Genomic DNA, 576,716 nt, shown 5'->3' with positions numbered 1-576,716 from the left:
CTAGATCTCTGTTGAATCTCCATTTTTGGGTTTTATCTAATTTTTCCTTGTGTGGATTGGGGGATAATTGGATGGATCTGGCCTTCGAGGTATGAGGGGTAGTGGCCAAGTTACTTTACTGGTTCTAGGGCCGCCCTTCTGGCAGTTGCATCCACCTTGTTGTTTCCCTTTATTACCTCTGCACCCATCTTTTGGTGACTCCCCCAGTGAATCACTGCCACCTTTTCTGGAAGCTGTACTGCTTCTAAGAGCTTCAGTATACTTAAGCCATGTTTCATTTGTTTATTCTCCACAGTAAGCATACCATACCTCTTTTCTTCCAAATGTGCTTGTTGGATGGCATATGCGTACTGGGAGTGTGTGTAAACATTTACGACCTTCCCTGTCCTGAGCATTAAGGCTCCTGTGAGGGCTACCAGCTTGGCCTTTGGGACAGAAGTCCCTGGGGGTAGGCTTCTTATTTCTATGACTTGGGTCTATGAGGTTGAGACTCTTGGGACTGTGTATCCTGCCAGTCTTTTTCCCTCTCTGATAAAACCGCAGCTGTCTGTGAACCATCCCTCTTTGGTGTTTGGGAGAAGCTCACTTTCCAGGTCAGGACGACTGGAATAAATCGTGTCTATATGGTTTCTGTACACTCATGCACCAGGGTCTGCATTTCTGTGGGTAACAGGGTGGCAGGATTTAGTGTGTGACAGGTTTTTATGGTAGCCACTGGTTTGTCTAAAAGCATAGCCTGAACTTGAATCAACCTTTGGGGGATAGCCATTCTGTTCCCCTAGAAATTACTAAAGCCTGAACCTGGTGTGAAATCCATAGAGTGACTGGCTGACCACACATTAACTTTTCAGCTTCCTTTAGGGTTGTAGTAGCTGCTACTTCCTGTAGGCAACGAGGCCATCCCTTAGTGGTTTGATCTAATTGTTTAGAGAAATAAGCAACCACCAGAGTAAGGGATCCCAGTTTTTGAGCTAATACCCCAGAGGTGATTCCCCTTCTCTCATGAATGTAAAAGTCAAAGGGTTTAGCAGAATCTGGGAGCGCCAGGGCAAGTCACATTTCTTGTGACTCTGGGGCTAATGGAATACAGAAGAAGGCATCTTTTAAATCTAATACAGAATACCAGGTCCTGGTGGTGGTAGAGTGACCAGCAAGGTATAGGGATTAGGAACTACTGGATGTATATCAATATTCATTGACTGCCCTGAGGTCCTGTACCATCCAGTATTCCCCACTGGGTTTCTTTATGGGAAGAATGGGGGATATCACAGGCTGATTGGCAAGGCCTAATAAGGCCGTGGTCAGTTAGGCTCTGTGTAACAGGAGCAATGCCCAGCAAGGTGTTCCGATGGAGAGGATACTGCTTTCTATTGGGCCATGTATGTTGGGTTTTAGATGGACTATCAGGGAACTGCCTCCTACAGCTCATCCTACCCATCCTTGGGCCCAGACCTTGGGATTCACTCCAGCGAGGTTGACTTGCTCTGTCTGCGGAGGTCTGTTCTCAGCCATTAACATTATCATCTTGTGCCCTTAGTCTGGGGGGACACCAGTCTCCAGTTTGTCTCCTATCAGGTGGATAGTAGCCCCCAATTTATGTAAGATATCTCTTCCTATCAGGGGTATAGGACATTCGGGAACATATAAGAAGGAATGGGTAAGCATGTGTTCATCCAATTTACATTCTAATAGTTCTATGAATGCCCGTTCTTGGGCCTTGCCTGATACCCCCAGAAGAATTTTACAACTCTTATGACCGAGTTTGCCTGATCTGGTATTCAGAACCGAGCAAGTGACACCAATGTCGAGTAAGAATTCAATAAGCTTTCCCCTTATGTCCAATGTCATTCAGGGTTCCTTGGGGGTCAACTGGAGTGCCAGCTTAGGAGGCCCCGGCCCCATCATTCTTCATCTATTTGGACCATCTGCCTTTGAGGGTAGTTGTTGCTGGGATCTGCCATTTCTGTCCCCTTTGGGAGTGGTGAGGGCATTCCCTCTTCCAGCGTCCCTCTTGTTTACATATGGTACACTGATTGGGTCCTGGTTTCCTTGGCTTGCTATCCTTTGGTGGGGGCCAGGGTTCACTCAACAGAATTGAGAGTCTCTGTGGGCAGTTAGTCCAGATTCCCTGCACTGACCAGTTGACAGTGGAGGGCAACAGCCAGTAGGTGGGTTTGCCTCTGGGCCCTTTTATCCTCTGACTTTTCCTCCTCTATGTCTCGGTTATTAAACACCTGGTAGCTAACCTCGACCAGGCAAGAGGTAGGGCTATCTGGTTCTATTTCCAGTTTCTGAAGTTTACACCTAATGTTGGGGGCACTTTGGGAAATGAAATATGACCTCAGGATTGCATTCCCTTCCAATGACTAAGGGTCAGTGGTAGCATAGATTTGGAGGTAGTTCCTGAGGTGCTCTAGGAATGCTGAAGGGTTTTCTGTTGATTCCTGATTGATTTCCTTTATCTTATTCCAATTGATAGATTTCTTTCCTGCTGCCTGGATTCCCTTTAGGATCATATTTTTATAATGGGTCAGCCTTTGTCTTCTACCCACTTTTCCATTGTCTTGGTGGTCCCAGTTGGGTTTGTTATCTGGGACCACTTGATTCCTTGGTCTGAAAATAGCATGACCTGCGTTGTTTCTGTTCTTTGTCTGCTTCCTCCAGGGCTTTTGAAAAGACTGTGGCTTTTTCTTCCCCTGTTAGGAGTACATTGAGGGGCCTCTGGATGTCAGCCCAGGTGGGGTCATGCGTCTGAAAGATTCCCCTAATCAGATTCAGGAACCCCTCTGGATTTTCCCTCAACCCCTTACTATGACTTTTCTAGTTATATAGATCAGAAGTAGTAAATGGGATGTGTACCTGGATAATCCTTCCTTCTCCATCAGGCACCTGTCTCAAAGGGAATGCTTTTCCTGGTGGACTGTTGGACCATGGTTGGTAATTAGTTCTGCTTTGTGTAGTTGCTGGACTGGGTTCTGGGAGTGGGGGCTGGTATTGAGGGGGCCTCCTGGGCCTATGGCCCAAATTGGGACATATGAAGGAACGGAGTAGGGAGGCAGCAAAGAGGGTTATGAGTGACTTTAGTGGAAGCAATGTTAGAAGAATGAAGGGGGTAGAGACTAGCACATCCTAGGTTGAAAAGTGAATGGGAACTAGACATAATGGAGAGAACCAAGGTATATGTTGATCAAAGTGGAAAAGAGGTCATTAACTAGAGAGGAAGAAGTTTAGTCAAGGGAGAAAAATATCAATCTGCCTGTCTGTCTGTCTGTCTATATATGTATCTATCTGTCTACCTAGTCTAGTCACCAAGGTGATATGGATCCACAGGCTCTGGATCAGCAGGTGGGTTACTTCTGAGACCTGCTATATATTAGTTTCCAGAAGAATCAGAGTGCCATCTTCTGATGCATCAGACAGAAATGAGGAGTTCTTCTGCTTTAACTGCTTTCAACCTGCCAACGTAAAGCTGCCATGCTTGAGGGGGTGGGTAGTGCCTAGAAAGCTATGGGAAACCCCAGAATTTGCTCAGAGAGTTATTCCTTCCTTTTATTACTGAAGATCCACCTCACTTCAGTTCCTGCCTTGGTTCCCTCTTCACTTGGTTCTGCTTTCTCATTTTGCTCCATTCAGACAGTTTACTCTGGAAACAACTTGGAAACTCTGTAGGATACACTATTTCTGGCTGTAGCCCCTTGGTACTACCTGCCTTGCAGAAGGTCCCCATGGTACTGCTGGTGAGGTTCATGGCTCTTCTCACAAAGAAAGTGATGAGTCACTGAAGTCATTTCTAGGCATGCTCAGAGACTGATGGGAAAAACCCAGTGGGAGGGAGATGCTTTGTCTTCTTGATTATTGAATTCATTTCCAGGGCCTTCTCAAATCCTTATATTTTTCCTCTTTAAAAAATTATATTGTTGACCCATATCAGTGGAAAAATAAAGCATACACAGAAAATTTATGCCTTTCCTCAAACTCTCTATTCAATCTCTCTCTCTCTCTCATTTATCTATCTTGTATAATGTTATTGAAAAATAGGAGCTTTTTTTCCCCATGAGTAGTAGCTGATTTTTTGTTCTTAGGAAAAAGTTTTTTGTTCCACAAATTTTAACTGTTGATGCCGGAAGAATAGAGATTTATAAAATTAGAGCTTGTGATTCTGTTAGTCTAGAAAGATCCGCTTTAAAGTTTTAAAAATTATCTCAGTAGTCTTTTACAGTGACGATCAAAAACAAAGAGGTTCCTATTGTGGCTATTAAAGTGTTCAGTTATTAAGTATCAATATTAGATATTTGTAAAATGTGTCTTTGAAGAGGAATTAGCAAAACTCCCTGAAGTCAGGAGCTGTTTTTCTTCTCATCTATTTATTTATTCATTCTATTTTGCACCATTCCCCCGCCCACCCTCTATCCCCCCAAACCGAGGGCTTAGTATAAATGCTTGTATATATAGTGGTTCTCAATGAAAATTATTGTTGTTTCAGGTATTAGTTCTATTGATTTTCTGTTTTAACTCATTCATTTCTGCTTTCACCTTTGTTAATTCCTTCATATTACTTTCCTCTGGTTTATTTTCTTATTTATTTAAATTTTTTGAGCTCCATGCTTTATTTATTTTCATGTTTTAATGATGTAAATATTTTAAAGCTATGAATTTTCTTCTGATCATTACTTTAGTTGTAGCCTATAGGTTCTGATATGTACTTTCTTCATTACTATTGTTTTCCAGAAATTCTATAATTTCTCTTTTCATTTCCCATTTGGCTTAAGAGATCAGGATTTTCTTTTTCTAGGTAGAAGAATATTTTCTGAATTTTTAATTAAATCCTACTTATGTTTCATTATTATTAGTGAATATTTTCTATATTATTATTACTATTATTAATTTATTTTTTAAATTGCACTTCAATTTATTGTGCTTTGCAGATATTGTGTTTTTTACAAAGAAAAGGTTTGTGGAAACCCAGTGTTTAGCGAGTCTTTCAGCGCCATTTTTCCAATAGCATTTGCTCACATCATGTCTCTGTGTCACTTTTTAATAATTCAATATTTCAAACTTTTTCATTATTATTATATTTGTTATGGTGATCTGTGATCAGTGATCTTTTTTTTTTTAAAACATCTTTATTGGAGTTTAATTGCTTTACAATGTTGTGTTAGTTTCTGTTGTATAACAAAGTGAATCAGCTATATGTATACATATATCCCTACATCCCCTCCCTCTTGTGTCTCCCTCACTCCCTCCCTATCCCACCTCTCTAGGTGGTCTATATTATTTTAATCTTTGGGGATTTATTAAGATTTTCCTTGTGGACCAATAGGTAATCAATTTTAAAGATAAGATGCATTTCTGTTTTAAAATATAAAATGAGGGGGGGCAGAGTCAAGATGGTATACTAGGAGGAGGCGGAATTCATGTCTCCTTACAACTAGGGAACCTACCAGGCACTGTTGGGGGACCACAAACACCTAAGGGGATAGGAGGAACCCCCAGTGACCCGGTAGGACATGGGGCATGGGGGGAGTGAAGGGGGAAGAGAAGTGGCGGTGGGATGGGACTAGTGCCCCTGAGGGGCGGCTAGGGGAGGGGAAGGGATCCCATGCCCGAAGGGGGAGGTTGGGGGACCACTGGGAGGGCAGAGGATCAAAAGGGAGCATGGCTAGGTTTCCCCTGCCCACTTGGGTCCCCAGGAACCTGCTGAGATCCTGGGCCTGATCCTCTACCCACCGAGGCCCCCTCCAGCTGCACGGGTTCTGATGGAGTGGGAGGGAGGGAAGGGGTAGCAAAAGTAAAGGCTGGACCTCCGGGACTGGCATCCCTGAGGGGTAGCTTGGGGAGGGGAGGAGTTCCTACACCCAGCATGACCCACCCACATTTAGGGGTCCAGCGGTGCTGGGGGAGACGGTGGGGGAGGGGCACAGAGGAACGGAAGGGAACGGGGCCAGCGCTTTCCCTGTCCACTTAGGCACCAGGGGGCCTCTTGGGCTCCTGTGCCTAAACCTCTGCCCTCGGAGCCTCCCTCCTGTGGCGCAGAACCCAAGCCCTGCCCCTATACCCCCAGCCAGGGCTCTATCTCTACGCTTGGAGATCCCCTCTGACACCCCTTCCAATGCGCTGGGCCTAAACCCCACCCACACACCCTCACTCAGGGCCCTATCTCCAAACTCCGGAACTCCACATTCCAGATGCCCTCCTTTCAACGTGCTGCCTCTCCCCTTCTGCGCAGGTCCTAAGAAGAGGCCCCGCCCCACACTTCAAAGTCACCCCGCCTAGGCCCCGCTCCCAGGACCTTTTCCAGCTACGTGGGTCCTGAGCCTAGGCCCTGCCTCACGCTCAAACATCACCCTCCCACCCGCCTAGGTCCTGCCCCACACTAAACCCTGCCCTTGCCTAAGTTCCACCCCTGCCTAAACTCTGCCCCCATAGCCAAGGCTTTTTTTTTCTTTTTCCCTCTTTTAGATTGGGGTTCTGTTTGACCTTGTTGATTTATTATTGTTGATTCTTTTATATTTTTATTTTTCCTAATAAATCTTTTATTTTTCTAATTTTATTTTATTCTTTATACTTTGTTACTGTTCTCTCCTTTTGGCTTGTTCCCCCCCCCCCCCTTTTTTTTTCTTTTTTCTGTTGTGGTTTTATTTTACCTTGTTGCAGTTGTTTCAATTATAGTTTTATTTTTCCTAATATATTTTTTATCTTTCTAATTTTATTTTGTTTTTTATTCTTTGATATTGTACTGCTCCTTTCTTTCTTTCTTTCTTTTTCTTTTTCTTTTCTTTTTTTCTTTTTTTACTGTGCCACGAAAGTTGTGGGATCTTGGTTCCCAGGCAAGAGGTTGGGCCCGAGCTCCTATGGTGGGAGTTCCGAGTCCAAACCACTGGACTAACAGAGAACCTCAGACCCCAAGGAATATTAATTGGAGTGAGGCCTCCTGGAGGTCCTCATTTCAGCACCAAGACCTGGCTCTATCCAACTGCCTGCAAACTCCAGTGCTGGATGTCTCAGACCAAACAACCAGTAAGACAGGAATACAGCCGCACCCTTTAAAAAAAGAAAAAATGAAATGACAAAAAAATATGTTACAGACAAAGGAGCAAGGTGAAAACCTACAAGACCAAATAAATGAAGACAAAATAGGCAACCTACCTGAAAAAGAATTCAGAGTAATGATAGTAAAGATGATCCAAAATCTCGGAAACAGAATGGAGAAAATACGAGGAACACTTAACAAGGATCTAGAAGAACTAAGCAGCAAACAGTGATGAACAACACAATTACCGAAATTAAAAATACTCTAGAAGGAATCAATAGCAGAATAACTGAGGCAGAAGAATGGAAAAGTGAGCTGGAAGATAATATGGTGGAAATAACTGACAAGGAGCAGAATAAAGAAAAAAGAATGAAAAGAATTGAGAACAGTCTCAGAGACCTCTGGGACAACATTAAATGCAAAAACATTCAAATTAGAGGGGTCCCAGAAGAAGAAGAGAAAAAGAAAGGGTCTGAGAAAATATTTGAAGAGATTATAGTCAAAAATTTCCCTAACACGAGAAAGGAAATAGTCAGTCAAGTCCAGGAAGCACAGACAGTATCATACAGGATAAACTCAAAGAGAAACATGCTGAGACACATTAATCAAACTATCAAAAATTAAATACAAAGAAAAATATTAAAATCAGCAAGGGAAAAGCAACGAATAACATACAAGGGAATCCCCATAAGATTAAGAGCTGATTTTTCAGCAGAAAACCTGCAAGCCAGAAGGGAGTGGCAGGACATATTTAAAGTGATGAAAGGGAAAAACCTACAACCAAGATTACTCTACCCAGCAACGATCTCATTCAGATTTGATGGAGAAATTAGAACTTTTATAGATAAGCAAAAGCTAAGAGAATTCAGCACCACCAAACCAGCTTTACAACAAATGCTAAAGGAACTTCTCTAGGCAGGAAACACAAGAGAAGGAGAAGACCTACAAAAACAAACAGAAGACAATTAAGAAAATGGTAACAGGAATATACATATCGATAATTACCTTAAATGTAAATGGATTAAGTGCTCTGACCAAAAGACATAGACTGGCTGAATGGGTACAAAAACAAGACCCATACATATGTTGTCTACAAGAGACCCACTTCAGACCTAGGGACACATACAGACTGAAAGTGAGGGGATGGATAAAGATATTCCATGCAAATGGAAATCAAAAGAAAGCTGGAGTAGCAATTCTCATACCAGACAAAATAGACTTTAAAATAAAGACTATTATAAGAGACAAAGAAGGACACTACATAATGATCAAGGGATCAATCCAAGAAGAAGATATAACAATAGTAAATATTTATGCACCCAACATAGGAGCACCTCAATACATAAGGTAAATGTTAATAGCCACAAAAGGGGAAATCAACAGTGACACAGTAATAGTAGGGGATGTTAACACCCCACTTTCACCAATGGACAGATCATCCAAAATGAAAATTAATAAGGAAACACAAGCTTTAAATGACACATTAAACAAGATGGACATAATTGATCTTTATAGGACATTCCATCCAAAAACAACAGAATACACTTTCTTCTCAAGTGCTCTTGGGACATTAGCATACCTTGCTAATTTTGGGTCACAAATCAAGCCTTGGTAAATTTAAGAAAATTGAAATCATATCAAGTATCTTTTCCGACCACAACTCTATGAGACTAGATATCAATTACAGGAAAAAAACTGTAAAAAATACAAGCACATGGAAGCTAAACAATATGCTACTAAATAACCAAGAGATCACCAAAGAAATCAAAGAGGAAATCAAAAAATACTAGAAACAAATGACAATGAAAACACGACGACCTAAAACTTATGGGATGCAGCAAAGCAGTTCTAAGAGGGAAGTTTATAGCAACACAATCCTACCTCAGAAACAAAATCATCTCCAATAAACAACCTAACCTTACACCTAAAGCAATTAGTGAAAGAAGAACAAAAAAACCCCAGAGTTAGTTAGCAGAAGGAAAGAAATCATAAAGATCAGATCAGAAATAAATGAAAAAGAAATGAAGGAAACAATAGCAAAGATCAATAAAACTAAAAGCTGATTCTTTGAGAAGATAAAAAAATTGATAAACCATTAGCCAGACTCACCAAGAAAACAAGGGAGAAGACTCAAATCAATAGAATTAGAAATGAAAAAGGAGAAGTAACAACTGACACTGCAGAAATAAAAAGGATCATGAGAGAGTACTACAAGCAACTATACGTCAATAAAATGGACAACCTGGAAGAAATGGACACTGTCTTAGAAAAGCACAACCTTCCGAGACTGAACCAGGAAGAACTAGAAAATATAAACAGACCAATCACAAGCACTGAAATTGAGACTGTGATTAAAAATCTCCCAACAAACAAAAGCCCAGGACCAGATGGCTTCACAGGTGAATTCTATCAAACATTTAGAGATGAGCTAACACCTATCCTTCTCAAACTCTTCCAAAATATAGCAGAGGGAGGAACACTCCCAAACTCATTCTACGAGACCACCATCACCCTGATACCAAAACCAGGCAAAGATGTCAGAAAAAAAGAAAACTACAGGCCAGTATCTCTGATGAACATAGATGCAAAAATCCTCAACAAAATACTAGGAAATAAAATTCAACAGCACATTAAAAGGATCATACACCATGATCAAGTGGGGTTTATCCCATCAATGCAAGGATTCTTCAATATATGCAAATCAATCAATGTGATACACCATATTAACAAATTGAAGGAGAAAAACCATATGATCATCTCAATAGATGCAGAAAAAGCTTTTGACAAAATTCAACACCAATTTATGATAAAAACTCTCCTGAAAGTAGGCATAGAGGGAACCTGCCTCAACATAATAAAGGCCACATATGACAAACCCATAGCCAACATCGTTCTCAATGGTGAAAAACTGAAACCATTTCCTCTAAGATCAGGAACAAGACAAGGTTGCCCACTCTCACCACTATTATTCAACATAGTTTTGGAAGTTTTAACCACAGCAATCAGAGAAGAAAAAGATATAAAAGGAATCCAAATTGGAAAAGAAGAAGTAAAACTGTCACTGTTTGCCGATGACATGATATCATACATAGAAAATCCTAAAGATGCTACCAGAAAACTACTAGAGCTAATCAATGAATTTGGTAGAGTAGCAGGGTACAAAATTAATGCACAGAAATCTTGCATTCCTATACACTAGTGATGAAAAATCTGAAAGAGAAATTAAGGAAACACTCCCATTTACCATCGCAACAAAAGAATAAAATACCTAGGAATAAACCTACCTAAGGAGACAAAAGACCTGTATGCAGAAAACTATAAGACACTGATGAAAGAAATTAAAGATGATACAAACAGATGGAGAGATATACCATGTACTTGAATTGGAAGAATCAACATTGTGAAAATGACTATACTACGCAAAGCAATCTAGAGATTCAATGCAATCCCTGTCAAACTACCAATGGCATTTTTCACAGAACTAGAACAAAAAATTTCACAATTTGTATGGAAACACAAAAGACCCCAAATAGCCAAAGCAATCTTGAGAAAGGAAAACAGAGTTGGAGGAATTAGGCTCCCTGACTTCAGACTATAGTACAAAGCTACATTAATCAAGACAGTTTGGTACTGGCACAAAAACAGAAATATAGATCAATGGAACAGGATAGAAAGCCCAGAGATAAACCCACACACATATGGTCACCTTATCTTTGATAAAGGAGGCAAGAGTATACAGTGGAGAAAAGACAGCCTCTTCAATATGTAGTGCTGGGAAAACTGGACAGCTACATGTAAAAGAATGAAATTAGAACACTTCCTAACACCATACATAAAAATAAACTCAAATGGATTAAAGTCCTAAATGTAAGGCCAGACACTATAAAACTCTTAGAGGAAAACATAGGCAGAACACTCTATGACATAAGTCACAGCAAGATCCTTTTTGACCCACCTCCTAAAGAAATGGAAATAAAAACAAAGATAAACAAATGGGACCTAATGAAACTTAAAAGCTTTTGCACAGCAAAGTTAACCATAAACAAAATGAAAAGACAACTCTCAGAATGGGAGAAAATATTTGCAAAGAAATTGACAAGAATTAATCTCCAAAACATACAAGCAGCTCATGCAGCTCAATATCAAAAAAACTAACAACCCAATCCAAAAATGGGCAGAAAATCTAAATAGACATTTCTCTATAGAAGATATACAGATTGCCAACAAACACATGAAAGGATGCTCAATATCACTAATCATTACAGAAATGCAAATCAAAACTACAATGAGGTATCACCTCACAGCGGTCAGAATGTCCATCATCAAAAAATCTACAAACAATAAATGCTGGAGAGGATGTGGAGAAAAGGGAACCTTGTTGCACTGTTGGTGGGAATGTAAATTGATACAGCCACTATGGAGAACAGTATGGAGGTTCTTTGAAAAACTAAAAATAGAACCACCATATGACCCAGCAATCCCACTACTGGGCATATACCCTGAGAAAACCATAATTCAAAAAGAGTCATGTACCACAATGTTCATTGCAGCACTATTTACAACAGCCAGGACATGGAAGCAACCTTAGTGTCCATCAACAGATGAATGGTTAAAGAAGATGTGGTACATATATACAATGGAGTATTACTGAGCCATAAAAAGAAGTGAAATTGAGTTATTTGTAGTGAGGTGGATGGACTTAGGGTCTGTTGTACAGAGTGAAGTAAGTCAGAAAGAGAAAAACAAATACTGTATGATAACACATGTATATGGAATCTTAAAAAAAAAAGGTTCTGATGAATGTAGGGACAGGACAGGAATAAAGACACTGTTGTAAAGAATGGACTTGAGGACATGGGGAAGGGGAAGGGTAAGTTGGGACAAAGTGAGAGAGTAACATTGACATATATACACTACCAAATGTAAAATAGATAGCTAGTGGGAAGGAGCTGCATAGCACAGGCAGACCTGCTCCGTGCTTTGTGACCACCTAGAGGGGTGGGATAAGGAGGGTGGAAGGTGATGCAAGAGGGAGGGGATATGGGGGTATACATATGCATATAGCTGATTCACTTTGTTATACAGCAGAAACTAACAGAACATTGTAAAGCAATTATACTCCAATAAAGATGTTAAAAATTTTTTAAAAATAAAAAAATAAAGTACAGCAAAGAACCAAGGGAAAAAAAATATATAAGATGATATATATCAATCAGATCTGTATTATAGATTATGTTGTGTCAGTATCTGTGTCCTAATTTTCGTTCAAATTGATCTTAGACAAAGAGAGGTAAGTTTAGATCTCCTATTGTTAGTATTTCAATATCTCCTTCTGTAATTTCTGTTTTTCAAAATATTTATTTATTTGTTTGTTTGCACTGGGTCTTAGTTGTGGCAGGTGGACTCCTTAGTTGTGGCTCGTGGGCTCCTTAGTTGTGACATGTGAACTCTTAGTTGCGACATGCATGTGGGATCTAGTTCCCTGACCAGGGATTGAACCTGGATCCCTTCATTGTGAGCATGGAGTCTTAACCACTGCGCCACCAGGGAAGTCTGTGTAATTTCTGTTTTATGAAAGTTGCTACTTGGATTTTTTTTGTGTTTAGACATTGAGGGAAAAAAAGAAGCAGATATTAAGGAAAAAAAAAAAAGCAACCCCTGATAGCAGACAATTGGTGCCTGGCCTGGCTCTTACAGGTAGGCCATGATATTCCACTGTTGAACTCACACATCACAGAATACCAACATCAGACAAGGTCACAAGATAATGTGAGACAAAAAGACCACTCCATAATCATGTGTGAGCAAAGGTAAAATGAAGAACACTGTGCAAGTCAGAAAAATGACCACACATCCCCTTCTCCCAGCTAACATGAGCGACTGCTGCTTCACTATATTAGTCAGGCTTCTCCAGAGAAACAATAGGATACATATGGAGGTATAGAAAGAGATTTAGCATGAAGGGTGGCTCACATGATTATGGAAGCTGAGAAGTCCCACAGTAAGCTGTTTGCAATTACCAATCACAACCTTAACCCTACTCTGTTCTTTTTTTTTTTTTTTAACATCTTAATTGGAGTATAATTGCTTTACAATGGTATGTTAGTTCCTACTCTGTTCTTAATAAACATTATTAAGATAACCAGTCATAGAATTAATCATTCCCACTTTCGGATACCACCTGATCCAGAGCTAAATCACATTTCCTTGAACCCTCCTCCTAATCACCTAACAGACCCAAATCTTCTAACAAGTTCTCCTTAGGTTACTGAGACACCCCAAGTTTCCCCCTGAGCTGTGGTCTCGCTTCTTGCAGCAGTGTCAGTAAACCCAACTTGGTTGGTGAGCATAAAACATAACTGGAATGTCTTTATTGTGAATTGTGACCTTGAGCAATGTAGTACCATTCTTTGTCTCTTTTGATGCTTGATCTGAATTCTACCTTGTGTAATATTATAGTCACAACCTCTGTTTTTTTTCTTTCTGTTTTTCCTTTATTTTATTTCTTGTGTTTAAAATTAGTTTTAGGCATGTCTTTTGTATAGAGTACAGAGGTGGATTCTGTTTTGTGATCCTATCTGAAGATCTTTTCCTTTCAATAGATTACTTAAGCTTATATACATGTATTGATAGAAAAATGTATGTTTGGTCTTAGTTCTGTCATTTTTTGTTATGTTGTGACCAGAGACTCCCAGGAACCTAACCCTGTGTTTATCTTAGGAGCAATGGTTCAGGGTTTGCTAATTCAGTGACTACAGTGACCTTATAGAACATAATTACCACGAACAATGAGAGTCATCTGTATTTGTCTGCAGACTTTATACTTCAGGAAGAGTTGAGCTGTATAAAATCCTTGAGCTACATACATCTTAGCATGAGTATCTTGTAGGTGCTGCTCTGCTGTCTTCTGTGGTCTTTAATAAATCTGATCAAGCTTGTTTTTTCTGCCCTATAAGTGACTTGTTCTTTTTACTGTTTACACAAAAGCTCCTTTTTTCTTATTTTAAAATTCAAATAATTTTCTAGAATATGCCTCAGTGTTGACCATTCTGGGTCATCTTTCCCTGGTGCTCTGTGTGCCCTTTCTATATGTAGATTCAGCTCAGTCTGTCTTCCTTCCTCTCTACTCCCCACCTCTCCCCCTCCCTCCTTTCCTTTCTTTGTTTCATTTCAGGCAAGGTTTTTTTGTTGTTTAAAATGTGTGTTATGTTCCATCATTTTGGTTTTGTTTCTTCATTGACATCTATATCTATCTATCTATATATATTATATATATATATATATATAGATCTATCTATCTATAAATAATATTTTAGTCGTGACTTTTTTAATGTAGTCCTTTTTGCCTCTTTCTATTTTATTTTGCATTTTGTTCGATTTTCTTTTTCTGTCCTCTGTATCCTTACTGTGCTTTTTATGGTATCTGCTCTTCCTTGTATTCCTTGTAGTTTAGTCTTCATTTCTGAAGTGACTTTGTCATTTTTTTCTATTTCTTTTCTGAGTGCTGTCAGTTCCTCTTGCCTATCCTCCTGTTATTAACTGTCACCTCCTCTTGTCTGACATCTCTTCTCTGAGTTTTGGTATTTCTCCTTTATAGTTTCAGTTGCTGCATAAAGGTTTAAGATTCTCAGCTGGAATGTTAGGTTGTGCTTTTTAACCTGTTTTGTATCAATATTTTTCTGGGGTTTTACTGTCTGTAAGAAAGCTATCTTGCTCTTTTTCATCTTTTCATCAATATATTTCCTTGTAGTATCTTTGTGTGAATATAGAGCATCTTTTTTGTTGTTACTCATATTTTAATGAGATAGATTTTTTTTTTTGTGGTTAGCAGGAAGTTCCCGTGGAGGTATGAGGCCAGGGTAGATTTCTAGGCTTCACAGCTCTCAAGGGTGTCCTCTCCCGTTGCCCTAGCAAAAGACTTAACGGATGGCCTCTTGTGAAGTCCCATCTTTATTCATTTCACTCATCAGCCTTGGGCTCACCTAGACTGTTCAGCAGGAAGTAGAGCCTTCCAGGCCAACTCACCCTTTTATAGTTTTTGTATTTGCTGGTTCTTTCTGAGATCATTCTCCCTCAGGCTCCTCTGCACATCTTTCCTTCCTTCTGGTTCTGCTCCATCTTTGGGCAGCAATTATTTGCAGTTTGAAGTTTTATGATTTTTCTCTTTCCTGGTTTCATTGAAAATACAATTTATAAGTTTATTTTTCATTTTCCTTGCTCTTCTTTGTGGTGAGAAAGTTTAGAACTAAGACGTTTCTGTGTTTCTACCAAAATCAGAACTCTTCTGGGTTGATGGTTCACCAGAGTCAGAATCAATATAATGTAGTGCTTGTTAGTCCTCAAGCTCATTTGGGCCCCAGACTTGATTCCCCATTTCCCAGACCTGCAAGCTTATCCCCAAGCCACATTTGAGGTGATGAATAACAGTTACTTTGAAGAAATATAGGGATAAAGACTCAGACTGAAGCCGATAATTTTTAAAAATTTAAAAAATTTTTGTTGAAGTATAGTTGATTTACAACATTGTGTTAGTTTTTGGTGTACAGCAAAGTGATTCAGTTATATATTTATATAATTATAATATAATTATATAATAATATATATATTCTTTTCCATTATGGTTTATTACAGGATATTGAATATAGTTCCTTGTGCTATGCAGTAGGACATTGTTATTGATTTGTTTTATATATAGTTGTTTCTATATGATAATCCCAAACTTCTAATTTATCCCTCTCTCACCCCCTTTCCCCTTTGGTAACCATAAATTTGTTTTCTATTCTGTGAGTCTGTTTCTGTTTTGTAAATAAGTTCATTTGTGTCATATTTTAGATTCTAATTGTAAGTGATATCATATGATATTTGTACTCTTTCTGACTTACTTCACTTAGTATGATAATCTCTAGGTCCATCCATGTTGCTGCAAATGACATTATTTCATTTTTTTTAATGGTTGAGTAGTATATATATATATACACTACATCTTCTTTATCCAGTCATCTGTCATTGGACATTTAGGTTGCTTCCATGTCTTGACTATTATAAATAGTGCTGCTATGAACATTGGGGTGTATGTGTCTGTTTGAGTTTGAGTGTTCTCTAGATATATGCCCAGGAATGGGATTGCTGGATCATACGGCAACTCTATTTTTTGTTTTTTAAGGAACCTTCATACTGTTTTCCATAGTGGCTGCACCAATTTACATTCCTACTAACAGTGTAGGAGAGTTCCCTTTTCTCTACACCTTCTCCAGCATTAAAAAAATTTTTTTTAATTTTATATTGGAACATAGTTGATTAACAATGTTGTATTAGTTTTAGGTGTACAGCGAAGTGATTCGGTTTTACATTTACATGTATCTATTCTTTTTCAAATTCTTTTCCCATTTAGGTTATTACAGAATATTGAGCAGCATTCCCTGTGCTATACAGTAGGTCCTTGTTGGTTATCTATTTTGAATATAACAGAGTGTACATGTCAACCCCAAACTCCCAATCTATCCCTCTCCCCCACCCTTCCCCCATGGTAACCATAAGTTCATTCTCTAAGTCTCTGAGTCTGTTTCTGTTTTGTCAATAAGTTCATTTGTATCTTTTTTTGTTGTTGTTTAGATTCTATATATAAATGATATCATATGATATTTGTCTTTCTCTGTCTGACTTACTTCACTTAGTGTGATAATCTCCAGGTCCATCTATGTTGCTGTAAATGGCATTATTTCATTCTTTTTAACTGGCTGAGTAATATTCCATTGTATGTATGTACCACATCTTCTTTACCCATTCATCTGCTGATGGACATTTAGGTTGCTTCCATGTCTTGGCTATTGTAAACAGCGCTGCAGTGAACAGTTGGGTGTGTGTATCCTTTTGAACCACGTTTTTCTCCAGATATATGCCTAGGAGTGGGCTTGCTCTCCAGCATTTATTATTTGCAGACTTTTTAGTGATGGTCATTTATGGCCAGAGTGAGATGATACCTCACTGTAGTTTTGATTTGCATTTCTCTAATAATTAGCAATGTTGAATATCTTTTCATGTGCCTGTTGGCTATCTGTATGTCTTCTTTGGAGAAATATCTATTTAGGTCTTCTTGGACTAAAACAGATAATTTTTGACTTATATTTGCATCTCTTTTATTTTATGCTGAAAATATTTCCTGATGACATTTCTTATTTACTGTATTTAAAAAGTAACGGTGGCAATATTTGTACTAAAAAGAATACAGCTGAATACAGTTTGTGATTTCTTGACAGTTCCTTTCTTTTGTATATGTTCCCAGAGGGAGATACACTCAAATATGTTTTAGAGTCACTTGAAATAATTCTTCTGTATATATTCATACTATCAATTTGATATACTATTAGGTACATTTGTTCCAGTGATTTTTACAGAGCACTCTTTTTTTATCTATTTAAAAAAATTATGTAAGAGCATTTACATGGTTCCAAAATCAAAATAATAAAGTACATTCAAAGACGTAGCTTTCATCCTTGTTGCCTGCACCCTATTCTCTTCCTCCCCTATATATAGCAGTTTATTCATTTTTGGTTTATTCATCAACTGTTACTTTTTCATAAATATACATATTGGTATCTCCCTGTCTCCATTCTTAGATAAAAAGTGTCATGTAATAAATATTTTCCTGAGTTTCAATTTTTTACTCGACAATATATCCTGGAGATCATATCATCACACAGTAGCAATATATAAAGTTCTCCTTCCTTCCCTCCCTCTCTCTCCTTCTCTTCCTTTCTCCCTCCCTCTACTTTTTTCTTTTCTTCCTTACTTTTAAAAATGAGGTATAACAACATAAATACAGTAAAGTGCACAAATCCTAAGTGTTCATTTCATTGAATTTTTTCATATGTATGTGCCTGTGTAACTACTATCAGATCAAGATAAAGAAATTTATTGCCATCCAAAAGGCTCCCTTTTGTCTCTTCACAGTCAGTATTCCAGAAATGAAATGATTATTTTGATGCCTGTTTTCATGGGATAGTTTTGCCTATTCTAGACATTCATATAAGTGGAATCACATGGATGTATAGTCTTTTACATCTGGCTTCTAACATAATGTCTGTGAAATTTATCCATATTCTTGAGTATTTAGGAATTTGTTCTTTTCCAACACTGTGTAATATTCAGTTAAATGAATATACCACAATTTATTTATCCATTCCTCTGCTGATGGACATTTGGTTATTTCTAGTTTTATTTTTAAATTTTTAAATTAAATTTAATTTTTTTTTATACAGCAGGTTCTTATTAGTCATCAATTTTATACACATCAGTGTATACATGTCAATCCCAATTGCCCAAGTTTATTTCTAGTTTTTTGAGAATATTTTATTTTCATACACATATCCAATTGGTTAAATGACTATGTCTTCGCCACTGAATTCCCTTTGTCAAAAGTCTGTTGACTGTGTCTGTGAGCCTATTTCTGGAACGTTTACTCTGCTATGTTGGTCTGTATCTGTCCTTTCATTAGTACTTTACTGTCTGGGACACTAGAGCTTCATATTTTCTTGAAATCAGGTAACAGGAGTTCTCCAGCTTTGCTCTTCTTTAAAAGAATTGTTTTGACTGCTTTAGTTTCTTTGCCTTTGACATAAATGTTAGAAATAGCTTGTTGTTATCTACTAAAAATGCTAGGATTTTCACTGAGATTATGTGGAGTCTAAAGACCAATTTGGGAAAAATTCACAACAGTATTGAGTCTTCTGATCCATGAACAGTGTGTATGTCTCCATTCATTTAGATGTTCTTTATCCCAATTCTGATTTCTTTGATAAGTGTTGTATAATTTTCAATACAAAATACCTGCACATATTTTGTTAGATTTGTATCTGAGGTGCTATTATAAATAGTACTCTTTCTTTAATTCTAGTTTCTAATTGTTAATTGTGAGTATGTTCAAATACAATTGATTTTTGTTATCTTGTGATCTTGCTAAACCCACTTATTAGCTCCAGGGGCTTTTTTTAGATTCAGTGGAATTTTCTAATAGACAATCATGTTGTCTGAGACTAGATGACAAATTCCATGGCTTTTATTTCTTTCTTGCCTTATCAAATTTGCTAGAAATTACCTCTTTTATGTTCAAACTCATCATGTGTAAAGTTCAGGTGTTAGTCAATAACTTGAGGGGAATTTATATACAGCTCATGGGACTTGCTCTCCTGAGGCTCCCTACCTTCTGTGATTTTAATTTTCAGGTTCTAGCTGCTTTGGCCACCTGAACTCCAAACTCTTTCTCCATAGCCCATTTAGACCACTGTATTTCTGCCAGGGGTCTATTCCTCTGTTTACAGGAAATGGGAAAGCAACCTCAGGGAAAGAGCCAGATGAATATGCTAAATCTCACCACCTGTTCCTTTCTTCCCTCATGTACCAAAGCTCCATTCCCTCCAATGCCCACAGTTATTTTAAAATATTGTAATTTTTCAGTGGGATGATTAGTTTGATACCAGCTATCCAATTATGGCTGCTATTGGAAGCTTTTAAATGTACCTTTAAGTGAAAGAAACAAGAAAAATAAAAGAAGCTAATATCAAGGATTTGGCTGTACAAGTAATTTTCAGACTTTCCCTTTTCTATATGACTCAGGCTCATGCATAAGTATTTAAAAGTGCTATGGAACACCAACCAGATTGAGGAGGAGCTGCTTTAGGATTAATCACAGAAGATCTGCAACATTGACATTGTTTGCTACCATTGTACAATGGTTAGAATTTCTAAAGTGGAACCCCAAAGTATGAATATGCACACATGATACTCCAAGAACCTTAAGTTTTTCTGGAATCTCTTGATAACACGAGTCCTTAATGTCACTACCCTTATCTTTACTCTTAGAGTCCAGTCCAGGTACTTGGAGTATCCCTACACTTTTCTTGCTCCAAGCAATGACTCAAGAAGTATTAATCAGAAAGCTTCTACCAAAATGTTGCTGATTCCTATCTCCATCTGAAATTTCTATTGCCCTTTGCAATTTTTATCTCCAAACTTGAGGCCATTTCTATTATGCCATAAAATGCTGCCATTTGTTACATCTTCCTTCTAAACAAGCTCTTCTGAGTATGTAGCTATACATATTTAATCCTTTTTGGTTTGTTTCACACCTTCCTTTCATAAACTCTTAGCATTTACATTCTCAATTTGATTTCAGATGAGTTTATACCTTTCCTTACCAAAATACATGTTACTTCCCATTCTCTGGACCCTATGTAGAGTGTACATTTTTTCAAGAAAAAGACTTTGTCATCTCTATATTTTGTGCCTACCTCAAATTGTAACAAAATCCTTGTTTCACAGCTGTTCTGTAAATGTGCTTACCAGCTAAATTACAGCATCATATAACATTGCCTTTTAGTTGCTATTTGTATAGTTTTTCAAGGTTATTTTTTTTTCAGATGTTATTGGTGTTCAACCTAAAATTAGCTCCTTCAGTAAACAATTTGAAGCACAAAAGCTGATCCAAGACACCATAAATATTGTTGATATCAATTGCCCATTTAGTGCTATAGGACAGATTTTACCAACATTTTTCCATAAACCTTAACTTCAGGGATTTATAATTGCAAAAGTGAAAAAGAATGTAAATTAAATTTCAGGAACTCATAATGCTAAGCTGTTTTGGAAATAGAGTTAGTGCCACTGTATTTGTGTTGCAATTTGTTGTAGAACTATTGGACACTTGGGTCATGTGGTGTCATGTCTGAGGTGATGGTGGTGGTCATTCTGCCATGCACAGCAGCCCTCATTTTTGATCCATTAATCTTCTGCAGTTGGCCTTCTTGTCACCAGATTAATTGCAGTAGAAAAGTGTAGACATTTTATAATAAGGCTCAATTTATTCTGGAAATGAAGACTGTAAATGAATGTTTTTCTTTTTGTATTTCCTGATAGGACTTCAAATTGAGAGACAAAACTAAATGTTCAGAATAGCTAGAAGTTGGTCCTAGAAATTGAAAATGATCATGAGTTCTTTGAATTACATTTCTGTTAACATGGTGGTCTATTCCTTATTCTCCCCACGCTGAGCCTTCCTTTTTTTGTCAGATTAATGTTCCTTCCTTATTCACACAAAAGATTAAAGAGGACATACGAATATGAAACATATTCTTTTCATTAATCAGTTTTAATTCATCTTCTTGATAGACATCAAAAGACATACATTTCTGTGTTAGAATTAGAATTATATAATACAACTAATATGAAGTGGGTAGCTTTATTTTAAACATGTAAAAGTATTTAATATATTTCTTTATTCTCATTTTAGATGAGGAGTTGTGTGATGGGTGATACTTTCCCAACAGGAATCACCCTGTTTTTTTTTTTTTTTTTTTCCTATAGCAGACTAACCTTTCCTTCTCTTTGTGGGAATGACAAGGGTATTTGATTGGAAGCAGTAGCTCTGTAGAGGGGGAGAAACTGTATCCAGGTGAAGGAAAATGGAGCTAATTTATTGTGATAATACAATTAGAATTGTAGTGCTGTAAAAGACATTAGAGATGATCTATTCATGATTCTTATAGATGATGAAAACTGATATTCAGAATAGAAGTGGACTTGCATGAGATCACATCACCATTTGGCTAAGCAGGAATATAGCCAGGAAGAATGCTCTTTACCACTCCATAATGGTCGCAACCCACAGTCGGTACTCACACTGCTCTTCAGTAGTCGGGAGCACCCTCAACCCCACAGGGTATACAGCAAGGGTTCATGAGAGGAATTCCTGCTTAGGGAATTTCATGACCAGGGAAAATAGGGCATTCATGCTTCATTTTTAAAGATCTTTGTGACAAGGTACAGTAAGGTCAAATGGGCACCTATGAAGGAGCCTCATTCTCATGCAGGTTATCTGCCAGCTCCCCTCCAGCTACTTGTTCTCACACCTGGTGAGCCAGACCCCATCTGCTAAACCAGGAGCACAGCTCAGGTGAGATTTTCCCAGAGGGAAAGGTAGAGGTAAATGCTACACCAACTCTAACATTGCTGAATTTTCTTATTAGTGCCAGGTGGTTTCGGCATTGTAGATAAAGGCAAAGTGGTTAAATGTTGGAATGTCTGGTATTTTAAAAATCTGGAAAAAATACAAAAATGATACCAAACCAAGCCAAAAATGATTGAAAAATACTTAAATAATACCAGAGAAATTTCTTATTACACCCTCCCTTCTTTGCTCCATGATACCCACTGGCATCAGATAAATGAGATTCCACCTCTTTTTCTATAGTTACACAAACAAAAAAAATTAGGATTTTATTTTGTTTTTATGAAAATGAAGCTATATTCTGCATACTTGATTTTTATCCCCAACAATCATTCTTGGATTGCATTCCATATCAGTACCCAGCTACATAGTATTCCAAATTATGTATTATAACATCTCTGTGCTGAAGGATATATGTCACCTCTGATTTTTTACTTACAAGTAATACTGGAATGAATATCCTACACCTATCTATGTAATCATGTGTGAGCATTTCCTTTGGCTAAATCTATGGAGGTTGAATTTCTTGGTCAATGCATTTAGGCATTGAAAATATTTCTAGATATAGACAATTCATCTTGAGGATTTTATATATAGGTGAAAACCAAGGAAAAGGGATAGATCTATATAAAAGTCCTAAATGTTCTCAGTACCAAAAATCTACAGGGATAAAGAAATTAAAATAATTGGCTTTCCTTACTCATTTTGGTATTCACTCAAAGTGGCTCTGAACCAGGGCTCCTCAAGATCATACGCAGACTTGATGATTTGCTAGAAGGACTTACAGGATTCAAAAAAGCTGTTATATTCATAGTTATAGTTTATTACAGTGAAAGGTTACAGATTAAAATTAGCAAAGGTAAAAGGTGAATGGGTGAAGTCCAGGAGGAACCAGATGTAAGCTTGCAGGTCTCTTCTCCCAGTGGAGTCACATGAACATGCTTAATTCTCCCAGCAATGATGTGTGACAGCATGTACCAAGTGTTGCCAACAAGGGGAGCTTACCTGAGCCTTGGTATTCAGGGTTTGTAGCTTTAAAAGGTTTCAGGTTGTTCTTGTAAGCATGCAGCATCCACATGATTAACCTTAGCTACCCACTATTCAACCCCCCAGAGATCAACCTGGTAGAACATGGCCCAGGACCTCATGCATACAAAAACAGGCATTCACCATGGGTCGCATTATTAGCATAAATCATCTGGTCAAACTGATACAATCTGGCCCCAAGCCCTCAGGAATATAAAACCCTTATCAAGCAGGATATTCCAAGGGCTCAGAGGTTGTCTCCTAGGAGTTGGCCAAGGGCCAGTCCTCTTGAGCTCAGGCCTTTCTTTAGAATGTGCAGGGGTTTGAGCAACCAGGCCTGAGTTAACCCTTTTCTGTACAGGCTCCTTGAACTTTATTGGACTGATTCTGTCATCATAGGTCTAGATCTATTTGAAGAGAAGGAGATATTAGGGCTAATTGGAGGATGTTTGATCATTTCTTTATTTTAGGACTGAGCAATTTCTACTTATAATATGGAGCCATAATGCATGTGGTGGGGTCAGTGTCTGACCAGGGCTGACATAACTTGATTTGAATCCTAGTCTGAGCAAGTCTTGAATTTGAGTCTGTAGAGACTCATTTACTCCCATAAAGATCAGGGATTTGTACATGGGAGCAAAGCAAGACTTTTCAAGGCTGGAAAGACAGTCATGTGAGTTTGAAAGAAGTTGTACTTTTGGGGTATTGGTCCTTGGTCTGGTAAGGAAGAAGTGACATTAACAAATGTTAAATATCCAACATTAATTAATATCTATTCAAAAAACACAAACATTTGATGTATACTTACTGTATGCATGTACCATGATATCCAGGTGGAGACAGGACCAACAATTTTTCAAGGGAATAGGCGTTAACATTATAAAACTTTGACAACCCAATCAGTGACCTGACTCTAAGGAGAGTAAAATCCAGGACAAGAATACAAATTCTTGGTCATACTGAGATAGCAGGCAGAGAATTCAGAAATTGCAAATCCTACTCTTAAAGGGGAAAACAAGAATCTAGCCATGAGATGCTGGTCCAGAAATTAGGAACTTAGATAAGGAATAATAAGAAGAAAGGGTAAGGATTCAGTCACTGGGAGCCTGGGTCACAAGTCAGGAAATCAATTACTGACAAACTGAAGTTTTCTATTAGCATGGAACCAGAAGTATAGCTCAAAGCCAGACTCTTATATTCACTGTGTATTACCAAGATTGGGTTCAGAGCCTGAGAGGGAATCATTGGGTCCATTTGTAGATTAGAGCTATTTGGGGACCAGGTGTGAAGGGCTTTATACCACTCTTGTGCCTGTGTATGGTAACTTTTGTTTTATTAAGAAGAAATGTGTTTTATTTATTAAGTGACAAAAAATTCAGTAGGAGATAGGAAAGTATAGATCCAGTTGACTTATGGGAAGAGGGGAGGTGGATGATATGAATTAAGGGGTGATAAGGCAAAAAACATGGAGGAAAGAGTTTCCTAAAGTGTGGTGATTTTAGGTGGCTTATTAAAGAGATATAAACTTCACTCACTGGACAGCAGGTGGTGCCAATTCTATTCTGGTCCATTCTCAGAAAGACTCATCCCTCCTGTTATGGGTTCAATTGTGTCTCTCCCCACACTCTGAAAAATGAAAAAAGATATACTGGAATCCTAGTGTCACAGAATGTGAACTTTTCGGAAATACAGTCTTGAAAGAGGTAATCAAGTTAAAATGAGGTCACTAGGGTGGGCCCTAATCCAATATGACTGGTATCCTTATAAAAAGGGGAAATTTGGACACAGAGACAGTAATGCACAGTAGGAAGATGATGTGAAAACACATGGGGAGAAGACAGCCATCCACAAGCCAAGGAGAGAGGTCTGTAACAGATCCTTGCCTCATGGCCCTCAGAAGGAACCAACCCTGCCGACGCCTTGATCTCAGACTTCTGGCTTCCACAACTGTGAGACAATACATTTCTGTTGTTTAAGCTACCCAGTCTGTGGTACTTCATTGCGGCAGCTGTATCAAACTAGAGTACCTCCTATATCTGCCTCTTATGGCATTTCTCATCCTGTGCTCTAACTCCAAGGACATGGTCCTTTCTACCTTTGATCCTTATCTTATATTTTCATTTTTTTAAATAGATTTTTCTTTTTGATGTGGACCATTTTTAAAGTCTTTATTGAATTTGTTACAATATTGCTTCTGTTTTATGTTTTGGGTTCTTTGGCAGCGAGGCATGTGGGTTCTTAGCTCCCCAACTAGGGATTGAACCTGCACCCCCTGCATTGGAAGGCAAAGTCTTAACCACTGGACCACCAGAGAAGTCCCTATATTTTCTTATCTATCAGTTCCCCTTAAAAAATATATTTGAGTAAACACAATAGGTCAATAAGATGTCATATTAAGTAAGTAATTGGATAGGTGGCAGGTAGAATATAGACTAGAGGGCAGTGGTGAAGAAAAATAAAGAATACAGTAAGTAGAACAAACACCCTTGTGAAAACACAGAACCATTCAAGGCTATTCAGTTTCAAGTAAGTTGCTGATTAGGATAATAAAAGGAAGGTGAGAGAGAACTAATTTTAAAATCTTTGTCCTGGAGTAGTTTGTTCCTTCGCTGAATAAATAACTAAAACAATTCTCTAATATATTTATACTACATTACTGATAAATTTTGACATGTAGTGATTTTATTTGTGTTATTGTCAATCTGAAATTATATTTTGATCAATTTTTCTTTTTATTTGTAATAGTTTTTGCTTTACTTAGTTGATATAAAAATTTATGGTGGTTTGTTCCTTCTGTCAATGTAAATTCCTCTCTTTGCTACTTAAGTCTTTGTCTGTAGTTGGTATGTGTCCCTGGCTTACTTTTTTGTTCTTTACACTTGATAAATATATCTCCATCTTCTTGTTTTTGACCAAAGTGTTCCCAGTTCACTTCCTAGTGTCTGGAAGGCGTTCATGTGGTGTGGCAACTGCCTGGTTGAGGCAGGATCTTATTGTATTTCCACTGCTTCTGACTCCATGAGTCATTGTGGCACATGAAAAATCATAATCCCCAGCATCGACTTCATCCAGTGCTCTTCCGTTCGCTTCCTCCCTCCAAGGTTCTACACTGAGGACTGTACCTCATGTTCCTTTCCCCCACCTTCCTAGTTAGTTGGTCCCTTGAAGTTGCAGCCTCCTGGTGTGTGTAAAAACAGATGTTGTACTGTTTGAGCAATCTGGGGAGTGGTATTTCAGAATGAATTGCCACCACAGGAGAGGGACTTGCTCAGTTTTCCATTAGTGCAAACATGGAATTTCTAACCTGAGGGCAACAGTAAGCATAATAGGTATTGTTTTTGCCCTCTTTTATGCATTCTCCCATCTTGTGGTATCAAATTCAATTTTTCTTTGAGAGGATACTCTTTCTCTCTTCCCCAGAGCTGATATGGGGTGGGAATAGGGAAGCAAGTGTTCCCCTAGAGCACATTTTCCCAAAGTGATGCTGTCTCAGATAAGTAAATCCTTTCAGAAAGTGTGTAGCTTTGTGTGTCCTCACCCACCCTGCAGGTAGAAAGTGACAATAAGTGATGTGGTTCCATTCAGTCCCTGTGTTTTTAAAAGGTGTCCTTCTCTGCATCTAAGGAGGAGACAGGTGGCTCTGGCACCGCAAATCAGAGAGCACTGCATATTTCCATAGTCACAGTGATTCATTCAAAGGTGGGGTGTGACCTGGGCAGAGCCAGTGAGACATAGTTTTCCCAGGCTGAGGAAGATATAGATGCTCTTTCTTTTTGCATCTGAGCCCAGGAGAATATGATCTTGGAGCTGGTAGGGCCGCCCCATGGAGCCTGAAATCCATTCAATTCAGCCTTTGTGAGAAAAGTCAGAGTCAAAAGATAAAGAGGAGCTGAGTCTTACTAACTGCCTGAATTTTTATGCTAATCTGAGTTGAATTTTTGTCATTTGGAAACAAAGAAGCACTGGCTGATATAGTGGCAAAGGGATGGATTGTCTCTCTACTTTCTTTTTGGTCATCTTGTTACCTACGTTCTGGTAGCAAAGGATGACCCATAGGTCACCAATTATTTTTCATTCCTACTTTAATGGCCTCACAGTTAGTTGAAATTCCTTCCAAATTCTTAGGATACATTAACAGTCAGCCCTAGTTTTCTCTTTCTGGTCCTTGTACATGTCTAGTGGGAGGTTGAGTGAGAATTAATGAAGGACTCTTTCAGATGCATTTTAAACTGGAATGGTGATGCTGATGACTGAGCTTTATTGTGTTCTCATTTGACAATTTTTCCCAGTCCTCTCATGTTGATCCCTTATTAATTAGACTTTTTAAGTTTGGCTGCATGTAGCAGAAAAGCCAAGTGAGAGTAGCTTAATCTAGTTATGTTTTCTGTTTTCCTCATGTAATGAAAAGTTGGAGGTAGGCAGGGTAGGGATGGCAGGGTGGTCTAGGTTGTCATCAGGGACCTGACCTCTATCTTTCTGCCCAAATATCTCAAGCATGGGTTCTCAGCCTTCAGGTCTCAGGGCCTTGATACAGAATTCCAGATGGAGAAGAAAAAGACTGAGGAACAAACACCATGTGCCAGCTGAGTGAATTGTTTAAGAAAGCCTTCTTGGAAGCCCTGCTGAGTGACTTCCATTTACTTCTCATTGGCTCAAACTGTCACATGGCCACCGCTAGCTGCAAAGGAGGCTGGATAGTATAATTTCTTAATTGGGCACATGGGTGCTCCAAAGAATAACAGTGTTCTTTTAGTAAGAAGGGAGAGGATAGGGCTTCCCTGGTGGCACAGTGGTTAAGAATCCGCCTGCCAATGCAGGGGACACAGGTTCAAGCCCTGGTCTGGGAAGATCCCACATGCCGCGGAGCAACTAAACCTGTGTGCCACAACTATTGAGGCTGTGCTCTAGAGCCCGCGAGCCACAACTACTGAAGTCTGTGTGTCTAGAGCCCGTGCTCTGCAACAAGAGAAGCCACCACAGTGAGAAGCTCACTCACAGCAACGATGAGTAGCCCCTGCTCGCCGCAACTAGAGAAAGCCTGCACACAGCAACGAAGACCCAATGCAGCCTAAAATAAATAAATAAATTAAAAAAAAGAAGGGAGAGGAGAATGGGTAATTGATAGGTGGCTGGCAGGCTAATCTATAAGGAGAATAGGTACTGGATGGGTAACTAAAAGTCTCATCTGTGAAGTCCTTAATGCGACAACCCTTTCTAACATACTCAGTTCTTTGTATCTATTCCTGTATTTTTTCGTTTTTATAAATATTCTCTGTATTTTTTTTTTTTTGGCCTTGTGTCTCTTTGCTACAGTACTCTGTTTTCTGAAGTCTCTGAAGCTCACATATACTCACATATTGAAGGATACTAGTAGATTGCATGTTACTCATGTTCAGAATTGTATTTTACATATTTAGGCCATGGAGGGACCAGTGGTATGCTGGAGGCTGCTCTACTGTCTCCTGAGAGTTGGTTGTTAAATTTTCAGGAATTTTGCAAGATGGCTGTTAAGCACAGTCATCATTAAAAAGTAAATTATGTAAACTTACAATGAAATAAGTTATATTAAAAACAAAGGAAAAAACTTACTTCTTAATTTTTTTACTCTGTAATTATCCCTATGCTCTTGAGGTTACTTGTATTTATTTTATCTGTGTGATGAAAATTAGATAATAGCATGCTACTGTGTATCTCTTCCCAATTCTGAATTCAATGACATCATGTTGGTAGCTGGAAGGGGCCATGGTGGGAATATTTACACCATGGAAATCAGCAAACACTACAAATTAAGGCTTGAGTTATTATTTTGTTGATTGTCTATCTAGACCTAAGAAAGTGATGGAGGAGAGGCTAATAATGCAGATTAAACTTAAGTTTGTGATGTTTTTAGCTGTTTCATTGTGAATAGCACAAAAGAAGAAAAACTATTCTTTCAGTATTAGGAAATTATTATCTGGTTCAGCAGAGTTTGTTCACATAACTGGAGAACTGGTGAAGTTTCAACATACATCTTAATTGTTTCATATTCATCTTTCTCACTAACAGTAACCAAAACATCAACCAAAATTCAAGTCAGAACTACACTTAGAGAGCCAGTTGTTAAGCAGTTACTAGTAAACCATGGCTGGAGCCTAAAGGGGAAGGAAGTTATATTCTTGACTTCTAGACTAGAGTTAGTTTATGTTGGAAAGAAACATCAGAGAACTTGCTTTACTTTTCTTCTAGACTAGAGTTAGTTTATACTGGAAAGAAACAGAGGACTTGTTTTACTTGACTTCTAGACTAGAGTTAGTTTATGTCGGAAAGAAACATCAGAGAACTTGCTTTACTTGTAAGAGTCAACACAGCATCACTAGACCCCGATTCTAGCTTCTGCCTGCCTCTTATGCTCAAATGGAATCTGCCTTGTACCAGGTTCACTGACAAACTTTGATAATATTCTTTACTTTGTGTGTGGTTTTCTTAAGTTATGCTTATTTGAACAAAGGGCTGGTTTGGAGTTTACCTACCTGTTTACCATTCATGAAGAACAGAGATTACTAAATGAATAGTCAAACAGGAAGGTGGAAGCAAGAATTTTGAAGTACTTTACCTGAACATTTGTAAATGGTTTTGTTTGCTGATGTTGCTAATTAGCTAACCGTTAATGCAGATCCTGTGGGCCTCCACTTGGCTGAGTTGTGTCAGTCACTAGGTGTGTTCAACTTACTAAAAAGTAATGTCATTGTATATCCTTACAAATCACCTATAATTAAGACTTTTCACTAATTCAGGTTTTTCTTCAAGTAGACTCAAACAGGTATTATGGTATAGAGTTAGGCACAGTTCTTAACTATTATACAGTAAGTTGCATATAAGCTCACTGGAATGTATTTCTCACTGTTGTCAAAATTTTCGCATTTTTCATCCCTTGAGAGTCATCACCCTCTAGTATCTTTGTGTAGTTGTGTGTGCATGTATGTGTGTGTGTGTGTGTGTGTGTGTGTGTACAAGCTAGAGGAGGGCAGGGTCTTGGGTCTTCTCCTCCTCCTTCATTCACTGGATCACTGCTCTTCTGAGTCTTGTCTTCCCACCCACCACTCTTCATTCTACCACTAGATATGGCTGTCATTGCTAGAGTTAAATCCAACAACAAAAAGTCCATAGTACCTTTAAGACAGTGTTGTTCCTGTCTCAAGGGCCACTGTGGAGAGGGTTGTGGAGAAGGTAGAGGTAGTAAACACTTGGCAGGGCTCACTTCTCTTCGTGCTCCTCCTCATTTTCTTTAAGAACTTCACTGTGCTAAGTTGTATGAACAACAAGGATTATATAAAAGGAAGACATTTAAAAGTTTATTCAAAGTGTTACCTTTCCCATGGTTCAATAGAAATGTATCCAAGAGGTTAAACCATTGTCAGCCGTTTTGTGGGCCATTGTCACTCCCCTGTAACATTTCCTAACTTTATTTTTGTGTCCTCAGGTTTACCTTCTCTTCTAACTTCCTCAGGGTGAATCTCTGCTCATCTTTTGGAAACCTTTTCCACAGGGCCAAGTGTGGCTTCAGGATCTATCTCTTTTACCCAGTAGTACATTTCTCAAAGTTTGAGTAATGTAGTGTAGAGATATGCCTTAGGGGCTCTAGGGAGACAGTGTAGGATGGCTTTTGAAAGGACTTCAGTCAGGAGTCTAGTCCTTTCCCTTTCAAATCTCTCTATTAAGATGAGTGCAGATGTGCTCGTTATATTCTTTTTTGAGTAATATTGATAAAAGTTCCTCTCTCTCAAATACACACACAACACTAAAACACACATGTACCCTCTATAGACACATATAAATTCTCAGAAATTAGTTTAGTATAATACAAACTCACAGATGGAAGAATATTCTCAACTACATTTTAATTTGTAAAGTCACTTATCTCAAAATATAAGATTTCACACTTTTATGCAGAGCATAATTCACTCATCTTCATTCATTCCTCTCCATGGCCTCTAAATTGTGCCCCTTCAGTTTCACTGAAGATTAAAAACCAACCAAATGGTATATACATGTTAAAGAAAGCATTTAATGAAAAAAAGCCCCAGCTTGTGAGGGCTTCATTAAGCCTTCAGATGACTTGTCAGCTATTTCTTTAATTTCTATCTGGATTGGAGAACGTTTGTTTTTCCATTCGCACTACTCTTACCCATCAAGCAATCTTCTACTCATTCTTTGTGACCAAATATTGGAAGCTTTTCTCAACTCCATAGACAATTGGTCACTCACTTCTCTTTGCTCCTATGTTACTTTATATGTATCTCTTCAACAGTCTTGGTCACCTGGTAATTATTTCTTTATATAATGGTCTAGATTGTATCATCCAATATGGTAGTCACTAGTCACATGTGGCTGTTTAAATTAATTAGAACTAAGTAAAATTAAATATTCATTTCATCAGTTGCATGAGTCATATTCCATGTGCTCCATAGTTGCATCTGGCTAATTGTTACCATATTGGTAAAAGAAATTATACAACATTTACATAATCACAGAAATTTCCATTGACCAAGCTGGTCTCTATGTCAGACTGTGAACTCTTGTATTACTAATCTTTGTGATCCTGGCCCTTAGTGTAGTGCCTGTAATAGATGCTCAATAAATACTTGTTGAATAAATGAATGATGAAGAATTCCTTTATGTCACTTCTGAAGTCTAAGTTTTCTACGAATTTTCAATCTCTTTTTTATTGGAATGAAGAATATAGAGTTTGTTTCTGAAGTTTTAAGAGTACACTAGAAGTCACAAAGAATGAGTAGGAGATTGCTTGATGGGGAAGACAGGTACAAATAGAAAAACTAAACTTCCTCTAGCCCAGAGAAAATCTGAAGAAGTAGTTGATAACGAATCTGAAAGCTTAATGTAGTCCTCACAAGCTAGGGCTCTTGAGTGGCTTTTGAACAGTGAGGACTTTGCCTGGCAAATAAAATAAGAAAAGTGATTTGAGGAAGATGCACAGAGACAGGAACAAAAACATCAGGTTCAAAGAAATTTGGGGTAGCTTGTCCATGAGATGGTAGTGTTGGGCCAGGTACGGTTCCATATACTTTACATATATTACCTCACTTAATTTTTAGGGAATAGTATTGTCTCCATTTTGCAGATGGGAAGACAGAGGCACATAGAAGTTAAATTCCTTGTTCAAGTAACTCAGGAAGTGACCGAGCCAAGATTCAAACTCAGGCAGTCTGATTTCAAAGCCTGGGCTCTACATCTATAAGTAAGACTGCCTCTCCCCATGAGTGGGAAAGGCTTAGAAATTAGGCTGGAGAGGAAATGAGAGGCAAATCATGGTGGGGCTTTCAGGGCCCCCTGAGGTGTTGAACTTTCCATAGCAGTGGAAAAAAACTGTTTGGAGCTTTGTTTTAGAAATATCATTGTGGCTGTAGGAGAGAGGATTGACTATTGGGGGACGATGTACTACAATGGGATTTATTACAAAAAACCTGGCCAAGAAATGATATGGGTAGTGTACAGGGGGTAGGGTGGAAAGGAGTTGGTTTGAGAGAGATTTAGGTGTTTTTCTCATTAATAAAAAGAGCTGAATGGAGGAAAACACTCCAATTGTTAGCTGGATGTTGTCATCTACCTGCGATATCCAAAATGCTCTAGCTATATTGTGACCATCAGGGGATGGTCCTGCTCCTGCATGCTAAGCACACAGAGCAGAGAGAAGAAAAGAACCCAGAGGCTTTAGGATGTTATTCTGAAGCTGAAATAATTGATCCAAAACTGACTCAAAGCTGCCTTTTCCTTGGTTTTCTAGTTGTGTGACATAATAAAATTTTTAATATTTAGACCTCTGTTAGTTGGATCCTCCATTACTTGTAGCTAAAAGGATCATAATAGGTTCAACCACTCTTCTGGCATAAAGGTGATGATCCTCAGAACCCATTCATTATTTTATTTTATTTTATTTTTTTAACATCTTTATTGGAGTATAATTGCTTTACAATGGTGTGTTAGTTTCCACTTTATAACAAAGTGAATCAGCTATACATATACATATGTCCCCATATCTCTTCCCTCTTGCATCTCCCTCCCTCCCACCCTCCCTATCCCACCCCTCTAGGTGATCACAAAGCACGGAGCTGATCTCCCTGTGCTATGTGGCTGCTTCCCACTAGCTATCTATTTTACATTTAGTAGTGTATATATGTCCATGCCACTCCCTCACTTCGTCCCAGCTTACCCTTCCCCCTCCCCGTGTCCTCAAGTCCATTCTCTAGTAGGTCTGCATCTTTATTCCTGTCCTGCCCCTAGGTTCTTCATAACCATTTTTTTTTTTTTTAGATTCCATATATATGTGTTAGCATACGGTGTTTGTTTTTCGCTTCATTCATTATCTTATACATTTAATAAATGTTAATTGAACATGTATGTGCCAAGCATGGCCCAGGTGCTTAGGCTACAGTAGAGAAGAGCACAGGTATGGAGCTGATGTCATGGAGTGTTGTAAAAACAGAGAGGAGCTGAGTGAGTAGGGGGGAAGAGTATTGTGGGACGCAGTTAGAAAGATAGGCAGGAACCAAATTATGCAGGTAGAAAACATTGAAGAATATAAAATGAAGGAGACATGATCAGATTTGAAGTTTTAAAATGACATGCTAGCTTCTGCAGAAGCACTGAAGTAAGTTTAGAGTAGAGGCAGAAAGGGCAACTATTTACACTAGTCCGGGTAGAGATGAAATTGGTTTGAACTAGGGTGGTCGCCATAGAAATGGAGAAAAATATGTAACTTCAAGTTATAATTTAGTGGTAGAATCATTAGGACTTGATGATCATTTGGATCTGGGCACTAAGGGAGAGATCATTGTCAAAGTTGACTCCCAAGTTTCTGGCACTAGGTGGAGAACAGTCCAACTTTCTAGATAAGGAACACTAGAGAAAGAGCAGATTGAGGTATAAGATTGAGGAATAAGATACAAGAAATCAGTTTTGGACATGTTAAATATGAGATAACTGTGAGACATTTAAGTGGAAATTTTAAGAAATAAGTTAGAGATGTAAGTCTGGATCTCCAAAAAGGAGTCTGACAACTAAACACATGGGATTGCAAGATGTCTGCTTATAAGTCTTTCACCAGGAGATCTTTAACAATAAAGAGGAGCAAAGTTAACAGGAAAGTGAACTTATGCTCTCAGCCTCATCCTGGTAGACTTCCAACAATGCGAAGTAACCCGCATCTCTACGTCATAGACATTCCTATTGACACAACTCTTAAAATATATCCCAAACTACTTTTTTAAAAAAAATTAATTAATTAATTAATTTTTGGCTGTGTTGGGTCTTCGTTTCTGTGCGAGGGCTTTCTCTAGTTGCGGCAAGTGGGGGCCACTCTTCATCGCAGTGCGCGGGCCTTTCACTGTCGCGGCCTCTCGTGTTGCGGGGCACAGGCTCCAGACGCGCAGGCTCAGTAGTTGTGGCTCACGGGCCCAGTTGCTCTGCGGCATGTGGGATCTTCCCAGACCAGTGCTCGAACCCGTGTCCCCTGCATTGGCAGGCAGATTCTCAACCACTGCACCACCAGGGAAGCCCCCCCAAACGACTTCTTTTGCCCATCTTCACTGCTACCAATATAGTATTTCAACTGGACCAATGCCATAGACTCCTCATATCTCTTGATGGAGATGAACAAGGCAATTAGATGTGTGGTTTTGGGAGTCAGGAGAGAATCTGGGAGTAGAGATGTAAATTTAGAGTCATTGGAATAGGTAGGAGTTAGTAGACAAGGGATCAGGGTAGGGAGTATTCTAAGAAGGAGGATAATGTATGAAAGCACAGAAATATAAGGTAATATTGGTTTGGGGAACTAAAAATTAAAAAAGGAAACTAACATTGAGTACAATTAGTCACTGGTGGGGAGGGGGAAGCTGGGGCGAAGTGAGAGTAACATCGACATATATACACTACCGAATGTAAAATAGATAGCTAGTGAGAAGCAGATGCATAGCACAGGGAGATCAGCTCGGTGCTTTGTGACCACCTAGAGGGGTGGGGCAGGGAGGGTTGGAGGGAGGCTCAAGAGGGAAGGGCTATGGGGATATGTGTATACATATGGCTGATTCACTTTGTTATACAACAGAAACTAACACAGCATTGTGAAGCAATTATACTCCAATAAAGATGTATTAAAAAAATAATATGGTACATTGTTATTTAATCAATATAACTTAAAATATATATGGGTTGGCACATAGTTCTGGGTGAATGGGAGAGATAAGGCTGATAAAGGGGCAAGTATATGGCCAGTCTTGCATGCTACACAATGTATTTAGATTTTGTGCTATAACTCGATTTGCTTGGACGGTGTCAGAGGAGGCTTAGATGAAGACGAAAGAAAAATGTTCTTTCAAATTCAACAAATAATTATTGAGAACCTATTATGTAAGCTCTGGGTGATAAAAAACGAGGCCAGACTTGGTTCTGACTTTTGAGATGATCATCTGGTCAGGAAATGAGACGTGCAAACTAATAACTACATTATGAGGTGGAATGTGAGGCCTGAGAGCTTTAAAGTCAGGAAATGTGGGAAATAAAGATGTTCCAGGGAAGGTGGGTGAAGAATGATGGGCATAGACAAAGCTTTTGTGCATATGCAAGTGCATTTGTTGTCTGTGCAGAAGAAGAAAGGACTGAGATTTTCATAGAGCATGTGGTGCAATCAGGAAGGGATGAAGACAGAATTTGTGAGCAAATGAAAGTCATTCCATGAAATCCAACAAATAAAGATCCAGATTTAAAACAGATAAACTATGTTACCAAGTGATATTTGGTTTTATGAAAGAAGTCACTGTAGAATAAAAGCAGTGCTCTCCCCAAAGATTAGAGAGAATTTTATTCAAAAAATTTTCTTTATATAACTTTCTAGTTCTAACTCAATGCAAGGTCTGTCTGTCAACTCCACACACATGCCTCTAGCACTTCTCTTTCGGTACACTTGACTATACTGCTACATCCCATTGCCTGAACCTGTAAACTGTATCAACCCCAAAACAACTAGGGGCACACACAAAGTAGAATTAAAATGTAGGTAATGAAAATAGATTAATAGCCTGAGCAGGTAGTTTGGGTGGCTGCTTTGGGGGAGGCTGATTACTTTGCTTTACAAGATAAGGTTATTGTGTAATGTTGGTCAAAATCTGCCCAGGAGAAGCAAACTGCTTTTATCTGTACTGCTGCTGGTTGGCAAACCATTAGACTGATTTTTGTGTTTGTTTGTTTATTAATTCTCCATGAAACCTGGATAATACTATAAGCATAAAGCAGCAAGCTTAAAATTAGAAAAAAATTTGAATTTACTCTGAAATCATGGTAATACTTTGTAAAGGAGAAGGAAAAGCAAAACTGTTTGTCAAAGCTAGTTATCGTGCTAGAAAAAATTGGGAGGTTCATAAGGTAAAACAAAAAAGTTTTATTTTCATAGTCTGAGATTCAGAGCAAATAGGAGGAAAAAAAGAAAGTCTAAAGATCTTACTACTCATTTAATAACTAGTCCAGTGTCTATTTTAAAAAATTGCAGAATTAAGACTTGCATTCTGAAGTGGTATGTTTTTTCAGAATACAGGCCTATGTTTCCCCTTGACGTCCGTTAACTGTGAGTTTCCCAGATTGGAGGTACACTGTATCTTGCAGTTGCACGTGTGTGCGTGTGTTTAAAGCTTTTGCTAAACTGGATTTTTTTTCGTACCAATCTTACAGGAGGATTTGTGGAATCCTTTCCAGATATAATATTGCATTATTGTAAAAGCTTTACTCCTCTTATCTTTGTGGGCAGAGCGTCAGAATGGACTGCATATGAGGATTAACATCAGCCTGTCCTGGAGTCAAATAAACCGGGATGGATTACACAAAACATTTTAACAAATGCTGGAGGTCCTGGCTTGCCTTTATCTTTTACCTCTGAGATTTCAGAAAATGTTCCAAGAATATCATTTGGAGGAAAACAGAAATCAGATAAAAATTTAAGCAGCCATGAAGGCTGAACTTATGTAAAACATTGATCTTAGTTTCAGGAACCACATAAATGCTTTTAAAAAAATAGTAGAAATATTCTTAGCTCTTCCTGCATTGGTGAGATGGGGCACCCCAAGGCCTTGCCCTATGCTCTGCTCTCCCCAGTCTCTGTCAGAGGAGCTCATTGCCATTCCCTGGTTTCCTTTGTAACCTACCAGTGTGGGTCTGGGCACTTTTCAGCTGCACTTCTGAGCTCACCTCACATCCGGGGCCATCCCGCTGCCTGCGATGCTCTAATTGGAAGTTCTGGAACGTCTCTCATTCCATATGGCTAAAACATAGACCAGTCTCTTTGTTACTTATTTGTTATTGCTAAAGATTTTGTGGGAAAATATTAACTTAAGAGTATATTAATAGTGTGGTCTATGATTAATATAATACTTTTTCTCTAAAATGTTATAACCTAAGAACAGTTTTGGCCTGCCAGTGCCCCTAGAGAATTAGTAACAACGTCTCTTGCTACCTCCATTCGAAGACAGGTGTTTTCTGTGTAATTAAATTATTAGTAGGTTATAAGTAATTCCTTAATTAATGTTAGTAAGAGTCAGTTAAAAAAAATCCTAACTACAATGAACAGCATCTGACTTTTGAAGTAAGTAGAATAATTTACACAGGTGAGAGAAATAAACCCCTATCTTGGAGCTGATAGGGGAGAGGGAAAGAAAAGAGAGGAAAATGGGCTGTTGTCCTGTTCTTCTGGACACGCAAATCAGGGAACTCAGAGAAGCTGGTCCATTATTGAGCACATGAATAAATCTTAGAAAAGCAGCAATGCCCAAGCCAAGCCACAGGGAGAAGAGAGCTGAAGCGTTCTGCAGATTAAAGAGGGGAATTGAGTTTCAGAGGATTCCTGAGGGAGGAGAGCTTGGGAAGCAGAGAAGCATGAAGTCTTTAGGGAATATCTAGTGTTCAAATTTTGTTTGCCACGCAGTACATGGTACTCAAACTTCATGCCTTGCGTTTTGGGTAGAGATCAAAGAAAAGGGGTCGTGTTCTTTCTCTGACACAGAACTTGGAGGACAGAGAAAGTATGTCTAGAAAAAACAAAAGCAACCTCTTTTACTTTCTTTCTATCCTGCCTCACTTAGGGAGAATCCCTGGTGAGGATAGGCAAGGTAGCCCGTTTCCACTGCCTGGGCGTTGAGAAGCGCCTTCCTAATCTCTAAGGGCATCTGAATTACACCTGGCTGTAGATGCCAGCTTGTTTGGCATTTTCAAAGGGAATTTTAGAAATTAGAAAATTATCTTTGGAGCCATCCTGTCCTGGATTTGAATCTTGGATCTGAAAATACATAAAACCTATATGACTATGGATAAATTTTAAGACTTGTAAAAATTGTTTGACTCCTCACCTATGAATAAGGGGCAATGATCCTTGCCCCAAAATGTTGTACTGAATTATATAATATTTGTCAAGCAAGTGGCACTGAGCCTGATATGTGATAGGTATGCAATACACAGTACCTTATATTAATGTCAGCAGATTGGGTTTTGATAATGAAACTTCAGGATGCACTAAAGCTGAGGCAGGAGGAAGCATGGAGGTGGCTCACGCATTTCTCCTCTTGCCTCTTTCCTCCTTTTTTTTTTTTAAGAATGTAAATTTTTAAATTTTTTTTTGGGTGCGTTGGGTCTTCATTCCTGCACGCGGGCTTTCTCTAGTTGTGGCGAGTGGGGACTTCTCTTCGTTGCGGGGCTCAGGCTTCTCATTGCGGTGGCTTCTATTGTTGTGGAGCACGGGCTCTAGGCATGCGGGCTTCAGTAGTTGTGGCTTGCGGGCTCTAGAGCGCAGCCTCAGTAGTTGTGGCGCGTGGGCTTAGTTGCTCTGCGACATGTGGGATCTTTCCGGACCAGGGATCGAACCTGTGTCCCCTGCATTGGCAGGCAGATTCTTAACCACTGAGCCACCAGGGAAGTCCCTCTTCCCTCCTTTTTAACCTTCATTATCATCTGTTCTTCTCTCGCTCAACTGGCATTGGAATGATGTAAGAATTGAAGCCAGGTGGTAGTTCCAGGTGGGTAAGGATTGCTAGCAGAGAGCAAAGAGGAAAGGAAATGCAAAGATGGGCGCTTAGCAGCAAAGAGAAATTTCCTTGGTCTTCTTGGTCAAGGCAGCATTTCCCGTGCTCACTTGGCTGACAGAGGAGGGATGCTCCTCTCTACCTGACCCTATCTCAATCCATCCTGTCCCTCGGGGCACCTCCTTGTTACTTTGTCTTGGGCACTTTTCTAACAGGTGCTTCCCACAGTTGTCACTACCAGGCATTAGGGGTGGATGGAGGTGGGAAGAGGGACTGGACTGTCCTGTGGTTATTGGATCCCCACTGCAGCTGGCTAATTACAGGTTGGCCCTACTAATTTATCATACAGAGCATGTCAGGAGGTAAAACAGCTTCCCACAGCCTGTTTTCTGTCCGTGGTGCCTGGCCCTCTTCTGCTCTGGACAGCCATTTCCTGCACCTCTGGGTCATAAATTCTATCTTCACAGAGGTTTCTTATGATTTTTGGTCTTCTGAGTTCTGTTAACTTCTTCTGGGCATTTCCAAGTCTCAGTTCAAGGATGAGAAGGCTCAGTTCTACATGTGTCATCTTTTCCCACAACTCCCTTTGGAAATGTTCTTTTTTGCATCTCTGATTCTGCTCTGATACACTCAGCCTATTAGAAAGTTTAATTTTTTAACAGGTCTTTTGAATCTGAATGAGTCTACTCAGTATTGTGGAACCTTGGTTACACAGATTAGGTAGGAAGGGAGGGTGACATTGATTTCAGATAAGGAGAAACTCCATTAGGTGCTCATTCTGTGTATTGGAGAGGTATTTTATAACTTGTTAAATGCATATTTTAAAAAGTACTTGCAAAGTGACCCAAAGTATAATTTGAGAAAATGGCAAAGTGTCAAGCTTATCACTAAACTCTACAGGCTGGGCATCATCAGAATCATCAAGGTAGAGATGTCTTTTTATTTTAAGATCACAGTTAAGTATTCTAGATACAAGATGGAATGACAGATATTAAGAGCCTTCATCACAACTTGCAAATAAGCTGTCTCAAGAGGTGAAGAATGCTGGCAATTTAGCTGATTTTGTTTCCTTTCTTGAGGAGGATTTGATCATCTGAAGGCACTGTGTGAAGGAAAACATTATAACTGCAAATCACGCCTTTATGAGAAACAGTGAAAAACCTATTCAAATCGGCTTACTTGCTACATCAGCTTCCTTGTACTACGGAACTTCAAAATGTAATTACTGGGCCAAACAAAGACAATCAATTAAAAAAAAAATGTCATACAACCAAGAAAAATCACACTCCCCAGTGTTTCCTTGGTGGTGTGTAATCCACACTGCTTCCACGCAATAAACAATCCTTTGGGTTTTCTAAAGCTTTATTAAGATTACAGTAAATTAAGTATCCTCAGAGAGTGATTATTTTCCCTTAATGAGTAATAATAATTGTTCTGTGATGGCTTAACATGGCCGCTTTTCTCCAAAGAACTGATAATCTCTGTACTTTTGTTGCACTTTTTTGTTTATATCTGTGATTTTATTTTTATCCTAGGATATTTCAAAATGAGATTATTACATATGCTATATCTGTGTCATTCAAGTGAATTTGTGAGACTAGAGAAAACATTAAGTGTTAGCTGGGCCGTTTACTCTCTGTTGTCTTGGTCAGGTTAATTAATATCTTGTACTTTCATTTCTTCACCTTTGTATACAATGTGACACAACACATGGCGTTTTTTGAAGACAAAAGAGACTATGAATGTGAAAGTTGTTAAAGCATGATACAAAATACAGTTATTAGTTGTTTCAATTATTTATAAGATAATAATTACCATCATGTGAGAAACAGGTTTGTATCATTTACTGAGTATTATGATTTTGGAGCATTTCTGCCTCAACTCAGAGGAATCTTTGAATCAAAATACACAGTGGTAAAAGTCCTTATTTCTAGTTTGAGCTTCTACAGTTACCTTCCTTTTTATTTCTCAGGAGTATATCCCACCAATGAATGGTCTGAGGGAAGAGAAACTTCAGCGCTACTCCACATACCCTACGACCTGTCTCTGGTGTACCCATCCTTTAGTGTGTACTTTACCTGTGAAAACATCTTTCTTCATAAGTGACCTTCATGCTAACAATCTGTTGCCTTTTAAGAAATGTATTCAGTTTATTTGACTTGATCTATCATCAAGACTCCTGCTTGGGCTTAAGCCATTATGTCCACTGATAGATTTGCAAACTGACATTTTACCGTATCTTTGGGTTCTGCATTCATGATTTGTGTGGTTCAAGTGGTTCCCCATGTAGCACATTTGCCCTTTTCTGTGATCACTGCATAAAGCAAGCACACCAAAGACTTAAGTCACTCATCTGCACAGAAGGTTAAATTTGGTTCACTCCTTGAATTTGTTTCTAGGACAAATGACCTTTAAAAGATGTCTATATCAGTATTAGTTGCTTTGTTTTATTCAATTGACCTCACCCATTTAGATGGTTTTCAAAAACTTGTTCTATGAATTTTGTTGCTATGATTTAAGTTTGTAGACCTCTAGAACTTATAACAATGCTCTTTTGAAATGATGGAGGCCCATCTCTCTGACCAGGTTTAAGCACTCCAGGCCTGTGTGCAGCAAGATTCACAGTAGCCTGGAGACACTGCCTGGCCTAATAGTTATATGATCCCCCAAAATGTCGTACTTAACTGGAAAATGAAACATGTCATACTCTTACATATTTATCTTTTATCTTCAATATTGTGACTTTGTAGAACATCTTTATTTGATCTATCTGTAAAATTTTTTTACAGAAATTTCCAAGTGTTCCCATTTGGATTTAAGAGGTCCTTATGCTACCACTTTCAAGTTGATGAAATATGAACTCTTTAAATCCATGCCTTAAAGCGAAATGTCTCAAAGAGATAAATTCCTAAGAAAGATACACTGCAAATTGAAAGTTATAATTCATTTTCATAGGAAGACAGCCAGGGGTTATTTTGATTTTAGATCATTTTATTCTGAATTTCTAAATATTCTATATCATTTTCCAGGCACTTGCAGTATGTTTTTGCCTGCATATAGTCTTCAGTAATTTTTGAAATGAGTTGTTGGCCTACCTTTGTGACCTTAATGGTGCCTTCTGTTCTTCTTAGACGAAGGGGACTTACATTCACTGAACACTAGGTCCTGGGTGCGGTGCTAGGTATATTACCTGCATTATCTTATTTAATCCGTAGAGTATTATTATGAGGAAATATATTATTGTCCTTATACAAATGAAAAAAATGAGGAAAAGAGAGCAACATATTCCGGCAAAATAGTAAACAAACTAGTATATGACAGAACTTGGATTAGATGTCAGACTCTGAAGTTTATGATCTTTCTACTATACGAGGTGGAGGTAAGAATGTTTTAAAGAAATCATCCAATTATAGTGAATTATCACAGTGTGCATGAATTTAATGTGTAGGTGTGTGTGTGTATTTAATGATAGTCTGCCAACTTGTAAGTAAAGATTTGAAGTATCTTGGAATCCCGGTGTATCTAGAGACCACAGTTACAGAACCTAAATATGGCACGGTCTAGCATTTGCCTTCACTGCTGAGTCAGCATGGACATAACCCACCCCTCCCACCCCACCCCCTCCACCCCACCCCCTCCTCACATAACTTTGGATGCAGAGATCTTGCCTTTGGGTGTTTCCCTCTGCTGACATCTAGTGCAAGGGTATCATTGGTAATGAACGCAAAGAATTTAGAAAACTCTAAGTTACCATGAAATTCAGTGCCAGTGCTGTCCTGCTGGTGGGACTTTGAATCACTATGGGACCTAAAAGACGTAAAGTTAATTTAATCAGCCTGAGATGAAGCCAGTGGTCTGGTTACAGACAGTTTTAGAAATCAGCACTCAGGACCCAGTACTGATAGTGATTCACACTTCCATCCCTCTTGGAAGGAATAGGAATCATGAGTGCTGAACAATGGGAGGATTAGGCCTTTTCATGATGACTCATATTTTTAAAAAATACATTTATTTATTTTTGGCTACATTGGGTCTTCATTGCTGCGCGCGGGCTTTCTCTAGTTGTGACGAGAGGGGACTACTCTTCATTGTGGTGCACGGGCTTCTCATTGCGGTGGCTTCTCTTGTTGCAGAGCACAGGCTCTAGGCACGCAGGCTTCAGTAGTTGTGGTACACGGGCTCAGTAGTTGTAGCTCACGGCTCTAGAGCACAGACTCAGTAGTTGTGGCGCACGGGCTTTGTTGCTCCACAGCATGTGGGATCTTCCAGGACCAGGGCTCGAACCCATGTCCCCTGCATTGGCAGGCGGATTCCTAACCACTGCGCAACAAGGGAAGTCCCGATGACTCAGATTTGATACAGAAGAAGATTTTAATTCCCCAATTGAATGGAGACTTGGAAAATGCAGGCTTTTCTTATGGCTCTAAATTAGTAATGTGGCATATAGGTAAAATAACCTGGGCAATATGTGGCTTTAAAAATTATTAAAAATCTACCTTTGCTTGAATGTGGAGAAACTGATCATATAAAGTATAATAACTTCCTATGCAGGGGAAATGGTATATGCATATATATAGACAGAGGGGTAGATCCATTGATCCATCGATCCATCCATTGATTTATCCATCCATCCAACCATCCATCCAACCATCTATCCATCCACCATCCATCCATGTGCAACATAAGAAGAATTAACAGTAGATTATGAGATTTAAGTTGGCTTTCTTCTATGGTCAATGGAACAACTGCAGTAGTAAAATTGAATCAGCAATGCTAATATCTGGATAAAAAATTAAAAAACCCCTCAATACTTGCAGTGACTCCAATAAGGAATTATCCTGGCTCTGTGCTTGTACTTTTTCATTAGCAGAACAATGGTGTCCATGTCTTCTCAACTCTCAGAGTCAGGAATCAGAAGTTCTACTTTAACTCCTTTAAGTTTCCCCACATGTAAAACAAAAGGGTGAATTGAGTGATCTCTAAGACCCCTGTGAGCAGCTCAGGACATATGGAAAGAGCTTTTTTTTTTTTGAAGTGACCTTATTTTATTTATTTATTTATTTATTTATTTGTGCAATCTATACACACATACATCTATACATACATTGATATGAAATACATACATACATTGATATGAAATCAGGTTTCTATACCCTATACATTTTTTTTTCCTTTCATGTAATTTTTTTTTAACATCTTTATTGGAGTATAATTGCTTTACAATGGTGTGTTAGTTTCCGCTTTATAACAAAGTGAATCAGTTATACATATACATATGTCCCCATATCTCTTCCCTCTTGCATCTCCCTCCCTCCCACGCTCCCTATCCCACCCTTCTAGGTGGCCACAAAGCACAGAGCTAATCTCCCTGTGCTATGCGGCTGCTTCCCACTACCTATCTATTTTATGTTTGGTAGTGTATATATGTCCATGCCACTGTCTCACTTTGTCCCAGCTTACCCTTCCCCCTCCCTGTATCCTCAAGTCCATTCTCTAGTAGGTCTGCATCTTTATTCCCATCTTGCCCCTAGGTTCTTCTGACCATTTTTTTTTCTTTTTCTTTTTCTTTTTTTTTAGATTCCATATATATGTGTTAGCATACAGTATTTGTTATTCTCTTTCTGACTTACTTCACTCTGTATGAGTGAAGTAAGTCAGAAAGAGACTTACTTCACTCAGTCTCTAGGTCCATCCACCTCACTACAAATAACTCAGTTTCGTTCCTTTTTATGGCTGAGTAATATTCCATTGTATATATGTGCCACATCTTCTTCATCCATTCATCTATTGATGGACATTTAGGTTGCTCCCATGTCCTGGCTATTGTAAATAGAGCTGCAATGAACATTTTGGTACATGATTCTTTTTGAATTATGGTTTTCTCAGGGTATATGCCCAGTAGTGGGATTGCTTGGTCGTATGGTAGTTCTATTTTTAGTTTTTTAAGGAACCTCCATACTGTTCTCCATAGTGGCTGTATCAATTTACATTCCCACCAACAATGCAAGAGGGTTCCCTTTTCTCCACACCCTCTCCAGCATTTGTTGTTTCTAGATTTTTTGATGATGGCCATTCTGACCGGTGTGAGATGATATCTCATTGTAGTTTTGATTTGCATTTCTCTAATGATTAATGATGTTGAGCATTCTTTCATGTGTTTGTTGGCAATCTGCATATCTTCTTTGGAGAAATGTCTATTTAGGTCTTCTGCCCATTTTTGGATTGGGTTGTTTTTTTTTTGATATTGAGCTGCATGAGTTGCTTGTATGTTTTGGAGAGTAATCCTTTGTCAGTTGCTTCATTTGCAAATATTTTCTCCCATTCTGAGGGTTGTCTTTTCGTCTTGTTTATGGTTTCCTTTGCTGTGCAAAAGCTTTTAAGTTTCATTAGGTCCCATTTGTTTATTTTTGTTTTTATTTCCATTTCTCTAGGAGGTGGGTCAAAAAGGATCTTGCTGTGATTTATGTCAAAGAGTGTTCTCCCTATGTTTTCCTCGAAGAGTTTGATGGTGTCTGGCCTTACATTTAGGTCTTTAATCCATTTTGAGTTTATTTTTGTGTATGGTGTTAAGGAGTGTTCTAATTTCATCCTTCTACACGTAGCTGTCCAGTTTTCCCAGAACCACTTATTGAAGAGGCTGTCTTTTCTCCACTGTATATTCTTGCCTCCTTTATCAAAGATAAGGTGACCATATGTGTGTGGGTTTATCTCTGGGCTTTCTATCCTGTTCCATTGATCTATATTTCTGTTTTTTGTGCCAGTACTGTACTGTCTTGATTACTGTAGCTTTGTAGTATAGTCTGAAGTCAGGGAGCCTGCCTGATTCCTCCAGCTCCGTTTTTCTTTCTCAAGAATGCTTTGGCTATTCGGGGTCTTTTGTGTTTCCATACAAATTGTGAAATTTTTTGTTCTAGTTCTGTGAAAAATGCCAGTGGTAGTTTGATAGGGATTGCATTGAGTCTGTAGATTGCTTTGGGTAGTAGAGTCATTTTCACAATGTTGATTCTTCCAATCCAAGAACATGGTATATCTCTCCATCTATTTGTATCCTCTTTAATTTCTTTCATTAGTGTCTTAAAATTTTCTGAATACAGGTCTTTTGTCTCCTTAGGTAGGTTTATTCCTAGATATTTTATTCTTTTTGTTGCAGTGGTAAATGGGAGTGTTTTCTTAATTTCACTTTCAGATTTTTCATCATTAGTGTATAGGAATGCAAGAGAATTCTGTGCATTAATTTTGTATCCTGCTACTTTACCAAATTCATTGATTAGCTCTAGTAGTTTTATGGTAGCATCTTTAGGATTCGCTATGTATAGTATCATGTCATCTGCAAACAGTGACAGCTTTACTTCTTCCTTTCCGATTTGGATTCCTTTTATTTCTTTTTCTTCTCTGATTGCTGTGGCTAAAACTTCCAAAACTATGTTGAATAATAGTGGTAAGAGTGGGCAACCTTGTGTTGTTCCTGATCTTAGTGGAAATGCTTTCAGTTTTTCACCATTGCGGATGATGTTGGCTGTGGGTTTGTCATATATGGCCTTTATTATGTTGAGGAAAGTTCCCTCTATGCCTACTTTGTGCAGGGTTTTTATCATAAATGGGTGTTGAATTTTGTTGAAAGCTTTCTCTGCATCTATTGAGATGATCATATGGTTTTTCTCCTTCAATTTGTTAATATGGCGTATCACGTTGATTGATTTGCGTATACTGAAGAATCCTTGTATTCCTGGGATAAACCCCACTTGATCATGGTGTATGATCCTTTTAATGTGCTGTTGGATTCTGTTTGCTAGTATTTTGTTGAGGATTTTTGCATCTATGTTCATCAGTGATATTGGCCTGTAGTTTTCTTTCTTTGTGACATCTTTGTCTGGTTTTGGTATCAGAGTGATGGTGGTCTCGTAGAATGAGTTTGGGAGTGTTCCTCCCTCTGCAATATTTTGGAAGAGTTTGAGAAGGATAGGTGTTAGCTCTTCTCTAAATGTTTGATAGAATTTGCCTGTGAAGCCATCTGGTCCTGGCCTTTTGTTTGTTGGAAGATTTTTAATCACAGTTTCAATTTCAGTGCTTGTGATTGGTCTGTTCATATTTTCTATTTCTCCCTGGTTCAGTCTCAGAAGGTTGTGCATTTCTAGAATTTGTCCATTTCTTCCAGGTTGTCCATTTTATTGGCATATAGTTGCTTGTAGTAATCTCTCATGATCCTTTGTATTTCTGCAGTGTCAGTTGTTACTTCTCCTTTCTCATTTCTAATTCTATTGATTTGAGTCTTCTCCCTTTTTTTCTTGATAACTCTGGCTAATGGTTTATCAATTTTTTTTATCTTCTCAAAGAACCAGCTTTTAGTTTTATTGACCTTTGCTATCGTTTCCTTCATTTCTTTTTCATTTATTTCTGATCTGATCTTTATGATTTCTTTCCTTCTGCTAACTTTGGGGATTTTTTGTTCTTCTTTCTCTAATTGCTTTAGGTGTAAGATTAGGTTGTTTATTTGAGATGTTTCTTGTTTCTTGAGGTAGGATTGTATTGCTATAAACTTCCTTCTTAGAACTGCTTTTACTGCATCCCATAGGTTTTGGGTCATCGTGTTTTCATTGTCATTTGTTTCTAGGTATTTTTTGATTTCCTCTTTGATTTCTTCAGTGATCTCTTGGTTATTTAGCAGTGTATTGTTTAGCCTCCATGTGTTTGTATTTTTTATTGTTTAGCTTGCTGGTCGTTGAGTGGAGCTGGGTCTTGACATCGAGATGGAGATCTCTGGGAGATTTTCACTGTTTGATATTATGTGGAGCTGGGAGGTCTTCTGTGGACCAGTGTCCTGAACTTGGCTCTCCCACCTCAATGGCACAGCCCTGATGCCTGGCTGGAGCACGAGGAGCCTGTCCTCCGCACGGCTCAGAATAAAAGGGAGGAAAAGAAAGAAAGAAGTAATAAGATAAAATAAAATAAAATAAAATAAAGTAAAATAAAATAAAGTAAAATTAAATAAAATAAAGTTATTAAAATAAAAAATATTAAGAAAAAATTTTTTAAGTAATAAAAAAACCCCACAAAAACGGACAGACAGATCCCTAGGACAAATGGTAAAAGCAAAGCTATACAGACAAAATCACACACAGAAGCATACAAACACACACTAAGAAAAACAGAAAAAGGGAAAAAAATATATATATCGTTGCTCCCAAAGTCCACCTTCTCAATTTGGGATGATTTGTTGTCTATTCAGGTATTCCACAGATGCAGGGCACATCAAGTTGATTGTGGAGATTTAATCAGCTGCTCCTGAGGCCGCTGGGAGAAACTTCCATTTCTCTTCTTTGTTCGCACAGCTCCTGGGCTTCAGCTTTGGACTTGGCCCCGCCTCTGCGTGTAGGTCACCTGAGGGCGTCTGTTCCCGCCCAGACAGGACGGGGTTAAAGGAGCAGCTGCTTCGGGGGCTCTGGCTCACTCAGGCCGGGGGGAGGGAGGGGTACGGAGTGCTCGGGGAGGTTGCGGCGGCAGAGGCCGCCGTGACGTTGCAGCAGCCTGCGGCCCGCGGTGAGTTCTCCTGGGGAAGTTGTCCCTGGATCACGGGACCCTGGCAGTGGCGGGCTGCAGAGGCTCCCGGGAGGGGAGGTGTGGAGAGTGACCTGTGCTTTCACACAGGCTTCTTGGTGGCGGCAGCAGCAGCCTTAGTGTCTCATGCCCGTCTCTGGGGTCCGCGCTGATAGCCGCGGCTCGCGCCCATCTCTGGAGCTTGTTTAGGCGGCGCTCTGAATCCCCTCTCCTCACGCACCAGGAAACAAAGAGGCAAGAAAAAGTCTCTTGCCTTTTTGGCAGCTCCAGACCTTTTCCCAGACTCCCTCCCGGCTAGCTGTGGTGCGCTAACCCCTTCAGGCTGTGTTCACGCCGCCAACCCCAGTCCTCTCCCTGCGATCCAACGGAAGCCCGAGCCTCAGCTCCCAGCCCCCGCCCGCCCCGGCGGGTGAGCAGACAAGCCTCTCGGGCTGGTGAGTGCTGCCCGGCGCCGAGCCTCTGTGCGGGAATCTCTCCGCTTTGCCCTCCGCACCCCTGTGGCTGCGCTCTCCTCCGTGGCTCCGAAGCTTCCCCCCTCCGCCACCCGCAGTCTCCGCCCGCGAAGGGGCTTCCTAGTGTGTGGAAACCTTTCCTCCTTCACAGCTCCCTCCCAGAGGTGCAGGTCCCATCCCTGTTCTTTGTCTTTTTTTTTCTTTTGCCCTACCCAGGTACGTGGGGAGTTTCTTGCCTTTTGGGAGGTCTGACGTCTTCTGCCAGCGTTCAGTAGGTGTTCTGTAGGAGTTGTTCCACAGGTAGATGTATTTCTGATGTATTCGTGGGGAGGAAGGTGATCTCCGCGTCTCTTCCGCCATCTTGAAGCTCCTCCAAGAGCTGATTTTTAAGTCTGACCTATGTTTGAATCCTGGCTTCATTCCTTTCTAGTAATATAATTCCTCTGTGTCTTGAATTTTGTCTGTAAAATGAGGGTGTAATATTATTTCATATGGTTGATGGAAATATTAAATTAGAATAACAAAAATGGTTTAGTGCACTGTAGGTAAGCAAGGGATTTTTTTGCTCTCTTTCTATAACTATAGGGACTAATTGAAATACTAAAACTTAGCTATTATTCTGGCTCTTTATTTTAACAGTTCAGATGAAACTGGTAAAAAGTATAGTATTACGTGGGCCAATAGACAACAACTGCATTGAAATAAGCTGTGGTTAGGAGAGAAATATCTCACAGGGCTGCTGTGGAAATTAAGCAAATAGAACATTTTTAAGTGACTTGTGGTTTCCTCCATTCAAAATATATTTACTGGAAGGGTGTGTGTGCTGGCACCATGCTGGGTGTACATGGGTGTGTCAAACCAGACGAGGTTCCTGCTCTCAGGAAGCTTAGAGTCTAGAGTGGGGAGACTATCATTATTCAAAGAAGCACACTGAAGAACCACTCTGTAGCCTCTTCTCTTGGGAGAATAAATCCACATTTGTTCCGAAGGGATACTGATTATGGTAGGCTTCTGGTTACTCGGTGGCGAGTCAGGAGTAGTGCATGTGAAGTGATTTTGATATAAGGAACTCAAGATCCTGCTCACCCCAATTTATCATGAGGGTGTCTGTGAGCTGACAAAGGAAAGTAGCCAAGAACTGGGACCATTTTAGAGACCTGGGGAGACTCTGCCTCCTCATGGTCTGCCATGGTCTCTGTGCTCATGGTGTCTTTTTCTCTCTGTGGTTTTTTTTTTGCCTCTTAACATTGGTTTTCCATGACCTACCATGGTCCTGACAAGATTTCATGGCTTTGTTCCTGCTTCTGCTCACTAGCAGCCTCATTATCTTAATAATGTCTACTTAAAATTTCCAAGAGAGACGCCTTGGATCTCCTCACCTTTTTGCTCCAAGTCACACCAGAGTCCCTGACCAGCAATGGAATGCTGCTCCTGATCTACACTCCTTCAGATCTACACTCCTTATCCTATCAGTTGTGGCCAGGGCTGCTGGACTGACTCTAAGCAGGAGGGGTGAGTAGGGAGGCCCTGGGTTGTTTACGTGGGTCATCAGACATCTACATAAAACCTGGATGAAATATTTACTCAGGCCATTGGCTTCATATACTCACCAAAACACTTTCTGTTAGCTCACATGTCTTCTCACGTACCTGACCTTGGGAACATGGGGCTGTGAATAAGTTATGAATGCAATGGTGGCTGGAATGTAATGGTCATGCCACTGAAAATTAGTACACAGATATTTGGTCTGTAGATTCATCTCCTTTTGGGCAGTGAACACCAATCTGACCAGCCTTAGGTGTAATGACAAAACTGAATGTGCAAAGTGGAGAAACACACACTAGAATGGTAACCTTTCCAAGAACCAGGTTTGGTTTTGGAGTCTTTAATCTCATAGCATTTGAACTTGACCACACTCTTTGAGTTCAAATTTGAGAATTAATTTGTTGGGGTACAATATTTGAAATTACTTTATATACAAAAGTAATACAGAATAAACAGATAAATAAAATACAGATAATAAAAATAGCTTTAATCCTGCTACTGAGCAATAACTGCTAATCAAATTTTTGTGTAATCCTTCCCAAAAGGGTGAAAGAACGTGTACAAAATATATATACTGCTACATTTATAAAAATGGGATTATACTGTTTATACTTTTGTAGTCTGTTCACCTCACAATATTTCTGGAATTTATTTCCATTTCTCTAAATGTTCTTTTAGTATATCTTTATTTAGTTATTTTAACATCTTTATTGGAGTATAATTTTTAGTATACCTTTAATGGCTAATGGCATCCTGTTGTATGAACAAAACATATACCTCCTAATTTGTCAGGAAATTAAATGTAGTTCTTGTTATTACAAACAATATTGGAACGAATTATTTTCCCTAAATATTTGCCAACCTCCATGAAGACTCCTTTGGGGTACCTAGTAGATTTGGTTGATGCTGTGCCCAGATCCCCTTTACTAGACCAGTGCATCCATCCCCTAGCTGCAGTGTTTTGGTTGCTAATGACTCACAGCTACTCGCTTTCATCAGATAGATAACAGCTCTCAGCTAATGGGAACCAGCTTGCGATAAGGTTACAACTTCAACTGCTGGTGGCAGCTGCAAGCCAAAGACTGACTAATATGAGGATATATAAGACCAACCCTCTTGATTCAGGGTGGGGCCACTCGACAGGGGCAGTTAAGGCTCCAGAGCTAAACTTTATCCTTGCTTGACCCTTTCCTCTCCCAGAACTGCAGTCCTCACTCTCTTAAAAGTTTTCCCAAAAAGCAGTCCCTCAATACATTATATGCACTAGAATCCAAGACTCCGGCTCTGTTTCTAGGGAATATGACCTAAGATAATATGAATACCTAGACGATATATTAAGAAAGAGAGCATGCATAAAGGGCCATTGAATTTTTAAATTACATCTTTACTGAGAATTAAATTCATGTACTATACAATTAACCCTTTTAAAGAAATCAAATCAAGGGTTGTAGAATATTCACAGATATGTGTGATCATCACCACAATTTTAGAACATTTCATCACCTCAAAAAGAAATAATTTAACTATCACCCCTTTACCCAACCATCCTTCCCAGCCCTAAGAAAGCAGTAATCTACTTTCAGTTTCTGCAGATTTGCCTAATTTGGATATATCATACAAATGGAATAATATGATTTGTGGCTTTTTGTGGCTGGCTTCTTTCACACAGCATAATGTTTTCAAGATTCATCTATGTTCATATTAAAATTTCATCAATTGCCTTGTCTTGTTCTTGGAGAGAAAGCATTCAATATTTCACTATTATGTATGATGTTAGGGGTCTTAGATGCCCGTCCCCTATTAGGTAAAAAAAGTTTCCTTTTGTTTCTAACTTGCTAAGATTTATTATAAACAACTGTTGAATTTTGTTAAATGCATTTTTTGCATTTATTTAAATGATCGTGTGGTTTTCCTCCTTTGTTTTTTTAACATGATGAATTACACCAATTGGGTTTTGAATGTTAAACTAAACTTACATTTCTAGGGTAAACTCCACTTGGTCATGCAGTATTTTCCTTTTTATTTTGCTGGATTTCATTTCCTAGAATTTTCTTAAGGAGTTTTGTAACTATGTTCCTGAAGGATGTCAGTCCTGATAAAACTAAAAGAGATGAATTTGAGGCCATAAGTTTATAATGCACACAACTATTGATTTGAAAAGCAGTGTTGAAAGTTTTGACAATTTGTATGAATTTATATATAAAAAAGACTTACAAATCCTCTATTGTAATTTGTCACATAAATTAAATTCACAAAGAATAAAACTAGAATTTGAGGGCTTTTAGCTTTCTTTTATGTAGCAAAGGTATTCTGTGTCCAGATAACAGAGATTTCTTTTATTAATAAATTGTTCTAACTCTGTGTTTTTTGAATACTTTTAAATAACTTTGCAAAGGTATTATTTATTTTCTTAAAGTTAAAAATATTAATAGTTATGGTTACATATTTTAAAATGTTGCATGTAACTATTTCTTATCTTTGGACATTTATGACTTATCTTCTGTATTTTTCTGACAAGTCATCTGGATTTTGCCTTTCCCAAACTCAAACCCCAAATTCATAATAATAAAATTATTAAGATGGGCCTTATGTCTAAACTATGTTTGAGTTTCCTGGAATGGCCATCAGGAAGCTCAAAGGTTTCCTTCTCCTTCATCCTTAGAAAAGAAAGTGTATAGGAATAATTATGCTTGCTGGGCATTCTCTACATTTTAATTAATTCACAGCTATTGTGAGAGCTCTTTTGTTTACCAGACACAGGATAAAGGAACAATATATGAAATCAACAACTCAAAAGAGAATTTCGGCCTTCCTAGGGTATTTATGTATAAATAAAATATGGTAATATGAATAGATCTCAGTGATTGTGTATCTTTCATATTAAAATAAACATTATCATGTTCATGTACAAAGGCTGACAATATCTCCAGAAAGGTTTTGTTTCTAGGTTTTAACACTCTTGTCAATCAGGGACAATTATAATACAGTTTATGGGATAAATTAAAGGCCTAGAAGTATGTCAGTTTTCTCGCTTTTCATAATATAATCTTTCTCCCATCATAATCAGTGACTAAATTTTTATAAAATTGATTATGTGTTATAGCTCAGTAGAAGGTTCCATTCTCCTTCATTCTGATATTGTTAGCTGTTATAATAAATTAACCGGAGCATTTAGTTTTATTGTCCACAGGGGTTTTTGCTGCTTCTTTTCATTCCCCTAAAGGCCTCTGATTGTAAGATTATTATCTGGAATGTGTCTTTTGAAAGGAACACCAGAAGAATCTGAGTAAGGGACTGCAACAGTTTCTTTCTCTCTCTCTCTCTCTTTCCCTTCCTCCCCTCCTCTTGGGATGCACTCTTGGAAAACTGTCACCCTATTGTCAGGAAGGCAGGCCATATAAAAGTGTTCTGGCCAGCATCTCCAACTAAGGTCTCAACCCACGGCCAGCATTAACCATCAGTCAAGTGAATGAGCAAGCTCTCAGATGATTCCAATCCCATCCTTCAAGTCATCCCAGCTGGTGCCCAGTAAAGCAGGGATGAACTGTCTTCACCAAGCTCTGCTCAGATTACAGATCCATACGCAAATTAAATGTTGTTTTGAGCCACTAAATTTTGTAATAATTTGCTATGCAGATATAGTAACTGGAACTGGTTTTTGGTCTGGAACGCAGTAACTGGAACTGATAGTATAAGGGATACATTTATAAGTATCACTGACCTCACCACCACCAACAGGTGACTGAGTCAGTATTCCCACAATGATTTGGGTTCAGAAGCAGAAAACAATATAAAGCAAGTTGCTTCTTTCCCAGATCATTGGCACAAGACTCCCAGTTTCCAAGAGCCAACTGATTGCCATGAGCTTCTTGGCACTTTTTGTTTGTTTGTTTGGTTTTATCCTCTTTGTTATTGTTACACTTTTATTTAAAAAGTATTAGTAGGCAACCCTGTTCTTTACTCACAGTAGTCCCAAATGTTTTATCCTTGACAATTATGAGATATGTGATTAATTCTTCAAATACTGCAAAGTTGAGTAACTCATACCCAAAGTAAAGGAAAGGCCAACTGGTTATCTAAGGAGGATCGAAATAGATTATGGGATATATAAGTATGCTTCAAACTTTAATAATAATCTTTGTCACTGGAAGTAGAAGTCTACAAAAATGATTTTGATGTATTGGAAAATTATTACTCAGGGTAACCACCACCAGAAACAGGTGGCGGATCATTTCTGCATACTGGAATAAACACTTTTTTTTTTTATAAGTTAGAAATGTCTTAGTCAATCTGATAAATAAAAACAGGTATAAATATTTTAAAAATTAAGTATAGCCGACTTACAATATTATATTTGTTTCAGATGTACAACATAGTGATTCAATATTTTTATAGATTATACACCATACAAAATTATTATAGTATTATTGACTATATTTCTTGTGCTGTACATCCTTGTGAATTATTTATTTTGTAACTGTAGTTTGTACCTCTTAATCCCCTTCATCTATTTTGCCTTTCCTTCCACCCTTCTCCCTTGTGGCAACCACTAGTTTGTTCTCTGTATCTGTGACTCTGTTTCTGTTTTGTTATATTTGCTCATTTGTTTTGTTTTTTAGATTCCACATATAAGTGAAAACATATGGTATTTGTCTTTCTCTGTATGACATATTTCACTTAGCATAATATCCTGTAGTTTCATCTATGTTGTTGCAAATGGCAAGATTTCATTCTTTTTAAAGGTTGTTTAATATTCCCTTGTATGTGTGTGTGTGTGTGTGTGTATATATATATATATATATATATATATATATACACACACACACACCACATCTTCTTTATCCATTTATCTGTTGATGAACACTTAGGTCACTTCCATAACTTGACTATTGTAAATAGCGGTGCAATGAACATAGCTTAGGGGTCCACATATCTTCTGTAATTAGTGTTTTCCTTTTCTTTGGCTAAATACCACCCAGAAGTGGAATTGCTGGATAATATGCTAGTTCTATTTCTAGTTTTTTGAGGAACCTACATACTGTTTTCCATAATGGCTGTATCAGTTTACATTCCCACCAACAGTCTACTAGGGTTCCCATTTCTCCATATCCTCATCAACACTTGTTATTTCTTATCTTTTTGATGGTAGTCATTCTGACAGGTATGAGTTGATATCTCTTGTGGTTTTGATTTGCATTTCCCTGATGATTAGTAATGCTGAGCATCTTTCCATGTACCTGTTGGCCATCTGTATGTTTTTGGAAAAAATGCCTGTTTGGGTACTCTGCCCATTTATTAATCAGATCTTTTTTTTTTGATATTCGGTTGTATGAATTCTTTATATATTTTGGATATTAACCCTTTATCAGACATATCATTTGCAAATACTTTCTCCCATTTAGTAGGCTGCCTTTCTGTTTTGTTGGTGGCTTCCTTCACTGTGCAAAAGCTTTTTAGTTTAATGTGGTCCAATTTGTTTATTTTTGCTTTCGTTGCTCTTGCATAAGGAGACGGATCCAAAAAAATATTGCTAAGATTGATTTCAAAGAGCATACTGGCTTTGTTTTTTTCTAGGAGTTTTATGGTTTCAGGTCTTAATTCATTTTGAGTTTATTTTTGTATATAGTTTGAGAAAATAGTTTCATTCTTCTATTCAATATTGTTTAATTTGAATTTAGTTGTTACTAGTACAGTTAAACTTTCTTATGTATATTAGATTTAAAAAATTTCCTCTGTTGTGAATTGAATGGTCACATTGAATATCTTTCTCATTAATGGGGTGTTCATACCTTTCTATTGATTTGTAAGAACATCTTATGTATACTAAGGATATTAATCGCTTATCTATCATATATTTTCACACAATATTTAGCTTGTAAATTTAAAAAATTTTATAGTGTTCCAACATATAGAAGCTTGTAATTTTTTTTTGGTCACTCGATCTACTAAACTTTTCCTTTATGATCTGCCTTTGGTGTTAGACTCAGAAAATCTTTTTAAACTCAAGATTACAAATAATCACATTCTTGTATGCATTTGTTATTTCAATTTTTAAAATTAAATATGTATATCAGATGTGACTTTTTTCTATGATTAGGATATAAACAGATCATTTTTATATTTATTATCATAAAGCACAGCAATTAAGATAATTTATCCTCCAATTATTTGTTTTATTTTGTTGCAATATAAACTTTATGATGACTATGAAAACACATTTTCCATTATATATTTTAGTATTTTTAGAATCATCTTTTTGAGTTCCTACAATAATTTCACAATCTTTCCAAAGTGTGTTCTTAATTTTTCCCTTCTTTTCATTCATTGCATACTTATTTATTCACTCACCAAAAAATTGTTGAGCCCACTAAATACAAAATGCTGTGCTAAACCTTTCTACAACGCATTATCATATTACTATTAGTAATGTACTAGTTGCAACCAAAGCAAGAATCATACATGTTATAGACAAGGCTGTAATTTAGTTACATATGGGAAGTGTTGCCCAGCTTATTCTTATTGAGTTGCAATGTAGATGACCTGATTTGGGCAAAAAGTATTTTAATACATATTATAAAAATATTTATTGCATATCTGTCTATTTTGAAATTACTGAATAAAAATGTATCAAAGTTTGAAAAAAAGCTATCCTGGTGATTTAAAATAAAGATCTAATCCTATACATAATGGAGAAAATTATAAGCTCTAAAATGAGAGTTGTAGAAAAATATGCTATCGTTTATATTTAATGGTAAAAAGAATTAATGTCTGAGGCCTATAAAGCACAAATAAAAATATCAGGGAGAATCATAAATAATGACAAAATTATGAATTCCTCATGTGCACATTATGTATACAACATATTTGTTCCTGCTAGAAATTGATTTGTTCTTTGGTAATAATGGTACTTGTAGCTCTATATGTCTCAGATGCTTAAAAATAATTTCCAATCTTGAGACTGTATTGACATGGAAATATTTACAGTTTCTTTCTGAGTGCAATTCTCAAGTCTCCTAAATTGTCTTTTGCCCTCTATTTGAAATGCTGAAATCCTGTCCATCCTTTAAGGTCCTGGTTATTTTGCACCCTGTGTCAGGGATCTCCAAGACCACACTACAGTTCCATGATTCACTAGAAGGACTCACAGAATTCAGAAAAGTTATTATATTCATGGTTGCAGTTTACTATAGTGAGAGGATACAGATTGAAATCAAGAAGGTAACTAGGTGCATAGGGTAGAATACAGGTGAGACCAGGTACAAATGTCCAGTTGTCCTCTTCCAGTGGAGTTGTATGAACAGTGCTTATTTCTCCCAGCAATGATGTGTGACAGCATGTACAGAGTATTGTCAACCAGGAAAGCTCACTTGAGCCTAGATCTGCAGAGATCTAATTGTAGGTGAGCTAGGTAGGTGTGGACCACACATGTGGCTGACCTTAGTTGCTCAGTCTCCAGCTCATCAGAGATTAAACTGATACAGTGTGGTCCAAGGCACCCCCCCCCCCCCCCGCCCCCGCCAATAATTCACATTGTTGGCATAAACTATCTGGCATTGGCCCAAGGTCCGGGTATACAAAGACAATCTTATCAAGCAAGATATTCCAAGGGCTTAGAGGTTATCTCCCAGGAGCTGGTCAAGGATCAGCCTTTTCTTTGTAATGTGCAGGGTTTGAACAACCCAGGCCTGCTGAGTTAACCCTTTACTGCACATGTCCCATATTTGACATGCTGAAATCCTGCTCATTCTCTGAGGTCCAGATTATTTTGTACCTGTCCATGAAGCTCTTCCTGATCCTGTCTCCTCCACTGACTGGCAACAACTTCTACCAGCATTATATGTTTCAAAAGCACTTTTTATTGAACTGGTCTTACTATAATACATAACAATGTGAAAGGGAGTTATAAATTAAGCTAGTGCACAGTGTTTCTTCCCAGCACCTGGGACAAAAGCTTTCATGTAATAGGTGTTAAACGTTTACTGAAAAGAATTACTGTTATCTCTGCTCATGTTTTGGTGTTCCTACTAACTGGTGAACTCCTGATGATCAAGAACCATCTCGTGTTCAGTTATTTGCTTTCCACAGAGTTTAAGGCCTTCTGTGGAATGCGATGGTTAATTTTACCTGTCAACTTAACTAGCCTAAGGAATGCCCAGAAAGCATTATTTCTGGATGTGTCTAAGAGAGTGTTTCCAGAAGAGATTAGCATTTGATTCAGTAGACTGAGTGAAGAGTACCCCCTCACCAATGAGGGGTAGGCATCATCCAGTCTGTGGAGGACATGCCTAGAATAGAAAAAAAAAAAGAAAGGCCAAATTCTCTCTCTCTCTTCTTGAGCTGGGATATCCATCTTTTCTTGCCATTGGACATCAGAGGTGCTGGTTCTCAGGCCTTTGGATTCCAAGACTTACATCAGTGGAGCCTGGTTCTCAGGCCTCAGACTTAGACTGGATTATACCACCAGTTTCCTGGTTCTCCAGTTTGCAGATGGCAGATTGTAGGAATTTTTGCCCTGCCGTAATCACAGCCAATTCCTATAATAAATCTCTTTAAAGATATAGATATAGATATAGATGTAGATATAGATATAGATAATCTCTTATCGGTCCTGGTTTCTTTGAAGAACGCTGACTAATACATGGAGTTAGGGATCAATATATATGTTTTTAATGGTATATTCATGAAGCATTGGTTACATAGAAAATGTTATTTAATCCTCACAAAACCCTATGTAGTAAGTACTATTATTATTTTCACTTTACAGATAAAGGCTAAATCCATGGCCACTTAGCCAGCAAGCAGAGGAACTTGGACTCAGCTGCACAGTATGGCTTCAGGGCCCTCACTCTTAACTGCCTCAGAGCCTCCCTGTTCTGACCACCATGCTACATTACTGCTGGTGACTTTTATTTTATTTTTTTATTTTTTAAAATTTTAAAAAAATGATATTGTGTTGGCTCTTTATTTTTATGTTTGATATTTACATACATCATGCATTCTTCTAAGTACCTTAAATTCTTTGTTTATTTATTTTCTTTATGGCTGTGTTGGGTCTTCGTTTCTGTGCGATGGCTTTCTCTAGTTGCGGCAAGCGGGGGCCACTCTTCATCGCGGCGCGCGGGCCTCTCACCATCGCGGCCTCTCCTGTTGCGGAGCACAGGCTCCAGATGCGCAGGCTCAGCAATTGTGGCTCACGGGCCCAGCCGCTCCGCGGCGTGTGGCATCCTCCCAGACCAGGGCCCGAACCCGTGTCCCCTGCATTGGCAGGCAGATTCTCAACCACTGCACCACCAGGGAAGCCCTACTTTTATTTTATTTTATTTTATTTATTTTTTAACATCTTTATTGGAGTATAATTGCTTTACAATGGTGTGTTAGTTTCTGCTTTATAACAAAGTGAATCAGCTATACATATACATATATCCCCATATCTCCTCCCTCTTGCTTCTCCCTCCCACCCTCCCTATCCCACCCCTCTAGGTGGTCACAAAGCACGGAGCTGATCTCCCTGTGCTATGTGGCTGCTTCCCACTAGCTATTTTACATTTGGTAGTGTATATATGTCCATGCCACTCTCTCACTTCGTCCCAGCTTACCCTTCCCCCTCTCCGTGTCCTCAAGTCCGTTCTCTAGTAGGTCTGCATCTTGATTCCTGTCTCGCCCCTAGGTTCTTCATGACCATTTTTTTTTTTTTTTTTTTTTTTAGATTCCATATATATTGTTAGCATACGGTATTTGTTTTTCTCTTTCTGACTTACTTCACTCTGTATGACAGACTCTAGGTCCATCCATCTCACTACAAATAACTCAATTTCATTTCTTTTTATGGCTGAGTAATATTCCATTGTATATATGTGCCACATCTTCTTTATCCAGTCATCTGTTGATGGACACTTAGGTTGCTTCCATGTCCTGGCTATTGTCAATAGAGCTGCAGTGAACATTGTGGTACATGACTCTTTTTGAATTATGGTTTTCTCAGGGTATATGCCCAGTAGTGGGATTGCTGGGTCGTATGGTAGTTCTATTTTTAGTTTTTTAAGGAACCTCCATACCGCTGGTGACTTTTAAAAGCCTGCCTCACCTTCCAAAAATATTGAACATTAGTTTTGACTTATTTCTTAAGCTATAGTTTCTTATATAACTACTGTTCAAGACAACATTGTCTTAGTTTAAAAATATTCATCAGTGACATTTATTAGTCAAGTAACTTAATTTCACTATCTCTGAGATTTATCATCCTACTGAGGTATACACTGTTAAATGTTGGTGACTGAAATTACCATGTTATCTTTCAACAGTGGAAGCAGCAGGCAGAGCAGAATAATAATTTTATTTTCTGTAAATCCAGCATTGTCACTAGCTATATTAGCATTCTAAAGAAAAGGGAATTTAATATATAAGATAGTGCAGAACACAAGAAAGTTCTTTCTATTTGGCAACTGTTACACTGTTATAATTTTTTAAAGCTTTGCCTACATGGGTGGATTAACACTTGACTGTTTCTACTTCAATTCAGTTAAATTAATCATTATTTTTCTACCTCATGCATCAGAAGGTAGACACTTTTATGATTGACAGAAATCCTTGCATTTGAAAATTTCCAGTAATTGTTGAATACTCTTTGAAACTTCCAACTTCAACAATATTTCATAAAACTATGCAGTTGGCTTTCCAGGTTTTAAAGCAGATAACATATATAATGTGATTGTTTACCCTCTCTTCTCCTTTGCAAACAGAAGTACATTCTCTCCTCATTGGCAATATGCCACTCTAGCATAGACCATAGGGCAGAGAGCCTAGTGTTTTCTGTTGTACCACGGTTTCTACTTAAAACATGACTTCTTGCTCCTATCTCACTGTCAGGCTGATTCCTCTTGAACAACAGTAGCAAAAATGATAACACTGTTAAGTCTCTCAAGTTTAGGCCCACCCCAGGCCACAGACCTATTTAAAAAGAGGCACGATGTATATTAATATCAATATTTTCCCCATTCCTCTCCATTATGTAGTGGGCCTCTCCGGTTTCATTTCTATTCCTCTATCTCTCTGACCACACCCTGCCTCTGAGTCTTTCTCTGCCACAGCCAGTGTTTGGTGTCTATAACACTCCAGGCTGTATTTTCTCCCTTCCCTTCCTCCCCTCCCCTCCCCTCCTCTTTCCCCCCTCCCTCCCTCCCTCCCTTTTTCCACCCTCCCTCCCTCCTTCCTTCCTTCCTTCCTTCCTTCCTTCCTTCCTTCCTTCCTTCCTTTCTTTCTTTCTTTCTTTCTTTCTCTCTCTCTCTTCCTCCCTCCCTCCCTCCCTCCCTCCCTCTCTCCCTCTCTCCCTCTCTCTTTCTTTCTCTCTCTCTCTCTCTTTCTTTCTTTCTTTCTTTCTTTCTTTCTTTCTTTCTTTCTTTCTTTCTTTCTTTCTTTCTTTCTTTCTTTCTTTCTTTCTTTCTTTCTTTCCTTCCTTCCTTCCTTCCTTCCTTCCTTCCTTCTTTCTTCTCACCTCAGCACTACAGCTTTTGCTCTGATATTTCTTTTCTCTCTTCTTTGCTTATTCATCATTTGAGTCCCAGGATCAACCTACTTTATGAAAATTTTCTTTTACTCACAGACTCTATCTCCTATGTTCCCATCCTACTTTCTCCATTGCTCTGTAAAAGCAATTTTTGTGTATTGAGGTAATTCAACTGCATACATGTATTTTTCCTTAGTGAGAGTGTAAAGTTCTTGAAGGGAGAACCTTATAATAGTTCTCTTTTGCATTCTCATTGCTTATCACAGTGATGTGCAAAAATTTTTTGTTGAATGATTTAATGTATAATTCAAAAAACACAGATTTAATAATGAGACCTGGGCTGGAATCTCAACTCTACAACTTCCTTGCTGTGTAAACTTGGGCGAGCTCCATATCCTCTCTGAACCTCCTTTTTATTAATTAAAATGAGGACATTATAATCTTCCCCACAGGGTGATTGTGCAGTTTAATGAGATTATGTATATAAAGTTCCTAACAGAGTTTAGCATGTATTTTTCTTCTAATAGATAGATAAAGGTAGTTTCATCCCCAACATTTGCAAAATATATGCTTAATTATGTCAAAAGGATCAAATATAGCAACTGATGATTGAATGTGAGAAAAGAAAGTTATGTTAGAATTGGATATTTGTTACTGGGAATTTATAAACTGAATCATCTACATGTTGATTGAAAATTGACCATCCAAGGGTAGAGGTGGGAATTAGGACTATCGGGTAGATTTATCTTAATTTTATCTTGTAGAGGAAACTGGAAGCAATTTTTCCCTTTGTCTTTATGTGACAAATTACAATGTTGTCCACAGTGTATGTATGTAGACTGTACCTACGGCAATAGGTATATTTCCCTGTATACCTGCTGGGGTTGGATACCTAGTTTATCACTTCTTTCATTCATTCTTTTCCTACTTAAATTGGTTAGAAATCTTTTGGTTGCAAGTGACAGAAAACATAATTCAAACTAGCTTGATCAATCAAGGGAATGATATGTCACCCTGACATATCATTAGATATGTCAGATTTAGATGCCAAGGATGCACATGTGGGTATCAATTGGAAACTCCAATTGCTGACCATTGTAGCTCTAAATTCCTCCTTTTAAGTACAAAAAGCACTGCTTTAATTCTAGGCTTCATACTCCACTGACTAGGGGAAAGAGAGAAAGCTTCTTCTTCCCAGGAGTGTTTAGTAAAGTCTTTTCACATCTCTTTGGTTCTGACTAAGTAACGTGCTCATCTTTAAACCAATCATTGTAGACAAAGTAGATAGGAAATGCTGACTGACTTAAGTGAAATAGACTCCTCTCCCAGAGCTGGTAGTGTAATGGGGTCAAGGCCATCTACACCATGTGACTGAGTTTGGGAGATGGATGCTACCAAAGGTACTTTGGGTACAGTGGAGAAAGGAGAGGGGGCGACAGGGGAATACATTTCAGAGAAGGAGCAAATAAATACCCCCTCCACATCTACTGATTATCTACTCTATACCTGGCACTGTTGTGGTAAATGCTGCTATTTTTTTGGCAGTCCTGCTCTCTTCCTGTTTCACAGGCAGAATCTTGGACAAAAGAGAATGCAGAGGAGGTAGGAATGGAATATTCTTTTTTAAAGTGTGCTAAGTAGCACATGTTAATAGCATTATCCTGAATGTTGTTGAGAAGTTGTGAGCTTGCTTGTAATTTAGAATAGAGTCATTTTCTTTCGTTTGATTTTTGTTACCATGGGCAGATATATTATGTTGGGTGTTTGCTCAGTTAAGTCCCTTGGGAAACTCCCTTTTCTCCAACAAAGAGGTGCTTTCTGTTCCCTTTCATATGGAATATAGTTTAAAGCAGAATGGATTTTGAGCATTCCTGACAAAGTGAGTGGATCTTTTGAACATGACATATGGAAAAATATTTTTTAAATCTTAGAGATGGTTCTAGCTTTTTACTTCCTGATTTTATTTCAGCCTGATTCACCTTGTCGCACATAAGACAAAGTGAACTGAAAAGTTATTAACAAATTATAAAAATCTATTGTGTTAATAAACATAATCTCACTCGCTGGAAATTTTATTCCAAATACTCCTATTCTAGGTTTCATAGGTACCAGAATGAAAATTTCTTTGTTTCTTCACTACATTTTGGTCAATTTTTCTACATTTTAAATGTGAAACATAAAGGTGAATGTGTCATATAGTATCTAATCATTTTACCAGAAGAGAATAATTTTCTTTATATGATTATTATTATTTTGTAAGATATTAATGAATATCTGGTTCAGATTTTACAAAGAAAATTTAAAAGACATCAGTAGTGAGTCACAAAATAAATAGGAATCGTACAAGTGAAGGTTTAATTTTGTGGATCCTTGTTATGGGCTGAATTGTGTCTCCCTAAACTCATATGTTGAAGTCCTAACATCCAGTACCTCAGAATATGATGGTATTTAGAGATAGGGCCTTTAAAAAAAGGTGATATAGTTAAAATGAGGTCCTAAAGGCAGACCCTAATACAATCTGACTTATAAGAAGAGGAAATTTGGGCACAGAGAGACACTAGGGATGCACCAGCATGGAGGAAAGATTATGTGAGGAGACAAAGAGAAGGTGGCCGTCTGCAAGCCAGGGAGAGAAGCCTCAGAAGAAACCAAACCTGCTGACTGACACCTTGATCTTGAACTCCCAGTCTCCAGAACTATGAGCAAATAAATTTCTGTTGTTTATGCCAGTCTGTCTGTGGTATTTTGTTACCCTAGCAAAATAATGTAATCATCTATAAATGTGTATCTAAAGCCAGGTTATTTCCTTGTGAATTTATTGAGGTCAGGAAATATGGTGGATTTGTCTATGCTTCCTCAACATCTGACCAGAGTCTGGCCCAGAGTAGGTACATGGGAAGTGTTTGTTGAATTGAACTGAATAAATAGAAACCATGTTTTGATCACGGCAGTGGCAGAGCAGCTGACTGCCAGCCTGGCTCTTTCTGGTTTCCACCTGAAGTTTCCAGACTGTTGTCTGTTTGGTTTTCCCTAAATAAAAATGGCTGTTTTTGTTCTTTCTGATTATAAAGATGTAAAAGCACACACATATAGAAATGTGTGTTCATTGTAAAAAATAACCTGGTAATGCATCAAAGTATGAAGAAGAAAGTAGAACTCATCCAGAATTTCACCACCCAAAGTAACTGCTATTCAAATTTCAGAACATATATATTTCTCAAGTCTTTGAGGGAGTTTATATCAATATGGTTATTAATTTTTCTCTTACAAATACATGACATGATTATATGCACTTGTTGTTGTAATATGCCTTTTCCATGTAATGTAATTTGTATATCTTCCATATTAGAAAATAAATATAAATTTATGGTAGCAATTTCAAGTGGCTGAATTATATTACATTTAAGGTATGTGCAATAACTTATTTAGCCTAGCCCCTACTGATAGTAATTAGGTCGTTTCCAGTATTTTCCTAATATGAATAGTGCTGTGAGGATTTAGTCTTTTTGTTGTGGTTCTTATTATCCCTCTTTCTACTTCCAATCTCTTTATTTATGAAAAGAGGAAAGTATAAAACAACACATTCTGTAACATGTGTGCAATTGTGGAACTGGTAATATAGACACAGAGGTAGTATATTGATAGATGCCTTAAGAGGAAATCCTTGCAGAATTCCCTTGGCTGGGATAGTTTCATCTGCTCCCAGGACCCAAAACCTTTCCTGGGAGCTCCACACTCAACTCTCAAGTTCCTTCCTTGCTGTCTCCATTTTGGATATATCAAATTCAAAATGTCCAAAATGCATCTTCTGATTTTGCTTCTGAAACATGTCTTTCACTAATGGATCTTTCGCATCTCGGCCAATAGTGCCATTGTTCACCCAGTTGCTGATGTCTGGAACAGAGAAGTTATCCCTGACTCTTCGCTTGTCCTTACTTTCCACCCCCATTTCATCAATGAGTCCTTGTTGATTTTACCTCCGAAATTTATCTCCAACCTGCCCTCTTCTTCCTGTCTCCACTGTTCATTTTGTGGCAGGACACTTTTACCTCTTGCCCAGAGTATGGTAACAGCCTTCTCGTTGGTCCCACACTCTCCTCTCCTGTTTCTTCCTGCTGCAAATTGATCATGTTACACCCCACTGATAAAAGCCTCAATGGGTCCCCTTTGTACTTTGCAAGGAAAAGTTCTAACTCCTTGCCTTGGTCTACACACTGAATGATACTGCATTTGTTTATGTCCAACATCACTTTGCATTGCTCTCCCCTGCATTACGCCACTGCAGCCCCACTTTCTTACAGTTTCTTTAATGTCCCAAACTTTTCTGCACCTGCAGCTTATTACATGGGCTTTTCCCTCTGCCTGGTCTGCTCTTCCTTTTACTCCTTTTGGGCTTAGCTTCTTTCCTCCCTCTTAGTGTGCAGCTTAAAGGTGACTCCACAGAGAGACTTTCTATAAACTTTTAATCTAAAGTATGTCCCCTTTCCCTTTACTTTTCTCTTTGATCTCCATCTTTTGTTTTTTCCTTTCTTAGAACATTTTTTGGTATTTGCAAATATTTCACATCTTTATTGGTTTTCTTACCCATTGTCTCTCTCCTCTACTAGGAGCCATGCTTGGATACCAGTGCCAAAGACCTTCAACCTGCAGGCTTAACTCCACTCAGAGGCTGAGGCGGTCTTAGGACTTAAGGAGGTATGTCCCCACCAGATGTGATTTTGCTGCCTAAGCCTGAGGTGTGGTGACTGGGATGAGTGCTAGGGCCTTGAAGCATATTGAGCTGCAACTTTCGTCCCATCCCTTTCTCCTGAGCACCAATTCCATATGATGGGACTTCTGCCTCCAGTTTGGGTTTAAATTTCAGTTGCCATCTAGGACTGATGGTTCCTTGACTACAAGCATACCTTGGTGATACTGCAGGTTCAGTTCCAGACCACTGCAATAAAGCGAATATCACAGTAGAGTGAGTGACAGGAATTTTAAAAATTTTCAGTGCATATAAAAGTTATGTTTACACTATACTGTACCCTATTAAGTGTGAAATAGAATTATGTCTAAAAATTTATATACCTTAAATAAAAAATACTTTATTGCTAAAAATGCTAATCATCATCTGAGACTTCAGCAAGTTGTAATCTTTTTGCTGGTAGAGGATCTAGCCTCAATGCTGACGGCTGCTGGCTGATCAGTGTGTTGGTTGCTGTGGCCATTTCTTGAAATATGACAACAATAACGGTTGCTGCTTTGATTGACTCTTCCTTTCACGATTTTTCTTGTAGCATGCAATACTGTTTGGTAGCATTTTATCCACAGTAGACCTTGTTTCAAAGTTGGAGTCAGTCCTCTCAAACCCTGACAGTACTTTATTGACTGAGTTTATGTAATATTCTAAATCCTTTGTTGTCATTTCAACAATCTTCACAGCATCTTCACCAGGAGTAGATTCCATCTCAAGAAACCACTTTCTTTGCTCACCCATAAGAAGTGACTCCTCATCTGTTAAAGTTTTATAATGAGATTGCAGCAATTCAGGCACATCTTTAGACTCCACTTCTAATTCTAGTTCTCTTGATATTTCCACCACATCTGCAGTTTTCTATCATTGAAGTCTTAACCCTTGAACGTCACACATGAGGGCTGGAGTCAACTTCTTCCAGACTCCTGTTAATGTTGATATTTTGACCTCTTCCCATGAATCACAAATTTTCTTGATTGCATCTAGAATGGCGAATTCTTTTCCAGAAGGTTTTCCATGTACTTTGCCCAGATCCATTAGAGAAATCACTATATATGGCAACTATAGCCTTATGAAACGTATTTCTTAAATAATAAGACTTGAAAGTCAAAATTACTCCTTGATCCATGGGCCGCAGAATGGATTTGTGTTAGCAGGCATGAAAACAGCATTAGTCTTGTTTGCACATCTCCATCAGAGCTCTTGGGTGACCAGGTGTATTGTCAATATTTTGCAGGAATATATATTTTTTCTGAGCAGTAGGTCTCAACATTGGGCTTCATATATTCAGTAAACCATGTTGTAAACTGTGGATGTGCCGTTATCTAGGCTTTGTTGTTCCATTTATAGAGTAAAAGCAGAGTTGATTTCACATAATTCGTAGGGGTTCTAGGATTTTCAGAATGGCAAATGAGCATTGGCTTCAACTTCAAGTCCCCAGCTGCATTAACCCCTAACAAGAGAGTCAGCCTGTCCTTTGAAGCTTTGAAGCTTTGAAACCAGGCATTGACTTCTTCTCTCTAGCTATGAAAGTCTTAGATGGCATCTTCTTCCAATAGAATGCTGTTTCATCTACACTGAAAATCTATTGTTTAGTGTAGTGACCTTCATTAATTATTTTAGCAAGATCTTCTGGATAACTTGCAGCTTCTACATCAGCTGCTTCACCTTGCACTTCTATGTTATGGAGATGGCTTCTTTCCTTAAACCTCATGAACCAAGCTCTGCTAGCTTCAAACTTCTCTTCTGCAGCTTCCTCACCTCTCTCCCTTCATAGAATTGAAGAGAGTTTGGGCCTTGTGCTGGATTAGGCTTTGGCTTAAGGGAATGTTGTGGCTGGTTTGATCTCTATCCAGATCATAAGAACTTTCTCCATATCAGCAGTAAGGCTATTGCACTCTCTTATCATTCATGTTCAATTGGAGCAGCACTTCTCATTTCCTTCAAGAACTTTTCCTTTGTATTCACAATTTGGCTAACTGTTTGGTGCAAGAGGCCTAGTTTTTGGCCTATCTTAGCTTATGGCAGGCCTTCCTCAGTAAACTGAATCATTTCTAGCTTTTGATTTAAAGTGAGAGATGTGTAACTCTTCCTTTTACTTGAACACTTAGAGGCCATTGTAGGGTTATTAATTGGTCTAATTTAAATATTGTTGTTTTAATAGGGGGGCTCAAGGGGAGGGAGAGAGATGGGGAATGGTCGGTCAGTGGAGCAATCAGAACACACAAAACATTTATCAATTAAGTTCACTGTCTTATGTGGGCACAGTTCATGCCCACAAACAATTACAATAGTAACATCAAAGATCATTGATCACAGATAATCACAACAAATACAGTAATAATGAAAAAGTCTGAAATATTGCAAGAATCACCAAAATGTAACACACAGACATGAAATGAACAAATGTTGTTAGAAAAATCATGCTGATAGACTTGCTCGATGCAGGGTTGCCACAAACCTTCAATTTGTAAAAAAAAATGCAGTGTCTGCAAAGCACAATAAAGTAAGCCTGTATAGCCATACCAGGCTCTCTCGCTGAAACTGGACTTGTTCCCAATTCCAACCCTAGCCATTGGCTAAGATGCTGCCTCTAATCAGACAGAGTATTCTCTTCTACTTGTCCTTCTACTCCTCCCTGCCTGTTTCGCCACCCGACAGAAAATTCTGCTACTGTTTAGAGCTTCCTGTCATGCTTCACTCCCAGGTATAAATGATAACCTACACTGGAATCAAGCTCACCACTATCCCTTTGGCTATTAGGATTTGGATTGCTTGCTGTCCAGTTTCATTGGAGCCAAACTGTAGGAAGAGGGGTTTTGAACCAAATAGTTCTGAATTTGAACTCTGGTTCTGACACTTATTAGCTGTGTGATCTTAGACAAGTTATTGACTTCTCTGAGTCTCAGTTTCACCATCTGTAATATGGGGGTAAATAATATCTACCTTGAAAAGTTGTGCAGATTCGTGATTACCTATGACAAGTAGCTAATGCAGAGCCTAGCATATAGCTGGCACTCAAGCCTCCCCACCCTGCCCACTCTATCCTCTGTCCCTAGCTTCCTTCTCCCATTCTACTAGCCCATGGCACAGATTCCGTCCTTTGACTACGGAATTGCATGGGCTGTTTCAGGCTGTTCTTTCTCTCTTGATTTGAGCTGAGCTGACTGCTTTAACTTCCTGAGTTTATGTTTTCTTTTTGGCCCATATCCTTTAAACAAAAACTCCTTTTTAACTGCCTCTAGTTTACACATCTCAGCCACTTTGATCTATTTCTTTCTAGCATAAAAGCCATTTGTTCTATTTGGAGGTAAGATGTATGCCATAGTTTTTTCAAAGAACGCTATAGTCATCTCCAGGGAAGATGTTGGCCTGGTCTCCCCAAAGATGATATATAGGGTGGATGGCATTCATTACATTCACATGCAAAAGATGTTCTTTTGAACAAGAGTATTTTTTGCTATGAATTTTTAAGTGCACAATTTATTTATTTTTTTTCAAGGTTACAATTAGCATTACATGACCATATGACTTTTCTGGAAGGCATAAAGCTGCTCTCTGGAGCCCAGCACCCTCAGACACCTTGGCAGGAATGGCTGGGATCCCATATGTTTCTTCATTCCTCCTAGACAGCGCTGACATTTGGGGATTTATTCTTAGAGTTTGCTTCTTTGAACATGTTTGGTTCAATTAGTCTACTGAAGCTGAGGTGGAATAAACTGTTTTTTAAAGAAATGGTACCATATTCAGAACAGGATGTTTGAGACACAACAGATGGGCTTGTGATCAGGCTAAATTGCCATTTATCAAATTTAGAGTAAACTTAACTAGATCCACAGCACTTAACCCAGTTCCTTAAAAAGTAGAAGATCAAGAAATGCTGGTTAGATGAAAGAATGAATCATAAACAACTAAAGGCTGGAAATCTATTGACACCTTAGGGAAAGGAGAATATTTAAATAAGTTGCAGATCATTTAATCTTAGAATGTCAGATGTACTACAGTGTGAATAAATTGTCACTAATTTTCTTTTCGGAGATTAAAAGGTCAGAGCTGCTTTACGTGGTAGTGGGTTACCATTTGTTGAGGACCTACTGTAATGGGCATCTACTCTTTTTGTTTACCCAGCATCTCTGTTCCTTTTGGGGAACTGTGCCTGTCGTCGTAGTCAGTGAGATGATCGAATGTGGTATTGCCTAGCACATGTTCCACGCTGAGCCAGGTCCTGTACTGTGTACCCTACACAACCATTCTTGGCGCAGGCATAGACATGCAGATGTGTGACACAGGTAGTTCTCATCAGGGTCTTCCTCTGGACTGAAACATAGATATTGAAAAGAGAGGTTTCTATCTGAACTGGGATTACTAAACTCAGAATTGGTGAGTCTGGGCATTAGATGCAGGTAAATGTTTAATGGCAATCTCTGGCTGACTTCCAAAAAATGCATATAATATATATATATATATATATATATATATAAATTTATTATAAAGTCCACTGATGTAAAAGGCATGTAGCACATAATTTTCAAGCAATATTAAAATATTCAGTACTCTTTCTTGTGAATTCCATATAGCCCATTGATTCTCACAGGATACTTTCACTGATTTTGGCTTAACTCTTGAGTTTGTGGTCAACCTATGGTTGTCATTGAGGATCATGTAGTTCCAACATAAACACTGGTTGATATTTTCATTTATCTTAATGATAGAAATCAAACAATGAAGCTGTATGCTAGAATTTACAGTCATGCTAGTGATATGAGTGACTTCTTTGTTGAATTGTGTAACAGTTTTTGAATACTGGAAGAATATTTCCTTAAATGTTTTGTTGCTATTTACAGTGTGACAGCTATAGACATGAACATTTTAAACTTTAACCCTCATTATTTATAATCTGCATTTTCTCCATCATTTAGATAATCAGCAAAACAGTAAATCATTTAGATTATCATTTAGATAATCAACAAAACAGTAAATCAAGCCCTGATTTGTAGCATTAGCCGATATCCATGGCTGACGTCAAGGTTCCAGTGTGACATCACTGAACATGGGGTTGAAAATTGATGTGCAGTAGCACACCAGTATAGTGGATTTCCACTATACAGATATAATAGGAATCAATAGCCTTAAGAGCACGGATAATACTAAAATGTAGTAACATAATTAGGAAGTGAATTTTGAATATTGATTGCCTTCATTTTTAATATAATTCATTTAATTGCAAATTACTGTAATTTAATTTTTATTAATGATTATGTTTGACCACTCACTCACTAGATCCCTGAAAATTTAAAAGTTGGCTTTCACAAGCCAGTAGAAGCTAGTTCCAGCACATCACTGAACAAGGGCTGTTGCGGTGTGGATAATTCCTTCACCTGATAGAGAGGATCTGTCTGCAGAAAACCAGGCTCTTCCTCAAGGGAAGCGCTGTGGAGAAAGGGACCAGCAGACGGGATTCTGCCCAGGGATTATCTCCATTTCTTTCTGTTTTCTAGCTAGATGGACCCAGACTTTTGTTGCTACCAAATAGTCCTGAAATGTGGAGAGTTCCGTACTTTATATTTATTACTTCCATTTAAAATGGCCTTCATTTTACAGGTGAAGTATTTTGGTTATTAAACACTGTCTCATTTAATCTTGAGAACAATCTATAAGATGTCTGAATGCATGTTTTCCTTTGTTCTCATTTTTCCGATAAGCCATGAGAAGTTAAGTGACTTGGGCTTGGGTGAATTCAAGCCCAGTTCTGTCTGACCGCAAAACAACTTCCTCAGCCTGCCTTCTCAGCAAATGTAGGTTTACTAAATAGCAAATATAACAGCATCTGTAAGATTACTAAGCTTCTGCCCTAAAGAAAAGAAAACATCTGTTCACTGGCTTCTTCCACCTCTTAGCTCCCTCCCCAGTCTGCCATGATTCCTTAAAGCTCCCTTTTTGGCATTTCTTAGATATTACATCATTTAATCCTCTTGTTCTCTCAAACCTAGAGATGTTAACAGCTTAGGGAAATAAGCTTAGGGAAATAATATTATCCTGAAAGAAGGCAGACAAAAAAGAGTACATGTTGTATCATTTATATACTATTCTAGAAAATGCAAACTATAGTGAAAGAAAGCAGATCAGTGGTTGCCTGTGGACCAAGAAGGAGGGATGGATTGTAAAGGGGTAAAAGGAAACTTTTGGAGAGTGAAAGATATGTTCACTACTTGATTGCAGTGATGATTTTAACATCATGTATGTCAAAAGTCAATAAATCCAACACTTTAAATATGTGTAGTTTATCGTATGTCAATTATACCTCAATATAGCTGTTTGTTTTTGAAAACAAGTTGCTTTATACTTATTCCCTAGACATATTATGTGTGTGTGTCTATCTTTCAGGCAGATTTTGCTTTGGTTTTTAATGATCTATTTAAACAACTGACAGTGAACATTAACTAGAAACATTAAAGTCAGTAGTAACATGAAATATTAATATATGGAAAGGAAAAACAAAACCCCAATCTTATAAATCACGATTGAGTCATAAAATCTATAGCCTTTTACCATGTTCCTGCTTACAAGTCAAAATGTATATTGTAGAAATCAATGAATACGTAATGTTTCACATTACATATGTTTTTTCCATTAGCCTGTATTTTTAAAGATCTTTTCCATATTTCTACATAGTCCGTGAATTTGGCAATTCTAATGGAATTTTGCTTAAAATTAAATTAACATATCATGATTTGCTTGTTGATTTATTCATATCTAAATATTTGGGTCATTTAAGTTTACTAGTAAGAATGCATAGTTTAGTTTTAGCAATTTTTATAAATTTATTTTTCATTTGAATCATCCCCTTGCCATATATTATTGATATTCCAACGTGACATAGGGGAAAGGACATTGAACATGGTGTCTGAAGAACTGGGTTGAGCTTTGACCTGCCACATACTGGCTGAGGATCTTCTAAAAGTCACTGAATATATCTGGGATATTTAAAAAATGTGAGCAATAAAAATAATTATACTTGTTCTATTAATCTCACAAGGTGTGGTTGTGAGAATCATGGAAAAATTTACAATTATAATTATTATCCATTAATTCATTGGGCTATTTTTTCATTGGAACCTCTTCTGTATAGATTTGTATTCATTCCAAGCAGATTTTGAAGAAAAAATTGTTTCCCAATCATATTAATTATGAATAATTTTTCTCATTCCTTCAAATTCTTCTTCATCTCCATTATGCTTTCTGTGTGTGTGCAGGTGATATAGTTTGATGTAATCAAACCTGCTAACCTTGTTATTTATAATTTCCTATGCTTCAGAAATAATTTAGAAACCTATTTTAAACAGTTTTAAAATATTTAACTCAGTAGTATATTTGGAATTTATTGTGGTGTATGGTGTGAATTGTGGCTAGAAATTATAATCTTTAATTCTACACTAAAATTTTCTCAACAGCATTGAATAATTAACAAATCAATTTACTTTGTGGCCTGCATGTTCTAGGTAGGCACTGAATAAGAGCTAAAGAAACATATATATGGAAGACTCGATCTCTGACCTTAAAGAGTTCATAGTGTAGTGAGGGAGACAAGTAGGTAAAACCAATAACATATATGATATAATTTCAGTGGGTTTCACTTTCTCTCCTTCCTGGGTGACCTTTAGGGCATGTGAGAATCATTCTATAACATGTCCATGTGCCCATCAAGGTGTGGGGAATTTCTCTGCTAATTAAGGTCCTATCTCTCCAACCATTTCTCCTCTATGGCCTTCTTGGCTTCCTAGAATTCTACCCAGGAGATGAGGCAGATCTTCTCTGTCTTGACTCCCATAAACCTATTGGGGTTTTTGTGATTTTCCTTGGAAATCTAGGGCTCTGCCCACTTTGCAGCAGAGATAGGATGTTCTTACTCTTTGCTTCCTCTCCTGCTTGTCTCCCTTCCCTGAACACAGGGAAATTTTTTCTCATCTAGGCTGGAAGTGAGAGCATTAGGGATAGCTGGTTCTCTTTTGTTATTTACCAAATATCAGTGGTTAACAGAACAGTTAAGCATTTGGACTCTGAAGACAGAATACCTGGGTACATAATCCTGGCTACATCCCATACCAGTTTTGTGACCTTGTGTAAGTTACTTAAATTCTCTGTGCCTCAGTTTCATTTTTTGGTTCAATGGGAATAATTTAAACACTTACTATAGTGCCTGGCACATAAATGTTCAATAAATATTTGTTTAATTGAATGAAATTCAGTTTTCCTCTACTAAAATTAAATGAGATTAAATGAGAAAGTGCCTGTTAAGTACTTAGAACAGTGTCTAGCACCCAGTAAGAGTACATATAGCCTTTATTATAATACTTTTCTTGTTGCTTTTCTGCTTTTCCAATGCCTAGGACTTTGAAATTCAAAAGTCAAGAAGGGGTGAGTTATGGTGAGGTGCAATGATGCAATGATAGCAAGAGAGTAACAGTAAATATAGGGGTTGAAGGGGAACATTTATTAATGTTTCAAAAATATAATCTCTTCATATGCAGGGATCTCCTGTTTCCCCAATCATGATCTTTTCTTTCCCCAAAGCATTAAAAAAATTGAGATATAATTGACATACAACATTATATTAGTTTCAGGTATACAACATAATGATTAGATATTTGCATATACTGTGAAATGATCAACACAATAAGCTAGTTAACATCCGTCGCAATGCATAGTTATAAAAAATTTTTTTGTGATGAGTTCCCAAAGATCTTGTACGCCAATCATATACAGATTCCTTCTCCTAAAAGAAGTTACTTTTTTACTCAAAACACATCTTTCATTGCCTACAGAATAAACCCAAACTCCTTAATGACGTGTCCCTAACTGTGTCTCCAATTCTATCTCCCATTTGTCTTTTTCATTTTTTTTAGTTTTTATTGCAGTATAGTTGCTTTACAATGTTGTGTTAGTTTCTGCTGTACAGAAAAGTGAATCAGCTATACATATACATATATCCCTTCGCTTTTGGATTTCCTTCACACTTAGGTCACCATGGAGCACTGAGTAGAGTTTCCTGTGTTATACAGTAGGTTCTCATTAATTATCTATTTTATACATAGTATCAATAGTGTATATATGTCAATCCCAATCTCTTAATTCATGCCACCCCCACCCTTTCCCCCTTGGTGTCCATACGTTTGTTCTCTACGTCTGTGTCTCTATTTCTGCTTTGCAAATAAGATCATCTATACCATTATTCTAGGTTCCACATATATGCATTAATATATGATATTTGTTTTTCTCTTTCTGATTTACTTCACTCTGTGTGACAGTCTCTAGGTCGATCCACGTCTCTGCAAATGACCCAGTTTCATTCCTCTTTATGGCTGAGTAATATTCCATTGCATATATGTACCACATCTTCTTTATCCATTCCTCTGTTGATGGACATTTATGTTGTTTCCATGTCCTGGCTGTTGTAAATAGTGCTGCAAGGAACATTGGGGTGCATGTGTGTTTTTGAATTATGGTTTTCTCTGGGTATATGCCCAGTAGTAGGATTGCTGTATCATATGGTAGTTCTATTTTTAGTTTTTTAAGGAACCTCCATACTGTTCTCCATAGTGGCTGTATCAATTTACATTCCCACCAAGAGTGTAAGAGAGTTTCCTTTTCTCCACACCCTCTCCAGAATTTTGTTTGTAGAATTGTTGATGATGGCCATTCTAACTGCTGTGAGATGATACCTCATTGTAGTTTTGATTTGCATTTCTTTGATAATTAGTGATGTTGAGCATCTTTTCCTGTGTTTGTTGGCCACCTGTATGTCTTCTTTGGAGAAATTTCTATTTAGACCTTCTGCCCATTTTTTGATTGGGTTGTTTGTTTTTTTGATATAGAGCTGCATGAGCTGTTTGTATATTTTGGAGATTAATCCTTTGTCAGTTTCTTCATTTGCAAATATTTTCTCCCATTCCGAGGGTTGTCTTTTCGTCTTGTTTATGGTTTCCTTTGCTGTGCAAAAGCTTTTAAGTTTCATTAGGTCCTATTTGTTTATTTTTGCTTTTATTTTCATTACTCTAGGAGGTGGGTCAAAAAGGATCTTGCTGTGGTTTATGTCAAAGAGTGTTCTTCCTACGTTTTCCTCTAAGAGCTTTACAGTGTCTGGTCTTACATTTAGGTCTTTAATCCATTTTGACTTTATTTTTGTGTATGGTGTTAGGGAGTGTTCTAATTTCATTCTTTTACATGTAGCTGTCCAGTTTTCCCAGCACCACTTACTGAAGAGACTATCTTTTCTCCATTGTATATTCTTGCCTCCTTTGTCAAAGATTAGGTGACCATAGGTGTGTGAGTTTATCTCTGGGCTTTCTATCCTGTTGCATTGATCTATATTTCTGTTTCTGTGCCAGGACCATACTATCTTGATTACTGTAACTTTGTAGTATCATCTGAAGTCAGGGAGCCTGATTCCTCCAGCTCCGTTTTTCTTTCAAAAGATTTCTTTGGCTATTTGGTGTATTTTGTGTGTCCATACAAATGATAACATTTTTTCTTCTAAATCTGTGAAAAATGCCATTGGTACTTTGGTAGGGATTGCATTGAATCTGTAGATTGCTTTGGGTAGTATAGACATTTTCACAATATTGATTCTTCTAATTCAAGGACATGGTATATCTCTCCATCTGTTTGTGTCATCTTTGATTTCTTTCACCAGTATCTTATAGTATTCTGCGTACAGGTCTTTTGCCTCCTTAGGTAGGTTTATTCCTAGGTATTTTATTCTTTTTGTTGCAGTGGTAAATGGGATTGTTTCCTTAATTTCTCTTTCTGATCTTTCATTGTTAGTGTATAGGAATGCAAGAGATTTCTGTGTATTAATTTTGTATCCTGCAACTTAATAAATTTATTGATTAGCTCTAGTAGTTTTCTGGTGGCCTCTTTAGGATTTTCTATGTATAGTATCATGTCATCTGCAAACAATGACAGTTTTACTTCTTCTTTTCCAATGTGGATTCATTTATTTCTTTTTCTTCTCTGATTGCCTTGTCTAGGACTTCCAAAACTATGTTGAATAATAGTGGTGAGAGTGGACACCCTTGTCTTATTCCTGACTTTAGAGGAAATGCTCTCAGTTTTTCACCATTGAGAATGATATTTGCTGTGGATTTGTCATATATGGTCTTTATTATGTTGAAGTAAGTTCCCTCTATGTCCATTTCTGGAGACTTTGCATCATAAATGGGTGTTGAATTTTGTCAAAACCTTTTTCTGCATCTATTAAGGTGACCATATGGTTTTTATTCTTCAATTTGTTAATATGGTGATTCACATTGATTGATTTGCATATATTGAAGAATCCTTGCATCCCTGGGATAAATCCCACTTGATCGTGGTGTATGATCCTTTAAATGTGTTGTTGGATTCTGTTTGCTAGTATTTTGTTGAGGATTTTTGCATTATGTTCATCAGTGATATTGGCCTGTAATTTTCTTTTTTTTGTGATATATTTGTCTGGTTTTGGTGTCAGGGTGATGGTGGCCCCATAGAATTAGCTTGGGAGTGTTCCTCCCTCTGCAATTTTTTGGAAGAGTTGGAGAAGGATAGGTGTTAATTCTTCTCTAAATGTTTGAAAGAATTTGCCTGTGAAACCATCTGGTCCTGGACTTTTGTTTGTTGGAAGATTTTTAATCACAGTTTCAATTTCATTACTTGTGATCAGTGTGTTCATACTTTCTATTTCTTCCTGGTGCAGTCTAAGAAAGTTGTACTTATCTAAGAATTTGTCCATTTCTTCCAGGTTGTCCATTTTATTGACATATAGTTGCTTGTAGTAATCTCTTATGATCCTTTGTATTTCTGCAATGTTAGTTGTAACTTCTTTTTCATTTCTAATTTTATTGATTTGAGTCCTCTCCCTTTTTTTCTTGATAAGTCTGGCTAAAAATTTATCAGTTTTGTTTATCTTCTCAAAGAACCAGCTTTTAGTTTCATTGATCTTTGCTATTGTTTTCTTTGTTTCTATTTCACTTATTTCTGCTCTGATCTTTATGATTTCTTTCCTTCTACTAATTTTGGGGTGTTGTTTTGTTCTTTTTTCTCTAGTTGCTTTAAGTGTAAGTTTAGGTTGTTTATTTGAGATCTTTCTTTTTTCTTGAGGTAGGATTGTATTGCTATAAAAGTCCCTCTTAGAACTGCTTTTGCTGCATCCCATAGGTTTTGGGTTGTCGTGTTTTCATTGTCATTTGTTTCTAGGTATTGTTTGATTTCCTCTTTGATTTCTTCAGTACTTTCTTGGTTATTTAGCAGTGTATTGTTTAGCCTCCATGTGTTTGTGTTTTTTACAGTTTTTTTTTCCTGTAATTGATTTCTAATCTCATAGCATTGTGGTTGGAAATGATGCTTGATACGGTTTCAGTTTTCTTAAATTTACCGAGGCTTGATTTGTGAAGCAAGATGTGATCTATCCTGGAGAGTGTTTTGTGTGCACTTGAGAAGAAAGTGTATTTTGCTGTTTTCAGGTAGAATGTTCTATAAATATCAATTAAGTCTATCTGTTCTAATGTGTCATTTAAGGCTTGTGTTTCCTTATTAATTTTCTGTCTGGATGACCTATACATTGGTGTAAGTGGAGTGTTAAAATCCCCTACTATTATTGTATTACTGTCGATTTCCCCTTTTTTTTTCTTTTTTTTAATTAGGAGATCAGTATCAAAGCACCTCACACTTAAAAACATGTCATATTTCCCCATGCTTAGCCATTCTTTTAATCTCACACAAATCTTAATGTAATTTGAAATAATGATATATCCTCCAACCTGGGTTCAAAGATGGTTGACAAGAAGTCTAGGAAACACACACTTTGTCTTTCCAATTTTACCTTGACCCGGCTATGCTAGCATTTTTTTTTTTTTTTTAAACATCTTTATTGAAGTATAATTGCTTTACAATGGTGTGTTAGCTTCCGCTTTATAACAAAGTGAGTCAGTCATACATATACATATGTTCCCATATCTCATCCCTCTTGCATCTCCCTCCCTCCCTCCCTCCCTATCCCACCCCTCTAGGTGGTCACAAAGCACCGAGCTGATCTCCCTGTCCTATGCGGCTGCTTCCCACTAGCTATCTATTTCACATTTGGTAGTGTACATATGTCCATGACACTCTCTCACCCTGTCACATCTCATCCCTCCCCCTCCCCATATCCTCAAGTCCATTCTCTAGTAGGTCTGTGTCTTTATTCCCATCTTGCCACTAGGTTCTTCATGACCTTTTTTTATAATTTTTTTTTTCCTTAGATTCCATATATATGTGTTAGCATACTGTATTTCTTTTTCTCTTTCTGACTTACTTCACTCTGTATGACAGACTCTAACTCCATCCACCTCATTACAAATACCTCCATTTCATTTCTTTTTATGGCTGAGTAATATTCCATTGTATATATGTGCCACATCTTCTTTATCCATTCATCTGTTGATGGACACTTAGGTTGCTTCCATGTCCTGGCTATTGTAAACAGAGCTGCAATGAATATTTTGGTACATGACTCTTTCTGAATTATGCTTTTCTCAGGGTATATGCCCAGTAGTGGGATTGCTGGGTCGTATGGTAGTTCTATTTTTAGTTTTTTAAGGAACCTCCATACTGTTCTCCATAGTGGCTGTATCAATTTACATTCCCACCAACAGTGCAAGAGTGTTCCCTTTTCTCCACACCCTCTCCAGCATTTATTGTTTCTAGATTTTTTGATGATGGCCATTCTGACCGGTGTGAGATGATACCTCATTGTAGTTTTGATTTGCATTTCTCTAATGATTAATGATGTTGAGCATTCTTTCATGTGTCTGTTGGCAATCTGTATATCTTCTTTGGAGAAATGTCTATTTAGGTCTTCTGCCCATTTTTGGATTGGGTTGTTTGTTTTTTTGTTATTGAGCTGCATGAGCTGCTTGTAAATCTTGGAGATTAATCCTTTGTCCATTGCTTCATTTGCAAATATTTTCTCCCATTCTGAGGGTTGTCTTTTGGTCTTGTTTATGGTTTCCTTTGCTGTGCAAAAGCTTTTAAGTTTCATTAGGTCCCATTTGTTTATTTGTGTTTTTATTTCCATTTCTCTAGGACCTGGGTCAAAAAGGATCTTGCTGTGATTTATGTCATAGAGTGTTCTGCCTATGTTTTCCTCTAAGAGTTTGATAGTGTCTGGCCTTACACTTAGGTCTTTAATCCATTTTGAGTTTATTTTTGTGTATGGTGTCAGGGAGTGTTCTAATTTCATACTTTTACATGTACCTGTCCAATTTTCCCAGCACCACTTATTGAAGAGGCTGTCTTTTCTCCACTGTATATGCTTGCCTCCTTTATCAAAGATAAGGTGACCATATGTGCGTGGGCTTATCTCTGGGCTTTCTATCCTGTTCCATTGATCTATATTTCTGTTTTTGTGCCAGTACCAAACTGTCTTGATTACTGTAGCTTTGTAATATAGTCTGATGTCAGGGAGCCTGATTCCTCCGGCTCCATTTTTCGTTCTCAAGATTGCTTTGGCTATTCGGGGTCTTTTGTGTTTCCATACAAATTGTGAAATTTTTTGTTCTAGTTCTGTGAAAAATGCCAGTGGTAGTTTGATAGGGATTGCATTGAATCTGTAGATTGCTTTGGGTAGCAGAGTCATTTTCACAATGTTGATTCTTCCAATCCAAGAACATGGTATATCTCTCCATCTATTTGTATCATCTTTAATTTCTTTCATCAGTGTCCTATAATTTTCTGCATACAGGTCTTTTGTCTCCTTAGGTAGGTTTATTCCTAGATATTTTATTCTTTTTGTTGCAATGGTAAACGGGAGTGTTTTCTTAATTTCACTTTCAGATTTTTCATCATTAGTATACAGGAATGCAAGAGATTTCTGTGCATTAATTTTGTATCCTGCTACTTTACCAAATTCATTGATTAGCTCTAGTAGTTTTCTGGTAGCATCTTTTGGATTCTCTATGTATAGTATCATGTCATCTGCAAACAGTGACAGCTTTACTTCTTCTTTTCCGATTTGGATTCCTTTTATTTCTTTTTCTTCTCTGATTGCTGTGGCTAACACTTCCAAAACTATGTTGAATAATAGTGGTGAGAGTGGGCAACCTTGTCTTGTTCCTGATCTTAGTGGAAATGGTTTCAGTTTTTCACCATTGAGGACAATGTTGGCTGTGGGTTTGTCATATACGGCCTTTATTACGTTGAGGAAAGTTCCCTCTATGCCTACTTTCTGCAGGACTTTTATCATAAATGGGTGTTGAATTTTGTCGAAAGCTTTCTCTGCATCTATTGAGATGATCATATGGTTTTTCTCCTTCAATTTGTTAATATGATGTATCACGTTGATTGATTTGCGTATATTGAAGAATCCTTGCATTCCTGGAATAAACCCCACTTGATCATGGTGTATAATCCTTTTAATGTGCTGTTGGATTCTGTTTGCTAGTATTTTGTTGAGGATTTTTGCATCTATGTTCATCAGTGATATTGGCCTGTAGTTTTCTTTCTTTGTGACATCTCTGTCTGGTTTTGGTATCAGGGTGATGGTGTCCTCGTAGAATGAGTTGGGGAGTGTTCCTCCCTCTGCAATATTTTGGAAGAGTTTGAGAAGGATAGGTGTTAGCTCTTCTCTAAATGTTTGATAGAATTCGCCTGTGAAGCCATCTGGTCCTGGGCTTTTGTTTGTTGGAAGATTTTTAATCACAGTTTCAATTTCAGTGCTTGTGATTGGTCTGTTCATATTTTCTATTTCTTCCTGGTTCAGTCTTGGCAGGTTGTGCATTTCTAAGAATCTGTCCATTTCTTCCAGGTTGTCCATTTTATTGGCATAGAGTTGCTTGTAGTAATCTCTCATGATCGTTTGTATTTCTGCAGTGTCAGTGGTTACTTCTCCTTTTTCATTTCTAATTCTATTAATTTGAGTCTTCTCCCTTTTTCTCTTGATGAGTCTGGCTAATGGTTTATCAATTTTGTTTATCTTCTCAAAGAACCAGCTTTTAGTTTCATTGATTTTTGCTATTGTTTCCTTCATTTCTTTTTCATTTATTTCTGATCTGATCTTTATGATTTCTTTCCTTCTGCTAGCTTTGGGGTTTTTTTGTTCTTCTTTCTCTAATTGCTTTAGGTGCAAGGTTAGGTTGTTTATTCGAGATGTTTCCTGTTTCTTGATGTAGGCTTGTATTGCTATAAACTTCCCTCTTAGAACTGCTTTTGCTGCATCCCATAGGTTTTGGATCGTCGTGTCTCCACTGTCATTTGTTTCTAGGTATTTTTTGATTTCCCCTTTGACTTCTTCAGTGATCACTTCGTTATTAAGTAGTGTATTGTGTAGCCTCCATGTGTTTGTATTTTTTACAGATCTTTTCCTGTAATTGATATCTAGTCTCATAGCGTTGTGGTCGGAAAAGATACTTGATACGATTTCAATTTTCTTAAATTTACCAAGGCTTGATTTGTGACCCAAGATATGATCTATCCTGGAGAATGTTCCATGAGCACTTGAGAAAAATGTGTATTCTGTTGTTTTTGGGTGGAATGTCCTATAAATATCAATTAAGTCCATCTTGTTTAATGTATCATTTAAAGCTTGTGTTTCCTTATTTATTTTCATTTTGGATGATCTGTCCATTGGTGAAAGTGGGGTGTTAAAGTCCCCTACTATGATTGTGTTACTGTCGATTTCCCCTTTTATGGCTGTTAGTATTTGCCTTATGTATTGAGGTGCTCCTATGTTGGGTGCATAAATATTTACAATTGTTATACCTTCCTCTTGGATCGATCCCTTGATCATTATATAGTGTCCATCTTTGTCTCTTGTAATTGTCTTTATTTTAAAGTCTATTTTGTCTGATATGAGAATTGCTACTCCAGCTTTCTTTTGATTTCCATTTGCATGGAATATCTTTTTCCATCCCCTCACTTTCAGTCTGTATGTGTCTCTAGGTCTGAAGTGGGTCTCTTGTAGACAGCATATATATGGGTCTTGTTTTTGTATCCATTCAGCCAGTCTGTGTCTTTTGGTGGGAGCATTTAATCCATTTACATTTAAGGTAATTACCGATATGTATGTTCCTATTCCCATTTTCTTAAATGTTTTGGGTTTGTTATTGTAGGTGTTTTCCTTCTCTTGTGTTTCTTGCCTAGAGAAGTTCCTTTAGCATTTGTTGTAAAGCTGGTTTGGTGGTGCTGAACTCTCTCAGCTTTTGCTTGTCTGTAAAGGTTTTAATTTCTCCATCAAATCTGAATGAGATCCTTGCTGGGTAGAGTAATCTTGGTTGTAGGTTTTTCTCCTTCATCACTTTAAGTATATCCTGCCACTCCCTTCTGGCTTGCAGAGTTTCTGCTGAAAGATCAGCTGTTAACCTTATGGGGATGCCCTTGTGTGTTATTTGTTGTTTTTCCCTTGCTGCTTTTAATATGTTTTCTTTATATTTAATTTTTGATAGTTTGATTAATATGTGTCTTGGTGTGTTTCTCCTTGGATTTATCCTGTATGGGACTCTCTGTGCTTCCAGGACTTGATTAACTATTTCCTTTCCCATATTAGGGAAGTTTTCAACTATAATCTCTTCAAATATTTTCTCAGTCCCTTTCTTTTTCTCTTCTTCTTCTGGGACCCCTATAATTCGAACGTTGGTGCGTTTAATGTTGTCCCAGAGGTCTCTGAGACTGTCCTCAGTTCTTTTCATTCTTTTTTCTTTATTCTGCTCTGCAGTAGTTATTTCCACCATTTTATCTTCCAGGTCACTTATCCGTTCTTCTGCCTCAGTTATTCTGCTATTGATCCCATCTAGAGTATTTTTAATTTCATTTATTGTGCTTTTCATCGTTGCTTGGTTCCTCTTTAGTTCTTCTACGTCTTTGTTCAATGTTTCTTGCATTTTGTCTATTCTATTTCCAAGATTTTGGATCATCCTTACTATCATTATTCTGAATTCTTTTTCAGGTAGACTACCTATTTCCTCTTCATTTGTTAGGTCTGGTGTGTTTTGACCCTGCTCCTTCATCTGCTGTGTGTTTTTCTGTCTTCTCATTTTGCTTATCTTACTGTGTTTGGGGTCTCCTTTTCACAGGCTGCAGGTTCGTAGTTCCCGTTGTTTTTGGTATCTGTCCCCAGTGGCTAAGGTTGGTTCAGTGGGTTGTGTAGGTTTCCTGGTGGAGGGAACTAGTGCCTGTGTTCTGGTGGATGACGCTGGATGTTGTCTTTCTGGTGGGCTCGTCCACGTCTGGTGGTGTGTTTTGGGGTGTCTGTGGCCTTATTATGATTTTAGGCAGTCTCTCTGTTAATGGATGGGGCTGTGTTCCTGTCTTGCTAGTTGTTTGGCCTAGGGTGTCCCGCACTGTAGCTTGCTGGTCGTTGAGTGAAGCTGGGTCTTGATGTTGAGATGGAGATCTCTGAGAGATTTTTGCCGTTTGGTATTACGTGGAGCTGGGAGGTCTCTTGTGGACCAGTGTCCTGAAGTTGGCTCTCCCACCTCAGAGGCACAGCCCTGATGCCTGGCTGGAGCACCAAGAGCCTTTCATCCACACGGTTCAGAATAAAAGGGAGAAAAAATGTAAAGAAAGAAAGAAAAAGGATAAAAGAAAATAAAATAAAGCAATTATAATAAAAAAATAAAAAAAAATTATTAAGAATAAATTTATGAAGAAAAAAATTTTTTTTTAATTTTTAAAAATAGATTTATTAATTTTTTATACTAAAAATAAGAAAAAATTTATTAAGAAAAAATTTATTAAGAAAAAAATTTAATTTTTTTAAAATAAAAAATATGAAAAAACTTATTTAAAATTTTTTTTAACTTTTTAAAAATAGAAAATAAGGAAAAAATTAGTAAGAAAACATTTATTTGGGAAAAAAAATTTTTTTAAGTAAAAAAAAAAAAAAAAAAAAAAAACGGACAGACCTAACCCTAGGACTAACGGTGAGAGCAAAGCTATACAGACAAAATCTCACCCAGAAGCATACACTTATACACTCACAAAAAAAGGAAAAGGGGAAAAGTTAATATATCCTGCTCCCAAAGTCCACCTCCTAAATTTGGGATGATTCGTTGTCTATTCAGGTATTCAACAGATGCAGGCACATCAAGTTGTTTGTGGAGCTTTAATCCGCTGCTTCTGAGGCTGCTGGGAGAGATTTCCCTTTCTCTTCTTTGTTCGTACAGCTCCCGGGGTTCAGCTTTGGATTTGGACCCGCCTCTGCATGTAGGTCCCCTGAGGGCGTCTGTTCCCCGCCCAGACAGAACGGGGTTAAAGGAGCAGCTGCTTCGGGGGCTCTGGCTCAGTCAGGCTGGGGAGAGGGAGCGGTACGGAGGAGGCGGGGCGAGCCTGCGGCGGCAGAAGCCGGCGTGACGTTGCAGCAGCCTGAGGCGCGCCGTGCGCTCTCCTGGGGAAGTTGTCCCTAGATTACGGGACCCTGGCCGTGGCGGGCTGCACAGGCTCCCGGGAGGGGCGGTGTGGAGAATGACCTGTGCTCGCCCACAGGCTTTTTGGTGGCGGCAGCAGCAGCCTCAGCGTCTCATGCCCGTCTCTGGGGTCCGCGCTGATAGCCGCGGCTCGCGCCCATCTGGAGTTCGTTTAAGCGGCGCTCTGAATCCCCTCTCCTTGCACGCCGCGAAACAAAGAGGCAAGAAAAAGTCTCTTGCCCCTTCGGCAGCTGCAGACTTTTTCTCGGGCACCCTCCCGGCTAGCTGTGGTGCGCTAGCCCCTTCAGGCTGTGTTCACGCTGCCAACCCCAGTCCTCTCCCTGGGATCCGACTGAAGCCCGAGCCTCAGCTCCCAGCCGCCGCCCGCCCCAGCGGCTGAGCAGACAAGCCTCTCGGGCTGGCGAGTGCTGCCCGGCGCCGAGCCTCTGTGCGGGAATCTCTCCGCTTTTCCCTCTGCGTCCCTGTTGCTGTGGGATCCGCGCTGATAGCCGCGGCTCGCGCCCGTCTCTGGAGCTCGTTTAGGCGGCGCTCTGAATCCCCTCTCCTTGCGTGCCGCGAAACAAAGAGGCAAGAAAAAGTCTCTTGCCCCTTCGGCAGCTGCAGACTTTTTCTCGGGCACCCTCCCGGCTAGCTGTGGTGCGCTAGCCCCTTCAGGCTGTGTTCACGCTGCCAACCCCAGTCCTCTCCCTGGGATCCGACCGAAGCCCAAGCCTCAGCTCCCAGCCCCCGCCCGCCCCAGCGGCTGAGCAGACAAGCCTCTCGGGCTGGTGAGTGCTGGTCGGCACCGCTCCTCTGTGCGGGAATCTCTCCGCTTTGCCCTCCGCACCACTGTGGCTGCGCTCTCCTCCGTGGCTCTGAAGCTTCCCCCCTCTGCTACCCGCAGTCTCTGCCCATGAAGGGGCTTCCTAGTGTGTGGAAACCTTTCCTCCTTCACAGCTCCCTCCCACTGGTGCAGGTCTCATCCCTATTTTTTGTCTCTGTTATTTCTTTTTTCTTTTGCCCTACCCAAGTACGTGGGGATTTTCTTGCCTTTTGGGAGGTCTGACGTCTTCTGCCAGCGTTCATTGGGTGTTCTGTAGGAGCAGTTCCACGTGTAGATGTATTTCTAATGTATCTGTGGGAAGGAAGGTGATCTCCGCGTCTTACTCTTCCGCCATCTTGCCCCTCCTTCGATTTCCCCTTTTATGGCTGTTAGTATTTGCCTTATGTATTGAGGTGCTCCTATGTTGGGTGCATAAATATTTACAATTGTTATACCTTCCTCTTGGATCGATCCCTTGATCATTATATAGTGTCCTTCTTTGTCTCTTGTAATAGTCTTTATTTTAAAGTCTATTTTGTCTGATATGAGAATTGCTACTCCAGCTTTCTTTTGATTTCCATTTGCATGGAATATCTTTCTCCATCCCCTCACTTTCAGTCTGTATGTGTCCCTAGGTCTGAAGTGGGTCTCTTGTAGACAGCATATATATGGGTCTTGTTTTTGTATCCATTCAGCCAGTCTGTGTCTTTTGGTTGAAGCATTTAATCCATTTACATTTAAGGTAATTATCAATATGTATGTTCCTATTACCATTTTCTTTATTGTTTTCAATTGCTTTTGTAGGTCTTTTTCTTCTCTTGTGTTTCCCAGCTAGAGAAGTTCCTTTAGCATTTGTTGTAATGCTAGTTTGGTGGTGCTGAATTCTCTTAGATTTTTCTTGTCTGTAAAGCTTTTGACTTCTGTGTTGAATCTGAATGAGATCCTTTCTGGGTACGGTAATCTTGGTTGTAGGTTTTTCCCTTTCATCACTTTAAATATGTCCTGCTACTCCCTTCTGGCCTGCAATGTTTGTGCTGAAAAATCTGCTGATAACCTTATGGGGATTCCCTTGTAGATTATTTGTTGCTTTTCCCTTGCTGCTTTTAATATTTTTTCTTTATATTTAATTTTTTTTAGTTTAATTAATATGTGTCTCGGTGTGTTTCTCCTTGGGTTTATCCTGTATGGGACTCTTTGTGCTTCCTGAACTTGATTGACTGTTTCCTTTCCCATGTCAGGGAAGTTTTTGACTATAATCTCTTCAAATATTTTCTCAGACTCTTTCTCTTTCTCTTCTTCTTCTGGGACCCCTATAATTCAAATGTTGGTGTGTTTAATGTTATCCCAGAGGTCTCTGAGACGGCCATCATTTCTTTTCATTCTTTTTTCTTTATTTTGCTCTTACAGCAGTTATTTCCACCATTCTATCTTCCAGCTCACTTACCCATTCTTTTGCCTCAGTTATTCTGCTATTGATTCCTTCTAGTGTATTTTGCATTTCAGTAATGGTGTTGTTCATTACTGTGTGTTTGTTCTTTAGTTCTTCTAGGTCCTTGTTAACTATTTCTTGTATCTTAATCCATGCCTCCATTCTATTTCTGAGATCTTGGATCATCTTTACTATCATTACTCTGAATTCTTTTTCAGGTAGATTGCCCATTTCCTCCTCATTGATTTGGTCTTGTGGGTTTCTACCTTGCTCCTTTGTCTGCAACATATTTCTCTGTCATCTCATTTTGCCTAACTTACTGTGTTTATGGTCTCCTTTCTGCAAGCTGCAGGGGTATAGTACCTCTTGCTTCTGTTGTCGGCCCCCTGGTGGGTGAGGTTGGTCCAGGGGCTTGTGTAGGCTTCTGGGTAGGAGGGACTGGTGCCTGTGCTGTGGTTGGTGGAGCTGAGTCTTTTCCCTCTGATGGGCAGGGCCACATCAGGTGGTGTGCTTTGGCATGTCTGTGAGCTTAGTATGACTTTAGGCAGCCTATCTGCTGATGGGTGGGTCTGTGTTCCTGTCTTGCTGGTTGTTTGGCATGAGGTGTCCAGCACAGGAGCCTGCAGGCAGTTGGGTGGAGCTGGGTCTTGTTGTTGCAATAGATACTCCCTCAGGCTGGGGAGGGTAGGCAGCCACAACTGGGGTGTGAACAAATTGCCTGCGGCAGCATAGACCAGCAGGCAGTTGCAACAGACTGGGGCATGCTGGCTCTCACTCCAGGCTTATTTTGTACTAGTTCATAATCTCAGAAGAAAAAGTTTCTCTTTCCAGTAGTTTCAATAAAATTTCTGTGGTTGATGCTCACTGGAAAGTGCTGAGTTGCTTTCAATCTTTGTGTTACAGCCTCCTTTGCTGCTGTGATGACCCTGGCCAGAGCCACCTCCTCAGCATGTCTTGCTGCCTCCATGGCCCCAGCACGGGCAGCCAGAAACCCCATTTGTCTTTGTTAAGTCTGAATTATACATTTTTAGTCACATATTATAAGGTTTCCTATTATTATGAATTTCCCTTTTTCTAGCTCTCTTACCTAGAAAGCTTTCCTCCTTCTTCTCACTGAGGGTACCCGTCAAAGGGGACAAATAGAGGCTGATGTCCAGTTCACAATAATCTCACCAATTGATGTCCTTGCCTTGGACCTGTGACTGTCCAAAGAAGACTTCTTTTCTTAATTCTCACAAAGATGCCAGAGTGGCTAGGGGCAGCTCTGGTGAGAAGATAATTAGGATTTCAACCGTATTTGTGATCTTTTCTTTACAACAGTAAGGCAAATGCTACAATAGAAAAAGCATATGGTGGCACTAGAAGAAGACACAGGAAGGGCTCTTTACTAAGTCTTGGAGAATCAAAGAAGGCCTTTTGGAGGAAATGATATCTAATCTAGGATCTGAAAGAATATGCCTGGTGATATAGGATGTGGGTAAAGGAAGAAAGAGAGAGCATGGTAAGCACAAGGAACAAAAAGGAGTGTAGGGAGCAAGGAAGTATGAGGATGTGGGGTTGCAATGGGGAATGGTGAGCGTCGAGACTGGATAAGTAAGCAAGAGTCTGATAGGGAAGGCTAAAGAAAGCCTAGCTAAGGGCTTTGGACTTTTACCTGAGGACAAAGAGGAACTTAGAAGGTTGACATAAATAGATTGATGCTTTAAGAGCTTTAGCTACAGTGCAGGGTGAAGAATGAATTGGGTGGAGCTTGGAGATGGAGATGGAGAGGAGTATGGCAGGAAAACAGTGTAAGCAGCAAGACAAGTTTAAATGACTGTTGCAGTAATCCAAGTGGAAGATGAGACCCTGCAGTGTTTATTACTGTACCATAACCTAGTCTATCCTGACTGATACAAATTACGAATATGCTTTAGGTACATGAAATTGGGGTAACAATAATTCTCAACCCTGATCTGACCTTGAGCAGTGCCAAAGGTGATAGTAAGAAGTGGGCTCTTTAAGAGATCTCTAGATGGTAGAATGAAGAGGATTGCCTGCCAGGGGTAGGGATAAAGAAGCATTGAAGTTATTGACTTGACAACTAGGTGGATGGAGGTGGTACACACTAGATGCAGAGAATGCTTGGGCAGGCTGCAAGATGATACACTTGTTTTGGATATGTTGAATTTGGGATCCCTGTGAAATTGCCACATAAAGAGAGTCAGTCAGCACATAGGTAGGCGTGTCTAGAGTTACAGGAAAGAGAGCTATATTTTGCAATTCAGAAATTTGTGGATTTCTATATATTCATATCTCTCCTATAAGGATTGGGGACAGCAATTCCTGTTATCAAACACATTAATGTCTATGCAGCAAAATATATCAATATTCACAGCAAGTGGGATAAAGAAAAAGTACAAATAGCTTCATGACAATTCAGGTCAGCCTTTTCTGACAAATGAGTTTGTGACAAATTTATGAAAAAAAGAAGTTTAGGATTTCAGAGTTTTCAATTTTAGAAATGTTGATACAAGACTGCCTACCTGTACTATCTCATTTAATTCTTAAATCAACCATATGAGGTAAGGACTATTACTGTTCTCTTTTTACTAATAAAGGAACTCAGGCACACATAGGTTAACTAAAATGCTGAGGTCACGCAATCATCATTCAAAACCAGGCAGTCTAAGGCAGGAGAATGTTTCAAGTAGACGGGGGTTGGAACAGAGTCAACCATCATAGGCAGGTAAAGTGAAATTAAGAATGAAATTGTGTCACTTGATTTGGCAATTAACAAAAGGTCTTTGGGAAGGCAGTTTAAAGGAAGTAGTGGGGTGGAGGCCAGTCCGTGGTGGGTTAAAGAGTAGATAGGAGACAAGGAAGTGGAGACACCTACTACAGACTACTCTTCTGAGAAACTGACATGAAGGGATGGGAGAGATGGAACAAAAGCTGGACTGAAAGGTGAGTTAAGAAAGCATTCTTAAAGCTTATTAGATGTTGAAGAGAGAGGAATGAGGCGACAGTCAGTAAAGTGAAGTCCCTCCAGAGGCATGAGTTAATAGGATCCAGAGTGCTAGTGGAGGGATGGTGAGGGGAATTGCTTCCTATTCACCTAGAAGAAAGAAGAAAAGGAAGAGAGAGCCAAGGCAGGAAGTCTAAGAATTGATAACATCACCTATTCTCTGTAAGTCTTCTTCTGAGACTGAGAGGTGAGAGGGTTACATCTGAGGTGTGAAAAGACAGAAAAAGCTTTGAGAAAGCTACTGTAGAGAATGGAATGGATAGTTGACTAGGGATGTGGATAAGGATTGGACTGCATAGAGAGGCAACTTGATTATGGAGGCCTTGAGTTTATGGTGCATCAGTCTTGGAGGTTTTGTGATTCTTTCCTGAGAAGCTCAGCAGCTACAAGTATGAAGAAACTCACAGGTGGATATATTAGGGTTGAGTCTTTGCTGGATGGGTGTAACCATAGGTCTGATCCTTGAGAGTTGGGGATCTTGGCACAATATCTAAATCCCAGAGATTCTCATAAAGTGCAGCATTGCTCTAGGACAATGGTTCTTAACTTTAATGCACATTGAAATGACCTGGGGAACTTTAAAAACTACTGATGTCTGAGTCTCATGCTCAGAAATTCTGATGTACTTGGTCTGGGGGCTGTGGCCTGGACATTGGGATTTTTATAAGCTCCCCAGGCGATTCTAGTGTATAGTCAGGGAATTATTGTTCCCCTAATTTCCTGTACCTAAAGTAAGTTCATAATCTGTACCAGTCAGGATAGATTAAGGTACAGTAGAGTAAGAAACAGTGCCAAAATCTCAGTGTCTTAGCACAACAGAAGTTTATTTCCTGCTTATATAATGTCTACCGCAGGTCTAGGTAACTCTTCCTGCAGTTGTTATCCCTGTGTTGCTCGGCATTCCATAGTCACTGAGGTAGCGGAAGAGGAGCATCAAGAACTGAGTCCTGGCTCTTACCTGCTTTTACTAGGAAGTAATACACGTCACCTCCATTCACATTTCACTGACCAGAATTAGTTTATGGCCATAACTAATTTCAAGGAAGTGGAGAAGGCACCTGGTTATTGGTGAGCATTAGTAATGACCACCACCTAGAGTTACTACTGTACATGAAAGTAGAAGGGGATGAAAAGGGTTATTTACTTAACAAACACTTACATGGTCCTTGTTACATGCCAGATACTATTTAATAGCTATCAAATAGGATCTCATTTAGTCCTCGTAACAGCCCTACTAAATAGGTCATTTTTAATCCCCATTTTACAGCAAGGGAAATTGAGGCTAAATAACTTGCCCTAGGTTATATAAGTGGCAGGGGCAAGATTAAATTCCAGGCCGTCTGGGTCCAGAGTCGAAGCACTGAACCTCTATACACTACAACCTCTATTCTGCTTTCTCTCAACTTAGATTCTGGGGTGGGAAGGAGAAGGAGGAAGGTTATAAGTTTAAGTGTGGGACTGTGCAAGCAAAGGAATCAAACAATCATTTGGATATTTCATTGCTAGAGCAGGGGTAGGGCTCTGGGGGAGGCAGAGAGTGAGATTCGGAAAATAGACGGGGAAGGAGGAAATGTTTGGACTGACACTGCTGCTGATGACACCACTCCTGGAGGCCAGGATGGAGAGCAACTTCTGGCTTTCTGTCTTCTTCCTTCCGCCATTTCTCCTTCAGAGCCACCCATTTAGCATCTGCAGATTGCACCTTAGACCTCTGCTGAGGTTAGCTCAGAAACAGAGAGCAGGGTGAGAGAGAAAAATCATCCCCCTAGAGAGCAGTGGGTGGGCCATTTTCACATAAGGGATCAAACATTGTCAGACTGGACCTATTTTTAATGCATTTTTGAGAGTTTACACATAATTACAGCTACTGTCAAATAAACTATATTTTAAATCCTCAAAGGAGGATGTGCTTGATAAAAGAATCCTTCAGCAAACCTATAGTAATTACAAACCATCATTTCCTAATATATCAGTTTTCTAACTCTTCACTCTTGTCTTGGTTACTGTTAAACTGGAACACACCTGCAGCCTCAGCCAGCTTTCCTTCATTTCATAGCAGTGACTTAGGAGGTCGCGAACACCTCTGGGTATTGGAACTCTTCGTTCTCACAGACAACACCACTCTAATTACAATACCCCAAGACAGAAGAAAAGGACAAATGCTTCTGCTTTAAAATGGAATCTCTGCAAGGAGACAAACAAAAAGAAGCCCTTTGTGTGACATTGAAGTTTTTTGATTCCTGTCTCTCTCACCTGTATATGCTGTGGCTTGGTTACAACAACTCTGTCTGCAAAACACTTATAAAATGCTGTACTGGAACCTGCTGCAATCTGCCAGCACATTCCTTAGGGCCAGTCAGTCCATACGGTGCCCGTGCTGCTCTGTTTTCCTTAACTCTCTGTTGATTAAGAGCTATTGCAAGTGATTACCAGCTGTTGCAAGTGATTCTCTCTGGTGCTGCAAAACCAGTGATGGCAATAGAGATAATTGGATGTTGCTGGTTGTTACCACACTATGCCAACATCAGATTATTTTCTGTTATTTACAAGGAGCTCTCACCACAGGATTAGAAGACCCAGTTCTAGTCATAATGTACCTCTAAAGCACCGTGTCATCTTGGATTAGGCACTTCATCTCTCTGGGTCTTGTTTTTTTCTTCTGTAAAATGAAAATTTAAAGTAGAGGATTAAGAAAAGTGTGTAAACCAAGGATTTGACACTTTATAATGACCATTTTTTTTTACAATAATTAAAATAATTTCAAAGTTATAATGCTATGCAGTTATTAAGGACAAAGAAGAAAGGATAAATGTCATTTTAATTAAATCTGCAGATGGAAATAAATGGGGAAGTTCTACGAGTAATTGTGTGACTGTGTCTTAACAGAGTCCAAAAGAGTTTCCTCTTTGGGAAACGTGAGCTAATACACCCAGAGAGGAGTGATTAGGAACAGGGATATTTATACTAGATGGGAAATGCTGGGAAGCTGAGATTTTATGTCAAAACCCAGAGGCGAGATGTGGGCAGCTGATGATGTGCAAAAGAACATAGAGATTTGAGATATCTCCTGTTAATGGTGATGATGGATTCATCATATGTTAGAAGTCTAGGATAGCAGTCTATGAAATATATATATTTATTTTTATACATATTTATATATATTTTATTTTAATTTTATATACATATAAAATCAGCCTGCTTGTTCACCACTTCATTCTGGGAATGGCTGATTAGTCATAGTCTGTACCGTAGCCTAGTCGACATAAACACAGGTCACACAAGACCCACCAGAGGAGAGGCAAAATCCAATTGTGTGTCTAAGCTCCGGTTTCGAGTTCTCCTTCCCCTTGAGGCAGGAGATAGGTGGGCTCCAGGCTAGAAATTTACAACTGGCCTCCTGTTCACACTTCCTGGAGTGAGAAGAAGATGGGCTCCAGGCCGGACGTTCATTACCAGCCCCATGTTTACATTTCCTGAAGCAAGAGACAAACGGGCTCCAGGACTACATATTTATGACTGGACTCCTGTCTATATTTCGAGATCTGCACCTCGATATAGAAACCAGCAACAGAAATAGGGTAAATAACCGGACATTGGACATTTTTATGGCAGGGACAGAGTGGGACTAAACCCTGTTAAAAGGTCAAAGGTCATACATTTCCCATCCTTGGGGCAAGGGAAACATTGCACATATGCAGAAAGGCTCCTTGGGGGTCAAAAAGGGCCCATAATATGTGATGCTAAGGCCATCCCATAGGCCTCTGGGCTGTAATCCATCTTGGAAAAAAGTTGCTCACGCATGTTGGGGAGGGTCCTAGGGCAGGGCAGGTGTGGAAAAAGAAACCAGATAATTGGCCAAAGGTAAACAAAGACCCGGAAGAACTGTGGTATATAGATGACTTAACCACCTCTTTAGTGCACTCCTCCTCATTAGGGAGGATGCCCACCCCCTTTCTCTCCAGGTGTGCATCTCTGCCTTGCTTTTGTCTTAACAAACTGTTTCTCTGTGTGCTCTCCCACTTGCTGTTGTGTTGTGTCTTTAATAATAAACTTTGTACCTGTTTTTTTTTAACATCTTTATTGAAGTATAATTGCTTTACAATGGTGTGTTAGTTTCTGCTTTATAACAAAGTGAATCAGTTATACATATACATATATCCCCATATCTCCTCTCTCTTGCGTCTCGCTCCCTCCGACCCTCCCTATCCCACACCTCTAGGTGGTCACAAAGCACCAAGCTGATCTCCCTGTGCTATGCGGCTGCTTCCCACTAGCTATCTATTTTACATTTGGTAGTGTATGTATGTCCATGCCACTCTCTCACTTTGTCCCAGCTTACTCTTCCCCCTCCCCATATCCTCAAGTCCATTCTCTAGTAGGTCTGAGTCTTTATTGCCGTCTTGCCCCTAGGTTCTTCATGACCTTTTTTTTTTAATAGATTCTATATATATATGTTAGCATACGGTATTTGTTTTTCTCTTTCTGACTGACTTCACTCTGTATGACAGACTCTAGGTCCATCCACCTCACTACAAATAACTCAATTTCGTTTCTTTTTATGGCTGAGTAATATTCCATTGTATATATGTGCCACATCTTCTTTATCCATTCATCTGTCGATGGACACTTAGGTTGCTTCCATGTCCTGGCTATTGTAAATAGAACTGCAATGAACATTTTGGTACATGACTCTTTTTGAATTATGGCTTTCTCAGGACATATGCCCAGTAGTGGGATTGCTGGGTCGAATGCTAGTTCTATTTTTAGTTTTTTAAGGAACCTCCATACTGTTCTCCATAGTGGCTGTATCAATTTACAGTCCCACCAAGAGTGCAAGAGTGTTCCCTTTTCTCCACACCCTCTCCAGCATTTATTGTTTCTAGATTTTTTGATGATGGCCATTCTGACCGGTGTGAGATGATATCTCATTGTAGTTTTGATTTGCATTTCTCTAACGATTAATGATGTTGAGCATTCTTTCATGTGTTTGTTGGCAATCTGTATATCTTCTTTGAAGAAATGTCTATTTAGGTCTTCTGCCCATTTTTGGATTGGGTTGTTTGTTTTTTTGATATCGAGCTGCATGTACCTGTTTTTACAGTTTTTGCCTCTGTGAGAAATGCATTTTTCACTGGGGGCAAGAGCCAGGGGGTGTGGTGGCTAGGATTCCTGGTTTTCATCCAGGCTACCCAGGTTCAGTTCCTGGGCACCACCACTCACTGCTGCCTGTCCGAGATCACCCTTGTACACACCCGGTCAACTGCAGGAAGGGAGCTGTAACCTCAGCCACATCTCTGACTCCTGTCATGGCAGGCCAACCACAAGGATCCAATCTGTGCCTGAGTCCCTTGTTATTTAACTAAAGACACCCCAACGCATTTAGAAGGCAGTCTATCTGTAGGGAAATAAACTTGCACCACCAGCCGTGCTTGGGGTAGAAAGCAAGGCTAGACTAGTGTTATTCTACCGAGTCTCTTGATTTTGTCCGGAAAGAATCCTAGCAGAGCAAACTGCTCTTTACCTCGCATCAACCTTCTGGGTTTACTCAGCCGCCCAAGCACTGCAGGAACGGGTGGAAATTTCAGAGGAGAGGGAGAAAAGGATCCTAAGATAAAGCCTGGATTCTGGCTGTATATTTATGTCTGTCAGCTACAGGTAACTGCCCTTACACCGACAGCTCTGGAGAGGCAGTGATGGTAACCTGAGGCCAGTGATTGGTAATCTAGGGGTTTAGGCGAGACACCGCCCCCACTCCCCCATCCCCCTTCCTCCCTGCCCAGGGTAGGAGCCGAGCAGGAGTTGTTTCCTCTGACCCCTGCCGGGGAGATTCCCGCTGTCTCCGGGTAACCTAGCCTTGACCTTTCCTAACAGGGGTTATCTAGCATATTCTTAGCTAGCAAAAGGGGACGCCCCCATCCAACTCTCCTTTCGCCTTCCTACTTAACACTTTGCCTCGCCACCAACCTCTGACCTGGCCGCAGCGCACTTTGTCCTCACTCCTTGACCCTGTTTATGCAGTCGTCCTTTCTAGACAGGCCCGGGCCAAGCCTCTGGAGGGGAAGCCGTAGATCAGTTCTTCTCAAACTTGAGCGGGCATATTTATCTGGAGGGCTTGTTAAAACATTGTTGGCCCTCGCTCCCAGAGTTCCCGGTTTCCTACCTCTTGGATAGAGCCTGATAATTTGCATTTTTAACAAGTTCTTAGGAGATGCCGCCAGTCCGGGACCACTTTGAGAACCACCGCCTTAGATAAAAGAAGGTGCCGGTGCCGCGGCGTGAGCTCCTCCATTTCTTTCCATCTCTTTCCCCGGTCCCTTCGCACTTATGCTATTTTCCCTTCTCCGTCATAGACTCTGGCTTTTGGACTCTGTTTCTAGCGGTTCCCCTCTTGTCGCCGGTTCTGAGCGTTGTTAGAGAAAATTCCTGCCCACACTCCCCAGTCCTGTGCAGCGTCGCCCCCCCCCCCCTCACACCCCGCCTTTACTGTTTTTCCACAGCAAACGCTGCCCGCTGCACTCTCCCTCTCTCGGGTGTGAATTATTCACTCTCTTCCCTTACTCCTTGCATTAAGTGCAACCTTTCCCGCAACTTAGCAGTGGCTGTGCTCGCTGCTCGCCTGTGCGCTCCGCAGCCCTGGGAAGCGTCCCTGTACTGCCGCCACGCTCCTCCGCGCGCCAGACCCAGCCTGGGGCGCCGGGGCCATTCCCGCTCCTGCTCTGCGCTCCGACCCTATCTGGCTCGGGCTCCAAGGTGTGGGCCGGGGCGGGTGTTGAAATCTCCTCTGTTGAGCTTCGGGCGCCGAAGCCCAGAGGGGGGCGGTAGCAGCGTCAGGTGGCTGCTCTGCGTCTCCGCGCGCCGTTCAGTCAGTCCCTACTGCGCGCTCAGCCCGGACTGGAGCGGGAGATGATCAACACCTCCGCCCCGGCAGCTGCGTCCCCGGGAGCAGCCGGGACTCGGGACCTTGGCAGGAGAAACTGAGATGTGACCCCTCCGACTGCCCATTGCCCTCTTTGGCATCCTGCCTGCTTCTCCCACTTCCTCTCCCACTCCACGGCCCCACTGGACAGCGAGCGTTTGCCTCGATCTCCGGGGAGAGAGGTGCGGCCACCAGGCGCACAGCCGGGCAGAAGTTGGGCTCAGCTGGGCAGCGCCGATCCGGCTGCGCCAGAGGGGTAGGCTAGGAAGTGGGAGAGGAAGGCGCAGTAGAGGGTCTGGGAGATAGGGCTTTGAGTGGGCTTTTCCTGCTCCCCCGGCCCCGGGGTCGGGGCAGGGGGAGAAATGCTGAGCCCGCGCCTAGGTGATCGCCGCCGCGACAGCAGCCTCAGCAGCAGCTTCAGCATCAGCACCGGCGGGACAGCGACAGCGGGGGCGGCGCAGGCGCACTGTGCCCCGCGGAGCCTGCAGTTCCCGAGCCCCGTGTGCGGCACCGCCACAGTCTGGGCAGCGGCGGCCGGGGGAGCGCTACTACCATGAACTGCCTGGTCCTCCTCCCCAGAGCTGCTCATCCGGGTCGGGCTGGAGACACAGTCAGGGGACCCCGTCGCCGCCGCCGCGCCCCCTCTTCTTTCGGCTCGATCTTCTCTTCCACCTTTTCCTCTTCTTCCTCCACCTTCTCTTCCTGCATTCCCCCCTCCCCCGCCGCGGATCCTGGCCGCTGCTCTCCAGACCCAGGATGCCGGGGGGCAAGAGAGGGCTGGTGGCACCGCAGAACACATTTTTGGAGAACATCGTCAGGCGCTCCAGCGGTAAGAAGAGTTGCAGTCAGAACACCCCTCCACCTCCATCCTGCCCACCCACGCCCCCCATCCTCCCCGTCCCATCCCTCTCCCAAGGCGGGAGGGGGACGCAGACCGCCCTACCTGGCGGCTGCAGTTACAAGATGGACCTGATTTTAGGTGGGAGTGGGAATGAGGTGGCCGAGGAAAGTTAGTTGCATCCCCTCCCCAAGACGTACTCTCCCCCCTCCCACCTGTCCAGAGCCCAGAACCGCAGGAAGCCAAGGGGGAGCAGCGGCTAGGGTGTAGGTACATCTGGAGAACAGAGTTGAGTTTCGCTTTGTTGAGAGATATCTTTTTTGTTCATCATTTCCCCACATTTTTAAACAAGTAGGCTGAAGAGACTGATCAAATTCTTAGAGTTAATCTCAGTGGAAGGGTCCCCTCAAGTTGGGGATGGCTGTGAAAGTGGCTACTTAAGATTTAGTCTCTGGAACGGCTTTCAGGCCCAACGGGCACCGCTGAAAGGAGCCTTGTGTATGAGAGGGTAGCTGGAGTTGAACCTAAGAAAGAGAGTCAGTTCTGGAAAAATGGGAAGGCAATTATTATGGTCAAATTTGTGTTTAAAGTTTTTTTTTTTATTTTGCATTGGTCTATATTGATCTATATGATATATTTGATTTGATTTAAACAGGAGAAATGTAGAAGAGAAGCAATAGCTACTGTGCTTTTAAAGTAACTGGAGAAGGAATTTAAAAAATGCCATTCTACCTTGCTACTGATGTTAGGGTTTTCTTGCCTTAAAGTGTCTTTGAATTGCCATCCATTTATGCATTCATTTCCTCTAAGATATCGGAATGGGGATGGTTATATATTTCACATTTTAGGACCTTATAAACTTTGCATTTTACTGAAATACACATTTTCTACTTGCTTTCAAATCTTTTATATAATTTTCAATTTTACAAGCAAGATATGTAAAATATCCTTTAAAGTTTTTTGTTTTTTGTTTTTTTCCTTCAGAGGCCTGTTATTATATTTTGAGATCCTTTGCTTGGAGAATTATGAGAAAGACATTTCTGCATATGGATTACAGTAGATTTTGGACCAAAGCAATGGAAATACTCTATGCAATTCCATAATCATTGTTTATTCATTCATTCATTCATTCAATGAAACAATATTTATTTGGGTGCCTTATACAAGAGACACTGTGGGGTCCTTTGGATAAAAAAATGATTAAGACACTTCTGCTCTCAAAAAGCTCCCTCCTTAGTGGCAAGACAGAGGCACACTCAAATGATAATAAATAATTAAATACAATTATGCTCTTCCTGAATTGGTAATTAGGTTATATTAATTCTTAGGATATGACCTCTTCTAAAACTAGGCTTGCAAATATTTCCCCTGATTTGGGGACTATATGTAAGTGTCCCAAGGTATTTTTCATCAATCTCTGACATGGTATTTGGTTTTCATTTGAGGATTTTGACTTTATTTCTTCGCATTTGGTCAATGCCTGATACTATACAAGTCTTGAACAGACTTTTTTGGGTTCCAAAAAAAAAAATAGCTAATAGGCCTGGTTTAGTGTAAAAAAAAAAAAAACTATAATACTTTTAGCCATTCCAGTGTGATTTCAAATGTGTGTTTGATTTTTTATGATAATATAAAATATAAATTCCTCATGGTAGCCAATGTCTATGTTTATACATTACTTTCTTATATTAATATTGTACAGAAACCTAGAGTACAAGGAGATATTACTGTTAAAACAACCAGTTTGGGAAATTTAAAGGTTATTGGAATTAGCTATTTAAGGTATATCAGTCTGTTTTTCAGCTTTCTCGTCCTCTTGGGTTATTTCAACTCCATGCAATTTGGTCTGTGAGAGGACTTTTCAGAGAAGGCCTTAAAGAATAAAATCTGGAGGCTCTCTATTGCTCTGTGTGGTAACCAGAAAGTAGATGAGAATTCCTTGGCTGAAGTTTACTCATATAGCATCTTTGTGTGAAACTTCTCATACAGACTGGAACTATGAGCCAGTTTTTAGAATATCTTTTATTTCTGATATACCATGAAATTAAGACTTACCTTATGTGGCTTAGAAAGAGCTGCTTCCATTGCCTCCATTTTAAATCTACCATCCAAGTCAATGAATGTTTTATCTTTTTTACACTTCATGTTATAATTGCTTCACTGGTTTAATGTTTCTTTCCATGGATAGCACCAAGTACAAATGAAAATTTATCTGTTTTTGCATTTTAAATATCACCTCTAATTGCTTATGGCTAACTTTTAATACCACTACTCAAAACCTCTGAGCTTTGTTTGAAATGTGTTAGATATTTGAGGAAAGTATATGAGCATGTGTATGTAATCAATAAAAGAAAGTCTCAGTGCCACTTGTACAGGAAGAACCTCAGAAATTGAGAATTACAGTATTAAATTTCTCTACACATTTATGTGCGAGTATCCCACACTTGTTGCCATTTCTATATGATTTGGCAGAGAAATAGAAAAATTCATTCTGAGAAATTGTTTGAGATTAACAGAAAATTCCCTTCAGGGTTCTCACAGATGGATTGAGTTTGTCACCGTGAAGATTTCATTATTCATTAACTTAACAACATTGAAAGTGAAGTATTGGCAGAGCTTTAGTGGAAAAGAAAAGAGGCAACACTCCTAATCTAGCTAAGAATTGAAGAAAGATGGGTTACTTTTACCCCATGAAGTGCTTCTTTTTCTGATACAACATCATTTTCTTCTTATGAAAATATCAGATCTTTTAGTGAGAGTCGGAGTAGAAGCATATCTAGAGTTACACACAGATAAACATACAGACAGGTATCTATCCAGACACAAAGGTAGATGCAGAGGAAGTAAACTCTCTCTCTGTCTCACCACATAGAAAGAGCAAAAGAGAGATGTAAAAAGTAGCAGGAATACAGGGAGAGAGGGAGGGAGAGAGAGGGAGGGAAGGAGCGTGGGAGGGAGAGGGAGGGGGAGAGAGAGAGAGAGGGAGAAAAGGAGGGATACTAGATATGAAAGGGCAATGGACACCAAGAGAAAAGGTCAAGTTTTATTTGTCCACGGTGATCATTAATGAGCTGAAATCTCAGCCAATTAGAAATCTATCAGAAAACTTCTTGATGGAGAAAAAAAGAGCAAGAAGTGTGGTATATTTGGGTATAGCTTTTAAACATGAGGATATTCTAATAAAGTTCCAGACTCCTCAGTTGCAATTTCCCAGAATAACAGTGCTGTATTCTTTGCCTTAGAGTAGCACTGTAGCCTATCTGCTGTTATTTTACACCTCTTGAGATTGGCTTTTTATTTTCCTTGTTTAGTTGACAGAGTCTGTTATGGGAAAGCATTTCAAATTGTCACTGGTGATTCAAAGTCTATAAAATAAAATAATGAGGGCCATTGAGTAGGATGGATACAAACATATTTTATAGCCAAATCCCAAAATAGTAGAAGTAGGGAATTCCTCTCTTTAGTTTTAAGATAAAAGATAAGATCATTTTTAGACAAAAAAAAGGAATTTCAATCATTCTTAACATGTGATTCTAGTAGGTATAGGGTACACATTATTACTCCAAGAAATTGTAAAGGTCAAAAGCATAAATGCAATAGCAAGGTTTAGATACATTTTTGGCCAGTAGAATCAAAATATGTTGCTAGGAAGGGAAAGTTTGGGAACCATGTGGTGAGTTCATTACCTGCGTGCAGTGTCTCGTAGAAGGCCCCCGTCCAAAATGCCTACTGACCGAATCTGTGTCTGGAACATTATCAGGCCATCTTCCCTTATTTAAACCTTGCATAGTATTTATGCAAGCTATTCACCAATATATTTTGGGCCGTAGGGAGCAGTACACTTATGGGTAGAAGGTAGGTACCTGAAAGAAAGCAACAGTTTTTTAAGACTTTTAGGTGGAATTTTAGATTAAAACAAAACAAAACAAAACAAAACATTTCCAAGGCCTTCAATCTGATTATTGCTTTGGGCAGTACATTTTATATATATGTTGTCTTTGATTCCTTAACAAATAGGCAGAAATGATTAGTTTGGGTGACAGTAAACCTGGTTGCCATCTCGAAAATTTTTAACTATAAAAATAATGTCTTTTAAATTAGAATTTACTGTTCTTTAATATTTTAAACATTATGAAAAACTAGAAATGTTTTTCTCTTTAGAGAAAAAAGGGGCCCAGGAAAGAAGAAAACAGAAAAGGCAGTATTTTATGAACCACTTAACCTTCAAGAGAAGAAGTTGAGTATACTCAGTTTTCCATTTTGCCTGAAATACCTGGTTGCACAAGCACTTTCTTTACTCAGTGCTCTTACCTGCAGGAAAATCCAAAATCATTTTTGTGCTATAATTAATATTTGTAAAAACTAAGATCTTAAATGAGAACCTATGGGAGGGGAAATAAGAGAACTCGTGATTTAAAAACAAAACAGAAAAGAAATAATAACTCATAATTCTCATCCAATTAAAAAAATTGTGGAAAACAAATGGATTATTGTGGGGTTTTTTTGGTATAGAGTACTTGATATTTTTTCTTGAAAGATCTAAAATACTATTCAGGAAATGTTGATAAAACCACTTAGAGTTTTTGAAGTTTTGGTTTACCCAGGTCTTATAATGTATCACTTTTACCTTTAAAATATCATAGAGATTGAAATTATACTGACCACTTCCTAAATTATATTTATAAGTAAGCCAGAGGATTGTCCCTTGCTTTAGAGTACACACTGCCTTGCATAACAAATGCAGTACTTTGTTGACTAGAGAGTTGCTTGTTCCAGGACATTCTTGTGTTCATTAGAAATTGCTCTGTTTGTTTATCTTTTGCTTGATTCCAGAAGTAGAGTATATAAGAAATCCACGTGCCTGGCCATCTGTCAACTGCCCTACTAAAAGAAACATAAAGCAGTATTTTTGTTAATAGAAGGGAGTGGCTATGATTGTTTTAACTGATGGTGACTGAGTACATTTCTATAAAGGAGTCTTTTAGTTTAGTCAATATTTATCTTTTACTTTCATTGTTAATAACAGCTGCTTGGTAGCATGGAGGAACAACGCTTCCACCTTCTCTCCAGTGTCTGGTCTAGGAAAAGTTGTACTGTTCTCCAGAGCGCTGTAGTTAAGATTCACCACAAGAGGGCACTATAGGTTCTGCCACAGGTGAACTAAGTCGTTAATATCTTTTTGTTTCTCTTTTCTGTCCTTTTCCTCAAGTTTGATTGGGGGTTAAAATCAACGCAGTTAGTTCTTACTCTTGGCAGAAAATATCTAAAACACAAGACATATAGGAAAGTGAAATGAATTGCAATCTTATATTAGTTAATGGTGACATACGTTTTGTGACTGAATGTGATATTAGTAAAAGCAGTTTATGGAAACAAATTCAAATAAATTTTAGACTAGTAGAGTATTTACTTTAGCAGATGAACAAAATTTTATTGTGATAAATCACCTCAGTGTGGTGATAATATGTATGAAATATAAAGTTTTGCAGAATAATAATGTATAAATAATGTTCATACTAGAAGGATGAATATATATTTTCTATTTCAACAAAAATTTTCCTCATCAGATGTCTTGATATAATTTTGATTAAGTTGGTGAAGTAGAATCAGTTCATGACAGTGCTTTGATCTTATTAAAAGATAGTTTACAGATTTACAGTTACTTACCTAGGGTATTATATGATTCTAGTATTTTGATGTTATCCAAACTTTAAAAATAAAATACAGAGCTAAAGTAAATATTCTTCAAAGTTCTTCAAATTTATTAAACTCTCAAAAAAATATGATTAGAGACATATTACTTTAAGAGGTTCTATTTCCTGTCAGTCATCAAGTGTGAATCTTGGTTTTAGGGATTTTTTTTCTTTTTGATAGGGTTAGAAACCATATTTTGAGAGATGCTCTGAAATGTCCCAAACAAAATCATTTTTAATGGGAAAAATTAAAGTATGCCATACAGCACTTTTATGAATAACAGAGATACATAGTGAAATCAAATGAACATGAATAACAAGTCACAAAACCAGTGGTAATTATTGTTGTGGAAATTGAGGTCAAAGAAAGTAGTCTTGATGTGCTGTAAGAAATGGACATTTGTAAAACATTTTTCTTTACTCATAGAATTTTTAAAACTCCAGTCATATGTTCTCACCACACACACAATAAAAGAAAACACTAGCTATGTGAGATGATGGACGTGTTAATTAGCTTGATTGTATACGTATATCAAACCATCAAGTTGTACACTTTAAATATATACAATTTTTATCTGTCAATTATACCTCAACAAGGCTGAAAAAAAAATCCTTAGTGTGTTCCACTAAATACCCTAGCTTAATAATGTATGATATAACTCCTCTTCATTATTGAAGAATGACTAAAAAGAGTAATTTAAATATTCTCATTTTATATAATATAGAAGTTTTAATATTGGAAAGGCTTGGTCTTGAAAGATACCTGATCAAATGAGGGCTGTGACAATATTGTCACATATATCAGTGTGTTAGATATTTTAGTGTTTGGTTGTTTATGGATACTGTTACTAATACAGAGAAATATTTGTGTACATTCTAGATAGTAGTTTTGTGATATGTTGAGTTTTCACATGGGAAAAGATAGGAAAAGTAAATAAAAAGTGAAATAGTTTATAAAGGAAGAGTGGTTGCAAAGCTGCTTGAAATTTTACTGAAATGGATTTCTTTCTTTCTTGGGTATGGTCCCATCAGAGAAACATAAGTACAAAGTCCTATTGATTTCACAAGTTATATGATTTGAGATCTGAGCTTAGGTGCACAATCAGTTTCTAGAGGTAATGACATGTAACTGGGAAGTTGTGGAAGTGTTGGTATATGGACTAAGCTTCTTGAGGATATGGGTTATACCTTACACATGCACATAGCACTAAGTACTAGTTGAATAAATGTTTTTTTGCTATTGCCTCCTAAATTAACCAAGTCTAGAATTGATTTTTTTCTAAAACACTGCTGATTAAATCTATTAAGTAAGCTTGTATCAGTAATTGTATAGTTTAAAATATTTAGGTAACTAATGTGTATATCTGAAAGTGGAAATCATATTGTACAGGGAAAATCAGATGGGACTCATGAGAGCATGAGAGATGAATGTGTATGTGATCTCACACTCATCTCTTATTCCAACTTGATGTACAGCTGAAATATTTCCTATCATTTTTGTTCTAATCTCCAAGGGCTTAAAAGATAGACTTTTATACAGGAAATAACTGTTTAGAAATTTGTTGATCCTAATTATTGTTTTAAAAACGATTTTGCAGTTAGGAGTTATTGATGGTTAAGTTTTATCCTTGGGAATTGATCCGTACCAGTTTATGTATCTTCTGAGTGAGTTCTGCCTTGAGAAGCAGCTTGCAGTCCTGTGCACTATCCAGAGGAAAAGGCAGAATAGATTTTGGCTTTTTAAAGACTGCATGGCCAGTCTCAGATCACCAAGTTTAACTGAAAATCAAGCAACTCACTTAGATTGAGGGCAAATTTCATCTTTATTCTGATCTTTTCTGTAAGCCTTTTCTGTCTGCTGGCATATTTTTGACTTGGGACAAATTATAGCACAATGAGTTTATTTTCATATATTTATGGCATTGAGAGAATAGAGGAATTTTTCAATGAGGGCTAAATAATCCCAGAATAAACTCCCCTAAAAATAACTCCCATCCTTTTGCTTGATGTTCATACTCTTTCTAGTTAATCATTCACTAATTCAACATATATTGTTGAGCGCCCACTATGTGCTAGGCTCTGATCTAAGCACTGGGGATGCACATTGAACACAACGATAAAAATAACATTTCTCCTTTTTTTTTTTCTTTCTGTGAGGGGCAGTGTGCACACTGGTTAGGCACCATAGGTTCTGGAGGCTCGCATTAAAGTCCTGGCTCTGATGCTTATTAGCTCTGTGACTTATCTATACCTAGTTTTCTCCTTTGCAAAATGCAAGTAATAAAAGTGCCTAGCTTACGGTGTTGGAGTGAGGATTAAATGAGGAAATACAAGCAAAGTGCTGAGAACAGTGTCTGGCACATAACAAGCACCGTATCAGTATCAGTGTGGTTAGTTATTGTTATTAGTTAGATGTTTAAAACTTTGAATGCACCATCTGTAGTTGATGCCTTTAATTCTTGGTCACCATTTCCTTTTGCACCTCTTTTCAATGGATTTCTGTGTAAACCGTAATGTTGAAACTTCTAGAAGTTTACAGGTGAGCATTCTTCTTGTGAATCCAAAAACCTTTTATTTGTCCATATTTTTCTGGCTCTGTAGGATTTAAGACTCTGCTCCCCTACCCTCTCCACACGAGTTCATCTTTTGGCTTTCATGACTTTTCACTTTCTCCTGCTCTTTTCCCTTTCTTTTTCTATACCCTTTCTATTCCTTTTCTATCCCCTTTCCCCTCCCCTCTCCTCCTCTTCCCTCTCCTGAAGGATGGTTGTCATTCAGGTTCAACCTTCAGCTGTCTTTCTAACATCTTTACTCTCCTTTTCAGAGCAAGTTTGTCCTCGGTCATAATTTAAGATGTATCCTTTCTGTTCTCCAGTCCTGTATTTCCAGTGGCCTATAGAATTTCTCTTGTACACCTCACAAGTTATCTAAAACTCATTGTGGCCAGAGAATTGAATTTATCATTGGTTTTGGCTTCAAATAGACTTACTTTTTTGGTATTTCCCCGTTTCTGTCAAAGGTGGCGTTAATATTTTAACCTTTTAGTCTAGAAATCTTAGGGTCATTTTTGGCTTCCCACTCAGTGTAATATTAGTCTTACTTGCTAACCAGATTACTGATCCCTAGGGGTAAGAATTTTGCCAAGTAGTTTTTTCTTACCCTTTATAAGCGCTGTGTGCCGAGTGAGTGAATTCCTGCCCATTCACTCTACTGACTCAGGGCATGAAACATGTCCATTACCGATATCATATACAGCCAATGCGTATAAGTATGATGGACCAAAGGAGGAGTTACAGGTTGAAAGAAGAGTTGCCTCATTACTGGGCGCAGAAACAAAAGATGTCCTCTGAGAGTGAGGAATGAAAGGTGTGATACATTCTCCTTGTTCATTCCCAAGCAGCCTCTTTTTCCACTAGAGCAACCATCGTCAAGGTAACTGGTCATCTTTCTGGAACTCTGTGGGGCAGAGAACAGTGCTCTGAACAGAGCAAAGGCATTTCCATCTTGTCTTGACACAGACTTCCATCCTGACTCTAGCCATTACTCTTGGTGACATCCTAGGGCTCTACAGGATTATAGTAACTACCTTGTGGGTTTGCTGGGAAGATTCAGCAAACCCACAAATGTGGCGGATCTTGCACTGTGCCTCATCATAGCAAGGGCTTAATAAATGTTCACCTGTTCCTATTTTCTCTGAGGTAGGGGAGATTTCTTTTTTTTAACCTGAAGAAAGCAAAGTATTAAATAGTTAAGGATTTCCTAAGTCTTAAACTGGTGGATCTGAGATTAAAGGCATTTGGATTCACTTTACCAAGGGCTTACTTATTTGGAGAAAAAAACCAAAACCAAAACAAACAAACACCACTCTTTCCCCCAACAAAAAAACTACTACTTACAGTCAAAGAAACATCAGTTCTTTTTACCTCAGTAATTGGCAGTGCTTGGAGAAGCTGAAGAAGAAGGCAGAAATTAAGCCTCTTTTTGTAACTGGCTCAGTGAAATCCGGCCAAAGGAGAGAAATGAATTGAATTTGTGATCTGTATCTTTCCCTTGAACAATTAGCTCCTAATGCATAGATAGTAGAAATTAAAAAAAAAAAATAAGACAAAGCTTTAGAAAATTAATCGGATTGTAAATGCATTCAGAAAAGCCTCACTTCTACTTTTTCTACCAGGTGTGGAGCTTAGACTAGTCTTTTAATTGAAATTCTCCATTAGTTATCTTGCTATTAGTGTTTGATTGCCTTAAAAGGTTAACTTCAAAGAAAATAGAATCCCTTTAGAACAGCTGTAGTTCATTTGGAAAAACAAGGTTTGCTTATTTGCAGGATTGAAAAATGATGCTTAAACATTAAAAATGTAAAACTTTATTCCCCCTGAGAAACATATCTTGACTGATTTAGCTTTTATCCAAGATTATATAACTAGTGAATGTTTTAAGTCCTTAGGTATTTTAAGAAATATCATTGTAATGAAATTCAGTAAAAATTTGTTCTTATCAACAGCAGGGTGAAGGTTTTCTGTTGTACTATGAGACTACGAATCTCATAGGCCATTATTGCAGTTATCTTTTACTTTTAATGATTCTGACGAGTATACTTTTTAGAAACACATCTTTCATGAACAAAACACCAGTGATTAAAAGTAGAAACTTTGAATTGTTGAACATTTTTGTGTGTGTAGAAATATTTTCTATAACAATTGCTATTATTCCTACCATTAGAATTTCAGGAATATAAGTTAAAGTATCTCATGAATTCTGAACCACTTTGGCTAGATGGAAAAATGATGAATTTAATGCCATCAGAGAAACACAGAAACTTAAAAATGTACCTTTGATCTTGAAGGAGATGAAAAGTGAAGGCATATTTTTATCTTTGATGACAGCTGAACAAGTTTGAATAAATTAACAGATATTTTTTGCATATTTCCAACTCCCACAGTGATAGTCTGCTTAATGTTGCCAATTATTACTATATAATAATTAGTTTCATTGTGGAATGAGACAGGTACAAAGTGTATGTGTCTACACACACACACACACACACACACACACACACACATTTCCTTGATATAGAGCTGTAGGTTAAAGGTGTATTTGTAAGGACATGAAACATACCAGTTTTATATTCTGTTATTGACATAGTAGAAGTGGGTAATGAACCTACCAGAAATCAACATTGTGGATGTGGGCATGACATATAAATTATTTATGCTTTTGTTTAGCCATCTGTGCCAGGATTTTATTTAACCCAAATAAAAATGTGCTATATGTGCTTCAGGGATTGTTCTGCTGTTACTGTTCTCTGAAACTTAAATATATCTATAGATATCACTCACCCACTTAAGACAAGTTTAAAAAGTAATATATGCTCCATGACTTAAATTCACAAGTTTCCAGAGTTCAGGGAAATCTGTGTCGGAACACCTAATTTTAATTTTTTTACAGAATTGTCAGTTCTTTGAAGAAAAATACCTAGCATAATTCTTATCTATATTCTTGACAATGTCTACCATTGCTCTAGTAATTATTTATTGGCCGTATGACTTTAAATAGGAATAAGAATTTTTATATTTGATCATTCAGCAAACTTTTGTAGGTATACAGTGATGAACCAACAGACATCGTCCCTGCCCTCATGGAACTTGGAGTCTGGTGGGAAGATAGGTGTTCAACAAACCCAAACAAAATATAAATTACAGACTGTGGTAAGCACTTTGAAGGAAAAAGGGAGGGTGCTGTGATCAAGTGTAACAGAAACTAATTTTGATTGGGAGATGGTGTCAGGGAAGACATTTCTAAGGAAGTAGTGTTAAATTGAGGCCTAAAGTAAGAGGTAACTAGATGATGAGTGGGCAGAAGAATATTTCACGCAAAGAGAAAACATGTGAACCGTCCTAAGGAGGAAAGAGAAAATGAGTGGCTAAGTTTGTGAAGCTTAAAAGCCAGTGTAGTTGGATTGCAGTGGGCAAAAAAAGAGGAAGGCGGGAAACAAGGGTGGAGAGACAGTTAGAGGCTTGACTATTCCGGGTAAGGCTTTTGCATTGTATTCCAAGTGCAGTGGACAGATCTCCTGGCCACAGGGGTCACTTGCTGTGTAACAGCAAGTTGGGTTGGAGGGAGGAACAGTGACAGTAGGGGACCAGCCAGGAGACTGTTGCAATTGTCCAGGCAAGAGATGATGGTGGGTTGGCCTGGGAAGTAACAGTAGAGAAGGAGAGAAGTGTGGATGCCTCTGCTGGTAGAATTATTAGGGTTTAGTGTTGAATTGGATGGCATGAATGAAGAGGTGTGAAGGATGACTTTCAGGGTTTTGGCTCAAGCATCGGACATAGAGAGAGGTAAGGATGGAGATGGAGAAAACTGGGAGATTGCCAGGTTTGTAGTGAAGCTCTAGAGATTACCTGCATTATCACTTTGTTATCTAGCTCCCTTTTCATTCCCTTGAAGTAAATAAGAATACAGCCAAAGAGAGCTTAGTTCAGTGAGACTGTGTACAGAGGTGATTTCTGTATTCTCCTTACAGAGGTTCAGAAGAGTATGACAGGCCAGATAATTAGCCTGGTCTGTCTGGTTGTTCTTGTGGATTAGAAATATGTAACTTCAGATTTTAACAGGAGGCTGGTTCAGATGAGAAACAAAGTAAATTTTTTTTTTTGTATGTATGTATGTATATATGTTTCCGAAGTAGGTTTTTTTTTTTTTATTTTTTTTTTATTTTTTTTTTATTTTTTTTTTTATGGGTTTTTTAAAAGTAATTTATTTATTTATTTATTTTCCACACACACTGTATTTTATTTTTACAAGAGATAAATAGACTGACACCAAGCATTGTACATAGATGACCACAACAAAAGCAACAATGATTGCAATTACCAAACATGAAACACACTCATACTATGTCATAATATTGACATTCAGTCCAGTAATCCTCCACTGTAACAGCTCCTTTACTTTGCAGTGAAAATTGATTTGTATATTCTTTGCCTCTGAGTCCTTGTGGGATTTTTTCTTTTTTTAAATTCAACCAGAAAGTCACAAAAATTATACTCATCCTCATCAGTTCACTCAGTCCCATGTAATTAATTTTTTTTTTCATATTGATCTTTTGTTAGCACTTTTATGAGCTCATCAGTTTTTCATTAGAGTTCTGAAAATGCTTATTCATTCAGTTCAGCAGTACAGTCAGGTACCAGAAACCTGTACTTGTCAGAGTCTTTTCCATGAATTTCCTGAAGATGAAACCCTTTTATAGGAACATATTTACAAAAGCATCAGAGTACACCCAGAACTGTCTGTAAATGACAAGACTTAAAAATGACCACGGTTAAAGATTTGATGAAAGTTCATAATAATGCAGTTGACAAGAAAATTAGTTATTTCTGAGATATACATTTTAAAGTAATAACTAGGATTATGACTTATAACATTATACCAGAACATATAAGATTTTTAGAAATTTCATGTAATATCTGAAACATTTATATTAACATATTTCCATACAAATAACCCAATGAAAGTTTAGTATTAGTTGTTTTGTTTGTTTGTTTATACTGCAGGTTCTTATTAGTCATCAATTTTATACACATCAGTGTATACATGTCAATCCCAATCGCCCAATTCAGCACACCACTATCCCCACCCCACCGCTGTTTTCCCCCCTCGGTGTCCATATGTCTGTTCTCTACATCTGTGTCTCAACTTCTGCCCTGCAAACCGGCTCATCTGTACCATTTTTCTAGGTTCCACATACATGCGTTAATATACGATATTTGTTTTTCTCTTTCTGACTTACTTCACTCTGTATGACAGTCTCTAGATCCATCCACGTCTCAACAAATGACTCAATTTCGTTCCTTTTTATGGCTGAGTAATATTCCATTGTATATATGTACCACAACTTCTTTATCCATTCGTCTGTTGATGGGCATTTAGGTTGCTTCCATGACCTGGCTATTGTAAATAGTGCTGCAATGAACATTCGGGTGCATGTGTCTTTTTGAATTACGGTTTTCTCTGGGTATATGCCCAGTAGTGGGATTGCTGGGTCATATGGTAATTCTATTTTTAGTTTTTTAAGGAACCTCCATATTGTTCTCCATAGTGGCTGTATCAATTTACATTCCCACCAACAGTGCAAGAGGGTTCCCTTTTCTCCACACCCTCTCCAGCATTTGTTGTTTGTAGATTTTCTGATGATGCCCATTCTAACTGGTGTGAGGTGATACCTCATTGTAGTTTTGATTTGCATTTCTCTAATAATTAGTGATGTTGAGCATCTTTTCATGTGCTTCGTGGCCGTCTGTATGTCTTCTTTGGAGAAATGTCTATTTAGGTCTTCTGCCCATTTTTGGATTGGGGTGTTTGTTTCTTTAATATTGAGCTGAATGAGCTGTTTATATATTTTGGAGATTAATCCTTTGTCCGTTGATTCGTTTGCAAATATTTTCTCCCATTCTGAGGGTTGTCTTTTCGTCTTGTTTATGGTTTCCTTTGCGGTGCAAAAGCTTTGAAGTTTCATTAGGTCCCATTTGTTTATTTTTGTTTTTATTTCCATTACTCTAGGAGGTGGATCAAAAAAGATCTTGCTGTGATTTATGTCAAAGAGTGTTCTTCCTATGTTTTCCTCTAAGAGTTTTATAGTGTCCAGTCTTACATTTAGGTCTGTAATCCATTTTGAGTTTATTTTTGTGTATGGTGTTAGGGAGTATTCTAATTTCATTCTTTTACATGTAGCTGTCCAGTTTTCCCAGCACCACTTATTGAAGAGACTGTCTTTTCTCCATCGTATATCTTTGCCTCCTTTGTCATAGATTAGTTGCCCATAGGTGCGTGGGTTTATCTCTGGGCTTTCTATCTTGTTCCATTGATCTATGTTTCTGTTTTTGTGCCAGTACCATATTGTCTTGATTACTGTAGCTTTGTAGTATAGTCTGAAGTCAGGGAGTCTGATTCCTCCAGCTCCGTTTTTTTCCCTCAAGACTGCTTTGGCTATTCGGGGTCTTTTGTGTCTCCATACAAATTTTAAGATGATTTTTTCTAGCTCCGTAAAAAATGCCATTGGTAATTTGATAGGGATTGCATTGAATCTGTAGATTGCTTTGGGTAGTATAGTCATTTTCACGATGTTGATTCTTCCAATCCAAGAACATGGTATATCTCTCCATCTGTTGGTATCATCTTTAATTTCTTTCATCAGTGTCTTATAGTTTTCTGCATACAGGTCTTTTGTCTCCCTAGGTAGGTTTATTCCTAGGTATTTTATTCTTTTTGTTGCAATGGTAAATGGGAGTGTTTCCATAATTTCTCTTTCAGATTTTTCATCATTAGTGTATAGGAATGCAAGAGATTTCTGTGCATTAATTTTGTATCCTGCAACTTTACCATATTCATTAATTAGCTCTAGCAGTTTTCTGGTGGCAGTTTTAGGATTCTCTATGTATAGTATCATGTCATCTGCAACCAGTGACAGTTTTACTTCTTCTTTTCCAATTTGTATTCCTTTTATTTCTTTTTCTTCTCTGATTGCCGTGGCTAGGACTTCCAGAACTATGTTGAATAATAGTGGTGAGAGTGGACATCCTTGTCTCGTTCCTGATCTTAGAGGAAATGCTTTCAGTTTTTCACCATTGAGAATGATGTTTGCTGTGGGTTTGTCATATATGGCCTTTATTATGTTGAGGTAGGTTCCCTCTATGCCCACTTTCTGGAGAGTTTTTATCATAAATGGGTGTTGAATCTTGTCAAAAGCTTTTTCTGCATCTATTGAGATGATCATATGGTTTTTCTTCTTCAATTTGTTAATATGGTGTATCACATTGATTGATTTGCGTATATTGAAGAATCCTTGCATCCCTGGGATAAATCCCACTTGATCGTGGTGTATGATCCTTTTAATGTGTTGTTGGATTCTGTTTGCTAGTATTTTGTTGAGGATTTTTGCATCTATATTCATCAGTGATATTGGTCTGTAATTTTCTTTTTTTGTAGTGTCTTTGTCTGGTTTTGGTATCAGGGTGATGGTGGCCTCATAGAATGAGTTTGGGAGTGTTCCTTCCTCTGCAATTTTTTGGAAGAGTTTGAGAAGGATAGGTGTTAGCTCTTCTCTAAATGTTTGATAGAATTCACCTGTGAAGCCATCTGGTCCTGGACTTTTGTTTGTTGGAAGACTTTTAATCACGGTTTCAAGTTCATTACTTGTGATTGGTCTGTTCATATTTTCTGCTTCTTCCTGGTTCAGTCTTGGAAGGTTATACCTTTCTAAGAATTTGTCCATTTCTGCCAGGTTGTCCATTTTATTGGCATAAAGTTGCTTGTAGTAGTCTCTTAGGATGCTTTGTATTTCTGCAGTGTCTGTTGTAACTTCTCCTTTTTCATTTCTGATTTTATTGATTTGAGTCCTCTCCCTCTTTTTCTTGATGAGTCTGGCTAATGGCTTATCAATTTTGTTTATCTTCTCAAAGAACCAGCTTTTAGTTTTATTGATCTTTGCTATTGTTTTCTTTGTTTCTATTTCATTTATTTCCGCTCTGATCTTTATGATTTCTTTCCTTCTGCTAACTTTGGGTTTTGTTTGTTCTTCTTTCTCTAGTTTCTTTAGGTGTAAGGTTAGATTGTTTACTTGAGATTTTTCTTGTTTCTTTAGGTAGGCTTGTATAGCTATAAACTTCCCTCTTAGAACTGCTTTTGCAGCATCCCATAGGTTTTGGGTTGTCGTGTTTTCATTGTCATTTGTCTCTAGGTATTTTTTGATTTCCTCTTTGATTTCTTCAGTAATCTCTTGGTTATTTAGTAACGTATTGTTTAGCCTCCATGTGTTTGTGTTTTTTACGTTTTTTCCCCTGTAATTCATTTCTAATCTCATAGCTTTGTGGTCAGAAAAGATGCTTGATATGATTTCAATTTTCTTACATTTACTGAGGCTTGATTTGTGACCCAAGATGTGATCTATCCTGGAGAATGTTCCGTGCGCACTTGAGAAGAACGTGTAATCTGCTGTTTTTGGATGGAATGTCCTATAAATATCAATTAAATCTATCTGGTCTATTGTGTCATTTAAAGCTTCTGTTTCCTTATTTATTTTCATTTTGGATGATCTGTCCATTGGTGTAAGTGAGGTGTTAAAGTCCCCCACTATTATTGTGTTACTATCAATTTCCTCTTTTATAGCTGTTAGCAATTGCCTTATGTAATGAGGTGCTCCTATGTTGGGTGCATATATATTTATAATTGTTATATCTTCTTCTTGGATTGATCCCTTGATCATTATGTAGTGTCCTTCCTTGTCTCTTGTAACATTCTTTATTTTAAAGTCTATTTTATCTGATATGAGTATAGCTACTCCAGCTTTCTTTTGATTTCCATTTGCATGGAATATCTTTTTCCATCCCCTCACTTTCAGTCTGTATGTGTCCCTAGGTCTAAAGTGGGTCTCTTGTAGACAGCATATATATGGGTCTTGTTTTTGTATCCATTCAGCAAGCCTGTGTCTTTTGGCTGGAGCATTTAATCCATTCACGTTTAAGGTAATTATCGATATGTATGTTCCTATGACCATTTTCTTAATTGTTTTGGGTTTGTTTTTGTAGGTCCTTTTCTTCTCTTGTGTTTCCCACTTAGAGAAGTTCCTTTAACATTTGTTGTAGAGCTGGTTTGGTGGTGCTGAATTCTCTTAGCTTTTGCTTGTCTGTAAAGCTTTTGATTTCTCCATCAAATCTAAATGAGATCCTTGCCGGGTAGAGTAATCTTGGTTGTAGGTTCTTCCCTTTCATCACTTGAAGTATATCATGCCACTCCCTTCTGGCTTGTAGAGTTTCTGCTGAGTTTCAGCTGTTAACCTTATGGGAGTTCCCTTGTATGTTATTTGTCGTTTTTCCCTTGCTGCTTTCAATAATTTTTCTTTGTCTTTAATTTTTGCCACTTTGATTACTATGTGTCTTGGCGTGCTTCTCCTTGGGTTTATCCTGTATGGGACTCTCTGCGCTTCCTGGACTTGGGTGGCTATTTCCGTTCCCATGTTAGGGAAGTTTTCGACTATAATCTCTTCAAATATTTTCTCTGGTCCTTTCTCTCTCTCTTCTCCTTCTGGGACCCCTATAATGCGAATGTTGTTGCGTTTAATGTTGTCCCAGAGGTCTCTTAGGCTGTCTTCATTTCTTTTCATTCTTTTTTCTTTAGTCTGTTCCGCAGCAGTGAATTCCACCCTTCTGTCTTCCAGGTCACTTATCCGTTCTTCTGCCTCAGTTATTCTACTATTGATTCCTTCTAGTGTAGTTTTCATTTCAGTTATTGTATTGGTCATCTCTGTTTGTTTGTTCTTTAATTCTTCTAGGTCTTTGTTAATCATTTCTTGCATCTTCTCAATCTTTGCCTCCATTCTTATTCCAAGGTCCTGGATCATCTTCACTATCATTATTCTGAATTCTTTTTCTGGAAGGTTGCCTATCTCCACTTCATTTAGTTGTTTTTCTGGGGTTTTTTCTTGTTCTTTCATCTGGTATATAGCCCTCTGCCTTTTCATCTTGTCTATCTTTCTGTAAATGTGGTTTCTGTTCCACAGGCTGCAGGACTGTAGTTTTTCTTGCTTCTGCTGTCTGCCCTCTGGTGGCTGAGGCTATCTAAGAGGCTTGATGGGAGGCTCTGGAGGTGGGTAGAGCTGACTGTTGCTGTGGCGGTCAGAGCTCTGTAAAACTTTAATCCACTTGACTGTTGCTGGGTGGGGCTGGGTTCCCTCCCTGTTGGTTGTTTTGCCTGAGGCAACCCAACAGTGGAGCCTACCCGGGCTCTTTGGTGGGGCTAATGGCAGACTCTGGGAGGGCTTACGCCAAGGAGTACTTCCCAGAACCTCCGCTGCCAGTGTCCTTGTCCCCACAGTGAAACAGAGCCAGCCCCCGCCTCTGCAGGAGACCCCCCAACACCAGCAGTTATGTCTGGTTCAGTCTCCCCCAGGGTCACTGCTCCTTCCCCTGGGTCCCGATGCACACACTATTTTGTGTACGCCCTCCAAGAGTGGGGTCTCTGTTTCCCCAAGTCCTGTCAAAGTCCTGCAATCAATTCCCACTAGCCTTCAAAGTCTGATTCTCTATGAATTCCTCCTCCCGTTGCCGGACCCCCAGGTTGGGAAGCCTGACGTGGGGCTCAGAACGTTGACTCCAGTGGGTGGACTTCTGTGGTATAAGTGCTCGCCAGTCTGTGAGTCACCCACCCAGCAGTTATGGGATTTGATTTTACTCTGATTGCGCCCCTCCTACCGTCTCACTGTGGCTTCTCCTCTGTCCTTGGATGTGGGGTATCCTCCTTGGTGAAGTCCAGTGTCTTCCTGTCGATGATTGTCCAGCAGCCAGTTGTGATTCTGGTGCTCTCGCAAGAGGGAGTGAGAGCACGTCCTTCTACTCCGCCATCTTGGTTAATCTCTCCGAAGTGGGTTTTTTAAATTGAGGTATAGTCGATTTACAATATTATATTAGTTTCAGGTGTACAACATAGTGATTCAAAATTTTTATAGATTATACTCCACTTACAGTTATTATAAAATATTGGCAATATTCCCTGTGCTATACAATATATCCTTGTAGCTTAGTTATTTTATACACAGTACTTTGTAGCTCTTAATCTCCTACCCCTCTCCCCACTGGTAACCACTTAGTTTGTTCTCTCTATCCAATTTAAAATTTTGAATAAAACCAAGATTCCCAAACCAAATCTAACTTTATAATGAATATTTGACAATCAGCATTGTTGAAATACCCTCTTCAATACTTTTTAAAAACATTAGTGATTGTTGCATGAGCTTCATTGTGTTGCTTTTAAGCTTCAAGTTTCCATTCTTGGCCACTGATTTTTGGAATGTGAATTCTTTAGCTCTTTGAATCAGAGAATTGCGGAAGGTGGGGTAATACTTGGAACTGTGAGCACCTGGCACTCAAGTCCTTCCCTCATGGAGGCCCCGGGGTTCTGCGAGAGTGGCTGCAAATAGCCCTTAGCTCAATTTACTGGTTTCTGCCTGTACTTCACCTCTGCTGGAGGAGGTCTATGCTAGGGTTTTAGGGCTTTCAGAATAAGGGTGATGATTTCTGGGTGGTGTGCTTCTCCAAGGTTAGGGCTAAATGAATATAATGTGAGGGAAAATCCTGTTGACTTTTCTCAGAATCAGCACTAGACCTTGGAAAAAGTATAAATTAGTGAATGTGTTTTATTCAGTGTGTTTGGTTTCTTTTTGTGAAGTCTTTTCCTTTCTCACCTCCGTGTCTTGGTTCTTCCTCAGTACTCTAGAATTCTTTTGTGCCTTAGCAGTTCTTAAAATATCTGAAAACTTCTCTCTGCTTGTGCTTTGAAATACTTCTCTCTAGGGTAACTTGCATAAAAAAGATGAGAGGAAGAGAGGTTTAATCCCCAAAAATGTGTTCCACGCTTGTTAATGTCCATGGAATTTCTGGATCAGAGAATGGGGTAGTTTTCATAAAAACAAATGAAACGAAAACCTAAATAACCATCTAGTCATGCCAGATACAGGTAGTGTTGGAGCAGCTCAGAGGAAAAGATTCTTTTCCTGGAATTGCTATAGAAAGGAAGAATACATGCTTTTATATTGTTTTCATTGACTGACTATAACCTTTCTTCTTCCAGAAACTTCTGCCAGCGGAATTATTGACCTCATGGTTTCTATGTGATCTCCTTTAGGAATGGGATTAATATGTAGTGGTATTAAATTGTAGTTACTTTCCATGATGTCTGAAGAAATAGCACTGTAAAGAGGAAGTGCTTCCTTTATATTAAATGAAAACAAAAGTTTAAACAGCAGTTCAGAAATATAGTGATGAAATAGAAAGTCTTAGATGGCGAGGCCTAATTCTGTCTTTCTCCCCCACTAGATGCCCTTTTCCTATGTTTGCCGAGTCCTCTAACTTCCCTGGCCTGCTTTCCCATCCTTAAAAGGAAGAAAAGGATGCACAAGATGAGTGTAGTCATGAGCTTGGGGAATCACCTGATGATCTCACTAAAATGCAGATTCTGATTCATCAGGTCTGGGGTGGGTCCCAGGTTCTGCATTGTTAATAAATTCCCAGGTGATACCCGTCTACACTTTGAGTAGCAAGATATGAGAGCAAAGTTTCCCAAACCTGGCTGAGAATGAGACTGACCTCTGAGGCTGTATTTTTGTGTTCCAATCCTAGGGAGTCAATTCAGTGTGTCTGCAATTAGAATTTAGCAATCTGTAGATTCTATTGCAGCTGCCAGCATTTAGGCATTATTGCAGTAGATCAGGGCTTCTCCACCCTGGCTGCATATTAGACCACATGAGATTTAAATAACTTATGCCTGGCTTTCACTCCAGACCAATTAAAACCAACTCTTTGGGGCCTAGAATGAGTAACTCCTGTGGCCCCCTCCAATTCTCCTCAACCTCCATCCCAATCAAATGAATAGTCAAAATTGAGAAACACTCATAAGGATCCTAGTGGGCATTTTGAATTAGGGACGTGCTATTTAGTTTTTGACCTTCTAACACTTGAAGAAAAAGTGCTTGTTTTATTTCATGTCCATCTCTGAGGGGATACTCGATGGTCTTGAAAGAATATAATAAGGTGTTTTCAAGTCTCAGGCTCTTGCAGAGATCCGTTTGAGAATTTGTCCATGTGTAGGATTATTGCTTCTGAGATGTTTTACTGGACTAGACCACCTGGTAGGGATAATTACCCAATTCTTAGAGCCCTCATACAGGAACGTCTGTGTATTTAAAACATTTGGACATGATTGTTTCAGTCCTTGATGATGTTTCTAAACAGTCTGAATTCCAAGGAAGGTTTACTTTTTCAGAATTCATGACTGTTGGTGTGCTAAGAGCTGTGAGGACAAATCAGAACTGGTTTCCCTAAGCTTGGTTGATGAATGTCAGTGTATTTGTGCTGCTATTACAAAATGCCATAAATTGGGTGGCTTATAACCAACAGAAATTTATTTCTTACAGTTCTGGAGCCTGCAAGTTCAAGATCAGGGTGCCAGCATGGTCCGGTTCTGGTGAGAACCTTCTTCCTGATTGCAGACTGCTGGCTTCTCATTGTATTCTCCTCATATGATGGGAAGCCCAGCAGAGGAAGCACGTGCTCTCATCATTATTATAAGGGCCCTAATCGCAATCATGTGGATCTCCATCCATACGACCTCATTGAATCCTAATCAAATCTCAAAGGTCCCACCTCCTAATACCATCACACGAGGTGTAGAGTTTCAACATATCAATTTTGGGAGGACACATGCATTCAGTTCATAACAATGAGGATGATGATGGTTACTAAGAATTCTGGGCAATTTCTTTAATGACTTTATGTTTCCAAAACTTCTGAGCTGATCTTGCTTTCTAGATTTGCAACTATTTCCTTTGTAAAGAAGTTATCCTTCAGTAAGCAGTTTGCTTTTCCCTGCCATGTTTTAAAGCCAAAGGGAATTAAAATTTTCTGGGAAGCAATTTTAATTACTCTGCTATCTTGTTCTTAATATTTGTTAATAATACCAGGTTTTACATTCACCAAAACAATAATTTTCATGACTATAGGGAAATGGAACAGTTGTGTGAATATATCATATACACATATTGCATTTCAACTAACAGACAAGTGTCCGAAAGAAGCTCCTGGACAATTTAATACTGAGCAACTTCCCTCTAATTTAGCTCTTAACATTAAAAAAATCTGTCTCCCCTTCTTCTTTCTTTCCCCCTTCCTCCTAATATTTTATTTTGTAGTTTAGCTCTCAGTATAATTTTATAGGTTTTTGTTTGCAGGGTCAACATTTAACAATTTATTTTTTCTAGGTTCTTTGTTTATACACACACACACAGAGCTCACACACAGAAAGCTCTCTCTGGGTATATAATACAGTTGTAAAAGAATCTTATATGTAATAAACAATAACAGTTTATAGTTTATAAAGAATTTTTACTCCAATGGGTAGTTTATAAAGATTTTGCCTACATTATTCTAATCTCCATAAACTACCCAGAGTGGTAGGTATCATTATGAGGAAGCCAATAACCTAATTAAAACTCCCCAGGTTTTTCACAGTAGCTCCCTTGGTAGTATTGAGAAAGGATCCAAATGCTGGCAGAAAATTTGGGGAAAGGATTTTAATGATAATTTGATTGTTATGACTATTTACCAGTTGATGACTAGTTATATGAAGGACCTAGCACTATGGTTGATTTTCTCAATTATGGTTTTATAAAACATTCAGAAATGATAGAAGCAGTTCTTATGGTTGTCTTCCTAAACTGAGAGCACATATTGCTAATGCATAATTATTAAGACCTTGAGGTAAGGGCTAGTGAGCACACAGTCCAGTTACTTTACTCTCTGTTGGTCTAAATTAATGGAATCAAACTTGAAGAATAAAGATAAATGGAGAGCATATTTCCTCGACTATTTTTTAAAACTTTAAAAAAACTTTGAGTTGCTAGGTTGAATTGAATATGCAAGCAAATACTCTAGAGCATACCTAGCAATTATCTGAATTGTCCATATTCTATGTTATTGGTTAAAATCAAACATATATTTAAAAAAATAAGATTGAAGATAGGCAACATGTCAACAACTCACTTTTTTTAAATTTAATTTTTATTTTATACAGCAGGTTCTTATTAGTTATCTATTTTATACAAATTAGTGTATATATGTCCATCCCAATCTCCCAGTTCATCCCACCCCCCCACCCCTACTTTCCCTCCTTGGTGTCCATATGTTTTCAACAACTCACTTTTGATTCCAACTTCTAAGTTCTTTTTCCTAAACCACTCCGCCTTCATGCTAATATGAGAGTTATTCCTCTCTGCCGTGAATTGTTTTAGGACTTACCTTTCATTACTAGTCTTCTACTTTTCTGTCTAAAGCAAAAAATGAGGCACAGTTTCCCCTAGAAAAGGTTTGAAGTTGCAAATGTCTCAGTCAAGAATTAGAATTTAAGGAACCTGGGTGCTAGTTCCTGCTTCTGACCTCCTGGGGCACTTGGGGCTTGGTGAGTCTCCAACTCACTGTGGGATGGAGTTGCATGTAGACATCTGGCCCAATGCCTGGCAGAGAGTAAGTGCTCTGCTCCTGGTTGCTTTTGTTATTAATTTTGTTATTACACAGAATTACTAGGATGTAAGTGAAATAATATATCAACAGCAAATGGATAGTGAGAGCAGGGCCCTGCCGAGCTGGAGTCTTAATTTTCCCATTGTAGAGCTATTGAAAATGGTACGTTGGGGTAGGGTTACATTTTTGATAGCAGAGTTAACTAGGAACAGTTAGAGCTTCTGATCTAAATTCTAAAAAATGTCTAGAAAACAAGTCTGTTTATGAGAGAGGGTGGTCTGCAAGGCCTTTGGTGATAGTTTGAAGAAAGTTTTTAAAACCATGAGATACAACCCTCCATAGGGTGTAGATCCATTTAATGAGTCTTGACTGGCGCACTAAAAAATTGAAATAGAACAGAAATAGAGTACATCTCATGTAGTAAGAGTGTTATCTGAGAAATTTTTTCAGTTGTGTGTACATGTGTGCATGTGTGTAAACACACATTGAGTCACTATGTAAAATTTGTTTCTTACTATGAACTTCAATTAAAGAAAGTTTGAAAAACACCGATTTGGATAGTTTCTGGGGAAAGAAGGCGTCCTGCAGTAGACCCTTTAATGTTTATGGTCCTTCTGTTTTAGAACTGTGGGATTCTCTTTCCTGGGATACAGTTTCTTTAATCAATAAGTAATTACTGTATTGTGACTATTTTATGCATAGTAGGCATAAACTTTATAGTTCTGAGGACCGTATCATCTATTTGAGAAGACAAAAAAATAGCATATATGAAAGCATATATGAGGTATTTAGAGAGGCACTTCATACTAAATTTCATGATATCAATTATATAAAGAGAGATCCCTGCAAGAATCTATGAATGCATTTGTTTATTGATATAGTCAGACAATTAGCAAGCATACATTAGATGCCAGGCACTGTGTTAGGTATTGGAGGATCAAATAGAACTTACAGCTCAACAGGCAGATATGCATTAATCATTTCATGACACAAATAGATATAAAATTGCAACTTTGATAAGGGCTGTGAGTGAGAGGTACATCATGTCTAAAATTATTAGGGATGACCTGGTCAGAAGGTCAGGGAAAGATTCACTAGAGTCATGACGATTGAGTTAAGATCTAAATAAATGTAGGTGTCAACCAAATGCGGAAGGAAAGCAATGATGTTCAGGCAGAGAGAATGTCAAGTTAAAAGGTCCTCCTATGGTGGGAGAGGACTTGAAACTTACAAGAAAAAAGAAAACATCAGTGTGGCTGTCATACTCAGGGCAAGGTGCAGCATGGTGGGAGTTGAGGTTTGACAGACTCTGAGGTCATTATAGGCCATGCAAAGTTGGGAGAGTTCTGAGAGCCCCAACAAGCTATTGACAGATGTTAAAGCAGGGAGGGGATATGATCCAGATTGAATTTTGAAAAGACCTGCCTGGCTTCAGTGTGGATAATCTATTGAAGGAGTCACTCAATGATTCCTTCATTGAGAGGGTCTGAGTAAACCGATTAAGTAGCTCTTGGCATGGTCTAGGGGAGAGATGATGGAAGCTTGGAGTTGGGAGATGATGATGAGGATCTAGAGAAATGGAGAGATTTGAAAGGGTTCTAGGAGATAAAATTAATAAGATTTGGTAATAAATTAGCTATAGGGGTAATCAGAAGGATGTTGAAAGATGGCTCCCAGATTTCTGCATGGATGGTGATCTCATTTTCTAAGATAGGAAACACTGGGAAAACATCTGATTTGGGGAAATGACAGGTCATGGACATGTTCTACTGAGGTAAATTTAAGCTATCTATGAGGAGAGGTGAACCTGGATATAAAGATCTAGAGTTTATAGAAGAGGTCTGGTTTGGAGATAGAGTTACTGAATCTATGGAGATAGGTGAAAGCAGAAGAGGAATGGACATAGAGGAACTTTAATATACTCACTGGATAAAGAGTGTTGAGTCTGCAAAGGAAATGGAGGAGCATCCAGAGAATCAGGGAAATGTTGTTCTATGTAAGCTAAGGATTGAGACATTTTTAAGGAGGGAGTGGTTACCAATGCTTCTGAATTATTAAGTGGAAAGGGTAAAAAGTGTCCTTTGGATTTGGTGACATGGAGAGATTACTGGTTACCTAGGTTGTCTTGGAGCAGTGAGGACATAAGCCAGATAGGAGTGAGTTGAGTGAATAGGGGCTGAGAAGACAGAGCCAATGAGAATAGACAAGTTTTATGAAAAGTTTGTCCTGTGAAGGGTTGGACACAGACAGATATGATGGTAGCCAGAGGATGTGGATTCAGTGGTAACCACTGAATGTGTCATAGAGAAGGGAGAGTTGAACTGGTTCTTAAAAGTTTTGATAGGCAAAGGGATGAAGAAAAAGTATTTCAAGTGGATAGTAGACATCATGAGTGAGCATCTTTTGGGGATATAATGAGAAAACTGACCTAACTGTGATAGTATGGACTTTAGGAGTAGTGAGAACTATGTTGCACAGGCAGAGAGGATGAGGCTGGATTTCAGAGGACTTTGTGAGTCTGGGAGAGGATTCAGTGATGTAAGCAGTTGGGAGACTTGATCTGGATGAAGGGTGGTCGGATGGAGGCAGGGCTTGAGGGGGACAAATGAATGTTAGTCTGAAAATCAGGGAGACCATGTAGCAAGCTATATGCACTGCCACAGCTACCTAGTCATGAAGTGAGGAACATATGGATTAGAGAGGTTAAACTGACTAGGACCTGGCCTGGGCTAAGAAGGGAAAGAAGTTAATTTTTGATGATCATATTACAAATATTTATAATTGATGCTATATATAAATGAAAATATATATTTATAGAAGAATTTATATTTTATGAAGCATTTTTGCAGGAATAAGCTCATTTTAATCTCTACTCTAATCACTGTACGTACCAAGGAAACGTAGTATTACCATTCTTATAGCTATGGTTCAGCTCAAATGCCACTGGTTTCCTAAAACTTGTGATTCGCTAGCCCTTTGTCCTTCTTGTATTTTCTTTTAAGTTTGAGGTATACTTTATATGAAGTAAAACATACAGATCTTGTATACAGTTCAATTAGTTTTAGCAAATGTATATACCTCTGTAGTTTATATCTCTATAAAGATAGAAAACAATGACCTTCTCCAGAAAGTTCATCAGTCCCTCTACCATCAGTCCCTCTACCGTCCCATCCCCCTGAGAAATCATTGTTCTGATCTCTGTCACCATAGATTGACCTTGCCTATATTTAAATTTCATATGAATGAAATTATAGTTTCTGACTTCTTTAAATCATCAGTGTTTTTCAGATTAATTTGTGTTGCTGCAATCTATCAGTAGTTTGTTCCATTTTAGAGCTGAGTGGTATGTCTTGTATGAATATGCCACAATTTTTAATCCATTCTCTTGTTGATGGACATTTGCATTGTTTTCAATTTTTGGCTACTGTGAATAAATCTGATGTGAACATTTTTCTACAAGTCTTTTTTTTTTTTTTCTACAAGTCTTTTTGTTAACATATCTTTTCATTTCACTTGAGTAAATGCCTAGAAGTGAAATTTCTGGGTCATAGTTGAATATTTAACTTTTCATGAAACTGTTTTCCAAAGTGATCGTACCATTTTATATTCTCATTAGCATTTTATAAAGAATTTCAGTTGTTCCATATTTTCATCAACATTTTTGTATTATTAGCCTTTATAACCACTCTAGTGGTTAAGCAGTGATAGATCATTGTCCTTTTAGTTTGTATTTCCCTAATGCATGATGATGGTGAGCGTCTTATTCTTGTGCTTATTGGCTATTGTACATCTTCTTTTGTGAAATGTCTGTTCAAGTCATTTGCCCATTTTGTTAATTGGGTCATTTGCCCTTTGGTAGGATTTTTTGGGCCTATTTTGGATAGGAGTTCTTTCTCAGGTATCTGCACTGTGAATATTTTCTCTCAGTCTGTGGATTCCCTTTTCATTTTCTTGACAGTGTCCTTGAATGAGCAGTTGATTTTAATTTTGGTAATGTCTAATTTATTTATCAATACTTTCTTTTATGGTGATTACTGTATGAGTCTTAAAATTTTTTGTCTTCCTCAAAGTTGCAAAGATTTCCTTCTATGTTTTCTTTTTAGTTTTCGCTTTTGTGTTTAAGTCTATGACATGTTTTAAATTATTTTCCTGTGTGTGGTGTGAAGTAAGGGTCATAGTTCAATTTTTGCTTGTATGGATAGCCAGTCGTTTTAGCACAGTTCATTGAAGTTGTCTTTATTAATGAAACTGCCTTGGCATCTTTGCAAAAAATCAGTTGACCATTTTATGTAAGGGTCTATTTCTGAACTCTTTAAACTGTTTCATTGATCTATTTGTCCTCACTCCAATTTCATACTATATTAATTACTATAATTGTATGTTTCTCCAACTTGGTTTTCTTTTTCAGATTTTATTTTGGGTTATTTTAGGTAATTTGTATTTTCACAAACATTTTATAATTATTTTGTCAATTACTTCAAAAAAGCCTGTTGGTATTTTCATTGGGATTGTATTAAATCTATAGACTGATTTGTAGAGAATTGAAGTCTTAAAATATCCAGTCTTTCAATTCATTCACATGGCATAGCTCTCCATTTGTTTAGAAACCATTTGTAAGCAGCTTTTTTTAGTTTTCACTCTAGAGGTCCTACATGTATTTTGTTAAATTTATTTCTAAGTATTTCATACTTTTTGGTATCATTCTAAGTGAAATTGCTTTTCATTTTCCAATTCTTTAACGCTAGTTAATAGAAACAAAATAGATTTTATATTGACTTTATGTCTTGTAACCTTACTTAATTCACTCAAAAATTTTAGATATCCTTTTGCATATTCCTTAGGATTTTCTACATAAACAGTCATGTCATCTGCAAATAGAAAAAAAGTTACATTTACCTTTTAAAAATTTATATCTTCTGTATTTTTTTGGTTTGTTTCTTTTTCTTTTTTTTCCCTTTATTTTCTTAGATGGACCTCCAATGAAATGTTGAGTGTAAGGGTTGAGAGTATATATCATTGACTTTTTCCTAATCTTAGTGGGAAAATATTTAGTATTCTAGCTTTAAAAATGATGTTATCTATGGATTTTGTAGCAGGTATCCTCTATCAGTTTGAGGAAGTTTTCTTTTATTCTTAGTTTGCTCAGACATTTTAACCATGAGTGAGTATGAATTTTGTCAAATGCTTTTTTCTGCATCTATTGAGATATAATCATATGGCTTTTTCTTTTATTCTGTTGATGGATTGCATTGATTGATTTCATAATGATAAATCAACCTTATGTTCATGAGAGAAACCCTACTTGGTTATGATCTATTTTCTTTTTTATATATTGCCGGATTCTATTTGCCAATATTTTCTTCTGGATTTTTGCAACTACATTCATAAGATCTATTGGTCAGTAATTCTTTCTTTAACAGCCCTTGTCAGATTTTGGTATCATAATAATGCTAACCTCATAAAACAAGTTAAGAAATGTTTCCTCACCTATTTTCCGAGAGTTTGTGTAATATTTGTACTATGTCTTATTTAAATATTTGAAAGAATTCCCTGAGCCCATAGCCATCCAGATGGCTTTAGTTTTCATTAAAATATATTAAGCTATTCAAATTTTCTATTTCTTTTTGTGCCTGTTTTTGTAAGTTTTTTTTCAGAAATTTAATTCATTTCATCACAGTTTTATAATTCATTGGCAAAATATTGTTTGCACTGTACCTTTATTACCATTTGCTATGTGTACTATATCCAGTGATGTCTCCTCTTTCATTCTTGATGATGGTAACTTGTGTTTTTTTGAAGTTCACTCTTCTTTGAATGTTTTCTATTTCACTGATCTACATTCTGACCTTTATTTACTTCCTTCTATTTAATTTGGATTTAATAGCTATTATTTTTCTAGTTTCTTCATAAAAGAGTTTAGATTATTGATTTTAAACTTTTCATTAAAAATAAACCTTTAAAATGAGAAATTTCTCTCTAAGCACTGCTTTAAATGTATACAACAAACTTATTATCATCCAGTTTAAAATATCTTCTATATTTCTGTTGATTTCTTCTTTGACCCAGTGGTTTAGAAATGAATTGAGTAACATCCAAATACTGTAGATTTTTCTAGATAATTTAAAAAAATGATTTCTGATTTAATTACTTTGAAGTCAGAAAATATACTTTATGTAATTTCAATATTTTGGAATTTATTGACAATTTTTGTGGCTCAGAGTCAGTTACACCTTGGTGGAATTTCCACACGCACTGAAAAAGAATGTGTATTCTGTAGTGTAGTGTGGGGTGTTCTATAAATGTCAGTTAGTTTGAGTTAGTTGATAGTGTTGGTGTTGTTCAAATATTCTGTATCCTCAATCAGTTCTTCATCTGGTTGTTCTGCTAGTTAAGGCAGAAGGTTAAAATCTCCCATTATTATTGTGAAATTGTCTATCCTAGTTATGTCATTTTTTTTCTTCATGCATTTTGAAGCTCTTTCATTACTTTCATATGCATTTGAGAGTGCTGTGTCTTCTTAATGAATTGGCTCCTTTATTATTATTAAATGCCCCTCTTTATTTCTATTACCCCTTGTCTTCAGCTACTTTATTTTGTATTATCATGGGCAGACTTACTTTCTTATGCTTAGTGTTTGAGTAGTGTATTTTCCCCCACACTTTCACTTTCAATTTTCAAATTAAAAAATTTTTAAAGTCTTTATTGAACTTGTTACAATATTGCTTCTGTTTTATGTTTTGGTTTTTTTGGCCCCGAGGCATGTGGGATTTTAGCTCCCTGACCAGGGATTGAACCCACACCCCCTGCATTGGAAGGTGAAGTCTTAACCACTGGACCACCAGGGGAGTCCCGTTCTATCTCTTTATACTTTAAATGGCTCTCTTAAAATACTAGACTATCAGTTTCTATTCTTTTTTTAAAAATCCAGTCTGAAAATTTCTGTCTTAAAATTAGTGTGTTTATTCCATTTACATTTAATGTAATGTTTGATATAGTTGGATTTAGGGCTACCATCCTGTGGTTTATTTTCTATTTGTCCTATCTGTTGTTTGTTTTTCCCTTCTTGACGTTTTTTGTGGAGGTTATTGTTATTATTATTGTTACTATTATTATTTTCTCAGCTAAAATACCTGTTACATTTGTTTTATTGTGATTCTGCTGGCAATGGTTTCTCCCAGCTTTTGTTTCTGAGTATGTCTTTATTTGACCTTCAATTTTGAAGGATATCTTTGCTCTCTATAAAAATCTAGGTTGATAAATATTTTTCTCTCAGTATTTTAAAGATGTCATTCCATTGATTTCTGGCCTCCTTTGTTTTTCATACTTTGTATGCTATAGTTATTACACCTCCCCAACATATAACACATATAAATAATGTATCTTTTTTTTTTGACGTTTAAAATTTTTTTTCCCTTATTTTTTATTAGCAATTTTACTGTCATCTTCCTACTGTTGCTTTATTTGGTTTATCTTGCTTGAGGTTTACTGAGCTAAGATCTCTGTGTTGCTATTTGAAAAATTTTAGTCATTCTTTATCTAAGTAACATCTGTGTCCTATTCTGTATTTTTCCCCAGACTCAGCTACATATATTTTAGATTGCTCGATATTGTCCCAGAACATCTTTTCAGTTATTTTCTCTTTTTGCTTCAGTTTGCAATAATTTGCATTGATATGTTTTTAAACTGTCCTTTCTTTTTTAGCATCCAATATATTGTTAAATCTATTCAGTTTTTTATTTCAGAGATTGTATTGTTTATTTCTATGTTCCCATCTCAACCTATTGCCTATTTTTTCTCTTGATTATTGTTACAGTTTCCTGTTTCTTTGCATGCCTAATAATTTTTAATTGCATATGGACATTGTATTGATACAATGTAGAGATTTTGAACTTCATTATTTTCCTCTGAAGAGGATTTCATTTTATTTTAGCAGGTGGTTAAATTACTGGTGTGTCACCTTAATTATGATTTTAGCTTTTTTTTTTTTTTAGTATGAGTCTATTTTCTACATTTTTGATCTTAGTCTCAGGTCATAACCCTTTATCCTGAGACTTGATTTTTATTCCTGAAGTAAGGCCTTCTGTGGAATTAATGGAAAGCTCAAGGTATTTACCAAGCTTCTCTAACTTGATAGGACTCGAACTCCAAAATTTGTCCTATAGCTTTGGGAAGCTGATGAAGTTTCTGCCTACCTCGTTAGCCTTCTAGTCATTGCAAGACAAGATGGGTTCCTTGTAGTCTCATCCTGTGTATGCAGTTTAGGTCACAGAGAAGGATTTGAGGTGGATTTATATACAGGTTTATGGCTCCATATGTTAAAGGAACTCCACCTTAACTTCAAGCTGCTTTGGCGGTCCCAAATTATGACCTTTGACTTTTTAGCTCCATAAGACTTTTCTGTTTGAGCTCTATCACCCACGAACTGTACAAACTGAGAAGTGCTCTCAAGGGAATGGACAGTTAAATGAATATCTCACCTAATGTGTCTTCCTTTTTTCAAGGGTTTGTCTTTTCCAGTTTCTATCCACTTTTGATTGTATTTTAGTGCCTTGAAACAGATTTTTTCCCCATATGTTGGCCCATGCTTCTTGATTTGGCATCTGTTCTGGTGAATTGTAATTGGTTACATATTTGTTTTTCTTAATATGTAAGTTGTTTGAGAGTAAAGGGCATGGTTTATTGATCTTTATTTTATCCCATTGTCTGATCCAGAGTAGTGCCTTGTACTTAGCAGCTACTTAGTCAGTGAATTGCATTGTTATTTATATGAAGACCAACTGTGAGTCAGAATTTAAACTTCAAGTCATCTACTCATAAGTTAATTTCTCTTCAGTAAACCACTCAATATGAGTTTAAAGAAGATTTTTTAGGTAGATATTTTGAAGTATAGTATTCCCTTAAAAATCTACTTGTAAAATATTGATATTTATTTTAAAAATAATTTTTTGTTTTATATTTTAATATTGTTTTAATTTTGATGTTAACATATTTATCATTTGACCTACAAAACTGCTAAAGTTACTGCCTAAAACTGTTGGATTTTCAATCAAGGTATATGCCAAAAGATATTATTCTTTGTATTAATTTTTATACCTAAAGCAAAACCACTTCTCCATGCAAAACAGACCAGAGATGTTTCTTTTATTTAGAATAATGGTAGTTTCCAAGTTCTGTGTAGCATGTGGTTGAAAATAATGTCTTTGAATAATTTTATTTTAAAAAGGGACTTTATTTAAAAATTTGATTTTAAATTAGACTTCTCTAGATCAAACTGATGGACAAAGAATTTGTCCCATCATGTCAAAATTACATTAATACAATTTTTGGAGGAGTCATCCAAATTTGTCTCTGTTATTAAGTTTAATATTCTCAGTTTGTAGATAAGTGACTGTAGCCTTTAGTCTTAATAAATTAAACTGTTTTTAGCTGCGATTATTGTAGTCATTAACATTTATTTAATATTAACCATGCTTTGTTTTCATAGTGTAGTATTTACTTGAATGCCAAGAGTATTGTAAACTGGCTTCTTTTCAATGGAGTTTTTAGTTTATATGCAAATCTTGTACTCATTGCGGATCTCACTTGCTGATCATGCTAAACTAATAATGCCAATTTCAAGGATACATTTTATTATTTGTACCGTAACAAACCATAGTTATATTTGTTTATTTTTATGAATTTGTCTTTTTAATTACTTGAAAGAAGTACATTGTTAAATGAAGCTAAAAAACTTCCCTTTTCTTCTTTCTCCTTTAGAATCGAGTTTCTTACTGGGAAATGCCCAGATTGTGGATTGGCCTGTAGTTTATAGTAATGACGGTTTTTGCAAACTCTCTGGGTATCATCGAGCTGACGTCATGCAGAAAAGTAGCACTTGCAGGTAGGTAACAGAACAGCTCAGGAATGTTTTCTAAAGTTTAGCTAAATGTTGAATGTGGTTAAAAGGCTTAAACTTACTTAGACTCACTGTGATTTGGTCTTGCACCCAGTTCTTGGTACAGAGCTCCCAAAACTCTTGGAATTTCTTGTTATATGTTAATGAGGTGACTTTTGGAAAGCACTTAGATAACCTAAAGACGGGGTTGGCTGCCAGAGGAACCAACCATGTGATTAGTACCATGCCCTCTCCCCAGTCTCCTGGAGAGGGGCTGGAGGTTGAATCAATACCAATGGCAATGATTTAATCAATTATGACTGTGTTATGAAGCCTCCATAAAAACTCAGAGGACAGTTTCTGAGGCCTTCCAGTTTGGGCAACATGTGGAAGTGCCGAGAGTGGCATGTCTGGTGAGGGCATGGAAGCCCCATACCTTGTCCTGTGCATCTCTTCCATCTGCCTGTTTCTGAGTTATATCCTTTTATAATAAACCAGTAATCTGGTAAGCAAAATGTTTCTCTGAGCTCTGTGAGTCTCTCTAGCAAATTATTCAAACCAAAGGAAGAGGTCATGGGAACCTCTGATATATAGCTGTTTGTCAAAAGTACACATAACAACCTCTGCTTGTACCTGGTGCTGAAGTTTAAGAAGGGTGTCATGGGAACCTCCAATCTGTATTAGGTGGGTCAGAAGCACAGGCAATGACCTAGGCTTGTGACTGATGCCTGAAGTCCGGTGGAGGGTAGTCTTGTAGGACTGAACCCTAATGTTTAACCTGTGGAATCTGATGCTATCTGCAGGTAAGTAGTGTCAGAATTGAGTTGAATCATAGGACACCCAGCTGGTGTCCCTAAAATTGCTTGTTGTTGGTATAGGGAAACTCTCCACCACACCCCCACCCCCAGATTGGAATTGGTACCAGAACCTATTGATTCACATGAAAACTATAGGGTAAAAATTATATTAGAATGTTAAGGAGACTAAACTGTCAATAGAAATACATAGTTTAAGAGCCACTGGTGAGAACTTTTGCAAAGAGAAATATTTTTGCATAGCTGTGAATTTATTAATTCATTCAATAAATATTTTTTGATCACCCTCTATGGGCCACAACTATTCTAGGTGCCAAGTGATCAAAGGAACATCCTATATCAGAGAACCATTGATGTCGTCAGCACTTCTTGAGTTGCTAAAACTGTATTGAACAAAGTAGAGGCAACAACCCCCAACCAAGTAGGACATGGTTTTTGAACATTTAAAAAAATCAAAATAAAGTTCTTTCATCCTGTGTAAATCACACGTACTTTGTTATGTTGGTACATTGTACCACTGCTATTTTGTTTGACTTATGTAAAACAGAATCTGGCATTTATATTATTTATAACAATTCTTTTAAAATATTCCATATCTGTGAGCTTAAAGAGAGTATTACCAAAAAAGATCATAAAAAAGAAAAGGAAACTCTATATAAAGAACCAATTTAGAACCGAAAACTTTTCACAATATTTCAGTAAGGCCAGATGGGATGTTTTTTCCTTGAGTTAATTTTTCTTTAAAGCTCACACTTAACTAAGTACCAAAATCATGTTATTTTAGAACTGCAAGGGGTCTGAATTATTTTCTACTTCATATTCATTATTTTTCAGAGGAAAAACTGAGTTAGAGTTAGGTTAAGGGATTTGCCCAGGGAAACAGTGATTTATTTATCTTTGTTTCTACCCATTTATGCTGCGAAACATTATATGCATATACAAATATATATATTCTACATCTTCATGGAGGGTAGGGATTTCACATGGAGTCTAAACCTCACTATACATGGGAATCACTTAGAGAGGTTTTGCAAAACACAGATTCTCAGACCTCACCTTAAACCTATTGAATCAGAATCACCCCAGGTGGGTCGGTGGGGGCAGGAATCAGTGCTTTTAACCAGCAGCTCTGATGATCCCGATGCTTAGCCAGCGTTGAGAAATTATCTGTTCAAACATCCTCTTTCTTCCCTTATCCTCTCCCAGCAATCCTCATTTTCTCTCTACTAAAGTCATTCTCATATTCAGCCTTCACGTCCAGGCCTGAAATTGGTAGGTGGGAATGATGAAAAACTGTGGCCCCTCGTTAAGAAACTCTCTTTGGTAGCCCTGATGTCTCTTGTGCCTTTTTATCTGCTGGGGGGATATTAGCTCTTGGCCTAGCACTGTCACTGAGGTGTGTGTTCTAAATTCTGGGAGGCCAAGGTTTGTATTGAGCATTTCTGCTCCCTTATGTCTCAGCAGGGTTTAGGTTAGGAAAAGGTTAGTTTTATGGTAGACCTAACCTGTGGAACAGGTTCTATAGAGAATTCCAGGAAATGTAGATGCTCCCATACTATTTCCTGACATCCCATCATCATCATGCCGGGCTTGTTTCAAGTTGCCATCTTCTACCTGAAGGTGCTCATGACTTTTCCTCCTTTGACTCCCTATAGTTCATCATTTGGCACCATCATTTGGCCTTAAACTACTTTTTCTTATCCCTGGGGTTTTCATCGCTATTGCTTTTGTTGTCATTTTTGAGATGTATTGCTCTTCATATCTGGATATATTGTAAAGTCACGCTCACATCTCTTCTTGCTTCCCATGTATCTGCTCCTATACCCCAGCCTGTTTTCTTTGGCATGTGCAATTTTTCCTATAAAAAGTTCATTAAAAAATGCTGGCATGTTGTAACTGTATACTCTCTCCCCTTAAAGCATTGCTTTCCCTCCTACCACCAGTGCCAGATTATACATGCCTTGAAGGTAAGGATTCCATCTTGTTCACTTTTGTATGCACTACAGGACACAGCTCAGTGTTTTGTGTCAGTATTGTTGAATTGGTTGGCTTGTTTTGCAATAAACCCTAACCTAGGTCTCACAGGCTTCTGTATAACATGCTTTTATTTATTGTATTTCATCCCAAGTGTTATGGTATTTGAGGTGGGTAAGAAAGCAGAGAGCTTTGGATTATGTTACACTTTTTCACTGTGGGAAGAAGTATGCAAATCTCCCCCCAATTCTTCTTCACTTTTGTTAGAGATAGTATTTTCAAAATACCAGTATTTTATTTTTTTTAAACATGTTTAGTGGAGTATAATTGCTTTACAATGTTGTGTTAGTTTTTGCTCTATAACAAAATGAATCAGCTATATGTATACATATATCCCCATATCCCCTCTCTCTTGAGTCTCCCTCCCACCCTCCCTATCCCACCCCTCTAGATGGTCACAAAGCACGGAGCTGATCTCTCTGTGCTATGCAGCTGCTTCCCACTAGCTACCTATTTTACATTTGGTAGTGTATATATGTCAATGCTACTCTCTCACTTCGTCGCAGCTTACCCTTCCCCCTCCCTGTGTCAAGTCCATTCTCTACTAATACCAATATTCTTTAAAAATTTTTTTATTCAGGCATAGTTAATTTACAAGATTATATTAATTTCAGGTGTATAACAGTGATTCAAAATTTTTATAAGTTATACTCCATTTAAAGTTATTTTAAACTATTGGCTATATTTCTTGTGCTGTACAATATATCCTTGTAGCTTATTTATAAATCATAGTTTGTACCTCTTAATCCCCTACCCTTATCTTACTCCTCCCCTCTTCCCTCTCCTCACTGGTAATCACTGGTTAAACATAACAGTATTCTTAACACAAACGATTATTACTTGATTGCACAAAATGCCCATTGTGTTCTGCTAATCTAAAACTTGCAAGCAATTGAATGCTCTCGCAGAGCAATGAAGAATAGCATCTGATATATGAGCAAGTGTTTGAATCCTATCAGGTTTTCTTAAGGCATAGTTTATTTTAATGCACGCCCCTTTCAAACTTCTACATTCCGTTTTAAAATTAAACTACACCCATTTTACTTTCATTGAAGCACTTTTTAGAAGAATGAAGACCTGGAAATAATAAAAATGTCTGGTAGTATATTTATTAAAAAATGTTATGGCAAAGCCCTAACTTCCTACATCATATGTTGGAAGAATAATGACGCTGAAAGAAGCTAACAATGTGTTACTAAGCAAAAAAATCAACCAACCAGCCAAATAAACAAACAAAAAAGATTTCAAAACAATATCTGCATCATGATTCCAATTTTTTTTTTACATATAGTTGTTTTCCATTTCCTGTATAAATCTATAAAAGCCTTTGAATATGATGCACAAGGAAACAGAGGGAGGAAAGAAAATTTTATACACATTTAGAAATACAGTGTTAAAGCTAATGTTATACAGTTTTGTAATCACTGAATTCCAGTTGAATATGGAGATAAATAATTTGATACTGAGGGTAGCCTTGTAAACAAATCAAAGAATTTTACTGATTTTAATAATGACAAGTTTTAGACAAACATGACAGAATAAGAAACTACAAATCAGTGAGTATCACTTTGTGAGGAAAAAATATGAATACTTTATGTGCTGAAAAAGAGTCATCTTTGTATACAGCTTGCACTAGATGGATTAAAATTGATAGGATTAAAGTGGTAACTGCATAAAGATTACATGTCCTATTTTTAAAATATTCAAATGTGAGTTGTTTTATGGAAAATGACAAATATTAATTTGTAATTTTACAATATCAAGAGGCTAAGATTATTTATACATTATATATTATTATACTTTATTTATACATTTGTATATTTATTCTGTTTTCTTATCTTTTTCCTTCTTTGTCTTTCCCAATCCTTCTCCCATTAGACCAGGTGCATAGAATCAAATTAAACACTCCTCAGTTTGTCCCAATATTATCATTTGGATCTCTCTGGGCATAGTCTATTTATTTTATTTTAATTTCATTTTATTTGTTTTATTTTGTTTCATCTTCTTTTCTTTTATTCTTTTCCCCTTTATTCCATTCCCCTTCATCTTCCATAGTTATTCATTTTAGTGTGTTCGTTGTATGTCTTTCTAATCCATCTTCCATGTGTTTAATAAATACGTGTATTCTTGAAATGATGTTGCTTTGTGTGTGTTTGTTTTTAAGGCCTACATAATTCATACCGTGCAGTAAGATATACAGTTTCTTACTCTTTTCACTCACCATTATGTTTTTGATTTTTTTTAATGTTACTATATCATAATCTATTTCATCATGTCTGACTGTTTTATAGTGTTCCAGTGTCCTCACAGCCTTCATTTTCTTTATCCACTTTACTAGTCTTGAACTCCAACTTCTGACACTTTGCTACTCCAACAAGTTGGAGGTAAACATCCTCATACACATCTTCTTGTGTTCCTATGGGAGAAGTTGTCTGTCTCTATGCCCAGAAATAGGATTGCTGGATAGTAGAATATATGCAGAAATTGTAAATTAACTGCTGTCAGATTGCTGTCCAGAATGGCCCTCTGTTTCTACTCTCAGCAGCCATGAGGGAGGGTTTTCCTATATCCTTGCACTTTATAATAGCAGCTAAATTTCTATTAAAAAAAAAATCTGATGTGTGCCATGTACTGTCTCATTTTTATTTTAGTTAAAATTTCAAAAAATATTTTAATGAAATTTCTGGATTCCTAGGAAGTTCAAATGTTCATTTTATTGTCCAATAATTTCATTTCCAAGCTTTTGGACTGTTGCTCTTTACTGGGGGACACAAAATGTATTGCGTGTTTGAAGGAGATTGTATGTAAGTTTTGGGGGAATGGCATTTAAAAACATCTGATCTTATCTCAGGACCCTTAGAAAGCCCTGACATTCGAGACATACTGTCATAGGTCAGGTAGAAACCACTTTAGCATTTTGCCTTTGATTAACCTGAACCTTTTAAAAACCTGTTCTGCTTCTTTTTAAATTTATTTTTCATTTATTTATTTTTGTTTTTTAAGATAAAGGGGTGAGAAGAGCAATCAGATAGGTAGGGAAGATTGGAGTAGATAGATGCTTTCAAATACATTTTTTTTTTTTTTGGAAGGCCCATTAATAATTCTTAACCAAGCTATCAAATTAGACGATGAAGCAGAGATATTTAGAGACACTTTATTGGATGTATTTTCACAGGTAGTTTTATTAACACAGGGGTACCTCAGTCAACAAGAGAACATTACATATGATGGATGTCAGTCAGTCTGGTTCCATTTGGCTGAGGGCTCTGCTTCACAATGAGCGAAAGTGTTGAAAGGCAGAGGTGCCTCAGTGATGTCACACTGCAAAGGTTAGAAATGTCCAGTTCTATTCCTAGTTTCCTTTAATTACATGTCATGGAGCTACCATTTATGACTCTATCTAAATCCTTTTAAGCTCATATAAATTAATGGGTTGTGAAACCCTTTGATTATGATCCATTGTATAAAGTATGTAATGCTTTGATTTATTATAAAATTACTTCTTTCAGATTTTGAAAGCTGTTCTTGTTTGTTTCTAAATCCTTCTCCTCACTCTCTCTTAGGCTTCTTATTTTCTGACCCTTTGACTATAGATTTCAGCCCATCCTCCCATTAACTTTTGTGATGATTTTACTTTTGTGGCTGAATCTCAGCTGGAGACAACATATTATTAAGTCAATCTGTGTGGTTTCTGTGAGGAAGCACTTGCTAGGCTGTGAACTACAGCCTATACATAATATTATCCTTTACTCATGGTGACTGAATGTTTGTATGCTTATTAGTCCAGGAACATTGTTGACCATTAGCAGATTAAGATAGATTGGTAGCACTCACGATTAGATTATATATTTTTTCACTTTGTAAGATTCCTTTCTCCTTTGGAAGTCTGTCAACATTATAGCCATACTTACTGTCAGGTATTATAATGAGGCTGGTTTGTGAGATTTTGATGGCAAAACAAGGGATCCAAAAATAAGTAAATCTTGCTATAAACCAAAGCCAACTGGTCCTAGAAGTTTCCTAGGGTAGGATATACAGGAAAGATATACTGCCAAATGCTCAGGCAAGCTGGATATGGCCCAAGCCAGGCCTCAGGAAATCTCCCTTACTCCCAAGATCAAATCTTCCCACAAGTTAGTTGTGTGGCAAGGTAAGTGGCCAGATTATCCAGCAGCAGGCCCTGGGTGAATTTATGCCTCAATGTCATGGGTTCAAAAAGAAAGAAGACACACAAAATGATGTGTGTATCCCTTTAAGACACAGGGACCCCTGCCCATTAGCAGGCATGGCCCAACCCTTGCCCTAGAATTGTAGAGGAGCAAAGGAGTAGGGTTGGGCTGGAGGGGCTTCTAACCCCACCCATAAGAAGCATTCCAGTAATAATTCAGTCATTGTACAGCACATTATAATTTGCAACTTCATGTGCATTATCCTTTTAATCCTCACCCTCTGAGTTATATTAACATTACCATCATTTTACTGATGAGGGAACTAAGAGTCAGAGAAGAGAACTTGGCCATGAACCTTACAGAATGTAAGTGGTCCTCTAAGTGCAGTGGTCCTCTGTTATATTGTGGCTGCTCCATATTATAGCAGGGATAGATTGCTTCTGTGCATCTAATTTTATTTTCCTTCCAATAAGATAACAGTGCAGTTGTAGAAGTCATTTATTATTACTGAAGGGGAGCTTGGCTATCTAAGAGAGTAATTTGAAGTTCTGTAATTTTTTAGTATTCCCATTATATACTCCTGGAGGATATTCAATAAGAGACATAAAAAGTGTATAAGATTATTATATAGATATATAGTTTCTAAAGTCTGATGATTATCATTTCTAAATCTTGGTTTCCTTCAAATTCCATTAACCATTCAAAGACTGCATTGAGCTTCAGCCATCTGCAATCAGGCTGCAGGAAACCTCGGTAAAGAAATTCAACATTTACACATAAAAAAATGCTGAGCAAGTAAGCAAATGTGCCATACACATAAAATATGCAGAAGCATTGATTTAGTCATTTTGGTTTGGACAACTTTGGGTGGAAACACTTTCAAAGTTTGAATTAATCTCCAGAACACTTGCTTTGGAAGGTTGGATAATACATTTCAGACATTCTTTCAGGTCATTTTGAAATATCTTTTGTTATGTAACTGCTGCATTTTACCACTTCAAATATGTGTTCTGTCTCTGGAAATACATAGTTTTAAAACTTAAAATAAAAATATGAGTGAAACTGCGTAAGAAATAAAAGCCTATTTTTGAAAAATTATTCAGGGTATAATAAGCTGGGATTTTTTTCTTAAAATGATCCTATTTTCTTAGGACAGTCTATTTTAGCATTGGGAGGGCTAAAGAATTGGTTATAGAATTTTCAGAGTTTATTTGAGAAATTGCTTGTTTTCACCTTCTCTTCAACATTTTAGCTGAATCAGACTTGTGTTGTATTTCTTCTTAAGTGGTATTATTACATCAATTTCTAAGACAGTTTCTTTTTTTAAAATTTGAGTTATAACATTTTAAATCCTATTAGAGTTAATTTTTCACCATTTTTATCCTAGTTGCTTGTTATATTATAGATGATTTCTTTTTTATGTTTTTCTGTTGGCCAATTATGAATATTGTGTTTTGGTTTACTGAACTATAGACTCTGACATTTAGTAATAGGAGTAAATACTTTATCTTTTCTTTAAGACCACAAACATTTATTTAGTTTAATTACCCTTATTATTATTATTTTTTGTATTTTTAATGTTTTCTCTTTATTAGTGTCTTTAGGTTAAAAATAACAGTCAATAAAAAAAGTTTACTTGTCTGTAAAAAATATTAACAGTATTAAATAGTGTTTTATTTGTGGGGAGGAAAGGATGGTGACTTTGTGCACTTTAACTGAGGAATTCTAATTTAATTATAATGCCCTCAGGAGATTTTTATAAAACTCGCATGAGCTGAAACTCAGGCTTTGACAGGAACAGTGGCTTTTCAATGCCTTCTGAAGCTTCATGTGTTAGTCTGGCTATAGGATTATGGAGTTAGAGTCTGTCATCCTATTCTGATATATTCTGATATATTTCTCTTTTTTATAAAAGAGAAAAGTATTGTATTGAAAATGCAGCCCACAGATTGGGCAACCTTTGGTTGGCCTCATCTACTTTCTTAGTTTTTAGAATTCTAGTTGCTTAGGTTAGTGTTACCATAAGATGGGTCATTACTCTGTAATTTTTTCTTTTTTGAATTTTATTTTATTTATTTATTTATTTATTTTTTCCCCCATATTTTAAATTTACTTATTTATTTATTTATTTATTTATTTATTTTTGGCTGTGTTGGGTCTTCGTTTCTGTGAGGGCTTTCTCTAGTTGCGGCAAGCGGGGGCCACTCTTCATCGCGGTGCGCGGACCTCTCACTATCGCGGCCTCTCTTGTTGCGGAGCACAGGCTCCAGATGTGCAGGCTTAGTAGTTTTGGCTCACGGGCCTAGTTGCTCCGTGGCATGTGGGATCTTCCCAGACCAGGGCTCGAACCCGTGTCCCCTGCATTAGCAGGCAGATTCTCAACCACTGCGCCACCAGGGAAGCCCTATTTATTTTTTAATACAGCAGGTTACTCTGTAATTTTTAGTTGTGATATGGTTTCATGGTTGAATCCTGCTAGTTTTGCTGGCTCTTGCTAACAAACTGTGTTTTTCATGTTGTAAACTTTCTAGATTGAGACATTCAGAAACAGATTTCCCACGAGGATAAAGAATCTTAACCTTCAGGGACCTTTACTTGAGTGCATGTCTTTCAAGCCTCTGTACCTAATTTTGTATTCCTTTCCTTAAAGAGGGCCCCTAAAATTGTATGAGCTTCAGGCCCCACCACACTTGGATTTACCTCTGGCTAATAAGCTAATTTATTGAAAACTCAAAGAAAAGCAATAACAAAGATATACTTGAGCCTTCAAAACCTTAGTCAAGTGCCACATATTTTTTCCTGGTGGAAGAAATGGTCTGGACAATTATAGCAACTAGTAGAACTAGGTATCTGAAACCAGATGCACAACTGATGATTGGGAAAGCATCAGGAATAGGGTTTTATAGGCTTGTAGTGCTTGACTGAGTTCTGTTTTGTAAATTCTCAGACTATTGGTGAGTTTCTCTTAGAAAAAATAGATAATTTAAAATGTTAGGAAATGTTTGTGGTATGTGGAAATTCACTCTTTAATCTATGTTTTGTATGTGCCATAGTAATAGCATATGTCTCCTTCAATTTCTCTTCTTTATTTTCCCTCCATTGGCTCTACTTGTACATATTTCAGAAAAATCCTCATAAATAGTGAGAATGCCAATGCAGTATATGTGTAATACGGAGTCTTCACATTTCATTGTAGTATGGGAGTGTAAAAAAGACCACGCAAGCTGAAACCATGTAATAGGATATTAATACTCAATTGAAAAATTATGATTGTTCTGTGACCTTTAACAGGGTTTGTCAAAGCATTAAAAAATCTCTTACTGTTGGTTATAAGTGCAGGGAAATGAAAATAATAGTCAAACTAATATTTATTTTGTACATTAGAGTATTTAGTGATCTATAACATTAGAAACGTTGAGATGAAAGTGTTTCATTTCTTTGTAAAAAGCTATCACAAGTCATTTGAACAATTACATTCTCGTAATGTATTTTATGATATGAAGAGAGCATTTTTTTTAATCTCTTAGCAAACAGTCATACTCCTTTTAAGTTTGAATCCACTTCAACTCTTTTATCCTTCCACTTTCAGTATTGTGAATTACCTCCTAGGGCTCCTTTAATGCGAAGATTTTTTTACTGGCATGACTTCCTCTGGGAAACCTTGGTCTTTCTTATAACAGTCCCTTTCCTGATTTATGTTGATAAGTTTGTCCTCACTAGGTTCCTCTGCCTGCATATCTAGAGCCTCTCAAATGACAGCAGTGTCAACATTCCCACTATTCTTAGAGAAGAAATAACTTCATTTATGTTTAATTTGAATTTCACTTCCAGCATTATCACTTTACATTTCTTTGATAGACTTTAATCCTTGATGGCGAATTCCTGCTTTTGTTTATCCATTTTTGTAAAATGTCACATTAGTTTACTACTGAGAGACAAGGAGACAACACAACTACACACTTTCCTGTCTGTGCATGAACTGAGTAGTAGTAGATGCACAGTAATATTGACAGGCTTTAAAAGAAGTGGTGTGATTTGTCACTGATTGTAATGTGTACTTGCTATTTACTAGTGACTTGTAGACTGATGAGCTAGCAGCAAAGTTTATACTTTATGCTATCATTCATAGTTAATATACTATGAAAACCAAAATGTGAAATGTGTTGTTGGGAAACTGGTATTACTTAACTAAAGATAGTAACTAAAATTGCTGCATATTGGACTTGTGTAAAGTAAAGACTGCTTCTCTCTCTCTTTATGTTCAAAACAACTTCTAAAGCTAGATTTTAGCAGGAAGTTTAGCAGTCATGGTTAAAACATGGTTTAAATATTTTAGTTCATTTTGTGGGAGCAACATTATATTTTGTAACTAAATCCAAATACTTAATTAAAAAAAGACAAATATATGATTTTATGTAGCATTTGAAAAGGAACACAAAACTGAAATGGATTTTTGGTGTTTTTTCCAGTTTTATGTATGGAGAATTGACTGACAAGAAAACCATTGAGAAAGTCAGGCAGACTTTTGACAACTACGAGTCAAACTGCTTTGAAGTTCTTTTGTACAAGAAAAACAGTAGGTATCTATATTACCAATAAGGTGTGTCAACTCTTTATTAATATTATGTCTTGGTAGTTAAGCTATAGTGTAGAGAGAATATAAAACTTATTGCTTCTCTTGGCCGGAGGTACTTGTAAAAATTAGATAGCAAAATTAATAAATAATACTTATGAAAAGCAACCTTTTGAGGACTGAAAGAAAAATATAATGCATTTCGAATGTTATTTTTTTTGTTAGGTGGCAAAATGTTCTGTGATTAATACTCACGGTAAAGATCCTATAGTTGTGACAGCAACTAAAAATGACAGAGAAATTCATCATTTCTTCTTACAGTTAAAGGGAAAGTTGATTGGTGTCAAGGGGTATGTGTGATTACCTTTCTACACATATGTAGATGACGTGAGTATATGGTATCTACCTGAGGTGAATCTTTACCAGTATGGCCGTTTGCTAGACTCAGACTGTTTTGTGTGGAAGGTGAGTGGAAGTAGTCATTACTTTCAGGATGGACCATTCACATCTGGTAACTTTGTGTTGATTGTTGTTTGCTGTTCTCCATGATGGGATTTGTGAGTGGTCAATTGTCTGTTGTATAATCACATAAGACCTCATGATATGGGTCTTAGGTAATTATGGGAGAGTCTGATGAGACTCTTCATTGGAGTTTGAAGGAAAAAAACAACCAAACAAAAAACCAACTAGTACACTCATCAACCAAGTCTCCGTTCTAATTTGTTTTCTTTGAATAGTCACTTACTTTTTTTCTTTTTTGCTGCATTTCCAGAGTTTTTTTTTTAAAAGAACAGTCACTGCATAAGATGAGTCAACTTATTTAATGTTAATGTTAAATGATAGCAAAGCCAATTATTATCTTTAGTGGAAATTGATGGTTACTAAATTCTTCCCCAGTTCAGGAAGCATTCTAGCTTCAACAGGAAGCGCTTGTACTGTGTTTAGTGCTGGTTGGGTTATGTGGAGCATAATTTATCCTCTCCATTGTACCTTAAACATTTGTTCTCTATGGAATATTTAGAATTGAATTTAGGTTTCTCTTTTTATTAATAGACCATCATAGGGATAGCAACAACCATAGGCATTGCTTCACAGTAGTAGTGAAGTTCCCATTACCAGTAGCACCTGGTTATGGGAGCACCGGTCTTCAGTGGTTTTATTTAAGGAACGTCCTATCATCTTATCTTTCATTTGAGAATCAAGGCTGAAAATGTATTTCTCTTTGACATCATAGCCAAATGTCCGTTGGCTTACCAACTAGAAAACAATCCATTCTGAATGATCAGCTCTGCCTTCTACAAGAGAAAAACCAGTCTCTAGGTGCTTTCTGTTTTTTTTTCACTAGGTCCAAATACATACTGATAAGCTGTAGTAGACCCATATGCCAAAACTCCCTTTCATTTTTTTTTTTTTTTTTTTTGCTGTGCCATGAGTTTTGTGGGATCTTAGTTCTCCAACCAGGGATCAAACCTGTGCCCCCTGCCTTGGAAGTGCAGAGTCCTAACCACTGGACCACCAGGGAATGCCCCCTGTCATTTTCATATAGGGTTGTTATCCCTTGAATGACTTCAGTATGTACCTTGAGTTTAGCAAATAATTTAAGAATATTCCATATTACTAGGGTCATTTCACCCTGGGATTTAAACAGAATAAACAAATCTTTTTCTGATTTTAAAGCTTCAAAGCCAAGTCCATAGTTTCTGATTTTCTCAAAAATACCTTTGTGGAAATTTTGTTTTGTTTAGATCCTTTAAATCATGTTAACAATAGCTTTAATATTTCATTTCCAAAAGTTTCCTTCCAAGGTGGTTTGGATAGTTTGCTTTATTTTAATAGCTTGTAATAGTTGTCTGGCCTTTGTTCAGGGCTGTCTGGTTCTTTTCAGATCTATACACTATCTATACACATGTAGCTGTCTGCTTAGAGCCAGTAGGAGTTATGGCCCATAGCACTATAGATTAAAACTCCTGTCTCTTCTGGAAAGTATCTGCATTGAGTTTTTTTTCTTTCATATGAAGAATAGATATTATCCATGCATTATAAGGCAGTTCTACTATACTTAAAAGCAGCTTTAAAAAATCTTGTAAATAGCTAAAGGCTTTTGAACAACTGAAAAAAGTGTGTTCTTATGACGTTTTTTAATGTTAGAAAAATTCACATGCCTGTAGAGAACTGTTTTGGGAATGCCTGAATGCCAAGTCCTCCCAACACTTCCATTAAATAATTAGCTAAAGACCATTTGCAGACAGGGAGATTGAGGTATCTGATTTAATATGTGTCACGACTGACATTTCAGTTTGCAGCCTCTATTCTTTAGGTCCATTGCTCTGATTAACAGTGGGCTGCTTCTACTGTTGAGAAAGAAGCAGTGGCTCTGGGATGGTGACTGAAAATGGATCTTTCTGTTTACACAAAGGCAGAACTGTGATAGCTAGGGCAACTCCAAATAATCAATGCCCGGGCACTACCTCGAGTTTCCAGCAGCTACAGACCTCTCTACCTAACCCTCCCAGACTTCCCGTCTCCTTGAACCCCAAATCCAGAATATGGATTTTTCACCAGCCACTCAGCAAAAACTCAGCCTACTTGGAGAAGTCTGAGCCTGTGACTAAACCTGAAAATAGTATACCGTGATATCTGAAAACAATTTTAAAAACAGCTCTGACTCAATGCCAAAATTTGAAAAGTTGCTGTTTTCATAGGAAGGTATGAACTGTAACATCAACTCTTTCTGTTCAGATTTTTAGCAGACCTTGGAGAATGACTTATTTTTAATGCCCCTTTCTCTCTGTTTATAACCCTGCTGCCTCAAGCTCACTGTGTTGGAACAGCCATAGGCCATGTATCTGCTAGCGTCTGGGCCTGGTGATTTGTCAAACTGTGTACATCACTCACAGTTCCTGGACACACTGTGTAAAATAAGAAGCAGAAAACAAAGAACAAGCCTTTCTGGGAGATGGCGTGATTGGTTCTGAGGTCCCTGTCCCATCCTGTAATCATTTTGGAAAAGGCCATGTCCTTCTGTAGGCCCCCTGGGGTTGCAAAGGACCTGGTTGTCAGAACTGAATATTTATAGAAGTCTCCTCTCTCGAATTCCCTGACTTCTAGCACCCAGTAGTTAAGTCACCCATTCTTGGGTAAATGGCAAATTCCCCTTTGTGGTGATATCGTTACCTGACAATTTTTGGCCACAGGTGTGGAGGTGCTTCTTATTGGTTTTCATTGGAAGTCACTAACAGGCTATCAGCTCTCACCTAGAGATTATTAACAGCTGCACATTTCACTCCCCAAATCCCAAACTGACAGAAGACTTTATGTCTTTAAGAATGAATATTTGGAGAGGCTTTACTGCCTGTGGCTTGGAAAGACTATAATGGAAAATGTGTCTTTTTGATTCTGATGGAACATTCCCTCAGTGTTTTATCATTTAATGGGTAATTACTCCTTTGAAGGCATTTCTTGTGTCTTCAGATATTTATTATTTGACCCATTGCCAGTTTCTAATTTGTCCAAATCCTAAGCCTTGAATGCTTTGAAACTCTGTGTCCTCCGGAGTCTGTAGGAGCCACTGTTTGAAGAACATGGTGACAGAGACCAGCCTCATGCTTTGAGCGAGGGAGGTTGGAAGCAGTGTCTCATGAAGATGCCTGAGACTTTCAAGCCCTGGGGACATTTTTTTTTTCTTTAACACTGCCTTAAAGGCTTCAGGTGTAGCTCTGTGTACATCAGGCTTCTAGTGTTGCTGACATCGTATCTCTCTGATGTGGGGATGTGGTCAGAGCCACAGAGTTATAAGTCTATCTGACTGATGAGAGAGTCTTGAGATAGAAGCAACATTTCAAAAGTTTCTCAAAGAGGAATACTTATCAGAGCATCAGGTATTGATGTTGAAGTCGACTGGAAACACTTCTCAAAGTGACAAGGAGGAATGCTCACACTTGGTGAGACTATGGAACGGAGGTGGTGAGAGCAGTAGTGGTGCAGGGACCCAGATCTAAAGGTGATGCTGGCATTGCTTAAATAGCAAGACTGCCTTTATTCCACTGCATTGTGAAATGACACGCCATGCTTTACTTTCAAATTTTGATACTTTGGGTTGAAAAATATGTTCATTAATTTCTGAGCAACTGGTAGTTGATATAAAATGAAAGGTGTTTTGATTCTTTTCAGCAATTAAAATACTATTGTTTGTTTTGGTGCTGATTCCTGGCATAGCAGTTGGCAGCTGAAGGAGAAAGGAAAGCAGGAGATGATATCATCGTGGTGGCTATGTCACACTCTGTTGTCCTTTCTCTCTTTTACAGGAACCCCTGTTTGGTTTTATATGCAAATTGCACCAATAAGAAATGAACATGAAAAGGTGGTTTTGTTCCTATGCACTTTCAAGGACATTACGTTGTTCAAACAGCCAATAGAGGATGATTCAACAAAAGGTAAGTTTCAAAGGAATTACCATACTTAAGGATTAGCCTGTCATTTAAATATATTATTATTATTATTTTAACAGCATCCATTGGTTGAACTTGAAAACAAAATTTTACTATGTGGCCATTCTTTTGCTTTATTCATTCTAGTAATTGTCCAGAATCAGTTTTATTCAATCATATTGTTTGAATGGAAGTAGAACATTGAAATATTCATTGGTTAACTTAAATTATAAGTTAAATTATAAGAGGAATTGAGATGAGAAATAAGGAAGAGATTTCATAGAGCATTATTAATTTTGAATCAATATAATGGGAGTTTCAACACCTTCTATCATACTGAGCTTTAGAAACAAAGCTTGTGGGATTGTTTGGGTGATGTCCTATTAGAACACAGTTGATTAGTTGATTGAATTTTGTTACATTGATTAGAGCTTGATTAGTTGACTTTTCCAGGTTACTTTTCTCCCTTTATTTATTTGGTTGTTGTAGATTCTCTTGGGTAGATGTTGTTTAATTACGTAAAGAACAATTTTGTCATCCAGAAAGTGGCTGGCAAAATGCAAACATTCTGATTGGAGTCTTATTGACTATAATATTCAGAGAGACTGCTATAGAAAACATTAGTCAGTGGCATGTGCTTTTACCCCCTTTTATATGTAATTTACTCTCATTTTATTCTCTCCAATTATGTTTAAATTAGAAACTGGTGTCATATAAATGCAGAATTTCAAATACCCTCAGAAGATTTTATGAAACGTTATTTTTAATAATATCTTAGGAGACTAAAAATGGAATGTTTTCTTTACATTTAGCAAACATTGCCTTTTCTTACCTCTTTAAAAAAACTGGCACAGAAGTTTTAATCTTTTCAACTGCAATCATAATCATAGAAAAATTGCATTAGGTTTATTCCCTGCATATGAATTCATATGTATATTATATAAGTGTGTGTGTGTATATACATATGCTTAGTTTCTGGTTAGCAACAAATTGCAAGAGGAAAATCTTATGACGTGCAGAGCATTTAAAGTATGAGAAAAATTCATTTGTGACTATTTCTGAAAATGTGTGTGTTAAATCATCTCCTGGAAGATTGAATATTCATTTTTTGACATGTACTACCTGTTTCTCTGCCTTTACTCATAGAGCCACTGTCTAGGAAGTTTAGGATAAATTTAAATACTATTTTTAAATAGAATAGTCTTTTAATAGTGTTTAGGTTTCATGCTCCTTTGTTTTAAAATTCAAGGTGCTCCATCCAATAGCAGTAGAATACATATTCTTCTCAAACTTACATGGAACATTCACTAGATAGATCATATTCTGGCCATAAAACATACTTTGACAAATTTAAAAGGATAGAAATCTTGCAAGGTATGTTCTTAGATCACAGTGGAGTTAAACTAGAAATCAATGAGAGAAAGACAACTAGAAAACCCCCAAATATTTGGAAATTAACACATTTCTAAATAGCCCATGGGTTAAAGAAGAAGCCTTAAGATAAATTAGAAAAATATTTTGAGCTAAATGAAAATTAAAATACAACATATCAAATTTCTGAGATGCAGCAAAAGCAGTGCTTAGAGGAAAATGTATGTCATTAAATGCATATATTTGAATGAAGAAAGTTATAAAATTAATAACCTAAGCTTCCACCTTAGGAAACTAGACAAAGAAGAGCAATTTAAGCCAAAGCAAGCTGAAGACAAGAAGTAATAAACTTTAGAGTAGAAATCAGTGAAATAGAAAACAGAAAAAACATTGGAGAGAATCACTGTAACTCAAAGCTGACTCTTAGAAAAGAATATTAAAGTTAACAAACCTCTAGCCAGGCTAACCAAGAAAAATGGAGAAGACACAAATTACCAATACAAAGAATTAAAGAAGGGCCATTACAACATATTTCGTGGGCATAAAAGCATGTAAAGAAATACTTTGAACTACTTGATAGCCACTGAATTGATAACTTAGTTAAAGTGGGCCAATTCCTTGAAAGACACAAACTACCAGAACACACACTAGGAGAAATAGGTAACCTGAATTGTCCTATATCTATTAAATAAGTTAATAATTAATACACTTCCAAAATAAGAAGTGCAGATGGTTTCACTGGTGAATTCACAGTCTCTTCCAGAAAATAGTAGTACAGAGAACTCTCCTAACTCATTCTATGAGGCCAACTGTACCATCATACCAAAACCAGGAAGACATTACAAACCAACATTTCTCATGAATGTAGGTGTAAAAATCCTCAACAAAAGTAGATTGCAATGACATATTAAAAGAATTACACATAATGACCAAGTGGGATTTCTTCCACATATGCAAAGCTGGTTCAAAATTCAAAAAACAATCACTCTAATTCATTGTACCAAAAGCAGGGTAAAGAAGAAAATTCATTTGATCATATCAGTTGGCATAGAAAAAGCATTTCACAATACCCAACACCTGTTCATGATAAAACTCTCAGCAAAGTAGGAATAGAGGGGAACTTCCTCAACTTGATAAGAAACATCTATGGAAAACCTGCAGCTAATAGCTGACTGTATCTTAAAGTGCTATATATATTTTTTAAAATTTTTATTTTATATTGGAGTAGAGTTGATTAACAATGTTGTGTTAGTTTCAGGTGTACAGCAAAGTGACTCAGTTATACACATATTCATGTATCTATTCTTTTTAAAATTATTTTCCTATTTAGGTTATTACAGAGTATTGAGCAGAGTTTCCTGTGCTATACAGTAGGTCCTTGCTGGTTATCTATTTTAAATATATCAGTGTGTACATGTCAATCCCAAATTCCCAATCTGTCCCTCCTCCCCACCCTTCCCCCCTGGTAACCATAAGTTCATTCTCTAAGTCTGTGAGTCTGTTTCTGTTTTGTAAATAAGTTCATTTGTATCATTTTTTTTTTTTAGATTCTGCACATAAGCAATATCATATAATATTTGTCTTTCTCTCTCTGACTTACTTCACTTAGTATGGTAATCTCCAGGTCCATCCATGTTGCTGCAAATGGCATTATTTCATTCTTTTTAATGGCTGAGTAATATTCCATTGTATATATGTATCACATCTTCTATATCCATTCATCTGTTGATGGACATTTAGGTTGCTTCCATGTCTTGGCTATTGTAAACAGTACTGCAATGAACACCGAGGTGCACGTAACCTTTCAAATCACGTTTTTCTCTGGATGTATGCCCAGGAGTGGGATTGCTCTCCAGCATTTATTATTTGTAGTTTATATATATGTCAATCCCAATCTCCCAGTTCGTCCCACCCCTCTTCCCCCCTTGGTAACCATAAGTTTGTTCTTTACATCTGTGACTCTATTTCTGCTTTGCTGATAAGTTCATCTGTACCATTTTACTAGAATCCACATATAAGTGATATTATTTGATATTTGTTTTTCTTTCTGACTTACTTCACTCTGTATGACAATCTCTAGGTCCACCCACGTCTCTGCAAATGGCACTATTTCATTCTTTTTTATGGCTGAGTAATATTCTATTGTATATATGTACCAGATCTTCTTTATCCATTCCTCTGTCTATGGACACTTACATTGTTTCCATGTCCTGGCTATTGTAAACAGTGCTGTAATGAACATTGGGGTGCATGGATCTTTTTGAATTATGGTTTTCTCTGGATATATGCCTAGGAGTGGGATTGCTGGGTCATAGTGTAGCTCTATTTTTAGTTTTTAAGGAACCTCCATACTGTTCTCCACAGTGGCTGTACCAATTTACATTCCCACCAACAGTGTAGGAGGGTTCCCTTGTAGACTTTTTGATGATGGCCATTCTGAGTGGTGTGAGGTGATACCTCATTGTAGTTTTGATTTGCATTTCTCTAATAATTAGTGATGTTGAGCATCTTTTCATGTGCCTCTTGACCATCTGTATGTCTTTGGAGAAATGTTTATTTAGGTCTTCTGCCTATTGTTTGATCGGGTTGTTTCATTTTTTGATATTGAGCTACATGAGTTGTTTGTAAATTTTGCTAAATGGCTATATTTTAAAATAAAATATAAATGATTGGCATATGACTTGTGACCTAACATATTCTTCAAATGAATTTCTCTTGCCATCACACATGAATGATAGACTGAGTGAAAAGCTTTTATGTCATAGACTTTTCCCTCAAAAATATTTACACTTTTATCTGCATTTATATTTGATGATTATTGTTTTTTCTCATTTACTTTAAGTGATTTCATGGCACAGCTAAAGTTGGCCAAGAAAAGTATGGTACTTTCTCACAGTTCTGACCTGCTGAACGTTAATGATGGTGTCTATTTATGGAAACTGGAAGTTGGCAGCATTTTACAGTGAGGCTGGGGAAAGGGTGCTAATACTGAAGGGCTGACCTTTATTTCTCAAGTTAGTACCACTCCATTTATCTGCCTCTACCTCCATCTCTCTGCCTCCTCACATCCACTCATTGAGCTCCTTTTCTCCTATTCTTACAAAAATGAACTCCATTCAAATAAACTCCAGACAACTCAGACCACTTGATTTTTGAGCTATGTGTTCAATAGACATGTAAATTAGAATTTATAGGGAAAATCAAACCCCATTGTGAAAAGCATTAGAGTAAAATATCTCTTTCCAGTGCCAGAATTTGTAGTGGAACAGCTTATTTTAAATAGACTTTTATTTTGAGACTCCTCCACACCTTTCAAATACATAACAGATTTCTGAAAAAGTATTACACAATGTAACTATGAATGGTGTATATGAGATCCTTTCTATTATTCATGCGAGTTGTAAATATATGAAAAATTCAAGAGAAATAAAATATTTATGACCTTAAGCAATCATCCTACTATCCCTATGAAGCTAGCAGTATCAGAAGGTATGTTTTGAAAACTTGGCACAAAAATGTATCTTTCAACTTTTTAAATTGAGCCAAGGGGACCATGGAACTTTTGGGAAAGAGCAGATGAGATTTCATGATAATACCATAATATCAAAATGATTTGAGTCTAGAGCATTGAACTTGGACACAGTTATCTTACTTTTGATTCAGCCTTGGGCAACAGAGTTACTTAACATGAGCCTTCTCATGACTCTTCTAGGAGTATTTATTCTTTTTGTTTATTTTATCTTTTTTTTTTTTCCCCAACCAAAAATGCTGATTGAGCAAACATTATGGTGTAGGGACTGTTCTAGGTCCTGGAGATACAAAGTTCCTTCCGTCACATACTAATGGGGGGAGGGGGAGGCATGACAACAAGTAAATCTATAGTGGAAGCTTTGTTCTGATTGCTCTTATTTTCTCAGTAAAAGAGGAAACACAGTTATCAACTGAGAGTAAGGATGGTGAGGAGGTGAGGAGGAGGCATGAAACGGTTGTGTAGAGAGTGGAGCAGTGAGTGGCCAAGGTTAAATTCAGCAGGTTTGCTGTGCAGCACTAAGGTCCATGTGAGGCTAGTGGTCATACATTTCATTAGTATCTATGAGCATGATTATGTGTTTACTCCACCCGAGTTTAGTCACAGGTATATAGATGCTGAAGTAGGTGAGCTGGATTTAACCAGAGTTGGGATTTGGTCAGATGAGCAAGATGAAAAGAATCAGGGAGCTCAAGGATCAATGAGAAGGGATCAGGGAGCCAAGGATGCTTGCAAGGGAGTAGGTTGAGGGTGTTTGCAAAATTTTGAAGCAATACTTAGGTAATAAAGGCTTGGCCTAGGACATAGGAAATAGTGTTTTAGGATGCAGAGCAAGCAAGGGAATTCACGCATTGGAAAGCCAGGATATAACATTTTTCATCCCAGAACAAGGGCATTTTACCTTCTTAATGTGAAAAGGGGCCAGTGATTGGAGCAAAGGCCCACATCCTTTGAAGATTCGACAAAATCTCCTTCTACTTATATTGGTATTTTTACCAAGAAACTCAGACATATGGGTGAAAGACTTGACTAAACTGGCCAACTGTGAATTTTATTTCTGAATTGTATCTCGGATAGTAACTATAGCATGATGGCAGACAACTAATTTGAGCGCAGCTCTTATAATGAATCCTATGATCACCAAAACTTCATTCTAGATTAATTTTTCCCTTTAAAGTGAATGGTGCTGAGTGATGTCAACAATATCTTTGACTTATACCATGATGGATGGTAGCAGAAGCTATTGAAGGGGAAGAAAACCAGCTTTGATGGGGTAGTTAATATGTGTCAGGAGCTTTGTATTCTTTTTTGCTCATTCCTATAATTCTGAAAATTAGTATTATTATCTCCATTTTACTGTTGAAGATCCTGACGCTCACAGTCTGACTGATTTCCAATCTGATGTTCTCTCTATTACATGATGCTGCCACATCCTTTCCAGCGGAAACATATTGCTGGGGTTTGGCCACCCTAATCCCCTGCTCTCCTTTTTCCCTACAAAGATGAAGCACAAGTTGAGAACACTCTCAACTTGTGCTTTTGTACTGTTTTGAATCAATGGAATTTACTGATAATAATTCAGAGGCAAAAGTGTTTTTGTTATCTTTTGTTCCTGGTATTGAGGTCTTAGAACTGTTGTTCAGATTATCAGTCAGTGGTACCTGATACATCATTTATAATAATACAAAGGGGAAAAATTACAGCCAAGAAATCCATTCTGTTGATTATCCCTATGTGTTCTAAAAGAGATGGTCCTAATCTCTGCCCATTTATACTGTACAGTATTTTCAAACAGATTCTAAAACTGCCAAGACACTTACAGTGTGAAATATCCTGTGCCAAATAGTTAGGGCATCTTTGTGCCAATAATTGAGACAAAAAAACTTCCTGTAGAATGAAAATAACAGCAAAAATAGCAACCTTCCCCTTGTAGGAAGCCAATGGTTTTCTTTAGAGAGGAAACAACAGATGAAATATGAGTAATTATACCATGTGGTCTCTATGGCCAAGAGTATAATTGTTTACCTAAGCTTTTTTTCTTATAGATTAGAGTCTTGTGTTGCAGTCTGGTAGATTGATTGAACTGCCTCTGTGACTTCCTTTTATTTTTAAGATTAGGCAGTCCATGACAAAGAGGTTGATTGCAACCCAGTAGAGCTAAACTAATGTTTTATTAAGAAGGAGTTGGCATCCTGAGCTTTTAGGATAACAAATGTTCTCATAATGCCATGAACAACTTATAGAGCAACAATTAGGCTCTTCATATTCAGCAGTCTGTTCACATTACCCTGTATCGACTACATCGATAACATCAGCGAACTGTGCTGAATAATCAGTCACACCAGTTAGATCTCAGTAAAGGTGAGATCAGTAAATGTATTGCTGGGAAAAGTTAGAACTGCTGATGTGTCTTTTTTTCCTGACCTAGACAGTGTGGCTGCTCAACTTTTTCAAAGTTTGACTGTACAGAGGGGGTTGCTGACAGATCAAATGAACTAATCTATCTAATAACGTGGGCAATTCCAGATGTGCCCAAGAGCACAAAGGGATCAGCATAAGGAAATTCACTGGGGCATTGTTAGTGATAGTGAAAAATCTAGAAACCACTTAAATGTTCATGAATAGAATATATACATGATCAGGAAAGAGCAATGCCTAATTCTCTGAGATAATAAAGGTACAGGCAAGAATCAGGTGCCATTGTTGGTGGGTCTTGAGGTGGAGGGGACAGAAGGGAGGTTGAAGGCTGTTGTGTTTCTTGTGTCTTCAGTTCTTTGATTTTTCTTTTCTTAACTTTTTTTAAATTGGGATATAGTTGCTTTACAATGTTGTGTTAGTTTCTGCTGTACAACAAAATGAATCAGCTATATGTATACATATATCCTCTCCCTCTTGGGCCTCCCTTCCACCTCCCTCCCTCCCATCCCACCCATCTAGGTCACCACAGAGCACCGAGCTGTGCTCCCTGCACTATACAGCAGGTTCCAAGTAGCTATCTGTTTTACACATGGTAGTGTATATATGTCAATCCCAGTCTCCCAATTCATCCCACACCCACCCCGTGTTCACGCATCTGTTCTCTACATCTGCGTCCCTATTCCTGCCCTGCAAATAAGTTCATCTGTACCATTTTTCTAGATTCCACGTATAGGCATTAATATACGATATTTGTTTTTCTCTTTCTAACTTCACTCCGTATGACAGACTCTAGGTTCATCCATGACTCTACAAATGACCCAATTTTGTTTCTTTTTATAGCTGAGTAATATTCCATTCTATACATGTACCACATCTTCTTTATCCATTCATCTGTCGATGGACATTTAGATTGCTTACATGTCCTGGTTATTATAAATAGTGTTGCAATGAACATTGGGGTGCATGTGTCTTTTTGAATTATGTTTTTCTCTGAGTACATACCCAGTTGTGGGGTTGCTGGGTCATATGGTAGTTCTATTTTTAGTTTTTTAAGGAACCTCCATACTGTTCCCCATAGTGACTGTACCAATTTACATTCCCACCAACAGTGCAAGAGGGTTCTCTTTTCTCCACACTCTCTCCAGCATTTATTGTTTATAGATTTTTTGATGATGGCCATTCTGACTGGTGTGAGGTCATACCTCATTGTAGTATTGATCTGCATTTCTCTAATAATTAGTGATGTTGAGCATCTTTTCATGTGCCTCTTGACCATCTGTATGTCTTCTTTCGAGAAATGTCTATTTAGGTCTTCTGCCCATTTTTTGATTGGGTTGTTTGTTTTCTTGATGTTGAGTTGCATGAGCTGTTTGTATATTTTGGAGATTAATCCCTTGTCAGTTGCTTCATTTGCAAATATTTTCTCCCATTCTGAGGGTTGTCTTTTCATCATGTTTATGGTTTTCTCTGCTGTGCAAAAGCTTTAAAGTTTCATTAGGTCCCATTTGTTTATTTTTGCTTTTATTTTCGTTACTCTAGTAGGTGGGTCAAAAAAGATCTTGCTGTGATTTATGTCAAAGAGTGTTCTTCCTATGTTTTCCCCCAAGAATTTTATAGTGTCTTATCTTACATTTAGGCATTTAATCCATTTTGAGTTTATTTTTGTGTATGGTGTTAGGGAGTGTTCTAAGTTCATTCTTTTACATGTAGCTGTCCAGTTTTCCCAGCACCACTTATTGAAGAGACTGTCTTTTCTCCAATCTCCTGTATATTGTATATCCTTGACTCCTTTGTTATACATTAGGTGACCATAGGTGTGTGGGTTTATCTCTGGGCTTTCTATCCTGTTGCATTGATCTATATTTCTGTTTTTGTGCCAGGACAATACTGTCTTGATTACTGTAGCTTTGTAGTATAGTCTGAGGTCAGGGAGCCTGATTCCTCCAGCTCCATTTTTCTTTCTCAAGATTGTTTTGGCTATTCAGGGTCTTTTGTGTGTCCATACAAACGGTAAAGTTTTTTGTTCTAATTCTGTGAAAAATGCCATTGGTAATTTGGTAGGGATTGCATTGAATCTGTAGATTGCTTTGGGTGGTATAGTCATTTTCACAGTATTGATTCTTCCAATTCAAGAACATGGTATATCTCTCCATCTGTTTGTGTCCTCTTTGATTTCTTTCATCAGTGTCTTATAGTTTTCTGAGTATAGGTCCTTTACCTCCTTAGGTGGGTTTATTCCTATGTATTTTTTTTAATTAATTAATTTATTTATTTATTTTTGGCTGTGTTGGGTCTTTGTTTCTGTGCGAGGGCTTTCTCCAGTTGCAGTGAGTGGGGGCCACTCTTCATCGCGGTGCGCGGGCCTCTCACTGTCGCGGCCTCTCCTGTTGCAGAGCACAGGCTCCAGACGTGCAGGCTCAGTAGTTGTGGCTCATGGGCCTAGCCGCTCTGCGGCATGTGGGATCTTCCCGGACCGGGGCACAAACCCGTGTCCCCTGCATTGGCAGGCGGATTCCCAACCACTGCGCCACCAGGGAAGCCCTCCTGTGTGTTTTATTCTTTTTGTTGCAATGGTAAATGGGATTGTTTCCGTAATTTCTCTTTTTGATCTTTTGTTGTTAGTGTATAGGAATGCAAGAGATTTCTGTGCATTAATTTTGTATCCTGCAACTTTACCAAATTCATTGATTAACTCTAGTATTTTTCTGGTGGCATCTTTAGGATTTTCTATGTATAGTATCATGTCATCTGCAAACAGTGACAATTTTACTTCTTCTTTTCTGATTTGGATTCCTTTTATTTCTTTTTCTTCTCTGATTACTATAGCTAGGACTTCCAAAACTATGTTGAATTATAGTGGTGAGAGTGGACATTCTTGTCTTGTTCCTGATCTTAGAGGAAATACTTTCAGTTTTTCACCTTTGAGAATGATGTTTGCTGTGGAATATCTTTTTCCATCCCCTCACTTTCAGTCTGTGTGTGTCTCTAGGTCTGAAGTGGGTCTCTTGTAGACAGCATATATATGGGTCTTGTTTTTGTATCCATTCAGCCAGTCTGTGTCTTTTGGTTGAAGCATTTAATCCATTTACATTTAAGGTAATTATCAATATGTATGTTCCTACTACCATTTTCTTTATTGTTTTGGGTTTGTTTTTGTAGGTCTTTTTCTTCTCTTGTGTTTCCCGCCTAGAGAAGTTCCTTTGGCATTTGTTGTAAAGCTGGTTTGGTGGTGCTGAATTCTCTTAGCTTCTGCTTGTCTGTAAAGCTTTTGATTTCTCTACCAAATCTGAGTGAGATCCTTGCTGGATAGAGTAACCTTGGGTGTAGGTTTTTCCCTTTCATCACTTTAAATATGTCCTGCCACTCCCTTCTGGCCTGCCGTGTTTCTGCTGAAAAATCAGCTGATAACCTTATGGGGATTCCTTGTATGTTATTTTTTTGCTTTTCCCTTGTTGCTTTTAATATTTTTTCTTTGAATTTAATTTTTGTTAGTTTGATTAATATGTGTCTTGGTGTGTTTCTCCTTGGGTTTCTCCTGTATGGGACTCCCTGTGCTTCCTGGACTTGGGTGGCTATTTCTTTTCCCGTGTTAGGGAAGTTTTTGACTATAATCTCTTCAAATATTTCCTCAGACCCTTTCTCTTTCTTTTCTTCTTCTGGGACCCCTATAATTCGAATGTTGGTGCATTTAGTGTTGTCCCAGAGGTCTCTGAGACTGTCCTCATTTCTTTTCAATTCTTTTTTCTTTAATCTGCTCTGCGGCAGCTATTTCCACCATTCTGTCTTTCAGCTCACTTATTCGTTCTTCTGTCTCAGTTATTCTACTATTGATTCCTTCTAGTGTATTTTTCATTTCATTTATCGTGTTGCTCATCCCTGTTTGTTTGCTCTTTAGTTCTTCTAGGTCCTTGTTAAACTTTTCTTGTATTTTCTCAATCCGTGCTTCCATTCTATTTCTGAGATTCTGGATCATCTTTACTATCATTACTGTGAATTCTTTTTCAGGTAGGTTCTCCATTTCCTCTTCATTTATTTGGTCTTGTACGTTTTTACCTTGCTCCTTCATCTGTAGCATATTTTTTTGTTGTCTCATATTTTTGGATGGTTGGGGCTGTGTTCCTGTCTTGCTGGTTGTTTGGCCCTAAGCGTTCAGCACTGGAGTTTGCAGGCAGTTGGGTGGAGCTGGGTCTTGGTGCTGAGATGAGGACCTCCGGGAGACCTCACACTGATTAATATTCCCTGGGACCTGAAGTTCTCTGTTAGTCCTGCTGTTTGGACTTGGTGCTCTCACCACAGGAGCTCAGGTCCTACCTCTGGCCTGGGAATCAAGACTATGCAAGCCATGCAGTGTGGCAGGAAAAAAAAAAAGCAACAAACAGAAAAGAGCAGAACAATAACAAAGAGTAAATAATAAAATAAAACTAGAAAAATAAAAAATATATTAGAAAAAATAACAATAAAAATGAAACAACAGCAAAACAAAACAGAACCACAACAGCAAAAATAAAATAAAAGAAAATAAAAAAGAAAATAAAAAAATGAATAAAAATTAAAAAATCCCTGGTACCTCCTTTACCAGTGTCCTTGCCCCCATGGTGAGCTACAGCCTACCCTTGCCTCCCTAGTAGTCCTCCAAGACCTCTAGGTAGGTCTCTGGACCCATTTTTTCAGCCCCACCTCTGCATGTGTTCTTCTTATCAGTGTTTCTTCCTGGAGCTGGCCTGGAGCACATGTGCCTGTGAAGGCCAGCTGGGGTGCAGGCCTCCATAGGCGCGCCCACAGGGGCCAGCGCAGCTAGAGGAAGCCTTGGAGGGGGGTGGCATTTGGCCCACCTGGACCCACGTCACCAGCGGAGGCCCTGTCAGGGGCGGCACTCGGGCTGTCAGGACCCGTGTGGCCCTTGGAGGCTTTGGTGAGGGTGGGGCTCAGGCCCAGGACCCGCTTGGCCAGAAGAGGCTTTGTTGAGGCAGTGCACGGGCTGTCGGGACCTGTGTGGCCCATGGTGGCTTTCAGGGAAACCAGTGCTTGGGCCTGCTGGGAACTGCGCAGCCCATGGAGGCTTTGTGGAGGGACATTACTCAGGTCTGCTGGGACCCATGAGGCTGGAGGAGACCCCAACTGGAGGAGGCCTCAGCTGAGGCAGGGCTCAGTTCTGGGACCCACGTGGGCAGAGGGGGCCCTGGGGGGGACAGGGCTCAGGCCTGGGACCCATGCAGCTGGAAGAAGCCTTGGTGGGGCAGAGGGGGTTGTGCAGCTCAGGCCCGGGACCCCAGCAGGCTTCTAGTGTCCAAGCGGGCGGAGGAGACGTCGGCTGCATTCCCTTCTGATTCCCCGATCCCCCCAAGGTCCCTCTTCTTCCCTGTTGATCCCCTTGCTGTGAGTGGGCCCCTCCAAGTGTGGGAACCTCTCCCCTCCCCCATCCCCCCCTTAGGTGTGCTGGTCCCATCCTGCCTTCACTTTTCCTCCCCCCGCTCCCTCCCACGTCCTACCTCATTACGTGGGGATTCCTCCCATCCCCTTAGGTGTCCGAGGTCCACCACCAGCGACTAGTAGGTGCCCTAGTTGTGAGGAGATGCTAACTCCATGTCCTCCTACTCTGCTATCTTGACTCTGCCCCATCTTATGTTTTTTCAGTAATATATTTGATAAGCTAATCTGCTGAGAGTGAGGACAGAGGGGTGGCATAGGGGTCTTGAGAAAAATGCTAACTGTTTAGAACTGAGGACTGCAAGAAAGCCCTAACCAGAGACAAAAAGATCACTGAGCAGTTCAGGGAGTGTATCTTTTTTGGGCTCCCTTTGATTTAAACGTGAAACAAAACACTCCTCGGTTTTGCATTTGTTTTCCAACTCCAAGGGCATTTTGATATCAAAGCTCATAAATGGTTACTTGATTAGACCACTGCCTTTGCTTTCTCTAGGAAGAATCCTTCCCATGTATTTCCTCCTAAACTTCTCTCTTTGAGTAAGTCTGGGTCAGTTTGACAACTGTCACCACCTTTTTCTTTTTCTTTTTTTTTCTGTTAGCAGCTCCCCACTTCTCTTTTTGAGGGAAAAATTATAATCCTCCACACACTTCCTCCTCAACCCTCTACCACACCATTTCTACCTTCTCCAACCCAAAGCCCTTCTTTCACAGTACCGATGAGTTATATTAGTATCTGCTAAGAGCTGAGCATATTTCCTTCTTTATATTCTAATTTTAACTACATATAATGTGGGATGCTGTGTTAATTTCTATTTAACTTTTCTACTAATGTGCTCATTCATTCATTCAAAAATTTTTCTAGTGCCCAGTATGTGCCAGTCATGGAACTAGACAACCAGGGATAGAAAGAATAAGATCTGGCACCTAAAAGTCATATCATGCTGTAAACTCTCTTTTCATCTATGTTTAAGGGTGGTCTCACTCAGAATACACTGTGTGAAAATTTTTAGAATGAAGAATTAACATTTTTCTTTCAGTTTCTTTCTGCTGTTTAATCAATGATAGTCCTATTTTTACCATGGAGAAAAATGTTGGTGTTTTATTTTCACAGTTTTAAAATTTTTTCTTCCTTTAGGAAATTGAAATAAGGTAAAGGGATGAAGTATTTCTTGATTTTATTGACTTCATGTGTAAAATGAGATACACCTACACAGGCACATTTGTTTCATATTTAAATGAGGAACTGCTGCTTCCTCATTAAAAAACAGTAGTGTGTGCTCATGATGCTTGAAATAGAAAATCAGAGGATGATGATAAGCTTTCATCATCATGTTTCTCCTTCCTCACAAGTTTACTTCTTTTTATGATCCTAGGAAAGGAGAGAACACATGGCATTTGATGATTTGTGTTCTTCCATGTGTTATTGAATTCATTCCTTCAATATCTCCTTTTATGTTTTGAAAATATTTTCTGAATAAACCTTATCACATACAGGGAATGAAAATGGGCTTCTCTTTTAATCCAATAATCAGATGTACTAAGAGGTGCAACATTATCTATTTTAGAAATATGAATCTTCAGTAAGAATAAGATTGACTTGTGGGAATTCCCTGGTGGCCCAATGGTTAGGTCTCTGCACTTTCACTGCTGAGGGCCTGGGTTCGATCACTGGTCAGGGAACTAAGATCTTGCAAGCCTTACAACACAGCCAAAAAAAAAAAAAAGAAAGAAACTGAAATCAAGATTGACTTGGAAGTTTCTAGAAATATTCAATGCAATTTTAATATTCATTTGATGCAGAAGAGAAATGATCAACAGGAAATATTTTAATATACCTGTTGCCAACATAGTTACTCATCTGAAGACATCCTCACCATTTTAACCCAATAAAGCAAAAACCAAACCAAAACCCAACGATAATAAAACATAATATTTCATGTTTATGTTCATGATAATACAAATGGAGCTTATTTTTAAATCTTATTTTTAAAGTTACAAATAACTTTTAATTAATTAGTCAATTAATCAGTTAAAGGCCTATTTTACGGCAGGCCTCTACCAAGTGCTGAGAATGGAGAGATGACGGTAGTTTAGTGGGAGTGACTGACATGCTTATCAACAACTGCATTAGTATTGTTAGTGCCATGTGAGGTATGTATTCTGTGGTGTGAATGCACAGAGGAGAGCGCATCTCTCTCATGAGTGGATCCAAGAAGCTACCAATGGATCTCAGAATGCTTTAACTGAGTTTGGAGGTACCAGTAAGCATTAGCCAGACAGATGGGGAGGGAAAAAGCATTTCAGGTAGACAGAGTGATTATAACATGTGAAAGCATGAAAGCATTGAATGTCATAGGGTGTACAAAGAATTCCTGGTGGATTTAATTTTACTTTTGAATTTGTTCTTTTAATTTGTTATTGATTTTAGTAAGGCCGGAATACAGAGCGTGTATGAAGTGGAAGGAGATGGAAGCAGAGCAAATCTTTAGGGTCAGAAACTAAATGACATGTATACCAAAGATATTCAATGTTATCCTGAAGACTTCCAGGGATCTCTTAAATAATTTAAAATGGGAAAAGTGCATGGTAAGATTTGTGCTGTAGAAAGGACTCTGGCAGCAATGTGCAGAGTTGTTTGGGGAGTACGTGGTCAGAGAGCAGTAGAGACAGTGGTTTTTAGGAGCTACTGTCTAACTCAGGTGAAAGATGATATACTGTCTAACATATGAGGGATGGAGAGAGGAGATTAAATTTGAGGGTATTTATTGATAAGTTATAGTCTGTAAGTCTTGGAAGGGATTGGATATGTGTGTGGGGGTGGAGGTAATAGTGAAGGAGGATGGTGAATCTCAAGTTTCTGATTTGGACAGCTGGAAATATCATGGGGCCATTCACTAAGACCAAGAATACATTAAATATGCAGAGTTGGAGATGGGGGGGAGAAGGTGATGATAAGATTGATTTTTAACATGTTAAGAGTCAGATGCCTGTAGAATATCTGAGTAAGAGGTGGCCAATGGCCAATTAGATACATAGGTCTAGTGCTTAGAAGAAAAGTCTAAGTTGGTGATATAGATTGCATGATGGTCTTTTGCATTGATGTTGAATTCTTAGAGAGTTGGTGGCATATCTGGTGCTTCTTTGTTTCTCCAGCACATTGCACAGGGCAAGCTTTAGGGTTGCATACAATTCCCAAAGCCTAACATTTTCTGTTCTAGTCACTAGGATGAGGCCCATTAATGAAAAAGAATAAAAGATCTTCTATTAACCAATGCCAATTTACTTTTTTTCCCAATCCAATTGTTGATACCATAGAAAGAGCTAAATTGGTGGGGCAGTACAAAGCCTAATTGAAGTCAAAGTTAGATTGAAGAATAGCAGTAAAGTATCATGTCAGCTACCTGGTATGATTTGAAAGACATTTGGTTGGTGCCTGCCCAGGATTTCTTCTTTCATTTTCTGTCACATTGTCTGAAAGTTCATCATTACCATTAGAGTCATTGCTTTGGACCATCAGGGGTTTTCATTTTTAAGGAGTTGTTTGGTAAATACCCTAGTTAAAGGTAATACCATGGAAATTATCAAATGGTCTTAATGGAGTCCATAATAGATTAGAGCTTTTTGGGATACCTAGAGAAAGGATAATTGAGATAGAAGCAGAGTATGGCTCGTTTTGTTCTACTTGTTCACATCTTATTGACATTTCCTTGAAGTTAATTAGCTTAATAATGAAAAATTAATGATTTTAATCTTGGAAATAATGGAAGAAATTTCTTTCCTATTAAATTCACATTCCTTCCCCTCAGAAGTTAAGGTTACTACTCTTTTGGAAAACATTATTAAGGATTCTAGATATTCCAAAAATAATCTGTAAATATCAATGAAATTGTTAATAAGAGAGAACCTTTGCTACGTTACAAAGAAGATGGAGGTGTGTGATAAGAACCATAGTATGTGAGATTTGTTGAAATTAGTCTTTATTCTCTTATGTGTATATATCTTCACATAAGTATACGATAGGACTGTTTTTATTAGGGTTATACTACCTGCTATAGTAAATAACCCCCCAACTTTAAGTGATTTAACACAATAGAAGCATATTTCTTGCTCATATAACAATCCAAGGAAGTTGATCTTTGGCATATGGCATTCTTCTATGCACTGATTCAGTGGCTTTGCTGTCCCCTGGGATCTTGTCACTTGCATCCAACTGGTAGAAGGATGGAGAAAGTATGGAGAAGTTTCACTTGCTTCTTAAGTTGTTGCATGCATGGAAGTGACACACATCAGTTCTGTCTCAATCCATTGGTGAGGACTAGGGTCAGGCCCACACCTAGATGCAACGAATGCTGGGAAATGTATTCCTGGCTGGCAGCTGTTTCCCAGTAACAAACCTATACAATGCAAGGGGGAGGACAGAATTTTGTAGACAACTAGCTACCTGGCTATAGGGACTATATGATAGATATAAGCGAAACACAAAGATCACACATAAAAATTACTTACTATTTTATAACCACACTTGAAATATATGATGACGTCTGTGTAGAAATTAAATGCTTTAGATTGATACTTTTGATTAGTTCTGCATGTTATGCTATTTCTGAGATCCCTTGAATATTAGCAAGAATGTAGGCTTCCATATTCATTACGTGTGAAAAACTGAGACTTTCTTTCCTTATTTTTAAGGTTGGACAAAATTTGCCCGATTGACACGGGCTTTGACAAATAGCCGAAGTGTTTTGCAACAGCTCACGCCAATGAATAAAACAGAGGTGGTCCACAAACATTCAAGACTAGCTGAAGTAAGTGCGAGATTAACTTTACTTCCCAACATGGTGGTGGTCATACATTTTTTCCCCCACAAATGTTTCAATTATTTGAAACATTTATTATTATAAATGGCTATTATTTTACAAACACTTATATGCTAATTGATTTTTCCTTGTAGAATTATAGAAATTTCCTATATTTCTTTTTATGCTCTCCTACTTTGGAAATGGGAAGGTAAATTATGACATCCCAGGGGATGTCTGTACAGAATGAAGTTTTCTTTGAGCAAATGAGATAGGGAGTTCACTAATTCGTTAATTTATGTGTGCAGCACACACTTATTGAGGGTTTGCTCCATGCTTGGTACTCTGCAAAGGATGTAAAGATGAATAGGCCATTGGCCCTATCATCAAGGAGTTAAAGATCCAGCAGAGGAGGGAGGGGTTACCTGAATGAGATGATACCAGGGCTGAGTGAATCTTTTTTTTTTTTTTTAATTGAAGTATAGTTGATTTACAATGTTGTGTTAGTTTCCGGTGTACAGCGAAGTGATTTAGTTATATATATATATATATATATATATATTATATAGATATGTACTCTTTTTCCTATTCTTTCAATTATAGGTTATTATAAGATATTGAATATACAGTAGGACCTGTTGTTTATCTATTTCATATATAGTGGTGTCTGCTAATCCCAAATTCCTAATTTATCACTTCCCCACCTTTCCCCTTTGGTAACTATAAGTTTGTTTTCTATATCTGTGAGTCTGTTTCTGTTTTGTAAATAAGTTCATTTGTGTCATATTTTAGATTCTACATATAAGTGATATCATATGATATTTGTCTTTGTCTGATGCTTCGCTTAATATGACAATCTCTAGGTCCATCCATGTTGCTGCAAATGACATTATTTCATTCTTTTTTATGGCTAATATTCTGTTGTATATGTATACCACATCTTCTTTATCCATTCATCTGTCAATGGACATTTAGGTTGTTTCCATGTCTTGGCTATTGTAAATAGTGCTGTTATGAACATTGGGGTGCGTGTATCTTTTTTTTTAAATAAATATATTTTATTTATTTATTTTTGGCTGCATTGGGTCTTCATTGCTGCACGTGGGCTTTCTCTAGTTGCGGCGAGCAGGGGCTACTCTTCATTGCGCTGCACGGGCTTCTCATTGCGGTAGCTTCTCTTGTTGAGGAGCATGGGCTCTAAGCATGTGGGCTTTAGTAGTTGTGGCATGTGGGCTCAGTAGTTGTGGCTCGTGGGATCTAGAGCATAGGCTCAGTAGTTGTGGTGCATGGGCTTAGTTGCTCTGCGGCATGTGGGATCATCCGGACCAGGGCTTGAACCCATGTCCCCTGCATTGGCAGGTGGATTCTTAACCACTGCGCCACCAGGGAAGTCCCTGCATGTATCTTTTCGAATGAGAGTTTTCTCTGGATATATTAGGCTGAGTGAATCTTGAAGGAAAAATATGTTGAAGAAGAGATGAAGGTCATTTATACCAGGGAAGCCAGCATGTGCAAACACTCAGAGATGAGATAGTATGGTGCCTTTCAGTGTGAATTCAATGTGGGTGAAGTCAGGTAGGGGAGGAAAGGTGAAGGTGGTATACAGTGAACAGTGGTGTTTGGTGTCCCATGTGCCAGGGAAATGACATGATCACATTTGTGCTTCACAAAACCTCTCACAGGAAGATTGGTCCCAATGGTCTTTGTAATTCCATGTTTTAATTGTATTAATTTGAAAACATCAGTCTAAGAATGGGTCCATAGATGTCACCAGATTGCCTAAAGAGATCCATGGCACAAAAATGTTCAAGAACCTTTGTTTGACCTAGTGGCTCTGTGTTGAAATGGTAGATAGAGAAGCAAGTTAAGAGGTTCTAGTAGTAATTCAGCTAGGATGACCATGGCCTTAAGCAAGGGAGCCAGTAGCAGAAGTGGGCAGATTGCAGATGTACCAAGATTAGAGTCAAGGGGATGAGTCAAGGACAACTCTATGTTTTTGGCTTGAACAGCTGGGTAGATAATGCTACTGTTAATAAAATGTCAAATAGAAGAGGAAGAAGAGAAAGTTTGGGGGCAATGAAAATAAGTTTAGTTTTGGACATACTAAGTTTGAAGTGCCTGACAGGAAGTTCAAGTGGAGATCCCTAAAAGGGAGAGGGATTTATGGGTCTGGCTCTGGAGAGATCTCTGGGTTTGAGTTGCAGGCCTTGGTATCATCCTCATAAAGCCATAGGACTAGGTAATGTTACCCGTAAAAAGTGTATTGAAACCAAAGAGAAAAGGAATGAGGACAGAACTCCAAGGCAGCTAGAAGCTTTGCTGTTCACATGTCTTCTGTCATCATCATGTGTCTTACTGGTATAAAAGATGACAAAAAGCTAATCAAGTTACCAAAATTATGCCGAGCATTGAATAGGCACTCACAAAGCATTCTGAGGTAACTTACCAAAGAAAAGAAAGATTAAATGTATATCTTCATCAGTTTGCTTTGCTGGAGAAAAGTGAGTTGAAGTTCTCAAGAGTAGCTTTCTTAACTAGTTGCAGACATTAAATTTAGTTTGGAGAGGGTTAGGAAGTAAAGTATGTTCTCTGATTTGGAAGGGCTCTGGAGTTTTTCTTGACCATAGCTAAAAGAGAGACTCGTGTGGCTTCCTGCTCTAAATAGCACTGTTAGCTGGGGGAGAGAGACATGTTTTTAAAAGCCCAAATAAGACATTAACATATCTAAATGTTAACTAATAATAGTAATCACAATATTTTAAAAGATGATATGCAATTAGTACAAGATTTAAAGCAGACAATTAGATACAACTTCCTTTTTTCAATCGTGCTTGTTAATAAGTACTACTTGATTTTTTTTTTTTTTAATTTATTTTAGGCTGTGTTGGGTCTTCTTTGCTGCTCACGGGCTTTCTCTAGTTGCAGCGAGCGGTGGCTTCTCTTGTTGCGGAGCACATACTCCAGGTGCGCGGGCTTCATTAGTTGTGGCTCATGGGTTTAGTTGCTCCGCAGCATGTGGGATCTTCCTGGACCAGGGCTTGAACCCGTGTCCCCTGCATTGGCAGGCAGATTCTTAACCACTGCTCCACCAGGGAAGCCCTGTACTACTTGATTTTGAAGTTACTTTCTTTTCTGCCTTTGGTTGTCCGTTTCTTTCTACAAATCAAGCTAAAGTGTAGGAGCTTGTTTCTGTGACTGCTGACTTTTGCAGTTATGATTCTTACTGGGTCTTAACTTATTCAGTTTTTCTTTCTTTGTTAACACAATTGGGCAAGAACAAGAGGAAAGAGAGGAAAATTTTCTACCTTAGCAGCCTGAATCACTCAGGATAGTTTTTTTCTTCTATATCGAATGGAAAGTTCCTTTCCGATTGACAGCTTATCATTTTTACTTCTACTTTTGAGGAACTTTCATTCCTGTTTCTTCCCACCTGATTTTTTTCTTTTTTTTTGCTTTGCCTTTTGATTATTGTTAGTTTCTTTATCAGTCATCCCTAATTCACAAACCTGATTCAAATACAAAACTGCTTTCTGTCAGGTCTTAGGCTTGATTTCAGAGAACATGTGGAAATAAGAAGGTTTTCAACAGAGATTTAGTCTGTATGTGCTCTTAGATCTTCAAAGACTGACCTAAAAGAAGCACCAAGTTAGCAGAAAGATATAGTTTTTCCAGTTGTACTCAGAGTCATATAATTTGCTCAGCTTGAGTATTTGGATTTGCTGTTAAATTTCAGGCTCTTTCACTTTTTCAAACACATATAAATTTTATCTTAATTCCACCAGGCCCCCTAAATTTGGAGCTGATCCCCACTTTCAAAGATCCTGGTCTCCATGTAGGCAGTTCATCTGTTTTCCACAGGTTCTGACATCCTGCTGATTGGCTTCAGCTTCTCACTTGTATCTGTGGTACTGAGTCCTTTAGAATCAGTGTGCTCAGATATTCAGAGAGAAAGAATATGTCTGTCTCAGTACAAAAATACATCAGTAAATGTGATTTCATCCCCCCTCTACCTAAGGCTTATTGCTCCTGAAAGTACAAATGAAATAACAAAGCGAAGAATTGTTACTCACTGCTTTATAAAGGAGTCCTAGTGATGGGGCTGAGATTAAAGTAGTGCTCTGTATATGAGAAGGATCAAAGCTGAAGCACATAGCTAGTCCCTTTCTTTGTTGCTGCCATTCTTCTCCTCCTCTTCCTGCCCATCCTCCTTCTTCTCTTGTAGCAGTTTTGGACTGCTTTACAAATGCAAGTCCCCTTCCGAAGAACTGGGTTATGAATGTCTAAAGAAATATAAGACAAGGGTTTTTATTTTGAACTGTACATTATAATCACCTGGAAAGATTTTGAAAATATAGATTCTCTGGGAACCCACACAAGATGAATTTAATTATTTTCTGGCGTGGGGTCTGAGTATGAGTATACTTTATTTTTAAAAACTTCTCCAGAAGATTCTAGTTTGTAGCCAGATTTAAGAAATACTGAACTCAAGAGTGATTCCATTCCATCTCTAGAGGAGACATCTTACATTTTTCCAGGGTGTTGAGTGGGGCCGACTTGTCTATTAACACAGTGTGTAGGGCCCACATGATGTTTGAATTTCTACTAATAGTAGAAGGAAAAAATGAACTTTTAGGTAAAAGAATTTTGAATATATAATATTAATTTATTCATCTTTGTAAAAATACAGTTGTAAAATATAATTTTTATTTTATTATTTTTAAGGAGGAAAGGGTCTAAGAAGGCAAAAATACCCAGGACCCATGAAGGTCCTAATGTACCCTGGCACTGAGTTTATTTTCTAACTATGATTTCCTTGTGCTCAAACTATAGACTGTAGCAAAATATTAACATTGAATATGAAGGAAATTTTCATGTTTAACACAGTGAAATTAGAATGAATAGATCAGTGGTTGAAAAGTGAAAGAGAGGCCATGGTTCTGTATGATTCTGTGTATGTAATGCTTTGTCTCAACATAAGCTTACCTGCCTGTAGGATAATTTGTTGCTAAGTAATTTAAGACCTTATGGGAAAAGTATGACTGGGGCACTGATAATGAGGATAAATATGTAAAAATCTTTATAAATAGTTCTTATAACTCCCAAACTTAAAACAATAATTATAATATACATCTAAAGAGAATATCAGTGATGTTTTTCACATTTCAGAATAGCAATGATTATATTATATTATATGCTTAGTTTTCAGTTATGTAAGTTCTATGTATGAGAGACTTTTCAGGATAAATCTCTCTCAAGTTTCAAAAAATGCTAGTATACTTATTTTGCTTTGTGGCATAAGAATTACATGCTAACCGGTATTTTTGTTTACATCTATTTGTACATTCACAAATTTAGTGCATTTATGATTTTATAATTTGAACTTGTTGACTCCTACTTTCTGGGTCCCGTTAGTCCTAGGGACACTAAATACTTGGATGCATAAGATGGTAAAGCTGCTGAAAACATTGTTTATCAAAGTCCCACTTACAAACTCCTTAATACACAGGTTTACTCAGCTTTAGCTTCACTGATGGCATGGAGCAGAGGTCTCTGACCTGCTGCTTCAACTCCTTTTCACAATTTCCAGGTTCCAGGTTCTGGAAGGAAGTGCTAAGTCCTGTGTTTGTTACCTTTGCCCAGGGTTGCCCAGACCTCTGCTCTTGCTCTGTCATCTGCTTTTTCTCATTGTCTCTTTAATGAGACCTAATCAGAGTAAGTCAAGGTTCATATAACATTACATTGAATTTTTTCCATTTGTCGAAAAGGTATGGAGAAGCAAACCTGAATATTTAGATTTTTTTTTTCCTAAAGGGAATTTGCATCTGAGCAGGAAATCCAATATTCTTTAAGTCCTGATTGAAAGGAAAAAAGGGAAAAGCAGGTTATAACATTTATACCCCTGATATTGCTGTGACAGTCATTAGGGCCCTGGCTGAGTCCCGCACAACAGCAAGATCACCAGCAGTGGGGCCTGGGGGTTCAGCAAGGCCATCAGAATCAAAGTTATGCTCCTTGAGGTGCCAAATATGTGAAGAATGGATAACGGTGAGTCATGCAAATAGCAGTTGGGCAGTCAGTGAGAGATGTGTGATTCTAGGCAAGCCTGCCAAGTGAGGGTACAGAACTTGCAGAAGTGGGTGTCCAGCAGTGCTGTGGATCAGTGCCGGTGCTGGGGGAGGTCATCGAGAGCATGGGACTGCGGGTTGACCCTTGAGCTGGACCAGGCAGTTGGAGGCTCCTTACCCCCACCCTTGTCCTTGGAATGTATACTCTGCTCACCATTCCCACAATGGGGGCCATTTTCAAGGATGCAGGCTTGAGAGAGTAAGGTGTTGTTGAGACCTTCAGGTGTTGTTGTGACCTCCAGTCACACCTGTATATGTGACTGAACCCAGTTAAGGCTTCTGTATAAACTTTTAATATTTGGTGGGTGGGTTCAGAGATCTACTGGTCTTGTGGCTGCCCAATAAAAGCCTTGTAAGTTCCCTTGCATATTAAAACTGCCACCTACCAATCTGGAGTGGTCTGCCTCTTTCTTTGGTCTCTCCCTGCCCTCCATGTATGGGGGCCAGTTTTTGAACCAACAGTTGGCCACTGGAGAGAAAACCAGGGGGAATGGCGGACAGATCAACTTTGGTAGAGTGATTGCACATGGAGTGACTTTGAACAAACCTTGATACAACTTAAGAGAAGAGGGAGATGAAACTACAGAGCCTGACTGGCCTTGATTAATAGGCTGTGGTTTGGCTGCCAGTAAATTTGAATTCATTACTAACTGTGCAGAGATGTCCGGGTCATTATATATACATTTTCTCTCTTTTAGGTTCTTCAGCTGGGATCAGATATCCTTCCTCAGTACAAGCAAGAAGCGCCAAAGACGCCACCACACATTATTTTACACTATTGTGCTTTTAAAACAACTTGGGATTGGGTGATTTTAATTCTTACCTTCTACACCGCCATTATGGTTCCTTATAACGTGTCCTTCAAAACGAAGCAGAACAACATAGCCTGGCTGGTGCTGGACAGTGTGGTGGATGTTATTTTTCTGGTTGACATTGTTTTAAATTTTCACACGACCTTTGTGGGACCTGGTGGAGAGGTCATTTCTGACCCCAAGTTGATCAGGATGAACTATCTGAAAACTTGGTTTGTGATCGATCTGTTGTCTTGTTTACCTTATGACATCATCAATGCCTTTGAAAATGTTGATGAGGTAAGTTTCTTTTTCTTTTTAGTACTTGAATCACATGTTTTGAGAAAATTAGGATAAAAGGAGTTTACAGATAATCCAAACTTCTTTTTAGCCACCACTTTCAATCTTCATCCTACTAAACACTTGCTGTAAATTATCATATTTGATTACCTTATAATTTTCATCTGCTTTTTTTTTCTTGATTTCTGGTTGAAAATACTGATTACTAGAAAAATGGCTATGGTTGGAGGTTGTGGTTGAAAGAGGTGGAGCAGAAGAAAAGCCACAGCATTTGGAGTCAAATATGGTTTATGAATTAGATAATTGATTGAAAGGTGATGAAATAGATGTGTGGTTTTTTTTTTTTTTTTTTTTTTTTTTGGGAAAACTGTGGCATTTTAAAACTCTGCACCCATAGGTCTTTTGACTCCTTCTCCTCCAGATAGCAGTGCTTGAGTTAACAAAAAGATACAGAAAATTTTATGGAAGAGAAATTCTTGAATTTTTGCCTTTTTGGTTTCTTTTTTATAATTTTTGCTTTAAATTTTGTCTAAGTACATTTGTGGTTAGAGACTATATTGGATGACTTCTGATGTCTGGTCACATTCAAGATTCTGCTTATTCAATGTTATCTGCACAACGAGAAATACTTAAAACGTGTAATATCTTGAAAGACCATTTTATTCAGAGCTTCTTAGCTTCTAACCTAGTAGTGGATGATTTTCAACTTGCTACACAAAGGATGTATATAAATGAGTCAATATAGAATGTATCTATTATTAAAATATGTTCATAATAATAATTACAAACTTAATTTCCCTGAAGATTTTACTCTGTCCTCGTAGACTGTTCAGATGGAAAATTCTGCACTACATTGTTGTCATTGTTTGTGTATTTGGGAGGTAGATTGCAACTGCAACTTTTCTTCAGTAACTTTTTCCATAACATTTCTGCATTCAATCAACTTTAATCATATTAAAAATATTTCCCTGAAAGTTAAGTATAGACATTGTATTTTGATGCTGTACACGTAATTGTTACTTGAAAAATTGGGGGAAAAAAAGGAATCATAGTAATTTGTTTTCTAATTTTAGATTTTACCTACATCAAGCTTTTAAAGGTATATTTCTTTCCTATTTACCTTCTGGAAGGGTTGAGAGGGGTTAATTTTGAAAATGCTAATCATATGATAAGAAGATAATAAGTAGTATTTATATGTTCACTTACTAAATGGATTACTATATTAAGATCAATGCATTAAGATTTTCATTATTTAGAACATAGGCATAAAGCTTTTAATAAAAATAATTAAAAGATTGGTTTAATTCATAGAAAAGTGAATACATTAAACAGATCACATAATAATAAATGCATTTAATATACAATACAAATACATGAAGAGATCCTCAGACTTACTAATATTAAGGAAAATGCAAAGTAAACCTACAAACTACACTGACATACCATCAGTTACCACACACACTAGATTGGTGAGAAGGTGGCTAAGGATGTGCACTGCTCAGATCTCCTTTCATGAAAACCTGCTGCATGGAGCACAGTTAGGGGATTCCTGGAAGTGGCTCCTGGTTTGGGAAAGCCAATCATTAGCATCTCTTTCAAACTCAGCATTCAGTGATATCACACTGTCACACTGGTAGCTTGAAACTGGCCACAATGGGAGTATTTACACCCAGAAAGTCGCAAATGCTATGAATAAAAACTTTTCTTTAACTTTCTGTGGAATTAGTTGTTAATCATTTACCAACACACCACTGAACACAGTTGACTGACACCTGCTATGGTTTTCTGATCTGCTGCAGGTCACACATTGAAGCCATATTTCCCCAACGTTGTGCCCAGCCAGTGACTAAGAATGGTAGTAACATTATGATTAGTTTACCCCTGCTCAATAAAGAGCTCCTCTATTGAGCAACTTTTGCTCTGGGACTCCCCATTTACCTGTGCTGTGGTTGAGGCTCTTTCTACACAATTCTTACTCCCCTCTTCACAGGTTTCAGACCTGCATTGTGGTCTGAAGGCTCCTCCCTCCTCCGTTTCTCCTTCATAGACATTTATCTCAGTAAAAGTCTTGCATATCTAACCCTGACTTGGCATTACTCTGTAGGGGACCTGAACTGGTGAAGCGATGGGGTGAGGCCTCTCATACATTGCTCAAGGGAATGTTGGTAAAACTTCCATGAAGAATAATTGGCAATATTTCATTTTAAAAAAGAAAAGACACTAGGGGCAACCACTAGGGGCAATCCCCTTGTTTAAGGGATTCTTTATTATTTGCTTCCGTCACCAAACAGCCAGATTATGTACCTACCTCTTGGTTTTTCAGTTTTACGACTTGTCTTTGACTTCTCACTATGGAATTTGAAGTTTTAGCCTCTTTCTCCCTGCCCTAACTGTATATATGCACTATTTCCATCACCTCATTCTCACAGTATAGGTATACCATTCTTTTGGTTCCATAAATAGTAGGTATTTATATCATTACTACTACAAATATGCTATTTATAGCTGAACCTTCAACATGCTGTGATTACTTTTCCTTTTCTGCACTTTCCATTTTCCTGAGAGTTGGTTTTATCATTTGCTTAGTTTTATGTACTAATCACTAACTCAATCGTTAAGCTCTATGCCAGTTGTCTAAATCTCCCTCCAATACATTGATACAAGTAATATTCTATCAACATCATTTGCTTAAACAGATCTCTCTACACTCTACCCTCCCACCTGATGGACAGTTTGGCTAGCTGTAATATCCTAGGCCAGAGATAATTTCTCCTCAGATTTTGAAAGACACAGTGCCATTACAGTCTACCTTCTAATAATTCTAAGAAACTTTAAGCCATTGTGACCTGTTTTCTCTTTCTGGAAATTTGATGTATCTTCTCTGTCCAGGGTTCTGAATCTTTCCAGTAATATGCTTTAGTGTAAGTCCCATTTTCATCAGTTTTGCTGGGCACTGACTGGGTAGCCTTTTTCAATCGAGAAAAGCATGTTTTCTGTTTTGATTTTTTTCTTATGATGATTTTCTCCATCCCTTTCCCCCCTCTTTTCCATTCTCTCTCTTGCTGGAACTCCTTTTGTTCTTATACCTACTAGACTTCTCTGATTCCTTTTTTTTTCTTCCCTTATTTTCCAATCCTTTATATTTTTGCTATACTTTCTGGAAGATTTTCTCAACATTATTTTCCAACTTTTCTTGTAACTAATAATGCTTTTATTTTGCTTAAAGTCTTTTTGGCTTGATACTAATTGAGCTAAACTAGCATTTGTATAGTATTTGATATATGTATTTCTATTATTTAACTTTTTATCATTCTAGATTATTATACTCTAGTTGTGTCTTTGATAAATAGTCTATACATTCTAAGAGTCTTTCTAACTGGGAAGTTTAGTCTATTTACACTTATTGTGATTAATTACCTTTTGATTTTCTTACAGCATCTTATTTTCCATTGTAAAATGCTTTTTCTTCACTTTTCTCTGTTTTTATTTTTGCTTCTTTTCTGACATCTTTTGGATTGATTGAATTTTTTAAATCTCCTGGATTTCCTCTACTGGATTAGAAGTTTTTCTGTTAATTGATTACTCTTAATATTTTTAGCATCAGTATTTGACTTATGAGTATCTTTGCCCTTCTAAATAAATCAAGGGCTTCTCTTTACCTTCTCATCTTTCAAACTAGTATTGTCTTATATTTTGGTTCCACATTATTTTTAACTTTCTCTTTCAATTATTAGAGACCTTCTTTAGGACATGTTTGTTGTGAGTCTTTGGGATGGTGACTCTGGGTCTCAGTTTCCATATCTGTAAAAAAAGGGAAGGAATGCTTGACTTCACACAATGGTTTTAAGGAATAGATGGGAAAACAGATATGAATGATTTTTGTTTGTAGAATTGTGCATGTCTGAGGGGATGTTATTATTTCATTTGTATATGTCTGTTTCCTCAGGTTGGTGATAAGCCCTGTGATATTGAGGGATGTGTTCCATCCCCTTGGTAGTCCTTCGTTGCTCTTAGTACATATTGGTGACTCACCGACCTGAAGCAATAAAGTGTTAGCAAAGTTTTAGTAGATTGTACAATGACATAAAACAAAATAGAACTTAAAAATGAGAAATTGAGCTAGTGGTGGCTTGGGAATAGGAGAGTATGAGTCTGAAGATCACAATTTAATCCTTTGACATGCTACGAGTGCAGAATGACTTAGAGGACTTAATAACACTTTTTGTATTCAAGATTGTCTCAGTCAACATGCTCTCTTAAGGCAACTTGATTTACTAGGAATTCACGAACTGGGTATGACATTCTTTAAGAGAACTGTGGGGCTGGGAAGACAGAATCCATTAAAGGAAATAATTCTGTTTGAAAAGAAGTATGTAATGTAAATTTCCTAGAAACCATAACAGGGGGTAAAAGATGTTATCACTAGGAATCCAAGGAATAGAAACAAGCTCTTCTGTAGCATGCATTTGAATACAGCTCTGGGAGGTTAGGGGGAAGTGAATTATAAGACATCAGAGAAAAATGGGGCAGCTGCAGGTAACACACAGTTTGGTAGCCTGAGTGGACTTAGGAAACGTGATACATGGGGAATTCAGGGGACAATGAGTGGTATTAGTAAGTGGTAAACATGATAAACTAGTTTAGAACAAATTGAAATTGGAAAAATGATCACTTATGTATTGTTTCAGGAGACAAAATGATTGGGCCAGTGACTGCTAAGTGGAAGTATTATAAATATTTTTAATTTCCAGGAAGTTTACAGAAAATAATTTTCTAAATTATTATTTTCTTGAATTATGCTTGTCAAGTGGCCACATGCGTTGTTCCACTTTAGCATATCTGTTTATATAGCAAATTTTTATCTCTTGTCTAGTCATCAAAACAAGAATTGGAAATCAAAGAAGCTAATTATACTCACAGATTTTAGAGGCTTTTTGTCCCCTTTTGTGGAATTTCAGACGCTCTACCAAGAATAACATTTTAGAAATTGCTATTTAATACAATTTGATCACCATTACTTTTTTATTAAAGCCTGTAAGTAATTGAAATAATGTTTGAGTGGTATAGATAAGGATTACATAGTATTTTTTTTTTTTAGTTTTACTAGTTTTAATCTTATTAAACCCATAGAAACATTGCCAAGTCTACCTTAGAACTGATTGATTTTTCTTATCAGTGTGTTTGCTCAGCTGATAATAGACTTTTTTTAAAGAGCTGTTTTAGGTTCACAGCAAAATTGAGAGGAAGGTACGAAGATTTCCCATAGAGCCCCTGGCCCCACACATGCATAACCTCCCCCATTACCAACACCCCCACCAGAGTGAAACTATATTGACATATCATATTGCTAAAAGTCCATAGTTTACAGTAGGTTTACTCTTGGTATTGTACATTTTATGGGTTTTGACAAATGCATAATGGCATATTGTAGTATCATACAGAGTAGTTTCACTGTCCTGAAACTCTGTGCTCTGCCTATTCATCCTTTCTTCCCTGCTAACCCCTAGCAACCACTAATCCTTTTATTATCTCCACAGTTTTGCCTTTTCCAGAAAGTCATATAGTCGGAATCATACAACAGGTAGCTTTTTCAGATTGACTTCTTTCACTTCGTAATATGCATTTAAGGTTCTTCCATGTCTTTTCATGGCTGATAGCTCATTTCTTTTTAGTACTGAATAATATTCCACTGTCTGGATGTCTCACAGTTTGTTTATCCATTCACCTACTGAAGGCTATCTTGATTGCTCCTAAGTTTTGGCAATTATGAATAAAGCTGCTATAAACTTTTGTATGCAGGTTTTTGTGTAGGCATAAGTTATCAACTCATTTGGGTAAATATTAAGAAGCATGGTTGCTGGATCATATGGTAAGAATATGTCAGTTTTATAAGAAACTACCAAACTATCTTTCAAAGTGGTTTTACCATTTTATGTTTCCACCAGCAATAAATGAGAGTTCTGGTTGGCACACATTCTCACCAGCATTTGGTATCATCAGTGTTTGGGATTTTAGCCATTATAGTAGATATGTAGTGGTATCTTGTTGTTTTAATATGCAATTTTCTAATGATATATGAACATCTTTTCATATGCTTATTTGCCATCTGAATATCTACTTTTGTCAGGTGTCTGTTCAGATCTTTTGCTCATTTTTAATGGGGTTCTTAATTTTCTTATTGTTGAATTTTAAGAGTTTTTAAATATATTTTAGATAATAGTCCTTTATTATTTGTAAATGTCTTTTGCAAATATTTTCTCCCAGTCTGTAGATTGTCTTCTCATTCTGTTGACAGTATCTTTCACAGAGCAGTTTTTAATTTTAATGAATTCCAGTTTATTAATTATTTGTTTCATGAATTATGCCTTTGGTGTTGTATCTGAAAAATTATCACCATGCCCAAGGTAACCTAGATTTTCTCCCACATTATCTTCTCAAAATTTTATAGTTTATGTTTTACGTTTAGGTCTATGATCCATTTTGAGTAAATTTTTGTGAAGGGTATAAGGTCTGTGACTAGATTCATATTTTTTGCATTGGATGTCCATGTGTTCTATCACCATTTGTTGAAAAAAACTATCTTTTCTTTATTGTATTGCCCTTGCTCCTTTGTCAAAGATAAGTTGACTATATTTATGGGGGGTCTATCTGGGCTCTCTATTCTGTTCCATTGATCTATTTGTTTATTTTTTTCCACCAATACCACACTGTCTTGATTACTATAACTTTACTATAGTTGAGTGTCTGTCCTCTGATTTTGTTCTTCTCCTTCAATATTGTGTTGGCTATTTTGCACAGTTTTTATCCCTCCACATAATCTTTACAGTCAGTTTATTGATATACACAAAATAACTTAATGGGATTTTGACTGAGATTACGTTGTAGCTTTAGATCAAGTAGAGAAAAATTGACATCTTGACAATATTGAGTATTTCTGTCCATAAACATGGAATATTGCTCCATTTATTTAGTTCTTTTTTGATTTCTTTCATCAGAGTTTCATAGTTTTCCTCACATACATCTTGTACATTTTTTTGTTAGATTTATATCTAAGTTTTTCATTTTTGTTGTGCTAATGTAAATGGTATTGTGTTTTTAAATTCCACTTGTTCATTGTTGGTATATAAGAAAGTGATTGGCTTTTGTATGTTGACCATATATCCTGCAAACTTGCTTTAATTACTAATTAGTTCCAGGATTTTTTTTTTTTTTCTGGGTCAAGTTTGGATTTTCTGCATAGACAATTATGTCATCTGCAAACAAAGACAGTTTCCTATTTCCCCTTCCCAGTCTGTATACCTTTTATTTCCTTTTCTTTTCTTATTGCATTTGCCAGGACTTCCAGTATGAAGTTGAATAGGAGGGATGAGAATAGACATTCTTTCCTTCTTCCTGATCTTAGTGGGAAAGCTTCTAGTTTCTCACCATTAAATATGATGTAATATGATATAAGCCGTAGGGTTTTTGTAGATGTTCTTTTTCAAGATGAGGAAGTTCCTCTCTGTTCCTAGTTTTCTGAGAGTTTTTATCATGAATAGATTTTGCATTTTGTCAAATGCCTTTTTTTGCATCTATTGATATGAACATATGATTTTTCTTCATTAGTCTGTGATGTAATGGATTCTATTAATTGATTTTTGAGTGTCGAACCAGCCATGCATACCTAGGATAAATCTTACTTGGCCATACTATATAATTATTTTTATATATTGTTGGATTTGATTTGCTCATATCTTGTTGAGGATTTTTGCATCTATGTACATGAGAGATATTCTTTTGTAGTTTTCTTTTCTCAAATTGTCTTTGCTTTTGGTATTAGGGTAATGCTAGCCTCATAAATCTGGGTTAGGAAGTATTGTTTCTGCTTCTACCTTTTGGAAGAGATTGTAGGCAATTGGTATAATTTCTTCCTTAAATATCTGGTAGAATTCACTCATGAGCCCATCTGGGCCTGGTGCTGTTTTGGAAGGTTATTAATTTATTGAATCAATTTGTTTAATAGATGTAGTTCTCTTCAAATAATCTATTTTTGTATGTGTGTGAGTTTTGGCAGATTGTGTCTTTCATGGAGTTAGTCCATATCATCTAGGTTCTCAAATTTACGGGAAAAGAGTTGTTCATATGATTCCACTTTGTTGTTATTATTATTATTATCCTTTTAATGTCTATGGCATCTGTAGTGACATCCTCTCTTTCATTTGCCATGTTAGTAATTGTGTCCTCTCTTTTTTATTTTTCTTAGTGTGGCTAGAGGCGTATCAATTTTATTGATATTATCAAAGAAAAAGCTTTTAAGATTTTGTTGATTTTCTCTACCGATTTCCTGTTTTCAATTTCATTGGTTTTTGCTATATTTTTAATATGTCTTTTTTTTCTTGTTACTTTGGATTTAATTTGCTTTTCTTTTTCTAGTTTGCTAAAGTGGAAATTTAGGTTATTGATTATAGTTTTTATTGCTTTCTAATACATGCATTCTAAGTTATATATTGCCTCTAAGTACTGCTTTGCTGCATCCCATAAACTTTGTTAAGTTGTATTTTCAGTTTCAGTTAATTAAAAAAGCATTAAATTTTACTTGAAATTTTCTCTTTAATCCATGTCTTACTTATAAGTGTGTTATTTAATTTCCACATATTTTTGGATTTTCCAAGTATATTTCAGTTATTGATTTCTAGTTTAATTTCATTGTGGTCCGAAAGCAGGTATTGTATGATTTCTATTGTTTTAAATTTGTTAAGGTGTGTTTTATAGCACAGGATGTGGTCTAACTTGGTGAATATTTTACATGACCTTGAGAAGAATGTGGGGTTTTGTTGTTGTTGTTTTGCTGTTGTTGTATAAAGTAGTCAAAGATGTCAATAATAGCCAGCTAATCGATGGTGCTGTTGAGTTCTGCTCTGTCCTTACTGATTTCTGCCTGCTAGACCTGACCATCTCTGACAGAGGGATATTGAAGTATATGATAGTGGATTCATTTTATTTCTCCTTGCATTTCTATTAGTTTTTGCTTCACATATTTTGATGGTCTTGTTAGGTGCATACAATGTAAGGATTGTTATGTCTTCTTGGAGAATTTACCCCTTTATCATTATGTAATGCTCCTGTTTATCCCTGATAAACTTAGTTACTCTGAAGAGTATGAGACTTCTAATGCAATGAAATGTATTATCTCTGGGATGATTTTACCTTCTATATGAGACTTTCTTAGTTTCTTATTAGCCTGCTTTAAAAACTTTTGCTGCAATTTTAAGTCCTATATACCTCCCAGTTCTTCTCTGCTTAAGAAAGCACATTAATAACACCAGTGCTTCTAATAATAATAAAAACCCATTTATATTTGTATCGATGATTGGATTAGTGGTTTATCAACACTTGTGTTTCATTTGTGTGCTCAGGGGAAGGTTTATGGGTGACCCTATTTTGCATCCTTCAATTCTACTTCAAGTTAAGAAGTCAAATCCAACCAAGATCTTTAGAAAACTAAGGGTTAGACCCTGTGCTCATTTCTGGAGGAATCAAAATTAGACCTTATGCTTCCTCAATGCAAAGACTCTGTCTTTCTAATAGCCTGGATTTGCCGTGCCTGACACATAATTGCCATACTATATATATTTCTATTAAAGTGAATGAGGGATTGAAGCTTACAGTGTTTCCTAAATATACCTGTTTCTTGTTAGTAATGGAACAGTTAGGGCCAAAGGACAGTCTTTGTGGCATAACCTTATCTGTGCCCCAAACTTCTTCATTCAGACAGTAGGGTGTTATCCTTTGGCCGCTATGCTCACCTCTCTGTTCATAAGTTCCTTTCCATGAATATTCTCACTTAAATAATCTTCCAGTCATATGACCTACACTGCTAGCTTTCCATACATGTTTAGAGGTTACCTTAGGGTTTAGGTTCCTAAGCTCTGATCTCCCACTAGGAGTGCAAAACATTGTAGACTAATGAATACAAAGATGTACAAGGCAAAGTCACTGAACTCAAATGTACCTACCTTCTAGCTTGAGAGAAAAACTTTCTCAAAAATTATTCAAGAGTGTGAATAAAGGAGGAGTCAGTGTGAAGGAGGAGATGAGGTAAGGATTTGGAGAATGGGTAAGAGTCAGCCACAGGTTCCAAATTGGAGAATAGTGGCAGTAGGCTGAACTTTTAAATTCTATTCCAAGTGGAGATTGGTGATACAGAATGGTAATAAACAGATTTAAAGATCGATATCTTTTTTATATTTGAAAAATTTGATGATGCTCCAGGATATATTCTTTGCATTACTTTTCTACAGAGACAAAGCAGTCTGCCTAACTGAGGGAATTAGCTTTGGGAGGATAGGAAGTTGCAAGCAATCAGGATAGCAATAGGATTCCTTTATTTGATTTTGTTGCTTACAGGAATAGAAATTTTTATCTGAACTGATTTTCATTCATGATGAAGGCTTCCTATTGTTAAACATTAGGAAATAATTCTGACATGGAGGCAAAGAAGGTTGAAATATATTGCAATATGTATACTATAATCCTTAAAATTTTTTTGCCTTAACTAACTATGGATACTTGCATAGAAATTGCTCTTATCTTTCTGCTTAGTAATTATCACTATGCTTGAGAATACATCATTTCCTCACTCTTCTTTGAAGGAAGTTCTAAACCTCCATCCCTACTCCCTTTGGTCTTTCTATTACTTCATTTTATTCCATGATTTTATCTCTGCTTTCACATAACACATGCTAACTCACAAGGAACATGTTTATCTTTATATTGGAAGTTTTCATCTTTAGGAAGTTTGTTTATTAGACATTGTGGATAAAGGATTAACAAAACTATTCCTCCTTCTGCATTGACAGATTTTACCTTTGGTCAACTGTCTTCCTTTGTTCTCCCAGGGACTGATGAAGGAAATATGCTATCTATGTTTCTAGGCTGTATTACTTGTATTTAAAAAAGATCTCTGATTGGTAAATTACATCTGGACTATGAAGAACTTTTAATGAGCTGTAAATAACCTGATGAGGATACCACAGCTTAAGGGTTGCCTGACTGATACAACTCCAAGCATATCCCTTGTGGAATTCTGAAAGCTATACCTGTGTTGTTATTATAGGTGCTGGGTTAGGTGACATTTAAGCCTAGACCTGAAAGATGAGTAGGATTAACTAGGCAAAAGGAGTAGTTAGTGGGTTAGGGAGAGTGTTTTTAAAATTCACTTTTGGAGACCCCACAAGGTGAGAGAGAATATAAAATTTTTGAAGAAAGGAAAGACATTTTCTATAACTGGAGTACAGAGAGAAGAAGACAGAGATGCACAAGGGAGACTGGAAAAGTAGGCAGGGGCAGGTTGTGTTAAGGAGTTTGGATTATTGTAAAGGTGGCAACAAGTTACTGAAGGATTTAAAACATCTCCCAACCTGGTTTGCTTGTGCATATATCATGATATTTGAAAAAAAAATCGAGACTTAGGCAATATACCTCTTTTTTGGTGCATATTTTGATCATGCTTTATATTCACTCTAGACCAATGGATATTAATGAGAACATTTTTTTCCATAATAAGAAGCATTTAAAATTAGTATATCATGGATATTGCTTAAAACAGATGTCTATCTGTCTATCTATCTATCTATCTACTATCTATCTATCTACTATCTATCTATCTATCTACTTATGCCACTGTGTATTGATAAGAATATAAATAGACTAAAACAGGTGGTATGTACAAGTTATTTAAATTGAGATTCTCTACTGAAGCATATTAACTAATGCAGGGAGTAATTAGGATTATTTCTCCATGAATTTCTTGGTAACATGAGTTGGAGAAGTGAGTTCTGAATAGGAAGGAGGCAATAGAACTTGTTATATGGGTTAGAGATGCAGATAACAATTGTAGTTTGCTACATTTTCTAGTTAGTTTTCTTTCAGTCTTTAAATTGCACTCTACAAAAGGAAATGGAAATGGACTATTTAGTCATTCATGTATAAAATCTACTTAGAATAAGACCCCAATGCTTATAAGACAGAGTGGTTTCTATATAATTGCCTGATATTTTGCTACCCATGAAGATTAAATAACTATTAATTATTAATTACAATATCAGTGCTAGAGGAGTCAGAAATTATGAGAGATTTCTCCATTGGTTAGTTTATTCTTTAATTAGTGTATTCATTTTCTTAATAAATATTTGGTGCTTACACTGTGGCAGGGAGTTCTAGAGTGTGTGCTAGGGATAAAAGAATGAACAAAACATATGAATACACAATCAGAAAGAGACAAATGGCATGAAGGGAACATACCTGGTCCTTTGAGATTATATAATGAAATGACCTGCTCTAGACTAAACCAAAACAGATTTTAGAACAATGGAAGCTATCACATGATTTTAAGCTATGAATGACTTCAAAAGATAACTCTTATATAGTGTTCAGAATAGAGTGGACGGAGTCAAATGAACACCTTAAGATTTATTAGAACACTTACATGGGTCTAGGAGAGAGATGCTAATAGCATGGTTTAAGGTGGTGTCAGTGGCGATGAAGAAAAGTGAATAAATTGGAAAGATATTTAGGAGTTAAAGTTAATAGGGTTTTAAGATAAATTGGGTATGGGGGATATCAAAGAAAGGGGCAACATGAATACTTCTTGGTTTCTGGTTTGTGTAATCAAATGGCTAGTGCTTATATTTGCTTATATATTAGAAAAGAACCAGGGGCAATGTCTGGAATGGGAAGGTGGAGGGGAGAGTAGTAACTTTTTTTTTTTTTTAATGGGAGAGACATGAGATATTTAAATGTCTATGGGAAAGATGTAGTTGAAGGGGGAGTGGCTGGATTTTTGAGCAGAGGAGAGAAAGTTTAAAATATAGTGGATAGATGAATTCATAAGAAAAGTAGTAAAATTGCTAGGTAGTTAGGAGATGTTTTGAGATTGATGATAATGAATTTCTAGTGGAATCAATCTGCCCTATTGTATTACTTTCTTAAGCAGTTCTTAAACACAGCCCTGAAGAAAGCTGATAATTGAGTTAGAATTAGGGTTTTGATACAGGTTATAATGAAGAGACAGATATGCTAAGGAATTCAGGATGTATGGTGTTGTTGAAATTATGGGGCCACATAAAGAAGAAAATGGAGAATGGAGGGGTTAATAGATTGGGAAAAAGCAGATCTGTCAGTAGACTGGAGATTCATTAAGGTTGAATGTTGATGTAATTGGACGGTTTAGCTCAACATAGAAGAAGATATGGTCAGAAAACAAGATGGTTCAATTCAAGATTTCAGAGCCGGAAAACGTTTTAGATACGACAAATTTCAGATTATGACCTCGGGAGTGGGCGTTTAAGGAAAAGTGAAAAGATTGTTAGAGATGAATTGGTGGAGAAACTGCAAGGCCAGATTTTCAGCAGGGTCATCCACATGGAAACTGAAGTTACGTAGGGTGAGGGCAAGCTTTAGGTGAGGTTGGATTTAAGAACTATTTAGGAGATATATGAAGTAATAACTTGGAGTTCTTTGTTCTCATGGAATATTTACTGGCATAAATTCTTGCAAAGCAAAATAATGACACGTTTCCCAATACAAAAGGTAAATAATATCTAACAATTGCATATTAAAATTTATTTTATATATTCATATCTTACCTATTTGGGAGAATGTCTTGTTAAAATGAGACTTCTATATCACATACATATCTATATTGCCCCCATTTTAAGTCAAACAAGTATGAAATACTGTGCACATAAATACATGTGCTTTCCTCACATTTGTATCAGTTAGCTTTTTTTCCCACATAACAAACTACTCCAAAACTTTATGGATAATAACAATCACCATTTATTTAACTCATTTGCCTGTGACCTAACTGAGTGATTCTGCTGACTTTGGCTAGATTTGGCTTATCTCAACTAAGTTCACCCATACATCTGTGGTAGGCTGCTGAGATGGCTGGTGGCTAACTGATCTGGGATGGCTCAGATGGATGTCATAGGGCTGCTCCTATGGTCTCTCATCCTCCAAAAGCCTAGTTGCCATTCTTCATATGGCAACTTAGAATAGCCATGGGTTCTAAGACCATGACTGGAGGCTATGCTTCTTGAGGTCTAGGCTTGGAACTGGCACAGTGTCACTTACACCACATTCTGTTGGCCAAAGTAAGTCATAAGGCCAGTCTAGACTCAAGTCAAGATGGGGAAATAGACCCTATCTTTTGATGGGAGAGGTTGCAAAGTCACATTGCCAAAGGGTATGGATACAGGGAAGGAAATGACTCGAGCTATTTTTTTCCAAACAATCTACTACACATCCTGTGTGCGAGAATGCTAGATGTAGGTGAAAAACCAAGCAACTGGATGTTATAAGTCTGTACTCCTGCTCTCTCACCCCCACTTAATTGTCATGTGTCCTTGGACAAGAAAGTTCTTTGATCATTCCTCTTTTGTTTATAAAGCAAGGGGGGAAGAAGGTAGGAAAGAATACTAGCTGAGTTATCTGCCTACTATCCTTAGTGATAATCAAATGAGAGAATTGATTTGTAGTTTAAATGGCTTTATCATTGTAAGCCATTATTTTTATGCTGATTACATCCCACATCTCTTTAATGTGGGAATCCACAAAAATATCCTGAAGAGTTAATAACACTGAGATATCTCCTGGATATTTTTCTTTATGCTCCTATGGCCTGAGGGGCTTTTCAAGTAAGGAAACTAGCTAGAAAGGAAGGCTGATGACTGAAAGCTCTCCATTAACCCTGCTGTGTTCTATTATGCATTTGATGTGTTTGATATTCTCTTCCACCAATGGAACCCCAGGGATTTGTGAACTAAGAGCTCAGAGGTTGGGATAGAGGCAGAATGCCACTGGAGTGCAGAGAAAGGCACAGGAAGATTGGAAAGCATGGAGTGAAATTAAGCACAAAATGAATGAGCAGACAAAACTGGTGGAAAGCACAGAATCAAGAGGTTGTTATAAAAAGGTGTTAGTACAGAAGGGAGTCATTTTATTTTGGCCTGTCAAAGTATCCAGTATTACCGTATGGGTTAAATTAAAATTCCCAACAAGGGATTAAATATAATTTGAGGGAACTTCCCTGGCAGCCCAGTGGTTAAGACTTCACCTTCAATGCAGGGGGTGTGGGTTCGACCCCTGGTTGGGGAGCTAAGATCCCACATGTCTCGTGGCCAAAAAACCAAAACATAAAACAGAAGCAATATTGTAACAAGTTCAATAAAGACTTTAAAAAATGGTCCACATCAAAAAAAATGTTAAAAAAAAATTATGCATATTAAAAAAAGTATAATTTGAGGACCAATCTAAAGGTTATGAGGGTGAGTTATAAAATAAGTAAAATCTCTTATTTTTGATAGAGTTGAATATGACACCTCTTCCCCCCTCCCCAAATCACATGATGCAGAAGAAATCATTAATCTGAATTATGTACCGTGGTGAAATGTTAACCTTAACAACACAACAGTGACTAATGGATTTTCCTTAACATTGTCTTGATATTTAAATAAAACATTCTTTAAAAATTACATCAATATTACATGTAGAGCTCAAGGAATTTCGCAAAGCAAACACACCTAGTAATTCCTAGTAATGCTGCTGTATTAGGAAACAGAATATTACCAGAGCCCTCTCATGTCTTGCATAGTCACTACCCTCCCTAAACAAAAGAAACCACTTTGATTTCTAATGACGTCTGATCTAAGAGTAGTTCCATTTGTATTTAAACTTTTATAAATGGAATCAGGCAATATATACTCTTTTGTGTTTAGTCTCTTTTGCTCAGTATGATACTTTTTAGATGCATTCTTGTTATTTCATATAGTTCTACTCTGTTCATGTTTATTTCTGGATAGTATTGCATTGCGTGAAGGTGCAATGATTTATTTATCCATTCTACTGGAGATGGACATTTGGATTGTTTCAAGTTTTAAGTATTTCATCAAATTTTAGAACAAAGTTATTAACTTTGAGTTTTGATTATAGTAATTGCATTAAATTCTTTTGGATACAAAACAGTGGAGAATGAGATAGCTAAAAAAAAAAAACTTTCCAAATAAAGCAAACACTTCTGTATTACTCATTTTGAATAACAGTTTCTGGTTTTATAAGTAGATGAAAGGGACACTGTGGACAAATTAAAAGGTGAAACTTTGGGGTTATGTTTGAGAGCAAAAAGGAGTTTGGTTTGACTGGAGCACTATTGCTTGGCAAAGGCATGGTTGGAAATGACCTGGCAGTGTGGACAGAAATGGGGTTGTGGACCTTGAAGGCCTATAGATATTGTGTTTAATGTCTATAATGAGCCCCTGGAGGATATGCTCGATACTGTCTTTTAAGAAGATTAATATTGCAGTGATTATTGGGATAAGGACAGGAAGACTGCACAGCAGTTGGCTATTGTGGGAAATGCATGAAGAATCTGAAGGACCAGGTCCATTCTTTGCTAGCTGTGTGACTTTAGACAAGTCGTGTAACCTCTCTGAGCTTCAGTGTCCTCCTATGAACAGTGGAGATAGGAGTCCTGGTATTGTGAGAATGAAATGAGTTGGTCCATGTTAGAGAACTGCAGACTCTCTAGGGTTCTGGGGCCTCCACAGACCCCTAAGTGGGCCACTGCTGGGCCTGGGTGGGAATAAGTGGGAGGCAAGGTATTTAATCTCCTTTATTCAGTCTTATAGAGAATGCCTGTATTTAAGCCAATACTGCTGGTACTAATGTGATTTGTTAAATTGCACATTATGCTCTAGATATAGTGAAGTTCAGAATGAGATCAGACAGTGAAGTGCAAGGAGTGTGGACAAGACTGCCTATATTTGATTCTTGGCTCCTCCTCTTACCAGCTGCATGAACTTAGTCAAATTATTTAATTTTTCTAGGCTATGTTTTAGTAATGATACCTATCACATAAGATTATTAACTATGACCCCTCCCTGCCCCACCACACAAATTCACCCCACCCACATTTACTCGTGTCGTAAAAAGTTTTTCATACATTTATTGAATGTATTGACTGCTTAACCTATTACCATATGCCATGCTTTGTAATTGACACTAGGTATACTCTTCAAGGGGTTTAGAGTTTCCTGGGATACGATGCATGCAAACAGAGACTTGTAATCAAGTGCTATTATGATGATGGTTGTAATAGAGATGGGCAAAGAGTATATGATAATACAAAATAAGGACACCTAACTCTCACAGTGGGTATAACAATGAAGATAGTGGGGGAGGAAAGAAGATGACAGGGAAATGGACATGGAGGAGAGAGTCTCTGCCATAAACTATAAGTAAGACCCCGGCCACCAAGAGAGTGGGAGGGAAGAGTGCTTTAAGTAGAGGGGACAAATTGTTAATGCGGCATGAAACAGCATGGGCACTCTGGGAACTACACATAGTTGAGCATGGCAGGAGTCTAGACAGCAGGAGGAGGACTTGCTGGGAGAGACGCTGACCAGACAGGCAGATGCTAGGTCCTGAAGGGCTTTGCATGTCATAGTAGGGAGTGAATACTTGATTCTATAGGTAATGAGCTAATACTAAAGATTTTAGACCAGAGAGGGACATGATTAGCTATATATGATGTAAAATGATAGCAGGCTGGTAGCCTATACAGTGTGATCACATAATTAAAGGGAGTGAGAATAGAGGTAGTATGGCTGATGGAGAGGCTATTCCTGTCACACAGTGAGAAAAAACATGAAGCCATGACCAAGGCATGGCCTTGGGAATAGGAAAGAAGGGATATTTTTTGAGGGATTTATTCAGGTATATTTGGAGCACTTTGAATGCTGAGATCCTCAAGACTTGATAACTGGTTGGATGTGACAGGAAAGGGGGTGCTCAGCCCCAGGTCTGAGAGACTGGGTTCATAATGATGTTGTTCACAAGAGTAGGGACATATTACCTTTTGAATACCTATGGAATGTCTAAATGGAAACGTACAGCAGGTGTTTGGCTTCTGTATCAGGAACTCATAGAAGTCAGTTGAAACATGGATGTGCAGTAAATCAACGAGGAGAGGCTGAGGGTAATCGTAATGAGAATCCAAACACATAAAAGAAGCATGGATAAGGTTAGCCCCAGAAAATGATTTTGAAAGAGATGTCAGCTGGGGAGTTGGCTAAGATCTAGGAGAAAGTGGTGACATAGAACCCATGACAGAGAGAGTTTACAATACTTACCAAACATTTTGTAACATTTAAATAATATTGGACATGGCTATAGAAAATGGTGCTTTTTGATTAAGTGGAGTCCAGAGTAGGTACCCCTCAGGGTGGATCACCTCCTCTTGGAGAGATCTGCCTACATCAGAGGTCAGGGGAATGTGTCCTCCCGTTATTTGGGCCTAATTTGAATGGGTCCTGATTCTTTACATTCTAGTTGAGGGTTGTGACTAGTTTTTAGTTTAAATGGGGATAAAGGTTTCCTCTCTGTTTTTTCTTCTTTTGTTTTTAGCTGTTTTTAGAAAAAAGAATTACAGTGGAAATAATTTTCTCTGTAGTATTGTGTTGGCCAAAAAGTTCATTCCGGTTTTTCTGTAAGAGCTTATAGAAAATCCCGAATGAACTTTTTGGCCAACCCAGTATTTAAATAGAAGTAACACAGTTCCTTTAAAAATTGGAGCTAAGTGGAGGACAACATCTACAATAACACTGTTTTTATTTTTTAATAATTTAACCCTCTGAGTTTTTCATGCATTTTGACTATGGGTTTCTTTAGAGCAGAAGCAAGGCATATTTGTCTTAATGTCCCCAGGGCACAACTCAGAGCCTGCCATATAGAAATGCTCAATAAAAACTTATTTTTGTCTTTCTTGTTCATGATTATGTAGTTTCTTTTTTGAGAGCTTCCAAGCTCTCTTGAATCTTCTTACCTTTCAACATCTCATTTCATTGAATTATGCCAGTTCATCTTTTGAATTTTATTAATGCTACTCTTACTGTCTAAAGTTTAATATCCCTGCCTCCCCCAAGTGTTCAAGTGAAATAAGAATTGATTTAAGGCTGCGTATATGCCACAGCATTTGAGAGTAGGAATAGAAATAGAGCCAGACCTAAGGTTATCGAGGTTGAGACAGAAAACAGTCAGGATGCTCCTGTTCCTTTTTTGCTTCCATAAGGTCTCCTGTTTCTACTTCTCTTTGTTTTCTCTCTCTCTATTTCAAATTTTTATTTTGCAAAATTTCAAATATATACTATCATATAGAGTATAACCAAATGCATTCCCAGCCTTTTTTCACTGTAACTTTACGATGCCATAATTAGAGTCTCATTAATGTTACATCTGTTCTACTATACCAACCAGTTCCTCCATGTTGATCAGACTTAAGTTCAGAGTAGGTTATGTTAGATGCCTTGTCTCCTCCCTGGGATATAGAATTAGCAGTAAGGAAGTCATGGACTCTGTGAGACTTGGAGGTGATGATCAGATGAGAGGGTCCTGGGTCACTGCTTTGTCTTTCCCTCATGCACCAGCAATGACTTTACCCTCTCTACCTGGGTGGCTTATCACCTGCTTCCTCAAAAAGTAACTTTGAGAACTTCACTGATTGAATAAAGTCTATGCTATGTTTCCATTTGGATAATGCTATATTTGATGTTTTAAGCTTCTTAACAAAATATGAATATTCTTGCTGCCATTCCCTTATAGTATTCTTTTCAATGACTATTGCCAGAAGATGATAGAGTTTTGTAGGTATGTTCCCATTCTAGGTTCAACTCTTCACTTTTTCACAGCTCTACAAATTTAGTGTTTATCATAACTGTGGCAGGAGGTGGTGGAAATAATGGCATTTGCTCATTCTAATATACACAGAAGTATTTCCTGTTTGCTTGACAGTAAAACTAGGATTCCTTTTTCAGAAGTTTTGCTGTTCATAGCATTTATAAAGTAAGAAATAAAATTAAATCTTTTAGAGTACAGCAAAAGTTTTGTAGGAAGAAGAAATAAAAGGTCTAAATTCATCACCCTATTTCTATACTCTGAGTATATTGCATTTGAGCTATTTTCTCCTTTGGTTTTTCTCTGTGTTATTTATACTCCACTTATGAAAATAAACTCCATCTTCCTTACCTAATGAAAAGTTTTTTTATCTAATAATCTGCAAATATCTTATTTCCTGGTGGGAAGGAATCTGCATTTAAAAAGTTTCTTTATCACTTCAGCTTTTTTTTGTTGTTGTTGACTTAAAGTCGGAGCTGTAGTATGTGTATGTTCTTAGTATATAAATGGTGATCGAGTTCATTAAGGTGAACCACTGTATTGTTTTCCTTAGCCTTTTCTTTTCTGAAAGTGTTGTGTCATTTCTTTTTTTTTTTAATTCAGGGAATCAGCAGTCTCTTCAGTTCTTTAAAAGTGGTGCGTCTCTTGCGACTGGGCCGTGTTGCCAGGAAATTGGACCATTACCTAGAGTATGGAGCAGCGGTCCTTGTGCTCCTGGTGTGTGTGTTTGGACTAGTTGCTCACTGGCTGGCCTGCATATGGTACAGCATTGGGGACTATGAGGTCATCGATGAAGTCACAAACACCATCCAAATAGACAGTTGGCTCTACCAGCTGGCCTTGAGCATTGGGACTCCGTATCGATACAATACCAGTGCAGGGATATGGGAAGGAGGACCCAGCAAGGATTCACTGTATGTGTCCTCTCTCTACTTTACCATGACAAGCCTTACAACCATAGGATTTGGAAACATAGCTCCTACCACAGATGTGGAAAAGATGTTTTCCGTGGCCATGATGATGGTTGGCTGTAAGTATCTTTTCTTTTATTTTCTTTTTTAAAAAAAAAATATTGTTGTTGATAGTTCTCCAGGCTCCAGTCTCTGACAGGAGTAAATGAAACTACTTTGTCTTCAGAAAAATGTTTAATTCATATCATTTACGTTGGTTTAATTTTTATTCAGCCTTAGAAAATAAAAATGCAAAATAATATATTTTACTTTTTAGAATGTTTTAGCACATGAAAAGCAGTATGAATGGACTGATACAAAAATTAGAATGGGAACTCTTTGATTTAATTCTGTTCATAGCATTGTACCTGGCAGAGCTATTTTCAAAAGGAGACCAATATCTAGAAAGGCAGCATCTGGCATATTCCATAGGTTTTGTGGGCAATGCATAAAATTCTGAAAAAGTAGACAGGATCTGGTGTGAGATACCCTGTTTAGAAAATGTTTTATTTAATAATTAGTTTTATGTAGGCTTTTACAATTAAGACTAGACAAAGAGTTTATAAATCTAGTCTCCATTACAAAATTCTAGCTGGAATATATTCCGGTCTGAGAGAATGAAAGGATTAGTAAATGTAAGCTTATTCAGCAATGACAAAAGTGTCTAGGATGTAGCATACAGACCTGAGTACTAAATGTCTTGATAACGTTCTTGGGAGTAGAATGCTGTCTACAGGAGTGAAGGACCAAGTATTCTATCCTCAGACTGAGGCTGGATGATACAGAAGATCAGAATTAAGGAAATACATACAAAAGAAAATGTTGAAAAAGGAGATTTTTGAGGGGGACTTCATCACCATACACACCCTCACGTTGACTTTGATGATTTATCCAAGCCTAGTTCTGAGACCTAGAGTAACCTTAGGACTGGAGTTATTTTTATTTATTTATTTATTTGGCTGCTTTGGGTCTTAGTTGCGGCACACGGGATCTTTTGTTGCAGCACGTGGGCTTTTCTAGTTGTGGTGTGCAGGCTTCTCTCTAGTTGTGGCGCATGGGCTCCAGAGCATGCGGGCTCAGTAGTTGTAGTGCGCGGGCTTAGTTGCCCCATGGCATGTGGCATCTTAGTTGTCCAGCGGCATGTGGGGGTCTTAGTTTCCCGACCAGGGATCAAACCTGTGTCCCCTGCATTGAAGGCGGGTTCTTAACCACTGGATCACCAGGGAAGTCCCAGGACTGGAGTTATGATTAGTGTTATTAGCACCTTTTAAGCCTCTGGGTCATGGTAATTGGTTTTTGGTCTAAGCCATCCTTTTTGACATTCCACATTATAGAATTTTATATTATGACACTAATGGGAAAAATGTTAGAGTCCAGGAATGTCAGCTGACTCGTGAAAGGCCAGTATCTTGGGTCTAAACAAGGTACTTTTCAGAGTTCATAATGTCTGCAAGCTATTGGACACCAATGTTAACAGTTGTTTAGCCTTCTGTACTCCTTTGTACAGGTACAGAAACAAGAACACACAGGTTCTCTTTGCTGCTTAAAAGTAACAGAGGGAGAGTGAGAATTCCAAGTGCTGTTTCCTCCAGAGACTTTTCAGAGGAAAATGTTCTTACAAAGAGATTTTGATGATCTCTTAATTAAACTACTGCCTACACACTGAAAGTGGTAAGATGTATTGGCAAAAATGGTGCTTTATAAATTCAGAAGACAACGTTTTGTCAGATGTAGTATTTATTACTGTACTACTTTTAATGTTTATATAATGCATTTTGCCTTATACTTGAGCATAGTTAGATTAAAAAATTTATTTTGAATTATAGATTCACTGGAAGTTGCAAAGACAGTATAGTGAGGGCCTTTGTGCCCTTTCCTTAGTTTCCTCCAATAGTTATATAACTCTGGTACGAGATCAACATTGGCATTGGTACCATGTGTGTATATAGTTCTGTGTTGTTTTATCACATGTGTAGATTCTGTAACCACTACTGAAATCAAGACACAGAATTGATCCATTACCACAGAGATCTCCCTCATGTCACACTCACCCCTTCCCCCAAGCCTCCCCAACCCTGGCAACTACTGATCTGTTCTTTATCTATATAATTTTGTAATTTTGAAAATGCTATGTAAATGGAATCATGCAAAATGTGATTTTTTGAAATTGGCCTTTTCCACTCAGCATAAGTGCCTTGAGATCTGTCTGAGTTGTTGAGTGTATTAATAGTTTGTTCCTTCTTATTCCTGAGTAGTATTCCGTGGTTTGGGTATACTGCTGTTTAATCATTCATCTATTGAAGGACATTTTGATTATTTCTAGTTTTTGGCTATTACTATAAAACTTCCATGCACATTTGTGTAGTTTTTTGTTTGGACATAAGTTTTTAGTTCTCTGGGATAAATACCCAGAAAAGAGATTTCTGGGACATATAGTGTCTATTTATTTTTTTAAAGAAATTGTCAAACTATTTTGCAGAGTGGACATACTAGTGTAGTTTGATTTTTCAACAAGAGAATAACAGAAAAATAAAATCTATGTAGAGTTGAAGGACACCATTATTTACTTTGTTTCTCAGGCCCCAAAACTTGGGAATCATCCTAGTTTCCTGTTTTTCTCATGTATTACATCTATTCATAACAAGTTTTATTGGCTTTACCTTCAAAATACTCCATTCAAACCACTTCTTCAGAAATTCTTCTCAATGCTACCCTCCTATAAAAAATCACCACAATGCCAATCACTCTTATTCTCTTCCCTTTAATCTTTTTCTTCATTGTATCTACCAAGACCTGAAACCATGTTTACTCTGTTTTTCTTTTCTTCAGAATGTAAGCTCCATGACACTAGGGCCTTTGTCTACCTTTTTTGCCTCTATATACTCAACTTCTAAATAATTCTTAATGCCATGCTCAATCTAAATTTGTTGTATGAATGAATGAAGTTGAAGATGTCCCTGATGATTATAATAAGAATCTCCTGTCATTGAATCCACCCCAGTTAGGTCTCTGATGAACATACATGCCAGAAAAATGCACACTCTTTGAATTTTAGCCATGATTCCTTTGTGAAAGCCCTGGTGAGCTCACCTGTATTGTCTGCCTGTGGTAGTGTAGCAGCTCCTTCAGCTGGATTGCCCCAAGCTTAAGTCTCTCATGAGGCCTGATAATAAGTTCTGAGAGGCTAGTCATTAGAAGCACCAACAACCCTTTCTCCCACCATTTTTTTTTTTTTTTTTTTTTTTTACCATCTACGTTCTGAATTTACTTACATTGGAAATTTTCACATAGATTCAGTTGAGTTTCCAAAACTTCATTTAGTTCAGAGTTGGTCCCATTCTTCTCTACTTCATGTATTAATTATATTGCCATATCAAAATTGCTTTCTCCTCTCTTCTTCAGTTCCTGTCTTAATTTCAAGATGAAGTTCTGGTCATAAAGTGGATCCTTTTCTTCCTGAGTTTCTGCTATCTCCTTTCAACACCTGAATAAACCAATATCTGATATCTTTTACCTGTCGAATTTGGTTTTCTTTTTATGCCTCTGAACAAATCCAGCTTCTATAGCCAGAGTGTTCTAAGGAGATGCCTTTTAATTTCCTTCTTAGTTCTTGGGTCCTTAGTAATTTCATGGAATATTTCCTTTGCAACAACCCAAGAAGCTGATAGAAAACTGTTAAGACCCATGAAGTGTTACAGTAACTTCCCACAGTTCCAAAACTTATTAGACACACATGCACAAAATATCAACCAAATGTGACTATTTCAGCTATTTGTGATCTTAGTGTAATTTTTTTCCTGAGATAGTGTTACCAAAATCTTGGCTTCCTGTACACTGATGCCAAAATGAGATACAGAGACAGAGTTTTGGAGGAGAAAGAAAGGGTGGCTTTATTCTTTGCCAGGCAAAGAGGGGAACACAGCAGGGTAGCACCTCAAGAACTGTGCCCGCTCCCTGGGGAATAGGGAGAGGTCTTATAGTCAGGGCTCATGGTCAGGGGTATGCGATAAGGATCAAGGTGGTAATGGTCCTGCATTCTTCTTTCTTCTGCAGTTTCAAAAGGGTGGGGTTGCTGACAAGATTAGGGTGTGTGCAGGGTCTCAGGTGGTCAGTCTCCTAATCTTGATGAGCTGCTCTGGTCCCTTTAATCTTGTCTCAGGTGGTTTCCTGGCTGCTCCTCCCTTGATTTGCAACTGTTCAAATCTGCCCTTTGGAACTCAGGGAAGGTCATGGAGGCTGGAGTCTTGCCTATAAGAAATGGGGGACAAAAAGGCCTCTGTGCCTGGGAGCCCCATAGGGCCCTGCTCAGTTTCAATAGCACCAGGGAAAACAAAGGAAAACAAACCACCAGTGTTCTCAAAACCTAATATGTGTTACCAGCCACAGACCTAGCCAGGGATTTAGCGTGTGTGTGTGTGTGTGTGTGTGTGTGAGAGAGAGAGAGAGAGAGAGAGAGAGAGAGAGAGAGAGAGAGAGAGAGAGAGAGAGAGAGATGGAGAAGGGGACTAAGGGAAGAGGGAGATAGAAAACCGGTTTATGCTTTCAGCTGTGCTAGGATCTAGTCAATCTGTGCCGGCTATTTGAGACGCACCACTTGTAACCTTATAACTCAATAACTGAGAAAGAAGTTTTGTCAAAAAGTTGTTGGAGATACCAAGTGCCTATTTTCTGTTGAGGAAGTAATCACTGCTTGTAAATGATAGCTTCATTTTTCTGGAGAAAGTCATCTGAAATTTTTGTGCCGTCCAGCAAAATTTAAAAATTTCAGTGGCAGCAAATCCAGTTCCTAGAGACTTTCTGAGCCCTCTTCTTTCTTTAATGGCCTTTCCTCTGAGACTCCTTGGTTCTTCCTGTTACTGAGTCCAAGCTCGCTCTGCTCACCTCGAGACAGGCCAGTAAATCGGTAGACGAGGTGTTGAGGCAAGGAAAGACGGCAGACCGAGAAGATGGCGGACTAGTGTACCCCAAACACCATCTTACCGGGGTCTGGATGCCAGTTTCTTTCATAGAACAGAGAGGCGAAGCGTTGAGGAAGAAAAGTAAAAAGGCCATTTGTCTTGCAAAATCTTCTTGCTTGGCCTGCATCGGGGAGGAGATGTGTTAATTTCTTCTTTTCTGCAGCCATTCACAGGTGGGCAGGGTCAGAATGTCTCTCTGTGAGCTGAACAAAGGCCTTTTAGTTTGTCAGGCAGAGGGTCAGGGTTCCCTGCGGCAGGCCATTATGTATGCTTACAGCTGTAGATAGTGATTATAATAAGAAAAGCAATGAAAAGCAAAGGTAAAAGTTAAAGAAACAGAACCAACGCGGAGTCAGAATTCGCTCTTCCCTGTTAGACTTCCCCGATGCTAAATTGCATGTAGACTCTGTCCTGGACCACAGTTTCAAAGGTCTCCTTGTTGATATCAGGCAAATCTTCAAACAAAGTTTATGACCATGGCCTCCCTTCAATCCCAGTCACCTTATGTTTCCTCTTGATCCCTTCTATGTCAGCAGGATCCCAGAGTATTTCTCTTACCTGCTACCTAGGGATTTCCTAGGCTTATATCCTTTGTTCCTACATTCCCTCTAGGTAGAGACTCCTCCTGCTCAGATTCCAGATCTGGAAGGGTTGTTTCTTACATAGGCCGACCACCATGTGTTTTTTACCTCAAATTTGTCTTCTCTTAGTTTTGGCATGCTCTATGCCTTGAGTGCACTCCTTGGTTCTGGTAGCAGCCATTACTACCCCAGGACAGTCAGTTCTGAGTGAACCTGACTACTCTGCTGATATTCACGAAATTCACTACTAAAGGGCTTTTGTGAAAAAGAGCATTTTCGAAGTTTAGTTCTGCAGCAGTCGTGGAGAATAGCATACCTTATTTTTTAGATCAAGATGTGGGTAATCTCTGCTAATTTGCTCAGTAAATACTTGATGATGCCTTCCTGAAATATTTTCAAATCCATTTCATTCATATAATCTTATTATTGAGCCCCTAGTAACTTTCTTTTTTTTTCCAAAAATTAGCAGACTGACTGATTTTGCTTCTGTTTAGAAAGCACCTTCATACACTGATGATTTGTTTTGATGGCTGTAAAACAAAGGAATATGAATTGGAATATTCTGATATGATTATCCTTTTTGTCTTAATGTATTTTTATGAATCCTCTTTTAAAGATTTATCAAGAAAACAATTGCTTAGCTCCTTCTTCATTACTAAATCACATAAAATATTTTAGTTTAATTTATTTTAGTTTATCCAACATATTTTAGTTTAATCCAACAATTATAAAAAACTTTACATTTGCATCTTTCACTACAATTTTATAAAAAAAGAAACAAAATAAAAATGTGAATAACTTTTTGCCATAAATCATGTCCGACCATAAATTAGTTTGCTTTTGTTTGCTTTGTTTTGTTTTAATATACTATAAAATATTAAATACATTAGTAAACATGTAGACAGTATATTTCAAAGGACTATAAGTATTTGGGTATTTATTTTATTTAAAAACATTTTTCACTCTTTCCATTGTTGTCTGCTTAGTTGCTAAATTTGAGGCATCCTACCTCACATGGTATATGACACTCAGAATCTGTCCTGGTAGGATGCCATGCAAACTAAGTCCTTAAAAGTAAAGCAAAGCAAAATGAAAAACTTAAAATATGAAAATTGCCGAGGTTTAATTGGTAGAGAGGAAACCCAGTCATAATAATGCTAATCTACAATTTTTAAATAGGATGTAATCCATGATAGCTCAGACAGTCTAAGGACTTTCTGTAATTCACTGGCAAATGGTTTAGCACATTTAGAATAGCAGGGGAGTGGGATGTGTATGACAGGAAATTTGAATCTCCATGTGGGTGGTTAAGAGCCACCAGGGAGCACTTAGTTACACTCTGATCACTCAGCGTCACGCAGAGGAGACAGATGCCACACATCATATTCTCCAGTTCATGAGCTCAGTTAGCACTCTCTGTGGGGTTCAGATAAAACCCAAGCTGAGATTATGGGCATTGCCCTCACCCCCTCCATAGGAAATGGAAATAAATACAAGATGGTGAGACTCAGAGATTTGGAGAATACAGAGTAAGGTGGAGCAAAGGCCTGTGTGACCTTGGATGGTTTTTGGATCTCTTTGGGTTTTAATTTTTTCAAGTGTGAAATGCAGAGTTGAGATAAATGACTTTTAAGGTTCCTTTCCGTACTAACATTCTGTATATCTAAGATTCGGTTAGCGCAGTTATGCCACGGTCCTTAGAATTGGACTGGTTATTGGAGATGAGGTTAATATGGAAAAGGAAGGGGTGTCACTTAAAAGTTTTAGGGCTTTTCATATACAGTGCATATCTTGTTTTATGGAGAATAAGATATGTCTTATATGGAATATATTTAATAAAGAGTTTAGAGGGAAGAACTTCAGGGAATATTATGGAGAAAAAAATTATACTTTTGGAAAGAGCAGTGTTTTTCCATATAGAAGTTAGGAAGCTAGGAAGACTGAAAGGCATTTGCCTCAGGGCATAGGAATAGACCCCAGGGAGAGTGCCCAGTGGGGACTCTGAAGGATATTTGGCCTGGATGGATATCTAGGCAGGTTAAAAGTGAGTTGTTACACTTTTCCAAAATTAAAAAAAAGTTTCTTTACAAATCTTAACATGAAACTTTAGGTGGCACAGATATAATATTAAGTTATATGTTAAATTTTTTCTTGCCCTCACTATTGTGGTGTAGGTAGGAAATGGAGTGTGAACATACTGATTTTTAATTCTGGTTTTAGTTTTAACCAGATGGAGAGAGCTTTAAGCTTAATGTTTATTTTAGAAACTGGGTCAATTCTTTGTATCTGCTTTACCCCTGCTTGTAAAAAAGACTTCTTCTTTTCTTCTTCTCTTTTCTTTAATGAGCTGAGTATCCCATGAAGAAAAATATTTCGTGGAGCCCAAAGTTCAGGGTTATAGGCACCTTTTTTTATGGTTTAGTAGTTTCGGAGGTACAGTCCAGTAGTTTGAAAAAGACTGTGATGTGGACTTTACTCCCTGTTTCTTATTCAAAATAGAACTTGTATCTTTTGCGGGAATGTTCTTTTATACTCATGTTTCTTTTTATGCCTAGTCACATTTTCACAAAACCTCTCAGATTCTATAAAGTTTGAGTTTTCCCAGAAAACAACAGGAAATGTTCTCGTTCGCCTATTAAGTAGCCCACCTCTTTGCAAGGATTTGGTCTCTGGAACTACCTTGTGTCCCTGTATTACTCAAAATTATTGAATTCATTCAGCATTATGCCAGGTGTTCTGGTAGTTATTGGTATTAGGGAGACAGCCTGGATACTTCCTAGCCCTCAATAAGTTAGCGGTATGGTGAGTGTCAGACAAAAAAATATCACTGAATCCTCTCTCTCTCTCCCTCTCTCATTCTTTTCAACCCCATCTCCATTCCCATCTCAGTTCCCATCCCCATCCCCATCGCCATCCCCATCCCCATCCCAGTCCCTATCTCTCCATCTCCATCTCCCTTTCCATCTCCATCTCCATCTCCATCTCCATCTCCATCTCCATCTCCATCTCCATCTCTATCTTCATCTCTATCTTCATCTCATCTCTTTTTGTACTGTGAACTAAGAGCTAAGACTTTTAACAGGTGAATAAGGAACTTGGGCTGAAGAGTAAGGCTGGTAAGAACAGAGTCTCTGGTTGTCCTTTTTATTGTATTTTTAGCACAAAGTATTGTGCCTAGTTGGTAGCTGTGCTAATTAAACATATTTTGAATAAACAAATGAATCAACAAGTTCACCTGCCTCAGCCTGAGGAATCCAGGAAGGTTTCTAGGAGAAAGTGACTCTTGAGCTCAGAATACAAAAACAAGTCGGTGAATGAGGCAGGATTTAGGTACTTTCCAGGTAAAGAGAACCCATGTGAAAAAACATAGGAATGAACTGGGTTGGCTTTTTCTGCTGCACTCCGTGTATTTCACTTTGGCTTGAAGAGAAAGTAGATGTGGATGGGGAGGAAGAAAGGAACCAAGGTGCCAAAAGGCTTTGTGTAGCTTGAGAAGGAGTTTGTCTTTTATCCTAAAGGTTATGAGCTAAAGAAGAAGGATTTTATTCTTCTGTGCAGAAGACAGATTGGAGGAGATACAGGCTGTGGGCAGAGAAGCAAGTTGGGGGCTGTGGCAGTAACCTAGGAAGACATAAATGAGGTGGTAGGGATAGGGAGGATAGTATGGCTTAGAATTGGTAAAATCTTTTTTTTTTTTTTTCTGTAAAGGGCCAGATTGTAACTGTCTTAGGTTTCAAGGGCCATAATGTCTCTGCTGCAACTATTCATTGTGCTGCTGTGGTGCTAAAGCAGCCATAGACAGTACACAAGCCAATGAGCAGAGCTGTGTTCCAGTAAAGCTTTAAGCAGGTGGCATTTGGCACATGACCCATCGTTTCCCATGGTCTAGCACAGACAGTATCGGCTGTGAAAAGACCATGGACTTTGGAGTCAGACAAATCTAGGTTTGATTTTTTTTTTGTATCACTTATTAAGAATTTACATCAATTATCTAAACCATCATCTGTAAAAGGGAGATAATAGTCCCTACATTACAGAGTTATTTGAAATACTCAGTAAGAGATTGTATGTAAAGTTGCTGAAACATTTTTTTAAGTTATGGTGATCGAACGAATAAGTGAGATATGGTAGAAGGAAGAGTTCAAAAGGACTTGTAGATTTCTGGCTAATTCAGCTGAGTGAAAGACAAAGCTCTTTTCTAAGATGAGAAAGAAGGGGCAGGTATTACTGGGGCAAGTGTGCAGTTCTTTTTTGGACATGTTGAGTGTGAGGGGTCTTCAGGTCATTTGTTAGAGATGTCCATGAGGTTAGAAGTGATAGAAGTTAGAAGTGTGGCTTTGGGTTCCAGAGACATGAGGCACTGAGAAATCTCTTTAGGAATCACAGTGTAGAGAAAGGAATTGATGTCAAGAGCATGCAAGATAGAGTCAGAATGAAGCTGGCCAAGGGTGGACCCTGGAGGAAGGAGAGCCAGAGAGGTTAGGAAGAGAACCCAGAGAGGTAAAAAAGAAGCATGGATCCAGAAGAAGGGTTTGTTGCTAATAAAGAATGAGAGAGAACTTCAAGAAGTAAGGGGGAACAGCAAGACAATGGATATTGAATCAGGGGCGATCTGGCTGGAATTAGGAGGCCATGTGACCTTCCATGAGTAGTTTCATTGGATAGTTGAAGGGAGAGAGCCACAGGGGCATTTGTCTTTATGAACTCTAAGTCTTTTGTGTTTTTTCTATGTGAAGGAAAATAATTTTAATCAGTAGCCATTAACCTAGTGCAGGTAGACTATGCTTGTACAGTATTTTTCACTGCCGGTGTTGCTTTTATCTGAATCAACTTTCAAGTTCAATAAAATATATTTAAATTAGGTTATTAGGTGTATTATATATGCATGGAGTTTCCTTTCATGTTACAAAATAGAAAACAAAAAACTGACTTTGAGAGAAGTTTTTATGAAATCCCACTTTCTAAGAACAGGCATTTTAGTCAGGGGAGAATTTTATTTACTGATGACTACAAGATGATTTGGAACCTTAGAATAAATTTAGTTTTGATTTCTGTGAATGTATATTGCCTGGGACAGGTTGTTACCTTGTAGGAGAAGTGGTGCTCTGCCGTAGAGAGCATTGGGGACTTGCATGATCCTTACATAAGTAGTATCAAGGATCAGTGGACATATGATTTAAATTTTGCTGGAGAAAAAGTAGTTAGATTTTTTCTCACAGGTTGAAGGACTAACAAATCCATAGATGAATATATTTAGAACATGTTAAGATAAATATCATCCCCAAAGACCTTTATGCATGGATTTAAGAACTGCTTTGGAATGCTCCAAGAGGGGATTTTCTTTGGGGCAATTTCTAAGCCAACTAGTTCCCAAGTGACTGCTTCTTACCTACTTATTTAATTTTTACAAAAATTGTGATGACTGAGGTAGGCCTCCCTTGGAGTTCAGGTGCCAGACACACGGTCTTGGGTTTGGGCTGTGTGTGTAGGAAAGAAGATTTCTATGGGATGAGAACTATATCCAGGTTGACTCTCTGGAAATATTGGAGGATTTTAAAAATTCTCTCTGAAGATAGCTCTGGAACTACCCTTTTAGATCCTGTCTTATTTAAAGTCAAATTTATGTTTAACAACCCCCAAAAGGCTTAATATATGAAAGTCTAATTTGGGAGAAGGAAGGGAAGGAAAGGGAAGGAAACTTAAATTCACGCCTCTGGTTAGACTTTAGCAAAGCAGACAGGTCTAGTGTTGACTCTTTTAATGAGCCTTTGGGGTGGAAGCCAAGACATTGGGAACTTTTCTTACACTGAGCCGCGTACATGTTTGCCTGTCAGATTCCTTAGAAAAGGCCTCAAAGGACCTCCATAGTAGGTGTGTTTCCCCAACTCCTTCCCTTAGGAGGGCCAGCCTGGAGAATAACATCACTTCCCTTCACCTCTCCCCACCATCACACACACTGACTCTCTAGATTCCATCATCCCTAAACAATTCCCAATCTGGATCTACCTGCCTCTTTTGCTCCTGTTCCAGGATTGCTGAGCACTAGCTGGAATAAACCACACAGCCCTGTGAATAGGTGCCACTAAAATGCATGGTTCACAACCTTAGGGATCTTTACTTATTTTAGGTCATCTCCTGCTTACGTTTGCTGAGCAGCTATTCTTATGCAACTCGCAATGTTTTCTTTCCACTTCTCTAAACCTATGACGACCCTTCTTCATCTCAGCAGATGGCCCTCCTTTTATTTCTCTGAAAAAGAAAGGACAACTGTAGCAAACATGCACTCCTTTCATTCCTGACCCCCTTCTGACAAAGGCAGGGTAGAGGAGGGGTAGGGGTGAGAGGGAGGGGGCGGGCAACACACACAAAACCTTGTAGGCCAAGGTAGTGGCTTTTCTTCTGACTCAGATGGGGGGACTTTTGAAGGTTTGGGGCCAAAGAGTGGTATGATTTGTCTTATGTTTTATAAAGATCAATCTGGCTGCTGCATGGAAAATGAGCTATAAGGGGACAAGGATGCAAGACGGCAGACAGGTTAATAGTCAAGGTGAGAGATGATGGTGATGGTAGTTAGAATTGATTAGATTCTGGACAAATGGTTAAGACCAATAAAATGTGAGGGTATGAGAGAAAGTGAAGGTCAGCATTTACTTTTAGGCTTTTGGTACAAACAACTTTGAAGCTAAGTTGTGCATGGTCATTTGTCATGTCTAATGGGCAGTTACATGTATGAACCCAGAGTTCTCTGAAGTGGTCTTGGGTGTGGACATAGATATGCTTTGTCTCTTGATATTTTATTTCCTCCAATATTTTGCCCTTCTTTTTTCTGTGTTGTCCATCTCTCTATCATTCTACTGACTCCTTCTCATCAGCCCATAAACATGGTCATGTCTCTTCAATCCTAAAAAAAATACACGTATGTGAATAAAACACTTGACTTTGCACTCTCTTTAACTATCTACCAATTCTTCCCATTTTAAGTAGGCTTCCTAAAGCATGTGTCTTTACTTTCTTATCTCCATTTTCTATCTATTGAAAGTGGACTTCTTCTCCTGTACCACCTCTCAAAGTACATTTGCCAAATTTCACAAACACCTTTTCATGCATATAGAGACATCTCCCTTGGCTTTGTCGACCTAAAAAACAAGAATCCAGTTCAAGAGGAAAAGTGTTTATTTGGGATAAAAGAATTACAATTGAGGGTATACAGATATAGGTAGAAACCCAAATAGTGTTCTGATTATATGAGAGGGGCTCAGGGTTTTCTCTCATGAGAAAGAAAGGAAGATGAGGTAAGTTGTTGTTTTTTAAAAGTGTTCATTGGTACAAGATGATGTAAAGCTAGATTTGTACTCCATTGATTGGTCAGGTGACGTAGTCACTAGGTAAATGTTCATTTATCAATCCTTTCAATAGACAGGATATTCTGGTTTCTTTTGCTTACTTCTTGGAATGGTGGCAGATTGGTCCAGTTCAGAGGTACAGAAAATGGGACGTACAAGGTTATTCCTCTGGAATGGTTGTTCTGGCTCTATTTTAAATGGCTCTACTCATGTCATCTTTCACAGCTTCTTTGATGTTTATCTCTCCCTGGTTCCCCTCCCACTGCTCTGGCTATTTCTTCTCTGTTGCTTTGTTGGATCATTATAGTCTGTCTGTCTCTTAAATATTGAACACTGTGATACTGGCAACAAATTATTGAAAGATCAAGGGCAGCTCTCCTGATAGGCTGAGCAGTGTCTCCCTACCAGGAGTGATTTAAGGGAGCCAGCCATCTTTCAGATATATCCCTGATCACTTCGCCTGATGATCCCTGCTTTGCACGTCCTTCCCTCCAGAAGACCCCTGTGAAACTGTCATTTTGTTCTCTGAAAGGTGGAAGTCTCTAGCCCCCATCAGCATGTCAGCACAGATGTGTGCTGTGCTGACAAACTAGCTCACTGTCACAATGAAGAGAAAAGAGATGCTGAGATTTCAAAAGAGGGTGGAGAAAGCATTTGGAGCATGGGGTGCTGCTTGGCAGGCAGTGGCGGAAAGGAGCTAAGGTGATGATGCCAAGAGGGAAGAGACTCTTCCAGAAGGATATTTTTTTCTTCCTATCTCTATGGTAGGAAAATAATCAGGGATTGATGATTCATGCCCCCTTTCTCTGGTTTCCTGCCATGAGAACCTTCTTCCAAAGTCTGTCTAAAGTATCCCTGCCCTTTATTTATATCCCATTATCCCTTTATTATGGTCTGTAATTATATTTTTTGATTCTTTATATATTTACTGCTTGTCTCTCCAGCTAGAATGGGAGCCAGGAAGACAGGGAGATTGTCTATTTCATTCAACTCTGTATCTCTGGTGTAACAGGAACATAGTAGGTGCTCAACAAATTCTTTAGAAATGAATGAATGGATTTTGATACTCCATATGTGAAAAGTTGTAAATTAACAGCAAAGCAAAACCATACTGGTTCTCCAGAACTGAGGTTTTAGTGTTGGGTTTAAATAGACATACAATAAAACTTAGATATATGAATATGTGATTGACTTCAGTTTTCTGTAACAGAGCTCACTTAGTTTGTGACCCACACTCCCCTACTCTTTTCTACCTTTCAAAGTGCCCTTTGATGCTGCATCTGTCCTGTGGTTGTACCTGTCACTCTGTGTCTGTCATGTCCCAGAATTCTGGATGGGAAGTAAGATACACTTCTCTGTTGTTTTCAGATTTCCCCTCAACCTATTTTAGGTTTCTTTTTTTCACCTATATTTCTTTCTATTCTGCCCACCTAGGTTTCACTGCCCCTTCCTCTGACCCCATGTTTTCTGGGAAAAGAGCTAAGATTTAACAATAAAAACAAAGCACAATAAGAATAACAACAAAAAAGCCATTTGCTATCTCAGGGGCCTGGCACTTGCAAAGGAAATCTATGCTTTCAAGATTATTGTTTTGGCTATGGGATTGAAAAATGTCTAATTTGAAATTCAAAGCTATGCTGCTTTCTTTGTTCTCAGCTGTATTTACACTTCCCATGAAAAGTGACTGCCACTGTTTCAGTGGGAGGATGGCAGAGGGGCCATTAGGAAGAGCAAGGGATTAGAGGGATGAAAATACTGTGTGTGCGTGTATGTATGTGTGTGTGCACACACACATACACACACAATCTCACGTGTTCCTCATCCTCAATCATAAGTGAGTTTCTGGCATAAGTGAATGAATTTGCCGCAGTCCCAATCTCTTTCCTTTCATTGCTTATAGAAGGGAACCACCTGGGAATTTAAGTGGTTTGGAAACAACCATTTGTACCAGAGACAGAATTTGATGATAAAGTTTGAATATTCTGTTCTGTAGAGGCAACATAAGGTTAGAACTCTTTCAATTTAGGTCAGAAGCAGAGATAATCATTTTTTGGTTTTTGTTTGCTAAAGAAAGAAAATCATATAAGTGTATTTTAGAGAAATATGCATCTTAAAACAAGTATTTCCATTCACCCAAAGAGAGATTTTACTGGATTTTGATGTTTGGTGAGAGGCTTCCTATAGCTGTGTGGCTCTAACTGTTAGTTTAGTCATCAGAGAGAAATTTCCAGAGGAAAAAAAGGTGGTGATTGTAATGGAAGTTGGTTAATACGACAGCACCAGACAAGACAGCTGAGATAAACAAGAAAGAACCCAAGTCACACAGAGGAAGGGACGGAAATCCCAAATATTTTCTGAACCTCTGGTGTTCCTGGCTTCTTTTTAATTTAATTTGCAAGGTAATTCAGATTATCTGCCTGTTTTGTTTTTTTTTAATTTAATTTTTACATCAAAGTAGTACATACACATAAAGAGTCAAATAGTACTTTAAGGTTTATTTTGAAAAATAGAGGTTTACTTTTCTCCACACCTTTTCCCATTTCCCAGAGACTACTTTAAAATATTTTTACTTTTGAGGCAATATTTATCTTTTTTTTCTCTAAATACCATGATTATTGAAGAGGATTTTCAGTTTCAGTCATTAGCTATTGACTTCCATCTTTGCAAAATGCCCCCTGTCCCTTAACCACCACTTCATACACATATATACATTTCCAATTTTCTATCTTCTCAGTATATTTAGATCATGCTTTTGATTGAATCAGTAGTCTGTGTTCATTTTTATGACTTGCAAACACTATTTCTATCTGAGTTGTGTGGTATTCTATCATTATTTTCTCATGCCATGTTTGGTTTTCCCCAGGGTAATTATGGTCATCAAATTTTTTTGTTAGTTTTCCATGTGCTTCTCTTTATTTCATTTCCAAAGTCTCCTGTATTGTGTAGCTCTTTCTCAAAATGCTCATACTAGGTAGTGATCAACATCTTGTCTTTGGAGGCACCTTTCTTGGAGACTTCTGGCTATTCTGACCTAATCTCTGGAGTCTGATCCACAGCTCTCAGCCTGATACCTCCCTTCATCTGTGATCTTCAGGATTCCGTTTGCCTTTCTCTTTTATGGACTCCTTGTTTTCTATGTCTGTTTTCAAGAAACAACTCTTACAATATTAGCCTTCAGAGAAAGGATAGATAAAAGATATTTGGGTGGGGGGGGAGGATTATACATGTTTTAAAATGGCTTTCATTTATCCTTACACTTAATTGAGAGTTCATCTAGGTAGAGATTTAAAGGTTAGAAATGATTTTATGTCAGAATTTTGGGGCATTCCTCCTTTGAATTTTGAATGGAACTATTCAGAAGACTGATTCCAGTCAAGTCTTTTTATTTTTATTTTTTAAATTGAGGTATAATGGCCTGTAACATTTTTATTAGTTTCAGGTATATAACATAATGATTTGGTATTTGTATACATTGTGAAATGATCATCACAATTAGTCTAGTTAACATCCATTACCTTACATAGTTACAAAAAATTTTATTTCTTGTGATGAGAACTTTTAACATCTTCTCTGTTAGCAACTTTCAAATATGCAATATGATATTATAGTCAGCATGCTGTACATTACATCACCATGACTTATTTTATAACTAGAAGTTTGTACCTTTTGACTCCCTTCGCACAGTTCTCCCACCCCATACCCTCTGTCTCTGACAACTGCCACCAACCAATCTATTATCTGTATCTATTATCTGTGAGCTTGGTTTTTTCATTTTTTTGTTTCTGGTTTTTTTTTTTTTTTTTTTTTGGCAGGATTTCATTTTTTCATGGTTGAATAATATTCTATTACATATATCTATATACCACATTTTCTTTCTCCATTTGTCCATTGATGGGCACTAAGGTTTGTTTCTATATCTTGGCTATTGTAAATAATGCTACAGTGAACATGGGGATGCATATATCTTTTCCAGTTAGTGTTTTTATTTTCTTCAGATAAACACGCAGAAGTGGAATGGCTAGATCATCTGGTACTTCTATTTTTAATTTTTTGAGGAATATTTGTACTGTTTTCCATAGTGGCTGCACCAATTTCATTCCCACCAACAGTGCACAATGATTCCCTTTTCTCCACATCCTCACCAACACTTGTTATTTCTTGACTTCTTTGTAATCGCCATTCTAACTGGTGTGAGGTGATATCTCATTGTGTTTTTAATTTGCATTTTCCTGATGATTAGTGATGTTGAGCATCTTTTCATGTACCTGTTGGCCATTTGTATGTCTTCTTTGGAAAAATGTCTATTCAGATCTTCTGCCCCATATTTAAATTGAATTTTTTTTTTTGCAGTTGAGTTGTATGAGTTCTTTATACATTTTGAATATTAACCCCTTAAAAGATATCTGAGTTGCAAATATTTTCTCCCATTCAATAGGTTGCATTTTCATTTTGTTGATGGTTTCCTTTGCGGGTCAGAAGATTTTTATTTTGTTGTAGTCCCACTTGCTTATTTTTGCTTTTATTGCTTTTGCTTTTGGTGTCAGATCGATTCAAATCTTGATGCTTGTAAATAATATATTTTTCTCTCTTCTTACTTTCTGGAAACCTTTAAAATCTTTTGGTACCCAGTATTAGTAAATACTATGGTGATGTCTTTTTCTTTGGTTCTGTTTTCATCCACTTTTCTAGATTCTCAATGGGCATGTTTCATCATTTGGATATACCTATTTTTCACTCCTGGGAAATTTTCTTGAGTTATTTTCTTGACAGTTCCTCCTTTTTCTTATCTTTATTGAAACTACTACTGTTTGGAAGTCGAGTCTTCTGGATTAATTTTCTAATTTTCTTATCCTCTTTCTATGATTTTCTGTAATTTTGTCTTTTTTTTTTCACTCTATGGTCTAGAAGTTTTCCTCAAGCTCATTTTCTAATCCTTCTACTGAATTTTTTTTTCTCCTAGCCTATGTTAATTTCCAAGAGCTCTCGAGCTTTATCTTTGTTCCTTCTTATAACATGCTGTTTTTGTTTCATAAGTTCAAAATCTCCTCTTTTCTCTCTGAGGATGTAAGAGAGTTTATATACAGTTTTCATATCCTCACATAGTCTCTGTTTCCTTTAAGTTGATTTTTGGTTTGTTGGTTTTGGTCTCTGTTTCTCATGTTGGAGGCTTTATGCAGATGTCTAGGAATCCTGGCTTTCTTTTTATGGCTGAATTTGTGACTGTGGCCTTAATGTAGGGAGATCTGATTGGGTCATTTTGTGGGGAATACTCAACATCACTATTTTTTACTTCATTTCTGTTGGGCTGCCCATTTTCCCAGAGAGGAATTTTTCCAATTTCTAGTCTGGATATTCCTTGCTTCCACATTTCTGGGAGCTGAATGTGGAAATAGGGCTAGGGGTTTGACATTCAGTTTGTACACTTTCAAATAATCTCCCTGATTTCAGTATGCTATCCCTACTTGAGACTCTCCCTAGTCTTCAGCTGAGGTGTGAAATGGACAATTGCCCAGCTCTGTGGAATTAAGAAGGCATCTGGGAGATGGATATCCATCTACTTTTTGAACAGACTTTCAACAAATCCTCCATTTTCAGCTCCCTTTTGCCCCCTCACTTCCAGAAGTATCTGGTGGTAGCAATTCCTGGGATATTTGGAGGTTCTGTACTGCAGATCAGTTTGGTTCTTGGCTTTCCCTCTGCTGGTTTAAGATTCAGCTTTCTTGGATCTGCTAAGTCAGTTACTACTTGTCCTATGCTTTCCAGGTTTCAGAAGTTTTTGTTGTTGTGTGTTCTCCTATTTTCTTTGTCCTTGTAGCATCATAGTTTAAAAAATCCATTTACTGTTTTTTTTGTGGAGTTTTGAGAAGAAGCAGAGGCACATGCATGTGGACAATCCTCCATATTGACCATATTGGCTGAGCCTTTCTGTCTTTTTGCATGGTTCTCTCAGTTATGCTGGTTCTTACTTCTGTTTCCTTTGTTTATTATCCAGATTTATGCAGCTCTTGATCTAAAATTTTTCACTGTTATTTACCATTTGTCTCAAGCTACTTGGTTAGTAGGGAATATCCCATCCTTACTAAACCCATCAGAAGTCCACTGCTATAATATCTGTCTACTTAACCTGTAAGTCTACTCCACTGTCTGCTTGGCCTCTCAGCTATGCTCTATGGTCCCTGATCTTTGGAAGTCCTGTGCTGTTGTGAAAATCTCTGCTCAGTCGTTCTCTCTGGCATTCTTTCCCCCTGTATTCATTAGAGCGAAGCTTTCTCTTATACTACCTTAGTCCTCAAGCCCATCTCCAGCAGAGCATCTTTTTCCAATCCCTTAAATATATAGAATGACACTGTAAAAATGATCAAATACTCTGTCATTAGCTAGATTGAATTGGGTGGGGGAGGGTCTAACCTTTTCATGTAGGTTTATACTTTAGAATTAAAGGGAGGCATAAAATTTATCAGCATCATGAATGAAGCCAGACCAAAATATTTTCAATTTCTTAAAGTCAGGATTCTGTTATACTCTTAGGACTAGAAGTGGTTGGCAATAAAGGGGTGAAAGGAAAAACCACTCTCAGTACTATGGCCTAAATTTAAGTCAATCAGGGCTAAATTCCTCTTCTATCAGCCTTTAATAAACAGCATTCTATAGTCCACAGTGAATTCAGCACAGTGATGTTTGGATTTTGTTGATAAACCTTATAGGTGTTTCTCAGTTTGTATTTGCTCTGAAATACTGTCAGCTGGAATACTTCACTGAGGCAGTCAGTGTCAGATGGGAACATATGTGCCTTTGATGAAAGCTGCTTTGCAATGAAAATCACTGGGATTCCTGTGAAGCTCTATCTTGTGAACATTGTTATATGAACACTACCTTTAAAATATTTGGCTTGAGTCTGAAGTCCTAAATAGGTTTATAGAGTACAGGCCTAACAGCTGAGCAGGAGTAAAAATGAAATATTTCACTATTGTGTTATGTGGAGCTTTTCTGTTGTCAGATAGAACTTTGAATACATAAATTTTAATCAAGAGAAGCCTGACTAATAAAAATCATCATGGTTAGTGGTAAAAAGTAAGCTTTAAAGGCATTATGATTAAAGGCTGTGTCCTCATTATAAATCAAGTAGCCAGAATTTCTGGAATGAAGAAGGGAGAAAATGGTGCGGGATGAGGTCAGAAAGGTAATGGGACCTGATCATTCAGAGCCCTGGAGACTATGTTATTTTGTGGACGGGAACCTCAAGAGTGTTCTGAGCAGACAATGACATGAATTTGCATTTTAACAGGATCACTCTGGCCACTGTGTTGAAAGTTAACTCTAGGTGACAAGGGATGGAAGAGACAATTCAGGGAAATTCTTGCAGTAATTTTAGTGAGAGGTGATGGTGGCTTGGATAAAGATAGTAGCAGTGGAGATAGAGGGCAGTGGGTAGGTCCTAGTTATATTTTGAAAATCAGACATGGTGCATTTTTAAATTAAAATACAGTTGATTTACAATATTATATTAACTTTAGGTGTGCCAGGATAGTGATTCAGTATTTCTGCAGATTATACTCCATCAAAAGTTATTACAAGATGATGGCTAGAATCCCCTGTGCTATACAATACATCCTTATTGCTTATCTATTTTATACATAGTAGTTTGTATAAACTACTCTTAATCCCAAACTCCTGATTTGTTTCTCCCATCTTTCCTCTCCCCTTTGGTAACCACTAGTTTGTTTTCTATATCTGTGAGTCTGTTTATGTTTTGCATATATATTCATTTGTTTTTTTTTTTTTAGATTCCACATATAAGTGATATCATACAGTATTTGTCTTTCTCTGTCTGACTTATTTCACTAAGCACAATATTCTCTAGTTCCACCCATGTTGCTGCAAATAGCAGGATTTCATTCTTCTTTATGGTGACTATTCCATTGTATGTATATGTATATATGTGTGTGTATATATATATCTCCACATCTTCTTTATCCACTCATCTGTTGATGTGGGCTGTAAAAGGAAGAGAGAAATTAAGGAGGATGACAAGTTATTTGTTTTTGGTTCTCTGCACAGGTAGGGATGGAGATGATTATGGGGAAAGCAGAAAGGTTTTTTTTTTTTTTTGAGCGAGATGTAGAATTAAGAGTTAAATTTTGATAAGATATAAGTTTGGGATGTTTGTTAGACATATAAGATGTCTAATAGGCAGTTGGGTGAGAAGTCTGGATTTCAGGGGAGAGATTCTGGCTGGAAACATATACATTTGAGAATTGTTGGTATCGAGCTGATATTTAAAGTCTGGGTGAGACTGGTTGAACTCCACAGGATTGAATGTAGATGGAGAAGCGGTCTAAGAACTAAGCCCTGGGGCATTCCAGTATTTAGTGGTCAGTAAGACAAGGTGAAACCAGCAAAGAGATGGGAAAGAGTGCTTTGGAGGTAGGAAGAAATCTAGAAGTAAAGTGTCCTGAGGGCAAGGAAAGATGAGTGAGCATCCGTGGCAAGTGCCACTTACAAGTCAAACAGGATGACACCTGGGAATTGATCATTGAATTTTTCAGTGCGGAGGTCACTGGCGATCTTGATGGAATCTCTCTCTTCCTCAAACATCTGTGACAAGAGCACTATTTTCTCTTTGGCAAGTTCTCCACAGTGTCTTGGGATGAAATCTGACGGGGCCAGAACACATCAACTCTTATAGAGCTATTGATGTTTTGCTTTCTTTTTTAGTCAGTTTGTCTCCTGTTGGGTTTATGTCTTCTCTTAGCAGTGCTCTTTATGATCTATACCCTAGTCTGAATATCATTCTGCCTGAAGTACAGGCCAAGCAGGGGTCAAGGACTTGTGTCATCCATCATCATTGACCTCCAACCCAAGAAGCAGGTACTATGGACTGAATTGTTTCTCCTCAAAACACATATGTTGAAGCCCTAACCCCCATGTGACTGTGTTGGCAATAGGCCTTTAAGGAGATGATTAAGGTTAATTGAAGTTAAATGAAGTCATAGCATGAAGCCCTGATCTGATAGAACTTGTGCCCTTATAAGAAGAGGAAGAGGCAACAGAGCTCTTTCTCCACCATGTGAGGACACAGTAAAAGGCGGACTGCTGGAAGCCAGGAAGAAAGCTCTTACCAGAACCCTATGCTGGAGCCTTACTATCAGCCTCCAGAACTATGAGAAAATAAATTTTTGTTGTTTAAGCCACCCAGTCTATGGTATATTGTTATGGCAACCCAGACAGACTAAGATAGTAGAGCTCTGCTTTCTTTCTACTATTTATTCTTAGCATTTTTTCAAACATTAGTTCTCTGGGGACTTTAGATCTCTTAACAATCTAGTTAACAATCTAGTTTACTGTCTGCATAGCAATAACTCTCCATTTAGGCTTTGAAATACTGGCAGCTTCTTTAACTGAATCCAACATAGTACTTTGTGCTGAAGAGCATCTAAAAGTTTCATAAATCAGAACAGCTATGAAGATGTACTCCTAGCTTATCAGGCTCTTTTGCATTGAATTACTTTAACTTCCTAGAATTAAAGGTTGGGTTGCTTAGGCAAGCCTATCTTTCTTGCCTTCCTTGCATCCTTTTCTCTCCTCTCACCCCCTTATTTTCCTTCCATACTAATCACTTGCAATATTTCCTGCCTGAAACGTTTTGAAATGTTTACTCTATGGTATTCCAGGATTTATGAAACATTCATCCAGTATTGATCAATATGTAGCATTTGTAATTTTTAAAGCCTTTGGAAGCCTGTAGTGGCAAGAAGAACTTATCTATTTCGCTGGTTTATGCATTAACAACAACAAAAAAGTCAGTACCTGTGAGGTCTTTTCTCTGATTCTTCCAGATTTTATTTTTCTTAATATGGGCATTTCTTTCTTTAATATTTTGTCAGAAAACACTAAAACATTAAACAATTATTCATAGTCTCTGGAAATCCATAATTGGAAATCTAACTTCAGATTACAGAATTATGTCTACAAGTGTTGATTATAGGCTGCACTGTGGCTATGTGGTCCAGACTATGGACCATCCCTATAACATAGGGTCAAAAGAGAATGGCTACTCACTGGGAATTTAATGGTTTAAAGACACCAGGTGTATGTGCCAGGGGCAATGGAGGGGTTGGTTAATACTTTAATTTCTCTATCTTCTACCTGTGAGATGTAGAATGAATATGTAATATCTGTATTATCTATATGTATATCCTATGTAACATTATGTATCTTATTATATATAAATATATATTTTAGGCTGACACTAATCTAATGTTGAAGGATATTCATTATGGTACTCAAGGGAAAATAAAACAGTGTACTTGTGGAGAATTTTCAAAAAGGAAGAAGAAACATTTAGATGAACAGTTTAATATGCAAGCTATAGTTACACAAAAGAAAGCCCATATGGTTTAATGTCGTACATTAGTTTGTTTTAAACCTTTTGCAGTTTATTTTTAATTTAAAATGAATATGTGCCTTAATTAGTTTTGAAGTGGGATAGGGAAGCATATGTTTTTTAGTTAAACACAGAGTAATTTATGTGGTATTCTCTCTCTTATTCTTGGTGCTAGGTCTTCAAGTTAACCAAAAATATGTCATCCAGAGACCCAGGTCAGCCCATCCTTACTGTGTTGAGAATGTGGTGTTTTTTTTTTTTTTCTTCTCATTACACTTTGCTTAACTGAAAAGAATTTCTAGGTCTTCATTCATCTATTAATCAAACACTTATTTGACAAATTTCATATTTATGTATATCTACTATGTAATACAAATTTATGTGTGTCCCCAGTGCCTTAATATCAGAGGTATATTTATCTTTGTCTGGCTATCTTTTTTATCTATCTGCCTATCTATCTATCTGCCTATCTATCTATCTATCTATCTAATAGAGATAGGTATAGATATAAATGTAGATATCTGGGCCTAAGGATACAAAATGAAATAGAATCCTTTTCCTGCTCTCCAAGCCTCAGGGATATCAAAGAAAAACTGCCTTATGAAGTTGAATATGGAAGAAGTGAAATTTAGATATCTGAATGCACTCATATAAGGTGGAACTCAGAATGTATGTCATCTTCATCATTGTCTCTTGGAATAAACCAGAAAAAGAGCCTTGGTTATAGATATAGTCATACAGTCCTATGTGTGTCATAGTGTTGTTATGAGGTCAGATGAAAGAACGCATAATGAACATGTTTTGTTTTAAACTTTTAAGCACACAAAATTATTGTTGATATTCTCATAACACTCAAAATCCAGCCCCTATGTGTCTGTCTCTGTCAAAAGGGGGCAAGTCAAGATGTATTTTATTCATCATATCTGGGCCCAGAAGGCTGACAGGTGAAAGAATCTGTTCTTGCCCATCCTGAAATCAGGTCATAACCAGCCTGGTGGACACTGAGGGACAGGTCAGTCCTGATTCACTGAAGGCCTCGAGAACAGCCAGTGAGATGGTGCAGGGCTGTTTCCGTGTGGTTCTCTGGTGTGATGCTTTCCCCAGGGTGGTTGTCTGCTCTTCCTGTGTCCAGAGCTGTGTGGCTCTAGAGAGTCATTTGTGGTCATGAAAAATCATGTGGCTTTTTGGAGATTTCCCAGGACGTTGATGACGCAAAACTTGGTCAGATTTCCCAGGATGCTGATGACGCAAAACTTGGTCAGACCAGGCTGGAATTGTCTCTAAACTTTTCTCCACCGCTTTCAATTTCTAGGTATGAGCCAAAGCATTTTCTTCTCCTTACTAATGGTCTATCAGACATTACATATCAGTTAGGGTTTTGAAATTCTATCCACAAAGTCATGAAAACACAAATCATACTTTCCTGTGTTTTAAAGAACAAGCTTAATTTATCTTCCATTTATTCATAGAAATGATAGGTTTTTACGATCCTATTTTTGATTTGCTTTGGATTAATGAGTAGATTTTTGGTAGCAAGAGAGTGAAAATGGAGCCCTACGTCCTTGCAAATGTGTTTAATTATGAAACACACTGAGCCACATTTGGCCATTTTTCGTTTCTGAACTAATGTCAGCCTCTCTAGTCTGCTACAGAACGTGTTTTGCAGCTCCACAACAAAGGATAAAAATAAAATAAATTTTTGGGAAAGTGCTTTGAGATAGCTAAAGATAGAGAGCCACACAAAAGCATACAAGCATTGGTAGGATGACAAATTAATTGTGCTGCCTTTACGTGGTAACACCGAACAATTAATGCACTTAATTGCTTTATTGAAACAAAAAGCTCTTTCGTAGTTTGCATGATTTCTTTTGTGTAATGAGAATGTTCATAAATTTATAAGTGAGTGCATAACCTCTGATTTAGGGAGTTTTGGTAATGCATCTCTGTTTTTTAAATTTTCAGACAGCATTTTTCTTTCTTATTTTATACATTCAGAACTGAGTTCCTAATGAGATAAATTATTATAAATTGTTGGGAGGGGGAGGGAAGTGAAATTATTTTTAAGAAACTAACAGCTTTGAATAATTTATTGGTGTTTCAGATTTCATGTTTAATGAATCTTATTTTCAAGACTAATTTTAATTTCTTGGGAACATAACCTAAATAAGTTCATTGTGAGGAATTTTTTCAAAACACAAAACAACACTGAGTCCAGTGGTTTTTGAGTTGCATTGGAGAGTTGAAGATTTCTGAGGGGTCAGCCTGGAACTGGAAGAGGGGTGGGGGAGGTGAGCAGGCAGGCACCACACTGGATGATCCATGAGGGTTTTGCACCTCACTGTAATCTGGCACTTAAAGTGCTCTGTACATTGGAATAAATGAATGAACAAATTGACCCCCACCCCTCCATCCCTGCTTTAACTTGAGAGACTCGGTTCTTCCCGTTTTCTTTACTGCACTCAGAGTAAGTTTTCCGAAGTTCACTGGAGCAGTTACAGAGATGGTGTCACATATTCTCTGGGGGGTCCTGCCCTATTGCTGCTACTCACACACACTGAGTATCCTGGCTACTCTTCCTATCATCTGCCTTCTCTTCCACATTTCTCTCCACCATTCTTCCTAGACCTCCAGCTCCCCTGTACCACTAGCCCCAGTGGGAGTCGGTGTCCTAAAGTGCTGGTCAAGCATCAGTCTGTATTTCCCCATTGCATTGGCATAGTGATCAGAAACACTGCCAACCAATTATGGAGATGGGCAAGCTCCCTGAAAACTGTCATGCACTGTGTAAATGCAAGCTATTAGTAATAGTTTTATATAGGAGTTTATTGATTTGTTAAAGTAATTGATATCATCTTGCCAAAATTGGACACCCTTAGATAACCTGGGACCTTGGCTGTCTGGTCTACCTTCCTAAGCCTTCATTGATCTCTCTACTTTTGGTTTGGAGATATTATATTTAAATTTAATCACGTTCAATAGACTGTTTGACCCTTGGTATTCTGAGACAGAGAAAATGATTCATCCTCTCAGTGTCCTTAGGTGACGCATGATGAGCAGGTAGATGATAACAATAGTAAATATTTGATGTACTTCCATGACAGGGAAGGATGATTCTTTACAGAATCTCATTTTACAGTGAACAGCTGACATTTTTTTAGGATGTCAGGTATGAATCTAAGTGCTTTATATAATTTGACTCATTTCATCCCCATAATAATTTTCTCGGTTAAGTGATATTATTGCCCATATTTTACAGGGGAGAGAAACTGAGCACAGACAGATTGAGTAACTTTGTTGAAAGCCACCCAGCTTGTAAGTCATGGGACTTGGTTAGGCAGTTTTACTCTAGCCTAGAATGTGAGATGCTCTCAGTTTAATCATCTCAGCAATACTGTAATTTCTTTTTATGTTTTTCTTTTCATCCCTGTGAATCCCAGAATGCTTTTCTAACCTTATAAAGCATACAGAAAAAAAAAAACCCTAGAGCAGTTACATTGTTATTCAAATATCATCTCTAGGGAAGGAGCTATAATATTTGTTTGCTAATAAGGTGAAAATAGCTTCATTTTTTTCTGATTATAAAAATAATACATACTTTTGAAGAAAATTGAAATAATACAGAAAATACAAATGAGAGATCATATCACCTGAAGTCCTACTACCTTAGAGGTATTTGGACGAATACACTTTCTGAAATTTCTCCATGTACATGTACCTATAGCTTTTTTGTAAGTAAGACAATACTATACATATTGTTTTGTAACCTATTCGTATGCTCACAATGTTTTAGGGATGTCTTTTCTGTGGCAGTGACTATAAGTATATACCATGTTTTTTTTTTTTTTTTATACACCATGTTTTAGAATGGTTATGTCATACTGCTTTGTTTGGCTGTAACGTAATGTATTTAAGCAGTCCCATATTGATGAACATTTAAATTACTTCCAATATTTACATTATAAACAATATTATTATAAACTTGATTTCCACAAATCTTCTGGTATGTCGACAGTTGCCTTTTTGGGAGTGGAAGTGGGATTGTTGGCACAAAGGACATTCATATTTTTTTTTTGGGTATATAGTGCCAAACCTGAAAGGTTGTAACAACTTAACACTCTACCAATATATTTTTAGTGTGCCCGTTTCTTTTGTTTCTTTCTATTGTTGATTTTGTCTATTTCAAAATATCTTTGCCTGTTTGATAGTTGAAAAAAATTTTTGTTTTTATTTCTGATACTTCAATGATTAGTGGGGTTGAATGTATTTATTACGCTTATTGACCATTTATATATATGTATATATATTTTGCAAATTATGTAACTATTAATGTCATCTATCCATTGTTTTTGCTAGTCTGTGGTTTCCTTTTTATTTATTTTTGTTATTTTTTTTTTTTTTTTTTTACGTATTAAGGATATTAGTCTTTTGTTTATCCTATGTGTTGCAAATATTTTTTTTCCAGTCAGGGGTTACTTCTTCTGCCTTGTTTAGTCGTATACTTGTGATTTGTCTATTTATTATTTGCCATAAACATTTAAAAATTTTTATGTGATCAAACAAATTTTTTAATGGATTCTTCTGGATTTTGAGGCATTCTTAATAAAACCTCCTTTACCCCAACATTGTAGAAATAGCTTCCTCTTAATAGGACACAGAACCAGGCAATGTAACTGTCATTTATTTGTCAATCACTTTTAAGTTTACTAAACTTTCACAAACACTTTCTCATTTAGATTAGTTTATAATTTAATATTACTTTTAACATTTCTCAGATGAGGGAAATCAGATGAAGAGGATAAATAATGTACCTCAAATCACACATCTAGTAAGGATTAGAATGTAGGTTAGTCTGATGCCAAAGCCATACTCTCAGCCATGGCACTTCACTATGCTCTCTTACATAGATGGGAAAACAGTGGAAAAGAAAGGTTAAATGGCCTGCCTCATGCTGAAAAGTATTCCCCTTTTATGATAGAAAGATTAGGAACTGAATCCTTGACTGTTAATATGATGCTTCTTGTAGTAATTGGATTCCAGTTGAGTCTTTTGAAAGGAATTTCAGGGGAAAAGCAATTAGGCATTAAAAGAAAAGAGCTGTAGGAATGTTAAGATTAAGAATAATGTGGGGAATGCTTTGGATTTTAAGAATTAAGAGGAAGAAGTCCAAGTAGTTAAATGAATTTGTGAAAATGGGTCAATGAGAGAGCACCACATCAGAGAGCTTGGTCCATTTTCAAGCAGGCGTACTGAACAAATTCTTCCCTCCTCTCATGTCCAGTAAATAGTCAGAGCAGGTATTAAGCAGGATTTTACATGTACAATTAGGAAGGATTTTATCCCTGGTATTACACTGGATTTTGATGCAGGTAAATTTCTCATTCACAGAACATTTTCAGTCTTCAGGTCAAAATTTACTGTTAGAGTAAAGAGGTATATAGATTTCAGTTGATATCACATCATTATCTATCAGCACTTGTATGAATGCACTGATGTTTTCAGCAAGCACTGTATTTAAGACAATACAAAAAGTAAATATTTCTTTTTGCCCTCTTGTCCCTCTCTAAGGATAAGTTTGAATAGGCAGTAGTAAGTGGATAGTTTCTGGTCTTGCAATGAGATGAACAGAGCTCAGTCTCATCAAAAATATTAGCACATTCAATGTGGAACCAAAGAAGCTATGTGACAATGTAAAGCTCGGTAACAGGAGTAAAGCAGATCTTATGCTGACTATGGCAAAACAAAGTGTAACCTCTCTCATGGCAGTTAAACATATTTTAAGCTGTAGGGTAGGCTCCAGTTTTTTTGCTAGTCTGTATTCCTATCTTATTGGTGTTAATCCTCAAACCTTAATTTCTCAGATTTCTAGAAAATGAGCCACATTACCTCCCATATGAATTGCTTCTAGATCTTTCAGGATTCTTCTCAGTGATTAAGTGGATAGAAAATTGCCTCACTGTACAATGTGGGCTCTGTTATTTTTACCTTCGTGTGGACCTCTTCCCTTACAGTTGAATTGTCAGTCGTTTGTTGGGACCGAGAACCCTAAAGGATGAGAAGACTCTTTACTGGGGCTTGGCATTTATTTGCACCTGTGCCACACTGAAAGAATATTGGTGTGACCCTCTGTCGAGTTGTGCTTCTTTCCTCTCTAATCAAACCTTTCAGTTCCAGAGCTTCTTTCTCTGTGTTCTCAAATCCCATTAGTCGTGTTTTCTGGCCCAGAGGTTTTCAGAACAGAATCCAGAGTTTATATGGCAGTGGGGAAAGATTTTTTCTCTTCAGAAAAACAGAAGAGACACCTCGGTGGTAAAATAAACTTAATTGTTTTAGTGTTCTAATAAAAAGGCTTCATTGAACCAGGGCTTTCCCCTGAAGTTAATTACTTCTCACATCAGGATTGTTTTTCTAATAAAATAAAGCAGTGGCCTTCGGAAGAAGCCAAATTTTTGACATGTTATAAAAAATAACATTAAGGAATTTGGAGGCTCAAGAAATGTATTGACCTTTTTAGCTGTGTCTTCCTTTCAGTAGTGCCCCCCCATCAATCAATTATGCCAGGTGTTGCTGTGGTAAAGAACATGAACTGAACATCAGCCATACTTGGATTCAAAGCCTGGCTTTGCCAGTTACTGGGTGAGTGACTTTGGGCAAGTTGCTTATTTCTAAACCACAGTTTCCTCATTTGTCAAGTGGGCATTATAATGCCTTTCTCTCATTGAAGTTGCAACTTAAGATTAAATGAGATAATGTACACAAAATGCTTTCATAGTACCTGACATCAAATAAGTGTTCAATAAAAAAAGGATTTAGTGCTACTATTACGTACTGATTGTTACCAAACTGTTGGTACTTCCATAAATAGCTAACCTTTATAAATAACTTTTAGAATAACATTTTTCCCCATTTATATATACTTTTGCTTCAATACCAGTTGAGGACCTGCCATGTGTCCAACATTGGGATACAGACAGAATAGTACATGGCTCTTGGGAGCTTAGGAGCTCAGGAGATAATGCCACCTTTACTTTTACTGCCTTCACTTGTTTCAATATCATGTGTAAATTTTCATGGGATTTGTAACCCCTAAAATGTCTACTGGGAAAGAGTAAAAGCCTACACCCCCTAAGAATTCCATTTCTTGTGTTGGTGTTTCTTCATTAGATTTCTTCTACAAATGACAGTAGTTCTGGAGCTTTACAAGCCTTAAATATTCTATTCAATGTGGTGCACACCAGAACATATAGTCCCCATTTTTAAGAAATAGGGAGAGAAAGAGTTAGAAGAATATGCAAATTTATATAGTGAGTTGATGGTATTAATTCAATGCAGAAAAAAATACAAAAGCATAATTAGTTCCACCCAAATAATTGGTGGGAACCTCACAAGAGTTTTGGCCAGTTAAAAAGTCACAGAGCCAATTAGATAAAAAGATTGTTATTCTTCATATACTGCTTAATTGGAGCAGGGAGATCTCTGGTTGAGACCTGTGGTGTATTGATTTGATTCCATAAACATTTATTGAAAGTTTGTTCTGTGCCATGCACTGGCTCAGCTCTAAAAATACAAAGGTGAATAAGACAAAGAACCTGTTCTCAAGGAATATAAAATCCAAAATCTAGTGGGAATTTTCCTGATAATTTATGCTTGAGAATTCACTTTCTGTCTTTTCTCACTGCTCAAATGGCAAGATATGCACATTTGAAATGTGAATATTCTCATGAGTATTTTATCAAAGTGTTCACTCTTTGTCACCTCTCATATGGCAATACTGCATATAATTGTCAGATTATGAGGGGCATGTGTGTATTTCTACAAATAAACACTACTATGTTTAGAAGTAGTGTATGAATATAGTGACTGGGTATTCCTTAAAAAGTAAGAGGAGGGAACATAAAGAAAATATCAAAGAAACTAGCTTCATGATAATTTCTAATAAATACTTTTTTCAGTGGAATCATACTTCATACTCAAGCTGAAAAATGACATAAGTAAAGAAAGATTAGGTAAAAGCATGTCATTGATTTCTAGACAGTCAAACTATAAAACTTATATTATTAATTTCAGCTCATTTTCTAGACTAGTACCCACAGACTGGAATAAGAATATATCATTCTTCTAAAGAAGAATTAAGGTAACTGGGAATGTGTAGGCTGCTCTTATTATGACAGATGGGTTCTTCTTCTACTTTACTTTCTTAAGGATGGTGGTGCTGGAAAATGGACTATTAGTTTGCTCTACTGTTGTTACCATTCATAGCTTACTTTCTGAAAATCAGAATTGCTGATAATGGATAACGGTTTTGACCTGTTCTTTCTCCTTCCTTTCTCTCCTATGTTTACTGAGTACTTAATGAACACCAGACACTGTACTCCTGGGGAAAATGATGAGGCATGCATAGAACTGAGGTTACATTTGAGGTCAAAGTAGTAGGTGTAATATTGTAGGTGCCCTAAGACCATGCAGTAGTAATTCTGCACTTCCTGGTTGTGTCACCTTGGATCACTTATTGATCTTTATAAGGTTTGTTTCTTATCTTTAATGAAAGGTAACACCTATCTTGTGGGTCATTGTGAGGGTCAAAGATATATGTTCATTTGTTCACTCACCAAATATTTATTGCACACCTACTATGTGTCAGATACTGTTGTGGGCTCTTGGAATACAAGAGTGAGCTAAGCAAAGATTCCTACTCTCATGGAGCCTACATTCTAAAGGGGGGAGACAGGTGATAAGTAATAGACATAGTAAATAATGGAATTGATAGTATATTAGCAGATAATAATTAGCAGATAGAAAAAGGATAAGTAGAGCAAGACCTGGGTGTTCGGGAGGGTTGGGGGCAGGGAGGGAGTCAGGTATGTTCACTGAGAAGGTGAAGTTCGAAGAAAGACTTGAAGGTGGTGAGAGTTACCCTGTGCATATCTTGTGAAAGCACCTTAACAAACAGAAGCAACAGCTGATGGAAAGCACTTTGGTGGGATTGTGGCTGCCATGTTAATATCTGAGGAATAATGAGGAGCAAGCCAATGTGACTACAGCATTGTAAGGGGGATGAAGGGAAACTACACACATGTAATGTGCCCCACACGGTGTTTGACAAATAATAGGCACTATTCAGTTATATTACTACAGCAGGAGGCCAAATGGTCTGAGGTAGGCATCAAACTGTTTTTGTGGAATCAGTGGTATTTAAGATGTAACTTAAAGCATAGATAGGACATAGACAATGTGTGCAAATTAGCCTGAATTTTGTTATTTAGTCCTTGCACCAAAAAGGGGCTAGGACTTTACCCCAAACTGTTTCGTCGTCCTAACAACATGATCTAACCAACTCTCTGGTTTTCATTGCCAAAGGTTGGGTACTGTAAGATTTCTTTCCCACTGATATTCTGCATGTTCTTTACATATCTTCAAAGAAACATGTACATGTAATAAGTGTAAATGTACATGTAACATGTTTTATGTACATGTAGAGGACATGTAAATGTGAGAAGAAGGAAATGAGATAGTTTCCTTTTCTTGCAATGGAAAATTCCCAGGAAAAGAACAGTTCTGATCACTTATATTATAAAGCCGCATTGTAACCATACTTTCTAAATGAAGTTTTATATGAAATCATGATTTTAGTGATCTGTTTTCAGCTGTTTCTCTGTTAGAGGCCAGTTTTACTTAATTTATTCAGTAAGTCCTAGATAACTCATAGACCGGAGTTCTATGGTGGTACAGATCCCTATCACATTCTTTACCTCTATCCCCTCATTGTATCTCTTCCAATTTAAAAGGGTGGTTTGGGGGCCTCCAGAAAATATAATCATGAGTGAGACTATCCCAGACCACATTAGGCCAACATAAATGATGACTCACCATGAGTAACTCAGTTGAGATGGTGATCAATGATTTCTGTTTTTGTAGAAGGAATATGGTTCACATCTAAGAGCTCTTTATACATCATTAGCAAATTTAATTTTTTATAATAACTCCTGATATATTTTCCTATTTTAAGAAAACAAATTAGTGTTCATCTACTCCTAAAAATTCATCCATTTTCACTCTGTGTATATCCATTACCAGAATTTCTGACTGTGTTTTTTTGTTGATACTCTCTCAGACTTGAGGATGAAGTGAGAATTAATTCTTGATTTTTATACACAGGGTGAGGGATTTTAATTGGGGAGGTTTGAGGCTAAAATTGTTGCTTCTCTCTCCAAGACTCCATGAGCCTATTATAGGAAGAAAGCCAAGAGCAATTTTTTTTTTAAACCTCAGGGATGTATTACTGCCCTACAGTTACTTGAAAGATGAATAAAATTCTGTGACAAACTGTGTTATTTTAGGAGATAATTATGAATCATTAAGAAACCAAAGCTTTTTCCAGTATGCATTAAAAACCATTTTGGCTTGGATTTTGTAGTGTTCGTGCTCTTTAACTTCTCCAGAGTACTGTGATTTTCTAGGGGGCTATATAAATTGAATTTAGAGAGTCTCTATAAATTAGACAAACCATTGCTATATTACCTACAATTCTGAATCAGTTGCCCACCACTACTTGCCAAATACAGAAGTTTCAAAATTATTTTAACATGTGGTCTATTCTTGATTTATGTCACTATTGATTTTTCATGGCTTATTTTATATCCTAGGCCATGAAGATGCATTCGATTTATCCTGTAGCTTCATTTTTCTTGACAAATCACTGCACTAATCCCTCCCCACTTACATTTTTACTCCTTGGGAAGAAATTTTTAACTAAGTACTGATTTAGATGTCATTTTCAAATAGATGTTATTAGAAAATATAAATATATTTGTTAGGTAAATCTGTGCAGTTTAAGGGAAGAAAAATTTACCACTTTTTGCTCTCTGTAGTGATTAATAATCCCAGTAGGGGTTTAGATTTAGTAGATAGATGTACCAATCCCTGAAACTTGAAGGGAAACATACCTTGCTATGTGTAAATTACTTCAATGTTTTAAAAAAAAAAACAGTTGAAGCATTCCATTCCCTCTTATTTTCACACTCAAAATGGCTTATAAGAGTGGTTAATCTTATATTTAACTGTGTTGTATTTATGCATGGAAGATTGCGTTTATTAGCTAATTATTAAAATAAGACGTAAGAGAAATTAAAAGATAATAGAGCAAGGTAAGAGAATGGAAGACTGATTCTGATGTAATTCAGCAAACATTCTCAGGATTAAAAGACAAGAATAAGATTTGAGCACTCACTCTGCCAGAAGGCAAGGGAAAGAGCTCTGTGGTTGGCTCACAAGTAAGAAAGAAAACAAAAAAAGAGTTGTGTAAAGTGTTCAGCAGCTCTTTGCATGAAGAAACCATGAGAGATTGGAAGCTCATAATTTGAGTTCATTGGTGCAAAACAGCAGAAACACAGCTAATCATTTATAAAGACTGCCTTGATGTTTCCCTCAGCTCAGTGAAAACAACTGGTTACTCAAAGTCCCCCCAATGCCCTTGAAACACATCTCATTGGAGAGAGCTGTGTGGCTGACAGGGTCTTGGAGCTCCAGTGGGTGTCAGGCCTGTGCCTCTGAGGTGGGAGAGCCGAGTTCAGGACGTTGGTCCAACAGAGACATCCTGGCTCCATGTAATATCAAATGGCTAAAGCTCTCCCAGAGATCTCCATCTCAACGCCAAGACCCAGCTCCACTCAACAACTAGCAAGCTACAGTGTTGAACACCTTATGCCAAACAACTAACAAGACAGGAACACAACCCCACACATTAGCAGAGAGGCTGCCTAAAATCATAATAAGGTCACAGACACCCCAAAACACACCACTGGATGTGGTACTGCCCACCAGAAAGACAAGATCCAGCCTCATCCACCAGAACACAGGCACTAGTCCCCTCCACCAGGAAGCCTACACAACCCACTGAACCAATCTTACCCACTGGAGGCAAACACCATAAACAACGGGAACTACGAACCTGCAACCTGTGAAAAGGAGACCCCAAACACAGTAAGTTAAGCAAAATGAGAAGACAGAGAAACACACAGCAGATGAAGGAGCAAGGTAAACACCCACCAGACCAAACAAATGAAGAGGAATTAGGCAGTCTACTTGAAAAAGAATTCACAGTAATGATAGTCAAGATGATCCAAAATCTTGGAAATAGAATGGAGAAAATACAAGAAACATTTAACAAGGACCTAGAAGAACTAAAGAGCAAACAAACAATGATGAACAACAAAATAAATGAAATTTAAAATTCTCTAGAAGGAATCAATAGCAGAATAACTGAGGCAGAAGAATGGATAAGTGACCTGGGAGATAAAATAGTGGATATAACTACCACAGAGCAGAATAAACAAAAAGAATGAAGAGAATTGAGGACCGTCTCAGAGACCTCTGGGACAAAATTAAACACACCAACATTCGAATTACAGGGGTCCCAGAAGAAGAAGTGAAAAAGAAAGGGACTGAGAAAATATTTGAAGAGATTATAGTTGAAAAATTCCCTAATATGGGAAAGGAAATAGTCAATCAAGTCCAGGAATCGTAGAGAGTCCCATACAGGATAAATCCAAGGAGAAACATGCCAAGAAACATATTAATCAAACTATCAAAAATTAAATACAAAGAAAAAATAACAACAAATAACATACAAGGGAATCCCCATAAAGTTAACAGCTGATCTTTCAGCAAAAACTCTGAAAGCCAGAAAGGAGGGGCAGGACAGATTTAAAGTGATGAAAGGGAAAAACCTACATCCAAGTTTACCCATCAAGGATCTCATTCAGATTTGATGGAGAAATTAAAAGCTTTACAGACAAGCAAAAGCTAAGAGAATCCAGCACCACCAAACCAGCTTGACAACATATGCTAAAGGAACTTCTCTAGGCAGGAAACACAAGAGAAGGAAAAGACCTACAAAAACAAACCCAAAACAATTAAGAAAATGGTAATAGGAACATACATATTGATAACTACCTTAAATATAAATGGATTAAATCCTCCGACCAAAAGACATAAACTGGCTGAATGGATACAACAACAAGACCCATATATATGCCGTCTACAAGAGACCCACTTCAGACCTAGGGACACATACAGACTGAAAGTGAGGGGATGGAAAAAGATATTCCATGCAAATGGAAATCAAAAGAAAGCTGGAGTAGCCATTCTCATATCAGACAAAAGAGACTTTAAAATAAATACTATTACAAGAGACAAAAAAGGACACTACATAATGATCAAGAGATCAATCCAAGAAGAAGATATAACAATTGTAAATATTTATACACCCAACATAGGAGTACCTCAATACATAAGACAAATGCTAACAGCCATAAAACGGGAAATCGATAGTAACACAGTCATAGTAGGGGAATTTAACACCCCACTTTCACCAATGGACAGATCACTCAAAATGAAAATAAATAAGGAAACACAAGCTTTAAATGAGACATTAAACAAGATGGACTTAATTCATATTTATAGGACATTCCGTCCAAAAACAACAGAATACACTTTCTTCTCAAGTGCTCATGGAACATTCTCCAGGATAGATCATATTTTGCATCACAAATCAAGCCTTGGTAAATTTAAGAAAACTGAAATCATATCAAGTATTGTTTCCGACCACAATGCCATGAGACTAGATGTCAATTACAGGAAAAAATCTGTAAAAAATACAAACACATGGAGGTTAAACAATACACTGCTAAATAACCAAGAGATCACTGAAGAAATCAAAGAGGAAATCAAAAAATACCTAGAAACAAATGACAATGAAAACATGATGAACGAAAACCTATGTGATGCAGCAAAAGCAGTTCCAAGAGGGAACTTTATAGCAATACAATCCTACCTCAAGAAACAAGAAACATCTCAAATAAACAACCTAGCCTTACATCTAAAGCAATTAGAGAAAGAAGAACAGAAAAACCCCAAAATTAACAGAAGGAAAGAAATCATAAAGATCAGATCAGAAATAAATGAAAAAGAGAGGAAAGAAACAATAACAAAGATCAATAAAACTTAAAGCTGGTTCTTTGAGAAGATAAACAAAATTGATAAACCATTAGCCAGACTCATCAAGAAGAAAAGGGCGAAGACTCAAATCAACAGAATTAGGAATGAAAAAGGAGAAGTAAAAACTGACACTGCAGAAATACAAAGGATCATGAGAGATTACTACAAGCAACTCTATGCCAATAAAATGGGCAACCTGGAAGGAATGGACAAATTCTTAGAAAAGCACAACCTTCCGAGACTGAACCAGGAAGAAATAGAAAATATAAACAGACCAATCACAAGCACTGAAACTGAGACTGTGATTAAAAATCTTCCAACAAACAAACGCCCAGGACAGATGGCTTCACAGACAAATTTTATCAAACATTTAGAGAAGAGCTAACACCTATCCTTCTCAAACTCTTCCAAAATATAGCAGAGGCCGGAACACTCCCAAACTCATTCTATGAGGCCACCATCACCGTGATACCAAAACCAGACAAAGGTGTCACAAAGAAAGAAAACTACAGGCCAATATCACTGATGAACATAGATGCAAAAATCCTCCACAAAATACTAGCAAACAGAATCCAACAGCACATTAAAAGGATTATACACCATGATCAAGTGGGGTTTATCCCAGGAATGCAAGGATTCTTCAATATATGCAAATCAATCAATGTTATACACCATATTAACAAATTGAAGGAGAAAAACCATATGATCGTCTCAATAGATGCAGAAAAAGCTTTTGACAATATTCAACACGCATTTATGATAAAAACACTCCAGAAAGTAGGCATAGAGGGAACTTACCTCAACATAATAAAGGCCATATATGACAAACCCACAGCCAACATTGTTCTCAATGGTGAAAATCTGAAAGTATTTCCTCTAAGATCAGGAATAAGACAAGGTTGCCCACTCTCACCACTATTATTCAACATAGTTTTGTAAGTTTTAGCCAGCAATCAGAGAAGAAAAAGAAATAAAAGGAATCCAAATCAGAAAAGAAGAAGTAAAGCTGTCACTGTTTGCAGATGACATGATACTATACAAAGAGAATCGTAAAGATGCTACCAGAAAACACTAGAGGTAATCAATGAATTTGGTAAAGTAGCAAGACACAAAATTAATGCACAGAAATCTCTTGCATTCCTATACACTAATGATGAAAAATCTGAAAGTGAAATTAAGGAAACACTCCCATTTACCATTGCAACAAAAAGAATAAAATACCTAGGAATAAACCTACCTAAGGAGACAAAAGACCTGTATGCAGAAAACTATAAGACACTGATGAAAGAAATTAAGGATGATACAAATAGATGGAGAGATATGCCATGTTCTTGGATTGGAAGAATCAACATGGTGAAAATGACTCTACTACCCAAAGCAATCTACAGATTCAATGCAATCCCTATCAAACTACCACTGGCATTTTTCACAGAACTAGAACAAAAATTTTCACAATTTGTATGGAAACACAAAAGACGCCGAATAGCCAAAGCAGTCTTGAGAAAGAGAAATGGAGTTGGAGGAACCAGGCTCCCGGACTTCAGACTATACTACAAAGCCACAGTAATCAAGACAGTATGGTACCAGCACAAAAACAGAAATATAATCAATGGAACAGGATAGAAAGCCCAGAGACAAACCCACGGAACTATGGTCACCTTATTTTTGATAAAGGAGGCAAGAATATACAATGGAGAAAAGACATCCTCTTCATAAGTGGTGCTGGGAAAACTGGACAGCTACATGTAAAAGAATGAAATTAGAACACTCCCTAACACCATACACAAAAATAAACTCAAAATGGATTAAAGACCCAAATGTAAGGCCAGACACTATAAAACTCTTAGAGGAAAACATAGGCAGAACATTCTATGACATAATTCACAGCAAGATCCTTTTTGACCCACCTCCTAGAGGAATGGAAATAAAAGCAAAAATAAACAAATGGGACCTAATGAAACTGAAAAGCTTTTGCACAGGAAAGGAAACCATAAACAAGATGAAAAGACAACCCTCAGAAAGGGAGAAAATATTTCCAAATGAAGCAACTGACGAAGGATTAATCTCCAAAATTTACAAGCAGCTCCTGCAGCTCAATATCAGAAAAACAAACAACCCAATCCAAAAATGGTCAGATAATCCAAAAATGGTCAGACAAACTGAATAGACATTTCTCCAAAGAAGAGATACAGATTGCCAACAAACACATGAAAGGATGCTCAACATAACTAATCATTAGAGAAATTCAAATCAAGATTGCAATGAGGTATCACCTCACACCAGTCAGAATGGCCATCATCAAAAAATCTACAAACAATAAATGCTGGAGAGGGTGTGGAGTAAAGGGAACCCTCTTTCACTGTTAGTGGGAGTATAAATTGATACAGCCATTATGGAGAACAGTATGGAGGTTCCTGAAAAAACTAAAAATAGAACTACCATATGACCCAGCAATCCCACTACTGGGCGTATACCCTGAGAAAACTGTAATTCAAAAAGAGTCATGTACCAGAATGTTCATTGCAGCTCTACTTACAATAACCAGGACATGGAAGCAGCCTAATTGTCCATCAACAGATGAATGGATAAAGAAGATGTGGCACATATATACAATGGAATATTACTCAGCCATAGAATGAAATGAAATTGAGTTATTTGTAGTGAGGTGGACGGACCTAGAGTCTGTCATACAGAGTGAAGTAAGTAAGAAAGAGAAAAACAAATACCGTATGCTAACACATATATATGGAATGTAAAAGAAAAGAAAAGTTTCTGAAGAACCTAGGGACAGGACAGGAATAAAGATGCAGAGTAGAGAATGGACTTGAGGACATGGAGAGGGGAAAGGGTAAGCTGCGACGAAGTGAGAGAGTGGCATGGACATATATCCACTACCAAATGTAAAATAGATAGCTAGTGGGAAGCAGGTTCATAGCTCAGGGAGATCAGGTTGGTCCTTTGTGAACACCTAGAGGGGTGGGACAGGGAGCCTGGGAGGGAGACGTAAGAGGGAGGAGATATGGGGATATATGTATATGTATAGCTGATTCACTTTGTTATACATCAGAAAGTAACACAACATTGTAAAGCAATTATGCTCCAATAAAGATGTTAAATCACAAAAAACAAACAAACAAAAAAACCAAAAAAAACCTGAGGAGAATGAGAAAAAATAAGATTTGATTGTTGCCATCACTCAGTTTTCAATTTATTATTATAAAATTGTAAAATAATTATTAATACTTAATTTACTGTGTTTATTATGTTAGGGGCATTTTAATACATTCTATTGTTCCTTTACAATGTAGCATTTCATTTAATTCTCACAACACTAAAGGTAGGCAGGCTTAGGTATAAATAATCTTTAGTCATATATATATATATTTTCAGTATATTTTTCCCATTAGCTTCATTGAGATATAGCTTACATATAATATTAGGCAAGTTTAAGGTGTACAATGTGATTAAGTGAAACATGTATATATTGTGAAATAAACAGTAGAGTATGTAAAGCACTCTATATTTCTTGAATTTTTAAACAGTAACTAGTTAAAAGCCTTTATCCACTAACATGAAATGCTGATTTTTCACACACACAAAATTTTCACACTGGGTGTACTTATCTTTCTCCTATTTTGTTGATCAAGATGTCAATCTCTGAACCAATGTCATGTTTTATTTATTTATATATCTTTGTAATATATTCTGATAACTGGTACGGTACAATTCCACGGTTTGGCTATTCCTGAGCATTAACTCTTCTATACGAATTTCAGAATTATCTTGTCAAGTTACATAAAAACATTCTATTGGACTCAATATTATATTAAATTTATGGGTTAAATTGGGATCATTAATATATTTATAGCATCAACACTTTCCTTCTCTGCACATGGTACATCTCAATTTATTCAGGTATTCTTATATGTCCTTTGCTTAATATTTTTTGAGCACATACTATTTTTAGGGCATTGTGATAGGTGTTGGGGATATAACATTAATTAAAATGCCCCTACTCTTAGTAGCTTATATTCTAGTGGAGGAAGAGAGAAGATAAACAAGTAAGATTCAAATATATGGTATGTTTCATTGGATAAGCACCCAGAAGAAAAATAAAGTAGGGTGTAAGGAGAGAGAACAATAGAAGTGTGTGTGTGTGTGTGTGTACATGCATGCACCCTTTTTGGTAAGGGAAATTTTCACTGATAAATCAACAGAGTTGAATCAGGAGTGTAAGTGAGCATTTGTATATCTTGAGAGAGAGCTGTTTTCCAGAGGGAAAAAAAGATGCAAATCTGTGAGGTAAGAGGCCTGATACGTTGAAAACACAGTACAGGGCCCAGCATAGTTAGACTAGAGAGGGGAGAGAAACATTTTGTAGTTGTCACCATAAAGATCTTGAATATTTTTCAGTCTTGCTCTGAATATCTTTTTTATGTTCTTTCTAAAATTACCTTTCTAACTGGTTATTGCGGGTGTATCAGAGAATTTCTGATTCTTGTGTGTTGATTTTATATCCTGTCACATTACTGAACTTAGTATTTTAACAGTTGATTTCATTTGATTTTCTATTAAGTGACAATCCTGCCTAATGACTATCTCTTCCCTCCTAACTATATGTTTTATTTATTTTTTCCTTGTCTCACTACATTTCTATGATGCTCAGTAAAATACGTAGCAGTAGCTATGAAAGTGAGCATCTTTTTTCCTTTCTCTAATTTTAATGAAATGCTTCCAATTTCTCAATAAAACATTAATGAAGCAGGGCAATTTTCCCCATATTTATAATTTGGTAAGCCAATTTTTTTAAAGTAAAAACTTTTCAACATCTCTTACAAAGCTTGTATGAGTGTGTGTGTGTGTGTGTGTGTGTGTGTGTAACATGTTAATGTTGAAATTGCACCTTTATATAGAACTATTTTTCAATTTTCAGACATACATTGATTAAAAAATATTGTGTCTACAGGTGCAGACAATGTTCTAGTCACTTGAGTTGCATCATTGAACAAAACACCCCCAAATTCCTGACTTCATGGAGCTTACATTCTAATGATGGAAGGTAGAAAATATAAATGATAAATATAATAAATGCAAAAATTATATTTTTAGTAGGAAGAGGTAAGTGCAATGTGAAACAGAGACAGCAGAGCAGACAAGGGGAATCAGATGTGGGGAGTGGGTTTGTACTCTGATTTAAATGGGCTGACATCGTGGGTTCTGAGCACAGTGGCATGACCTGCCTTGTGGCTCTGCAGGCTCACTCTGGACTATTAGACTGTATGGAGAACATGAGCAGGGCAAGAAGAAGGAGACATGTTAAGAGCTCATTATATTAATAAAAGAGAGATGGTGGAGACAGATCTGGTAAATAACAGTGGAGGTGATGAAGACCTACTTCTATTTTGAAGTAGAGCTAACTGGGTTTTCTGGATTTTCAGTTGTATATGGGGTATGAGAAGAAGAGAGAGGTTAAGGTTTTTGGCCTGAGTAACCTGATCACAACCTTTCTTTTAGTAAATGGCTAGATTTGATTTGCTAATAATTTATTTAGGACTTTGATGATAGTCAAATTAAAATTATGCTGGGATTGTCTGTTCTTCCATAAGCTTTGCCTGGTTATATTAGCCTTTTAAAATACATAGGGCAGCTTTCTGCATGTTTAGGAGAGGTTTGTATGAATTGAGTTTTCTTTTACCTAAAATTTTGGTGAAGCATGCTCAGAAACTCATTTAGACCTTTGCCTTTTTTGGGTAGTGGAGGGATGTGTCCAGGGTCTCTGAGACCAACCCCAAGTTTGGTGATTTGCTGGAAGGACTCACAGGATTCAGTATTTAGTTGTACTGGTGGCTAAGATTTATTTCAGCAAAAGGGTGCAAAGCACAATCAACAAAGAGCAAAGGCATATAGTAGTGTGTATATGTCAATCCCAATCTTCCGGTTTACCCCTCCTCCCCTCCCTGCTGGTAACCATAAGTTTGTTTTCTACATCTGTGACTCTGTTTCTGTTTTGTAGATAAGTTCATTTGTACCCTTTTTTAAGATTCCACATATAAACGATATCATATGATATTTGTCTTTGTCTGACTTACTTCACTCAGTATGATAATAAGGACCTACTGTATAGCACAGGGAACTCTACTCAATACTCTGTAATGGCCTATATGGGAAAAGAATCTAAAAAAAGACTGGGTATATGTATATGTATAACAGATTCACTTTGCTGTATAGCAGAAACTAACGCAACATTGTAAATCAACTGTACTCCAATAAAAATTAAAAATAAAAAAGGAACAAAGGCACAGGGCATGGGGCAGTTTGGAGGAACCCAGGTGCAAGCTTCCAAGAGTCCTCTCCCAGTGGAGTCACACAGGCTACACTTATTCCACCAGCAACAAGATGAACATCTGTGAAGTGTGGTCTACAGGGAAGCTCATTAGAGATTCAGTGCCCAGGGATTTTCTTGGTGGCTGGTTACATAAGCACCCTGTGTATAGCATACAACCAAATTCCAGACAGCCAGGAAGAAAGCAGGTGTTTAGCATAAACCATACTATTTACGGAAACAGTGTAGGCACAGTGAACCACTCATATAAAGTTTTATGTCAGTGTAGGGAACTGTTTACCAGTCAGGTTCCCAGATGGCAGCCAAGGGCCAACCTTGCAAACTGACCTTTCTAAGGATTGCAGTCACAGACTTGTTACGGTAACTCTTTTCTGTCCAGAGGAATTGGGTGTTATAGAGATAGGAGGTAGATCATGTTGATTACTGTTTCAATTTCTTCTGTATTTATTGATTGATTTAGATTTTTAATTTCTTCATGAGAAAATTTGGGTATTTTTTCCTCAGAAAACTTGTCATTTTAATTTGATTTCAAGTTATTGAAAATTGTTTATAATATTGTCATATAACTTTGATATTATTTTCCAGGCTTTGTTCCCTTTTTTATTTCTAATATTTATTTGTAACTTGTCTCACTTTTCTAGATTATACTTGCCAGAAGTTTGTCTCTACACCTGAATTGAGATTAATTGTAGATTAACATGAAGTTGTAAGAAATAATACAGAGATCCCATAGGCCCTTTACCCAGTTTCCCCAATGATAACATTTTGCAAATCTATAGTATAATACCACAGCCAGTATACTGACATTGATGCAATCTGTTAATCTTACTCAAGTTTCTCTAGCTTTACTTGAACTCATTTGTTCTATACAATTTATTTTATTGAACAAGATGTAACGATACTAAACTTCCACCACCTTTTGTAAGCACACCACACTGCCTCCTACACAGACACCCTCCCGAATCCTTAACCCCTGGCAATCACTAATCTGGCGATCTGTTTTCCATTCCTAAGAATTTTTCGTTCGAATTGTTATGTTTCTCACTGAGCATAAATCCCTGAAGATTCATCCAAATTGTTGTGTGTATCAATAATTTGTTCCTTTTTATTGCTGAATGGTATTCCATGGTATATATAAATAGACATCTGGCTATTATGAATAAAACTGCTGTGAGCATGTGTTGACAACTTTTTGTGTGAATATACATTTTCATTTCTCTGGGATAAATGCTCAAGAGTGCCATTGCTGGGTCTTATGGTAATTGTGTGTTGAGTTTGATAAGAAACTGCCAAACTGTTTTCTGGACAGGTTGTACCATTTTAAATTTCCACCAGCAATGCATGAATGATGCAGTTTCTCCTCACCAGCATTTGGTGCTTTCACTGTTTATTTTATCCATTCTGATAGCTGTGTAGTGATACCATGGTTTTAATTTTTGATTTTCTGGTGGCTGATGATGGTGAACATCTTTTTATTTGCTTATTTGCCATCTCTCTGATTATTTTATTTATTTATTTATTTAATATACTTTTTAAAAAATTTTTAAATTTTATTTTATTTACTTTTTTATACAGTAGGTTCTTATTAGTCATCAATTTTATACACATCAGTGTATACATGTCAATCCCAATTGCCCAATTCATCACACCACCATCCCCACCCCCCACGGCTTTCCCCCCTTGGTGTCCATAGGTTTGTTCTCTACGTCTGTGTCTCAATTTCTACCCTGCAAACCGGTTCATCTGTACCATTTTTCTAGGTTCGACATACATGCGTTAATATACAATATTTGTTTCTCTCTTTCTGACTTACTTCACTCTGTATGACAGTCTCTAGATCTATCCACGTCTCAACAAATGACCCAATTTCGTTCCTTTTTATGGCTGAGTAATATTCCATTGTATATATGTACCACATCTTCTTTATCCATTCATCTGTCGATGGGCATTTAGGTTGCTTCCATGACCTGGCTATTGTAAATAGTGCTGCAATGAACATTGGGGTGCATGTGTCTCTTTGAATTATGGTTTTCTCTGGGTATATGCCCAGTAGTGGGATTGCTGGATCATATGGTAATTCTATTTTCAGTTTTTTAAGGAACCTCCATACCATTTTCCATAGTGGCTGTATCAATTTACATTCCCACCAACACTGCAAGAGGGTCCCTTTTCTCCACACCCTCTCCAGCATTTGTTGTTTGTAGATTTTTTGATGATGCCCATTCTAACTGGTGTGAGGTGATACCTCATTGTAGTTTTGATTTGCATTTCTCTAATAATTAGTGACGTTGAGCAGCTTCTTGGCCATCTGTATGTCTTCTTTAGAGAAATGTCTATTTAGGTCTTCTGCCCATTTTTGGATTGGGTTGTTTGTTTCTTTAATATTGAGCTGCATGAACTGTTTATATATTTTGGAGATTAATCCTTTATCCATTGATTCATTTGCAAATATTTTCTCCCATTCTGAAGGTTGTCTTTTCATCTTGTTTATGGTTTCCTTTGCTGTGCAAAAGCTTTTAAGTTTCATTAGGTCCCATTTGTTTATTTTTGTTTTTATTTCCATTACTCTAAGAGGTGGATCAAAAAAGATCTTGCTGTGATTTATGTCAAAGAGTGTTCTTCCTGTGTTTTCCTCTAAGAGCTTTATAGTGTCTGGTCTTACATTTAGGTCTCTAATCCATTTTGAGTTTATTTTTGTGTTTGGTGTTAGGGAGTGTTCTAATTTCATTCTTTTACATGTAACTGTCCAGTTTTCCCAGCACCACTTATTGAAGACACTGTCTTTTCTCCATTGTATATCCTTGCCTACTTTGTCATAGATTAGTTGACCATAGGTGTGTGGGTTTATCTCTGGGCTTTCTATCTTGTTCCATTGATCTATGTTTCTGTTTTTGTGCCAGTACCATATTGTCTTGATTACTGTCGCTTTGTAGTATACTCTGAAGTCAGGGAGTTTGATTCCTCCAGCTCTGTTTTTTTCCCTCAAGACTGCTTTGGCTATTCGGGGTCTTTTGTGTCTCCATACAAATTTTAAGGTTTTTTGTTCTAGTTCTACAAAAAAATGCCATTGGTAATTTGATAGGGATTGCATTGAATCTGTAGATTGTTTTCGGTAGTATAGTCATTTTCACAATATTGATTCTTCCAATCCAAGAACATGGTATATCTCTCCATCGGTTGGTATCATCTTTAATTTCTTTCATCAGTGTCTTATAGTTTTCTGCATACAGGTCTTTTGTCTCCCTAGGTAGGTTTATTCCTAGGTATTTTATTCTTTTTGTTGCAGTGGTAAATGGGAGTGTTTCCTTAATTTCTCTTTCAGATTTTTCATCATTAGTGTATAGGAATGCAAGAGATTTCTGTGCATTAATTTGTATCCTGCAACTTTACCAAATTCATTGATTAGCTCTAGTAGTTTTCTGGTGGCATTTTTATTATTCTCTATGTATAGTATCATGTCATCTGCAAGCAGTGACAGTTTTACTTCTTCTTTTCCAATTTGTATTCCTTTTATTTCTTTTTCTTCTCTGATTGCCATGGCTAGGACTTCCAAAACTCTGTTGGATCATAGTGGTGAGAGTGCACATTCTTGTCTTGTTCCTGATCTTAGAGGAAATACTTTCAGATTTTCACCATTGAGAATGATGTTTGCTGTGGGTTTGTCGTATATAGCCTTTAATATGTTGAGGTAGGTTCCCTCTATGCCCACTTTCTGGAGAGTTTTTATCATAAATGGGTCTTAAATTTTGTCAAAAGCTTTTTCTGCATCTGTTGAGATGATCATATGGTTTTTATTCTTCAATTTGTTAATATGGTGTATCACATTGATTGATTTGCGTATATTGAAGAATCCTTGCATCCCTGGGATAAATCCCACTTGATCATGGTGTATGATCCTTTTAATATGTTGTTGGATTCTGTTTGCTAGTATTTGGTGGAGGATTTTTGCATCTATGTTCATCAGTGATATTGGCCTGTAGTTTTCTTTTTTTATGACACCTTTCTCTGGTATCAGGGTGATGGTGGCCTCATAGAATGAGTTTGGGAGTGTTCCTTCCTCTGCAATTTTTGGAAGAGTTTGAGAAGGATAGGTGTTAGCTCTTCTCTAAATGTTTGATAGAATTCACCTGTGAAGCCATCTGGTTCTGGACTTTTGTTTGTTGGAAGATCTTTAATCACAGTTTCAATTTCATTACTTGTGATTGGTCTGTTCATATTTTCTATTTCTTTCTGGTTCAGTCTTGGAAGGTTATACCTTTCTAAGAATTTGTCCATTTCTTCCAGGTTGTCCATTTTATTGTCATAGAGTTGCTTGTAGTAGTCTCTTAGGATGCTTTGTATTTCTGTGGTGTCTGTTGTAACTTCTCCTTTTTCATTTCTAATTTTATTGATTTGAGTCCTCTCCCTCTTTTTCTTGATGAGTCTGGCTAATGGTTTATCAATTTTGTTTATCTTCTCAAAGAACCAGCTTTTAGTTTTATTGATCTTTGCTATTGTTTTCTTTGTTTCTATTTCATTTATTTCTGCTCTGATCTTTATGATTTCTTTCCTTCTGCTAACTTTGGGGTTTGTTTGTTCTTCTTTCTCTAGTTCCTTTAGGTGTAAAGTTAGATTGTTTATTTGATATTTTTCTTGTTTCTTGAGGTAGGCTTGTATAGATATAAACTTCCCTCTTAGAACTGCTTTTGCTGCATCCCATAGGTTTTGGATCGTCGTGTTTTCATTGTCATTTGTCTCTAGCTATTTTTTGATTTCCTCTTTATTTCTTCAGTGATCTCTTGGTTATTTAGTAACGAATTGTTTAGCCTCCATGTGTTTGTGTTTTTTATGTTTTTTCCCCTGTAATTCATTTCTAATTTCATAACGTTGTGGTCAGAAAAGATTCTTGATATGATTTCAATTTTCTTAAATTTACTGAGGCTTGATTTATGACCCAAGATGTGATCTATCCTGGAGAACGTTTCTTATGCACTTGAGAAGAAAGTGTAATCTGCTGTTTTTGGAAGGAATGTCCTATAAATATCAATTAAATCTATATGGTGTATTGTGTCATTTAAAGCTTCTGTTTCCTTATTTATTTTCATTTTGGATCATCTGTCCGTTGGTGTAAGTGAGGTGTTAAAGTCCCCCACTATTATTTTGTTACTGTTGATTTCCTCTTTTTTAGCTGTTAGCAGTTGCCTTATGCATTGAGGTGCTCCTATGTTGGGTGCATATATATTTATAATTGTTATATCTTCTTCTTGGATTGATCCCTTGATCATTATGTAGTGTCCTTCCTTGTCTCTTGTAACATTCTTTATTTTAAAGTCTATTTTATCTGATATGAGTATTGCTTCTCCAGCTTTCTTTTGATTTCTATTTGTATGGAATATCTTTTTCCTTCCCCTCACTTTCAGTCTGTATGTGTCCCTAGGTCTGAAGTGGGTCTCTTGTTTTTGTGGGTATTGTTTTTGTATCCATTCAGCAAGACTGTGTCTTTTGGTTGGAGCATTTAATCCATTCACGTTTAAGGTAATTATCGATATTTATGTTCCTATGACCATTTTCTTAATTGTGTTGGGTTTGTTTTTGTAGGTCCTTTTCTTCTCTTGTGTTCCCCACTTAGAGAAGTTCTTTTAGCATTTGTTGTAGAGCTGGTTTGGTGGTGCTGAATCCTCTTAGCTTTTGCTTGCCTGTAAAGCTTTTGATTTCTCCATCGAATCTGAATGAGATCCTTGCTGGGTAGAGTAATCTTGGTTGTAGGGTCTTCCCTTTCATCACTTTAAGTATATCATGCCACTCCCTTCTGGCTTGTAGAGTTTCTGCTGAGAAATCAGCTGTTAACCTTATGGGAGTTCCCTTGTATGTTATTTGTCGTTTTTCCCTTGTTGCTTTCAATAATTTTTCTTTGTCTTTAATTTTTGCCAATTTGATTACTATGTGTCTCGGCGTGTTTCTCCTTGGGTTTATCCTGTATGGGACTCTCTGCGCTTCCTGGATTTGGGTGGCTATTTCCTTTCCCATGTTAGGGAAGTTTTCGACTATAATCTCTTCAAATATTTTCTCTGGTCCTTTCTCTCTCTCTTCTCCTTCTGGGACCCCTATAATGCGAATGTTGTTGCGTTTAATGTTGTCCCAGATGTCTCTTAAGCTGCCTTCATTTCTTTTCATTCTTTTTTCTTTATTCTGTTCCGCAGCAGTGAATTCCACCATTCTGTCTTCCAGGTCACTTATCCGTTCTTCTGCCTCAGTTATTCTGCTATTGATTCCTTCTAGTGTAGTTTTCATTTCAGTTATTGTATTGTTCATCTCTGTTTGTTCTTTAATTCTTCTAGGTCTTTGTTAAACATTTCTTACATCTTCTCGATCTTTGCCTCCATTCTTTTTCCGAGGTCCTGGATCATCTTCCCTATCATTATTCTCAATTCTTTTTCTGGAAGTTTGCCTATCTCCCCTTCATTTAGCTGTTTTTCTGGGGTTTTATCTTGTTCCTTCATCTGGTACATAGCCCTCTGCCTTTTCATCTTGTCTATCTTTCTGTGAATGTGGTTTTTGTTCCACAGGCTGCAGAATTGTAGTTCTTGCTTCTCCTGTCTGCCCGCCTCTCTCTGATTATTTTAAAAGAACTTATTTCATTTAGTTGATAATTTTATTCTTGATTTAATTAATTTAAACTTTTACCTTTGTATTTTCTTTGAGTTTATTTTGTTTTTATCTTTAATTTGAAACTTACATCTTTTTGTTTGTATTTTTGTTTTCTCTTAAGCATATCTAATTCTGAAAACTTCCTTTGAGAATTTCTTTGGATAGAAACCACAGGTTTTGATATATAATGCTCTCCTTATCGTTAAATTTTATATTTCCAATTTATCTTTAAATTTATTTCTTATTACATGAATTATTTTAAATTACTTTATCTCCAAGTTTAAGTTTTTGCTTTGCTTTTTGATGTCTGTTAGTTGCAATTTTATTTCATCCTGCCTAGTGATTGTGACTATCATGAGATAAGTTATTTTGGAATATGATGTTTTCCAAAAGTTTTTCAGGCTGTGTCTTGCATGTTTGAAAACAATGCACATCCTCTGTTGTGTTATATATATATATAACTCTTGGATCAATTATATATATCTATTAATTAACTTTTAATCAAATCTTCTATGTCCTGTTTAAATATTTTGATTTGTTAGCTAGAGAGGTGCATCGAAATCCCAATATGTTTGTGGATTTATCAATTTCTCCTTGTTTTTTTCTTACATTTTTCTTACAAATTATGTTGCTTGCTTCATCAATGTTTTCTTTGTTGATTGTTGCTTTTATCAATTTTAAATATTCCTTTTGGTTCTTGTTCTTCTTGCTTTTCGTATTGCTGCTTCCCCTCCCCCTCCCCTTTTCCTCCTCCTCTTCTTCTTTTTTGCCATTGCAAAGCTTCTTATTTTAATTAACTTTTTCGGGGTATATCTTTTTCCCCCTCTAATTTCTACATTTGTGTGAAATTTTGCTTTAGGTATATTTCTTTTCAACCATACTGATGAAAACTCGTGGTTTAAGAATTATGTTTAACATAGTTATGTTTAAGTTGAATTTTGCCATATTGGAATTATTTTATGTTTCTCATGTTTTTCACTCTTTCCCCACATTCTTTCCAGCCTTTTGCTGAATTGACTATCTTGTTGTGTTTGTTGTTGTAGTTGTTTTTAAAATTTATATTCCCTTTAATTATTTGAAAGTTTCTCTGGTTGGCATTCTAAATTTTTAACGTATATACTTGACCTCTTTTTAAAGTAAATTTATTGAAGTACATTGACATGTAACAATATATAATATAAAAACAATAAACTACATATATTTAAAATGTAAAATTTTATATTTTGACATATATTTCAAATATATCTGTTTGATTTACATATAATTATATATTTCAAACATGCATATTTGATTTATATAAAAATATGTATATTGATATATAACATATAATCAATTCAGTGCCCTGCTAAATATATATTTATTTTTAACATATATTAAAACATATATGTTATATATATATGTTTATATGTATATATCTATATATATTTAACAGGGCTCAGAATTAATTATACACTACTCCACCTTGTCCAAGAAAAGACCTGTAGCATTCTTTTAATTTTCTCCTCTCCTTCCCTATCTCCTGTCAGCTATTATGTTGACATTATCTACAATTTGTTTCATACTTTTGTAGTTTTGTTGTTAGTATTAACATTTACTCCTTATTTACAGCTGTTAAGTTTCAGTCCATTCCTCTGGATGTTGCAGTTTTGTTTTCTTTCTTTGTTTAGATGCTGTTTCCCATCTTGCAGGGATTCTCAATAGTTTTCCTGAATCTGAGGTTTGCTGAACATTCCTCATCTAAGTTTCAAAAGCTATTTTGTAATAGAAATTTGGGATAGGAAGGAGGGACCATGGCATATTCTAAGGCTGCCATCTTGACCAACAACTCAGGAGGCACTTTTTGTGTGAGCAGAGGCAGGCAGGTATTTGGAAGTCAGACTTGTCTGTCACATGTCTGCTCATCTCTGCTCCCCTGACTGCTAACAAAGTAGTCGACCTCATTGAACTTCACTTTCCTAACCTGTAAAATGGACATCATAGCAGTCTTGTAAAGATGAAAGGAGTTGAAGAATGACAAATAGGCTTGTATTACTACATGTTTGTTGCTTAATAAATATTGATTTCTTTTCTTTTCTGGTCAAATAAAATGAAATATGATACTTTTAATCAAACTAAGTTGTAGACATGTGGAATATATTACTCCCAAGAGTTTGTTTCGTTTGTATACATAATTATGTTTGAAAATCATTTAAATAAGGTCTTTGGGGGACTTCCCTGGTGGTCCACTGGTTAAGGCTCTGTGCTTCCACTGCAGGGGGCACAGGTTTGATCCCTGGTCGGGGAACTAAGATCCCACATGCCACGTGGTGTGGCCCCAAAAACACCCCTAATAAAAGTGGTGGAAAAAATATGCTAGTGAGGGCTTCCCTGGTGGCGCAGTGGTTGAGAATCTGCCTGCCAATGCAGGGGACACGGGTTCGAGCCCTGGTCTGGGAAGATTCCACATGCCGCGGAGCAACTAGGCCCGTGAGCCACAATTACTGAGCCTGCGTGTCTGGAGCCTGTGCTCCGCAACAAAAGAGGCCGTGATAATGAGAGGCCTTCGCACCGCGATGAAGAGTGGCCCCCGCTTGCCGCAACTAGAGAAAGCCCTCGCACAGAAACGAAGACCCAACACAGCCAAAAATATAAATAAATAAATTTAAAAAAAAAATGCTAGTGAAATTTATTAAAAAAATAACTAAAATAAATAAGGTCTTTGGCGACATATTGATTGAGGATACCCTTGGGATGTCTGGGAATGTACCCCCAATATTTTGAAGACAGCGTTGTGGTAGATGACCCTGTCTTGCATAATGCCATCATGTGGATCCAGCAGTAGGAGGGCATTGACTATTAGTTGATCACTGAGTTACTTATAATGCTGTTATATAGGGCAGGGGTCCAGAGTAAGGTTCAGATGCTGCTCTGCTTTGGGCCTGTCACTTGCCACTGCAGCTGGCAACTCGAGTTTGAGAACTGCTTCCTGCTTTACAGAAAACATGAATAAACAGAGAATGACAAAAAGATGTGACAGTATTAGTATTGAGATCCTACTTTCTTTTAATTTCTAATACTTGTTACTCAGACTCCTTGTCTAAGTATCAACTTTCAGTTTCCTCATTCTGCAGGCATTTCTGGATTGCAGCTACTTTGTTTCTTATCCCAGATACTGATCTCCTTGGATTGTAGGCCCCTTGTTATGTATTAACCTTGGCAGTTGCCCTTTACTTCAAGACTTGCATGAAATTGTCAATGAGACCATCATGTAGGATTGAATACAAATACATGATAAACTATGAAACAGTCAGTATGGCACTGCGAAGACAAATCATGGCAGACTTATTTCATTTTCGTCTCTGATAGAGTGACAGGCCTCATAAACAAGGGGGAGTAATGGACAAGATCTATGTTGCTTCCCTGTAATTACTCCTGAAACACTCTAGGTATGACGGGCCATATTTTATGTTTCCATACAGTTGAGAAACAGGATCTTTGTCACTGGACCTGATTAATCTTTCCAGTTTTTCTGAGAGTCTGCATCCAAACTGATATGCTGAATAAGTTGTGCTAACAAAAACGAGGGCAACACAGCTAAATAAAGAATTAAAATAACTCTGTCCGTCTAAAAAAGACCTTGAGAGGCTTCCTACATGTGTAAAATTATAGTCAGAATAGCAGGAAGGCGTTCAGATTGTAAGGTTAAGAAAACACATTGGGGCTTGAAGATGCAAGCTATATCTTAACAAAAATTCTAGGAAGAATTGAAAGGGTGTTGTAAATTTTTCAATGAAGGATGCAACTTTTGTTTTTGAGACACTTTAGGCAAGGTGTTTGAGAATGCTTTGAAGTGGGTTGGATCTGGATCCCCTCCTTCAATCCAGTAAAGTATTTTTATGCATGTGTACTTTCATGGGGAAAGTGGAATGAGAAAGAATATGGATGTCACCAGAAGATGAGACAAGAAAAAAAAAGTTTTATTGTTAAACGAAAAAGAAAACAAACTCTAATTTGTATCCTACTTGTGGTGGGTGAGCAACATGACTTTTACATGTGAAAGGTGGTCTATTCATTTTTTCTTTATGAATTTAACAATTTCAATTGCAAAGCAAAGGATAGAAGCCCAGCTGAGTTCTGTTTGTTGTTTAACAGAGAGATGAATGGGTTTTATATTTTCAGTATCCAATCTTTTTTTTTTAAAGGGAAGATGGATTATTCTCATTCTTAATGGAAACTGTGAACAGTGTTGACCCAACTGAAATATAGATTTGTGTAAAAGAGAGGAAAGTGGTCTTGTTACAGAATGAGCTTCTGTGTTCCCTCTACCCCTCAGCTCGATCACTGTTTCATTACAGAAGTCTTCTCTGACCTCCAGACTAGGTCAGCTCAGCCTTTGATAAATTCACAGCACCAAGTATGTGTAGCTGTCTGTGTGTGACACACATCCGCATACAAAGGTCATATTTGTGATTTTTAATTTAATCTTCCTCAGTAGGTAGACTGTAAGTGCCTCTGAACATAGGCACTCACAAGTTCTGGCTCACTATTTTCTAACCGAAGCCTAGTGTCTGACACCTATTAGACTCTCAATAAATGAATGCGACAATGAATAAGTGAATGTAGTCTAGATACTAAAATACTTCAAAAAACCCCCTAGACTATGAAGATGAATAAAAATGTGGTCATTGCCCATGAAAGGAGTTTTCACTTAAAAAGTTTTATAGTATGTGTATTACCTTTTGAGCGAGGAAGGCAACTTCCCAAATATATGGAAGAGGCAGAGTGGTGGGTAGGAGGCAATGTTGTCATGTTCTGGGTGTGTGGCAGATGGATATGAAGTGGGCCTTGTTCCAGCCTCCGTCTCGACCCAATTTCAGCAACTGTTGCTGAACATGTTTCTCTTTCCTCGTGTAATTGAAAGCCTCTTTAAAAGCACTCAGTGGGTCCTTCTGATATAGCAAGTGAGAGTGATCAAAGCCATGAGAGAACTAGACGTCGTTGGCTCACCCTGGAAGCCTGGTTTTTTCACTCCCCTCCACTAACAATTGTTTCATGGAACCGAAAGTTTGTTCATTTACTGGAGAGCAGGAGAGGTAGTAGTGATTTTCACAGTAATTGAACGCATTTAGATTAATTTCCTAACTTTTGGCGACTTCATGATTTCATGGCTACCTCTTTGTTGGTAAAGTCCAGGGCTTGTATCTTACATCTGTCATTTTGTTTTCTCCTAAAGTAAAGGAGAACAGAGGGAAAGAGATCTTAGCAAGGAAGAGAAAAATAAGATGGAAAGAATCCAAACTTTCGTCTTGTAGTCACTATGAAATCAAGTCCAGAATGATGGTGGCTTTCAGGGCAGACATTCATGATTCTCACCTCCTACAGCCTTTTCTCTGTGACTCATTATTTTCCATATTCATTAATAATTTTTGTATTAAGGTTATAATGCAAAGGTTACCAAGTGTTTTCCCTTTCATTTGAAGCTAAAACAAAACAAAAGAGGCTTAATCCAAAGGATCTGATGAACTGGTAAGGTTTTGAGATTTGGAGATAAGAAGGGAAGTTGTGGTTACTTATTTGGACTTCATTAGAAGGAGATATTTTCTTTTCTTAGTCTAGTATGGATTCGATCCCATCTGAACCCAGATGATTGGCTTGGTGACTTTTCAAAGACTCCTTAAGCTCTTTGATTTGTGAACAATGCTAAAGAAATAAACTGATACTCAGAAGTGCATCTAGGTCAGTGGTGGGTAAATTTTGAGTTTTATAAATGAATGTCCTTTACATTATAATCTAAGTTACTTCCATTTCCTTTTAAACTTCCTTTTATCTGAAAAGCAAAACTTGAACATATGAACTAATAATTATTACTGGTGGAAGGGTTTGTGGAAGTCAGACATAATCAAATTTCAGATGTAAGACCTCAATTTGGCTTGTGGTGAGGGGAAGTGAACTGAGAAGTACATCCCGAGTTGGAATTCAGTACTTTTGTCAAAGTCTGGGCTAGAGATTATCACTAGCAGCCACTTAAGCCTCAACTTAAGATGATTATTATGATTATAATGATTAAGATGATATATCTGTGAGAAATGACCAACATGTCTAAAAGAAAACTGTTTTTCTACCTTTGATGAGGGCTTAATTTCTGTGAGTGTGTATGTGTGTTTATGTGCCTGTGTGTGAGGTGACCCAAGGCAGCTTCTCCAGATCAGAGAAGGTATTGTTTATGAAGAAACCATTGAGAACCATGGGAGACCTGGGTGGTTAGTGTGTGGGTGGGATTTTGCTGAAAATGAGAGGATCTCTGTGGTTGGAATGGAGAAATCAAACATAACACACTCTCCAGTATAATGAACTAGGCGGCTGCTAACTAGGTTTCCTCTGTTTTTACTTCTGTAATAATAACATAAAAGTGAGATAGTGTGACTGAATTCAATGTGGTGGAGACCCTTCACTTGTGTGAAATAACAGATTCATGCCAATGAAGGAAAAACGTGTAGTGATTGAGAGAAAATATTCTGGTAATCTCATTCTTGATGTGTAGAAAGATTGCTTAGACTAAAATTATTTATATGCCAATGTGGAAACAATTACTTTTCAACTTACTTGCATTATTAATGAAGATGATGTGAATTTCTGAGGAGGTTGCATTTGTAACAAATTCATCAGGGTATTCTTAGAGTATTTTTATAGAAATGCCACTATTTTTGACATATTGGAAAACTGTACTCTCTTAATTGCACATAAATGTTACAATTCCTTAAGAAACTGATGTAAGAATATTTTTCATTCAAGAAAAGAGACTATGGTTGCCTCACAATATTTTCTGAAAAGTAAACAAATATGATTTACAATATGATAAACTTTTGGATGTATGGTGTCCGATCAACTTTTTAGTATTAAACTATTATAATAACATTAGTAATCATACATTTTATATAACTTGATAGCCTTAAGAATGGGGCCAATCATCCATCCATCTATCCATTCATTACTTTTCTAGCTACTTTCTCGGGCCATATGAATGATGCAGTCTAGTTTCATATTTGTCGTTGTGAAATAATCTTTTTATTTATTTATCACTGAAACCCTGGCACATTTCCTGTCACTTCTAGATGACTTTTTCTGAGCTCACAGTGACTCAGTGTTCTTCATGGGCTAGTAGAGAGAACTGAAGAGGACCATACATGTTGTCTGACCAAACTTTTCAATGAAACTGAGGTCCAGAGATACAAAGTAATAAAATTGATGATACCAAGACTATTGTTATATTCATTTTAACTGTCTTCATTTCTAGCCCATCTTTCCCTTTAATCTCAGAAGAGAGGTCGCTCCTCATTTATAAAGGGAGAGACTCCGAGTTGGGTCCCATTCCTTCCCTCTCTGGGAGGAATCTAATTTCCATAATAAACACTTGACATATTCTCATCCTGAGATTTTTAGCCAAATGGAAACCAGGAATGGATTGAAATTTGGTAGTATAAGGGTATGTGTGTGTGCTTGTGTGTGTGCATGGATGCATGTGTGCGTGTGTGTGTGTGTGTGTGGTGGTGGTGGCTGTGGTTTGAGGACTCCATCTTTTGACAGGAACACAGAGTAGAGGGAAGAGGAAGAAGGGAGGTCTACTTTTTCATATGGAAAACATTATTTGGAGGACTACAGTATTCTGCTCTTGCCCACAACTATTTATTATGCCCTAATGATGGGGCTGACACTTTTTAATTTTGATAATTTATGAAAAATCACATAATTTTCATCAATGTATTTATAACAGTCTTATGAAATAAATATTATTACCCACATTTTTTCAGATGAGAAAATTATAGCAAAGAAAAATTCAGTGATTTGTCTAAAGTCTTACCATTAACTGGTGGCAGAGCTAGGATTTAAGCCAGATTCCTCCACCTCTTAAGAAATAAACCTTACTGCTTCTATCAGACCCAACCTATGCTGGTCTTAGAGAGGGAATTAAGTCATAGTTTCCAAGAGTGGGGAGATAAATATGCAAGTAAAAAATGGGTATGAAACCTTATACCCATTGGTTAGCAAGATTCAGTTATGCAAAATGAGTAAGTTCTATAGATCTGCTGTACAACATTGTGCCTACAGATGACAATAATGTGTTGTACACTTAAAAATCTGTTGAGGGTAGAGCTCATGTTAAATGTTCTTATCACAATAAAATTAAAAAATTGTATATGGATTATAAAATAAACATCTGTTTACATATATTTTAAAAAGTATTATGCAGTTGGATGAGGGCAGGAATTATAAGTACTTTTTATTTGTTTGTTAAAATAATTTTTGTTGTGTGATATATCATATATCTAAAGAGTGTTTATCAAATATATATACAGTATCAAAGCAGTAAAATGTACTTACCATGCAGCTTAAAGGAAAAAAAGAAAAACTCTACCAATGGTTTAGGTGTCATCATGGCCCTTTATAATCCAACACCCTTCCCTCTGCCTTAGAGACCACTATCCTGGTTTTGTTTCCATAGCAAAGAATGTGTCCACACACAATATATTGTTTAGTTTTGCCTGTTTTTGCATTTAGTATAAATGGATTCCTGTATTATACGTGACTTGCTTATTTGCCTCAACATTATGTGTTTTAGATTCATTCATCATGATATGTGAGACTGTAGTTCATTTTTCTCCCACAGCTGAAGTGTTCCATTGTATGACTGCTGCAATTCTTTTTTAACCAGTCCAATGTGAAGTAGATATCACGATTATCTCTAGTTCTATGTTTTGCACAAACAATGCTTCTATAAACATTTTTGTACACATCTCTCAGTGCACATGTGCACTAAGTATATATACACCTGGGAGTGGAATTGCCGTGCACTTGGTCAGTTTTACAAGATGATGTGAAATTTTATTCCGTTACCACCAGATCACTGAGAATGTGATAACTGCGTTTTCAGGTTACATTTCTCTGATTATTAATAAGAATTTTTTAAAAGATGAGAATCATTTCATATGTCTCCTACTATAATGGACCTTTTCAAGTCTTCTGTCCATTTTCATTGAACTGTCTTTTTAATTGATTCATTAGATTTCTTTCCATATTCTGAATATATCCTTTATTGGTTACCTGTATATGTGTTGCAGGTATCTTCTCACAGTATGTCACATATCTTTTCATTTTCATTCTGGTATCTTCTTATGAATAGATCTTCATTTAATGTGGTCAAGTCAATCTTTCATGGTTTGTGCTTTTGTCATCTTGTTTGAGGTCATAGAAATATTCTCCTATGTTTCCTTCTGCATATTTAAAATTTTTTCCACTTTTGCTTAAATTCTAGAGAGATCTAGAATTTATTTTTATTAGGAAATGAGGTAGGGATTTCTTTTCACTTTCCTACATGTGGATAGTCAGTGATTCTAGCACCATTACTGAATTGTTCATTCCCCCCACCCACATCTATAGTGTTACCTTTTTCATATATCAGGCTTTCCTAGATATGTGGCGTTATTGGGAGTTATCTGTCTTTCCTTACAATTTAGTGTGGTAAGCCACATTATCAAATTTGTATATGTGTTTACCACATGCCAAACACTGTTCTAAGATAACATGTAATCTTTATAAGGAAGGTACTCTTATTATCCTCAATTTATAGATGTAGCAACTGAAGTGCAGAGAGTTTAACTTATCCAAGGTCACACTATCCAAAAAGTGGCAGACCCAGCGTTCCAGCACAAGAAGTATGGCTCTGTATACTGTGCTACCTCTCCAATACTTACTTGTTGCCTCATAGTACTAGAGGTTTATGATTAATGTTAGTATAACGTACAGCAAATCTTCCAATCTGGTGCTGCTCATCTCAGAGTGCTGTGACCTTTCTTGGTACTTTTGTCTTCCATATAAGTTTTAGAATCACCAAGTAAATTTATACACACACACACACACACACACACACACACACAGAGGAATACCTACGAACTGTTGATATAAATTTGATTTTACATTGAAACTGTAGATCAATTGGTAGACAACTGGCATCTCATGATACTAAGTATGGTCTATCTTTCCATGTGTTTATAATTTTCTCCATAAAGGTTTTACAGGTCTATTGTTAAGTTTACTTCTAAAAACATATGTATAAAATATATTATGTATTATATGTTAACTCATATACTTCGTTTGTGAGCTTCACAAGGACAGAAAGTTTTGTCTTTTATTTACCTATTTTTAACTTATGAAGTCCCAGTACATGAGCTACATAATGGCCACTTAATGAATATTTCTTGAACTAATAAATTATAATAGCATACTTAAAAACTGTGTTTTCTAACCATTTATAGATATTGAATAGGAAAGCCCTTAATGTTTCTTTATTAAACTTATAGCCAATTATAATGACAAACTTTGATCATTTCTAAAAATTTGTCAAAAATTCTTTTGTGATTTGTATGTTATGAAGTACAACATGATTTTTCTTTCAATCCAAACACTTTAATTCATTCTATCGTCTTATTGGAACTAGCTAGAATTTCTAGTTCAGTGATGAAAGTGAATATTCTTACCTTGTTCTAGATTTCAGAAAAATACTTTTCTCTTTTACCATCAATTATGATGTTTGCTCTAGGGTTTTTTTTAAAAATACCCTTTGTCATGTTACAGAATGGTCCGTTTACTCTAGTCTGCTGATAATTTTGTAACAAATAGTCAAATATTATCAAATCCTTTTCTATATTTATTGAGATCATTTTTTTCCCTCTTTTAATCTGTTTACGTAGTGAATTCGAGCAATACAGTTTATAATGATGACTCAATCTTGCATTTTTGGAGTGGACTTATTTGGTCATTATGCATAATTATCTGTGGATGCATAACTTTTTTATAGATTGTTGAGGGTTTTTTGGCTGATATTTTATTGAGAATTTTGCATCTGTATACATAAGTGAGAGTGGTAGTAATATTTTTTTACATACTGCTTGTCTAATTTGGTATCAAGGTAAACTAGCCTCAGAAAGGAATAGGACTTTTCCTAACTTTTTCCAGATTCTGAAGGAGTTAATGTTAGACTGAATTAATCTGTTTCTTGAATGTTTCATAGAACATTCCTGAAAAACCATCTACACCTGGTGGTGATACTTTTTGTGATAACATATTAATTCTGATTCATTTTTTTCAATATTTATAGTACCATTTATAATATTTGTAGTATCAAGAAAAGGTTTTCTCTTTTTTTGAGCCATTTTGCTGTGTTAAGTTTTGCTAAATTACATTTTGTGGAAATTTGTTTATTCCACATACATTTTCACATTTATTAACATACAGTTTTCATCTCTGACACAAAGTTGTTTTAAGTCTGCTGCACCATCGTTTATTTTTAATTATATTTTTATTTATTTCTGTTTTTTCCCTTGACCAATGATTTTAGGCACTTTTATTCTTTTTTTCAAAGAACCAACTTTTGGTTTGTTTACTGTCTTCATCAGATTTTTTGTTTTCATCTTCATTAGTTTTTACACTTAGCTATTTCATTCATTAAATTTCTTTTTATTTTTTAAAAAATTTCTTCATTTGGTTGCTGAGCTCATTTATTTTCAGCTTTTCATCTCTGTATTGTAAGTATTCAGTACTTACTTTCTCTTAGGTTTATCATACAATTTTCATACGTAGTACCATAATTCATCACCTATTATAACTATTATTTTATATAACACTTAGAAAAAATACGATGATAACATAATAGTTTCTCATCATTTCTAATTTTTATTTTATACTTGTTTAAAGATTCTTTAAATGTTTTAAAACATATAATTGTGCTGTACATTGCTCTTGTGTATACATGTGAAAAAATATATAAAACTAAATTGGTTAAGATATTTAATAAACTTCTTCACATCCAGAATTAAACTCTTCTGAATCACTTATTGATTCAGAGTCATGGGCTCTTATTTTTGTCCACATTATGTCATCCTCTGTGCTATCAAGAGCTTTTATTAAAGAGTGCTTTACTATTTTTCCTGGGATTTTCTTCCAAAATGCTCACAGCTATTCTGTGAGTTTTGATGCTGGTGCTTTTTTGATCTTAGCAGAAGTATGTCACTGGATCATATTTGGTCAACAAACAAGATTTGTATTTCTTCCTCAAATGGTTCTAAATATGAAATATGAAATATGGAGGGTACAATTTTCTTAAGTCACCAGGAAAAACAATTATGTGCAGTTAATGCAATTACATCTGGTCAACTAAAATTGAAAGTCATCATTGATTATAAGATACATTCTGATTTCAGAAATATTAAAATGTGAAAAACTGCATGCCTTAGATTAGAAGATAGTGCTCAGCTCTAAGTATTTTCTAATTTCCATTTTGATATCTTCTTTCTTCTTTGACCAATAGGTTATATAAAAGCCTATTTTAACATTTCTAAATGCATGAGTGTTTTATTTTATTTTTGCTATTGGCTGCTTACTTAATTGTGTTTTTAGTCAGAAAATATATTATGCATTGTACTAGTGTTTTTAAAATTTGTCAAGACTTGTTTTATGGCTTGATGTAGTCAATTTTTGTTAACATTCCTTGTATGTTTGAGAAGAATTAAATTCTCCAGTTTTTGTGGCTTATGAATTGTGTTATTCAGTATCTTTAATGATTTTTTTATCTGCTCGATAAGTCAGTTAAGAGAGATGTATAAATAGCTCCAATTATCTTTATAAATTTTTCAAAATCTCCTTGTACATTGGCAATTTCTGCTTTATATATTTTAAACCTATATTACAAGGTGCATATTAATTTAAAATTATGTCTTTCTAGGGGATTGAAATTTTGATCAATATGTAGTTACTCTACATATCACTATTATGCATCTAATGTCTATTATGCATTCATTATATCTCTAGCAATAATTTATAATATCTCTAGCAATAATTTTCAAAGTATTAGATCTCTAGCAGTATTTGCATTTATCTCTAACAATAATATTTAGGTGGAGGTCTATTTTGTCTGTTATTAATACCATAATTATTTTGATTTAATAATTTAATTTATCTGTCATATAAATTTTAGCCTTTAACGTTCAACCTTTCAGTGTTCTTACACTCTTTTGAATCTCTTGTAAACAGTTCATAGTTGTATTTTTAAAAAATTCACTTTACCAATCTGGTTTTTAACCAAAGATTTTAGTTTATTTACATTAGTTTTAATTACCAGTACTTTAAAATTCATATCTATAATCTTACTTTGGGTTTTCGATTTTTAATTTTTCTGTTTCTTTTCCTTCTTTTCTGTTTTCTTTTGAAATGAGTTTTTCTCCCTGTACTATTTTGGGAGTTATAATTTCCATGTCTATCCTTTTAGTGATTTCTCTAGATACCTTAATGTGTATGTTTAACAAAGTCTACGAGTATCTTTACCTTCTTTCAGTGCAATATAAGGGATTTAAAATCAACTTCACTCATTCCCTTCTGAGCTTTTTACCATTGTTCTAATCTTTTATTTCTATTTAGTTTTTAATGCAAGAAATTAGGTATCATAGTTACTAAAATATACGTAATAGTGAATATTTTTTCTCTTACTTTCTAAAATGTAATCTTAGAATTTAATCCTTAATTATATTATATATTACATTATATTCTCCAGTCTGTGTCCCTAACATATTCTATGCTCCTTAAGACCAAGTATCTGATTTTATTTTTTTTTTAATTAATCCACAGTGCTTGAGACAATGCCATGTACTTATCAGGTACTTAATAACTCGCTGGCTCACTGCCTCATCTTGCAATTATACTCGTGAGTTTTTATTAACTGAGAAAATTTAACATCCAAGTTAAAACATTTAGAGATTTTCTTTTTCCTGCTATGGTTAGTATTGGTTTTTTATGCTCCATTTCCACGGGGCTGATTCAACTGGAAGTTCCAATTACCAGGCCAAGCTGGTGTGGAAAGTAGTGGGTGGAAAGAGAGGTAAAGAGAAAAAATGAGGAATGCAAAAAATATTGTTGCATTTTGTGACTATGTGAAAACCAGTAAAACTAATATGGTTCCATTTTTTTTCATTTGCTGCTCTTCTACCTAACTATATTCTTTCCCTTTCAAATTATTGACCTCTATGAGTTCTCATAATGTTCCCATGCTATAGATGAGGCAGTGATACATTTTATTCCTTGGCCTTGTTCTGCATCAAACCAGGCCATGGTAGATCCAAGACAAAATTCACATCTCTTTTCTTCTTATCCATGATGTTCTTTTTCAGTATTCCAGCATCTTTCAGATAAAAACCCTCTTTCTTCAGTATGTGGTAAATACCCTTGTTAATTTTTCAGCCTTATCTTTTCTAATTGGTTCATCTAGAAAAACATTTCTTTCCCACTAATAAAAACACATTTTTTACCTTACAATATCTGATCCAAGAATAGCTTAAAAATAAACCTGAATTTCACTTAAGATAATGTAATAAAGGACTCCAGATCAGACCTCTGTTACTCATTATTTATGACCTCTGGCTAAAAGTCATGCTAATCAGGAATTATTGCTATTTATTTCTCAGACTGCTTGCTGAGAAGACTCATGCATTGTTTTAGTCATTTTCAATTTGCTTGTGATGTCAGTAAAGCATAAATAGAATTTAAAACCCCAGTTGTTAATGGGAGACAGGGGACCATCACCATAAAGCAAGTTAGTGATCAAAATTTGTTCTAACCACTGCCTCGAAGTGACCTTTTGTCAGCTTACTCAGTTGTTGAAGAGTAATTTGGAACTAGTAGCTTTCAGTAATTGTTTTCTTCTAAAGAGAGGCAGGGTGCTTTTTATGTATATTCCTCACATGTGGTCGTGTGATATTATTTGTACGATGTTCAACAAGTGTCAAATCTTTCATTGAGATTATTTGCTTTGCTGTTACTGGAACCCAAAAGGATCAAAAGAGGGCTTCCTATGGCCTCATGAAGATCTTTGTTTCAGAAAATCTTTGAATTCTGATCAGAATGTCTATAAAAGAAACAGGAATTCATTTCATAGTCTGTAAGTCAGGTAGCAGTTTCTTGTGTAAATTCTGTTGATGGCTGGGCAACATATACTATATTGTTCATAAAATTGAACTCTGAATATACCTCAGAAAGACTTTTGAAAACATATGGATCAATCTGCTTTTTACTTTTCCTTTAAGGATACTCCCCATGGTAAGAGGAAGGTAGAAGGGAGATTCCCTCACAATTCCCAATATTCACTGGCAATGCAAACTGAAGAATTGAAGCAGCTATACCACTAGTAGGCCTCCATCTTGAGCCCTCCCCACCCCCAAACATTTTTATGTCAGTTATCTACTATTTGCTGACAAAAGTAAATTGAACTGTCTCACTGTATTGCTATAGAGGTCCTTATGCAGTCAAAACAGAATGTAATTCTGGCTGATTCACAGCTTATAGCTGCAGTGACCTATTGACATTTCAAATGAAAACAATGATTTGCTTGGTGCCACTAATGACTATGACTTCTGCCCTTCCCCTCCTAGTCTCAGAATACTGCCATTAAGGAGAGCAACATTGTTGAGGTTGTTCTGTAGAGTCCCTGTTTCTGGATATACCTATGGACTATTGGATTGAATACACAGCAGAGATTTCCATCATTTCTTCCCACTGGCAAAGCTTATGGTGTTAAAGCAATTTCTTCTTTCTATGCCCCCACCCTTGGTCATCATTTTCCCTGCTATGAGAGTGAATTAAGTCTTTATGAAAGTGGAGTTAGGGTTATAACTGCTACAGGAATTCATAGAAAGGAGGGTTCAGTGTAGGCTATCCATGCATGCTAAAAAGAGGTGTTCCTCCTCAGCAATGCTGATGGACCTTCACAAGGTATCTCTTTGGAGTATAAGTCCTATCAGTAGATTTTTGTGAGAAAAAGACATGAATCTTCTGGTTGTCTTAAATTTCAATGTATTCTTATCATATCTCTGAACTAAGAAGACTGTGATCATAAATGTTGCTGCACATGGTGCATTTCGATTTGTTCTTTGCTCCCATCCTGACTCACAAAATGACTTGCTTTCTTCAAATCATTATGTTGAATGAGTTAGTGTTGACTAATGAGTTCTTTAATCTGTATTGATAGCACAAGGGTTAAATTTGTGTGGCACTAGGTTATCAGAATTTTTCTATAATTTCCTAGGAGCCTGAAGTAAATAAAACAACAGATGACATTTATAATTAATATTAATACTCTAAAATATCTAAAAATAGAAAGTAGGAAAGAACCTTCTCATCTCACATTTCCAAAGATTAAAAGGCTTATTTAAGAGTTAACTGTGCACGTGGGAATTACATATTATTTGTCATATTATTAGCTGAGTCTAAAACTACAGAAAGGCCGAATGTCAAGTTTCCTTCCATTATTAAGTTCAATGTTATGAATTTAAGGTCTTTCTCTCTGTTTCTGAATTATCATTAGAGTAGATTATAGTAGTAATAGTATAGTAGTAGTAGATTATAGGCTTGGTTATTGAGCCTTGGTTTTTTGAGCCTTGGTGAGTTTAATTTCAGTGCATTTAATGAAAATCAAAGGTGGATTCATTTAGTTAAGGCCATCAGATGGAGGATACTCTTCTGTACAGGGACTTAAGGTAAGAGTAGAGAATGACTTACAATTAACTTTTGGCTTCTAATTTAGCAAATGGTCAGACAAAAGTTATCTAGAATGGGCTGGATGTTAACCAATGTTAGGTAGCTTTTGTTATGATACAGTGGAAATCATTAGTAACCTTGATTTTTAGGTATTCTGAGGGGTGCAGTTTGAACATTCAGTTTAAATATACTGATAAAAGTAAAGATAGAATAATTTCCTGGAATAAGAAACTGAGATTGAGTCAGTTTTATTGCTACTTGAGATGGAGGAAACTTATGAGGTAATTGAACACAAATGCAATTACAAACACACAAGAGGACAATAAAGTACTTATACCCCTTAGTTATGATAGCTTTTATTACTTACCAATCTGAGCTCTTCCCTTCCCACTTCCACACCTCCTAGGATATAGATCCCTTCTCTTTGATACTTAGATTCTACATGCATGCGTGTTTTGTGGTGTTTGTGTGTATGTACGTGTGTGTGTGTGTGTGTGTGTGTGTGTGTTCTAAGTATAGGGTTATAGCCTCAGGGGCATAATGTTTAGTTTTAGGTCTTGGTGACTCATATTGATTTGATGCCTGGTTGATCCATGACATTTTTATGACCTTCAACTTCTAATTTTCTACTTAACCTTCTAATGCCTTTTTGAGCAACTGTCTTCAATACTTGTCAGTAACTAGCTTATCTCCTATGTAGTTATATACTCAATTGAAATACACAGGTGCTGTGCAGGATAATTTATTGCTGCACAGGATTGTTATTATGCAGAATTTGGTACTTAATGAGCCAATTTTGTCTCATATCCAAAACGTTGTAGGTATTAAAATAGTCTAAATGTCAGAATCTTCCTTGGCCTCTCACCTTGTGAAGATTTGATTCTCCAGAATCAGAGAGACAGAGCAATGGGAACTGGGCCAGCATTAAAAACCCAGCCCTGCCCTGTCAGTTAATGTGATCATTGACTGCTCTCTAGACTACTGCATCATCTTTCCCCCTGATTCTGGGTATCTGGCTCTTAGTTCTTGCCTCTCTTTTCTTCCTGTCCCTTGGCTGTGCTATTCCTGATATTCTGTTCCCCTACAATTGAGCTTCCTTTGGTGCAATCTCTGTCTTCCCAGGCTGTGTCCCCATGTGATGTTCTGCTAGAATTTTGTCCAATGCTCTGTCTTCAGTGTCTAGAACAGTGCTTGGCAGGTGACAGGCTTTCAATTAATAAATCATGTTGAATGAAATTTACTTACTTTTGTCTCTATCATTTTGTTTTCCTTTTAACTCTCTCACCTTTGCATTTCCATGAGTAGTCTTTGTCATCAGGTATCGAACTTGTTACCTAAGGGGTGATACAGGAACTCCAGACAAAACCCCCTCTTTCTTGGAGCTCATGCACATCTAGCTACTTCTAGCCCGTGGCAGTCCACTGCATGTTATAACCAAAGATGTTAATGTTACAAGGTGTTATCACCCATTAGAGTGTATTGCAGCTGACACCTACGGATAAATTAGAGTCTCCAAGTGACTTTGGCCTCTCCCAAATTAGATATTTTTATGACTAAGAAGTTCTTAGGTTTTATCAAAGAGCAATTTCAGGAAATTCTTAGATAAGTAGACTTTTTATTGTATAATAACTACTTGGGTTGGGGTCAGTGATCTTTTCGGTGGCATGAAAAATAAACTTCGGGAAGAGAGACACAGATCCAAATGGATTATATGGATAGATGACAGGCATTCTGCAATCTTAGGAAGTCTACAAGTAATAATATTGTGTAGGTCAAGATGTACACAGACACTTGCTTCTAATATCTAGTGGCTCTATTTCTGCCCCTGAGAATTTATCTAATATAGTTCACTGAGGAGAACCTTAAAATTCTATAAGACTGAGTCTTATAGGAATGTATATCAAATTATTTTCCAACTTAAAACCACAGAAATATAGATCTTAGAGCTGAAATCCACCTTAAGAGATCACATATTTTAGATGCCTGCCTACAGGCAGGTTAGGTGTCATTCGAATTTCACACAAAGCATCCATCTGAGACCCAAAGAGGTTGAATGACTTTCCTGCCAAGGGTGACATAGCAGTGCTTTGACAGAAAATAAATTTCATCTATTGAGTTATAGTCCAAAAGGGAATATATGTTCTCATAATTTCTGTTTAAATTTTCCTTTCATAGAAAGCTTTTGAAACAATCTGCCATGTCATAAGAGCATCTTCTTATAACACATGCAGGGCTTTTCAGTCTTTGTAGTTTCAGCTGAATGGGACTCGAGGATAAAATCAAAGATTTTCCCTTTTTCTTTTTCGAGGCAGAGGGTTTATGCTCTTGGTATGACAAAGCACAATAAATCCAATAAAATATAGCAGACCTCCAAAGTTATCTGTAGAGACTCAGACTCTTGCTTGAGAATCTTCATGCCAACATTTTTTAAATCATTCTTAGGTAAAGGAAATGTAAAATGTTCTTAGAAGCACATGCATTAGAATTAGTAGAAAGGTTTTGTAAAATTTCAGAGATAACTGAGACTAACCATCTCACCCGCAACTTCCTATTTTAAGGAGGAAGAATTGGGTCCTAAAAATTGATGAGGCTATATATTTGACCACAATTAAGGAAAAAGCATTGGGGCTCCAAAAGTTTCATGCTGAACTACCCAAAGGCAAAGCTCACAGTAGAACACACTTGTTCTGACCCCAGGGCCAAGGCTTTTTCCATTTTAATGAAGTGAGTCCCCTTCTAGGAACCTCAAACCTTATATCATGCTCAGCATTATTTTATCTGATGTTTTCAGCACTGTGGTTTAAGTTGAAAGTTTATCTCACAGTTCTTTTTCTCTGAATATATCCAAATGATTTTTGAAGCATTAATAACAGGCAATTTTATCTTGCTTTTTTCTTATACTCTGTGTTTTGTCTTCCTACTTTTGGAAATATTCACCATAGAGTTTCAAAATACTAACATTGATTTGCATGGGCCACACAACTTCTGACCTGAAGTCTTGGGCAGTCCTTATTTGTAATTATAATCTGTCGTAGCACCAGAATATCTAAACAGTGCTATTTTGCTCTTGCCTCAATCAAGAACTGATGTGGCTTGTATTGCTTTCCTGCTGTTGCCAAAAAGACCACACAAACTAAGTGGTATAGTTCTGAAGTCTACCTGAAGTCCAGGTTGGTATGTGGAAGTGATTAGGCCCATATTTTGTCAAATTTATGCAGTGATAATAGTAAAATAATCATCTCATTTAAATAAGATAGCATAATAACAATTTATATCAGTAAAATTAGGAGTAAGGGGGCTAATTATGTATTCTCCCTTAAAATGTTCTTTCTGTTATTGTCAGAGGATTAGGTAAGCCAAATGTGGCATTTTGTTTGGCATTTTCTTATGTATAGAAGTATTAGTTTAAACTCCTGAAAAGTACAACTCCCCATATCATCACACTACCAGTTCTACTCATATTTAAATGTTCTGTTATTCAACTATGTCATCTAACAGTCTTATCTGTTCTGGCATTAGCCCCTCACATATGTTTTTTTTTTTTTTGAATACAAAGATGTAGTAATTTACCCATTTTTATACCTTTTTCAAAATGCTCCATAAACTCCATAAACCTATTCCAATAGCTGAGTCTTTGGAAGGGAATACACATCCAACCAGGTGTGTATATTAGCATAAAGCTCAGGTTGACAGGAGCCATATTTTTCTTGAAAAGCATGATTGAAGGAGCCAGTTTTACAGACAAAGAGCTCAGGACCAATTTCTTTCAAGGTTCAACTCAAGTTTGACAGCTTGAAGAATTTCATGTAGCAAATGGCAAAATATTCTTTTAAAATTTTCAACTGGTATCACAATCATTGTGGGTTTCCAAACACACCCACAACCCAGTCCCAGTTAAAGCCATGGGAAGCATTGCTGCCACAGCTTTGGTGCCGCACAGCCTTTAAGGAGAGCATGTGGCTGGCTGTGTTCTTGAAAACCTGTACCCAGCAGGATTCTGTTTTTTGTTAGTTATAAGTGCAGACCACATGGCATAATACAAAAATCAAAGCACAAATTTTTACATGCTGCAAGTATTGCAGTTTTTGACCAAACTGCTTCATGCTTGGATGTTATCTTTTGGGTTGATGGGTTCCACAGGAAACCAGCTGTGTAGTTAGAGATGTTTTGGCATGTCTGTACCAAAGCTGCAGCCTGAGGATGCCCAGAAGAGAGATATTCTTGTGTATGTGTGTTTGTGTGTGTTTTCTCTGCAGGTGCTGAATTTTCAAGGAGAGATTCAGCTTGAGCAAACTTGATTAATAATTGTGAGATGTTTATTTGCAAACAGACAAGTGTTGGCAACACAGACTCCAAAGCAGAAATTATTACATTAGAGAAGTGCTATGGGATTCAGGGTTTCATTTTTTTCCTTAGAGGCCTAGCCCTTTCTTCTAACATTTTTTTCTTTGGAATTTCAACATTTTATTTATTTGTATAAAAACACTATATAATATACTTTCTCCATCTAACTTCATATTTCATTGTGCTTCTCTCTTCTACTATGTGATGATAAATAACAGCTCTGGAAAACAAAAGGGTACTTTGGCAGTGATCTTTACCATTCTCTCAACAAACTTCTGTCCTTATACCCATAATATTTTAAAGTACTTACTTTTTAACTATCTGCTACTTCTACTGTAATCTAACACTCCCAAGGCACAGGCCATGTCATTTTGTCATTGTCTCCTGACTGTCTGACACATTTTTAACTATGATTTTTTATATTATTTGTGAGCTTGGTCAATGACAGAAACTGATAATCTTAGTTATAAACCTTTATCTTTTCATCACAGTCCTGGAAAATACTTTTCCCTTTTATATTCTCTTATAACATTATGTACTCACTATATTCTTGGAATATGGGATATGATAATAATTATAATTAACATAATTGTCTTAGAGCTTACAAGAGGTTTGGATATCATGTTATCCAAAGGAAAGATAATCAAATTAAGGTCCAGAGAGATGACCTGACTTGTCTAGTACCATATTGGTAGGTTTTAGTTTCAGTTGTGGGTTGTTTGATTATGTATATATTTAATTTGGTGGTATTTCAAGAATCTTTTCCTGAACACTAAGATCAAGTGTGGAAATATAATTATTATCATCCAATTCATTCTTCAAGAACTGGTCTTTACTTTTTTATTCATTAAAGTAGAATACTTGTTTTTTAGGGATTTGAGATCATCTTTGTTTTTTGTATACTGACATCCTATAAAGTTATACAAATAATTCATAAATTGATTATGTGCCTTTTTAAATGTCTTTTAAGAAAGCATCTAGTTTGTGTCTGAATTTATTTACTTCATTCTGGAATTGATATAATTTTGTGTTACAGAATTCGGATGAAAATTTTCTGGACTTTGAACTTGCACTTATTCAAGCTTAGATTTTTAATGTTTATATCATCAATATTTTCCACTTACTAGCTTATTATCTAGCTTTCTATTCCTTTGTTTTTGTCATTTGGGTTTTTAAAAACAGCTGGCATATTCATGGCATATTTATATCCTCTACATATACATACCTCAAAGCTGTGTAAATGGCAAGCCTAGAATAATAATTTTCATTTCTAAGTCAGTTGTTTGGAATGCAAATCACAGACCCAGGGAAGTCAGCTTTTTAAGTGTGGGCGATATACATACTGAATGCTATTAGTATCATATTATAGGTACATTACAGGTTAAATGGGTTTTTGTGAGTTGTTGTCCGGTTTTATTATAATTTCAATTAGAAAAAATTATTTTTAATTCTAACAGAGAACTTAAAAAAAATGCCCTTTCTTCAGTACTGGTGATTCTCTAAGTGGCAAAAAGGACTGTGGCTGTGAGGTAGATACTTCTGGGATTTAAAACTTGTTAAATTTCTGTGTCTGAATAAGAGAAATCAGATGGCTATGTATATATCCAGATAGTCTAACTTGGGAGCAAAGGACATTTGCCTCCATGGCTTAAAGATTCTTAATGTTCACTCCTTCAAATTTCCTCTTTCCACCCATTTTTGTATTATTGTTATTATTATTGCTGTCATACATATCTATGGTGGAAAAAAGAACAGCAAGGTGTAAAGTGAAATGTTAAAGTTTCCCTCTATCATTCCAGTCTGCAGACGTAATTAGTGTGATTAATAGCTTCTTGTGTATTTTAACAGAACTTTTATGTCCCTACAAGTATACTTCATTAGTTTATCTCAATCTCAGTTTTTCCCTCTGAATATACCATTTACAAGTCTGGTCTTAATGAACACTGGATTGCCGGCATCTCAGTTTCGAAGTGTCCTAGAATTTTGGTATTCTTAATTTACATTCCATGAGTATTTCAAAAGCCCAGAAATAGCAGAAGCAAAGTCAGGGAATCACTGGAGTAGTAATTAGTAAAATTGTATTTTGCTTTATTATTTTATTTATAATATTGTACACACACTAAAGAGACAGTTTGCAAACTGGGAGCACTCAAACCAAAACATGGAAGGGAGGCTCAGGGGTATGTGGTTACAAAGCAGCTTATACAGTGAGAAACCAGTCACTGTTTATTCTTCACAATGATTGGTTATAATATTAGAATTTTCTTAAATGGTAGGGAATTGGTTAGTACTCACCTCATATCAACCTTGGGAAACAGTTTAAGTTTGCTTATGACTTCCAGAGGCATAAGCAAGAAATGACCCAGTGATTCTGATAGATATCATTTGGCATATGAGTGGCTGCCGATAGGCATTTAAAACCTTTGAGCATATACAACGCGCTAGAGAGGTTAATGTGGTGACTAAAAGGGAACAATAGCCAAGGATCGAAAAATTTCCTGGAGCAGAGATTCCCAGGAGCCAAGATTTAACCAATTAAATAACTTAAATGGGTTATAATTTTTTTTTAAGTTATTTACATGGGCACACCCTGATGTATTAGATATACTCACGATTACTTAGGACAGGATGGATATGAAGATATTTGATTTCAGGAGATGGTGATGCAGATGAGCTTCCACCTAAATTAGACCTCCATATGATGTGAGCAATCAGGTAATTTAATGAGAGGTGTTTCTATGGTAACAAAAGAAAAACAAAGCTTAGTAGTTTGAACAAATTATAAATTCAGCTTCTGAGTTTGGAGTGCAGTCAGTTGAAAAAATTTCTAGATTTTGAGTTTGAAGCCTCTCTAGATGGTGGAATGAGGATGGCATTTTCTGTCTGATGGATTTTTCTGGTTTGCAATTTGAATGCCTTTGATGATGTCATCAGGTGTTCTGCTGAGCTTTCTTGAGTGGCCCATACAGCAACAGGCATAAAGTTTGTCCATATGCAACCTGTTGTGATTTTCTTGAAGTTTACAAGTAGATAAAACCTCAAAGACACTTAACAGGACTAGAATCTGATAATGGATACACTATAGTTTTCTATTAAAACATAATTTTTGATAGTAATTCTATTTTTATCAAATAATACTTATAATGAAACTGATTTGTTTGTGAAATAAACCTAGCCTTATTGAACTGGCTTGATTATACAGATAAATGGAGTCAGAATAGTAATTCTAGGCATATTCTCAAATATGACATTTCAGTCAAAGTTTTGGTAATATACAAGGGGCTTTACTGGCTCCATAAAGTCAACCTTGGCTCTTTAAAATTTTCTGGTAATAAGGAAACTCAGATTAGACCTTTAGAGTCTCTTTAGGCTAAGAAACTAGGTAAGGACTTGTCCAATTTTGCTCTGTTACAAGGAGAATATATTCTTATTGAATTTATGTAAATGTCTATATTGTCATGAACAATAAGAATATTTAATAAGAGTTTCAGAATTCTAGAAGTATCAGGTAGGGAGAAAAAGATAAATGTTTCAACCTTTGTTGCAAAGATATACTTTACCAAATTGTTGTAAGCAATAGAAAGCTTGAAAGAACAGAGAAGAAGGGGTTGTTTAAATCTGGAAAACAAAACATTAAATAACTAGCAATGTTTTAAATGAAGTCATAATTATAATCATCTTTATCAGTTCATTCAGGCTTGTGTAATTAATTCTTGTTTTGCTTGATCTTGTGTTAGCAGCTTTATGAATCAGTTTTCCATTAAAGTTTTAGAAATTCTTACTCAGTTTGATGTTATGATCTTAAAGTTATTAGAAACTTGCATTCTAGAGTGTTTGTCAGACTCTTTCCTATGGATCTTTTTGAAAATGAAGCATTTTTGTAGGAACACGTTTGCAAAAGCATCAAAGTAAAGCAATAACTGTGAGTGACAACAGGCCTAAGAACAGCCATGGTTAAAGATCTAGTGAGAGTTCATAATAATACAATTGTCAAGGAAATTTGGTTATTTTTGTGATATACAATATTTTAAGATAAAATTTAAAATTTAAGATGGAATTATGATACAATATTATATTAGAACATATCAGATTTCTAAGAATTTCATGTAATTTCTGATTTATTTTAGTAATATATATCCTATATAAATATGACCTAAGAAGGCTAAACATTACTTTTTTACTTGACAAGGTTTCCCATGCAGTTTAATACATCAAATAAGGCTAAATTAAATAACAGTTCTTCTTTTTACTTCATTCAGAATTTGATTTGGGGAAGTTTGTTAAAAATACCAAAAGTTTTAAAACACTTGATCAAATAGGATCATAGATCACTGTGAAACAATACTTAGTTATCCATTTAATTAAAGTTACAATTAAAAGATTTCAAAGGCAAATACAGAAAATTACATAGTTGTAAAAAACAGAAAAACCTTCGTTCTTTTAATATTGAAAAAAACGTTTTGTTTTTTTTTTCCCTAAGTAATCAAAGACCTGATAAAGACAAGGTGAAGCACAGGAAATCACTTTCATAAGACATAAAATTTTTGTTTCCTAGGCAGATTACATTAAAGGTAAAGAGAAACCTTTGTTTATAATTTCTTATTAAGAGCAGATCAATAATTAAAAATTTTTTGTGATTTAACAGAGAGAAAATCAAATTCTAATTTTGTACCAGTATACTTTTAGTATTAAAACTTTTTTAATTGAAGTATAATTGATTTACAATATTATATTAGTTTCAGGTGTACAACATAGTTGTAACTGAGTAGGACCCTATAGGGCCTTCCCCGGACAGGCTTTTTCCCCATATCCTCTGCTTTAGCTCCTCTCTGAAGTACCTAGATAACAGTATTTGATGCACATTTCCTGAGTTGTTTTACAGATGTGAAAACCCCCCACCAAATGCAAGATGTTAACTATCAATACTTGATGACCATGAGCACATAGGCCCAGGCCTCCTGGAGCCTAAGGACTGATAATGTTAACCCCTGTGACACCACCCTGTTACCTCACCATCAGCCAATCAGAGAATTGTGCATGAGCTGATCACATACCCTGCGACCCCCCTCCCTCACCTGGCCTTTGAAGATGCTTTGCCGAAACCCTTCAGGGAACTTAGGGATTTCTAGGGCATGAGCCACCCATCTCCTTGCAAGGCCTTGCAGTAAATCTTTCTCTGCTCCAGACTCCGACATTTCTGTTTGTTTGGCGTCGCTGTGCATTGGGCACAGGAACGTTAACACAGTGATTCAGTATTTTTACACATTATAGTTCATTCAAAGTTATTACAAAATAATGGCTATATTGCCTTGCTGTACAGTATATCTTTGTTGCTTATTTATTTTATACATAGTAGTTTGTGTCTCTTGCTCGCATAGTGTATCTCACCCTTTCCTCTCTCTCTCTTTTTTAACTTAAATAAATTCCTTTCACTCTTAGCTTGACCATATATAAGATTTCTTTTCTCAAGATCCCTTTTCCACAAACCTTCTGCAACTTTCTATATTCATTTAGGTTTAGTTCTATCTTTTTTCCTTTCTTATTCTAGAAAAATCATTTTAATTTAAGACAAAATTTCTTTCTTTTTTTGCTTGACCAAAAACAAACAAACCTCAAACCCTTGTCCTTTATACATTTTCTTTAAAACAAAAACACATTCTATTTTTCTTACCTACTTTTTTTATACCGTCATTTTCTTTTACCCTTATTGTTTCTAGTACTTTTATTTTTACATATTGATTATAAATTTTAACGTTAGTAATCTTTGCTTTCCAGTGAAAACTAGGAAGCAGGCAATTTTGAACTGTCTATCATTTATTACCATCCTGTAGTAGATTAGCAAATTCATAAATATGTAATTATAAAAACATTTTTGAAGACATGTTTTTTATAGTATAATTTTTTAATGTGACAAGAGACATGTTTATTAATAGCCTCAAATATCCTTCATTTCTCTATAAAAATTAAGAAGCCAAATGTGGATAAACTTATGATCAGTAATTAATGTTTCAGTATTTTATCTTATTTGGAAATGATTTAGATATTGAATGACTATGCATTATCTAGTTTAACTTACTATAAACTTTTATCTTATTTACACTTATTTAAATTACTTGTTTTTAACAATTATGCTTAGATTAGACATTAAAAGCTATCATCTTATTTTTCTTGTAGACAAATTTTGAAGATTTGCCTTTCATTAAAACAACAAACTTAAACTAGTTTTATTTATAAAAGATTACCCCAGATCATGTGAACTTTTAACATTTGTGTTATTTTCTAGGAATACTGAATTTATATAAAAATTTTTCTTTAAGCCAATTAAATACAGCTCTTTAGAAATGGATTATGCAATATCATCTGAAGGTAGAAAAATATCACATATCTAAAACATATGAACATAGACATAAATATACAGACACATGCAAGCAGAGATCATATAGATTTTGTTTTAAAAATTCTAGCCATGTCTCAGGTATAAAACTCAAAAGAATAGTTGGATCGAAATTGTATTTCTGGCAGACAAAGTTAACTTCACCTGCTCAGTCAGCCAAAGTTTTTCACTAAAGATTTTTTTATTGGCATGCTGAACTGTTTTTGTTTTTGCTTTTGTTTTGTAACATCTTTATTGAAGTATAATTGCCTTACAATCTGTTAATTTCTGCTGTATAACAGAGTGAATCAGTCATACATATACACATATCCCCATATCCACTCCCTCTTGCGTCTCCCTCCCACCCTCCCTATCCTACCCCTCTACGTGGTAACAAAGCACTGAGCTGATCTCCCTGTGCTATGCAGCTGCTTCCCACTAGCTATCTATTTTACATTTGATAGTGTATATATATCAGTGCAACTCTCTCACTTCGTCCCAGCTTACCCTTCCCCCTCCCTGTGTCCTCAAGTCCATTCTCTATGTCTGAGTCTTCATTCCTGTCCTGCTCCTAGGTTCTTCAGAACCATTTTTTGTTTTTTTTAGATTCCATATATCTGTGATAACATAAGGTATTTATTTTTCTCTTTCTGACTTACTTCACTCTGTATGACAGACTCTAGGTCCATCCACCTCACCACAAATAACTCAATTTCATTTCTTTTTATGGCTGAGTAATATTCCATTGTATATATGTGCCACATCTTCTTTATCCATTCATCTGTTGATGGACACTTAGGTTGCTTCCATGTCCTGGCTATTGTAAATAGTGCTGAAATGAACATTTTGGTACATGACTCCTTTTGAATTATGGTTTTCTCAGGATATATGTCCAGTAGTGGGATTGCTGGGTCGTATGGTAGTTCTATTTTTAGTTTTTTAAGGAACCTCCATACTGTTCTCCATAGTGGCTGTATCAATTTACATTCCCACCAACAGTGCAAGAGGGTTCCCTTTTCTCCACACCCTCTCCAGCATTTATTGTTTGTAGATTTTTTGATGATGGCCATTTTGACCGGTGTGAGGTGATACCTCATTGTAGTTTTGATTTGCATTTCTCTAATGATTAGTGATGTTGAGCAACTTTTCATGTGTTTGTTGGCAATCTGTATATCTTCTTTGGAGAAATGTCTGTTTAGGTCTTCTGCCCATTTTTGGATTGGGTTTGTTTTTTTGATATTGAGCTGCATGAACTGCTTGTATATCTTGGAGACTAATCCTTTGTCAGTTGCTTTGTTTGCAAATATTTTCTCCCATTCTGAGGGTTGTCTTTTTGTCTTGTTAATGGTTTCCTTTGCTGTGCAACAGCTTTTAAGTTTCATTAGGTCCATTTGTTTATTTTTGTTTTTATTTCCATTTCTCTAGGTGGTGGGTCAAAAGTATCTTGCTGTGATTTATGTCAAAGAGTGTTCTTCCTAAATTTTCCTCTAAAAGTTTTATAGTGTCTGGCCTTACATTTAGGTCTTTAATCCATTTTGAGTTTATTTTTGTGTATGGTGTTAGGAAGTGTTCTAATTTCATTCTTTTACATGTAGCTGTCCAGTTTTCCCAGCACCACTTATTGAAGAGGCTGTCTTTTCTCCATTGTGTATTCTTGTCTCCTTTATCAAAAATGAGGTGACCATGGGTGCGTGGGTTTAGATCTGGGCTTCCTATCCTGTTCCATTGATCTATATTTCTGTTTTTGTGCCAGTACCATAACTGTCTTGATTACTGTAGTTGTGTAGTATAGTCTGAACTCAGGGAGCCTGATTCCTCCAGCTCCGTTTTTCTTTCTCAAGATTGCTTTGGCTATTCGGGGTCTTTTGTGTTTCCATGCAAATTGTGATTTTTTTTGTTCTAGTTCTGTGAAAAATGCCATTGGTAGTTTGATAGGGATTGCATTGAGTCTGTAGATTGCTTAGGGTAGTATAGTCATTTTCACAATGTTGATTCTTCCAATCCAAGAACATGGTATATCTCTCCATCTGTTTGTATCATGTTTAATTTATTTTTTCAGTGTCTTACAGTTTTCTGCATACAGGTCTTTTGTCTCCTTAGGTAGATTTATTCCTAGGTATTTAATTTTTTTTGTTGGAATGGTAAATGGGAGTGCTTCCTTAATTTCTCATTCAGATTGTTCATCATTAGTGTATAGGAATGCAAGAGATTTCTGTGCATTATTTTTGTATCCTTCTACTTTACCAAATTCATTGATTAGCTCTAGTAGTTTTCTGGTAGTATCTTTAGGATTCTCTATGTATATTATTGTGTCATCTGCAAATAGTGACAATTTTACTTCTTCTTTTCTAATTTTGATCCCTTTTACTTCTTTTTCTTCTCTGATTGCTGTGGCTAAAACTTCCAAAACTATGTTGAATAATAGTGGTCAGAGTGGGCAACCTTCTCTTTTGCCTGATCTTAGAGGAAATGGTTTCAGTTTCTCACCATTAAGAACGATGTTGGCTGTGGGTTTGTCATATATGGCCTTTATTATGTTGAGGTAAGTTCCCTCTATACCTACTTTCTGGTGGGTTTTTATCATAAATGGGTGTTGAATTTTGTCAAAAGCTTTTTCTACGTCTATTGAGATGATCATATTGTTTTTCTCCTTCAATTTGTTAATATAGTTTATCACGTTGATTGATTTACATATACTGAAGAATCCTTGCATTCCTGGGATAAACCCCACTTGATCATGGTGTATGATCCTTTTAATGTGCTGTTGGATTCTGTTTGCTAGTATTTTGTTGAGGATTTTTGCATCTATGTTCATCAGGAATATTGGCCTGTAGTTTTCTTTCTTTGTGACATCTTTGTCTGGTTTTGGTATCAGGGTGATGGTGGCCTCATAGAATGAGTTTGGGAGTGTTCCTCCCTCTGCTATGTTTTGGAAGAGTTTGAGAAGGATAGGTGTTAGCTTTTCTCTAAATGTTTGAAGAATTTGCCTGTGAAGCCATCTGGTCCTAGGCTTTTGTTTGTTGGAAGATTTTAAATCACAGTCTCAGTTTCAGTGCTTGTGATTGGTCTGTTTATATTTTCTATTCCTTCCTGGTTCAGTCTCGGAATGTTGTGCTTTTCTAAGACTGTGTCCATTTCTTCCAGGTTGTCCATTGTATTGACATATAGTTGCTTGTAGTAATCTCTCATGATCCTTTGTATTTCTGCAGTATCAGTTGTTACTTCTCCTTTTTCATTCCTAATTCTATTGATTTGAATCTTCTCCCTTTTTTTCTTGATGAGTCTGGCTAAAGGTTTATCAATTTTGTTTATCTTTTCAAAGAACCAACTTTTAGTTTTATTGATCTTTGCTATCGTTTCCTTCATTTCTTTTTCATTTATTTCTGATCTGATCTTTATGATTTCTTTCCTTCTGGTAATTTTGCAGTTTTTCTGTTCTTCTTTCTCTAATTGCTTTAGGTGTAAGGTTAGGTTGTTTATTTGAGCTTTTTCTTGTTTCTTGAGGTAGGATTGTATTGCTATCAACTTCTCTCTTAGAACTGCTTTTGCTGCATCCCATAGGTTTTAGGTTGGCGTGTTTTAATTGTCATTTGTTTCTAGGTATTTTTTAATTTCCTCTTTGATATCTTCAGTGATCTTTGTTATTTAGTAGTGCATCGTTTAGCCTCCATGTGTTTGTATTTTTAACAGATTTTTTCCTGTAATTGACATCTAGTCTCACAGCATTGTGGTTGGAAAAGATACTTGATATGATTTCAGTTTTCTTAAATTTACCAAGGCTTGATTTGTGACCCAAGATATGATCTATTCTGTAGAATGTTCCATGAGCACTTGAGAAGAAAGTGTAATCTGCTGTTTTTGGATGGAATATCCTATAAATATCAATTAAGTCCATCTTGTTTAATGTCTCATTTAAAGCTTGTGTTTCCTTATTTATTTTCATTTTGGATGATCTGTCCATTGGTGAAATTGGGGTGTTAAATTCCCCCACTATTATTGTGTTACTGTTGATTTCCCCTTATATGGCTGTTAGCATTTGCCTTATGTATTGAGGTGCTCCTATGTTGGGTGCATAAATATTTACAATTGTTATATCTTCTTCTTGGATTGATCCCTTGATCATTATGTAGTGTCCTTCTTTGTCTCTTGTAACAGTGTTTATTTTAAAGTCTCTTTTGTCTGATATGAGAATTGCTACTCCAGCTTTCTTTTGATTTCCATTTTCATGGAATATATTTTTTCATCCCCTCACTTTCAGTCTGTATGTGTCCCTAGGTCTGAAGTGGGTCTCTTGTAGACAGCATATTTATGGGTCTTGTTTTTGTATCCATTTAGCCAGTGTTTGTCTTTTGGTTGGAGCATTTAATCCATTTAATTTAAGATAATTATTGATATGTATGTTCCTATTACCATTTTCTTTTTTTTTTTTAGCGGTAAAGTTTTTTTTTTAAATTTTTATTTATTTTAGTTCTTTATTTTTGCCTGTGTTGAGTCTTCATTGCTGCTAGCATGCTTTCTCTAGCTGCAGCAAGTGGGGGCTACTCTTTGTTGTGTTGCGCGGGCTTCTCATTGCGGTGGCTTCTCTTGTTTGGAGCACGGGTCCTAGGCACACGGGCTTTAGCAGTTGTGGCACTCAGGCTCAGTAGTTGTGGCACCCAGGCTCACTTGCTTCGTGGCATGTAGGACCTTCCTGGACCAGGGATCAAACCCCTCTCCCCTGCATTGGCAGACAGATTCTTAAACACTGTGCCACCAGGGAAATCTGTATTACCATATTCTTAATTGTTTTGGGTTTGTTTTTGTAGGTCTTTTCCTTCTCTTGTGTTTCCTGCCTAGAGAAGTTCCTTTAGCATTTGTTGTCAAGCTGGTTTGGTGGTGCTGAATTCTCTTAGCTTTTGTTTGTTTGTAAAGTTTTTAATTTCTCCATTGAATCTGAATGAGATCCTTGCTGGGTAGAGTAATCTTGGATGTAGGTTTTTCCCTTTCATCACTTTAAATATGTCCTGCAACTCCCTTCTGGCTTGCCGTTTCTGCTGAAAGATCAGCTGTTAACCTTATGGGGATTCCCTTGTATGTTATTTGTTGCTCTTCCCTTGCTGCTTTTAATATTTTTTCTTTGTGTTTAATTTTTGATAGTTTGATTAATATGTGTCTTGAAGTGTTTCTCCTTGGATTTATCCTGTATGGGGCTCTCTGAGCTTCCTGGATTTGATTGACTATTTCCTCTCCCATATTAGGGAAGTTTTCAACTATAATCTCTTAAAATATTTCCTCAGACCCTTTCTTTTCCTCTTCTTCTTCTGGGACCCCTATAATTCAAATGTTGGTGTGTTTAATGTTGTCCCAGAATTCTCTGAGACAGTCCTCAATTCTTTTCATTCTTTTTTCTTTATTCTGCTTTGCGGTAGTTATTACCAGTATTTTATCTTCCAAGTCACTTATCTGTTCATCTGCCTCAGTTATTCTGCTATTGATTTCTTCCAGAAAATTTTTAATTTCATTTATTGTGTTGTTTATCACTGTTTGTTTGCTCTTTAGTTCTTCTAGGTCCTTGTTAAACATTTCTTGTATTTTCTCCATTCTATTTCCAAGATTTTGGATCATCTTGACTATCATTACTCTGAATTCTTTTTCAGGTAAACTGCCTAATTCCTCTTCATTTGTTTGGTCTGGTGGGTGTTTACCTTGCTCCTTCATCTGCTGTGTATTTCTCTGTCTTCTTATTTTGCTTAACTTACTGTGTATGGGGTCTCCTTTTCGCAGGCTGCAGGTTCGTAGTTCCTCTTGTTTTTGGTGTCTGCCCCCAGTGGGTAAGTTTGGTTCAGTGGGTTGTGTAGGATTCCTGGTGAAGGGGACTGGTGCCTGTGTTCTGGTGGGTGGGGCTGGATCCTGTGTTTCTGGTGGGCAGGGCTGCCTCCAGTGGTTTGTTTTGGGTTGTCTGTGAACTTAGTATGATTTTAAGCAGCCTCTCTGTTAATGGGTAGGATTGTGTTCCTGTCTTGCTAGTTGTTTGGCATGGGGCATCCAGCACTGGAGCTTACAGGCCATCGGGTGGAGCTGGGTCTTATCGTTGAGATTGAGATCTCTGGGAGAGCTCTTGCTGATTGATGTTACATGGGACCAGGAGGTCTCTGGTGGTCCAATGTCCTCAACTTGGCTCTCTCAACTCAGAGGCTCAGGCCTGACACCCAGCCGGAGCACTAAGACACTGTCAACCACATGGCTCAGAAGAAAAGGGGGAAAAGAATTTAAAAAAAAAAAAAAGAAAAAAATTATTAAAATAAAAAAATTATTAAAATAAAAATAATAAAAAAAAGAAGAGAGCAACCAAACCAATAAAGAAATCCACCAGTGATAACAAGCACTAAAAACTATACTAAGATATACATAAAAATCAGAAACAAGTCAGTTGCAGACAGCAAACCCCATGTTTACAATTGCTCCCAAATTCCACTGCCTCAATTTTGGGTTGATTCATTGTCTATTCAGGTATTCCACAGATGCAGGGTACCTCACATTCATTGTGGGGATTTAATCCGCTGCTCCTGAGGCTGCATGGAGAAATTTCCCTTTCTCTTCTTTGTTCACACAGCTCCTGGGGTTCAGCTTTGGTTTTGGCCCCACCTCTGAGTGTAGGTCGCTGTCAGGCTTCTGTTCCTGCCCAGACAGGACAGGGTTAAAGTAGCAGCTGATTAGCGGGATCTGGCTCACTCATGCTGGGGTGGAGGGAGGGTACGGTAGTTATAATTGGAATGCAGAGCTAGCCTATGGTGACAGAGGCCCACGTGACTTTGCAGCTGCCTGAGGCGCACCGTGTGTTCTCCTGGGGAAGTTGTCCCTGAATCACGGGACCCTGGCAGTGGCTGGCTTCAGAGGCTTCTTGGGGGGTGGGGGGGGCCGAGTGGATAGTGACCTGTGCTTGCACACAGGATTCTTGGTGGCAACAGCAACAGCATTAGCATTTCATGCCCGCCTATGGTGTCTAGCTGATAGCCATTGCTCGCGTCCGTCTCTGGAGCTCGTTTAGGCGGTGCTCTGCCTTCTGTGGGCAGACAGGGAAGGAATCCCTTCTCCTCGTGCACCCCAAAACAGTGGTCTCTTGCCTCTTAGGCAGGTCCAGAGTTTTCCTGGACTCCCTCCCAGCTAGCTGTGGCACAGTAGCCCCCTTCAGGCTGTGTTCATGCAGCCAACCCCAGTCCTCTCCCTGGGGTCTGACCTCCGAAGCCCAAGCCTCAGCTCCCAACCCCCACCCGTGCCGGTGGGTGAGCAGACCTCTCAGGCTGGTGAGTGCTGGTCGGCACCAATCGTCTGTGTGGGAATCTCTCCGCTTTGCCCTCTGCACCCCTATTGCTGCACTCTCCTCCATGACTCTGAAACTTCCCCTCTGCCCACCCCCCGTCTCTGCCAGTGAAGGGGCTTCCAAGTGTGTGGAAACTTTTCCTCCTTCCCAGGTCCCTCCAAGAGGTGCAGGTCCCATCCTTATTCTTTTGTCTCTGTTTTTTTCTTTTTTCCTTGCCCTACCCAGGTACATGAGGATTTTCTTGCCTTTTGGGAAGTCTGAGGTTTTCTGCCAGTGTTCAGTAGGTGTTCTGTAGGAGTTGTTCCACATGTTGATGTATTTTTGATGTATTTGTGGGGAGGAAGGTGATCTCCATGGCCTATTCCTCTACCATCTTGAAGGCCACCTCTCTGAGCTGTTTTAGGAGTCATTTTGTGTTTTAGAAGCTTCTGTGTACCAATCAAAGAATGCATTCCATTGTCTCTGAGAGGTTTGGAATCCTCTCTTTTAAGAGTTCTCTTTAAGATGGACTTACCTAAGATAAAGTTCCCCAAAGTGGCTACTGCAGTTCCAAAAGTTCACTTGTTTCTCCAAAAGACACAAGGGCTTGGCCCGTAGACCAGGTGGAACCCATCTTTGTCTCTAGATTTTCTAAGACGTCTTAATTGTGAGGGGCTCTGTTGTCCAACAGCAGTTCTAAAACACAGGGAATCACATGTTTTTTCCTTTTTTGAGCAGATTAGGATGACTTATCAAGAAGCGTTGATAAACAAAATACAGGTGTGTACAATAAAGTCTAAGTGCTCAAAACAAAAAGAGCAGAGATCTGGAATCCAAGAGAGACTTACCCTCAAATTCGGGGTCAGTGAGAAAGCAGTGGACTCAATGAGCTCTGTGGGTAGCAGTACCTGTTAGCTTACTGGCCTTGGAGTCATTGGGGGTCTTCTATGGATCCCACTTCTGATGCCATGAAATGTCAAAAGTTTAAGAATAACAGAAGTAAAACCAATGAATCTCTGAGGCAGTAATTAGTAAAAATTTATTGTGCACACACCAAAAGGACAGTTTGCAAATCAGGAGCATTCAAACTAAAACATGGAAGGAGGCTCACGGGTATATTGTTATAAAACAGTTTATATAGTGAGAAAGCAGTCACTGTTTAATTCTTCTCAGTGATTGGTTATAATATTAGAGTTTTCTTAAATGATGGGGAATTTTTTAGTGGTTACCTCATATCAACTTTGGGAAGCAGTTTAAGTTTGCTTATGATTTCCAGAGGCATAAGCAAGAAATGACCCAGGCTAAGTTTGTCTTGCAAAATAAGCTAAATTAAGCTTTGCTTGTTTGACTAAACTCGTTTTGTCTGCTCAGGGAATTTTTCAAGGCTGTCTCCGTTTGTTTTTGATTTTAACAAGTAGCAGAGGAGTTATCACTGTCCTGAACTTAGAAGCAGCCCCTAGTTAATCATAATATTCCATACTGAGAAAAACCTATTTTTTTCAGGTGAAATCATTGCATTTTCTGGAGTACCTAGGGGACTAACTAATTTACTAGCTTTGTAAACAGGGCAGCTAAATTTTCCTAGACACATTGTAGGTAATTGAATTCTACTGAACTTGGAAATACATCCAATTCTTACTCAAAAAGCTGTCCTGATTGGATCAAATAGTTAAATGGACAAATGGAGGTGGGAGAAGAACCATACTTCAGAAAGCAGAAAGAAAGCATCTGCTGTTTATCTCCCAGATTAATGAGTGCAGTCTATTGGAAGAGTGAGTATTAATTAACTCATTAAACAGTTCCCACTGTGATTCCTCAATGTAATTTCAGGCTAATCTGATGTTCAGAGACTTAAAACTTAACTGCAGAAGCTTATCATTTTAACCTATTGATAAAACTTTCAGGGACATTAGAAAAATTTCTTAGGCCATATAAGAGCAAGGAAGTAATACAAAGCTAAAGGCTCTTGTTGTGCAGATGGTACATAAAATTTTTTTTTAGCTTATTTTACCGAATGCTAATTAAGTTGACCAATATGAGGCTAAAGTTTCATGTTTTATTAATAAAAGCCTTGATTGGTGGTGAATTTGCCTCTGTGTCTAATTCTGAAGAGTTATGCTGTTGAATTAAAATTCACCCAGGAAGCATGTTCAGCGTATATTATAATGGGAAAACAAATTTAGTAAACTGCATGAAGAAAGAAAAGGCAAGAAAATGAACGTTCCAAACTCAGTTTTGAAGGGACTGTTCTGTGAGTGAGAGTAGTGGCACTATTACTCCAGGGCACATATTACACTATAGGTCCGAACCACAAAAGCATGTGGCCCTGCTCTGTAGTCTATGGCTGTATTGTGACACTGTTATTAGTGTCACACATGAAGCATGAGTCTGATTACTGAGTGTGTAGCACATTGCTTGTGAGACTTGGCTAAAGTCCCATGGTTGTGCATAGTTGAGCATAGAAATTACAGCATGCAGCTCAATACTGATTGATTCCATAATTCACATTCACTCTTCTTAGCGGGAATTATTATTTTCCTGAAAAGGACTTTTAACCTTTTGTCCTCCCCAGCTGACCAGGAGGAGAATGAGGTTGAAGAGTGTTCAGTGGATTCCAGAAGGTCCCTAAAAGATTATTAAATGTTTAAAATAAATGCTTTCCAAGGGTGGTAGAAATATAGTGACCATCAGAGTTATTTTAGGAGACTATATATAAATCTGATCAGGAGGTAAGGCTTTGAAAGTAGCCTGAAATTTGAACCTAGGCTTCACTGGTCACTAGCAATGTAACTTTGGGAAATTATTTAATCTACTGAATATTCTTCTTCTTCATCTGGATCTGTAAAATATGGATATTTATATCAACTTCACAGAGTATTGTGATAAAAAGTGCTTCTTAAATGGCATTATTACTAGCAATATACACAGTGATAATGAACTATTTTCCATTTATTACAGCATGAGGGATTTCAGGGATTTCAGAAGTGAGACATTCTTGTCATGAGGATTTATAAATGGTGGAACTAATGCAATCTTCCATGCAAATCTTTAGATAAATGATGTGTATTTAGTCTCTTTTTGTTCTTCTGTAACTCACTATTGTTTATTTTAGAATCTAAGCTCTTGGAAGCTAAGCACCATGTCAGCATACCATTGACTACCTCTACTGCCAAATATGGGTAGAAAACTATGATCTATTAGGTGGCCTTAAACGTCCTCTAATGCATATGCATTTTATTGAAACCTTAATGGTGTTTCTATGCAATGTCAATTCAACTGTTGAAAAGTGACAGATTTAGATACATTCAGCTCCTACAAAATGGCTGCAGTTTTGCAGCACTTTTTCCCTTTCTGTGTCAATGAAAGGAAGGACTGAGCCATATATCAGTGACTGGCTGGCACTAGCCCTCTATGTGGAACCTTTGTTAGTTCCAACTTCAGCTTGGCAACAAACACACCCAGGACTTATTTTTCATCTTCTAAAAATAGGTTCATGTTTCTCAGATGTTTTCAAATGGACAAATACTACACTAAATTTATAATGGCTGTTTCTTATTTAAAAAAAGAGGAAACAAGTGAAAGTTGGGCACAGTGATAAAGTTGCCACTAACGTTAACGAAAGTCTTCACAATCCTCTCTTTTCTGCTTGCCTACAACCCACTTTCTTTTATCTCTTGCTCTTGTCCCCAAGAACATCTACACATCATCATTTTAATATTGTTCTAAAAACCTATGGTTGCATGTAGTTTCTGGACCATAGTTGACACTAAATAATTTTTTTTTTGAGTGAGGATCTCCTTTTGGCTGTAGAATGCCACAATATCCTAATTGGTGTGCCCAATGAGATCAAACAGTTTCTCATTGCACCAGCATTGAAAATCAGATCCTCCTTTCTACTTTTTTACATTGTGAAAGGATTTTTAAAACTCAGTGTTGGATTTTCTTTCTTTAAAATTTTTCTTTTGATATTTTCCCCTTTAGTTTGGGGAATTTGGAGTGGTGTATAAAAGTGCATGCGTGTGCATGTATGTGCATTTAAGAAAAAAAGATGGAATTTGTAGTTTTAATATATAATTGCACTACTAATGAGCTACTTTTCAAGTGCCACAGTCTATTCCACAGAAAATATAATTGCATGTAGAATGATCTCCTAATAAAGAAACGGTTGCAATACCCTTGATTGTGAAACATGAGGAGGAATTGAGTTAAAATGTTTAGTTCGGTGCCTCTCACAAAATATCACAACCAAAAACTTCACTGAACATAAACCTAGATCAATACATTTCTGGTAGAAAAAAATTTAAACACAGTTTGTGAAGCAGCTATGTAATAAACACATAGCTTAGTATGCTTAATGAAATATTCTTTAATAAAAATGTTCTTATGTGGCAGAAAATGGACACAAAGCCCTGCCCTGGCTCTGTGAATTTAAAACTTATTATATAGGCTATATTATGATTAGAAGACATGACTGACACTTGCTTTTGAATATCACTAAAAGCAGAACTATAAAAACAGTCTTTTCAAAATGCACAAAGAAGAAACACAGATAACTTATATGGAAAGAGATAAACACCTCTGATAATTAACAAAATGCAGACTAAAAAGTAAATTCCAAATCAAATTGGCAAAGGTGCAATAAATTTTAATGCCTGATACTGGGAGAGAGCAGAATGAGATAACTGCATCACACTACAGATAGGAATATAAATTGCTACAAGTTCTCTGGAGAGTATTAGGGAATATGCTTCAGGGAGCTTAGAATGTGCCTAAATTACCAGAGATGTGGTTGAAGGTAAAGGTTTACCTTTACATTGGAAATAAACTAAATGTTCAATGATAATGGACTGGTTAAAGAAATGCCTTCATTCATTTAATAAATATTTTGTCTATACTCATTATGTGCCACACACTCTTCTAGTCTCTGGGGATATTGCTGGGGACAGATGACATGCACATGGTTTGATACTTACTATAGATTAAAATATTAGAGTATAATCATGTAGATTACATGGGGTTGTTGGTCATATGGTAAATATGTGTAATTTCATAAGAGACTGCCAAACTGTTTTTCAAAGTGGTTGTACCTCTTTGCATTCCCATTGGCTATGTATGAGAGTTTTGTTGGTTATTCTATATCCTTTCCAACATATTCTATAATTAGTCTTTATAATTTAACCCACTCTGGTGGGTGTGCAGTAATATCTCATTATGAATTTTTATTTGTATTAGCCTGATTATTAATGGTTTTGAGAATTGGTTTTGTTCTTATTAATCATTCTTTTAATTTCAATTCACCCATTTCTCTTACCACCCATCCCCCACATCTAGCAACTACCAATCTCTTCTCTGTATCTATGAGCTTGTTTTTTTTCTTTTGTTTGTTTTCTTAGATTCCATATATAAGAGAGATCCTATGGTATTTGTCCTTTTCTGTGTGACTTATTTTACTCAGCAAAATGCCCTCCAAGCCCATCAATGTTTCACAAGTGGCAAGATTTCATTCTTTCTTATGACTGAATAATATTCCATTTTATATATATATATATATATATATATATATATATATATATATATAAATATAAAATACATATACGTACCACATTTTCTTTATCCATTCATCCATTGATGGACACTTAGGTTGTTTCCATATTTCCATATCTTGGCTATTGTAAACAATGCTGCAGTGAACATGGGGGTGCATATGTCTTTTCAAGTTAGTGTTTTCATTTTCTTTGGATAAATACTCAGAAATGAATTTGCTGATCATATGATAGCTCTATTTTTAATATTTTGTGGAACCTCCATACTGTTTTCCACAGCGGCTATGCCATTTTACATTCTCACTAATAGTGCACAGGGGTCTCTCTTCACCATGTCCTCACCAACACTTGTTATTTCTTGTCTTTTTGATAATAACCATTCTAACAGGTGTGAGGTGATATCTCATTGTGGTTTAATTTGTATTTCCCTGATGGTTACTGATGTTGAGCATTTTTTCATGTACCTGTTGGCCATCTATATGTCTTCTTTGGAAAAATGTCTATTCAGATCTTCTGCACATTTTAAAAATTGTATTGTTTGTTTTTTTACTATTGAGTTGTATGAGGTCTTTATATATTTTGGGTATTAGCCTCTTATCAGATATATGATGTACAAATATTTTCTCCCATTCAGTATGTTGCCTTTTCATTCTGTTGATGGTTTCCTTTGATGTGCAGAAGCTTTTTAGTTTGATGTCCCACTTGTTTATTCTTGCTTTTGGTGTCAGATTAAAAAAATCATCACCAAGACCTATGTCAAGGCGCTTACTGCCCATGTTTTTTTCTAGGAGTTTTATGGTTTCAGGTTTTACATTCAAGCCTTTAATGCATTTTGAGTTCATTTTTATGTATGGTCTAAAATAGTGTTGACATTTCATTCTTTTGCATGTGACTGTCTAGTTTTCCCAACACAATTTATTGAAAGCACTGTCCTTGTCTCATTTTATAATCTTCTCTCCTTTGTTGTAAGTTAATTGACCATATATGCATGGGTTTATTTCTGGGGTTTCTGTTCTGTTTTTAATGCCAATACCATTCTGTTTTAATTACTATAGCTTTGTAATATAGTTTGAAATCAGGGCTTATGATTATTATTCATTACTATATCTTTTTTTAAATGAAGGGGTTATGGGCTGAATTGTGTAACCAAAATTTATAAGTTGAAGTGCTTAGTACCTCAGAATGTGACCTTATTTGAAGATAGGGTCTTTAAAGGGGTAATTAAGTTAAAATAAGGTCATCGTGATTGGCACTAAATCATTATGACTGCTGTCCTTATAAGAATAGGAAATTTGGACAGAGACATGCACAGAAGGAAGATCATGTGAAGACATAGGGATAACATGACCATCTATAGGCCAAGGAGAGAGGCCTGCCAGCACCTTGATCTCAGACTTCTAGCTTCCAGACTTGTGAGAAAATAAATTTCTGTTTTTTAAGCCACCCAGTCCGTGGTACTTTGTTATGGGAACCATCACAAACTAGTGCAGAGGGTCTTTGAACTTTTTGGCCATTTTAAGTTAAGATACTGGTTTAAAACATATTCTTTATACATTTTTGATATTTTTTTGTATATATATATTGTGAACACTTTCTCCCAGTCTGTGGTGTGAATTTATATTTTCTAATGATAACACTTTGAAGTGCAGAAGGTTTTAATTTGTAAGAAGTCCAGTTTATCAATTTAAAAAATATTTAGTGCTTTTGGTGTTCTGTAGAAATATTTTCTTTTACCTTAAGGTCAATAAGATATTGTTCCATGTTTTCTTTTAGTAATTTTCTAGCTCTAGTTTTACCTTTAAGTCTATGATTGTACTTTGAATTTTTAAAAAATATATTATGTATGGTAAGCATCAAGATTTATTTTCTTTCATGTGAAGATACTGTTTTTCCACCTCCATTTACTGTGTACTACTGTCTTCCCTATTTAATTACCTGGCAAACATCAATTAACCAAACACATGTGGTTCTATTTCTGGACTCTCTATTCTGTTCCATTGATCTATATATCTTACCCATATGGCAATACCATATTATCTTGATAAAGGTCACTATATAGTATGTAATATATAGTATGTTTGTGGAATTTTATCATTCAGGGTTTATACATATTTAGTCAAACTTGTCTTTAAATATTTCATGCTATTTGATTTTTGAAGTGTTATTTTTTTCAAATTTAATTTTTCTGTTATTTGTTGGTAGTATGTAGAAATAAAAGTAGATTTTTGTTTATTCTCTTTGTGTCTTGCACATGACTGTATTCACTTTTTTTGTTGTTCTAATAGCTTTTCGTAGATTTCTTAGGATTTTCTATTTGTACAATCATGTTATTTGTAAACCAGCTATCCTTCACCTTTCCAACTAGTATGTCTTTTCTTTTTCTTGCATTATTCCACTGGTTAAGATTTCAACATAATATAGAATACAAGTGTTGAGAGTGAGTATGCTTTACTTCCCATCTTAGGGGAATGTCTTAAATCTTTCACTATTAAATATGATATCACCTTTTTTTGTAGATTAATTTTATCACTTTGAAGATATTTCCATCTACTTTTCTGAGAATTTTTATCATTAATGGTTATTAAATTTTATAAAGTGCTTTCTTGGACTCTATTGAGATGATTGTATGATTTTTCTACTTTAGTCTGTTATTATGGTGAATTACATTAATTGGTTTTCCAAATGTTACACCAATCTTATATTCCTAGGATAAATCACATTTGGTTATGATATTTATCTTCTTTAAATGTTGCTGAATTTGGTTTGCAAATATTTTATTGACTACTTTTAGTATCAAGGTAATACTACCTTCATCAAATAAGTTGGGAATTATTTTTTTTAAATCTATTTTCTGAAAAAAACTTGCTTAAGATTCCAAACATTTTTTCCTTAAATGTTTGAGAAATCCCCCAGTAAAACCACCTGGGTAGAGTTTTATTTGTTGGAAGGCTTTTAATTTCAAATGTCATATCTTTAATAGAAATTGTGCTATTCAAATTTTCTGTCTATTTTTTGTGGCAGTGTGGTAAATTGTGTCATCCATGAATTTAACCATTTCACCTAAGTCATCTAAATCAATGATGTATTGTTTATAGTGTTTATTATTAATGAAAGTCTCCACTTTCATTCCTGATATTGATAATTTTTGTTATTCTTAATCAATCTAGTTAGAGATTTATCAGTTTTATTGCCTCTATAAAAATAACCATCTTTAGGTTTCACTGTTTTTTCTCTTTCTTTTTTTTAATTTAAAATTTTATTGACTTCTGCTTTTACCTCTTTATTTCCTTCCTTCTACTTACTTGGGATTTAATTTAGACTTATTTTTCTAGATTCTTAAGGTTGATACTTCAATCATCATTCTTGTCTTTCTCTTTTAATATACATGTTTAAATTTACAGATTCCCAATTAAACCCTGCTTTCATTTCACATACAGTTTTTTGATATTTTTCATTCTCAAAATATTTTCTAGTTTTCTTTTTGATTTCCCCTTTAATCAATAACTTTTTAAAAAGTATGTTATTCAATTTCCAAATATTTGATAATTTTTTCCAGATATTAATTTGTTATTGATCCTTGTTGATCCTTGGTTTAAACTTTCTTTCTTCCTTCTTTCTTTCTTCCTTCCTTCCTTCCTTCCTTCCTTCCTTCCTTCCTTCCTTCCTTCCTTCCTTCCTTCCTTTCTTTCTTCCTTTCTTTCTTTTCTTTCTTTCTTTCTCTTTCTTTCTGTAGAATTTCAATCTTTTAAAAAATTCATTAACATTTGTTTCATTGTATGGCATATGGTCTATCCAGGTGAATGTTCCATATTCACCTGAAAATTAAGTGTATTATACCATTGTTAGGAGTAATGTTCTATAGTCAGTTAGGTCAAGTTGCTTGATAGTAGTGTTCAGGTTTTAAGTTTTCTTATTGATTTTCTGGTACTTGTTCAATGAATTCCTGAGAGAGGAGAATTAAAGTTTCCAACTCTATTTGTGGTGCTATTTCCACTTTTAGTTCTTGTAGGTTTTGCTTTATTTATTTTGAGACTCTTTCTTAGGTGCATACACATTTAAGATTTTTCTGTATTCTTAATGAATTAACTAACATTATCATAAAGTATTCCTCTTTATCTCTATTAGTATTTCTTGTACTGAAGCCTCCTTTGATAAATTTATCCCATCCAGCTTTCTTATGTTTACTGTATCTATGGCCATTTTAAAATTTCAAACTATCTGTGTCTTTATATTAAAAGTGCATTTCTTATAGTTGGGTCTTGTGTATTTACCTAATCAGACTTTCTCTGCTTTTTTTTTGTTTGTTTGTTTTGTTTTAAACTTTATTTATTTATTTATTTATTTTTTAAAAACATCTTTATTGAAGTATAATTGCTTTACAATGGTGTGTTAGTTTCTGCTTTATAACAATGTGAATCAGTTATACATATACATATGTTCCCATATCTCTTCCCTCTTGCATCTCCCTCCCTCCCACCCTCCCCATCCCACCCCTCTAGGTGGTCACAAAGCACCGAGCTGATCTCCCTGTGCTATGCGGCTGCTTCCCACTAGCTATCTATTGTACATCTGGTAGTGTATATATGTCCATGACACTCTCTCACCCTGTCACATCTCACCCTTCCCCCTCCCCATATCCTCAAGTCCATTCTCTAGTAGGTCTGTGTCTTTATTACCGTCTTGCCACTAGGTTCTTCATGGCCTTTTTTTTTTTTTTTCCCCTTAGATTCCATATATATGTGTTAGCATACTGTATTTGTTTTTCTCTTTCTGACTTACTTCACTCTGTATGACAGACTCTAACTCCATCCACCTCCTTACAAATACCTCCATTTCATTTCTTTTTATGGCTGAGTAATATTCCATTGTATATATGTGCCACATCTTCTTTATCCATTCATCCGATGATGGACACTTAGGTTGCTTCCATGTCCTGGCTATTGTAAATAGAGCTGCAATGAACATTTTGGTACATGACTCTTTTTGAACTATGGTTTTCTCAGGGTATATGCCCAGTAGCGGGATTGCTGGGTCGTATGGTAGTTCTATATGTAGTTTTTTAAGGAACCTCCATACTGTTCTCCATAGTGGCTGTATCAATTTACATTCCCACCAACAGTGCAAGAGTGTTCCCTTTTCTCCACACCCTCTCCAGCATTTATTGTTTCTAGATTTTTTGATGATGGCCAATCTGACCGGTGTGAGATGATATCTCATTGTAGTTTTGATTTGCATTTCTCTAATGATTAATGATGTTGAGCATTCTTTCATGTGTCTGTTGGCAATCTGTATATCTTCTTTGGAGAAATGTCTATTTAGGTCTTCTGCCCATTTTTGGATTGGGTTGTTTGTTTTTTTGTTATTGAGCTGCATGAGCTGCTTGTAAATCTTGGAGATTAATCCTTTGTCAGTTGCTTCATTTGCAAATATTTTCTCCCATTCTGAGGGTTGTCTTTTGGTCTTGTTTATGGTTTCCTTTGCTGTGCAAAATCTTTTAAGTTTCATTAGGTCCCATTTGTTTATTTGTGTTTTTATTTCCATTTCTCTAGGAGCTGGGTCAAAAAGAATCTTGCTGTGATTTATGTCATAGAGTGTTCTGCCTATGTTTTCCTCTAAGAGTTTGATAGTGTCTGGCCTTACACTTAGGTCTTTAATCCATTTTGAGTTTATTTTTGTATATGGTGTCAGGGAGTGTTCTAATTTCATACTTTTACATGTATCTGTCCAATTTTCCCAGCACCACTTATTGAAGAGGCTGTCTTTTCTCCACTGTATATGCTTGCCTACTTTATCAAAGATAAGGTGACCATATGTGCATGGGTTTATCTCTGGGCTTTCTATCCTGTTCCATTGATCTATATTTCTGTTTTTGTGCCAGTACCAAACTTTCTTGATTACTGTAGCTTTGTAATATAGTCTGAAGTCAGGGAGCCTGATTCCTCCAGCTCCATTTTTCGTTCTCAAGATTGCTTTGGCTATTCGGGGTCTTTTGTGTTTCCATACAAATTGTGAAATTTTTTGTTCTAGTTCTGTGAAAAATGCCAGTGGTAGTTTGATAGGGATTGCATTGAATCTGTAGATTGCTTTGGGTAGTAGAGTCATTTTCACAATGTTTATTCTTCCAATCCAAGAATATGGTATATCTCTCCATCTATTTGTATCATCTTTAATTTCTTTCATCAGTGTCTTATAATTTTCTGCATACAGGTCTTTTGTCTCCTTAGGTAGGTTTATTCCTAGATATTTTATTCTTTTTGTTGCAATGGTAAACGGGAGTGTTTTCTTATTTTCACTTTCAGATTTTTCGTCATTAGTGTATAGAAATGCAAGAGATTTCTGTGCATTAATTTTGTATCCTGCTACTTTACCAAATTCATTGATTAGCTCTAGTAGTTTTCTGGTAGCATCTTTATGTATAGTATTCTCTATGTATAGTATCATGTCATCTGCAAACAGTGACAGCTTTACTTTTTCTTTTCCGATTTGGATTCCTTTTATTTCTTTTTCTTCTCTGATTGCTGTGGCTAACACTTCCAAAACTATGTTGAATAATAGTGGTGAGAGTGGGCAAACTTGTCTTGTTCCTGATCTTAGTGGAAATGGTTTCAGTTTTTCACCATTGAGGACAATATTGGCTGTGGGTTTGTCATATATGGCCTTTATTATGTTGAGGAAAGTTCCTTCTATGCCTACTTTCTGCAGGGCTTTTATCATAAATGGGTGTTGAATTTTGTCGAAAGCTTTCTCTGCATCTATTGAGATGATCATATGGTTTTTCTCTTTCAATTTGTTAATATGGTGTATCACGTTGATTGATTTGCGTATATTGAAGAATCCTTGCATTCCTGGAATAAACCCCACTTGATCATGGTGTATGATCCTTTTAATGTGCTGTTGGATTCTGTTTGCTAGTATTTTGTTGAGGATTTTTGCATCTATGTTCATCAGTGATATTGGCCTGTAGTTTTCTTTCTTTGTGACATCTTTGTCTGGTTTTGGTATCAGGGTGATGGTGGCCTCGTAGAATGAGTTGGGGAGTGTTCCTCCCTCTGCAATATTTTGAAAGAGTTTGAGAAGGATAGGTGTTAGCTCTTCTCTAAATGATTGATAGAATTCGCCTGTGAAGCCATCTGGTCCTGGGCTTTTGTTTGTTGGAAGATTTTTAATCACAGTTTCAATTTCAGTGCTTGTGATTGGTCTGTTCATATTTTCTATTTCTTCTTGGTTCAGTCTCGGCAGGTTGTGCATTTCTAAGAATCTGTCCATTTCTTCCAGGTTGTCCATTTTATTGGCATAGAGTTGCTTGTAGTAATCTCTCATGATCATTTGTATTTCTGCGGTGTCAGTGGTTACTTCTCCTTTTTCATTTCTAATTCTATTAATTTGAGTCTTCTCCCTTTTTCTCTTGATGAGTCTGGCTAATGGTTTATCAATTTTGTTTATCTTCTCAAAGAACCAGCTTTTAGTTTCATTGATTTTTGCTATTGTTTCGTTCATTTCTTTTTCATTTATTTCTGACCTGATCTTTATGATTTCTTTCCTTCTGCTAGCTTTGGGTATTTTTGTTCTTCTTACTCTAATTGCTTCAGGTGCAAGGTTAGGTTGTTTATTCGAGATGTTTCCTGTTTCTTGAGGTAGGCTTGTATTGCTATAAACTTCCCTCTTAGCACTGCTTTTGCTGCATCCCATAGGTTTTGGATCGTCGTGTCTCCATTGTCATTTGTTTCTAGGTATTTTTTGATTTCCCCTTTGATTTCTTCAGTGATCACTTCGTTATTAAGTAGTGTATTGTGTAGCCTCCATGTGTTTCTATTTTTTATAGATCTTTTCCTGTAATTGATATCTAGTCTCATAGCATTGTGGTCGGAAAAGATACTTGATACGATTTCAATTTTCCTAAATTTACCAAGGCTTGATTTGTGACCCAAGATATGATCTATCCTGGAGAATGTTCCATGAGCACTTGAGAAGAATGTGTATTCTGTTGTTTTTGAGTGGAATGTCCTATAAATGTCAATTAAGTCCATCTTGTTTAATGTATCTTTTAAAGCTTGTGTTTCCTTATTTATTTTCATTTTGGATGATCTGTCCATTGGTGAAAGTGGGGTGTTAAAGTCCCCTACTATGATTGTGTTGCTGTCAATTTCCCCTTTTATGGCTGTTAGTATTTGCCTTATGTATTGAGGTGCTCCTATGTTGGGTGCATAAATATTTACAATTGTTATACCTTCCTCTTGGATCGATCCCTTGATCATTATATAGTGTCCTTCTTTGTCTCTTGTAATAGTCTTTATTTTAAAGTCTATTTTGTCTGATATGAGAATTGCTACTCCAGCTTTCTTTTGATTTCCATTTGCATGGAATATCTTTTTCCATCCCCTCACTTTCAGTCTGTATGTGTCTCTAGGTCTGAAGTGGGTCTCTTGTAGACAGCATATATATGGGTCTTGTTTTTGTATCCATTCAGCCAGTCTGTGTCTTTTGGTGGGAGCATTTAATCCATTTACATTTAAGGTAATTATCGATATGTGTGTTCCTATTCCCATCTTCTTAAATGTTTTGGGTTTGTTATTGTAGGTGTTTTCCTTCTCTTGTGTTTCTTGCCTAGAGAAGTTCCTTTAGCATTTGTTGTAAAGCTGGTTTGGTGGTGCTGAACTCTCTCAGCTTTTGCTTGTCTGTAAAGGTTTTAATTTCTCCATCAAATCTGAATGAGATCCTTGCTGAGTAGATTAATCTTGGTTGTAGGTTTTTCTCTTTCATCACTTTAAGTATATCCTGCCACTCCCTTCTGGCTTGCAGAGTTTCTGCTGAAAGATCAGCTGTTAACCTTATGGGGATTCCCTTGTGTGTTATTTGTTGTTTTTCCCTTGCTGCTTTTAATATGTTTTCTTTCTATTTAATTTTTGAGAGTTTGATTAATATGTGTCTTGGCGTGTTTCTCCTTGGATTTATCCTGTATGGGACTCTCTGTGCTTCCAGGACTTGATTAACTATTTCCTTTCCCATATTAGGGAAGTTTTCAACTATAATCTCTTCAAATATTTTCTCAGTCCCTTTCTTTTTCTCTTCTTCTTCTGGGACCCCTATAATTCGAATGTTGGTGTGTTTAATGTTGTCCCAGAGGTCTCTGAGACTGTCCTCAGTTCTTTTCATTCTTTTTTCTTTATCCTGCTCTGCAGTAGTTTTTTCCACCATTTTATCTTCCAGGTCACTTATCCGTTCTTCTGCCTCAGTTATTCTGCTATTGATCCCATCTAGAGTATTTTTAATTTCATTTATTGTGTTTTTCATCGTTGCTTGGTTCCTCTTTAGTTCTTCTATGTCCTTGTTAAATGTTTCTTGCATTTTGTCTATTCTATTTCCAAGATTTTGGATCATCCTTACTATCATTATTCTGAATTCTTTTTCAGGTAGACTACCTATTTCCTCTTCATTTGTTAGGTCTGGTGTGTTTTGACCCTGCTCCTTCATCTGCTGTGTGTTTTTCTGTCTTCTCATTTTGCTTATCTTACTGTGTTTGGGGTCTCCTTTTCACAGGCTGCAGGTTCGTAGTTCCCGTTGTTTTTGGTATCTGTCCCCAATGGCTAAGGTTGGTTCAGTGGGTTGTGTAGGCTTCCTGGTGGAGGAGACTAGTGCCTGTGTTCTGGTGGATGAGGCTGGATGTTGTCTTTCTGGTGGGCTCGTCCACGTCTGGTAGTGTGTTTTGGGGTGTCTGTGGCCTTATTATGATTTTAGGCAGCCTCTCTGCTAATGGATGGGGCTGTGTTCCTGTTTTGCTAGTTGTTTGGCATAGGGTGTCCAGCACTGTAGCTTGCTGGTCGTTGAGTGAAGCTGGGTCTTGATGTTGAGATGGAGATCTCTGAGAGATTTTCGCCGTTTGGTATTACGTGGAGCTGGGAGGTCTCTTGTGGACCAGTGTCCTGAAGTTGGCTCTCCCACCTCAGAGGCACAGCCCTGATGCTTGGCTGGAGCACCAAGAGCCTGTCCTCCACACGGCTCAGAATAAAAGGGAGAAAAAATAGAAAGAAAGTAAGAAAGAAAGAGGATAAAATATAGTGAAGTAAAATAAAGCTATTATAAAGCAAAGCTATACACACAAAATCTCACCCAGAAGCATATACATATACACTCAAAAAAAAAAGGAAAAGGGGAAAAATTAATATATCCTGCTCCCAAAGTCCACCTCCTGAATTTGGGATGATTCGTTGTCTATTCAGGTATTCAACAGATGCAGGCACATCAAGTTGTTTGTGAAGTTTTAATCCGCTGCTTCTGAGGCTGCTGGGAGAGATTTCCCTTTCTCTTCTTTGTTCGCACAGCTCCTGGGGTTCAGCTTTGAATTTGGAGCCGCCTCTGCTTGTAGGTCGCTTGAGGGCGTCTGTTCCCCGCCCAGACAGAACGGGGTTAAAGGAGCAGCTGCTTCGGGGGCTCTGGCTCACTCAGGCGGGGGCAGGGAGGGATACGGATGCGGGGCGAGCCTGCGGCGGCAGAAGCCGGCGTGACGTTGCACCAGCCCGAGGCGCGCCGTGCGTTCTCCTGGGGAAGTTGTCCCCTGATCACAGGAGCCTGGCCGTGGCGGGCTACACCGGCTCCCGGGAGGGGCGGTGTGGAGAGTGACCTGTGCTCGCACACAGGCTTTTTGGTGGCGGCGGCAGCAGCCTTAGCGTCTCATGCCCGTCTCTGGGGTCCGCGCTGATAACCGCGGCTCGCCCGCGTCTCTGGGGTCCGCGCTGATAGCCGCGGCTCGCGCCCGTCTCTGGAGTTCATTTAGACGGCGCTCTGAATCCCCTCTCCTTGCGCACCGTGAAACAAAGAGGCAAGAAAAAGTCTCTTGCCTCTTCGGCAGCTGCAGACTTTTTCCCGGACTCCCTCCCGGCTAGCTGTGGTGCGCTAACCCCTTCAGGCTGTGTTCACGCCGCCAACCCCAGTCCTCTCCCTGCGATCGGACCGAAGCCCGAGCCTCAGCTCCCAGCCCCCGCCCGCCCCAGTGGGTGAGCAGACAAGCCTCTCGGGCTGGTGAGTGCTGCTCGGCGCCGAGCCTCTGTGCGGGAATCTCTCCGCTTTGCCCTCCGCACCCCTGTGGCTGCACTCTGCTCTGTGGCTCTGAAGCTTCCCCCCTCTGCCACCCGCAGTCTCTGCCCGCGAAGGGGCTTCCTAGTGCGTGGAAACATTTCCTCCTTCACGGCTCCCTCCCACAGGTGCAGGTCCCATCCCTATTCTTTTGTCTCTGTTATTTCTTTTTTCTTTTGCCCTACCCAAGTACGTGGGGAGTTTCTTGCCTTTTGGGAGGTCTGACGTTTTCTGCCAGCTTTCAGTGGGTGTTCTGTAGGAGCAGTTCCACGTGTAGATGTATTTCTAATGTATCTGTGGGAAGGAAGGTGATCTCCACGTCTTACTCTTCCGCCATCTTCTTCTCCCCCCCTCTCTGCTTTTTTAATTGGAATGTTTAGACTATTTACTTTTAATGTATTGTCACTATGGTTAGGTTTATGTCTACTATTTTGCTATTTGTTTTTGTTGTTTTTCTTTTTTCCCCTCTTTTCTGCCTTGATATTTAGTGAATATTTTTAAACATTCAATTTTATTGCCTCTGTTGGTTTATTACTTAAGCCTCTTTGTTCTAATTTTTAATGATTGTTCTATGGTTTATAATATGTAACTTTAATTTATCACCATATTTTACCTTCACACAGTGTTTTAACGCTTCACATATAATGTAAGAACTTTAAAACTGGGTGTATTTATATCCTACCACTATTCTTGTGCTATAGTTGTAATATACTTCACTTTTAAATATGTTGTGAACTCTACAATATATTATTTTATTTTAAACAGTCATTTTCCTTTTAAATAAGTTTAAAAATGGTAAAATGTCTTTTATATTTTCCCATATATTTATTCTTTCCAGTGTTCTTTATTCTTTTATGTAGGTCTTATTTTTCATCTGGAGTTATTTTCCTTCAGCCTAGAGAACTTTCTTTAATATTTCTTATAGTGCAAGTTTTCTAGTGATGAATTCCCCAGTTTTTATTTTCTTGAAGATCTTTTTTGTCTTTATTTTTCAAGTATATTTTCATGGGATATAAAATTATAGGTTGACAGATTTTTTTTTTTTACCAATGGTTTTGCAGTTTGATTATGATGTACTTTTGGGTTTTTTTTCTTCTGTATTTTATCCTGCTTGGTGCTTATTGAGCCTCTTCAATCTATGGCTTTTGAATTTTCATAAAATTTGGGAACATTTCATCTCTCTTTCCTTACATATATCTCTCCATCTTCATTGTCTTTCTAGGACTCTAATTACATGTATGTTAAAGTATTTGGCATTGTCTCACAGGTTACTAATATTCTGTTAATAGTTTTAGGTCTTTTCTCTCTTTCTTTGGTTTGGATAGTTTCTATCACTATGTCTTCAAGCTTACTGTTCCCTTCTTGTGAAAGAGTCTAATCAGCTATAAATCTTATCCAGTGCATTTTTCATTCTAAATTTTGTATCTGGTTATTTTTGTACCTTCCCTTTCTTTCCACTTTATGCTCGTATTTTTATTTAAATCCTTAAGCATATTTATAAAAGCCATTTTAAAGTTATTGTGTGCTAATTATATCATCTCTTTTAATTCTTAATCTATTTATATTGACTGATTTTTTCCTGTTTATTGGTCACGTTTTCTTCTTCACATATCTAGTAATTTTTGAACAGATGTTGGACATTGTCAGTGTTATATTGTTGATTGGATTGTATTGCCTTCCCTTAAAACGTTTTGAATATTGTTTTTATACATGGTTCACTAACTTGCAGATAAGCTTGATCCTTTTAAGGCTTGTTTTTTCAAGCTTTGTTAGATGAGTATAAAATAAACTTTACTCCTTTACTAGTTTAACCCTATTCCTAAGACATGACTCTTCTGGGTTTTCTACTGAAAAGCTGTATATTCAATGAGGTCTCTTCACTCTGGCTGGTTGGAAGGCAAGTCAATAAAAGCTTTTTATGATATCTGGATTCAGCTTACAGATCCACTAGCTATTTTTGTTTGGTCTCTAGAAGTTTCTCCCTATTCATACACAGTATAATATTCAGACAAAGACTTAAGTGGGGGCATATGTATATTTCTGGAGCTTTTTCCTTTGCTTAGCATATTTATTTCTGATCCTTGGTCATGAAAATTTTAGTTTGCTTATCCTTTCCCAGATTCTGATCTCAGTCTGGTCAACTCACCTGATTGCTCTCATCAACTTAATTCCCTTTCCTCTTCACTCCCCTCCACCCCATTTTGTGGTCTTCAAAAAGATATCCAAGGCAATTGTTGGGCTCATCTTGTTTATTTTCTGTCCCTCAGAGTAATAGTTATGTCCTGTTTGCTGTCCAACTTCTAAAATCAGTTGTTTCATGTATTTTGTTAATTTTTGTTTTCTCGTTATTTATGAAGGGAGGATACGTCTGTTATCAATTACTACATCATGGTTGGAAGAGGGCTTGATGTTCCCTAAAACATATCTACCTTAGTTTTAACTTGTTCAGAGATGAACTTAATGGGAAACAAGAAGTATCACAAAAAATAAACCTTTCGAGTCTAAATTAGCCTTCTTAGTGTTTCATCTAGTGATACTTTTAAAAGCAGATTTAATACTTTATCATCTTATGGTTATTTGCTTTATGAAGTTTTTGAAACAATAGGTTACTATTTAAGAATAGTACATAAGAAATCTGAAATGAATTTAAGATAGCAAGCAAATATTGCTGAAGTTTTGGAATTTGGGATTTTGCTGATCATCTGCAGTCACGTTCTTGTCATGAAAATGCTTAGGAAGTATTTTTATGGCTTCCAAAATCTTTATATATGCCAATATGATATTGAAGTCAGATTTAAATTTCTCATATAACAACATACAAAGCTGACGAAATTTTACTGTTTCTTATTTTAGAACTATAGCTCACTTTTCTTGAGTATTTGTATGTGTCAACCTCTGTGCAGACCATTTTATATGCATTATGTCATTTAATTCCCTCCTATAACCATGTAGGCAAGGCATCTTATTATCATTGTTGTTGTTATTAATTTTTTTATCTGAGGAAACATAAACTCAGAAAATTAAATAAATTTTACAAGGTTACAAACTAGTCTGTGGTACTTTTGGGACTTGAATCCAGATTCATCTGATTCAGATATCCCATGCTCTCAATCTCATGAGCAATTTAAAAGGAAAGAAGCACATGTATACACAAGAGGCTCAGTTGCTTTCGTTATGAACTTCTTTGTGAAGTTCAAATCTTCTGTGGTAACAAACACACAAACAGAGCCACCAGAAAAAACCTCATGTCTTCAGAAATGAAGTTCTAGGAGATAAACTTTAGTCTGAACTCTGTTCCTTCCTCTATGGAAGGATTTTTTTAGTTTTAAATACAAATTATTTTCATTGTTAACCTCAAGAGTTTCAGGCCTCCTGTTTGTTTAAGAGTTAGTGGGTATTGAACTCCCTAAAATACCCTGTCATGTTAGAAGCTTAGGTTTAAAATTAAAAATAAAAAGCTAGAACTAGATCAACACTTGGAGCTGAGCCATCAGTTGACCTACGCATATACAGAAATCACTCTGTGTCTGTCAGAAGCAGACTGGCGACAGTCACTCACATGATTTGCAGAGTCTAAGGGCTGCTCTCGTTTCCAGCTACTTCTATACCCTGCCACCTGATCCTTTCAACTGGGGAAAAATACTGAGAATGATTTTTAGCATTTATGATAAATGGGTACAAATTTTTATTATTCTACTCCATAGCTCAGAAAAGCAAATATTAGTGTTTGATTTTTTAAGTACCTCCAAAAAATAGTTAATGAAATTCCAAGTATTGGGACATTAGACAATCATCCTTCTCAGATGTAAAATCTGTGATTTAACCAGTTGGACCACTCATTTTTATCAAGTGCCCAAGGATGTATAACATATTGATATGTGCTTGAATCTCTGATTTATGTATAGTTCTTATTATCAGATAAATTATACAAATTTTCATAATGACTGAAAGAATTACAAAAGGCATTCATTTCACTCAGAAACAGCCACATTATAGGCTTATATATTGGTAACCATATAGAGAACTCTGTGATCCACATCCACCCTGTAGTTGTGAGCTACAAGTAAAAATTGGTTGTTAAGCAACTGAGTTTTCAGCTTCTTTTCTCCCCTAGAAAAGCCTACTATTACCCAGTTCTTAAAATTGGAATGTGATCTTTGGCAAGGATGTCAATCAGGAGGCTGAGGTGCGATAAGTGCTTGACCAGGACAGTGGTAATATGGGTAGGGAGGGGAGGCAGATTTCTCACCTGTAAATGGAGAGTAGTGCCCAATCCCATGTTTGTTAGAAGGATTAAATGGGACTGTGAAAGCACATGTAAACTGTGAAAGCCGGGAAATCTTAGGTGGCACATTTCTTCTTCATAGTGTTAATGACAGCTGTCAGCCTCAGTCACCCAAACTTTTCATGTAAATGTTCAGTTTTAACGTACTGTCAGGTTATGTACTACCTGACGGCAACCCTGAAGATCTTTTTCATCACATGCTTATTATAATTGACATTTCTGCCACAATGATGTGCCCAGTAAAATGAACTTAGTATGGCTTTATTCCATACATGTCAGACTTCGGCAGTAGTGATTTATTGAAAAGGTGAACATGTGGTACCTAGTGTTATTAGAAAAGAATGAAACTTAGTCATGTGGGAGATAGAGAAGAAGTTTAGTAATATATCATGCACTGTTTTATGGGATACACAGTGTTTCATGGGATACAGCATCTTGAAAATTAGAAAGATGAGGATAATTTTATAGAATCAAAAATTAAAACCTTTGAAACCTATTAAATCAATGACATTTCCGTTGACCTAACAGGTTTATGTTGGCTCCATTCATTATAAGCACTTAACTAAGTTTTGCTTTTTAACCAGCTCCTAATGAATAGACTGAGGATAGAAAGTTTCTATAGAAAGAATGTCCAAAGTTTCTACGAATCATAATTCCCAGGAATCATAAGTGAAGTAATATGTTCTGCTTTTTAAGTTTCCAGATGATGGATTTTTTTCCTTTCTTCCTATATCATTACATGGATTTGTTCCTTTAATTTGATGATGATGTCTTACACATTATAATCTCTTGGTGATTACTCATTGAAAGATCCAATCCTGTTTAAACACAGGATGGGATATTATCTTTAAAAGAAGTCAGTGAAATACGCTGTCATATATAAAATAAATGCTTACAATTCATGTTTAACATCAGTTAATTTATTGCTGCAAGCAATGTACAAGATTCTCCTGGGAAATGCACAATTCATGGAAAATATGTTCTTCTGCATAATAAATTTACACTTTATGTAGAGACGATAAAAGTATACAACTGAAGTGATTTACAAAAAAGAATTGGGAAGGTACAGATCAACATAAAGGAAAAAAATACAGACTGATTAGGCAATGTGCCAAGTTATGGCCAGCCCTTCCCAGGCTCTCTAAGAATGCAAGAATATAACTATGTGAAAGTCCACTGACTTAAGTTCAGTTTCTCTGTCTTGCTGATTCTTCCTCATGTCTTTTGGTTTATATTCTAGATCCTCATTATTTCCCTCTTCATAGAGATGGTGTCCAACCTGGTAGCTTGTTTATCTGTCTTTAGTCTCTTTCTCATTCCAGTACAGCTTCTCTAAAAGGATAAAAGCATGCTTTTTCAAGTAGCCTTTTATCCCTTATTCATCAAACACTGACTCGAGTCAATTAGGGAATGCCACTTTAACACCCACAAAACATAGTGGCAGGAGACTGCAGAGAGTCTATGCCTAAAAACCCAATAAGCCTTGGCTAGAGAAAGCAAGAAGACCTGCCAACTCACATATACTATTCTTCACCTTGCTGTCTGCCACTGCCTAGATCTTTTTAAAAATTTTCTTTCTGTTTTTAACTGCATCTTTTTTTTTCCACATCTTTATTGGAGTATAAATGCTTTACAATGTTGTGTTAGTTTCTGCTGTACAACAAAGTGAATCAGCTATATGTATACACATATCCCCATATCCTCTCCCTCTTGAGCCTCCCTCCACCCTCCCTATCCCATCCCTCTAGGTCGTCACAAAACACCGAGTTGATCTCCTTGTGCTATGCAGCAGCTTCCCACTAGCCATCCATTTTACATTTGGTAGTGTATATATGTCAATGTTACTCTCTTATTTCATCCCAGCTTCCTCTTCCCCCACTACGCCTCAAGTCCGTTCTCTATGTCTGTGTCTTTATTCCTGCCCTGCCCCTAGGTTCATCAGTACCGTTTTTTTAAATTCCATATATATGCTTTAGCATACAGTATTTGTTTTTCTCTTTCTGACTTACTTCACTCTGTATGACAGACTCTAGGTCCATCCACCTCATTACAAATAACTCAGTTTTGTTGCTTTTCATGGCTAATATTCCATTGTATATATATGTGCCACATCTTCTTTATCCATTCATCTGTTCATGGACATTTAGGTTGCTTCCATGTCCTGGCTATTGTAAATAGTGCTGCAGTGAATATTGTGGTACATGTATCATTTTGAATTATGGTTTTCTCAGGGTATATGCCCAGTAGTGGGATTGCTGGGTCATATGGTAGTTCTATTTTTAGTTTTTTAAGGAACCTCCATACTGTTCTCCGTAGTATCAATTTACATTCCCACCAACAGGGCAAGAGGGTTCCCTTTTCTCCACACCTTCTCCAGCATTTATTGTTTGTAGATTTTTTGATGATGGCCATTCTGACTGGTGTGAGGTGATACCTCATTGTGCTTTTGATTTGCATTTCTCTAATGATTAGTGATGTTGAGCATCTTTTCATGTGTTTGTTGGCCATTTGTATGTTTTCTTTGGAGAAATGTCTATTCAAGTCTTCCACCCATTTTGGGGATTGGATTGTTTGTTTTTTTGATATTCAGCTGCATGAGCTGCTTGTGTATTTTGGAGATTAATCCTTTGTCAGTTGCTTCGTTTGCAAATCTGCATTCGAAGGTTGTCTGAGGGTTGTCTTTTCATCTTGTTTATGGTTTTCTCTGCTGTGCAAAAGCAGAGAAACGTTTCATTAGGTCCCATTTGTTTATTTTTGTTTTTACTTCCCTTACTCAAGAAGTGGGTCAAAAATAATGTTGCTGTGATTTATGTTATAGAGTGTTCTGCCTATGTTTTCCTCTAAGAGTTTTATAGTGTCTGGCCTTACATTTAGTTCTTTCATCCATTTTGAGTTTATTTTTGTGTACGGTGTTAGGAAGTGTTCTAATTTCATTCTTTTACATGTAGCTGTCCATTTTTACCAGTACCGCTTACTGAAGAAGCTGTCTTTTCTCCATTGTATATTCTTGCCTCTTTTGTCAAAGATAAGGTGACCGTATGTGCATGGGTTTATCTCTGGGCTTTCTATCCTGTTGCATTGATCTATATTTCTGTTTTTGTGCCAGTACCATACTGTCTTGATTACTGTAGCTTTGTAGTATAGTCTGAAGTCAGGGAACTGGATTCCTCCACCTCCATTTTTCTTTTTAAGATTGCTTCTGCTATTCAGGGTCTTTTGTGATTCCATACAAATTGTAAATTTTTTTTGTTCTAGTTCTGTGAAAAATGCCAGTGGTAGTTTGATAGGGATTGCATTGAATCTGTAGATTGCTTTGGGTAGTAGAGTCATTTTCACAATGTTGATTCTTCCAATCCAGGAGCATGGTATATCTCTACATCTGTTTATGTTATCTTTGATTTCTTTCATCAGAGTTTTATAGTTTTCTGAGTACAGGTCTTTTGCTTCCTTAGGTAGGTTTATTCCTAGGTATTTTATTCTTCTTGTTGCAATGGTAAATGGGATTTTTTCCTTAATTTCTCTTTGTGATCTTTCATTGTTAGTGTATAGGAATGCAAGAGATTTCTGTGCATTAATATTGTATCCTCAACCTTACCAAATTCATTGATCAGTCCTAGTAGTTTTCTGTTGGCATCTTTAGGATTTTCTATGTATAGTATCATGTCATCTGCAAACAGCTTTACTTCTTCTTTTCCCATTTGGATTCTTTTTATTTCTTTTTCTTGTCTGTTTGCTGTGGCTAAAACTTCAAAAAGTATGTTGAATAATAGTGGTGAGAGTGGGCAACCTTGTCTTTTGCCTTATCTTAGAGGAAATGGTTTCAGTTTTTCACCACTGAGAATGATGTTGGCTGTGGGTTCGTCATATATGGCCTTTAATATGTAGAGGTAAGTTCCCCTTATGCCTACTTTCTGGAGGGTTTTTATCATAAATGGGTGTTGAATTTTGTCAAAAGCTTTTTCTGCATCTACTGAGATGATCATATGGTTTTTCTCCTTCAATTTCTTAATGTGGTTTATCACATTGATTGTTTTGCATATATTGAAGAATCCTTGCAATCCTGGGATAAACCCAACTTGATCATGGTGTATGATATTTTTTATGTGCTGTTGGATTTTGTTTGCTAGTATTTTGTTGAGGATTTTTACATCTATGTTAATCAATGATATTGCCTGTATTTTTCTTTCTTTGTGACATCTTTGTCTGGTTTTCGTATCAGGGTGATGGTGGCCTTGTAGAATGAGTTTGAGAGTGTTCCTGCCTCTGCTATATTTTGGAAGAGTTTTAGAGGATAGGTGTTAGCTCTTCTCTAAATATTTGATAGAATTCGCCTGTGAAGCCATCTGGTCCTGGGCTTTTGTTTGTTGGAAGATTTTTAATCACAGTCACAATTTCAGTGCTTGGGATTGGTCTGTTTATATTTTCTTTTTCTTCCTGGGTCAGTCTTGGAAGGTTGTGCTTTTCTAAGAATGTGTCCATTTCTTCCAGGTTGTCCATTTTATTGGCATATAGTTGCCTGTAGTAATCTCTCGTGATCCTTTGTATTTCTGCAGTATCAGTTGTTACTTCTCCTTTTTCATTCCTAATTCTGTTGATTTGAGTCTTCTCCCTTTTTTCCTTGATGGGTCTGGCTAATGGTTTATCAATTTTGTTTATCTTCTCAAAGAACGAACTTTTAGTTTTATTGAGCTTTGCTATCATTCCCTTCATTTCTTTTTCATTTATTTCTGATCTGATCTTTATGATTTCTTTCCTTCTGCTAACTTTGGGGGTTTTTTGTTGTTGTTCTTTTTCTTTCTGTAGTTGCTTTAGGTGCAAGGTTAGGTTGTTTATTTGCGATGTTTCTTGTTTCTTGAGGTAGGATTTTATTGCTATAAACTTCCCTCTTAGAACTGCTTTTGTTGCAACCCATAGGTTTTGGGTTATTGTGTTTTCATTCTCATTTGTTTCTAAGTATTTTTTAATTTCCTCTTTGCTTTCTTCAGTGATCTCTTGGTTATTTGGTAGTGTATTGTTTAGCCTCCATGTTTTTGTATTTTTTACAGATTTTCCCCTGTAATTAACATCTAGTCTCACAGCACTGTGGTCAGAAAAGATACTTGATATGATTTCAGTTTTCTTAAATTTACCACCGCTAGATTTGTGACCCATGATATGATCTCCTGGAGCATGTTCCATGAGCACTTGAGAAGAAAGTGTATTCTGTTGTTTTTTGGTGGAATGTCCTGTAAATATCAATTAAGTCCATCTTCTTTAATATATCATTTAAAGCTTGTGCTTCCTTATTTATTTTCATTTTGGATGATCTGTCCATTGGTGAAAGTGGGGTGTTAAAGTCCTCTAGTGTGATTGTGTTACTGTCAATTTCCCCTTTTATGGCTGTTAGCATTTGCCTTATGTATTGAGGTGCTCCTATGTTGAGTGCATACATATTTACAATTGTTATATCTTCTTCTTGGATTGATCCCTTGATCATCATGTAGTGTCCTTCTTTGTCTCTTGTAATGGTCTTTATTTTAAAGTTTATTTTTTCTGTTATGAGAATTGCTACTCCAGCTTTCTTTTGATTTCCATTTGCATGAAATATCTTTTTCCATCCCCTCACTTTCAGTCTGTATGTGTTCCTGTGTCTGATGTGGGTGTCTTGTAGACAGCATATATATGGGTCTTGTTGTTGTATCCATTCAGCCAGTGTGTGTCTTTTGGTTGGGGCATTTAATCCATTTACATTTAAGGTAGTTATCAATATGTATGTTCCTATTACCATTTTCTTAATTGTTTTGGGTTTGTTATTGTAGGTCTTTTCCTTCTCTTGTGTTTCCTGCCTAGAGAAGTTCTTTTAGCCTTTGTTGCAAAGCTGGTTTGGTGGTGCTGAATTCTCTTAGCTTTTGCTTGTCTGTAAAGTTTTTCATTTCTCCATCGAATCTGAATGAGATCCTTGATGGGTAGAGTAAACTTGGATGTAGGTTTTTCCCTTTCATCACTTTAAATATGTCCTGCAACTCCCTTCTGGCCTGCACTTTCTGCTGAAAGATCAGCTGTTAACCTTATGGGGATTCCCTTGTATGTTATTTGTTGTTCTTCCCTTGCTGCTTTTAATATTTTTTCTTTGTATTTAATTTTTGATAGTTAGATTAATATGTGTCTTGGCATGTTTCTCCTTGGATTTATCCTGTATGGGACCCTCTGTGATTCCTGGACTTGATTGACTATTTCCTTTCCCATATTAGGGAAGTTTCAACTATAATCTCTTCAAATATTTTCTCAGTCCCTTTCTTTTTCTTTTCTTCTTCTGCTACCCCTATAATTTGAATGTTGGTGTGTTTGTTATCGTTCCAGAGGTCTCTGAGACTGTCCTCAATTCTTTTTATTCTTTTTTCTTTATTCCGCTCTGCAGTAGTTATTTCCACTATTTTATCTTCCAGTTCACTTATTTGTTCTTCTGCCTCAGTTATTCTGCTATTGATTCCTTCTAGAGAGTTTTTAATTTCAGTTATTGTGTTGTTAATCATTGTTTGTTTGCTCTTTAGTTCTTCTATGTCCTTGTTAAACGTTTCTTGTATTTTCTCTATTCTATTTCCAAGTTTTTGGATCATCTTTACTATCATTACTGTGAATTCGTTTTTCAGGTAGACTGCCTCTTTCCTCTTCATTTGTTTGGTGTGGTGGGTTTTTACCTTGCTCCTTCATCTGCTGTGTGATTCTCTGTCTTTTAATTTTGCTTAACTTACTGTGTTTGGGGGTCTCCTTTTCGCAAGCTGCAGGTTCGTAGTTCCTGTTGTTTTGCTGTCTGCCCCCAGTAGCTTCCTGGTGGAGGGGACTGGTGCCTGTATTCTGTTGAATGAGGCTGTATCTTGCCTTTCTGTTGGGGTGGACCACGTCCTGTGGTGTGTTTTGGGGTTTTATTATGATTTTTATTATTATGATTTTAGATAGCTTCTGTGCTAATGGGTGGGGTTGTGTTCCTGTCTTGCTAGTTCTTTGGCATAGGGTGTCCAGCCCTGTAGCTTGCTGGTCGTTGAGTGGAGCTGGGTCTTAGTGTTGAGATGGAGATCTCTGGGCGAGGTTTTGCTGTTTGACATTATATGGAGCCAGCAGGTCTCTGGTGGACCAATATTCTGAACTCAGGTCTCCCACCTCAGATGCCAGGCCTGACACCTGCCAGAGCACCATGACCCTGTCAGCCACATGGCTCAGAAGAAAAGGGGGGAAAAAAGAAAGAAAGAAAGAAAAAAATAAAATAAAATAAATTTATTAAAATAAGAAATTTTAAAAAATTATAAAAAAAAGTTAAAAGTAAAAAAAAAAGAAAGAAAGATGAGAGCAACCAAACCAAAAAACAAATGCACCAATAATAACAAGCACTAAAAACTTTACTTAAAAAATAAATAAATAAACGTACAGACAGAACCCTAGGACAACTGGTAAAAGCAAAGCTATACAGACAAAATCAGACAAAGAAGCATACAGATACACTCATGAATAGAGTAAAAGGAAAAAAAATCTATATATAAAAAAGCAAAAGGAAGAGGACAACCAAATCAATAAACAAATCTAGCAATGATAATAAGCTGTAAATAGTAAACTAAGATAATCTTAAAACCAGAAACAAATTAGATGCAGATAGCAAACCCCAAATCTACAGTTGCTCCCAAAGTCCACCACCTCAATTTTGGGATGATTTGTTGTCTGTTCAGGTATTCCAGAGACGCAGGGTACATCAAGGTGATTGTGGAGATATAATCTGATGCTCCTGAGACTGCTGGGAGAGATTTCCCTTTCTCTTCTTTGTTTGCACAGCTCCTGGGGTTCAGCTTTGGATTTGGCCCTGCCTCTGCATGTAGGTCGCCTGAGGACGTCTGTTCTTCACTCATACAGGATGGGGTTAAGGAAGCAGCTGATTAGGGGGCTCTGGCTCACTCAGGCTGGGGGGAGGGAGGGGTACGGATGCGGGGTTAGCCTGCAGCGGCAGAGGCCGGCGTGACATTGCACCAGCCTGAGGTGCGCCATGCATTCTCCCGGGGAAGTTGCCCCTGGATCACGGGACCCTGGCAGTGGCGGACTGCACGGGCTCCCAGGAGGGGAGGTGTGGATAGTGACCTGTGCTTGCACACAGGCTTCTTGGTGGCTGCAGCAGCAGCCTTAGCATTCCATGCCCGTCTCTGGTGTCTGCGCTGATAGCCGCAGCTCGCGCCCATCTCTGGAGCTCATTTAGGTGGTGCTGTGAATCCCCTCTCCTTGTGCACCCCAAAACAATGGTCTCTTGCCTCTTAGGCAGGTCCAGACTTTTTCCCGGACTCCCTCCCAGCTAGCTGTGGTGCACTAGCCCCCTTCAGGCTGTGTTCACGCAGCCAACCCCAGTCCTCTCCCTGGGACCTGACCTTTGAAGCCCGAGTCTCAACTCCCAGCCCCTACCCAGCCTGGTGGGTGAGCAGACAGCCCTCTTGGGCTGGTGAGTGCCGGTCGGCACTGATTCTCTGTGCAGAATCTCTCCACTTTTCCCTCTGCACCCCTATTGCTGTGCTCTCCTCCATGTCTCCAAAGCTTCCCCCCAGCACCCCCTGTCTCCACCAGTGAAGGATCTTCCTGGTGTGTGGAAACTTTTCCTCCTTCACAGCTCCCTCCCCGAGGTGCAGGTCCTGTCCCTATTCTTTTGTCTCTGTTTTTTCTTTTGCCCTACCCAGGGACGTGGGGAATTTCTTGCCTTTTGGGAAGTCTGAGGTTTTCTGCCAGCATTCAGTAGGTGTTCTGTAGGAGTTGTTCCACATGTAGATGTATTTCTGATGTATATGTGGGGAGGAAGGTGATCTCCACGTCTTATTCCTCTGCCATCTTGAAGGTCTCTGTTCGTAGGTTTTTAATGAACAAAAAGCATTCCAAGAACAAACAAGTATGAAAAATGGTGTCTTTACTGCAAGGTTTCTCAGAGCTTTTGATATGCTAATATGCATTGTGATATGCTAATGTGAACTGGGACTCTCCCAGAGGGAGAACTAATGTTAAATTTATTTGATCCAGAAAAATTTTTTAAGACAAACATCTGTTATCATCACAGGAATTATAGTGTTCCAAAAGAATACAGTTTGCAAATTTTGGACTGCACTGTCAAATCAAATTCCTTACACCTTGACCAACTCATTTTGCCTTCTCTAGAACATACTTTTCTCATCTCACTCATATATTTTTAAAAATTCTCTGTTCATTTTAAACCCTCAGTGTCAGCAAAAAAATCCCATAGTGGTTTCAGCTTCTAGAGCCTTGGTTTTATACTTTATGCCTGCTCAGATTAATGTAAAAAGGAATTTTGGGAAGAATAATACTCTAGGCCAGGAGGAAATGATATGATTCCTTTTAAGCATCACATCAGGCAGTTTGAGAGCTACAGTCATCCAATAAAGTGATTGTGTAAGCCCTTGCAACACGGTATGGTAGGGCACGTTAAACAGGGAAAACATATGAGTTCATATGAGTTCACATGTTAGTTGAGATCCCATGAATGGACAGAATTCTCACAGAATGAGCTCTGATGCAAATGATCGTCAGATGGCCACAGACCTTGTCTCTTGTAATGAGGGAAGGGACCATAGAAAGAGGAATTGGAATAAACGTGGAGTCACCCATGGTGTGTCTTGTTTACCTGGGACAGCCCTCTTTAGCCCTGCTGTCCCAGCATAGCTAATAAGATTGCTCTCTTTCACTCTCAGAAAGGTCTTGGTTTGACTGATTAATTGTACAGACACTTTAGATGAGGGAGAAGACAAGAGCCAGTAGAGGAGCTGTGTGTCTTAAGTGTGAAGGAGATAAGCACTACTTAAAGGGAAAAGAGTAATGAAAGTTGTTAAGGGCAATGTTAAGTCAGTGATGATGAGACTGACCCAAGATTTTAATGTAGAACAGTTTCAGTAAGAAAGTAAGGTCAACCTGTTTAGTTTTGATCTTATTGACTCTTCAGGGCATTTTGCCAAATGTATTGTTATTTAATGATCAGGCTTCTTACAGTGTTGATATCAGATTTCTGATACATTGTTTAGAAGATTTTTAAGAAACAAGAAAAAATTCATAATCATTGTTGAGCATAGATTTTTACAATCAAATTGCTTCAAGTATTAGTTAAAAAATAAAAATATGTGTATAGAATTGTATATCCCTATATCTCCCATAATGCTTAGCATTGTTTACACGCAATAAGCACTTAATAAATGTATGCTTGATATGTTGATGCATACTCTGATTATTGGCCAATGCAAAAAAGGCCTAAATATAATTATAAAATAGCTTAAACACCTTCTTAGAAGTTTTGATCTTGTGTATACAATTTAATGTCTTCTATACAGACACAAATTAATTATGCCATTTCACCATAAGGGACAGAGTCTAGTTTAGCTGCTGTAAGTTTTTCATGTTAGTTGACCACTTTTGTCAGTAACCCACTTTATTGAAGAACATTCTAGTTATTCTTAGGGATTATGAAGGAAATAGATGATACTGGCTCTGCATTAAAGAGCTTAAAGAATAAATTTATTTAAGGATTATATTGCCTATCCTTTGACGAATTGTTTGCTATGCATTACATGAAATTTTAATAGGTAGTAAGATCATTCAGGTACCATACAGGCAGCTAGAGAGATACATAGTCTGAAAAATCCAGCCTCCCATCCCTTTATTTATAGCTAAGTGAAATTAACTTTTTTTTTTTTTTTAAGAAGGAGTCTACCTTTTTTTTTTTAAAGAGTTTTTTTTTTTTTTTTAAAGATTGATTGATTCATTGATTGATTGATTGCTATGTTGGGTCTTCATTTCTGTGCTAGGGCTTTCTCTAGTTGCAGCAAGCGGGGGCCACTCTTCATCGCGGTGCGTGGGCCTCTCACTATCGTGGCCTCTCTTGTGGCGGAGCACATGCTCCAGACGCGCAGGCTCAGTAGTTGTGGCTCACGGGTCTAGTTGCTCCTCGGCATATGGGATCTTCCCAGACCAGGGCTCGAACCCATGTCCCCTGCATTGGCAGGCAGATTCTCAACCACTGCGCCACCAGGGAAGCCCGAAATTAACTTTTTAAAATTCATTCACTGGGCAAAACTCTGACTTGGTTGGAAAAGAAGTTAAGGATGTGATTTCTTCTTTCATAGCTCAGTGTAGGTAGGGAAGTGATAAATCAGCTTATGGAAGAAATACAAAGTACTGAGTCTGGCAGATAGAAACTTTTCCCCATTGTATAGATCCCATAGGTTCTCTCAGATTGCCTTTACCTTAAAGGCTATGTGTATACACTAAACATTTTTAAGGAGAAAAATAAAATCACAGAATTTTAGTATTTTAGGAAATTTTTCCAGGTGGCCATGTGCCGACTCTATTGTAACAGAGACTGGAGATAGAACAGTTAGGAAGCTTTTGTGGTAACCTATCCATAGGATGAAAAGACCAGATTCTGGGACCTTAATAGGAAGGAGGCTATGAGTTTGAGCTATTCTGAAGGCAGAATGAAAAACTCTTGGTAATTGATATTATAAAGGGGTCATATAGAGATTGGAGCCAACAACGGAGCTGAGAAGATCAGTGATGCTCTTGACCAAAATGTCTGCCAGACAAAACTATTCAGAGTTTCACCTTTGAAAAGCTGTAACTTTGTTTTCATTTCCACTATGTAAAGGGTTTATAGGTTATATGCATTGAGGAAATGCTCACAGAATGACATTTACAATATCTCATCTCCTTTTCCAGCTCCAAAATGAAACCTGTATTCCACAACCCAAAATCCTCTTTATCTGGTTTGGAAACTTGATGTTTAGTGTAGTTTCCAAATTAGAAGGAAGCAGGAGAATAGTGACAAGCTCATCCCTGGACCTGGACAATTTACTCTGCCCAGTGCTTTAAAGAAGGCGTTCAAAGACTGCTAATAAAAGACATTTATTTGTTCCTGAGTTCAGTGGGCTGGCCGTAATATTTGAGAAAATGGAAAGAGGGGCCTTATGAAGGTTGTTACATCATTAAAAATTGATGACAGAGCACCTAAACTAGATTGTGATGGAGTGCCAATGGATGCAGCACTGACTTAAGAATATACAATTTGATACAATTGAATATACAATTTAATCTCCCCATCATCATCATTAGGATGATGGGGAGCTTATAGATGTAAAAATATATGTAATTTGAGGATGATTATGGGCAGATTATAAATGTTAGATTTGTATTACTCATGTTCCCTGGGTATTTTGGCTTCAAGATTCACAAATTAGAAATTCCATTACTAAGTATGTATCCAATTTTCTTGAATGTTTAATTCTCTCAAAATAAACATTAATTCCTCATTAATGTTGATGTGTATCATAGTGTTTAATAGTGTATCACAGTGAATAAGCATAAGCAGAGTAAACTAAAAATTTCCTTTTATGTTACAGAGATATTAGGCAGTAAATTTTCTTTTCTACTGCATTAAATGTTGTTTGAGTAATGTTGCAACCATAGCAGATTTAAGGGCTTTTGCCTGTATTCAACCATATCCTAGTTTAGTGATGGGCCCAGAATATCTCTTGGTACTTATCATTTAAGGGGTGCATGCTGTTTCTACTTGGTCTATATTCTAGCCCTTGGGGGTGCTTAATTATTTGAGATCTGATGTTCACACTTAAGAACTTTTGGTCAGATCTATGATTAGTAAGCAATTAATATTGGCTACAGAAGTCTGCTGTGGGGTAGAATAATTATTATTTGCAACATCAATCTTAAAGCTGATAAGGGTGTTAGGTTGTGTAGTTGTTGAGACTGAAACTCTGATCTAATTCTGGGCAGATTAATTTCCTGAATGTGTTCTTTATATTTAACAATGATGACAAAATAGTAACTTAGTGTGATTGTGTGAATTTGGTGAGATAATGTACATAAAGCTCATAACAAGTACTAAGTAAAGGTTTGCTATCACCATTAGCATATCAGGTTTCTTGATGATCTTTTATGTATATGTCACCTGGGAATTAATCTAATTGCTCTCTAAAAAGATTTATAGCTTCTACCATTTTAAGAAATATAAGTAACTTACTCTTTTTGCAAATTTTGGCACTTCTTTATGCTTATTAGAAATATTAAGTAATGCTGAAGTTTAAAGAACATCAAAATCACTACAAATCCTATTGCCTAAATATAAGAACTGTTAACGTTTTATAAACATCCTTCTAGTCACTTTTCTATGTATACCCATAAATCAACCCTCCACACACATATTCACAGATATAATATTACAAAGAATGAAATTAAGAAAACTTTTTATAATAAAAATATGCTATTAATTTTTTCCAGATATATCCCCAGAAATCCCCATCATAATCTTAATGGCTTCCTAGTTTTCAGTTGTATTGTTGTACCATCTTTTGTATCACCTAATCTTTATTTTTGAACATTTTACTTTTTTCACATATTATAAACAACACTTCAGTGATCATTTTTGTGTGCTCATTTTATAATGTCATAGTATAACTTCCAAGAAATGGAATAATTTGTCTAAACAGTATATCCATTTAAACTTCTAACCCATATTTAGTATAGGCATATTTTCTTGATTAATTTCTGATGATATCTTTACAATATTATACTATGACTTAGAATATATTTATTTTTCATAAACTACTAAGTTCCAGTAACTTATGTCCCCAGGTTCTAATATTCTTGGTATTAGAATATTAGCAGATAATTTTCACTGTATCAATAACTTTTGTGATTTATACCTCTTAATAGCTGTTTTGTTTTTTGCCTTCCATCTTTTCAGACTGGCAAATCAGAATATTTTAATGATATTCTCAGTCAGATTTGACCTGGGATGGTTCTTATGTACTTGCTGTTTGCTTTGCTACATAAGGAGAATCCTTTAAAGTTAATTCAACTTCTATTTTTCATTTGTTCAGAAGTTATGTGTTTGGAACTATGTTGTCAATAGAGAGATACAAAGGAGTTTAAAAGGTAATTGCTTTCAAGAACTTCATTATGTTTATAGCATGATATGTTAACATATAGGGGGATATAAAAATATAAACCAAGGCGTATAATTACTCTTTTAAGGAATGAGGTATTGATAGGTTCTGTAGAAGAATAGGAGAAATTCCTTTACCTAGGATAATCAGAGAAGGTTTTATAAAGGAAATAATAAGCCCCAAAGAGTGCCTGGGATTTAGGAAGGATGAAGAAAAAGGGAGAGGGCTTTGTATCAGTTATCTATTACTGTGTAAGAAATGACTCCAAGACGGAGTGACTTCATACCACAGTGATTCATTATTTTTCATGACTCTATTGGTTGACTGGATAATTAGTTCTTCAGTTCATTTCCCTCAGGTAGCTACATAGAGTTGGCACCTTGGCTAGGGACAAGGTTCAGCTGGGACCACTGGATAACTATACCTCTCCATTCTTGCTATCTTGCTATCAGTACATTCCAGGCTTCCTCATGAATGATGGTCTCAAGACAGCATTCCAAGAAAACAAAAGCAAAACAAGTAAGTCCCTTAATGTCTCTGGAAATTGCATAATATCATCTCTGCCATATTCTACTGGAAGTCATAAAGGCAGCACAGATTAAAGGAAGTAGATTCCACCTTTTGGTGGGAGGAGCAATAAAGTTTCATTGCAAAGAGATGTGCATACCAAGATAGGAAAAATATATGGTCATATTTTGAAATCCACCACAAAGGAACTGAATGAACAAAGATTTGGAAGCAAGAATAAATTATTTGGAGGTTCAGCAAGAAGATAGTTTATGACACTGTTTTTCAGAATACATGAGAAGCTCTTGGCTATTCCACAGATACTGTTCTTAGGGACCTCAACAGTTTATTTAGGTTGTTGGCAGTGCCACTTTACTCTTTGGGTCTGGGATCAATAATACTTGTGTTTTGGTAAAGGGATATTTTAATACTATTTCAAGCTTTGTATTTAGTGTTCCCATATTAATATAAATATAATAGTAATACCCACTTTATAGATATATAGAAAGAGTAAGTGATCTAATGTTATCCTCTGTTTATTGCTTCTTTTCATATTCTGGTGCTAAAGATTAGAGAAATGGCTTGCAGGTATCATTAATGAAAAGCATTAATGAAAATTACTGGAAAACATTGAAAATGTCTACCTCGTACAAAATAAACAGAACAGCTGGAAATAAAAGAAATTCCATTTTTCAACATAGTGAATCCATTCTGTACTTACTATATTTTCTCTTTTTTTTTCCTTTTTTCTTTTCTGTAACTGATAAAAGTAGACTTACAACTAGGTAGAGTGATCTGTTGTTTGCATTTTATAATTTGAAGGGCAAAAGAAAATCTCTGAATCAAATCATTGAACCACTGCAGTATCTGAATCTCACCATTGTTGTTTCCTTGTGTTTAAAGGTTTTTTTAAATAAAAAACATATAATATAAGAATATATATAAATACCCTGAAAAATACAACTAATAAATGAATTCAGTAAAGTTGCAAGATACAGGATTAATATGCAGAAATCTGTTGCTTTTCTATACACCAATAAAGAACTATCAGAAAGAGAAAGTTATCCCATTTAAGATCATATCAAAAAGAATAAAATACCTAGGAATAAACTTAATCAAGATGGTGAAAGACCTATACTCTGAAAACAATAAAACATTGATGAAGGAAATTGAAGATGATCAAATAAATGGAAAGATATCCCGTGCTCTTGGATTAGAAGAATTAATACTGTTAAAATGGCCATACTACTCAAAGCAATCTATGGATTTAATGTAATCCATATTAAAATACCCATGATATTTTTCACAGAACTAGAACAAATAATCCTAAAATTAATACGGAGCCACAAAAGATCCTGAATTGCCAAAGCAATATTGAGAAACAAGAACAAAGCTATAAGTATCACCCTCCCTGACTTCAGACTCTATTACAAAACTACAGTAATCAAAACAGTATGGTTCTGCCACAAAAACAGACACATAGTTCAATGGAATGGAATAGAGAGCTTAGAAATTAACCCATACACCTATGGTAAATTAATCTTTGACAAAGGAGGCAAAAATATACAATGGAGAAAAGACAGTCTCTTCAACAAGTGGTGCTAGGAAAATTGGACAGCTACATGTAAAAGAATGAGATTAGAACATTTCCTCACGCTATATACAAAAATAAACTCAAAAATGGACTAAAGACCTAAATGTAGGACTCGAAACCATAAAACTCCTAGAAGAAAATAGGCAGAACACTCTTGGACATAATAGTTTTTTGGATCTGTCTCCTAAGGCAAAGGAAACAAAAGCAAAAATAAACAAATGAGACCTAATTAAAATTAAAAGCTTTTACACAGCAAAAGAAACCATCGACAAAACGAAAAGACAACCCACTTAATGGGAGAAAATATTTGCAAATGATATGACTGGCAAGGGGTTAATATCCAAAAATATATAAACAGCTCATACAACTCAATATCAAAAAACCAAACAAGTCAATCAAAAATTGGTAAAAGACCTGAACAGACATTTTTCCAAAGAAAACATACAGATGGCTAACAGGCACATGAAAACATGTGCATCACTAATTATTAGATATGCAAATCAAAACCAAAATGAGATATCACCTTCCATCAGTCAGAATGGTCATCCTAAGAAAGTCTACAAATAACAAATGTTGGCGAGGTTGTAGAGAAAAGGGGGCCCTTGTACACTTGTGGGAAAGTAAATTGGTATACCCACTCTCAAAAACAGTGTGGAGGTTCCCCAAAAAACTAAAAATAAAACTACCACATGATCCAGCAATCCCACTCCTGAGTACCTGGAAAAAAACAAAAATGCTAATTTGAAAAGATACATGCACCCCAATGTTCATAGCAGCATTATTTTACAATTGCCATGGTATGGAAGCAACCCAAGTGTCCATCAACAGATGAATGGATAAAGAATACATGGTGTATATATACAACGGAATATTACTCAGCCATAAAAAAGAATGAAATTCTGCCAATTTAAGCAACATTGATGGACCTAGAGAATATTATGCTTAGTAAAATATGTCAGACAGAAAAAGACAAGTACTATTTGGTATCACTTGTATGTGGAATCTAAAAAATAAAAGGAATGTATAGAGCAAAACAGAAACAGACTTACAGATATACAAAACAAACCAGTGGTTACCACTGGGGAGTGAGTAGGGGAGAGGGACACATTAGGGTTACCGGATTATGAGATACAAACTACTATGTATAAAATAGATGAGTATTATACAGCACAGGGAATTAAAGCCATTATTTTGTAATAACTTTTAATGGAGTATAATCTATAAAAATACTAAATCACTATGCTGTACACCTGAAACAAATATAGTATTGTAAATCAACTACACTTCAATAAAAAATAATAGTCATTGCCATATAATTATTGAAACTATTTTGATGTAGTCAGTTTTTATGATAATAATGGGATTAGCTGTAAACAGTTGAAATGTGTCCAATACTATGCTATAATTTTGATAAATTTAAAAAATGGTCCCTTCTGTGTATCAACTTATCTTACTAGTTGAGAGTTAATTCAAGTAATGATTCAATCAACTCATTGTATCATGTGGAATTCCTCCTTCAAAATTCCAACGTCCCTAAGAGGGATATTGTATTAAATAGTTTTCAATATTTAACACTTAATATAAAGTAATTAATGAGACTAATTTCTAACAAAATAGTTGGCATGGTTCAGGTACTAGATGAAATGGGGCATGGATTAAGTGAAGACTGGGAAAGAGAAAATATCTGTTTCATAAGTGGATGCCTAGAGGCAGCTTACATATATGGGTAATTGCAAAAGAGCATCCAGGGAAACCAGGAGCCATTATGAGACAGCTGGAAGGAGAATAAAACTTTGAAATTGGAGATCTGATGATCAGCTTCTTCACTTTGTTCTAAGGCCAACTGGAGTGATTTCAAGTGTTTTAGCAGGCTGTGTGAGACATATAAAATCATACATTGGTGGAATATTCTCCTTCCATGTCTTAAATATCATTATTAAAGGTGGACTTTAGTGAATAGAAATAGAAATGGAAATGATGGATGAACCACCTATGTGGCTTTAATGGTTACCAGAAATGCATTCTCATATCAATATTTTAAATTGCTTAGTCTAAGGCCAATTATTACTTGCCAAGATTTATAAAAGAAAGATAACTAGGAGAAGTAAATGTTGGATGTCAACTTGAACAGGCACAAAAAGTCTAAAAAATATAAATCATTAATAAGAAGATGAATGGCTGCAGCTTGACCTAAGGAGCAAACAAAATGAAGTGACTGGAGAACACAGTTCATTCAGAGAACTGGATATCATCATCTGATCTGTTATCCTGAGCAACTTATAAGAGTGGAGGCAGAGTTACAATTAATTAGCTAAACAAAGATTTTGTTTGACTCTGCAAATTGTTTAACCCTGAGAAATAAACTATATTTAGTTTATATACTTGGAATGGCTATAAGTTTATTTGTGAATTTTTGTAAACTATGGAAAGGAAATGATCATTAGCCTCCTTCCAAAGCATGTGAGTTGGGAGAATTAAAGAATAATGCCATTTGCAGCAACATGGATGGATCTAGAGGTTTTCATGCTGAGTGAAATAAGTCAGACAGAGAAAGACAAATATCATATGATATTGCTTATATGTGGAATCTAAAAAAAAGTGTACAAATTAACTTATCTACAAAACAGAAATAGAGTTACAGATGTAGAAAACAAACTTATGGTTACCAGGGGTAATGGGAGGGAGGGATAAATTGGGAGATGGGATTGACATATACACACTACCATATATTAAATAGATAACTAATAAGGACCTACTGTATAGCACAGGGAACTCTACTCAATACTCTGTAATGGCTTACATGGCAAAATAATCTAAAAAAGAGTGGATATATGTATATGTATAACTGATTCACTTTGCTGTACACCTGAAACTAACACAGCATTGTAAATCAACTATACTCCAATAAAAATTTAAAAAATAAATAAAATTAAGGGCCCTGATAAAAAATAAAGATTAATACCTTTCTGTAAGAAGTAGTGAATACTATTTGAGAACAGGGATCATGTTGAATCCTTAGTGAATATTGTAGTGGCTGCATGTAATAAGTGTTCAATAAATATCTACTGAATTAATTGATACATGAATGAATAGTGGAATCTGTGCTTAGCTATATGGCATTATTCAATCTTTTAACCTTTGTCTCTTTGAGAACATTAAACATTCATTCATGACTTTAATGTATATGTTATGAAAATAATAGGTGTTTTTAAGTACTAAAATGTATTAAATGTTAAAAAAAATTTTCTAAATATGCTATTAGGCTCTGATGTGCATCGTAAGGAGCTCGTTACCCTCCTCTCCCAGGTTTTCTAATCAGTTGAGAATCAATCTGTTTTATTAGGCTATTAATAAAACTACTTATTAGAATATTAAAGTTGCATAACTAATCAAAATTAGTGGCTTAAAACAAGAACAGCCATTTATTTCACTCATGAATCTGTAACTTATGCAGGTCTAGGAAGGCATGACTTTTTGTTCCATGTGTTATCAGCTGGGATGGCTTGAATGGGTCTGAAAAATTCACTTCTTAGTTGGCTCAGCCACATACATGGCTGGTAAGCTGATGTTGTCAAGCTGTGTGCTGCACATACAATCATAGATTGATAGGACATTTTCCTTCCTATCTTAACTTTTCTTATTAAATATGAATATAAATAGAAAGGGAAGTGATGGTTGAACCACCTGCACAGCCTTAAGTGTTACCAGAAATGTCTTCTTATATCAATATTTTAAATTGTTCAGCCTAAGGCCAGTGCTTAGCTGGGAGCTCAGCCAAGACTATTGACCAGGGGCCTTAATTCTTCTCCATGTGGAACTTTCTAGAAGAATGGGGTTCCTCACAACACGGAAGCTAGATTCTAAGAGCAGGTGTTCTAACAGTGAGGAATTGGAAGTTTCTAGTTTCTTAAGGCTTGGGCCCAGATATTGGCATATGATTATAGTTACCGTAGTCTATTAGTAAAATAGTTATAGAGTGTGCCTAGATTCAAGGGAAAGGAATATAGACACTGCCTGTCAATGGAAGGGGTGTCAGAGAATTTGTAGTCTTCTTTAATCTAACATAATTATCTTTAAAATAATCCCCTTGTGGTGAAAAAGAAAAATATAAGACTTTTTAGATAAGACATTTACTAGTGTATATGCCAGAATTATAAATTCATTAAATGTGATAAGCTTATAAAATTAGCTTGTCTTAAGTTGTCTTAAGCTTAAAAGGCTACAGGAGAGCATATAAAAGGCTTATCAAATTTTAACAGATTATTCTAATTATTCCTAGTAAAGTAGGCAAATTATGTCTATGGCATCCCATTCAAAGGGTAAAATTCTATAATAGTACTCTGCAAAACTTGCCAGGCCAAGCATGAGCATTCATGTTTGATGAATGACAATAGGCCTTCTTAATTTATTTATTATCTTAACATGGCCAAGGTATGTGTCACCTTAGCTTCTAAATATTTTATTCTCTCACGTGCATTAATAGTGTGTATTCCTTCTATGTTTTTGTATCGCCAGTAGTGAAGTTTGACTTGAAAAAAAGGATGTTTCTGAAAAAATGTTTCCTAGGTTTTTAGTGTGTGAACTTACTGGAAAAAATATCTGAATACCTATTATGTTCCAGGAACTGGTCTGTGTTCTGGAAATACAGCAGTGAACAAAAAGGACAAGACCCAAACCTGTACTTACAGATTTTGCATTTCTGATAGGGAAGATAGATATCAACAAGCAAATAAATAAATGTGTAATGTAAATTAAAGTAGTGATAAATAAGATTAAGAACACAGGCATAGTAAGCGGGTAGAGGGTTGTATTGAAGGAAGGGGATATTCTTTCTGCTGAGTGAAAAATTAATTGTTTGGGAGCTATTTCCATGATGATGATGATGTTGATGACGACGATGATGATACATACATAACATTTCATGGATACTTACTCCCTACTGGACTTTTTAAATACTGATTTATATGTTATATCGTTCAGCACAACTCCTTTGTAAAGATTCTAAAGTAACTGTAAAGTTGTAAGAGAGGAAATAATAGAATCCTAGAGAGATTTAGTAACTGGCCCAAAGACAGATAGCTAGTAAGTGGAAAAACATATACTCTTAAAGGATGCAAGAATGCTGGTAGAGGTAGTGTGAAGGGATTGTACTGAGGCTCTATTTTGAAGGTAGAGCCAATAGGAATTGTTGATAGAGTAGATGTAAGAAATGAATCAAAGAATGAATTGAAGAATGACGCTTTGGTTTTGTTCTGAGCAACTAGGTGTGGCTTAACAATTTAATGAGATGAAAAGTGCATTTGGTTGTTGAAGAGAAGGTGGTGTAAAATAAGAGTTCTCTTTTGGACTTGTTAGATTTGAATGGCAGTGAGACATCCAAGAAGGCTTGTGTGTCTGTACTTCAGGGGATAGGTATTACTTTGGGAGTTAGCAGCATAGAGGTAGTTTCTACTAAGATCAATTTCTTTCATTATCGTGTGTCATGTCCCAGGGTCACTCTCATTAAAGATGTATCCATTTATCCTGGGAACACAGACTGTGGTGGGAAGCAGTATTGTTGCTTACTATGGAATATCATGCTTGCTGTCACTATATTTTATGAAATGTGTACTAGTCCTAAATGTGGAAAATATTTTTAAGGAAGAGTGGTTTCTCTTTTTTAAAATATACATATATTACATGGATCTGTACATGTGATAAAATTTTATAAAGCTGTACAACAAAAAAATGACTGCATGTAAAAAAATGCTGAAATATAATGTCTATAGTCTGGTTAATTGTATTTTGCCATTGTCAATTGCCTGGTTTTGATAAATTACTCTAAAAAAAAATTACTATAGTTCTGTAAGACGTCATAATTGAGAGAGCTACATGTGGGTACATGTGGGTATATGAACTTTCTGCATGATTTTTTTTAACATTTCAAGGTAAAAAATTATATATCTATAATTATGTATATGCTATATATGTATATATAATTATGTGTATGTTACATATTTGTATATATACTTATATACATATAATTATATATATAATTGAATGTCTTACCTTAAATTGTGACCTTGATTAGTCCTACCCAGTGCAGGACACCACACTCACATGAAAGTTGGAGGCAGAAAATATCCTTGTAATATACCAAACTTAATGGGATGTTGATTGTATTCTTCATTTATTAATGCTGAAAATGTTAAATACATTGGCAGTTTTATTCATATTTTAGTACTTAAGCTTTTCATATGACTAGAATGTATGCATATTTAATGTACCCCCAAAGATGAAATGTGTGGTAATTTGTTAAGCAAAAAGGCAGTAGTAAGACACTTTGGCAAATATAACATATTACAGGCATCTTAGGGAGCCAAATGAGTTGAACGTGTCAAAATAATAGTTCTGTGGTATTTACTGACAACTTAAAATAGCTGGGGGCTATCTATTCAAAAACATGATTGTAGCATTATTTCATTAACCTCTAAAAAGCTCATTATTTTAAAAACATAAATCCTCTTTATGTCTCTTTTCAGGAAATGCAAAATTCCATTTGTTGCATGATTCTTCTACCATTAGTTTGTTCACATTATTTCTGTGTTCGTCTTTCTTAATGCCAACAATGATGGAATAGAATGTTAAGTCTGTGATTACCTCTACTTTTTTGTTGTTTTTAAATATAAACAAAGATTTAAAGACCCAGATGGGAAATGTCAGCACTATATTCTTCCTACTCAGTTCTAACAAAATATCATCTATCTTAAAAATTGTTCTTCACAGGCATCAAAATCCCTAAATAACAGCCAAAAACCCCCCCAAAAAACCAAAAAAAAAAAAAACTGAGTAAATGCTTGTAAAATCATAGCTTCCTATTGTGAAATTATAATTTGTTGTACTCAAAGAGCAACTGTTATTTAAAAAACAAATGATTTTCTGAAAATAGATTGAAGATCTTAAGTTGCTTCACTGGCTTGTTGTTATACTACTTCCATCAAGTGGGATTTGGTTGATGAAACTGTGAAATGAAACAGTCCATACTTTTTGTTTAGACGAGTAATTTTTCAAATGCTTAGAGGAACAAGAATGGAAGTGATCACTGTCTGATATTCCACTTATTTGTGAAATGCTTATGGAATGAATGTGGTTACTAAACATTGTGTTTACTGAATATTGAGGGGAATAAAATACTGCCCTCTTTTCAAAAGAGCTTACTGTTAAACAAAGGAGTAAAATCAAAGGGACAAGATAGGCTGGGAGTGGTGTGTGATTGAAGGTGTGTTGATCTGGGGCTGAACTCAATTGCTTTTAAAAGCTTTTTCAAGATCAGGTCAACATTAATAACCTGACCAGATCTGGAGAGAGAAGGGTTGGTAAATTATCGGTTGAGGGAGGGAGTAGCAGTCAGGGGCATTAAAAAACCCTATTCCTGGGCTTCCCTGGTGGTGCAGTGGTTGAGAATCTGCCTGCCAATGCAGGGGACACAGGTTCGAGCCCTGGTCTGGGAAGATCCCACATGCCACGGAGCAACTGGACCCGTGAGCCACAATTACTGAGCCTGCGCGTCTGGAGCCTGTGCTCCGCAACAAGAGAGGCCGCGATAGTGAGAGGCCCGCGCACCGCTAGGAAGAGTGGCCCCCACTTGCCACAACTAGAGAAAGCCCTCGCACAGAAACGAAGACCCAACACAGCCATAAATAAATACATAAATAAAAAAATAAAAAAATACATATGATTGTCTAAAAAAAAAAAACCCTATTCCTTTCCTAGCCACTGTAGATGAATAACATTGGTTTGCAAATTGACTTTATTCTTAATTAAAATAATGAAATAAAAAAGCCTTATGATACTGGGTTACTGACATAAATTTAATAACTAGAATTTTCAGGCACTCCCAAAGTTTCATTTTAACTGTTAATTCCAACCCTGTTTCTCTCCAGAATCTTCTAGAAATGGAACACTTTGATTTGTCTTCCCTTCCTATATTTCTGATGTTCTGTCAAAAATATTGATAAGCAGGGAAGTAATCCAAAACCTGGACGAAGCAAGCAGTGAGACAGAGCATACATTTCTAAACTGGATCATCAATCTCTCGAAAATTTAAATTGATTAGGCTTCATTCAGGAGGACGGGGCTGGAGGATAACTTTAGTCATATGGCTAAGAATGTCTTAGGCAAATCATAACCTTGGATCATCTAATTCTTCATGAAATCTATCAACCACTCTCATGTTTTACCACAATGACTAGAGTAGTGCTCACTCATAAAATCATGTTTATCATACTAAAGATAACACTTACTGAGTGAACACCAAATTCTGGGCACTCTTCTCAGGGGTTACCATGAATATGCCGAAAAGTTTATAAAGGCATCTCTGTCAAGTGATTCATTGGTTTCACCAATATTAACATCATTTTTTTTTCACTTGGGGTATTTGATTTATTTTCATCATTTCTTCTCTTTCAGCTCTTCTTTATGCAACTATTTTTGGAAATGTTACCACAATTTTCCAGCAAATGTATGCCAACACCAACCGGTACCATGAGATGCTGAATAATGTACGGGATTTTCTGAAACTCTATCAGGTCCCCAAAGGCCTTAGTGAACGAGTCATGGATTATATTGTCTCAACGTGGTCTATGTCAAAAGGCATTGACACAGAAAAGGTATGGGTTATTATTATTGTTCTTGTTATTTATTTTCTATTTCAATAGGATCTTCAGATGCCCATAGCTTTCCCACTCACATATTACTTGTATAATTGCTTTATAAATGTTACTCTGTATTTCATAAGTGACATATCAGTCAATCATATTATTTAGTGCTTGGAAGGTGGAAAATGTTCAACCATTAATCATCAATTAGTACTAGTCATCAAACTCAATTTAGGAATTGTGGTTCCTGAAAACAGCTAATTACTTCATTTCCTCAAAACATTCTCATTACCACTCAGAGTAATTTGTCACATTCCTCTAAAATGCTAACTGTGCTGCCATTTCTTTTGCTAGATTTTATTCTTGATTTCTCTTTTGACATTTTGCCCATTTAAAATTGAGAAAGAAACTTCCTTGCTTATAACTAAAAGATTATATGTCTTCTATTCTACCCTCTACTTAAATTTCTCTTCTCTCTATCACATGTTCTATAATGCAACTTATAATTCTTTGTTTTCCCTTTTTCCCTACACAAATCTATGAAATGGATATGACCCTTGCAATCCACCTGTCATATCTAATTTCTTGCTTGTCTTTTCATGCAACCACTTTAAATTTTTCCCATCTAGCTCATATTAGGGGCAAAGAAGAAACCAAAGTCCTCCCCATGTTAAACAAAATCAAATAAATTCTCACTTCCTACACCCAGCTGATTCACATCCAATATAGGGAATGACAATGATAAGACTTTTAGAGAAAACTGATCTTAAGCTATGTCACTTTATAAGTATCAGCGAAGGCTTTATTTTTAGGTACTGATTTTTGACATATGATAATCAGATAGCACATAACCTTCCTTGCCATTTCCCACAAATTTTATATTTTTTAATCATATGAGGTTGACTTGTAGTTTTTCTTTCAGACCTGCTCAACAAGCACCTTTCAATGTCAAAGGGAAAGAGCCAATGAACAAAGTAGAGGTTTAGTTAGGGGAATTTCATGAAACAAGTAGGAAGTTGTAAGCCAGAGCAGGTGTTAGGAGCAGAGGATTGAGGGGGGATGAAGGGAACGGACTTGAGGGTAAGAGCTGAGGGAGGGAAGCCTTCAGAGAGAGTGCAAGTGAGATACTGGAGGCTAGCTATGTGGAAGAGTTATGAAAGAGGGTGAGATTTGCTCTTCTTTTGACATTTACAAGATGCAGTTAAATGGCCCCTTAAAGTGGAATGTGTGACCACAGAGGGGAAATGGACAAACTGCATACCTGTGGAATTTGATTAATGTGTACCTGAACTGATATAAGGTTAGTAGGGAGGGAATCCAAAGAAGGAACAGGATCTTCCTGAAGGGTGCACGTAAGAGTCAGTGTTTAAATCGCTAGAAGCAGGATGTTCTCTGAGGTCCACATTCAATGAAACTGAGCTAAAGACGCAACCATCTACCTTGTCAATCACTATCTCAGTCAGAGGCTTTTCTTTCCAGAAAATTCAGTGGGGTCTCATGGTAGTTGACAGATAACATCAGTAAACTGATGGAATAATAGCCCTTTATATTAGAAAAGTACCTGGCCCAGAGCCTATGCCACAGATCTCGTACATGGCAGATTTTTGAGTTCCCTTCTCTAAGTTCCCAGATGCTGGGTTAGTTCGGGAATGGAACCAATAGATTCTCACAAGCTTCCCTTCTAGTACCTGCTCAACTGTCTGCTTCATGATGCAGTTAGGGTGTAATATACTGGCATCGGGTGTTTACGGAAGTGCACCCACCATGTAGTTATTACTGACATTTTTTTTGGTTGTTTGCTGTTCATTTGTTGTCACAGAAATGTACTTCTGATTGGTAGAATATCCATGGACAAGGGAATAATAGGAAAAAAAATGGGGAGGTTAATATTAAAGGTGAAATAAAATTTTAATTCACATAAAAAGATTTTTAAAGAAATAAGTAAAAATATTAAAATGAATTGACTTTTGGATAAGAGAAAATCATGGATGTGCCTTCTAACTAAATGGGAAATCTTTAGAGTAGTGTTTGACTAGTAGGAAGAGCAGATTTAAAGAACCGTGGCACATACAAAAGTCTTTGTATGTATTAATGCAATGGAGTACATAACAAATTAAGTGATAAATAAATTTGGCTAGAATATGTAAAACCTCTCACACCAAAAGCTATGGAAACAAAAATGAGATAAAGCATCTGCAACAAATATCACAGGTGAAAGGTTAATTACCTTAATATGTAAAGTGATTTTACAGATCAATAAGAAGAATTAGAATACATGGGGAAAATGAGCTGAATGCATAGATAATTTATAGAAGACAAAAGTAAAAATTACTAATAAATATACAAGAAGTCTTATTTTCACTTGTAATGAATAAATATTGAAAGAACAAGAGACTGTCAAATATAATGCCTAATCTTAGCAAAGGCTATAGTGACTGACACTATCATATTATTCTGGTCGGTGTGTAACTTGGTAGGGTGCTTCTTGAAAACAGTTTTACCAAGATAATATCCTAAATTTGGGGATATTCTAGACTTCAGTCCTTATGCCTCTTCCCTTTTCTGTCTAGAATCTCTCCTTCAGTGATATCATACAATCTCATGACTGTAATAATACATGCTAACACCACCCTAGTATACATACTCATCCTGGACCTACTCCCTGAACCACAGATTCTCCTATTCAACTGCCTACTCATATCCAATGAAGTTGTCCAGAACTGAACTCCTAATCATCTCCCATAAACCTGCTCTACTGACATTCTTCCTCAATGCAGTTAATGGAAACTCCACACCTCAGTTGCTTAGGACAAAGCTTCCACATTGAAACTTCCCCCAAATCCTATTGGCTCCACCTCCATTTCTCACCACCTCCATTGCAATCAGCTGGTTCAAGTCACCATCATGTCCTACCTGGGTTATTCTGTAGCCAAGTGATTGGTCTGTGCATCCACCCCGTCCCTGTATAGGTTATTCTCAGCACAGCAGCCAATGAGCTTATATGGCTTTCATAATAAAGCTTTCTATCTTCTTTCTCTCTCTTATCTCTCATCTCTATCTCTTTTTTTATCTTATTTATCTCATCCATCCATCCATCTGTGTATCTAACTATCTATTTTATATTCATCTTTACTTTTGATAATAAGAGTGACATTGGTTGAGCCTGTTAAAATGCAAGGGTAGAAAAAAGAAAATGAAAGTTCGATGACAGTAATCACATAAATCCTGTAATTGTAGTCATAATCTTAGAAGTGTGGATTTACTTGAGGATAGCTTCAGTAAACAGCATCTGATTTTTAACAGTTATACCATATTTGATATTAGAGACCTCTATTAGACTTGCTGTTCTTCAATAAGTGAAATATTTGTCTTACTATATGTTTCTTATCTTACATTTTGTTGATTGTTTCTTTCGAATATTTTATCAATGGTGGTTGTTATCAAATTTAACTTTGAGTATGTACTGAAAAAGATCAAAATATAATGTGGGAAATGAAATGTCTTTGTTCTAACGCTTCTCTTGTTAGTTCTAAAACAGCTATTTTTTTTCAGCTGTTGGTGCAATAGAATTTAATGATGCATTTCAGCTAATTAGAGAAAACGTTTGCCCCAATTACTGAGATTTCATTCTGTCTCTTCCACATACTTAGTTTTATAGATATTTTGAATTCAGCTTTAACCCACAAGCAAATTAATCACTGTGATTTAATTCAGTCTTAACTTGTCTTTTGTGAATAATGCTTTCTCTAATACAAATTGTGGCATTAAAATCACTACTGATGTGGAGATTGTAGCATTTTTATCATGAAAGTTTGCCTTAGGCAATTTAAAAATATAAAACAGTACCTAGATTAATTTGATTTGGTTCAAAGTATTTTATTGACTACTAATTACTATAGTTGCTTTAGATTCTTTTCTAATTTAATAATCAAAATCCATCCTCTGGGCTTTGCTACTTGCTAACATTCTGTGCAGTTAAAAGACAAGAGAAATGGGTGGAATGAGTGAGGATTTAAAAGGGAAAGAGCAGATTATGGGAAAAAAATAGAAAGGATGATAGTTAAAGCTCGAAAAATCTATCCTACAGTTTGAAATGATTTTACTGAGAAATAATTCAAATAAAGTAAATGGCTGGGGACTTTATTTTCAGCTTTAGGACTGTATGAAAAAATATATAACTTGTAGCATGTTGTGTAGACCACATATTTCTCATAATACTGGAATCATTTTCAGCTTGTTTTGTAGAATGAAGTTTAAAACCTTAATGTTTTTTATTTTCCACTGTCTAACATTTTTTTTTCTAACATGTTCTTTGAAGAAACTCAGTAGAAAAAGCTCTTTGGTCTTCATTTCTTGTTTCATGGGTTTTATAATAAGCATAAAGTTATCAGTAGGCAGATCCCATTATATGAAAAGTTCTGGCAGAATTATGCAAAACATTCAGGCAGAATTATGCCTTTAGAATATAAAGAAATTGATTTTGAATATTTTAAAATCTTGGATTATTTTTAAACCAGATTTGTAACAGGAGCACTTTACTTCTTCCAAATATAGTAGGCAATATATATTTTTTTCTATGAATTAAAGTAACTTTCTTTTAATCAGTTTACTTTTATACAAACATATTTTTTTAATTTAGGAAAGCCTGTCTAAATATTTCTTTGTATTCCTAAATGTGAAAAATGGGGATACGTTCTTATATATTCATGGTGTCATTATCTTGGTTCAATATTTAAATTATTTAAATGCTTCAAGAAGTTTTTATAGCAATGTACAGCTGAACCCAAGAGTGAAAGCACTAGCCTTCCAAGAAGAGCTCCCCCCAGTTAAATATGCCATGTAAGTATATACATGTGAAGATAGTAAAACAAAACTGAATTGGTCTTAAGATGCATTAATAGGACTTTTGTCTCCGGATCAAGAGAGGTACTAAGCATCCCAATACAGTCCATGTTATTCAGATCATAGATGAAATATTATGTTCAGCGATCAGCTGGATATTTTAAAAGAAATATTATCAAATGGCAGCACACTTACTAGAAGATAATCATGATGACATAAAGTTCTGGGAATCTTGTTATAAGATGAATAGTTAAAGGAAATATGAATATTTAGTTTGGCTAATTGAAGACTTTGGGGAGAGGTATGACAGGTCACCTGAACTATTTGAAGTATTTAAAGATGCAGTGATCTATCTGCTTCAGGAGGAAATTAAGTCCCTGCGGGTAAAGGATACAGACAGAACATCGTCCAAAATGAACTTGCAGGTCCTGACACTGAAATTACATAACAGCTGTATCTGAATGATTTAGAGTAATATTACATATCATAACCTTTTTACAATTAAGAAACATATATTCAAGAGATCCTGTATTAAAAATTATAGAATAAAATTCAGTAATGGTTCAATAATTATTTCCCAACAATTTTTTATTAGTACATCTAAGTACTGTAGTTTTACACATGAAACTAACTGGTTTTTCCAAGGTAGCAGAACAAATACCATCTTAAAAAAGTTATGAGGACTCAGCATCCCTGTTGGGGCTAAGCCAGCCCAGGCCCATTGGACAATTGGCATGTTTTTCCTGTGGTCTTTAAATAAACTGCTTGTTGGGCAAGAGAGACTATGGCTAGTTTATTATTATAGGAAACGATATTTTAGCCTGTTGTGTGAAAGCACCGTGGCCCAAATATCTGAAAACTGTGACCTTTTATATCTATACCTATACATGGCAAGGGAATTTAACTATTGTCATGTCCACATGTGCTTCTCAGTTGTTACCTAGTGAAAAATTACAGGGTAAGCATTCAGACTTATTATTGACATTTCTCTTTTCTAGCTGACCTGCAGGCATTAACTGAAAAGGTAGACTTTATCTGAAACCTCAATTATATTTTTCCTTTCATGGATCAGAAGTTAAATAAAATAACACTCAAGGGTTTATTAGAAACATTATAAGTAGATAGGAACTTTAATATTTTCTGTGATAGAAATTTGAAACATCAAATTATATTTGGTGTGTCATGGCTTTTGGCATGGTTTAAGAGTACTCCAATGCCAGCTTTATATTATTGTTAGCTAATAAAATTACTAGTAAGCTTTTTGTGTGTCGGGTAGTAAGCAGTATTATTTTTCTCTAGTAAGGATAGGGAGACACTGTATAACTTAGGCTAAAACCTGAGTGGCTCAAACCTTTCTCTAGGAATAATATTAAGCGCATTATTTTTATGTACCATGTTGAAATTACTTTAGTGCGTTAGAGTGGGCTAGTTTGTATTTCATTTTCTCACCACTCTGTCACTAGCCTCTGAGGAAGGGACTACAGAGTCATTTGATAGCTATAGTCCAGGAATGAGAAAGAGTTGTCCATGTAGGGCCATGGATGGCTTGCTCAGTAGCCTGGCTTTATCTTGACCATGAGGATTGGTTTCCATGCTCTGTGTTCACATCTACAATGGAGATACCACCACCCACCTTACTTAGTTGTCTAGAGTATGAAAAGTGCCTGCATAAGATAAGCAATAGTAAGTGTTATCAAATAACTTAGTTTATTGTGGTTACAATCAATTGATTTCCTCCTTTACTAACCATAAACTATAAAAACTAGGTCATGCCTGGCGTCATTTTTACCTTAGTCTTTGCTTGGTATTCAGTGCATACTGTTGTCTTTATTTTTTTTAATTTTTAATTTTTTTTAAATTAAAAAAAAATTTTTGATTTTTAAATTTTTTTAATTAAAAAAAATTTTTAACTTTTGTCTTTAAATATAGATGAAAATAGAACCTCAATTGGAGGGTAATTTGAATGAATAAAATATTTCTATATACATATACATTGAGCACAAATAAAGAAATATATTTTGGATTTTGGTGAAAAAATTAAATCATGAATGAATCTACATGTTGCAGATGGTGTTATAGTATGAGTAGGTGTTTGTGACCAACCTATTATTTTGTACTAAGCTGCCTTGATTGATCCATTTTTAAACTCTAACTTTACTACAGTAAATCTGTAGAAATGGCTATTGAAATAACTATTTTTGAATGAGATCATAGTGCTTCCTTCAACTTTTGCAGTTTGCTAGATAAAGGTAGGATTATACAGATGGTTGGATTTCATAAAATAAACTTAAAAAAAAGATTTTTCCACATCTGTGATTTCTGTTGTTGTTGATATTATTTGACTGTGTTTGTTATTTTTAATTTTTTTTCCAGAACCTTATGGCTTTCTACTCTCCATCCACTTTCCCATCTCTTTCCTAGTGTTTATGGTAATGACTAAAAGATGCCTATTTTTTGGCTCAGGCTGATTGTTTTTTATTTTGGTCATTTATATTCTATGAAGTACTAAAAGCTACTTTTAGCTCCTTCACTAGTAGTGCTAAATAACCAATGGTCATCCCTGTCTGGCACAGCAGAAGGCAATGAGAAGGTGGAGCAAATAGAGTAAATACATTAAAAGAAACTAAATAATTGTTATGTAAGAAAGAAATTCCTCTAGTTGTTCACTGCCAACTGCCTGAGATGCTGCTTCATGCCCTCCTCCTGGGCACGGTCCTGGAGTCAAAGAGAGAGGTACATTGCTATGCAATCTAGCAACTTTCTCTAAAGTTTGCTTCTTATGAGTCTTGATCTGTCTTGAGACCTTTAGACATTCTCTTCTTTTCTTATATTAGCATTCTTTCTCATTTCTTTATATCTCAAACTTTCTTGTGGAAGTCTTCATTTCCCTAATTTCTGCTGCAGTATCTCTAAGACATAGAAGACGTCAATTAAGGAAGGATCTATACTATGGTAGAATTTATAAAAAGGAAAGTAGCCATCTTTTAAAATTTGCATCCAGATCAAAGGGAAACACGGTTTTACATTTCAAGATAGATCATATGACAGGCTACAAAACAAGTCTCAGTAAATTTAAAATTGAAATCATATCAAACATCTTTTCTGATGCTTGATAATGCTATGAGACTAGAAATCAACTACAAGAAAAAAATTGCAAAAAGACCACAAACCCTTGTAGGCTGAACAGTATGCTACTAAACAACCAGTGGATCATTGTAGAATTCAAAGAAGAAATAAAAAAATACCTGGAGTCAAATTAAAATGAAAACACAGCAATCTAAAATCTATGGGATGCAGCAAAAGCTGTTCTAAAAGGGAAGTTTATACAAGGCTATCTCAGGAGATAAGAAAACTCTTGAATAAGCAACCTAAACTTATACCTCAAGGGACAAGAAAAAGAAGAACAAACAAAACCCAAAGTTAGTAGAAGGAAAGAAGTCATAAAGATGAGAGCAGAAACAAATGAATAGAGACTGAAAAAATATAGAAAGATAAATGAAAGTAAGAGCTGGTTCTTTGAAAAGATAAACAAAATTGATAAACCTTTAGCCAGACACATCAAGAAAAAAAGCAAGAGAGCCTGAATCAATAAAATCAGAAATAAAGAAGTAGTTACAATCAACAACAAAGAAATACAAAGGATCATAAGAGATACTATAAACAGTTATATGCCAATAAAATGGACAACTTAGAGGAAATGGATATTTTCCTAGAAATATAAATCTCCCAAGACTGAACAAGGAAGAAATAGCAAATATGAACAAATTACCAGTAATGAAATTGCATCAGTAATAAAAAAACAAACTTCCCAACAAATGAAAGTCAAATCAAAACAGCAATGAGATATCACCTCACACCCATCAGAATGGCTATCATCAAAAAGACCAGAAATAACAAATGTTAGTGAGGCTGTAGAGAAAAGGGAACCCTTGGACACTGTTGTTGGGAATGCAAATTTGTACAGACACTATGGAAAATAGTTTGGAGGTTCCTCAGTAAACAAAACATAGAACTACCATATGATCTAGCAATTCCACTCTTGGGTACATATCCAAAGAAAACAAAAAGCACTAATTTGTAAAGATACATGCACCCCAGTGTTTATAGCAGCATTACTTACAATAGCCAAGATATGGAAGTAATCTAAGTGTCCATCAACAAGTGAATGGATAAAGATGATATGCCACACACACACACACACACACACACACACACACACACACACACACACACAGAGGAATACTACTCAGCCATAAAAAAGAATGAAATTTTGCCTTTTGCAACAACGGGGGGACCTGGAGGATATTACACTTAGTGAAATAAGTCAGAGAGACAAGTACTGTATGTTATCACTTTATATGTGTAATCTAAAAAATAAAACAAATGAATGAATATAAAAAAAAAGAAACAGATATAGAGAGGAAACTAGTTGTTACCCATGGGAAGAGAGAAGGGGGAGGGGAAAGATAGGAGTAAGGGATTAAGAGGTACAAACTACTATGTATAATAACTTTAAATGGAGTATAATCTATAAAAATTTTGAATCACTATGTTGTACACCTGAAACTAATATAATGTTGTAAATCAATTATACCTTGAAACCGTGGTTTCACAAGGGGGGAAAAAAAGGGAAACATGGTTTTGTAGGATATTGTAGTAATTGCTATGGAGTGGTAAATAAAAGTATACATAGTCCCTGCTCTTGTGTTCCTATGAGTTTAATGTGAGAGGAAAGACTTAAACAACCAGAGTTAAATGTATGATTCCAAATTGTGATGATGCTTGAAATATAATACAGGGAGCTATGGAAGATTTAAAAATAATAGAAGAGGGAGTGGATCTAGTTAAGGTTGGAGGATGTAGGTTTAAGATGGCAATGGAGAAAGCAATAAAATTTGAACAGAAAAGCTTGTTAGAAAATGAAACTTCACATATTTTATAACAGAACTCAAATTACCTATATGCTAATCCTCAAGTAACTGGTCTGAAGATGGAAAACAAAAGAAAGGAGAAAAAGCAAAGGTCTAGTTAGTCCATTAGCTACTTAAATCATTAATTAACTATACATAGACTCTACATTCTATGTGCTATGGAATAATTTGAACTGAGTATTCATATCGGCTGAAAATCTTACTCTAAAACCAATAACAGCACATACGGGGACTTATGAACTCCACTGGTTCCCTAATCCTGAATAAGCTAATCAGCACATATTTGTTTAGAAATGGGTCTGCTGCCTTTGTGGACAAGTATCAGAGAATACATTCATGACCAGAGCATACTTTACACATTCTGTTTTCATCGTTTCTACCAAGGATGAATAAATGTTAGAAGAAAAATATTTTTCTAACCATTTTCCCCCCAAAATGTTTATTTAATAGAGATACACGACTTATATAAAATAAGAAATTAGAGCTAGGCAAAGAAGAAACTATGATAAATCACCCATAATCCCACCACTCACAGGAATGTAGCTTGCCACAAACATACAGTACCACTATAAGAAATTACAGAATGAATGTATCAATAGTGGTCCTACCATCAAACTTATTACTTATATAGGACACCTGTTACAAGAAAAAGGCCTGATTCTGTAATCAAAATTTGGTGGAGTACTAGTACTAGTACTAGTACTAGTACTAATATTATTGATAATAAATTTATCTTTAATTGGTTCTAAGAAAGTTCTTGTAATAAATCTCCCTACAAACTTACAGAGGAAGAGTTTCATTTCTGTGGCTTTTTGAGAGCTATTGTAAAATGTTCAAAGGTAAGAAAAACCAAAATATTCAAAAACAAAACAAACAAGCAAACAAAAAACGCTAAGCAGTCTAATTTTTCCTTTTTGATCCTTAGTTTTAAAGTACATTATAGAAGATTCAAAAGAACTGAGAGAAAAACTCAAATCTTAATTCCATGACCTTTACTTTCTCACTAATAAAACGTGAGACCTGATATCACTTAATCTTAATATACCTCTGTTCTCTATTGGCAATGATGCATAAGAATGTTAGTGTCAAGCATGAGTTATTTCACAGAGGTAAATTTTCCAGTTGACTGAAACTTGTGCTTTCCTGCACAATTATTTAAGAATCTTGAGAAAAGCCTTTCAAATGATATTACATGTTTTCCTTAAAGAGAATATTATATATTACATAAATTAGGAAAATATTTTCTTCACAAGGAGGACTACACCTCCTCATGAATTTAGACATGCACTTGTTTAATACTTTAATTCCAAATCCATAATAGAGAAAGGCAGTTTGGTTATTATAATTTTAAGGATAACCTCTTAAAATAGTATATCAAATATTTATTCTTATGTTTGTTCATATTTGTGTTGACTTTCACACAAAATTATGGACTTCTCATAAAATTAAAATCAATATAAAACAAGACAGTACAACAGACATGCATATACACTTCCACATATACATACGAAAGAATTAAATACAATAGAGGTGTCTAGCCACCTGGAGTGTCATTTTTACTGAATTTGGTCATATTGAGCTTTTGATTTTCTTGGCAGCTAAATTAAAAAGAGAAATGTTGTCTATTAAAGGAAGCAAACACACTTGCCTAAAGACTAATATATTTTCTTCTGGCATTGAATCCAAATAGGACTTTGTCATGCAAATCTTTTGTTTGCAAGCAATAGAGTATATTGATTAAGATCAGGGATCAGCAAACTTTTTGTGTAAAGGACCAGAAAGTACATAGTCTAGACTTTGTGGGCCATGTGGTGTTGGTTTCAACTACTTAACTTTGTCATTGTAGCATGAAAAGAGCCATAGACAACATGTAAATAATGAACACTGTTTGGTCCCAATGAAAGCTTATTTATAGTTACATTAATTTGAATTTTGTATATTTTTACATGTCATAAAATATTATTTTCCTTTTTTCCCCCAATCATTTAAAAATGTAAAAGCCATTCTTAGCTTACTGGCCATACAAACACAAGTGGAAGTCCAGATTTGCCCCTCAGGTCCTAGTTTGCTGACCTCTGCTTAAGATTACTACATCTCTAGTCAGATTGTCAGATTTCTATCCTATTTAAAATTGCAGCATCTCTACACTTAAAGTCCTTAGGTAACTTCCACAATTTAATTTTCTTCACAGAACTTATCACAACTTGAAGTATTTTATATATATAGTTCATTTCTTTATTTGTTAAATGTGCCACTATTAGAATAAACATTTCATGCAGGCAAGGAGTTTTGCCTCTTTTGTTCATTGCTGAGTAATTTGCACTTAGAATAGTGATTGGTACATGTTAGATGATCAATAAATTTTTCTTTTATCAATGGATATAATTCTGGGGTTCATAAGGACATATACATTTGGAAGCCATTAATATATAAAAGGCCTTGAAGACTTAGCTGTGATCACTCAAAATGATATTATAGCTAGGAAAGAGAAAAGAGTTTTGAGAAACTCCTACATTTATTTATTTATTTTTATTTTTTATTTTTTTAAAACATCTTTATTGGAGTATAATTGCTTTACAATGGTGTGTTAGTTTCTGCTTTATAACAAAGTGAATCAGTTATACATATACATATGTTCCCATATCTCTTCCCTCTTGCATCTCCCTCCCTCCCACCCTCCATATCCCACCCCTCTAGGTGGTCACAAAGCACCGAGCTGATCTCCCTGTACTATGCAGCTGCTTCCCACTAGCTATCTATTTTACATTTGGTAGTGTATATATGTCCATGCCACTCTCTCACCCTGTCACATCTTACCCCTCCCCCTTCCCATATCCTCAAGTCCATTCTCTAGTAGGTCTGTGTCTTTATTCCTGTCTTGCCACTAGGTTTTTCATGACCTTTTTTTTTTTTCCTTAGATTCCATATATATGTGTTAGCATACTGAATTTGTTTTTCTCTTTCTGACTTACTTCACTCTGTATGACAGACTCTAACTCCATCCACCTCACTACAAATACCTCCATTTCATTTCTTTTTAAGGCTGAGTAATACTCCATTGTATATATGTGCCACATCTTCTTTATCCATTCATCCGATGATGGACACGTAGGTTGCTTCCATGTCCTGGCTATTGTCAATAGAGCTGCAATGAACATTTTGGTACATGACTCTTTTTGAATTATGGTTTTCTCAGGGTATATGCCCAGTAGTGGGATTGCTGGGTCGTATGGTAGTTCTATTTTTAGTTTTTTAAGGAACCTCCATACTGTTCTCCATAGTGGCTGTATCAATTTACATTCCCACCAACAGTGCAAGAGGGTTCCCTTGTCTCCACACCCTCTCCAGCATTTATTGTTTCTAGATTTTTTGATGATGGCCATTCTGACCGGTGTGAGATGATACCTCATTGTAGTTTTGATTTGCATTTCTCTAATGATTAATGATGTTGAGCATTCTTTCATGTGTCTGTTGGCAATCTGTATATCTTCTTTGGAGAAATATCTATTTAGGTCTTCTGCCCATTTTTGGATTGGGTTATTTGTTTTTCTGATATTGAGCTGCATGAGCTGCTTGTAAATCTTGGAGATTGATCCTTTGTCAGTTGCTTCATTTGCAAATATTTTCTCCCATTCTGAGGGTTGTCTTTTGGTCTTGTTTATGGTTTCCTTTGCTGTGCAAAAGCTTTTAAATTTCATTAAGCCCCATTTCTTTATTTGTGTTTTTATTTCCATTTCTCTAGGACCTGGGTCAAAAAGGATCTTGCTGTGATTTATGTCATAGAGTGTTCTGCCTATGTTTTCCTCTAAGAGTTTGATAGTGTCTGGCGTTACAATTAGGTCTTTAATCCATTTTGAGTTTATTTTTGTTTATGGTGTCAGGGAGTGTTCTAATTTCATACTTTTACATGTACCTGTCTAGTTTTCCCAGCACCACTTATTGAAGAGGCTGTCTTTTCTCCACTGTATATGCTTGCCTCCTTTGTCAAAGATAAGGTGACCATATGTGCATGGGTTTATCTCTGGGCTTTCTATCCTGTTCCATTGATCTATGTTTCTGTTTTTGTGCCAGTACCAAACTGTCTTGATTACTGTACCTTTGTAATATAGTCTGAAGTCAGGCAGCCTGATTCCTCCAGCTCCATTTTTCGTTCTCAAGATTGCTTTGGCTATTCGGGGTCTTTTGTGTTTCCATACAAATTGTGAAATTTTTTGTTCTAGTTCTGTGAAAAATGCCAGTGGTAGTTTGATAGGGATTGCAGTGAATCTGTAGATTGCTTTGGGTAGTAGAGTCATTTTCACAATGTTGATTCTTCCAATCCAAGAACATGGTATATCTCTCCATCTATTTGTATCATCTTTAATTTCTTTCATCAGTATCTTATACTTTTCTGCATACAGGTCTTTTGTCTCCTTAGGTAGGTTTATTCCTAGATATTTTATTCTTTTTCTTGCAATGGTAAACGGGAGTGTTTTCTTAATTTCACTTTCAGATTTTTCATCGTTAGTGTATAGGAATGCAAGAGATTTCTCTGCATTAATTTTGTGTCCTGCTACTTTGCCAAATTCATTGATTAGCTCTAGTAGTTTTCTGGTAGCATCTTTAGGATTCTCTATGTATAGTATCATGTCATCTGCAAACAGTGACAGCTTTACTTCTTCTTTTCCGATTTGGATTCCTTTTATTTCTTTTTCCTCTCTGATTGCTGTGGCTAACACTTCCAAAACTATGTTGAATAATAGTGGTGAGAGTGGGCACCTTGTCTTGTTCCTGATCTTAGTGGAAATGGTTTCAGTTTTTCACCATTGAGGACAATGTTGACTGTGGGTTTGTCATATATGGCCTTTATTATGTTGAGGAAAGTTTCCTCTATGCCTACTTTGTGCAGGGCTTTTATCATAAATGGGTGTTGAATTTTGTCGAAAGCTTTCTCTGCATCTATTGAGATGATCATATGGTTTTTCTCCTTCAATTTGTTAATATGATGTATCACGTTGATTGATTTGCATATATTGAAGAATCCTTGCATTCCTGGAATAAACCCCACTTGATCATGGTGTATGATCCTTTTAATGTGCTGTTGGATTCCGTTTGCTAGTATTTTGTTGAGGATTTTTGCATCTATGTTCATCAGTGATATTGCCTGTAGTTTCCTTTCTTTGTGACATCTTTGTCTGGTTTTGGTATCAGGGTGATGGTGGCCTCGTAGAATGAGTTGGGGAGTGTTCCTCCCTCTGCAATATTTTGGAAGAGTTTGAGAAGGATAGGTGTTAGCTCTTCTCTAAATATTTGATAGAATTCGCCTGTGAAGCCATCTGGCCCTGGGCTTTTGTTTGTTGGAAGATTTTTAATCACAGTTTCAATTTCAGTGCTTGTGATTGGTCTGTTCATATTTTCTATTTCTTCCTGGTTCAGTCTCGGCAGGTTGTGCATTTCTAAGAATCTGTCCATTTCTTCCAGGTGGTCCATTTTATTGGCATAGAGTTGCTTGTAGTAATCTCTCATGATCGTTTGTATTTCTGCAGTGTCAGTGGTTACTTCTCCTTTTTCATTTCTAATTCTATTGATTTGAGTCTTCTCCCTTTTTCTCTTGATGAGTCTGGCTAATGGTTTATCAATTTTGTTTATCTTCTCAAAGAACCAGCTTTTAGTTTTATTGATCTTTGCTATTGTCTCCTTCATTTCTTTTTCATTTATTTCTGATCTGATCTTTATGATTTCTTTCCTTCTGCTAGCTTTGGGTTTTTTTTGGTATTCTTTCTCTAATTGCTTTAGGTGCAATGTTAGGTTGTTTATTCGAGATGTTTCCTGTTTCTTGAGGTAGGCTTGTATTGCTATAAACTTCCCTCTTAGAACTGCTTTTGCTGCATCCCATAGGTTTTGGGTCGTTGTGTCTCCATTGTCATTTGTTTCTAGGTATTTTTTGATTTCCGCTTTGATTTCTTTGGTGATCACTTCGTTATTAAGTAGTGTATTGTGTAGCCTCCACGTGTTTGTATTTTTTACAGATCTTTTCCTGTAATTGATATCTAGTCTCATAGCGTTGTGGTCGGAAAAGATACTTGATACGATTTCAATTTTCTTAAATTTACCAAGGCTTGATTTGTGACCCAAGATATGACCTATCCTGGAGAATATTCCTTAAGCACTTGAGAAAAATGGGTATTCTGTTGTTTTTGGGTGGAATGTCCTATAAAAATCAATTAAGTCCATCTTGTTTAATGTATCATTTAAAGCTTGTGTTTCTTTATTTATTTTCATTTTGGATGATCTGTCCATTGGTTAAAGTGGGGTGTTAAATCCCCTACTATGATTGTGTTACTGTCGATTTCCCCTTTTATGGCTGTTAGTACTTGCCTTATGTATTGAGGTGCTCCTATGTTGGGTGCATAAATATTTACAATTGTTATACCTTCCTCTTGGATCGATCCCTTGATCATTATATACTGTCCTTCTTTGTCTCTTGTAATACTCTTTATTTTAAAGTCTATTTTGTCTTATATGAGAATTGCTACTCCAGCTTTCTTTTGATTTCCATTTGCATGGAATATATTTTTCCATCCCCTCACTTTCAGTCTGTTTGTGTCTCTAGGTCTGAAGTGGGTCTCTTGTAGACAGCATATATATGGGTCTTGTTTTTGTATCCATTCAGCCAGTCTGTGTCTTTTGGTGGGAGCATTTAATCCATTTACATTTAAGGTAATTATCGATATGTATGTTCCTATTCTCATTTTCTTAAATGTTTTGGGTTTGTTATTGTAGGTGTTTTCCTTCTCTTGTGTTTCTTGCCTAGAGAAGTTCCTTTAGCATTTGTTGTAAAGCTGGTTTGGTGGTGCTGAACTCTCTCAGCTTTTGCTTGTCTGTAAAGGTTTTAATTTCTCCATCAAATCTGAATGAGATCCTTGCTGGGTAGAGTAATCTTGGTTGTAGGTTTTTCTCCTTCATCACTTTAAGTATATCCTGCCACTCCCTTCTGGCTTGCAGAGTTTCTGCTGAAAGATCAGCTGTTAACCTTATGGGGATGCCCTTGTGTGTTATTTGTTGTTTTTCCCTTGCTGCTTTTAATATGTTTTCTTTATATTTAATTTTTGATAGTTTGATTAATATGTGTCTTGGTGTGTTTCTCCTTGGATGTATCCTGTATGGGACTCTCTGTGCTTCCAGGACTTGATTAACTATTTCCTTTCCCATATTAGGGAAGTTTTCAACTATAATCTCTTCAAATATTTTCTCAGTCCCTTTCTTTTTCTCTTCTTCTTCTGGGACCCCTATAATTCGAATGTTGGTGCGTTTAATGTTGTCCCAGAGGTCTCTGAGACTGTCCTCAGTTCTTTTCATTCTTTTTTCTTTATCCTGCTCTGCAGTAGTTTTTTCCACCATTTTATCTTCCAGGTCACTTATCCATTCTTCTGCCTCAGTTATTCTGCTATTGATCCCGTCTAGAGTATTTTTAATTTCATTTATTGTGTTTTTCATCGTTGCTTGGTTCCTCTTTAGTTCTTCTACGTCCTTGTTAAATGTTTCTTGCATTTTGTCTATTCTATTTCCAAGATTTTGGATCGTCTTTACTATCATTATTCTGAATTCTTTTTCAGGTAGACTGTCTATTTCCTCTTCATTTGTTAGGTCTGGTGTGTTTTGACCCTGCTCCTTCATCTGCTGTGTGTTTTTCTGTCGTCTCATTTTGCTTATCTTACTGTGTTTGGGGTCTCCTTTTCACAGGCTGCAGGTTCGTAGTTCCCATTGTTTTTGGTATCTGTCCCCAGTGGCTAAGGTTTGTTCAGTGGGTTGTGTAGGCTTCCTGGTGGAGAGGACTAGTGCCTGTATTCTGGTGGATGAGGCTGTATCTTGTCTTTCTGGTGGGCACGTCCACGTCTGGTGGTGTGTTTTGGGGTGTCTGTGGCCTTATTATGATTTTAGGCAGTCTCTCTGCTAATGGATGGGGCTGTGTTTCTGTCTTGCTAGTTGTTTGGCATAGGGTGTCCAGCACTGTAGCTTGCTGGTCGTTGAGTGAAGCTGGGTCTTGATGTTGAGATGGAGATCTCTGAGAGATTTTTGCCATTTGGTATTACGTGGAGCTGGGAGGTCTCTTGTGGACCAGTGTCCTGAACTTGGCTCTCCCACCTCAGAGGCACAGCCCTGATGCCTGGCTGGAGCACCAAGAGCCTTTCATCCACACGGCTCAGAATAAAAGGGAGAAAAAATAGAAAGAAAGAAAGAAAGAGGATAAAATAAAATAAAATAAAGCTATTATAATAAAAAATAAGAAAAAAATTATTAGGAAAACATTTAAGAAAAAATTTTTTTTAATTTTTTAAAATAAATTTATTAATTTTTTATAATAAAAAATAAAAAATTATTAAGAAAAAAATTTATTGAGAAAAAATTTTTAATTTTTTAAAATAAAAATATGAAAAAACTTAAGAAAAAAAATTTTTTTTAATTTTTAAAAATAGAAAATAAGGAAAAAATTATTAAGAAAACATTTTTTTTTTAAACATCTTTATTGAAGTATAATTGCTTTACAATGGTGTGTTAGCTTCTGCTTTATAACAAAGTGAATCAGTTATACATATACATATGTTCCCATATCTCATCCCTCTTGCATCTCCCTCCCTCCCACCCTCCCTATCCCACCCCTCTAGGTGGTCACAAAGCACCGAGCTGATCTCCCTGTGCTATGCGGCTGCTTCCCACTAGCTATTTCACATTTGGTAGTGTATATATGTCCATGACACTCTCTCACCCTGTCACATCTCACCCCTCCGCCTCCCCATATCCTCAAGTCCATTCTCTAGTAGGTCTGTGTCTTTATTCCCATCTTGCCACTAGGTTCTTCATGACCTTTTTTAAAAATTTTTTTTTCCTTAGATTCCATATATATGTGTTAGCATACTGTATTTCTTTTTCTCTTTCTGACTTACTTCTCTCTGTATGACAGACTCTAACTCCATCCACCTCATTACAAATACCTCCATTTCATTTCTTTTTATGGCTGAGTAATATTCCATTGTATATATGTGCCACATCTTCTTTATCCATTCATCCGATGATGGACACGTAGGTTGCTTCCATGTCCTGGCTATTGTAAACAGAGCTGCAATGAATATTTTGGTACATGACTCTTTTTGAATTATGGTTTTCTCAGGGTATATGCCCAGTAGTGGGATTGCTGGGTCGTATGGTAGTTCTATTTTTAGTTTTTTAAGGAACCTCCATACTGTTCTCCATAGTGGCTGTATCAATTTACATTCCCACCAACAGTGCAAGAGTGTTCCCTTTTCTCCACACCCTCTCCAGCATTTATTGTTTCTAGATTTTTTGATGATGGCCATTCTGACCGGTGTGAGATGATACCTCATTGTAGTTTTGATTTGCATTTCTCTAATGATTAATGATGTTGAGCATTCTTTCATGTGTCTGTTGGCAATCTGTATATCTTCTTTGGAGAAATGTCTATTTAGGTCTTCTGCCCATTTTTGGATTGGGTTGTTCGTTTTTTTGTTATTGAGCTGCATGAGCTGCTTGTAAATCTTGGAGATTAATCCTTTGTCAGTTGCTTCATTTGCAAATATTTTCTCCCATTCTGAGGGTTGTCTTTTGGTCTTGTTTATGGTTTCCTTTGCTGTGCAAAAGCTTTTAAGTTTCATTAGGTCCCATTTGTTTATTTGTGTTTTTATTTCCATTTCTCTAGGACCTGGGTCAAAAAGGATCTTGCTGTGATTTATGTCATAGAGTGTTCTGCCTATGTTTTCCTCCAAGAGTTTGATAGTGTCTGGCCTTACACTTAGGTCTTTAATCCATTTTGAGTTTATTTTTGTGTATGGTGTCAGGGAGTGTTCTAATTTCATACTTTTACATGTACCTGTCCAATTTTCCCAGCACCACTTATTGAAGAGGCTGTCTTTTCTCCACTGTATATGCTTGCCTCCTTTATCAAAGATAAGGTGACCATATGTGCGTGGGCTTATCTCTGGGCTTTCTATCCTGTTCCATTGATCTATATTTCTGTTTTTGTGCCAGTACCAAACTGTCTTGATTACTGTAGCTTTGTAATATAGTCTGATGTCAGGGAGCCTGATTCCTCCGGCTCCATTTTTCGTTCTCAAGATTGCTTTGGCTATTCGGGGTCTTTTGTGTTTCCATACAAATTGTGAAATTTTTTGTTCTAGTTCTGTGAAAAATGCCAGTGGTAGTTTGATAGGGATTGCATTGAATCTGTAGATTGCTTTGGGTAGCAGAGTCATTTTCACAATGTTGATTCTTCCAATCCAAGAACATGGTATATCTCTCCATCTATTTGTATCATCTTTAATTTCTTTCATCAGTGTCCTATAATTTTCTGCATACAGGTCTTTTGTCTCCTTAGGTAGGTTTATTCCTAGATATTTTATTCTTTTTGTTGCAATGGTAAACGGGAGTGTTTTCTTAATTTCACTTTCAGATTTTTCATCATTAGTATACAGGAATGCAAGAGATTTCTGTGCATTAATTTTGTATCCTGCTACTTTACCAAATTCATTGATTAGCTCTAGTAGTTTTCTGGTAGCATCTTTTGGATTCTCTATGTATAGTATCATGTCATCTGCAAACAGTGACAGCTTTACTTCTTCTTTTCCGATTTGGATTCCTTTTATTTCTTTTTCTTCTCTGATTGCTGTGGCTAACACTTCCAAAACTATGTTGAATAATAGTGGTGAGAGTGGGCAACCTTGTCTTGTTCCTGATCTTAGTGGAAATGGTTTCAGTTTTTCACCATTGAGGACAATGTTGGCTGTGGGTTTGTCATATACGGCCTTTATTACGTTGAGGAAAGTTCCCTCTATGCCTACTTTCTGCAGGACTTTTATCATAAATGGGTGTTGAATTTTGTCGAAAGCTTTCTCTGCATCTATTGAGATGATCATATGGTTTTTCTCCTTCAATTTGTTAATATGATGTATCACGTTGATTGATTTGCGTATATTGAAGAATCCTTGCATTCCTGGAATAAACCCCACTTGATCATGGTGTATAATCCTTTTAATGTGCTGTTGGATTCTGTTTGCTAGTATTTTGTGGAGGATTTTTGCATCTATGTTCATCAGTGATATTGGCCTGTAGTTTTCTTTCTTTGTGACATCTTTGTCTGGTTTTGGTATCAGGGTGATGGTGTCCTCGTAGAATGAGTTGGGGAGTGTTCCTCCCTCTGCAATATTTTGGAAGAGTTTGAGAAGGATAGGTGTTAGCTCTTCTCTAAATGTTTGATAGAATTCGCCTGTGAAGCCATCTGGTCCTGGGCTTTTGTTTGTTGGAAGATTTTTAATCACAGTTTCAATTTCAGTGCTTGTGATTGGTCTGTTCATATTTTCTATTTCTTCCTGGTTCAGTCTTGGCAGGTTGTGCATTTCTAAGAATCTGTCCATTTCTTCCAGGTTGTCCATTTTATTGGCATAGAGTTGCTTGTAGTAATCTCTCATGATCGTTTGTATTTCTGCAGTGTCAGTGGTTACTTCTCCTTTTTCATTTCTAATTCTATTAATTTGAGTCTTCTCCCTTTTTCTTTTGATGAGTCTGGCTAATGGTTTATCAATTTTGTTTATCTTCTCAAAGAACCAGCTTTTAGTTTCATTGATTTTTGCTATTGTTTCCTTCATTTCTTTTTCATTTATTTCTGATCTGATCTTTATGATTTCTTTCCTTCTGCTAGCTTTGGGGTTTTTTTGTTCTTCTTTCTCTAATTGCTTTAGGTGCAAGGTTAGGTTGTTTATTCGAGATGTTTCCTGTTTCTTGATGTAGGCTTGTATTGCTATAAACTTCCCTCTTAGAACTGCTTTTGCTGCATCCCATAGGTTTTGGGTCGTCGTGTCTCCATTGTCATTTGTTTCTAGGTATTTTTTGATTTCCCCTTTGATTTCTTCAGTGATCACTTCGTTATTAAGTAGTGTATTGTGTAGCCTCCATGTGTTTGTATTTTTTACAGATCTTTTCCTGTAATTGATATCTAGTCTCATAGCGTTGTGGTCGGAAAAGATACTTGATACGATTTCAATTTTCTTAAATTTACCAAGGCTTGATTTGTGACCCAAGATATGATCTATCCTGGAGAATGTTCCATGAGCACTTGAGAAAAATGTGTATTCTGTTGTTTTTGGGTGGAATGTCCTATAAATATCAATTAAGTCCATCTTGTTTAATGTATCATTTAAAGCTTGTGTTTCCTTATTTATTTTCATTTTGGATGATCTGTCCATTGGTGAAAGTGGGGTGTTAAAGTCCCCTACTATGATTGTGTTACTGTCGATTTCCCCTTTTATGGCTGTTAGTATTTGCCTTATGTATTGAGGTGCTCCTATGTTGGGTGCATAAATATTTACAATTGTTATACCTTCCTCTTGGATCGATCCCTTGATCATTATATACTGTCCTTCTTTTTCTCTTGTAATAGTCTTTATTTTAAAGTCTATTTTGTCTGATATGAGAATTGCTACTCCAGCTTTCTTTTGATTTCCATTTGCATGGAATATATTTTTCCATCCCCTCACTTTCAGTCTGTATGTGTCTCTAGGTCTGAAGTGGGTCTCTTGTAGACAGCATATATATGGGTCTTGTTTTTGTATCCATTCAGCCAGTCTGTGTCTTTTGGTGGGAGCATTTAATCCATTTACATTTAAGGTAATTATCGATATGTATGTTCCTATTCCCATTTTCTTAAATGTTTTGGGTTTGTTATTGTAGGTGTTTTCCTTCTCTTGTGTTTCTTGCCTAGAGAAGTTCCTTTAGCATTTGTTGTAAAGCTGGTTTGGTGGTGCTGAACTCTCTCAGCTTTTGCTTGTCTGTAAAGGTTTTAATTTCTCCATCAAATCTGAATGAGATCCTTGCTGGGTAGAGTAATCTTGGTTGTAGGTTTTTCTCCTTCATCACTTTAAGTATATCCTGCCACTCCCTTCTGGCTTGCAGAGTTTCTGCTGAAAGATCAGCTGTTAACCTTATGGGGATGCCCTTGTGTGTTATTTGTTGTTTTTCCCTTGCTGCTTTTAATATGTTTTCTTTATATTTAATTTTTGATAGTTTGATTAATATGTGTCTTGGTGTGTTTCTCCTTGGATTTATCCTGTATGGGACTCTCTGTGCTTCCAGGACTTGATTAACTATTTCCTTTCCCATATTAGGGAAGTTTTCAACTATAATCTCTTCAAATATTTTCTCAGTCCCTTTCTTTTTCTCTTCTTCTTCTGGGACCCCTATAATTCGAATGTTGGTGCGTTTAATGTTGTCCCAGAGGTCTCTGAGACTGTCCTCAGTTCTTTTCATTCTTTTTTCTTTATTCTGCTCTGCAGTAGTTATTTCCACCATTTTATCTTCCAGATCACTTATCCGTTCTTCTGCCTCAGTTATTCTGCTATTGATCCCATCTAGAGTATTTTTAATTTCATTTATTGTGCTTTTCATCATTGCTTGGTTCCTCTTTAGTTCTTCTACGTCCTTGTTCAATGTTTCTTGCATTTTGTCTATTCTATTTCCAAGATTTTGGATCATCCTTACTATCATTATTCTGAATTCTTTTTCAGGTAGACTACCTATTTCCTCTTCATTTGTTAGGTCTGGTGTGTTTTGACCCTGCTCCTTCATCTGCTGTGTGTTTTTCTGTCTTCTCATTTTGCTTATCTTACTGTGTTTGGGGTCTCCTTTTCACAGGCTGCAGGTTCGTGGTTCCCGTTGTTTTTGGTATCTGTCCCCAGTGGCTAAGGTTGGTTCAGTGGGTTGTGTAGGTTTCCTGGTGGAGGGAACTAGTGCCTGTGTTCTGGTGGATGAGGCTGGATGTTGTCTTTCTGGTGGGCTCGTCCACGTCTGGTGGTGTGTTTTGGGGTGTCTGTGGCCTTATTATGATTTTAGGCAGTCTCTCTGTTAATGGATGGGGCTGTGTTCCTGTCTTGCTAGTTGTTTGGCATAGGGTGTCCCGCACTGTAGCTTGCTGGTCATTGAGTGAAGCTGGGTCTTGATGTTGAGATGGAGATCTCTGAGAGATTTTTGCCGTTTGGTATTACGTGGAGCTGGGAGGTCTCTTGTGGACCAGTGTCCTGAAGTTGGCTCTCCCACCTCAGAGGCACAGCCCTGATGCCTGGCTGGAGCACCAAGAGCCTTTCATCCACACGGCTCAGAATAAAAGGGAGAAAAAATGTAAAGAAAGAAAGAAAAAGGATAAAAGAAAATAAAATTAAGCAATTATAATAAAAAAATAAGAAAAAAATTATTAAGAATAAATTTATTAAGAAAAAAAATTGTTTTTAATTTTTAAAAATAGATTTATTAATTTTTTATACTAAAAATAAGAAAAAATTTATTAAGAAAAAATTTATTAAGAAAAAAATTTTTAAATTTTTTTAAAATAAAAAATATGAAAAAACTTATTAAAAAAATTTTTTTTAATTTTTTAAAAATAGAAAATAAGGAAAAAATTATTAAGAAAACATTTATTAGGGAAGAAAAAAATTTTTAAGTAAAAAAAAAAAAAAAAAAAAAAAACGGATGGACCTAACCCTAGGACTAACGGTGAGAGCAAAGCTATACAAACAAAATCTCACCCAGAAGCATACACATATACACTCACAAAAAAAGGAAAAGGGGAAAAGTTAATATATCCTGCTCCCAAAGTCCACCTCCTAAATTTGGGATAATTCGTTGTCTATTCAGGTATTCAACAGATGCAGGCACATCAAGTTGTTTGTGGAGCTTTAATCCGCTGCTTCTGAGGCTGCTGGGAGAGATTTCCCTTTCTCTTCTTTGTTCGTACAGCTCCTGGGGTTCAGCTTTGGATTTGGACCCGCCTCTACATGTAGGTCGCCTGAGGGCGTCTGTTCCCCGCCCAGACAGAACGGGGTTAAAGGAGCAGCTGCTTCGGGGGCTCTGGCTCAGTCAGGCTCGGGGGAGGGAGCAGTACGGAGGAGGCGGGGCGAGCCTGCGGCGGCAGAAGCCGGCGTGACGTTGCAGCAGCCTGAGGCGCGCCGTGCGCTCTCCCGGGGAAGTTGTCCCCAGATTACGGGAGCCTGGCCGTGGCGGGCTGCACAGGCTCCCGGGAGGGGTGGTGTGGAGAATGGCCTGTGCTCGCCCACAGGCTTTTTGGTGGCGGCAGCAGCAGCCTCAGCGTCCCATGCCCGTCTCTGGGGTCCGCGCTGATAGCCGCGGCTCGCGCCCGTCTCTGGAGTTCGTTTAAGTGGCGCTCTGAATCCCCTCTCCTTGCACGCCGCGAAACAAAGAGGCAAGAAAAAGTCTCTTGCCCCTTCGGCAGCTGCAGATTTTTTCTCGGGCTCCCTCCCGGCTAGCTGTGGTGCGCCAGCCCCTTCAGGCTGTGTTCACGCAGCCAACCCCAGTCCTCTCCCTGCGATCCGACCGAAGCCCGAGCCTCAGCTCCCAGCCCCCGCCCGCCCCGGCGGGTGAGCAGACAAGCCTCTCGGGCTGGTGAGTGCTGCTCGGCGCCGAGCCTCTGTGCGGGAATCTCTCCGCTTTTCCCTCTGCGTCCCTGTTGCTGTGGGATCCGCGCTGATAGCCGCGGCTCGCGCCCGTCTCTGGAGCTCGTTTAGGCGGCGCTCTGAATCCCCTCTCCTTGCGCGCCGCGAAACAAAGAGGCAAGAAAAAGTCTCTTGCCTCTTCGGCAGCTGCAGTCTTTTTCCTGGACTCCCTCCCGGCCAGCACCGAAGGCTGAGCCCCAGCTCCCAGCCCCCGCCCGTCCCGGCGGGTGAGCAGACAAGCCTCTCGGGCTGGTGAGTGCTACTCGGCACCGATCCTCCGTGCGGGAATCTCTCCGCTTTGCCCTCCGCACCACTGTGGCTGCGCTCTCCTCCATGGCTCTGAAGCTTCCCCCCTCTGCTGCCCGCAGTCTCTGCCCACGAAGGGGCCTCCTAGTGTGTGGAAACCTTTCCTCCTTCACAGCTCCCTCCCACTGGTGCAGGTCCCGTCCCTATTCTTTTGTCTCTGTTATTTCTTTTTTCTTTTGCCCTACCCAAGTACGTGGGGATTTTCTTGCCTTTTGGGAGGTCTGACGTCTTCTGCCAGCGTTCAGTGGGTGTTCTGTAGGAGCAGTTCCACGTGTAGATGTATTTCTCATGTATCTGTGGGAAGGAAGGTGATCTCCGCGTCTTACTCTTCCGCCATCTTGCCCCTCCTCAAGAAAACATTTTTTAAGAAAAAAAAAATTTGTTAAGTAAAAACAAACAAAAAAACGGACTGACCGAACCCTCGGACAAACGGTGAAAGCAAAGCTATACAGACAAAATCTCATGCAGAAGCATACACATATACACTCACAAAAAAAGGAAAAGGGGAAAAATTAATATATCCTGCTCCCAAAGTCCACCTCCTGAATTTGGGATGATTCGTTGTCTATTCAGGTATTCAACAGATGCAGGTACATCAAGTTGTTTGTGGAGCTTTAATCCGCTGCTTCTGAGGCTGCTGGGAGAGATTTCCCTTTCTCTTCTTTGTTCGTACAGCTCCTGGGGTTCAGCTTTGGATTTGGACCTGCCTCTGCGTGTAGGTCGCCTGAGGGTGTCTGTTTCCCGCCCAGACAGAACGGGGTTAAAGGAGCAGCTGATTCGGGGGCTCTGGCTCACTCAGGCGGGGGGCAGGGAAGGGTACGGATGCAGGGCGAGCCTCCAGCGGCAGAGGCCGGCGTGACGTTGCACCAGCCCGAGGCCCGCCGTGCGTTCTCCCGGGGAAGTTGTCCCCGGATCACAGGAGCCTGGCCGTGGTGGGCTGCACAGGCTCCTGGGAGGGGCAGTGTGGAGAGTGACCTGTGCTCACACACAGGCTTCTTGGTGGCGGCAGCAGCAGCCTTAGCGTCTCATGCCCGTCTCTGGGGTCCGCGCTGATAGCCGCGGCTCGCGCCTGTCTCTGGAGTTCATTTAGACGGCGCTCTGAATCCCCTCTCCTTGCGCACCGCGAAACAAAGAGGCAAGAAAAAGTCTCTTGCCTCTTCGGCAGCTGCAGACTTTTTCCCGGACTCCCTCCCGGCTAGCTGTGGCGCACTAGCCCCTTCAGGCTGTGTTCACGCTGCCAACCCATGTCCTCTCCCTGAGATCCGACCGAAGCCCGAGCCTCAGCTCCCAGCCCCCGCCCGCCCCGGCGGGTGAGCAGACAAGCCTCTCGGGCTGGTGAGTGCTGCTCGGCACCGATCCTCCGTGCGGGATTCTCTCCGCTTTGCCCTCTGCACCCCTGTGGCTGCACTCTCCTCCGTGGCTCTGAAGCTTCCCCCCTCTGCCACCCGCAGTCTCCGCCCACGAAAGGGCTTCCTAGTGTGTGGAAACCTTTCCTCCTTCACAGCTCCCTCCCACTGGTGCAGGTCCCATCCCTATTCTTTTGTCTCTGTTATTTCTTTTTCCTTTTGCCCTACCCAAGTATGTGGGGAGTTTCTTGCCTTTTGGGAGGTCTGACGTCTTCTGCCAGCTTTCAGTGGGTGTTCTGTAGGAGCAGTTCCACGTGTAGATGTATTTCTAATGTATCTGTGGGAAGGAAGGTGATCTCCGCGTCTTACTCTTCCACCATCTTGCCCAGACCCCCAAAACTCCTACATTTAGATGAAGTAGATGAGAAAGGGCCTGAAAGGACATTAATCAGTGCTTAGTGATATCAGATCAAAAGCAGAAATATTTTATTTTATGGAAGTCAAGAGAGAAAATGAACAACTATCTTGAAATCTTCTAAAATATAAAATGTGAAAAATTCTGCTTGGATTTTTCAACATAGAATATATTTGTGGACTTGATAAAAGCAGATTTATTAGAGTAGTGGAGACAGATGCAACATTGGAGTGAGGAGGAGTAATGTGTAGTAATTAAGAGTGTGATTTTGGCATAGGGATAATCAAATTAACATATGGTAATGGTGCAAGTTAATGAATCTAAAAATAGCCCCAAACATATGGAGAGACATTATATATGACAGAGATAGGCAAATATACATGAGTGGGAAAGGCAAGACCATTCAATAAATGTTATTGGGCTTAGGAAAAAAGTTCAATCTGACCTCTCCTTCCCACCATATCAATCAATTCTGGGCTTTAAGACTTAAATATGAAAAACCTATGTCAATTTCATATGGAACCTCAAAGGACCTCAAACAGCCAAAATAATCTTGAGAAAGAACAAAACTGGTACATAACACTTCCTGATTACAAAATACTTTACAAGTCTGCAGTAATTAAAATAGTAAGGTGCAGGCCTAGAGACAGACATATAGACCATGGAACAGAATAGAGAGTTCAGAATTAAATTTGCACATAAATAGTCAACTGATCTTTGACAAGGGTGCCAAGAATTCACAATGGGGAAAGGATAGTCTCTTCAACAAATGGTGTTTGGAAAACTGGACATTCATTTGCAAAAGAATGAAATTGGGATCTTATCTGACACCACACACAAAAATCAACTAAAAATGGATTAAGACATTGCCAAGACAATGACAAAAAGACAATCAAGAAAATTTCCCCTGTGTTTTCTCCTAGGAATTTTAGAGTTTCAGGTCTTATGTTTAAATCTTTGCAATGATTTCTTGGATATGACACCAATAGCATAGGCAGCAAAAGCAAAAATAGACAAATGGGACTGCATCAAACCAGAAAGCTTCTGCACAGCAAGGAAAGCAAATAATAGATGAAAAGGCAACTTACAGAATGGGAGAAAATATTTGCAAACCCTATATCTGATGAGGGGTTAATACCCAAAATATATAAGGAACTCACACACCTTAACAGTAGAAAACCAAATAACCCAATTTAAAAATGGGCAAAGGTCTTGAATAGACATTTCTCCATAAAAAACATACAAATAGCCAACAGATATATGAAAATGCTATGTTATAGAAAGAGCAAAAGGGCTTTAAGTCACCCAGACCATGAATCTTATTGACCTTTGTAAAATGGAAATAATAAGATCTGCATTGTATAATTTTCACAAGGATTAAAATGTTGGTGTCATTTTCTATTTCTTTCAAAATATGAACAAATTGAATCTAAGAAAACAATATTGAAATCCCTGCCAAGCTGTGTTTGAACCTGAGGAGGAGGATATTTGGTTTGCTACTCTAGTAAAATACTAGATACTGTGATTTCAAAATAGGCGTAAGGCTGACTATCCAGGACAAGGTTAACTTTTGAGTCACTCAGGTCTTTGGACTTTCCCAGAATGTTACTCATATTTTGTTGATAAAATAGTGTAGTAGTTGTTGTTGTTAAACTATCATAACCAATAGATTAGAAACTTCTGAAGGTAGTGGCTGTATATATTTTTTTGTCTATATCTGAAAGACAAAACATGTTTCTGGCATTCATAGGTGACCATCAATCGATGAGCAAACGAAATAGGAAACAACGATAGAACTGTTTTAGAGTGCTTTTGAAACTGTTGTAACTCTGAATGGGACTTGAACCCACACGCTGGGGCAAAGTGATAGATAAGAAATGGATTTATTTAGAGAGAACCACACTCCACAGACAGAGTGTGGACCATCTCAGAAGGCAAGAGCGGCACCAGGGTATGGGGTTGTCAGTTTTTATAGGGGTGGGTAATTTCATAGGCTGATGAGTGGGAGGAGTAGTCCAGCTATTTGGGGGAAGGGGTAGGGATTTCCAGGAATTGGGCCACTGCCCACTCTCTGACCTTTATGGTTGGCCTTGGAACTGTCTGGCACATGTGGGTGTGTCATTTAGCTTGCTGATGTGTTACAATAAGCATATACTGAGGCTCAAGGTCTAGTCCATCTTGGACCTATTTGGTTCTAATCAGTTTATGTAATTGGGCTATGTCATTCTTTTAAAGGTTGTGCCCTTCCCCCTTCACTCCTGTTTTGCTTTGAAAACCTCTGTGGACTTAGTCAGGAAAGCAGTTATACTGCTTTCTTAGTTTATTAGATTAGTTAACACAATTTGCAAAGCTAATATCATTAAAGGATTCATTAACTGGAAAAAAAATAATTGCATAAAGATTTTGTTCAGGTATAAAGCATCACTAAGGACCAAACAAACTCTTTGTCTAAATGAGATTTTCAGTACAGTTTTGAAGTGTCTGGGCATTTAAGAAGATGAAACTGAAATATTTTATAGAGAGCTGTGTTACAAATTGCAAAATTACAGCTTGATTTCCCAGAGCAAAGGGTTTTTTGGCTAAAGCCTTTGGCTTTGTGCTAGAGGCTAATGCCTCAGGTCAGAGGTTTGGCATTTGGTTTACCCTGGGGCAGAAGGACAAACTGTAGTTGCCTCTGGTGAGATTAAACTAATCTTCCAGCCAAGGTGGTACATGTAAATCTAGAGCATACAGACAGTTCTCCTACTGAGGGGCATTCTCAAGTATTTTTAGCTTTATGAAAAGTAACACAATAAAAGTGTATTAATGGCACCGAATGCAGTGCTCTGTTATTAGTTGATGTTCTAGGAGCTCTGGTTGTTTGAAGGGATATTTGCCCTTCCTGAAAAGGGAGGGAAAAAACTTTTAGTTTTTGTTAATACAAAACTTTTAGCTTTATTTAAAAAAAAAAAAACTTTTTATTTTGAGATAATTGTAAATCACATGCAGTTGTTAGAAACAACATAGATTCTACCTTTCACTCGGTTTCCCTCATAACCAGGAAGATGACATTGATATGAATCATCAACCTTATTCAAATTTCACCAGTTTACACACACTAATTTCTCTCTGTGTGTCTGTGTGTCTGTGTTTGGTTCTACAACCAGCAATTTTATCACAAGCATAGGTTCATGCAACCACCACCACAGTCAAGGTACAGGGCAGTTCCATCACAGGGTCCCTCATGCTATCCTTTCACTGCCACAGCCTCCTCCCTCACCCCCACCTTCCTAAATCCTGGCAACCACTAATCTATTCTCCAGCTCTTTAATATTGTCATTTCAAGAATGCTATATAAATAGAATCATGTAAACTTGTGACATTAGCTTTTTTCATTGTGTGTGTAACTCCCTTGAGATCCATCCAAATTATTGTGTGTATCACTAGTTTGTTCCTTTTCATTACTGAATGGTATGCCATGGCATAGATGTACCACAGTTTGTTCAACTATTCACCCACTGAAGAAAATTTGTGTTGTTTCCATTTGGAGCTATTACAAATAGAACTACTATAAACATTCATGGACAGGTTTTTGTGTGGATATTAATTTTCCTTTCTCTGGGATAAATGCCCAAGAGTATAATTGCTGGGTCATATGTTAAGCACATGTTAGTTTTGTATGAAACTACCAGAGTAGATATACAATTTTGTATACCCACCAGCAATATATGCACAATCTATTTTCTCTGCATCCTCGCATCATTTGAGGTTATCACTATTTTTTATTTTAGGTGGGCAGTAATATCACATTGTAGGTTTAATTTGTATTTCCCTAATGGCTAATAATGGTGAACATATTTTCATGTGCTTATTTTTCATCTGTATATTCTCTTCAGTAAAACATTCTTTCATGTCTTTTGCCTGTTTACTAAGTGGATTTTTTTTTTTAAATGTTGAGTTTTGATACTTCTTATATATTTTAGATATTTGTCCCTTGTTGGATATATGATTTGCAAGTATTTTTTTCCAGTTTGTCATTTGTCTTTTCATTCTCTTCAAGTTTTATAGTCTTATTTATATGTAAGTCCATGATGCATTTTGAGTTAATTTTTGTGTAAGATGTAAGGTTTAGGTTGAAGTTTGGCCTTCTTTTGCCACTGTATGTCCAATTTTTCCAGCACCATTTGTTGAAAAGAGTGTCTTTGCCAATATCATTCTGTTTTCATTGCTACAGCTATATAATATACCATAACATTGGAGAGTGATTCCTACTACCTTGTTCCTTTTTCAATGCTCTGAGCTATTCTAGGTCTTACACCTTTCCATTTACATTTCAGAATAAGCTTGTCTATGTCTACCAAAAAACCTTGCTGGAATTTTGATAGGAATTGCATTAAACTTATAGATCAATCTGGGGAGAATTGACCTATTTACTATGTTGGGTCTTCCAATTCATTAATATGGTATATCTCTCCATTAATTTATGTGTTCTTTGATTTCCTTCATCAGCATCTTGTAATTTTCAGAATACAGATCCTGTCCCTGTTTTGTTAGATTTACTATTTTATTTTATAAATTATAAATGATATTATGTTTTAAGTTTTCATTTCCATATGTTCATCATTACATTTTAGTTTTTTGAATATTTCTTTAGCCTCTCATCTATTGCTTTTCCTCACAGTCAGCACACACCTCCAGCAAAATTTCTAACAATTTGCTGTCTTTGACCTGCCATGTGCAGAAACTAGGTCATGTTTGCAGGATCTGGGACTCTGGTAGAGTTCCTTGAAGAATCAAGTGACGTCTGAGGGCATCTGTTACATGCAGATCTCACATGCGTGTGACGGTCTTTTCTCCTATTCATAGACAGTTTTACTTCTCTTGTATTCATGGCTATTTTCTGGATGATGAAAATTGCCACAAGTTTGATTACTGTCATGTCTGGTTTCTCAGCAATGAAGACATTGGTAGCAAATATCAATGTAAGTAATACATAAAACAAAATTCATTTAGAGTTAATTTCCCCAAAGTCCCTTTAATAATGTCAACATAACATGCTATATCAAAACGATGATCATTTGGTTTCTAGTATATTGCAGAATATTAATGAGTTTTGAAGGAATTTCTTAAACTTAAAAAAACATGTATTTCTCCTGTGCTACTAAATGGGCTCACATAAATAAGGAAAGTTTGTTTATTTTTGGTCCTTAAAACATTTAAACAGTTTAGTCACCATGGCAACATATATACTATTAAGTAAACAATGAAAAAACTGTCAGTATTTACTGTTCTGTTTTCAGGTCTTATTAACAGCATTGATACAAACTTAAGATAGTAGACACTACATTTAGTGATAGAAATTCATTATGATGTACCAATCATTAAAAAAAAGCTGTTTCAACTACATGAAGTGAAAAAACATAAACATTGATTAATTATAAATGGCCAAGTTCTCACTTTGGTTTGGCCTGTGTAGATCAGCTCTCTTTTTCCCAAACATTCCTTAATTATACACTCCTCTGAGCTGCTGCCAATAATGTATTTTCCCTAAAGCTGGCTTCCTTTTTGCAACCTGTTCACCTTTCCTTGTAACTTTGACTGACTAGTGAGTTTGTCTTATTTTCTTGGTGAGATAGGCAAGAAACTTGCATGCAAAAACTGTTTGTAACTATTCATTAATGCCACTTCCTATGTATGTTTTACATAAAAATACACTCTATGCCAGTACTATGTAATTATTGAATGAAATTAAGTAGTTGTGTCTCCTGTAGTGTTCTATTCCACACATGGTACAACTTAATTCTATCCAAATTTGCCTAATGCTAATATTTTTAGTGGTTGGAAAATGGTGATAGTAATGATTTTCCATATAGTGTTTTATCAGAGAAAGGTACTCACCCACACTACATACACACAAATAACCTATACAAATCATAGACATAAAGATCAATAAGTTTTTATATATGTATATACCATGTAACTGCTACCTAGATCAAGAAAAAAACATTTTTATCACCCCAGAAGGCTCATCCCACGCCATGTCCAGGCAATTACTGTCCCCTCCCTACTCCAAAGAAACCACTATTTAAAAAATTGAGATATAATTCACATATCATAAAATTCGCCATTTTAAAATGTACAATTCAGTAGTTTTTAGTAGATTCACATGGTTGTGTAACCGTCACCACTCTCCAGAACATTTTCATCACCCCGAAAAGAAACTTCATCCCCATTAGCAGTAACTTTCTATTATCCCCTCTCCCAAGCCCTTGGAAAGGACTAATCTACTCTCTGTCTCTATAGATTCTGGACATTTCGTATAAGTGGAATCATATGATATGTGCTCTTTTGTGACTGGTTTATTTCACTTAGCATGTTTTCAAGATTCATCCATGTTATAGCATGTATCACTACTTCATTTCTTTTTAATGACTGAATAATATTCTCTTGTATGAATTTACCACATTTTGATTATCCATTCATCAGTTGATGGGCATTTGAGTTGTTTCCTGTAACCACTATTTTGATGCTAAACTTCACATAAGTAGAATTATACAGTATATATGTAGTATTCACTTATATGGATATATCAAAATTTCCCTGCTCATTCTATGGCTGATGGACACGAGGGTTGCTTCTAAGTTTGGGCTGTTATGAATAAAGATGTTATGAAATTTTTGTACCTGTCTTTTAATGAACATATTTACAGACTTCTGTAGTATATATACATAGGAATGAAATTGATGGGTTGTAGTATTGGTAGAAGTTTGGTTTTATTAATTGTCAAAGAGCCTTGGCAGTAGTTGTACTATTTGACATTCCCACTAGAATGGGACCGTCCATTTAACTATCTGATAACTGGTAGTCCAGTTGCTCCACATGTTCTCCAGGAATTAGTATATTGTCAGCCTTTTACATTTAGCCATTGCGGCGTATGTGTATTGGTATCTAATTGTGGTTTTAATTTGTATTTCCCCATACTTAATGGTTTTGAACACCTTTAAAAGTCATATTATCTGTTTAGATAATCTCTTTTGTAAATTGCCCAACTCTTTTAAAATATTTTTAGATTAGGTTTTCTGCCTATGTCCTATTGATTTGTAGAAGTTTTTCATGTTATCTGAGATATGACTCCTTTGTAAGATACATGTATTACAAATATATTCTTTCAATCTAAGGCTTATATTTCATTTTCTTAACTTTGAAAATTATATTTATTGTACATGCTTTTAAAAATTAGTTTTAATATAGTCTGCATGTTGTTTCTTATAATTTACTTATGCATGAAATACTGCCATAGAAAATATAGGGGGAATATTTGAGCATGTAAATATTCAAGTAACTATATTCTTTTGTCTATTCCAGTTGTCCCAGAGAGCTAAGTTCCTGAGACATGTTACTAATAGTGAAGGGTATAATTTACAAGGAAGCTTTGTCTGATATTGCTATCCCATTTCAACTATACAAAATAACATAACAGGCTTTATTCAATAAGAACATATTGATCAGGGTCTAGTCTATAAATGTTGACATATTGGGAGAGTGAGTGGAAGAGCTTGGTGTTCTTTGAAAGATTTCTGGTTTTATAGTACATAGACATCTTACATATAAACACACTGCTATATATACTGTATCTGTCATCTATATATGACAGAGTTGTGAAAAAATGTTTCAATATGATCTCAATTGTTCAAACATTGGTATTTTGTTTTATTTTATTTAGTTATTCTTCTGCTTAATAATTTCCTAATCTTTTCAAGACAACTTAACTTCCTAGCTGTTATTTTCTGTATGCTTGATTTTATCCATCTGGATACACACATGCACACATATATGGAATTATTTGGAATTAGAAGCAATATAAATAATCAACCCACATATCTTTTGCTTCATTTACTACTCATGACTTCTTTTGACTACCTTTACTTTCTACAGTTTATATTAAATTACATAAATATATTAAATTACATTAAGTAATTTGAAAGATACCTGATGCATATCTTTAGGAACTGAATGGTAGGTTGAGACATAAGCATTCATAGTCACAATCATTCTGGAAATAATTGTCACTACTGATTTGGTGTTTCCAATTTCTGTTTCATTCATTTTCTTTGGATAATAACTATCTGTTTGAAAGTAACTTTTTAAAAAAATAAAAGTTGTATATATTTAAGGTGCATAACATGATGATTTGATTACATATACATAGTGAAATGATTACTGCAGTCAAGCTGATTAACATATCCATCTTCTCACATAGTTACTATTTATGTTTGTGTGTGGTTTTAAAGGTAAACTTTAAAAACTAGAAATTGTCATACTGAGTGAAGTAAGTCAGACAGAGAAAGACAAATATCATATGATATCACTCATATGTGGAATCTAAAATAAGGGTACAAATTAACTTATCTACAAAGCAGATAGTTACAAATATAGAAAACAAACTTATGGTTACCAGGGGGAAAGGGGGCGTGAGGGATAAATTGGTAGATTGAGATTGACATACACACACTACTATATATAAAATAGATAACTAATAAGGACCTACTGTATGGCACAGGGAACTCCACTCAATACTCTGTAATGACCTATATGGGAATAGACTCTAAAGAAGAGTGTATATATGTATACGTATAATTGATTCACTTTGCTGTACAGCAGAAACTAATATAGCATTGTAAATCAACTATACTCTAATAAATATTAATTTAAATAAATAAATAAAGGGATCAATTGCATATACCCACTCTTTTTTAGATTCTTTTCCCATATAGGTCATATCTATGTGGAAAGAACATATTCATGTTTTTTCCAGCCATTAATCAACTTTGCCCTTCTAAAGTAACTCATATGTTAGCTTCAAGAACCGTATATTGATTTTGCCAGTTGCTGAGCTTTATATAAATGGACTTATGTAGAGAATACTCTTTGTGTCAGTCTCTTTTTTAACCAACATTATGTTGTTGAGATTCAGGTATGTTATGTGTAGTTGTTTCTTCTTTCATTCTTGTTGCTGAATAGCAGTCCATTGTGTGAATATACCACAATGTATTTATTTATTCTAATGTTTATGGATCTTTGGGTAATTTTCAGTTTGGAGCTATTATGAATAGTTCTGCTACACTCTTGTTCATATGGTTTTGTCCATATATATAGACATTTCTGTTGAGTATATACCTACAAGTTGAATTGTTGGATGTTAAGGTATAATATATATAATATATATAATATATATATATATATATATAATATTATACATATATATATACCTTATATATATATAATATATATATATTATATTATATATATTATATTATAATATATATATATAAATATATATATATTATATATATATAATTATATATATATAATATATATAATATATATAATATATATAATATATATATATATATATATATATATATATATATATCACCAGGTAATAGAAGTGCTAATTCACTTCCACCCACAATATAAGAGAGGAACTCATTCTTTTAGAGATGCTGGGAGCATCATTTGTCATAGATGACTTTTAAAAAGATCATGTCCAGATTGTTTCTAGGATGGTTTCCAATCTTCTGCATAATTAATCAAATTACTTTTAAAGTATAATTTTAGAAAATATTTTCACATGTGTAAAAGTGTTCTTATTTAGTCAAATATATGCACATATAAAAATACAGACATGAGATAGAAAATAGAGAACAATAGAAACTCTAAATTTCATCAGAGCCCTACCTTTGGAAAGTTAGTAGCCCCAAACAGCAGCTTTAACAAGTTAAAAAACTGGTAACAACTGCTATTTGTTTCTTTTCACTGCTCACTTTACTAGAAAACCAAGACCATGAAAAACTTGGTAGAATTGGTTTTCTGTGTTTTTTAAACAAAAACCTTAGGTCTCACTTTTGTATATGAAGTCTAGTCACAGGAAATTTATCTGTAAAGTGAAACCTATGGATTTTAATCTATAATCTCTCACTGGTTAGAGCAGTCTTCTGTCGCTAAATATGACCTTTTACTTTTAAACAATGGAAGTTAATTTACTTTGGTTTTATTTCATTACATGGTTCTGAGTTAACTCTCTAGAGGTTTTGATACCCCCAGAAATTGGCAGACTAACATCCAGATAGCTGCTCTCTCTTGGTCCTCATGGCTGCCTGGTTATAGTTAAAAATAGTAATAATAAGGTGAGCTTTCTTTTCTTCCTATAAAATGAATGAGAATTGAATTCCTGTAGAGAACACTACTCCACTTGTTGGCAGTCTTGAACTCCTCATTCCCAGGAAGGATTGTAAAAATGTTTTATGTGCAAATGTCACTTGCCTGACATTTTCCACTAATTTTCACTAACTTAATACCCACTCAGTTGGATTGGTGAGCAGTGATTAATTAGCAATGCATAACAATTGCATGAAAGGGAGCAGGAATTTTGAAGAATGTCAACGATGACTTCAATGCCTATCAAAATGTCATCAATGTATTTATTCCATTGCCCTAAGAAAAAAAACGGGATCATCTTCACTAATCAATTATTACTAAAGATAGCTGATACTATATTATTCCTGATACAGGATTTTATAGATAAACAGTAAAATATTTAAGAGCAGTAAGAGACCTCAAGAGGGAGCCTTGTTTAGTTCACTACCTTCAGGCACTTAAAATACAATTATTCCCATTTTCACACTAGAAATTTGTTGTAGATTGATTAGAAGTGGTCCAACTGTGGTCACTGAACTAGGGAGTAGTGGTAGGAAACCACTTCCACTAAGACTAAAGTGTTCCAGCCTCTGTCTCATGTCACTGTACAGTTCTTTTGTTTCAGGTGAAATTGCCATTTGTTTCTCTTTCAAATGAAAATGGGAGATTTCAGAGAGAGATTATTAAAATCATGTAAGATACTCTCATATACTACCAGTCAAAGTGTAATTTGGTACAACTTGTTTGGGAAGCAATTTGGCAAGAGCCTTAAAAATGTTTTTATATATTACTCACTAATTTTACTTCTAAAAATACTGTCCTTAGACAACCAGATATAGGTACAGGGTATTTGTTATGACTTGATTTATGAAAGGGAAAACTGAAAATCTCAATATCCAGTTATAATGCAATGGTTAAGTGAATTGTGTTATAATGATATTAGGGATTATTATGCAATGATTCAAATTTTGTTTTTAAATCAATATTTCATGGCATGGGAAATGATTATAATATGACATTGAGTGATTATAGCATGAAATAAAACTTTAGAGACTCAAGTTTTATGAAAATGCTATATACATATATAAATATGTATAAATAATGAATAAATTTTATTTTCTTCTTTATAGTCTTTTGATTTCCCATGTTTTGTATAATGAGTGTTAAAATACATTCTAAAGTATGTTCCAAGAATGAATAAAAGAGGATAAACCTTCTTCCTTTGACTCTAGTCAACCATTTCCTTAGAGAATCTTGATTTAACTTCTTGGTTTCTAATTAAAGTATGTAGGCTCACTCTTCTTCGAAGCTTCCTCTAAGCACTAATACCATAATGGATGAAAGTGATGGGGGAAGGAATCTACCTGAGTGACATTTATCAAATGTTCTCTCTATGCTAATATCTAGTTCAGATCCTTTCAAGATATACACTACAACTTATGTATAAAATAAGATGACTTCCCTTTGGCAAATAGTAATGGATAAATAAATAATTTGTCAGAGAATCCTCATGTCTTTACTGACACATTCTATATGCATTATATTTACTGGATCTAAAATGAAAGGGTTTAGTTATAAATGGAAACAAATTTGCAAAGATTTTTGTAGTACACTAAGAACAAGAAAACATCAGAAAGTGACAGATGTTATATTTTATTGCTGGTTGAGCTTCACTCAGGAGCATGGCTTAAGAGCTGGAACTCAACAGTTTTGGATTTTGCTAGTAATTTATCGAGAGGCCTTGAGCAAATCACATAACCTTTATGTTATATACATTTGCGTTTTCTGTAAAATGGGGCATTGGACTAGGAGCAGTGATTTTTCAAGGTTTTCCTGTCTGGAAGCTCCAGGGAGTCAGGCACCATGAGAGTTTTAGCTCATGGATCTGGAGGGCCTGCATAGTAGCCAGCATGTAACTAGCACATAACCAGAGCTCAGTAGCTATGAGTTAAATGAATGAATGTGACCTCTGGAGCCCTGCCTAGGAGTCTGCTTTTCCATCAGACTTTCATCCAGCATAATTCTGCTTGCATCTGCTTTACATATTGAGCATAAGGTAAGATTTCATTAAAAAGTAAAGGATAATTTTATTGCTGTAAATAAAATTTTGAAATCTCTAGGACAAAGTCCTTTCAACTCTGTGATAATTTAATGTTAGTACAGTGTGCTATTATTTAAAAATACAGATCACAACACCTTTATTCTCATTTTTCCCTTCTATACAATACCAAATTCTATGATAGAGCTGTATATAAATTGTATTTATGACACAGTGAGGGATAGTCTATTTTTTTTGATGGATGAATCAGAGGTGACTAGACAGAGAAGGAGATGATGGGGTATGCCAGTCAAAAGGAACAGCATGTGTAAAGGCAAACAGCCATGAGCAAGCATGGCAACTTTAGAGAGGTGAGAAATATCATGTGACTGGGATACAGGGTTGAAGGGAGGTAGTAAGGGTTGTGGCTGGAGGAGGCTCCCACCATAAAGAACCTTGTATGCTTGCTTAGGACTTGAGCTTTATCTGGTGGGGAAGCAAGCTTTTAGATTTTTAAGAAAGTGAGATAACATGATTATATTTATGTTTTATTAAGAGTTCTCTATAAGGACCTACCATATAGCACAGGAAACTCTACTGAATACTCTGTAATGGCCTATATGGGAAAAGAATCTAAAAAAAAAAGAGTCATATGTATATGTATAACTGATTCACTTTGTTATACACCTGAAATTAACACAACATTGTAAGTCAACTATACTCCAATAAAAAAATTTTTTAGAAAAAGGGGTTCTCTAGTCTCAGTGGGTTTTTTTGGGTTTTTTTTTTATAATTAGTTTTTATTGGAATATAGTTTGCTTTACAGTGTTGTGTTAGTTTTTGCTGTACAACAAAGTGAATCAGTTATACATATACATATATCTACTCTTTTTAGATTATTTTCCCATATAGGTCATTACAGAGTATTCAGTAGAGTTCCCTGTGCTATACAGTAGGTTCTTATTAGTTATCTATTTTATATATAGTAGAGTATATATGTCAATCCTCACATCCCAATTTATCCCTCCTTCCCCCCGCTTTCCCCCCTTGGTAACCATAAGTTTGTTTTCTACAACTGTGACTTGATTTCTGTTTTGTAAATAGGTTCGTTTGTACCATTTTTTTAGATTCCACGTATAAGCAATATCATATGATGCTTGTCTTTCTCTGTCTGACTTACTTCACTCAGTATGACAATCTCTAGGTCCATCCATGTTGCTGCAAATGGCATTTTATTCTTTTTTATGGCTGAGTAATATTCCATTGTGTGTGTGTGTGTGTGTGTGTGTGTATATATATATATATATACACACACACACACACATCTTGTTTATCCCTTCCTCTGTCAGTGGAAGGGAAGAAAAAAGACCTACAAAAACAAACCCAAACAATTAGAAAATGGCAATAGGAACACATATCAATAATTACCTTAAATGTAAATGGATTAAATGCTCCAACCAAAAGACACAGACTGGCTGAGTTGATACAAAAACAAGACCTGTATATATACTGTCTACAAGAGACCCACTTCAGACCTAGGGACACATACAGACTGAAAGTGAGGGGATGGAAAAAGATATTCCATGCAAATGGAAATCAAAGGAAAGCTGTAGTAACAATACTCATATCCGACAAAATAGACTTTAAAATAAAGACTGTTACAAGAGACAAGGAAGGACACTACATAATGTTAAGGGATCAATCCAAGAATAAGATATAACAATTGTAAATATATATGCACCCAACATAGGAGCACCTCAATATATAAGGTAAATGCTAACAGCAATAAAAGGGGAAATTGACAGTAACACAATAAAGAGTGTGGGACTTTAAAACCCACTTAGACCAATGGGCATATCATTCAGACAGAAAATTAATAGGGAAGCACAAGCCTTAAATGACACATTAGACCAGATAGATTTAATTGATATCTATAGGACATTCCATCTAAAAGCAGCAGAATACATTTTCTTCTCAAGTGCACAGGGAGCATTCTCCAGGATAGATCACAACCTGGGCCACAAATCAAGCCTCAGTAAATTTAAGAAAATTGAAATCATATCAAGCATCTCTTCTGACCACAAAACTATGAGATTAGAAATCAATTACAGGAAAAAAAAAAAACAAACTGAAAAACACAAACACATGGAGGCTAAACAGTATGTTACTAAACAACCAATGGATCACTGAAGAAATCAAAAAGGCATTCAAAAAATACCTAGAGACAAATGACAATGAGAACATGACAATCCAAAACCTGTGGGATGCAGCAAAAGCAGCTCTAAGAGGGAAGTTTATAGCAATACAATCTTACCTCAGAAAACAAGAAAAATCTGAAATAAACAACTTAACCTTACACCTAAAGCAACTAGAAAAAGAAGAACAAACAAAACCTAAATTTAGTAGATGGAAAGAAATAATAAAGATTAGAGCAGAAATAAATGAAATAGAGACAAAGAAAACAGTAGCAAAGATCAATGAAACTAAAAACTTGTTCTTTGAGAAAATAAGCAAAATTGATAAACCTTTGGCCAGATGCATCAAGAAAAAAAGGGAGAGGACTCAAATCAGTAAAATTAGAAATGAAAAGGGAGAAGTTACAACTGACACCACAGAAATACAAAGGATCATAAGAGACTACTACAAACAACTATATTCCAATAAAATGGACAACCTAGAGTAAATGCACAAATTCTTAGAAAGGTACAACCTTCCAAGACTGAACCAGGAAGAAAAAGAAAATATGAACAGACCAATCACAAGTACTGAAATTGAAACTGTGATTAAAAAATTCCAACAAACAAAAGTCCAGGACTACATGGCTTCACAGCTAATTCTATCAAACATTTAGAGAAGAGTTAACACCTATCCTTCTGAAACTCTTCCAAAAAATTTCAGAGGAAAGAACACTCCCAAGCTCATTCTATGAAATGAGACAAAGATCTCACAAAAAAAGAAAATTATAGGACAATATCACTGATGAACATAGACACAAAAATTCTCAACAAAATATTAGCAAACCAAATCCAACAACACATTAAAAGGATCATACACCATGATCAAGTGGTGTTCATCTCAGGGATGCAGTGATTCTTCAATATATGTAAATCAATCAGTGTGATACACTACATTAACAAACTGAAAAATAAAAACCATATGATCATCTCAGTAGATACAGAAAAAGCTTTTGACAAAATTCAACATCCATTTATGATAAAAACACTCCAGAAAGTGGGGCATAGGGGGAACCTACCTCAACATAATAAAGGTCATATACAACAACCCACAGCAAACATCATTCTCAATGGTGAAAAACTGAAAGCATTTCCTCTAAGATCAGGATCTAGTCTCAGTGTTGAGGTTAGAGCTTTGGAGCCTAAGGGGTATCTGTTATGATACCTCTTGATCTTGGGTTTGATGAAACTGGCATCATAAATACTCAATTTTTCTTTTTCAGACCATGGCATTCTTCCTTTTTTTCACACTTGGTTTGCAGAATTCTAAAAACGACCCCTTATATACAACCATAGCTCTTCCAAAGAGAAAACTTATTGTCTTAATTAAGAGTCTACTTTGATTTATTTCTATCCTGACATGAAGAAGGGATAAGTAATCAACTTGGGAGACAAATAAAAGAGGTCACTTTTAACTGAATATGTTCTACTGAAATGCAATTTCATTTGTTTATAACTATGAGATATCCAATGGGGAATATACCAGCGAGAGGTTGGATATGACATTCAAGGCAGAGTACATTGAAACTGGGACCAATGGACCAGGTGTGAGAGTCATCTTGCATGATAACTTTATTTTATCACTTAAAACTAAATTTTGCCTTGCTTAAGACATGTATTAGGGCTTTCATATACAGAAAAAAATAACACTATACTCATATTTTGATGACAGACACATCGTGATAGAGCACATGCTCTGTATACGGATTGGGAAGGAGCTTGCCACTAGGGGTGACTTTGGTCTATTTTAACACTTAGTTTTAATTTGTCACTTTATAACATCTGGACTTTAGTATATCCCGTGAATCAAAATAATGAGGCAATGTCTTAAGGAAAGTGAAAAAAAACCGGAAAGATGCACTTAAAATGCAATAAAAATCCTCTTTTGATATGCCACTAAACAGAGAATATTGCTAACATTGGAAGATTTCATTTGCAGCATGAATCTTGAAAGAAATAATTAAAAGGGCATAAAATGACTATTACCAAATTGAATCTAAAACAATGAAAATTCTGTAAGGTAAATGGGATAGAAATAGATTGATCCATTTTCCCATTAAGCAATTCAGTGCAATGTTTATGCATGTGTGTATGTATTTTAAAATTGCTTTTATGTTTTTTGCTTTCTAGCACCAGTTTCATTTTCAACTTGAGGAAAATATAATATTAACACTAGTTAAAGCTTAAAATGTTTTCAGGCTCCTGCTGAAATACTTTCTTAATTCTGCTTGGAACCTCATCAAACAGCCAAGAAACAGAATTCAGGCAGGAGTGGAAAATGAAATTAAAAAAGCAAACTGCTTTTTTAGAGAACTAAAAAAAACAGTAAATTTTGTAGGAATACTCATGTTCAGTAGGGAAAATTAAAACTAGCCTTTCTTTAACTTTTGCCATGTGCAAGACTAAATTGGGCTAACTCAAGTTCTTTCATTTAATTCCTACAATGAACCTATGAAATAAACACTATCATCCCATTTCGCAGATGGGGTTTAGAGTCATTAAATAACTTGCCTTAGGTTACAGAGGCAATAGGTGGTAGATTTGCACCCAGACCCATGTCCTCTTGAGGTTGATCTTTTATGGTACCTTTAAGTCATAAGTAATGACTTCTAGGCAGCACATGCTTCCATGTCACCTTGGCAATGCTCCTATCATAGCACTTTTCTCACTGTATTATAATTGTCTCTTTACATGCCTACCTCCCCCTACTTCATGGTTACCCTACTTCATGGTTACCTCCCCCAAAGCAAAGAGCATCTTATTTATCCTTCTAGTTCCAGGAATTTAATGCAGTGGCATGCCCCATAGTAGAAGCCCAATAAGCGCTTATTGAATGACTAATATTGTCAGAAGTCACTAAAAGTTAATATAGTAAAAAAAAAATTTATATTATTATGGAAAATAACTGATGTGAAAAGTGCCAATTGCTTCTATATCCCTGTTAAGTGTTCCTTTCCTTAAAGAGGAACTGTTTCAGAAAGATAGGTGAGCTGATTGCTACTGCATATAGGAATTCAAAGGAGTAAGAAAAAATCCACAAAGATGCTTAAGTGATGTGAGATAGTATCACAGTACTAGGAAAGGTTAAAGGGAGGGATGCTGAAATCATCATTTAATGAACGGTCTTTACATTTATGATGGGCTCGTCTTCTACACATGGAAGCAACCAGCTTTTCATTTCAAAGAGAAATTTCCTTTTCATTGATAGTGAACCCCTAATAAAAGGAAAGTCAGGGGATATTCCAAGACTTAGGTAATTGTTTAAAGGTTAAAATGCAATTAGTACAGGAAAGAAAACCATTTTGTATTAAAACATTATTCAATATAACTTAATGAGGAAAAATCAACTTAGACTTCAGCTTGAGGGATTCAAATTCTATCAAAGAAAAACATTTCCGATTATAAGGAATAGTTTACCAAGGGAGTTGGGAGAGGATTCTAAGTGAGTTTGCACATGCATCTTTAAATTGGGCAGTCCTGACTTCTATAATCATATCTTGCTTGATGATGCTCTGATGATAATGCGAGGATAATATCCATTTTAACCTGGGTCTTTAATTGCCCTGTCTGAAAGCTACAGGGAATAAAAGCTTTGTACCGCTATCTCTCTAAGCATGTTTCTGCCATTTGTTCCCCCTTCTAAAGGATACTTAGAGCTTATTCTGCTGTTGCTTTCAGCAGTCTTTAGGAGTCAAAGACCCAAATGAGCAAGGGCTGCCATGTAACATGATGTGCCCACCTTGCCAGCATTGACATTGCCAGTTGACTAAGCCCTACAGAAGGCTGGTGAATATTCTTTTCACTCCCTGAGCATGAACTCATTAGTAAAATGAAAATACATATTTCAGAGTGAAGAAAGCACATTGAGAGTGGAGTTATATCAGCCATGTCAAATTTCATGTCATGTTGCAAAGGTGCTTCTGTTGATTTTGTTGTCTTATAACTGGTTAATACGAATCCACCTCCTATGTGTAGTAAAAGTCCATTATCCTGAATTTTGATTTAGTTATGAAAAAATTCTAAAACAGCAACTAGATAAAATGAATGTTAATGACCTATCTTAGTTGGCTTTTTGATGACATTATATTAAATATTTTTCTGAGACACTTCCTGGCCATTTTAAGACTCTGTTGTCTCTATGGTGAGATCCATACCCCCTCAGAGCTTTAGCACATGGTGCTGTATTATAATAGCCCATATGCTCATCAGCCCATCCCACTGGATTTTTATATCTTTCAGAGCAGAGCTGTGTCTTGTTACCTTTTTCCTTAATACACTGTTTTGCAGACTGTGTCATAGTCAATAAGTATGTTAGATTACTTTTTTTTTTTTTTCTGAAATAGTCCCTCTCTATTTTCTTCTCACTTATGCATCTCTCACTTTCTTCAGGTCCTCTCCATCTGTCCCAAGGACATGAGAGCTGATATCTGTGTTCATCTAAACCGGAAGGTTTTTAATGAGCATCCTGCTTTTCGATTGGCCAGCGACGGGTGTCTGCGTGCCTTGGCGGTAGAGTTTCAAACTATTCACTGTGCTCCTGGGGACCTCATTTACCATGCTGGAGAAAGTGTGGATGCCCTCTGCTTTGTGGTGTCAGGATCCTTGGAAGTCATCCAGGATGATGAGGTGGTGGCTATTTTAGGTACTGTGAACTTTCCTAACATAGTAGCAAACGTGTAACAGTTTTAGAGATTTTACTTCTCAGGTTTCTTAAGAGAAATTTCCTTTGCTTGGTGACTTTGGAAATTGGGTCACTAATGAGATGATGAGTCTCAGTGAAAACTAGTAATTCCGTTTCAGCAGAGAACATTAGTATTGGTCATAGCTTAATGGGCTGCATGAGGGTTTGATTAAATTTTCTTTGGCCACATAGGGCAGTGCCTTTTAGACTGGAGGTAATCGCAGCCTAAGGTGGCTGTACCTCCATGTTGGTAAGTGTGAAAATGGCTTGTGAAATGATTGTCAGTTTAGTAACCTGAGTGTTAGTCTCAGAGGGACAATAGAACCCGTGTAGTTCAACATTTCCTTTTAGAGATGTATAAATTGAGGCCCAGAAAACTTTAGTGACTGGCCCAGCTAGTTAGTAAATGAGTTAGGGCTTGAGTACAGATCATCTTACGCTAAACCTCTCTGCTTCCTCACAGTGGACCTAAGTAGTGAGCTGAAAGTGATGAGGAGGTAAATGAATTTGACCCATTATATTGGAAGAATCACAATGCAAGTAAACTTAGGTTTTTAAAGCTGGTTTTGTCCATCTACACTTATGAATCAGGAAAGTTATTCAGCTAATAGTAAATTTGTTCTAAAATTCAGAGACCTGGTAGATAGTTGCACTGATGAAAAAAGGCAGTGACAGAACATGTGAGTGACAAAATTTTTAAAAGTTACATGTTTGGGGACAGTGTAATCCATTTTACATTTTATCTTGGTAAAAAAATTGCTAAGTGATATTTTAGATCATTTTCTGCTCAAATATCTGCAGCATGAATTCCACATAGATAAAAAAGGAAGCAATAATGAGGTCAGAGGAGAATCATTTCTTGTGTTTTTTCAAGTAAAATAAGTTAGAACTACAGGATGTCAACTCCCTTTTGATCACATTTTTCATGGCTTGTATCTCATGAAAAATGAGCTCAATTTTTAAACTATTGGATTTTTTAGCTACTGAGGTCAACCTACCATAGCTTGAATGCCACTTATTCTCATAAGTAAAGACTGACTGATGTATTTTAGAAACTGCAAAAGCAAAATCCAGCCGCAAAATAAAGGACTGATTTCAAAAAACACAATTACTTGAAAAAGACAGAATTGAGAATTGAGAAACAATGACTCTTCATAGGAAAATAGGTTCAGTAAAATTTGTAAGGGTTACAGAAAATGATTCAGTGTTGCAAATGACTGAACACTATTGTTTGTAACCCTTTCCTTAACTGTTGAGAAATAATATTACATTTATGCATAAATCTCTTTTAGAAACTTTTTATTTTTGATTTTTTTTTTTTTTTGCAAGAAAAATGCATACAGTACTTAGAGTCAGCACTCTGGGTGTGTTTAATGCTGCTTAGCGGTTGTTCTGCTTTGTTTCTTGGAGTATAAAGGAGTTATATAATCCTTCATTAAAAAGTGTACATTTTGCCAGAACAATCCTTTGTGGTAAAATGGAGTATATACACACTACAACCATTCTTGTTTGCTTAAAGAAGAGGATAAAACACAAGCCCAAAACAGGTGTATTTTTTCCTGCATGTTCATGTCAATGGTGGGTGGGAGAACAGACATAAAATATGTTTACACTAAAGTGAGTACTGTCATGATAAATTACCTCGGCTGTGCACTCATTGTCATTTGCTTTGCCCCATTTTCTTCATTATAGCTTCACCTTGGTAGATTCTTTTCTAAAAAGATGGATGGAGAAAGCCCTGAGTGTAGTACCTCTGGGCTGGATCTGCTAAGCTGGAATCATTTGCTCAGTGAGACAGACAAAATGCATTTTCTTTTCATTTTAAAATAAAATGGTAGCTGGTTTTGCCCAATGACACAGTAAAAATGAACACAGGGCCCCTGGGTATTGGCCCAGTCTCATCATATATCTGTCATGTTTTATTTCTTTGAATGCATGCTTTTTGTTTATCCTCCTCAAAAATCTTGAGATTTCAGAGACTTTTCATCTCTTGGTTTAATGAGTCAAATTATATATACACATCTCTGGCAATCTTTCTTTATCGTGTGGGCCTCTAACAAAGATTAGTTCAGCCAAAAGACAGTCAGAAGGTTTTTGTTTAAAAAAAAAATGTTTAGATCTATAAGTGATCTTCCAAAGAGGAGGTAAGTGCGTGGTGGGGAGGCATGGGCTCAAAGGGTCACCTAGGTGCCATGGTGCTGGGCAAAGACACTGTCCTCATGGAGTCTGTGATTTGGGTCATTGGTGGCGAGATAGTCGTGGAGACAAGCTTTGGGAACTCTGCCTTGGTGTTGCACCTTCCGCTAATCTGGCTTTATAGGAAGGCAATCTGAGGAGACTGTGGACAAGGAGTATGGACTCATGGTGACTTTCTGCAGGAGATGGAGTGTGATGTCATACGCGAGAGACGACTGCACCACATGCAGTGGTGTGTCTGCCATGGTCTAGATACACCCTTGTGCTCATATGGTTTACAGGTTCCACCCATGAGGCAGCTGAAGTCCGGTGCCTGCTGCCCTGTGCTTCACCTGAGGGGCTTGGAACCTGACAGAAGGGCCTTCCTTAACGAACCAGCTTCGTGACCTGTAGATCAGTCGTCACACCAGCTCCGTTGTGTGACTTCTCAGTGTGGTTTCCATTGGGGACACATGTTTTCAGATTTTTCTAAACCAAAAATACTTTCTTTTACAATTAAAAAGGTTTTTTGTTTTTTTGTTTAACACAACATACTTTAACAATGTTTTAGGAAAGGGAGAGGGGAAAATAGTAACTCGTCAGCATCACTTCTGACACTTTGTGACTGTTCATTCCTTTTCTACTATTTTTTCTTCTTACCTTCTCATTTTTTGGTAGCCTAATTACAAACTTAATGGAAAGTTGCAAAAATTATCAGCATGTGAAGTTTGACATACAGCCTTAGGTTTTCTACCTTACTGAATAAGTTGATTAGGTCTTCAATATCTTTACTTATTTCTTTTTCCTCTTGATCTATTTTTGAACTGAGAGTGGCATGGTAAAGTATTTTATTATTAAGGTGTTTTATCTATGTCTCTTTGTATCTCCTGTAGTTTGTACCTTATAGTGGTTGTTGCTGTGTTATTTGGTGTGCAAATATTCATAACTATTATATCTTCATTTTGAATTGTGTCTTTTAGCATTGAAATGTGTCCTTTTTCATCATGACCCTTATAAGGGTCAGACAGAAACAGCATCCTCTCCCCCATCTCAGTATACCTCAAAAAAATGAGAATTTGTTTTAAATTGGTCTGATAAATAGGCCTTGCTCTCTCTTACACTGATTTATTTGCCAGTTGAAAGGTAGAAAACTGAAGTCGTTTTAAAATTAATTAAAAATCTCTGAATCCAAAAACCAGGTGCCGTGCATTCTTTTGGATCCTTGCCTCTAAACGGTCTCTTGGTAGGTACCTAATTCTTTAGTGTGTCAAAAGTGTTAAGGTGTTTAATGAATAAGTTCTGAAGCAGAACTAATTAATGGAAAGATAAAAAATGTAGTCAATAAATACCTTCTTTTTTAACACTGAGAGGTGGCTTCAAGTTGTTTTCTAAATAGGGCATAGGAAGATAATTGCAGTTCATGTCTTTTTGTAATGTGAAGTTCTTTCAGTTCTTACACCTTCACTTTTTTTTTTCTTTTGACCTTCCCACTTTTTATGAAACACAAAGAATTCCAAACTAAGTTCATGATGCATACATAATATTTTATATGCTTTAATATCATCTTACTTTTTAGTTTTTACCCTATAATTATTTAATGTGAACAGAGTTACTGGTATGCCTAAAATAGCCAGGTTACTTTTAAGTGTCTCGACAAAGTATATTGTACCTTATAGAGCCTATAAAAATGGCATTTCCCCACTAACTTTAGACCCAACTCCTAAGATATTTGTTTTGCTGCATTCACATTTTGTCTTTTCTCATCTGTGTTCACTGATTTTTAGAATCATATAGTTGGAATTATTAATATAAGACAATCTGTATCTAAGTCTTTTAATTGTAACTTTAAATTCCCAAGAGAAATATGCTTGTTTATGTAGAGTTTGGATGGAAGGGTTAGATGCTCCTATCAAGTTGGGGGAAGAGGGCATAAGTGAGGAAGGGAAAGACAGAATTAAATGAACTTCATAATATAAAAAGTGTAATTTCTAGAACCTGGGTTAAGATTCCATTTTAATTAGAATCAGTTATTTAGAATCAGTTCATCTCTTATAAACATTTGTGCATTATCAAAGAAAACATAAATTATAGTTCTCAAAATTCAAAATCTGCTGCTTATTTTTATTCCAAAAAGAAAAAATCTGAGATGTGAAAGAATAATATTCTGCTGTTTCGAGAATTTGTGAAAATGTGACTTTTGTGTTGTGGTTAAGATTTCTTCCCATATACTTGTTATTAACAGTCGAGTGCTTCACACTTTAAAGTCTTAAAAGGGCTATCCCCAAGCCCCAGAAAATTATTTTCTTTTGCATCCACATTTCTGTGTTTTGAGATGCTGTACTATGAACCAGGTAGGTTTGCTTTACATATTATGATGATGACGAACTTAGTTAATTTAGTCATTTTTATAATAGGCAAACCAGTTATTTGCTTTAAAAAATTGCATGCTTATCTTGTTTTAAACTTTCTAAGTAGTGATTAAAACATTTATCTATGGTTTAAATTATACACTTTAGAGTTCCTCAGCATGTAGATTTTTGGATAAAATATAGTCTTTACAATCTGGTAGTTTAGACTTAACTTCAAACCCTCTCCCTACTATCCTTCAAAACCAAGTCTTGTTCATTCTGTCTCCTTGGTGTCTCTTTAACCTATCCTTAATGTCCCTTCCCATGACCACTGCTCTTAAAATTTTGGTTCTGGATTGTGGCTGCCATCTGAAAAGCCTATCTACTCTCAATCTGTTATCAACTTCAACCTCCAAATCTATGTTATGCTACCACCACAATAATTTTTCTAAAATATAAAATATCTTGTTAGTCTCCTTGTTAGGAATGTCGTTTTAGCACCTTGGGGATAAAATGTTAGCTCTTAGCATGGGCTATGAAGCCATTTAGGTCTTGGTCTTTGCCCTCCTTTCCAGCCTGATTTGTGCTATTCCCTATTCCTACTCTATTTTCACCATATTGAATTGCAGGAAGTTTCCTAAGCACCAAGTTCTCTTACTGGCAAGCTATTGCATATACTGCTTCCTTTGTTTAGAACATTTTTTCTCCTCTTTTTAATTGTCTCTTGCTTCTTCATCTTCTTTTACTCTTTCCCTTCTTGCCCTAGTCTGGATCAGATGCCTCTGTTCTGGGCTTCTACTTCATGCCTACACAGGGTTCTTAGTCTATCTTTTACTTGTTTGTACTCCTACTGCATTGTGAGTACTTGAAATGTCTTGCTTATTTTTGTCTCTCTGTCATCTGTGATAGGACCTCTTAAACAGGTTCTCAGTAAAGGTTCAGTGAGCAAAATTAGCCAGCACTTTGTTTTGCCATTAAGCAGTTTTTATAATTGTTTTAGTTCTGGGTGCCTACAAAAAATGTGCTGTATTCTGTTGCCATTTTCTTTATGTTTTATCTTGAGATACTGACTACCCTCTGTTTCTCTTTCATCTATATGATTTTAGTAAAATGCATTTCCCTAAGACTCTTGCTTTAGCATAGATCTAGTATGGACTGAGAAAATATTTTCCTACTGTTAGTCAGGCAGTTTGAACAAGGAGAATAAAAAGAGATAAATGTTAAATATCTCAGGCCACTAACAACTCTTTAATAAAACACTCCTTCCTTGTTCTCCATCAGGAACTCCCAGTAGCAAGAAAGAATCTAACTTGTACCCTGGTCATTGACCATGGTAGAAAAACTTTATATCTGTGGAAGGGGATTTGACTTTAATTCCTAAAAGTGACATTACTTTTGCCATCAACTGGAATGAATAGGTCTACAAATTAGAATTAATTTTATTAGAAAATTAACATTTAAGAGTTAAAAGGGGCTTATGGAAAGGAAAATCATATGTGTAGTTAGTAATTGAGCTTGCCTATACTTAAGTAAAATTTAAACTCTATAGTAATGTTTTGATTTTAAGATTCCCTATCAAAATATTTAAAGTATATTTTTGAGAAATGGAATCCAGACCCCTTTGAAAGTCTGATTTAAGTACCAATAGTTGTTAAATACTCATTATCTTATAAGCATTATTACATCAAATTCTCTAATTTACTCTGTGAAAAAAGTACTTGCTGTAATCATCTTACAGATGAAAAAACCAAGGCTCTGCAGTATCAGGCAATTCGCCCTAGGTCACAGCTAGAAAATAAGTGGTGGGTATATGATTTGAACCCAGACTTATCTAACTCAATGTCCATTCTCTTAACCATCACATTACAAATGTGACGCTTTCTTTAACAGGAATTTTAAAATGGAATTTTGAAATTATACAACTAGTTGGTTTAATCTTGACAGAAAATGGAGGGCCTATGTTAACTTTACCAATTTGTTTCCTTTTATTAAAAAAAATTTTTTTTCTAACAACACTAAGTACCACACCAGTGTATGTTACAAAAAACCAAACATGACCCAAGTATAAGATGGTTAATCAGCTATGAAATATCTACAAATATGGTCCTCCTCCAAGTGACTAGTTTACCCCAGGCAGGTGTTTAGGACTGGGGAGAACTGGCTCAGAGTGTGAATCTCATGAGCCCTCAGAACACAAGATAAGGATCTTAAGTTCTGCTTATGGGTCTTTCATCTGGGTGTTGGAAGCGTTCAGGGTCCATCTAGTTGGTAGGTATTAAAGTGGAAATGAAGCTTTTAAGAATGCTCCAGGATTGCAAGAATGGCCACAAATCTTTGCAGTTTCTTCCATGAAGAGGTGGAGTCTGTGTCTCCACTCATTGAGTTTGTACTGGCCTTGTGACTTGTCTCAGTTCTTAGGCTGAATCCTCTACTCTTCCCTTAAATGCTGACAGTCTCTGGATAGAGTAGGGATGCTTGGCCTGCTTTTCTCATTGCTCTTTTTTTTTTTTTCCTGAGGTCATGGCATCCACGTACAGAAAGCTTCATCTTCATTTTTCCAGGTTTCTTATATCTACCTACATATCAGTGTCTTGCTCCCGCTCTCCTTCTCTACCCTGCCTTCCCCTAGTCAAGCCCATTATTTCGTATTTTCTCAAAAAGTATCAAGGATTCTTTTGTCTTTAAGGAATTGAAAACTTAACTAATTACAGGTTTAATAAGTTGGTTTCGTTTTGTCACTAAGAAGATCAAAGCTAGTCAGTTGTAGGTGTTGGTTTACTTGCTTGGTGAATGCCATTGAGAATTCAGTCTTCCTTTTGGTATGTGGAGGGGGAGGTGTTATTGGTGAGTACATGCACATGAAAATTACTTGAATTTTTAAATTTGCAAACTAAAAAACAGATTCAGAAAAATCACAATATAAACATATAACCTAATGAAACTTTATAATCAAAGATCCTGTAACCATTTCACAAGTTAAGAAACAGAACTTTTAAACCCCTGACCCCCTGGAGAAGTTCCACCGTGTGACCCATCCTAAACACTAAGTTTAATTTGCTTATTTCTAAATTTGATCTATCTTTTAAATATTTTTAAATCTACAGTTCCCCCCCATCCCTTTCTTTTCTTTATAATTCTTTGCTGTAGAGCCTGGACCTTTTGTCCTGCAGAGTTCCCACAGTCTGGATTCTGCTGACTGCATAGTCACTGTAGTTCAACATGTTCCTTCATCCTCTATATTTCCTGTCAGTTAGCAGCTGGATCCAGAGGCTTGATCAGACTCAGGTTCAATCCCTTTGCAAGACTCTAGGTGGGTGTGTTCTTTCATCAGATGACGCGTGATTATCTAGTTGCATTTTTTGATGGTGTTAACAACTGTTGATACACAATGCCTAGATCCATTAATTCACTGGGAGTTGCAAAATGAAGATGTTCTAATTTTATATTTTTGTTTGTTAGTTGGAATGCTTTTATAGAGAGATACTTCCTCTCAACTACTATTTGGTTATTCAGTATGCAGTTCACATAGGAATGGCCACATATATGCTTGATACTTTTCCATTATTTACCAACTTTTAAGATAACTAATTGGTTTCTTATCCTCTGAGGGTACCTAGATAGTTTCTTAAAAATATCCTTATGTACTAATGAATTTAAACAAATGATGAATTTCAGTGCTTTGCAGTTTTGACCATTATTGAAGTGCAAGTTGTCCTATCTTTGGCAAGTAAGAGCCTCTTCAAGTTGGCTCCTGTGTCTTTTTGATAGAGCAGTCTTTCTTTGCTATGTAGTATGACCAGATCCTCATCTTGTATAATTCTGCCCCACACCTGGAATCAGCCATTAGTCATTTCTCCAAGAAACTTGAATTTGTTTTTGTGAGAAATATTTCACAATCTTGGTCCTACAGATATTCACTGCTACTGAGTTGGTCATTGTCTCTTGGTCCATTTAATAAATAAAATGAGGAGAAAAATATTTGTATGTGTGTTTGTGTCTGTGTGTGTGTGTGTGTGTAATATGTATATATATATATGTATATATGCACACACATATATAAATAAAATTTCTCATGAGTTTATACAATATATTTAACTAAAACTGAGTACAATAGGGCTTTATCTATCCGTGTCTATATTGCATCTTCAACTACTTTCTTCCATATTGAGAATGCTGGGGATGATAGAATTAAAATATTGCATAATTGCTCAATTGCTTTGTGCCACATTACAAATATAACAACATCAGAATAACAATACTAATGCCATCACCACCAATATGATTACTGAAAATACATAAAAAGATTTTTGCATATGCTTGTCCTGTTCTCCCCCCACCCATCATTATTTTTAGTAGTTGTACTATCTCTATATTGTTAAAGCATATAACCATTGCATACTGTACCGCCTCCCTTTTAACCTTCATTTACTCTTAATTCTACAAGTAACTGTAGAGTTAGTGCTACCACTAGTCTTTATGTCAGTGTCTCTCTAGGTACTTTGGTTGTATGAAGATTATCCACTAATAGTAGGAAAAAATCCATGGGAGCAAAATTCCCTGAGTTCTTTTATATTGGTGATATAGTTTGTGTCCTTTATTCTTGAAAATCAGTTTTGCTGGATATGAAATTCTTGGTTCACATTTCTTCCTAGAGTATTTTAAATGTTACTCCTTCCACCTCACTCAGATCAATAGACAAATCATGGAGCTTTTGTGTTCTGCCATCATATCTTTTGTGTCTTTCTGTCCTCTTTAATCTTGTTATCACTGCCATAACTCATGATGAGGTAATTATGAGGTGAGGTGAAATCATGTATTTGTAATCTGTGAAATATCATATGGTTGTCTTACAGTGATGTAACAGTACTTCCTTTGCCACTCTTCACACTGTCATTAGTTCTGCTATTAAAGCATTGGATAGGCCATGACTCTCTTTACTTGAAACACTTTTAGTCGTTCGTCTTTGAAATAGGATGAAGCAGACTGTTGCATGGTATTAAATGTTCTCCCTCTTGGGTGCTGTGTTTTCCCTCTAGACTTGGCCTTCTCTCTGTGTCCCATAGGTTTCCAGTATTGGGCTAATACTGTTCATCATCCCCTGGGCAGATCATGCTCATGCTGCCCTTTCACAAAAAGTACTGCTCTTCTCTTGAAGGCTCCGCTGTGATTAAACCCAAACACTACTTTACTTGTGAGGTCTTAACTAAATACCCTCAAATTCAAAGCAAATGTTTTTTCTTGTGTGCATTGCCTATCCTGATCCTATAGTACTTATTTTATTCTTTCCTATTTTATCATTTTTTGGACATGTCTGTCTTATTATACATTAAAAATTCTTGAGAACAGGATTTCTATTTCCTGCATGTCTCTATCCCGCCACAGCATAAAGCACATGTTCTAGCTGAAGGGTAGTATTAGAGCTAGGGTTAGGATGCTAGATGTATTCATTGAATGGGGTGAAGAGGACAGCCATCATTTCTCCCATTTGACAGGTGTGAAGTGTGCAAGACTTAGTTATAATATGAACATTATAATAGGCTTCAACTCTAAATGCTTTCTTAGAAAAAGAAAACAGAAGAATTTCAAGATATAACTGCTTTTTAGTTTGGTCTTTTTCTTGGACTTGTTTTTTTATAATATGCTACTAACTTTCTTGATTTGGACACATGTTTGGGTTTCTGTATGTAACCAATTTGTTCTTAACGCTAATAGTGCCAAATTCAGGATTACCAGCCTGCTAATTACCATATCTTCTACCTCCTCAAAGGCAGCTACCATCATCCCTTACTTATCTATCAGGATACTCTCTATTTTTTTACATCTCCTTTTTTTTTTGTAGATCTTTATTGGAGTATAATTGCTTCACAATATTGTGTTAGTTTCTGTTGTACAACAAAATGAATCAGCCATACATATATCCCCATATCCCCTCCCTCTTGAGCCTCCCTTCCACCCTCCCTATCCCACTTAGTAACAGCTATTTGGCTCATTCTTTGTGTGTGTAAATAAAAATTCATAAGCTAAATCAGTGATTTTTTTGTAGATAAGAATTATTGGCTTCTCTAAAAGTGTCAAGGTGTATCTGTTATAATTTTTCAACAGAGCGACTTTGGACATCAATCACTGAAGATTGGCAGGCACCAATTCTAAATATTTTAAAGATTCTATTCTTACACATCAATATAATTTCTAAAGTTTAATGCTCATCATCTTCTTTCTGTTCTTGTCCTTCAAAATATTACTTTATGACATTTGCTGTCCATAAATAGTCCAAGTCAATTTAAAATCACATAATTTAAAAACTCTTAGTGTTGTTCACTTGTAAATGAATACTTTTGTTCATATGTATTCATAATAAAGTTTATGAGCCGACTACAACAATCAGTTATAGTGAAGGGCTGACTGATAAAAGTAAAAATGTGAATTAAGTCCATTCTGTAGAAGAATCATTAAATAGAACTATCAGTACAACCTCACATACACTCACAGGAAACTACCTAAGTAAACTTCAAATGCTATATTTTTAGGGATTCGTTGGCTATGGTAGATAGCTGTACTCACTCATGAATAACTGAGATAATTTTTATGAATTCATTTCATCTATGTCATTAACTCACCAAATGATGTGTTTCACATTAAAATAAAAACACTCTGTCTGTAAAACCAGCACGTCAGGGGACCGGCATACCATGATCTGTATTACTCCTTTAATTATGTTGTAACTTTTTGTCTCTGTTTTGTCTTTAAATTTTCCAGTTTTCTGCTCTATGAATCTTTAACATTTACTTCTGTTTTACAATCCTGTTTCCTGTGGTTTGAAAGTAAAATACTTCATAAGACTTGATGCAAAGACCTGAGAAAATATAAATAGACCAAACAACAACTTTCATGTTGAGTGTGAGCTTTTCTACTAATTTTAGGGCTTTGGGGGAAGGTTACTTTTCTCAAACTCTGAAATGTTTCTAGCTGAGACTACTTGCACCCAGTGGGAACTGACCTAAAAACTAGCATCAAATATTCTATAGTTATGAGGATGAACAGGATTTCCCAGTCCTGAAAGTGTGCAAAATCTTTGTGATGAAAAAAAAGGGCGCTTCTCTATTAGATAGTCCATGCATAACCCCATGTCTTCACAGCTGTGATTCCTGCACATTACTCAGTGTAAATGTGCATAATATTTCCTGAAGAAGAACATTAGTCAGCTCATAAATTAACTGATTTACAAGACAACTATCTTTCCACAGGTGCCTTAAAAGTTTGTTGTGAATTGAGTGACTATTAGGTGATATAGAAAACTGGATAAAGCAAAATAGTTTGAAATGGTTGATTAGATTAATGTCTAATTGATATATTGTGTATCCTAATGGAAATTCTATGTTATAAAACAATTAGTATTGTTTATATGTAATGTGAGTTCTGATGTTTAGAGCAGAATAATCCACATTTATTAATTTCGCTATGCTTCTCTAAACATTTTTAGGGAGAGGAGCAGAGGGTAAGTTTTACTTTGGTTGAGTCAGTTAACTTTTTGTGTTACTTTTCAGCCTCATAGACTTTTTATTTCCCCATGATAGTAAAAAAGATAAATAACTTAAATTTAAAATTTTTGATAGAAATATGGTGAGAATTTTAATTTCATCAGTTAGGTAAAATAAAACATATAACAGACATTTGAATACCTCCACAATTTAAAATGGTCTATATTGGCAAGGGGAAATTTATGTATATATTGAGTATTTTTTACCTATTGATGATGCACTTATCAATCAATGAATATTTACTGTTCTGCAGATCTGTGTACCTGTTTTATTAAAAAGTATAAGGAAAAACATCTGTGAAAATAATTGCTATTTTGAAATAAAAGATTCATTAGAGAAAAATTTAGAAAACAAAAAGTAGAAATAAGGAAAACAATAAGCACATCACTTGAAGCCGATTGCTGTAATAGCTATGTGCATTTTCTTTTAGTTTTGTATCCCTTTTGATTTTTAACACAATTTATTATCAATCAACAAATTAATAATAACATAGAATATACTATATAGAATAATATAGAATAATAAAACAATATATTTTGGTCCTATCAAGATTATTTTTCTTTAAGAAATTAAGAAATAGTAGATTTTAATTGAAAATTCTTTTAGTCTTAGAGTTTCAGTTTCATTTTTATGTACTTTATTATAGCTATAACCATAATCATTCTTTGTATCTTTATTTTTTTATTTAACATTATAAGATTTGCATTTCTGCATGTTATTTCTGAAACTAGTTTTAATTCTATATGAATTTATATACAGATATAGATTTCTGTTTTTGTTGGATATTTTATTTATTTATTTTTGCCAATCTGAAGTTATGATTAATAGCACTCCAGTGAATATTATGTGTTTGTTCTAAATCTTTTGATTGATTCCCAGAAGCGAAATTATTGAGTCAAAGGCACTAGTAATTATCATTGTGGTTACTATACATGAAAATCAAATAGTTGAAAAGTGATGAGTACTTATAAATGCGTCAGAGCTTGTATTATAAATGGTAACTTGAGAAAAGGTTTCAGAAATGAATCAGAGAGAAATGTAATCATTTTTCTCTCTTCAAGGTAAAAGCCAGTATAGAAAGAGTAACAATGACAATAGAGGAAAAAGAACGAGAAGCGGATCAATGCCCTGTTATTTCCATAGCATGGGGGACTAAGAAAATATAATAGCTGTTGATCTCTTCTGTTTAAAAAATAATACAAGTAAATTATAAGACGGAATAAAACTCATCCATTATCCTATAATGAGAGAAAACCTACTATTTGATGAATTCACTTTGTGTGTACATGTGTGTGTTTCTGGGGAGAAGAGGGTATATAAAATGAGATAATACTATATGTATGATTTGATATCCTGCTTTTATTATTTTACATAATGTGAACATTTCTCTGTTACTTTTAAAAATTTATGATATTTAGTGGCTGCATAATATTCCATTATTTATTTTTTCATTCACATTTATCTTGTTTCTACCTTTTATGGCTATTATAAATATCACTTCAGTGAACATTCTTAAAAGCAATTTTGGTACTTCTGATAATTCAATTAGAGTAAATACCTATAATTGGAATTACTAGTTTAAAGGTAATGCCATTTATGGATTTCTGAAATTCATCTAAGTGGAGGTAGAGTTTATCTTTTAAATTTCTATAGTTAAAGTCTCCCTTAGGTTACTTTGATGCTGTATAACCTCAGACACCTTATTTGGCTCTCAAATCTCCAGTTATCCTTCCTTGGACAAATATATGACTATCAGACGTTTAAGTCATTCATCAGTGTCATGAACTAAAAGGAATTTGGGGAGGGTCAGGTAACAAATGATACTGCTCAAGATTTATTAAATATCTATTATGGTTATTTTATGCTGATCATTTGATCACATGGTGGTTTTAACCACCTCCTCAATAATATATATGTTTTCTCTCTCCATACCAGAGTGCCTCATGGTTCTCTAAGGATTTCCAAACTGCCTGTGTGGGGTGGGCAAAGAATCTGTAATCTCACTCAGCCTCAGCCTCTCTCTCTCTGTCTCTCTCTGTGTCTCTGTCTTGTTCTCTCTCCCTTCCCCTCTCTCTCATTCCTCTGGTTACACACTATCTTTTCTTTCCAGTGGTCTGACTGGCCTGAAGTGTTACAAGTAGTCTTTCTTCTTCTTTTTTCCTGTCAGTACTGACTTTAATCTTAATAATGAGAGCAGATAGTCACTCATCTCTGTGGTTAGAGGGCAGAAAGAATAAATCTTTGGTAGCGTGGCTCTAGGAAGATTTTTTTTTTTCACCTAGAAATATTCCCCGTCTTTTTTCTCTTTAAAACTTTCCCTTTCCTACAGAAGAACAGAGAACGCAGTTGACAGCCCTTCAGAAGCCAGGGACACTTATGGAATTGCCTCAGCAGAAAAGCCTTTCAGCACTTCATCTCTGAAGCTTCTTCATTTCCCTTTGTTTGGGCAACTAAGTACTCTTGACTCAGGATGGTGAACTATTGATTTCAGGTCACCAGTGGGTGTTGCTCTGAAGTGAATAGTTGATTCCTGTGTTCTAGAATTCTAGAATTTTAAAAAGACATCCACATTTGACTACAGTACAGCACCCTTTATGGAACGGTTTATGGCATAGCAAATCTGGGCTTCCATGTTTTACCCAATTTAGCCTCTTCAGCTCTATTATTATGGACTAGAGCTCTCTCCCTGGCCCTGAGGCCTCGCATGAAGTTTGGCTCGGTGAAAAGAGAAGGATATCCTTTGGGAATCAGTGATGGTGAGGTTTTGTTTGCCTGGAGCACAAGACTTAGTTGCTGAATAATGTATGTTTAACCTATGTCGAGTCAGTTCCAGATTTATAAAGGCTGTAACAGGAGATCCTTGTATATTGCCTCTTACTGTCATTTCTACCAGCAGGAGCAGAAGAAGGGATGAACCTAAGAAGTCACCTTTGCTCTTTCTAGTCAGAATGTGAAAAGTTAAGGTGGCAGAAGATAATGAAACTATTTGTTAAAATGAGGTTCTTGGCTTCTCTGTTGGATTTCATTTATTCAAGCCACTCCAGATTTCCTTCAAGAACTGAATTTAAGATGATGTTACTTTACATATCATATGAAAATGTTGTACGTTGTTACGTGTATATAGATGGTGTTATATACTTAGACTCCAAATTACGCTAGACGATCAATACCATATATGAAACTGAATAAAAAATCATGACTAGGATAAAAACAAGTGTAGATACTTGAATATCTATATCTTAATTGTTTTCCAGGGAAAGGGGATGTATTTGGAGACATCTTCTGGAAGGAAACCACCCTTGCTCATGCCTGTGCCAATGTCCGAGCACTGACATACTGTGACCTCCACATCATCAAGCGAGAAGCCTTGCTTAAAGTCCTGGACTTTTATACAGCTTTTGCAAACTCATTCTCAAGGAATCTCACTCTTACTTGCAATCTAAGGAAACGGGTATGTTGTCTGGACCCACTTCCACTTATTAGCATCTAGAGGGTTAATACCTTATATGCTATTAGTTGAAGAATGGTAAAGTGATTTTATTTCGTAGTAGCACATTCCCATCAATGTAAAGTGACATGATGTTTTTCCCCTTTCTTTATATTTTGTTTACTTTTTAAAGAGGGGATAAAAACCCTGAGTACATGGGTAAAGATTTGAATCTTTATCATTTAAGTGCAAAATGAAAAACAGACTTGAGGAGAAACAAACTGTACTATAATATAATTAGTTAATTCTTGGGGTTTATAATACTGCCGTAAAATTAATATCAGTGTCTCTTACTTTATTATGTGGATCTTTTAAAGCTAGTAAGGTTAATCAAACTGGTTGCCTACTTTATATTCCTCATTCTCTTTACACCCTCCCTCTCATTTAATAGTCAATTCATAAAGCTCATTCCCCATTAATTCTTTCAAACACACTATCTCAAAAAATAATTAGCCATACTGACATATCCTATAAATAGATTTAGGAATCCTTTACTTTGCATGGCTGCTGCAATTTTAATCTTCTTGCTGTTTTCTTTTTTATTGATGAGTGTGGCACAAATTTAATTTGCATAAAGAAATCTCCTAGCTCTGACTTATAGGTCATTGGACATTGGGGAGGGCTCTTTTATTGCCAACAGTGAAATAGACGTTTGGATAACAGCACTTAAGGAATTTCATCTAAGATGATTACCTGTCTATGATGAAGTATTTTGAAATAACAAGCCTTCCCTTCCATTAACCTCTTAAATAGAACCTTCCTGCTAGTTAACATGGAGAAAAAAAATCAATCCAAGAGACAAATTAACATCTATACTGCAGCAACAAAGAAATGTGCATAAGTAAGCAAATCAATGTAATTCTCTACTCAGGGTTCTAAAAGAGGATAAGACTTCAGGAGTCATATTCGTACTATTGTCACAACACTTGATTTATATTTGAGTAGCAGTTTCAGTTTATATTTTGTTAACAAATAGTTATTGAGCATCCACAACCTGCAAGACAAAATGTAAAGCGCTATAGAGAGCATGAGGACTAAATACACAGTCCCCACGCTCAAGGAGATGACAGCCAAGTGCGAATATTACATGAAATGCAAATATGTGAAACATCTATTTGTACAAGTAATTGAGAGTTAAGGTAATGATAAACCTGGAAGAGGGGTACCAAACAGGACACCTGCTCATTCATTAGGGAAATTGGAGTCCTGTCTAGTATTACACAGAAATATGTCTCCTTAGGTCTGTGTTCTACCTTCTCTTCTACAAGGCTACCTGGTGGGTATTTGACACTCTTATGTCTTATTAAATCTTCCCAATATACATTTTGCCAGTTTTAGAATCTTCCCACGTACTACAAGCTTACCAAAACTCAGATCTGTCCTTACAGTCCTCAGGACAGATATTATTTGTCACTGTGCTCCTCAAAGCACTGTTGTCTACACATCATCTCATCTGATGTTTATAATATTCCTGTGGGGAAAAAAGGGCAGTTATTTTCCCTTCAAAACACATGAGGGAACTCAGACCTAAAGAAATTAATATTAAATAACCGACTGATATATTTGCAATGCAAGGTGTCAAAGAGGGATAATTAAGACAACTCACCAGTGGCAAATAAATTTTGGTTCTTCAAGATGAGATAATCACAAAGCTCTATCATCTCTTTTTCTCTTTCACACATCTGAGCATGTGCCCATTACACATGCGCACACACACACACACACACACACGTTGGTTATAAGAGCTGAGCACACATAGCAGCGTGTCTATCTCTGATGGTGTTAGAGACAGAAAATTTGTGCTGTTTTTTTAATGGGACCCAGGAATGGAGCGCCTGCCTCTGTAGGTGCCGGTGTGCCAGTTATATCACATGGCTTCTTGCCTTGTTCCTTGTTATAACATGTGTCAGGTTTTTTGTTTGTTTATTTTTAAAAAATATTTCCTGCCCTTTTGCAATTGATAGATGGTCTCAATAACTTGAATGTGGGTGTATTGCTAATCAGTGTCACTTTATTCTCAGAAAAAAAGTATTTTCATAAAGAAGAGAAACTGTAAAAAAATGATTCATGAGAATAGCTACCATTTTGAGAGCCTATTTTATAGCCATGCACTTCAACATATTTTGCATACAATAATTAATCTTATTAAATATCAACAACCCACAGATGAGGCAGTATAATCTCCATTTCATTGATGAGGAGGTTGAGGTGCTGAGAGTGAGACAGCAAGTTGCCAAATAAATTACGGGTCAGCGTCCATCTCTGTCTGATTCTAAAACCCATATTCTTTAGATTATACCATGTTGCTTTTGTTTGTCAAAATAGCTGACTTTTTCCCCCTACAACAATACCCTACAGACACACTCTCAACAGTGTACGGAGTTTCTCATTCACTCAATTACTTTAACTTCATTCCCCCATTGAGCTATTAACAAAAAATATTTTGCTCTTATTGCTACTATTTTCAGCATTCTTTCAGTGAACATTGGTTATGAATCGTAGAATCAAGACTATGTCCTTAGCATGCTATCGATATCTCCTAGCTGTCATAACCATTAATTAAGGGCTAGCTCCAAGTTGGGGGAGCAGATCTGGGACTCAGGTTTTCAGGCTTCATAGACTACAGCTTTAGCCACATAAGCACATACAGTGGCTCTATAGTGTGTAGTTCTCGGTGGCTGTAGTAGGGAGGAATTTGGTAGTGCTTTAGCTGCTTGCCTCCATCTCCATTAAGGAGAAATAAGACGTTTGTTATGCAAATATAGCTCCCACTAACCATCCTCAGGTCCCTCTATATAAAATTTCTAGAAATATAACTTGTAATTTCATCCAAAACCTAGAGCAGGGGTTGGCAAAATTTTTCTGGCAAGGACCAGATAGTAGATATTTTAGAATGTGAGGGCCATATAGTTTCTGTCTCAACTACTCAACCCCACTATTGTAGCGTGATATTAGCTGTCTTAACTTGGGCTGCCATTACAAAACACCATAGATTGGGTGGCTTCACCAACAAGAATTTATTTCTCACAGTTCTGGAGGTTGCAAAGTCCAGGATCAAGGCGCTAGTCAGTTCGGTTCCCCAATAAGGGCTCTTTTATTTCTGGTTTGGCAATGTCTGCCTTCTTGCTGTGCCCTCATATGGTGGAGAGAGATAGAGAGAGGAAGCAATTTCTCCAGGGTCTCTTCTTATAAAGGCACTAATTTTATCATGAGGACCCTCATGGCCTCATCTAAACCTAATTATCTCCCCAAGACTCTTTCTTCAAATATCATCCTACTGGGGGATTAGGGCTTCAACATATTGATTTTCGGGGAACACAATTCAGTCCATAGCAGTAGCCAAAGATAGTATATAAATAAAAGAGGATAGTTGTGCTTCAGTGAAACTTTACTAACACAGGTGGCTTCTTATGGGCCTTAGTGTGTCAGTAGCTGAGAGTAGAGGACCGGAAGTTAGATGGGGAGGACAGTAGGTATGCAAATAGAATTCTTCCTCTTTGTTAGAAAGCAAATCTCTACTAATTGCCACCCAGCAAGAGGGTCATGATGAAATGGGAAATGCCATACATAAGAGGTGGCTGCACACAAAAACAAAATCCAAACAAACAAAACAAAAAAAGAGGTGGCTACAGGAGCCAGGTAGATAACACACGTGAATAAGGCAAGGCTATGTGGCTACGAAGACTGGAAAGTTCACACCATATGTAGAAGGGCAGCTGCTACTCAATCTGCTTGTACATTGCCTTGGAATACCAGCCCACTGTTGCTTGGTCTGCATATTTTTTTTCAGAGAAGCCAGAAGTATGATTTTTTATGTGAAATCACATTAGTTTGGTAACTAATTTACTTTGTCTTTGAAAACACTATAGTCAAACAAAACAGATCTGCTTGCCCTTGGTCAACTGTTTTGAGCTGAATGGAATGATTTAAAGAACCCCTGATCTCATGATACCAGAAGCCTGAAATTTTTACCTGCATCCTGTAAATTTGGATGAGAAAAATTATTATATCGTTATTTTCTTTAATTTCTAAGTGAAATTTAGCCTTCTTTTCAATTATGAAAGTTGATAACAAACTACAGTGTTATTAGAAGTACCAAAAGACATTACAGATATTTTCATAGCATATTGTTTTTGTTGAAGACATCTTAAAATGTTGTTTGCACTCATCAGTACTTAATAATTATGATAGTTATTAGACCTGCTGTGATAATAAGGTTATTGTGTTAATAAAAAAGCACATAGATTACTATCTTGCGAATTAGTTTTAAAATTTGGTAACCGAATTTCAGTACAGTATGTTTCCTTTGCAACACTATGTATTTTATTTTGTGCATTTAAAGCAGCTCTTCTGGAATGAGGCCTATTCCACAGGCTTTACCAGACTGCTGGAGATTAAGATCCCCCACATGAGAGTCAGAAACTGGACTGAGTTGAGCAAAAGGACTGGTTGGTATATGTTTTTCACTAATAAGAAGACAGTTCTATAGTTTCCAATACGTTTAAACATATTCCGAAAAGGCATAGGAGAGCAACAGAGGAAGGTTGACCCACTTGCTGATTTTATTTATGATTTATTTATTTTACCTATTCAAGATACCATTTCCTGGAATGACTAAATGGTATTTATTAACTTGAGGACCAGCCCTCAGGGACAGGTCTTGAGAAGGCACACAGCACAACCAGGACAGGTGATATGTAAATCTTAAAGAATTCTAATCCGACGTTAAACGTAATCGCTGCACTCCTGCTCATTCTACCTCCTGTTACACAATGATCTTTACCATTGTGTAAAAAGAGTAAATGTAGCAAGCCTGACTGCTGGACTTTGAAAGAACTGCTTACAAAGTGGGCCCTTGGCTGGCATCTGAGAACTTGAACTTCAAGAGAGTTCCCCCCACTCTAATAAGAGTGGCTCACGGTACCTGCGACTTATCCAAACGGTGTGGCTTATGCTAAACATTTACTTTCCTTCAAGGAGTGTGGCATTTTAGTATGTGCCAGACAGGATACCTGTGTGACTAAACTCCAATAAAACCACTGGACACTGAGTCCATAATGAGCATCCTTCGTGGCAACATCTCACGAGTGTTGTCACAACGCATTGCTGAAGGAATTAGAGAGAGGACACTTGGAGGCGTGTTTATGGAGTGGAGCCCATTGGACATTGATCCAAAATGATGCCAAACTGACGCTTACCCTTTAGTTGTAGTCTCAAAGAAATGCCTCCACTGTTGCCTCAGAGACTCATCTTGCTCTTGGTTGATACTCCTTTTTACCATACATTTCTGAATCCCTTAGGTCAAGACACAGGATAATCTGGAGCACCTCAACAGTATTCATTTAACCCTTGTATTAGTCTGCTCAGACAGCCATAACAAACTAACACAGTCTGGGTGGTTAAACAGAAATTTATTTTCTCACAGTCTGGAGGCTGTAAGTCCAAGATCAAGGTGCTGGCAGCGTTGGTGTCTGGTGAGAACTCTCTCCTTGGGTTGCAGACGGCTGTCTTCTTGTGTTCTCACATGGCCTTTTCTCCGGGCGTGTGTGTGGGGAAGAGAGCATGAACTCTCTGGTGTCTCTTTTTACTGTATAAGGATTCCACTGGATCAGGGGCCTACTCTTATGACTTCATTTAACCTTGATTGCTTCCTTAGGGGCCCCACCTTTAAGTACAGCCACACTAGGGGTTAGGGTTTCAATATATGAATTGGGAGGGCAGGTAGGAAACAAAAATTCAGTCCATAACAACCCTGTTTTTTAAAAATTAAACGTGAAGGAGTAATTTTTAGAAATATTCTAAAATCAACAGTTACGGCTGATATAGATCTGTATTACTGGAGAAGTGCTGCAGTATCAGTATTCAGCATTGATTTTTGTAACTTCTAGGCAATGCATAATTATCAATACTTGCAAAATATTCTTGCACTCCTACAGTGATTTAAGATTCCCGTTTAAACTTAGAAAAATTTCCAAGAATGACCAATACCAATTCTAAATTGGAAAATCAGAAATAGAGGTACCTGTAGCATTCTTTTCACCCCGTAGAGCCAGAGTCCTTTTCCACAGGTGGCACTGTTTTTAAGTAGAGTGCAGCTGAAGCCAGCTGGCAACTTTATGGATGAGTGTAGTACCAGTCCTATATTTTAATGTTCCAATGGTAAGAAATAGAGGTTTAGATTCACTCTTGAATTAGCACAGGTTCAGAACTAAGCAATGGTTTTTCTTTCCCGAAAGCATTCTTATCATGGGAAATCCAGTGGTACAGAATGTCTTTTTTTCTGTGAGCAATGAAGCATCTCTACAGCAATTACCTTTTGTGGATGGAAAACATACTGAAATTGGATATCAAATAGGCCTAAAGTATTTGCTTGGTGTATATGTGGTGCAAACTACATGTATTTCAATGGTCATTACTGGCATCTTTGAAGAAATAGTCTAGGAATGTGATAATGGGAGTTCCAACTTCAGTACCTTCTTCCCCCGCATCCCCCCCCCCCCATATCAGCTAAACAAAATATGGGAGCACATTCATTCCACAAATCCATGTTTTTTATCCCATGAAAAAGACACTAGTACAAACATTGTCCACAGTTGGAACAAAAGATATATGGTCTCCATAAAACTCAAGTATTCTATCGTATCTACGCTTACTTCTCTCACAGCATTGATTGCGGTACTTTGGTTTCCTATTTACATTTTTGTTTTTTCAACAGAACAGTGAGCTTCATAAAGTAGATATTTTCTGTAATCTCTTTATTGCCAACGACCAGAAGAGTGCCTGTAGTGCCTGCTAATCGAAGGAATGAAACGTGAATCAGACACGTTGCCCAGCACAGAATAATCGCGGTCATTCAGAGAAGCAAATGGTACCCTTGACAACTTTGGCAAAGAGCCTTATGAAAATAGGATTATGAAAATGACCGTTACTAATTAGTGTTAAATCACAATTAGAGTTAACTTCCAGCTGCAGTTTCTAACCATTTATGCCTGCAGATTCTGCACAATGCTAGTGCTTTCAGAATAGTACAGCAATTTTATCACTGTTGAGTGAATTAAGATCGCCTGATGCCAGGGGCTAGATTTACCAGGATACTGCCTTAATCTCATTCTAAATAACTGTGAAGAGCAAACTTTTTTCTCGCAGTTTCCTTTGAAGAATCTGTATACCACACTTGAATCTGAGCAGGGTGTTGTTATAACTCTCATGACCTCAATTGAGCATCAGCATTGCAGATTCACTGTGAACTACTGGCCCTGCTGGCAATAGCTCTGCTTATGCATTATGGTTTGTAGAACTTTCACCTCTAAACTGATGTAGTTTGAACACCACAGGCTTTATCTCATTTGAGCTTCAAATCAACACTGTAGGGAAGTGAACTAAGAGAGATAAGGTGACTTGCTCATGGCCACAGAGCTGATAGCTGCTCTGAGGCTCCAGCCTCAGTTTCCCAACTCCAAGCGGCTCTCATTTCACTGATGGTGGTAAAAAGGAGCAGACTTTCAGCAATTCCAGAAGTGTGTCATGTGCATTTAGGTAAAGCAGAGACCTAATTATGCAGTCTTTTGAGCCCTTAAGCTGCTTCTATTTAGAGCTCTCTGTTGGTCTGCTTCCAGATCGAAAAGATACTTTTCCACATTTAGTTACCAGGACGTAGGTTCACAGATCTCTCACTCTTCAATAATGCCTCCAAAGCAGTTAGTTAAGGACAGAGTTTCCTAAGTTTTAGAGTGGGGGCTAGATTCAATACTTTACCAACATAACTTCACAGTAGATTATACTGTCTGTTTGACAACTTTTTCCAACACTAGAGTTTATTCTGATTGCAAGAAAGTATGTATAGTAGTAGTAAACAAGAAGGAAATGAATAAGCCTGAAGTAGACCGAAGAATATTCAACTAACATAAGAAGGTAGACATTTTATAAATTATTTTTCTTGGGAATTCTCAAAGTAGCCAACAATCACTTGAAACAATCCTTTGTTTTATTTTAGAGCTGAATTCTTCCTTACAGTAGTGCCTTTCTAGGAGTATCATAACTGGATGCCAGACTGTTTATTTCCAACATGTCTACCACTTCTGAATTCTCAACAATTAATACTTGATGAGGCACCACTGAAAGCCCGGTGCTATATCACGCCATCTTCATTTAAAGGAAAATATTCCTTTTGAATTAAAAAGCAAGGATTTCTATTAATATTAAGGCTGAAATGTACATATTTTCTTCCCTAATGCCTTTGGTATTGATTTAAATTTGGAATGCATGCAATTTTTCCTATCCTAACTTGTTATTTTCTTTTGTCTCTTTTTCCTTCCCTCTTCTGGAAAAAGAAGTCAATGGATGTGGTCGTATGTAAAATATCAAATTTGGATCTGTTTATGGATCTGTATTTTAATGAATTTTTAGGCAGAGTTCTTTTGGGGGAGTTCCTTCCTCCCCAGTCCCCAAGACAACACCTAAATTTGATCATATAGTTTGTTATTATAGGGATTTCTTCCCTTCACTTTTTAAGTGGGATCCACTGACTCAGCCTTTTCTGTCCTCTGAGGTACCTGAGAAAATATAGAGCTCAAAAGACATGTGCTCAAAAGCCTTCCACGCTGATTTTGAGAAGTAGCTTTGTAACACTTTATAACAGGACATATTTTGAGAAGAATTTGGTTATTCAGAAGAGGGGTTTCAAGATGCTTATTGTGAATTCAGAGAATTCAGATTATTGCCAATAAAGTAAAATAAATATTGTAATAAAACATATCAGTTTATATAAAATAAAAAGCCTTTTAAAGCATTATATGCATTTTACAAATTCAAAAATGGAGAACTGCTCTGTGGTTAGATTTAATTTGTAATAGTTGACTGTTATAACCCAAATAGAATCTGCCTTCCTGGAATGTCCATTTTTTTTCCCAGCTGGGAGGTGCATTTCACAGATTTTGACATTCCAATCAACTAATCTTTTCCCAAAGGAATCAAATCAAGTTGTTCTACTAAATAGGCAGAGACACTCAGATGACCCAGAGAAGCTTCAGTATTTTCTCCCAGAGAAAGGCCTTCATTTTCTGCCTCCTCTTTCTGAATCAGGTTATACTTGATTCACCCAACACTTTTAGGAGTTGGCATTGATTTTACTGGGATTTGTTCTATGTCCGCAGTTTTATCCTCTAGAGAGTGATGTCATCAGGAGAAGTTCAGCAGAGGCACTTTCCCTTAGGAAGCTCACACTCTGGAATGGAAACTGAAGAGTAAAAACTGTAACTGCTAATTCTGCATGTAAAAAGTAGCCAGTTTTCCCTGAAGGCAGCACAGAGAGGTAATGCGGGGCATTGAACCCTGTCCAGGAATTTGCTTCCCTCTTTTAACAACTGCCTTAGCAACTTGTTGAGATACGATTGTGGATGGCATCATAATTCTAGCATGTTAAATGTGTGACGTGTAACACAGGTCCTTTGAAAGTGAGTTTACCATGACAAGAAGATGCGTGCCCACTCCTGAGTGAGAAAATAGTGTTTCCTAATGCTTGGAAATTCAGAAACCAGAATGTAGCATGACCTACTTAGCCACTGTAAAGTGTGCTGTCACATGGGGAAGGGTCTGTTATGCCAGCCAAAACCAAGCATGGAAGATCAGATCCAGCCTGCTGGATTTACGACTCCATAAAAGGAGGCTGACTGCTGGCTTGTTAATAGCAACCTTCCACACCTGGCAGTCACAGAGTGGCTTGTTACTGAAATCACACACTAGGAGGACTTTTTCTGAAGGCTGTTGGGAGTGGGTATGGGGTGGGGAGCAAAGAAAACTGCCTGACAGGGCCTCATCCCCTACATTCTAATGCAGCTGACTTCTCCAAAGTGTTTGCAAAAAAGGGCTTAATGTGGACCTTTGCTCTGGTGAGAAAACAATGAAAGTAGATTTGTTTTGTTCTTTTTTTAACATCTTTATTAGAGTATAATTGCTTTACAATGGTGTGTTAGTTTCTGCTGTATAACAAAGTGAATCAGCTATACATATACATATATCCCCATATCTCCTCCCCATATACATATATCCCCATATCTCCTCCCTCTTGCGTCTCCCTCCCACCCTCCCTATCCCACCCCTCTAGGTGGTCACAAAGCACCGAGCTGATCTCCCTGTGCTATGCGGCTGCTTCCCACTAGCTATCTGTTTTACATTTGGAGTGTATATATGTCCATGCCACTCTCTCACTTCGTCCCAGCTTACCCTTCCCCCTCCCCGTGTCCTCAAGTCCATTCTCTAGTAGGTCTGTGTCTTTGGATTTGGTAGTTTTGCCAAGCTGAAAAATCTCTGTTGTTGCATTCCTAGGTCATTCTACTTGGCACACTCCTTTTAGAGGGGTATTTTAATTATGAACCAGAAATTCTGTGGAGGTTGACAACAGTAATGAAGCTCAAACAATGCAGAAAGAGAGAGAGAGAGGGAGAGAGATGACTTTAAAAATTCAAAAAATCAATCAGGGCAAGTCTGTCAGCAGAAAAGACTTGCAACAAATGCAATTATATGAAAGTGTATCTGATGCTTGGAGGGTAAGCTGGCTTTACTATACCAAACAGGATACAAGAGATTTGGATTTCCAGCTTTTGAACAAACTTTATAAAACAAACACATCAATCTCTTTCTGGAAGCACAGGCACCGCTGTATATTCCAGGGTCAAATATCCATATCCCAGAAATAAATTCATAATTGATGCCATAGAACTTTAAATTATTCAGGCATTTTCTCATTTTGTCCAAATCCTCTTTGAAAAAATATGCCCAATTTAAATATGCTATTCTAGTCTAGATTTCAGACAGTGTTCAACACTCAGATGTGTTCCAGTTTGTCAAAGATGCAGTTGATTAATTTTGATTAAAGAATATCAGAAATGCAGTTAATACCTCACCAAAATAAAGTCAAGCTAAAATAAATGACCAGGGTGGACTTCCCTGGTGGTCCAGTGGTTAAGACTCCGTGCTTCCACTGAAGCGGGCATGGGTTCGATCCCTGGTCGGGGAAGTTCCGCATGCGGTGCGGCCAAAAAGAGAAAAGGAATGAATGACCAGCCTTATAATAAAGGCAAAGTATAGCAATTCATACAGCAAAAAAGTGGTTATTCTAAATGCAAGACAATGCAAGGGCAAAGGTATTCCTTTATTGAATTATAAAAAGCCTTTTGTTCTCAAAACTTAAAATTTGAGATCACATTTTTAAAATATGGAACAGTGAAATCATCGAGATTTAGACAATTGGAGGAGAGCTTGGGAAAAGAATATATTACGAGGAAAAAGATATGTGCCACTTGAATTGCTATTTTATAAAAGCACCTAGTCACCTATCCTATGACTTCAGCTCCCTCCTCAAGGATCAGCTTTGCCCCCCCCCCCATTCGCCTCCCCACTTGCTCCAGCTCCACGTGGTCTCTCCCTTCTCTGTACTCCTGTACCACCCACCACTGTGTCATTTATTCAGTATTTACTGCATGTTGCTTTGTAGGGTTATACGTATTGAACAGATGCCCTGTCCCCATACATTGACTGTTAAGCTCTTAAAGACAGAGAAATGTTTATTATCCCATACATCCGACTATTCTTTGTGCTCCAGCACTCCAGAGACGTTTGTTGATTGAATGACTGAGTACTGATACTGCAGAGTTCATTACTTTAAAGCAATGTGTGCTGCTTCCCTTTCTGGCAGCAGAACCCGATACCCATGGGGGAATAAGTACTGAGAGTAAAGTAGCAGGAAAAGAGGTATCCAATTTATTATTTTTTACAATTCTGATAACTACTGGGATCATTTTGAATGTATCTTTAAGAAGAATTTGCAAAGATTACATTTTTGAGGAATTAAAAACATTCCTTGGGAAATTAAAGATTAAAAAATGTGGACTTGCCATTGGATTACTATAAGCAGATACATTTTAACTAGTTAAAACCTGTCCAAAAATAGTAAGGGGAAACGGTAATATTTGGGACTCTCCAAGGGGTACCTGAATTCTCTCTTTGCCAGCAGTAGGCATTGAATTTAGAATGAATCTTTGGTTGTTGTTTTGGTGAAAGGAGAAAAGGGGAAAACATGTCCCAAACACATGGCTCCTTCTCTCTTAAACAACTACAGGCAGGAAAAGTGGACCACAGCTTCCACCCAATTCAGAAATAAAAACAATTTTGTTTACACCCATAGTCAAAGAGAATCTATACTCTTTCCTAAGGAATGTTCCAAGATCTGTCTTTGTAAGAACTAGAGAGCCAGCTTCTGGTTCAAGGGTATGATCTTGGGCACATGTGTTTACATCCTATGTCTCAGTTTATACATCTGTAAAATGCTATAATAGTCAGTAAATATGCATGGAGTACCTCTTAAGTGCCAGGTACTTTTCTAAATCCAGACTATTTGGAGTGAATAAAACAGATAGGTTCCTGTCCTCATGGGGCTGAGGATCTAGTACCCTCCTCATAGAGTTGTTGTGAGTGTTAAATGCATAGAGACCATCCCACATGAGGCCTTAGTAAAGATTAGTGGTGCTGATGGGGAAATTGGTGGTGATGAAGATGTTGACAAGGATGCGTTTCATAAGTGGCAGTGCCAGACTGGTGCCCAAGACCCTCTCAAAATTCTAATGGGAAGAGAAGGTCAACCTTTAGTCTCAGTATTACTGGAGTCTGTCAGTCACTGGTGATATGAAATTAAGAGCAATGTTAGCAAGGTACCCAGGTCTCATCTCTTTAGAAAGTAGAAGTTCCCTCTTAAAAGCCAAATATAATATGTACTGGTGAGGAATTCCATAAGCAGCAATGGGATATGCTGAGAATTGTGGAAATAAATGCTTTTATGCTTGGCCAGAATAATGTTGACTTTTCCCAAAAGAAATGCCTACTTTCTTCTGTTAACACTAAACAATATTTACCTCTGCCTTTTTCTAAACTTCACAGATTCAACATATATAACTTCTATTAGGGGTAAAATCTCAGTTGTGGTCCCTAACATTTGATGAAATGATTTGGCTAATGATACATAGTAAGAGAACAGGCAGGGGTTGTGATGTCAAGTCCAGTTCTTGGCCCTTTTAACCCATGGATTGCATTTCTCTAATCTAAGTTAATGAACACACTTCCATGCTGTTTTGCTGTGTGTGTGAAGATGAGCATTAGCAAATTTTTTTTTAATTTAATTTTATTTATTTTTTATACAGCAGGTTCTTATTAGTTATCTATTTTATACATATTAGTGTATATATGTCAATCAATACCTCTCAATTCATCCCACCCCCGCCACTTTCCCCCCTTGGTGTCCATACGTTTGTTCTCTACATCTGTGTCTCTTATTTCTGCCCTGCAAACCGGTTCATCTGTACCATTTTTCTAGGTTCCACATATATGTGTTAATATATAATATTTGTTTTTCACTTTCTGACTACTTCACTCTGTATGACAGTCTCTAGATCCATCCATGTCTCTACAAATGACCCAATTTCGTTCCTTTTTATGGCTGAGTAATATTCCATTGTATATATGTACCACATCTTCTTTATCCATTCGTCTGTTGTTGGGCATTTAGGTTGCTTCCATGACCTGGCTATTGTAAATAGTGCTGCAGTGAACATTGGGGTGCATGTGTCTTTTTGAATTATGGTTTTCTCTGGGTATATGCCCAGTAGTGGGATTGCTGGGTCATATGGTAATTCTATTTTTAGTGTTTTAAGGAACCTCCATATTGTTCTCCATAGTGGCTGTATCAATTTACATTCCCACCAACAGTGCAAGAGGGTTCCCTTTTCTCCACACCCTCTCCAGCATTTATTGTTTGTAGATTTTTTGATGATGCCCATTCTAACTGGTGTGAGATGATACCTCATTGTAGTTTTGATTTGCATTTCTCTAATAATTAGTGATGTTGAGCAGCTTTTCATGTGCTTCTTGGCCATCTGTATGTCTTCTTTGGAGAAGTGTCTATTTAGGTCTTCTGCCCATTTTTGGATTGGGTTGTTTGTTTTTTTAATATTGAGCGGCATGAGCTGTTTATATATTTTGGAGATTAATCCTTTGTCCATTGATTCATTTGCAAATATTTTCTACTATTGTGAGGGTTGTCTTTTCGTCTTGTTTGTAGTTTCCTTTGCTTTGCAAAAGCTTTTAAGTTTCATTAGGTCCCAGAGCATTAGCAAATTTAACTTGACCTAAAATGTGTACTTTAACTAAATGTTCTAAACTCATCCTGAATTTTATCTATCGGGTTTGACTGTCTGAGCACTCTTCCATCTATTGAAATACTGTCCTATTAACTATGCCCCCGTGGATATAGAAACAGTTATTACATAAATGGGTTTATCTTAGCGGGAGACACTCAGGGGAAGCATTGGGAAACATGGAAAAGAGCTTTTCCAATCTGTGCTTAGTATTAACCTGGTAGTTTTGTAAGCCAAGAGTTAAGTTTACTCTTCTTTTTTTTGAATTTTTGTATTTTATTTTATTTATTTTTTATACAGCAGGTTTCCTCTTATTTAGAACCTCGAGCTAAATTTGAATTGCACTTTTAGAAGTAAACGGCAACTACATTTTGCTTTCATAAAAATTTTAACTTCACCTGCCCTTAACATTCTGGCATCTTTGAAGGACTTAATTAAAAAAAAAATTATTTGTATCCATTCATCTGCTTGTGAGAAAACATAATAGAGAGGCAACTGGTATGGGAAGAGATATATTACTTCAATAAGCTCATTCCATTAGTCATATTTGTCAAAGAAAAGGTGAACTAATATCTTTCTTTTTTATAATATTCCCTGCAAGAAAAAGTTGCTCATTTTATTCATGTTTGACATTTCATAGTAAAGGTAAAATTCATTTTTAATGAAAAATATTCCACAGGGTTATTAATTTAAAGAAATGCAGAAAGAGAGAACTGTCATTTAAAAAGAGCAACTCATGAATTAGAGAACTAGAGAAATTACGCAGTCAAAATACAGCTCAGTGAAGTTCTTTCTCCAGGATCCGGGCCAGGCAGTGGAAGTGACCCTTACCTGCACCCTGGATGGCATCTGTGTCATCTGGGCATGAGCTGCTTTTGCATCAAAGCTTTGATAACTTAAAGAAGTAACTGCTTGAGCTTATTACTTGTACCTTTTATTATACTTATATTTAGTCCATTTTTCTCACAAAATTGTAAACTACTTGAGGTCAAAGATTGTGAATAGTGTAATCATAGCATCTACAGTAGCATTTTATACTGTAATGTTCAAATAATGTTTGGCAAGTGAGTGAATCAATATTGGAGCTCCTCCTATTTGCAAGAGGATTGAATATAGTTATCATTACATGCATTTACATTCCCCTAACATAAATAATATCTCTAAGAAAAGGTTAAAGAGGTTAGATTTTTAAAAATCTGTTGAAGAGAAGCTAATGCTATAAAAATCTGCAGCAGAGCCAGATTGTGAAGAAAATTGTAATGTAAATTTTCCCGTTGATGGATTCATACCTCCCTCCCACCTTCTAGAACTTCAGGTTTTGCCTCTACCCCCGCTCCCCAAGCTTTATTCTCCATGTAGCTTTTTGGAGCTTAGAAATACCCACTCTTCTGTTGACCATGACATCTATCTTTTGGGGTGTTGTAGAGGTTTGAGGGGTCTAAGGTATAAAACCCCTATGTCTATCTCATATTTGCAACCAATTGAGAGATTAAAATATCACTATTATTACTGATAAAGCTGATTGGAGGATATAGCTTTAGAGCTTTATCAAGTGGGCTTTCTAGTACTTTAGCCCTGAAACAGAAAGATTTACCATCCAGGCACTGATCTGGCTGGGTAACCACAGCTCTCACCTATGAGGGAAGAGCCTGCCCTGATAAACTCATTCCGCAGTAAATAAGCCTAAATGCTTCATCTCTGCAGGAAGGACAGTTTCTAAAGGGGAGAGGAAATGGCTACACTTCTTCTGACGTCACCAACCAGAGAGGTCGTTCCTCTTCTGGGGAGAAGGAAGTGAAAGAGAGGAATGTATTAGGACTATTAGACTTATAAAAGTCCTTCCATTTGGATACCTAATGAGGGGAGGTAACTATTCTCCCCTAATGAGTACAAATGGAATCACAGTACTTAATGATTTATAACATACGAGTATAACATAAATGCACAAACTATATAACACTTATAACATGTACAACATTTATATGCATTTATAATAAATACTTTTATATATACATAAATATAACATACTATATATGTATATAACACACATTTCTTTTACAGTATAATACATATGTGACATATCACTTATGTATATTTACACTTTAAATGATTACCCCAGTCTCTAACATAAATAGCAATTCCAGGAGAAGTGAATATGACCTGAAGGATTGCAGGCAACCTGAAGGAGATGCCATGGGACCATGAACATTTTTAGGGGTGACTTAGATCAGACCATAGGGAAAAGTGAGGATCATGGATTACCTGCATGAGAATCCGTTGGGGTACATGTTCAAGTTGCAGATTTCCGAGCCCCACTTTAGATACTGAGCCATGGTTACCAGGTACGGGGTGGGGTGTAAGGATTCACTCCAGGTGATTCACAGGCACAGCATGGTTGGAAAGCCATTGTTAAAGTGGCAGCTGCCTAACCTTAAGGTATGCAGAGGGTTGTGACCAGCTTTTGTGATCCCTTGGTCTCCACTGAAAAGAGACATGGAAGGTGAAGTTCTTTAGATTGAGTGAAGACTCTTCTGACAATAAGGGTAACCAGGGAAATGGCTGCTTTGTAAGGGAATTATTGATAGTTCCAAGTGTGCAGCATTTCCTACCCAGAGATTTCTGGCACTTATACCCATACGACATATGGTCCATGTGGGAAGCAGGGCACCAACTAATAGGCAGTCTGTGTGTATTGTTATGGGCCTCTGTGATGAATACCTACCCCCTCACCAATCCTCAGCCCCCTGAAGCCCTTATCTTGAAAGTCTCTCTGGCCCCTGACCTCTAACCAAAGTCCCTCTTCCAATGATTATTTAAATAAAAATGGATAAAATATATGTGATTGGTTCTCTGAAAGTTTTAAACCATATATCATATAGATATTTAAAATTATACTTGTTTAGAGAGTTGATCAACTTGGTGCTTTTGAACATGCCATACAATGTTAGGTATTCTGAGGAAATATTGCTTTTGATGGAAAGTCAGACTCATCATTGATTTTTAGGTTAAAGTTGCCTTTTCTGACAACCACTTGTAGTGTGAGGACAGCGTGTTATTTTTTTACAAGTGGTATGACTGCTGCTCTGTCTGGGACAACACAGGCCTTAAGATTGGGGGGATGAGTGACTATTTGAGACTTTCCACCTTATGAGCTTGTGATCTACATAGACAAACTTGAGTAACCAGCTACTGAATTGATTTGCCATACAAGATAACTTTTGTGCATTAAAAATGTGGAGATTTGACCTTCACTCTTGTTGTCAACTTGTGTAATATCAGTGTCTTACAGGGAAGCAAGTGTTAAAGAACTCCCTCTGCTAAACTCCAGGTCAAAACAAAATGTAGAGGTGAAGACTAACTTGTGTAAGTCTGTTGATGTGTCCTTGGAAGGACATGCACTTTACATTCTCCCTGGTTACTTATCCCAATTTCCTTACTTCTCCATTCATTACACCTAAGAGTCTTTTGGATTCCAAAACAGATTTTGGATTGGGCATTCTGAAAGCTATGATATTTTACTGGATTTTTTTCAAAGTTTCTGATTCTCTCTCTCTTCCTTTATATCTATATATCTATTTAGATAGATATAAATATATAGATATAGATATAGATCTATCTATATTTATTTTACTTGATCTGATGTCAAAAAATCCATTTGGCCATATTCTGAGACTATTTGTGGTAATATGGAAAAAATTCATAGGCTAAGAATGAGAGAATATATTTAAACCATGGTAACATTTCTTACTTACTTCCTATCTTAGGTGACCACCTTAACCTCGTGTGCCTCAATTTGGTCATCTTTAAAATTGGAATAGTTATAATATCTGACACTTCTGTAGCTCTTACAGTTTAGAAATCTATTTAAAATGCAATATCTTATGTATCCTTCAGGGATCATATATCCATTTAATAAATGAGAAAACCAGGACCTACAAAAGCAACATAACTTGTCAAGATCTCTCAATATTAAATGGTAAAGTAACAGTCCTTGAACCAAAACCCATCTTCAGAAAGTTTACTAATTTTTCCCTTATATGAATATGTTCTACAGAGCCCAAGGAATTATTGGAAGAAGTTAAGTGAGGTATAGCAGAAAGGTTTTTAAAAAATCAATAGTTATACAAATGTTAAGTTAATATTTAATGAAGCAGGATTGTTTTTACTAATGAAACCCTTTATTTTTACTTTTCTCTTTAGTTCCCTGAGATTAGAAGAATTCAAAGCTGATATGGGATAAAGAAATTAATATAGAGGCAAAGCTTCAGATAGCAGTTTAAAGACTTAATTTTTTTATTTCTTGTGTTAACTGGCCATTCCAAACCAGGCTGAGGCTGTCCTTGGCTCTGTATTGGATGAAGACTGCATTGACAGCTCCTAACTAAGCATGGGCGCTCTGCAATCAGCTTTCTCTTCCCTGATAAGAGAGCTTTCTTTTTAAAAACGCTTGTCATGCAGCAAATTTCTAGTGACTTTTACACCTGTGCTGAGGAGAAACATTAGCCATTGTTAAAATGAATAAATGCCCATTATTGCTCACCCTGAAGCCATGTTTTGTACATGTGAGGAAGCAATTTCCTTGCAAATTGAGCCCTGCCATTCAAAGCTTCTGCCCTTTTGACTTCTGATTTTGACCTCACACTTGAACCACTCTGTTTTTGTTGACTACAGGGTCCTAATACAGATATCCTATATATATCCTACTCTTCCTGGGTAGCAATCACAAGGGCTTTGCATTGCATCTTAGCTACGCCGGAGGATGACTGCTTAGCTCCTCATCATGCTCCCCAGCATGTGAAGTGCAGGTATACCACATAGTGTGTATACATCTTAAATATGCCCTCCGAATTTGGTGAAAATTAGTCTATTTTTGCATGATGTGGTAAACAAACAGATTATTTTACTTATGTAGATTTAGAAAAATAAAACTCTCAGCAAGTTTGTAAGTTCACCTGCCACTGTGGCTTTACCTTGGAATATAGAGCTTTCTTCCTTTACTCTTTTAAAGACGTAGAGACTGTTATAGATTGAATGTTTGTGTCCCCCCAACCCCAGACTCATACGTTGAAATCCTAATCTCCAAGGTGGGACCTTTGGGACATAATTAGGTCATAAGGGGGGAGCCCTCATGAATGCAATTAGTTCACTTATAAAAGAGGCCTGAGAAACTCCCTCACCCTATTCTACCAGGGGAAGGCCAGAGAGAAGGCACTGTCTATGAAACAGAAAACAGATCCTTACTAGACACAGAATCTACCAGCACCTCGATCTTGGACTCCTCAGCCCCCAGAACTGTGAGAATTACATGAGCCATTCGGTTTATGGTATTTTTGTGACAACAACCCAAATAGACTAAAACAGAGATCCACATCCAATCAACAAATATGTGTTGAATGACTACCGTGTGACAAATGTTGCAAGGGAATGAAAAATAATAATGATGTAAAAAACCTCTTTTGAGGATCAGTTTTATTCTGGGAATTGAACTGGTTAATTTAATTAACCAGGTTGGGGGTGGAGTCCAGTGGAAAAAATCCAAAAATTTACTTCTCTGTAAATATAGGCAAGTTAGTGAATTTGAGTGGTAAAGGACCATCCTAGCCTCAGCAGTGAGGCCCAGCTGGAGGTTTGCATATCAAGGAAAGTTTATGTTTTGATACAGATTTCTGACCATTGCTTTGACAGAGGAAGCAGGGTATATTGGAATGTTTTAATGCAGTGGTTTTCCACCCAGGCTGCACTCTAGAATCACTATCATTCTGGGAGCTTTGAAAAAAAAGTATGATGCTGGGCCTCACCCCTAGAGATTCCAATTTAAATTGGTTTGGAACAAGGCATAGATATATTTTTCTTTTAATTTTATTTTTTACGTTCCCTGAGTGATTATAATGTGCAGCCAGAGTTGAAAACCACTCTTTTAGGTTAGTGATTTTAAAACCGTGCACAAGAATCACTTGGGGGATATTGGTTAAAATTTAGATTCCTTGGGGTCTGCCCTCAAAGGATTTGGTTTGGCTGGTCTGAAGTAGGACCCAAGAATCTATGCTAAATGATTATAATTTGGATGCTTCTTGGAAAACACTTTGAGAAACACCACTTTTGAGCTTCAAGTGTTTGTAATCTGATTGGTTGTCTTGTGGAAACCAGACTAGATCTTCTGATTCACTAAAATGAGTATCTAAAGTCAACTTTCTTGGATAGCTAAGGGAGAAGAATGTAGCTATTTTTTCCTTAATCTTTTAAAAATTTCTTTCCCTTCTGACTCATCTATAAAATTAGGTGTTTGCTGTGCAAGAGTGTCTCCCCTCTTGGACATAGACTCAGTCTATAAAATCTTTAAGAGTTTCTGCTTTTGGTTTTTTTGAAAATTTAATTGGATTATTTTATTCACTTTATTAAGGATTTTTACTTATTAAAATATAATTATGTTAACTTACTTTAATTAAAATCTGATAATAAAACTTACAAGTAATGAAGATCTTTCAAGAACCTAAAATAAGTTGAACCATGTATTATAGGGTACCTTGTACTCTTTTGCTACTTATGACATTAGCTAAACTAAAGTTTCTAAATATATTGTATGCTCTTCATGCCACTGGTTTCCAGATGTTATTTCATTTAATCCTACCAGGCCTTTGAGGAAGATATTACCATTCCATTGTATAATCCAGAAAACTGAGATCCACAGAGGTTAAGATTAGGTGGATCCCAAAGGTTGTAACACTGATAAGCAGCAGAGATGGAATTTAAGGCCCTGGATCTCACTTGGAGGCTGGTGGTCTTTTCTTATACTAAACTGTCTTTAGCTACAGAAAAATCACAGACGATTTTTGTAGAACTAACAATTTACAGAGCTTTTCATTTAAACCCTAATTCTATCTTTTTTTTTTTTTTGCATAGATATGTATTAGAACAGAAATGTAGAGGCTATTTTAAAATGAAGGCAAAAAACAAAACTATATTACTGTGTATCACCAGGGAAGAAGGATTAGATAAATAATGAAATTTTTAGAAAATAATATCCACTTCTCTTAGCCAAAAGTTTCTTTCTCATATTCTCTTTTTCTCTCTCTGGCAATACATTTTAAAAAGTCGTTCAAAGTAACCTGCAAATATCACTCATGTGGGTGGATCCTTCTCTCCATGCTTTATATTATCATTGGGTGGGGAGAGGGGACTCAGAGGTCCTACAAGATATCAGAAGAGATGCAAAAGCTTTTACAATCTAAAATCTGGATGACTCAATCAATTTTAACTGAAAGTTGGTTTGGCATGTTCAGTTCATTAAAAGAATGAGCCATGGTATGCTAGTAGCTCACTATCTACAGGCAGCCTGTAGTACAGAGTTAGAAGGTCACTCTATCTGCAGTATCATGAGCTTTCCCTGAATGCTCTTCTCCTATCCTAATCTAGCCTATGGACAGGGCAGGTCCTCGCATTGTCAATCATCCTCTCATCTGAAAATATAATATAGTCTTTTTTTCCCCCTATATCTGAAGCATTAAGTACCTCAGAAAAGTTCTTAAGGAATAAGTACAAGCCACTTCGTCTGTAAATACACTTATTTTGCTGGGAAAATTCCATTATGAGCCTTCTTCACATAGTGATCTATAGAGTTTAAGATTATAATGCTTGCCCTTAAAAATGTGAGAAGGATGTCTTTTACATTTATAAGCATTTTCCTTTTTTTCATACTCAATGAAATCAAGGCATATGTTTAAGTGACTTCTACTTAAAAATAAGACAGGTCTGGAAATTACCAGATTAAGTTTAGTTAAATAAGTAATGGAAGCCAGAAATGACACTATTAAAGGTTTCCCATGAGTTCTTTGTTTTAAATTGCTGCATAGAGTTTATCAGTCTGTATTGCTCTAAAGAGACAGGGGAAGGCTTTATATGTTAGTGGATATTAATTTCATTCTTACTAAGGATTATCCAAAAGTGATTTCTTGACACTAAACAATCAGCTGTGTAACGTAGAGTTGACTAAATTTAATTTCTACCACCATATTAAATATCTTTTATTTTATGCTTAGCTTGTCAAAATATATGAATAACAAGATGAGCTTAATAAAAATAAACAAAGGAAGGAAATCAGAATGAGATTAAAGCATAGGGATGTTTTCCTTTTGGAGTTACATCTCTTAAATGTCACTTTCTTTGAACTAGCTTCACAGAATAGGAAGGCTTTTTCAGAATGGGATGAACGCAAGGGGCAAGTTTAGGTGTAATGTTAGAAAATCAGCAGGGGAACAAAATGGGGTAGGGGGCTGGTGAGCAAGAGGAGAGCAATAGATTAAAAAGTAGCTGGAACATGGCCACCTCTGTCTGACCACCTAGGCAAGAGATATGATGGTCATCATTATTATTGAGTTTATAAGATCAGATAAGACAAATACACACACACACACACACACACACATACACACACCCAAGGTTGAACAATGGACAGATGGGAGTAATAACAAAAAGTGTGTCCTTCTATAGTCAAATGTATCCTCACAAATGCCTATATACATACCTTCTGTATATTGTGGCCACATTGTTGTTTGAAAGACATACATTGATATCTTAGTCCATGTAATGATTCTATTACAGACTCCTACTTGACTTTCTTTCTTCTCCTATCAGTTTAACCAGACCTGACTTGTTTAAACGTGTAATTTCTAGGAATGGAAAGCAGCTTAGCTATTTATATGGTCTGTTTGTCAAGAGAAAAGATTCTTCGCAGTGCTGATTCAGATGTTAAAACATTCCCATCCCACCCCACCAAAAACACTACCTTACTTTGCTGAAAGGTTTACATTTGATTATGTTTTATGTTTATGGCCTATCGATAAAATACCATTAAAATACTGTTGTAAATCAAAGACAATGTTCTACTGGCACTCCTTGAGCTACCCACCAAACTTTCCCTTCAATTCTTCAAACTCCCTGCAGGTTTATATCACAAAGAGTAACACTCAAATCCCATGCCCTGGGTCTACAGGAACATAAATCTTTGTCTACTTATAATGTTTGTACAGAACTTTCTCATAGAAGTATTTCAATCTGCATGATGGTGCCATGATTGAAGCTGGCAGTCCTTTGGGATTTATAGTTTCAGTGGGTCACAGAACTGCCTATCAAAAGTTTTCTCTGTTAAGATGGTAAATGTTGATATTTAGTAGACAACATCTTAGACATCCTCCAACACACTGACATATAATTTCTTGTTTTTCAAATGACGTAAGTATTACTTTAGCACTGCCCTCAAAACTTCCCCTCTAAGAACTCTTAAATACCCTGACACAAACCTCACACAAAGAGCCTTTGTCATTTGAACTAGAGGTTCTAAGTCTTTGGTCCAAATCAAGCCTCAAAGAAATCTATTAAATTTCTGAAATAGGATTTTAAATGTTTCTTGTCTTGGGCAATGTGTATTCTTTTTAAAAAATATTTATTTATTTATTTATTTTTGGTTGCGTTGGGTCTTAGTTGCGGCACATAGGATCTCTTTGTTGAGGTATGCGGGATCTTTCATTGTGGCGTGCGGGCTTCTCTCTAGTTGTGGCATGTGGGTTTTCTTTCTCTAGTTGTGGCTCATGGGCTCCAGGGCACATGGGCTCTGTAGTTTGCAGCATGCAGGCTCTCTCAGTTGTGGCATGTGGGCTTAGTTGCCCCACGGCATGTGGGATCTTAGTTCCCCGACCAAGGATTGAACCCATGTCCCCTGCATTGGAAGGCAGATTCTTTACCACTGGACCACCAGGGAAGTCCTGCAATGTGTATTCTTTTTTTTTTTTTTTTTTTTCAAAGATTTATTGATTGATTGATTGATTGCTATGTTGGGTCTTCGTTTCTGTGCTAGGGCTTTCTCTAGTTGCGGCAAGCGGGGGCCACTCTTCATCGCGGTGCGCGGGCCTCTCACTATCGCGGCCTCTCTTGTTGCGGAGCACAGGCTCCAGACGCGCAGGCTCAGTAGCTGTGGCTCACGGGCCTAGTTGCTCCGCGGCATGTGGGATCTTCCCAGACCAGGGCTCGAACCCATGTCCCCTGCATTGGCAGGCAGACTCTGAACCACTGCGCCACCAGGGAAGCCCTGCAATGTGTATTCTTGAGGGAGGTTTTATGTTTTATTAGCTTCCCAAAAAAGCATGTGACCTCACAAGAGATTGAACACTTCTTACAATTTAGTTAACAAGACATGCCATACACCACTGTCTTTGACTCTGTCACCATACTATAATTTGTACTGGAGAGAAAGTTTACCGTTGACATTATTAATTTCCACAGATTAAGGATGACCCCTAAATATCTATATTGCCCTTAAAACCTACTTACAGATAAAGTTATCACAAGTCTGTCTAAATTCTTCTTGAAGTTTGTACTGCTCCTGGTCAAGTTACTCCCACTGCCTGGCATGTCCTACAGCCTCCCTACTTCTCTTCCCTTCAAGTACTTTAAGACCCACCTAAAATGTTGCCATCTCTAAAAACTCTTCTAGAATCCCTCAGTCAGTTTCCCTCTTTCATAATGCACTTTGTGTGCGTGTGTGAGAAATTCCTTCTATTAACGGCCTTTTATAGTTTGATTTGTATTGATGGCTGTATAGTCCTTAGTAGATTGCAAACTCCTGTAAGGGAGAGACCATGTTTTATTCATCATTGTTCCCTCTATCAGGCACAGTGCCTGGCCCTCAACAGATACTTAGGAAATGCTTTCTGTTTAACTGTAGGATGAATTTTAAGTTGATACCAGATGTCCTAAGTATGATTGTAGGATTTGATAGGGAGATGAACGCAAACTATACGTTATCCATGGAATACTTACTTGGCAGGAGTATATTAGCATATGTAAATGATAGTGGGCAAGGTAAATTGGAGAAACCATAGTATGATTTTTAAAAATATTTTCTCTTTCCTTTTTTATGAAGTGATACACTTTCAGGCAATAATTCTGAGTCTCATTCACTCACAATGAGTTCTTTGTGGCCTCAAGAAAGCATAAATGTCCTGGGTTCTTAAGTATTTTGCTATATACCCAAGTATGTTCAGTAACTCTTAGCAAGTAATAGCTGTTAATAATGAATATTGCATTTCCCAGCTCCCACTTAAAAAATTTTTTAAGTCATGCTTGGCAGAGATTTCTTTTACTTTTTCTTTTTTAGAACATATTTTCAGGAAGCCTGACTTCTCAACAATTAAGAATGCCATCTCTTATTACTTGCCTCTTAACATAGAGCATCACTTTCATTCTATAACACTCTGAATATTTTAATAATAGCTCATATTTATATAACACTGTACAGATTACTTATGTACTTTTATATATATCATCTAAGTTGATCCTCAGAACAACACTGTGAAGTAGATAGAGTGGATTTTATTCTCATTTTCACAGATGAATAAACAGACTCAGACACTACTTGCACTTATCCTCGGTAAGTGATTCCATGGGGTATAGAACCCAGGAATTCTAACTCCAGTGACAGTCAGTATTCATTCTACTTTGTGCTACCTCTAAGGAACTAGAGATAATCTATTTATTCACTCAGTAGATACACCTTATACATTGTGCCAGATTCTGCATGTTCTAGGCACTCAGTGTACATCATTGAACAAAACAAACAAATATCACGTCTTTGTTGAGATTAAATTCATGTTGGAAAAACAACAAATACAATAAACGAAATGTATAGTATATTAGATGGTGATGATTAATGTGGAGGAAAATGAAGCAGGGAAAGGGATTAGTGCATTTTCAGAGGGTTGCAATTGTATACAGGGTAATTAGGCCTCATGAAAAATGACTCTTGAGGCAGGATGAAGAGAGGCTTATGGATATCCAGGGGGTATAAGCAGAGGAAACAGCAAGTGCAAAGGCCTGAAACAGGAGTTTTCTTAACATGTCTGAGGGACAGAAAGCAGGCCAGTGAGGCTGGACTGTGGTGAACAAAAGAGAGGATAATGGGAGATAAGATCAAAAGGTACAGAGTCTTGGAGTCCACTGTAAGAACTTTGGTTTCTACTCTGAATAAGATGGGAAGCCATGGGAGAATTTTGAGTAGAAGACTAGTATGACATGCTGTATGTTTTAAAAGATTTGCTCTTGCTTCCATCTTATACATTGAGTATAGATTATGGGTTGGGGGAGGGGAAGCTGTAAAAATGCAGAATGAGAGACCAGTGAGGAGGCTATTGCACCAACCCAAGCACTGGGGACTGCATTAGTTTGTTAAGGCTGCTTTAACAAAGCAAAACTGGGTGGCTTATAACAGAAATTTATTGTCTCACGGTTCTGGAGGCCCAAAGTCTGAAATCAAGGTGAAGGCAGGGCCATACTCTCTCTGATGGCTCTAGGAGAGAATCCTTCCTTGCCTTTTCTACCTTCTGTTGAATCCTTGGCATTCCTTGGCTTGTAGATATATCCCTTCAGTCACATGGCTGTCTTCTTCCTGTGAGTCTTCATATCTTTCCACTGTGCATATCTGTCTCTGAATTTCCCCTTTTTATAAGAACAAGAGTCATATTGGTTTATGGTTCATCCTAATGACCTCATTTTAACTTGATTACCTCTGTAAAGACTATTTCCAAATGCAGTCACATTCTGAAGTACTAGAGGTTAAAACTTATATATGTACATATACGTATTCAATTACTATATACATATATTTCAAAAGTATATACAGATATATATTTCAATTACTGGATAATTTAAATATATGTATATATATACTTACACACGTATGCATATATACATTACATATATAATAGCATAGTGACTATTATAATTGCTGATTAATAGCTATGATTATTTTTGTTCTTAAAATTATTATTATGATCGGATGATCACAGTAGCAACACTGCTTGTAAGGAAACAAGCCTATGTTTCCTTGGGTGATGCAAGATGAAAACAGTATCCATGCAATTGAGGAACATCAGACATCAAATCCCTCTCTTCAGTTCAAGGGGTCCCTAGGGTAGCTCACATGGTCCTAAGTAGTCTTGCCTTACTGTTGCCCTGTAACTGGGATCACTATCATTCCTGAGCCTACCCAAGTCACTTCCTAACTACAGATGCAGCTCCATCATTCTTGTCACCTCTTTATGTCACCAAAATTGATTATATCAATTCTCCCTGTTGACCCTACAAGTCCTTGTGCTACAAAATCCTTCTCCCGCTTTCCAAACTGAATATCATTAAGCTATGTTTCCAGCAAGGTCTCTAATAGGGTCACAGGTATAGTGATTGGCTATCAGCTCTCACACATGTTGACATGATATCTTCCTCGGTCTTGAGCCATATAAATCCAGCCTGGTGTGTTCCAAGGACTTGTCTGTACTTGCCTTAATTTTGAGTGAATACATAGTGTAGGACCTTACACTGGTGTATGGCTGCTGCATACAGTATATCAATTCATGGCTTAGAAAAACTTTCCTATAATATATCAGAATACTAGGTTTCTCATGGATATCCAAAATGTTTCAATATTCATTTTCTAAGTAGTGACATTGATGTTAAGGAGTAACAAGAAGCTTGCTATTACTAATAATTACTCTTAGTTTACAAAAATTTATGTTAAATATTTGCTTTAATTTAGGTAACTGTGCTAGTCAGTGTTAAAAGATGACCAAGTCATGTTCCCTGCCTTAGAGCATTTCAGGTTAATGAGGTAGAGAGAGATGCTAACAGATAATTTCAATATACTATTTTAAATTCTCTGAGAGATTTTATGGTGTTCTGGGATCCCAACTATAGACACTTAGCAGCAGGAAGACAGTGGGAAGGGCATAATGCCAGCAGAGGAGGGGTTTCCTGGAAAATAACTGTGCTTAAGCTAAAACACTGAAGACACAATCGAACAACACAGTCAAGAGCATTTTGGTAAGAGTGATAGATTTCAAAAGGCATGGAGGCATAAAATGTTATGACTTGAACTAGAAATGATAAGCAGTTTGGTATTAATAACATGTAAAGCAGAAGGCATGATAATTCTATCTGCCGAGATAATTCTATCTGCTGAGGGTATAAGTAAGGGTCAGGACGGGCAGAAAGAACTTGTTTGATTTGAAAGAGCTCAAACTACAGCCATTCAAGGGTCCTAAACAGTGGAGTGGCATGGTCTGAAATTTCACTTCAGAATTTCTCTCTGGTGGAAGCATGAACAGTAATTTTCAATGAATTGTGACTGGAAGATGTTATGGTGGGGAGTGGGGAAGAGAGAGGAGTCTAGGATGAGTCAGACTTCTGACTGCATAAATGGAGCCATCAGACTAGAGGAAAATAGAAGAAGGAGCAGTTCTGAGGCACGTAGCCTAAGGACAATGATTATAGTATTGGCCATGCTGCACTTGAAGTGTCATCGGAATGTATAGATATTTGTGTCTAACATGTGAAAAGCTGGATTTAGACCATGTTGGATATGCTTGATGTCTTGAGAGTGGAGGGATTAACATAGGAAAAATATAATGTTGAAAGGGCATTGGGCCAAGAACTGAACACCAGTGTTTGAAGGGATAATTGTAAGAGGAACCCATGAATGAGACATAAAAGGAGAACAAAGAGAGTATCATGGGTCTAAATCTAAGGAAGTTAATTTACTAAAAGAATGGAGTGGTAAACAGTATAAAGTGAAGAAAAAACATCCAGTAAGATATGGACCAAAGAATGATCACTGGATTTGCCTATGTAGAAACCAGTAATAGTTGACCGGACAGAAACAAAATAGGTTTAGTGTAGGGATGGTGGGACAAAAGCTAAGTTGTGTGGGCTGATGACTGAATAGGAAGCGTGTAAGTAGTATCTATATAAACTATTATTTCAAGGAAATTATATCCAACTGGGCCCTAGCAGTAGACAAATGACAGACTCTTATTAGATAATTTTAGGAGGGCTAATAAAAGGCTTACATACGAAGTGTGGGCAGCCCTCATGGTTTCTCCACATAAGGGATAGTGCTACCCATGGGCTACTTACAGCACACCATTATCATCTATTGACCTAACTGAGATAGGAGAAAGGAGAGAGAGGGGGAGAAGGGCAGAAAGAGAGAGAGAGAGAGAAAGAGAGAACCTGTATCAAAAAAGTTGCCTGTTAGGAGCTATGACCTTTAACCAAGGAATTAAACCAGACCATGGAGACACCCCAAGGAGGAGCTGGGATGATAAAATCCTCACTCTCCTTCCTTTCTTAAATCTCCTTCTAGTGCTTCCCATTGACCAAACTCAATTGAAAGCAAGGCAGAAAGTAGACCCATTGATGTAATCATACAGGCCAGCATCCAGTGGCCTGGAGGTCGAGAAGGGTGGAGAGTGAATCTGGAGGGGTAAATGGAATATAGTCAGTACAAAATCAGTTTGAGTAGAGCAATAAGAAGATACAGTATTAGATAAAGTGGCTGCAAAATCAAATGAAGAGGTTGAGTTTTATGAAGTTTTTTTCCCACTATAACAGCATGGGAGAGAACTAAAAGCTGAGGTAAAAAGTCAACAGAAAAGAAGTTCACACTATTGGAGAATTTAAGGATAATTGATAGAGAAAAGTCCTGGAGGATTCAGGTGACAGATAAAGAGTCAAAGTGAAGGGGTGGCTTTAAACAGAAGGAAGAACATCTCGTTTTCTCAGATTGGCAAGAAGGAGAGGCAGAAGCCTGGTTGTACTGAATCTTTAGTAAGGGGGAGAGGTAAGAAATTGAGAGAACTATTGATAGAGAAGGTATGATCATCTGCTGGGCAGGAGAGGGTGGAATATCTGGGTGGATTTGGGGAGAGTTAAGTATCTTTTGTTTTTTTTAAACTTTTAAAATATTTATTTATTTATTTGTTTATGTATTTATTCATTTTATTTTTGACTGCTTTGTGTCTTAGTTGCAGCAATCAGGATATTTCGTTGCGGCATGGGCTTCTCTCTAGTTGTGGCTTGTGTGCTCAGTAGTTGTGGCGTGCAGGCTTCGTTGTCCCATGTCAGGTGGGATCTTAGTTCCCTGACCAGGGATCGAACCCAAGTCCCCAGCGTTGGAAGGCAGATTCACTGGACCACCAGGGAAGTCCCAAGAGTTATATATCTTTTAAATAGACACTGTGGGGAGCAGAAGAAGGAATTGACCAAGACAGGACATGCCCACTGAAAGCCTGGTTAATGTTGGAGATCCTGAGCTATAACATGTGCCCTATATGTATGACTGAGGGATTTTTCTTATCAGTGGTATATGCACAACAGCCTGACTGTGTAATGCAAGGCTGGTTAAAGGGATGATTCAGGATACTGGTTTTATCAGATTAGTTTGGTAGTAGGGCAGGACCAAAGGAAATGAGGCCATTGGTGATATTCCCTCAAAACCCATCTTATACAACTGAGATCATTTTATTTTCTCTGTCTTCTTTTGGGTGCTATTTTTAAAGTATATGTGCAACATATATACTTAAACCCATGATAATCGTGGTGTTCTTGGAAATATTTCACAAAATTTAGATAAAATTCCTACAAGTATCATAATTAGCATTTTCATGCTCAGCACAACACGTTTTTTTCTGAAGGTTAGAGCAAGTGTCACATAGGGCAGATAAATATAGTCTAGGTTCAAATTTTAGTAAACACTTGTACTATATTTATGTATCTACAATGCATGTGGAAACCAATGGTATTTGCTTAATCCATGCAGCTTGTAGCTAACAAATTAATATCGTATCTCAAAATAGAGAACTATATTGAATTATTGCAATATTTTCTCTTCATTTCTTTTGTTTTTTTTAATCAATATGATTAGTATTTAAAAATGATCAGTTATTATATTTTCAAAATTCTAAAAATGTTAGTTTTTACCAATAAAGTCAATGGAAAAATGATATTGTTAGAAAAGAGTGTCACATGCTACGGCTACCCCCACCCAAATCTATACTTATTGTTTGGAATATAATTAAATATCACCCAGTTGGCTATTGGCCTCTGTAGTTTTACTCTACCAGATTTTTTTTTTTTAATAAGTTTTTTTTTTTTTAATTTTATTTATTTATTTATTTATGGCTGTGTTGGGTCTTCGTTTCTGTGCGAGGGCTTTCTCTAGTTGTGGCAAGTGGGGGCCACTTTCCATCGCGGTGCACGGGCCTCTCACTATCGCGGCCTCTCTTGTTGTGGAGCACAGGCTCCAGACACGCAGGCTCAGCAATTATGGCTCACGGGCCTAGTTGCTCCGCGGCATGTGGGATCTTCCCAGACCAGGGCTCGAACCCATGTCCCCTGCATTGGCAGGCAGATTCTCAACCACTGCGCCACCAGGGAAGCCCCTCTACCAGTTTTTAATATGTGTGTCCTTATGTCAGGGATGAAATCTGCCTATCAGTAAAAACAGATTTTACTTGTATATAATGTACATAATGTCAGCAGAAATAAAGATTTGAGTCTATTATGTTCTCAGATTCATTTAACTAATAAACATTTCCATGTGGTGTTCTTGATTAGATGTGGAAAGAGGTTTCTTCATTCTGTTAATATTAAACAAGATGAAATAACTTGGAGAGATTTTTTTCCATATAGTGAAGAGTAACAAAGAGAAAATAAAGAGGAGGGATGTGTCATGTAAATTGATTACTATGCCACTGATTGTAGTACTTGATCCATGGTGGGCATTACTACTGTAAAATTATGGATTTTGCTCTCTTGCAACCATTTCCCCCATAACTATCAAAGGATGTAAGATAATCTTATCTATAGGAATCACTAATTCTAAGGCAATGCTGGAAATTAAATAACTGTACTCTAGTAGCTATTTTATTTTGGCTTTTTAAAACTAAGAATCAGAATATAATACTTTATCCATATGTTTCTTGTCCTTGCATGCAGTCTATTAAGTCCAAAAACTATATTTTTATTTAAAACTATAAAAAGTAATTCCTAGAATAAGTTTGTATTCTTGCAAAGTCTGAAAAGAAAAAAATAAAGAGCTGGTTTGCATGCAAAATGTAGATTATTTTAACTTACTCTTTGACTTCAACAAAATAGTATTTATATGACAATATTTAAAGCAAACTGAAAATTCACAGAAAATCTGTTAGTTTCTTTGTAAAGGAAATGTCAGCTACTAAAATTAATAACCTCCCAAATTTCAGTATCATAATAAAATTTTAATTGTCATTTATGTAAAAATCCAAAGAAAGTGATTGGTGGGCAGTCTTCCATTGGGTGATTCAGGGACCCAGAATTTTTCCATCTTTTGACTCCACCATTCCTTAGATGCACTGGCCTTTCACTTCTGGCTGACAACAAGAGTGGATCCTGCATGGAAATTATACTAGGCTAGGCCTGGACATGATGCACATCATTTCTGCACACGTTCCCTTAGCTAGAGCTGTCATGTGGTAACTTCTAAGTGAGGCAAGAAAATGTCAGCTAGCCTTGTGCAAGGGAAAAAAGAGGAAACAGTTTGGTGATAAATTAGTAATCTACCGTGGAGATTGACTATATGCCTTATCCTTCTTCCTGCACCTAGAACACAGAGTAGACAATAGCAAGTCTCATCTAGCTCAAAGTCTGGCATATCCAGACAATGTGCAATCCTCTTTCTCAGGTTTGAATGTCAAGAGTTTGTTTTGAGCCATGTTGAGGCTGAGGTGCCTATTGGCTATCTAAGTGGAGAGGTTGAGCGAGTAGCTGGGTATATGTGGTGTCCATATGTTCTGCTTTGCCCAGGGCAGTCCTGATTTATGCCTATTATCTTGGAATAATTATTAATAGGACCTTCTCTCTCTAAAATGTATTCAGTTTAGATGATATATTATATGGATATAAAAGCTTGAAGTTTAGACTATGACTACATAAAATTTTTGGTTATTCTTTGGGGTATAGCTGTCATTTAAAATTGTGGACCCTCAGGTACTCTGACATTTAGAAATCAGGAAGAAGAGAAGGATTCAGATAAGGTGACTAAGGCTAGTCACTGGCCAGTGACTAGGAAGTGAACCAGGAGAGTGTGGATGTCACATGACGTGCAGAAAAATTAGAGATAATGACTGCTCTCATGGATCTCACAGTCTTCTGAAAAGAATGAAAATTTTAAATAGTAAATTAAATTACATTTCTAGATTAACCTTCCGTCTCTTGGTCCCAGGAAACTTTGACTCCAGGAATAGAGAACAAATCAAGGTTCTTTTAATGCACCATGATCTTAGTTTTCTGCATGTTCTACCAGCTGTGTCCTCTGCCTACACTTCCTTTCATCCTTTATCCCTTTGGTGAATTCCTACTCATGATTCAAGGTCCTGCTCAAAAGTTTAGGAAGCTTTCCCCAAATCCCCACACCAGGCAACATTTGTGACTTCACACAATTGACTATCATTAGTTACTCCTTCCTCCCATGATCTATCCCAAGCAAGCTTATTTTATTCATCATTATATCCTCAGCTCCTACAAGCCTATCATGCACACAATAAGGGCTCCTATAAATCTTTGATGAATTATAATACACTGAGTTATCTCATTGCATTGTAATAACATGCTAATGAGAGGATTTACTCATACTATACTGAGAATCCTTGGGAATGGAACAAGCTCTTATTTATTATTTAAGTAAACTTTTAACTGATAAATAACTCATATATAGCAATGTGTATAAACCATAAGTGTACTGCTTAATAGATTTTTACAAACTGAACACATCCATGTAACCAAAACCTAGCTTGAGAAACAGAACAGGAAGCATGTCAGAACATTTCCTGCTTCATTACATTCATGATGACCCACAACCAAGATTTAACTATCGTGCTGACTTTTAACACTTATTTATTTATTTAATTGAATGTTACGTTCTTTAAATTCTATAGTGCTTTACAATTTTCAAAAGTTGCACAAACATGATTTCATATAATCCCACAGTAACCCATTTTTTCCCTCTACCCCTATATTGCTCCTCCCCCTTCCCTCCCCCCACTGGTAACCACTAGTTTGTTCTTTGTGTCTAAGTCAGCTTCTTTTTTGTTTTATTCACTGGTTTGTTGTATTTTCTAGATTCCACATATAAGTGATATCATACAGTATTTGTCTTTCTCTGTCTGACTTGTTTCACTTATCATAATGCCCTCCAAGTCCATTCATGTTACTGCAAATGGCAAAATTTCATTCTTTTTTTATGACTGAGTAGTATTCCATTGTATATATACACCACATCTTCTTTATCCATTCATCTGTTGATGGACACTTAGGTTGTTTTCATGTCTTGGCAATTGTAAATAATGCTGCTGTGAACATTGGGGTGCATGTATCTTTTCAAATTAGTGTTTTTGTTTTTTCTGGATATATACCCAGGAGTGGAACTGCTGGGTCATATGGTAGTTCTATTTAGGTTTTTGAGAAACCTCCATACTGTTTTCCACAGTGGCTGCATCCATTTATATTCCCACCAACAGTGTACAAAGGGTTCCTTTTCTCCACATCCTCATCAACACTTGTATTTGTGGTCTTTTTGATGATAGCCATTCTGACAGGTGTGAGGTGCTATCTCACTGTGGTTTTGATTTGTATTTCTCTGATGATTAGTGATATTAGTGATTTTCATGTGCCTGTTGCCATCTGTATATCTTATTTGGAAAAATGTCTATTTAGGTTTTCTGCCCATTTTTAATTGGGTTTTTTTTTTATATTGAGTTGTATGAGCTGTTTATATATGTTGGATACTAACCCCTTATTGGTCATATTATTTGCAAATATCTTCTCCCATTCAGTAGGTTGTCTTTTTGTTTTGTTGATGGTTTCCTTTGCTGTGAAAATGCTTTTAAGTTTAATTAGGTTCCATTTGTTTATTTTTGCCTCTGTTTCCTTTGCTTTCAGAGATGGAGCCAAAAAGCACTGCTGCAATTTATGTCAAAGAGTGTTCCGCCTGTTTTCCTCTAGGAATTTTATAGTATCTGGTCTTAATCCATTTAGGTCTTTAATCCATTTTGAGTTTATTTTTGTGCATGGTGTTAGAGAATGTTCTAATTTTATTCTTTTACATGTAGCTGTCCAGTTTTCCCAGCACCATTTATTGAAGAGAGTGTCTCTTCTCCATTATTTATTCTTGCCTCCTTTGTCATATATTAATTAAATGTAAGTGTGTCAGTTTATTTCTGGGCTCTCTATTCTGTTCCACTGATCTATGTGCCTGTTTTTGTGCCAGTACCATACTTTTTTGATGACTGTAGCTTTATAGTATAGTCTGAAGTCAGGGATCATGATTCCTTCAGCTCTGTTCTTTCTCAAGATTGTTTTGGCTATTCAGGGTCACTTGTGTTTCTATACAATTTTTAAAATTATTTGTTCTAGTTCTGTGAAAAATTCCATTGGTATTTTGATAGGAATTGCATTGAATCTGTAGATTGCCTTTGGTAGTATTGTCCTTTTAACAATATTAAGTCTTCCAATCCAAGAACATTGTGTATCTTTCCATCTGTTTGTGTCATCTTCAATTTCTTTCATCAGTGTCTTATAGTTTTCTGAGTACAGGTCTTTTACCTCCTTAAGTAGGTTTATTCCTAGGTATTTTATTCTTTTTGGTGCAATGGTAAATGGGATTGTTTTCTTATTTTCTCTTTCTGATAGTTTGTTGTTAGTGTATATAAATGCATCAGATTTCTGTATATTAATTTTTATCCTGCAAATTTACCAAATTCATTAATGAGCTCTAATAGTTTTCTGGTATCATCTTTAAGATTTTCTATGTATAGCATCATATCATCTGCAAACAGTGACAGTTTTACTTCTTCCTGTCCAGTTTGGATTCCTTTTATTTCTTTTTCTTCTCTGATTGCTGTGGTTAGGACTTCCAAAACTTGAATAAAAGTGGCAAGAGTGGACATCCTCGTCTTGTTCCTGATCTTAGAGAAAATGTTTTCAGCTTTTCACCATTGAGTAAGCTGTGGGTTTGTCATATATGGCCTTTATTGTGTTGAGGTAGATTCCCTCTATGCCCACTTCCTGTATAGTTTTTATCATAAATGTATGTTGAACTTTATCAAAAACTTTATTGCTTTATCTGCATCTATTGTGATGATCATATGGTTTATATTCTTCAGTTTGTTAATGCGGTGTATCACATTGACTGATTTGTAGGTGTTTAAAAATCCTTGCATCCCTGGGATAAATCCCAGTTGATCATGGTGTATGATCCTTTTAATGTATTGTTGGATTTGGTTTCCTAATATTTTGTTGAGGATTTTTACATCTATGTTCATCAGTGGTATTGGCCTGTGATTTTCTTTCTTTTTTTTGTGATATCTTTTTCTGGTTTTGGTATCAGGACAATGCTTGCCTCATAGAATGAATTTAGAAGTGTTCCTTCCTCTGCAGTTTTTTGGAATAGTTTCAGAAGGATAGGTGTTAACTCTTCTCTAAATATTTAGTAGAATTCATCTATGAAGTCATCTGGTTTGGACTTTTGTTTGTTGGAAGTTTTAAAATTACTGATTCAACTTCATTACTGGTAATTGGTCTGTTCGTATTTTCTATTTCTTCCTAGTTCAGTCTTGGAAGATTGTACCTTTCTAAGAATTTGTCCGTTTCTCTTAGGTTGTCCATTTTATTGGCATGTAATTGTTCATAGCAGTCTCTTATGATTCTTTGTATTTGCCTGGTGTCGGTGGTTGTAACTTCTCAAGTTAAATCTCAAGAGTTAGCTATTGTTCTGACTTTTTTTTTTTAATAAATTTATTTATTAATTTATTTACTTTTGGCTGTGTTGGGTCTTCGTTTCTGTGCGGGGGCTTTCTCTAGTTGCGGCGAGTGGGGGCCACTCTTCATCGTGGTGCGTGGGCCTCTCACTATCGTGACCTCGCTTGTTGCGGAGCACAGGCTCCAGATGCGCAGGCTCAGTAGTTGTGGTTCACGGGCCCAGTTGCTCCGCGGCATGTGGGATCTTCCCAGACCAGGGCTCGAACCCGTGTCCCCTGCATTGGCAGGCAGATTCTCAACCACTGCACCACAAGGGAAGCCCTGTTCTGACTTTTAACACTTTAGATTAGTTTCATGTCTTTTTGATTTTTAGAGTTATATAAATGGAATTACACATTACGTACTCATTTGTATCTGGCTTCTTTCACTCAATATTATTTTGTAGGAGTCATTCATGTTGCCTATAGTTGTGGTTCATTGATATTCATTGTAGAGTTTTCTATTAAATGAATATACTTCAATTTATCTGTTCTAGTCTTGATGGACATTTGGGTTTCCAGTTAGGGTTATTATGAACTATATTGCTACAGACATCCTTGTGCATGCCTTTTTATTTACATTTGTACAAATTTTTTTTTGGAGGGGGTATATACCTAGGAGTGAAATTTCTAAGTCTAGAGTATATTTATCTTTAGCTTTAAGTAGATACTCGTCAAACAATTTTTACAGATGGTTGTATGAATTTGTACACTCACCAGCAGTTTATGAGAATTCAGTTTTTCTACATCCTCACCAATACTTGTTGTTTTCTTTATCATTTTGGCCATTCTGGTAAGTGTGTAAGGGAAATACATTGTGGTTTTAAATTGTACTGCCTTGATGCCTATTTAAGATGAGTACTATTCCATATAATTAATAACCATTTATATAACTTTGTCTTGGTAAGATGCTCATTTTTCTGTTGGAGTTGCCTGTCTTTATTCTTAATGATTTGTAACAATTCTTCATATATTTTGCATATGAGTCCTCTATTGGATATAGCTATTGAATTTATCTCCTTTCGCTCTGATTGTCTTTTGATTCTCTTCATGGTATTTCTCAAAGAACAAAAAGCCTTAATTTTAATGTAGTTAGTTTCGTTTATTCTTTATACCCCTTTATGATTCCCACTTTTTGTTTGCTGTTTAAGAAATCTTTTCTTAACCCAAGGTTTTGAGATTTTCTCCTATTTTTTTCTTTTAAGAGCTTTATGGGTTTTGCTCTCCTCATTTGGATCTGTAATCTATCTCAAGTTGATTTTTGTGTATAGTGTGAGATAAAGGGCAAGATATATATTTTTCAGATAGTCCGTTTATCATATACCTATATTGAAAACATCACTTTCCTCAGTTTACTGCACCATTACCTTCATCATAATTTACTGTCCAAATATGTATGGGTCTATTTCTGGGCAGTCTGTTCATTTGTGTATTTGTCTATTCATGTGCTCCTATAGAGTGAATAATTGTGTTCCCTCAAAATTCATATGTTAAAACTTAATCCCCAATGTGATGGTATTTGAAAGAGAGGCCTTTGGAAAGTGATTAAGTCCTGTGAGTAGAGCCCTCATGAATGGGACTAGAACCCTTATAAAAGAGGCTCCAGAGAGCTTCCTTCCCCCTTCAGTGAAAAGAGAGCCCTATATGAACCAGGAAGTGGGAACTCACCAGATACCAAATCTGCCAGTGTCTTGATCTTGGACTTCCCAGCCTCTGGAACTGCAAGAAATAAATTTCTGATGCTTATAAGCTACCCAGTCTTTAGTATTCTGTTGTGGCAGCCTGATAGGACTAAGACATGTGCTATACCACACTATCTTAATAACTATAGTTTTTAATAGGAAAATATGGGCAGTATAAGTCTCCTAGTATTTTTCCTATCAATTAGTTTTGCTTTGGCTATCGTGTACATTTTACATTTCTATATAAATTGTAAAATTAGCTTGTTGATTTCTTCAAAAGATCCTGCTAGGATTTTGATTTGGATTATAACAAATCTGTGAATCAATTAAGGGAGAGTTTCTTCCATCTTAGCAATAGTCATTGTTCCAAACCATACATATGGTATGTTGCTGCATTTATTTAAGTCACCTATTTTTGCATTCCCTATGCATAATATGTGCCTGGAACTCAGCTGACCCTCAAAAACATAAACTCTCATACGCCCTCTCCTTCCACTCTTATGTCCTCAATCAACTATGTTCTCCCATATTTTCCCCTTTTATACCATGTGATTCTCAACTAAAAATACTTAGTTTACTCCTCAGAGATTATCTTTCATTCAGATCCAAAATTCTCTGAAGTATCAACTGGGCTGTATAATCTGTGCTCTCTAAGAAAGCAAGGCAAAGACTCTTCTCAAGTTAGTACCTTTATTATTTTACCTATGTTAGTAGGAGACAGTACCTCCTATCACAGTAATATATTTGAAATATGAGGCCCTTCTACACAAGGATGACACAACTAGCTAATAATAAATAGAAAATGATAGTGGCAGATCTATCTTGACTGTATAAACATACTTCCAAATAGAATAAATCACAGATACATGTTTTACTTAACAAATATTAGATTTGGTACCAATATATGAATTTATTTATATAGGAAGCTTCAAGTGAAGTTATCATATATTCTAATGCCATCTAATACTCACATATAATTTTTCAAAATTTGTGCCCCAGTAATTTGCAGAGCCTAGATCTCTTTAACCAGACTTTCCAATGATGACAGCTCAAACTTTACTTCCATGGGCCTCTGCTGGCTTTGCAGTGTGTGTATGTGCATGCATGTTGGTGGGCAAGTGTACTGGCACATCTCAATCACTTAATCAATAAACAGCTCTATTCTTTTTAAAACTGTAGTTTCCAACTCCTGACAATTGCAGCACTAAAGAAACAGCCACATAACTTCTCATACTCTGCTTTGACTAGAATAACTAATTACAGTTTAGTACTGTAGGGACAAAGTTATTAGCTAATACTCAGCTCTAGACACTGCAATTCAATTACTGGCCTACAACCTTTAGAAGCACAAACCTTGGTAATTAGCAGCAAGCTTTCATCTTATCTCAGCACAGCATGTAAGCAGTTGCCTCCGGAAGAAGCAGAATCAAAACACAGATAAGAGCAGCACATGTATGTATTCTAGATCTATAATTGTTACTAAGGGTCACAGAAGCCTCAGCAGGGCAGGGTTTGATGCAAAGAATTTTGACACTTTGAAAATGAGTCAAGTGTGCTATTTTCTAGCAAGAAGTTATGTTAGGAATAATTTAAAGAGTGTAAAGTAGATTGTCTGTCTATTTCATAAATTTGAAGATAGAGCTGAAAAGAACTAAGCCTAGCACTGTAATAACTATTTAAATAAAGAAACTAAAGTCCAAAAAGATTATGGGACTTGCATACAAGGTCACAGAGCTAATTAGATCCTGGCTAGGACTAGAACTCCAATCTCCAAATGACCCATCATTGCTGTTTCCATTGCACCCTCTAAACATCAAGTCTCCTGCAAAGGATGTTTTCAAGTTGGAAAGAGGCACTTATCACCAATTCTGTTCCTAGTAGCCTTTTACTAAGTTAAACATAAAATAGTGTATAATATGGTACACTACTTTTCAGTCTGCGAAAGGCAGAGGTAGATGGTCTCCTTTGCATTATCTAAATGTATTGAACAAATTATTCAAATGGAATAGTGTAGAGATGTTCCAAAGAGGCAGGGTAAAATCACTTGCATATCTAATTTAGCTTTTATGGAAAGTTCAAAAATCCAAGTGGTGAATGAAAGAGGAGAGATTTCTACACAATAACTTGTTTATTTTGCAATCAAATACTTACAGACCCGTTCTCAATTCAGCTGGGTGAATACATGCTATATTTATGCCACTTATTAGATTCAACATAAGCAGTTGATGTCTGTTTGACATGGAATAGCTAAATCATCCTGATAAAATAGAGAATTGTTTACTTTAAATAGATATTTAAGTACACCTGATGTTTAGAAGGGCTGAGTGGCTTGGTCAAGTTTATACAGGTAGTCATTGTCAGAGATAGTATCCAAACCCTTGCCTCCTGACTCTCAGAGACATTTTCTTTTTAAAAAATTTTGCCACAGAATTTTAATCTAGAAATAAGAGATACCCATGGGGGAAGTGGAGAGTGGACTTAGAAACCAGAAAATGTGAGTACTGAATCCCACTGTGAATGACTGGCTGTCCATCCAAATGCCTGTTCACTTGACTCCTCTGAGTTTCAGCTATCAAATTCCACAAAATAAAGAAATACCCAAGAATTATTTTATTTTATGTAAATTTGATTCCGAGTGTAAAAGATTGAAACAGTATTATATCATCTAGACTAGATATACATTTCTAAATCTTTCTAGAGGTTAATACTCCAATAGAGATAATTATTTACCTACTCAATCTGTATTTCCCAACAGCAAAGAATTTGTGTGTGTGATATTAACTAAAAGCTGCATCATTCTTTTAGCATCAAATGCAAAAATTAACACACATTTAAATAAATGTACTAGAGTTGGTTTTCCAGACAAAAGCCATGGACATTTTCTTTCATTAAGAAAATAGTTCTTAAGGTATTGTAACTGCCTTACCTCAGTAATTGTTCTCCCGGAGGCACAGCAATTATCTTACAAGGCAAAAGCTAAAGCCACATATTAGGCATGTTCCTGGGGACAAAGGAATAGTATCAAATGAGATCTAGTAGGGTAATATAGCTGAAAGTGCACTGTAAACTACAAAACAAAATTAAACATAGCATTAGGAATGTCAGCATGGAATAGTGGCAGGAGCACCGGAGTTGGCATCAGGAAATAGATTTCAGTCCCAGCTTGGCCATTTACTAGCTAAATGAGTTTAAGCAAGTCACATAACTTCTCTGACCTTCATCTGTTAAATAAGGATAATAATAATTGCCCTTCCTGATTTGTAGAGTTGCAGTGGGAGAGGGGATGAGGTAACATATGCTAAAGTGTGTTATAAAATGTATCATATTTGACAAATGTTAAACAATGTTATTTTCTACTTGCATCCTGAAGAGTCCCACTACATATTCACATGTCTACATCTCCTGTGTATTAAACTTTCAGCCTAGAGTCATGACTTTGGTGTATGCCATTATTAAAGCGATTTAACCTCCTTTATCATTTAATTTCCTTCTCCCCAGTCCTTTGAGCCTTTAAATCCTTTGCATCTCCCTTAAATTTAGATCAGGCATTCTTAAATCAGACTAGTCTAGTTGAGTCCAACAGAACCGGTTGGAAACCACGCTTTGTCTCTCATTAGCTGTGTAGACTTGGGGAAGATTTTTAAATCTCTCTAAGCCTCAGTTTTTTGTTTTTTGGTTTTTTAAAATTTATTTATTTATTTATTTATTTATTATTTTTAGCTGTGTTGGGTCTTCGTTTCTGTGCGAGGGCTTTCTCTAGTTGCGGCGAGTGGGGGCCACTCTTCATTGCAGTGCTCGGGCCTCTCACTGTCGTGGCCTCTCTTGTTGCGGAGCACAGGCTCCAGATGCGCAGGCTCAGTAGTTGTGGCTCACGGGCCCAGTTGCTCCGCGGCATGTGGGATCTTCCCAGATCAGGGCTCGAACCCGTGTCCCCTGCATTGTCAGGCAGATTCTCAACCACTGCGCCACCAGGGAAGCCCTAAGCCTCAGTTTTTTAATCTATAAAATGGATTATTGTGAAATTTAAATGAGCAAATAATCCATGGGAAATACTTAGTAAAATTCCCCTAATCCAATAGTTTTATTGCAGTAATTCCAAGATGAAAACATGTGGAAGCAAAAGCTGCTATGAATAGAATAATTATGTTCTCAAAAGCAGTGTGGTCTAGTGGTTCATGTTTGGGTCTCAGGCAATACTAGGGGCTTTATTCTTACATTCATAGCAAAACATAATGGACATGGTTTTTCTTCATCAGTTTTGTTCCTTTGAACTTGAGTGTGCTAAAAATTCTATACTAAGAACTTTGAAATAAAATAACTTTATTCTTCTGAATCTTCTTCTGAATTTCAAATGCTAACAAATAGTCACAGTTGAAAATTATAGTTACTTAGAAGGATTCTTTTTTTTTGTTCTTAATAGTACATAATATGTTGTGTTCAGATTCTGGGGCAATAAATTTTCTATTATTCTTGTTTAGCAATGCCTTTACAATTATTTCCTTTTTTAATGACAGGTTCCCCCAAATTAGTTAGTTTTGTTTTTGTTTTTACCAATATATCAAGTATGTAAATGACAATTTTCAACTCAGTATACTTAAGACAATGTGGTGTTGAATTCAAATTTGAATCTCCAATATGTCTGTCGCCAGTAAAACTATGTGAATGTTTGTTTAATTATTACCCCTGCATTGTTCATGACTTATGTAATTATTTTTCTTCTGGGTTAATGATCAATATTTTCATTTGTCTTGGTGAATAGTTATGGAAATAGTCTTAATTTCATGTCTATTTATTGATAAATTTATATTTTTTTGTGTGAGAGGAAGTTTGTGAGTTGAAAGTAATTTTTGGAAAGTTTATGGTTCTATTTTTAGATATTATTTGAATTTTTAATTGTTGGAAAAAACATAACATAAAACTTACCAACTTAAACTGTACAGTACAGTGTGTTAAATATATTCTCATGTTTGTACCACTGGGGAAAAATGCAATGCTCCTGGGCATCAGCATAAATTGATATCAGTAGTGAGACTTTGCCACCATTAATTCTAAAATATGTGGCATTGACTTAGCAGGAGTAGAAATAAGTGAGGAAATTGATATTTGAGACTTGAAAAGATGTAGATAAATATTTTCCAGTGACAAAACATTTGGTAAAGTGGCTACCTCTGATTGCCTTCCAATGCTCTATTTCTTTTGGAACAGTTTGGAAAGCAGAGTATTAGTAGAGAGTTGGGGTTGTGACTGGTTACATTTAGCAAGGCATGAGAAGAAAGAGGTGGTCACTGGCAAGAACTGGCTGCTTGTAAGCAGATATGGAAAGGAATTTAGAACAGGGAAAATCAGAAATAAGATTGAAAAGTCATTGTACAAAATAGTCTATTAAGACGGTTTTGTGGCTAAGATCAGATAATAGATATGACCTCCCATCAAGCCCGATGCCTTCAAAGTAGTTTCCATCATGGAGAAAGAGACAGAGGCAGAGAGCAACAGAGAGACATGGTGCCCACAAAGAAAAGGATTAAACCAGGCTTGAGAATTATATCTAGGGAAGAACTTTTCGTGAGGTTGCAGGAGCACAGAATTGACTATAAACAGATCAGAAACTTACTAAATTTTTTTAGATAATTATATTGCCAAAGAAACCATAAGCTTGGTCTTAAAAGTCATTTTGCTATGTGAGCTCAAAACCAAACCTTAGGCCCCAAAATTTGCACAGGCAGGAAGAAGCTGAGGAAGACAAATTCCTGGACAAATTCTCCAATCCCCAAATTAGGTTTGAACTATAGAGGGAAAAGGACAAAAAAGAACATCCAAAGAGATAGAATCAGGAGCCACAGAGAACAATGGATGAGAGAGCTTATCCCAGGTAGCAGACTGAGAGACCAACAAAGGAATTTACCCTACTGCCAGGGCAGAGGGGCCTCACAATGCCTGCCTGGCAGATTTCATCATTGCTGTGGACCAGCAACTGCTGAGCCTCTCAGCCGTTATTCCCTACCCCTTTTTATGGGAGTGTTTAGTCAGTTATCCTGTTCCTGCTCCACTTTCATACATTGTGCACATGTTTATATATGCATGTGTGTATATATGCATGCATATGTGTGTGTGTGTGTCTAGGGGGGCAGATAACTTGTCTTTATAGTTTATAGGGCACCATATCAGGTTTCACCATCTCAGAAAATGGTACTGCTATTTATACTTTTGCTTAGCCTAAACAGAGACTTAAAAAAAAAAAATTCTCTTCTCTCAGATTGTTTATCCAGCCCATTAGTCTTACTGACAAAATAAATCCAGAATTTGACCACTTGTCACTACCTCCATTTCTACCTCTCTGGTCTAAGTCACCATGATGTCCCCCCAGAATTACTCAAAAAGCCTCCTGATTGGTACCCTCCTATCATTCCGGCCATACAATTTGTTTTCCCCACAGCAGCCTGAGCTATCCTTTTAGAGTGGAAGTGAGACAGTGTGAATCCTCTGCTCCAAAGTCTGCATGGCTTCTCCTCACATTTAAAAACCAAAGTCCCTGGCCTCCTCGCCAGTCATTCTCTCCATGTATGAAGTGCCCCCCACTCTGCCCTCCTTACCATTCCTCAAACATGCAGAGCATCCTCTCAGCTCGGGTTCCCCCTCTCCCCATGGCCATCTGCATGGCCCACTTCTTCATTCCATGACTACCTTTGCTCCAGTAACACTTCCTCATAAGGACCCAACCACTTTGCCACTCCTTATTTTTCTTTGTACCCCACATCATCACCTGACATTTTATGGAATATTTAAGGGGTTTTGTTTTGTTTACTGATGTATACCTAACTCAAAAACAGGGCCTGAAACATGGTAGGTGTTTAACAAATACTCACAATATGAATGAATATCTTGTTTGCTGCTGTATCTCACCATTAATGTGTCACAAAATAAATGCCGTTAGAGTGTAGAATAGGATGGACCCAATTCTATCTGGGGCGGTAAGTGAAAGCTTCCCAGCAGGGCTAGCTTCATGGATGCCCAACCCGTGCAGTCATGCAGGCCTTGCATTTAGAAGAGCCCTGCTCTTGGTTGAATGCTCTGCTGCTGCTATCTTGAAATTCTTAATAATTTTGAACAATGAGACCTGCTTTTTTTGTAGTGACATAATTCACACACCGTACAATTCACCATTTTAAAGTGTACAATTCAGTGTTTTTTAGTATATTCACAAAGTTGTGCGACCATCATCACTATCTAATTCCAGAACATTTTCATTACCCCAAAAAGAAACCCCACACTTGCTGGTAGTCATTCCCCATTTCCCACATCCCCATGCCCCTGGAAAACATTAATATACTTTCTGACTAAATTTGCCCATTCTATACATTTCATATAAGTGAAATCATACAATACATAACGTTTTGTGTCAGGCTTCTTTCGCTTAGGGTCATATTTTCAAGGTGTAGGATGAATCAGTACTTCGTTTCCTTTTATGGCTGGGCAATATTCCATTGTAAAGTTATACCACATTTTGTTTGCTGATTCATCCATTAACAGATATTTGGGTTGTTTCTACTTTTGGTCTATCATGAATAATACTACTATGAACATTCATGTACAAGTTTTTGCATGACTGTATGTTTTTAATTTTCTTGGATGTATACCTAGGAGTGGAATTGCTGGGTTGTATGAGTACTCTATGTTTAACTTTTTGGGAAACTGCCAAGCTGTTTTCCACAGAGGCTGTAGCATTTAATATTCCCACCAGCAATGAATGAGGGTTCCAATTTCTCTACATCCTCCCAACACTTGGTATTTTCTGTTATTAATAATACTTGTTATCTTTTAATTATAGCCATCCTAGAGGATGTGAAATATATATCATTGTGGTTTTGACTTGCATTTCCCTAATGACTAATTATGCTGAACATCTTTTCATGTGCCTATTGGTCATTTGTATACCATCTTTGGGGAAATGTCTATTCAAATTCTTTGACCATTTTTATATTTTTTTTTAATAGAAGTATAGTGGACTCACGATGTTGTGTTAATTTCCGGTGAACAGCAAAGTGATTCAGTCATACATACATACATATATATATACACACATATATATATATATATATATATATTCTTTTTCAGATTGTTTTCCCTTATAGGTTATTACAAAATATTGAGTATAGTTCCCTGTGCTATACAGTAGGTCCTTGTTGGTTATCTATTTTATATATAGTAGTGTGTATGTGTTAATCTCACACCTAATTTATCCCTCCCCCTCTACCGTTTCCCCTTTGGTAACCATAAGTTTGTTTTCTATATCTATGAGTCTATTTCTGTTTTGTATATAAGTTTATTTGTATCATTTTCTTTTTTAGATTCCACATATAAGCAATATCATATGATATTTGTCTTTCTCTGTCTGACTTACTTCACTTAGTATGATAATCTCTAGGTCTACCTGTGTTGCTACAAATGGTATTATTTCATTCTTTTTTATGACTAATTCTTTTTTATGACTAACATTGTATATGTGTTCCACATCTTCTTTATCCATTCATCTGTCCATGGACATTTAGGTTGCTTCCATGTTCTGGCTATTGTAACTATTTTTAAATTTAAATTTTTTTGTCTTTTAATTGTTGAATCGTAATAGATCTTTATATATTCTGTATGCTAGATCAGGTATATGATTTGCAAATATTTTCTCCCATTTTGTGAGTTCTTTTTACTTTTGTGATAGTGTCCTTTGAAGCAAAAAAGTTTTGAATTTTTGTGAAGCCCAATTTATTTATTTAATATATTTGGTAGCTTGAGATTTAGGTGTCTAGGAAAGCTTTGCCTAATTCAGGGTCACTAAAATTTGTGCCTTGGATTTCTTCTAGGAATTTTATAGTTTTAACTCTTACATTTAGGTCTTTGATACATTTGGAGTTAAATTTTGTATATGGTATGAGGCTGTCATCCATATTCATATTTTATTTGTAAATATGCAGTTGCTCCAGCACCATTTGTTGAAAAGATTGATCTTTCTTCATTGAATCCCCTTGGCAAAAAGCAATTGACCATAAATGCATAGGTATATTTATTTATTTATCTGTTTATTTATTTATTTATCTTAGTTCTATTCCATTGATGTATATGCCAGCACCACACTGTCTTAATTACTATAGCTTTGTAACAAGTTTTTTTCCTCATGTTTTTGATTTTTTTTTTTTTTTTTTTTAGATTCTTTTCCCATATAGGCCATTACAGAGTATTGAGTAGAGTTCCCTGTGCTATACAGCAGGTTCATATTAGTTATCTATTTTATATATAGTAAATAGTATGTATATGTCAGTCCCAATCTCCCAGTTTATCTCTGCCCCCTTATCCCCTGGTAACCATAAGCTTGTTTTCTACATCCATGACTCTACTTCTATTTTGTAAATAAGTTCATTTGTACCCTTGTTTTTAGATAATACATATAAGCAATATCATATGATATTTGTCTTTCTGTGTCTGGCTTACTTCACTCACTATGACAATCTCTAGGTCCATCCATGTTGCTGCAAATGGTATTATTTTGTTCTTTTTTATGGCTGAGTAATATTCCATTGTATATATGTGCCACATCTTCTTTATCCATTCTTCTGTTGATGGACATTTAGGATGCTTCCATGTCCTGGCTATTATAAATAGTGCTGCAGTGAACATTGGGGTGCATGTATCTTTTTGAATTATGGTTTCCTCCAGGTATATGCCCAGGAGTTGGATTGCTGGGTCACATGGTAGTTCTATTTTTAGTTTTTTAAGGAACCTCCATACTGTTCTCCATAGTGGCTGTACCAATTTACATTCCCACCAACAGTGTAGGAGGGTTCCCTTTTCTCCACACCCTCTTCAGCATTTATAGTTTGTAGATTTTTTGATGATGGCCATTCTGACTGGTGTGTGGTGATACCTCATTGTAGTTTTGATTTGCATTTCTCTAATTAGTTGTAATAAGTTTTTAAACTGGGAAGTATGAATCCTCCAGTTACATTCGTATATTTTGATTTTTTTTAAGCTATTCTGAGTCCCTCGCATTTCCACCTGAATTTTAGGATCAGCTTGTCAATTTCTGAAAAATAAACAGTAATAATTTTGATAGGAATTGAATTAAATCTACAGATCAATTTGGGGAATACTGTCATGTTAACAATATTAAGTCTTTCAACCCATAAACATGAGATGTCTTTGTATTTATTTAGGTCTTCTTTAATTTATTTCAACAATGTTTTATAGTTTTTGTGTATAAGTCCTGCACTTATTTTGTTAAAATTTTTCCTAAGTATTCTATTCTCTTTGATGCTATTTTCAATGACCTTATTTTATTAGCTTTATTTTCAGATGGTTCATTACTAGTGTATAGAAATACAACTAACTTTTATGTTGATTTTGTATCCTGTATTCTTGCTGAACTCCTTTATTAGCTCTAATAGTTTTTTGTGTGTGTGTGTGCGCGCGCGTGTGGATTTTCTGTGTACCTAATCATGTCATCTCCAAATCAAGATAGTTTTAATTCTTTTTCATTCTGGATGTCTTTTATTTCATTTTCTTGACAATTTCCCTGGCTAGAACCTTTAGCACAATGATGAATAGGGGTGGCAAGATAGTACATGCTTGTCTCTTTCCTGAACTCAGGGGAGAGCTTTCAGGATTTTACCATTAAGCATGATGTTAGAGGGCCTGAATTTTTATGTTGTGTTTGGCCCTACATATTATGTAGCTGGTCCTGCCTCATAAAGAAGAGCACAGCTGGGCTGAGGATTAAAGGATAAGTAGGAGCTCCCCAGCAGGTTAGGAGGAGGAGAGAGAACAATATGTGCAGTATTAGATTCTGGATCTCAAAGTGATTCAGTGGCTGGTGTGTTAAGGTCAAGTGAGACTGAAGAAAATAGAGATTGGAGGGGCAGGTAGACTGAACCACTGTAGGCTTGCTGACTTTATTAAAGAGCTTTAGTTTTACTCTGTGATTTTTTGCATGGGACACTATCATATCTGGTACACAATAGCAAAGAATGGAATAAAGGGAAATGAAGCTAGAAATTGAGGCAAGGAGGGCAAATCATGGATTACTGCAATATTTGAGACAGTGAATCTAAACCTTGCCAGCTTTACCTTGGAACAGCTATATTCTTGGTTTTGAAGACTTTAGTTTCCTTCTTTTATTATTTTTTTAATGAAAAAAAAACTTGTTATAAAAACATGTAATTGTATCAGTAATTCTAGAATGTCCTGCATTTGCATCTTACTCACCACCCTTATTTACATTAGGCATTTCCCAACACATTAACAAAATCAAAACATATTCTTTTTCTCACTTCCTTTTTCCTTTCTACTCACCTCCCTTCCTTCCTTTTTCTTTACATTAATCAGTAAATTAATTAATTCCTCAAAGTTTATTTAGGACCTAAGAGGTTAAACTAGATCTGTAATACATTCCTTGCCCCTGAAGAGCCTATAGATCTATGAGTGGCTGAAATGAAGCAAGGCAGCCATATTTTAAACAGAGTGTGATGCATCATTGTTATCCTTCAGTCACACATGGTCACCTACCACAGCTCTGTCACTGTGGCCTTTGTTAAGAAAAGTTTATAGCTTCTGATATATACATGATAGTGTTTAATAAGTACCGCTTTGTTGTATTAGTTCAGGTTGGAATGACTGAAAGGACTAGAGTTAGAATTAGTGACTAAGTTTATAGAAGCAGTAAAAAGAACCAAAGAACCAAACCAACTAGATCCTTAAATGTCAGATGAACTGGAGCTGCTGCTTGATTGCATATAGCTATGAATTCCTAGTCAATTCACAGATCTGGAAAGTGATGGGTCGTTTCAGAGAGCGCACCTCTATCCTCCAAATTACATAACACTAAATCCATGTCATTAAATACGATTCTAACCCCTTTTTTTCCCCTTTATTGGATTTCAAAGTTCAGTACACATTCAAATTATTTAATTTTGATATCCCTTTTATGATCAAATGTCCTACTTTTGAAATGGAAAGCTCAGTTGGCCATGTTCCCTGTTAAGTTTAAGAAGATTTTATCATTTAAATAAATTAAACCTTCTATCATGGGCTCCACAGAACATAATGAAGCAAGGAGAAGAAAAGCTTAAATGAAATAAACCTCTTTGCTGATAGAAAGAGTACAGACTATTGTGCATTCTACCAATAAATGTGTGGCTAGAATCATAGCCTGATTCGTGATTTTTCTTTTTTAATTTTGTCCTTAATTTTTTGGTGTTCATTAGCAATTTGATCTGCCATTGGGCAAAAGACACAGAATACATCAAGTGCAGGAGGTTCTAGATTATTAACACTGAGGAAAAAAAACTAATGTTGCATTTTTTAAAAGCTAATTTGAGTCTCAAACACCATGTTGATAATCATGGATATACATTTTTTTTATATGATTTAATTCATGTAAGTTGATCTCCTATGAACTTCACTCAGATCCTTTAACACTTTCTAAAATAATGTTTTGGGGGATTTTGTTTTTTAATCTTTGCCTTCTAGGGAAAAATCATCATCATTTCCATGTTATCATTAAGTAGAATTCATCTATATAGCTTATGTATTTGAATTATTGAATTAACAGGAAAATTTTTACTTTCTGTATGACACATTGCCAATGTAAGAATCAACTGGATTATGAAAACTCTTATTGTTTGAAGATTCTTTCAATTGCCAAAAAGTAGCATGCAGATTTTTGAATCTAAACTAAACTATACACTGTTTTTAAAGGTTTAACTAAATAAAATTTATCAATCTTTCTATTCCTTACTAATTTGAATCATTTTATTTTACATGATTAAAAAGTTAAAGGTAAAAAGCACTTCTTTAAAAGGAAAGATTCAGCATGAGCTCAGATAATTTATTTGAGAATGTTCATACTTGTAATAGTAATGTAGAATAATTTCCATCCCATTTTTTATGATGAAATGTAGTCTCCTTAGTCATAAAAATACATCGTTATTCAAACTTGGAGTTTAGGGTCATAAAGTGATCTTCAAAACTATAAGGACTTATAGAGATGGCTTATTACATTTAAACGTTTTGAAATACAGTGAGTTTTGTTTTCTTATTTGTTATATAATGAACTTTTTATAACTTAAGACACAACAAAAAGCTATCATGCTTTACATGTAAGACATAGATCAACTGGTTGTGACATCTCAGTAGATTATTAGTCTCTAAACCCTGTAAATATAATAAAATCAACTCTGTTTTTTTTGTTTCTTTGTTTTTAATTTCAGAGCTTATATTCTCTTACCTTGCATTAGGAAAGTTTTGCTTTGTCATCAACTAGAAAATAAGTTCTTAATGGTTGTCATTCTATTCTTACAATTGAAGGATTCTGATTCAAGTTCTTTAAAGATTGATTTGTGGGTCAAAGATTTGAACCTGATTCTACTCAGCAAGAATTTGTCAACTCTCTACTTGTTTAACAAGCACAGAGCTTCAGTTGTTTGTTCAATTCACCACTTTGAGGGATGGTTCATCATGGCAAATGCTCTATGAAGGGTTACCTGTTGGATGTTAAACTGCTATATCACTCCCTACTTCACCCACTCACCTATCCAGGTTTTCACAGGGTCCAGAAGGTGGTGTCAAAGTTATCTTGAGGAGCTGCAGTAGAGTATAATGGTTAAGACTATTTGTAATCTGACTCCTTGGGTTTGTATCCTGGCCACTTACTAACTGTGTGACCTAATGCAAACCAGTTAAACTCTTTGTGCCTCAGTTTGCTCTTCCATAACATGAGAATAATAGGACCTATCTCATAGAGTAGTTATGACAGTTAAATGAGATAATATGTTTGTGACCTCTTTGCTATATGCAAATTTTTATAAGTATTTTTCAATAAGCCAGAATTTCTGCTCTGCAGTCAAAAGAAATAAAATAAATTTAGTCTCATTCAGTAAACTCCATTCAAACCAATAGTTTTTTTTAAAGTGACCTCTGGTTTAAAAGCCTGGTTATCGTAAATAGTTTATCAAATCCAGGTGTGAACTCTTAGGACTCTGTCTTCCATATACAAAACCTCATTCTTTCTCATTTAATTTTACATCTTCTTGGTGGCAAAATATGCCAACCCAGTTCTATCTCATTTGTCCCTTGATGCAGACTGGCAGCCTGGCCCTGTGACAGAATTTTTTTTTTTCTTTGTTCTCAGTAGTTTGGCATTAGGAGTCTTTGTTCTCCACTTAATAGTAGCAGTGCAAATGCCTTTGTTGGTTCTTGGTGGGATGGGGCTGGCTGGTGGTAAGGGAAACTGGAGAAAGAAGGCTTTTTCTACTGATATTTTACATGGGTGCATTATACCTTTAAATCACAAAGCATCCCAAACTTGGTAAGCACACAATAATTATAAGCAATTATTAGCCATTGTATTGAAAATTTTAAACATAAAGCTGTGGCCTAAGATGTCCACAGATTCTCAGTCTCCAGGAACCCCAAATCTTTCATAAACTGTGAACTTTACATGGCAGTATCAATATGTCCCATTCAGATAAATAATGCATGATTTCTTAGTGTGTGTCCTAAATATTGCATGGATGTCCTGCATTTTGACACCCCTATGTGCCCTCCTCCACTGTTCATTTGAAATAGATGCTTTTTTCCCCAAACATGAAGGGTAATCTTAGTTACCACACTGCACTAAGGCTATGTCTTTCCAAGGTTAAATAACTACCTTTAAAAAGGCAAACAAGGTCAGAGCGGAGTGGGAAGGAGGATGTCATGTCAGTTGATAGAATCAAAGTAAATGCCTTTTCAATGAACGGGGATGATATAGGAACAGAGTATCTGTGTTTCCATGTTTTGATTTGTCCAGTACCAAAGAGTGTTAATATCTTGAAGGTTTAGCATGAGCCCTGTTTACTCAGGAAGCATAAGAAACATGTCAACCCTTTGAAAGACTTCTAATTAAACTCCTGGAGCTTTGATGTCAGACTTAGAGATTAGTATTACATTTTAAACAAATATCCAATTTCATGTGCCAGTAGAGAAGGAAAAATATGCTGGTGTTAATAGACAGTTATTGAATTTAGAGAATATTTATTTTAAAATACAAATTATTGCCACTTGATAAGCTATATTTAGTATATCAATCTTAATTTAGAAAATGTGCTTTTAGATGGAGGATTGCTTCTCCTTGACTTTTGTGTTTACAGTGATCATCACTAGTATTGGTTTCTAGTATAAGGTCAATGACTATATGTTATTCCTGGAAGCTGCTGAATCTCCAAGAGGTGATGAAAATGTTTTCAAACAGGAAGTATTTTATGAGAGTTCAAGGGAGACAACCAGCATATTTTGAGTGTCTATTATGTGCTGGAGACTATGTGCTTCACATGTATTTCTAATCTAACCAACAGCTTAATGAGAGAGCGTGATGGAGGTAAGTAATTTTGCTAGCGTCATAAAATTGTCTGATTCTGAAAGCACATTAATATAACTCGCTTGTGAATATTCCTTATAACCCTCATCTGCAGTTATTTTGTTCTTTAGATGACTGAGCAAAAATCTCACGCTTACCAAATTCACTTCTAACTCTGATAATATAAGTGGTAATAATTTCTTACATAGTCAGCCTTTTAAATTTCTCTTGATGGATTGTAACTTCTTCCCAGTATTATTTTCAAAATATATTTTTAATAAAATTTATGCTTACTTATTTGTGAATACTCATCTAACACTACATGTACTATGTATTTAATTTTATATTTGAATTGTAAAGAATATTGGAATTTGAAGAGTCCAACCTCCTCCTCAGTGAAAGTATTACACAGACAACATTCGTATTTCTGTTTGGCTATTTCAGTGGTGTGAGTTTCATGAGTTTTCAAGGCAGTTTATTCAACTAATAGGTAGTAGTTTGAAATGAAATTTGTATACTGACTTGGTATTTACCTTCCAGAAACTTCTACGTATAAATCCTTGTTCTGCCCTCTGGAGCCACATAAATAAATTTAATCCCTCCTCCCACCCAACCCAGGTGCTATGTTGGTAAACTGTTTAACTTTTCAGTAGTTTTATAGCCTAGAACTCTTGCTATTTGGCCTCTAAACAGATGATGGCATTAAAAATAGCTTTGGATCATATCTATATGATTCAAAAGAAAACCTTACAAAAAATAGTGATGTATTGCAAGGAAAATTAAGAGGTAAATATGTTTTCTTACACATAAAAGTATACACACATGTATATATATACTAACATAAATGTTTACATTTATATATTTATATATTTTCTATGAAATGGGAACATGAACATGAAAGCAAATAGCTCTGTTCAGTTGTCTCTTGACTATACTCCCTCTCTGATATGCAAGGAAGTGGAACTAAGTAAGCTAAGCAAGCTTCGTCAGTGCTTCTGTGTTAGATTTTAAGTGTATTGCATCTGTTAACTGGCATTGGAATATTTTTCCCTTTAGAAATGATCTTACCCTATCTTCAAGGGTTTCCTTTATAAAACAAAGTACAACTGGTATCTTGTCACACAAGTATAAAGTCATATGTTTTTATTTTTAATTTATTTATTTATTTTCAATAAGGTAATTTTATTATTTTTATTATTATTATTTTTTAACATCTTTATTGTAGTGTAATTGCTTTACAATGTTGTGTTACTTTCTGATGTATAACAAAGTGAATCAGCTATACATATACATATATCCCCATATCTCCTCCCTCTTGTGTCTCCCTCCCACCCTCCCTATCCCACCCCTCTAGGTGGTCACAAAGCACCCAGATGATCTCCCTGTGCTACGCAGCTGCTTCCCACTAGCTATCTATTTTACATTTGGTAGTGTATATATGTCCATGCCACTCTCTCACTTCGTCCCAGCTTACCCTTCCCCCTCCCCGTGCCCTCAAGTCCATTCTCTACATCTGCATCTTTATTCCTGTCCTGCCCCGAGGTTCTTCAGAACCTTTTTTTTTTTTTTAGATTCCATATATATGTGTTAGCATACAGTATTTGTTTTTCTCTTTCTGACTTACTTCACTCTGTATGACAGACTCTAGGTCCATCCACCTCATTACAAATAACTCAATTTCGTTTCTTTTTATGGCTGAGTAATATTCCATTGTATATATGTACCATATCTTCTTTATCCATTCATCTTTCGATGGACATTTAGGTAGCTTCCATGTCCTGGCTATTCTAAATAGTGCTGCAATGAACATTATGGTAGATGACTCTTTTTGAATTATGGTTTTCTTAGGATATATGTCCAGTAGTGGGATTGCTGGGTCGTATGGTAGTTCTATTTTTAGTTTTTTAAGGAACCTCCATACTGTTCTCCATAGTGGCTGTATCAATTTACATTCCCACCAACAGGGTAAGAGGGTTCCCTTTTCGCCACACCCTCTCCAGCATTTATTGTTTGTAGATATTTTGATGATGACCATTCTGACTGGTGTGAGGTGATACCTCATTGTAGTTTTGACGTGCATTTCTCTATTAGTGATGTTGAGCATTCTTTCATGTGTTTGTTGGCAATCTGTATGTCTTCTTTGGAGAAATGTCTATTTAGGTCTTCTGCCCATTTTGGGATTGGGTTGTTTGTTTTTTTTGATACTGAGCTGCATGAGCTGCTTGTATATTGTGGAGATTAATCCTTTGTCCGTTGCTTCATTTGCAAATATTTTCTCCCATTCTGAGGGTTGTCTTTTCGTCTTGTTGATGCTTTCCTTTGCTGTGCAAAAGGTTCCATTTGTTTATTTTTGTTTTTATTTCCATTTCTCTAGGAGGGGGATCAAGAAGGATCTTGCTGTGATTTATGTCATAGAGTGCTCTTCCTATGTTTTCCTCTACAAGTTTTATAGTGTCTGGCCTTACATTTCGATCTTTAATCCATTTTGAGTTTATTTTTGTGTATGGTGTTAGGGAGTGTTCTAATTTCATTCTTTTACATGTAGCTGTCCAGTTTTCCCAGCACCACTTATTGAAGAGACTGTCTTTTCTCCATTGTATATTCTTGCCTCCTTTATTAAAGATAAGGTGACCATATGTGCATGGATTTATCTCTGGGCTTTCTATCCTGTTCCATTGATCTATATTTCTGTTTTTGTGCCAGTACCATACTGTCTTGACTACTGTAGCTCTGTAGTATAGTATGAAGTCCAGGAGCCTGATTCCTCCAGCTCCATTTTTCTTTCTCAAGACTGCTTTGGCTATTTGGGGTCTTTTGTGTTTCCACACAAATTGTGAAATTTTTTGTTCTAGTTCTGTGAAAAATGCCATTGGTAGTTTGATAGGGATTGCATTGAATCTGTAGATTGCTTTGGGTAGTATAGTCACTTTCACAATGTTTATTCTTCCAATCCAAGAACATGGTATATCTCTCCATCTGTTTGTATCATCTTTGATTTCTTTCATCAGTGTCTTATAGTTTTCTGCATACAGGTCTTTTGTCTCCTTGGGTAGGTTTATTCCTAGGTATTTTATTCTTTTTGTTGCAGTGGTAAATGAGAGTGTTTCCTTAATTTCTCTTTCAGATTTCTCATCATTAGTGTATAGGAATGCAAGAGATTTCTGTACATTAATTTTGTATCCTGCTACTTTACCAAATTCATTGATTAGCTCTAGTATTTTTCTGGTAGCATCTTTAGGATTCTCTATGTATAGTATCATGTCATCTGCAAACAGTGACAGCTTTACTTCTTCTTTTCCAATTTGGATTCCTTTTATTTCTTTTTCTTCTCTGATTGCTGTGGCTAAAACTTCCAAAACTATGTTGAATAATAGTGTGAGAGTGGGCAACCTTGTCTTGTTCCTAATCTTATTGGAAGTGGTTTCAGTTTTTCACCATTGAGAATGATGTTGGCTGTGGGTTTGTCATATATGGCCTTTATTATGTAGAGGTAAGTTCCCTCTATGCCTACTGTTTTTATAATCATGTTTTTTATCTCTCTCCCCCTCCACAGATCATTTTCCGCAAAATCAGTGATGTGAAGAAAGAAGAGGAGGAGCGCCTCAGGCAAAAGAATGAGGTCACCCTCAGCATCCCCGTGGACCACCCGGTAAGAAAGCTCTTCCAGAAGTTCAAGCAGCAGAAGGAGCTGCGGAATCAGGGGTCAACGCAGAGTGACCCTGAGCGGAACCAGCTGCAGGTAGAAAGCCGCTCCTTACAGAACGGAGCCTCCATCACTGGCACCAGTGTGGTCACCGTGTCACAGATTACGCCCATTCAGACATCTCTGGCCTATGTGAAAACCAGCGAGTCCCTCAAACAAAACAACCGCGATGCCATGGAACTCAAGCCCAGTGGTGGTGCTGACCCCAAATGTCTCAAAGTCAACAGCCCCATAAGGATGAAGAATGGAAATGGAAAAGGGTGGCTGCGACTCAAGAATAATATGGGAGCCCATGAGGAGAAGAAGGAAGACTGGAATAATGTCACTAAAGCTGAGTCGATGGGGCTACTGTCCGAGGACCCCAAGGGCAGTGATTCAGAGAACAGCGTCACCAAAAATCCATTAAGAAAAACAGATTCTTGTGACAGTGGGATTACAAAAAGTGACCTTCGTTTGGATAAGGCTGGGGAAGCGCGAAGTCCGCTAGAGCATAGCCCCATCCAGGCTGATGCCAAGCACCCCTTTTATCCCATCCCTGAGCAGGCCTTACAGACCACACTGCAGGAAGTCAAACACGAACTCAAAGAGGACATTCAGCTGCTAAGCTGCAGAATGACTGCCCTGGAGAAGCAGGTGGCAGAAATTTTAAAAATACTTTCAGAAAAAAGTGTGCCCCCGACCTCTTCTCCCAAATCCCAATTGCCGCTCCAAGTACCTCCCCAAATACCGTGTCAGGATATTTTTAGTGTTTCAAGGCCTGAGACACCTGAATCTGACAAAGATGAAATCCACTTTTAATATATATATATATATATATATATATATACACATATATATTTGTTAATATATTAAAAACAGTATATACATCTATATACGTATGTGTGTATATACAGTATATACATATATATATATATTTTCACTTGCTTTCAATATGATGAACACAATATGGATTTTGATATGTAAATATTGCATGTCCAGCTGGATTCTGGCCTGCCAAAGAAGATAATTATTAAAAACATAGATATCGCTTGTATATTATGCAGTTGACTGCATGTACACTTTACATTTATTTATAATCTCTATAATTTTAAAAGGTATGATTTTTGTTAACCAAGACAATGTAATAGTTAAAGAATCAGGGTCCAACCTGCCAATGTTGCCATGACCAATTTGATCTCAGGCCGACTATATTGAGCTGTCATTTCTTCACTCTTCTGTTAAGTTAAAATTATAAATTAATGCCAAGGAAGCATTCAACACTTTAAAATGTTAGTGCCATTTTGTGATCCCTTTCCATAAGATATTTTTCTGTAACTTAGTGTTAGGTTATTTTCCCCAATAGACAGTGTTTGCTCCATTTAAATGACTGTTTTGTTGCCTCAGTCAGATAGCAGTGTGGGATGCTGAGAACTTATTGCTATGGGGTTTGTGCATGAATTGCATTTTTGCTCAACTATACCTCTCCTTTTTTAACATTATACTTAGATAGTAATCATAAACTCTTATGTAAGGATATCCCTACTCCCTCTGTCTTGAATAACAGCCACCATCTTATAAGCTGATTTTATCAACCCCATAAATATGAAACTATTAATATAGTGTATATTATAGAAATACTGCATCACAGGGTAAAAGGGCCTTTTAACAACTCATGTTAGAGATGGTGATTTTCCAAAGGTGATGAATGTTCTAAATTTGTTTTTTTAAAACTTGTTCAAGGGTGAAGTTAAAAGGCTCTTAGCAAAGAAACAAGCAAACAAAATACATTTAAGTAATCATATCAAAAATTAAACTAGAATGATATAAAATAAAAAAGAATATAAATAGACAAGTTTTTGTAGCTTATTCGTGACTTAGAAAGAATGAAACACGGGTACAGAATTGTTCACACCTGATTCTTAACTGCTTATAGAGGTAATACATGAAATGTGGTTAGAAAAAAGAGAAAACTAAATAGTAGACGTTAAGTTGCTCAACTCAGACAACTGCTTTTCTATAATTTTATTCTGGTTACAATTTTCTAAAGCTTTTTTTGCACACAGTTCTACTGCTGGACTTCTGCTGAGTTGATACAATAGACTACCACAGCTCGGACAGATCGGCTCATGAAAGGGGGGTACTAAAGACTGAATTTCAGAGTCTTTTGGGCCACAAATTCTCTTCTTAGAAAGTGCCTATTATCAACCAAAAAAAAAAGTAACAAAAGGCTGTGTATAGCTAGACTCTTAAATGCTGTGTATTGAGAATAAAATGCACACTCATTTGTGAGAACCTAGAAAACTTTATTTCTTTTGACTAGAGTTTACTTTATAAAGTTGATCAGAGAGGCATACTTTTAAATTGGTGCATGCATGACATTTAACAGCGGGAGCAGGGCAGTTAATGTTTGCATCAAGTTGAAAATATATAGCAGTAATTTGTATATTATTACATATATGACCATCTGTACTTATATGTTAACATACACAAGATGATAGCAAAATCAAAGGAGATATTTTGATGTATTGTACCCATTTTTATGAGCTTTTTGAACTATCTCTGAGGATCCCCAAACAAAAACAACAGAACTGAAAAACAAGTTACGACCATCAGACTGGAGAAGTGAAAAACAAAGTGATTTATAAAAACAGTTGATATTTTAGAATTTCTATTAGAGGTTCTTCACATGCCCACAAGATGTGCCTCTTTAATCCAGGAGTCTCAGAACAGACGTTATGTGCCATGGGTTCCGTTTTCCTTTCTTTTTGCCCATAACTTCCATTTCTCAAAATGGAAGTTTTCAGGGGAACACATCTCCATGCTATGCTACAATATCTACCTACCATAGGCACAAGACAATGAGGTAACCATGGTGTAAGAAATCAACATTGAAATTGAGACTCTGTTGCTTTTATGATGAGGATGGTACCTTTTTCTTGACTTCAGATATTTATTGAATTTCAGGGTATTTTCTATTTAACCATGTATGAGACAAGCTTGGCTAAGCTTTCAAAGTGCGTGGTAAAAATAATCTGAGTACAGAAATGGTTAGTTTAACTTTAGCCATGTGCTTCAGAAATAACAGTTGGTGTAAAGGTATGAGTGACTGTGAAACAGCAGGGCAGTTTGTAATTGTGATCCATGCCTTTGCTTATTAGTGTTGCTAATATCTGCTGTGTTCTGACATTGACTCAGAGCTTCATCTAATTGACCTACAGTATCGATGTTTATATATAGAGGAAAGAACCATATACTTTAGAACTACTTCAGGTTGTCCCCAGAAAGGGAAGAGTATCGGTTGCTTATTTATGGTGCAGTTATCACAGTATTCTTTTCCAGCCACCTCTGTTCCTGTGTGCATGATATGATGAAGTGCTGAACGCACTCTGCTGTTTTCAGCAGGAATGCATGTGTTCAGCAAACATTGTATATAGAGTAGTCTTTTAGGTTTCCAGATTCCACAACTCTTTCCAGTCAAACTTACTCAGATTTGAATGAGGGGTGAGCACTTGCTTTAATACGTGCAGTAATGATACAATCATGTTCTGTGTTGCCTCAACCAGCACACAGACAGTAGATTCTCTTTTGGGGGACCAGATGACTGCATGTTTTATTCTTATACTGTATAGATGCTCTCAGTGCATCCAGAGTAAAATTTTGTATTATTATCTTTCTGAACAATGGAATAATAGGAGTAAATAGATATGTATTTAAAATTTGAACATTTTCCAAAGCAACTTATACACCTTCAATATTTTTCTATAGTAATGTATAAGATCAGATGCTGTACTCTGGACAGGTGGTTGTAATGTACTGTGATAACAGAAGTCAAACAAAAATGGAAATGTGAGCTGCATATCATAATGACAAGTTTTATCAGTCTGTATTAGGATATTATTGCACTAAATGTGATCTAGTAAATAGAGGAGCTTATGATAAAAGGCAAATAGGAACATGAAAGGCAGATGACAATGCCAAAGCTGCTCGTGTCCCACATTGACATAAATAGTCCTTAGAATGGTCCAGGCATAGACGTTGAATAGAGACACACACTTCATTGTTGAAATGGAAAATTTTTATTATGACACTGGTTTCATCTTACATTAAGTATAGAAGTACGAATGTCCTAAGTATTCAGTTAAAAAAATTATGTAGATCAGAACAAGAGAATTAGAAAATTTGGGGTTTTAAGTTGTTCCTAAGAACAAATATATACTCAGAGAGTACCCAGCACTTTAAAAATATTAATTATGACCACTAATTAAACTGCATTTTGAAAGTTAATCTTATTGGAGCCCAAATGAAAACCGGAGCTTTCTGTCCTTAAATTTAAGGAGATTTGGTTCACCTGTGAGATCTGACCGATTTGCTGTTCTATTTTAAATAACTAAATTCTTTTAGAAAACTTTTTTTAAAAAAATTAGTCTTCAGAACAGTGACTGTTTTTGAAGTGTGCAGTGGCTGATGCTAGTGAAATTATTTGTCATATCCCTAATAAATTCCACTATCTTTTAAGATATTTTATCTATCTCTTTTCCAAAATTTTATGTAGGTAATAAGAAAATTTGTCTAGAATGTACATATCATACATGGATAACTTTAAAATAAGAATATTTTGTAATCACGTTAATGTTGTGTTTCATACTTTGTTATGATAAGTGTATTTCTCTTGTGGTCTAGACGGAAAGGGAGAGAAGAAAGAACAACTTTTTGGAAAACTAGAATTCAAGCCTAGGATGAATATCTGAGCTCTGTCTTGGATTCTGCATCTAGCTTTGCCACAATTGCACTGTAACTTTGGGCAAGTTAACTGTTTTTTGGTGTATCTGGGGCTTCAGTTTCCCTACTGATAAATAATACAATGAAGGTAAGAACTGCTCCCTTCTTTCACCAAGATGATATTAGGTCAGTGGAAAATCATCTTCCTCTCAGATGAAAATAACATTAAGACAAATGATTTTTTTTTCATTCATAGCAGACTAGCCAAGATGCACTTTCTAAATATTCTTCTAGGTTTTAGAGAATTCTTCTCTGGTCAGAGGTTGGTGGGGAAAGGCGCAAGTAGCTAAATAATTATTGGTCAATGGCATGTGAGTATCAGACTTGAAAATTATCTGGGAATATAGAGCTACTAATCAAATAAACATGGAAAGAATGAAGAACTTTTAGGAAGGAAGAGAGAAATAAGAGAAAAAGGCATATGTAAATATTATGATTTTTCTTATTCTACCTAATCATACTGCTCAGTAGAAATTCTCAATTTTGTGAGAAAAAGTAAACAACTTGGTGAATATTCAAGGTATAGTTCATCTTCAACTTTTTGTATGAAAATAATCATGACTTTCTCAAGATAATGGCTCCACATAGATAGATGTTCTTATAACAAAATTTTAACTATGAAAGAATCCTTTCCAATGACTAATCAGTTTTTCAGTGTGTATCTTGAACTGGAAAAAAACAGTTTTAAAAAAGGGAAATCATTTGAATTACATTAGAAAACCATTCATGTTGTATCCTAATGAGAGTGTTTTAATTTTAAAAAGTTATAATTTGTAATTAGTAATATTGGTGATTCAAGGAAGCCACTTATAGCATGTAAAAATTTATTTTCAAAAATGAGATTCATTTTGTTAACAATTGTTCATTCTGCAAAGGCAGTCTTGTAAACTAAGAGATACACTCAAACCTGCAGTCACTACATTTGCCATGACCCTTTGAGTAAAGAAAATAACAAGAGCATGTAGAAACAAAGGGGAAATTTTAAGGTACTACAAGAGATATTTAGATCTCTTACGGGGTTTTCTAATCTTTCCATCAAATCAGAATTTTAAAATTGTTATTACAAATTAGGAATTAGGCATTATTTTGAATATAGACACAATTTCTCAATTTAAAGGAAGACTAGTTATAAATGCCTGAGACTTTCAAGAAGTATTAGAGGAGGTTTAAGGGGATTGGTCATCATTGACCATGACTTTTTACTATGCGTTGTAATCCTTATGAGTTATTTGCTAAGTGGTCAGTAACGTTTATATTTTTATCCGCTGTGATGGACCCTTGGCATTCCAACTCACAGTCATATTACATATGTATTTGCATATGTAAATAAATATTTTCAGTCAACTTGCTCTCAGTGTAAACTTTGTACTTAACAGCCTAAATGTTGTTAGCAGCTTAGATAATAAAAACTCTTACAGGTGTGGCATGACATTTATTACTTTTTAGAGGCTTGATATAGATTAATTTGACATTGTAGGAAATATTCTTCTTATCTTGGTCTAGGAAAACATATCAAGAGGTGATACATGTGGGACTACATGATCAGAACAAAAACAGAGTCAGGTTTTAAGTAGGATAGTGGTGCCAGACTGCATGAGTTCACAGGAGTCCAAATCAGGATTTGCATTTTCGCGTTTGGAATAGATCTACAAAGAAGAGCATAATGGAGGTCGCAGTTTAGTGCATGGAGAGCTAAGCATGGTCACTGGCAATGCTTATGGGTGCAATCAGATCAACTTTGGTGAGTTTATATAGAATTTTTTTTTTTTGTCTTCCCTTAGCTTTACTGGTGTACATTGCTTTACATTACTTTTATTGACTGCTCTGTGTAAGTATGTGCAGCCTTCTCAACGAGAAGGATTGGCTAAGTCTGGATTTTCCATTAGTCATCAAAAAAAAGAAAAAAAAAATATGGCTGGGGAATAGATGAGGGAACTTGTCAGGATAGCATAGCTATTGAGATTCTAACACAGGCAGGCAGACCCTGGAGAGAAAACTTCACTTTATAAAATATTGACATTGTAAGGGCTATCTAGTCCAACCACAAATTTCAGATATTTCAAGACGTGTACTTTTAAAGTTTCCTGAATTTAAAATAATTTTTTAAAATTTCACTCTATTATGTAAGTATAAATTTTTATTTTTCATAATAGGTTAGAATAAATGACAGAGGTTGAAGTCATAACTGTTGCAAGCACAAGGTGCCCTATCCCAGTAATGAAATCTTCCTTTATTTCTCCCAACAACTTACCAGTAGAGGTAAGTCACCAAATGTGGTTATAAGTAAGAGGCAAGTTGTGGTCACTGGTATTAACATTTCCTTTTCCAACTGAATTTTAACCCAAAGAGGTAATGCATGATAGTCAAGAAAAGCAAGAAACATTCAGGTTTTTTTCTATAATCTCTCTTAATTTTTAATATTGGGCTTTGGATGAGACTATAGAAATATTTTATTTCTAAAATTTATTTTTGACCCACTGAATTTTAAGTAGATTATACAGATCTTTTAATTTTTTTTTTTAATTGTACCACTGTTGGCTTCTTGGCCAAACTACTATTAAATGCATTATCCAAATGAACTGTTTCAGCTTAGAATAGCAATTTGTATTATTTCCAAATTTAATGAGCCTCTTGCATGTATATTTACTTCAGAGAGTTTAAATAATTTTCTCTAATGAAAAAAATGTTAATATTCTTAATGTGATTTATTTGTTCTATCCTTTGAGATTCTTTTAAGATAATGTTTTGAGATAAGGAGAAAAAACAAGGTATTACATTATACTCTGGGATCCTCAGCCCAAACCATCTTGTTTTCACTTTGATGATAATACAGCAAGAGGTAACCATGGAAAAGACCATTCTACCTTTTTCAGAACAACTGGGGAGCACCCCAGTGACACTGTATAAAGCTTTTATAGTTAGCTCACTTTCATCCCTGGCTTTTACATTATCACTGTATTACTATTTAAATATGGTCATGACTTGTGCTACATCTAAATGCATTTGTTCAAAGAACAATTGACCTAAAAGTACAGTTGGGCCAGAGTTATAACTGAGGAAAATAAAAAAGAGGGTTAGGTATAGCTGTTACTTTCTCTTAATGTGTTTTCTCTGTGTGATGCTCTTAACTATTTATTTATTTATTTATTTATTTATTTAGAGATAACACATTGTCAAAACCATAGTTAAGACTTTAATGAAACATTAGGAAGCAGTGTGAAAGTTTGTCAAATATTGGGGCTTTAATACATATATAAATGAGTGCTCCCCCATCAACTGAGTTTAGAACTTCTAGTTCTTACCTAGAAGCCCAGGCCCATAAACATTTGGCTGGTTGGGCTCTATCTTCATGGAGTAAAGCCAAGAGGATCTGACCACTCTCTCCTTCATGCATATTTACTAACTGTTGAATGACCAGACCAGTCAAGGCCAAAATATCTACATTGATGCCTGAATAAACCAGATTGGGTATTCATAGCAACCAAATTAAGTATTTCACTGCCAAGTATTTTATCCTCCTTCTCTGCTAAATCATCTTTGATGACATGAATTTAACCGCTTCCTTCCATGGTCAGACTCTCTATTGGGAAGTTGGACTTTGTGATTAAAACAACATAAAGATTATTGTAAGTCACAGAGGTGTTGGTGTCATGGATCCCTCATTTGCTCTTCAATTTTTTCCAACCAAAGTATGATGGGAAAGATTTCTAATGAGGCCATGATTGAGCAAACAGGAAGAATAGCTAGCAAACTATGCAAAATCACAATAATGATTCATTTTGAATTTCATGTCAAAGACATTTTGATAGACCTGGGTGTTTAATAATGGTATATTATGTCACAGCCATGCATTGTCAGTTTATACAAAAGCCAAATGTACTTTTATTTAAAATCAAGATTATTTAAAATATTTCAGACTTAGAAAAATAGTGGCAAGGATAGGTTTCTGATCTGTGCAGCAATGTTTTCATGTTATGATTCTCAGTGTTCTTTTTCAAAGATGGTATAAATGTCTTGTTCACTTCCATCTTATTGGCAACACTGGCGTCTTCCATTGAGCAGTCATCTTCCTCCTTAGATCCCATTCACAGTTAAAGAGAGATAAAACATGCATTTTATATTAGGAACAATATGATTGTTACCACATTGAAATTGGAAACCAATTTAGACCCATTTCTACCCTACACATCCACTGTAGTTTATGGGAAAAGCAATGATTCCTAGAAGTGCTTGGTACTCAGACAACACAAAGTAAATTGTGCATATTTATGATATATTAAAAACTATAGATTTCTTTTTATTCTATGCTCTAGTGACATTGTTTACATTAGTTGCAGCATTTTGTATACTATACTGCAAATTCCTGACTATAACACTAACGTTACTATGGGAATTTATTTTTGCAAGTTTGTAAATGTTTTTGCCACTGCAACCATATTGGTGGGAATTTGGAGTATTAAAAATGCCTCTATCTGTAAGGGTTAATTCACTGGAAACAATTGATTTATGTATTGGCCAAGGAAATAATGCAAAAACTTCATGTGATGTTTTTAATACCTTATGCTAAGCAGTACTAGTTTGCTCTTTTCAAAATTTAATTCATGTTTAGCAAATCATTTTTTCTACTTAAACAAAGGTATTGCAATGTGTAATATAGAAATTTTGTATGTACTGTTAACATCACCTGATTGCTGAGAGAATGTGTGAAAATGTTTTTAACTTTGTGACTTTAGGGTCAATTCTGGAATACTTGTGATCAAAATTTGATTGTTTCTGGGAAGTTTGTGGTGATTATCACTTTACTTAAGATTTGTTCTCAAGACACAATCATTTAAAGAAAAGTGAATTGGCAGGTGGAAGTTTCTAACCCAAAAGAATTCTGGGTTTCAGCACAATAAACTGTATTTCATCAGGGAGGATTAACTTTGGTTTTTTTCCACACTTTATTTAAATGTGAATATTTTTTCATGATACAGAATAAAATGTGCATTTTATGGAACTTGTTTGAATTGAGTCTTTGTTGAAAATTATTGTTTTGAATTTAGTTTAGTAAATGAAAAGCTCCCCATTACAAACACATGAAGCAGTGGGTTCAGAGAAAACAGTCTTTGATATATTAGTTTAAAATGTTATTTTAAACTTCTATAATACTTTTCCTCTGATAAATTGTACTGACAGTATAAGTAATAAAATTAGAGTCATATATATGAAGTTGAAATTTTAAACCCCAACAGTAAGTTTGTTTGAATTAGAAGATATCTCTGTTTCATGAAAGATGGAAAATAAAATCTGGATGGAATTTTGGAGAAAAATTTTTTTAAATGGGATTTCTTTAATATTTCTTCATTCTATCAATCTATCAAAAATGTTATTTTTTTCCTAACATTATAGGTTTATCCCAGTCTGTGAAATTTAGAAGCATAGGGGAAGAATGTACATGGAACAATAGAGTACTTTCATTTTTTTGAAACATTCATAAATGGTTCTGCCACTATCACTTGAGGCATTAAAAGGTAAGGGTTGAACATATAATAAAGAAAGACTGTTATAGGAGAATGCAATTTTTTTTTCTAGTTGAAGAAACACAGTTTAAGAGGTGAATTTTTGGACATTACTGAAGAGTTACTGGTATCTATTGTTTTTCTGTGCAATGTAACATTTTTGATTGAGAGACAACTAAATAAAGCTTTGTCTTTGCTATGGTTGCATTCGGGTATATTTATAGAGGGTAGAGGTTCTAGAGTCTGCTCTCATTTATACAGGAGCCAAGGATATATGATGATCACACACAACTAAATGAATATCAGTGTAGTGGCATACTTTCTACGCAAAATGTCAGTAATTAACGCTTCCTCCACTCTTTCCCCCTTTTTTTCTTCTTTCCTTACACACACACACACTCAGAAATATATTACAATCTCTCCATGTAAGTTTGGTGGTAGTAACTTAATTGAGAAAGATACTTATTTTCAAAATGTGATAAAACATATTATGGATTTATACGAGATTAAGAGGAGGATGAGACAGAAATTTTTGTCCTATGGGATATTTTCTCCTGAGGGTGTGGTGAAGAACAGAGCATGTATGAACCTTCCAATTCTCAATCTTCTTATGTTAGTATGCTTCTACTCCCAACCAGCAAGGAGTGTTTTGCTTTCTATAAGATTGTTGAAAACAAGTCAGATCCATTTTGCTTAATCTAGGTAAATAAGCATAATGTGCTTTAATTGGATCAAGTAAAGATGTGCCCAATGTGAGAAAACCAGAACTGACAATTTACAGCTGGAAGGGACGTTGGAAATGAATCGGCACCACACCTACTTTAAGAAATTAAGAAACCAAGGATTGGAGAGGGTAAGTGATTCTCCAAAGTTATATGTATTGTTATTGCGATTAAATAGGAGCTAGGATTAAAATTCAGTTGTCTTGATTCCAAGTCCAGTGTCTGTTCCACTATATCACATTGCTGTGTGGGTTTTCCACAATGAGCACAAGCACACATACACACACACACACACACATTTCAGCTAGTGCTACTAAAATGTTGCTAGTCTCATCTCTGAGTGTTGCTGAAATGACAGTTGTCCAACTGTGCTATTGACTTAAAGCTAGCTGTGTGTCCTTAATTTCAATTTTCTTAAATTAAAAAAGGTATCTCAGAAAAGGTGTACTCTCCCTTTGATATTGATTGTTATTTAGTATCCTACAATCATGATACTCTCTGTATACCTAAGAGTTTTAGAATCAGAACTTAATGGATCAAGTTTGTTGTATCTGGCTAAGGCTGCAAGTTGGGAAAGAGTTCAAGAAGACACAGAAAGATTGGCTAGTTGCTGACCACCCCAGATCACTGTGTGAGGAACAGAAACTGGAACTTCTGGGCCTCTAGTCTCCTGTGAGTCCATGGGGGTACAATAAACACTACTTTCCATCTCGCCTGATTCTACTGTCTTCTGGTACTTAAAATTAAGTCTTTAAATGTGTGTGTATGTATATATGTGTGTGTGTTTGGGGAGGATACCTCCCTTAGTTCTTAAAATTCACTGGGACTATTCCAATAAAAAGGGGAAATGTATGTCTGTCATGGTTTATAAATAATAGTGTTCAATATAGTCAATTGCTGGTGGAGTAGTGCTAGCATCTTGTCACCTGGAATCATTCAACCCATCAACAAACATTGCTTCTGTGTATGATATGATGACCAAACTGACCAAATACAGCTACACCCAAAGTATGGATCTTAGGGTTGGCTGTCTTCCACATCTGTGAATATCCTATTCTAACAACAACAGCAAGATTCTGTTGAAATGCTTATGCTAATGACCTTGAGCTATTTAATTTACTGATTGGCAAGAGTGCCAAGAACAATTCCTGGGCTTAGAGAGATGGAAGAATATCAGCTTTTTCATACCTTCTTTAAATTTCCATGCTCTTCACTCTTAATACCATTCCCCCAAATCTTAACAACTTGGGCAGAGAGAAGAGAGAAGATTTTCAGAATCCTGGTTCTTTCACTGCTGCCCATGCACACTATCTGCTGTTCCCTGTAGTTTTCCACTGGGCTCTAAGCAGGGGGAGGAGAAGAAACACTCTGTAGGTGACCTTGAGCTGCTGGCTTTGTGACTCCCTGCCTATCTAAGGAAAAAAAGGAGGACTAAAGCAAGACATCCAACAATCACCATTAAACCCTCTAAACGACAGGGTCTGAGAGGACAGAGGGCAGGGAGGAGAGCTGCCTTTCAGCACATCAGCAGCAAGTAAGACACTTCTGTGCTGGTGGGGTTGCCAGGAGCCTAGCTCCTCTTCCTTTCCTTTGCTAGTGGGTACTTTATTCTTTGTGCAGCCTGGAGGAGGTTGGGCCAATGATCAAATGAGATAATAGTGAGAGTGCTTTGAAAAGTATGATGGGTTATACAAAACTTGAGATTCTTTCTATTTACTATTAATTTTCCCAGTAGTCAAGTGTAGATCCTAGAACTTATTGAGGAGCCATAAATATTAGTAATGCACATTGACACCAAATTTCTAGTGAAGTTCCAGGTTTCTTAACCTTCTTTATAGAGAAAATCAGAAAAGATAAAAATTTGTTCAGGTATGGCCAGCAGCTAGAGTGATTTTACTTCCCTGTCAACCATAAAGGCAAACACGTACCACACACACTCTTTCCTGCCCTACCTCCCAATTCAGGAAATAAAATATATTTTTTAAAAACCTCAACTTATGGGCTATATAATAGCCCTAATTTAATTAATCTGAAATTCTCAAGAAAGCAGTACCATTTGACATTTCTACTTTCAGTGAAAATATGAGATCTCTGTTACACCAACTGGAAGTTAAATACTGTTTCAGCATTCTTTCTGATTTATGATTCAGAGCTATAAGATAAATTCCCAAAGTTAATGTTAAAGCAGTAGAGAGGCTCCTAGAGGTTGAGTTAGTTTAGGACTTTCACCCAACTTTATTTATTTATTTAAATTTTTTATTTTATATGGGAGTAGAGTTGATTAACAATGTTGTGATAGTTTCAGGTGTACAGCAAAGTGATTCAGTTATACATTTTCCCATTTAAGTTGTTACATTCACCCAACTTATTTAGATACAAGTGCGGTTGGCAATTTAGAGAGTTTATACTGAACATGACACAGGGACCAAAGTTCAATACCAGCAACTACATCCTCCTCACTAAGCCTCCTTTCTATGCTCTGACAGGATATCTGTGGCTTATACAGAATTACATCTGTAACAGGTGCTTTTGCACCTGTTTTTACTGTTTCACTCAAATTGACTTTGATATAGAACCAAAATTCTCACTATTTCGTATGTTGTATATGGATGGATAGACAGATAAGTAGAATTATCTACCATTTGTCAGATAGAGTCCTAGTTACTTTCATGTATAATGCCCCCAATGACCCCATTAGAGAGTCAAGGCCACAGGCTCTAGGTGACTAAAAGCCTTTTCTAAGCTCACATAACTAGAAAGTATCAGAGAAAGTTTTCAAAGCCAGAGTTCTGACTCCACATCAAGTTTTTATTTGCCTCAAAGTGTCTCTCAGGCATGTACTAGATACCTGGTTTACATATAAGCAATTGTAGAAATAAAAGAAATGTTACTATTATTTTCTGGGGGTTGTGCTCCTTCATGGTCCACGGTCCTCACAGAAAATTATCACTGCTCTCAGAACTTCAGGGTTTGGCCTTGTGCTGTTCCTAAGGCAGGACACAATGTACAGTCTCACCATTGCGTGTGGTCTGTCTCTTAGTTTCTCCTTTGCACACTGATCCATGTGGAAAAGCCCCACAGAAGCACTGAGATCAGTGCAGAATTCTTCAAGGATGTAGACATGAAGCTTTTTAAAGAAAAAAATCTTCTTCCTTTATAGCTTCCCTCAATGCTTAGAAGTGTGCCCTGTGCCCATTGCAGTTACTACAATTAAAAGTCTTGAAAGGGAGGTGTCCGCTGCTCTGGTGAGATGGGGCTGGGAGATGCTCTCCTCAGCTCCTTGCCTGGGTGGGCAAGTCAGGCTCTAGGGCTGGCAGAAATCCTCATTTGAGGGTCCCACCGAGGTCCCTGGTCAGAGTGATGCCCCTGAGTGGAGGAGCTGCTTGGGACTACTGCTCGGGAGCTGCAGAAAGCCTCTGGAATGTGACATGTTATCACTTTGGGACCGTCGGCCAGCTGCCCCTGACTTGGCCACATGAAGTCTTTCACTGTCCCAGTCTCTGAACTGAAGAGAACCAACACTATTAGCATATCTCTCACCACCATGAATGCAAGGTATTTCAGTGAAGAGTATCAGGGGAAATATAGAAATCCCAGACTGGCATGTGCAAGTTCTGAGGAATGGGGGAATAACCCAATGTATCTGGGTGACCTTTGGAGACAGCTAAGACAGAGCTACAACTGGGCAGTGGCTGACACCCAACTCATAGCCCATCTTCTCCAGCCGTGTGGCTGGTACGGTCTTGGTGCTCCGGCCAGGTGTCAGGCCTGAGCCTCTGAGGTGGGAGAGCCAAATTCAGGACATTGGTCCACCAGAGACCTCCCGCCTCCACGAAATACCAGGTGGCGAGAGCTCTCCCAGGTATCTGCATCTCAACGATAAGACCCAGCTCCACTCAACAACCAGCAAGCTCCAGTGCTGGACACCCCATGCTAAACAACTAACAAGACAGGAACACAACCCCACCCATTAGCACAGAGGCTGCCTAAAATCATACTAAGTTCACAGACACCCCAAAACACACCACCAGGTGCGGTCCTACCCGCTAGAAAGACAAAACCCAGCCTCATCCACCAGAACACAGGCACCAGTCCCCTCCACCAGGAAACCTACACAACCCACTGAATCAACCTTACCCACTGGGGGCAAACACCAAAAACAATGGGAACTACGAACCTGCAGCCTGCAAAAAGGAGACCCCAAACATAGTAAGTTAAGCAAAATGAGAAGACAGAAAAATAAACGGAAGATGAAGGAGCAAGGTAAAAACTCACCAAACCAAAGAAATGAAGAGGAAATAGGTGGCCTACCTGAAAAAGAATTCAGAGTAATGATAGTAAAGGTGATCCAAACTCTTGGAAATAGAATGGAGAAAATACAAGAAACGTTTAACAAGGACCTAGAACTAAAGAGCATACAAACAATGATGAACAACACAATAAATGAAATTTAAAATTCTCTAAAAGGAATCAATAGCAGAATAACTGAGGCAGAAGAATGGATAAGTGACCTGGAAGATAAAATAGTGGAAATAAATACCACAGATCAGAATAAAGAAAAAAGAATGAAAAGAATGGAGGACAGTCTCAGAGACTTCTGGGACAACATTAAACGCACCAACATTTGAATTATAGTGGTACTAGAAGAAGAAGAGAAATAAAAGGGCCTGAGAAAATATTTGACGAGATTATAGTTGAAAACTTCCCTAATATGGGAAAGGAAATAATGAAACAACTCCAGGAAGCACAGAGAGTCCCATACAGGATAAATCCAAGGAGAAACATACTGAGACAAATAGTAATCAAGCTGTCAAAAATTAAATACAAAGAAAAAATATTAAAAGCAGCAAGGAATAGCAACAAATAACATACAAGGGAATCCCCATAAGATTAACAGCTGAACTTTCAGCAGAAACTCTGCAAGCCAGAAGGGAATGGCAGGACATATTTAAAGTGATGAAAGGGAAAAACCTACAACCAAGATTACTCTACCCAGCAAGGATTTCATTCAGATTCAACGGAGAAATTAAAACCTTTACAGACAAGCAAAAGCTAACAGAATTCAGCACCACCAACCAGCTTTACAACAAATGCTAAAGGAACTTCTCTAGGCAGGAAACACAAGAGAAGGATAAGAACTACAATAACAAACCCAAAACAATTAAGAAAATGGTAATAGGAACATACATATTGATAACTACCTTAAAAGTAAATGGATTAAATGCTTCAACCAAAAGACAAAGACTTGCTGAATGGATACCAAAACAAGGCCCGTATATAGGCTGTCTACAAGAGACCCACTTCAGACATAGGGATACATACAGACTGAAAGTGAGCAGATGGAAAAAGATATTCCATGCAAATGGAAATCAAAAGAAAGCTGGAGTAGCAATTCTCATATCAGACAAAATGGACTTTAAAATAAAGACTATTACAAGAGACAAAGAAGGACACTACATAATGATCAAGGGATCAATCCAAGAAGAAGATATAAAATTATAAATATTTATGCACCCAACATAGGAGCACCTCAATACATAAGGGAAATGCTAAAAGCCATAATAGGGGAAATCAAAAGTAACACAATCATAGTAGGGGACTTTAACACCCCACTTTCACCAATAGATCATCCAAAATGAAAATAAATAAGGAAACACAAGCTTTAAATGACACATTAAACATGATGGACTTAATTGATATTTATAGGACATTCCATCCAAAAACAACATCGAGTTCTCATGGAACATTCTCCAGAATAGATCATATCTTGGGTCACAAAACAAGTGTTGGTAAATTTAAGAAAATTGAAATCTTATCAAGTATCTTTTCTGACCACAACGCTATGAGACTAGATATCAATTACAGAAAAAAACCTGTAAAAAATACAAACACATGGAGGGTAAACAATACACTACTAAATAACCAAGAGATCACTGAAGAAATCAAAGAGGAAATCAAAAAATACCTAGAAACAAATGACAATGAAAACATGATGACCCAAAACCCATGGGATGCAGCAAAAGCAGTTCTAAGAGGGAAGTTTATAGCAATAAAATCCTACCTCAAGAAACAAGAAAAATCTCCAATAAACAACCTAACCTTACACCTAAAGCAATTAGAGAAATAAGGAAAAAAAAAAAAAACCCAAAGTTAACAGAAGAAAAGAAATCATAAAGATCAGATCAGAAATAAATGAAAAAGAAAATGAAGGAAACGATAGCAAAAATCAATAAAACTAAAAGCTGGTTCTTTGACAAGATAAAAAATATTGATAAACTATTAGCCAGAAAAAAAGGGAGAAGACTCAAATCAATAAGTAACAACTGACATTGCAGAAATACAAAGAATCATGAGAGATTACTACAAGCAACTACATGCCAATAAAATGGACAACCTGGAAGAAATGGACAAATTCTTAGAAAAGCACAACCTTCCGAGACTGAACCAGGAAGAACTAGAAAACATAAACAGACCAATCACAAGCACTGAAATTGAAACAGTGATTAAAAAGCTTCCAACAAACAAAAGCCCAGGACCAGATGGCTTCACAGGTGAATTCTATCAAACATTTGGAGAAGAGCTAACACCTATCCTTCTCAAACTCTTCCAAAATATAGCAGAGGAAGGAACACTCCCAAACTCATTCTATGAGGCCACTATCACCCTGATACCAAAACCAGACAAAGATGTCACAAAAAAAGAAAACTACAGGCTAATATCACTGATGAACATAGATGCAAAAATTCTCAACAAAATACTAGCAAACAATCCAACAGCACATTAAAAGGATCATGCACCCTGATCAAGGGGGGTTTATCCCAGGAATGCAAGGATTCTTCAATATATGCAAATCAATCACTGTAATAAACCATATTAACAAACTGAAGCAGAAAAACCATATGATCATCTCAATAGATGCAGAGAAAGCTTTCGACAAAATTCAACACCCATTTATGATAAAAGTCCTGCAGAAAGTAGGCATAGAGGGAACTTTCCTCAACATAATAAAGGCCGTATATGACAAACCCACAGCCAACATTGTCCTCAATGGTGAAAAACTGAAACCATTTCCACTAAGATCAGGAACAAGACAAGGTTGCCCACTCTCACACTATTGTTCAACATAGTTTTGGAAGTTTTAGCCACAGCAATCAGAGAAGAAAAAGAAATAAAAGGAATCCAAATAGGAAAAGAAGAAGTAAAGCTGTCACTCTTTGCAGATGACATGATACTATACATCGGGAATCCTGAAGGTGCTACCAGAAAACTACTAGAGCTAATCAATGAATTTGGTAAAGAAGCAGGATACAAATTAATGCATAGAAATCGCTTACATTCCTATACACTAATGATGAAAAATCTGGAAGAGAAATTAAGGAAACACTCCCATTTACCACTGCAACAAAAAGAATAAAATACCTAGGAATAAACCTACCCAAGGAGACAAAAGACCTGTATGCAGAAAACTATAAGACACTGATGAAAGAAATTAAAGATGATACAAACAGATGGAGAGATATACCATGTTCTTGGATTGGAAGGATCGACATTGTGAAAATGACTATACTACCCAAAGCAATCTACAGATTCAAAGCAATCCCTATAAAACTACTAATGGCATTTTTCACAGAACTAGAACAAAAAATTTCACAATTTGTATGGAAACACAAAAGACCCTGAAAAGCCAAAGCAATATTGAGAAAGAAAAATGGAGGTGGAGGGATCAGACTCCTGGACTTCAGACTATAGTACAAAGCTACATTAATCAAGACAGTATGGCACTGGAACAAAAACAGAAATATAGATCAATGGAACAGGATAGAAAGCCCAGAGATAAACCATGAACATATGGTCACCTTATCTTTGATAAAGGAGGCGAGAATATACAATGGAGAAAAAACAGCCTCTTCAATAAGTGGTGCTGGGAAAACTGGACAGCTACAGGTAAAAGAATAAAATTAGAACACTTCCTAACACCATACACAAAAATAAGCTCAAAATGGTTTAAAGACCTAAATGTAAGGCCAGACACTATAAAACTCTTAGAGGAAAACATAGGCAGAACACTCTATGACATAAATCACAGCAAGATCCTTTTTGACCCACCTCCTAGAAAAAGGGAAATATAAACAAAAATAAATAAATGCTACCTAATGAAACTTTAAAGCTTTTGCACAGCAAAGGAAACCATAAAAAGACAGAAACACAACCCTCAGAATGGGAGAAAATATTTGCAAATGAAGCAACTGACAAAGGATTAATCTCCACAATATACATGCAGCTCAATATCAAAAAAACAAACAACCCAATCCAAAAATGGGCAGAAGACCTAAATAGACATTTATCCAAAGAAGATATACAGATGGCCAACAGACACATGAAAGAATGCTCAACATCATTAATCATTAGAGAAATGCAAATCAAAACTACAATGAGGTATCACCTCACACCAGTCAGAATGGCTATCATCAAAAAATCTACAAACAATAAATGCTCGAGAGGGTGTGGAGAAAAGGGAATCCTCTTGCACAGTTGGTGGGAATGTAAATTGATACAGCCACTATGGAGAACAGTATGGAGGTTCCTTAAAAAACTAAAAATAGAACTACCATATGACCCAGCAATCCAACTACTGGGCATATACCCAGAGAAAACCATAATTCAAAAAGTGTCATGTACCTCAATATTCAATGCAGCACTATTTACAATAGTCAGGACATGGAAGCAACCTAAGTGTCCATCATCAGATGAATGGATAAAGAAGATGGGGCACGTATATAAAATGGAATATTACTCAGCCATAAAAAGAAATGAAATTGAGTTATTTGTAATGAGGTGGATGGACCTATAGTCTGTCATACAGAGTGAAGCAAGTCAGAAAGAGAAAAACAAATACCGTATGCTAACACATATATATGGAATCTAAAAAAAAAAAAAAAAAGGTTCTGAAGAACCTCGGGGCAGGACAGGAATAAAGATGCAAATGTAGAGAATGGACTTGAGGACACAGGGAGGGGGAAGTGTAAGCTGGGACGAAGTGAGAGAGTGGAGTGGACATATATACACTACCAAATCTAAAATAGATAGCTAGTGGGAAGCAGCCGCATAGCACAGGGAGATCAGCTTGGTGCTTTGTGACCACCTAGAGGGGTGGGATAGGGAGGGTGGGAGGGAGACGCAAGAGGGAGGGGATATCGGGATATGTGTATACATATGGCTGATTATTCACTTTGTTTTACAGCAGAAGCTAATGCACCATTGTAGAGCAATTCTACTCCAATAAAAATGTTGAAAAAGAAGAAAGTCTTGAAAACATGCTGGAAATTTTCAGGTCTATTCTTTTTAGACTCACTTCTGTTTTGAAAAGCTTTAACACAGCTAACTCATGCTGGAAAGCTATTCCAATCACTTGGTTTTCTCTTTGCCTTTAAGATGAGGCGGCATCACACATCACTTTCACCTGTCTGATGTTGTCACGAGTTCCCATTCTTGCCACAGGTGCATCCCTCCCAGCCCCACTTAGCACGAAGAGCTCCCCACCTGGCTGGTTCTCAGCCAGAACAGTGCCTTCCTCTCAGTCCTCAACTAAACAGATTCACTTCCTGCCAACCCATGAGTTTTTTCAAACAAGCCAGTCACATCCTCATACGGGAACCAAAGATCACTCCCACCCTCTTGTTACTACGAAGCCTTCCCCCCAGGGCTCCTGCTTGTTCTGTTCCTGATTTCAACCCCAGTGTGGCCGTACGTGGTATGCAGTGTCATTCTCCCCCAGAATGTGAGTATATGTGACTATAACTGCTATTTTGTCTTTCCAATGTTTTATGTTGTGCATTTGACCATCTTGTACCATTTGGAATGGTGGATTCTTCCCTCACCAACAAGGTGAATAGGATGCAGTTAGAACAGAGTTTTATTTCAGTTTACTGAGGAGAATTTTAGTGTCTATCAACTAACATTACTCATCAAAAGTGAGCACATTGTGTCTCTTTTCACTCTGATGGTTTAATTTAGTGACAGTCTCTGTGTCCTGTGGGGTTTGCAGTCAAATGTGGTGATAAAATTTGATTGGGTATAAATTTTGGATTTTGTCTTTTGACATGTCACTAATATTCCATAATAAAACCAATTTATTTAGCATAGATGGGGATCGGCCATGCAGTAAAAATCAGTCTCTTTTTATACAGTTTGAATGTATAGAACAACTCATTTTCCTAATTCACTGTTCTTGATGTTGGAGTTTGCTGATGCAATAAAACAGAAGTAATGATACTTTCCTTCTTGCAAATGTCTTTACTTTCCAAAACACTCACTCTGTATTTTCTAGGTATCAACATATTTATAGTTTATGTGGACAATTTGATGGTGAGAGACATTATAGTTTTTCAAAGTTCTTATGCAATCTTTTGACTACTCTAACGAATTTGGATTGATTATTTAGACCATTGGTTCTCAGCTGTGGGCAATTTTGCTCTCAGGGGAAATTTGTCAATTTCTGGGGGCATTTTTGGTTGCCTAACTGGGGCAGAAGTGCTATGGGTGTTTACTGGGTAGAGACAAGGGATGCTGCAATGCATCCTTCATTGCATAGAATACCCCCCATAATAATGAATTAGCCAGCCAAATATATCCGTAATATGGAGCTTGAATGTGATATTGTGATTTATAATAAATACATATTTGGTCTTTGTCCCTGTTTCTGGCACAGAGGTCCTAAAACTCTTAGAATTTTAGGAGAATTTAGGAATTTTAGAATTTTAGGAGAGTGATGGAGGGGTCTTCTGTTTTGTTAAAGAGGTGACTTTTGGATAGCATCTAAGAAGGGGTCTGGGGACTTCCCTGGTGGTCCAGTGGTTAAGGCTGTGCGCTTCCAATGCAGGGGGCACGGGTTCGATCCCTGGTCGGAGAACTAAGATCCCACATGCTGCCGCAGCGTGGCCAAAAAAAAGGATGGGTCTGTTTGCCAGTGGAACCAACGATGTGATTAGTGGGTTGGAACCTTCAGTTCCACCCCAGCGACTTCTGGGGAGGGGGGAGGGGCTGGAGATTGAATTCAATCACCAATGGCCAAAGATTTAATCAATTCTGCCTAGGTAGTGAAGCCAGCATTAAAACCCCAAAAGGACTAGGTTCAGAGAGCTTCTGGCTTGGTGACCATGTAGAGATTTGAGGACAGTGGCAAGCCTGGAAAGAGTATGAAAGGTGCATGATCTTTCCACATACCTTACCTTATGCTTCCATCTGGCTGATACAGAGTTATAGCTTTTTATAATAAGCCAATACTCTAGTAAGTAAAATGTTTCTCTGAGTTCTGTGAGCCTCTCTAACAAATTAATCAAACTCAGGGAGGAGATCATGGGAACCTTTGCTTTATAGCTGCAGTCAGAAGTACAAGTTACAACCTGGACTTGTAATTGGCATCTGAAGTGGAGGGCAGCCTTGTGAGACTGAGCCCTTAACCTGTGGAATCTGATGCTGTCTCTGGGTGGACAGTGCTGAAATTGAGTTGAATTGTAGGACACCCAGCTGGTGTCGGAGAATTGTTGAATGTGTGGAGAAACTACCCTCCCTCCAAAGACACACACATATAAACAAACATGTACGCACACACACACACACACACACACTCACATAGTAATTGATGATCTTATTGAGAAACCCAGATTTAGACTATATGCTGTGTTGCTTGCTCTTTTCAAATTACAAAAACCATAATGTGAATAATTTGACCCACGATGGGTTGGAAGTTAGCTTATTAGAAGCAGCCCTTGAGAACATTTAAAAAAAATAGTCCCAAACACTAAAATAAAGGCTGAGGGCTAGGACATAGCCCATCCAAAGCTTTCAACCCTTTTAGTCTATATATAGTCTGTACATCCAACAATCCCTTCCTACCTGTCCGAACAAAGCAGAATCCATTCCATATTCTGCCATGATAGAATGGTAATTCTCAGTCTAATGCTATAACTTTCAGCTCAGTATATCCTTTACAGAATATTTGTATCTTTTTCATTTGATATTAAAGTTTTCACATATTTATATTGGCTTCTTTCATTTGAAATTTGTAGATTGAAAAAAATTTGAATCCCTAACTTTTATTTTAGAATTCACTCAACAGTTAAACAACTCTTAAGTATCTCTCAAATTACAAATTAAATTAGCCTTTTCTTTTTCTTTTTTTTTTCTTTTTTTGATAGAACCCAGTACATTAAGGCTTAAATTGTAGGAGATAGAATAAATGTTGGCAAAAAATATCTTTTCTGGGCTCATTATGAACAATTTTAAAGGAATGCACCCTGGTTTAATTATGTTGGGATTCCTGCCCTTCATCACCCTCCTCTTTCCCTTCTAAGTTGTACAGAGCTCTGACTGACTCATTAAACAATCTTTGGAAGGAGAGTCTGAGCTTAGAGGCAGAGATATGAACTTGCCTGTGCACGTCAGTGAAAAAAGACATTGAGAGCCCTGCCCACATTCATGTTTCCATTACTGTTATTATTACAAATTCGGACTAAATGTGATGGCTCCTGCATGACCACATGTATGCATCATATTCATGTGAGCGGAAGAAGCTTAGGAGACAATAAATTATATTAACCAAATAGCTATCATTCTCATTTCTTTGTTAATAATGTGATTCCTAGAAATATTTCTTGACTCCAGCAATTTTGCCTCCCTTACCCCTGCTAGTGATTCACACTTTGTATACAAGTGAATTTTGTCTGCTATTAGAATTTTGTTGCCCGATGAAGATCTATTGGAGAAGCTTTAGTGCCCCTTTACAAATAACTTTTTTGAAGTGTAATTTAAACAGCATAAAATTCACTTATTATAAGTGTACAAATCAATGATTTTTAGTAAATTTATATAGTTGTACAATCATCACCGTAATCCAGATCTAAAACATTTCCATCATCCAAAAAATATTTTCTGGGCCCATTTATAGTCAATCCTCACTATAACCCCAAGCCCTGGGGAATCACTGATGTGTTGTTTCCATAGATTTGCTTCAACTAGAAATTTTATATAAATAGAATCATACAATATGTAGACTTTTGTGTCTAACTTCTTTCATTGACAAATTTTTTTGAGGTTAATTCATGCTGTTGTACGTGTCATGAGTTCATTTTTATTGCTGAGTACAGTTATATCCCACTTTGTTTATCCATTCACCAATTTAATAGACATTTGGATTGTTTCCATTTTTTAGTTTTTATGAATAATGCTGCTCTAAACATTTGCATGCACATCTTTGTGTGGATGTACATTTTCATTTGTTGTGGGTAGATGCCCAGGAGTGGAATTACTGGGTCATATGGTAGGTGTACGTTTAACTTTTAAAGAAAATACCAAAATGTTTTCCAAAGTTACTATACCATTTTACATTCCCACCAGCAATGTATATGATAGTTCCAGTTTCACCACATCCTTTCCAACACCTAGTATTATCAATTTTTTTGATTATAGCCATTCTGATGTGTCTGTAGTGTTATCTCTTTGTGGTTTAAATGTGTATTTCTCTAATGACTGGTGATGTTAAGCATCTTTAATTCACCCTTCCTATATCTTTCTTGGTGAAATGTCTGTGCAAATATATTGCATTAAGAAAACATTCAGATTTCTTACCTTTTCCTTTGTCTCTTAATGTCACTATTTTTCAGCTTCATAGGATACCAATTAATTGATTTATGAGCTATAAGAGTATACCCTTTTGAGGTATTTTAGTGAATTGAGGGGAGGTAAGAGAGTCTAGCACTTTGGGGAAGTACTAACTTAAAGTTACAAAGCTATCTTAATGCTTAATATTTGACTATTTCAAGGAACCCACTTAGATGATTTCCTAAATACAGCTAATAGATGCTGGAAAACAATTATAGTGCCAAAGATTTAAATCTCAAAAGAGTTTATCTCAAAAGCTGATTTTGAAAAAAATTCAGAAGGAATTTATCTGAATGAAGTCTGATTAAAATATAAGAACTCTCAAAGGTAAAGTAATGAACTATCAAGCCATAAAAAGATATGGAGGAAACTTAAATGTGTATTACTAACTGAAAGAAGTCAGTCTCAAAAGGCTACCTACTATATGATCCAACTATATGACATTCTGAAAAAGGCAAAATTATGGAAAAAGTAAAAAATATCAGTGGTTATCAGGGGCTAGGTGGCAGGGAGGGATGAATAGGTGGAGCACGGAGGAATTTTAGGGCAATGAAACTATTCTGTATCATTCTATAATGGTGGATGTCATTTTGACCAAACCCACAGGATATACAACACCAAGCGTGAACCCTAATGTAAACTATGGACTTTGAGTGATAATGATGTGTCAATGTAGATTCATCAGTTGAAACCAATGTACCACTCTGGTGGGGATGTTGGTAATGTGGAAGCTACACGTGTGAGTGGGCAGGGGGTAATGGGAAACCTCAGTATCTTCTGCTCACTTTTGCTGTGAACCTAAAACTGCTCTAAAAATGAAGTCTATTAAAAAATTAAAGCTGCATATCTAGGTAAGATATGTTCCTTCCAATCCAAGCAACTTAGTGTCTGGACCAACTCCTGTTTACTTTTCAAACTTACTTTGTCAAATTCTTTATTTTGTAGATAAGTCACTTAGTTGGTTCTATCTACTAGATTCTTCAGCAGCTTGTAGTTTTTATTGGTATGTTTATTTGTTTGTTTGTTTTTTAGTTAAACTAAAATAAAAAGATTGTTCTTGCTCTGTAATCAAGGAGGCATGGCTATATAACAATACTATCAATATATACCAATATTCTCTTTAGAAAAGTCTTAGTTTGGTTCACAAGCTTAGGAAATGCAGCAATACAGAATTTACTGGTCCACCATTGTTGGTTTGTTTTGCAAACTCATTCTTGGAAATTTATAAAGAAAATATTTTTTTCTTTTGACTTGTTAGCTAGGGTTTGTTCTTCTTTCGACTTGTTAGCTAGCATTTGTTCCCAGAATAACCTAATGAGAAAGAACTTGGACCATTCTGAGCAGAACAGACTTGCTCGCAGTTAGAGGGATTTAGTATTGCTCCAAACCAAGTGTTTTGGCTCACTTTTCTCTGCCACATCTCAAGCCACAGTGAAGCTTTGAAAGAAGATGCCTATTGAAAACTGCCACACCATCCTGGGACCCCAGACTGTGATGCTTCTAAATATACTTGTTCTGTGCTTATAAAGCACAGACTGGCTCCGACTAATTTACAAAAATAAATCCCATTTCCACTGGACTGATTCTGTGACCTAATTCTGTGAGGACTAAGACTGTATCTCCTGGTCACCCTTGTTCCCTCAGAACTTGGCAAACAGCCATGCTTATAGAATATATTCAGTAATCATTTGCTGACTAAACAAACATTGATTGTTACCTTAACATTGTTAAATGTTAACACTGTGAAATGTTGAAGGAATATCTGAATACCTCACTGGCTCCCTACTAGAGAGACTATCTTCTGGCTCAGTGTTTTCAGGTTTCTTTAAATTTATTCCTTTTGGTGCAATACAGTTAAAATGAAGAAACCAAGATTGTATGTTCTGGTATGGTGCTAACAACATTATAGACCATGTGGAATTACCAATACATAGCTGTGCCATTTTAATTCTCCTGTAATTGTGCAAAAGTAGTTTATTCTACAAACATGCATTAGATTCATAATGTATAAAACTACTATGCCTAGAAAAGGAGAGTACACAGAGGTAAACAAATAATACAAGGGGCTTAGTACAAGTGGAAGGAGTGAGGAAGGAAACAGAGAAAATGCTGATTGTGGAAAGAATTACCCTGAAACTTCCAAAAGGGAAGATCAGTGATAAGGTCTACCTCAGTTTATACTCACAGAGGTGTAGAACTGTCAGCAAAAAAGCAGATGGGGGCTTCCCTGGTGGTGCAGTGGTTAAGAATCCGCCTCCCAATGCAGGGGACAGGGTTCGAGTCCTGGTCCGGGAAGATCCCACATGCCGCGGAGCAACTGAGCCCTTGTGCCACAACTACGAGTCTGAGCTCTAGAGCCCACAAGCCACGACTACTGAGCCCGCGAGCCTAGATCCCGTGCTCTGCAACAAGAAAGGCCACTGCAATGAGAAGCCCATGCACCGCAACAAAGAGTAGCCCCCTCTCACTGCACTAGAGGAAGCCCGCGCGCAGCAAGGAAGAGGCAACACGGCCAATAAATAAACACATAAATTTATTTTTTTAAAAAAAATGCAGATGGATAGAAGGAAATGCTCCTGAGTGGTGTACCTAATGCTCAAAGAGTGAGCCCTGCCCCAGCTCAAGGGAGGTGAAGTTGTTAGAATAACCTATACAGAGTTACAGACCTGTCACATGAAGTTTTCTGAGCATAGATGTATTAGTTTACCATATCACCTAAGTTTTTTCCAGAGTCTATTATGAGTTAAGATTTGAAGTTTATGGAAACCGTGTTATTTTATTGGATAGAAATTAGATTGAAAATGTGTGGCTCGTATAAATAAAGAGGTACCATTTTATTTTCTAATTTAGAAGAGTGTTAATGCTATTCCAGAGGTTCACAAGTGTTGCAGAAGACACCCCCCCATCTTTATTGTCTGTTAGTGAATGAAATTCGTCATCATTTAGTACTACCCTTTGGGAATAGGGCTACAAAGGCTGTTGACATTTTTTTCAATTCAAACTGCACATTAAATTGTTAACAATATATTCCAGCACTAGTATTTTTAATTAAACTTTTATTTTGAAATAATTATAGATTCATAGGCAATTGTAAGATAGTATGGAGAGGTCCTTTGTACCCACTTTCCCGCAATTGTTACATCTTACCTGGTTATAGTATAATATCAAAACTAGGAATTCAACATTGGCACAATGTGTGTTTATACGTCTGTCTTTCTCTCTCATGGGTAGTTTGGTGTAACCACCACTGCAGTCAAAACGCAGAACTGTTCTACCACCACAAAGTTCTCCCTTGTGCTACTGCCTGCTCGTCACAACCTCCACCCTGCCATCTCATACCATCCTCCACCCAAGCAACTACTAATTTGTTCTCTGTATTTATAATTTTGTCATTTCCAAATGTTTTGTGAATAAAATCACATATTAGGAGATCTTAGAGATTGACATTTTTCATTCAGCATAATACCCTAGAGATTCACCCAATTCATTGTGTGTATTAATAGCTTATTCCTTTTAATTTTTGCAGAGTGTTCCATAGTATGAGTGCATCGAAGTTTGTTTCACCATCGAGGGTCATTTTCATTGTTTCCATTTTTAGCCTATTACAAACAAAGCTGCTATGATCAATTGTGTATAGGCTTTCTTGAGCGCATTAGTTTCATTTTTCCGAGATAAATGTCCAGGAGTGCAAATTGCTGTGTTGTGTGGTAAGTGTATGTGTAGTATTTTAAGAAACTGCCAAAGTGTTTTTGGAGTGACTGTACCATTTTACATTCCTACCAGCAATGTGTGAGAGATCCAGTGTCTCCACATCCTTGCCAGCTTTCAGTACCATTGCTGTTTTTCACTTGAGTTGTCCTAATAGGTGTATAATTACGGTGGCTTTACATTTCCCTAACGGCTAGTGATGTTCAACATCTTTTCATGTGCTTATTTGCCATCAGTATTTCTTTTTCAGGAAAGTGTCTCTTCATGTATCAGTCATTTTTTAAATTGAATTTTTTTTTTTTATGTTGAGTTCTGTGAATTAGTTATGCGTTCTAAATGTGAGTCTTTTTTTGGATGTGTGGTTTGCAAATATTTTCTCCCAGTCTATAGCATGTCTTTTCATCGTTTTAACAGGGTTTCTTGGTAAAGCCAAGGTATTTAATTGTGATTAAGTTCAATTTGGAGATTGTTTTTAATAACTGATGCTTTTTGAATTATGTCTAAGAACTCTTCACAATTTCCTGGGTCCTGAAGATTTTCTTCTATGCTATCTTCTGAAAGTTTTAGATTTTCGTGTTTTACACTGAAATCTATGGTTCATTTTACAGTTAGTTTTTGTAAAAGATGTGAGATTCACACCTTTTTTGCCTATAGATGTTCAGTTATTTTAGAACTATTTGTGGAAAAGTTTATTATTCTTCTGTTGAATTTTATTTGTACCTTTGTAAAAAATCAGCTGGCCTAACTAATGTGTTCCACTTATTTATGTGTCTACTGCTCTGCCAATATTGCATGACCTTGCTTACTGGAGATATAGAATAAATCTTAAAATAGGATACAGTAATTCCTCCCATCTTATTCTCATTTTTCAACTTTATTGAAAATAAATAAGTTCAAAATTATTTTCAACTATTCTAGTTCCTTTGCATTCCATATAAATTATAGAATAATCTTCTCTATGTCTTTAGAAAATTTCATTGAGGTTTTAATAGAAATTGCATTAAACCTGTATATAAATTTGGGGAGAATTAGTGTCTTCACTATCTTGAGTCTCCCAATCCGTGACTATAGTATATCTATCCACTTATTTAGAGATTTTTTGAATATCTTTAATTATCATTTCAGGATACAAGTCCTGTACAAGTCTTATTGGATTTACATATAAGTATTCTTGTGTGTGTGATTGTAAGTGATATTGTATTCTTAATTTGGTTTCCACAAACTTACTGCCATTGTATAGAAATATAATTTATTTTTATGTTTATCTTGTATTCTATGACCTTGCTGAACTTACTCATTAGTTATAGGAGTGTTTTTATAGTGTCCTTGGGATTTTCTATGTAGACTATCACAGCATCTACAAATAAGGACAGTTTTACTTCTTCCTTTTTGATCAACCCGCCCTTTATTCATTTCCTTGCTTTACTGCACTGGCTAAAACAGTTGATGAGAGATGAAAGAACACATTGGGTGGTTAAGATCTTCTTCAGGGAGCAATGAGAAGTTTAACTTGGCAAGAACAAAGGATACATCTATGTTATCAAACTCTTGTATTAAACTCTTGATACAAGTGGAGGAAGGGACTGGAGAGGTGCTTTAGAGTTACAATGAGAAAGACCCCAAATGCCAGAACAAATGGTAGAAAGTAACACGACACATAGTATATGATGGCTACAAACCAAAGCTTTTCATAGATTATTTTTCTTACTTTTCCCCTCAAATTGGAAGGTATCACCCATATTTTACATTTTGAAACTTATTAAAAATTTATTCCCAATTAACAGTCTAGATTCTAATGTTTTTAAAAAGTAAAATAGCAGAAAGTTTTCTTTTTGGCACTGGTTTTGAAGTTTTTGTATTTTTTTTAAAGCAAAAACAAAGTATGCTTTTCTACTTAAATTTATTATTTTTTTATTTTTTGCTTTTTATATTCTCACCTTTGTTAAACAATAAATTCATACCTCCTTATAAATTCTCCTTGTCCAGTGTTATCAAATGTTTCTGTTATAGAGAAATCTATTAGATGTTTGAAGGAGTTTCTTCAAACAAAATCAAGGGTAAGTGACCAAGGAAAATATTTCTGAATAACATGAAGATTGACAAATTTTAGTACCCCACTTTCTTACTCACTATAAATAACAGTTGGTAGAAGAAAGTTGAAAATAACTGCTACTTTTAGCATATTTATTAAAGAGCTATGTAGGTGGAAATTTTGTCAAATGCTAAAAAATACAAACAAACAATAGACAAGCTGAAAAATGGGATTGTAGTGGGTGGTTGAAGCATCTTTCTGCTAAATCATGCCATGAATACTTCCTTCACATGCAGACTTGCATAATTTCTTACGGTATTTCGTTGTCATGACAACAAGTTTTACAAGAGCATTTTCAGCTTCCATAGTTAGAAGTGCACAAAAAAGAGTGCATTGATACAATGCAATGATAAAATACAGTACAATGATACAATGAACACAGGTGAGCCTTAGTTATTACATCCAAATAAAAGCCCCCTGCTTTATCACAGTCATATCCTTGAAAAAATTTTAAATGTGATACTTCTTCCCTTTTCAAAGAAAGGTCATTTTACTATAAAGTTTATTTCCTGAGAAAATGAGTTTAAAAGGCTCCAAATTTTTCTCAGTGTAAATGCTATTAGATTGAAAGGTAATTTATGAGTAAGACATGATGACATCTAATACATGAGAGGACTTTGAAGTTATATTCTATTTCTTGTAGAGATGAATTTTGATGATTACTAGTAAGCCTAATATAGTTGAAAATATAGGTTGAACATGAAAATACTGTTAAGAATGTGATGGTAATCTGCACTGGGCAAATTATTTTATCTTACTTGAAAATCTCATTAATATAAAAAAAAAACCCTCTCAGGTTGTCTTGTTTCTCTTTTGCAAATAACTCCAAGATAAATGGAAAGTCTTTCTTTGTATTAATTTTAAATGTGTACACCAATAGAGTGTTTTGTAACTATGCATTAACAGATAATCATCTTCAAATAATCAACACATAAAGTTTTACCTTGGAATGTTCATTATCATCTTATTTCTAAATAGAGGTAAGAGGTGAAAAAATCAATATTTTGTGCTCTTTAAAAGCATTTCTTTAATATTCAAATTTCTTGAAGAATTACAAATCACTATTTGAACCAGGAGTATGACTGTATTATAGCAGCTTAACTGGGCCCAAATTTTAGTGCCGTTTTCTTCTTCTTCATATTACTTTAAGAATGCTTCTTCTGACTCAAGCTATGTCTCCAATCTATCTTAATAAAAATACTAATATTCTGAAAGGATTCATTTTTATGATCATTCTAGCTTATCAATTAGAATATTATATACAGTGTATAATAAATTGCAGCTAGAACTTGAGGAAACTGCATAGTTCAGTGCCTAAGAATATTCACTCTGGGGTAAGTCTCACTGGGTTCTAGCCCTAGCTCTATCACTTAGTAGGATGTAATCTTAGGCAAGTCTTTTCACCTGTAGGCATTTTGTTTCCTCTTATCCAAAATAGGGCTAGTATGGTTATTCTAGAGCCTTCTGGAGCTCATGTTCCTTTTAGTTTTCAGATTCATCTTCCCAAGGTGAGATTTTAATTCTCATTATCAAAGATGACTACTAGAGCCCATTTCATCTACATTCCAAGCAGTGGATGTAGGGGAAAGAAGGGAGAAGAAGACATGGGCCCCAAACTTTTAAGGAGACTTCATAGAAATACTATACAACACTTTTGATTACATCTCATTAGCCAAGACTGACTTACAGACCCTATTTAGGTGTAAGAATGACTGGGATATGTAGAATTTTAGAAGGGTGGCAATATGGTTGGCCAAATATACTGGGTTACTTTTGCTAAATAGAAATAGCAGAATGGATTTCGGGAGATAACTTCCAACACAAATTCCTAGTAAAATATTTATGATGCTGCTTTACACTTAATATTCCAAAGTAGTATGTGAAATGACTGAATGCTTCAATTAGGAAAGTACTTGGTAAAACCATCTTTTTCCTCGGTGTGCAAAGGCACAGAGCTGATTCCTTTAATGGGTTTGTACGAAGATATTTCTTCAAAATCTGTTATTTGTGAAATATTAAGCTTGATGCTGCTAGGGCTGTAATAGTAAGATACACTCCCCACTTTTATTGGGGTGGTGGGTAAAATAACTAACCATTGTTTAAGGAATGATATGGCAAGTGCTATAAAGGATCTATAAAGGTTTGGAGCTCAAGGGAAAGTAAGAGAAACCTGGAATTGGATGGATGGATTAGAATAGAATAGAATTCCAATGGCTATTGCATTGAAGGGTGGCATTGGGGGAGAAGTAAAGATAAAATATATAACATAAACACAGTTATGGATGCGGGAAATAATGGCATTAATTTGGGGGAATGTCTTGACTACACCGTGCATGTATTGGAGAGGAAGATGTAAAGCTTAGGGAGGCTAGAATTAAGAGGGCCTTACATGCTTTACTAAATGGAAAATGTGTTCTAAATTCATTTAAAAAATGGTGAGCCATTGAAGGTGCAAGCAAGAGAGTGACATGATTAAAATTATGTCATAGGATAATGAATTTCACTATAGTGTATAAAGCAAATTAGAGACAATGAGAAATGGAGGCAAATAAATAAGTATAACTTACCCAAATAGAAACGTATAGATGAGAAGTGAACAAGACTTGGATGAGAGAGTCAGGAAAGGTGCTGGAAATGATAGTCCAGACCAGGTTTACAGATGTTTATGGGGCCAAACTCTGTGGGTTCAAATCCTCCTTAGCTAATTACTAATGGAGTCAACATAGACAGGTGAATTAACCTCATTGCGTCAGGTTCATCACGCACATGACGATAACACCTGCCTCATTGGGTTGTTATGATAACATGATTGAATACCAGTCCCTGGTTTGTGGTCAGTAATTTGTGTTAGTCATCACGATTGATATAATAGTAAGCATTATTATTTGTTAATTCTTAAGTGATTATAGGGGTTGAGAAGATAGAGGCTGGCAAAGAATATGGAGGAAGAAGAGCAGCAGAGAAGGAGCAATGGCTTAGAGTCCACAAGCAGAGGGAAACTTTGTTTCTAGAGTCATAACCTTCCTATGAAGAAGACAAAAAAAATGCCAATAGTTTTGGAAAGTAGAACTGCTGAGGTAGCAGATTCATTAGAGAAGTAATGGCAGAACCCAGACTGCGAGGGCTTAAGATGTAAGAAGGTAGTGAAAAAACAGAAGCGAATAAATTCATCTTATGTGTTTAAAAACAATTGGTACTTAAGGAAAGGAAAGGAATAAGGTTAAGTAGCTAAAGCTGACAACAGAAGAGAGAGAAACTTTTTTAAGATGGATTTATTTGTTTCTGTATATCAGGAAAAGGTGAACATGTTGAGAGGTTGTATTATTCTGACAGCTTTTTTCAAGACTTTCCAGGAAAGCATTTTACAAGAGAACCTGGATGTACCCACAGAGGTTTTGCTTTTGTTTCTCGTTTTTTTGTTTTTTGTTTTTTGTTTTTTTTAATGATTCATAGCCTTATCACCATTTAGAGAAAAGGCAAGAATATTGTTTACAAATGGAGGCTTGTGATAATCTTGTGAAGTTTTTTGTATGCTTGATGGTTGTTAAATCTTTATTTTCAATAACATATGGATGATAATTTAGCAGTGTTCTATTTCCACAGTTATTTTTCATTCATCAACCAGTAAATGTTCTTTGGTCCTTTATTCTGTGTAGGCAATGTTGGTGCAGTGGGAAACAAAAAAATAAAGGATCTCTGTTTCATTGTGTGCAGGAGACAGTTGGAATCTGGCTAAACACACTTTCTAAAACATTAGAGAAATATACTCTAGAGTTTTTTCTAAAAAAGTATAATTTGTGTTCTTATTTGTTTATTTTGGTAGGAAGTTCATGTAGTTTGCTTAAAGGCTTTAAATTGTTTCAGCTATGTTTTGTATGTGATTAATTTATTCCAAAAAATTTAAGAGTGTTACAAACAGACACACATATACACACTTCAGTAATGTGACTCATTTGAGAAAATTTCTGTTAGAATTACAGAATATTTTTAAAATGATATTCTTTTATTTTCAAATAACTATTATGATTGCAATTCACTGCTAAAAGCATTGATAAGTAGAAAACACACCAGACCCTATTTTAAAATGTGACTTTACCATTATTATCAGTTACCTACAAGTAGTTTAAGGCTGAATTACAGAGACACAAATATGGAATCATCCTAAGTGACAATGTCTTGCTGCATGTTGGCATGCACAAGAGAAGTGTTGTGGTCCTATCTTTGTAGGTATGACTGGTGGTAATTATCATCTGTGTGTGAGGCTGTGGCTCAGATGATCAATACCAAGTGGTGGGCCTCACCACACTGTACCCATCCTACATTGATCTTTGATTTGTGGTTGAAACCATTGTCCACTATAATTTTGCATCAGGTAAATTGCATACATACTTTTGTGGTTTAGGGTTACTGATATCTCTTATTTAGAATCTGTATTCTCAACATTTACACTGTGGAAGCCAGGTTGTAACCAAAACACTCTGTTGCTAAATATTCCTTACACCTTAGTGAGCAACAGGGCCATTAGGAAACCTGGAGATGCAGTCTTATAGACAACACAATTTGCTTACCATCACAATTCATACAGGCTTACTTGAGGCCAAAAAGTAAGGTCATACCTTACATTCTGTCTGCTCAGTTGACTATTTCCACAGTCTCATGTCCAGACCTGAGCCTAGAAATGACTCTTAATTAAGTAAAGTATGTCTTTGGTTCTCCCAGGAGCTCTTTCTCTTCTTCATATCCTCTCTTTCTTATAATTTCCTATAATTAGCCAAAGGCTTAATTTCTACGTAGAAATTCTTGACACTACACAGAGGTATATGCCTTCTTAACAGAGAACATCTTTCATATATCTTGTGAAAACTAAATCAAACCAAACAAAGCAAAAACTATGGTTATTTTGAGCAGGCTGTAGTTTTCCACAGCTATATGTGTGTTGCTATGTCTTGATGATATATACATACGTTACTATATTTCTTCTTAATCTGAAAGACCTAAATTCAACTTACTAAATCTCTGTACATCAGTATAGAGACATCTGAATATCTTCTGACCGCTTTCTTATACTTTCTTCATTGATAACCTTTACATACTTCAAAGTAGTTGTTTTAAAAGATGCGATTGGTAATTTTGTTTCTTGGTCTCCATTTTTACTTGGAACCCCCATATTTTGGATCATCAAAATATGTAGAAATTCCTCTCCAGAATTTTAAGGAGGCAAACTTCTCCTATTTTCTGGACTCTTCATTCTTCTTTCTTCCTTAGTTGAACTCCTACAGCATGATAATGACTCCCTGGTATCTAGGATAAGTCATGGCATTTGGCAAAAGAGATTTGGGAAGCTCTGATCTAATACCCTGGGAGACAGATGGAGGTCACCTAAGAGTCTTCTCTGACCTTGTGTCCTAGTTCATGCTCCCAAACTAGGTCACTCCCTGTTTCAATTTTCTCATTCCTTAAACCTGATTCCTGGACTTGGTGTCCTGCCTTCATCCCTGACTTGATCTTGGCACTTTCCCATCAATCATGTATTCTTGCCCTCAAACTCCAGGCTACTGCAATGGTCCTGCTATCTGTTCACAAATTCCACAGTGTCCCATTACCCTGTCCAAAACCTAATAGTGCTCTATGTCTGTGTGCTTTTAAGAGATACTCTTTCTACTAGAGGCTGAGACCAATATCTTGCTACCTTTAGTTCTTGTTCCCTCTCTTCACCTATTTAGTCAGTTGCCACATTGTGTAGATTTTTTGTTCACCATCTCAAAGGTGTCCCTAACTTATCCCATGGCTGTTGCTCTGATTCAGACTCCCATTATCTCTTATATGAATATTATAATACAAGTGATCTTATTAGCACTGATGGTCTCTCCTTTCAACTGGTGTAAGTCCATTCTTCTGTGAAAACATCCATGATCTTCACTGAAAGAAGTAGTCCCTTCTCCTTTGCTATCTATCTATGTAGTGTCTCTATGAAAGTAATAATTATACTGTATCAAAGCAGTATTTGTATGTATGTCTAGTGCTATTCTAAGAGCTTTACAAGTATTAACTCATTTAATACTTATGAAAACCCTATTCTACTTTTACATGTGAGAAAACTGAGGCATAGAGATGTTGTCATGTGTCCATGGTACCTAGCTAATACCACGACAGAGTCAAATTTGACCTGGAAGTCTAACTTTAGAGCCTTTCACAACCTCTCTAATTAAGATTAATTATTATATCCTCTTCAAGGGTATTCATAAATATTCAACAAATTGTACATAAGCTGGCAAGAATAATCTGGGCTTCTTACTTTAAAGAAACTTTCTATTTTGAGTACTAGATGCTGTTTTAACAGGTTTGTTTTCCCTGCTTCAGTAGAGATGAAGTATCTTTGGATATTAGTTATATTAGTGATTTTTTCATCTGATCTAGGCAAGTTATTAATAGTTCAGGATATACTACCTTGAAATAACTAGTCTTCAAGAAGGAGAAAATAAAGTTAAGAACGGTGGAGGCGACTATGAAGTTCCAGAAGGCCTTGAAAGTAAGCACCATATTTTATGTGTATATAAGAAGTAGGCAGAAGGTATCTGAGGTCAAAGACAAGGAGAGGCAGTAAGAATAGAGAGAAAAGGAGAAGCAAAGAGAAGGATCATTTCAGCTTGCTCAGAGGAAAGCAATGAATTGTAAACTATGAACTCTGCATTTGTCCTTTTGGACTGGAAATGCCACTACTATTAATTGGACACTAGCATTTTATAAAGAATTATAGTAATTTAGTAGGATGTATCTTCTATTGAGTTGGTGTAATGTCAAGAGATGGGAAGAAATGAGAGAAATGCATTTCTAAGGGAAAAAATTTTTAAGTAACCTCAAAATTTCTCCCATAATATTCACTCATGTGATGATTAACTATGACAAGTTTGAAACCTGAACAAAGTTTCAGTTGAATTATTTATCCAAATTTGGTCCAAAGGCAGATTAATATGTGAAACTCTTTCCATTGTCACCAAGGGAGAAATGTTACTCTAAAAGTAGCGACTATGAAAACATGTGCTATACTGTGGATAGGGAGTGTCATTCTCCTTGCTGTGCTTTTAATATCTGTAAATATGATCTCCATGGCATATTATCCACCAGGACTATGTTATTTCACCATTGGTGATGTACTTCTTTACCTCCCATTGATTTATTTGATTAGTAAAAAAATGAGGGTTAAGGATGGCAATTACTATAAACACTGTCAATAACCAAGACTTGAGACCCTTGGTACATGAAGAAAGATCCTTCTAAAGAAGCCTTTTAATCATCTCTCTACTTCCTCTATTCATGTGTAAAAGCATGGATTTTAAAAGCATAGAAGATGAAAGAAGGGGCAAATAAATAGAAGTTTTGCTCTATTAAACTATGATCATGACTTCCTTTTTAACTTTGTTTTTCCATAGGGTATTGCACACTCCTATAAAATATAAAATGAAATGCTTTGGATTATCCTAGTAGCCATGCTTGTTTATGAGGCAACCAAAAGTGGCTCTATTTGCTGATTCCCTATCATTAAATAAAAAAACAACAAAAACAAACAAAAAAACTCCTGAATCCTGCATCTGCTCTATTTATATATCCTTTGTGTAGCAGGCATGCCCAACATGATTATATCCTTATTCAAGGCTGATAATTCATTTTTCACAAAAGAAAATAGCTGCTTTTCAAAGATTAGTTCTTAGTATTTATTAAGTATGTATTCTGATGCCAGAAAAAAAGGGAAATACATCAAGCTGAACTGATAGTGAAAGGGATGGAGGTAAAAATCACAGATAGCATGAATCATTTGGATCCCTTGGCACCCCACAATCAGCATTCAAACAAGGGTTTGGGCAAACAGGCACCTCTCCACCTCTTCCTCCTGGATTCAGAATATCTTTGAATCACACTGGATGGTCTTCACAAAGCAGCTGGGCAAACTGCCTTCAATCAAGAAAGCTAGCCAGGGCTTCTAGGGGTGGTATAGTTCTGGTTTGTTCCCTATGCTGAAATATAATGAATGAAGATTATTATTTTAAGAAATCTTGGATCTTCCCTAAGCAAAACTCAAATTATTGAGCATTTGGAACAGGCTAACTACTAAAAGTGATAAATTACTCATGGCATACGCAGAACTGATCACATCTATGCCTCTGAGGGCCCTTTCCAAGCTGGTTCAGTTTTATTTCTCTGGTGTGAGTGCCTGACATACTGTGCAAACAGTAGTCTCAGAACTTGGTTTATTTTAGACAGTTGTGTTCTTAGAGTATTTGATCTCTGGAGCAGATCATTTTTTTTTAACACCTTATTCCTCTGTAGAACAAAAAATTTATGGTAATAATACAATAATCAAAAATAATTATTTTAAGATTCTTTCTTTAGTTTTATAACAAAAATTAACAATTAAAAGTGAAAGATAAAAACTGATTTAAAGAAATTATTCAAATTCAGTAAAACGTTTTACCTATGAACTAAAACTTGCTCTTAAAAAAGAATATTATATCTCACATGTCACACCTTGTTTCACTGTTTTAAACTGTAAATGCAAATAAAAACAAATTACAAATATATTCTATGCATATAGAATATATGTGTAAAACTCAATAGTAACTGTAGGATTTGTTTAGAACTTAAATGAACAAAATAGTTTTTGAGAGATATATTTATCACTGATGTTAAGAATTGCCAACTAATGGTGCTAATGAAATATAGACCCTATTTTAGTTGGATTTATTATTATTTTTCAATTCTGTAGAGTCAAAGCATCCTCTTATCCTCTTATTGCTGCACCAGGACAGACCTCTCGAACACTAGCCTTGGTACCACTCGGCTTGAGAAGATTCCCAGTATCTCAAATTAGCATCCCCTATGACCTTCCACATAATTGAAAGTACTTAAGGTCAAGTGAGTACTTTTTGGTGTGCAGCAGCCTGTCATTCTTCCTCCTTGCCCACACACATCTCTTTCAAATGGCACTATAAATGATCTTCATGGGATCAGAACTTTTACTATAAACATTTCTTTCTGAAACACCCTGTGAGAACTGTAGTTCTCTTTGATCTAACAGCCAGCCTGAGGGTAATAGATAATACTGGCCATGATGTGATTTATCCCCACGTTTCTTTTAGAATTCAGTTTAGCCCAATTCTCTGCTGCACACCAAGCTTCAGACCTAAGAAACCTAGAGATTTCTCTTTGCTCATAGCAGGACTAGAAGACAGGTTTTCCTGGTCCAGATTAAATGCAATAAAATTATGCATAGATGAAAGTATAATGATCTAACATTCATTTTAAAGCTGTTACTTCCACTGAAGGGGAACAGAAAATAGAATATTTAAAGAAAGGAACATGCATAAATATCAAGTTAATAGCTTTCTTGCTGGTTAGGACACAGTGAGCAAATAAAAGTAAGTATAATAATTCACTGTAAGACAGAGGATATTAAAATGAATCATTACCAAAATGGGGCCAAAGCCAGTATTACTGAAGTAGATTCCTCTTGCAAACTTTATCATGTCTTGACAGTGAGAGTTTTTATTTGCTGAGTATTGAATATCTATATTTACAGAAATTGTTATTGTTAAGCATGGGATCTAATAATCCAAAAAGCCAGAAAGCTGCATGCTTTTCAAAAATCTCCATTCTGGCTATAAATAGCAGGTAATTGTGTGAGAGTCCTCTTGTACTTCTTTCAAACACATATGTATGTTAGTGGGGGGGCAATGGGTAGAGAGTTGCAGCAGGATACACACCTGTGACCTCATTAACTTTTTTTTTAATATTATTTAATTTATTTTTTTAAAGAGCAGGTTCTTCTTAATTATCATTTTATACACATTAGTGTATACATGTCAATCCCAATCTCCCAATTTATCACACCACCAACCCCCACCACTGCCACTTTCCCCCCTTGGTGTCCATACGTTTGTTTGCTGCATCTGTGTCTCAATTTCTGCCCTGCAAACCGGTTAATCTGTACCATTTTTCTAGGTTCAACAGATATGCTTTAATATACTATATTTGTTTTTCTCTTTCTGACTTACATCACTCTGCATGACAGTCTCTAGATCCATCCACGTCTCTACAAATGACCCAATTTCATTCCTTTGTATGGCTGAGTAATACTCCATTGTATATATGTACCACATCTTCTTTATCTATTCCTCTGTTGATGGGCATTTAGGTTGCTTCCATGACCTGGCTATTGTAAATAGTGCTGCAATGAACATTAGGGTGCATGTGGCTTTTTGAATTATGGTTTACTCTGGGTATATGCCCAGTAGTGGGATTGCTGGGTCATATGGTAATTCTATTTTTAGTTTTTTTAAGGAACCTCCATACTGTTCTCCATAGTGGTTGTATCAATTTACATTCCCACCAACAGTGCAAGAGGGTTCCCTTTACTCCAGCATTTGTTGTTTGTAGATTTTCTGATGATGCCCATTCTAAGTGGTGTGAGGTGATACCTCATTGTAGTTTTGATTTGCATTTCTCTAATAATTAGTGATGTTGAGCAGCTTTTCATGTGCTTCTGGGCCATCTGTATGTCTTCTTTGGAGAAATGTCTATTTAGGTCTTCTGCCCATTTTTGGATTGGGTTGTTTGTTTTTTTAATATTGAGCTGCATGAGCTGTTTATATATTTTGGAGATTAATCCTTTGTCCATTGATTCATTTGCAAATATTTTCTCCCATTCTGAGGGTTGGCTTTTTACCCTGTTTGCAGTTTCCTTTGCTGTGCAAAAACTTTTAAGTTTCATTAAGTCCCATTTGTTTATTTTTGTTTTTATTTCCATTACTCTAGGAGGTGGATCAGAAAAGATCTTGCTGTGATTTATGTCAAAGAGTGTTCTTCCTATGTTTTCCTCTAAGAGTTTTAGCGTCTGGTCTTACATTTAGGTCTCGAATCCATTTTTTTTTTTTTAACATCTTTATTGAAGTATAATTGCTTTACAATGGTGTGTTAGTTTCTACTTTATAACAAAGTGAATCAGTTATACATATACATATGTTCCCATATCTCTTCCCTCTTGCGTCTCCCTCCCTCCCATCCTCCCTATCCCCCCACCCCAGGTGGTCACAAAGCACCGAGCTGATTTCCCTGTGCTATGCGGCTGCTTCCCACTAGCTATCTATTTTACATTTGATAGTGTATATACATCAATGCCACTCTCTCACCCTGTCACATCTTACCCCTCCCCCTCCCCATATCCTCAAGTCCATTCTCTAGTAGGTCTGTGTCTTTATTCCCGTCTTGCCACTAGGTTCTTCATGACCTTTATTTTTTTTTTTTCCTTAGATTCCATATATATGTGTTAGCATACTGTATTTGTTTTTCTCTTTCTGACTTACTTCACTCTGTATGACAAACTCTAACTCCCTCCACTTCACTACAAATACCTCCATTTCGTTTCTTTTTATGGCTAAGTAATATTCCATTGTATATATGTGCCACATCTTCTTTATCCATTCATCCGATGATGGACACTTAAGTTGCTTCCATGTCCTGGCTATTGTAAATAGAGCTGCTATGAACATTTTGGTACATGACTCTTTTTGAATTATGGTTTTCTCAGGGTATATGCCCAGTAGTGGGATTGCTGGGTCGTATGGTAGTTCTATTTGTAGTTTTTTAAGGAACCTCCATACTGTTCTCCATAGTGGCTGTATCAATTTACATTCCCACCAACAGTGCAAGAGTGTTCCCTTTCTCCACACCCTCTCCAGCATTTATTGTTTCTAGATTTTTTGATGATGGCCATTCTGACCGGTGTGAGATGATATCTCATTGTAGTTTTGATTTGTGTTTCTCTAATGATTAATGATGTTGAGCATTCTTTCATGTGTCTGTTGGCAATCTGTATATCTTCTTTGGAGAAATGTCTATTTAGGTCTTCTGCCCATTTTTGGATTGGGTTGTTTGTTTTTTTTGTTATTGAGCTGCATGAGCTGCTTGTAAATCTTGGAGATTAATCCTTTGTCAGTTGCTTCATTTGCAAATATTTTCTCCCATTCTGAGGGTTGTCTTTTGGTCTTGTTTATGGTTTCCTTTGCTGTGCAAAAGCTTTTAAGTTTCATTAGGTCCCATTTCTTTATTTGTGTTTTTATTTCCATTTCTCTAGGAGTTGAGTCAAAAAGGATCTTGCTGTGATTTATGTCATAGAGTGTTCTGCCTATGTTTTCCTCTAAGAGTTTGATAATGTCTGGCCTTACATTTAGGTCTTTAATCCATTTTGAGTTTATTTTTGTGTATGGTGTTAGGGAGTGTTCTAATTTCATTCTTTTACATGTAGCTGTCCGGTTTTCCCAGCACCACTTATTGAAGAGACTGTCTTTTCTCCATTGTATATCCTTGCCTCCTTTGTCATAGATTAGTTGACCATAGGTACGTGGGTTTATCTCTGTGCTTTCTAACCTATTCCATTTATCTATATTTCTGTTTTTGTGCCAGTACCATACTGCCTTGATTACTGTAGCTTTGTAGTATAGTCTGAAGTCTGGAAGCCTGATTCCTCCAGCTCCGTTTTTTTCCCTCAAGTCCGCTTTGGCTATTTGGGGTCTTTTTTGCCTCCATACAAATTTTAAGATTTTTTGTTCTAGTTCTGTAAAAAATGCCATAGGTAATTTGATAGGGATTGCATTGAATCTGTAGATTGCTTTGGGTAGTATAGTCGTTTTCACAATATTGATTCTTCCTCTCCAAGAACATGGTATATTTCTCCATCTATTTGTTTCATCTTTAATTTCTTTCATCAGTGTCTTATAGTTTTCTGCTTACAGGTCTTTTGTCTCCCTAGGTAGGTGTATCCCTTGGTATTTTATTCTTTTTGTTGCAGTGGTAAATGGCAGTATTTCCTTAATTTCTATGTCAGATTTTTCATCATTAGTGTATAGGAATGCAAGAGATTTCTGTGCATTAATTTTGTATCCTGCAACTTTACCAAATTCATTGATTAGATCTAGTAGTTTTCTGGTGGCATCTTCAGGATTCTCTATATATAGTATCATGTCATCTGCAAACAGTGACAGTTTTACTTCTTTTCCAATTTGTATTCCTTTTATTTCTTTTTCTTCTCTGATTGCCATGGCTAGGACTTCCAAAACTACGTTGAATAATAGTGGTGAGAGTGGACATCCTTGTCTTGTTCCTGATCTTAGAGGAAATGCTTTCAGTTTTTCACCATTGAGAATGATGTTTGCTGTGGGTTTGTCATATATGGCCTTTATTATGTTGAGGTAGGTTCCCCCTATGCCCACTTTCTGGAGAGTTTTTATCATAAATGGGTGTTGACTTTTGTCAAAAGCTTTTTCTGCGTCTATTGAGATGATCATATGTTTTTTCTTCTTCAATTTGTTAATATGGTGTATCACATTAATTGACTTGCATATATTGAAGAATCCTTGCATCCCTTGGATAAATCCCACTTGATCATGGTGTATGATCACTTTAATGTGTTGTTGGATTTTGTTTGCTAATATTTTGTTGAGGATTGTTGCATCTATATTCATCAGTGATATTGGTCTGTAATTTTCTTTTTTTCTAGTATCTTTGTCTGGTTTTGGTATCAGGGTGATGGTGGCCTCATAGAATTAGTTTGGGAGTGTTCCTTCCTCTGCAATTTTTGGAAGAGTTTGAGAAGAATAGGTGTTAGCTTTTCTCTAAATGTTTGAAAGAATTCACCTGTGAATCCATCTGGCCCTGGACTTTTGTTTGTTGGAAGATTTTTAATCATAGTTTAAATTTTATTACTTGTGATTGGTCTCTTCACATTTTCTATTTCTTCCTGGTTCAGTTTTGGAAGGTTATACCTTTCTAAAAATTTGTCCATTTCTTCCAGGTTGTCCATTTTATTGGCATAGAGTTGCTTGTAGTAGTCTCTTAGGATGCTTTGTATTTCTGTGGTGTATGTTTTAACTTCTTTTTCATTTCTAATTTTATTGATTTGAGTCCTCTCCCTCTTTTTCTTGATGAGTCTGGCTAATGGTTTATCAATTTTGTTTATCTTCTCAAAGAACCAGCTTTTAGTTTTATTGATCTTTGTTATTGTTTTCTTTGTTTCTATTTCATTTATTTCTGCTCTGATCTTTATGATTTCTTTCCTTCTGCTAACTTTGGGTTTTGTTTGCTCTTCTTTCTCTAGTTCTTTTAGGTGTAAGGTTAGATTGTTTATTTGAGATGTTTGTTGTTTCTTGAGGTAGGATTGTATTGCTATAAACTTCCCTCTTAGAACTGCTTTTGCTGCATGCCATAGGTTTTGGATCATCGTGTTTTCATTGTCATATGTCTCAAGGTATTTTTTGATTTCCTCTTTCATTTCTTCAGTGATCTCTTGGTTATTTAGTAATGTATCATTTAGCCTCCATGATTGTGTTTTTTATGCTTTTTTCCCTGTAATTGATTTGTAATCTCATAGTGTGGTGGTCAGAAAAGATGCTTGATATGATTTCAATTTTTAAAAATTTACTGAGTCTTGATTTGTGACCCAAGATGTGATCTATCCTGGAGAAGGTTCCGTGCGCACTTGAGAAGAAAGTGTAATCTGCTGTTTTTGGATGGAATTTCCTATAAATATCAATTAAATCTATCTGGTCTCTTGTGTCATTTAAAGCTTATGCTTCCTTATTAATTTTCTGTTTGGATGACCTGTCCATTGGTGTCAGTGAGGTGTTAAAGTCCCACACTATTATTGTGTTACTGTCGATTTCCTCTTTTATAGCTGTTAGCAGTTGCCTTATGTATTGAGGTGTTCCTATGTTGGGTGCATATATATTTATAATTGTTATATCTTCTTCTTGGATTGATCCCTTGATCATTATGTAGTGTCCTTCCTTGTCTCTTGTAACAATCTTTATTTTAAAGTCTATTTCATCTGATATGAGTATTGCTACTCCAGCTTTCTTTTGATTTCCATTTGCATGGAATATCTTTTTCCATCCTCTCAGTTTCAGTCTGTATGTGTCCCTAGGTCTGAAGTGGGTCTCTTGTAGACAGCATATATATGGGTCTTGTTTTTGTATCCATTCAGAGAGCCTGTGTCTTTTGGTTGGAGCATTTAATCCATTCACGTCTAAGGTAATTATTGATATGTATGTTCCTATGACCATTTCCTTAATTGTGTTGGGTTTGTTTTTGTAGGTCCTTTTCTTCTCTTGTGTTTCCCACTTAGAGAAGTTCCTTTAGCATTTGTTGTAGAGCTGGTTTGGTGGTGCTGAATTCTCTTAGCTTTTGCTTGTCTGTAAAGCTTTTGATTTCTCCATCAAATCTAAATGAGATACTTGCCGGGTAGAGTAATCTTGGTTGTAGGTTCTTCCCTTTCATCACTTTAAGTATATCATGCCACTCCCTTCTGGCTTGTAGAGTTTCTGTTGAGAAATCAGCTGTTAACCTTATGGGAGTTCCCTTGTATGTTATTTGTTGTTTTTCCCTTGCTGCTTTCAATAATTTTTCTTTGTCTTTAATTTTTGCCAATTTGATTACTATGTGTCTCGGCGTGTTTCTCCTTGGGTTTATCCTGTATGGGACTCTCTGTGCTTCCTGGACTTAGGTGGCTATTTCCTTTCCCATGTTAGGGAAGTTTTTGACTATAATCCCTTCAAATATTTTCTCGGGTCCTTTCTCTCTCTCTTCTCCTTCTGGGACCCCTATAATGTGAATGTTGTTTCATTTAATGTTGTCCCAGAGGTCTCTTAGGCTGTCTTCATTTCTTTTCATTCTTTTTTTTTTTATTCTGTTCCACAGCAGTGAATTCCACCATTCTGTCTTCCAGGTCACTTATCCGTTCTTCTGCCTCAGTTATTCTGCTATTGATTCCTTCTAGTGTAATTTTCATTTCAGTTATTGTATTGTTCATCTCTGTTGGTTTGTTCTTTAATTCTTCTAGGTCTTTGTTAAACTTTTCTTGCATCTTCTCGATCTTTGCCTCCATTCTTTTTCCGAGGTCCTGGATCATCTTCACTATCATTATTCTGAATTCTTTTCCTGGAAGGTTGTCTAACTCCACTTCATTTAGTTGTTTTTCTGGGGTTTTATCTTATTTCTTCATCTGGTATATAGCCCTCTGCCTTTTCGTGTTGTCTATCTTTCTGTGAATGTGGTTTTTGTTCCACGGGCTGCAGGATTGTAGTTCTTCTTGCTTCTGCTGTCTGCCCTCTAGTCCAACTCATTAACTTTTAAATCTTATTTTGTGAATTCCATAAGTGTTAGGACCCCAAAGTTAAATTTAATCAATAAAATTGCTTATCTACATGTTTGTGGCAAAAGAAAGAAGATTTAAGAAACTGGAAAAACACAACTTAATGTGGGATAATGGATCTCTATAATTACAGAAGAGAAAAGTAATACTTGGTTAAATAATATCTGTACTATTATTTTACCCCAGTGTAAGTAGTGTAGGAAAAACTGATAGCTCTTTGAATTCAGGAACTTCAATTAATTATTGAACAGGGTCATAGATGTATATATCACTCAACTCTACTAAATATAATGGTCATGAAAATGGGATACCTTATTTACATGTATAGAGTATGTAAGATGTCTCTTTGTTAAGTGCCTCATATATCATACATACAAATATTTCATATATGGAATTATATATATATGTATGTAATCACAGGTAGGTCACTTAATAATTACCCGTTTTTGAGTTTTAGGATTTATATATATTTTATACACCTATTCACATACAGTTTGTTTTTCAAGCCTCACAGCTTGTCACCCCTTCTGGTTCTCCAGCTCTTTCTAGCTGCAAGAGTCACTTGACTTCAGTGTATAGCACTGATGAGACCAGTCCTGAATTCTGGCTAGAGTGACAAAATATCAAGAAAATTCTTTGTGGTTCAACATTGAGCCATTCTGATTTGCCTCTAATCTGGGTCTAAGCTTGAGTCCTCATGACTAACTGGATCTTCATCTTTCTCCTTGTATCTAAATTTCGAGATCAGACATGGACTTAGATCAAACTTCACTGAGAAGCGTTCTTTGACTCAACCAAAAAGCCCAGACCCCCAGGCAGAAAAGGTCATTCCTGAATTTGTCTTCCTGAATGTTCTTCCTGCTCCTTCAATCCCTGAGATCTAGTTAACTATGGGTTTGCTTTTTTCACTTTGCTCTGTTCTTTGAATTACATGGCATCCAAATTTACTTTACATAAAGTAGGTGTTCAGAAAATGTTTGATCACCTGGTTTCCAAAATTCTAAACCTTCTACATTTGATTTGCCCTCTGAACTTGGCATGTTCTTGTTCTTTTCTGGCTTATCACTTGTACCAGTCTTAACTCTTCCTCTATGTTGTGAGGGTTTGTCTCCCTGGAAATCTTACTGAGACTCTTTGGTACCCAACTATTGGAAATTTATTTCCTGACCCTAAATTTTACCCTGACCACCTGCTTCTCAGCTCGACCCTATTCTAATCAATCTGTTTCCTTCTGGTCCTATCATTCTAATCTATCTCTTTGCTCTGAATTCTTTACCCTGTCACCAACACTCCTCTAAAGTTGATGTTTAATGTGCTTTGGTTGGGGAGAAGGAGCCTTTATCAAGTTATGCTACACAGAGAAAATAGTACGAAGGTTGATTTTGGTGCCATAGAAACTTGTGTGGCTTTAGTACTTTTATCTTTTTTTTTTCCAATTTAATTAACAATGAAGCTTTGTGAGGTTTTAATTGGACAATGTATAGCAATGCACCTATATACAGGGCCTGGCATACCTTCTCTGTCATTCAGGATTTGGTTAGAGCAGCAAAACCATCAGAAATGAGATAGAATAAGGGATTAATTAGAGGGGCTTGACATTGTGCAAGTGTGGGTGTTGGTTAAACAATTTATGTATGGCTGTTGGTTTTGCATCTGGTGCTGGACCTGAAGTGAGCAGGGAGTTGGAAAGGAGAGATGGGTGTGAAGTGAACAAGAGCAAGGACAAGTTGTAATACAGGAGGATAAGTGGGAACCAAAGGATAAGCTGAAAATTGAGTTAATCTGTCACCACCGCTAATCCTATAATTTAGATGAGGCAGGTGACTTGTAGGAGAGGCTGACACTCTCTTTCAGAATCCTAAAAATGCATCTGGCTCAGGTGTTGGAGAAACGCAAGGAGGAGATAAGACAGAAGCCAACATGGCGAACCCCATATCCACAACAACATAGTGAGCTGCACTAGCATCTGACCTGCCAAGCAAAACAAGACTCCTGGTTCACTTCTAGAGTCCACTCCTTCCACGAATTTCCCTTGCCATGAGCCCTCACCCAGAATCATAAAGAGAAGAGAATTCTAGGAAACACATTTCAAGCTTAGCTAAGCTGGCATAATACAGAGACTCCAAATCCCTTTCTTTCTTCCCATTTGTGCTTCAAGTCTATATCTCAAAAGGTGTGGTAAAATATTATATGTAAACTCTTTAAGACTTGTTTAAATGACCTAATTGAATTGGCAATCTCTGATTCAATCAGCAAGGTGAGGTTATTCCATTTGTCAGGAAATTGGACATCTGCTCAACCCTATTTTTGTCTTTGTTCTTTAAGCTGGATCAAGTTATTTCACTTCTCTTTGCTACAGTTATTGTGTGTCTAGGATTTAACACTACTTTTGAGGCTATGACTATAGCAATTTTGTACTTCTTTCAAGCATGATGGGAGGATAATTGGTTTATGACATATGAAGCCCTTTTAAGCTTCTTCAGTGAGCAGGGGGGTGAGGGCATCACAGTACCAAACTTCATAAAACTGTTCATTTAATTATTTTTACTCATCCAGACCCACTGCTGATAATCCTGATATGAACACTGTGCATTGTTCTTTCAAGGGCAGGGTTATTTTAGATTTAGAAAGGTCTCCAAAGCTTTTTAAACCTGTTTGAGCTCTGAAGGTCTGCAAGAGCAATGCATTTTCCACCACATTAAATAATACATTCAAGTGTAAGTGGTTTTCAAAGTGAGGAACTAAAGAAAAGGGCACCAGATGAAGCTGCTCTTGCTGTGTCTCCAAGGTGACTGTTTGTCACGTAGCAATGGGCCTGGCCCGTTGGCAAGGCTGGTAACAGTGGCCTTGGTGGAGAGTGACAGTGTAATCACTATGGGCCCCTTCAAAGCTGTCACTCATAGACTAGATCTGACTAAATTCCTCAAAACATTGAGTTCAATGGTAGAAAAGGAAATAGCCCACTGCCTGTATCAAACTTGAAATTTAAAATCAAATATAATATATTAATTTTCAAAAAAATGAATCTCTTAAGAACTCAGATTTGCAACATATGCAAGTGCTTGCAGGGAGGAGAACCTGGGAAACACATTCTTGACCAAACTCTAAATAACAGGAGGATAGGATTTTTAAATCCTACTTTAGCTATTAATGTTTAAGGATCTCAGTATCCTTTTTCCTGAAAAAATGTAGCATTTCTCAGAATATTTGCAATGTCTAAGTGAAGAATTTATCTGTCATCCCTTTGAATATTGAATGTGTGTTTAAGCACCACATGGAAATGATTGGTAATTTTATTTCTAGTTTCTAAATTAATAGTTTCTAGATCTTCTGGCAACAGGTCTCTAATGTGTCATCTTATCATTTATCAAAGATAGACTACTATATTAGCAATTAATTATGGCCAAACACAAACCCAGTTAAGACCTCTAGTAATAGCCCAGAGGGAAATAAAAGGACCTGAAGTGTGGCAGTGGGGCCAGAAAGGAGGAGGTGGAATTGAGATTTCTTGACTTTGGTGGTTGGGGAATGTACAAAAAAGCCAATTTGGAGGTTTCTAGCTTGGGCCATTGGGTAGATGGTAATGCAGTGATCTGAGAGAGAAAACGGAGGAAGAGAAGCAGGCAGGAGATGAAAAGATCAGTTTGTAGCCAATATCTGGAACTAACTGCCGCGTCACTGGGTACATCTGTGGAAGTTCTGAGTGGCTTTCCCATCAGTATCCATCCTCCTGAGCACCAACAAAAACAGTCTAACCTCTCACCATCTGCATTCAGTGAGGGGAATCGCAGCTGCTTTCCATGTCCCCACAGTTGGAAAGCCCCGTGATGCTGTCAGCATTTCCGAGTGGTTGGTTGGCACTGGTTCAGTTTGTGGGTGGATTTTATTGTGGTTAATGATAGTGCTGTTGGCTGTTTTCAGGGCTAGTGATTTGTCCGCTACTTGGCATAGGATGCAAAATTGCTGAAATCAGGGCACCTGGGGGAGAATCTTAAAATCGTGCCCTTTTAAAATGTTAACTAATCAACTTCAGTTTGATATTTTACCAGAGCCCTTGGGATTATGGGTGATAAAAACTAAAAACGTAAGGTTGATGTGCTGGAAGCAATGATGAAATTTGCTTTTTATGCACTTTTAGAAAATGCATAAATGTTCCAGGTCAGGTGGCACAGTAGCTGTCATAATGTGTTGTCATCTTGTCACTCTTACACTTTATCCTCTGCGTAGGATTGTGTTTGTTCAGACTCTCAATTGCATTCAGCTGTTCCTTATTAGAATAAAATATACTCAGTTCCATAAATACTGAACCAAATTCACTTGGGTATTCTAATACTGGTTTTTATGCCCAATCTTAATAAGCTCAGATGCACAGCTGCATTAAGTGACAATTGAGATGTTCTTTACCTTCTTATATAATGAGTAGAGAATGGGGTTTCATGAATACTGACTTTCATGAATATTATGCGGGTGTGTTATACATTTAAATTGTTTTCATGTCTACACAGGAAAAGTATAACGTTTAATAGAGTGGCCCTGTCCTTGCATTCTTACTTCTGTATTATTCAGAATACCTGCCTACATATAGAATGCATTCAGAATATTGGTTATAGTTGTTACTCTCCATTTGGAGGAAAATGGAGCAAGAAGGAAAATCAGGCTTTCTAAAACATGTTTGGGAAAATTAAATGGATGTATATCTTTTAAGATATCTGAACATGCCATCTTTTAAAACCTTAAACCAGCTCCCAGTTCTTGCCAAAATTATCTTACTACAAATAAAAATTTGATTTACTTATCTTTAAAGTTCTTTAAAGTTTGGTACTATGAGCATCCCTTTGCCTCACCCCTGGACAGTCTGCATCATTTAATTCTTCCTTCAAGTGTTCTCTCTTATCTATCCGTTCCTTTCACGTAGGTCTTCAACACATCACCTCTGAAATTACTGAAAGGCTTTTTAGCAGGACTTCCTGCTACTAGTCTAGTCACTTTTCACTGTCGTATGCCAGTTTAATCTTCTTTAAAATAAATTTCTTCATATTATTCCTCTTTCAAAAACTGTCTGTGAGTTCCTTTTTCTTACTATGCAGATATGAAATTGAATCTTTTAGCACTCAAGGATTTTTCACAATCAGAATTATCTCCCTAATTCAATATTTGTCTCATTCATCCATTACTCATAAACTGGCACTTTTATTGTTCAGTGGCATATCCTTCTTCCCTTTCCCCATGATTTTCCCTTGTTGAAAGTGCCTCCCAACTGCTCTGCCTTTACGAACTGTACCCACCCTTCCACATTCTGCCTCCAGTCCTACCCCCCTTTGACACTCCCCTGGAACCTTCTCTGACTTAATAATCTCTACCATGCAGTTTAGTATTTAATTAAATGCTATTTTAACATATAGAACTCTGAGGTATGAACTTTCACTGTTTAAAAACTTTAAATAGTGGAAAAATATTTCAACACGTGCAAAAGTAGAACATTTAGTAAAATAAGCATCTAAATATCCAGTTGCCTGGCTCCGAAAAGGACCAACTCATAGCTAGTCTTGTTTGACCTATGCGCCACCTCTTTTCCCTGCCTTAATATTTCAGAGTAAACCTCAGAAATCATTGCATTTTATTTTTAAATATTAATAATGTGAAACAAACTTTTTGGCAGCACTGCTTACCTGTTTTTAATTGCCCTGGGCACCTGAATCTATCCTGCAATAACCAGGAGGTACCTACCCAGTCCAAATAGCTATCTCTATTTCATATTCATAACCATATCTATAACCTTTCTATATCTGTATCTATATTCACATGCATATGAATATATTTATATTCATATCTATATATCTATATCTATATATATAAATAGGTATATCTGAATCTGTAACTCTATCTCTATCTCTATATCATGTCTGTCTGTCTATATCAATCTATATACCAGAAGGGATTCACAACCAAAAGATTTGAACAAGCTGAAGCTGTGTTATGGAATGAAGAGACTTCACATTCTGCTATTCATTTAGCACAAGCATAAATAGATATTATAAATGATATCTTTTCCACAGTAAGTTTCTCATACTTGTTTGCTTCCTTATTAAAGAAGCATCTTCTCTTCTTATATAATTATACAGATGCTCTCTGAGAGTTCCATGCTATATTTCAGCCACATTAATCTATCCTGAGATGCTCAGTAATTTTATCAGAGCCCTTGCTAGGTAGTCTTAACTGATACATGAACAAATATTCCCAGTTCACTTTTACACCTTCATCAACCACAATACTAAGGAAGCTTCAGGTCCCTGTAAAATGCTCTGCAAATGCCTGCCACTGATTACTATTGCTCTGGGAAGGAGTGCTCTCCTTGTATCTCACTGGAACCAAGGTTGATCTGAATTCTTTGAAGTCTTTGACCAGTTTCTTCTTTGTTCCACCTTTCTGTTTTTTGTAACTGTATTTTCTTTTCTAGTTGATAGGTAAGAGATACTCCTCTAGGCCAGATGAATAACTTCCCAATTACACTCAGCTGACAGTAGTAGTTCTCCCATTTATTGGAAGGTAGAAATACAGATGTCAGGACACCACCATGACTGTTTCAGTGCAGGGTATCCCTGTTAACTCACTCATGTGTAGACTTCCCTTAGGGGAAAATTTTGAATGGTATCCCCAACTCCTTCTCTGGCAGCAACCATGTTTTACACTTCAATCCAAAGAACGGTTCTGAGTACTTACCATGTGCCAGATATTTTATTAGATGTTGGGTCTTTGGGGGTTAAAAAAAAAATCACTGTCCCTTCTACTGAGGGCCTTACAGACAAAGAAAATAATTTGTTTAATAGGGTATTGATCATGCCATTTTTTTTCAATATCTCTCCATCCTACCATTCTGTGTTACAACTGTCCCCAGTTTCCTCTAACTTCTCTGATCATTCCTATTTTGTTCCCACTGCAGGCTTCTCTTTTTCCATCAATTCCTCAAATGTTGGTGTGCTCCCATACTCTGTATTTTATCTTCCTCTCTCTCTGTTGTCCATATTCTCCCAGCGTGATCTCATATGCTCCATCCTGGTGATTAATAGTGGCACTCCTAACTAAAATATCTCCTTTGCATTCCAAACCCATATATTTCCAATTTGCTGGACATCTTTTCTTTTTCCACCAAATCTTTTACTCTTCTGCCACTGGCACTCCATACCTTCACCAGAGTCTGGCTGTTAGCCCAGCATGCTCCTCCATTCACTCCCTATGTGCAGCCCTGACAATTCTTTTTTCTCTTTCATTTCTCAAATTCATTTCTTCTCCCATTTTCCATTAACACTTCAATTTTACTGGTTGCAGCTCTCTTTTCTCTTCCCTGGGATATTACCAAAACTATCAGATCTTCCTGTCTCCTCTTCTCTTCTCTAATTCATTCTTCACACCACAACAGCCTTCATAAACTATTCCATAAAACATAAAGCACAAAAGTAAAGTATAATATTTCCCTGATTAAAAACTTTTAATGATTCTCAGTTGCCTATGTGATAAACTCATATTCCCTATTTAGGACAGGCTCTCCAAACTCTGACTCTGTCTACTTCTCCAGTCTTATTTCATGATTCCACCTCTCTCTCCTTTCACATCCCATCTCCACCAACATACACACATTCACCCAAATCACATGCACGACTTCCCTATCTTTTCTCACGCCTGGGAATCCATTCTGGTACTTTCCCAAGAGAACACATCTTCATTTTCTAAGACTTTGTTCATTTACTTATTTTTTAACCTGAAGTGTTTCCTTCTGCTTATGTAGATTTGATTTCTCACATATTGTACCTCCACTGCGCTGTATACATAATTTCATAAAGCACCAAAGCTGCACTACTGCATTGTCTGTTTGCACATATGTCTTCTACTATAATAGGTTCATTGAAGACAAGAACAAGGTTAAATTCACCTCTGAACTCCTGATACCTAACGGAGCACCTAGTTTATAGAAAACACTACATGAATGTTTATTGACAGATGGGATGGAAGAATGATGCAAAACTTCCTATTTATTTAATGTTATTCAATTCTATATTTGTATGTTTATAAACTTTATCTTTCGAGGCCTTGATATTCGATTCTCTGAAGAATCTCTACCAGTCTACTCTCCTTGAAGTGACTAATATTGTGATATGATAGTTAACTTTGCTCCTTCAGATGTTAAAAGGAGCATGTTAAAAGTTAGCCATTTTGAGTCTAAAGGTTTTGAAGGAAACATAATTCAAACTTCATGCTGGGTCTTACCACTGAGTGTAGTGGACACGTGGATTTTTTGACTGCCCGGCATCTGCCTCCCCTTCCTATGTTTCCACTAAATGTCTTGGTAGGAGGCAGCGCCTGAATCCTACCACAATTCCAGAAAGCCCAGTTAATTCAGATTCAAGCTTCTCTCATGAATGAGATCTAGGCTTGGCTAACGAGATCAAGATCCTCCTGGCATTTTAAATTTGAGGGAGTCACACAAAATTCAGAGACAGCGAGACGCATTCGTTTGTGCGGAAGCCACACCCATTTCCCAGGTTGGGTAGCCGCAGCCGTGTCCGTTTCATCTCCAGTGGCACAGGAAGACATATCTTCACATAACATTTCCTGTGGTCCCGGCACCTGCCTGATATTTCCTTGCTCCTGCTCGTTTTCATTTCATTTGCTAGACTTCTGAGGAGTTTCCTAAATTAATCCAATCTTTTTGATAAAATCCTTCAGCTTCAATTGACCAGAGTCAATTTTTGTTTCTTTCTGCTAACAAAATTTACTAATAACTATTGGTGAATTTTATTTATGCAGAACTGTTTAAGTGGAAGGCTATGTGCTAGTATGCCTCTAATTTAAAATGGATGTATTTAATTCACTAAATACACTGAGCACAGTTATTCCAAGTAATGAATACAGAAGCAAAATATTCTTCTAACACAACGCCAGAGAGCAGACTCTGTGGGTAAATGACATAAGTAATTTATGGATAATAACCACTGCTTTGCCTTCAGATATTTATCTCTTTTGTATGCCTTTCCCCAGGTGCCATCTGAAAGGGGAATAGTAGGCAGCTAATGAAGGTGTTCTCTGTGATATTATAAACAGTCTCAAGAATAAGGAATAGAGCAATTGTCTGCAATCATAAGCAGATGTTGCAAAGCTCTATAAGCCTTAATGGCTGTTGTTTCAATAAAGCTTTTTAGGAGGAAAAAAATCAATAACACTAAAATAAATTATCTATGGGAAACATTTACTCACCATTTTTCATGAGAAAATTACTGTATGGAGACAAAATTGTGCTCTTTGGATACAGTTTGAAAGTTGAAAAGCTAAAGGGATTGTGTTTATACTTGCATGTTTGGCTTTTGTGAGCTTTATGAATTATCATTGGGACATCTATAGAGCCTTTACTAGTGAAAACTATGCATGGTGTTAGACTTTAAGCAACCTAAACAATGTGAAAGGAAAACTACATCCTGTTCAGCTGAAATCATGTAGTACTAAATGGAGCAGATGTGGGCCTCAAGATTTGAATATGTCAGAACTATAGATTCTTTCCTCTCTCTTAAATTGGACCTCTGGTGGCTACAAGAAAAGCGAGCAATCTGTGTGTGAACCCATCTAGATATTTCCCCCCTATTCATACAACAGATTCATGAACAGGCCAGGCTGTAAATTAACTAGGAGATGCTGGCATCTTAGCCATATTTTGAAAGTGAAACCTTATAGCATCTACCAGTGTTTCCCAAAGGATGGCCCGGTGACCACATACAACAAAGTCACTTGGGATGCTTATTAAAAGTGTAGATTCCTTATCCCCACCCTACAAACTCGAATTAGGAAGTAGTCTTTATATGTGTCTATGATGCTACACTCTCTAGTATTAATCATTGATAATGTCTCTCTCCTCTTAAATATCCTCCCTAGGACCAGAGTTAATTCTAATCAAAATGTGAATAAGTACAGATTTATATGCAGAACATTATTTCCTGCCCAGTCTCCTCCCTTCCCAACTCATTTGGCAGGCATATCTTCGCCACTTCCCTACCCTTTTCCACATAATCCATTATCTGGTGCTTCTCCTAATGCCATATGCTTTCGGTGACCCCAGGCACTCAGAATTTGACCATCACATTCCTCAAACTCTCTTCTTCCATTAAAACAACTCTCCTAAATTTTATCCCCATAGCCAAGTCATCCAAAGCAATAAGGAACTATCGACAATCTGCTCTGTAACTAATTGAGGGGGCTGAAGAAAATACCTAAATAATCCTTCCATCTTGAATGATACTCAAGTATTTAACAGACCCTCCCCTGTGCAAAGCACCTCATCAGCTGTCTCTTCCAAGAGAGTCAATAATCACATAAGATTTTGCAGCTAATGTTCTTTTAATAAATATTTGTTAAAAGAATGATGGAAATTACAATCCAGGTTGAAGGAAATGGTAACATGGTGGTAGGCCTATGAGAGAAATAAAGCCTCTAGTACAGGAATAGGAAGTGAAGAAGGCTTTCCAGTGACAGGTAAATGATTTAATAGAAGTGAAGTCAGAATGTACCGTGCTGAATGCTCCAAAAAAGTCATTAACCAAGGAAAGCAGAGAGATATCTACTGCCTGCGTGAGGGGTGGGTGGTGGGGAGTAGAGTGTGTGGTATGTGAGTGGTGCAGCAGGGCAGGAGAATTTTAAAATACATCTTAAAGGAACTTAGGTAAGATTTCACTTGATATACCAAAAGGGATGCGAGATGGAGGAAACAGCACTGAACTTGGACATGTAGAGGTCTAAACTGGAGGTGAGAAGGAGGGAGTTGACACTGGAATCATTGAGGAAGAGGAATCTAAAGTGAATTGACTACAGCTGTACACGGGTGTGTGGGAGGGGAAGCTGGTTCTGCTTTCAAGTTCAACTGACAATAAATATGTTGGTAGTTTGAGTGTGATAATAAGCTTGTTATTTTCTCTGAAAGTCCTGTGCGGATAGAGTTTGGTCCTCTTATAGCTCCCATGCATTAGTGAAAACACAACTCCTGTTATCCATTATTTGCTGAAAGTACCCATGTGGTGATTGTCTTAATACTGGAATTGCCCAAGTAAGATTTTCAGGAAATGGAGAAAGGATGTGTGAAAAATGCAGTCTGCTATTCCTTTGAAATGGGAAGCCTAACATTCTTAGTGATACTAGAAACCAAAGATCCTTAATTTGATTTCTTTCCACCACAGATAAAAACATCATGATTGTTTTGCTGCTTTAGTGAGGAGAAAGAGTTACCCATAGGCAAAAAACTGTAGGCGGAAAAGGCAGGAGAAACATTAGAGTTATTTTACAAATAAGGAAACGAAGAATCAAACCACATTTGGGAGGACCAGTCATTATCCAGGAGGCATTTACTGTTAAAGTGGCAGAGTCTGTTAATCCAATAATAATATTTAGGAAGAAAGTGTAATATCTTTTTAATATAAATAGATCTTCCTATTAGTATAATTTTTTTGAATTTCTGAATTTTATTTTATTTTATTTATTTTTTTATACAGCAAGTTCTTATTAGTCATCCATTTTATACACATCAGTGTATACATGTCAAACCCAATCTCCCAATTCATCACATCACCCGCACCCCACCCTCGCCACTTCCCCCCTTGGTGTCCATATGTTTGTTCTCTACCTCTTCGTCTCAATTTCTGCCCTGCAAACTGGTTCATCTGTACCATTTTTCTAGGTTCCACATATATACGTTAAAATACAATATTTGTTTTTCTCCTTCTGACTTACTTCACTCTGTATGACAGTCTCTAGATCCATCCACGTCTCTACAAATGACCCAGTTTCGTTCCTTTTTATGGCTGAGTAATATTCCATTGTATATATGTACCACATCTTTATCCATTCGTCTGTCGATGGGCATTTAGGTTGCTTCCATGACCTGGCTATTGTAAATAGTGCTGCAATGAACATTGGGGTGCATGTGTCTTTTTGAATTATGGTTTTCTCTGGGTATATACCCAATAGTGGGATTGCTGGGTCATATGGTAATTCTATTTTCAGTTTTTTAAGGAACCTCCATACTGTTCTCCGTGGTGACTGTATCAATTTACATTCCCACCAACAGTGCAAGAGGGTTCCCTTTTCTCCACACCCTCTCCAGCATTTGTTGTTTGTAGATTTTCTGATGATGCCCATTCTAACTGGTGTGAGGTGATATCTCATTGTAGTTTTGATTTGCATTTCTCTAATAATTCGTGATGTTGAGCAGCTTTTCATGTGCTTCTTGGCCATCTGTATGTCTTCTTTGGAAAAATGTCTATTTAGGTCTTCTGCCCATTTTTGGATTGGGTTGTTTGTTTCTTTAATATTGAGCTGCATGAGCTGTTTATATATTTTGGAGATTAATCCTTTGTCCATTGATTCATTTGTAAATATTCTCTCCCACTGTGAGGGTTGTCTTTTCGTTTTGTTTATGGTTTCCTTTGATGTGCAAAAGTTTTTAAGTTTCATTAGGTCCCATTTATTTATTTTTGTTTTTATTTCCATTACTCTAGGAGGTGGATCAAAAAAGATCTTACTGTGATTTATGTCAAAGAGTGTTCTTCCTATGTTTTCCTCTACGAGTTTTACAACGTCTGGTCTTACATTTAGGTCTTTAATCCATTTTGAGTTTATTTTTGTGTATGGTGTTAGGGAGTGTTCTAATTTCATTCTTTTACATGTAGCTGTCTGGTTTTCCCAGCACCACTTATTGAAGAGACTGTCTTTCCTCCATTGGATATCCTTGCCTCCTTTGTCATAGATTAGTTGACCATAGGTGTTTGGGTTTATCTCTGGGCTTTCTACCTTGTCCCATTGATCTATATTTCTGTTTTTGTGCCAGTACCATACTGCCTTGATTACTGTAGCTTTGTAGTATACTCTGAAGACTGGACGCCTGATTCCTCCAGCTCCTTTTTTTTCCCTCAAGACCGCTTTGGCTATTCGGGGTCTTTTGTGTCTCCATACAAGTTTCAAGAGTTTTTGTTCTAGTTCTGTAAAAAATGCCATTGGTAATTTGATAGGGATTGCATAGAATCTGTAGATTGCTTTGGGTAGTATAGTCATTCTCACAATATTGATTCTTCCTATCCAAGAACATGGTATATCTCTCCATCTATTTGTTTCATCTTTAATTTCTTTCATCAGTGTCTTATAGTTTTCTGCACACAGGTCTTTTGTCTCCCTAGGTAGGTTTATCCCTTGGTATTTTATTCTTTTTGTTGCAATGGTAAATGAGAGTGTTTCCTTACTTTCTCTTTCAGATTTTTCATCATTAGTGTATAAGAATGCAAGAGATTTCTGTGCATTAATTTTGTATCCTGCAACTTTACCAAATTCATTGATTAGCTCTAGTAGTTTTCTGGTGGCAGCTTTAGGATTCTCTATATATAGTATCATGTCATCTGCAAACAGTGACAGTTTTACTTCTTCTTTTCCAATTTGTATTCTTTTTATTTCTTTTTCTTCTCTGATTGCCATGGCTAGGACTTCCAAAACTATGTTGAATAATAGTGGTGAGAGTGGATATCCTTGTCTTGTTCCTGATCTTAGAGGAAATGCTTTCAGTTTTTCACCATTGAGAATGATGTTTGCTGTGGGTTTGTCATATATGGCCTTTATTATGTTGAGGTAGGTTCCCTCTGTGCCCACTTTCTGGAGAGTTTTTATCATAAATGGGTGTTGACTTTTGTGAAAAGCTTTTTCTGCGTCTATTGAGATGATCATATGGTTCTTCTTCTTCAATTTGTTAATATGCTCTATCACATTGATTTAGTTGCGTATATTGAAGAATCCTTGCATCCCTGGGATAAGTCCCATTGATCATGGTGTATGATCCTTTTAATGTGTTGTTGGATTCTGTTTGCTAGTATTTTGCTGAGGATGTTTGCATCTATATTCATCAGTGATATTGGTCTGTAATTTTCTTTTTTTGTAGTATCTTTGTCTGCTTTTGGTATCAGGGTGATGGTGGCCTCATAGAATGAGTTTGGGAGTGTTCCTTCCTCTGCAATTTTTTGTAAGAGTTTGAGAAGGATAGGTGTTAGCTCTTCTCTAAATGTTTGATAGAATTCACCTGTGAAGCCATCTGGTCCTGGACTTTTGTTTGTTGGAAGATTTTTAATCACCATTTCAATTTCATTATTTTGATTGGTCTGTTCATATTTTCTATTTCTTCCTCATTCCATCTTGGAAGGTTATACCTTTCTAAGAATTTGTCCATTTCTTCCAGGTTGTCCATTTTATTGGCATAGAGTTGCTTGTAGTAGTCTCTTAGGATGCTTTGTATTTCTGTGGTGTGTGTTTTAACTTCTTTTTCATTTCTAATTTTATTGATTTGAGTCCTCTCCCTCTTTTTCTTGATGAGTCTGGCTAATGGTTTATCAATTTTGTTTATCTTCTCAAAGAACCAGCTTTTAGTTTTATTGATCTTTGCTATTGTTTTCTTTGTTTCTATTTCATTTATTTCTGCTCTGATCTTTATGATTTCTTTCCTTCTGCTAACTTTGGGGTTTGTTTGTTCTTCTTTCTCTAGTTCCTTTAGGTGTAAGGTTAGATTGTTTATTTGATATTTTTCTTGTTTCTTGAGGTAGGCTTGTATAGCTATAAACTTCCCTCTTAGAACTGCTTTTGCTGCATCCCATAGGTTTTGGATCGTCGTGTTTTCATTGTCATTTGTCTCTAGCTATTTTTTGATTTCCTCTTTGATTTCTTCAGTGATCTCTTGGTTATTTAGTAACGTATTGTTTAGCCTCCATGTGTTTGTGTTTTTTATGTTTTTTCCCCTGTAATTCATTTCTAATTTCATAACGTTGTGGTCAGAAAAGATTCTTGATATGATTTCAATTTTCTTAAATTTACTGAGGCTTGATTTATGACCCAAGATGTGATCTATCCTGGAGAACGTTTCTTATGCACTTGAGAAGAAAGTGTAATCTGCTGTTTTTGGATGGAATGTCCTATAAATATCAATTAAATCTATCTGGTCTATTGTGTCATTTAAAGCTTTTTTTTTCCTTATTTATTTTCATTTTGGATGATCTATCCATTGGTGTAAGTGAGGTGTTAAAGTCCCCCATTATAATTGTGTTACTGTTGATTTCCTCTTTTACAGCTGTTAGCAGTTGCCTTATGTATTGAGGTACTCCTATGTTGGGTGCTTATATATTTATAATTGTTATATCTTCTTTTTGGATTGATCCCTTTATCATTATGTAGTGTCCTTCCTTGTCTCTTGTAACATTCTTTATTTTAATGTCTATTTTATCTGATATGAGTATAGCTACTCCAGCTTTCTTTTGATTTCCATTTGCATGGAATATCTTTTTCCATCCCCTCACTTTCAGTCTGTATGTGTCCCTAGGTCTGAAGTGGGTCTCTTGTAGACATTATATATATGGGTCTTGTTTTTGTATCCATTCAACAAGACTGTGTCTTTTGGTTGGAGCATTTAATCCATTCACGTTGAAGGTAATTATCGATATGTATGTTCCTATGACCATTTTCTTAATTGTGTTGGGTTTGTTTTTGTAGGTCCTTTTCTTCTCTTGCGTTTCCTGCTTAGAGAAGTTCCTTTAGCATTTGTTGTAGAGCTGGTTTAGTGGTGCTGAATTCTCTTAGCTTTTGCTTGTCTGTAAAGCTTTTGATTTCTCCATCAAATCTGAATGAGATCCTTGCCGGGTAGAGTAATCTTGGTTGTAGGTTCTTCCCTTTCATCACTTTAAGTATATCATGCCACTCCCTTCTGGCTTGTAAAGTTTCTGTTGAGAAATCAGCTGTTAACCTTATGGGGGTTCCCTTGTGTATTATTTGTCATTTTTCCCTTGCTGCTTTCAATAATTTTTCTTTATCTTTAATTTTTGCCAATTTGTTTACTATGTGTTTTGGTGTGTTTCTCCTTGGGTTTATCCTGTATGGGACTCTCTGTGCTTCCTGGACTTGGGTGGCTCTTTTCTTTCCTGTGTTAGGGAAGTTTTTGACTATAATCTCTTCAAATATCTTCTTCGGTCCTATCTCTCTCCCTTCTCCTTCTGGGACCCCTATAATGTGAATGTTGTTACATTTAATGTTGTCCCAGAGGTCTCTTAGGCTGTCTTCATTTCTTTTCATTCTTTTTTTTTTATTCTGTTCCACAGCAGTGAATTCCACCATTCTGTCTTCCAGGTCACTTATCCGTTCTTCTGCCTCAGTTATTCTGCTATTGATTCCTTCTAGTGTAGTTTTCATTTCAGTTATTGTATTGTTCATCTCTGTTTGTGTGTTCTTTAATTCTTCTAGGTCTTTGTTAATCATTTCTTGCATCTTCTTGATCTTTGCCTCCATTCTTTTTCCGAGGTCCTGGATCATCTTCACTATCATTATTCTGAATTCTTTTCCTGGAAGATTGCTTATCTCCACTTCATTTAGTTGTTTTTCTGGGGTTTTATATTGTTCCTTCATCTGGTACATAGCCCTCTGCCTTTTCGTGTTGTCTATCTTTCTGTGAATGTGGTTTTTGTTCCACAGGCTGCAGGATTGTAATTCTTCTTGCTTCTGTTGTCTGCCCTCTGGTGGATGAGACTATCTAAGAGGCTTGTGCAAGTTTCCTGATGGGAGGGACTGGTGTTGGGTAGAGCTTGCTGTTGCTCTGGTGGGCAGAGCTCAGTAAAACTTTAATCTGCTTGTCTGCTGATGGGTGGGGCTGTGTCCCCTCCTTGGTGGTTGTTTGGCCTGAGGCACCCCAACACTGGAGCCTACCGAGCTCTTTGGTGGAGCTAATGGTGGACTCTGGGAGGGCTCATGCCAAGGAGTACTTCCCAGAACTTCTGCTGCCGTGTCCTTGTCCTCATGGTGAGACACAGCCACCCCCCACCTCTGCAGGAGACCCTCCAACACTAGCAGGTCGGTCTGGTTCAGTGTCTATGGGGTCACTGCTCCTTCCCCTGGGTACCGATGCACACACTACTTTGTGTGTGCCCTACAAGAGGGGAGTCTCTGTTTTCCCAGTCCTGTCAAAATCCTGCAATCAAATCCCACTAGCGTTCAAAGTCTGATTCTCTAGGAATTCCTCCTCTCATTGCTGGACCCCCAGGTTCAGAAGCCTGACGTGGGGCTCAGAACCTTCACTCCAGTGGGTGGACTTCTGTGGTATAAGTGTTCTCTAGTTTGTGAGTCACCCACCTAGAAGTTATGGGATTTGGTTTTATTGTGATTGCACCCCTCTTACCATCTCATTGTGGCTTCTCTTTTGTCTTTTGATGTGGGGTATCTTTTTTGGTGAGTTCCAGTGTGTTCCTGTTGATGACTTTTGAGCAGTTAGTTGTGATGTCGTTGTTCTTGCAAGAGGGAGTGAGAGCATGTCCTTCTACTCTGCCATCTTGAACCAATCTCCCTCCCTATCAGTTCATTTAGCATTTCACATATTTCTGAGATTTGGATTTTTAAAAATCTATCTGCAAACAAAGTCTGTCCTTATATTAAACTTGCCTTTTTGATCTCTGAGAAATTTTCTCATATGTATTTTGATTCAGTTACATTTCTTCCTGGATTAGATTCTTGGAAATGAACCAATCATACCTAAGTATCTTGGAGAAGAGTAATATGAATCCACCATATCAGTCACCTGGCCTCCCTCATTTCAATTTAAACACATCATCTTTATCCTGTTTGCCAGTTCATCTCGCTATTTCTTTAGCTCTGCATAAAGAAATCAATTTTATTCCAGGATTGAGAAGAGATTGTTATCAAAGTATGCATATTTTTAGGTCCTAAATTGTATGTGAAACAAGAAATTTGATTTTGTTTCCCTTAACACAGTTAATCATGTCTTATAAACTCAGTAAGAACACATAATATAAACAAGATATCAAATAATCTACACATGACAGCGTGTTGGCATTTATAATCTTCAAGGCTTTCAACCGCCACAAAAATAAACTAAATCTTTTAGTAATATTTCTAATTCTCATTATAATTAAAGTTAATTCTTTACTCCAAAGGGTAGGGAAACATATATAGTAATTCAACAGTGATATTAATTATTTAAGCTTCTATAACCCTTTAGAATTGTCAAAGTATTTTTCATGATTTTAAACTTATTTAATTTTCACAACATAAAAACTAGGAAAGCAGGACAGATATTATTTCCTTTTGATGCATGTCATAGCTGAGCTGCTAAATGACTAGACTTAGGTCTGAAAGCTCGTAAGAGGCAATGCCAGAACTCAAATCCAGGTGGGCTTCCGACTTCAGTGAGCAGTGTACCAAAAGAGTGCATGAAGTAGTGTCTCCTGATTTTTATATAGGAATTCAGAATAAGGCTGCCACTAATGTAAAAAGGTACAGATATATTTCAGCAATGGATCTTTTTAATATATTCTAATTTTTGTAAAGTAGCTTGTAAGATAGTAAATATTTTTTTAATTTTCAAAAATTTTTATACAATTTTTAAAGGTTACTTTGCATTTATACTTATTACAAAATATTGGCTATATTCCCTGTGTTTTACAATACATCTTTGTAAATAGTGAATAGGGTTTTTTTTGATAATAAAAATACAGCATAAATAGTAAAACAATAAAGTTAGGCAATTTCTTTTCAAACTTTATTACAAAATGCTTTACAAATTTAGAAACTGGAAATCAGGATAAAACTAAATGACTAAAAGGTGTATACTGAATTAATATTAAGGAACTGAATAGTAAATTTTAATAGGGTAGATCGATTTAAGTACTTATTCTTAAATGGGAAAAAGTAAGATAAAAAAGGAAGAAAACACTCATTTTATTATCACGTATTTTAGAAGCAAACACTGCAATTAGTATTAAAAAAAAATCATTATAACTTTTTGTTTCCAACAATTTAAAATTTCAACCATTTGGAATACCCTGAATATAAAAATCAGCCTGAAGCTACCAATTCATGAAAAACTCAAGCAAAATCCTTCATATTTAAAAATTATGATATATTTTAGTACTTCTTCATTTAAGCAAGGAAAATTATCACCATAATATATGACTTGCCTAAAACCACTTGTATCTTTCCATTGGAGCTTTTGAGCAAAAAGAATGAATAAAGTTATGGATTGAAAATATGCTAATGTTTTATGAGAACACTAGAAGAAAAAAAAAAATCAGACGTTGATATGAGACTTCATGAAGGCTTCAAAAAAGTTTCATGATCAAGAGCACCAAAGCACCTTGTTAACATAAGAAAGCACATACATATGTCAAGCAAATAATATGCAGAATCATTTTGGTATCACCTTCCAATTCTTTCTGGCTAAGGCTACTTCAGTGTATTTAGGAGAAATGTGTCTCCAAATCTCATCAGATGTCTCTTCTTCCATGGTTCTGATTCTGAATTTCGGTGTTCCAAATTGACTTTCACTGGGATGGTCAATTACCTGGATAGTGCTAGGACAGCAATTTCAAGGAAATTCTCAGTCTCTCTTTGCATTTTCATAAAGTTCACAGTTTAAATACATCATCTGTTTAATTCTTATTTTGCCTTTAATTTGCTCTTTACAGTTCTGAGAAATACAACTTCAGGAGGACATGTAACTTAACTCCTTCACTATGTATTATCTGTAAAAATGTCTACAGAGGTCCTATCCTAGGAAATATATATAGACTGTCATGCCTTTCAATAAAAAGAGCCTTTTAACCCCTAGCCTCCACACACCACCATACTGCAAGAGTCATAGAGACCTCATTACCTACCATGCTGCACTCAGGAAACCCTCTCCATCTTGAAGACCATCCTCCCATCGTCTTTTGATAACTGGAACACCAATACGTTAGGAAAGGTATTGGCCTTTTAAGCAAGGTATTGCTTAGCCTAAAGAAGTGACGAATGAAATTTTAGGCATTGTGGCATGGTGAGTGGCAGATATTTATGAACAAAAAGGAAAAGCATTGTCACATGTGGGTCACTTTCCATTCTTTTGCTAGATACCATCTTTAGAAAAATCTTCCTGGTTTCCATGGCTTTGCCTTACTGGTTATATTTCCTCACAGAGATGTAAAGATGAACATGATAGTCACTGATCTCATCTAAACATTCAAGTTCTTTTCTTTCTAGACACAGAGCAAGATTAAACTTTCTTCTTTTGAAGTTAGGAGGGATTGTGTGACTTGCTTTGACCCATAAACTATGATGAGAAGTGTCATGAGTCACTTTCAAGCAGGTACCTTAAGAGTAAGCACACCAGTCACCAAAGTCCCTTTTCCCACCTTTGTAATCTTGGAAACACAGAGATAGAGCACCTTAGCCTGAGTCCCTGAGTGTGGATGATATAGGGCAAAACTACCTCCCCAGATGACTCAATGATAAACAAGTAACAAGAATATGCCTTTATTGTTTTAAGCCAATGATATGTTGGCGTGGTTTGTCCTTACAACAAAAGCTATCCTATCCTGACAGGTATAAGAATCAAATTGAATACAGTGTAAAACTACTTCAAAAAGGTTAAAGCTCACATAAACATAAGCTACCATTTCCATGGGAGATGCCTTTTGTTATTCATAAACCAGGCTCTAAGTTTCATCAGTTCATTGTAAGCAATTTGAGTTTTAAGTTCAGTCTTGATTTTTGTGCTTGATCAATCAATAAGAGTTTTGTTAGTAAATATATTGATGAACAGAGAATTCTGGAAGCTGCCTAAGTAACTTCTTTTGTTTCATCTTACTTTTTATTGTGGTAACTGGTTTATAACATTACGTAAGTTTCATGTGTACAACAATATATTTCTACTTCTGTATACATTATAGCATGCTCACCACCAAAAAGTAGTTTCCATTTATCATCTTACTCTGGCTCCCCTTTACCCATTTCAACCTCCCCTCCACCCATTCCCATTTGGTAACCACTACTCTGAACTCTATCCATGTGTTTGTTTTGTTTGGTTTGCTTTGTTCATTTATTTTGTTTGTTTTTTTACATTCTGTATATGAGTGAAATCATATGGTATTTGTCTTTCTCTGTCTGACTTACTTCATTTAGCATAATACCCTCAAGATCCATCCATGTTCTCCCAAATGGCAAGATTTCATTCTTTTTTATGGCTAAGTAATATTCCATTACATATATTTACCGTTACCTCTTTATCCATTCATCTATCAATGGACACTTAGGTTGTTTGCATGTCTTGGCTATTGTATATAATAATGTGATGAATATAGGGATGCATATATTTTTTCAAAGTAGTGTTTTTGTATTCTTTGGATAAATACCCAGAAGTGGAATAGCTGGATCATATGGTAGTTTTATTATTAATTTTTTTAAAAGTTAAAGTGGGACATTTTATCACTTTAAAGAGAAGCAGAGAAAGCTACTTGGTGGACAATAGATAGTTCTAGGATAGGGATTGTCCTGATTTTCCACCCCAGGGATACATCAAGATTCATTAACAGAGCAAGAAGCTGTGGACAGCTTTGCTGGCCATCCTGAGAACCCAAGGCAATTTGGCCCTCCTGTGTCTTTTTGTCCCGTCTCATTGTCTTCAGGTTTTTTGCTTGGTTATACAATATAGGTCCTGATTATGTTGGAACAGAGTTTAGGGTAAAAAGCAGTTTCTGTGATTTCAGGACTGCAGTTCTAAGCTATATTTAAAGTCACAGGTAAAGTCACAGGTATATGTAAAGTCACTATTAATAGTCCAGGCTATTTGGAAGCCTGGAATAAGTAAGAGTTGTGTAACGATATAATGACTGAGAATCTAATGATTTAAAAAAATAAAAAATAAAATGCATGTCAAAACGATAAAAGGCCATAAGATGTTTTTCCAGTATGTGCTTCTGAAAGGCTAGTATTTTCTCCTTTCTTCTCTCTTTGTTATATTTCTCTTCATGTAATTGAATTCCATCTTTCTGCTCCATTAACTTTCAAAAGAAGCTATATAACAGGTGCTAGACTCGGGCAATGTCAGAGCCCTACAAAGATCCATTAAGTAATTAACAAACACTTAAAATATGTTAACAATTCATCAATGCATTAAACATTTTGAAAAACGACTGTTAGTAATTAGTCATGTTAAATGTTCAGTATATAAGGAAAATGACAGTTGTAACTCTTCCTGCCACCTTGAAAATAAGCAATATATTTATTGATCTGACCTTACAAAGTGAACTTCTAACCTAGGGTAACTGTCTTGACTCAATCTATAATGTTTTCCTATCATTATTTGATGTGTTTTATGGAACTTCTTATATCCTAATGTTAAGTGGTACCTAAACTGTAAGTAGGCTTTTTTTTTCTAAAAATGATCCCCAATTATGGATATTTTATTTTCTGCAATAGCTCCTATGCATAGAATTAGGTAGTCAATAAAAGCTTTCAAGGTCTGATCAGAAGAGCAGTCGCTATTTTTCCTTAACCATACTGCTTGATTTGCAAGAAAAAAGCTATTCCATTTGATTATTTTCCTCCAAGGGTTATTTGCAGAGCACATGTGATGTAGGGCACCCTATTTCGGGGCTTTTTAAGGACAGTATTCTGATCTCTTAGGCTTAACGAGCAGCGTTTTTTAAACTTGGGCAAGCAATAAAAGCATTCCTTCACTAGGGCAACCTGGGAGTCCAGGGAGATCAGCTGCTTTCCCTTCAGAGGCATTCTGCCCAACCTGAAGTAAAATGCAGAATTAAGAGAATAAAACTACTGGGCTAAAGCAGGAGCAATGTACACATGAGATACTCAACTAACAAACTCAGTAGGAGAAAATATTTACACATTTGAATATGCTTAGTGTTTTATTTTTGTTTCTCACAGTACAACTGTGGGTGTGGAAGGTATCTACTCAAACATGACCATCTGCTTGGAAGATCTATTTAAAATAAAGGTAAAATGCACGAGTGTAACTATATCAACACACACACGAAGATTGGTGTAGTTTTATTTTCTCTTGTAAGGTTTAAATTCCTAAACCTTTCTAATCCAACAAGCTGATAGTTTTTGACTCCAAACTTCCAGTTGACTGCCCTTCCTGAAATAGCCTTTGTGCTTCTTTAGTCTTTAAGCAGCTTGTCTTTTGCTTAGTTAGTCATCCCAGTTTTTTCCTTTTCTCCATTTCTGCTGAAAGAAAAATTGAGATGTGGCCAAACTCAATGATTCAGGGGACTCAGGGAGAAATGTTCTCACAAAATAGTCATTCTATTTCTTCAGACAAACCACTGGTGGTTCATTTCAGTGTGTGTCCAAGTTGCTACTGTCTTGCTTGGCAAAGTCATCTGAATTTTGAGATGGAAAAGCATCCGAATTGGGTACACAGTAAACTAGCCTAGCTAAGAAAAGAAAGTGAAACAGATCATGACAGTAAAAGCAGAACATCATGAGAAAGGATTACAATTACTGAAAGGTTAATGTATCAAGCTAAAGAGATTGAAGATATTGACAAGTCTCATCACAACTCATTGGCAGGATTTTACTTGCTGATTCACTGATTTTTTCCCCCAAATGCTATTTCCCTACTCCAATAATGAGAATATTGTAAGCTTTAAACAGTGAAGTATCAATGTGAATAATAAGATTTTTAATAGATTCACTAAATTGAAAAAAAAAGGACCAGGTCATTATTATAGTCATCATATTGCAAATGCAACCTAAAAGCTATCACAAACATTAGAGACATATTGTATTTTTATTGGCTGTTGATATAGTAGGTAGGTCTGAGAAACATATCAGTTTATGTGTATTACGTAATTATGGCAATTAAATATCTTCTGTGTTTAAGACAAAATGCAAGCTACTGTATGCTCCATTATATGCACAAATAAAAACCCATAGAAACAATGTAGAAGCTGGATAAGTTTACAAAGTCCTAATAGCCAGCATTGACTCGTTACTGGTACTAACTCAAACTCACAATCAAAATTTACTTTTCAAATAATTCTTGAAAACAGAGCCAGAAAATAATCTGAAAAGAGAGGATAAGAAACTCTGTAAAGTAAATCTACAAAACTTAATTCAGTGTAATGGTTCAGAAAAGTACTGTTGATTATGATTGAACTTATTCACAGCTTAATCACAATCATTGTACGAACAGTTGATAATAGAAACACCTGTTATTTACATCAATGAATAACAATCATTACCTTGTAGATATTAATTGTGCACTTACCCTCTGAGCCTCATTTTCCTCATCTGTGAGGTGGGTAAAGTAATAATCCCTATTCCATAGAATTAACGTGAGGACCGACTGAAGTAATGCTCATAAAGTGGTAAGTCAAGTGTCTTGGCCATAGAAAGTTATTTAAAAATAGAATCCAAATCATTTCTATGTCTTTCTAATTGCACTGAGAATAAAAATCAAACATACTATCAAGGCTTCTTAGGCCCTAAACATCTGACACTTGCCTACGTATCTCTATCTCATACTCTATTCCCTTTGCTCAGTATGTGCCAGCCACACATGCTGGCCTTCTTCTGGAAGCTTAAACACACCAAAGAAATTCCCAGTCCAGGACCATTGCCCCTCTTGCTGCCTTTTCCTGGAATGATCATTCTCCAGGCCTTTGAGAGGTGATCCTTTCATCAGTCAGCTCTCAACTCATTGGCTCCATCCTCTAAGAGGTCTTTCCTGACCAGAGGTCTAAAGCTGTCCAAGCTCTCCTCCAGCCTCATCCCTCTATGTCTCACTAACCTGGCTTATTTCCTTCATAGACTTTAACCATTGTTAAAAGGTAACTTTCAGAAAAAGGTAAAATTATAACCCTCAGGAAGACATAAAAATAAACATTTAAAGATTCTCTTCTACTCCATACAGTGTTATAACCTGTTCAAAAGACAACCTGTAATAGGGAGGGTGGGAGGGAAATGCAAGAGGGAGGGGATATGGGAATATATGTATACGTATAGCTGATTCACTTTGTTATACAGCAGAAACTAACACAACATTGTAAAGCAATTATACTCCAGTAAAGATGCTAAAAAAAAAAAAAAAGACAACCTGTAAATCAGACAAATTTGTAGATCAGGCATATTGAAATGAATTTGCAAATGGAGATGAAACTGACTTTTTTGGCAGGGGGAGTGGAAGGAAATGGGGAAGAGAAGTCAATTGTACTTCTACTAGACAGGACAGAATTTGCAAGTGTACAAGAATAATTTTGCATTGCTATCAGTTGTCTACAATTTATAGAACTACAGTTACTGAAAGATGATGAATGATTAAAAGCAGATAAACTGGAGGGATATCCTCTTGACAGCGCATCATTTTCCACTGAAGCACAAATATTTTCTACACTATATACTAATTCATTTATTTATTTACTTGTTTATTTTCTATTTAATCCACTTACTCATTTATTGAAGACTGTCCCCATTGCAAGCTTCCTCAGGGCAGGGATTTTGATTTGTATACTGATGAATCCCAAATGCCTGGAACCATGCCTGACGTATATATTCTATAAATACAGTTTAAAAAAAAGGAAATACTTGATATATGCTTGTTTTCACTGCTTTATAGGTACCATTTTCACCTTTCTTGAAATTTGTACAATCTTGTTCACACTTTTATTCTCTTCCTCTTCCCCTGCTAACTTCAATAGCCTTAGAAACATGGACATTTAGAGCTGAGGGGGAAACTCAGAAGTCAATAAACTTCAAAAGCCTTGTTTCATGGGTAACATAATTGATGTCTTGAGTGATTTGACAAATGTTTTTAGCAGAGCCAGGGCTAGACCCTGCTGTCCTGATATTCAGCCCAGAGTTCTTCCCCAAACAAGATTTTCTTAAATTTGAATAATAGAGTAATTTCTTTTAATATGAATTAAAAGTCTAACTCAGAGAAGCACTGACTTATGAGCTCAAAGTATCAAAATATCTTTCAATTGTGCATTATCACCTCAAAAAACAAGTTTATTTTTATAATTGATAAAATATTAATTTAGATTATCATCAAAATAAAAACTACAGATTAAAAAAATCTTCACCTCAATAATCCTCAAGAATGTATGCATGGATTCAGGGTGAAGAAACACTGAACCCAATTATGACCCTCCAGCCAATCTGATATCACAGATTTGCAACCTTTTTTTCACTATCATTGCCTTCAAATTGATTTTAATTCTATAAATGTCTATAGTACTTGGATATTGAAAATAAGGTACAATGAGACAGCAAATATAAAAATTAAGAAGTTACAGTCATCTTGAAGAATTTTTGGTCTAATGAAAGAACTAAGACAAATATACAGTAATTATAACACTAGGAAAAATATGTGTATTAATCACAGTTCTCCAGAGATACAGAACCTACAGGATATACACATGGGAAGAGATTTATTATAAGGCATTGCTCATGGAGATCTGCATCTAGCAAGTTGGAGACCTGAGAGAGTCACTGTGTCACTGACCAGGGTTCTTGGCCTTCCCTAATCAATAGAAATTGATAAGAGGCCAGACAAGAAATTCTGGCAAGACTTTTTTGGGGCTCCTGCTGCAGCAGGGAGGAGCAAAAACAAGTAACAGGTTTCCTTGCTCACTCACTCGCTGGGGTAGGTGGTGAGCTGGTTCCTTATATGGGGTGAGGGTAGGGGCAGGTCCAGGGGTCAGGCTGGAAGGGTGGCTTAGGTGGTTTGCCCACCCCTTTAGTGGTGTTGTGTGCAGGGGGCATGCGCAGTACCCTGCTTTTGCTCCTGGTACCATGTTTTTGCTCCCGACTCTTCAGAAGTGGCAGTTGGGTTTTTGGTCTTTTTTGTAACTTTTTGTCCATGATTTTCCCCAATGGTACATACATGCAGCTATTTTTAGTCCCTTATAGTTTCTTTGTATTTTGTTGCTCGAGGAGACGTTTGTCCAGGTGCAAACACTGCAGCAAAGGGTCCCAGGTCCCAGATTCCAGGCTGTCTGAAGTGATATAGTACCAGTTGGAATACATAGACCTGAGAATCAGGAGAGCTGATGATGGTGTAAGTTCCTGTCCAGAATGGTAGGCTTGAGACCCAAGAAGAACTGAGTTTTCAGTTCAAGTCCAAAGGTGGGAAAAGACCAATATCCCAGCTCAATCAGTCAGGAAGGAAGAGTTCTCTCTCTCATGGGAGGGTCAGCCTTTTTGTTTATTCAGGCCTTCAACTGATTGGGTGTGTGTCTCCCACATTAAAGAGGACAATCTACTTTACTCAGTCTGCTGATCCAAATGATAATCTAATCCAAAAACATCTGCACAGGCACCAGAATAATGTTTGATGAAATATCTGCATACTCCAAGTCCCAGTCAAGTTGATACATAAAATTTCCCAATACAATTTGTAACTTGCTGTTAAAAATAAAATTTAATTGCCTCAAAGGTTTAAAAGGTTTGAAACAAGAGTTCACTTCAGAAAAGAAGCTATCGATTTCCCTCATTTATTCTTCAATCCTATTGTTCACTCATCTGGTATTTATTGAGCAGTTACATGGGAGAGATTCCATTTAAAGGCTGGAATTTCAACACAAAGCCCCACCCCTATAGAGAACGTATGCTCTGGCGATATGGACAGCACCTAGACCACAGAATCATGTAGCATTCCTCCCTGCTCTCCTGCTAAGATCTTGGCCTGGGTGTCTCCATTCCTGCACTTTTCACAGCTTTCTACCTGTCCTTTCTCTTGCTTGCCAATGTTCCTGGCAGATTAGCCATTGAAATCCTCCTCTGTTCACCCATTTCAGATATTCGTTAAGAAAGTTGGTGATTATTGGCTCAGCCTGGGTCTGTGGTCCTGCTAAGCCTTTTAATCTTCCTCCTCCTTTATATTGTGCCTGCTGGGTCATGTCCACATCTTGCCATTGACCTTCACTGCACCTGGACCGCAAAAGACTCTCACAGTCACTGTGGAAGCCACACACGTAGAGTCTGTGTGGTCCTCAGTGCGCCATAATACCCTCAGTACTGTTCTATAGATTTTCTCTTTAGGGCAGTCCCTGTGTCACATGCCTTACAGACATTATCACATTTTCACATGCTAGGAACCTTCAAGCTTGGGAGTTATCATGATCTCCATTTTGCATATGAGAAAATGGAAACTTTAAGAGGCTAAAAAAATCTTCAAGGTCACACATCTCAAAAATGATGCACCCAGAATTTAAAGTCCCACAGTCTAGTTCTGGATTCCAAATTCTTCCAGCCATGTAATTCTGTCTCCTCTGTCATTATCCTCCTTCTGGGACACCCTCCAGCCCCCATTACTCCCCCTGGGCTCTTGCTTCTACCTCTGTTTCCTTTTTCTATGTCTGCCTTCATTCTCTATTCTACTAACTCTTTCCTGACTCCAAACCTTCTCAGCTGTCTCTATCCTGGAGGGGAAAAAAAAGTCCTAAGTTAAACAAAAAAACACATATCTATTTGTTCAGTACACCTTTCAATGAGGCACTGAGGCCTGCCAACTATCAGCATACTTCTCTCCCTTCATGACAACTTGCAGAAAAAGCAGCCAATTTCTACTTTAAAAAAAAATCACATGTCTCTCTTTCTCTCAGACCTTGAGTGTAGTCTACATTACTCTCACTCTGCCAGAATCGTATCTTTCCATCCCCTATGGTGTGCACACTGTCAAACAGAATGGCTTTTTCTGAACCCTTATTCTATATGCCCCCCATGTTCTCTTGGTGCTGTGGACCACAGAGTCATTTGCAATATTTCAGCATAGGTTGAATCTCTAAATACAGCAGTGGTTCTCAACGGGCAGAGGTCAGGGGAGGGAAATTTTGTCCTCAGGGGACATTTGGAAGTGTCTACAGACATTTTTTTGATGGACATGAATGGGGAGGAAGTCTACTGGATTCTAGTGGGTAGAGGCCAGGGATGCTGCTAAATGTCTTACAATGCACAGACAGCCCCTCATAACAAAGGATTATCCAGCTCAAAAGTTAATAGTGCTGAGGTTGAGAAATCTTTAGAGTAAAAGGGAAAGAGAATTTTTGAAATTTTCTGTGTTTCAAACTCGAAGTAGATCCACCTGGTTTAAACTGCCATAATTGGATTATAGAAATGTTTATTCTACTTTCATTTTCCACTTTGGCGTCTGGCACAGACAAAATGGTAAATGCAGCAGAGAGCACATCATGACCAGGCTCTGAGTGTGTGTATCAGACTATAACACCGGGTGCTCACTACTAGCTACAAATTCCTAAGAGGTTTTCAGTCTGGACGCCTTGCAAAATCTACCCACGTGCCATGATATTCAGCTCGGCAATGGTATTCCTATTAGTAGTGCTCAAGATCCAGCTTCATGAAACTAATGACAGGGAATTTTCCACAAAGAGCCTTGTTCTCCCTATTTCTCCTCACTTCTGTCTTGATTGGAAGAGCTTCCATTTTCTGGTCATCACTTCTCAGGCATAGAGTGATTGTAGAAGGAGTTGGTTGCAAACTTATTAAAAACAAGATTTTATTACATTGTGGAATATCTGAAAAATACTCAGTAAAGTATAGGAAACATAAGCTTAATTCCTGATACAAAAATTGCAAATGTCTTATACAGTTGTAGATTTTCAACAAGTATTTGTTGAATAAGCTACCATCTTTCCATTCTGATTCCATAGATTGAAACCATCAAATCCCCACCCTGAACTCCATGGTCCTCTTCAATTCCAGGACCTATTCAATTAGATTACAGCCTGGCTCCAGCTGACCTTCAAGTTTAATTTCTCAGTAATTTTGCCTATGAACCCTGCTGTATTCAAGCCAGTATAATTAAAGTTTAAAAAATAGTCTGTTCCCACAAGTCTCTCTGAAGTACAAGACTTGTTCAATAGAAAAAAAAAAAAAAAAACTCTTCAGAAAATGTAAATTCTATGCAATGAGGCCCAATAGTTTAAATTATTTTTATAGGCAATATTGTAGTGTTAAATTTTTACAATACAGAAATTGTTTGTATAAAATGGAAAAAGTTGAGAACAAACTTGAGCGTCAATAAAAAACATAATATATAAAATAGGCTCCTATCTAGGGATCTGATGCTAGAACACGTGAAATCTTGCCCCTTAAACAAGTAGAAAAATCTTGCCAAAATGTCAAAATATGTTAACCACCCTTTTCTTTACCTACTCCATGGACTTCAGAAAAATCCCACAGTACAAAAAGCATTTAACAATCTCCATTTTTATTACAATATCACCAACAATTAGAATCTAATGCTACAAAGTTGATTTATATGTGTCATATTTTTTTTAAACTAGTATGACAGTTTTTTTTTAAATTAATTAATTAATTAATTTATTTATTTTTGGCTGTGTTGGGTCTTCGTTTCTGTAAGGACTTTCTCTAGTTGCGGCAAGCGGGGGCCACTCTTCATCGCGGTGCACGGGCCTCTCACTATCGTGGCCTCTCTTGTTGCGGAGCACAGGCTCCAGACGCGCAGGCTCAGTAGTTGTGGCTCACGGGCCCAGTTGCTCCGCGGCATGTGGGATCTTCCCAGACCAGGGCTCAAACCCGTGTCCCCTGCATTGGCAGGCAGATTCTCAACCACTGCACCACCAGGGAAGCCCCTATATGTGTCATATTTAATACTAAATATACTTCATCACAATACCCTACTTCCACAAATGTCCAGAGGACATGAGTTCCTTTTTTGCCTTGTGTTGTGGAAACTCCTTATTCTCCTAAAATCTTATTGTCCTACTCAGTTTGTCATTCTTAACTCCTCATTGCTATTGTTTTTCTTCTTTTCTCTGAAATCCTCTCCCTCCCTGGACGCTCACTTCATTCCAGCTATGGTGAGGTGTTGTACCAAAGTGATTAAGAGCATTTTGGTTTTGGAATCAGATGTTTCTGGATCATAGTCCACATGTTGACACTTACTAGTTGGTACTTGAGGTCTCTCACCCTCAGGCAAGATGGTTGCTGCTTCTTAGAGCATTGCATCCACATTCCTAGCTTAAAGGAAAGGAAAGACCAAGAATGAAAATCCTTCTAGCAAGGTGTTATCTTGAAAGACATACTCTCTCCAGGGATTTTTGGTTATATCTAATTGGCTAGAACAGTGTCACATGGCCACTTCTAGATTAAGAAAGAACTGGAAATTGGTTTATTTTGTTCCTCTTGTCTATATTAGAGGAAACTGAGGGATTGAGAAAGAAAGAGGTTATAATAATGCTCACCCTTTACTCTTTGCCACATGCAGTTCCACCAATACAGAAGGCTTGATATGGCATCTTTATTCATTTGTTCAATTTCAGTGTATTGTCATGTATTTAAACTTACATACTCTTGGTGAGGTGGATTTATGTGTTGCATTATCTAATTATAACTGAATGAAATCTCACATAAAAGATAAGTATCTTAAAAATGATTTGTCCAAGGAAACTATGATATGAAGTTAATACTAATAATAAAAGAAACACAAACTACAATACAAGGTCATTATCACACACGTTCTGTGACTAAAATGATCACAATCCAAACGGATCAGACTAGAAATCAGGCAAAAATGTTGAAATTGTCTGAAAGACTTAAGGATAAACTTCACCTAAAGTGTATATGGGATGTTGAGATGCCATATACATGAAACCATTGTGATTTGTCTGAAAAACACTCAGAATTTAAAACATACAAGCACCAAGCATGCAGAATATGAAAACAAACTCTACAACTTTTTAAAGTAATGTTTAAATTTATGTGAATCTCAGTCCATTACTTTAAATTTTTCAGTGAATTTGATAAATATTTAGAGTCTTCTGTTGAAATTTTCTTACCTAATAGGAAAAAACAAAGAGACATCAATAGGGAAGTACTTATTTCTTTGCCACAGCAAAGTTGGCTGAAATGATATACGAAAAATAATGTGGCCAGTGATAAACTGAAATGCATTTCTCTGTCGGCGAGTTCTATTGGAAGACTTGTGGAGAGGGAGGGGAAACATTGCTCCTGCAGATTTGGAGAACATAGTACTATATTTGAATAAATTATCCAGGGTGGGTGAATGACTATAGAGTTGGATAAAAGTAAAAGTATTTTTAGCATCTCTCAGCTCTTAAGCTGAGAGATTTTTTTAAAGATTCTTTTTTCAATCATGACTGTACAAATAACTGCATCTTTGTGTACCATTGAAAGAAAATGTACCAGAGATTATATAGTCTCACCATAAAATGAATTATCTAATGTATTCACCAGGAGAGGCTGTGCTATAATTTAGTAACAAGTTAAATCAAAATTACAAGGGCTTAAGAAATTAAATGTTTATTTCTTGCTTTTACCAGGTCTTCTATGTGTCTAATAGCTTCTTCCCAAGGGGGCTTTCAAGCAATGACCTAGAGATCCAGTGTGCTTCCACTTTTGTGCTCCATCATCTCAGCACAAGGCTGCCAGGTCACTGTAGCAGGAAAAGAAATGGCTGGACCTTCATGAGGGGGCTTTTTACTGCCTTAGGCAGTAAAAAAAAAGAAAAAGTCACTTCCACTTACATTCCACTGGTCAGAAGTGGTTGATGGCTCCATTAATGGTAAAATGGTGGGAAGTATCATTTCCTGTGTGCACAGGAAATAGAGATGAACTGAATAATGATGACAACTAGTACAGTTTTCCACATTTAATACACATAATTTTTAAAATTAGAAGTGTGTAAAAGTAAACATTATGGAGCAGTTTCTTTGATGGAATGAGAAAAGGATTCCAGAACAAGATTACAAAGGTAGCACTATATGTGAAACTCATTTACTGCATATTTCACAGACAATGTATTTTAGCAATGAGGTTGAAGCCAGAGTATTATGGATGAGGTTAATTTGAAAATTAGACTTTTCCATTATATTCTCACTAGTATGAAATACTAAATTTATCATCTACCAGGTTCTTCTGTTTGCAGTGATCAGTGCTGTTTAATTGCTCTCTCTTAACTGTTGCAGCAGACCTGCACTACTTTTAGTTATTGTAAATTTCACATTTTAGCAACTGTAGGGCAAACATTACCCTGATACCAAAACCATACAAAGATATCGCACACAATAAAATTACAGGTCTATATCACTGATGAACATACATGCAAAAATCTTTAACAAAATATTAGCAAACCAAATGCAATGATACATTACAAAGATCATACACCATGATCAAGTGTGATTTACCCCAGGGATTCAAGGATGGTTCACTATCTACAAGTCAATCAAATATGATGCATGACATTAACAAATTGAAGAAAAGGATCATTTGATTGTCTCAATTGACACAGAAAAAGTTTTAGGCAAAATTTAACATCCACTTGTGATAAAAATTCTCAACGAAGTGGGTATAGAGGGAAAGTGTCTCAACATAATAAAGGCCATATATGATAAGCCCACAGCTAACATCATACTCAATGCTGAAAAGCTGAAAGCATTTTCTCTAAGATCAGGAACAAAACAAGGATACCCACTCTTGCCACTTTTTTAAATGTAGTATTGGAAGTCCTAGCCACAGCAAACAGACAAGAAAAATAATAAAAGAAATCCAAATTGGAAAGGAAGAAGTAAAACTGTCACTGTGTGCTGATGACATGATATCTACTTTAGTACAAATCCTAAAGATCCACCAAGAAACTACTAAAACTCATCAGTGAATTTGGTAAAGTTGCAGGGTAGAAAATTAATATACAGAAATCCGTTGCATTTATGTGCACTAACAATGAACTATCAGAAGGGAAATTAAGAAAACAATCCCATTTACAATCACATCAAGAAGGATAAAATACCTAGGAATACATCTAACTAAGGAAGTGAAAACTTGGAAAACTATAAGACATGGATAAAAGAAATTGAAGACAACACAAACAGATGGAAAGATATACCATATTAATTGGTTGAAAGAATTAATTTTGTTAAAAAGACCATACTAACTAAGGCAAGCAACCAATGGCATTTTTCACAGAACTAGAACAAATAATTTTAAAATTTGTATGGAAACAGAACAGACCCTAAATAGCCAAAATGATCTTGAGAAAGAACAAAGCTCAAGGTATCATACTCCCTGATTCTAAAACTACAGTCATCAAAACAGTATTGTACTGGCACAAAAACAGACCCATAGATCAATGAAAAAGAATAGAGAGCCCAGAAATAAATCCACACCTATATGGGTAATTAACCTACCACAAAGCAGGCAGGAATATACAATAGGGAAAAGATAGCCTTTTCAATAAATGGTGTTGGGAAAACTGGACAGCTACATGCAAAAGAATCAAACTGGACTACTCTCTCACACCATGCACAAAAATAAATTTGAAATGGCTTAAAGACTTAAATGTAAGACCAGAAAACATAAAACTTCTGGAAGTAAATATAGGTAGTACGTTTTTTGACATTGGTCTTAGAAATATTTTTTTGGGATGTGCCTCCTCAAGCAAGGAAAACAAAAGCAAAAATAAACACATGGGACTACATCAAACTCAAAAGCTTTTGCACAGTGAAGGAAACTATCAACAAAATGAAAAGGCCACCTACTGAATAGGGGAAGACATTTGCAAATGATATATCTGATAAGGGGTTAATATGTAAAATATACAAATAACTCATACATCTCAACATAAAAAAAACAACCTAATTAAAAAATGGGCAGAGTACCTGAATAGACATTTTTCTAAAGAAGACATAATGATAGCCAACAGCACACAAAAACATGATCAACATCACTAATCATCAGGGAAATGCAAATCAAAACCGCAGTGAGATATCACCTTACACCTGTCAGAATGGCTATTATTAAAAAGACAACAATAACAATGGAATACTACTCAGCTTAAGAAAAGGATGAAATCCTCCCATCTGTGACAACATGAATGGGCCTTAAGTGTATTATGCTATGTGAAATAAGTCAGACAGAGAAAGACAAATACTGTGTGATTTCACGTATATGTGAAATTTAAAAAAACAAAACAAATGAAAAAACATAAAACAGAAGCAGAGTTACAGATACAGAGAACAAACAGGTGGTTGTCAGAGGGGATGGGGATGGGAAGAGGAAATTAATAGGTGAGGGAGATTTAGAAGTACAAACTCTCAGTTGGAAAATAAATGAATCATGGTTATGAAACGTACAGTGTGGGGAATATAGTCAATAACTATGTAATGTCTTTATCATGACCTATGATTACTAGACTTATCGTGATGATCATTTTGAAATGTACAGAAATATTGAAACACTGTGTTGTGTAACAGGAACTAACATAGTGTTGTAGGTCAATTATACTTCAAACAAACTCATAGAAAAAGAGATCAGATTTGTGGTTACCAGAGGCAGGGGGTGAGGGAAGGGAAAATTGGATGAAGGTAGTCAAAAGTTATAAACTTTCAGTTACAAGATAAATAAGTATTAGGAATATAATTACAGCATGATAAATATAATTAACACTGTTGTATGTTATACATGGAATTTGTTAAGAGAGTAAATCCTAAGAGTTCTCACCACAAGGAAAATTTTTTCTATTCCTTTAATTTTGTATTTATATGAGATGATGGATTCTTACTAAACTTGTGATAATCATTTTGTGATGTATGTAAGTCAAATCATTATCCTGTATACCTTAAAATTATACAATGCTGTATATCAATTAGATCTCCATAAAACAGGAAGAAAAAAATCAAAAAAGAAAGCCATGGAAATAGGATATATATATTATTTCAAGAGTTCAGGTAAGAAATGATGGTGTCTTTTTTTTTTTTTTTTAACATCTTTATTGGAGTATAATTGCTTTACAGTGGTGTGTTAGTTTCTGCTATATAACAAAGTGAATCAGCTATACATATACATATATCCCCATATTTCTTTCCTCTTGCATCTCCCTCCTTCCCACCCTCCCTATCCCACCCTCTAGGTGGTCACAAAGCACGGAGCTGATTTCCCTGTGCTATGCGGCTGCTTCCCACTAGCTATCTATTTTACATTTGGTAGTGTATATATGTCCATGACACTCTCTCACTTTGTCCCAGCTTACCCTTTCCCCTCCCCATATCCTCAAGTCCATTCTCTAGTAGGTCTGCATCTTTATTGCCGTCTTGCCCCTAGGTTCTTCATGACCATTATCTTTTTTTTTTTTTTAATTCCATATATATGTGTTAGCATACGGTATTTGTTTTTCTCTTTCTGACTTACTTCACTATGTATGACAGTCTCTAGGTCCACCCACCTCATACAAATAACTCAGTTTCGTTCCTTTTTATGGCTGAGTAATATTCCATTGTATATATGTGCCACATCTTCTTTATCCATTCATCCAATGATGGACACTTAGGTTGCTTCCATGTCCTGGCTATTGTAAATAGAGCTGCAATGAACATTGTGGTACATGACTCTTTTTGAATTATTGTTTTCTCAGGGTATATGCACAGTAGTGGGATTGCTGGATAGTATGGTAATTCTATTTTTAGTTTTTTAAGGAACCTCCATACTGTTCTCCATAGTGGCTGTATCAATTTACATTCCAACCAACAGTGCAAGAGGGTTCCCTTTTCTCCACATCCTCTCCAGCATTTATTGTTTGTAGATTTTCTGATTATGGCCATTCTGACCGGTGTGAGATGATATCTCATTGTAGTTTTGATTTGCATTTCTCTAATGATTAATGATGTTGAGCATTCTTTCATGTGTCTGTTGGCAATCTGTATATCTTCTTTGGAGAAATGTCTATTTAGGTCTTCTGTCCATTTTTGGATTGCATTGTTTGGTTTTTTGATATTGAGCTGCATGAGCTGCTTGTAAATTTTGGAGATTAATCCTTTGTCAGTTGCTTCATTTGCAAATATTTTCTCCCATTCTGAGGGTTGTCTTTTCGTCTTGTTTATGGTTTCCTTTGTTGTGCAAAAGCTTTTAAGTTTCATTAAGTCCTATGTGTTTATTTTTGTTTTTATTTCCATTTCTCTAGGAGGTAGGTCAAAAGGAATCTTGCTGTGATTTATGTCATAGAGTGTTCTGCCTAAGTTTTCCTCTGAGAGTTTGTTGGTGTCTGGCCTTACATTTAGGTCTTTAATCCATTTTGAGTTTATTTTTGTGTATGGTGTTAGGGAGTGTTCTAATTTCATTCTTTTACATGTAGCTGTCCAGTTTTCCCAGCACCACTTATTGAAGAGGCTGTCTTTTCTCCACTGTATATGCTTGCCTCCTTTATCAAAGATAAGGTGACCATATGTGCATGGGTTTATCTCTGGGCTTTCTATCCTGTTCCATTGATCTATATTTCTGTTTCTGTGCCAGTACCATACTCTCTTGATTACAGTAGCTTTGTAGTATAGTCTGAAGTCAGGGAGCCTGATTCCTCCAGCTCCGTTTATCTTTCTCAAGATTGCTTTTGTTGTTTGGGGTCTTTTGTGTTTCCAAAAATATTGTGAAATTTTTTGTTTTAGTTCTGTGAAAAATGCCAGTGGTAATTTGATAGGGATTGCATTGAATCTGTAGATTGCTTTGGGTAGTAGAGTCATTTTCACAATGTTGATTCTTCCAATCCAAGAACATGGTATATCTCTCCACATATTTGTATCATCTTTAATTTCTTTCATCAGTGTCTTATAATTTTCTGCATACAGGTCTTTTGTCTCCTTAGGTAGGTTTATTCCTAGATATTTTATTCTTTTTGTTGCAGTGGTAAATGGGAGTGTTTCCTTAATTTCACTTTCAGATTTTTCATCATTAGTGTAGAGGAATGCAAGAGATTTCTGTGCATTAATTTTGTATCCTGCTACTTTACCACATTCATTGATTAGCTCTAGTATTTTTCTGGTAGCATCTTTAGGATTCTCTATGTATAGTATCATGTCATCTGCAAACAGTGACAGCTTTATTTCCTCTTTTCTGATTTGGATTCCTTTTATTTCTTTTTCTTCTCTGATTGCTGTGGCTAAAACTTCCAAAACTATGTTGAATAATAGTGGTGAGAGTGGGTAACCTTGTCTTGTTCCTGATCTTAGTGGAAATGGTTTCAGTTTTTCACCATTGAGGATGATGGTGGCTGTGGGTTTGTCATATATGGCCTTTATTATGTTGAGGAAAGTTCCCTCTATGCCTACTTTCTGGAGGTTTTTATCATAAATGGGTGTTGAATTTTGTCAAAAGCTTTCTCTGCATCTATTGAGATGATCATATGGTTTTTTCCCTTCAATTTGTTAATATGGTGTATCACGTTGATTGATTTGCATATACTGAAGAATCCTTGCATTCCTGGGATAAACCCCACGTGATCATGGTGTATGATCCTTTTAATGTGCTGATGGATTCTGCTTGCTAGTATTTTGGTGAGGATTTTTACATCTATGTTCATTAGTGATATTGGCCTGTAGTTTTCTTTCTTTGTGACATCTTTGTCTGGTTTTGGTATCAGAGTGATAGTGGCCTCGTAGAATGAGTTTGTGAGTGTTCCTCCCTCTGCTATATTTTGGAAGAGTTTGAGAAGGATAGGTATTAGCTCTTCTCTAAATGTTTGATAGAAGTTGCCTGTGAAGCCATCTGGTCCTGGGCTTTTGTTTGTTGGAAGATTTTTAATCACAGTCTCAATTTCAGTGCTTGTGATTGGTCTGTTCATATTTTCTATTTCTTCCTGGTTCAGTCTCGGAAGGTTGTGCATTTATAAGAATTTTTCCATTTCTTCCAGGTTGTTCATTTTATTGGCCTATAGTTGCTTTTAGTAATCTCTCATGATCCTTTTTATTTCTGCAGTGTCAGTTGTTACTTCTCCTTTTTCATTTCTAATTCTATTGATTTGGGTCTTCTCCCTTTTTTCTTAATAAGTCTGGCTAATGGTTTATCAATTTTGTTTATCTTCTCAAAGAACCAGCTTTTAGTTTTATTCATCTTTGCTATTGTTTCCTTCATTTCTTTTTCATTTATTTCTGATCTGATCTGTATGATTTCTTTCCTTCTGCTAGCTTTGGGATTTTTTTGTTCTTCTTTCTCTAATTGCTTTAGGTGTAAGGTTAGATTGTTTATTTGAGATGTTTCTTGTTTCTTAAGGTAGGATTGTATTGCTAAAAACTTCCCTCTTAGAACTGCTTTTGCTGCATCACATAGGTTTTGGGTCGTCGTGTTTTCACTGCCATTTGTTTCTAGGTATTTTTTGAGTCCTCTTTGATTTCTTCAGTGATCTCTTGGTTATTAAGTAGTGTGTTGTTTAGTCTCCATGTGTTTGTATTTCTTACAAATTTTTTCCTGTAATTGATATCTAGTCTCATAGTGTTGTGGTCGGAAAAGATACTCGATATGACTTCAATTTTCTTAAATTTACCAAGGCTTGATTTGTGACCCCAGATATGATCTATCTTGGAGAATGTTCCATGAGCACTTGAGAAGAATGTGTATTGTGTTGTTTTTGGATGGAATGTCCTATAAATATCAATTAAGTCCATCTTGTTTAATATGTCATTTAAAGCTTGTGTTTTCTTATTTATTTTCATTTGGGGTGATCTGTCCATTGGCGAAAGTGAGGTGTTAAAGTCCCCTAGTATGATTGTGTCACTGTCAATTTCCCCTTTTATGGTTGTTAGCATTTGCCTTATGTATGGAGTTGCTCCTATGTTGGGTGCATAAATATTTACAGTTGTTATATCTTCTTCTTGGATTGATCCCTTGATCATTATGTAGTGTCCTTCTTTGTTTCTCGTAATAGTCTTTGTTTTAAAGTCTATTTTGTCTGATATGAGAATTACTACTCCAGCTTTCTTTTGATTTCCATTTGCATGGAATATCTTTATCCATCCCCTCACTTTCAGTCTGTATGTGTCCCTAGGTCTGAAGTGGGTCTCTTGTAGACAGCATATATATGGGTCTTGTTTTTGTATCCATTCAGCCAATTATGTCTTTTGGTTGGAGCTGTTAATCCATTTACATTTAAGGTAATTATCGATATGTATGTTCCTATTACCATTTTCTTAATTGTTTTGGGTTTATTATTGTAGGTCTTTTCCTTGTCTTGTGTTTCCTGCCTAGAGAAGTTCCTTTAGCATTTGTTGTAAAACTGGTTTGGTGGTGATGAATTCTCTTAACTTTTGCTTGTTTGTAAAGATTTTAGTTTCTCTGTCAAATCTGAATGAGATCCTTGCTGGTTAGAGTAATCTTTGTTGTAGTTTTTTCTCCTTCATCACTTTAAATATGTCCTGCCATTCCCTTCTGGCTTGCAGAGTTTCTGCTGAAAGATCAGCTGTTAACCTTATAGGGATTCCCTTATGTGTTATTTGTTGCTTTTCCCTTGCTGCTCATATTTGTTCTTTGTATTTAATTTTTGATAGTTTGATTAATATGTGTCTTGGTGTGTTTCTCCTTGAATTTATCCTTTATGGGACTCTCTGTGCTTCCTGGACTTGATTCATTATTTCCTTTCCCATATTAGGGAAGTTTTCAACTATAATCTCTTCAAATATTTCCTCAGTCCCTTTCTTTTTCTCTTCTTCTTCTGGGACCCCTATAATTCGAAAGTTGGTGAGTTTAATGTTGTCCCAGAGGTCTCTGAGACTGTCCTCAATTCTTTTCATTCTTTTTTCTTTATTCTGCTCTGCAGTATTTATTTCCACTATTTTATCTTCCAGGTCACTTATCCGTTCTTCTGCCTCAGTTATTCTGCTATTGATCCCTTCTAGAGAATTTTAAATTTCATTTATTGTGTTGTTCATCACTGTTGGTTTGCTCTTTAGTTCTTCTAGGTCCTTGTTAAACGTTTCTTGTATTTTCTCCATTCTATTTCCAAGATTTTGGATCATCCTTACTATCATTATTCTGAATTCTTTTTCAGGTAGACTACCTATTTCCTCTTCATTTGTTAGGTCTGGTGGGTTTTTACCTTGCTCCTTCATCTGCTGTGTGTTTTTCTGTCTTCTCATTTTGCTTAACTTACTGTGTTTGGGGTCTCCTTTTTGCAGGTTGCAGGTTCGTAGTTTCCGTTGTTTTTGGTGTCTCTCCCCAGTGGCTAAGGTTGGTTCAGTGGGTTGTGTAGGCTTCCTGGTGGAGGGGACTAGTGCCTGTGTTCTGGTGGATGAGGCGGGATCTTTTCTTTCTGGAGGGCAGATCCACGTCTGGTGGTGTGTTTTGGGGTGTCTGTGGCCTTATTATGATTTTAGGCAGCCTCTCTGCTAATGGATGGGATTGTGTTCCTGTCTTGCTAGTTGTTTGGCATAGGGTGTCCTGCACTGTAGCTTGCTAGTCGTTGGGTGGAGCTGGGTCTTGGTGTTGAGATAGAGATCTCTGGGAGATTTTCACCATTTGATATTACCTGGAGCTGGGAGGTCTCTTGCAGACCAGTATCCTGAACTTGGCTCTCCCACCTCAGAGGCACAGCCCTGATGCCTGGCTGGGGCACCAAGAGCCTGTCCTCCACATGGCTCAGAATAAAAGGGAGAAAAAAAAGAAAGAAAGAAAGAAGAAGCTAAAATAAAATAAAGTAAAATGAAAGAAAATAAAATAAAGTTATTAAAATGAAAAATAAAAAATAATTAAGAAAAAAATTTTTTAAGTAATAAAAAAAAAATGGACAAAGAGAATCCTAGGACAAATGGTAAATGCAAAGCTATACAAACAACATCACACACAGAAGCATACACATACACACTCACAAAAAGAGAAAAAGGGATAAAAATGTATATATCATTGCTCCCAAAGTCCACCTCCTCAATTTCAGATGATTCGTTGTCTATTCAGGTATTCCACAGATGCAGGGTACATCAAGTTGATTGTGGAGATTTAATCCGCTGCTCCTGAGGCTGCTGGGAGAAACTTCCCTTTCTTTTCTTTGTTCACACAGCTCTTGGGTTTCAGCTTTGGATTTGGCCCCGCCTCTGCATGCAGGTCGCCTGAGGGCATCTGTTCTTCGCTCAGACAGGACGGGGTTAAAGGAGCAGCTGATTCGGGGGCTCTGGCTCACTCAGGCCGGGGGGAGGGAGGGGTACGGATGTGGGGCGAGCCTGCGGCGGCAGAGGCCGGCGTGACATTGCACCAGCCTGAGGCGTGCCGTGCGTTCTCCCGGGGAAGTTGTCCCTGGATCATGGGACCCCGGCAGTGGCGGGCCACACAGGCTCCCGGGAGGGGCGGTGTGGAGAGTGACCTGTGCTTGCACACAGGCTTCTTGGTGGCGGCAGCAGCAGCCTTAGCGTCTCATGCCCGTCTCTGGGGTCCGCGTTGATAGCCACGTCTCACGCCCGTCTCTGGAGCTCCTTTAAGCAGCGCTCTGAATCCCCTCTCCTCGCGAACCAGGAAACAAAGAGACAAGAAAAAGTCTCTTGCCTGTTCGGCAGCTGCAGACCTTTTCCTGGACTCCCTGCCGGCTATCTGTGGCGCACTAGCCCCTTCAGGCTGTGTTCACGCCACCAACCCCAGTCCTCTCCCTGCGATCCGACCCGAAGCCCGAGCCTCAGCTCCCAGCCCTCGCCCGCCCCGGCGGGTGAGCAGACAAGCCTCTCGGGCTGGTGAGTGCTGGTCGGCACCGCTCCTCTGTGCGGGAGTCTCTCCGCTTTGCCCTCCGCACCCCGTTGCTGCGCTCTCCTCCGTGGCTCCGAAGCTCCCCACCTCCGCCACCCGCAGTCTCCGCCCGCGAAGGGGCTTCCTAGTGTGTGGAAACCTTTCCTCCTTCACGGCTCCCTCCCACTGGTGCAGGTCCCGTCCCTATTCTTCTGTCTCTGTTTTTTCTTTTTTCTTTTGCCCTACGCAGGTACGTGGGGAGTTTCTTGCCTTTTGGGAGGTCTGAGGTCTTCTGCCAGCGTTCAGTAGGTGTTCTGTAGGAGTTGTTCCACATGTAGATGTATTTCTGATGTATTTGTGGGGAGTAAGGTGTTCTCCGCGTCTTACTCTTCTGCCATCTTGAAGCTCCTCCTGGTGTTGTCATAATTAAACAGATTCTGGAAATATTTAGAAAAAAAGAGCACATATGATTTACTCAAAGGTGTAATAAACAGTGTGAATGAATGTGAGTGTAAAAAACAAAGTCAAGGACTTGGGCCTGAACGACTAGAAGAAAGCTGTTTCCATTTCTGACACTGGAAACACTAGGAGAGGGGCAGGTTTGAAATGAGTAAAGAGTTCAGTTGAGGGAATATTAAGTTTAAGAGGCTTGATAGAATGGAGTGAAGTGGAGATGTCAAGTAACCAGTTTTATATATTTGAGAGTGAATCTCAGGGTAGAAATTGGTGCTCAAGCTGTACATTTGAGAATCATTACCAAAGTGATACTATTAAAATTCATGGGACTGAATGAAATAATCAAAAATATTTATAAAAAAAGATGTGTAAAGCTAAGGCCTAAGGCACAGGAATGCTTAGAGGGCTGAGACATGGGTAAGTATTCAGAAATGTGACTAACAAAACTTAGGATGTGATATGAAAGGGCAAAGAAAATGGTATTCTGGAGGCCAAGTGAAAAAAATCAGCCACTGTGTCTATGAATGGTTGGCTGATAGACTGGAGAAGATGATGCCTGAGAAGTCGTATTGAAACTGACATAGAATCTTTGTGGGGAGGTGGTGGTGATGATGAAAGCCTGCTTGTGGTTGATTTAAGAAATACTGGGAGGAGATGAAGTGGCGATGGTAACTAGGGTTTTGCTGTAATAGGAATCACAGAAATGTGTAGCAGCTAGGGTAGAATATGGGGTCAAGGCAGTTTTCTATTAAGGTGGGATATATTAGAGCATATCTTTATAACTTTGGAAATGATGCAGCAGAGAGGTACAAATTGAGATGCAGGTAAAAAGTGACAGCTGCAGGGGGATATGAAGTTGAGTGCTTGGGTAGAGGTGTTTGATATTATGATTTATGAAAGAAGGAATGGCATAGTGCATGGAGGTAGGGTCATTGATTTGAAAGTGGAAGCATCTTGACATTCTCTTTTTGTTCCTTTTATTTTATCAGTGAAATAACAAGGAATTTATACCATCTAAGCTTGAAATAGAAAGCAATATGTGCAGAAAAGGGGAGAAAACATGAAATCACCTATTAGGAGAGTGGGGGAGTGAATAGACAAAGGAATTTAGGAAGATATCTAGGTAGCACTAAGAGCTTTGTCCTTAGACGCTTTAGCTTGTTTGTGTGATTTCTCCTGTCACATTCCTCTACTCAAGTGCAGTGTGGGGTAAGTAAAGAGTTGGATTTAACTAATGATGACAGCTATTATGGTAAGAAAGAGAAGTAACAGAGTGAAGAGGATGCAAGAGAATGATTAGAAAGATAGACCACATAATATAAACTGGGCAAAGAGAGAAGTGAAGAAGAGAAATGGGGTTCATGAATGAAAATGTAATAGTATTTGTGAAGATGTAGACCAGTAGTTTGAAAACTGTTTTAAAACTGCATTATGAAGGCTGTTTTGTGGGTCATGGTCAGCATTGTTGAGAATACACACAATGGAATGGGACAGAACTGAATACAAAATACCAGATAGCCTCACAAGTAATAAGTGTAAATATGATTTCATAAAATATTTGTTTTAATTATATACATGCGTATATGTATATATGTATATGTATGCTAGGCTGCAATGTAAAATTATTTTTTTAATCTGGGTCCTGGTCAAAGCTCTTTGTAATCTTATTTAAGAGACGTGCTGGGACTTCCCTGGTGGCTCAGTGGTTAAGAATCCACCTGCTAATGCAGGGGACACTGGTTCGATCCCTTGTCCAGGAAGATCCCACATGTCATGGAGCAACTAAGCCCATGTGCCACAACTACTGAGCCCACGTGCCACATCTACTGAAGCCCAGGCGCTCTAGAGCCCGTGCTCCGCAACAAGAGAAGCCATCGCAATGAGAAACCGGTGCATCTCAGTGCAGAGTAGCCCTGCTTGCCACAACTAGAGAAAGCCCACACACAGCAACGAAGACCCAATGCAGCCAATAAATAAATAAATAAATAAATAAAAATAAGGGAAGTGCTTGGTAAAGACCTGGGACATCAGCCTCATCTGTTACTACAAATACAGATTTGTTGCTACAGTTTATAATTCTTCTGTTTTGGAAACAAAAGCAATCAACATTTTCAACTCTATTAGGCTGTGAATTATGGGATTCTTATTCAATTTAGATTGCAGGCTGGGGCAGAGAACAGCTCTCTTAGCAGTGCCCTATTTCTTTCCATCTTAGCTTTTTGACTGGTGAGGTCTAGTTTATGTTCATATTTCTCTATCAAGACATTTTTGCTGAAAATGACAAGATATAATCAGCATACACCAAAAAAATCTGGATTTCCTGCCATTTCCCCTAACACTGCAGACTTAATAGGAGCAAGGCTTGTGTTTCAAGTTACAGCAGGTGAAAAATTGGCCAAATATTTCCCCACCACATAATGAAGGTCACCAATTCTCCATGACAATATGTGCGTCATCCCTCTCAAGGTGTTTATGAGTCAATTCTATATTCTAGCATCTTACTTCCCCTTACCAAATTCTATTTAAGGCAAGGATGGTAATTAGCCAAATGCAGCAGAGAATACAAATAATAGCTATTTAAACAAATGAGAATTTATCTTATTTTTCATGTAACAGAATAGCCCAGGGCTGCTGAAGCAACTCCTCCTTGCCACCAACATCCCAAAATGTATCTTTCCATCTAGTCATCTTTGGTTATTTATCTGTTTTCTACCAGCTTTATGCCTATTCTTCTCTACTCTGCTCTGAACTACTGGCAATGGGACTCTGCAAGCTATGTTTCCCAGATTCTTTTGGCAGCTGGCTTCTTGTTAAATTTTGCCAAAAAGAAGTCACTCATGGGAGGTTTTAAAGAAGGAGAAAGGAAGAACAATTCTGATTCTGGCTCTGAAAGCACGGGCAGTTGCTCTAGTAGCTGGTGGTTGTACAAGTAGTGGAGACCAGATGGCCGTGCGTTTACTGTAGTAGCAGGTCAGCTCTTCCTGGATTCTGGCTCTGGCATGTGTAGCTCCGTTTGGAAGTTCTAGCCCCTGTGTGCTAGAAAGTGCAGGTAGATGGGCTCCACTGCAGAGATGATAGTGGTTTTCTGATTTCACGGTGACATCTTTTCTTCCTTCTGTTTCTCTAGTCCTTTTCATACATTTTAACTGTTTCCCTGTATTCAATTCTTTATGCTTGAGGTATCTAATTTTTTGTCTTGTTTTGTTTTCCTGAGAAGATCACAACTACGTGATCTCAGGAAAAAGATGATCAAACATAAGAATCTGAATGGTCTTGAACAAAATGATGAGTGCATTACCAGTGAAAAATGTAATACTGATAACAGTCCATGGCATGGTTAATGTTTACAATTACTTTAAGTATAATCTGTTGAGCCAGAGAAAGAATGTATATAGAAGACAGAGCATGGGAAACCAATTGAACACTTGAAGATCCTCTGAAGCAGGTGTCTTGCAGGAAGATGCTCATTCTCCTCTAGTATCACCCCACTACTCCTAATTACTTCTAGACCCATAACTTAGAGCCATAGTACAGGAAGTTCTAGAAGGAAACTTAAAACCTCTAACCAGGATAGAGTTGAGTTTGAACTAAACAATAGAAAATGTTAATGTATAACAGTAGAAACCTGGAAACTATGTGTCGAAATGGATTCTAAGATCTTAGTGAGGGTTTATGGAGATCAGCTTTTAAATGGAGTTTGTTTAGAGTCTCTCTCACAGTGTGCCCAATGGATCTAACCATCATGTGGTTATTTCCTCAGTTCCTAAATACAGAATTAGAATAAACACACTCAGCAAATGACAAAATCATCACATTTGTTCAGGAACTCCCCTTCCTTTTTGGTGTGTAAACCAGAGCCAAGGCTTCGTATGTGGGAGTACTACAGAGATTAGTGCTCTCATTAAAGACTTGAAAGTTGCAGGGGTGATGATTCCTGTCATGTTCTCATTTAACTGCCCTGTTTGGCAAGTCGATTCTAGAGAATGACTATGGAGTATCATACATCCAATTAGGTGTAACTTCATTTAGAGCTCAAGATGTGGTATATTTATTGAAGCAAATTAAACAGCCCTTGACAGCTGATATACATTTTGATCATATTGCTTTTTTTCTTCCATATAAACAACAAGGACAACCAGAGGCAATTTTTTTCACCTGGTTGGGAGAGGGTCCTATCAACCCTTCTCCTCTTAGTCATAATAGACTGTGGAGAATAGACTGTGGAGAACCTTGACCCTCCTGACATCACATAGATCACTCATTATATTGACTGGACCTGAGGAGCAGTGCAAGACAGAAATCCTAGAAGCCTAAATAAGACAAATATGTCCCGAGTGTGGGAAATGAACATCATGAAAATTCAGGGGTCTGTTTCTTTAGAAAAGTTTCTAAGAGTTCAGATGTGTGGGGCTTGTTGGGATATTCCTTCCAAAGTAAAGGATAATTTCACTACCATTAAGAAAGGTACAATCATCTCTTTGAATTTTAAAAGCAGGACATACCATTATGAGTGTGTTCTTCTCACTCATTAACTTAGTACCTGACATTTGGGTGAGTCCTGAAGCAAAGCAAGGTCTGAAGCAGGCCAGGCTGCAATGCAAGCTACTCTAACACTTAGGCCTTTTGACCCAGCTGGTGTAATGGTGCTGAAGTCTGTGGCCATCAAGGATGTTGTATAGACCTCTGGTTCCTGCTTGCTACTTGCCCAGATAAATTCTTAATGACTGAATACAGGGTACCAGATGGTCACACAACCTGAGTTACCCATCATGAACTGAATGATATATAATCCACAAACCATAATGAAATCTATGGACATCAACACTGTTATTAAGTGAAAGTGGTATATATGTAATGGACCAATGACTAGAGTATGGTACTTTTTAATTCCATAACCAAAACACAACAAATTCAGGAATCAAAGGGTGGAAGTGGAAGAGATTCCTTCCTTTACTACTTTTAATAACCCACTCCCCAAAGTGTTGCTTCCTGTCCCAAAAAATTTGAACTCTACTCATTCAGAGATCTTAGTTCCTAAGAGAGTGTATGATAGTTTGTATTAAGTTCTTTAAAGGCTCTCAGTTAGTCCCACAACAGCTTAGTGAGGAAAGTAAAGAAGTTCCCTTCTTAAGATGCGGTTCAGTAATGAGCCAGAGGTCACCCAGCAGTTAGTAGGGGGCAGTGCTGGAATCTGAACTTAGATTCTTCTGCTTCCAAAGCCTGTGCTCTTTCCCACTACATAATTTTAGCCTCAAAGATAACTGCAAAACGCTACACCTCATCCCTAGCACAATGGAAACCATGTCTTGTTGGCAATAAGGAGCCATTTGTCTGCTTACCATTGCTGTGGAAAAACCACCCTAAAACAATCACAGCTTTTAGTTTGTTCATGGATCTGAAGTTTTGGCAAGGCTCAGTGGAAATAGCTCCACTCCACTAATGGCAGCTTGAAGCTTGAAGGCTAGAATCATCTGAAGGCTTGTTTACTCACATATCTACCAGGTGATGCTGGCTATCACCTTGCACCTTACTGGGGCCAAAGGCTGAAACACATATGCATGGCCTCACCACGGGGCCTGGGCTACCTTACAACATGATGACTTGCTCCCGCGGGTGAGCATAGTAAAGTAGAGAGAGGCAGGTGGAAGTTGTATGGCCTTTGATGACTCAATCTCAGAAGTCACACAGAGTTATAGTCATCCCTCTGTATCTTTGAGTTGCACATGTATGGATTCAACCCACTACAGATCAAAAATATTTGGGAAAAAAATTCTGGAAAATTACAAAAAGGAAAACTTGAATTTGCCTCATGCTGGCAACTATTTACATATCATTTACATTGTATTAAGTATTATAAGTAATCTAGAGGTGATTTAAAGTATACAGGAGAATATGTGTAGGTTATATGCAAATACTATGCCATTTTATATTAAGGAACTTGATCATCCACAGATTTTGGTATCCCAGGGGTCCTGGAACCAGTCCCCTGAAGATACCAAAGGATGACTGTACTGCTGCATTCTATTTATCCCACAAAGTCTGGCCCAGTTTCAAGAGGAAAGCTGAGAAGATGAGTCAATTGCTTATAACTTGGAGAGCAGATTAGGCCTTTATATTTTTAGCTGTAAGAAATTCCTTAGCAACTCACCACCCACTCTCCTCACCACCATAAAAAAAAGAGCCCACTCTACTCAATGTATCATGTCTGTTGAGTATCCTGCCAAAGTGTCTCTGAGTACAACAATGAATCTTTACTGCCTTCTTTGAGTGGGTTAATACCAAATGTCATGAAGATAATTTTTATGAGGAAATAGCACCTTGTTTCCACTCTGTCATAATTTTATAAATAAAGTGATTATTAATTACCAAACCACTTTATACAGGCAGAAAAGTTGAGAAGAAAATACATGAGGAAGTCATGTTATATAGAGAAGGTAAAAGCCAGTCTTACTTTGTGTCCTTATTTTCTCCCAGAAGTTGAAGGAGAGATGTAATAGTTTGATATATGATATGCTACATGAGCACTGACACACTAAACAAAGAACAGGTATAGGACAGCAGTACAAACTGGTGAATGACACTCAATGGTTACCTGAGTAATTCCTTGACTTGGTGATGCCAAGTTTCTCAGGACCTCACTAGCTCATTGACTCTTGGCAACCTGCCCCATACAACTACTTAACCCCTGTTCCATCACGAGTGTCAGGAGTGAGCCCAGGAGTGAGGGTGGGAGGAGAGGATGCTTGATGTCTTTATAGACTGTTTTCTCATGGTCTACCTCCTTCCTGCGAAAACTCTCATTTCCACACCAACATTGTTATCTCCCCACGCTCCCCAAAGAGTAAGACCCCTTCCTCACAGGGCCTGTGTTGGGTGATATGTGAAGCATAGGAGGAGATCTCTGCTAACCACCCCATCACATGCAGCCACTTGACCTCTCACCAGAACCCCAGGAAACCCAATTTCTTCAGTTTCCCCCTCCATTAACCTGGCACACATTCAATAGGTTGGACTAGAAATGGATGGCAGAGATAAGTGCATCCAGACTATTTGTCCCCTGGACACCTCACAGGCAACACCCATGTTTTCAGCTATGCCCAGATGAGTAGGAATCTCAGTATAGGCTTAGTATTGGGCCTGTATTATAAATACTTCATTTTGCAACCCTTTTAAGTCTTTGCAATATCCCCTAAATGTCATGTTGTGTCATGGGTAGTGATGAGATTTGGTGAGTCAGGCAGGACTCATGACCTGGAAGAAGAGTCTGAACTGTGGACTCAGGGATTACTCTGGGGGGAAACAAAACTGGAAATAAGGACAAGGCAGAGATGGGATTGTTGAAAATGTAGGCTGAAGCCTGATCAGATACGTAAGAACCAGTCACTGAATAATTACTTCCATTTCCCCTCAGACCCATTTACTTTCATCATGGAAGAGCTAGATAGGGACAGAAGTGGATTTATTGATTACAAAGATTAAACATTTCTAAAGCCTGAATTTTATTACCTCTCTTCTTGATTTAAGTCTTTTGGTAGCTCCCCATTTTTTTCTGAATAAAAGAATAAACTCCTAAACGTGGCATATAAGGACCTCACTAATCAATTCCTTGTCTTTTTAGCCTCATCTCCTGTATTAGTTTGCAAGGGTTAACAAGGTACCATAGGTTGGGTTGCTTAAATAAAAGAAACTAATTTTCTCATGATTCTGGAGGACAGAAGTCCAAGATCAAAGTGTGGTCATAATTGGTTCTTCTTGAGGCCTTGCTTCTTGGCCTGTAGATGGCCTTTTTCTCCCTGTGCCTTCACATGGTCTTTCCTCTCTGTGTATCTGTACTAATTTCCTTTTATGATAGGGACACCAGTCACATTGATTTAGGGCCCACCATAATGACCTCATTAAAACCTAATTACCTTTTTAAAGATTCTACCTCCAGATGCAGGCATACCTCATTTTATTGTACTTTTCTTCATCACACTTCACAGATACTGCATTTTTTACAAGTTGAGGGTTTGTGGCAACCCTGAAGCATTGAGCAAGACTATTGGCACCACTTTTCCAACAGCATTTGCTTACTTTGCATCTCTGTTTCACATTTTGGTAATTCTCACATTATTTCAAGCTTTTCCATTATTATTATATTTGTTATGGTGATCTATGATTAGTGATCTTTGATGGTACGGTTGCCACTGTTTTGGGACACCACGAACCCCAACCATATAAGATGGTGAACTTAATCGATAAATGTTTTGTGTCTTCTGACTGCTCCATCAACCAGCTTTTGCTCCATCTCTCTCCCTCTCCTCAGTCCTCCCTATTTTCTGAGACACAACAATATCGCAATTAGGCCAATTAATAACCCTACAATGACCTCTAACTGTTTAAGTGAACAGAAGACTTACATGTTTCTCAGTTTAAATCAAAAGCTAGAAATGATTAAATTCAGTGAGGAAAGCATGTCAAAAGCCAAGATAGGCTGAAAGGTGGCCCTCTTGTGCCAAATAGTTAGACAAGTTGTGAATGGAAAGGAAAAGTTTTTGAAAGAAGTTAAAATTGCGACTCCAGTGAATATGCAAATGATAAGAAAGTAGAACAGCCCTATTTTTGAAATGGAGAAAATTTTAGTGGTCTTTATAGAAGATCAAACCAGCCACAACATTCCCCTAAGCTAAGCCTAATCCAGAGCAAGGCCCTAACTCTCTTCAATTCCTTGAAAGTTAAGAGAGGGGAGAAAACTGCAGAAGAAAAGTGTGAAAGTAGCAGCGATTGGTTCATGGGGTTTAAGGAAAGAAGCCATCTCCATAACAGGAAAGTGCAAGGTGAAGCAGCAAGTGTTGATGTAGAAGCTGCAGCAAGTTATTCAGATGATCTAGCTGAGATAATTAATGAAGGTGGTGACACTAGATAATAGATATTCAAAGTAGACAAAACAGCCTTCTGTTGGAAGAAGATGTCACCTAGGTTTATCATAGCTGGAGAGGAGAAGTCAATGCCTGGCTTCAAATCTTCGAAAAACAGGCTGCCTCTCTTGTTAGAGGCAAATGTGGCTGGTGACTTGAAGTTGAAGCCAATGTTCATCTACCATTCAGAAAATCTAGGGCCCCTAAGAATTATGCTAAATCTACTCTGCCTGTGCTCTATAAATGGAAAAATAAAGCCTGGATGATAATGTATCTGCTTACAACATGGTTTACTGAATATTTTAAGCCACCATGAAGACCTACTGCTCAGGAAAAAAAAAAGATTTCTTTCAAAATATTACTGCTCACTGACGGTGTGCCTGGTCACCCAAGAGCTTTGATGGAGATGTACAAAGAGATTAATGCTGTTTTCATGCCTACTAACACAATCCATTCTGCAGCCCTTGGGTCAAGGAGTAATTTTGACTTTCAAGTCTTATTATTTAAGAAATACATTTCATAAGTCTATAGCTGCCATAGATAGTGGTTCTTCTGATGGACCTGGGCAATGTATATTGAAAAACTTCTGAAAAGAATTCAGTATTCTAGATGTCACCAAGAACATTCATGGTTCATGGGAAGAGGTCAAAATATCAACATTAACAAGAGTTTTGAAGAAGTTGATTCCAACCCTCATGGATGACTTTGAAGGGTTCAAGACTTTAATGGAGGACGTCCCTGCAAATGTGATATAAATAGCTGGAGAACTAGAAGTGGAGCCTGAATTGCTGCAATCTCATGATAAAACTTGAACAAATGAGAAGTTTCTTCCTATGGATGAGCAGAGAAAGTTGTTTCTTGAAATGGAAACTACTTCTGGTGAAGATGCTGTGAAGATGGTTGAAATGACAACAAAGGATTTAGAATATTACATAAACTTGGTTGATAAAGCAGTGGCAGAGTGTGAGAGGATTGACTCTAATTTTGCAAGAAATTCTACTGTGGTTAAAATTCTAGCAAACAGCATTGCATGCTACAGAGAAATCATTCCTTTATGGAAGAGTCAATTGATGTGGCAAACTTCATTGTTGTCTTATTTTAGGAGATTGCCAAAGCCACCCCTACTTTCAGCAACCAACCCTCTGATTTGTCAGCAGCCGTCAACATTGAGGCAAGATCCTCCACCAGCAAAAGAATTACAACTAGTTGAAGGTTCAGATGATGATTAGCATTTTTAGCAATAAATTATTTTTTTAAATTAAGGTATATACTTTTTTAGATATAATTCTATTTCACACTTAATAGACTACAGTATATTATAAACATAACTTTTATATGAACTGGGAAACCAAAAAATTCCTCTTACTTGCTTTATTTTATTTTATTTTATTTTTTTTAAAACATCTTTATTGAAGTATAATTGCTTTACAATGGTGTGTTAGCTTCTGCTTTATAACAAAGTGAATCAGTTATACATATACATATGTTCCCATATCTCTTCCCTCTTGCATCTCCCTCCCTCCCACCCTCCCTATCCCACCCCTCTAGGTGGTCACAAAGCACCGAGCTGATCTCCCTGTGCTATGCGGCTGCTTCCCACTAGCTATCTGTTTTACATTTGGTAGTGTATATATGTCCATGACACTCTCTCACCCTGTCACATCTCACCCCTCCCCCTCCCCATATCCTCAAGTCCATTCTCTAGTAGGTCTGTGTCTTTATTCCCATCTTATCACTAGGTTCTTCATGACCTTTTTTTTTTTTTTTCCCTTAGATTCCATATATATGTGTTAGCATACTGTATTTCTTTTTCTCTTTCTGACTTACTTCACTCTGTGTGACAGACTCTAACTCCATCCACCTCATTACAAACACCTCCATTTCATTTCTTTTTATGGCTGAGTAATATTCCATTGTATATATGTGCCACATCTTCTTTATCCATTCATCCAATGATGGACACCTAGGTTGCTTCCATGTCCTGGCTATTGTAAATAGAGCTGCAATGAATATTTTGGTACATGACTCTTTCTGAATTATGGTTTTCTCAGGGTATATGCCCAGTAGTGGGATTGCTGGGTCGTATGGTAGTTCTATTTTTAGTTTTTTAAGGAACCTCCATACTGTTCTCCATAGTGGCTGTATCAATTTACATTCCCACCAACAGTGCAAGAGTGTTCCCTTTTCTCCACACCCTCTCCAGCATTTATTGTTTCTAGATTTTTTTGATGATGGCCATTCTGACCGGTGTGAGATGATACCTCATTGTAGTTTTGATTTGCATTTCTCTAATGATTAATGATGTTGAGCATTCTTTCATGTGTCTGTTGGCAATCTGTATATCTTCTTTGGAGAAATGTCTATTTAGGTCTTCTGCCCATTTTTGGATTGGCTTGTTTGTTTTTTTGTTATTGAGCTGCATGAGCTGCTTGTAAATCTTGGAGATTAATCCTTTGTCAGTTGCTTCATTTGCAAATACTTTCTCCCATTCTGAGGGTTGTCTTTTGGTCTTGTTTATGGTTTCCTTTGCTGTGCAAAAGCTTTTAAGTTTCATTAGGTCCCAATTGTTTATTTGTGTTTTTATTTCCATTTCTCTAGGAGCTGGGTCAAAAAGTATCTTGCTGTGATTTATGTCATGGAGTGTTCTGCCTATGTTTTCCTCTAAGAGTTTGATAGTGTCTGGCCTTACACTTAGGTCTTTAATCCATTTTGAGTTTATTTTTGTGTATGGTGTCAGGGAGTGTTCTAATTTCATACATTTACATGTACCTGTCCAATTTTCCCAGCACCACTTATTGAAGAGGCTGTCTTTTCTCCACTGTATATGCTTGCCTCCTTTATCAAAGATAAGGTGACCATATGTGCGTGGGCTTATCTCTGGGCTTTCTCTCCTGTTCCATTGATCTATATTTCTGTTTTTGTGCCAGTACCAAACTGTCTTGATTACTGTAGCTTTGTAATATAGTCTGAAGTCAGGGAGCCTGATTCCTCCAGCTCCATTTTTCGTTCTCAAGATTGCTTTGGCTATTCGGGGTCTTTTGTGTTTCCATACAAATTGTGAAATTTTTTGTTCTAGTTCTGTGAAGAATGCCAGTGGTAGTTTGATAGGGATTGCATTGAATCTGTAGATTGCTTTGGGTAGCAGAGTCATTTTCACAATGTTGATTCTTCCAATCCAAGAACATGGTATATCTCTCCATCTATTTGTATCATCTTTAATTTCTTTCATCAGTGTCCTATAATTTTCTGCATACAGGTCTTTTGTCTCCTTAGGTAGGTTTATTCCTAGATATTTTATTCTTTTTGTTGCAATGGTAAACGGGAGTGTTTTCTTAATTTCACTTTCAGATTTTTCATCATTAGTATACAGGAATGCAAGAGATTTCTGTGCATTAATTTTGTATCCTGCTACTTTACCAAATTCATTGATTAGCTCTAGTAGTTTTCTGGTAGCATCTTTAGGATGCTCTATGTATAGTATCATGTCATCTGCAAACAGTGACAGCTTTACTTCTTCTTTTCCAATTTGGATTCCTTTTATTTCTTTTTCTTCTATGATTGCTGTGGCTAACACTTCCAAAACTATGTTGAATAATAGTGGTGAGAGTGGGCAACCTTGTCTTGTTCCTGATCTTAGTGGAAATGGTTTCAGTTTTTCACCATTGAGGACAATGTTGGCTGTGGGTTTGTCATATACGGCCTTTATTATGTTGAGGAAAGTTCCCTCTATGCCTACTTTCTGCAGGACTTTTATCATAAATGGGTGTTGAATTTTGTCGAAAGCTTTCTCTGCATCTATTGAGATGATCATATGGTTTTTCTCCTTCAATTTGTTAATATGATGTATCACGTTGATTGATTTGCGTATATTGAAGAATCCTTGCATTCCTGGAATAAACCCCACTTGATCATGGTGTATAATCCTTTTAATGTGCTGTTGGATTCTGTTTGCTAGTATTTTGTTGAGGCTTTTTGCATCTATGTTCATCAGTGATATTGGCCTGTAGTTTTCTTTCTTTGTGACATCTTTGTCTGGTTTTGGTATCAGGGTGATGGTGGCCTCGTAGAATGAGTTGGGGAGTGTTCCTCCCTCTGCAATATTTTGGAAGAGTTTGAGAAGGATAGGTGTTAGCTCTTCTCTAAATGTTTGATAGAATTCGCCTGTGAAGCCATCTGGTCCTGGGCTTTTGTGTGTTGGAAGATTTTTAATCACAGTTTCAATTTCAGTGCTTGTGATTGGTCTGTTCATATTTTCTATTTCTTCCTGGTTCAGTCTCGGCAGGTTGTGCATTTCTAAGAATCTGTCCATTTCTTCCAGGTTGTCCATTTCATTGGCATAGAGTTGCTTGTAGTAATCTCTTATGATCGTTTGTATTTCTGCAGTGTCAGTGGTTACTTCTTCTTTTTCATTTCTAATTCTATTAATTTGAGTCTTCTCCCTTTTTCTCTTGATGAGTCTGGCTAATGGTTTATCAATTTTGTTTATCTTCTCAAAGAACCAGCTTTTAGTTTCATTGATTTTTGCTATTGTTTCCTTCATTTCTTTTTCATTTATTTCTGATCTGATCTTTATGATTTCTTTCCTTCTGCTAGCTTTGGGGTTTTTTTGTTCTTCTTTCTCTAATTGCTTTAGGTGCAAGGTTAGGTTGTTTATTCGAGATGTTTCCTGTTTCTTGATGTAGGCTTGTATTGCTATAAACTTCCCTCTTAGGACTGCTTTTGCTGCATCCCATAGGTTTTGGATCGTCGTGTCTCCATTGTCATTTGTTTCTAGGTATTTTTTGATTTCCCCTTTGATTTCTTCAGTGATCACTTCGTTATTAAGTAGTGTATTGTGTAGCCTCCATGTGTTTGTATTTTTTACAGATCTTTTCCTGTAATTGATATCTAGTCTCATAGTGTTGTGGTCAGAAAAGATACTTGATACGATTTCAATTTTTTTAAATTTACCAAGGCTTGATTTGTGACCCAAGATATGATCTATCCTGGAGAATGTTCCATGAGCACTTGAGAAAAATGTGTATTCTGTTGTTTTTGGGTGGAATGTCCTATAAATATCAATTAAGTCCATCTTGTTTAATGTCTCATTTAAAGCTTGTGTTTCCTTATTTATTTTCATTTTGGATGATCTGTCCATTGGTGAAAGTGGGGTGTTAAAGTCCCCTACTATGATTGTGTTACTGTCGATTTCCCCTTTTATGGCTGTTAGTATTTGCCTTATGTATTGAGGTGCTCCTATGTTGGGTGCATAAATATTTACAATTGTTATACCTTCCTCTTGGATCGATCCCTTGATCATTATATAGTGTCCTTCTTTGTCTCTTGTAATAGTCTTTATTTTAAAGTCTATTTTGTCTGATATGAGAATTGCTACTCCAGCTTTCTTTTGATTTCCATTTGCATGGAATATCTTTTTCCATCCCCTCACTTTCAGTCTGTATGTGTCTCTAGGTCTAAAGTGGGTCTCTTGTAGACAGCATATATATGGGTCTTGTTTTTGTATCCATTCAGCCAGTCTGTGTCTTTTGGTGGGAACATTTAATCCATTTACATTTAAGGTAATTATCGATACATATGTTCCTATTCCCGTTTTCTTAAATGTTTTGGGTTTGTTATTGTAGGTGTTTTCCTTCTCTTGTGTTTCTTGCCTAGAGAAGTTCCTTTAGCATTTGTTGTAAAGCTGGTTTGGTGGTGCTGAACTCTCTCAGCTTTTGCTTGTCTGTAAAGGTTTTAATTTCTCCATCAAATCTGAATGAGATCCTTGCTGGGTAGAGTAATCTTGGTTGTAGGTTTTTCTCCTTCATCACTTTAAGTATATCCTGCCACTCCCTTCTGGCTTGCAGAGTTTCTGCTGAAAGATCAGCTGTTAACCTTATGGGGATGCCCTTGTGTGTTATTTGTTGTTTTTCCCTTGCTGCTTTTAATATGTTTTCTTTATATTTAATTTTTGATAGTTTGATTAATATGTGTCTTGGTGTGTTTCTCCTTGGATTTATCCTGTATGGGACTCTCTGTGCTTCCAGGACTTGATTAACTATTTCCTTTCCCATATTAGGGAAGTTTTCAACTATAATCTCTTCAAATATTTTCTCAGTCCCTTTCTTTTTCTCTTCTTCTTCTGGGACCCCTATAATTCGAATGTTGGTGCGTTTAATGTTGTCCCAGAGGTCTCTGAGACTGTCCTCATTTCTTTTCATTCTTTTTTCTTTATTCTGCTCTGCAGTAGTTATTTCCACCATTTTATCTTCCAAGTCACTTATCCGTTCTTCTGCCTCAGTTATTCTGCTATTGATCCCATCTAGAGTATTTTTAATTTCATTTATTGTGCTTTTCATCGTTGCTTGGTTCCTCTTTAGTTCTTCTATGTCCTTGTTAAATGTTTCTTGCATTTTGTCTATTCTATTTCCAAGATTTTGGATCATCCTTACTATCATTATTCTGAATTCTTTTTCAGGTAGACTACCTATTTCCTCTTCATTTGTTAGGTCTGGTGTGTTTTGACCCTGCTCCTTCATCTGCTGTGTGTTTTTCTGTCTTCTCATTTTGCTTATCTTACTGTGTTTGGGGTCTCCTTTTCACAGGCTGCAGGTTCGTAGTTTCCGTTGTTTTTGGTATCTGTCTCCAGTGGCTAAGGTTGGTTCAGTGGGTTGTGTAGGTTTCCTGGTGGAGGGAACTAGTGCCTGTGTTCTGGTGGATGAGGCTGGATGTTGTCTTTCTGGTGGGCTCGTCCACGTCTGGTGGTGTGTTTTGGGGTGTCTGTGGCCTTATTATGATTTTAGGCAGCCTCTCTGTTAATGGATGGGGCTGTGTTCCTGTCTTGCTAGTTGTTTGGCATAGGGTGTCCAGCACTGTAGCTTGCTGGTCGTTGAGTGAAGCTGGGTCTTGATGTTGAGATGGAGATCTCTGAGAGATTTTCGCCGTTTGGTATTACGTGGAGCTGGGAGGTCTCTTGTGGACCAGTGTCCTGAAGTTGGCTCTCCCACCTCAGAGGCACAGCCCTGATGCCTGGCTGGAGCACCAAGAGCCTTTCATCCACACGGCTAGGTTTATTCCTTAACCAAATTGGAGTTTTCTGTAGTCTATTCCACCTCAAGGGCCGATAATATTCAGAGGTGGTGAGAATTCTAATTCTTCATATTCTCTTTTCTTCCTGTGGACTTTTTTTTTTCCTTTGTGTGTAGTCTAGCTTCACTTGCTCATGGGGTGCCGCGTTCACAGGCCTCGCAACAGCCCTTCAGACCCGAGTTCCTAATGGGAAACGCCAGCAGCGCCAGCACTTTAGCTCAGCGGGCCGTGCGCAGAAGTGCTGTGCCCGACACCTCGATTCAAGATGGAGGCGGCAGCGGGCTGTGAGCAGAGACGCTGCACCTGGCCCTGTGCTCTGGAGTGAGCACAGCTGCGTGCGCGCGCCTGCCCAGCAAGAACTGCACCGCTTTATTTTAATATTTTGCTTTATTGCAGTGGCCTGGAACCAAACTGGCAGTATCTCTGAGGTATGCCTGTATAGTCACATTCTGAGACACTAGTTGTTAGGACTTCAACATAAGTTTTGGGGATACACAATCAGTCCAAATATCTATTAACCCTTTTTCTCCTTTTCCCTCAAAACGCACACACATGCAATCCTTTAGTTATACCTAAAATTACTGTGGATTCTTTTTGCAAATATTGTAACTGTGTTGGAATGCTCAATAAGTCCACTAAACTCAGCTTCCTTAAAAGACTTCACTGAAACTCTGTTCCTCAGATTACGTTCGCATAGAACCTTCTGTAAAGTTCTATCATGTTGTCTATCACATGGAATGGTACTAATCTATTATCGTTCCCCCACAGCCCATAGAGGTAACAAAGGTGTGTTTGAGGTTTTCCTGCATATAGTAGGTGTCCCACAACTTTTTAGTGACTGAATGAAAGTCTATTACTACTTTCTGTACAATAACTAGAAGACAGAAGAAAGATTAAGTTAAGGAGAGGGGCCATGAGCAGTATGCTGACCCCCAATTTTTTCTTTGTCCAGGGCTAGGATAAGTGCTACAAGGAATAGAGGTAAAAGGTTGTCATTAAATGCAGATTCTGGTGCATAAGAGTATGGTAGGGGCCAAGGCAGCATGGAGGTTGGAGTAGCATGGGCTCAGAGTAGGCAAGTCTGGGTTCTAATGGTGGCTCTACTCCCCAGCTCTGCTTACTTTGTGCCTGCAGGTAAGTTTCTTGACTTCTCTGAACTTAGTTTCCTCACAATAAAAGTGGTGTTAATAATGCCTATTTTGAGTTGGTGTTGTGAGAATTCAATGAGATAACGTATACAAGTATGTAAAATAATCATTATTTAACCTTTAAAAAGATATTGATATGTACAAATCAATTTTCACTGCAAAGTAAAGGAGCTGTTACAGTGGAGGATTACTGGACTGAATGTCAATATTATGACATAGTATGAGTGAGTTTCATGTTTGGTAATTGCAATCATTGTTGCTTTTGTTGTGGTCATCCATTTACAATGCTTGGTGTCAGTCTATTTATCTCTTGTAAAAATAAAATACAGTGTGTGTGTGTGTGAAAAAAAAAAGATATTGATATGGAAGTACCCTAGATATGTAAGTGCATTATTAAACATAAAATTCACTTATCGTTGTATGGAATTTGCAGGAAGAACTCCTGACCGGGAGGAACCTCATTTTGACATCAAAAATCAAGGTCAAGTCTAAGCTGCAAATATAGGTTCTATGAGTGAGTTTCTATGAGTAAGGAAAAAATGGAGTTGTAGTACTTTTGAGTCTTATTACACTGTGATTGATGAAGGTCTTAAGCATTGGGATGTTCCTCTTCACATCCAAATCTTTGTGTCATATCATTACAAATAGAAAGTGGAATACTTAAACTTGAGGAATTAAGCCAGAGAAAAGTTGTCTCTTTTATGTGTTTCAAATACCAGGCAAATTGTGCTGTGTGTCAATGGTGACACATTTAAATGTAGTTAACCCTCTGCCCCAAGTACATACACTCTTAAGTAGAAAATGTTCATTTTGGTCCAATCTGGTTACAGCTTAAGAAAATGGGGTGGCTTTGATGTTTTCTATGTCTCCAATAATGTAAATGTCATAGCATATAAGGTTGGGGCCTGATCTCACTTTTTAGTCTTCTAGTTTCAACTTATAAATAAATAATTAAGGTGATAGGATTTAGCAGATGAATGAAGCTTCATAAATTAAAAAAATAAAAAAGATATTGATGAAAAAACTTTAATGACATGGAAACATTTTAATATTTAATGGAAAGACAATAAAAATTTTTTAAATTAAATCTACAATTTAACTCAATTATGTAACAAAAATTAGACATATACACATGCACAAACACAGACATTTAGAAAAAAAGACTGAAAGCAAATATTCCCTTATGTTAGTTGGTTAATACAGGAAGCACACATCATGATGGAATTAGGAGTGTAAGTGCTCTGTTTGTCAGGGGAGTGAAAGATAAAAGAAAGAGGATGCAGGATTGGGCAGAAGTAGCCATTAGACCACTATACACATCTGATACCTGTGACATAGGAGAGTAGAGAAAGCCCTCTTCACAAAGCAGATCTGACCATCTCTGCCAACCCAAAAAGGAGCTCCAGAGCAAAGGTGGACCATTAGAGGAGTTTCATGTTAGGCAGAATTAGCTAGGGTCTGGTACCTCCACCATGCTCAGTTATTGGCTGGGAAGAGCATGGCCGCAGCTCCAAAGCTGAGGAGGATCTCCAAGGTGTTAGGGGTTGAAGGCTGGCAGCTAACTACATTCCTTGCAGCTGCACTGAGAGTTCTTTCTTGAAGGGAGATCCAAGTGACTTATCTTCATAGCTGCCACACCAATTACTCTTTTTTGTTTTTCAAGTATATAATACAGTTTTATTATTATAATCATTATGTTGTACATTAGCTCCCCAGTGGTTCTTCATTTATAACTGGAAGTTTGTAGTCTTTGGCCAACATCTCTCCTTTTCCCTCAACCCCCAGCCCCTGATAAGCACCATTCTAGTCTCTATTTCTATGAGTTGGGCTATTTTAGATTCCACATATAAGTGATAATATACAGTATTTGTCTTTCTCTGTCTGACTTATTTGACTTAGCCTAATGCCCTCAAGATCTATCCATATTGTTGCAAGTGGCAGTATGTCCTTCTTTCTCATGGCTGAATTATATCCCATTGTTATAATACAGTCATTCCCAGGTACCTATGGGGGATTGTTCCAGGACCCGCTGTGAATACCAAAATCTGCAGATGCTCAAGTCCTGTAGTTAGCCCTCCGTATCCCCAGTTCTGCCTCCATGGATTCAACCAACCATGGATCGTATTTATTGAAAAAAATCTGCATATAAGTGGATCCACACAGTTCAAACCCATGTTGTTCAAGGATCAACTGTATATACCACATATAACACATCAACTGTATTATACAACAGATGAATCTTTATCCATTCACGTGTATTGATTTTTAAGAAGAGAAAGAACTATTTCCATTTGCTTCCTCATAATCGTCTCTATTTTTAAAATTTCTTATACTTTATCATTCATTCTCTTTTAGTCAGAAACATATTTTAAATTATTCCCAGAAAAAAAACCTTTCAACTTCTTTTATAAATAATAAGACAATCTTTAATGCTAGAACAGTAGTAGTTTTAATAATGATATGTATAATAACTAATATTTTATTAATTGTATATTATAGGCCAGTCAGTGTATTAAGTGCTCAATCTGTGTTTTCCTATTTAGTCCTTGCAATTGTATTATTTTTCACATTTCATCTGTCAGCATTCTTAGAGGAAAACAATAGAACCTGACTTGGGTTTGCTTAGAGAAGAACTGTGTTGGATGGACATGGGGAAGCTAACAGAGTCTTCAGGGAGGCTGGAGGATGGGGTAGGGAGCCGGTACGCCAGGGGTGGGAGGAGGCAGCCAGCTCAGATATTGTTTAAGGCTCCTGCTCCTGGATGCCCCAGGCTGCCTCTGCTGTGCTTTTAGCATCATCCAATTCTCATCTCTCCTTATATGTGTGCACTCCTCCTTCCAGAGGCAAAGCCTCAGCAGGAAGAATTGTTGGCCACATGCTGGAGTCTTAACCAATATGATGGGAGTGGGGTCGGGTTGAGAGGATGTCTGGCCTCTTTGACCTCCATGGTGGGAAGACATACAAGTGGTAGATTCCTCAGAAGGAAGCAAAGGAAGGTTGTGTGATGCCAGCTAAAAAGAAGGAAGGGAAGGAGAGAGAGAGAAAAGAAAGAACACAAGAGAGAAAAAAGAAGTGGAGAAAAAAATAGGAGAAAAATTCCTTCCATTCCTATTTTATAGATGAGGTAACAGATGTTAAATAACTTCCTCTCAGACTTACAGAGGATAAGTAATAGAGCTAAGATTCAACACCAGGCAGCCTGATTTCAAATTTTGTGCTTTTAATCATGCTGCTGTTCTTGCACCCCAGACTCTGACAAGCCAGAAACATAGAAGAGAATGTACTAAATACAAATTTCTGCTTTCCCAAGGTCACCTTACCTCCTAGACTCTGGAGCATTCCAGACTGAGTGCATAACTGCATACTAGTTTGATTGGAGCACTACCTCTGCTCCTTAAAGAAACCTTGTACTAATTGAGAAAACAAAGACCCCTGTACACTTGAAGCAAGCCAGAAAGAAAAAAAAAAAAGGCTGATCCCAGCTGCAGACTGGGATATCTTAAGGTAAAGCACATGTGCTGATATGCAACTTTTCTTAGGTCTAGCTCACAGCCCTTCTTTCTGTGCCCTGTTAGGCAGGAGCAAAAGCTGACTGGGACTGTTGCTTTAATACCTCAACTCTGGTCCTTGTGTGAGCTACAAAAAAAACAAAAAAGAAACCTTTTTATCCTTCAAAGAGTAAGACTTACTCTGGGGTTTTATTTTTCACATCGATACAATAATCTAACTTCCTGAAGTGTTTAAACTAAATGCTCAATTTTCTAAAATGAGGTCTTCCACTTGGACAATGACTTGCATGCTTGACAAAAATATTCCTCATCTCTTTCACTTAATGCATTGCTTCCTATAGATTTTTCATTCAGGATCCTATCTGTCACTTTGTATTTCTCAGTTGCCTGGACACTCATCTCATAAAGAGACTGACACTGGCCATTTGAATTTCTCTCTCCTTCTAAAAGACATTTTTACAACATCTGTTCCATGTGGCTCACGTTTTGCTCACCACGAGGTTCCAGAAAGAAGAGAATTGTTCCTGAAGTGCTCAAAGATCAGAGGGCAACTAAAATGAGGATCTTAACAATCATCCAGGAACTGGGGTGATGAATGTCTCCAAGGGGTGAACACTGTGACATGGTAGAAGGAGCACCTGCTTTGGGTTTAGGAGAGCTGGGTCTCAACGCCAGAACCATAATGTATAAACTGTGTGACCTCAGGCAAGTCATGTATCCATTCTGAGCTTTGATTTCCTCATAAATGAGAATACTAAATTGTGCATCCCTGGGTGGATGTAACGTTCAAGCTGGATAATGAGCTTGGAACTGGCCAGGGATATATAAATGATGTTTTTTTTTTTTGCTGTGGACAGTCTGGAAAGGGTCTTGGAAGCTAGAAAAGTAAGCTTCAAGGCTTCATGTCTTTCAAGAAATATCAAGTTTTCTTTTGACAGACCTGAAACAGACCTTCCCAGGCAGTGGCCTATCAGAGATAATTCCAGGCCAGGGCAGGGGGCATCCCTGGCTGTCAGAGAGCAGGGCGCTCCCCAGCTGGTTCCTGGCCAACACACCAATGCACCTTGACTCCAGCAAAACAATAGGCTGCTCTGCTCACACTGGGGCTGAGGAATTGTTAGCTCACCCCATTTCTGGGAGCACTGCTGTGCCAGGTGAAAGACAGGGAGGGGGTGGTTGCTTAACAATTTATGTTCTTACATTCTGCTCTTTACTTCATATCCTTTATCATAAATTATAATCATGCTTATTTTTGTGAAAAAATGTTTAATGCTGATCTCTATTTCTATAAGTTCATTGAAAACATGGAAGAGGTCTAATTTTAGGACTTTTGAGTTCTCAGCACCACACCAGGTGTCTGTCATAAAGTAGTCACTTGAGTAGAATTTAGTGAATAAATTTATGAATAATAAAGTATTCTTGGGAAGTTTAGCAATCAAATGTGGTACCACAGTGACTATCATCTTGTGTAGGAATATTTCCTTCCCTTTCAGCATCCTGTAAAAGTGGAATCATAGGAGAGGGAGTTAAGAATTGATATGTGTACAAGGTTCTATGGAAACATTGTATTTTCTCCATTTCAAATTTAGTCAATTATTTGAGTAGCTGATATTGACTGAGGTAATGTATTTTGTTTTTCCTTTTTTAATCTCCTTTTTGATTTCTAAAGAATAATACATAAATGAAGTGTTCAAGCTTTGCTTCGTTCTTCAGAGATCCTTTGGGAACACTGTACTTTTAGATGAGACCCCAGAAACTCGGGGACACCACTGTATAAGTATGTGAATGACATTCATCTCCTTAGCTAAGAAAGAGACCAGCATAGAAACAGTTGGGAGCCATTTTTGAGACGTGCATAAACATTTCCCAACTCACTTTCCTTTTTCTGTGTACAGACAATTCATGCAGCTAATGACAAACGTAAATTTTGGAGAGCTGTTTTCTGCAAGACATTTCCAGAGACTATCTACAATTTACCTCATCAGGCAAGGAGTATGAATTTTCTTTTCTTTTTGGTTGTTAAGAACAAAAAAAATGCTTTCTCAAATTCACTCTGGCATTGATTGGGAGGAAAAATGAATTTTAGTAGCTCTGAGATACATTCTCCCCCAACCATCCCTATTAAAAACCCATCAGAAATTCAGAATTATGGTTGTTGCATGAATTGGATCAATCATGCGACCATGGCACAGTGCTTTGCAGGCAAGCCCAATAGCTAATGGTTTACAGCTGTCATGGCACTCCAGTGAGGGTTAATAAGAAACACTCTAGGATGTCTATTAAAGCAACTGGAATGCAAAATAAGAAAAGCAAGTTGAGTATTCTGTCAGAGAGATGGACCTAACTTAATAGAAAAGTTGAGGTTTTCATGCCACTAACCAAGACCTGTACTGAAAGGAAGTATTAGATAAATAATGCCCGAACACAGCTTGGGCTTCTGCCAAAGTGCAAACGGATATGAGGAGAAGGGAGACAGGGCAGCATGTCAGGAAGGACTTTTACCACAGGTATACAGATAATACCTCTGCCCATTTGGAGATAAGCATGCTTATTCTTTAAATACTACAAGGATTTTTAAGGCCCTTGAAATCATCTTCCATATATGGATAAAGCTGAAGCTATTCGTTCACATGTTTATCGAGTACAGGGAGTATGCCAGATACTGTGCTGGACATTGAAGACCAAAATTTCCTGGCCTTAGAAGCTCAGAGGATAATGAAAGAGAATGTAAACAAACACTACAGCATGTGAAAGGGGAGCTAGACTAGACCAAGTGCTTCATAGAGGGAAGAGTTGTGTCTTCATCTTTGTATATGTATATCTTTGTATATCTTTAGCTTTTAGCCCACTGCCTGGCACATGTATTCAGTTCTTCATAAATACTGAAATTGGTGAGAACAGAGATGCGATTATAGACCTTTATAATATAGGAGTTCAACTTTCCAGGAAGTGACAATTGAACAGAATTGTTGATGACAGAGACTAAACAAGCAAAGAAAGAGACCAAGAATATTCTAGGCAGTAAGAAAAGTATGTCCAAAAGAGGGGAGTGATTGAGAGTGGAGCAATTTCCTAGAGCTGCAAAACAGTATTTGTTACACCTGCAGGACAAGGAGAATGGTAGGGAATGGTCAGACGTGGGGCTGGACAGGCTACAGGGACCAGATCTCAGAGAATGTCATGCTGAAGAGCTTGCATTTTAACCCTGAGGTGATTGAAAAACCACTGAAGCATTTTAAGCAGGGAACTGACATGACTGGATTTACAGTAGTAAAAGGCCACTATGATAGCTTTATGGAGGATCACTTAGAGGGGCGATAAAATTGTAGGCAGAGTGTGATGGAGAGGCTTTGAAATGATCTAGACAAGAATTGACGGGGACTTGATAAATAACACTGACTGTGAGGATGGAGATAGGTGGACTGATTTGAGAGATATATAGGAGGTAGAACTGGCAAACCTGGTGATTATAGGCAGAGGTGAGAAAGGAAAAGGTGTCAGGACAAATGCTGAAGGTTCTGACTTGGGCACCGAGGAGAAGGATAACACCATTCATTGATTGAGGTGGTGAACATTGAGGGAGAGAGATTTGGCCGAGGTAGATAATAGTGGTTCTCTTATTTATGTGATGAGCTTGAGGGTCTGGGGAAATTCAAATGGAGATACCCAATAGGTTGTTGAATATTTAGGTATATAGACTATAGATCAAAAGAGAGCTCTAGACTAATGATATAACTTTGAGAGTCATTGACTTGTACGACTTATAATTTTAGCGTAGAGACTAGATGAGATCCTGCAGAAGAGAAGGTAGAATGAGAGGAGAGTCTGCAGAGGAAAAAGAAAAGTTCCTCTGCGTAGCTTGTCTAAAATAAGAAGCTGAATAAATAGGAAAAGAAATAAGAAAAAGGTGAGCATCTAGACTATATGCATATCCACTAAAGGAGCAGCACTCCAAAAAAAAAAAAAAAAAGTAAATAAAGGATGGGTCAACATCTTGTCTCTAAGAATATTGCTTAATTTTACATTTATTGTCTCCAACATTCAGCATTCCCAAATCATAAATCAAACGTACCAGAATTGTACATTCTTTTTTTTTTTCCTGTGCAAGACAAAAATGTACCTGTTCAATGATAATATCATGACAGGAGAGCCCCAAAGAAAAATAGCTCTCATTTGGGAATCAGGGTATAATTGCAGCTCACTCCCATCTCTCTTGATAAAGCTCCTGCTGCTTATTTTGGGATACGTGTTGTGATGGTGATGGGGGTGGAGCGGGTGGAGTCTAAGAGGAGGAAATCCTGAAAGATGACATAAAGTGTGAAAGGATTTAAGCTTTATATAGCTTTGAAAAAGTGTACTCCCTGCAAAGGATGTATTGATTTGTTTCAACTGTGCCTGAGGTGGTGATGGGCACCACATTAGCAATACGATTTCTGTCATCGCCTCAGACACTGGGGGTTTTATGGCTTTCCTTTAAATCTGTTTTTTGAGTCTCTGTTTTTATAATGCTCTTCCTCTAATTAACGTGGTTATTTTGATGATGTAAAAGTCTGCTTTACTTGTCAGCTTTGGTGCTTAATTTGGTGCCTAATTCCCACTTTCAGTGACATTGGCAATCACCTTTAAAATGGCAATCACCAAAATGGATTTAGAGTATCCACCTATTTACTGTGTGCAGCTGAGGAGCCTAAAATGGCCTAGCTCAGGTCAGATCCAGTGTTGATTAAAAAATAAATTATTCCTGCCTCATTCTATTAAGAAGTAAAATGCTTATTTATACTTGTTTCTGGATATAAACATTTTAATGTACACTTTACCTACAACAAAAAGCAGCATAGTCTAGATATGCATTAAAATGGAATAGTGAGGCCTTGAAAACAAGAAGGAAAGAAACCTACAAATCTTCCTTCAAGGAATAAACTCAAATAAAAGCAAAAATGAAAGCACTTTGATATAAAGCAGAAACTAACACACCATTGTAAAGCAATTATACTCCAATAAAGATGTTAAAAACAAACAAAACAAAAAAACAATAGCTTTATTTTCAAACAAAACCACATTTAAAAGTCCTTTCACACTCATTACTTTGTTGCCTCACTACCAATCCTTTCAAGGCAAGGATTATCATCCCCACTCTACAGATGAAGAACCTGAAGTAGGTGGAGTTAGTGACAACCAAGGTCAGAGCTAGAGAAGAGATCAGAAATAAAATCCAGGTCATCCATAGTCACCTGCCAGAAATCATTCTATATTCCATGGAAATGGAGAACTGGTGATCTGCAATTCTGTTACGTAAGAAATGATTGGGAAATCATGCACTTCCAAAGTGCATTGAAAGCCTCTGGATTATCATCCTTAGGAAACAATCTTGTCCAAATAAAGACACATTTAGTGTTTGTGTTTTTGCATTTGGTGTTCATTAATTAAAAATTTCTTAACAATTAGTATATTTCACAGGTGAAATTGAACTGTTCTACTTACAAGAATATTGATAAAATAGTGTAATAAGAGTCCTAGTTTAATTTTTTTCCTTTTCAAACAATGCAGTAAGCCAAACTTACTGTTTCTTTTCTGGTTTGTATTGGTTTTATGAACTTATCTGATGTGAATATTCCAGGGTAGGCAATTTATCGAGTTCACAGTGAGCTCACTAACTGCCAGTATGATCAGGCCATCAAGAGGGCTGTTCTCCTGTTCTCTGTACATCCCCTGCCTGACTAGTCCATGCTTCACCTACACCCTACTCACATAACTAGCCAATCCTCCTAATTATAGGGCTTAATCAGTAACTGCCTACATGCTTGCCTCTGCCCCAGGTGCTGGTTTCTCTGGTAACTGACGAGCCAACCTGACGTCAATTCCCCATCTAACTGGTAGCCTCCTTCTTCCCCCTCCGTAGCAAAGGTGCTGCAATGTCCTGCCTGCCGTCTGCTGTCCGTGGCAGTGTCGGTCCAGGACTTTTGCTTCAAATGTGTAAGATTCCCTATCCAATACATTGTGGGTGTCTCCAAGCTCTTTCTTCAGTCTCGCAGCTGGGAAATTACAAGGTTTGCAGGCCTGCAGGGTGCAGCCAAACACTTTGACTGGAACATATTTTAATGAACATCTTTTGGTAAGTGACATTTTTGTAGCTAGATGTGAAGGTTTTCTTTACACATATATGTAATTCACATGTAATATATGTGCATATTCTTTACTTATATATAAATGTATATGTATTGGTAAATAAATTGATAAACAAGTGGAAATATATATATATAGAGAGAGAGAGAAAACAGAAACTCAAAAGAGAAGATCCTGAAGCATTCTTCTTTTACTCTAAAAAGTTTCTAATTCTTCTAACGGGTCAGTCAGAGCTATTCTGGACCAAAACTGAATTGAAGAAAGTCTAATTGGATTCTATACTGAGACTGAGATATTTATTCATTGCCATGTGAAATGAGGTGTATGATATATTTTAGAGCAGGCTTTGCAACAAGCCTTTGTAAGAGTTTTAATACTTAATTCAAAATAAATAGTTTAATAACTCTGAACTGCACTAAAGAGCGGTCCAAATTTCTGCTCATTTAAAAATCAATCCAAATTTATGCTCATTTGACTCATGGCTGACCAGGAATTTTTACATTAACTTGTCTCCCAAGCCTTCTATAATCCAGGAAAATGTTTCAAATTTAACTTAAGTTAAACACATTTGTGTAATTGTGTTATTGCAATGTTTTATCAAGTCAAGCATAAGGTATACATTGCTAATAGTTAATGGTAGGAATATTCATACATTAAATATCTCATTTAACATATTTTATATTGAAGTTTATCAATCCTGTTTCCTCAGAAATATAATTTAATCTTGGTTTAAGATGACATAATAATCCTAGGTATTTTATTCTTTTGATGTGATGGTAAATGGGATTGTTTCCTTAAATTCTCTTTCTCATCTTTCATTGTTGATGTATAGAAATGAAAGACATTTCTGCATATTGATTTTGTATCCTGCAAATTTACCAAATTCATTGATGAGTTCTAGCAGTTTTCTGGTAGCATCTTTAGGATTTTCTATGTATAATATCATGTCATCTGCAAACTGTGATAGTTTTACTTCTTTTCCAATCTGGGTACATTTATTTCTTTCTCTTCTCTGATGGCCATGGCTAGGACTTCCAAAACTATGTTGAATAAAAGTGGCAAGAGCGGACATCCTTGTCTTGCTCCTGATCTTAGAGGAAATGCTTTCAGCTCTTAACCATTGAGAAGGATGTTTAGCTGTGGGTTTGTCATATACGGCCTTTATTATGTTGAGGTAGTTTCCCTTTATGCCCACTTTCTGGAGAGTTTTTAATCATAAATCGGTGTTGAATTTCGTCTAAAGCTTTTTCTGCATCTATTGAGATGACAATATGGTTTTTATTCTTCAGTTTGTTGATGTGGTGTATCACACTGATTGATGTGTGGATATTGAAGAATCCTTGCATTCCTGGGATAAATCCCACTTGATCATGGTGTATGATCCTTTTAATGTATTGTTGGATTTGGTTTGCTAGTATTTTGTTGAGGATTTTTGTGTCTATGTTCATCAGTGACATTGACCTGTAATTTTCTTTTTTTGTGGTATCTTTGTCTGGTTTTGTTATCAGGGTGATGGTAGCCTCATAGAATCAGTTTAGGAGTATTCCTTCCTCTCCAACTTTTTGGAAGAATTTCAGAAGGGCAGGTGTTAACTCTTCTCTAAATGTTTGATAGAATTTGCCTGTGAAGTCATCTGATCCTGGGCTTTTGTTTGTTGGGATTTTTTAATCACAGTTTCAATTTCAGTACTTGTGATTCTGCAATCCCACTCCCAGACATATATTTGGAGAAAACCATAATTTGAAAAGGTACATGCACCCCAATGTTCATTGCAGCACTATTTACAATAGCCAAGACATGAAAGCAACCTAAATATCCATTGACAGAGGAATGGATAAAGAAGATGTGGTACCGTGGAATATTAGCTATAAAAAAGAATGAAATAATGGTGCAAAATGGTGCCTTTTGCACCAACATGGATGGACCTAGAGATTAGCATACTAAGTGAAGTAAGTCAGGCAGAGAAAGACAAATATCATATTATATCACTTATATGTGGAATCTAAAAAAGAAATGGTACAAATGAACTTATATACAAAACAGACTCACAGACTTCAAAAACACTTATGGTTACCAAAGGGGAAACATGGTGGGGAGGGATAAATTAGGAGTTTGGGATTAACATATACACACTACTATACATAAAATAGATAAATACACACTACTATATATAAAATAGATAATCAACAAGGACCTACTGTATAGCACAGGGAAATCTACTCAATAATCTGTAATAACCTAGATGGGAAAAGAATCTGAAAAAGAATGAATATATGTATATGTATAACCGAATCACTTAGCTGTACACCTGAAAGTAACACAACACTGTAAACCAGCTATACTCCAAAAAAAATTAAATTTAAAACATGTACATTAAAAAAAAGATGATATAATAAATGTTATTTTAATACATGGACTTCTTTATTTCAATTTGGAGACTACCGCTTTGCCAGGTTATTGTTATCCTTATATTTCAGAATTTTTCTGGATATTCTTGTTATTTTTTCCATGTGAATTATAGAATATCTCGTCAATCTTCTCTCCTCACCCCAAAAATTTATACTAGTGTTTTTTAGAGTCAATTTTATTGAAGGACAATTTACATAAATTGTACTCATTTAAATGAACAGTTCAGTAAGTTTTGGTAAATATGTATAACTGTATATTTCCTTTACCCCACAAAGTTCTCTAATGCTTCTTAACAGCAATTCTCCTAACCTGGCTCCAAGCAACCACTGATCTGCTTCCTATCACTATAGATTAGAATTTCATGTAAATGGAATTACTATATGGACTCTTGTGTCTAGCTTATTTTATTCAGCATATTGGTTTTGGTAGCTATTCATGTTCTTGGTATAGAGTAGTTTGTTTCTTTTTATTGCTGAATATCATTCCATTATATGGAAGTACCACTTCTTTTTTTAATCCATTCTGGAAGCACAAGGGAATTTTTTTCTGATTTTTCACAGTCAGAACCCAATGGGGTTCCTGGAGGTAAATCACATGAAAGTGTGGGGATCCCTTAAGAATGGGCCCCCTTGGAAATATCAACACTCAGACTACTCTACACTGAGCCTCCAGTAGTTCATCAGTTACAGTTTGAAGTGTTCCCACTGATAGGGGCTTCTGCTCTCTACACGTTGTGATTCTCTGTATCTGCGTGTCTGTCTCTCCGAATTTCAGAGCAGTAGTTTGTCTTGTGACCTCAGTTCTCTGACGGATCTAAGAAGAGTTGTTGATATTCAGTTTGCTCAGTTTTTTTTTCTTGTTGTGAGGATAGGAATGACAACTTCTAAGGTCAGCTTGGAAGCTGGAAGTGCTTTTGCTATACATTTTTTTTTAGTAATTCACCTTATTGAGTAAAAGAGTTCTTTATATTTTGTGGATAAAGGTCCTTTGTCAGATACATGGATTTCAACTACTTTCTCTTTTAGTTTTATTTTTTAATTGTTCATTGTTAGTATAGACCCCCCCCCAAAAAAAGCAAAAGAAAAATGAAAAACCTCATCCATATGGAAAATTAATTTACAACAAAGGAACAAAGAGCATACAATGGAGAAAGGGCAGTCTTTTCAATAAATGGTGCTGGGAAAACTGGACAGTCACATGAAAAAGAGTAAAACTAGGCCACTATCTTTTACAGCATACACAAAATTAATTCAAAATGGATTAAAGGTCTTGAATATAAGACCTGAAACCATAAAATTCCTAGAAAAAAAAGTAGGGTAACCTTATTGACATTGGTCTTAGTGATGCTTTTGTGGCTCTAACTTCAAAGGCAAGGGAAAAATAAACAAATGGGACTACATCAAACTCAAAAGCTTTGGCACATCAGAGGAAACCATTATCAAAATGAAAAGGCAACCTACTGAATTAGAGAAACTGCTTGCAAATCATATATCCAATAAGGGGTTAATATCAAAATATATAAAGAACTCATAGAACTCAACAACAAAAACCAAAACAACCTAATTAAAAAGTGGTCAGGGCATATGAATAAACATTTTTTCAAAGAAGACATACAGATAGCCAATAAACACATGAAAATATCTTCAACATCACTAATTATTAAATCAGAAACACCTCACACCTGTTAGAATGACTAATTTGTATTATCAAAAACACAAGAAATAACAAATGTTGGAAAGGATGTGGAGAAAAGGGAACCCTCATACACTGTTGCTAGGACTGTAAATTGGTGCAGGCACTGTGGAAAGCAGTATGGAGATTCCTCAAAGAATTAAGAATAGAAATACCATATGACCCAGACATTCCACTTCAGGGCATTTATCCAAAGAACACAAAACATTAATTTGAAAAGATATATACAACATTATTTGCAATACCTAAGAAAAGGAAACAACCTAAGTGTCTATGGATAGATGAGTGAATAAAGAGGATATGGTATATATACAGTGGAATACTACTCAGCCCTGAAAATGAACAAAATCCTTCCACTTGGGACAACATGGATGTAACTTGCAGGTATTATGCTAAGTGAAATAAGTCAGAGAGAGAAAGACAAATACTGTATGATTTCACTCATAGGTGGAATCTAAAAAAACAAAACAAACCAAAAAAATAAGCTATAGATACAGAGAACAGATTGCTGGTTATCAGAGGGCAAGTGGGTTAGGGACTAGGGGAATTGGTGAAAAATTGGTGAAGGAGGTCAACTGTATTGTAATGGATGGTAACTAGACTTACAGTGATCATTTTGTAGTGTATACAGATGTCCAATTACAATGCTGTACACCTGAAACTTAAATAATAAAAAACCCCTGATTTTTGTATGTTGACCTACTATCCTGAAAACTTGCTAAATTATTAATTCTAATAGCATTTTTGTAGATCCTTTAGAATTGTTTATATACACAATCATGTTGTCTGCAAATACTGTTTTACTTATTTTTTGCTATCTGTAGGTATTTTATTTCTTTTTCTTGACTTATTGCATTGTCTAGAACTTAGTCTATGGTGTTGACGTGGTGAGAGCATACATGTTTGCCCCATTCCCAGTCTTAAGAAGGAGAGTTTCTCTTTCACTGTTAACTACCAAGTTTGCATGGATGTCCTTTATCAGGCTGAGCATTCCCTTTTATTTCTAGTTTTATGAAAGTATGGGTTTCAATTTTGACTAATACTATTTTTACAATAATACTGTTTCCTTGATGAATTGACACTTTATCATTATGAAATGTCACTTTATTTTATGTTGTAGTAGTCTTTGTTCTATAGTCCTCTTTGGTATTGATATAATGACTCCAATTTTCTTATGTGTTTTTATGATCTATCTTTTTTTATCTTTTACTCTTAAGCTCTATATTTATTTATATTTAAAATATGTTTCATGTAGATAGCATATTTGAATCTTTTTATATCCTGTATGGCAATCTCTATCTTTTAATTTGAATATTCAGAATATTTATATTTAATGTAATTACTTACATGGCTAGGTTTTAAGTCTATTATCTTGATTTTTTTTCTATTTGCCCCATATCCTTCATTTTATTTTTCCTCTTTTCCTATGTTCTTTTGGGTTAAGTTAGTATCTTTTAGTATTTCACTTTCTCTCATTTTGGTTTATTAGCTATACCTATTTGCATTAAATTAATGATTGCTCTAGTGTTTAAAATATGCATATTCAGCTTATCATGATGTATTTTCAAAGAATAATATACCATTTCCCAAATAATACATGGAATTTAGAGCAGTATGTTACCCTTTACCTCTCTTATTCTTTGCAGTTTGTTTTCATACCTTTTACTTCTACATATGGTTATATAGCCAAAATACAGTGATAATATTTTTTTGCTTTCAACAGTTATCTTTTAAAGAAACTTAGAAAGGAGAAAAATTGGTTTTTGTGTTTACTAACACATTTATCATTTACAGTACACTTTATTACTTTATATAGATCTAAATTTTCATTTGAAATCATTTTCCTTCTCTGGATGCTTTTGTTTTTTTCCTTTATCACTAGTTCAGTAATTTGATAATAATATCCCTTGGTATGCTTTCAAAGATGTGTTTTTCTTGCTTGGAGTTCACTGAGCTTCTTGAATACTTAGGATTAATCAAATTTGAAAATTTTTCAGCCATTTTTTCAAATATATATGTATATTTTCTGATTGACACCTTCTGCTTTGGGGACTCCAATTAACCTTATATTAGATCATTTTATATTGTCCCGCAGCTCACTGAAGCACTATTTCTTTTCCTTCTTTTTAGTTACTGTGCTACATATCCTATACCAACTATTCCAAAATGTCTAGAAGCACAAGTCCCCCTATTACTCTTTTATTTCTATATATTTAAATTGAAAAAAATTTTCCCAAAATATGTTTAATTTTTAATTCATATTAGGAGGTATCAATATGAAAGAGAAACACACTGTGCAGCTGGAAACAATTTGTATGTCTATTCATAAATATAGCTTTATGTATTAAAAATATTTTGTATTATGTATACATGCCAGTTACCTTTCATTAACAAATACAAAACCAAAGATGACCAAATATTTGAGGAAAATAAACAAAACGAAAGATATATAACATGAAGTAACAAAAAAAATGCCCCTGAAAAAATTAAGGATTACTACAAGAAAGAAAAATAATTCTAATTGGTATCCTCACAGTGATTTGAAATGATACTGCATTCATAAAGTAAGAACTGACTGATCTGAAAAAGAAGTTATCAGAAAACAAAACAACAAAAATTTTTGAAATTAAAATATTGGGAAAAAATTCAACATGTGGGATTAAAAAGTACAAATGAACTGCTCTAAGGTTTATTTCAGCATCCTATTAATGCCAACCACCTAGTAAATATGGCAAAATGGTCACAACAGGAGACAGATTTAGTGGTCAGCTCAGCTCAATGTAAAAGTATTATCATCTTTATTACTATGAAAATAACTACAAAATTCTCTCAGCTGTCCAAAGCATCATTTTGGTAAAGAAAGGACAACACATTGCAAGGTATTATGAATAATCAGGTTTTCTCCTTAAAACCATGCTTATGCTATATTTCCTAGCTGTGCATGCTTTGAACTGTTTCTAATTCCATTGTCCTGGTTAGAAAAGAGAAGTCTTTCAATATTTAATTAACACCAGGAAAGTATTAGAATCCATTTAAGACAAAGGAAGAGAAGCTAGAGTTTAACCTTATCTTGACCACCATTGCTACATCATGAATCAGAAATTCAGATTAACCTTTATTTAATTGCCTGTACTTTTAGGAGTAAGTTTTTACATGTAAAATTGAATAGCAGAACTGAAAATTTTGCTTGTATATGATACAATTATAAAATTAGAGTCAGTACATTCATAAATAATTGTTTGAAGGTTGACAAGAGATACAATAAATGAATTTGATTGTCTGGACCAAATTATTGAGCATGGAAAGTTTGTTTGCATAAAATTAAATTACATAAACAAAACACTGATGAATGGTTAACACCAGGCCGATGTTTACACTAAATCAAATAAGTTGAGCTACTGTAGACACAAGCTAATATGGTAGAACAGGCTTTGTTTCTTTAGGGTATTGGTATAAGAATGTTTATTATGTTAAGTATGACTGACAGTTACTTTTTATGAATCATAGTAATGAGCTTAAGTCATCAAAATGTCTCAGATAATCAACATTACCATCTAGCATTTTGTATATCCAAGATATTTGCAGTCAACATGTTTTTCTTTCAAATTACTGTTCAGGGCATTCTTGTGTTTTTGTCCGATCTCGTTACCGCTGGTTTCCAATATACACGATGTTATTTTGCACAAGTTTGTTTATAAGTTAAGGGTTTGAAATGATAAACAACGTTTAAAATGGTGACTTTATTCAAGAGTTTTCTCACCACCATTGTGAAAATAATATGGTTGAATACTAAAAATGTTATTCTCTTTCTCTTTGGGATATTCAAGACTAGTGCTAGAGCTATTCTAGAAAGAGTGGCAGTCATGTACTCTTTATTTCTATTGATCCCAATTATGGAGTTATTTTTATTTTAAAAGATGTTCTAAATTGCCTTTCTAACCAAACAATGGAATATCTGGCATCAATGTCAAATATATGTCAGGTTGACTATAGGTTTGTGAGGAAGCAACAGTCCTTACGATTATCCTTGAAACATGGACACAGTTATTTGGAATGTTGTAAATTAAAAGAAACGTGCTTTTTAGAAAAAAACAAAAAACAAAAAAAAACTTTAATTCCATGGAGAAGGGAAGTTGAAAGACATAATCTGCAAAGAGAGAAGTTGTAAACCAGGTAGTTGCTGGGAGTAATCTCTTCAAGCCACAGCCTAGGATGCTAGCTTCCTCAGCAAGAAGTCTGGCTTCTGGCCAATGTCCCTCTTTTCAGTCTTTTCTACAAAACTTCATCTCTCTACCCTGAATTTCCTCATATTTTCCTTGTCCTCAATCCCTCTCGTCTCCCTTCCCTGACAAGTTATGTTAAACAAAATCAAATAAGACTATCACTATGTCAGCAAGTTAAGTTTATAAATTAAATAAATATTTATTTTCTTCTGAAGCAAAAACCTGAAAGCATAAATCACTTTCTCAAGTCTTTTCATTCTCTGCTTTGTTCTCAAAATCTTTTAAATGTCACAGTCACTGAGCTGATTATCTCTATGTCCTCTCCTCTTCTCATTCCCTTCAGTTCTCTCCAATCTGGTATATTTGTTTATGGTGTCTGTCCCTACTTACATAGCATAGTGCCCATGTCACCATTGGAAAGACTGAAAATTGGACGACCAACCCATCGGAGCTAACCAACATCTTTTACTATCTCAGTTATTTCATAGTTAGTGCATATTGTGCTGACTAATCACAATAGAGGAGTCTGAAGTAATCCAGGATCTCCACTTGGGAATAGTCGACAGGCAGGTTAAGAAGCATAAGAAGTTTAAGTTCAAATCCACAGGGAGATAGAGCATAGGGTGGGAGAGCCCATAGTGATTTCAGGCTGTTAGAGAGATAGGTCCATATTTCCACCTTTTAAATATGTGAGGGGGCACGTCTGTGTCATTTCAAATAACTAGAGTGCTTTTGTATAAAACACCAAACTAGGTGCTATGGAGGACAAGAAGAGAAAAGGTATATGGAATCTTTATCTATGAAGTGCATGCTGTGTAGTTGAAACATTGAGATGTTTAGTCAAATGGTGTAATACAATATAAGAACATGTCAAACAAAATACTACTAATTTTCTATGGTTTTAATAAGAACAGAATTTTATCTGGATAGCAACTGTTTTATATTACATATCTCCACTGATTACAGAGTAAGAAAAGATGAACATAAATTTAAGCCAATGGGTTTGATTATAAGGAGCATGTCATGAACAAAAGACGGTGACTTTTTTTTTAAACAAAATAACAGTGGCTCTGCTTTCATAATGGAAATTGGAAAATACTGTTTCATGGTTCCTTTCAGTCCTATGTTTTAGATAATAATAACTATTAATTATTTTTATTCTCATCAGCATTTTTATTTATAGATGTATTTTATCAGTGTATTTCCACAGTAACAAATATACTGGCAATTGAAATGCATTAGTTAACCATGTTATCTTTCTTTAGTGTTTTTAACTTGTAAAGGCATTAAGTACTATGTTACAAAGCAATAAACTATGAAGTATAAGAATATGAGTCATAATTAGCATTATAATAAAATAAAATGATTGACAAATATAGCACACATTTAATGACATACAATTATCATAATATAAATACAAAAGTATAGATGGTCCATAGTCCATGTAAGTGGCAAATTTGTATTTCTTTTATGTGATCAAATAGTTAGTTAAGCAATCATGTTTCTCCCATACATCTCTCTCTCTCACACCCACTCACACAACACAATTTTGAAAGCAAAACATCAAGAGCTAGCAACCATAAGAAGTTTGCAATCATTTTATTTTTTTCAGATAGACATATCTAATTCTCCCATAACCTGTTCATTTTAATGTATAGATTTTTATTTATATTTCTGTTACATTCCAGTTGGTAGATGTTGAAATCTAAGGGACAAACACCTCTGTCTTTAGGTTGGCCAAGTAGATTTATGCTTAGCTCTAATTTTACTTCCACAATGAATTCTGATTTCAAAAAATAGCTAGGAATAAAAATGATCTAGTTTTAACATAATATTCTAATGGCATAAATTTAGACCAATATGAGGAAAACAGACTTTGGTCTGATTATCTATATTTCTTGATAAATCCAGATAATTCCAATCAATTTTTCTCTAAATTCTGACCCTCTCCTAAATGCAAATCTCCAGTTTAGTCTTAGAGTCAAAATATAAAAATAGAGAGATGAACTCATGATGAGGCACAGCATACAGTGCTATTGTGGTTTTCAGTATGGTTAGAACACAGTTTCTATTTATTAGAGACCTAGTACTTACACTAAAATTTTTTTAGAACAAAACTCTGGACCAGTGTCAAGGAAACAGGCTAAATCAGGAAAAAGAAGAGTGGGAGTCAAGACTGGCATCATGTGAGATGCAATGCAGAAACAGAATTACCAGAAAAACACACATATCAAAGAAAAAATGAGTCATGATGACTGGGGTGAGCAATTTTCTGAGAGCCAAACATACTATAAGTAAGAAAAAAACAAAGCTAGCTAGAAAACTGACTCAAATAACAATATCAAGATGAGGTACTCAAATAAGGCAGTTGTTCTGGCTTGAGTTAAGTGCTTTTATCCCTATTACTTAGAACTGCATTGTCCAATATGATAGCTACTACCCTTGTGTGATTATTTAAATTTAAGTAATACTTAAAGGTCCAGTTCTTCAGTGTCCGTAGCCACATTTTAAGTGCTCGGTAACCGTATGTGGCTAGTACCTCCTTTATTGGGTAGCAGGGGTGTAAAACTTTTCCATCATTGCATAAAGTTCTCTTAGATAGCACTGACCTAGAAATATGAATCGATCCCATCACCAAATCTAAATGGTTATAAAGAAAAAACTCTACTAGACTAGTCCTCTTCTTGTAAATAGTCATAAAACTGAACAAAATATATGAAGCAATAGCATTCGGGCACTGTACAACAGGCAATACAAAAGTGCAATCCATGAGAGCTGAGAAACTGAAGGTGAGATCTATAATCAGAGCAGCTACCTACCTGGACATCATATTCTGACCACAGCACACTGAGCCAGAGTAGAGCATGGAAGTCATGCTGAATTTAGGAGTCAGATATCAAGACCTCCTGGCAACTTAAGTCATTGGAATATGTGGGGAAAGACATTGGAGATTAGGCAATTGTGCAGAGGGTTTCCCAGTGGGTTCTTGGCAATGGGGCAAACTAACTGTGCATGGGCAGGGCAAGACAGCATGGGGCTTACTGGATTACAGCTGGTATGGAATTGAGCTCAGCCAGAGTGTAGAAAACTTGTAAACATTCTTCTAACATGGTGGACATTCAGCTGAGACATCAGAAACCCCCATCTTAAAAACAAACAACAACAACAAAAGGGACCTACTCTAGATCTGCCCTAATAAAGGCTAAAACCCTGCCCTGGCCACATATACAGGGGAGACAGTGTTTAAATACTGAGTCCTATCAAGTTAGAAGGGCTTGGGAAATGTAGTAAGCTTCTTAGAGATCCCCACTAACAAAATGTGAAGCAGCATACACAAGTTCATGATGTTCAGCCAGGAACTGAACATTGAATTAGAACAATAATCACTTCCCAGGGTAAGATAACAGACTTCAGAGTTTCTAAAAATGTATCATTTACAATGTCGAGTACAAAAGAAAATATTAGTAGACATTTAAGAAATAGAAAATGGGACCTAATGAAACTTAAAAGCTTTTGCACAGCAAAGGAAACCATAAACAAGACCAAAAGACAACCCTCAGAATGGGAGAAAATATTTGCAAATGAAGCAACTGACAAAGGATTAATCTCCAAGATTTACAAGCAGCTCATGCAGCTCAATAACAAAAAAACAAACAACCCAATCCAAAAATGGGCAGAAGACCTAAACAGACATTTCTCCAAAGAAGATATACAGATTGCCAACAGACACATGAAAGAATGCTCAACATCATTAATCATTAGAGAAATGCAAATCAAAACTACAATGAGGTATCATTTCACACCGGTCAGAATGGCCATCATCAAAAAATCTAGAAACAATAAATGCTGGAGAGGGTGTGGAGAAAAGGGAACACTCTTGCACTGTTGGTGGGAATGTAAATTGATACAGCCACTATGGAGAACAGTATGGAGGTTCCTTAAAAAACTAAAAATAGAACTACCATACGACCCAGCAATCCCACTACTGGGCATATACCCTGAGAAAACCATAATTCAGAAAGAGTCATGTACCAAAATATTCATTGCAGCTCTGTTTACAATAGCCAGGACATGGAAGCAACCTAGGTGTCCATCATCGGATGAATGGATAAAGAAGATGTGGCACATATATACAATGGAATATTACTCAGCCATAAAAAAATGAAATGGAGGTGTTTGTAATGAGGTGGATGGAGTTAGAGTCTGTCATACAGAGTGAAGTAAGTCAGAAAGAGAAAAAGAAATACAGTATGCTAACACATATATATGGAATCTAAGGAAAAAAAAAAAAAGGTCATGAAGAACCTAGTGGCAAGATGGGAATAAAGACACAGACCTACTAGAGAATGGACTTGAGGATATGGGGAGGGGGAGGGGTGAGATGTGACAGGGTGAGAGAGTGTCATGGACATATATACACTACCATATGTAAAATAGATAGCTAGTGGGAAGCAGCCGCATAGCACAGGGAGATCAGCTCGGTGCTTTGTGACAACCTAGAGGGGTGGGATAGGGAGGGTGGGAGGGAGGGAGATGCAAGAGGGAAGAGATATGGGAACATATGTATATGTATAACTGATTCACTTTGTTATAAAGCAGAAGCTAACACACCATTGTAAAGCAATTATACTTCAATAAAGATGTTTAAAAAAAATAAAAAAGAAATAGAAAACTATGACTTAAGAGTCAATAGAATAAAGTAGTCTATAGGAACTGACCCACAGTGACTCAGACGTTGGATTAATCAGGCAAAGACTTTAAAGCAGCTATGATAAACAAATAGGTTCAAAGAGTTAAAGACAAAGATGTTTAAAGGATTAAGGGGAAAAAGTAAGTCTTTCCTCAGGGTGCGCTGGCAGCTATCACCTTGGTAAGGGGTGGGGCTGGAGATGGAGGGGCTAGAGCTGATGCCAGATGCGGGGCAGGGGCAGGACTTCCCCTCCGCTCTGTGGCCATCACCACCCTATTGATGGGGAGGCCTAATCCCAAATTGCTGGAGCAGAAGCCCCAAGGGTCAGGCCCGAACTGGTTTTGTTCCCTCTAAGTGTCTGTTTTGCCCTCTCCCTGAACCGGGTGGGAAGTGCTAAAGCACTGGGGCCTGTGCAGGCTACAGCTGCCCACCCAGCCTCTGCCCCAGGACGGGGTTACCTCTGCATCCCATGGTCAAGTCTTTTCCCTGGGCATGGCTACCGAGATCCAGTGCTGCACTGTGGCGTGCAGTGAGCAGAGCCGGAGTGTTTGCTTGGCTCAGCCTGTGGCACTCAGTGAGTCAGTTGCGGGAAACCCTGCAGCCGCTAGCATAGACTTCTCTCTGCCCTGCCTGGGAGCAAACCAGCGAGCACCAGTCCCGGCCTCTTACAGCCCTTCTGTTAGTCCCAGTGGTCCTCCAACCAGCCAAGGAGGCTTGTCTCTCCCACATGGGACCCCAGGACTGCAGCACTCAACCTGCGGCTTGACATGCTCACCCCTCAGGTTATGTGTCCACCCGTATAATCTCCCTTTTTCTCTGAGTCCCCTCCCAGGAGGACAGGTCTCAAATGGATTGCTTTTCTCCTCTTCTAACCCAATTACCTGTGGATCTTTCTTAAAGCTCTGGTTTTACAGAAGTCCTTCTGCCAGTTTCCAGTTAGTTTTCCGTGAGAATTGTTCTACACGTAGATGTATTTTTGATATGTTCATGGGCAGAGGTGAGCTCCATGCCCTCTTACTCTGCCACCTTGATCAGAATCCCCCTGTGGTACTTATTTAAACTATATTTTGAGTAATTCAGTGTCCTTTGGGCACGATAAAAAACATCCATTTATTTCTTGACTCATCATTTAGTCATTACTTGGAATTGCTGTTTTTACAACAATTTTCCTATAATTTTATCTAAATGCTCGTACTTGCCATTATTTGAAATCTTTGGGGTTGTTTTTATCATACAGATCTCTACATTGAAAGCTGCCACTTGAATCCCGTTGGCACTTCAAATTTTATTTATTCAAAATTGTATAAATGTACTCTTCTTTCCACATCATTATCTCTCTGAAATCCCCACATTTCCTAGTATCCCATGTTCAGTCAGTCTCTGTAACGTTCCTCAAAACTGGTCTGTCCTTTCTTGTCCCATTTCATTAATTCAGACCCCACTACTTTTTATCTGGACCCTAACTATCATAATGGTATTACTTCCAATCTATTAATTTTCATACTGTTTTATTTCTTTGTTTCAGGATTCACCCCCCTAATGCCCACCTTAATCATTACAGAAGGCAACAATTTCTTTACTAGGTATCCTTTGAGACTGGGTGTTATAGATACTGTTATTTGGAATCCATGTCACAATGTGTGATATATAGTAGGGAAAGAGAGGCCATTCCCATTTCTCCAAGGTACATGGCATGGCTCCAGCATTCTGAATGCTTCAGGGAATGTTTTGTTATTTGGTCAATTGAAAGATTTTAAAGGCTTAGAAATAACCAGTAGACAATACCCTAGTGAATAAGGAAATGGAGTTCCCCAATATCTGTGATGGTGATTAGGCAACAGTGAGATCTGTCTTAAAGTGGATTTTTAGGTGGTGAACATTTAGGATTATCCCCTTCTCTACCATCAGTCCTCACTTAATGGAACTGTCTTCCAGTGATTACAGGCATAGCTAGTTTTATTGTGCTTCACTTTATTGTGCTTCATAGATGTGACATTTTTTAAATTGAAGTTTTGTGGCAGCCCTGTGTCAAGCAAGTCTAACAGTGCCGTTTTTCCAACAACATTTGCTCACTTTTGTCTCTTTGGTAATACTCACAATATTTCAAACTCTTTCAAAACTATTTTTTTTAAATATCTTTATTGGAGTGTAATTGCTTTGCAATGTTCTGTTAGTTTCTGCTGTACAACAAAGTGAATCAGCTATGTGTATACATATATCCCCATATCCCCTCCCTCTTTAGCCATTATGTTTGTTATTGTGATCAATGATCTTTGATGTTACTACTGTAATTGTTTTGGGGTGCCATGAATTGCAGCCATATGAGATAGTGAACTTTAGTGATAAATGTTGTGTGTACTCTGACTACTCTCTCCACTGGCAATTCCCCCATCTCTCTCCCTCTCCTTGGGCCTCCCTATTTTCTGAGACACAACAATGTTTAAATTAGGCCAATTAATAACTCTACAATGGCTTCTAAGTATTCGAGTGAAAGGAGGAGTCACATGTCTCTCACTTTAAATCAAACCTACAAGTGATTAAGCTTAGTGAGGACGGCATGTCAAAAAAAAAAAAAAGGGAGGTTGAAAGATAGGCTTAAAGCAAGGCCTCTTGTGCCAAACTGTTAGCCAAGTTGTGAAGGAAAAGGAAAAGTTCTTGAAGGAAATGAAAAGTGCTATTCCAGTGAACACACGAATGATAAGAAAGAAAGAAAAGAGCCTATTGCTAATGTGAAGAAAGATTTAGTGCTCTGGATAGAAGATCAAACCAGCTGCAATATTCCCTTAAACCAAAGCCTAATATCCAGAAGAAAGCCCTAACTCTTTTCAATTCTATGAAGAGAGAGAGGTGAAGAAGCTGCAGAAGAGAAGTTTGAAGCTAGCAGAGGTTGGTTCATGAGGCTTAAGGAAAGAAGTCATCTTTTTTTTTTTTTTTTAAAGTGCTTCTATAGCACCTTGTATTTTTTTTTATTTTATTTATTTATTTATTTTATTTATTTATTTATTTTATTTTATTTATTTATTTATTTTATTTATTTTATTTATTTATTTATTTATGGCTGTGTTGGGTCTTCATTTCTGTGCGAGGGCTTTCTCTAGCTGCGGCAAGTGGGGGCCACTCTTCATCGCGGTGCATGGGCCTCTCACTATCATGGCCTCTCTTGTTGCGGAGCACAGGCTCCAGACGCGCAGGCT

At 36.8% G+C, this 576,716-nt stretch overlaps 1 protein-coding gene across 1 annotated transcript; it reads left to right on the top strand.

The window, feature by feature from the left end:
• Positions 1-99,239: 99,239 nt before the first annotated feature.
• Positions 99,240-445,167, top strand: KCNH5 (potassium voltage-gated channel subfamily H member 5). The gene is made up of 11 exons (XM_061182660.1): positions 99,240-99,312; positions 132,839-132,962; positions 144,444-144,550; positions 148,852-148,980; positions 166,409-166,524; positions 173,339-173,731; positions 194,045-194,471; positions 324,578-324,777; positions 370,931-371,183; positions 386,538-386,734; positions 444,220-445,167. The coding sequence occupies exons 1-11, from the start codon at positions 99,240-99,242 to the stop codon at positions 445,165-445,167; spliced, it is 2,967 nt and encodes a 988-aa protein (XP_061038643.1).
• Positions 445,168-576,716: the final 131,549 nt, after the last annotated feature.

The sequence above is a fragment of the Eubalaena glacialis genome, chromosome 2 (genome assembly GCF_028564815.1).
Source record: "Eubalaena glacialis isolate mEubGla1 chromosome 2, mEubGla1.1.hap2.+ XY, whole genome shotgun sequence".
NCBI lineage: Eukaryota > Metazoa > Chordata > Mammalia > Artiodactyla > Balaenidae > Eubalaena > Eubalaena glacialis.
Note: the sequence above shows the minus strand (reverse complement) of the source record. Positions and strands in the feature narration are given on the sequence as shown.

Excerpts from the sequence above, each read along its gene's own strand:
- KCNH5 (XM_061182660.1), top strand. The coding sequence starts at position 99,240 with ATGCCGGGGGGCAAGAGAGGGCTGGTGGCACCGCAGAACACATTTTTG. Across the intron at positions 144,551-148,851 it reads TCTTTTGTACAAGAAAAACA|GAACCCCTGTTTGGTTTTAT; the intron begins GTAGGTATCTAT and ends TCTCTTTTACAG. Across the intron at positions 371,184-386,537 it reads TGAGGTGGTGGCTATTTTAG|GGAAAGGGGATGTATTTGGA; the intron begins GTACTGTGAACT and ends ATTGTTTTCCAG.